The 429,119-nt window shown below is 41.7% G+C and overlaps 6 protein-coding genes and 4 long non-coding RNA genes across 18 annotated transcripts; 5 read left to right on the top strand and 5 right to left on the bottom strand.

The window, feature by feature from the left end:
- Positions 1 to 25,408: 25,408 nt before the first annotated feature.
- On the bottom strand, positions 25,409 to 103,148 carry PDS5B (PDS5 cohesin associated factor B). The gene is made up of 35 exons (XM_079973321.1): positions 103,013 to 103,148; positions 77,030 to 77,153; positions 73,601 to 73,804; positions 68,008 to 68,094; positions 67,722 to 67,819; positions 66,010 to 66,136; positions 63,429 to 63,509; positions 61,876 to 62,016; positions 59,948 to 60,063; positions 58,720 to 58,814; positions 57,799 to 57,944; positions 56,526 to 56,677; positions 55,438 to 55,551; positions 53,656 to 53,737; positions 49,938 to 49,986; positions 48,771 to 48,910; positions 48,569 to 48,684; positions 47,289 to 47,394; positions 46,432 to 46,592; positions 45,291 to 45,414; positions 44,719 to 44,877; positions 43,820 to 43,888; positions 41,660 to 41,796; positions 39,689 to 39,812; positions 39,313 to 39,517; positions 38,468 to 38,582; positions 37,994 to 38,126; positions 36,378 to 36,497; positions 35,655 to 35,717; positions 33,920 to 34,065; positions 31,543 to 31,642; positions 29,998 to 30,440; positions 29,804 to 29,905; positions 29,411 to 29,549; positions 25,409 to 28,307 (listed from the first exon to the last, which is right to left on the bottom strand). The coding sequence occupies exons 2-35, from the start codon at positions 77,135 to 77,137 to the stop codon at positions 28,272 to 28,274; spliced, it is 4,338 nt and encodes a 1,445-aa protein (XP_079829447.1). The 5' UTR covers positions 77,138 to 77,153; positions 103,013 to 103,148; the 3' UTR covers positions 25,409 to 28,271.
- A 9,987-nt stretch (positions 103,149 to 113,135) lies between these two features.
- On the top strand, positions 113,136 to 136,520 carry N4BP2L2 (NEDD4 binding protein 2 like 2). Of its 2 annotated transcripts, XM_079973375.1 has the most exons (11): positions 113,136 to 113,275; positions 114,801 to 116,110; positions 117,882 to 118,009; positions 118,712 to 118,800; positions 119,177 to 119,253; positions 120,257 to 120,400; positions 127,864 to 129,575; positions 131,599 to 131,684; positions 131,947 to 131,992; positions 133,710 to 133,890; positions 136,333 to 136,520. In XM_079973375.1, the coding sequence occupies exons 2-10, from the start codon at positions 114,801 to 114,803 to the stop codon at positions 133,781 to 133,783; spliced, it is 3,666 nt and encodes a 1,221-aa protein (XP_079829501.1). In that variant the 5' UTR covers positions 113,136 to 113,275; the 3' UTR covers positions 133,784 to 133,890; positions 136,333 to 136,520. The 2 variants fall into 2 exon arrangements, with proteins under 2 accessions (XP_079829501.1, XP_079829502.1); XM_079973376.1 differs by lacking the exons at positions 127,864 to 129,575; positions 131,599 to 131,684; positions 131,947 to 131,992; positions 133,710 to 133,890; positions 136,333 to 136,520 and having other exon boundaries at positions 120,257 to 120,543.
- Positions 132,003 to 135,916, bottom strand: LOC307215146. Its single transcript, XR_013838317.1, has 3 exons — positions 134,790 to 135,916; positions 133,087 to 133,455; positions 132,003 to 132,725 (listed from the first exon to the last, which is right to left on the bottom strand). It is a non-coding gene; the product is annotated as an uncharacterized lncRNA (long non-coding RNA).
- Positions 136,521 to 138,715: 2,195 nt separating the features above from the next.
- Positions 138,716 to 150,086, top strand: N4BP2L1 (NEDD4 binding protein 2 like 1). The gene is made up of 5 exons (XM_079974188.1): positions 138,716 to 138,959; positions 142,712 to 142,839; positions 144,118 to 144,206; positions 146,099 to 146,175; positions 147,378 to 150,086. The coding sequence occupies exons 1-5, from the start codon at positions 138,808 to 138,810 to the stop codon at positions 147,619 to 147,621; spliced, it is 690 nt and encodes a 229-aa protein (XP_079830314.1). The 5' UTR covers positions 138,716 to 138,807; the 3' UTR covers positions 147,622 to 150,086.
- Positions 150,087 to 150,266: 180 nt separating this feature from the next.
- On the bottom strand, positions 150,267 to 183,449 carry BRCA2 (BRCA2 DNA repair associated). Its single transcript, XM_079973236.1, has 25 exons — positions 183,236 to 183,449; positions 176,140 to 176,244; positions 175,291 to 175,539; positions 175,034 to 175,074; positions 174,823 to 174,934; positions 174,608 to 174,663; positions 174,380 to 174,494; positions 172,710 to 173,762; positions 167,431 to 171,783; positions 165,586 to 165,681; positions 164,661 to 164,730; positions 163,042 to 163,313; positions 162,271 to 162,461; positions 161,061 to 161,248; positions 160,019 to 160,189; positions 159,027 to 159,384; positions 158,446 to 158,601; positions 158,174 to 158,315; positions 156,878 to 156,996; positions 155,997 to 156,195; positions 154,483 to 154,649; positions 154,250 to 154,388; positions 152,487 to 152,743; positions 151,200 to 151,340; positions 150,267 to 151,001 (listed from the first exon to the last, which is right to left on the bottom strand). Exons 1-25 carry the CDS (start codon positions 183,243 to 183,245, stop codon positions 150,582 to 150,584), a joined length of 9,180 nt encoding a protein of 3,059 aa, XP_079829362.1. The 5' UTR covers positions 183,246 to 183,449; the 3' UTR covers positions 150,267 to 150,581.
- Positions 183,450 to 187,968: 4,519 nt separating this feature from the next.
- ZAR1L (zygote arrest 1 like) lies at positions 187,969 to 193,749 on the top strand. The gene is made up of 4 exons (XM_079974041.1): positions 187,969 to 189,212; positions 190,976 to 191,068; positions 192,271 to 192,345; positions 193,198 to 193,749. Exons 1-4 carry the CDS (start codon positions 188,490 to 188,492, stop codon positions 193,339 to 193,341), a joined length of 1,035 nt encoding a protein of 344 aa, XP_079830167.1. The 5' UTR covers positions 187,969 to 188,489; the 3' UTR covers positions 193,342 to 193,749.
- A 1,538-nt stretch (positions 193,750 to 195,287) lies between these two features.
- Positions 195,288 to 388,024, bottom strand: FRY (FRY microtubule binding protein). Of its 8 annotated transcripts, XM_079973234.1 has the most exons (63): positions 387,709 to 388,024; positions 369,317 to 369,505; positions 315,572 to 315,771; positions 302,737 to 302,790; positions 298,101 to 298,240; positions 296,344 to 296,434; positions 294,704 to 294,783; positions 293,896 to 293,976; positions 292,444 to 292,612; positions 291,936 to 292,028; positions 291,746 to 291,844; positions 289,595 to 289,696; positions 288,356 to 288,459; positions 286,123 to 286,231; positions 285,451 to 285,537; positions 283,891 to 284,062; positions 283,057 to 283,189; positions 282,286 to 282,393; positions 280,559 to 280,814; positions 279,738 to 279,920; positions 276,493 to 276,579; positions 274,710 to 274,969; positions 273,793 to 273,982; positions 271,484 to 271,608; positions 269,132 to 269,189; positions 267,541 to 267,632; positions 267,120 to 267,292; positions 264,916 to 265,076; positions 263,710 to 263,820; positions 261,925 to 262,079; positions 259,286 to 259,385; positions 258,129 to 258,300; positions 256,277 to 256,533; positions 255,228 to 255,374; positions 253,905 to 254,073; positions 253,054 to 253,144; positions 251,901 to 251,983; positions 250,944 to 251,094; positions 249,336 to 249,439; positions 246,036 to 246,221; positions 242,352 to 242,550; positions 236,464 to 236,585; positions 235,103 to 235,290; positions 233,126 to 233,220; positions 229,735 to 230,342; positions 229,327 to 229,424; positions 229,058 to 229,228; positions 226,772 to 226,912; positions 225,426 to 225,608; positions 223,774 to 223,935; positions 223,132 to 223,206; positions 221,507 to 221,677; positions 213,660 to 213,860; positions 212,763 to 212,924; positions 210,258 to 210,424; positions 209,611 to 209,800; positions 207,971 to 208,120; positions 207,109 to 207,207; positions 205,508 to 205,591; positions 200,480 to 200,497; positions 198,549 to 198,659; positions 197,529 to 197,731; positions 195,288 to 196,697 (listed from the first exon to the last, which is right to left on the bottom strand). In XM_079973234.1, exons 3-63 carry the CDS (start codon positions 315,689 to 315,691, stop codon positions 196,439 to 196,441), a joined length of 8,910 nt encoding a protein of 2,969 aa, XP_079829360.1. In that variant the 5' UTR covers positions 315,692 to 315,771; positions 369,317 to 369,505; positions 387,709 to 388,024; the 3' UTR covers positions 195,288 to 196,438. The 8 variants fall into 8 exon arrangements, with proteins under 8 accessions (XP_079829360.1, XP_079829361.1, XP_079829354.1 ...); XM_079973235.1 differs by lacking the exon at positions 369,317 to 369,505 and having other exon boundaries at positions 387,709 to 387,832; XM_079973228.1 differs by lacking the exons at positions 369,317 to 369,505; positions 387,709 to 388,024 and adding an exon at positions 359,063 to 359,392.
- On the top strand, positions 341,058 to 343,027 carry LOC307215251. The gene is made up of 2 exons (XR_013838428.1): positions 341,058 to 341,114; positions 341,653 to 343,027. It is a non-coding gene; the product is annotated as an uncharacterized lncRNA (long non-coding RNA).
- On the top strand, positions 373,241 to 373,642 carry LOC307215225. The gene is made up of 2 exons (XR_013838403.1): positions 373,241 to 373,302; positions 373,404 to 373,642. It is a non-coding gene; the product is annotated as an uncharacterized lncRNA (long non-coding RNA).
- Positions 388,025 to 414,694: 26,670 nt separating the features above from the next.
- On the bottom strand, positions 414,695 to 415,785 carry LOC307215350. The gene is made up of 2 exons (XR_013838473.1): positions 415,344 to 415,785; positions 414,695 to 414,991 (listed from the first exon to the last, which is right to left on the bottom strand). It is a non-coding gene; the product is annotated as an uncharacterized lncRNA (long non-coding RNA).
- Between the last annotated feature and the right edge of the window lie 13,334 nt (positions 415,786 to 429,119).

Here is a 429,119-nt window from a genome sequence, read left to right as displayed (position 1 = left end):
TCCTGAAGTTCTCATTCTCTTATATCCCTCTATGAATTTCCTCCCAAACACGCTGACTAGGGCTGTAGGCATTATCATCTAAATACCTGGAGGGCACAAGTTGTTGAAGGCTGCATTGCAGCCTTTTCTTTAAGCAGAAGAACTGCTTGCAGAGCAGCACATCTGAATCTAACCAACTTTGTTCCATTGTTGAGACCTCCCGCTACTTCATCACAATACTTATGGGCCTTTCCCTTGACAGTCAAAGAAGGTTTAAAGACTTGTGATTGCTTTCTCGTACCTACATGCCCTAAAACCATTTTAAAAAATAAAGAATAAAATCAGAGAATCCTCCTTTGCAGCACTTTGGCTTTGGGATGCTCAGGAAGCCAAATGTGTGCATGAAAAATGGTTCAGCAAAGATGTAAAAGCTCAACAGAGTTAGGGCTGCCATATTTCAAAGAGTGAAAATCCAGACAGAAAAATTGTTGAGCTTTTTTGGGCAAAGTGGCTGAGCCATTTGGGCTAAATCGCAGAAAATGCAGTTTTTGTGCTTTTGTAATGGGAAAACGGCACTGCTGATATGGACTGCCATATGTCCAGGTTTTCCTGGACATTTTCCCTATTTCTGCCCGGACACTGCTGCCGAATGCAGTGTTCTGGATATGTATGGGGAAATCCAGACTTATGGCAACACAGTTTACAACTGGACTGGGGAACCTCTGAGCTGGGGAACCTCTTGCTACAAATCCTTAAGACATTCCGATTTCATCTCTAGCCAAGGTGGGAACACCATTACATAGGGTAGAGACACCCCTGACCTGTCAGCAGTCCATAGTGTGTACACAAGCAGAAGAGAATCTAACAATAATGAAATAATGCTGAAGTGAACAGCTGCAGTGGGGGAGTGGAGCTGTGAAGCACATCAGGGGGGAAAAGACAATTGTATTCTAATGAGTTTGACCAATCTGCGGGAGGCAGTGGAAGACAGGAGTGCCTGGTGTACTCTGGTCCATGGGGTCACGAAGAGTCGGACACGACTAAATGACTAAACAACAAAAAAGGCAGAAACATTAACGTGCCCTGAGTTTGAGTTTGCCAGTTCTTTTGCCGGATATGTTTGAAAGAATTCAAGATGTTGTCATCCACATACTGTTCTCTGCCCCCTTGTGTTTAATCACTTTGTTGTTTTACACGATACTCCATTGTCCTTTCGTTCTCTGGACAGATTAAAATATTTGTGTGTGTTTTTAAATCCTTTGGGTGGAGGTTCCTCCTTCCTTCTACAAGTCCTTCCTGCAATTTACTTTGCAGGAGCTGTGAAAAATAACCAAGTAAGCAGGAAAGTGCTTGCTAGATTATGGTATCAGAAGCATTTAACTGTTTCCATAACTCTGGCAACCCCTATGTAGTTCCAGGCGTTAATTTCTAGATCATGTTCAAACACTGTAATCATTTGAAATCATCTTGCTGCAGCAGGAAATGGCAAACTGGAAGGAAAATTGCATCAACAAGCCAGACTAATCTATATACTAAAGAAATCCATTATTTAGCAGCAAGTGCAATTATTATCTTCCAAAAAATGCTGCCATATAAAAAAAAATCTATAGCAAATTAGCAACATCAAACACTTAATAGGGTTACTAGGCAACAGTTTTGCATTATTCCCAGACTGGACTGCTAAAATTCATTCCAGTATGACTTTGATTATTGCAACCTACATCTCTTTCTTGCTCCCTCCCTCTCCCTTTGATGCTGACTAACATTAAAGGCTCTAATTTAGGGTTGCCACCTGTCTGTTTCTGTCTAAAAACAGTTCAGTATTTCCCTTTCTACCTGTAGCCTTGTTACTGGAGTGCAGTGAAAGTAGACAGTTTTAGAGACACCGCCAGTATGAATTGCTCCTATTTTAAGATTTCCACTTAAATGCGAGATACAGGAGGCAGGTGCAAATATCTCCCATGGGATAGAAATTGGAGTGTTCAGTATTTTAAAAAATAAAGTTAAAGCGCATATATGGTGTATGTGTCAAATTTACCTATATTCTTTGTTGAAGTCTAGTAGCCAATATATTCAGGTTGTTCTGGGTTAAAGAGAAAGTCATGTGACATTCGTAATTCTGTTGGTTTATCCCAACAAAGAGCAACCTCTTCTTTCCCAGGGTCTTCACAGAGCAACTGAAAAAGCTTAGGAAGGTTTGTTGGTTCTGGGCGCCCTAGAAGTTTCTATATTTAGGGTGGCTCCCCAAACATGGTACCTGGGCCAATCAACAAGATGTTCAGCAATACTGGAAAAGGTATTAGTAACTAATAATCCCTCTTGATGTTTGGCCTTTGATTAGGAGTAAGAGTGGGGATGGGGAATGGATGAATCTGTCCATTTTAGCTTCTCCCCTTTCTTATTTTTTGAATCTTAAGTTCATTTTATCACATTTCTGCATCAGTTTGCAATTTTTTTAAAAAAACAACAACCCACTAAAAAGTCATCGAACAAATCTGTCAGCATTTTAGTGTGCATTTCTTCTAATATATACATTTTGTATGCAGTTTTTGAACTACTAGTGAATAGAAGCACCTTTGACCATGTGCAGAGTGCCTTTCCCTTCATGCTGTGTAACCATAGCCTATCTCTAGTCACAACTGAGGGGCAGGGATTCCAAAACAGAAAGTAGATTGTGACTTTCTAGTAACTTTATTATTAAAGATTAAAGTACTGTTGAAAATAGTAGGATTTAGGAATATTTCCCTACACCCAGCAACTTGGTGCCAAGAGCAGCTATCTCATCCAGTTTAGGCTGCAAAGCAGGGAAGCAATGAATTTCTGCCTCTTATACTTTCCTGTTCTGAGAAAGCATAGCCTCTGTGACACCCTTCAGGTCAGGGGTCAGCAAACTTTTTCAGCAGGGGGGCGGTCCACTGTCCCTCAGACCTTGTGGGGGATGAACGAATTCCTATGCCCCAAAAATAACCCAGAGGTGCATTTTAAATAAAAGGACACATTCTACTCATGTAAAAACACTGATTCCAGGACCATTCACAGGCCGGATTTAGAAAGCGATTGGGCCAGATCTGGCCCCCAGGCCTTAGTTTGCCTACACATGCTTTAGGTCATCCTTCTCCAAGCTGATGCCCTCCAGATGTTTTGGGTGACAACTTCCATTAGCCCCTACTAGCATCTCTTGGCTGGTTGTGGCTCGTGGCTGTTGCAGTCCCAAACATCTGGAGGGCACTGGCTTGGGAAAGGCTGTATCAAGTGGGATTGATCCTGCTGCTTCTCAGCTTTTGCTAGAACCTCCGTTATAAAAGCCAAGACTGAATTGGCTGCAGGTTTACTATCAGTTCAGAGCAAAAGATCCAGCCCCAAAGGCATTATCCCGGATATGAAACAAGGTCGATTTTATTATCACTCTGAGCTCCTGTGCTTGAAGAAGAAACGAGCTTCAGAGCTTGGCATTGTTTTAAATAACCAATTGGCTCAATAAAAATATTTCATCTGTCCTATTTTTCTATATTAACTTTAGACATGCATCATACTGCCTAGCTGATGTTCCCTGGGAGTAGCTGCCTGTTTCCTGATTTATGTTACAGCTGAGCAATGCATTGAGATGTACTGGAGCAGAGAGTATGTTGTAGAAGTGGATAGAAATACACTTTGCATTTCAAATCTTGTTGATTTAAAGAAAAAATCAAAATGAGGGAAAAGATCTCTCCCCGCCCCACTTAAAATTACAGCAGGATATGCTTTCAGTCTCCTATTATTCCTTCCAGCAGTGAACCCAGGTGATGAGTGCTGATATCTATGTAGGCAAAATGGACCCACTGAGAAAGAAAAGAGAAGTATTGGCACCTATAGAGAAACCCCAAACTTTGCAAATAAAAGACCTTCACAGGGCAAAAAATAAAAAAAATAAAACACCCAATAAGCATTCGCAGTAGGTACAGATGGGTCTCAAAAGAAACATGACAAACTGCAGGGGGCATGCGGAAAGACTGTAGCCAGCTGTTAAGAACCCTAAACATAAGCACTCCATGCTGCAGCATTTTATTGCAGGTGCTACTTATGTCCTTCTTCTAATACTTGCCTTCGAAAGACTGGCTGTGAAACTCTACTGGGGTTTTATTTTGAAGGCTGCTGTGTGCAGCGCGGAAGGTGAAGTTAAAGGTTAATATGGGGGAGGGATGCAGAATTCCAGTTGTCACTGAAGCGCAACGATCCCAGGGTGTAACACCTGCGGCTTGTTTTCCTCCGTCTCGTTTCGGTTCACTGCCCACCACAAATGTGGAACTTTACAAGTATGCTGTCTTCGGGTCAGTCTGTAGAGAGTTCCTTCCATGACATTTTTCTTGAAAATCCCTTCGGAGTTTGTTTGTTTTTTTATTTTCCATTTTCATTCATCCAACCTCTATTGAAAGGACTGAAGATCGGTCAGAGAATAGATGCTATAGCACATGGGGGCTGCTATATGTTTCGTTTTGCACCCCCACCCACAACTGCACTCGATGATAAAACCCACTTAGAATTTATATATATAGCAGAGCACAGACATTAGGCTGCAAGGCTGGCCAGTGTTTTTATCCCTGTATTACAGATGAGAAGACTGAGGCTAAGAGTGCATGGGCGTGGGCAGAATTTTTGTGGAGGGGCAGGCTTTTGGGGGGGCAGAATCTCAGTTAGTTAAATATTTTAATTGATTTTAATTGATTTAGGGGGCAGCTGCCCCCTTACGCCCATGTAAGAAAGAGGAAGGCTTCCCAATGTGATTCGTCCTAAGCTACTTGAACCACAAGCTTTGCTATCCTCACAAACAGCAGTCACTGAAGTTATGCAGAGGCACAAAACACGGGGAAGTATGTTGCCAGCTACAACAGTAGGAGGGAGAGGAAATATGGGGCTTTTGTTTTAGCAACAACTGAGCCTTCCTGCAATGTCTCATTTGTGCTTTGTTGTTGTTGTTTAGTCGTTTAGTCGTGTCTGACTCTTTGTGACCCCATGGACCAGAGCACGCCAGGCACTTCTGTCTTCCACTGCCTCCCGCAGTTTGGTCAAACTCATGCTGGTAGCTTCGAGAACACTATCCAACCATCTCGTCCTCTGTCATCCCCTTCTCCTTGTGCCCTCCGTCTTTCCCAACATCAGGTTCTTTTCCAGGGAGTCTTCTCTTCTCATGAGGTGGCCAAGCTGAAAGCTACTTAATTACATTGGAAATACTAGGTTGAATCCAACAAAGTTGTTCCTGAATGGAACTTCTCACTCAACGTAAGTCTATTCTCTTCCCCACAAATGCCCCACAAATGCATCCCTGTGCTCCCTTCAATCTGCTCAGGAGAGCTAGAGTATTTTGAGCAAGCAGAAGTCATTTCACTCACAGGACGACTTTCATGGATACAACTCACTGGTTCTGAGCAGGGCTTCAACTAAAATAAAAGATATGTGAATTGATTGATCGTATAAGTATTAGCCGATGATCAACCAATTAAATCTGTGTAAATTTCGGCGGGGTCAAAAACAAGGGTGCAATATAATGAGATATACATATGCAAAAGGAAGAAAAAATAAGAAGAATTATCAAGTGCCCCAATATAGCTAATGAGATGTGAATTTGTCAGGCAAGTTTCTACAGTTAAGGAACCAGGGGTAAAAACCTGACATCCAAACATTCATACAAAGGTGAAAAATTAATAGGCTTTTCAAAAAAGAAATGCAGTAAGTTCCAGAAAGGGAATTGGGTTGAATACAGAAACAGGTAGAAAAATTATGAGGATTAAAAGTGAAAGCAAATATTAGCATGGAATTAATAAACTTTGCATTAATCCTTTCTCTGGTTCATTTATATGTTCTATCCCTTGCTTTCTTCTTTCAAACATTTCTCCTGAGGTGCTCATTTTGTTAACTTCATGAAAGGCTTTGAGGAACTGTGCCAACAGTTGCAAAGGAGAATTTTTAATTACACTTGATTTTAATACTTCTGATGTTTTGGTAATAAATTGTCTGAAAACCACAGGGGAGGTTATTTCTTAACTTTTTTTAAAAAAAGTTATTAATATGTTGCTTTCATAAACTGCTTCTCAAACATTTAGCTAGCAAATAGAAGAACATTAACAACAAGGATGTACTCCTCCTGGATGTCAAGGAAGCAGCAATGGTCTGGAGTGCTTTTCTCATAGCTTAGATTGGTTTGCCAGCTGCACTAGTTCCAGAAGGGCAAGGAAATGCAGTAGAAGCACAATCCTATTTATACCTAGTCAGAAGAAAGTTCTGTGGTGTTCACTGCCAGTGAAGTAAGTATAGGATTGCCTCCAGAGCCAGTTATCTATGCCAGGGGTCAGCAACCTTTTTCAGCCGTGGGCCAGTCCACCATCCCTCAGACCATGTGGTGGGCCAGACTATTTTTTTTTGGGGGGGGGGTTATGCCCCACAAATAACCCTGAGATGCATTTTAAATAAAAGGACACATTCTACTCTGTAAAAACATGCTGATTCCCAGACTGTCCGAGGGCCAGATTGAGAAGGTGATTGGGCCACATCCAGCCAGTGGCGTAGGGTGGGGGATGCTGCTTTTTTAAAAAGTAAAATCAGAGGGTTGGTTTTACTTTTTAAGGCTAGAGGGGGTCTTTTAAGGTAGAAAGATGTGATTTCAAGCTATGATCCGTGTTTATGCCTCCTGCTAGGAACTCTAACGAAACAGTCCTTGAGAGATTAGTGCTAAGGGATGTGAGTAATTAAAACAAGGCAATTGCCTGTTCTGGCATAAGCTATCTAGAAAGGCACAGCAGGCTTTCTAGTCTTTGAAGGAGGATATTTCTTTTGTTATCACACCTGTGCACTGAAAGTGAGCACGACTGTCATAATCAAAATCAGGAACAGGCAACCTGTGACCCATGCACCCCAGGTGGCCCTTGACCTTATTTTATGTGGCCCCCAAGCACATCCATCCAGAGAGCACTTAGTGGCCAGTTCTCATCATTTACACTGCAACCTTCTTCCATGGTAGAAAAAGTAAGCTCTGTAAAGAACAGTGAAAACTCTCTGCAAGGTGGACTACAAAGAGAAACTTTAGTAAGATTATTTGTTGGAATCAACCAGATGTTCCCCATCTTGGCTCTTCCTCCTTGTGCAAAGTTTCCATTATTATGCAACTTTTAACCTGGCTTCTTAAGTACGCAGTATGAAAACGTCCTCTGGCACTTCAGATTCCAAGTGTGTGGTCTGTGGCCTGGGGAGAATTCTTTGGCATAGTGCGTGGGTGAAACAGGCCAAAATCCAGGTGTGAAAGTAAGTATAAACAGGTGGAACCTATGAGGTAAACAGCCCCTAAAATAGAAGCTTTTTTAGCACAACCTTAAACATGTCTACTCAGAAGTACTATGAAGTTCAGTGGGTATTACTTCAAGGTAAGTGTGCATAGGATTGCAGCCTTGGGCACACATTCCACCAGGTTTACTAAACTGAAGTGCAACATTGCTCTCTTAATTCAGACACGACCAATGCAACCCTATACATATCTACTGCAAAGAAGTCCCAATGAGTTCAATAGGGCTTACTCCATTAAAGTGTGCATAGGTTTGCAGCCACCATGTTTAGGTTAAACTGAATTAGATCAGGTTCCATGCCAAAGTTACCAATGGAAGGCATCTTCTATCTCTCCTCCTCTTTATGAAAAATAGAGAAGGATTGGGGCAGGAGCGGGAGGGAGACTGTGAAAAACTCACAATCTTTTCTTGTCTGTTTACTTTTCAGAATAAAGTTGCTCTAAAAATTCCACTTTGTTGCTAGATCCTAAACCTGGAAATGTTAATTAAGATGAGGAGTCTGGGTGTGCCTATTTGTTCTTTTCGAAGTTCTCTTTGGAATGGCAGACATTGGCAGATGGCGCAGTTTGCAGACATTTGATGGCATCACCGTTGCACAGAGGCAGCTGCGCTGTAAATTCCCCGCAACTTCATTCAAGTGCCATGTCCCTGACAGGCCTCAGGCCCAACACGGATCTTGACTGCGGCCACAAGGACTTTCCCTCCCCCCCCAAACCACACCCACCTGCTACCAACTCATAACAGAAGGTGTTGGTAAAGGAACCTTGGCTGTGCAGCAGGGCTTTTCTAAACTAATTCCGCTCCCCCTCACCACCAAAAAACCATTAGAAGTGTTTAAGCAATTACTGCTCCTTATACAAGAGGTTTTACTTTTAAACACACGTAGACCATCTGAAAACCACAGAATAGCTATTCTGCAGAATCTTTAGAAAAATCTGGCTCCTATTCAATAGTTAATTTAGTACTGAGAGACTCATAATTCATCTTGTCACACCACTTTCCTCTGAAACCCAGGTGCTGGTGTGCTGTCAAATAGTCCCTGAAGGACCAAAAGTGACAAAGGGAACATCAGTTTCAGAAGGCATTAATTCATTCACACCTCTGCAAACTGACAACTTTGCCAACTGCAAAAGTGAGGCAGGACAGCAATGATTAGTACATCTAAATAGAAAGAGAACAGAAATATGACAACAGGAAAACAAAGCAAAGCTTCAGTTTGCCATCGCTTGTGGGCAGCTGAACCACCCGATGCCCCAAGATTCCTGGGATTGAACTGCTGGATTATTTTAAGATGGTGCTTGCCATCTGCAGTTTTTAAATATACATGCATTAAACATAAAAAATATTCCTTGCTCAGTTAATTGGGGATATGTTTTTAATCACTTAAAAGCTTGTTGGTGGAATCAAAGCTACTAAAAGTTTCAGAATAACTACGAAATATTATTATCCTATGCCTGCTCAGTTTTTGTTTCTCTAATTATTTATTTCACATGTTCTACTTCAGGGTCCAGGCATTGCAAACAGATTCCTTAGTGAGCCTTGCCTGAAAGTAAGACTTTGGGTTTTGGCTTTGGTTTCTGTTAGGGTTGCCATATGTCCAGGAAAAACCCAGACATGTCCTTTTTGGGAAGCCAACATGCCCATCCAGGTGGATTTTTACATTTTAAAGGAAATGTCTGGGGTTGGGGGGCTCAGACAGCTCAGGGTTGGGCTGTTCTGCACGCTGTAGCTGCAGCCAGCCCAAGCCAGGAAAAGATGGGTACGGTGGCAGCCCGTTTCAGGCTGGCAGCAGCTTGGGCTGTCCTCTTTTATGACAAACTCTAGTTTCTGTTAGAACGTTCAGGACCCCCAGGTATCACAAAATGAACCTAGCACAAAAGGTGATACGGAAGAAAAGACAAGCTTGTTCTCTCTTGAAGCACAGCACCAAGGATACTATCTGGAGCTGAAACTGCTGATGATGATCACCTGGGTTGCTGCCGCTGAATGTTTTCTTCTTGATAAGCATCTTGAGAGCCTTTCCCTTGAAAACAACTTTCTTTTTATCAGAAAGGTTATTGTTCCTCAAAAAAAGAAACACTCAACACTTGTGTATTTCTCCCTCTCTCTCCCAGTTTATCATCACAGTTGTGGCAGAGGAAAGCAATATTGCTCTGCTTTCTGTCCTTTATAAACAGGCCCTGTTGTACGCTTTGCTGCTTTCAGAGATACTTGTTTGGCTTGCTAAACAGAAGCCCCAAAGCAGAAACAAGACATGCCAGCTGCCGCTGTTGGAACTGTGGAGGGTGGCAGTGATAACCACCTTTCAGGTTTCTTAATTCAGTCTATGTTTCCAGACCCCTTGTGAGGATTCCAAGGAGCAAAAGATAGAAGAATATTACCTTGCACTCAGCACTGAAAGCCAGGGAGGCAGAAGGATCCAAATGTGTGATCCAATTTGATTGCCCATAAATCTCTTTTAGGATTGAGTCAAGACAAGCAAAGCAGGGAGAAATGTGATTCCGTGTGCATTTACAGACGAATCAGCCAAATCTGTGTTTTCTGAAACAACATGTAAACCAAAACGCAGCCATCTTTCAAAATTTGCATTTATTCAGGTTATGCAGTGCAGTTCTCCAGTGAAGTAATGCGTACAAAAACGTACCTTAGGGTAAAGTGTGCAAAGAAAAGCACATGTAGGTGAAAAGCAAATATGCATTCTGCTAGGGAAAACTGCTTTTCAAAAAAATCTGTATATTAGGCAAATTTGCACAGAAAAATGTTAATATCAGCAGAAATTTGCACTAAAACATTGTTGAATGTTGAACAAGGCCTTTAAAAAATCTTCAAGATGATATGGAAATCATCACCTGTCAGGAATATCAGGTGAAGACAGTCTGGATCCTGTGTGTAATTCATTTCAATGTGTTGACGTAAAGGGGAAAAGAAATGACACATTGCGCCCCTTTTACAAAAGGTGTAAACATTCCCAGCCTATTAGGCCTCCCTTCACCGGATTTCATTTTGCGGTATATGGAACATACTGACAATGATAATAAAAGAAGCAGACACCATTCATGCACCCAGGCTTGCAGACTATCGCTGCCCCTTATTATTGTACGCTGACGATGCGGTGATCCTCTCATAATCAAGAATTGGTTTGAGGAGGGCCCTTAAGATTTTTGCATTATATTGCCAAACAAATTTACTTACTATTAACCATTCCAAATCTAAAGTCCTAATTTTTTCCAGGAGTCGTAAACTGTATAGGTGGGAACTTGAGGGGATGCCAATTGAACAAGTCTACAAATTTCAATATCTAGGAATTTACTTCCAGTATAATATGGGATGGAAAGCGCATATCACATATTTACAAAATAAGGTTAAAGCCCTTATCTACGCTCTATTATGCTTCTTCTTTACTGAGGGAGCTATGCATGTTCCATCCGCCTTAAAAGTTTATAGTGCAAAAGTGGTTGCAACTATGGCCTATGCGGTCCCTTTATGGGGCGCCTTTGTAAACCTCATGCCTCTGGTGACATTGCAAAATCTTTTTCTCAGACACCTTTTGAAACTACCCTCCTGTGTAAGCAACTCTGCCATTCGCTTAGAACTTAAGACCCCCTCCTTAGAGATTCTGATGTGGAGACATGCCTTTAATTATTGGCTGCCCCTTTGGCATAAATTGCCAAATTACCATCTTATTCAGTGCCTTTGGAGAGATGAATTCACCAGCCCATGGGCAACAAAAATCCATTCCAAACTGTTGTCTTATGGAATCTCTCCTTCCGATTTACTAAATTTAGATCTAATTACAGCTAAAAAGGTCATCAAACAAAGATTGGAGGAGCTTGATTTGCAACAAAATCTTACTACAGGTGGAGGTACATGTTCCCCGATAAATCAGGGCATTACATCTATGTCCCAGATACCTCGATATCTGTCTACCTTATCGGTTGCGTCACATAGATTCGCATTTGTTAGAGCCAGATTTAATGTGTTCCCCTCAAATGTGCTGAGCAATAGATTTTCTAACGGTAAAACCTCTGTTTTATGCGCATGTGACAACAAATCAATAGAATCCCTTTACCATATCTTGTTTAATTGCCCTTTATACATTGTTCCCCGATCAAGGATTTTGAGTTCAATCATTCTGGAAATTGTTGTTAAACCACCTGAATTACATCTAGCTTATCTACTCCAGGACATTGACTCTTATAGAACATTACAGGTTGCCAGATTCCTGATTTCAGTTCTTTCATATAAAAGACTTCATGGAACGCTGCATGACTATTAAAAATCTAGTAAACTCTATGCACCATCTTTATCTTCAAGGCCAAAATACGGTACATCTAGAGATTGTAAGTAATGTGAAGGAGATTATGCGTTAAAATATTTTAGTTGATATTTTAGAATGTAAAATGCTATTTTATTTATTGATTTGTTTTACCTTGTGGGCTTATAGCCGAATAAAGTATTATCTATCTAAGCAGACACAAGGAATACCTGGTAGGTGATAAATCCAAAAGGATTTATCACACTCAGTGCCCTTTATCCGAGCCTACACATTGTAAGCCTATGGGGGGAGAGGGTAAACATGGGAGGAAATAATCTGAAGATTGTTTTTCAATATGCTTTTACTTATATAAAAATTCTGAATGCACTAACTAGCACCATAGCTCAAAGCTGAAGGAAACCGGTACATAATTACCAGATTTTTGACCCACAGAATTTATCAGTTACATTTAAATTTTCTCACTGAGTGCCATCTGTTTCTATCTTTCAATGGTACGTATGCTACTAATGTGTTACTACAGCTCACAGAACCCATGATGCAGTACAACAGTGATCAAAGTGTGGAGGTGGGAGAGGTTCTAAGGTATGTATAATTTAAAAGCTGGGGAAAGACAGCAGTATAAATGAGAGCATTGTTGCCCTCTGCCAAAACCTCACTTATGGCAGAATTCTGGGTCAACTCTATTCAAGCTTCTATGTTCATACAGACAATGAAATAGGAGTGATTCACTTATGATAATGCATTTCAGTATTTCTGTCAACAGCGAGGAGGGTGGGAATGGGATCGCCACCTTGTGCAAGCTTACATAAAAGTAAGCCCAGTGGGATAAAATGCAAAACATTAAAGGGTTTTGAAGGTAATTGGAAATGGTATTTCCTAAGACAGATGTGCTATAATACCAAATAAAACCGAGGCTGAAACTATAGAGCTTCGCACGATCATGTGCCTCTTTCTCCCATCATTTTGATGTTTAAAAAACTCAAAAGCAGCCTAGGAGGTTCCAGTCTTAAACAAATTACCAGACTGGGAGCAATTTCATCTCTCAAAATCAACCCCGAAGTTGCTTTTCTTCCAGGTTCCCATTAGCACTTTCTGATGGGGGCTTAATATTGCAGGTGGGTCATTGCCAAATGTGACCTGTTGTGTTTGTTTTCTGCAGAAAGGGGAAACCTAGGTTAAATGGGGGTTGGGTGGGGGAAATGCAGGCTGGTATTTTGACTACGTCTTCATTGTGTGGACCCCTGCAGGCAAGCAACAGCAGCACCAAACAGTGGCGTAGCGTGGGTTGTCAGCACCTGGGGCAAGGCAAGTAATTTGCGCCCCCTAACCCGTGGATTTGCGCCCCCTAACCCTATCCCTAACCCTAACCCCCAGATGTTGCGCCCGGTGTGGCCGGCCCCCCCTGCACCCCCCACGCTACGCCACTGGCACCAAACCCCACAACAAGCACTCTGTGTCTTTACCCTGCATGACAAATAGCAGCTCAGGAGAGGTGTGGGTTAAAACAGTTGGGTTATGCATCCACCTCCTGCCAGTTTTCTACACAAGTCTGCATGCAGCTCACTTCAAGACTCATTGTCACATGTTGTTTCAGCCCAAGCCTTCATACTTCACACACAAAGGCTTTGCCTCCCACCCCACCTCGAGTTAAAACCAACAAAGCTTTGCTGTCGTACGTATCATCTCTGAATAAATCAATAACGTATCAGGCGTCCTTCACTGCAATACTGTTTCTCAAAGCAGAGCACAACGCTGAACACAAACATAATTAAATAATCGCTAGCGGGGAAGATCTGTTGTCAGAGGCATGTTGATGGGCAAGGCTTAGTCACACTCACTGCCTTGGAGAGACTATAGGGAGCTACGTGGCCTGTTACAATCTGTGCACATTATTGTGAACTGAGGTGGGAGAACAATTCCATCAAACTATTATTGGCAGGGGAGGTGTCATGAACTGGTAGGAAAACAGAAGGGAGGAAGAGGATGCTGGCAAGGGATGTAGGGACATGGGCAAGCAGGGGATGGGGAAGGAAGTACTCACAGGGTGACGGAGGATGAAGAAACAAGAACAGCAGGACCCATAACCGGAGCCAGAAGGGGCCCTGACCCCACGAACACGGCAGGCTCTGAGGTGCAGGCTGAGGAAGGTAAGGGCCCACAGCCCAGCTCACTAGCTGGCCAGGTGGGGCTCGCAAGCTCTGTGAGGAGGTGTGTGGTTCCTCAACTAGAGTAGGCTCAGAACAGGTGAGGGCCATCTGCCTCATCAAGCCCAGATGCTGCAATCAGCATACAAAAAACAAAAGAGGAGCAGAGCTGAGGGGCTGTGTCTGCTCAACTGCCCATGTTGAGGGATGTTGAATTGGATGCTCCTGGACCTCCATGAGACTGTGCTTTGGGTTTGAGTCTGGACTTTGGATGTGGCTACTTGGATGGATCCTGAACCTCGTTTCTTGACTTTGGTCTTTGCTTGTGTGGATCGACTCTCAGACTTCAAACTTTGGGTTTGGCACACTGATTTGCTGCCAGGTAGGCCAAGGGTTCAGGACGGGAGGGGAGGAGATCAAAATGGCTGCTGTAAGGTTATTTAAATGCAGCAAAACAAGTTTCTGTAAACTGGGACAAATTTGGGGACTTATGCATATGTGAAATCCCAAGGGTCAAAAACAAGGTCCTGGTCCATAGAAATCACTGAGTAAATTTTCCAGTTCGTCCACTAATTCTAGACTTTCCCCCAAACTGATGCCATCCACTTTTTATGCACGATTGTGTCAATTAAAGCTAGCATGAAGGGTGAGAGATGTTTTCACTAAAAACTACTGAGGCGGGTACTTTAATCAGTAAATACATGTTTTTACTGAAGAAACATAACATCCAGAGAAAGTAACCATTTCTCAAGCAGGGATGACGAACCTTAGCCTTCCAGGTATTACTGGACTACAATTTCCATCAGCCTGGGGCTCATGAGATTTTGAATCCAACATCTGGAGGCCCACAGCTTGAAAGCACTCAGTTTCGATTCTGATGTGGGACACTTTTTTGAGCAACATTTTTTTAAAAATGTGGGACCAACTTATGAAAATTACTCAGACTTTCAGGATCCACTTGTAAACTAATTCTGTCTTTCAAGCTGTTTTCTCCTCCTACAACAGAAAGCCCAAGCATATCGCATCAGTTGTTAACAAGGAACACATTTCTATTATATTCTTTATTCTTAAAGTTAACATGGTTGTACATATAGGCAACATTATTTGAACAGAATTCAAGCATGGCATATATGGAGAGAGGGAACCTGTTTCTTTAAAGGGACAGCACAACAGAAAAAGGCCCTTATTATGCGACCTTACTAAGGGCGCTGTGGGTTAAACCACTGAGCCTAGGACTTACCGATCAGAAGGTCGGTGGTTTGAATCCCCGCGACGGGATGAGCGCTCGTTGCTGGGTCCCTGTTCCTGCCAACCTAGCAGTTCAGAAGCACGTCAAAGTGCAAGTAGATAAATAGGTACCGCTCCGGCGGGAAGGTAAACGGAGTTTCCATGTGCTGCTCTGGTTCGACAGAAGCGGCTTAGTCATGCTGGCCACATGACCTGGAAGCTGTACGACGGCACCCTCAGCCAGTAAAGCGAGATGAGCGCCGCAACCCCAGAGTCGGCCACGACTGGACCTAATGGTCAGGGGTCCCTTTACCTTACTATGGAAGAATATTTTGGAGACCACCTACAGTTCAAGACTCGCCATTTCAGAAGTACTGACAGTTTTCCTGTACTAGTCAGAATAGAGTGGAGAATGGAGAATAGCCTTTGACAACCTGGTGCCCTCCAGGTCTTACTGGACTACAACTCCCATCATCCCCCAGCTATCACAGCTGTGGGGGTTGTAGTCCAACAATATCTGGAGGGCACCAGGTTGGTGAAGGCAGCACTAACATTTCAAAGCATCTTATGCCTCTCTGAGGCTGCCAAGTTGAACAGGTTTTTATTTTCGTTTTCAAAAGCTTTGTTTTATTTCTATGAGATTGTGGCCTTGGCACAAAGCCAGAACCAAGAGGTGAGGGTGGAGGGGAATCTTTCCACTGATGTCAGTGAATTTCATATCAAGGCCCTACATGAAGGTCATGACACAAGCAGGGTGGAGCTCATGTGAGGTAAAATTAATTTATAATTGTGTGAAAGTGTTTACATTTTGGGAGGAGAACATTATGGCAGTGTTTTTAAAAGGTGTTTCAATCCACATTGTGTGAAAATGGAAAAGAAAAATATAGCTGCTCTCATTTCTTGTTGAATGTATGTAATTACTGTCTTGGTTTTAAATCTAACTTTTGCAGCTCAGTTTGATCTGTGTTGCTTCCTGTATGAAAACCGTTGTCACTGCACATGTAATTTATGCGACTGATGGGGTCGGGGGAGACAGAAGAAAAACAGGATGTGCATGTTTTAATACAAGGTAGATGAATGAATGAATGAAACAGTTAAAACATAGGGTCATGTTTTGGGCTTAGAATTCCACACATGAAAGTCCCAGATTCCATTCAGAAAGCATGCATTATGGTTAACCATGGTCTGAACAATTTCTAAATATTCTTTTACAGGGGCATGGAACATGAGTGGGCAGAGGCCTATGCTTTCAAAAAGTACAGCTGCAAGCTGTTTTAATGACTTTTCATCACAGCTGTCAACGTTTCCCTTTTTTTAAGGGAAATTCCCTTATTTCGAATAGGATTCCTCACAAGAAAAGAGAAAAGTTGACAGCTATGCTTTTCATACATAACTGGCTTTGTCAGTCCCTTCACCCTATTCACACCAACACCTTTCACAGAGATGTGCTCATCTAACGGTGCAATCCTATGCACATTTACTTAGGGAGTAATTGCTAGCATGTGAAAATAAACTAAATGCAGAACACACTTTGAAGGAACACACTTTACCCTAGATATAATCACATGGGGTCTCTGGGTTGAAGGAAATTAAAAAGCTAATATCTATTATTGGAAATAAATGCTTGCTAGGAAAGATCCTAGTTCTATGTAGCTAATGTGGAGATACGATGAGCTATACTTCTCAAAGAAGAGCCCAGACTACGTCTGCTCTAATAAAGGAAATAGAGAAGAGTGGGAGAAGTGAGTAGGAAGTGAGGTCAGCATCCCTAAAATTATCAGTCTAACACTGAGGGAAGATCAACAGGTCAGCAGGTGGAGGACAGTTTAGGAAGCTTGGAGGTTCTTCTCTCTATCTACCCTTTCTCAGGCAAAGACATTGGCCTACAATGCAATGTTGTGTTGCATCCTGAGATTTCCAACAGTGAGCTCCATTTCCATTGAAACCAGTGGGACTTGCTTCGGAGTAAACATACATAGGATTGTACTGTCTCACATGAGAATACGCTATTCTCCTCCTCCCATTTTTCAGCCTCTGGCATAAGCTGAAGCAAGCTGCTGTACTTACGAGCAGTAATGAAAAAAATTTCATGAAATATATTTATATATCTACATGCATGAATAAAGCATGTATCACAAAATGAGCAGAGAAGTTTGACACAAAAGCTGTTTCAGCTTCTCCTCAAATCCCATTTGGTCGTTTCATAGATTAGGGAAGTGTTGTGGAACAGGATAGGTCAATTTAAAAATTTATCCAAAGAGAAGTCTTAATATGCAGCTTGGTCCTTCCCAGCTGGTAGGAAGTGCCTAGGGCAGCTGCTTCAGGGCCTGCCATCTTGTGAGGAGGGCGTTCTGGAGACATGCAGAATTTTTGTGATGTCTACTTACAAATTATCCACATTGAGCATGGGGAACAGCAAGCTCCTGGATAGGTAGTATGAATATGAAAAACAGCTTCATCAAAAAAAGCAAACGGCAGTCGTTTGACTCTTCACCAGAATCCGTGTTTCAGCCAGCTGTAAAGAACACAAACTTGTTTATCTTTTGCTGGCTACATCGCAGCTCCCAACTGTTTCTCCATCGCAGTTCAGTAGCCATGAACCACCAGTAAAGAAACACAAGATATTCAGGTCACTTGGGAAACAGCCATCTGTGTACATAAGCAAACAACTGAAGATACTCATTATCTTCACTTGAGAGAAAAGTATGTCCATTATAGTACAGCAGCCTCCAGCTAAACTAATTCTGCCATGAGTCAGAAGGCTCCCACTTGCCCTTCTGTCGGCCCATTCGGTTGTATGTCTGCTCATTATATCATGAGGAAATGATCTTCACCCCAACTTATCCATTTCAGGATTCACAGCTGCTCCATGGTAGTGAGCTAGAATACTACTAGGCTAGGGGTTGGAACCCCCTTTCATCACAGCCAGTTTGGCGTGCTCCACACCTGACATCATCTTACCAGGTAAGCAGGAGGAAGTGGCTGGCCATAAAGGTCTCACCGGTCCAATGGAGAGGACTGGAAGGCCTAATTAGAAGTTCACCTCCCCTAGGTCAAAGCAGAAGTTGACTGGACCATTAGCCCTCTAAAATGCATAGGTCCTTTCCCCCCCAGTTTGTAGACGTCAATGAATCAAGCCACAGAATCACTTAGAGCAGGGGTAGTCAACCTGGTCCCTACCGCCCACTAGTGGGCGTTTTAGGATTCTAGGTGGGCGGTAGGGGGTTCTATGGCACAAGCTGAATCCTCCTTCCTTGGTAGGTGGTAAGGAAATTTTACCATCAAGAAAGATGCATTAGTGGGCGGTAGGTATAAAAAGGTTGACTACCCGACTTAGAGCAACCTTGATTTTAATTGCTTTATGTGTCCTTAAAGTTCACATGATAATTAATGAATAAGTTTTCAGGAAAATTAGCAGTAACAGATTCTGTCCACTCAACAGGCTATGGGTGCACGTGTACCTTATCTCGGCACAACAGGGATTGTGGATGAGTCATGCAAACCATTTATTTGCAGGCCACCCCTCCAAGACTTCCCACACACCCCCAGGTTATTGATTGCTGCCGTTACCATTAGTAATTGTTATAGCAGCACTAGTAGAAAGCCGTTCTTTAGAAAATGCTCAGCACACCCTGATCTTCTAAACACCAGCAGCAGATTTTGTCCCTGTCCCAGTTAATGCTGTTTGCCCTCCAGTTTCTTGAAAGTTTTATTCCACGGCAAAAGAGGCTTTCATTTTACTCTCTCTGCCTCATTCTCAGGGCCTTTGGTAGGTGAGGATCTTTAGGAGCAAGAGCTGTCATGAGCTATGCAAACCATAAAACCACAGAATTCAGATCTACCATCCGCTCATCTTACAAGATTTTTAAAAAATGGCCTTATATTTCTTCTGTTGTAATGTCACTTGCAGTAATTCTAGGAAAACTAATTAGAATATTCCTGTTTTCTGTAGTGGCTCTAGCTAATTTCCATTACAAATAGTTTCTCCAAAGCTTGAAGAGAAGCACATTGCATTAATGAGGAGTGACTCTCCCATGAATACCAATATCTATTCTTTGCAGATTAACAACAAATAAATATAAATGTCACTTTCCAATGGGGAATGGGTGTATTAAAATCCCAGACAAGCATCAGGACACAGTAAAAAAATACTTGTTTGCAGTTGTGACACAACCCACAAGTAACAGAAAACCTGAGCCGATACTACAAAAAAAGGCTTTAGCTTCAAAGATAAATATATTCATCTGTTGCAGCTAAAATGTCTTTTCTGAAGTAATATATATATATATGATGTGAAAAGTGTGTTTCATTCTGGAGGTAGAAATTACACTAAAAGTGGATTAAACAACCTACAGCTTTTTATGTTTGTACCTCTGGAAAGCAGATGTGAGGAATGGAAAACAAGAGATGATTGTTTTACAGTAATTAGATTTAACTAGCTAATAAGGTGCATTGACGCGAAGTATTTATCATCTGCCTATTAAGACCAGCAACTTAAGCATCTTATTGCTGTAGTCCTAAATGAAATCACTCATGAATCCAATTTGTTTCAATGAAGAGGGGGAAAGCTGTACTTCACAGTGTGTATTTATGCTCACTAGTCTTAGCGATTCATATTACTCATGTTTAAAACGTTAAGGTCATACAACACATTCACTGATCAATTTATGATGCTGTGTCTCTGAGTGCTGGGACCGATTGTGGAATTGCCAGGTTGAAATACTTTCTTAATCATGAGTCTCATAGAGGCTTTGGGCAAATCACTTTCTCTCAATATGTAAGAACCTAAGCAGAGCCTTTTACCTCAGTGGTGTAACGTGGGGTGGGGCGGTTGCCCCAGGCACAAAATTGTTAAGCATCCAAAATTTCAACACCCAGTGCTGCCTCAATACATCTGCATGCTTCCATCACTGGGCTCTGTTGAAAACTGCTTCTCCATGCAAACCAGGAAGTGACCTCTCCGGACAACAGAACAACTCTTTCCTTATCTCTGCAGCTGCAATCTCCTGGGTGGTGGATGGCGTTATACTCCATCCTTTTCCCTCCCTCTCATTGTGTGTGGTCCCGGGCACTGGCAATTCATGCTATGCCACTGTGCTGAATCAGGCCAATGGTCCATCTATTCCAGCATCCTTTTCTCACAGCAGCTAACCAAATGCCTGTGGGTAGCCCACAAGGGAACTTTCCCCTCATGCCATTTCCAGCAACTGCTACAGAGAAGCAGATTGCCTCCAACAGTGGAAGTAGAACAGAACCACCGATGTTCGTAGCCATTGATAGCTCTCTCCTCCGTTACTTGGTCTGTTTTAAAGCTATCCAAGTTGGTGGCCATTGCTAGGCTCTTGTAGGAGCAAATGCCATAGGTTAACTATGTGTTATGTGAAGAAGTATTTCTTTTTGCCTCTCCATATGGAATGGACAGGGTTAATATCTTTCATTTAAGGGCTAAATATTAAACTCGACATTAAATACTAAATGAATTGTTAGGGCAGGCACACTCCTACCTTCCCTGGGGCTACTCCAAGAGAAGTCCAGATTAGGGAGCTTGTGCCATCATCAGACCCGGAAGTTGGCTTGAGAGAACTCAGTTCTGTATTTTGTACCATTTGCTTGCTGTAGTATTTTAAATTGTTAGCCACCCTGTACGCCTTAGGCAGACAGACCACACACATAAATAAAATAAATAGGCAAACCTTCAGCTAGAGGGTGCATTTCACCTTTATCTATAACGGTTTTGCATCCCCACAACCCTGCAATTTTCCATCAGCACTAACAGCTTACTGACCAGTACTGTTTCACAGTATTTTACTTCTGACAAGTTGTGCTTCTAAAGAATATGGCTATTTAGCTCAAGGCCTAGAATAACCACTGAACCTGTCTAGACGGAACACCAAAATATTATTACATCAAGACATATGACTGCCCTTACCCAGATAAATGCACATCTGTACCACAGCTTAGGGAAAGAAGCCATTCCTCTTTCCAAAGCTGAAAGTAAATTGCCTGTAGAGCAGAGGAGGGGAAACCTATTTCAGTCTAAGAATCCTTGTTGCCAACCTTCCTGAGGCCACACATCAGTCTTGGGTGGGGACAGAGTCAAAAGTGGGTGGGGCAAGGAAAGTGACTCATAGCTTTGGCCAGTAGCCTACATTCCAGCAATATGAAAGTCAAGGTTTCTTTACGTACACAAATATCCTGGCAAGCAAGAAGCAAAATCACAGCTGAATGACACATTCCAACAAGGCAAAAGCACTGAGGCGGATGGAACAGGACCAGTAATGGTATGGTCTGGAGAGCAGACATGGCTTGGGCACTGGCCAGAGGACTAGATAGAGACCTGAAGGGCCCTGGGGATCCCCACCATGGCTCTATAGAAGTAAAAACACTTATACTTTACAGCGATCCCCACCCCCACACCTTTGGAGAGGCAATCACTATATACTAGAGTTGCATTCATCTTACCACTTAAGTGTCTTGTCAAATAACTTGGGCTGTGATCCCAAATAATTTCCAAGGCTCACACAAGGTTCTTGAGTTGTTGGACTACAACCTGCATTATCTCTGATGTCCTAGATAGCAGTAATAGAAACAATTTACAAGTTCTGGGATGCAGGTGGCGCTGTGGGTTAAACCACAGAACCTAGGAATTGCCGATCAGAAGGTCGGCGGTTTGAATCCCCGCGACGGGGTGAGCTCCCGTTGCTCAGTCCCAGCTCCTGCCCACCTAGCAGTTAGAAAGCATGTCAAAGTGCAAGTAGATAAATAGGTACCACTCTGGCGGGAAGGTAAACGGTGTTTCCGTGTGCTGCTCTGGTTTGCCAGAAGCGGCTTAGTCTTGCTGGCCATGTGACCCAGAAGCTGTATGCCAGCTCCCTTGGCCAATAAAGCGAGATGAGTGCCGCAACCCCAGAGTCGGTCACGACTGGACCTTATGGTCAGGGGTCCCATTACCTTTACCTTACAAGTTCTGTTAAATCTTCATACATGGCTGAAAGGTGTATGAAGGTCTATATACACATTTAAGTCAGCCTTTGCCAACCTGGTGCCCTCTAGATGTTTTGGACTCCCACAGCCTGTCAGTTCCAAACAGTTGTCCGGGGCTGATATGCAGCTGGGAAGCATTAGGTTTATAAAGGCTAGTATGTTCATGAAATATATAAGCAACTGTTTTGAACAAATGAGCCTATCTTGTTTGACTGAAAGCTGTTTGGCAGCACCTTAATGAAGTGCGTTCAAGCTCTTACTATGCTTTGTCATGTAGTGCAAGCTCATTATAATGAAGTATCCCACAGTACACAAAGAAGACATCACTCAATTACCAGATTGCTTCTCTATTTGTTGTCATCTCCCCCATTATATACTGTGTGGGCAAAAAAACCCCCGCTTTTCTTTTCCAAGAGCTTACTGAAGGACAGCGTTGAACGTAGAATTAAAGAACACAAAAGGCTATAAAATGGTCTGAGCAGCTGGAAAGCAACCAGCTTACCATTTAAAATGAGTATTATGCATTTGATTTTAAAATGACTAAAATGAATGCCAACCACGACTCCACCCTTTTAAAAGTCATAGTCCACTTCAGTCGCTGGAAAGTACAAAAAACACACCACCTTCTTTAGCAACTACTGTAACCCAAATTGTCAGGATGCTAGGCCGCCACACAGGGATGTCTTTCTGAGGGTCTTTCTGAGGTTGTTGGCCTTCCTCCAAGGGAAAAGGAGCTTTGTTCCAGCAACATCTGGAGGGCCACAGGTTCCCCCTCCTTGCTGCTGAAAAGCCGTGGGCATGAGTCCCCGGGACCAGCCAGCTGTGGAAAACCTCAGACCCAGGTCTCAAAGGTATCCTTCCAAGTCTCCCTTGTTCACCCTGAGGGATCTTCCCCAGTATGTACTCCTCTCTAGCTCTGCTTCAAACTCAAATGTTTTTCCCTCGTTGGAATGTGTCCTTGGGACCCCAACAGTGCCCCTGCTTGTTTGGGTGGAGGATACAGAGGGCAGCTCCTGATAAATAGCTCCGTCAATGGAGCTACTTTTCTCACCAATTTCTATTTAAGCCATTGCCAGGATACAGTAATAGTAGTTTCCATTAACATCCAATGTCAGTGATCAGGCTTGTGTGACTGTTCTTCAAACCGTACATGTAGTATTCGCAAGGACATTAATTCCAACATCAAAAAGCATTTCAGGATTGATAATTTAAGCAGTGTGTAACCTTACAATGCTGAACCCGACACATACAAGCAATACACATGTAATTACAGTAGCATACTCCTCCTGCAGAATGAAATATTATTTCCCATCATATTCAAAACGGTATTTATTAATAAATGTAAATTTCTCAACAATGAGTTCTTAATGCTTTATTGAAACTACTTTGCTTCTGCGAAGGTTGACTCTTTATTCATGATTTTTCCAGGACAGAGGGAGCGAAAATTAACAGGGAAGAAATGAGGCAGTAGTCAGAAGATGATGGAATACTCTTGAATCCCACTGATCTGAGTGCGACTAGCAAAGCAGAGCTTTGAGAATACTGCTATATTACAACCAGCAAACATTCAGACAAATCACTACAAAATAATAAAAAAATTCTCCCAGTAGCACCTTAAACACCAACTAGGTTAGTACTTGGTATGAGCTTTCGTTTGATAGGAAAATGCCAAGGCAGTATATAGCCAACTAGCTTATGGTTCAAGCAATTCCAGCAATTATTTATTATAAATTTTGACCATAATTAAGGTGGTTGGGGGAAGGTATTTATCTAATAGAGCCAGACTTGATGCCAAGAACCAGTTTAAAACTTTAAATGTAGTATTTAATTAGACAGGGTGGCAGAGCCACAATTTCCCAACTGGCAACATGCAGGCATACCTTTGAATTTTCTAAGGCTAATTAAATTATTTTCTAATAATTTCTGCTGGAAAGCTGCACTGGTAAGCATTCCCACAATGCATGGTGTTCTGCCACAGACACGAAGATAAATGAAGCCAACATGTTTTCTTGTAGCAGTGAAGGAAATATCCAGTCATCCCAGAGTTGTCAAGCAAGGCACAAATTGTGATGGTTTGATCTAGTATCTTCTAGGGGAACCAAGGACACTCAAAATGGGAACAAGTAAGAGACGCTCAGCCAAGAGTTATTAACTGCACAGGGTAAATTTAAACAAACTGCCGACCAGGTAGCACTCATATCTCAATAAATCAGAATTAAGTTTCCTGTACCTGCTGGTTCAGAAATTCTAATTCCTGTATGCCCAAGAACAATAACGTCTTCTTCAGAATATATTGCTCAGTGAGAGCCTACATCTTAAGAAATTCAATGGTACCTCGGGTTACAAACACTTCGGGTTACAGACTCCGCTAACCTGGTAGTAGTACCTTGGGTTAAGAACTTTACCTCAGGATGAGAACAGAAATTGCGCAGCAGTGGGAGGCTCCATTAGCTAAAGTGGTACCTCAGGTTAAGAACGGTTTCAGGTTAAGAACGGAACTCCGGAACGAATTAAGTTCATAACAAGAGGTACCACTGTAAAGCCACATTAGGGAAAAGACAACCTTAACTCAGTGTGGCGGCCTCCAAAAAATCACTAAAACCACAAAGAATGGTTGTATCCTTTCTCCCGCTGTAACTATGCATACAGTCTAATGGGTCCTTACCACTGCACCTTCCTGGTTTAATATGCACTGACCTCTGTACTGACAGCAGGCAGTTCTGGTGACTAAAATGGTAGTAATCTCTCAGACTTCGGATGGCCGTGACAAAGAGATCTAATAGAGAGGGGTTGTGTTTGCCTTGAGATCATAGCTGTCAACCTTTCCCTTTTCTTGTGAGGAATCCTATTTGGAATAAGGGAATTTCCCTTTAAAAAAGAGAAACGTTGACTGCTATGCTTGAGATGAGTTCACCTCTTTTCTGGTACCCCTTGCCATGTTACTATTATTGGGTCCTCTGGCCGCTGTTATCCTCTGTTGCACTTTCAACTGTCTCTCTCCCCTCAGGTCAAGAACAATACTCTAAATTTGCAAGATCAGGAGCAATAGTCAGCTGGGATTTGCAAGGCATTGTGATGTCAACCCAGACTAGTCCCTGAACAGCCCTCTGGAAACCGCAAGGCAAAATGGGTGAGAAATTCACTATTTAATAACAAGCCTAGAACTGATAGAAAAATGTGTGTGTTCATCCCCCTGCCCCCCGCCCGCCCCCCGTAACAGAGATTGCAATTGTAATCTAAACATATCTAGCATAACTGCATTTTTGGGAACTGATGCAGAGAAAAGTATTAGGTAAAACCTTTGGAAGTTGTTTGAAGAGTTTTGCCTTTTTTTAAAAAAAAAAGTACAGAGAGAGCGAGAAATCACTGTTTCCAGTTGCACTGCAGCAAGAAAATGGTATCTTTAAAATGGATTAGTATGATTGGCTGCAGACTGTTGCAATATAACTTACTGTAATCATAATAATTTCATACTTGAACTTGTAACAGGGAGTTCAATTTGACTGTTTAATGTTATACAGTACATACTATAAACTGAACATAATTGAAGAGCACGCTAACTGAATCTTAGCGTATAGTCTCTTTATACATTATTTTACTGCAGCTACTGTATGCAGATCTCAAAGTGTTAGTACATAAGATATTCATTATACGTGTATGAGGAGGATAAAACCTAAAAGGTTTATAAACATTGTCATCTGCACCTGTTTTCCCAATTACACATTAAAATGCAAGAAATGAACATTTAAACTGCAAAACTATAGATTAAATTTAAACATTGGCATTTTGTGATTAACTGATGTGCAGCAATATCAATGGAAATATGACCAAACTATGTCCATGCAAATAAATCTTCAACAGTCTGCAAGTAGTTTCAATATCTGTTCCATACTTTGTATAAAATGGTCTTAAGATATATACTCCGTAAATGTTGTCAGTGCAATATTGTCAGTGAAGAAAATGTGGTGCTAACTTCCTTTTCCCACCCCCCTAGGATATAAAAACTCTCATTTGCACTGCTAAACTTTGCGAACCACTGAGGTTACTTTGTGCTAGGGAAGTTTCTAAGTGAAGTCATCTGAGCTACCTTCAGCTAATGTTTTCAGACAGCTGTTTACCCAGAACTACAGGCATAAAAATATAGGACAGCTGAAGAACAGTAATTACTAGCTAAAAGAGCCACTACAAAAAGCACTTAATCAGAACAGCTTGATAACACAAACTGTCTGGCTTTGTCTATTGCTGCTGCTGAATAATAATACAAATCAATACAAATTATATAATAAAAAAAGCTTAGAAAAAAGTTGAATCACCTCTGAAAAATATACTTGCAAACATGTTTGCTAACTACCATGATGTCTCACATCCCTTCCCCAGCATATACTTCCTTGGAATTATAACTTAAAAGGATGCCTTTTGTTAATTTTATGACAATGTCCCATTATTCCATGAGATAAAATATTAATAAGTTAAAATTAGATTCTTTTACATTTACTGCTAGTAAGCAGGAGGAAAACAGCATGTTAAAACTATAAAGTGTGCTTGGCTAAGCATAAATAGTAACCTATACATTTTGGTTCAAAGACAGTTTGTAAAACTGAATACAGGACAATGCCTTAAGGAGTTTTCCCCTAGTTGTTTTTCTTTTCTTTTCCTTTTTTGTAATTTTACTCCAGAAACAAAGTTCAATCACTTTAAGGTAGGACATAAAGTGAAGCTTCATACAGATTTTGAATACCCTGACTGGAATATTCTGCAGCTGATCATTCAAATAAAAACACGGCCCTCCTAAGTCCCACCCCCTAACTGCCCATAACCTCACTCACAAAAATAAAAATTTTGGTTAACAAAGAAGAAAGTACAATAAACTCTTGGTAGAACGTTCTTCTCATGAGGCAAGGTAGCATATCCTACAGCCAGATAAGACTTAAAAAATTACATTGCAATTTCATTACATTTTCCTCATAAACATGCAACTCACTGTGAAATACAAAACACTTGGCTCTGAAGAAAGAACAGCTTTATAAAGACAGACTGCATCAATAAAATTTTCTTTCCGATTTTTACAAGGTTATAAAACCTGCTTTTTCACTAAAGTTCAGGTACCAGGTTTCATATTATAATGTAATAATTTGCTCTTTGTGAACATAATGTTCAAGAGGAAATATACACATTGACATAAAAAGGTAAAGGTAAAGGTACCCCTGCCCGTACGGGCCAGTCTTGACAGACTCTGGGGTTGTGCGCCCATCTCACTTAAGAGGCCAGGGGCCAGCGCTGTCCGGAGACACTTCCGGGTCACGTGGCCAGCGTGACATTGCTGCTCTGGCCAGAGCCAGAGCCAGAGCCGCACACGGAAACGCCGTTTACCTTCCCGCTGGTAAGCGGTCCCTATTTATCTACTTGCACCCGGAGGTGCTTTCGAACTGCTAGGTTGGCAGGCGCTGGGACACAGCGCCACCTGCGTCCCTCCCACACATTGACATACTAGACTATTAAAAATTCAGTTACAGAATTTTATTGATACAGCAGATTAAACCAATAAGGAAAAATAAGGGGATAGGATTTCATTACATTATTTATTAACACATAAAAAATTAACATATTAAATCTTTTTTTTTTTTTAAATGCTCAATGCCACGAGAGGTCCAGGAGTCTGGAATCAATACTGAGGTGCATAAAATGAATCGACTTTCACAAATCTGCATCTGGCTGTATTATTTTATCCCACATCATTCAAAATCAATTTGGCACCTTTGAAGACAGATGGGTGCCAAAGGTAAACACTGGATTAGATACATAAAGATAAAGAGATCATGTATTTCCTTTTTCAAGCAAATAGTGTCAGAAGTGTCACTATTTGTCAAGCTGATAATTTGTTCACAGTTAAATGCCAATAAAAATAAAAATACAGACACTGACAGATATTGCTTGATATCCATTCTAACTCCCCCCCCCCAACCCTCCCTTTTTCGAAATAAACATATCTAACAAACAGTCTGGTACTGTCAGGTTTAAAGCCGCTGTAAAAGCTATACAAGCACTTTAGAAGTCAGAAACATTTCTTTTTTAAAAAAAGGATTATTTACAGGTGGTTTCTTTACTCCATGTGTTTATATAGCCAGTGCACATTACACTTCACAAGAACCCACAGTTAATGATATTAACATGTTTGTGGCTTATGCTCGTGAGCTACGAACTCCAAATGCAAGGGGCGGGAAACAAAAGATTGGTCTAACTTCCTTCAGCAACCCCACTCTGAGCACCAACAGCTTCCTTCAGCCTGAAACTATGCATAATAAGAGCATTCTTCAAAAAGACTTCACTCCAAAGGCTGGGAACGTGGATTGTTCATTGCCTTTCCCTTTTGGATGTCCTCCGGCTCACCTGAGGGAAAAACACCAGATGAAGAGTTATAGGCTCTAATCCAGAAAAGAGATCTGTCTAGCTAAACAGGCTTCCACACGACTCACCACCTGCTCCATCAAGAACCAAAAGCAGAAATGGGACACACAACCCAAATTCATCTTAAATTGTGCAGCTGGGTGGCCAGTGGCTCCTTATCAACCCTGGTTTGTACTTCCAGCTACCTTTTAAAACAGGCATAGGCGAACTTGGCCCGCCAGATGTTTTTTTGGACTACAATTCCCATCATCCCTGACCACTGGTGCTGTTAGCTAGGGATGATGGGAGATGGGAGTTGTAGTCCCAAAATATTTGGAGGGCTGAGTTTGCCTATGCCTGTTTTAAAATAACCTTTTAAAAGTATGATTTAGATATAGGAGAAAAGAACCATTACTACATGAAAATGTTCTGCTCCCTGAAAAGACGATGGGTCTAATGCCAAAAAACTAGGGCTGCCATTCATCCGTCAAATGGCGTCCGGACGGGATTTTCAAAAATGGCAGGCCATATCAGAAGAGTTGTTTTATTTCATGAATTTCCTAAAACAGAACTTCACGGACGAGGGGGCGATTTAGGAGAGATTTTGCAAAAAAAGCTCAACAACTTTTTCACTTTTTGAAATATGGCAACCCTAAAAAAACTTATTCCATTTATTTCAGAGGGGTATCGTGAAAGAGTTGATTTCAATGGGACTAGGCCGAATCAAGAAGATGGTGAGGCTTACTAGTAATATATCATGTAATGAGTGCTTATTTGGATCAAGACTGAGAACCAGCTCTCACATTAAGCACAGGTAACTTAGATTCCCATTGTGCTCACTTCTCTTGTAGTGTGGCATGTAAATGATTGGCCTACCCCACAATAAAATCCATTCATTTCACTTCCCACAGTAAATGTAGGTACAGAAGGTGTCTCTTTGCTGAAGATCAAACTTTAAGACATGATGTTAAAACAGGCAGGCAAGCCATTGTTTGTTTCTGTATCTCTTGAACACTTGTAGTTATATGTAATAAAATAATTCAAACTGGGGGGAAATGAAAGGAACAGATTTAATAGGTAGCTGTAATACACAAACATTTGCTTACTCTGACTGTAGAAACTTCCTCTTCCTCCATTGTTACTTCTTGGGGAATGTCCTGAACAGGGGAACTACTTTGAAATACATCCATCTCTTCAGTTGATTCATTTTCTTTACTTGCTGTTTGCTTTGACCGTCCAGCTCTTCTAAAATGGCAAACCACAAATCAAGTGTATTAATCAAGGAGTGTTAAGCACAGGTCATCACAGCATTTAAGCAAAACTGAACTTATTTCCCGTAAGCCTTTACAGTGCATACATGTTCAAAGGTTGCTGCAAAACTCTGGAGGGACATTAAGAGCACTGCCCAGCAAGTTAACAATTTTGGCAGAATTATCTGAGGTATCAAAATTTTAAAACTAAATTTAATGTACCCTATATTAAATTCGCCTCACACTCACCCTTTTTTCTGCTGCGACGGTGGTGCTTTTGGTGGTCTCCCTCGCCTTTTCTGTGGTGTTGATTGGTTCGATTCAGCTGGACTTATTTCAGATGATTCAGACCTGTTTGGGAAGCATATTTCAAAGTTACACAGCAGATTTAGAATTAAAAGACATTGAAAGTTAGAAAGCAGATATCAAAACAGGGGGAATACCTCTGTTGTGCTTTCCTTGGCGTCTTGTACTGCCGACCTTTTGGCTTCTGCTCGATATTTTGCATTTCTTCTTCCTCCTCCTCCTCTTCCTCCTCCTCTTCTTCCTCTACAGGTTTTACTGGTGTGGCTTTTTTCCTACCTCTTTTAGGAGCCTTTACTACTGGCTCTTCCTTTTGCGTAGCAGCCTTGGGAGGTCGCCCTCTTCTCCCCTTCTTTGGTGGGCTATTTTGCTCATCTTCACTTTCTAGCACATCTTCCTTTAGTCTCTTTTCCTCTGACCACTGAGGTTCCTCAGACTCTGAAATGGCCGCTGCTCTCTTTCTCCCACGCTGACCACTCCTAAGTTTTGGTTCTTGTCCTAGTTTATTCAGGTCGTCTATACCCAATTTTTCTTCTGAGTCTGTAATGATTTTCTTCCTTCCTCTGGGCTTTTCCAGATCTGACTAAGGAACAAAGAGAAAATTACTTCTCCTATCAAATATCTTCAAGATTCTACTTCGGAAAACAGATTCAAGATCAAGTGACGCCCTCCTAAAATGGGTTGCAGTATTTTATCCTTTTAACTTAAAATCTTATCTCTTAACCTTTTTGGCTTTACAGTCATACCTTGGTTTGAAGTAGCTTCATGTTAAGTATTTTTGGGTTGCGCTCCACAGTGACCCAGAAGTAACGGAGCGCGTTACTTCCGGGTTTCGCCGCTTGCGCATGTGCAGATGGTCGAAATGACGTCACACACATGCGCGCAAGCGGCGAATTGCAACCCATGCATGCACAGACGCGGGTTGCGTTCGCTTCAGGATGCGAACAGGGCTCCGGAATGGATCTCGTTCAGATCCAGAGGTACCACTGTATTGTGAGAGCACATAATCTGAGGGGGAGGGGGTTAAAAGCAAGGTTAAAGTGAGTTGGGGGAGGAGTTAATAGCCTGCAGCAGTTCTACTTAGCTGTCTGCAATCTCTGGGAGTTCATGACCAGGACATGTAAAAGGAGCATTTTCAATGTATTGGTGGAAGAGACTGAAGAGAGTGAGATTGTGACTTTTGGATTAAGGCTGGTTGCTGAGGCTTGATTATGGGTTGTTTGTGTCTCTTTGCTTGTGGGTGTGGCAAAGCACATGATCTGGGGGGGGGGGTGTTTGAGGGAAAGGCCTGGAGTGCTGTCTCGTGGTGTATGTAGGATCAAGAGACATGGGCGGCAAGGGAGCTGTTGCAGTGACTTGCAACACCTGTGCATGTTTGGCTTCCTGCCTGAGAATGTGCAAAACCAAACCTGCAGCAAGTGTAACCTATGAAACCCAAACAGCTTTGCATCTTCGTAGTTCATGTTGTCCCCAGACTGGTGCCCTCCAGATGTGGTTGACTCCAACTTCCACCCTTTTTAACCATTGGCCATGTGGACAAATACTGACCGGAGTTGGTGCTCCCAAAGCAAATGTGCTAATTTTTAAAAGCTGGTGCCATTTTAAATTTTCAAGTGTATTCTTTTCTTTTTATTTAGATACCTACTGGAGGGGGGGAAACCACAATACACTTAATTCATCCTTACAATTTCAGAATCATCTCTCTTGTCATTCTTCTTTCCAGGCAAAGGCGAAGCCATTGTATAGTCTTCATTTTCGCTGTGGTCCATTTCAGTACTATCAAGTCTATAACACACATATTCAAAGACTTTTTAGAAATATAATTAATACTGCCACTTCTGATTTAGTATCAAATTAACAATGGCTTCAGGAAAAGGCCCAAAGCAACAAACTGTTCTTAATGGATTTTTAGATAACTTAAAACTGCTAAAACATATTTCTATTAGCCTCCAACATAAAGTTATCATCTATTACGACAGATAGACCTGCATATTTCAAGACTACCTGGGGTGGGAGGACAGGTGCTATCCCATAAATATACTATGCCTCTTGAAGACCTAGCAGGCAGAAAGTCTACCCTCAGTGCACTGTTGTCCTGAAATACACTTTTTCCCAAAGGAAGGAATGGCATCCATTCACTTAAAAGGAAGACAATAAAGGGGTACATTCACTGGGGACTAAAACCTGATCCAAGTGACCCCAATGCAGGAGGAGTAGCCGGGGTGGGGGCAGCTGCCCCTCCCAAATCAATACTAATCTGAGGTTTTGCCCCCTAACAAAAGTCTGCCCCCCCAACGAAAATCCTGGCTATGCCCATGAGAGGAACAGGAATACCCCTCTCAAGTAGGGCAAAAAATAGCTTCCCTTTTGTTCCATTTCAACTCAAAGGAAGTTACTGAAAAACAAGCCATATCCATACACCAGCTTGTTTCATAGGATGCATTTCTTTCTATACAATAGAATTGTAATGATGCTGGCACACTGCAGCACGATGGCAGAGAAGCCGGTGGGCAGCCCAGGCAACTAGCATGGGTGGTGGGTAATCCAGGGGAGACCCAGAGGAAGAGCCAGGACAGCTCATGGCAAATCTCCAGGAATCGCCCTGCTCTGTCGCTGCTGTGCACCTCCTGCCAATGCCACTACTGCAGCCTCAGTAGCATCAGAGCAGGATGGTTGCTGGGGAGCTGCTACACCCAACCCTTCTGTTCCTTTGTGCCTTGCCTGAGCCATGGCTCACTTGAGCGGTGGGGGAGGGCAGTTCGACCGAGCAGGTGGACAAGCAAGGCTGGAAGGGGGAGGAAACCTGTGGCAGACAATGATGGCAAGGGAGGGGAAATAAAGGAGCTTATTTTTCTCCTTCCCTGCAACCCCTTCAACCACTGTTGTTGTGGAAATCCCAAGGAACAAGCCTGCAGGCTTCTTCCCTCCTCCCACCAGGGGCAGCAGCCCCCATTGCACCTGTGTTTTGTCTAACTCCAGCAATAAAGGATTTCACTTCTGCACTTTCTGTGTTGCCATTTCAGTAAAGAGCTCTGCAGTTCTGTTCCACCCCACCTAACTGGGAAGAAAAATAATGGCAATCTCGTATAGCAAGATAGGGAGCATGTAGGATTCTGCCTTTATAAAGGACCCCATGCCCAACAATGTCTCTCCGGTATGGAAGTAGCAGAGGGAATGGCAGGGTCTCAGTAGAGGAGAACGTTCTTTGAACTGGGAAGGCCCCGGGTTCAAAACCCTGAAAGGCACTGCCAGTCATAAAGCAATGTTACAACTGTGTAAGACCAGAGATACAAGAGTTCTGTGAAATTATTATTATAGAGCACTTTCTCTTGGTACATGCTAACTGAAATTCTCACGTTGTTTAGCACATCACTATCCTAAGGAACGTTAGGCTGAAATACAGCAACTTCAGCTTAATTGAAGCCACACAGTACAGCTAATGGCAAAATTTAGACCAGGCTTCCTCAACCTTGGCCCTCCAGATGTTTTTGGCCTACAACTCCCATGATCCCTAGCTAGCAGGACCAGTGGTCAGGGATGAAGGTCGATTGTAGTCTCAAAACATCTGGAGGGCCAAGGTTGAGTAAGCCTGATTTAGACCTCAGCAAAAACCTGCTTCAAATTAAAAAAAAAATGAAAGTAGCTTAACATATAATTCTGTAACTTGGCATGCTTTCGAGTATTATTGTTACATTATTCTGGTAGGCCAAGTTGTATCAAGAACGTCAACATTGATAGATTCATTTCATTCATTTAACAGATGTGTCAGGCAATGATGACAGCATATGGCTGTCACAGAAATGACATAGCAGACTCAAAGAAATAGATTAGAGCCAACACTGCAATAAGATTACCGTTAGTGGCACCCATCCACCCAACTGTGGCTATCTGAAGATCCTTTTGCCAAATCGGCTGCACATTTTGTTGCATGAAGTACAAAAAATGACACTCCTTTGGAAGTTAACACTAGTATACCACTAAATAATACCAGTATAAGGGAAAGTTTTATATAGGGTTTATATATTAACTACTGACAAGCTAATCACTTTGCTGTGTACCCACCTCCCTTTGATTCTTCCAGGTGAGGATGGATTTGAATTACTGCTGGCGTTGCTTACGGTTTCCATTCGTGAAGATTTGGATTGAGACTGCTTGCCAGCTGACGATAGAGGCTTATTAACTGCTCCAAGAACGTTGGCAGCTTTGGGCTGGTGGAGGGGAAAAGCACATTCTCAGTTTCAGCTTATTATTTTTAGTATTAGGAATATCCGTCTCTCAGGTAACAAACCAATCTTAAACCTGCAGTAGGCAATCCCAGAGCTTGAAAAATTAAGTTTCAAGCCAAGACAAAAGGCTAGACAAAAGTTGCAGTTTTTACCCCTAAGGTGTTATAGTCTTGCGCCCATAACATTTTCCACGAGCAAAGTCAGACATATCCTGGCCACAGTCATCCATGCCCTGCTCTCAAGATTTGTTCACTGCAGTGCATTATAGCATTTTGTACACTGGAAATGCCTATTAATTCAGAATAGGTTGCTAATTGGAAATAGGAACTAGGGATAACATCCTGCCAGTTTTGAGACCAGGCGGTTGCCAACCAGGTGGTTGACAATTCAAATTGTACAATGGTGCCTCGCAAGACGAAATTAATTCATTCCGCAAGTTTTTTCTTCTTGCGAGTTTTTCGTCTTGCGAAGCACGGTTTCCCATAGGAATGCATTGAAAATCAATCAATGCATTCCTATGGAAACCGCCTTCAGACCAGGTCCGGGGACAGTCTGTCCCCCGACCTCTTCTGAAGGCTGGGGGGGGGGGAGAGACAAGGGCTTTTCTTCCCACTGCCAGCCTTCAGAAGGCTGTTCTGAAGGCTGGCGGTGGGAAGAAAAGCCCTTCTCTCCACCTCCCGCCCCGCAAGCTCCGGGGACAGGAGGGCTTTGCTGCCGCCCGCTAGCATTTTAAAAGCCCCCGGGACAGCGGAGAAGCAGCAAAGCCTTCGCTGCCGACCCCCAGCATTTTAAAAGCCCCCGGGACAGCGGAGGTCTTCTGAAGGCAGGCGGTGGGCAAAAGTCTTTGCTCCCCCCCGCCTGCCTTCCAAAGCCGTCCGGGATAGCGGAGAAACGCGCTGCGCTTCTCCGCTATCCCGGGAAGGCAGGCGGGGGGAGCAAAGACTTTTGCCCCCCGCCGGCCTTCAGAAGAGGTCCAGGACCTCTTCTGAAGGCCGGAGGGGGGTGAAAGGCTTTGCTCCCCACCGCCAGCATTTAAAAGAGGTCCCCGGAGATTTCCCTATGGGCTCTCTTCTTGCGAAGCAAGCCCATAGGGAAATTCGTCTTGCGGAACGACTCAAAAACGGAAAACTCTTTCGTCTTGCGAGTTTTTCGTTTTGCGAGGCGTTCGTCTTGCGAGGCACCACTGTACCTGGCTACCTGAAGGGCAACTTTGGTCACATGTACCTGCCTCTGCATTGAAATCACTACTGTAGGGCCTTCTCCAGATGCTCCCCCCAAAAAATTAGGTGGGATGTGGCACCGCATTCTGAAATGCTCCCCCAAAGGTAACTTGTCTGGTTTGTTCTCTTTATGTTTTCCAGCACTAGACAAATAACTTTATTATATTTTCTAGGCATTTTTAAAAGCCAGCTCCCTGGTACTCATGTGTGTTTCATCTAAAAACCACCATCCTAGTCTGCAGGGTTTTTTCTTCTTCTTTTTTTAAAAAAACCTCATTTAATAAAAAGGGGGGAGTGAGACAAATAAGTTTAATTTGGTGCAATACTAAGTAGGTATATACAAAAGCCCACCTTTCCTGGCGTGAAAAATGATTTCATTTCTGGAGGCAGATAGTTTTTGGTATTACTGAAATTCTGCAAAGAGAAACAAAACTAATTAGAAGAAATATTTCAATAGCAGTTTAGTCAGTATCCTTGGTTGGCTCTTGGGAGCCACACTAGTAAAAAAGCTTTATTGTTATAGGTATCAGAACAGATTTTTGATTCAATATTATGATCACAGTAGCAGATAAATTTAATGAAAAACAGCCAGTTTCCCAGCAGCACTTTATAAAGACTGAATACCCTGTGTTGTACACAATATTATGGAGTAGAATTTATTAATCTTTCAAGTCTATAAAATTGAGAGTCCTCCAGATACTATGTTGTTTTGTTACCATAGAACAGTGGTTCTCAACCTGTGGGTCCCCAGATGGGACTACAACTCCCATCATTCCTAGCCAGCATGACCAGTGGTCAGGGATGATGGGAGTTGTAGTCCAACAACATCTGGGAACTCACAGGTTGAGAACCACTGCCATAGAACAAAACAGCTCCCCTTTGTAATAAGTTGCACTTACCATGAAATGTTATTCTGGTCAGCAAAGAGTGGAGCACGCAGGTAAGTCTTCACTCCTCTTCTGGAAAGCAGGGTCAAAACTTTTGTTCTTGCCTTCCAGAAGAGCTAGCCCATACCTGTAGGCTTCACTTCTCAATTCAACAAGGAAAGGTCCCAATCCACAAGCCAAATTTTACCTTGTCTGGTTGAGTGAAATACCGAGCTGGAAGTACAGGGTCTTTGGGCGATTCCAAACTATATGTTGTGCTCTTTGATATTATGATGTTCATTGCTATATCACACACCGTGTAAAGTTTCTGGGGAAGGGAAAGAAAGTGATTTTGAACACTATCAGAAAACATCCTAAATTATAACACAAAAGGTCTTGAAAGGGTCAAACTTACGAGAATTGTTGTTTGAGACAGTCAAAATATCTAGAGTACTATAACTAAAGCAAGTTTTGTATGTAAAAGCTCATATATATTTTGTAACACCATCAATCTACACGAGGGAGATGGATATTGCAGCGCATGACATAATGTCACCTCTCTGCTCAGCATATGAATGCCTGCAAATATGGAATCCAGATTATCTGAGGGTTAAAATGGTCCAGCCCCCCATTTCAGTTCTATGAAAAATGGAAGCAACCTTCAGTATAAGAGGAAAGTAGAATACAAAGTTCATTTTATCCTGAAAGAACACACTGCCCAATATGTTCCACCTTTTACAGCACTTTAACTGGTGTGTCGAGATTCACTAGTGAGTCACAGCCTGATCCAAGTGGATCACAGCACAAGCAGGGCAACCATGTAAATATATGGTAAAGGATTAAGAAATGGGGTCCCCAATTGCTTGTTTGGGGTTAAAGTGGGTCCTGGATATGAAAAACCTGAAGACACATGTTTTACAGCACAGCCCTTATGAGGAATATGAAATACATTTTTAAAAAGCTAACAAAATTTATAAAGCAGCAGCTTAAGAACATCTTATACAACTGTCAAGCACAACTCAAGCAAATCAGCTGGGATGTTCATGAACATCCTATGATATGATAAAGGGCTGTTTCTTTGGATTTTTGGAGTCAAGGCTGATTTTTGAACAACATATCTCACAGAGAAGCACAGCTGATAAGAAGCAGCAGCAGCAGCAGCAGCAGCAGCAGCCCTGTGTTGGGCAAAAAGATTCCTGCAGTGCAGGGGTTTGGACTAGATGACCCTTGTGCGTCTATGATTCTCTCTATGATTCTATAATTGTAGGAATTTATTATAAAGAATGACAGAGCTAGAATAAAGGATTGCATTTATCTTACAACGATCTTGGGAGAGCTAGTGCCTATTGTTGAGTTAAGATGGAATCTGTTAAAGAAACTTCCCCAAGGAAGAAGCTATCAACGAGTTGCATGAATCTGAAGAATCATAGCTGAAAGCAACTTTTTACTTGTGACCCACTGGTTCATAGTTATTTGTATGGGTTCACCTGCATGTGTTCAGGTTGTTGATATGTTTTACTCGTATAACATAGATACTAATTGAGTCTATTTATTGCACATGAACATCCTAATCACAGCTGCTCAGCCAACCTTCACAAAAAGCTTAATACCTAATAATATAGTACTCTTGAAACAGGAGAGGCACTGTGCAAGTGTCTAAAAATCATAATAGAGTAACTGATCTCTCTCTCTCTCTCTCTCTCTCTCACACACACACACACACACACACACACACACACAAAATTCAATTATCCTAATACCTGGGATGGAGACATGTTAGGTCTAAAACTATTTGCAGCATCCAAATATTTTAATTCAACTTACTTCATTCATTTTTGGGTCATCGGGTCCTTGAGCATCTTTTGTCTGTTTAATGTTTTCTACCATTTTTCTGATAAATGCATGGCTATTATTTTCGTTTTTAGACATCAATATTTCTAATATGAACCAAAGACACCTAAAAGAAAAATTCTTTATTAAATATACAACTGTCAGAAAACACAACCATATACTCTGCAAAAGTGCATGGTCATCTGTCATGGATGCTTTAGCTTAGTTTCCTGCATTGCAGAGGGCTGGACTAAATAACCCTTGAAGTCCCTACTAACTTTACAATTCAATGATTCTCTATTCACAATGGTTAAAAATAATTAACTGATTTCTCTAGTCTGGGAAAAGAGAGAATTGAAAAAGCAATTTCCTTAGCGAAACTAATGCAAACTACAAATCAGCATATGAAAACAGACTGACACATACTATCAATTGTATAACGTATCTGATCTTTTTGGAAAGTCTTACTCTTTAATATCTTTCAGTTGTTCGATATCTTGAACTTTGACATAATCGGGATCATGAGCCAGAAGATGTATAGTATATGGAACAACATACTCTGGTAAAAGCGACAAGAGTTTTTCTGAAAGTGTAAAATTGAGGGGGAAATAAGTAAGGTTTAGACTGCTTCATAATAGCGATCAAAGAATATTCAATTTATATAGATTCCAATACAAATCATTTTCAATCTCATGCAAATACATCCACAAAGACAAGTGCATATATGCGAGGGGCCAGAAGATTCCAACTTCTGAATGAAGGCTTTAAAAAGTTGCAGCCCTAAACCTAGAAATAACTGAGAGGCAACGACATCAATATTGGGCAAAAGGCAACTTTGGTCAGAAACCTTGCTCCTGCACATACACAGCTGAAGCTTCCAGGAAATTGAAGAAGAAGAAGAAGAAGAAGAAGAAGAAGAAGAAGAAGAAGAAGAAGTATAGTAGTTTGGATTTGATATCCCGCTTTATCACTATCCTAAGGAGTCTCAAAGCGGCTAACATTCTGCTTCCCTTCCTCCCCCACAACAAACACTCTGTGAGGTGAGTGGGGCTGAGAGACTTCAGAGAAGTGTGACTGGCCCAAGGTCACCCAGCAGCTGCATGTGGAGGAGCGGGGATGCGAACCTGGTTCACCAGATTATGAGACTACCGCTCTTAACCACTACCCCACACTGGCTCTCACTGGCTTTAAGGGCAGCCCCACATACAGCACAGGACAGTAACCTAATCTAGAAATGATTAGGCCGGGCCTGTGTCATTGTGACCATCAGAATACCCTTTGCATACTTCTGCTTATTCCATTTCATTTCTTACCGCTAACTGCTGCATGCTGCTTCAGATATTCCCTTCTCACATTGATGTTTTTCACAAGGCACTGTCTCGCATGCGCTCTTCTCTCTTTTACGGGGTCTTTTGCACACAGTGCACATATCGCCATATACTCTAGTGGCAACCGTAGCCTTGCTAGACCTTTATGAAGTTTCTGAGCAAATGCTTGTCTAACCTGGTAACATTCATCCTGGGGGGGGAAAAAGATGTTATACAACAATGACTTGTTCCCTATATGCTCACCTTTTCTTAGAAGTCCAACGTACTTTGCTGCACACGTTAACACTGTAAAATTTTGACTGTGTCAAGCTATGTATAATTAGCATGCAAATGCCCAGCAATGCCCTTCTGTTTAACTTACATTAATAGCTAATGCACACAGCTGGTACTGTTCTAACGTAATGATTTCGTGATAACAAGGCTCCTGGGCTAGCTTCACAATAGCACTCGCAGCAGCTAGCCTCAGACGAGACATATCAGGTTTGCTGAAAAATAAGAAACGGAATATGAACTAATTAGGATAATAACCATTAGATTATTGTGCAAAGGCTCTTCATGCTTGGCTCACATTTGTTTTCTCACAACCCCCATTATGCGTACCCGAAAGGCAGGAAGGGTCACCTGTCAAGATCACATGATCTGCCTTCTCAGCGTGGCAGTATTCAAACAACCATAGCTCAGCTTATAAAGTAGAGACGAGCGCTGGCCTTCACATATCACCACCAGTAGTTTATTTGGATGCCACTTTGGATGCCAAATTTGTGTCCAAAGCGGCTCACAGCGTATCAAATGAACAATAAGTACAGGTAACTCGCATCTCACCCTTATTTCACTAATGTGGTTGCAGCTTTGTGCATTTGGCCGGGAAGTAATTAATTCAATAGGAAGTGGGTGGGGCGGGCCAAAAGATGGGGCAGCAGGGGGTCTGGGCACAGAAACACCCCCACCTTCTCTTCCTTTCAATGACAAGAGCAGCACCAGCAGCCTCTGGAAGGAGCCAATCAGCAGCATGGAAAACCCAGCACAAGGAGACCCAGATATATAAGCGAGTTTGAGGGCTTAACAAAAAAAAGTTTGTGGGTTTGCAGGGAGAGAAGCAGCAGGAGTCTAAGAAGGAGAAGCAGCAGCAACAGCTAGAAGAGGATCGAGGAAGGCTAAGGGGAGGAGAGCAAGTGAAGCTGCAGGGAGGGTGTGATAGGTCACTTGCCAAGACCTCATTAAGTAAGCTTAACAACCAGATCTCAGGAGGTGGAGAGAGTTCTGGGGGATCGTGCTAGCTTTACACAATTTTGCTTATGTGCACGATGGCCAGGAATATAACCTCCATGAGCTACCTGTATTAACAATTTTTAAATTATATATTAAAGCAATTAATTGCATAAATAAATACAACTTTTTAAAAAAGAAATACAAATAAGCTAACCTAATTTAAAAGCTGAAACTAATAAAAATAATAGCAGCAGAAAAATAAAAGATTTCCATTTGAATGTTCCAAATGATTCAACTGTATCCAATAGCTTGGATCCGAGACTCAAACTTTAAAAATCCAAAGGCCTCTTCATGCAGCTGTTTCACTCCTCCCTTTCCCATGAGCCACAATTAATCCAGGAAGTCTTCAGTTAATCATTGAATGGGAAACTATGGTTGCCAAGCTCTGGGACATGCCAGGCTACTCAACCATGGTTTGACATTGGTTTAATCATGGCCTGGGTTGTTCCAAAGCTCAGACAAAACATAAAATAATGACTGATTAGAGACTTTTTGGATTAACTTGTGATTTGCAGAGAAGTGAGGAGCAAAGGGGCTGTGTGCATGGTGAAAAGACCTTCTGCATATCTTAGCTTAACAAGCTGAGATATAACTGGGCCAATTTCAAACTATAAAAATTGCGACCCAAACTTGTTTGCTTTCCTCTTTCCTTCCATTTTTCTTTGGTGCACAGTGTATTAGACTGCAAGTCTGTGGGCAGAGACGGTCTTATCTTCTGATTTCTCCACAATGTTTAGCAAACTTTATGTGCTTTGAAAGTGATAAAGGACAACAAAAAATCCTTAAGAAGAAAGAAAAACTGATAGTGTCTACTACAGCTTCAAGAACTTGGAATCCACAGCCACATGTGCAAGTAAACAGAGGGGCCAGTTGGCAGTTTAATAACATCAATTACCTGTTGAAACACTACCACCCTCCATGTTGACCACATATGTGCAGCAGCACACAGCAGCATTCTGTTTCGCAGGCATATCACTGGATCAGAGCTATAACATGTTTCCACTTTCTATGCCAGCTGAAATAAATTACCCCAAAACTAGCTTTCAATCCATTATTTATATACCTAATTTTCCCCTGTTCTGTCAGGTCTCCATCACTGTGCAATATTGTTGATAACAACCTCAGGGTAGAAGTTCCTGATTTACTGAGGTTGTTCTTCATTCCTATCAACCATCGAACCATCATCTTGACGGCCTGGATCTGAAACAAATATGACAAACAGCAGAGGCAAATTATAACAAGTACAGTAGATCAATATAATGCCTCTGTAATTACATAGCAGGACACTTTTCTAAAAATGCTGTTCATTTAAAAAAAAAGCTTTATAGGAAACTGCATAATCTGGTGAATGGGAACACACACACACAAACACATATAAAATCTCCATCCCACCAAAAGCAGCTTAGAAGCTAATTTACATCAAGCTGTGGCTCTTCTCCTTTTTGAGTAAGTTGCTTCTTCCTCTCACCTTGCTGTTCCACTGACTACTGAAGATAAAAGTAAAGGTAAAGGGACCCCTGACCATTAGGTCCAGTCATGGCCGACTCTGGGGTTGCGGCACCCATCTCGCTTTATTGGCTGAGGGAGCTGGCGTACAGCTTCCGGGTCATGTGGCCAGCATGACTAAGCCGCTTCTGGCGAACCAGAGCAGTACATGGAAACGCCGTTTACCTTCCCGCCAAAGCGTTACCTATTTATCTACTTGCACTTTGACGTGCTTTCAAACTGCTAGGTTGGCATGAGCAGGGACCGAGCAACGGAAGCTCACCCCATCACGGGGATTCGAACCGCCAACCTTCTGTTCGGCAAGTCCTGACTACTGACTACATCCCTGACTACTAAAGATAGTAGACTATAAAGCAGTCTCCAAGTTCTAATCAGATCCAGCCAGCATGGTCAATGGTTGGTGATCAGTGCAGAATTTGCCTTTGTGCCTTTGCTAAGTTTGCAGGCCTTCCTGACCAAGTTGCCCTACTTCGAAGCACACACCATATTTAAAAGGTCAACCAAGAATGGCTTCTGTGGCAGTTATCTGTTCTCTATCACCCTAGTGAGTGTCTTGCTGTTGTTCTTCCAGCCATAAGAAAAAAACCTGCCCTACCAGAGAGGCAGAAGTCATTAAACACAACATGTATTTAGTGACCGTGTGGTAGGCCTCGAAGAGAAGTAAAATGGTACATAGAGAATGACTGACAGGACTAAGGAAAAATCACAAAGCCTGATAAAGTAGGAAAGACAGGGGACAAAATGCAAAGGCAAGAAAAAATGTAATGCTATATTTAATTAGGAACTGGACTTCAAGTTACTGGAGTTTCATGGATTCTTCATGGACCATAACAATTCCATGATATAAAAACCACTGTAAATCCAGATTTAGGCTCTTCAGAAACAAATGAACACAAAATGAGGGAAAGAGTGGGTCTCCCACACTAAGTAGTCAATTATATCACTATTTCCCAAAGATCTGAAGAATCTGAAGAAGTGTGCATGCACACGAAAGCTCATACCAATAACAAACTTGGTCTCTAAGGTGCTACTGGAAGGAATTTTTTAATTCTGTTTTCACTACGACAGACCAACACGGCTACCTACCTGTATCCCAAAGATCTGTCATTGAGCATAGGAAATGGTATACAGCACCAGGTCATGCCACTGTTAAAGCAGCAAATTTCTGAATACACTCAAGACAGGCTTGGAATGCATAGCTATTCACATACAGATAAACCTTCAAAAGCTGCCATTTAGGTGGGTTTGTAGTATCAATTGCTCTCACAGAGTAACCTTTTTTTTCTAAATAGAGGACAACTAGCAACCTTTGTATAAGGTGAAGCCAAAGATTAAGACCACCACTACTGAGAAAGTAGTTACAAGGAAGTAGTTATATTTGTATTGAAGCTTTAAAGCCTCGGCTATCTAACTGTAAAATGTATGGTGTCCACAATTTAATAAATAATGACATCCATTTGTGTGTGAGATTGTTATTTTAACAAATAATACTGAATGGAAGCCGCATAAGTGTAATATGCACCATGTTATTTACTGATAGTTCATAAACAAATTAAAAGATGTAAGATATCTTAAAGAGTCTCCCAAAAGCTACTTTAAGAAGGGTGTAAGATCAGACAGAGAAATGAACAAATTAGTTGAAAGTAAAAGTAGCACTGTAGACAAATAAAAAAAATGTGATAAGAATTATGTAAACACAAGTATTTAAGTGACTCACCTTTGCAAGTGTCTCAGGAGAAACCTCTTCATCTGGCACCCAGAGCTTAGTTGTCTTTTTACCTGGCATCTGAATAAAATTATATGATTTGTTTCATATACAATATTCAGAGAAGACCACTGTTATTTCTCTACTTCATCTTAATATACAGCTTCTGTATAGATATATATTATATTATTCTTATGAACCAAACCAGGAATACAGGACTGGGTGCCTATGCATACACCAATTTAACCATGTAAGCTAAATGGATTTTTCTTTTACCAACAAAAACCACATACTCGGAAGGCATGGATTATAGTTGCAGCAACACTAAACCATCGCTTGTTTTAGCCATGGTATGTTGAGTAAGTTAGGATCCTGCACACCTAATGCTGGCTTGTTTTCTCTTGTGGAAAAAATGCTGTATATATGTTCATGTTTGCAAGGAAAAACATGTTCTGTGACTCCTGAGAGCTAAACATAACTTGACTTAGCATTGTGTCAAATGCAGTGTTTGCGACACTTTATAAAAGTTGAAATCGAGAATTATAATTCAGAGATATGCATGCTTTGAATTTATGAACACTGTAATATTCAAGAGAATCCATGTACCAGTTTGTGATAGCAGAGAATCTGGTTTTCTGTATTTTAATAAAAAGGGGGAAGGGAGGGATGAAAAAGAGATGATGGGGAATTTTTTTCAAGGATTTACTGCTTTGAATTAATATTAGGTTAAAGTAATTTGGTTACTAACCCAGGGAGGCTTATTTGACACAGTCTGAAAAATATATTTATGCTTTTCGCTCATATGAAGAAAAGGTTTATGCAGACATTATTTAAGTAGTACTTTATTTTTCCTGTTTCTGAATTTCTTGCTGTAAAAAATAAAGTTAGGAGTAAAAAAAAAAAGTACTTACCCTGTCATTCATTAACAAGTCTTTAACAATAAAGGTGGCCACCAAGGTCTTTAATGGGGCAGCAAACTGATCAGGTGCCAACAAGGCTATGTGGCCAATGGAAACCAGAGGTGTAATCAGGTGTTCAAGGTTGGTTGGATCTAGACTCTTATGCAGTGGCTAAAAAATAAATACAGCCATTGAGTATTAATAAATATTAATGAAAGTAAACTTAATTGACATACCCTTAATTAGCAGTCTTTTGAACTAAGTTAAAAATAATCACTTTTGTTCAGAACACAGAAACATAGGAAACTGCCTTATATTGAGTCAGATCTTTGGTCCATGTAGTTCAGTTCATCCAAACCCAGAACGGTCTCCAGGCAAGGAAGATGTCCTACCAGGGTGCTATAGCTCTTCCCCAAACAAACAGAACAAGGAATGGAACCAAATGTTCTTCAAGAAGCACATTTTAACTCCACACATAACTGCAATATTTTCGGGTATCAAGCATTTAGTTATGGCAGTTTCCCAGAAAAATACAAATCCGCTCTAAAATTCCCCTCCCCCCCACCAAGAAAACCCCCAATTACCTCAAAAATCTGTGCAAATTGGGTTTCTTTACTGGAAAATATTGCATGGATGCAGTGAATAGCATACTTGGCCTGGCGAGGCGGTCCTTTCTTAGCTTTATGATGCAAAACTGGAAGCAAAGCACTAAAAGTAAAAAGTTTTTTTTATTAATGTATATCTGTCACATTTCCTTTGTTTGCTTTAAATAGGTATAAATGTAGCAGTCAAAATGTTTTCTTTCTTTCTTTTTTTTTTTTTTTGCAAAGTGGAGGGGGAGAAACACGAAAGCTATATTCAAGTACTTAATTTTTCTTCCACAGCAGTCTGAAAAAAACAGGTCTTCCCTGAATGCAGAGAGCAAATCCACCAAGCCAAAATCCATAGTCTGTGGTTATCATTTTGAAGATCCATGGATGTATTTCCAGTCTCTCAGGATAATTGGTGCACCGAAATATCTGTCTCGTTTGTATTAAAATCTATGACTTTCCTTTCTAAAATGTTTTTTTTACTTTAAGCAATATGAGGAGCATTTCTCTCAGCACTATGCTAAGGAAAACCGAACAATGCAGGCCTCAAGTTGACTGTGAAAAATAAAAGTCAACCAATTTCAACAGAAATATATCATCTCCAGCTGTGTCCTGGCAACTATCATCAGCAGAGCTTGCTTTGTTTTAACATAATGGCCTGGTTCTCAGATAAAATTAAACCACAGTTAACATAAACTATGTTTTAGAAGCATGCTGTTGTGCCCTGCTCAAAAAGTCCACACTTGGCTTCTTTCCTGATCCACTCCTGCCACGTCAGGCAGGAAACAAGCCCGTCTGATTTGTCGTTTATATGCGAACCCAGGCTCATACTTTGTTTCGCTTCAAATAAACTATAATTACAAGCCAAGGTTTGCTCCTTGCTTATTGTTTATGAATTTTTTGGGAGAGAAATAAACCACGATCCCAGATTCATATATAACACAAGCCAGACTTTGGCTTGTTTCTGTTCCAGGGTGGTGACAGCACCTTGTTATTTAGTGGAAGCAACAGGTGCAACCCAACGTCATCAAAATTAAGTGTTTCATTACTGACTTCCCTAAGAGCTAAATTCTGCCCAAGAATTCTAAAACTGTAATTTAATATGGATGGCCTAAAGGTACTGTATTTAACTCACGATCTGATGTGTGGGAAATCCTCTTCAATTTTGCCCCCCGTGTTCTTGAAAATTTGCAGTGCAGCTTCCGCCACCTTTTCATCATCCATTTTCAGACAAGCCAGGAGGGATTCAAAAGTTTCAGCTGAATGGAAGGAGATAGGGTGTGTAAACGAAAGCACCTGCAAAGTAAGCAATATGGTTCTTTTAAAGTTTATTCTCACAACACCCCCATACAAACCAAACCATTATATTACTATATTTACTCAGCTCAATTATTAAGTAATCTTTTATATACCAGGAGAAATCAACGGCAAGAAATACATCCACTAAATGCCAAGTTGTAGCCAGTGGCAACGCTCCAAATAATGTAACAGCAGCTCTCAACTATAAAATTAAAATGCACAGGGAACATATGGCAAGACAGGCTAACACAGCACTCATTCTCTCCATTTATCATCAATAATATGATCTGGCTATGCAACAGCTGCACCCTAAATACGACACACACCCCAGCCTACATAATACTCACATGTTTGTCTCGTGCTTTAGACCAGGCATGTCCAACAGGTAGATCGTGATCTACCGGTAGATCACTGGACGTCTGTGGTAGATAACTAGCAGATCATTGGCTCCCCCCAAAGAAGCTGAACAACTGTGGCTCCCCTAAAAAAAGCTCAACATTTTACCTCCTCCCTGAAAAAACCTCAACTGCTTTGACCCGAACCCCCAAAAAAGGGGTAGATCACTGCCAGTTTTTAACTCTGTGAGTAGATCACAGTCTCTTGGGAGTTGGCCACCCCTGCTTTAGACCATCCCAACCACAGCTTCCATTTCTCCAATAAAGTTTCTCGCTAACTACAAGAGGAGCTCTTTACCTTAAGCAATTCAAGACCTGCCCTGATTGCCTGATCAGTCGGTACGCCTTCATCCTCGTCATCTGCTGTTCCATCTATAGATTTGTTCACTTGTTTAATTAGGGCACTAACAAAGGACAAGATCAAAGTTAATCACCAGCAGATAATTTTATACTTGCTGAGCTATAGCTAGTGCTATTTACATTACTTGTACCAAAACATCCTTTTTGATTCCTTGCTAAAGTTGCATGACATATTAAGATAGACATTTTCCTTCCTTAGCAAGTAAATAACTATACATTCTTAAAAAGCTTTGATTAAATCTCAACTGACAGTACTGATTGTGATGTACTACTATGAATAACCCATAGTCGCCTTTGTAAAAGGAAAGGACCATCCTTTACCTTACCATGAGTAATACTTTCTATTACCTTTATGTTTTTTATAGCTAAGCAAACATCCTAAATGGAAAGCCAGAACACTGAATTAATGGTAATTTAAAGTGATTTTTAAAAATTTATTATTAAAATTATTTAGGTGATGTCCATTATGTTGATCACAAACATTGTTATAAATGCACAGTTCTGTTATTCAGCTATTGCTGTTTTTACCGGCTACAACTAGTGATGAACCCAACACCTTACCCCTTTTGGAAGCGACAAATTTGGGAGAAACATTTTGTTGATTTCATGGGTGGAGCAGCTGTACCTATTCATTGTTTTTTGTAAGGGAACATGCTTACTTTAAAAAACACATCTTACCTGTAATGTTGTGAGAATTCACTGACACCAAAAGAGGACTTTTCTGGGTAGCTGTGATTCCCCACCTGCCCCATATACCTCTCGAATAATGCTACACACAAAGTACGTAGCATAATTTCAGCAGCCTTTGGGGTGGGAAAACTATGGCTGCCCAGAAGAGCTCCTCTCTTGCTGCTCCTGCTAACAGCAATGACTGCAAAAGCATTTCTTATCTAGTGCAAAAAATTAAATTAAATTCTAAAACAATGAATCTATTGCCACCATAAGCAACTCCCTGACCCAACACATTGCTAATATGTTTGGCCTCCACCCCTGAAATTTCTCCCTATTCAGAGGACTTACTTCATTTTTCCTTATGAAAAGTGGTAAAAATTTAATTTCTGCAATTTTCTTTGTCTCAGCTTTATAGTTATTACTATTTATAATATAATCATCAAGAGAGGAATAAAGTAAATTTTATCATCAATAATAAACCTGTCTGTGCAATACCTCCTGCCAGTTTTATTGAATTTTACCACTAAATTAAGTGAAAAGAGGTACCTGATAGATTCTGTATCAATGTGCACGGGGGCTATCCTCTCCAGCAGGAACTTTATCATTTCCAGAAATGGGTTTGTAGGTTGCTTGGGATTTCCTAGCTTCTTTGTAATTTCTCGCTGCAATATTCAATGTTAGCCAACAGTTAATTGACAGACAAGACAATTCAATAACCAAAAAGTTATGCTTTAATACCTATTCTTACCACGCATCCTTCAGCTTGTTTGCATGAACACGTTGGGCTAACAAGTGTTTCCAACTGGTGCTTAATTTTGTCGTCATCTTCGAGAACTTGCGTGAATTTCTTCATGAAATCTTGTGCTTTGCCAGGATCTGGCAAGTTTCCTTTAAGGGAGTGAAATACGTTTAGGTTCAATGGGACTTTTATATCACTTAATAGAAAAAAAGTTAAGAAGCCTAATACTTACAAATAAACAAAAACCCCACCCCAAAACCAGTTGTAGTTAGCTTCTACTGTGGCTGGCAAGCTTCAGCGATGGGCCACTTTGAAGCATCTTAAGTCTGTGGCAAACATAGTAAAGGTAAAGGGTCTAGTGGTGGCCGACTCTGGGGTTGCGGCGCTCATCTCACTTTACTGGCCGAGGGAGCCGGCATACATGTGGCCAGCATGACTAAGCTGCTTCTGGTGAACCAGAGCAGCACACGGAAACGGCGTTTACCTTCCCGCTGGAGCGGTTACCTATTTATCTACTTGCACTTTGACATGCTTTCGAACTGCTAGGTTGGCAGGAGCAGGGACTGAGCAACGGGAGCTCACCCCGTTGCAGGGATTCGAACCGCCGACCTTCTGATCGGCAAGTCCTAAGCTCAGTGGTTTAACCCACAGCGCCACCCGCATCTGACAGAATATATTACAGTGGTACCTCTGGTTACAAACTTAATCCGTTCCGAAGGTCCGTTCATAACCGGAAACCGTTCTTAAACTGAGGTGCGCTTTCGCTAATGGGGCCTCCCGCTGTGCACATGCCTCTGGCGCATGATTTTCACTCGCATCCCAGGGCAAAGTTCGATACCAGGAGCAGCTACTTCCAGGTAAGCTGAGCTTGTAACCCACAGTGTTCACAAGGAGGACAGTTCGCAACCAGAGGTATGACTGTAGTTAGATACCGCCCAGTGAAAAAATATTCCCCCACTACCTCTCAGTTCTAAATTTCAAACCACTAACTGTACTGATTATGTATGTGCTTATGCTAACAATATTCTTCACACAACTTGTTCTGGGGCATTTCAGACCTCACTGTCTTAATACTCCCTCCAAATTAGAAAGTACCTGAATTAACAGTTGAACAAAACAATTAGCAAGGAAACAGTGTTAAAGTATTAAAGCTTTAAAACATTTAAAAAAACTTACTTGTTATTACCATCACTTTTGAAAATATAGCTTTACTACTGGCATCTGTCTGGAAATTAAATGAGAAAGCACTTTTGAATGTCAAGACTTTGCATTGTGAACTCACACAGCATCAGGTATAATGGTGCACCATCATTTCAGAAATAGATAACATCATTTCTATACTTCATATTTATATAGAAGTTGAATACAATATAAAGCTGGATTTTAACACAGAGCATAAGGTAACTGTCCAGAGTCCACCGCTGCTCTTAAAACCATGATGGGTATATAGATATATATATATATATATATGCTACATTCCTAAGCATATTTATTCACAATTGGTTTACATTTTGACAAGCAGGTTTGTGCTGTTGGAAATCATCAGGGGAAAAATTAAAGACCAAGGAAAAGACCAAGCAAGCCTAATAATAACCCCAAAATGTGGGTTTCTTCAGCAGCCACCTAACAAAGACCATAATCTACTCTATTTTTACCAGTGTATTTCTTTTTATAACAGCAGGCAAAACCATCTGTAGTGTTTCTTTAAACCATATTCAGGTTGCTGCCTTTAAAAGTATATTTATCACCTTACCATAATATAAATAGTAGCAACAGTTACAGTGTTGCCAATTTGAAAAATTACACGAAAAAGTTAATGCAAAGAAAAATACTAAGAACCAGCCCTCTTTGAATAACTAAATTGCATTTAGCATTCTCCAACCTGGTACTCTGTGGACTACAGTTCCCATCATCTGACCATTGGCCATGCTGGCTTGGTGGGAATTATAGTTCAAAATATAGAGGGCACCAGGTTTGAGAAGGCAGTAATATGAATGTTCCATTTTATTTTATTTTATTTTATTTTATTTTAAAAAGATGTTTTACATCATCAATGAAACTTGTGACTGTGTTATTTCATTTCATTAATTCAGTGTGCAATAAACTGTTGCTGTTTTTCTAATACAATACCATCATAATCCAAGAATGTTCTCATTTTTACATTGTCAACACATGAACTCCCTACTAATTTTATAAACAACTGCCTATAAACAGGGAACCATGAACACCTGTCAGAAAGGGGCAATCTAGTTATAATGGGAAAAGGAGGACTCCTTTATTTTTAAAAAAAAATTACTGAAAAATACTTATTTTTAAAAAGGAGTAAGATGCCAGCATGTAGCAATAAATATAATTTTAGCTTATTTGATTGAAACCGGATAGCTGTCAGAAATGATTTCATTCGCCATATCCCTATCTCACTTCATGCAAAATTTCTCAAAATGTTTATTTTTTTTAAGCCATCAATAAATTCTACAACTCAGTTTTGACTTTTGAGTCAACTGGAAAAGAATGGCGAGGCAATGTTTCTAATGGCAACCGCTAAAAGTTCTGAAGTACAGTCTAGCCTACAGAACAACTCAAACAATTCAGACCCATCATTAAGTGGGAATGAAATCCAATACTGGTGCTGAAGTCTGTCAGGTTCTTGCTGCAAAGTTTTCCAGAGGATTAAGCACAAACGAAGCAATTTATTTGAATCAAGCTTTTCTACTCCTTATCAGAAAAGCCAGGCAGCATAAGTCACTGATTACCTGTCAGAATTCTGCGTAATCTGCTTTAAAGACCCTTTCACAGATCACAGATTTAGATATACAATCCCATGGAAAACATGCTCCTTCCGAGTTGCCATTACTACCACAATTTTGCTGCTTAATAGACTGAAGAACACCATTTCTTTAAAAAAGCTTTGATAGTTACTCTAGTATGGGGAGCTATAGAGGGATAACAGAAATTTGAAATTATTCCACATATTACTTTCTTAATCTTAAGGAAGAATGTTTCAGGATGAGGGGAAAAACAATAATGGCTCCATAGCAACGCATACAATTCTGAGGCAAGGGATGCATTCCAACACATCCATCAAATTTTAACGTGCAAAAGTCTTGTCCATATCCATGTATCACTCCGTGCCCTAAATAGCAGAGCTACATTTTGCTATCACTTTAGCTATTTTGAACACAACAGCTCCACTTGGGAAGAAGAAAAGCTGATAGCAAGTCTAGGCCCAATGGTTCTTCTTCCATTCAGGCTACCACCTCACACAAGGATGAACTATACTAATCAACGGTTATGTTCATCCTAGCCTAAGAGCAGTTTAATTTCCAACTGAGCCTTGAAGGAAAGCAAAGACTTAACTGCCAAAACAGTTCTCTTTTTAATTCACTACAAACTCTCTAAGAGCCATTTAAATGTCTTTTCAAGCAAACAAAAATTCTCATGAAGAGCCATACTGAACCAGACAAGAGGTCCACCAGCATCCTGTTTCTCAAAGGAACAAGCCCAACACTTCTGGTTGTCAACCATCTAAGACAAAGTCATCACCAAAATCTTGCAGCAGCAGCAGCAGCAGCAGCAGCAGCAGCAGCAGCAGCAGCAGCAGCAGCAGTAAACCCCATTAATTATACGCTGTGTAAAATACAACCCCTCGTTTTAATGTTGAGAGGGGTGAAGAAATCTCTCTATTTCTTTATAAGTTTCTATCACGTCCTCCTTACTTGTCTTTCATATAAAAAGCCCTAAGAAGCCATTTTTAAAAATCCTTTTCCTAACAACCACATCTCCTCCTCCCATTATTCCCTAAGCCTCTTTGGATGTCTTGGGCTGTTAAGCCTCATCTCGAGGACTGTAAACTCTCGTTTGCCAAAGTAAGCATGTTTCAACCTTAGAAGTACAGAAACATTCTTTCCAAAGCTTCCAGATTAATATACAGACAAGTAGATCCAGGTGTACACTGAAAGCTTGTTAAGAAAAGGAAAACAGTAGTTTAAGGACCAGCTCTGATCTTAAAGGTGGAGGGAGATTCAAAAGATCTTCTGCAAACCTCCCCTCCTCCCACTTAAGATCAGAATGAAAGGGAATTATTACAGGTGGGTGGACCCACTCATTTGCGAAATCTGGCCCACTAGGCAGATCCTGATCATAATCTGTCCTGTAGAGAAAAATGATTACCTTCCCCTGAAATAAGTCATACTGAAAGTAGAATTAGTGAAATCCATGAACTGAAGGTCTACTCCAAGTATGATTTAGTTTGACACCTTATGGCTGTCCTGGATTGTAAGAAAGATGTCTTTACCAGAGAGTCAATATTAATAGGGATATTTACTGCACATTCATTCACTCACTTCATTGTTATCCTGCCCTTCCTGCAAGGAACACATACACCGTTCTCATCCACTCAGCCCATTTTATCTTCACAACAACTTTGTGAGGTAGGGTAGACTGAGAAGCAATGAGTTGGCCCAAGGTCATCCAGGGAACTTCATTGCTGAGCAGTGATCTAAGCATGGATTTCCCTGGTCCTAATTCAATAGTCAGCTGACAGTCCTTTTATTTTTATTATTGTTATGAAATAATAAAATTTAGTAAACACAATTAAATAAATGTTTTTAATGCTTTTATTTTCTAAAACACCCTAATCTCTCACATATTTATGAACATGTTAAAAGGACAATATACGATATCTTTATTGTCATTGCCTCATACAGAATAATGAAATAGACAATAGCTAAATGGGATAATTGCTGCCTTAAGAGTCATTCCTTTTGCTTATTTGATGTTTCTTAAAAGGGATAGCTGTTTCACAACCACGGGTGAATATTGAGTTTTCTACAAGAATTAGCATGAACTAAGTATTTTGTAGTATGCACAAAAGTTAAAAAGGAAATAAACTTACTTTGGGCTGCTTGATTAAGTCAACCATATCCTTTACTTGGTGCCGCAGGAGATTTTGGCATTTCCACATTTCATTCAGTGCTCTGATAGTTAAAATATAAAGAAACAAATAACTGATATAGTACTCATCACTGCAACTTCCTAAACTGTTAGCACTATGAATAGGGAGAAGAAGAAGAGTTTGGATTTGATATCCCACCTTTCACTCCCTTTAAGGAGTCTCAAAGCGGCTAACATTCTCCTTTCCCTTCCTCCCCCACAACAAACACTCTGTGAGGTGAGTGAGGCTGAGAGACTTCAGAGAAGTGTGACTGGCCCAAGGTCACCCAGCAGCTGCATGTTGAGGAGCGGAGACACGAACCCGGTTTCCCAGATTACGAGACTACCGCTCTTAACCACTACACCACACTGGCTCTCCAGTTAACAATTCACCTGGCTATGAGCCTTTTAAGGCCTACTCTTCTGCTGAAGAACTAACAATATTTTGTTCTTGCCTTTAATGCCTTTAGCAAAATTTATATTATTCAGATTCATTTATTTGGGGCTTTTTTGCATCCCTTATTGCCTGCATGCATTTCCTTTGGCAATGTTTGTGTTCCCTTTTCCCCTCTCATTTGGATGACACTTCCATTTTTTTATCTGTAATAACTTCCTTAACTCTGTTCATTACCCAAGATTGTATCCTCTCATAGCTTTCCTTATACATTCTTGTTGAGCTTCTATTACTGCAGTTTTGAATACCATCCAAGCATTCTGGAAAGATTGGTCCCTATTGACTTCCTCTTTCAACTTCCTTTTTATCAATCCATTCCCTTCAATTATTTAAATACTTTGGGTGATATTCAGCGAAGCTGTACTCAGAGCAGACCATTACGATTTAGTCATATTCATTCATCTACATGAGCCTACTTTGGGGAAATGTTAGTTGACTACCACCCACTAAAAGCAAGATACCAGCTAGGGAGGCAGTTTGAAGTTTGGACATGTGATTCTCTTCCTTCCTATTTTACCCTAACAACAACCCTGTGAGGTAGGTTAGGCTGTGAGAGACTGGGATAAGCCGAGTGAGTTTCTTGCTAAGAAGGGATTTGAAACCTGGTCTCCCAGGTCCTAATCCAACACTTTAACCACTATACCACACTAGGTCTCATGTTAGAGATCATTGGAAAGGGACTAAAAATAAAACTGTCAATATCAGAATGCCATTATACAAATGTTTCTTAATTTATGCAGTGTTTATACACAAATTCTGATACAGAGAAGCAGCTAAAACTTTGCACATAGTGCTAGTTCGGATTATCCTATAATTTCTATCAGTATTGTTTTCTAAGTGAATTGTACCCAAAGATGCTAATACCTATTAAACAATAATTAATGACACCCATCATGAAATAGTGGGTATGTGGGGCAGACTAGAACCGAATTCATTTTAGCCTTGCCAATTTGTTTCCAATTATAGAGCGAAATAAACCAGTTTCAACTCTGTTCCACCCATAATATATTTGCAATATAGTCTGAGGAAGCACTAAATAGCCTGAGAAAACTGTAATTCACAATCAAAGTAAACAGTCAAAAAATATGAAAGACGTAGCAAGGTCTCTTTCCCATTTTCTCTTCTTTCATGTTCAAGGATGGATTTTGATAGAAATCTTAACCTACTAAATACCGAGCACAGTCTGTATCCAGATATTATCCAAGCAAAAATTCTGTCGCACTAAGATTATTAGCTCTATTAGCATTGCAAACATCATTATTAGTTCCAAATTTGTCATGTAAAACGTACTTAACAGCATTTGAATCCAGGGTGGCGTAAAGGTAGTATAAACATTTCATTCTTTCATTTGTTTCCAAATTGTGAGGGACCATATACTGAGCAAAGATGCGTTCCACCAGCAGTCTAAAGAGAGATAGTCAATAATAAGCCTCTGTTATATGAAACAAGATTGAAGTTACTAAAGCAAATTTCTCAATATCCACTATGATTAAGTGCACATGAAAATTAAATCGATACCAAACTGATCTAAGTAAGTCAAATTTAACAAATAAAATCTGTAATGAAATGTTACAAACAGAATGCTACTTATTTAAAATATTTATAAGATCTATAGAAATACACAATTGTTTGATTCAGATGTAAATAGAAACTATTGTTTTTGCCAGGTGAACAAGCTTCTAGAAAATTTGAGGCTTACTCCCAGATAATTATTTATAAGATTGCAGTCCTAGTCTCTCAAGCTCTGCTTTCCCTTCTCCTTTTTGAAGTACCATATGTGTTTATCAAAAGCTATCTTTTTTAAACCAATCACAGTTCCCCATGATGCCTGAACTGGAAAAACTGTGCCTTACTTAAACTGTGTTGAGAACAAACCAGGTTAAAACCATGAGTTCAAATCCTATCTTGCTCTCACTAACCACATTATGAAACATAAGACCTCAACTCCAGAAAAAAAAGGGCAGACCAAGATTTGTTTAAAAATGGTGTCTTTCAATATCCTCCTCAGAGGAGCCTGCAAGAAGTCTCTAGGCTGAAGCAAGTTAATTCACATAGCTGGAAATCATGGTTTTCCATATAAGAACCCTATGGCTTAGTTTAGATATAAGCTTCATTTGATCAAACAAACTATGTAGGCCAAGTATGAATATCACACCTATTTCTATGAATGCAAAAGAGTTCTAGCCAGAGAATTCAGTACACTTAACATTCCAAGTTCCAAAAGCAGTACAGACTTTGGAATTGCTGTTTGAATGCCCTCCTAGACTCAATGAGCTGTTTGGGTTCTTTTCTGACTTTATTGCTATTGGTCAGGAGGCATACTCACATAAGGCAAAAGGATGAATACTTCCTAATCGTATATATTCAGGTTAACCTACCGATCATCAATACTGTTTTGATAATATATATGCAGCAGCTTGTCCTTTATCCAGGCAATTTGTTTTGAAGCTTCTTTTCCAGCTTCTGACTGCAAGGAGTACTTCTTGTATATCTGTGCAAGTCCCATCATTGCTTCTTTTCTCACTCTCCACTAAAACAACAACATGTCTCAAACATCAAAATATACCTTTGTTTCTAAATATATTTCCATACACATTTCAAAATTTTGGATTGTTGCAATGTGCTTTACGTGTTGCTGCCCTTGAAAACAATCTGGAAACTATAATTGCTAGGTCCTTCTCCGTGGTGGCACCCTGACTTTGGAATGTCTTCCTCCAAAAAGTGCATCTGATGCCAACTCTATTGTCATTCTGGTGCCAGCTACGAGCCATGTGTTTGCCTCCAGGCCTTTATGAGTGGTTAGGTGCTGCTTCAATAACTTTGTAATGATTATGCTGATTTATTCATTCTTGCTGTTAACTGTTTTATTGGCTTTATTGGATATTCACTTCTACTACTGAGTGTTTTAATATTGTTGCTACCTGCCCTGGGTTTGAAATGAAGGGTGCTATGCATCTTTACACAACGCGGGCAGTATACTTATCAAAAGAGGGGAGTTTGCTACAATAAGGCAACAAATTAGCACAAGGAAAGAAACAGTATTCAACCAGATTTTTTCCCCAGCTCTCTCTCTCTCTGTGTGTGTATTAAAACCAACAGCCAAAAATAATAATACACAGTTCAATAAAGGCTGTTCCCTATACTTTTGCTCTTCATGCACTAAGATTAAGTAAGTAGCTACATTGCTTTTTCGTAAGATGTGCTACAGACCTAATCTGACATTTGAACAAATTATAAATTCAACTAATCCACTAAACCTAATAATCATAATAATAATCATCATACATTGGGTTGTTTTAAAGTACTATGGCTAAGGCAGAACAAACTAATTACAAAGACTTCTTTACATATTACAAAATCCTGAAGGCACTTCTGTGTGGATCATATAATGGAATCAGTTGCACACAAAACTTCCACAGTATTCACAACAAGTTCACTGTTTATTTTACTCTCATGTTTATACAATCTCATAATTTAGGAAATGCAAGAATATGTGCGGGTAAAGTAGATAATCACAGTATGCAAATATGCAATTAGTCAATTCTTGTGGGAAGTCTTAACGGAAAGGAATTTTTAACATGCTTGAATTAGTTGCCTACTCTTGGACTAACAATGACTCTAAGTAATTGACCTACATATACAATGACTTACCCGTTTGTCAAGCGTCCGCTCTCTCACAAAGTTAAGAAGATGATCATTGACTAGCAAAAGGTCTTTCTTAGCAGCAGTAACTATTGATACAATAACATCATGCCTGATAGCTTCTTCAGGGTCATGAGACCTCACTTTAAGGTATTCTGCACAAAAAAAGACGCCCTAATTAAAACTTTATACTATTACATCGAGTATACTAAACTGACGTATACTGATGCTGACACACTAGTCCCAGAGAATGAAGGGCAAAAGCTTGTATAATGGGAGACACTACAACTACAATTTAATATTCTCCTCTTAATAAACTCGCTGTCTGTTATTATCTGATAAGTTGTGAACAAAAGACTTTAATTCATGAAAATAGCTATTTTAATCACTACGGTGTTATATTTGCTTGTCCTCTAACAGTTGAAGAATAAGATGCTGGCTACAGGAGCATTTAATTGTTTTTAAAGGCTTTTATTTTTAATGGTATTATTTTATCACAGCTGTGTTTGCTGCCCTGGGCTCATTTGGAAGGGTGGGATGTTAATTTAATAAATAAGTTCTTCATGGGAAGGCTGCTTTAGACTAGGTATCTTCAACTTTTTCAAACCTAGAACATACTTTTGACCCAAACATAAATTTGGGGACCCGTTTCTTAATCTTTTACTATATATTTGTATAGTGGTAGTTTCCCTGCTGTGACCAACTAGTGCCTGACCAACTAGTGCCAGACAGTATTAGTCAGATTAGGCCACAGGTGAGTGTGAAGGCTTGCTTCCCTACCACATGCAGGAAAAAAAAGATCAGGAGTAAATATCAAAAACCAGGCCCTTTGTAAATGCACTATAAAAACAGTGCTGTTATTTTGCTACTACTAAAAACAGAATAAATGCTAAGAGTTCCTCTTCTTTTGCAAACTCAATTTACTGATACCTGTTAAATCTTTTGCTAGATCTGGATGGTTCATAAGGCAGTGACTAGCAAATTTCACACATTCAAGACGGATAGGTACATGGATATCATTAAACCTGTTTAAAAAACAAAAAAAACCACAGTATGTTATCCCTCATTTCAATTTTCATCAAAATGCCATATCTATTGCTTCAAAGAATCAAAAGATAAACAGTCTGGTAAACATGACGGATTAGATCCAGATATTTGCAAGCAGAAGAAATTCTACAGGTATTACGTAAACTGTTATAACAAAGACTTAGAAGAATACTCTGAAAAGATATCTCAAGGTGCTGTGCAAGAGCCTGGAAACACAACAGTTGATTCCAGCTTTGGCAAGTCTGGATCCAGCCCAATATTAATAAAGTTATAATGGCATGAAGCTCCTCTGTTCAACTTTCTAATGTCATACAATCTGACATCCAAAGCTTCACTTGCTTATGACATTACTAAGGTATTCACTGTTCAAGAGAATGCACTATGTTCCATCTAGCTTAGTACTGTCTACACTAACTGGCAGCAGCTTGCCAGGGTTTTAAGCAACAGTCTTTTCCAGCCCTACCTAGAGATGCCAAGATTGAACTTGCAACCTTCTGCCTGCAATGCGAGTGGCTCTGCTACTGGGCTACAATTCTCCCCCCTTAACCTGCTACCCAACTTGTGTCTGATAAATCAGGCTTGGCCATTTACATCCAAACAGATACTTAAAAAATGTAATACTTCAGCCTATTTCTCATTTTAACCAAAGGACAAATCAGCTGGAAGATATACCCTTTAAGCATGCATCTCTTTCATGCAAATGTTTATTAATATATGCATTTGTCACCTAATTAAAAGTCTAAAGCCTTGTTTTTGTTACTGTTCCTTGGAAAGCTCCACAACTGTTGAATATTAATCAAATCCAATATAAACACAGAATTTATTATTACAGTGTTGTGGTGTTGACAAGAGTCAGATTAATCTACGTTAGCAGAAAGAAGTGAATGGCAGTAAACTAAGTAAGATGGTTCATAATTGTAAGGTTTGTGGAACCACAGATGAAGATCTAGCTTTATTTATGTCAATTTCAGAGGATACAGAACAAATAGTTCATATGTATCTATAGCTCATATTAGACATAAAAGAATTTCTAAAATGCTGCAAAATAACAAAATGTTACATTAAATTTCAGTATTTAATTCCCAAGGTAAAGGAACTAAACAATTTATACCTCCCCAGATAGCACTGCCAAAGTGGTTTGTTTTGAGATGCCAACTCTGAATCCTTTGCCCCAAACATTTTTGCTAGTAATTTTACAACCTGCAGGCGTTCTTCGTTGTCATTGCTCTGGAAAATAAAATAAGTTTCAATACAAATATATAATGCATACACAGAGAAAGAGACAGAGACAAGACAGACACTGTAAAAACAGGTTCTCAAACAAACCTATTTCTTAAAAAAAAAGCATACACATATATCAATCTAAAATTTAAATAGGTAGCAAATAATAGCAGTGGAAATGAACCAACAAGAAACAAAGTCAGTTTATAAAGGATGTAATTAAACTTGTCCAGCCATATGTCTCTGATAAACAATTTACGAATACCATTTGAGGACCAAGGTATCACTCACTCATTATACTTCTCATGCTTAACTTAAACCCAGTCCTATGCAAGTTTACTCAGAAACAGGTCAATTATGTTCAGTGGAGCTTGCTCCTTGTTAAGTATACCTAGCATGCATTAGAAGGCTACAGTTCAAAGTCCTACTTTTGCTTAGGTATAGTTAATAAAATTAGTTGTGCTAGTGCATCTGCTTCACTCCTCCTTATCTCCAGCAGGGAAACAGTCCACAGGGTGGTTGGTTTAGCCTTATGTTCAAACATGTGCCCCTGGTTTATTTCTCCCAAGAAAACTACAACTGGGAAGCTTAGAATATGGTCTGGAGAAAGACAAACCCTGAGCGCTGGCTCAGATATATCATAAGACAATTGCTCTGTGGTTTGTCTCCCTGCTGGAGGCAGGGAGTATCACAGTGGAAGAGCTCCAAGTTACATGGCACAGTCTGCAATACTTTCCCATAGTTTATGGCTCAGCATTGCGTCTAAACTCTGTCATAGACACTAACATAGAGGTGGATGCTATTGCATGCTCTTTCCCCGTTCCTTTTCAGCCTGCAGGGCCAATGTTAAGAGGTATGGCAAATGTAGCACAAAGTGGCATTAGCTGAAGTTAGGACTACACATACACCAGAATTCTGTTTCATTTCCTTTTCCCCCTCTTCATTCCACCTGCTTATGTATACTCCAGTGCTGCTCCTCTGCTTTCATCCCACAAATGCAGAGGGCAACAAAGAAATTATTTACGACCATGTGCTCCTGTGTTCTTTGCAAGCAGATATATGAAGCGTTGAGGGGAATATTAATTCACCAGCTTGCCAACTGAAACAGCATCTGGACACAGTTACTGCATGTAAAGAGAGCCAGTGTGGTGTAGTGGTTAAGAGCGATAGACTCGTAATCTGGTGAACCAGTAATCTGGTGAACCGGGTTCGTGTCTCCGCTCCTCCACATGCAGCTGCTGGGTGACCTTGGGCTAGTCACACTTCTTTGCAGTCTCTCAGCCCCACTCACCTCACAGAGTGTTTGTAGTGAGGGAGGGAGGGAAAGGAGAATGTTAGCCGCTTTGAGACTCCTTCGGGTAGTGATAAAGCGGGATATCAAATCCAAACTCCTCCTCCTCTACTCCTCCATTGCGTATAGGTAATGGACCCGGAACGCTGCAGGGCAGAGGTGGGGAGCCTTTTCCAGCCTGGCCCCCTTCAAGTCATGTGGTGCAATGGGTCAGTGCAACTGGCTGCTAACCAGAAGGTTGGTGGTTCTAGCCCACCCAGGGACAGCTGTGGGCAGGATTATTTCACTGCAGTGGACTAGATGATCCTTGTGGGTTCCTTCCAATTCTATAATTCTGTTTTCAGGGGCCACAGACCAGTGAAGAACAGTACTTGGAAGGGTGTGTGACCTGAGGAGAACCCCAAGGGCTAGATAAAGAGAATTGCTACAGGGAAACTAAAAGGCGCTCATAAGGAAAAGGAGTTAACGCACCAATGTTCACTGAGGTGCAAAGGATCCAGATTTGATACAACTGATAGAACACTTACCTTTAGTTTAAATTCAAGCTGTGGCAAAACTGATAGTAAAAGATGACTATCAATATTGTATAGCTCCAGAATTAAGTCAAAAACATGCTCCGAGAGATCACTGATAGACGTTTTTCCTAACATAAGCACTTGATTAAAGAACTGTAAGACAAAGCAAGATGTATCAACAGCAGAAGAAGGTTCTCAGCCTCTCTCAACAATCTATTCCAAGCTGTTCTGGGAAGACACCACAAAGGGCTATCAAAATGCCCAGAGGACAAACATGTGACCCCCAAACTCCTGAGTAACTATCTTCTCACATTTGAAGTATTTGGAAGCCCATCTTAAGAACAAACTTCTATTTTTAACTTCAGCTTAGCTCTTCATATTTCTAAAAGTACATCATTTGAAAGCTAACAAGTACTTTAAGAAGGCCCACTAACCTAGCATTCTACCCAAATGCCTGCTATCTTAGATTTCTGGTAACTCAGCTAGTTAAGTGCAGGAAACAATAACATACTAACCCTACGTAGGAGACTTACTCTAGTTTCAACTTAAGCTCATAGTCTAAATTTCCAAGTGCCTTTTAATGCAATGAGCTTTCAAACATAAGAGAAATCGTATTTATTTATTATTACATTTATATCCCGCCTTTCGTCCCAAAGGATTCAATTTTTGTTCAATTTGTTTTAAAATGTACGTACAATGGAAACCACATTTATGCGGAAGAAAGGATAACAATTATTGGGTACAGCTGAAAATAAAATATTTCACAATCTACATTAATAATTCTCCAGCGGAACACTGCTGTGCCTAGAGCACTGCTATGACAGTCTTCTTCATTTCTGGCAGAGAGACTGTCTTTTTCTTGTACTGAAACAACACCACAAGCTATCGGGAAGTTTCAGAACTCAAATGAAAGCACTGCTCTTAACCTTTAAAGCCCTAAACAGCTTCAGACCCAAATTACAGTATTTTTTGCTCTGTAAGATGCACCAGACCACAAGACACCTAGTTTTTGGAGGAGGAAAACAAGAAAAAAATATTCTGAATCTCAGAAGCCAGAACAGCAAGAGGGATCGCTACGCAGCGAAAGCAGCAATCCCTCTTGCTGTTCTGGCTTCTGGGATAGCTGCGCAGCCTGCATTCGCTCCATAAGACGCACACACATTTCCCCTTACTTTTTAGGAGGGAAAAAGTGAGTCATATAGAGCAAAAAATACGGTATTTGTTGGATTGCCATATCAATCCACCCACTGACCAAGAATGCCATCTAAGGCCTTTCTCCAGATCCCTGCACCATCTGAAGTGTGATAGGTAGCAGCTGGAGAAAGAGAGAGTGCACTTTTCCTGTGGTGTTCCATGTGGAATACCTTCCCTGAGAAGGCCTGCCTAGAGACCATGTTACTATTATTTTGGTGTCATACAGAAACAGTTCTGCTTTCCAAGGGTTCTAAGCAGTTTTAACTTAGGACAATTTTAACTGACTCTATGGATATGCACGTACTTAGTCAGCACCAAATTATACATTTTTCTCAGTTTCATCTGCACAGTCACTTTAAATCCTCACTTACATTAGTAATGTATGGTTCAATAGCTTGGGCCGTCCTCTTCAGTAAAGCCTTTGCCAAGTCATATGCTTGTTTGTTTAAGTTCTGAAAGGTATATTTCAGACAGGAAACGCTGTAAAAGTGTGCTTGAAATGTATGCTCAGATACAAATAAGTGAATTCACGTAACTGGCTTTTTGCAAATCTTCACAAACAAGATAGACAAATGCCGATTTTAAAAAAGGATACCCACAAGTATTGCACACACAAAAACCCACTATGATTAGAATATATAGAAACAACTATAGAGTTGGTCAATGCAGTGTCAAACTTTCAAAGCTCAGAAAAAGGCTACTACGCAGGCTGCAATCCTCTATGTGCTTTGTTGTTGTTGTTTAGTCGTTTAGTTGTGTCCGACTCTTTGTGACCCCATGGACCAGAGCACGCCAGGCACTCCTGTCTTCCACTGCCTCCCGCAGTTTGGTCAAACTCATGTTGGTAGCTTCGAGAACACTGTGCTTATCTGGGTTAAGTCCCATTGAACTCTGGGACTTACTTCTGTGTATGCATGCATAAGAGTGTGCTGTTGGCCATAAATCCTGGTTTCTGCTATCTTCCATCTCTCAATCTAACAGTTTTCCTTGGTTTAGTTATTTTTCAGACCAATAATTATCTACATTTTAACATTACAACTGACAAACTAAGTTATGTATTACTATTTATTGTTTTATGCTTCCTAGCAAATCACCAGAACTCATAGGACTCCGGAGATTATACAGTATAAATCACTAGGATCATTTATAAAGCCCAGATGAGTGATCCTGTACTCATATTCTATGCTGTCCAGCTACCTGTTCTTCTGAAATGTGTTCAGTTCTCCAATTTATGTCTACTTATTTAACAGCACCAACATTACTTATCTGTCCCACTGAGAAATACTATTTTGCTCACTACCAACTCTTGCTTTGCTGTACTGTTTTTAATATTCGGCTGGGAGTCACCCAGAGTTGCTGGGGAAACCCAGCCAGATGGGCAGGGTATAAATTTATTATTATTATTATTATTATTATTATTATTATTATTATTATTATTATAAAGTTCAGGACACTTACAGCAAAGTCTAATGCAACTTTACTCAGAAGTAAATTCAACTTTGTTCAGCTGAACTTGTGTATAAATAAAAGCACATACAACTGTAGCCTTAGCCTTTGAAGTAATTGTTTTTGTACAGTATCCTTGCATGGATACAGAAAGAGCCTAACAAAAATCTGTCTTGCCTCTAAGCAAGTGTAATTCTGCAGTGTATGTGGGCTGCACGTCCAAAGGTTTGGGATTATGTTTCAAGGTTGTATAAAAGCTTTATTTAGTTGCAAATGAATATTTTGTTGTTATAGTAACCAGTTAACACACATCCTGGTTCACAAAACATGCAAAAATGAAAATCAGAAACTCAATTTAAATTGCTTTTTTTTCCTTGATGGTATTAAATTATTTAACTCAATTAACCCTGTGAAAAACGGAGTCAGGTTAAATTCAGTTATAATATACTGTTGAACAATAGCTAGATCAATTTCATTTCAAGATCAATTAATAATTACTAACTGAAAAGTGTACCGTGTGACTCCTAAGATGTAATGCTTTCAAATAAAAATTAAAAGCCAGTTGATACTCTTGTGTTTTCCAGATATTAATAGTTCTTTGCATCCAGAAATCTGAAACAGCTAATTACTGGGAAAACCAACATGAAATAATATACATGTAGCCAAGGCAACTTTTCAACAGTCCTCCAAATATTGTGCCTCAAGAAATAACAAAATGGCAAATACACACAGTCTTTATACTCTTGACCAAGCAATGAAGTATTGATAGGATTAACCACAAAAAGGCAGAAACATGAGCTTTCCCTGTGCTATCTAGCGTTGGGAAAAACAGCTTTCCTTCCCAAACGTAATTGTTCTTTCCCAAATCAGCTTCAGGAGAAGAACAAATATTTGGCTGAGACACAGCTAGTCAGAACAACGGAGACATAGAGAAATAGTGTGATTTGCACCCTTATGTTCCAAGACTGCAAGACACCTCAAGTACTTGAAATATGAACATTTATATTAACATGTTTTAGTTAATGTTAGCCTTACAAATTATTATTCAGAAGGGTCATCCATCTGCCTACGTAGCCTAGTTGCACACAGCTTTTCTGCCTGCACTCCCCTATCCCAATAAGCGCCACAACAGGGAACACAGATCTGCTTGCCCCTCTTTCTAGAATGGAAGCATTACTAACAATGCCATTTGAGGACAGAAGAGGAAAACACACACATGAATGGTGTTTGTCCAGTGCTATCTGCCATTAAACTCAAGCAACTCAAGCAACTCTGAGCTGAAACAAATGCAGTTCTCCAACGTCTCACAAAAAGAGAGTTGATCTCTGTCTAAGAAGTGGGAACAAGGGATGGAGATCTTGGCCAACTTTATCGCTTCAGTTTGGCAGTCTAACCCTGGTTACAGAGCCACGAATAAAAGGTAGCTGCACTGTAACTTTGCCACATACATGCCACTAAATAAAAGTAATGGAAGTGCCAGGAAATTAGGAAAATGTTACTGCTTACCTTATGTGCAGGCACCAGGTTAACTAAAACTGTATCCAAAAGCTCCTGAGACACTGTATCACCTTCACAAATTATAGAGCTCATCAAATCCACCATATGCATATGAACCTTTTGATTATGACCATTGCTGAAATCAAGAGGAACAGGTTTTCAGCTCATTAGCACAATATAATTCACTATGGTTTAGCCATAAGATAAATAAGTAAAATAAACTATTATTAAATTTATCCAATATTTCCTTCAAGGAGTTCAGAGTAGTAAACATGATTTCCCCTCGTTCTATCCTCACAACAAGCTGAGAGATAGGTGACTGGCCCAAGGTCACCCAGTGAAATTCACGGCTGAGGGGGCATTTGAACCCTGGTATCCCAAGTCCTATTCTGCTTACTAGACAAAATCATTGAATTAAATGTCACACATATTTTCACACTTTTTTTTTAATTTGGAGGAATGTGGCCCAGTCCATTTATCACTGTCATTCTCTGATGTAAAATTAGTGACAATGTTGTAATTTTTGCTTTTCACAACTCTAACATCAAATAGAAGGCTCAGCGGAGGTGAAGTTAATACATTACACTACTAAACTATGACTAGAAATGTCCAGATCTGGCGATCTATCTTGGTTGATATTTAGTATGGTGTTTCTGCAGCTGTTCATGACCATAAAGATATAATCTATGAGTTATCATTAAGAGTTCTGCGCATGGGCCCCCTGTGTGTACACAGAGACTATAAACTCATTTAAAATCGAATTTTTAAGTGCAATCTTATATATGCCTACTCAGAAGTAAGTGCCACTGAGTATAGTGGGACTTACACCAAAGCATGGATGGGAAACAAACTGGTAGCCAGTGCAATTGTCTCAGCATCCATGTTATATGTTCAGATCATCCTGCCCCAGTCCCCAATCTAGCTGCTGTAGCCTACACCAGCTACAGTTTCCAAGCTGTCTTCAAAGGAAGCCCAATATATAATGCACTGCAGTAGTCTAAATTATGAAGTTACGGGAGCATAGACAAGAGAAGTTAGGCTGCCCTGTTCAGAGAACTAACAGGAGGACACACTCCTTCCCTCTCTCCTGGCAAATGTCATCATACAGAGCAACTAAGGTAGTTTCTGTACAAATATTGGGTCAAAAGCCAGATTGAAATGGATCTAGAAAATCAGTTTCAGCCAAAAGAACCTGGATCTGGCCCATGACCACCTGCTTGAAGACCTTGCCCACGAAGGGGAGATTAGAATGTACTTCATGCCTTCCCTTTTCAATTCAGCCCTGTGGATTTGTCTGCCCCATGTCTAACATCATACGATGTCAGGTGGATATGGTTTGAGTCAAACCATACTGCTGGCCAAATGGAGACATCTGGCAAGTCAGAGGTTCCCTACCACTAGCGTATAGGATTGCAACCTTAATCAATTACTTTAATGAACAATGCATCTGTGGCTTGGAAAATTCAGGGTGTTTTAAGTAGCCTGGGCACCTGTAACTCTGGTACTGATCCCTAACAATTTGAAATACAGGCAATCCCCGATTTGTGCATGGGTTGCATTCTGGGTCATTGTGTGTTCCATCCCATTTTCCAGCCACTTCCAGGTTGCTGCGATGTGCGTGTGCATGGTCACATGAAAGTGTGTAAATTAGTCGTTGCTTGTACTATTTTAATCCCAACCTTTCCATGAATAAATTTGTTGTTAAAGATATATATACTTACTTGATTACAGAAAACAATGTTCTGTACAATTGTGTGAAAATTTCATTGCTATCTTCGAGTTCAAAGCATATGTTGTAAGATTTAACCCACGCAATGTTCTATATAGGAAAAGAAGACAGTTAATGTATCTGGAACAGCAACCTAACAAAAAGGTAAAAGGTCAGTCCTGTGGTGTCTACTAGCATGATTTTGGATCTCCACCCATTGAGATTTTTAAAAAGTGAACATTTTGCCTGTTTTAAAGCAACTGTGGATAGCTTATGAATAGAAAATAATTTACACTTGCCTCAAGCAAATAAAAATATCTATTGAACTGTGGACTTTTTGTATCTTCTAATCCTTTCAATTGTCTTGTTATGAACATAAATATATCCTGCAAAGGAAAGAACAGGTATTTACTCCACATACATAACAAATATATACTAGTTGCATAAGCATTCACTTCAACTGAAAAATCATTTCTCTATGAACTAGAATTCGTAACATATTTTAACTAACCTCTTATTCTCACAATCAAAGTCTGAAGCACATAAAAAGACAGAAAATATTAGGAACATCAATCAGGATTTTGCAGCACTTGTTTTCACTTTAATTTTATTCTGAATCAGGTTTTGAGCTTTCAGTCTATTACCGTGAATAATGACAGAATGAAATCCTGGTAATAATTATTATCATTATTATTAAATTTGTGGAAGAGAGTCTTATAGTTTAACTATGCACTGCATGGCAGGAAGAAGTATTTTTCAGCAATTTCAGCAGCAACAAGAGATGCAGTGGGAAATCATGGGAACAGCTCCTCAATCTTTCTATGACTGTTCAGTTCACACACATGGTCTGACCACCCTAAGCCTTTTCCAAGGGAAGCCAGAACGGATTATGAGTATAAAAACTCATTTGTGTTTACCAACCTGCAGAAAGCAAAATAAACGAATTTTCACAACTCTCCATACGGAGTGCACACAAGTCTTGAAATGAAAAGGGCTGCTGGAAGCAAGATTTCCTAGATACAGCCACCAGGGGGCTTTCCTTCTGACAACTTGTGTACATAACAGCCCCCATACAGTGTGTGAGCCATTCAAGAGGACAAACCAAGTGTCACCTAAGAAGTTTTAAAAAATAGGGGATGCTGAGCAGTAACCTAGAGAAGAGTAACAACTGATAACGAGAATATACAGATGGAGGTGCTGAAAGACACAAGGAATCAAAAGAGCTGTCAAATCTGCAGACACATGAGTCAGAAGCGTAAGGCACAGTGGAGGAGCAGGTTTCAGAGCTTGGCATTTCAGCATCGCCTCAAATAAATCCAAACAATGAGGTGGAATATATGCTCAAAATAATTTTGTCTTCTCTACTAGAAGGTCTGGGTGTCCAAAAGGATGGCACAAGACCACGTCTTCCAAAGCGCTTCTCGGTTTTAGCTCTATGTCTCACATGCTAGAGTCAATGTGGCAACTGGGTCATTGAGAGCACTGCCGTTTGAGAGGTTTTGCTGAAGAAAACTCTGCTCCTTGAAAAGTTTACACATATTCTATTGGGAAAGTGAAAGTTAATTGGATAGGGTTCTTGTCCTCCCTTCTTTCGCTTGTTTGAAATGCCTTTTCCCAAGTAATTTGTCTGGCTAAAATCAAAGTACTGTAACATCAGCACTGACAGACATGCATTTGAAAAGCTAGGTTTATGAAATATATTGTTGTTGGGAAGAAACATTTCAAAATAATTTGTCTGGGAATCAAGACTGTTGACACTGACAATGTTAAAAAAGCACTTTCGAAAAGCTGTGCTTGTGAAATACATCGTTGCGATGAAGGGAGTAAATGTGAACAATCTAGTAAAAGAGGACTGTGAAGCTAGACATCATTTCTTTTAACTTTTGACTTATAAAAAGTAATACTGAACACTTTCAAAACACACTACATAAAGGTTAACCAAGTAGTCATTTCAAGTGGAAACGAATGTACTTGGCAATTTAACATAACAATACTATTGTCTAAAATAAATGTACCAATCTAAATTTCAACAGAGGGGGTAAAAAAATGATGATGAGGGAAGCAACAAGGGAAGACTATGAATAAGTCTAGTTAGGCTTCAGTTCACAATCAATTAGCCAGCCTGAGTTAATATGGTACCAATCCACTTACTTCAAACTGGTCTTCTACAGTCAAAGTGAGTTATCTGAACTAACTGAGACATAGACCGTAGCTTCAGAAATTTCAGTGTTGACAACAAGGTAAAGAGACCTACACCTATCAAAACCATGTAGCTTCATTCCAATATAACTGTAAACTTTTTAAATAGAGTTTACTGGGGTTTGTACATCTGAATCAGATACAGCTCACTAACAACAACAAACTACAACCTTTATGGCTTGTCAATCTCAGACCGTGCTAACTGTATATTATCATTATCTTTACCTTTTATTAACTTGCTATCCTAGTTTGTTGCTGCCCACCTGCTGACCCAAGACACAAATGAAGAGCAGCTAAAAAATTAAACCCCACACACAGCTAAGGGACTCTCACTGGTGCTTTCTTAGACCTTGCACTGTGTCCTCTCTCTGCATGCTAGGAGACTCCTCTTTTTTTTTTACAATTTAGTACACCAACCTAGAGCTGTATACACATGGCCTCTCTAAACTTTTCTCCTATATGTGGGTGGAGAAATGGGGAGAGGGAGGCATTTCACTGACTTTCCCCAAAGAGAGTAGAAATTATCCAGTAACATCTTAGGGCTGAGGCTCACTGTTAGAAGCTAGCACTGTGCTAACCCTTTACCAGTACCACAAAGCAGAAACCACATCTGGAACTGTAAAGTGGATTAGTTTCCCCACCCCCAACAGATCAGTATTACATCCAGAGCCATGTAGTCCTTTTTTCCATTCTCCCCAAAACACCCATATGTGAAAATACAACAGCTAGCTTTTCACATGCAGTAGGATGTGGGAATTATTGGGTTATTCAAGCAAACTGATTGATCAATCTATCCCACAGCAATTAAATTGCCAGATTATTGTTCTAGAGAACAAGAAATCTACAGTCAGACTTGGTGAAAAGAAAATACAGTGGTGCCTCGCAAGACGAAAAGAATCCGTTCCGCGATTCTCTTCGTCTAGCTGTTTTTTTGTCTTGCGAAGCAAGCCCATTGACGGATTAGCGGATTAGCGCTATTAGCGGCTTTTAGCGGCTTATCGGCTTAGCGGATCAGCTGATAAGCGGCTTAGCAAAAGGGGGGGGGAGAAAAAAAAACCCGCAGGAACTCGCAAGACATTTTCGTCTTGCGAAGCAAGCCCATAGGGAAATTCGTTTTGCGAAGCGCCTCCAAAACGGAAAACCCTTTCGTCTAGCAGGTTTTCCGTCTTGCGAGGCGTTCGTCTTGCGGGGCACCACTGTAAGGTTGTTGTTCTTAAGAAACTTTTCTGGAAACAATGTTTCCCACACTTGGGACTCCAGCTGTTTTTGGATTGCAGCTCCCATCATCCCTAGCTAATAGGACCAAGTTTGGGAAACAATGATATAGAACAAGGCAACTTCAAAAAACCAATCTGTCCATAGTAAGGAGCATAAGGAACTCTAGACTGAGTTCAGACTCAAACTATTTATTAACAGTAAATAAATTCACAAAATTATCTTTGCTGTATTTCTGCAAAACCCAGGAAACCACTAATTATAGGAGAACCATTTTCTTTAAAACCACTGTTCTGAGAACTGTACAAACACAGAAAGATGATCAGCATGATTTATTCTGCATCTTTAAAATGGATTACAATTAGGGTTGTGTGCCAATTAAAATTTAAATCCATTACTCATGTGTGTTTTAGTTGATTAATCTGTTAGCTAAATCTGCATACATTTGCATATGGGTAAAAGCAATATTTCAGAAGAAAGAGGCGTATTCACTTGTTTTTACATGATGCACACATTCATTGTGCCAGGTATCATCATTCCCATGTGTTAGAGAAATGGGAGGAAGTGCCTTTCAAGATAGTCCCTTCCTTTTGCAGTTTAAGTACTTGTATTAAAATATTTTTCTAAAAAAAATCTTCTGTCCAATTAATCATGAGCACATTTTCATCTGATTGAAAGGATTTAAAAACAACAACACACTTACAGCCCTAATTAAAATGAATGTCACATATAATGGTTTTAGAATCAATAAAAGCAGCAATAAGCCACTCAGAAGTGCTAAAACGGAGGATAGAATAGCTGAAAAAGACAAGGACTTTGTTATGGACAATAGCAGCCAGACACTTGTAAGGAACTGACCTGAAAAACTAGAGTCCATGACACACAACACACCATTTTCGATGCCCATTCCATTACAAAGATGCAGCACTCTGCAACTCCTTAGAATTATTATTTTAGGAGGAAAAAGAACATATGTAACTGGAATAATCCACTATGGTTTATCATAATGTGCAATCCCCTCTTCTGGCATGGCCACAAGGAAATGAGAAGTCTTTGCTTCAGTTTCAATTAATCAGAGTTAGTCTTACATGGTAAACTGTGGCTAATCTTAACTATGATTCGCTTGTTAACTTCAGCTTAAAGTTGCACTTGTTTCAAACAAGTTCATAACAATTAAATTATTGTTATAAATGAATCGCAGTTGAGTATAACCAATTTTGCCAAGCTCAGATAAAACAAGCTGTAGTTAATCCAAAACAAAAATGAAAGCTTCTGAACCCTTCTTCACAACCACACTGGAGGAGGAAAGGTAAGGAAAACCTAGGCTCTTCTCAACAGAAAACCTGAACCATACTCTAGGCCCTGATAACATTATGATGAAACTACATTTTGCCTGGCGAGTTTATAAAACAGTGCCCATGTCCCTAGCAAATGGTCACAAAATGACACTCATTTTCATTCACTACTGGACAATGTTTTTCCAGCAGCTTCTTGACAGCGCGATCATAAAAGAGGCAAATGGGAGTCAACAACTAAGTTCCATAACATACAACTTTGTCATTTATTGTACAGATGCATGAGTCTCGGAAAACAAATACAACAAACTGCAGACAATATAGCTGAGCAAGATGGAACTGCTGAAAGCCATAAACATAGATACTACTTGCTAAGATCAGAACACTTCATAATACAGAAACATATCTCTACCTAAAATTCAAACTACTTTAGAATTCACGTAGTCAAGGGAAAAAATGCCAAATGACTTGCCATAATTCAACCCCAAATGCCATAATTTAACAAATTAGTATCTTTTGATAGCAGCCAACTGACAATATTTATTATTCATATGAACACACACACACAAATAACTTTACGGTCATTAGAAGGCATACAGAATGCCAGTGGTTATTAATTGTTTAGTTTTAGTTTTTAGTTTTTGCCTGTTGGAATAGCTTTAAACCTACACAGCTCCCTTGCCAACAGCTACTCAAATAAAGTTCTCATTTAAGGGTCATAGGAACACACAACTGCATTTAGCACTTGCAAAATTTTATTTCAGGATTCTTTTAACAGGCAAAATGTCCCTGCTTATCGACTTTTCAATTTTCCTAGGCTTTGTTTTGCAACATAGATCAATCTGTGATAAATAACAGGCAACTGTCACTCCAAGCCTAAATACACTGTAGCAAATATTATCAGTACTTCCCTTCAAACTGGGCCTATAAAACCAGACTACACCTTAACAATTCCCACACTGATCCTACAACAAATCACTTAAAAATACCTAGCTAACTTCTGAAAATGGAGCCAGTGCTTTAAAAAATATTTAATTCACATCAGTTAGAATATGCAGTGTGAAAGCTCTGCTGAAGAGTTCTAACCTCTCGATTGTTTGTTTTTGAATGTTTAGAAATAAACATAAAACAGCACTACTGCTCATCCGAAGTCACAGAAAATAAGGATGACATGCAATCTTACCTTAAGTTTATCTGGTGAAGTGTATGGTGCTTCAGGAGCATATATTCTAAAAATATCAGCAAGACAACAAGCTACGAGCAAGCGTACATCTTTATCAGGATGCTTAAGGAAAAAATCGGAGGCAAGATGTAAAGCGAGATTTAGATAGAGCTCCTTTTCTTCTTCAGAGTCCTGGTCCATATCCATGAATGTTTTGACAACCATCTGCCAAAAGAAAGTTCCAAGATAAGCAACATTCTCTAGAAAAAAAACAGCCCATATTAAAAAAACCACATACATTAAAGGGGCTATTTTTCTTTATGCGCTTCTTCATTTTCCTGACTATTTCGACTTTTCCGTAATGAGGGTAGAATATTGTAAGCTTCAAAATGGTTGAATGTCAAAGTATTTAATCTACAGTCATGTGACAAATAATATTTGCATTACATCTTTGCTAATAGAACATACAGTGGTACCTCAGGTTAAGAACTTAATTTGTTCCGGAGGTCTGTTCTTAACCTGTAACTGTTCTTAACCTGAAGCACCACTTTAGCCAATGGGGCCTCCTGCTGCTGCTGCGCTGCTGGAGCAAGATTTCTGTTCTTATCCTGAAGCAAATTTCTTAACCCGAGGTAATATTTCTGGGTTAGCGGAGTCTGTAACCTGAAGCGTATGTAACCTGAAGCATATGTAACCTCAGGTACCACTGTATCAACATGCAATGGCACTAGGAATAAATACACAGCAAAGATGGTTGCTGCTGATAGGAATGTACAGTCAAAATAAATCTGGATCTGACAAAATAGATTCTGGCTAAAAAGGTTGCACTTGTTTAAGGTGCCACAAGTTTGCTTTTGCTGCAGCAAATCAACACAATCGCTCTTCTCACTTCCCTTGGGGAAGGGCCATAGCTCAGTGGTACAGACAGTCCTGCATGTAGAAGGCCCCAAATTTTATCTTCCAGTAGAGCTGGGAGAGACTCTTGCCTGAAATCCTGGAGAGCTGCTTTCAGACAGTGGAGACAATACTGAGCTAGATAGACTAGGGTTTTGATTCAGTGTTTGGCAGCTTCCTATCTTCCTATATATAAAAATGTAAGTCTGCCATCGTACAGCCCCTGTTGGGAGGATTTGCAGGAGCAAAAGAGAAGACAGGTTGCACAAATGCAGTGAATGTAAGTGAGAAGGGAGAGACATTGAAAGGGGGGGAGTAGTGGTTTAAAACAATGGCTGAACTTCAAGTAAAGCATGGAAAGAGAGGAAAGCAACAGAGGTTTGAGAGAAATGGGGATAGAGGGGCACACAGGGAACTTGTGATTTAAAACAACAGAACTGTTTGAATAAAGCGGGGGTATAAAAAACTATGCTTTTTCAGACTGTCATTTAAATATTCATTTCACTGGGAATCTTTTGATATATATATAAAAAATCTATGTTAGTCATTCTCAGAGTCGAATCATTGATATCAATGACTTGGACGCACTGATTTCAATGGATTTATTTATTATTTTAAAAGAATGTAACAAATTATTCAAGCTTCTCTGGAGTTCAGCTTTGTCATTCAAAGTACTTTATGAAAACTTTTAAAGTTCACTTACACGGCAACAAAACTTCTGGAAAATCTAACATGAAAAAGACTGTATTCTCTAAAAAAACTTATTTATTACCATAAAATATTGCAATATTTTTTGCTACACACAAAAACCAACAACCAACCTCAAACACTAAAATTATTAAGAGCAATTTTACTCAGGCCTAATTACAAAATTACAAAGAAAAGAGTACGATCAAAGGTATACCTAGAAACTTATTTAAAAACCCAGAAGGCATCAGTTGTTTACTCTATTGAATCAATTTTGAAATTTCAAGATTTTGTAATGCGCTTGGTTGCATGAAGCACAAACAGCTGTCTATCCATATCGCCCTTTTACCAGGGGGGAAGCCAATTTATATCTGAGAAAACGTAAGCTAATCACGAATCATTTGGCCCCGTAATTGTATCTTGTCTTTGAAGTGTAATATAAATGGTGTGTGATCAATTTTTAGGAGTATCTCTTTTCAAATATTTAAAAAGTAATCAATTATGTACTACTTAACACTCTAAAGATGTATACAATTCTTTCCACGAGAGACTTATTAAGGCATCTATAAGATGATGACATAGAAGATTCCATAAAACTAAGTCGGAAACTCCACTTCTCCTTCTCTGGCCTCTGGTAATGCTGATCTCAACCAATGATTCAGCTAACTGCAAATAGGAATCCAATTAAGATACCAGCTGGGTACTGGATTCTTTTCTGTGTGCAGAGAGAATAGGAGAAGCACACTGTGGAAGCAGGAAAGGGTGTAATATTTAGGCTGCACAATGTTGGGAAAGCGCCGGTTTTCATACTCAGCAAGCAGCCTACACATGATGGAGCATAACCATGTCATTTTAATATGCACAGGTTTCATGCATGGTGTGGCAACAGAACTGTACACATACATCCAGCCTAGGTCATGTCTCAACTGCACCTCCCCTTGTATTTGTGTCCATAGACCCAGTTCCCAACATGTACGGTACTGTCAGCATGTATGATTCTCTCAAAATTCAGAACGTGCCTGCTGGTCCGAAAAAGGTTGGCAGCTTCACCTTAGACCAATAAATAATAACTACACCCAATAGGATCTATGTAAAAACTATTACATTCAATTGGGTATTTAACTAAACATTATATTCAAATTTTGACTTCCATGTCATTATTTCATTCTCGGTTTCCCAGTATCTGTGAATTTCAGAACATACTGTACTTACTGTCACTGAGCTAGCTAGCTAGCTATGACATCTTTCTCCTTCTCCCCCCCCCCGCCCCACCCCCACATATTTACCGAAAAACTGTGACAAACTCTTACCTCTACAGATCTGAGCAGAAGGAGGGAAGGGGACCCTTGTCTGAAAGTTTGGTAGATGTACATGATGAGAATGCTCTGCCAATTTCAGCAGCAAATTACCCTATTTTTCCATGTATAAGACGCCCCCATGTATAAGGCACCCCCTATTTTTGGGGACTCCAAATTAAGAAAACACTCCCTTAGCACTACCCGTGTATAAGACAACCCCCAATTTTAAACCTAATTTTTTGGTTAAAAAACCTAGTCATACACGGAAAAATTTGGTAGCTACAGTTCACTATGACACATTTCCATCATGTAATAGAAAAACAGGTTCTGTGGGGAAGTTTACATTCATTGCTGTAGCTCTGCCAGCCCTATGTGACACAGCTGAAGCCATCAACTGCCACCCCCCACAACTCACAGTAGTGTTATTGCTGTTTTTATTTGCAAGTAACAATATATTTTTTCTAGTATTGTTAGCAGTAGTAAAAAAAATTTTTTAAAAAGCACAGGAGAGAAAAAATATAAGTGCATGAATTAGAACTGTCCAAAATGTGTAATAAAACTGGTCACTCACTTTTAACCGCCGCACCATCTCTTCTTTAGAAATTTTATCAGATATTTCCTTAACGCCGGGTGGATAAGTAATTTTTCCATCATTGGCTCGAGTCTTTGAGTGAGCCATGATGCTGGTTTAAAACCTGGAACAGAGAAAAATTGAATTAGATAATATTTAATATCCATCACACCGTTATCTAATTTCTTTTTGTTTTGTTTTTAAGACACTGAAGTCCAAGTGGCCAATTTTATAAAGCAAGGAACAAACTTAAGTGACGTGCAAACAATTCTACCTGAACTGTGCTACACTTTTACACATCCAATACGTATGCAATTGTACCACATCTGCTACTAACCAGACACCGAACAAGCCAACTAGCTCAATATGAAAGTTACCATAGATATAGCCAAGACAAGAGTTTACAATCTCATTTAAACTAAACCTATATAATTTTCCCTCCTACTGCAAATGTAGAGAAACTGACATTTTGACACTTTTAAGAAGCGGGTCAGGGATTCAGAATAAGAGAAAGCAAAAGAGACAGCCATAATGCATAATTTCAAAAACGGAATTAGTTAATTTATAATTTAATGTCTGAATATAGCACATGCTTCAAAGGAGACTCTTAAATCTCACCTCAACAAAATCCTCCTCAAGTTTTAACTTTTCTACATGTAGACAGAAATATATATATCTAGAAACATGGTGTGTGCATACACACACACACACACACACATATATATATATATGTGTGTGTGTGTATACACACACACAGTGGTACCTCGGAATGCGAACGGGATCTGTTCCGGAGCCCCGTTCGCATTCAGAAGCAAACGTAACTAGCGACGGTACGTCTGTGCACACATGCGTCGTTTTTCGTCACTTCTGCGCATGATGTCATTTTGGGCGTCTGTGCATGCGCAAGCGGCGAAACCTGGAAGTAACGCGCTCTGTTACTTCTGGGTTGCTGCGGAGCACAACTCGAACATGCTCAACATGAAGCATATTCAACCCGAGGTATGACTGTACATACATACATATATACATACATATATACATACACACACATACACACACACACACACACACACACACACACATATGGAAATTCTGCTATATGAAGAACATTTATCCAAAATAATCTGTGATACAATACATCCCTAAGAACAAATGTGCCTCAGTGGATCGATTGGCACAGGAGCCCTCTTTCTTCCTACCCAGGCTGACCCTTCCCACAATTACTTCAAAAGAAGTAATTTGCAGGCCAGAAATCAAGACAGAGAGATGGTTGTAACGTATAGCTTACAGTTAGCAAGAACCAACTTCCCATTACAAGAGTGGTTGGCACACACTGGTGTACATGTTGTTGAGGATGAATCAGGGCATGGAGAGCCTCCGCTAAATACTCTCACACTCCCCTCCCATAGGAGCTACTGTACCTCGTAGGGGATAAGCAAGTTCCCTGATAAGAAACATTACAAGATGGAAAAACATACACTCATATTAGAATTGATGTCAACTGTGTCTTTTAAACTACTATAAGAAGGCAAAGGGACACCTGACCATTAGGTCCAGTCGTGGCTGACTCTGGGGTTGCGGCGCTCATCTTGCTTTATTGGCCGAGGGAGCCGGCGTACAGCTTCCGGGTCATGTGGGCAGCATGATGACTAAGCCGCTTCTGGCAAACCAGAGCAGTGCACGGAAACACCATTTACCTTCCCGCCAGAGCGATACCTATTTACCGTATTTTTCGCTCTATAACACGCACCCGACCATAACACGCACATAGTTTTAAGAGGAGGAAAACAAGAAAAAAAATATTCTAAACGAAACAGTGGATGTATGATTTTTGTGGCTCATGCTGTGGCCACAGACATGTGATCTGACAGTGAGTTTGGGTTAGCCCAATGCAAAAATCCTGAGGATCCATGTGGATCCATGCTTTGTAACCACATTTTTGCACCACTGCGGCCCCAGGCAACAGTGGGTGCGTGATTTTTTGGGTGCAAGCTGTAGCCGTGGACATGCTATGTGATCTGATGGTGAATTTGGGGTGACCCAGTGCAAAAATCCTGAGGATCCATGTGGATCCGTGCTTTGTAACCACATTTTAAGTGGGGAGGGAAGCAAAAGCACTTAAGGGACAAGGAACACGTGTGGGGTGGGTGGAGAAGGATGCTGTTAATAATGCAGAAGAGGGGTATAAGAGGAGAAGGCTCCTATCCTCTCCTGCTTTGCTCCTTTAAAGCAAGCAGGCTCTCTGTCCCTCTCTCCTCCCCACTCAGCAGCTCTTCTCCCGCTTTGCTGTTTCAAAGTGAGCCGTGGAGGAGGGAAGGAAGGGGTACCATGGATCCTCTGCTCACGACTGCAGCAGATCCCCCTGCCATCCGTAGGCATTCGCTCCATAACACGCACAGACATTTCCCCTTACTTTCTAGGAGGAAAAAAGTGAGTGTTATGGTGCAAAAAATACGGTATCTACTTGCACTTTGACGTGCTTTCGAACTGCTAGGTTGGCAGGAGCAGGGACCGAGCAACGGGAGCTCACCCCGTCGCGGGGATTCAAACTGCTGACCTTCCAATCAGCAAGTCCTAGGCTCTGTGGTTTAACCCACAGCACCACCTGCCCATTATTTCATATAAAACTATTTACAAGGTGAATAAGGGATAGAAGATAAGCTAGGCATCTATCATCTATCTATCTAAAAAAAATGAGAAAAGAGGAAAGCAACTCCCAAGAGATGCTGCAGCATTTGATAATGGAAGACACAGCAAAGTATATAGTAAAAAGTCATACCTCTTTTCACATGAAAAGATGCTCATACTAAATCTAAGGTAAAAAGAATCAGAAAAGTTTCTTGGTTATTCTAGCTAGGACCCCTTTTTTTAAAAAAAAACATGTCAAATACTACCAAAAATACACTGTGCTGCTTTGAAATACTATAAACTAAAAATGAACAAAACAAAAATTAAGATTATACGCTAGATGCACTTCCACGCACAAGAAAACAAATGCAACAAAAGTTAAGAAAGCAGAATAAAAATGTACTAAAATCCTATTAAAATAAACAAACAAGGAAGTCATTTCTTAAGGAGCCCTGAGCTCAACAGGATTATTCTGTATGCGTCTTGCTCAACCACAGTGTCACTAACTGCCTCCTTCCACTAGCAAGCCTAATAACCCCCAGTCTCCATTCCACACATATTTACTTCATGTAGCCCTACTCAACCCACAAGTGGACAGAAAAGGGGTATTGGTTGGGAAATACATTAGTGGCCATCCTACCCTAAAGATCCATGATCCATGTCACATTTTATATAACATAGTAAGAGTCAATACAGGGTACACACAAGACCACTGTTAAGTACACAGGATTTCCCCCCATCTTAATTGTTTGCCTAAATGCACTTGCCTGTTTAGAAGCATGCACACAACACTTTTGCAGCATTCCACACAGGTTTCTTATAAAAAGCATTTCCAAATGACTTAAGCCAGGCAAGAGTCTCCAGCAACAAGCTTTAAAGTAATCAAGATTCAATAGCTGCCTTTTCATCTAAGGTCCTTAAAAGTTTCATTCATTTTATATCAGTGAATCCCAACTGTTATCACAGAAGCCATGAGACAAATCAAAGAATTAGTTGTTCTCAGGCATTTTACATTACTGACAGAACATACACATGCGGTCTCTATGTTCCAAAGCACAGGTTTTTCCTCTTTCAGATATATCACTTCTCTTATGAGTTATAATATACTTTTTAAGGCAGAGGTGACGCCTGTCTGTGACTGATGAGGTCCATCATATGTGAGATATAATATACATATTAATACATAGGCCTCATAATTCACAGGCAGGAGCATTAGAATGGTTAGGGTACTTTAAAATATAGAGAACTGTAATTTGGTGCACACATAGCTGAATCGCTCCAATTTTGAGAAAGTTAGAAACACAATTTTAATGTCCAGCAGCTGAAATGCAGAATATCTTCTTCATAACAGTAGCTAGCTCTCCAGCAGAGAATAGAAAGAAGCAAATGACAAGAATTAAAAGATTCTAATTTCACACACTTTTAACCATTAGATTGGGAGGGGGGAATTCCTGTGACAGTAAAGAATGTGAATACAGTACAGTGGTACCTCGGGTTAAGTACTTAATTCGTTCCGGAGGTCGGTACTTAACCTGAAACTGTTCTTAACCTGAAGCACCACTTTAGCTAATAGGGCCTCCTGCTGCTGCCGCACCGCCGGAGCACGATTTCTGCTCTCATCCTGAAGCTGCTGCTTGCGTGAGTGTTGGGAAGACCGCTCCCTCTCCTGCCAACTCCATCCGGCCTAGGGGGCGGGGCCTGCACTCGCACCCACAGCATAAGAGGCCTGAGAGAGGCCTCCGGGACACGACTGCTGCTGCTGCTGCTGCTGCTTGCGTGAGTGTTGGGAGGACCGCTCCCTCTCCTGCCAACTCCATCTGGCCTAGGGGGCGGGGCCTGCACTACCACTACAGTTTAGAGGCCTGAGCAGCTACCGGCAGCAATGGACAAAATGGCTTTAAATGTTTTAATTGCTTTTAATTTGCAGCACTTTAAATGGTGGTTGTTGTTTTTTATAATATTATATTATTTCATTATTTTATTTTTGCTTGGGGTGGGATAAGCACTGAGTCAGCACTATTGTTCCTTGCTTTGTTTTGTTTTGTTTTGTTCTGTTTTGTTTTATTATTATTATTATTATTCTGTTAAATTATTATATAGTTTGTATTTTGCCTTTTAAGGGGAAGGGTCATGGCTGCCTGGGAGTGGGCCTCAGCCAATAGATTGGGTGGGGCAGGTTCCACAGGGGGAGATGTATTGGGACACCCGATCTCAGTGATCACGGGCAGGAGGAGGAGTTATGCTAAGACCAGACCATGTCATTACCGAGGAGGCAGGTTTAGTCGTTGTTTGAGGACTATCCCTGCCTCCAGGTCTGGTCCTGACCGGAAGGATACAGTAATCAGCAAGGGAAACCCACATGACCTGAAAGTGTTGCTGTGCAATGCCAGGTCAATGATGAATAAAACCACTGCCATCCACGACCTGATTGTGGATGGAGGATTTGACCTGGCATGTGTGACAGAGACCTGGTTGGATGAAGCAGATGGGCCTGTCCTTGCCGCTGCTTGCCCACCAGGTTTCTCTTACGCACAGCAACCCAGGTCATGTGGGCGGGGAGGGGGGGTTGCAGTGATTTTTAGGAAGTCATTAGTCTGCACCAGGCGTCCTATTGGGAAGACCCAGTTTTCTGAGTGCATGTTCTGGAAGTTGGGCAATAGGGGCAGTACAGGATTCCTACTGGTGTACCGACCTCCCCGCTGCACCAAGGATTCCCTGCCCGAGCTGCTTCAGGTCGTGGCGGATATGCTCCTGGAGACACCTAGCTTGGTTGTCCTGGGGGATTTTAACATCCATGCCGACACGACCTTACAAGGGGCCGCTCGGGACTTCGTGGAAAGCATGGCCTCCATGGGGCTGTCCCTGAATAAGTCTGGCCCAACTCATAGCCACGGACATGCCTTAGACTTGGTGTTTACCTCTACGGATGTTGGTGATCTGACATTAACTAAAAGCGAAATAAAAGAAGTGCCATGGTCAGATCACTTCCTGGTGCAACTGGACTTCTCCGCAACCCTTCCCCTCCGCAGGGAGGTGGGACCGATTCGGATGGTCCGCCCCCGCCACTTAATGGATCCAATTGGCTTCCAGAGAGTGGTAGGGGATGCTTTATCCCAAGTTGATGGCCTTTCAGCTGATTCCCTGGTGGCACGCTGGAATGCGGAGTTAACCAGGGCTATTGACTGTCTGGCTCCGAAGCGCCCTCTCCGATTGCATGGAGCCCGGACAGCCCCATAGTTTTCCCCGGAGCTGAGGGTGATGAAATAATCGTTGAGACGGCTAGAGCGCCGGTGGCGGAAAACTCATTCTGAATCAGACCGGACACGGGTTAGAGCTCAACGTCGAGCCTACCAAGTGGCAATGGCGACGGCGAAGAGGGCCTTCTTCGCCGCCTCCATTGCATCTGCAGAAAACAGCAGCAGGAGACTTTTTCAGGTGGTTCGCAGTTTATCGGAACCACCTGTACCACCGGGGCCTGGTAGGGACCCCAAGATCTCCTGCAATGCTTTTGCAAAGTTTTTTGCAGATAAAATCGCTCAGATTTAGAAGGAGGTAGACTCCACAGACTCCCTCAGTTTCACAGCAATGGGTCAGTGTGTCTTGTTGTTAACCAGGGCCAGGGCGGGAGAGTGCTAGAGTTCTGTCTGGTCCTGTTATATGGGATCAATTCCAATCTGTTACCTCCGAGGATGTGGACAGGCTGCTTGGACGAGTGAAACCGACCACCTGTCTCCTTGATCCTTGTCCATCCTGGCTGATAAAAGCGAGCCGGGAAGGGCTGGGCCATGGGCTTTGCGGGGTGATGAATGCTTCCCTCTGTGAGGGAGCCTTCCCAGACCCGCTGAAAGAGGCGGTCATTAAACCGCTTCTTAAAAAAACATCTTTAGACCCGGCCAATTTGGCCAACTATCGCCCAGTCTCAAATCTGCCATTCTTGGGCAAGGTGATTGAGCGGGTGGTTGCTGAACAACTCCAAGCACGCCTGAAGGAAACGGACCATTTGGATCCCTTCCAATCGGGATTCAGGCCTCACCATGGGACTGAAACTGCCTTGGTCGCGCTGGTTGATGATCTCCGGCGGGCTAGGGACAAAGGTGAGAGCTGTTTGCTAGTTCTGCTGGATCTCTCAGCGGCCTTTGACACCATCGACCATAACATCCTTCTGGACCGTCTAGAGGGGCTGGGAGCTGGGGGCACTGTCATACAGTGGTTCCGCTCCTTCCTCCTGGGCCGTGTCCAGAAAGTGGTGGTGGGGGGTGAGTGTTCAGACCCCTGGGCTCTCACTTGTGGGGTGCCTCAGGGTTCTGTCCTCTCCCCCATGCTTTTTAATATCTATATGAAGCCGCTGGGAGAGATCATCAGGCGGTTTGGACTGGGTGTTCATCAGTATGCAGATGACACCCAGCTCTACCTCTCCTTTAAATCAGAACCAGTGAAGGCGGTGAAGGTCCTGTGTGAGTGCCTGGAGGCGGTTGGAGGTTGGATGGCGGCTGTCAGAGCTGCCTCTAGGTCCCAGCTCACAGAGGACCAACACTAGGCTGTAGTTATGTACAAAAGTCTTTATTGAGGTTCAGTTTCCATTTCAAAGCCGTAGCGCGCAGCTCTACGTCTTAAAGCCTAGACCGGCGAAGTACCGTCTGAGTCTCTTCCCCTATGACACCAGTTTAAGATCCTAGCCCGGCTCCACCTTTTACGCTGCTGTCAGGGAACTGCCATCGGAAGAACAGGTAGTGGGAAGGCTCCAGGAGAATAGGAGAGACACTTCAGCAGAAGAGGGAACCAGTAGGGGGAGAGCAGGAGCTCCAAGGGAAAGGGAGTCGGAGGGGAGGCTCTGGGATACTTCCAGTGAGAACAGTGAGGAGGTATCAGGACCCCCTTTAAGGACCCCCACCCCTCGCCGGAAACTGTCACGCAGAGAATCCAGGAGACGCATTTCCGTCAAACAGCTTTTATGTTGGAAACGTTTCCGCAGACGCCCACTGTCAGATTCTACCAGCAACTGACGGAGCCATGCCAAAGGGCTCCGCTCAAGGCAGAGCTTCACTACACTGAGTAAGCTCTGAGGGATCAAGCTTTTACGCACAAGCAGCTCATTATCCCACCACAGCAATCTGACAGTCTCTGAAAGCAGCTTGTGCAAGGAGAGGTATCATGAGCAACCCAGCCGGAGCCGGAGATGGGGGAGCAGCTGCAGCCGGTCCAAGCCTGGAAGAAAGGTACAGGATGTTGGAGGTACAGTTAGCTCTGCAAACGGCTAGGCTTGAGGAGAGGAGGGCTCATGATGCAGAAAAGGGGAAAGCCACCCAACTCTCGAGGAAGGTGCCAGGACTGGTGCAGAAGTTTGGGGGTGATCCCAGGAACTATCAAGCCTTTAGGACAGAGATGCAATATGCCCTCAATCTGCAGTTTGATGATTTTCCTGATGAGGAATCGAGGGTTGCGTATGTGATTGGCCATCTCGAAGGAGGGGCGAAACACTGGGTGAGGCCCCTAATGGCAGCCAATAATGAAGCCCTAAGGGACACAAGGAAGTTTTTTCGCGCCATGGATCTGATGTTCTCCAGCGAGATTGAGCAGGGAGTGGCGCGCAGACAGTTAATGGCGTGTAAACAAGGGAACCGATCTGTCCGTGAGTACTGGACTGAGTTCACCATGTTGATCCATAAATTAGGTTGGGATTTGTCAGCGGAACCGATACAAATGCTGTTCGAAGAAGGACTATCTTCAGCAGTGAAAGACGAACTTTCCCGGGCGCCCAGGGCGGAGTCTATGGACCATCTGACTAAATCAGCGCTGGCCATAGGATCACGCCAGGAGGCCAGAGCCTTGGAGAAGCGGGAAGGGAAAGGGGAGCGTTGAAGGGATTTCCGCATTCCAGAGATTCCAGAGCAGCCTTCCCTGCCAGCAGAGCCGATGGAAATCGGAACAGCGCGCGCGCGCGCAGTTTCAAACCCCAGTGAAGGGCGGAAGAAGGAGGGAAAAGGCGCCAAGAAATGTTTTCTCTGCCAACAGCCAGGTCACTTTGCCAGAGTTTGTCCGCAAAGAAAGGAATGGCAAGGGATGGCGGGAGCTGTTGGGGAGGAGGGAGAAGGAGCTAAGGAGCAAGTAAAAGCCAACGCCTGGCTGCCACCATCGGGGCACAGCAGCCAGGCCAAGGAACAGTGAATGTGCCCACGCCAGAACCCCCAAGACCAGCTCTTGTAATAGAGGTGTTGCTAGAGCTGGCAAACGGACACCCACTAAAAGTGAAGGCGCTATTGGACTCAGGCAGCTCCTGCAACTTTATGAGTCAGGAGTTTGCAGCCGAACACCAGATACAGACTATCCCCTTGAATAACCCTCTGCAGGTGACCACGATTGATGGGAGGGCGTTGTTGGGAGGAGCTGTTAACCAGCAGATGGTCCCCATGATAATGAGGGTGGCAAGGCACACAGAACTGATAGTGTTTAATGTAGCCACCTTGGGAGGAGCACCCATTATTTTGGGAATGAGCTGGCTAGCGCTGCATGATCCGCTAGTGGGATGGCACCAGAGGGTGGTTTCCTTTGGGTCAGCACATTGCCTGGCATATTGCACGGAGAGGGAGAGCCAAGTAGGCACCCAAGCCACGTTAGCAAGGATGGAAGTAACAGACCCAGGGAGGGTACCACGACAATACGCCGACTTGGCTAATGTCTTCAGCGAAAGAGAAGCAGATAAACTACCCCCACACAGACCCTTTGACTGTCAAATCAACTTACTCCCAGGAGCACAATTGCCAGTGGGCAAGCTGTATGCAATGTCAGACAGGAAGATGCAGGAGTTAAGGGAGTTTATAGACAAGAACCTCAAGCGAGGGTTCATCAGAGAGTCACGAGCGGTGGGGGGTAGCCCAGTGTTTTTTGTGGACAAAAGAAATACAGATAAACCGAGACTGGTCGTGGACTTCCGGGCCCTAAATGCTGTGTCCGAACCAGTGGCTTTCCCCATGCCCAGGATCGATGACATTCTGACCAGGGTGAGGAAAGGGAAGATTTTTACCAAGCTGGACCTAAGGGGGGCGTACAACCTGATACGTATGAGAAAGGGAGACGAGTGGAAAACCACTATGTTTACCCCTTTGGGGGCCTTTGAATACCTCGTTATGCCCTTCGGCCTCCAGGGGGGGTCGGCCGTTTTTCAATCATTCATGAATCACGTCCTAGGACCATTGCTTTACAAGAACTGTGCAGCGTTCTTAGACAACGTACTAGTGTACTCAGAGAATGAGGAGCAGCATGTGCGAGATGTACGAGAGGTACTGAGCAAACTGCAAGAGAACCAGCTGTGGGTGAAACTGGAGAAGTGTCAGTTTCACGCCAGAGAGGTGGAATTCCTGGGGTACCGGTTGTCAGACAAGGGGCTGGCCATGGATCCTAGTAAGGTTCAAGCGGTACTGGAATGGAAACCACCGAAAACTAAGAAAGACGTGCAAAGGTTCTTGGGTTTCGGGAACTTCTATCGGAAGTTCATCAAGAACTTTGCCCACTTAATGACGCCCATCACGGATTGTCTCAGCAGTAAGAAGAAGTTTGTCTGGACGGAAGAAGCGCAGCAAGCGTTTGAAAGGTTAAAGAGGGCGTTCGCTTCGGAAGAGCAACTCTTACACGTGGATCTGCAGCAGCCAATGAGAGTGGAGACCGACGCGTCAGACAGAGCGGTGGGCGCCGTGCTCCTACAGCCGGGAAAAGATACGTCAGAATGGAGACCGTGTGCCTTCTTCTCGCGGAAGTTGAACAAATCCGAGAGGAACTATACAGTGTACGACAGAGAATTACTCGCCATCCATGAAGCGTTTCGGAAATGGCGACACCTGTTGATTGGGGCGCAGCACAAGGTTCAAGTGCGGACAGACCACAAAAATCTAGAATACTGGAGAACGGCCCGAGTATTGAACCAGAGACAAGTAAGATGGGCGCAAGAGTTCTCCAAGTTCAATTTTGAAATTCGCTACGTGCCAGGGCCAGAGAACGTCAGGGCGGACGCTCTCTCCAGAAAACCTGAGTACTTGGAGGGGGAGGGAGCGGCGGAGGAAAGACATATCATCCCCGAGGACCACTGGGTTTGTGGGGCGGCATTGGTGGGGCAAAGAGAACTGGCGGAGGGTACCGAGAACGATGAATACGCCCAAGAAAAGCTCAGGGAACTCAGGGGAACAGGGGAGAACACAGGGGGTTTTGAGGAAAAGAACGGAAAATTGTATTACAAAGGGGCACTCTACATACCAGATGGGGAACTAAGAGGCCGAGTGCTCAGACAGTTACACGACAGCCCCACGGCGGGGCACTTTGGGCAGCACAAAACCATGTGGTTGGTTACCAGGGAGTTTTGGTGGCCTAAGGTGAGGGAAGACGTACGGGAGTATGTCCGGGGATGCGACAGGTGCCAGAGAGCAAAAGGAGAGAGGCTGGCACCAGCGGGGTTATTAGAACCCTTACCCACACCAGAAAGACCATGGGAGATGGTATCCATAGATTTTATGACAGATCTGCCAAAATCCAGAGGAAAAACAGCTGTCATGGTGGTGGTGGATCTATTAACTAAGATGTGCCATTTTATAGCCTGTTCACATGCAGTCACAGCGGAAGAAACCGCAAAGTTGTTTGTAAAACATATTTTCAGGTTGCATGGCGCCCCCTTGAGGGTGGTCAGCGACAGAGGGAAACAATTTACTTCCAGGTTCTGGAGGAAGCTAATGAGCTTGCTGCACGTGGAGGTAAGTTTTTCCACCGCCAGACACCCAGAAACAAATGGGCAGGCAGAAAGGGCAAACGGGGTTTTGCAACAATACCTGAGGTGTTATGTAAAGGACAGAGAAAATGATTGGGTAGACAAGTTACCTCTGGCAGAATTTGCCTACAACAACGCGGAGAACGTGTCCACAGGGATGAGTCCCTTTCTGGCAAATTATGGGTGTCATCCTCGGGCATTTCCAGGAGAAGGAGGGGAGAGGTGGAGTGTACCTGCAGCGGAACATTTTGTTGAAGAGATGGAAGCGATCCACCGTCAGCTCCAACTCAACTTAGAGAAAGCCAAAGAAGAATATAAGAAGCAAGCAGACAGAAATAGGAGGGAAGGCGAAACCATAAGGGTGGGTAACCGGGTGTGGCTATCCACCCAAGGACTGCCGTTCAAGGGAGGGTGTAAGAAATTGAGACCCAAACGGTTGGGACCCTTTGAGGTCATACAACAGGTCAACCCAGTAGCATTCAAACTCCGATTGCCCAGTCACATGAAATTGCACCCAGTATTTCACAGGTCATTACTGTCGCCGTACAGAGAGGGACGTGAGTGGGGGGAACATGAGAGGGAGGTCACCCAGACACCCGTCATAGAAGAGAGAGAACGCAACATGGATGTGGCAGGAATCATTGATTCCAGGTGGAAGGGAAATCAGGTGGAATACTTGGTAGAATGGGAGGGGGAGGAAGAGTCAGAAAACACATGGGTACCGGCAGAGGAAGTCAATGACGAGATTTTAATAGAAACGTTTCATCGGCGTTTCCCAAGAAAACCACAACCCGTGGCACGATTTAGGAGGGAACACTTCGGGACCACAGATGAGGAAGGGGAGTTTGAAGGGTTCCCAGAGTCAGGGGTGGAGGTGGAAACAGATTCCGACGAAGGAGAGGAAGATGGGGAAAGAGACGGAAAGCCGTGGCTAGAAGTGTTTGAATCCTCTGAGGATGAGGAGAGTTCCTTCCAGGGCTTTCCATCCTCGCCGCCAGTAGGAGAAGAGGCGGGAGGGGGTGAAGGGGGCCCTGGGGGGGAGGTGGATGTCAGGGAACTGCCATCGGAAGAACAGGTGATGGGAAGGCTCCAGGAGAATAGGAGAGACACTTCAGCAGAAGAGGGAACCAGTAGGGGGAGAGCAGGAGCTCCAAGGGAAAGGGAGTCGGAGGGGAGGCTCTGGGATACTTCCAGTGAGAACAGTGAGGAGGTATCAGGACCCCCTTTAAGGACCCCCACCCCTCGCCGGAAACTGTCACGCAGAGAATCCAGGAGACGCATTTCCGTCAAACAGCTTTTATGTTGGAAACGTTTCCGCAGACGCCCACTGTCAGATTCTACCAGCGACTGACGGAGCCATGCCAAAGGGCTCCGCTCAAGGCAGAGCTTCACTACACTGAGTAAGCTCTGAGGGATCAAGCTTTTACGCACAAGCAGCTCATTATCCCACCACAGCTGCTCTCTCCTCCTCTGGGTCCTCCTGCCCGCTGGGGCATTGCCCTTTCTGGACTCTTCCGACGCTGAGTCGCTTAGCTCCTCCCCCTCCCTCCTGCGGGCTTTAGGACCCGGTTCCCAATCCTCATTCTCTGCTGTCCCGCGCTCCTGTACATTTGAACTTGCCTCTCGCGCCAACCCAGTGACCTTCCTCCTGACCGTTACACTACTTCTGTCACTGCTTCCCTCTTCCGGGATACTGGCTGGATCTGACCTCCCCTCCGTTGTCTGACTCTCCGATGGAGGTGTGGTCAGCCCTGCCTTATCTTCTCTCCCTGGTGGGGAATGCACTGGCCCTGATCCTTGGGACTCTTCCCCCCCACTCTGCTCTGGTGGGGAAGCTGGTCCTGATTTCCAACTACTGCTCTGGGAGTCCCTGCTGCCCCCTTGCTCCTGGGACGTTCCCCTTGGGAACCCCCTACCCCTGGCCACTGGCGCCCCCTTCTGTGAATCTTCCGATTCGCTGGAGAGGCTCATGGAATCCCTCGGTCCACTGTCCTCTTCTCCTACGCTCCCCTCGGATTCTTCCCCTTCGCTCTCCATCTCCCCTCTTCCCTGTGCCTCTGCTCCTGAACCCCTGACAGCGGCTAACAGATTGAGGTTGAATCCTGACAAGACAGAAGTACTGTTTTTGGGGGACAGGAGGTGGGCAGGTGTGGAGGATTCCCTGGTCCTGAATGGGGTAACTGTGCCCCTGAAGGACCAGGTGCGCAGCCTGGGAGTCATTTTGGACTCACAGCTGTCCATGGAGGCGCAGGCTAACTCTGTGTCCAGGGCAGCTGTCTACCAGCTCCACCTGGTACGCAGGCTAAGACCCTACCTCCCCGCGGACTGTCTCGCCAGAGTGGTGCATGCTCTGGTTATCTCACGCTTGGACTACTGCAACGCGCTCTACGTGGGGCTACCTTTGAAGGTGACCCGGAAACTGCAATTAATCCAGAATGCGGCAGCTAGACTGGTGACTGGGAGTGGCCGCCGGGACCACATAACACCGGTTCTGAGAGATCTGCACTGGCTCCCAGTACGTTTCCGAGCACGATTCAAAGTGTTGGTGCTGACCTTTAAAGCCCTAAACGGCCTCGGTCCTGGATACCTGAAGGAGCGTCTCCACCCCCATCGTTCAGCCCGGACACTGAGATCCAGCACCGAGGGCCTTCTGGCGGTTCCCTCATTGTGAGAAGTGAGGCTACAGGGAACCAGACAGAGGGCCTTCTCGGTAGTGGCGCCCGCCCTGTGGAACGCCCTCCCATCAGATGTCAAAGAGATAAAGAATTACCTGACATTCAGAAGACATCTTAAGGCAGCCCTGTTCAGGGAAGTTTTTAATATGTAATGCTGTACTGTTTTTAACACTGATTGGGAGCCGCCCAGAGTGGCTGGGGAAACTCAGCCAGATGGGCGGGGTATAAATAATAAATTTATTATTATTATTATTATTATTATTATTATTATTATTAACCTGAAGCACTATTTCTGGGTTAGCGGAGTCTGTAACCTGAAGCGTATGTAACCTGAAGCATATGTAACCCGAGGTACCACTGTACAAAGTACCGGTATATTGTTAGTGTTGTGTGCATAACATATATTCAGTTTAAAAGTCACACCAAATCATGAGTTGTAAAGCTTACATGTGGCTTGACATGATACTGACATTGAGAAACCATGGTTCAAGAGTGACCAGCTAATTAAAAAGTGATGCCAAATTTTGGAAGCAGATCTAGAAGCATAGTTTCCGCAAGCTTTGTTACGGCGTGATGTTGAACGTGACAAACCATGGTTATGGCCATTGTTCTACTTCCTGAACCTATTGTGCCATAGTAGGTGCAAGAAAAAGTAATGACTGGCCATCCTGGGAAAAGCAGTGACACTAATTTTCAGTTTGAAGTAGCTTGAGCATTGATACCCTTGCCGAAACTCAAGGTTTTGAGATATTTCTGCTGAAGAGAAAGAATAGGAGAACAGATGTGGGTGTGAGAACCATGTGAAGCCTTTAGTACCATCCTTGACCCAACTTCCTTCTCCCCATGCTCAAATAGGCCTGTTAGAGGCCTCACTCACTATTAGAGGTTCTGCTACTTAGATAAAACATTGAAGCGGTTCAAGCATAAGTCTGGTTTGGGATGTAAGTGGAATTCATGGTTTTCTCCTACAGGTGCAAGGTTCAGGTTCATGTGCTTTCTACTTCTGCTTTCCCGCACAGAATCAGGAACAGTGTTCAAAATTATTCAGGCACCAGGTGCATTTTGCAACTGGCACGGGTCCAATTGTGACTACACGGAGATATGTGGATGCCGGGATGACTACTGATATCTCCATCTGGCTGGCCCCTCCAGCTTTCTTAATCACATAAGCAGAAGACCTTATTTATTGCATTTACAGTGGTACCTCTGGTTACGTACTTAATTCGTTCCAGAGGTCTGTTCTTAACCTGAAGCACCACATTAACTAATGGGGCCTCCCACTGCTGCTGCGCCGCCACACGATTTCTGTTCTCATCCTGAAGCAAAGTTCTTAACCCGAGGTACTATTTCTGGGTTAGCGGAGTGTGTAATCTGAAGCGCATGTAACCTGAAGCGTATGTAACCCGAGGTACCGCTGTATATCCCACTATTTATATTCCATCAATCACCATCATCATCACCACCCCACAAAGGCACCTAGATACCACCTAGTCACATGTGATGACTGTAACCTAGGTTTAATGTACTATTTGGTGATTAGCTTATATATCTGAGTTTCTCACACTGCAGGAGAAGCTTCCGCTAACTAACCACTGATGCTTGTTATGTCTGAACTTGGGGGAACTGAGGGCTGTAGTTTAACATACCCTCTTAACCTCTTCCCCTCAGAACTGAAGACATGGATCCAATCTCCAAAAAGCATGCTCCCAGCATGCCATAGGGCATACTGCTCAGCAGCAAGGCCACAAAAAGAATTTAAATAATCTAGATCAAAAAACTTACAAACACAGGGGAATAAACTACTCTGAACTCTTAATACCGAACCCTTCTAGCACATGTGGACAATCTTTTTTTCTGTCCAGGGGCATGTTCCCTCAGGGATCATTTATAAGTGGCTGTGTGATGTCAGTGTGAGAGGCTGTAGCCAGTGGTAGGGCAAGAGTCAAAAGTGTGTGGAGCCAACACATTTTTCTCCTCCTATCCATGACCTGCTTTTCCCTCTTTCTGTCACCCTCTTTTCTTGCTGGGTCTTTTTCTAACACTTTTGGGAGGGGTCTTTCCCCCCGCTTTTCTTATCCAGTGGTTTGATGAGGCAGTAACAGATTGCTGAGGTCTGAACTAATTGCTGATATGTGCTTTTTAAAAGTTCAGAAGTCACATAATTTTTGGCCAAGGATCACAGGTTGCCCATACCAGCTCTTCAGGGAACACTTCTATAGGGCGGACCTATAGAATAGATGTTGGGGGGGGCGGAGTATCAGTACACAGATAAAGGAAAACTGCCTGCATTAAAAGCTGTGCAAAGAATTTTCACAAATCATGACTTACAAGAAGTCACTTAAACCAATGAAGGTGTAACACCTCTTAAGTGGAGTTTTTCCAGTATCAAAATTATTGGTTCCTAAGCTGTAAGGGTGGCATGGGAAAAGCCAACCCATTGAAGTGTGTGATATACAACTGGCATTTCAGTTGCATGTTGTTGTGTTCCACAGATTTGTGGTATTCAAGAATCCCAGTTTTCATTCCAAGCACCATCTTGGATCTACACAGAAGCAATAACAACCAATAATAACATAAACTCACTAAGAATTCAGTCCCCTTCTCTGCAAATTAATTTATAGAATCAAGCATGTTTATCTCAAAATTTTCACACTCAAGACAACCAATTCCAGAATAAATGAATTCAAAAGCAGATTAAAAAGCTGCTTGTTACCTAAAAATACATGCCATAGGGTATCTAAATTCCAACTGTCTTCCACACACAATGGAAGCTAAACTTGGAATGTGTCAAATTTTTCAGTAACTAGAAGTCACTTGCTTTTAAAAACCCAAAACAAGATGCTACAAACATTTGGTTTTGTATTTTTAATGCCACTGAACAAGTGTCCAAGACATATTTAAGTTCTAAAGAATGTTTTATTTAAGATTTATAAACTGCTTCCCAACAAGCATTCATAACAATCTACAAACAGATTTTTAAAGCATCAAATTTCGAAACTCTGCATAACATGCAATATAAAATGGCTGATTCACTCTTCAGGGAAAGCCTTCTTAAAAAGGTAAGCAATATTGATTGCCGCCCCCCCAACAGTGAATGCTTGAAAAACTTCTCCAAAGGAGAGTAGCAAAAAACCCCACAATAAATTACCTGTCTGTGACTTAGAATCACCATATTCCTGAAGATACAGTAGTTAACCACAATCCTCAGATTCATACAACTTTCAGGGCTTAATCAGTTGATTATCATAGCATTCTAAAGCAACAAATTACTAGCCAACTGAAGCTCACCACAATGCTCCCCAAGAAATCAAACATTATTAGTGATAAGTAACCTTCATAAAGAAACCATGAAAAGGAACCTCTCTCACACAGCTCTATTAACTTGCCACACCGTTTCAAATATTTAACAACAGAAAGGAAGCAAATATGAGCAAAAGACAGCAAATATTGCTATTAACTGTATATAGTTCCATTTTACAACTGACTGGCACCAATTTATATAATCTATGCTGACAACCCTGTTTTGTAAAGAAACAAGATTTCATCTTAGTCCATCAAGTTTGGCAAAAATACTACCTACAATGTGAGTTCAAATGCCTTGCTGAACAATATCATAATGCAATCACTAGGACCTATATAGAATTTAGATATTTGTGAAACCAGCTATGTAGGCTAGAAGCAAAACTCATCAGCTGTGATGACAATCCTTAATTTTAAAAAATATTGCAACTCTTCCCCTAACCTTTTGTGTGGATACGAAGAGTCTTCTGTATACAAAGTCATAGGTCTTCAAAACAAATCACTGAAAATACTGATAGGTCAGAGATGAGGACCTCTTTTTTCAGTCCAAGACAGAAGGTAGTAGAATTCAGTAAGTGCTGGAGAAAGTGATTTGACTATTTAAAAAATGTTCTGATCTGATGACTTTACTACAGTTTCAATGGTGGCACACCCTATGTTCAAGGCTGCTTAGAATTTGCTGCCTCCCTTCCCGCTACACCCCATGAAAAGCCCCTCCAAGTGGTTAGGGGACCCTCAGGTATATAGTCTGGGATACAGTGTGGGGAAAATGGCAAAGAATCAAAGGATGGGAGAAATCACCAAAACTTAAGCAAAAGCAACCTGCCCACAGAGACTTCCTAAACCTACTCAATTTTTGCTGATTCACCACATCTCAGACTGTTCCTGATGGTCTCCATACCATTAGCAGAGACTTTTTAGGGTGGCATCAAGACCTAGAGCCATTGTGTAAAGTGTCTCTTGGTTGGTTGCAAGTGGTTTCAAGCCTATAATAGCCTTGTAATGCTATAGTCAATGTTCTTATTGCCATGTTGCAGATGCATGGCTGAAGCCAAGGCTGAAAGTGACTTACCTAAGACAATAGTATTTAGTGTCCACATCCCATCAGTTGAGGACAGACAATTGGTTGTGGACATACTCAGATTATGGAACTTCGTGCCTTGGAGAGTCAACATCAAGCCTCCTCTCTTTTGGTCTTTTGCAAAACAGTTTAGACACTTTTAATTCTGGCAGGCATGATCTGCTAGGACAATTTTTAATGGTCTGATCACTTGCCTTAAGGTGTTTTTAACAATTGTGCCTGTACCTTGCATTATTGCATTGGTATGTTTTATAAACTGATTTTGTGAGTTGTTTTTAGCCTGAATACTGTGTTATACTAGAATAATGCAGTATATATTTCTATAAATTCATAATAGTGAGTTCATGGCAAAAATTAGATTTTTACCAGGCATTTTCGTAACTCAGTCTCAGTTCAACCCCACTGTTTGTATAGGCCAGGGCAGAAGGAAGGAACAAGTGGGAAAGTGTTTCTAACCCTGGCCCTTGGTGGACACCTCCATTGCCAGTCGGGTTCTGCTGCCAATGGAGGTGCCCTAGGTGGACATCTAAATTCCCTCCAGTGCAGTAGATTACGGGGTTGCATTGCTCTTCCCACTGCCCTTTCCTGTAGGTTTTCCAGCTTAACAATATCATTTATGAAATTAGTTGTTCGAGGATGTGCATGGTGTGTTTTTTAATGCTGTATAACCAAAAATGCATATAATTAAGCTTCTTCACAGCCACGGTCAGTTCAGACCCACCAGCAGATTTTGTTAGTGCACATCACTTGACACATCCTTACATTCAGTCTCCCTACCATTTTGTTGCCCAACAACCCCACACAGGGAATATCCTCTGCTTTCCAGAGTCTGCTTGAGATTGCACCATTCTGAAAGCATCTCTGCAATCTGCAAATATACTTCGTTACTTTGATCTTTGGAGTTCTTTTAAGAACTGAAATGTGGACACCAACAGACTCCGAAGACTAGTTTCTTTTTAATTTTTCAGTCAGTTCTACAACTTTATCCTCTTTCATCCCCATTTTACACAGTTCTTCACAATTCACTTCCCCAAAACACTGCTTCACATATGGGCTTTTCTCTCCCAAACATCCTTGCAATTTAACATATGTCCAAGAATTTGTTTAGCTTCCCTGCAGTTTCCTTCCCTTCCTTCAGTGTTTTCTTTTATACTGACATCTTTCTCCAGAGAGTTTCCTACTTCTAGTGTGTTCACTTTTTAATAGTATCAGTTTGTTCCACAAGTACTTTCTTGGCTTGCCTTACTGTTAACTTACATTTACTATGCCATAATTTGTGCTTTTTATTTTTCTCATTTTAGCGATGCTTCATTTGTACAGCTTTTAATGCAAGTCACATTTCTTTCTACAGCCTCCTTTACTGCAATTTAACAGCAATTTCAAGAAATAGTACATTATAAATATAACTGTGACTTTCTTGATGATTTCCCACTCAGCTGAAAGTTTGGTGGTGTTACACTCACTGTTTTGAAGCAGTTGAACAGGATATTTCACATCAAATTCAAGGCACCATGGGATTTAATCATAACTCTTGTCAACCCAAATCTGCAATTATTTATTGTGTCTTAAGCTTCTGGGTTTATCACAATGACATTTCCCTGTCAATTTTATTATATCAACAAGGTGGCTCCTTGATTTACCTTATATATACCATCCAACTGTCAGTCAATGAGCAGACCATACAGTGTATTTAGTACTTATTTAGCTGGAATTTCTACATACACTGGTACCTCAGGTTAAGTACTTAATTTGTTCCGGAGGTCCGTTCTTAACCTGAAACTGTTCTTAACCTGAAGCACCACTTTAGCTAATGGGGTCTCCTGCTGCTGCCATGCGATTTCTGTTCTCATCCTGAAGCAAAGTTCTTAACCCGAGCTACTATTTCTGGGTTAGTGGAGTCTGTAACCTGAAGCGTATGTAACCCAAGGTACCACTGTATAACAATTTTGTGGATAAGTTTGTTTCCTTTATTATGGTAGGACAGGACTTCCAACCCATGGGCCAGATTATATCAATAGGGGTAGGATTAGCTATGGCTCCCATCATCCCCAGCCAGGATGGACAATGGTCAGGGATGATGGGAATTGTTGTCCAACATCTAGAAGCTACCCCAGTTCCCACCCTAGTGCAACCAAATATTGCTTTGAGCAAGGATCTTCCTTGGGAGCTCATCTGGAGTTGAAGCCAGGCTGCAAAGTAAGGGAGGAAAAAACCAGGAGCACACTTTAACCATTCAATTTTGTGGGGGTGAAAGCACCCCCCCGGGTCACTTTTCACTGTGCAATTCACAGTAAGCAGATCTAAAAAGTAGTCCTTCTAGGACGCAAACTGTCACCCACACAGCATCTTCAAACTTCAGCACTTACCACTTACCATTTTCCTACTGGAAACAATAGAAAATCTGTAGCATACAATGCTCCCAAAATGAATCACATTTTGCCATTAGGGTGTATTTACTATCCTAGTCACTGTTGTCATTTTTTCATAGAAAAATGGTCAGGGACACATCACCAAAGAACACCGAGATCAGTTTGCAGTTACATGACAACAGATTAACCAAATTTGCAATCACTACTCCAAGGACCCACTGTTGCAGCACAGATCTATCTAGAATGACACAACTTTGGCCGAAGGTATTTTCATTCATTTTACAGAGAGCAAAACAACTCATGATTATTGAGCAAGTGTCAATAGGTTGGCACAAACCACATAATGTTGTTTTGGGGATGTTTCTCTAACCTAGGACAACTTTCTTGCAAATTTCTAAATGGGTTTAGGAAAACACCCAGAAATAAGTGTAGTGTTTGCGTATTGTCAAACACACTTCTTACACCACAGACAAAAATATTTTCTGGGGTTCCACTTCTACCCCACAATACATTGAAAGTTTCATTTAAGTAGACAATACACCTCCAAAAACTTACTGTGATTGTTTCCCCCTGACACTGGGACAGAGTTTTTTTTTACTAGAAAAAGAGGAGCAGAATCTCCATCCCTATCTTACAATTCCTGATTTATTTAACATGCAGAGCAACAATACTGTCAATATAAGTTTACTTGATTCTCTCAATATTTTTTATGTACTAAGTATACTTTTAGTTTCAGGTGCCACAAGTCACCCGTTTTGGCTCTCTTATCATCAGGAACAGATAGGTAGCCGTGTTGGTCTGCCATAGTCAAAACAAAATAAAAAAATTCCTTCCAGTAGCACCTTAAAGACCAACTAAGTTAGTGTCTGAAGAAGTTAGTATCTGAAGAAGTGTGCATGCACACGAAAGCTCATACCAAGAACTAACTTAGTTGGTCTTTAAGGTGGTACTGGAAGGAATTTTTTTATTTTGTTTTTATCATCAGGAAATAGACATATACCGTATGTTTCTTTACTCTTTGTTCCTACATACAGTGGTACCTTGGGTTAAGTACTTAATTCGTTCCGGAGGTCTGTTCTTAACCTGAAACTGTTCTTAACCTGAAGCCCCACTTTAGCTAATGGGGCCTCCTGCTGCTGCTGCGCTGCCAGAGAATAATGTCTGTTCTCATCCTGAAGCAAAGTTCTTAACCTGAGGTACTATTTCTAGGTTAGCGGAGTATGTAACCTGAAGCGTATGTAACCTAAAGCATATGTAACCTGAGGTACCACTGTATTTTTGTAGACATTACATTTAATCTTCACACTGAGATCTCAGTTTGAATGCACTGATTTTAGTTTCTATCTATCCACCAGTGCTTTGAGAAAATAAACTGTCCCCATTTCCTTAACCTGATCAGCTTTGCTAGAAGGAGCACCAGCAAATGAGTTATACTGCAGTTCTACATATGTGCTCCCTCCCCCAAAACATCCCTTGTTTTTTAATAGATTTAAATTCTTTATTCTAACACCAGCATTACATTCATGCATTGAGATTTCACATCTTTGCCTGTCGTCTCACTATGAGAATCTGGTCTTAACCTATGTAGCAATCTAAATTTGGCTTCCTGGACTTCCCAACTAAATTATCTGCCTTCTCTAGTAGCCTAACTAGTCATTTTATGATATCAGAAACAGTCACACCACACAGGAAGGTAATGTCATGCAATCAAGCTACCCATCACAAATATATCTATGTCTATCTATGTCTCTAAGGTTACTACATGGATCCTACACTCTATACTATGGGGAATGTGGAGCTCTAAGCCATTGCAAGAACTCTATCACCATTACAGAAATGGTGAGGTTATAGCAAACACAGCATGGAACATTTTCTGATCCACTTTCCTCCTCTGTCTGGATTCTGCAAATGTTTTTTTCAATAGAATAAATGGGCAAGAACTCTTGAAAGTGCTACATTCCAATGTGTTTGCCATCAGTTGAAAATTCAGTCATATATTTTCTCTATTTCTAATATTAGACTACCACCAAACTATATTTTAACCTCATTATAAACTCTTTTATAATGGTAAAGCAATGGTAAAGCAATGAAGCACAAGGTTGTGCTCTAATAATGTAAGAAGTGCCAGATAATAGAAGAAGAAACCAAATTCCTCAAGCAACACTATTCCTAAACATTTAAGAACAGTAAGAGATATTATGAACATTATTCTTAAGAGCTTCAGCGGGAAAGGATGTCTTATTTTAGCTTGAATCTGTTTAACAGGACAACACTACTCAATTCATGGCAAGACTCTCCATAGGTGAATTTTCTACATTTACACAGTATTCAGGAACTTCCAGTCCAATCCTAGAAATGTCTACTCAGAAGCCCCATTTACTTCACTTATGCTTACTTCCAATAAGGAAGTGTGTAATTACAGCCTTAGATAGTGCTACAACTCTTACAAATGTAAACAACATTTTAGAAACAGTCATTGACTTAAGGATGCAAGCTGATTACATTCTTACCTGGCACTAACAAGAAAAGTATCCATTGAAACGATCTCCAGCATTTTGATTCTGAGTAGTAGACTGCATCTGACCTTGCAAACAGTGAAGTGAAGTCAGATACAGTCACTCCCTCTAACCACATTCCTCCCTTGCCCCTAGCAGTAAAAGCAGTACATAAAAGCAGTTAAAAGGTATGGGAGAATTAAAAGAGAGTTGCCTTTCCTAAAGGGACATTTGAAGTAGGCGACAAGTTAACTTCCTAGGGAGAACATACCACAACTAAGAACCACAACCAAGGTTTTCCCCCTCTCTGAGAAGGAAAGGACAGTTTCATTCACAAACTTCCTAGTGACAGTATGGACACTCAACACAGCATACAAATAACAAGTTCCACCTATGAGTCCCCCTCACTTTTCCTGCTAGGTAAATACAACCATTGCTTTAATCATATTTGCCAAATACACACACCCCAATTAGGTAGTGGAGGGGAAGAAAGGTAGTGAAGGAGTGTCTCCACCCCCATCGTTCAGCCCGGACACCAAGGTCCAGCGCCGAGGGTCTTCTGGCGGTTCCCTCACTGCGAGAAGCAAAACTACAGGGAGCCAGGCAGAGGGCCTTCTCGGTAGTGGCGCCTGCCCTGTGGAACACCCTCCCATCAGATGTCAAAGAGAGAAACAACTACGGTACCTGACATTTAGAACACATCTGAAGGCAGCCCTGCTTAGGGAAGTTTTTAATGTGTGATATTTTAATGTATTTTTAATATTTGTTGGAAGCCGCCCAGAATGGCTGGGGAGATAATAAATTATTATTATCATCAAAGCGTGATTTCAGAAAGTGGTTATTAGACAAAGATCACCAGGCAGTTCACTATTTGCAAGTCTACTATATATAGATTTATGACCAATTTAAAATAATAAAATAAGAAACATTTTGGAATTGTTTCTTAATTAAAAGATACCAATACTACATATAAATTTGACTAGTCATCCTCAAATACTTAAGCATGGCATTTATGTTTTTCCTGAAGTAACAGATTTCACAGCTAGCTGCCAATGAATACTATTTAAAGACATTACACCCGTTCAGAATAGTATACTTAACACATGCAAAATGGGATTGCTGCAATAAGCTCCACCCCTGATTTCCACGTGTAGACTGTACCTTATGCACAATGCCGGTGTGTGTACAAAATACAAGTCCTAGCTTGCATGTACAGAGCCCACTCTCTGTGTATAAGGCGCAATTTACTCATGAAGGATAGAGGAAAACCAAACTGCCAAAACCTTGTCGGCAGACATCTGCACAGGGCTAACACTATCCCTCACAATGCAGCAGTAAACAGAACTACCCATGTAGGGTTTGACAAAATATTATTAACACACCTATAACTGTAACAGAAAAGCAGTGTCATCCAAAAATGCATTAAATCCAAGTTAATGAACAGCATAACTGTGCAAGACATACTTCACATTGCAGTTATAGGTCTCCACAAGAAATCATTGCAAAGTGAAAATATCGTGCACCTGTGAATTCCTTTACTTTTAACAGTAAAAAAATATATATCACTGCAGGAGCTGTACTAGTCATCTTGTTGATCTGAGGCTATGCCCACCCCTGATCTGTCTTTTCTCCATTAACCATGTAAGGAGCACAGCTGCAGAGAGAGAAGCATCTTTATTTACTACACTGCAAGGCTGAAATTTCAGGTCCGGGATCCGTGGATCAGATAAACTCTCTTTCAAAAAGTAAAGGCTATCCGAGAGCGACCTATCGCAATGATGGCAACCCACTGCCCGGAGGAAAAAGTGCGAGAGGCCTCTGTTCAATATATGAAGCAACGGGTGCAAGGCAAACTAGCACGATTTGGGTATGTTATATTCGAGGCAAGCAGCGCCCACCCCACTTCCTCCGTAAAGGAGGGAGAGAGAAAGAGAGAGAGAGAAAGCGACACGCCTCCAATGCACGGCAAGTAAAGAGAGCATAAAAGGAGGTGGGGGAACGAGCCTGGAGTCCCTTTTCCCCCTTCCCTCCACCGCCATCCTTACCAGGCCCAGCCAATGGCAGCAGGAAGGGGCTGAGCTGGGGCAGGGTGCCTCTGCGAGGAGGAGGAGGTGGGGGGGGACTAGGCCAACTAGGGAAGCCAAAGCACAAGGCTGCTCCGGGGCTCTCGGAGCCGCTCAAGTCTTGCAAAGAAAAGCGGCTCTATTGGGGCGGGTGGGGAAAGGGCAGCCGCGCCACATTTGAGGGTGCAAAAGCCTCCTGCCGCCTGCAGCTGCTGTCTCTCTCCCAGAGATAAGGATTGTGCAAAGGGGGACCTGGGCAGGGGAAGAATGGGGCGGGGGAAGGGCAGGCGGAAAAAAATAAAAATAAAATGTGTGCATTAAAGCGGGATGGGGAAGGCAGACAAGGTCACCCGCCACCACGCTGCTCATCCTCCCGCCACCCCCCAAAACACAGACCCACAATCGCCCCACGGAGGAAAGGGCGGCAAGTTCAATATGCAGAGAACGGCCGAGGCGAAGGAGGGATGGCGGCCCCGGGGGGAGCTGGAGGAAGAGCCATGGGGGGCAAGGAGTCCTCCTCCCAGCCCCCTTCTCGGTTTGCCGCCTGCCTCGATCGCCGAAGGGCTGGCGGGGGCGCGAAACGGGCTTCCTCCCCCCCTAGAGAAAGAGGGCGCTGCGCTTACCTTCCCAGGGGCTGCCGCCGCCGCCGCTGCTCGTGAAGACGAGGCAGAGCGAGCTCGTCCGCTCCGCTCTCTGGCCCCGCCGCGCTAGGCTCGGGGAGCCGCCGCCGCCGCCGCCGCTCGGCCCCGCAGCCAATCGCCGCGCACCCGCCTCCCTCCCTTCCGCAGCTCGCCGCGGTGCGTCTCCCCCCCTCCCCTCCCCACTCGTCGGCTTCAAAATGGCGCCAACTCGTCTCCAGCGGCTGCTTCTCTCGGACGGACCCCGCCACCGAGCGGCAGGGAGAGGCCGGCGCCAAAGTGAGGCAGGAGCGCCCCCTGCAGACACCGGGAAGGAAGTGGCGCTAGGAGACGGAGAAAGAGGGGGACAGCCGTCCCAGAGACTGCGGGGTGCGTGGGGGCAACTCTTTCCCCCCTCGCGAGGCGGGTGGCTGCCTTCGCAACACAGCGCCTCGGCGGATTCCACGGTCGCCTAAATAAACTGGGTATAAGAAGGAAGGAGCCACAGAGGCATGAAACTTCGGGTACACTCCGCAAAGCACCTCCGAGCCTGACCCTGCTGTTTGCAATCGTGCATGCCTGAAGGCTCGCAGCCCCTCATTCTTTTTTTTGTGTACGGTGGCCAGTGCGTGAGATCTCAGTTACGCTGTGCAGTTTGAGCCCGGTTGAGTTCTATGGGACTTAGTCGCAGGTAAGTGCGGGACTGCAGCTTAAGGAAGTTGTTGTTTAGTCATTTAGTCATGTCCGACTCTTCGTGACCCCATGGACCAGAGCACGCCAGGCACTCCTGTCTTCCACTGCCTCCCACAGTTTGGTCAAACTCATGCTGGTAGCTTCGAGAACACTGTCCAACCATCTCGTCCTCTGTCGTCCCCTTCTCCTTGTGCCCTCCATCTTTCCCAACATCAGGGTCTTTTCCAGGGAGTCTTCCTTCTCATGAGGTGGCCAAAGTATTGGAGCCTCAGCTTCAGGATCTGTCCTTCCAGTGAGCACTCGGGGCTGATTTCCTTCAGAATGGAGAGGTTTGATCTTCTTGCAGTCCATGGGACTCTCAAGAGTCTCCTCCAGCACCATAATTCAAAAGCATCAATTCTTCGGGGATCAGCCTTCTTTATGGTCCAGCTCTCACTTCCATACATCACTACAGTACAGGGAAAACCATAGCTTTAACTAAACGGACCTTTGTTGGCAAGGTGATGTCTCTGCTTTTTAAGTTGCTGTCTAGGTTTGTCATTGCTAAGGAAGTTAGCAGTATGTATTTAGTATCTGAAGGCGCAGGTACTTAGCTCTGGGATACTTCTGGATCCCTTGTTGTTCCTTGAGGCTCATGTGGCCTTGGTGGTGCGGAGTGTCTTCCATCAGTGTCTTCTGCTGGTGGCCCAGCTGTGCGCCTATTTGTACAGGAATAGCCTAACTGCCGGTGTCTATGTTCTGGTAACCTCTAGGTTAGATTACTGCAATGTAGGGCTGCTGCCCCGGAAGACAGTTTGGAAACTTCAGCTGGTGCAGAATTCAGCAGCCAGGTTGCTCACTGGAGCATGATGGTTTGAACATACTACATGGATCCTTGCCCGACTCCACGGGCTGCCAACTAGTTTTTGGCCCCAATTCAAAGTGCTGGTTTTGACCTATAAAACCTATAAAACGGCTCAGGATCACAATACCTCAAGAACTGATTCTCTCCATAGAAACCTACTCAGACACTGAGATCAGCATCTGAAGCCCTCCTTTATGTTCCTTCTCCACAAGGTCTGGAGGGTGGCAACACAATAATGGTCCTTTTCTGCAGTGGCTCCCCGCTTATGGCTCTTCCCAGGGAGACTCAACCAGCGCCTACATTATACTGTATATTTTTAAGCACCAGGAGAAAATGTTTCTCATTAACCAGGCCTCTGGCTGATTAACATTCTACACCCTTTTAAATGTGTTTGTGGGAGGAGGGTCAATGGTTTGTTTTGTTTTTATTATATATTTTGTGTTCTCATTTTGTATTTTTATGTTGTGAACTGCCCAGTGATCTTTGAATGAAAGGCGGTGTACAAATTTAGCAAATAGTAATAATAATAATAATATGGAGTGCTAGGGGAGGGGTAGTACCTCAGGTGGGGGACATGTCATACTCCTTCTGGGGTAGTTTGTCCATCTCTGGTCCCCACCCTGCATTCAACTCTATTTAAACAAAAAACAAAAAAACTTTTAATGGTGTTTATATTTCCTTGGATACTTATTTTAAATCTATTTAATTAGTATATCGATTGTTAAATTCCATTTTGACCATTTTAATGTTTATTATTACAGCCAGCATAGTAAAAAACAGAATTTCAGCATCATTTTTACATAAACATTCACACTACACTCAGCTCTTAGCTGTGGCTCCTAAAAGCATGAGACTGCAGGCACACCCTGGGAATGGCTTCAACTGGCCAGCTAAACCAGGTAATGACAGCCGAGGGGGTCTCAAACCCTTGGTGACTTCCCCTGCATACGAAGACGGGCTCTGCCAAATTGAGCAGACGAGACCAATAGTGGGTCCAACGGTCAAGAAGGCGGCTTTGGCGCATGCTGAGTGTAGAGGCAAGTGAGGGGCAGATGGGTCTCATCAACCTAGGAAGGTAGCCCATCTAGGAGAAGGAAAACTCTGATCCTAAACCTCCATTGACTTGTGAGACATCTTTGGGAGAAGAAAAGGCTAAGGAGTAAACCCTACACAAAGCCTGAGTGGAGTCCCTAAGACGGCTGGATGGCAGCTTTTGTGCTTCTTCCGGCAACTCCTGCAGCCAAGCTAGTGCCAAACATATTCCTCTGCTTTCTTTTGGACTACATCAGTGAGGCCCAGAGGCTCAGGACTGTTCCGCAGGGGAGGTCACTTCAGTGCTGCTTCACCCCCAGAGATACTCTCTGTTGTCTCTCAAGACAGACGGATGCCAACAAGTTAATGATGATAATGATGATCAATAACTGAAGGGAGTACTTTGCTGATCAAATATTTTAAAAGTTCAGGTTGCTTGAGACAAATAAACCACCCTACTAACCCAGCTTTTAAAAAGCAGCTGCTTATGCTCCATTGCAACAAGTAGTAAGCACAGTGTAATAGTTAAATTGAAACTCAGCACAGATATTGAAACAAAGTGACCATAATCCAGGGGTCAGCAACTTTTTTCAGCTGGGGGCCAGTCCACCGTCCCTCGGACCATGTGGGGGGCCAGACTATATTTTGAAAAAAAAAATGAACAAATTCCTATGCCCCACAAATAACCCAGAGATGCATTTTAAATAAAAGGACACATTCTACTCATGTAAAAACACGCTGATTCCCGGACTGTCTGTGGGCCAGATTGAGAAGACAGTTGGGCCGCATCTGGCCCCCGGGCCTTGGGTTGCCTACCCCTGCCATAATCAGCAAGTCAAAGTTGGTCTTAACACAAAAACAACCTTGGTCACCCTGGTTGAGAAGGATGGGGAGTGTGACCCTACTGCTTCTTCTTGATCTCTCAGGGGCTTTCAATATCATTGACTGCTGTGTCCTTCTGTTAGTTGACCCCATGGCTTTTGGTCTGCAGGGTCTTGTAGACGTCCATTCTATCTCCTATGCTATTTAAAATGGTTGGGAGCTGTCTTCCAGGGATTTGAAGCATGTTGTCATCAGTATGCTTGTGGCATACTGATTTCTGTCTGAATTAGGAGTGAAGGTACAGAGGTGAAACAGGAACACACTGCAGTTGCTATGCCACCCTCCATTACAAACTCCATTACCTGTGTTGTGTGGTGACTTCAGCTTCTGACGAACCCCCCCCCCCCAAGATTTTCACAAGATCTCACTGGAAACCAGTGCCGCTTCTCCGCTGGCAAAAATACACCTGATCAGTTATTATTATTTTGCAATGAACTTACAGCTTTACACACGTTCCAAGTATTACAATTAATTCCTTCTCGTAACTTAACAATGGTTTTAGCACTTGTAATTTATTATACAGGGACGCAGGTGGCGCTGTGGGTTAAAGCCTCAGCGCCTAGGGCTTGCCGATCGAAAGGTCGGCAGTTCGAATCCCTGCGGCGGGGTGCGCTCCCGCTGCTCGGTCCCAGCGCCTGCCAACCTAGCAGTTCGAAAGCACCTCCGGGTGCAAGTAGATAAATAGGGACCGCTTACCAGCGGGAAGGTAAACGGCGTTTCCGTGTGCGGCTCTGGCTCTGGCTCTGGCCAGAGCAGCGATGTCACGCTGGCCACGTGACCCGGAAGTGTCTCCGGACAGCGCTGGCCCCTGGCCTCTTAAGTGAGATGGGCGCACAACCCCAGAGTCTGTCAAGACTGGCCCGTACGGGCAGGGGTACCTTTACCTTTTAATTTATTATACCCTCATCCTAAACACACTGGCTTGGAAATAAGAGCCACTGATTTGGGGGATACTTAGAAACAGCTTAGAATGGCTGCCATAAAACAGCACAGCTGAATTTGGAACATGGAGGGCTGATCACATGAGCTACATGACTATATCTGATTTGAGACAGGGCAGTCTTGCCAACGCATCTGACCTATTGTTTCATTACGTGAGATCACTTCATATGTCACACACACCCAATAAACATGCAGGCTGGTCATAAGCATATTAACTTAGAAATAAGTTTTGTTGAGTTTAGTGGGCATTCCCAAATAATTGTGTATGGGAATACATCCTTAAGATCAATGAGCAAAAGGATACTTTCTCTTCAAAAGGTACACTGAAGCAACTGGGATTAAAGATAGAGATCTGCAAGAAGCCAGCAAATATATAACATGTTAGTCTTAAATTAATGTTACTGCTACAGCAGTTGTGACGCTGTATTTACAAGATACAGCTAGCTTCAATGCTTTCAGTTAGCAAACAGGCGCCCATGCTACTTTATGAAACATTAACCTCTAGAGATAGAAGATAAATCAGCTTTTGCTGAGCCATTATCATTGTTTGCTCCACCTTCCAGCTGCTCACTAACTAAAGTTCTGGACAGCTGATAGGACAGGAATGTACTTCTTCAGAGGATAACCAATCAGGCTGACTTAGTAACCAGCAACCATTCACTTTTAGATTTGGTGTTTTTAAAACTAAAGTAACTGTTCCAAAAGGGATATATCATTTGTTCTTTCATTTGCATTTCCACAAATCTCCTTTCCCGTTTGTTTTATTAGCTAAACTACTAATATGCCACCTTTTCTCCAAGGAACTCAAAGTGGCACACATGATTTTCCCTCTCTTCCATTTTATTTTCACAACAGCCCTGTGGGGTGGGTGAGGTTAAGAGATGGTGGCAGGCCCAAGGTCCCCCAGTAGCTTTGCAGCTGAGTAGGAATTCAGACGGTTGGGGAGTTACAGCGCCTGCTGTGGCTGTAGAGACCAATGTGGGAGAGACATGTTTTTGTTGCAGCTGGGGCAGATGAAGATGCACCGTGGGCCTTTCTTCTCTCTGTGCTCCTCCCGGCTTGTTGCTTCATGGGTAGAACAAGAAAAGTGGGGGGAAAGCACCCCAAATGAACAAAATGAAAAAAGAAGAACAGGTAATGATGAGCTCTAATGAAAAACGCTAATGGTTCGGAGTAAAACATTTATCCATCAGGAGCCATGAACAAAAGCAACGTACAACATGAATACAATGGTTTTTAAAAATATGACATAAATAACAAAAAAAGAATTGTGTCATAAAATGTTAACATATACATACACTTGTCCAAAAAATAAATAAATCCTTAAAACACACACCCATAACATATCATAAAACTGCATCAAACTCATAATATTTTTAAAAAGGAAAGAGAAAACTTTTTGTTCTAGGCTCAGAAGAGCAGATGTGCAGGTCCCTCTATTTCTAAGTACTTTCCTCTACAGTGGTACTTCGGGTTACATACGCTTCCGGTTACAGACTCCGCTAACCCAGAAATATTACCTCGAGTTAAGAACTTTGCTTCAGGATGAGAACAGAAATCGTGCTCTGGCGGCAGCAGGAGGCCCCATTAGCTAAAGTGGTGCTTCAGGTTAAGAACGAACCTCTGGAATGAATTAAGTACTTAACCCGAGGTACCACTATATCTGCTATTTCATTTGAGGGGCCTGACTTCTTCATTTAATTAATAGCAAAGCCACATACATTCAGTGTGTACATTGGAACATTTATGGAGCTCTGGATTGGGATAATTTCCTGTTGATATCTGGAGGGAAGACATTTGCCTGAATAAAATTAATTGGAATAAGAAAGTAATCTTATTTCATTTCTAAGCAAGTTTCTAAGCAAGATCTGCATAGATATCAATAGCCACTGTAGTCACCCCCAGAACAACTGCTGTTAGCACAACATTCCAAGATGTTATGTACACAGTTATAGAACAATATAATGTTAATAATAACAATAGTAATAACTAAAAAGTTGTTCAGACCGATATGTGCCCACTGTGTTCATTGCACAAGTCACATCTCTGAATTCCATACTGTCCCTGCTCATTGCTAGAGTTCACTGAAGCTACAGCAATCTGAGATGGATTCAGGAAGAGAAGGCAAGCACTATACTTCTCTATTTTAACCAAAGATCAACAAATATTCCAAATGTCTCCTAGAATTTCCTTTGTAATACTTCTAACCAGCTTTAATGATGGCAAATGAAACATAGTTGCATGTCACTTCCAGCAGATGGGGCAGCTGAAAAATCCCAGTCTCAAGATTTGAAAACCTTTATATAAATGTTTTGAAGATTGCTGCCTTGCCATTGCAACTGGAATTGACCGAGGAAGAAAACTGGACAATGGAGATTTGAATAATTGTAAATACATATCAAGTTAAGATGAAACCATGCACAGAAAATTCCTTTAATTAAATCTGAACTTCTACTGCTGCCGTGTAAAAAATTAAATGTACTGTATTATAAAATTTGAAATGTGCATTAAATCATTCATTAAAACTGCATACGCATAGAGCTAGTTTTGCATGTGTCGAGATGAATATAGAACTAAAGAAAGTGGTTGAACTATTTGAAGCTAATTATGCTACAGGCAGCTGTTGGGGTGTACCCACTCTGAAGATGGCACTTTTTGTCTGGTTTCATGGGGCTGTGTGGAATAAGGATGCATGATTATGTTTCCTGGCAGAGGACTGAATTTGATCAGAAGTTTTCGATCCATTCTGCCTCTATTTTTATTTGGAATATATGTACAGAACTCTGGTCTCCATTTCATTTGTTCTTTGGAAGCTGGATACTCCAGATGACAGTCCTAGGCATGCTCAGTGGTCCAATAACTATCTGTCCTCTTCTGTGTAGTAATAAATTTTATTTTTTATATACCCCACTCATCATCTCACTGGGTTTCATCACTATGCAGAGCAGGTGTGTTGTATTACCATTGTGTTAATTATATGGAAGTGGCAATATTTGCTGATGCTGGTGCCTTTAGGCATCCATTTGTACCAAGCCATCTAGGGGGGAAATTGTATGCAGTCTGGTGTGAAGTAGTGATCTGCTACTATTAGATATTACAATCAGATTTCTTTTGCTACATCAATTGGCCATTTCCTAAAGCTACCTACAAAACTTCTGTACTACTATTTTTGCTCCTTAGATATTTCTAAAGAAGTTTCTTTAACTTCAAAGTTTTTAATACACAATTTAATACACAATAATACACTTCAAAAATTTTAATACACAATTTATTTCCTATATCCTAGAGAACTATTCAGTTACAACATACAACAAGGTACTATTCTTACAGCAGCTGTAGCCATATCATTTGGGAAATGTATTTTACTATTCTTGCTGAGGAAAATGTCATGAGTGCATTACCAAGGCTCCCAAAATTAGGGAAATGGGTATTAGGCAACTCCCAAAATGAAAGGCATCTGAGGCAGAAAATGATTGTTTTAATAATAGAAGGCTATTGAGAGATTTCATGTCTAATTACTGGATTGAAAGGTGCAAAAAAGGAAACAAAAACTGCAGTCCAGGAAGAAAATCCTATTGAACTAAGTGTGACTTCTGGGTATAGATATTAGGCCCCTTTTGAAAGCACTCTATAGCCACATCTTCCTTTCTCTAACTTAAATATTATTTAGATGAGGATCTTTCACTTGTGGAAGAAATAGTCAAGTTACAGCAGTCAGATCTTCTACCCTAAAACATCAGACCACTTTCTTGTTTATTTTGAAAAATCAGAATAATTAGTTGTCCTTTCGGATAATTAGAATGTCCTTTCGGTAGATAATGAAAAGCTGCCCTCACATCCTTAAGATCAAAGTGCACAATTTCCGGGTGGGTTTGTGCCATTTCCCCACCCACACCTCAAACAGCAATGGCACTTTTTCAAGGTATGGAAATGGAAGAGTAAGAAAAGGTCCAGCAGCTGATGTAACTGTTCCTTGAAGGTATAGGGGTCCTGCCAGTAAATAAGTATAAATAAATCATAACCTTGGCAACCTAGAGCTTAAACACTGACAGTTTTAGACAGGGCAGGCCCATAGGCATAGCCAGGATTTATTTTAGGGGGGCAGACTCTGGGGGAGGGCAGAACCGAATTATCTTAAATGCAATTGGTCAGCAAGTTAAGTATTTTTGTTATTTACTTGATTGGGGGGGCAGTTGCCCATCTGAGCCCCCCGACTACACCCATTAGCAGGCCTGCCCATGGGGCAAGATGAGTGAAGAGATTTGAGCAGCAGGATCCATGGGGGCTGCAGAACCCAATGCAGAACTTTATGCCCACCCCGCTTGTCCCTGATGTAGATCTTCACTCGCCCCTTCTTCCCTGGCAAGGTGTGGGTGTCATTTTGTGCTTCGCTTCAGGTGCCCCAAATGCTTCCAGGTGGAGCATAACACTTATTTAAAAACAAATGAATGAAGATGCGAGCACAGTCCTGTGCATGCATACTGAGTCCTCCTGGTATGTAAATTCAATTAATAATAATAATAATAATAATAATAATAATAATACTTTGGCGGAAGCTCCATTTGACTCAATCCTATTTGGTGTGCCTACGACTGCTTCTTCAATTCAATTGCACAGGGCTAGATGTGCCTGGCAAATAGAAGGAGATGAAATGGAGGCAGTGAGAGATTTTACAAAATTAAAAGACGCCTGCTTCTTGGGAGAAAAGCAATGACAAACCTAGACAGCATCCTAAAAAGCAGAGACATCACCTTGCCAACAAAGGTCCGTATAATAAAAGCTATGGTTTTCCCAGTAGTGATGTATGGAAGTGAGAGCTGGAACATAAAGAAGGCTGATCTCCGAAGGCTGATCTGGTGCTGGAGGAGACTCTTGAGGGTCCCATGGACTGCAAGAAGATAAAACCTCTCCAGTCTTAAGGAAATCAGCCCTGAGTGCTCACTGGAAGGACAGATCCTGACAGTGGCGTAGCGTGGGGGGTGCAGGGGGGGGCCGGCCGCACCGGGCGCAACATCTGGGGGTTAGGGTTAGGGGGCGCAAATCCACGGGTTAGGGGGCGCAAATTACTTGCCTTGCCCCGGGTGCTGACAACCCACGCTACGTCACTGGATCCTGAAGCTGAGGCTCCAATACTTTGGCCGCCTCATGAGAAGAGAAGACTCCCTGGAAAAGACCCTGATGTTGGGAAAGATGGAGGGCACAAGGAGAAGGGGACGACAGAGGACGAGATGGTTGGACAGTGTTCTCGAAGCTACAGACATGAGTCTGACCAAACTGCGGGAGGCAGTGGAAGACAGGAGTGCCTGGCGTGCTCTGGTCCATGGGGTCACGAAGAGTCGGACACGACTAAACAACAACAACAAAGATGTACCGCGGGTAACACTATCCATAGTTGACAGCCACCACCATATCAGCACCAAAGCTCAATACAGTAAAGGATAGAGAAAGAAACTCTTTTTGCTTCCCATATTCCCAGACACCGCTCTCCCCCATTGAAATTGGCCCCGTGTGAGCCACTGCCGCGTCTTTCCTTCCCGCAAAAAGCCTGTCCCTCTGAGCTCTCTCTGTTGATTTAAATTCTTCTCCTCCCTCTCCAGAGTTCCACGTTCCTCATCTCCGCAGCGTCACGTGAGCCCGCTAAGGATTCGGGACGCTGTAGTTTTCGCCGCCGGCCTCGAGAACTACAACCGCCTCCCTCCGCCCCCACTCGCGAGAGCAGTCGCCACTCGCGCATGCGCGGCGCTCGGCCGCCATTTTGGAAAGCGGGGGTTGGAGCCTTTTCCGGGGGTATGTTTTACCTCAGCCCCGCGAGCATGGCGGTGCCCGTCTGACCTCAGGGAGCCCGCTGGAAAAGCGAGCCGCGTCGTCCGTTTGAGGTTGGTGTTGCTACCTAAAAACGCGGCTTTGGAGACGATAAGAGTCAAAAGCGCGGGTCGGGTGTCGGGTCCGCGTGAGCCGGGATGCGCCTGGGGTCCCTCGAAAGGATCCCTTGGGTCTCTTGTCCTGCGCTTCCCGCTCGCTCTCTGGCGCCGGGGTGGCGGGGTCGGGGCACGTTGTTTCCAGCCGGGCGGGTGGGGGGGGTGCGTGACACGGGAAGAAGACGGAAGGCCAGACCCCGGGCTCGGGGAGGGTTGGCTAGTAAACACGCGGACATGCTGCGTGAAACGAGTGACATCCCATAACCTGCGCCTGGTGGGCGTCCCTCAGAAAAGGGCACGATTAAAATAGCACGGTGACACAGTGCCTCATTATTAACCCACAGGGAGACTAAAAAATAATAAAAATTATAAGATGCCTGTTGGGAATTATGTTCTCAGATAAGCAAGGGGCTGGCTTCAGATTATTATCATATTTTTCTGGCCTATTCGTTTGGTGATTATAAATATGAAGTTTAACATACTCCGATTGTATGTTACTAACGCACAAGGACAACATCATTTTATGTAGTAACCTGCAGCTAAACAGATGTGCTTACTACGGTCGCAGGCAGGGCTGGATTTAGGTTTGATGAGGCCCTAAGCTACTGAAGGTTTGATGAGGCCCTTTATATGGCCAGCTGTCCTTTGTCAACAACAAAATGTCGCTGTTTTTTGTGTTGAATATATGCCATATGGTAATTTATGGATCTCATAGGTATCTAAAGCCATTTGCCTACACAACACAAAACACTGTTGCTGTATGTAGGTTTTATTTTATTTGTTTTTTATCTTATATTTTGGAAATGTACATCTTTTTTTCTTTATTTTTTTGGGGATCCTCAAGAGAGTGGGGCCCTAAGCTATAGCTTGTTTAGCTTATATGTATATCTGGCACTGGTTGCAGGCCCTTCCCCATGATTTCTGACTGATTTTAAAATGCAGCCCTTCACTTATGTCCCACTTTCTTTCTCAGGGAAGAAATGCACAAAAATGGAGCTTTACAGAACAATCCTATATAAATAAGTTCCATTTTGTTTCATAGGATGGCCACAGTTTGGTAATAGATCATCTGCTATGTGTGCCGAAAGCCCCATTCTCTGACATCCTCATGTAGGGCTGCGAATGTCCCATGCTTAAAAACTTGGGTTACTGCTGCAAATAAATGTTAACAGGGGATAGGCAACATGATGTTCTCCCTCTGTTTTTTGGAGATAACTCCCATTATCCCTGACCTTTGGTTGTGCTGATTGGGGCTCATGGGTGTTGGAGTACAACAACATCTAGACGACACCATATTGTTTACTGCTGGTGGGTCAGTGGTCTGGCTGAGGGCAAGGTAGCTTCCTATGTTCCTAATGGGGATTAGTACCATCTAACCATGCGTAGGATTGCAGCCTTAATTAAGAAATGAGTCAGGTGTAGGTGGATACTGGAGAAGAGTAGCTGATATCATGCTGTAAACATATTGTTTTATTATTTTAAGATGCTTCATGATGAGTGTACGCCAAGATACCTTGAAAGTCAAGATGCATCAGCAACAGAGCCCTGTTCTAAAAGGATGAAATCAACAGAAGAGCCTTATGGTAAAACCTATGATGGCTTGCAAAGACTTCATGAAGAAATACATGTTAAAAAAACCCATAGTGGGTTTATTCCTTTGTCCATTTCTGATGAAGAGGCACAAAATAAAAAAGAAACTGCAGAAGTAAAGGCATTCACGGGTAAAATACCAGTGTCACCAGAGCCTTCAAAGTCAGTAAACAATACTGAGATTACAAGAAACAAAAGTTTTTCTCCTTCCAATACCAATATACGTAAAAACAGAGAAGACAGTGACTTCATCAAAGAACATAAGAATGAAGAGAAAGAATTATATAGCACAAGCAAAGCATTTATTGGGCCCATTTATAAAAGTAAAGCTGATTGCATACGTGATCAAAGGAAAAAGAGAGAAATCGTGCCTAAACAGGCTCTCCCTGGTGATGTGCCAAAAATAGAAGATGAGTTGTCCCAATTCTATAATGAAATTGATCAGCTTGAAAGTGATGAAAATCGTTTTGATAGTCACTTACAGGGGACAGAAACAAATTCACTTGGGGAATATAATAAATGGAATCCAATGGCTTGTGTAAATTCTCAAGAATGGTCCTGTAGAACATCACCTGGTGGTGATCAGTGTTTTTATAATAATTCACCAAGTGATCGTAGAATAGGCAGTGAACAGTATCCATACAATGACCCTTCGGGTCACAGGAGTGACAACAGACGGTGTTGTAACAATGAAAGAGATGTATGGGAAATGAGACAATTATGTAACAAACAGGATAGTTCTAGATTCTGGAATGATTCTGTGTCTCAGTTAAGGCCTAATTGGCAAAACACACATCCTTTTATAATACCTTATGGCCCACCACCTCCTCAATTCACTCCTCGTTTTAATTTTCAGGAACCTAATTCCTCATCACTTCGTTCAGATACTTTCCATCCCCCAAATGTGGGACTATTCAAAAATAGCCATATTAACATGAGTAGTGCAACATCTGATGAAAATAATGCCTATCATTTTAGTAATCATAATATACAGCCCACCAGAAATGGATATAACATGCCAGATGGACACATGGATAATGGTTTCTGTGAAACTCGACCATGTTGGAAAGAAATTAAAACTTATCCAGATGAAGGATCAAGCAACATTTCTCAGCAGTTTCTAGAGGGCAAGTTATATGAGTCACAAAAGCAACTTCTGATTTTAAGAGGTCTTCCAGGCTCAGGGAAGACAACATTATCTCGGTAAGAGAATGACAAATTAATTTTAAGAAAGAAATCTGTTTCGTTTGATTTATCGTTTGTTGTTTCAAACATCAGGGTCATTTCAACCACCACCACCCCCCAAAAAAAATTCATATATATAAATACAACATTAAAACAATATCAACCTATCTATCTATATAGAAAGAAAGAAAGCTGAATATTTTATGTTGTAGAATTTTGTTCCATTAAAACATTTTTATTTTTTGAGAGCAATTCAAATCACCCAAGACATTTCACTGGTGAGACAGTAATCAATAAATGGCATATGTGTTAGTAATTAATTTTGCTTTTTCAGTAAAAAAGTTGTTGACCATTGCTTAAATGTTTAAAGCATAATATTGTTTCTATTTTGTAACAACTTTTGAGTTGAATAATTCCATGATTGTATATTGTTCCTTTTAGTTTGTATTTTATTGTATTCTTTGTATACTGTACTGCCCTGAGAATATCAGTTGAAGGGTGATTGTTGTTGTTATTTATTAAATTTGTAAACTGCCCTTCATCTGTACATCTGAGGGTGGTTCACAGCATAAAAATACAAGATAAAAACACAAAATACATAATATAAGCAAGAACAAAACAAGCCAATAACCTGTCCTTTGATATTATTAAAACAGTTATGATAATTATAAATAATGGGCTGTATCTAAAGTTGTGCTATATGAATGTTCTGTCAGTGCAATGATTTCTGCTTGAACAATTCTCCCTTGCTCTCCTCCCCATGCACATGCCCTAAATTTGTTGTAATGGTACCCCAAACCCTCCAGAACCAATTTGGGGAAGACATGGGCATAGGAGGGTGGGAAAATTCCATTGCACAAGCATAAATCCTTGCAGAATGAGTGCACTGAATACCGTCCATTATTATTTAATCCTGAAAACTCCCAGTGATTGAAGCTGATATTGAATGGTACTGATATTTTTTTAAAAAAACAAAAATATTGGAATGCCTCTTACTTTCTATTGAGGATCACAAGATAGGGGTTAGGATCTTAGGAGTCCTGACTTTGGATTTCAGCTCAGCTATGGTTGATTTGGTCTGAAAGTTCTTATCCAGAGTTTTCCCCATGTATGAGATAGCAATAATGGTAGTTTGGCGTAAGGATTAATGCATGTAGGGCTATAAAGAGTACTTGTTTGTTTCCACGCATTTTAAGTTTAAAAACAAAACATTAAAAGTAGAAACTAGGTACAACAAAATAATTTTGTGGCACCTTAATGCCAGGCATTTACTATGGCTTTTGTAGTCTATGGTTGGTAGATTATCTATTGAGTGTTTCTTGTGGCTGAATTTAAAACTGCTCCTAGTCATGGAGCATTCTAGGTAATGAGGTTCTAACTTGTGCAGATTGGCTGACCCTTCAGTGTTTTATGTTCTACAAAGCAAGTCTGGATGACCCCACAGTTGGTCCATCAGGAGTAGAAATTCACATCTTGTATCCTCTGGGATATTTTTTCTACAGTCTGTGGACTGAAAGGAAAATGAAGGAAGCCAGGAATAATTTTTGCCAATATTGTATGGCCAGTTTTAGCAATTGAGCTGATGTAGAAGTTTTCACCAGAGAAGTTTTGTGCTTTGGGCTTCAGGGAAGGTGTGAAATGTAGTGAAATAAATATGAGGTTTATAAATAGTTGGCTTTGCAATGGAAACAAAAGTACCTCCAAAATAAATGAATAAAGTGTAATATGTTTTGCTTTCCAAAAACAAGATTTGGCTATCTTGTAATAGTGTTGCCTTTTCCTTTAACAGTATTCTGCTTGGTCAGAGTCGTGATGGCATAATATTCAGCACTGATGAATACTTTCGGCAGAACAATGGATGTTGGTCATATGATGTTGGTCAACTAGGTGCTGCTCATGACTGGAACCAGAAGAGAGGTGTGAATATATTAATCATGTATAATTTTGTTAATGATATACTTAAAAGTATAGATTTATTGATACAAGAGTTTGTGGTAGAAGATCTACCAGCATGTGCAGTTGGTAGCCTTTTCCAGTGTACAGAATGGACAAATGAGCCTGTGGTTGTCAGATGCAATAAAGGAAAGAACTCCTCCGCCCTTGGTAATTCTGGGGCATGTAAAAGTTTAAACAGGTTTTCTCATGTTCCTACAGTGGTAGGAAAAGTTACATTTTCTGAAATTCTTTTTACGCAGTTATGAAATGCACATGAGCTCTACTCAGCCCCAAACACAACAGTATCACTGTCACACTATTCTTGTGTACAGGAGCTGGCTTCTCTTCTCTTTGTAGATGCAACCATTTTGACTTGCAAAGGCCACTTTGTCAATTTCTTACAGAAGACTCTTTATTTGGAATTACTTGACTAATGAACTAATCAGTTTTGGTCAATTGTGAACCTTGGTGGGAAAGAACAGATAAGGCAGCTATTGGTATTATATAGGAAAACTTTGCCTCTGACCTGAAGTTGATTCTAATGAGATCCATGAGAGATCTAATGAGAGGAGTTTGTTGTATTGTTGGCAATTTTACAGAAGACTTTCTTTTTCTAACCTTGTTATTTGAAGCAAGTGATATTTATAATTGCTGTTTGTATAATTTATTATGATTTTATTGCAGCAAGACAAGCAATGGATCAAGGAAGATCCCCAATTATAATAGACAACACTAATACACAAGCCTGGGAAATGAAACCTTATGTAGAAGCGGTAAATAAAGCAGCATATTTCTTATGGAAACTCACTTCCTTCTCAGTGAGAAAACTAAATGAATTAATCAGTCTGATTTTATTTTTGACATAATCTACATTTTGTATTATCTTCATCTTATTATAATTTATGTATGTTTCTGTAAATCCTAAGCCTTTTTTTCCACCAAAATACTGTTTTTTAGTCTGCTGAACTTGCAGCCCAATCCTATGCATCTTAGTCAGAAGTAAATTCCACATATTTAAATGGACTTACGCCCTGATATATGTATAAAATAGCAGCCTTTATCAGAAAAGCTAGTTTCTTATAATTTATTTTGGAAGTTACTAATCTGTCACTATTCTTTTTATAACCATAATTCTTTATCTTTGTTTAGGCTCTAGAAAAGGGCTACCGAATAGAATTCCATGAACCAGACACATGGTGGAAGTTTGACCCAGAAGAATTAGAAAAGTGAGGTCTATGTTTTGGTTTTATTTAAAAATACACGAAAGCTTTAAAGTTTATTATTTTGGTTATGTAACCAGTGAGTCAGCTTTCGAACAATGGCATATATCAACTTGTAAGGCTTCTCCCTTCTTCTTCAGTATTAACCCTGCCACTAACTGTCCTTTTGACAACCATTGTATCCACTTGTCTCACTGAGGATTGTGTTCTGCACACCTTTCAGTTTCACCCTCCCCTTTTCTATTCATAAAGCTTAGTAGAAATGAATGGTAATAACAGTCTGATGAAGCTTACAAAGCTTTCAATTTTATTTTATTTTTAATAAGGCTGCTGCTGAAAGCATAATGGAAGTGCATTTTATTTGGATCTGACAAACTGTTCTGCTTGCAGAACAAAGCTTTCCTGCCTCCCACTTTTTCACAGCCCCTGAAAAGTCACTCCTGAAGGATGTGGAATATGACATGGTGGGCTGCAATTGATTTAAATTGGGGACTTGCCCTTTTGTGAACAGAAGTGCCTTCTGCATATGCCATCACTCCACTGGATCCAAGCCAGTGTTTATAATTATTTCAAGAAAGCAGTAAATGGAGTTATTGGGTGCACCACCTAAAAATATAACCTAGATTAAAATATTGTCAGACTTTTTTTAGTGTTTTCTCATTCAAACGTAATTTCAGATCTTCAAGAAACATGCATATAATTTCCTTAGGATCATGATGATGCTCATTTAAGTGACAGGGCTGGTGGTGGTAGGTTTTGGTTTTGCTCTTTAGTGAAAAATGACCACTGGGAAATTACAACTTTGCAAAAAAGGAATAGCAAAGGAGAGCAGCAGCAGCCTAATCCTTTCTGCCAAAAATTGCTGTTTGCCAGCTGTCTTTCTGCCCATGAGCAAAAACATAGGAACCTGCTTGACCCTGGACAAGCTTCTTGAAGAAAGGCAATTTGAAAGCATTCTGAGAGATTCTATAAATTGATCAGACTTGAACTTCATTTCTTGTTTCTGTAGGAGGAATGAACATGGGGTCAACCGTGAGAAGATTGTTCAAATGTTGGAAAGATACGAATATCAAATATCAATACCCATTGTCATGAATTCGGTCCTGCCTTTTCACAAAACTTCACAGTGGCCACCTCCACAAAGAAGACAGAGGTGGGGAGCCTCTTCAGACTCTTGGAATACTTTCAGTGTATCAAATAGCCGATAACTCAGGGTATACTTGCTAAGGCTAATTCTCTTTTCAGAAAGCAAGCTATAATAAAACACAGCGTTAATAAATTGAAATTTTAAAGCCAGCTTAACTCCTAGTGTCGGATTGTTTCCAAACTATTCTGCTACTTTCTTTTGATGGTTAAATAATCTTAATGCAGATCATTATCCCTTGGGGAATGTTTATAAATAATGTAAATACATGTTTAATATTAAAATTGAATGTTAAATATTTTTAAAATATATATTTGTACTAATCTTGGTTTTGATTAAGCCCTGTGACTATGTGGATACACCAGGTGGTTTATCATTGGATTTTGACACAAGAGTTTTTGCATTGTAAACTGCTGAGCAGTTTCTTTAAGAATTCTGAATAGAATATAATGAATTTTTAATAAATGCAGGTAACCAGAAGAATAACTCAGTATATATATAGGTGTTGCATTTGAATCTTTTTTTTAACTGCTTTCAATCGCAGTCCAGTTCTAACAACTTTATACCAGTTATTTCAGTTAAGTTTATTAATCACATGTTGACATCAAGCTGAAGCTCACTTTTCCATTGCCATTTATTCTTTGAGGTTCTTTGTTGTTCAGTCAGTCAGTTATGACAGTAGTAGTCTAGACCCTGCCCTGCAGTTAAAACCTGTGACTTCAAAACATCAGCATACAGTTTAAATGGAATCCTGATAAGTTCAGTTCTTGAGATTTTAATTTGAAGATTGCATTGTCTTTTTCTAAGTTCACACTATTGTGGTATGTGAAAGTTTGCTTTTTTTGTTTGGTTATGCGGCTTTGTCATGAAAGAAGCAATAAATGAAATACATTGAAAAAGCTGGAACTGTATACATATATGTGGACATTGGAACCAGTTACTTAAAACCACATTACATGAACTATGATATAGGCAGTAGCCAATTCATCAGAAGTTTGAGGCTGAGCTGGCATGAGGCTTAATTATTGTTCTAATTTTGGTTTTTTACCATGTAGTGAAAATTTACTGAATGTTTGCCTCTTTTCTTGTCACCCAATTGCTGTGCTCTCTTGTACTATAGTTTCAGCAATCCATTGTCAGTGTAATACAATTAGTGTCTTGAGTCTAGCTTTATGGTTTAAGTTGAATGAAAATATTAAAATACCAGTGTGGTCCATTAGGGCTCTCCTGTTGTGGGTGGAGAGGTATCGCTTGGGAATATCAGGTAGTGACTTTGTCTTAAAGCAACCTTATTTGTCCTGTTCTACATGGAAAATAAATCTAACATAAAAGACGCACTTTCCATCTCTTGATAAAGAAATATGTTTGCATGACACACAGTTGGAAAATCTTGACTTTACATTCAGAACATTTTTGTGTTTGCTCTGGAAACATGCTTTTGTCAAACTTGTTGGTATCTATAAATCTCTAAACAAAATAAAAACGGCTTATATCTGCTTTATAAATATGTATTCTTAGGAGGCCATTGCCATCTTATTTCAGTATTGCTACTCAAAAGTGCCTGCTTTGGCCCTTCGGCAACTATTTCAGCTCTGCATTGTTTCCATCTGAGAAAGCACAGTGTAGTTATCTGTTAGTTGCACATATGCTTTTCATGGCTTTAAAGGGTAGTAGTTGTTGAGGAGGCAGAGATAGTTTGCTACTCACCTGCTTATTTGGAGATAAATATTGCTCACCCCAGGTGAGCAGAGAGACTGCAAATTACTGTTACTATATGCAGATCACTTAATTGTCAAAGACAATTATGAAACCTGGTTTTGAGTTTAACTAATAAGGGGCTGTTAATATGAGACCTTTGTGGAGTAAGACAAACTTTAGGCTTCTGTGAAGGAAAATGCTAATTGCTCATATGTATGTAAATGAAAATCTGATGGCTGCACCAGTCACTGTAGAAATCTCAACTTCTTGGCATTAGCTAGGAAAGGATTTTAAAATATGTCAATCACATTTGCAACTTTTGCATTAAGCTAGCTTACACAATTAAACAATATAATGCTTTTTACCGCATTTCTGTAGAAGCCACTGAATCACTAATACAAAAATAGCCTCATTTAAATAGCTAAGATTATAAGCTGTGGGCTGAGTGTGTAAATAATTGGTACCCAGGATGTTCAAGTTAAAAATGTTCCTACAGTTTGCCTCAAGTACATTTCTCTCCCTCTTTTATTGCTCTTTAACATGGAGATTCAACATTCGTGCTACTGCATTGTGGTCATACAGTCCTTAAAAAGGCAGGATATATTTAAGGATATACTGATAATTGGCACTTTGGTAAATACTGTGATTTAGTAACCATATATATGGAAGACCAGCAACTTAGTATATCGTGAACTACTATGGAAGCTCCATTGGAAATGCATGGCTGCTGCAGAAGAGCACAAGAATGACCAACATAACCAATAAAGTACATGCATATTACACGTGCCTCATTTGAAGAACGCAACAAGAGTTGCAAAACAAGTCAACTTTGGGGAAAGAGGCTGAAGACGCCATAGAATAGATTGGTTGTATGTTTTCTATCATTTTGCTCTTGTGTTCAGAGTCCTGCTCATTTGCATGGGGCTTACTCATGTAGTTTCTGCTACATTGCACCAAGTTTGCAAAAATATAGTAAGTGTGTGCGTCAGCCCTGGAATCGTGATCAGATATAACCAACATACTTTTGCTACTGCGGGGGGAAACTTACATAGTTCCTATAGCTTTAAAGGTTAGTTAACAAAGATGATTTCTGTGGATGAAAACCAGACTTGCTCCACCTGTCTACCAGTTTTTAAGATCCTGCCTTGAAGCAAATCCTCTAAAAAACTGCCACCAGAGATTTTCAGGGAGCCTACGGAGTGTTTCATTCTTAATGGGATTTTCTTTTTCTTGTGCTTAAGCGGAGGTTCTGTGTCACATACACAAGGGTTTTAGATACTGGTTTATGCTTTGCAGAAATATCTTAAAACAGTACTTTTTTAAAGTTGAAATTATTCAAATGCTAACTTATACTGTTTAACAAAGTACTCAGTTACTAAATCTGGAAAAGTAGAAGCAAGATAGTAGCCATGATCTAGGGATGTTGGCACAGAATGTATTCTTTGTCGCTCCTACCACACTGAAAATTTCTGCAGGCATCAGATGTGGATATTCACAGCCATGGCAAGAGACTGATTGAAAGGCTCATTCTCACATAGCCTGACCAGAGTTGATGTGTGTGGTAAATGAACCTGTTACATCATCTGGTAGATAGTTTTATTTGAGTTTTAATTTTTGGCTTTGTGTAGCAAGCAATTACCTGCAAGTGAAGAGGGTATATCTCTAGATCTACCCTTATTTGCCCCCCACACTTAAAACTTGAGTAGGGTTGCAAATGAGGTTACATGGATATGCATATGTAGGAACTCTATGAGGTAGGTAGGATGTTCAGTTAAAGGTAATTTCTTGAACCTTAGTTATAAGAGTCAAGTGTGCTAAGCCTTTTATCTTTTCTAATTATTTCTTAATAGCCTTTGTATCTGATAAGATTTGCTGTATAGGTGTGTAAACAGCAACAAATTACCTTTGTTCAGTTTGATTATTCAAGGTTTTTGCTAGCACAGCTTTCTGTTTCATTTTTAAAAAAAGATAAAAGGGCAGGGGAGGATCAAAAGCTTGCTGTATAAGTCAGACTTGTCAGGAATAAAGTCTTTAAAATATTTAATGTTGTTTTTGTTCAGTGACGTGCGTGTGTTCCGCTTTTTAATGTGTATTTGTGAAATGTGCATGTAAATACTTTTTAATAGAAATTTTATTAAATCTAAAAAATTGAATGATATTTTGCTGCTTAATTTGTTTGCAGATGTTGCATTTTGAATGTTTTCCAGTAGTAGAGGTTGCTATGAATATCCAGTCTGGTAACTTTAATACGTTAAATATATATATATATTTAACAATGTTCATTTTGTCGATTGCTGTGTCAGTATTTTGAGTACAGTCATACTTCATGTTACGTCCGCTTCATGATATGTTCTTTCAGGTTACGTCCCGCAGAGACCCAGAAGTACCGGAAAGGCTTACTTCTGGGTTTTGCCACTTGCACATGCGCAGAAGCGCAAAATGATGTCACGTGCATGCGCAGAAGTGACGAATCGCAACTTGTGTGTGTGATGATGCGCCACTGCAGGTTGTGCTCTTTTCATGTTGCGAACGGGCCTCCGGAACGGATCCCGTTCGCAACCAGAGGAACCACTGTATCTACAACAGGGATTGTAAAAATATCTCACTTTTAGTAACTGGCAAGGTGTATTTCCCCATTGGTGAGTGGGATGTGTAGATGTAGCTCCACCCATTCACCAGCGTGATGCAGTTACATCATGTAAGTGTGGGTGGATTGTCCTGCCAAAAGTTGGCATGATTTATCAACAATCAGCCTGTATTTCCTCCTTATAGCAGGCAAGGAGCTACATTGTTCCTAGTCATAAACATAGAGAAACCTTGTGTTCATAGTTCCTGCATGTTGCTGCCATAAATGGGGGGTTGGGGGAAAGAAAGAAATAACTTGTGTTAACAAAGAATTGGGGTTTTGGGAGGAGAACTAACATTTCCAAGATGGGCTTCTTGAAAGTATAATGGTAATGAGAGAGAATCAAGTACCTAATCTGGTGAATGAAAATAAATTTGCTCTGCACAATATCTTCCAATACTCACAATGTGTTAAGAGGGTGGGCTGTGGGTATAAAAGTGGTTGGTGGTGAACTAATTGCTTGGTAAGGAAGTAGTAGGGTTTTAAAAAATTCTACCATGAGAAAGAATACATATTTTCCATTTGATTTTGATCCATTTAGGATGCAGCCCTATGGTCTGTGTCTCTGGGGCAGTAGGACATTGTTGACCTCCCTCTCCGTTGACAAGGATGTCTGCTCCCAGAGGCCTCTTTGTTGCAGCTGTGGAAGGGGCTGTTGGTACTCTGGCAGCCATAGGAGGCAGATTGAGAGTTGCTTTAGATGAGGACGCAAAGCTCCCCTGTTCCCATGACAAAGCAGGGGGTGGGCGTGGGTGGGAGGAGCTTGTATGCTTATTTTCCTTACAGTCACTACCCCCTCCCCTCCCCCATCTTACTTCCGGGCCAGTATGTGAATAGGAGGGCTTTGTATTTGTAGCCCTTCCACCAAAGATTCTCCCCCAGCTCCCACAGAGTTGCTTTGCCCGGTAACATCAGAAACATGGCCAGTGCAGCTAACAATAGAAATCAGTCAAAGCAAGACATTAAAATGTCAAAACAAAACCAAGTAGGCAAAACCAAGTAGCCACCCAGAGTGGCTGGGGAAACTCAGCCAGATGGGCAGGGTATAAATAATAAATTATTATTATTAAAGAGATGAAATACCAAATAATGCTAATCAGATAAATTAAAGTCCTGCCAGCATAAATATAACTTAAGGAGGTCATGTTAAATTAACCAAGTAGATTGCCCCCTTTGTGTTTCTGCCAATCATACTTGGGGAAAGGTGGGACATGTAAAATGCCTACTTGGTTGATCTTAGATAGCAATAAGGTTTACATGGCAGTCCTCTTGAAATCCTAGTCCCAAACAATTTAGGGCTTCAAATATGATAACCAGTAACTTGAACTCAGCCTGGAAGTGGATCAGTGGTGAGTACAGCTCGGGGGGGGGGGGGCGGCAAAGCAGTTGTATGCTCTAGAAAACTAGCCCCAGCTAGAACTTTTGTAGTAGTATTTGTACCAGCTGTACTTTCCAAATGCTTCTCAAGAGCAATCACTATGAAGAGTGTGCTGTCAGTAGTCCAAATAATTAACTAAGGCATGTGCAACCAAAACCTGAGCTCCTCTAAGAACGGGTGTGGTTTGTGCAGCAGTTTAAGATTTTGAAAGGCTTAAGATTCTGTTTAAGATTAGATCAAGGATTATTCCTAAACCATGAGCCTAATTTGTGGGGAGGAATGTAGTTCCATCCAATATAGGCAACAATCTTGTTCCCTGTTCTTAGCGATCAGGAGAATCTCTGGGATGAGTCTCATTTTATTGGCCCATATTAAGTCCTTCAGTGATATGGCCCTGGTTCAAAACTATCGCCTCCTTGGACTCAACTGGAAAGAAGAGAATATTGGTGTCATTAGTTTACTGATGGCACCAGATGCAAGAGATTTAATATTTCCTTTACACACTTTCAAGCTTTGTCTTTCAGACATTTTGTCAAATGCACACTAGGAATAGATAACAAGCCAACAGCTTGTCACTCTTCCCCCAACTGCATCTTTGTTTTTATGCAGCCATACTAAGTAATAATGCTACCCATGAATGCTGAATTCAATACATAGTCAGAATAGGCTTACTACAATTTTGATGGTTTACCAACACAATCTTACATTTGCCAAGCACTACTTTCAAATAATTCCCCTTATTTTCATATCCGTAAAACAGTGGCTTAAGCACTGGAATATGTTTTGAAAACCTACAGTCAAGGTCTAAGTCATTCTAATTGAATTAGTGGGGCTTAAGAGTACTTAACTTTGACTGGATCATGCCCTTGTTGATCAGCCTGCTTTTAAAAAAGAGTTTATTACTATATTGTTTGGAAAGATACACTTGCATCTAGCTGCTCCATAAGAATGTTTGGGCACTTGCAATCATACAAAAATGACATGCCTAGGTCAACTCATGCAACATAACTTGTGTCAGAGAACTGGAAAAGTACTACCAGAGAAAAAGGGTTGTTCTAGAACTGATGTTCCTAATGATATTTTTATACATTCAAAAACTATATCCACCTGTAATCCAGTGGTGCAGTCTTTTCTATCACCTCATTATGCTGCATATGCAGACTCAGACTTAATTTCCCTCATTTCACTGAACCAAGCAAAAATTAGGCTGCAGTATTAACCTCTACTGGGCACGGGTGGTGCTGTGGGTTAAACCACTGAGCCTAGGACTTGCCGATCAGAAGATCGGCGGTTCGAATCCCCGTGGCGGGGTGAGCTCCCGTTGCTTGGTCCCTGCTCCTGCCAACCTAGCAGTTCGAAAGCACGTCAAAGTGCAAGTAGATAAATAGGTACCGCTCTGGCAGGAAGGTAAGCAGCGTTTCCGTGCGCAGCTCTGGTTCACCAGAAGCGGTTTAGTCATGCTGGCCACATGACCTGGAAGCTGTACGCCGGCTCCCTTGGCCAATAAAACGAGATGAGCGCCGCAACCCCAGAGTCGGCCACGACTGGTCAGGGGTCCCTTTACATTTACCTTTATTAACCTCTGCTAAGGAAATGCTATATCCTAAATGTATTCTAATTACATTTATTTCTTCTGGACAACCTCGTTTTTTCTTCAACTGAAATGCATCATGTTTTGGGGTTTTCATTTTAATTAGGAACTTTGTAACTTATGCTTTTATTAAGATTATTCTTAATAATTTGTTCATATTTAGTTCTTATTCTGTTTAGGGAGTCGGTTGTAAAGAAGAAGCACAGGTTGCACAAGATGAAACAGAGGAGGAAGCAAAAGAGGAACAGAAGAATGAAGGGAGCTACCATGAAAGCTATGGGGAAAACGTCAGGTGGACATTTCACTCCAAGTGATGAAGAGTCATCACAGAGTGGCCTGGAAGATTCAGAAGACAATGGAAAATCAGCATATGTTATTGGGCACCAGAATGAGCTGAAAAAATGTGTTGAGAGTGACTCTGCCAATGATAACAGTCTAACACATAGTGAGTTGCAAGAAGGAAGTGTCATTGTTTCTGATATGGTGGATCCAGTGTTGGACAATTCATTAAAAAGGAAAGCTTTTGCAGGAGATGGTAGTCTACCTCTAATGCATTTACCATCTGCTCTTAATGAAAACAGAACTGAAAAATCATTCAGTGATCATTTGCCAAATGAAATTAAAAATGTAAACTTTGTAGAAGGCAAGAGCAACGACTTGGAGTATGAAAAGCATGGTTCTCTGAAGTTGGACCATGTTACTGAAGATAGTACAAAAATACTGACAAATAGAGAAGACAAAGACAAAGCTGCATCTACTGAAGTCATACTTGAATCTGGCCCAGAAAGGAAACTGCTCAGCGATGAGGAAAAATTAGCCGCTCCTCATCTTCCTGGGCTATCAAAAAAGAATGAGGGAAATACCTGGGCTTTCTTTTCTATCGACTTGGCTGACAAACAGCCCCAAACCATCTTGGACAAAAGTGATTCCTGTTTGACTTGGCCTGATGGTACATCTAAGATCATGTATGAGCAAAGGCCAAAGAGGGAGAGGAGGCCCAAGCAAGTATTTTCAGGAATGACAGGAGAATTGATTGAAGATCAATCTAATAAAGAATTAGTGAAAGGAGAAGTGTTACATGGAAATAACAGTATAACAGATGGCGCTCAAACACCCCAGCTAACAGAGAACATCCATAGAATGCCATGCCTTGGGACAGGTGAATTCATGACAGAACCTAGAATTAAAACCAGTGATCCAAACAATGTAAGCATTTTAGCTACACCAAGGAAAAAAGGAAGATGCAAAAGGATCTTCAAGTTGGCCCCTAGCTTTGGTTTACCCAGACAGATTCCGGTTAGAAAGGACGAGCAAATACTAAAAGATATTGTTGTACTGGTGGAACAAGAGGAGACTTCAAATGAAGAAGCTAGAGAAAAGAACAAGCAAAGCCTTGGCTGCTATAAACGTCCAGTACCTTCTAGTTATGATTTAGTAATAGAATCATCTCCTCATCTTGATGTGGAACCTCTCTTATGTAAATATTCCAGCCAATTTGCGCAGAAATCTATGGACTTCTCAACAAAAGTAGTTGCTTCTCCAATTCAGATATGTAATTATGTGTCTTGTAGTGCTTCCTTACCTAGCGAACAGCAAGTTGTTGCTTTTGATCAAGCTGTGGAAGCTAACACAGAGAAAAAGAGGGAGAACGTATCTTCAGATGTTTCAACTACTCAGCCAGATATTTTGTGTTCAGTTCAAGAAACAGACTCTTCTGCTGAAAACTCAGAAAAGATACAAGAAGTTAATGAAACTGAGCAGCCGGAGTATTCCCCAATCAAATACGAACAATATCCTTTGAAAACGAAAGCCAGTGTTTTGGGGCTTCCTTTATCCCTAGGATTTGCACTTCAACTAGTAGAACATTTTGGTTCTCCAGGAATTCCACTGGGTAACTACTATTTTTTTGAAGAAAAAAAAATACAATTTGGCAAGTTAGGTACTTATTGCTTAGCAAAGTTGCCTAGTGAGCCAGCCACTGCTGTGTGTGTGTGTGTGTGTGTGTGTGTGTGTGTGTGTGTGTGTGTAGTTAAGTCCAAAGCATTACAGTGGTACCTCGGGTTAAGTACTTAATTCGTTCTGGAGGTCCGTTCTTAACCTGAAACTGTTCTTAACCTGAAGCACCACTTTAGCTAATGGGGCCTCCTGCTGCCGCCGGAGCACGGTTTCTGTTCTCATCCTGAAGCAAAGCTCTTAACCTGAGGTACTATTTCTGGGTTAGCGGAGTCTGTAACCTGAAGCATATGTAACCTGAAGCGTATGTAACCCGAGGTACCACTGTATTGCTGTGGACTTAACTTTTCCTAATAGAGACTAAATGCTTTTGGGTAATGGGTAATGGTTAGTGTTTAACATCCAATAAATTTAAAATTCCTCTGGCTATTTTAGAATGAAAATTAAAAATCACTATACATTCACAAAATATTGATTTTAACCCTCCAGTAAGTGTTCTTAATCTTTGGATTTAACCTTTGCCAGCCTGGCATTCATATTATTTATACTTCAGCCTTATGTGTGGTCTCCTATCCATAGGCATTTTAGTCCATACTTGCTTACCTTCAGCAATGACGTAGCCTTCAGCGGTTTCTGGAACATTAACTGAGCCCACAGACTTGGCCTTTTCAAGTGTTACGTTATTCCTTTACAAGTCTTATATACACATTTAGTGACTTTCCCCAATTTCCTTAATTAGGCTTGCATTACAATAGCAACATTTGTAATTGTAGAGGGAAATACTGCAGTGGGGAAAATTACACTGCTGTTCCATATTGTGTTCTTCTACAGCCTCAATCATGCCTAAAATCAAGAGAAGTGCTGATTTATTTTAGCAGGCCTGCTCTGCCTACTGAATGTGGTTACAGATTACCTGGGTCCTTCACTTTCTGCATACTCTTGGTCCCCTTAATTCTGCTTACAAAATCCAGCTTTCAGTTTCAACACAGTATGGAGGTTCAATTATTTGTAGATTCTAAAGCATTCACTACTGCTTGACACAACAAATTCAATGCCCAGCTACTGTTTTCAGCATTTTCTTCCCAGCTTGCTTTGGAACATTTAACAAGTCTACATGCACATACCCACGGAATAAAATTAAGCGTTACCTGTCATTGACAAATCTATCCTCCATAAATTTGTCTTGATTTTTTAAAAGCCATCTAAACCACCAGCCATGGCCACATCTTGTGGTTGTGCAATATGTTAAGTACGTGTTATTGTAAAGAAGGAATGAGCTCACAGGTATTGCCTGCAGGATGTTCCAGATGTAATGCCCTGGCACCTCCTACCCAAAATCTGTCTCTAGCAGTAGATGCTGGGAAGGACCTCTGCCTCATGGAAAACTGATGCTAACTGAAAAAAATTGGGCAGGATGGACCAGGAGACTTCATCAGTATGAAGCTGCTCCATATGGGCATATGAAAAAAGTGGATTTTTTTGCCCACATAAATTCTGTTTTATACACTACTTCGTTCTCTGTGCTGCCACACCAACCTTTTTGTATTGGCCAGTACAGTGTGTTTACGTCTATACAGACACTCCCAACACTTTTTGTTATCTATGTGGCCTTGTAGGTTCACAAATTATTTACTGCAACATCAAGTGATAACTGCACGGGTGCATGAACAGTAGTTGATCTAGCCCCACATACTGATTTCTTGGATCTCCCAATACAATAATTATTTTTATCGGAATTTGTGCATACTCTTTGTTGCTAGTTCCCAAATATTTTAACGGCACAAGAAGTCAAGATATCAGTGCATGTGTGAGTCAACTATGGGGTATCTGTATTTTGCATGTTCAGGTTGTGACACTAGTAACAACTAAAATTACTAGCATGCTTCTAAGGTTATAGTTACTCTTCGTTATTTGCAGTATGTAGGTCAAATAACCACTTTGTGCAAAATCTTGTTTCGTAGACACTTTATTACCAGATGATTATGTAGTTCCCCTTGATTGGGCAACATCAAAGGAGATCTATTTACTGTGGAAGACTTCTGTGGAGGTATGATTGTTATTTCTCCAGCTACCTTGCCACACGGATTATGTTAATAACTTACATAATGATAATTGCTCCACAGCCATTGGAAAAAAATAACATAAGCAGTGAAGGAGCATGCACTGCTTGTTTATTCTGTCAGGAATAGCTCTATCTTGATGGGCTGTCACCCTGTAGAAAAAAGAAATTTTTATGTTTTCTTGTGGCTGAAAGAAATAGAAGACTCACATTTTTTTTAATATAAAAAACCCCTTTAATTCTGTTTTAGAAGAAGCAGAAAACTATCATATCAAAAGAAGACAGCTCCATACCCGGTGAGTATAATCTTTTGCTTAGTAGAAGGAGAGGAGGAGGGAGGAAGAGTTCACACAATTCCCAAATTATTACCAGTTGCAAAGTACCGTATTTTCTGCATACTTTTGGAATGTTGTGCTCAGGTGTATGTCAACTTTTTTGCATCTACAGATCTGATTGAAGCGCAATGAGTTGTTGTTCCTTTTAGCTACTATTTGATATGGAGTATAAAGTGGAAAGGTCTTTTGTTCTTCTGATCTTGGAAAATGTCATCGATTCTCACCACCTTGATGACAATTTATTTTCAGGCAGCCAATATATGATCTGTTGAAAGGTGTTAGTAGCAATATCTGCACTGATCCCAGAGACTCCAGTGTCAAAACAGTTCTGTTCTTCTAGTGCATAATCAAGCTATAGAATTAATTGCCACAGAATGTGGTGATAGGCACCAACCTGGATGACTCTTAAAAGTACAGATGGATTCATAGCGACAAATCATGCCTCTGAATGCCATTTGCTGGGGAACAGTAGCAGTAAATAGTATTATCCTGTGCCCTGCTTGTGGTCTTCTCAGAGGTGTCTGGCTGAGCATCTACAGGGCCCTGCTGTAGGTGTCTCCTCATTCTGAACTGCAGAAGATTGGCACAAGGCAGAAGGCCTTCATGGCAGTGCCCCCACCCCACCCCAGTTGCAGAATTCCCCCCAATACCTGACTGGTGCCCACATTAATGTATTTTTAGTGCTGGGTAAGACCTCTGTAGGGACGTGGGTGGCGCTGTGGGTTAAACCACAGAGCCTAGGACTTGCCGATCAGAAGGTCGGCGGTTCGAATCCCTGCGACGGGGTGAGCTCCCATTGCTCTGTCCCAGCTCCTGCCAACCTAGCAGTTCGAAAGCACATCAAAGTGCAAGTAGATAAATAGGTACCGCTCCGGCGGGAAGGTAAACGGTGTTTCCGTGCGCTGCTCTGTTTCGCCAGAAGCAGCTTAGTCATGCTGGCCCCATGACCCGGAAGCGGTATGCCGGCTCCCTTGGCCAATAAAGCGAGATGAGCGCCGCAACCCCAGAGTCAGCCATGACTGGACCTAATGGTCAGGGGTCCCTTTACCTAAGACCTCTGTATTCTCCCAGGTTTTAAATATTTTTAGTGCCATTATAATATCACTTTAACAGTTGTTGTCAGTATTAATTAGCTGACTTTGCTGCTGCTGCTGCTGCTGCTGTAGACCCCTGAAGAAAGCAGGATTGAAGTCTCTGCTTGTATCTCCACCCCCACTCTTGTGGGTCAACTTTGACCCACAATCCATCAGATGATTGACAGGTGGGTCAGCACACCCACGTGTCAAAGTTGGGCTATGGGGGAGATTTGGTCCAGTGGAGCAGAAAGTTCCTTACCCCTGTGTTATGATGATTGGTGTTTTTCATTCTGTGAAGTACTTGACTCTCTAACTAATCCCAACCTCAGAGGCTTTGAAGTCATTTATCTTTGGGTAAAAATAAAATAAAGGGACTTAGAGTTGGCCTGGAAAGTTGGATGAGGATATCTGTTGTAGAGATAGAAAGGGAAATAATGCAGCAGTATGTAGCTAGACAGGACTGCATACAGCAACAGGTTGATGGTGGGAGCTGGGAACCAGCCACACTTCCTGGTTCCTCTTGGAAGACAACACTGATCAACAGGTATAGATAAATCCATGTAAGATTCAATTTCAGGCTGCTTATGTCGCTTTCTTTGTAGCTGGTGAAACTGCCCAAGAAGGTTCAAATAAAGATGATCAAGACAGAAAAGCATCTCCTGAAGCCAATCCATAAATGCACTTGGAAGAAGCACCCTTACTTTGTCAAATAATCCGAGCAACGATGGTGGCGTGTTCTGAACTTTTGTCTAAAAATTAAATATCAGCATAATGTGCAGAAAGGTACAACATGGAATTTATTTATACATATGCATGAGAAGATCTATTTCCAACCTGTGTTTCGATTTTCTGGTTAACTATAGGCATCTATCTTTTCTGTAAACGAATATCCATAGACTGGGCTCCATAGGATGGTGATATAACTCCTGCTACATTATTATCTCAGCTGCTGAGAGCAAATGTTTAGATTGGGATACAATATCATATCAGAATGGCAAATAGTAAAAGGAACTAAATAAAAGAAAAAAAATTCCTTCCAGTAGCACCTTAAAGACCAACTAAGTTAGTTCTAACTTAGTTGGTCTTTAAGGTGCTACTGGAAGGAATTTTTTTTCTTTTATTTTGTTTTGACTATGGCAGACCAACACGGCTACCTACCTGTAAGTAAAAGGAACTATTTGCTTTACTTAAATAAGGCAGATTTGATAAGCTTTAAATATTGATGCTATTAATTTTTTTCTCAGATGTTGGATTCCATCTGATAGCAGCCCTACACATTACAACGAATTATGAAAGGGGAAAGTGCACGGTTCGAGATCATATGACCTCGAGAGCAAGATCCCATGTCCCTTTCTCCTTTGGATATCGAGTGTACAAGTGCTGCGAGTGCGTACTGCACATAAACAAATCAATGTTAATCTTTTAATATGGAGGTATTGTTGGCAGTAATAGAACATTTTTGCAAAGTCATGCTTAAGATGTTTACCTCCTCTTCAGATAATATTCCACAGTCTGAGTGAAAAATTTCTGGCATCTGACCACCCAGTTGGGAAGGCATGTAGCCTTAGGTTTATTTTTGACTCATTTTTTTAATCCTATGTTCCCCAGATTTTAATCCATAGCATAATTGTGCCACTTCTGCCTGTATCAATTGCAAAAATATAGCCCTTTCTATCTGTTACCTCGGGAAAACTCTGGTCTATGTCCCGGTCATTTCTTACACTTTTCCAACTTGGTCCCTTTGCATCTATTCAGCTTTCTGAATGCCAAAATAATTCACCATTCTCATTGTCCTAATCATAAGATGCCTCTCCTTAGATCAGTGGTCAGCAACCTTTTTCAGCCGTGGGCTGGTCCACCATCCCTCAGACCATGAATGAATTCCTATGCCCCACAAATCACCCAGAGATGCATTTTAAATAAAAGGGCACATTCTACTCATGTAAAAACGTGCTGATTCCCGGACTGTCTGTGGGCCGGATTGAGAAGGCAATTCGGCTGCATCCGGCCCTCAGACCTTGGGTTGCCTAACCCTGCCTTAGATTAACACTGGTTTCCTCTCTATGAATGAATACAGCACAAGTTCCTTGTTAACTTGAAAGCACTCCAAAGCCAATTCCTCTTAGCTCTCCATCCTTATATCTTGACACAGCCCTGCTCATGACCTTTACTCCTCCTTTACTGCTCATGACCTTTCACTACTTTCACCTATCAGAAGATCTCCTGCTCCCTCAAAAGAAATCGCCCCTTCCTTTTCCTTTTGCACTTTTCTATAAAGCCTTTGCACAACCCCACTATATCTCAGCTTGTTACAGAGCCTAACAATTGCATCCACTTTCTCCATTTCCTTTGTTGAATTTTTTGGGCAGCAACCATTTAAAATCTTTAAAGCACTATGTACACAGATGGCACTACATTAATAATAAAATAGTAATAATCAATGTGAAAAATACATATTTTCTGTGTTGAGAAGTGGTGTTTGCCAGTTGGCAAACTGAATATATTTATATATTCCTCTTCCAGCCAAAAGAATACTTCAAAAAACCCTGCTCCCCACAAAAACACAGAGTGCCCAATCTGAGTTACCGTATTTTTCGCTCTATAGGATGCACTTTTCACCTCCAGAAATTAAGGGGAAATGTGTGTGCGTCCTATGCAGCAAATGCAGGCTCCTTGGATTCAGCGATAGGAACGCGACGCCTCCGAAGCGCAGAGGGAGCACTCCGAAGGTGTCGCGTTGCTTTCACTGAAGCCTGGAGAGTGAGAGGGGTCGGTGCACACTGACCCCTCTCGCTCTCCAGGCTTCAGGGATAGCTGCCTGAAGCCTGCGGAGCGCAGTGGGAACTCGTGCTTCTGGTTCCTTTCGCTGAAGCCCGGAGAGTCTTGCTTCAGCAGAGAGGGAGAGCTGCGCAGCGCCCCTTCAGCCAAGCGGGAGGAGAAATGGAGGGGGCTCCGTTTCTCCTGCCGCTTCGCTGAGCAGAGAGGGGGAGAATTTTTTTTCCCCTTGTTCTCCCCCTCTAAAACAAGGTGCGTCCTATGGTCCGGTGCGTCCTATAGAGCGAAAAATACGGTAATTACAAACATTATCATTGTGTGTGTGTGTGTGCGTGTGCATATTTCATATTCTGACTGAAGGTGACAATTGTCAAACTTTAAATCAGCACCAGTAGGCTTGGGATTTTGGTTTGATACTTCACTAGATTTTTTAAAAATTTTGTATTACAGAGTTTGCTCAGTTTTGGCTTTGTCACGGATGGACTCAAGTTAAGTCACCTATAATTAATGGCAACAACGGCGGTGAGGAGAAATGCAAATTCTAAAGGTTGTTGAAAACATGGCCTACAGTCACACTGCTGCTTTCTTTCCATGTAGCCTTTGAATTTTGTTTTGAAATAAAACGAAGCTTTGAAGAATATTTTGTCATTGTCACTATGAGAAAGCAACTTGAAACCTGTGTTGTTTCATCTGTTTGCCTCCTTTACATGTGGCATGAAGAAACTAAGAAAAAAGTGGTCAGTTTTGAGTAGGGAGACTGCTAAATTAAGACTATAACAAGGACTGGGACAGTGCAAGAAACTGTACTGCTTGTATCACCCCTGCTGTCTACCCTCCTCTCCACCACTTACTTCATTTTCCATGGTGCTGGGTCTCCCCCACTCTAGAAAGGGCCAGTTGGGTACTTCCTCAGCACAAAGCATTTAGGTGAGGTGGCTGGGACAGCACCTGCACAGCTATTGCCGTGACTCTTAAGATGCACTCTTTAAACTAATATAAACAGCACTCTACCCAGTTGTGATTCCTAGCACCTGGCATTCAGATGCATACTGCCTTAAATAGTGGAGGTGATAATTCACTAAAGATTTGGATAATTAAAGTAAATTCAAGCATGAGGGCCTTTCCCAACAGTGTTCAAGATAATATAATCATTCTAGCATTACTTGAGAGTTGCTAATACTTGTCAGATGCTTCAGCAATACCCATTTATTTAGCTGAAACAAAACATGTCTCTCCCATATTCGTCTCTACAACCACAGCAGGCGCTGCAACCTTCCAACAGTTTGACTTCACCTCCAAAGACACACTTCTCCATTGTGTCCCGAGACGGACAGATGCCAACAACCAACAGCTTCTTTAAACCAGGTGTGGAACCTGTGGCCCTTTAGATATTGTTGAACTACCAAGTCTCCTCAGCCCTAGTAAGTATGGCCAATTGTCAGGGTTGATTGCAATCCAGCAACATCACAGGAGCCACATGTTAGCCTCTCCTGCTTTAAACAAAAGGGAGGGAAATATATGTGAATATGTTGTATAGGTTAGCCACCAGGAGTCAGGAGTTTCTTTTTGGCTCTTTTCTTGTTTAAGAGTGTAAAGTTTTTGTCCAGTTTCCTCTTTGGCGTGCTCTTAAACCTCCCCTGAAAATAAATGGGAGTATAAATGGGAGCACCTTTGTTCTATTTTCTTATGAAGACTCGACTTCATGCCTTTCATGCTTTTTTCTTTTAGCACTATCTAATTGTTTTTGTGTGGGCACTGAGCATATGGGATGTGGCTTCTGAGCATTCCTGGCTAGGCCCACTCACTAGATGTAGGTGTGTATGACATGCATTTGAAAGAGCCCATAGGTACGCTCTCCCTTATCCATTAGGCCAGGTGTGGAGAACTTTGGCCCACTAGATGTGGCTTAACTAGAACTCCCAGCAGCCCTGCCAGCACAGCCCACGACTAGGGATGAAGGGGGCTGTAGTTCATCAACTTCTGGAGGGCCAAAGGTTCCCCCACACCTGGATTTTGGCCTGGCTCTAAAGCCAGCCTTTTTGGTCCTCTGCTCCTCGCTGCAGAAGCAACTGCTGTTTAATCTTTTAATGGCTTGGGCTGCAGTCCTACACCTGCGTGCTTGAAAGCGAGCACTATTGCACGAAATGGTTGCTTGCGAGTAGAGCTGCAATGGTGCGGCTCTTCTGGCCGCAAGTGCTCATGGTTTTGAGTTTCGAAACATAGGTATTTTAGTCGTAGCCGCAGCTTCCTTCCTCAGCACGCGAGAGCACTTGTTGTTGTGACAAAACACTCCTCCGGGTGAATGCGAGGCGCCTGCAAGCAGCGAAGCAGAGAGCCGCTGCATCTCGCACGTGCGGGCAACGAACGCTTCTCGCTGCAGGAAAACATTTCCTATCTCTGCAGAGGAGGGCAAGCGCTGCCAGCGGGCCTCAAACCCATGCTCCAAAAAAAAAAAAAAAAAAGCAAAACCAAACAAAGCGCGGTGCATTACAAGGCTGCATGTCTGTCCTCGCCAATGCCATAGCACAAAGAAGTACGCCTTGAGGTAAAGAAAGAAGAAGGAAAAGGGGGGGGGCAGGGCAGCGGAGGCCTTTATAGCCTTGTAGGAGTGCGCCGTGTGTGGCTCACGCAGTTCTGCCACAGGCCCGCGCGTGAGGGCCCTGCTTCCCGCTTTAGGGATTGAACCTTGACTCCACGCGGCTGCTCCCACGGGGGTGGAGGGAGGCCTGTGAGGGGAACTCGGCTGCTTCAGGCGCCGAGGAGCGGAGCAAACCCGCGCGGCGCTCTGCCCCTTTGCCCCTGGAAGCGCCCGCCTTAGCGGGGCGGAGAGAGCGGACTCCGCCCGCGCCCGTCACGAGGAGCCATGTAAACAGTGTCGGTTCGCAGGCTTCCCGAGGAGGCGGCGGCTGCTGTCTTTCCTCCGCTATGGAGGATAGCCTGGCCCGCGCCTTCGGAGGCCTGAGCCTCCGCCAGCCCCCCGCGCAAGGCAAGGGCCCCCCTCGCAGGAGGCGCCGCTTCAGCAAAAGCCTCTACTTGCTGCGAGGCCTGCCCGGCTCCGGGAAAAGTACTCTGGCCAGGTAAAAAAAAAAAAAACCACCCTTCTCCTTTCGAAGGAGAGAGGACTCCTTCAGCTCTCGAGTCGTAAAACGACGGGGACGAAGTCTTGAGCGGGAAAACCGCGCTTTCTCACCTCGAAGCTCCGTGAGGGAGGGTAGACGGGTTGCTCAGCAGGCGCTCTGGACATGCTCAGAGGCTCTTGATCGGCGCGGGAACCCGCGACCATCCAGATGCGTTGAGGATTCTGTGAAAAGCGGGCAAAGCTGGTGGAAGTTGGCGTGCAGAAGCGACTGGAGGGCCTCGGGTCCCCGACGCCACTACCTCTGGTTTTCAGGTTCTTGGCATTCAAGAAGGGTTCTGGGATAAAGAAGCCCTGGCTTCAGCAAAACGCTGCGTGCTCCATGTTGATGGAAAAAGCGGTGTGGTCAACTTTATTTTTTTCTAGTAGGATGGCTCCTTTGGTCGACATTAGATAGGCCTATTTCCTTGTCACTGTACCACCATGCATAGCTGTCCACTTTCAGATTTGAAAATAAGGGATCAGCAGCCTCACCTGTCCCGGGACAGTCTACGGGATATCTAACAATCCAGGATAGCAGCGGGAAACGGCGCTGGAATAAGGGAATTTCCTGCAAAAAAAGGGAAGGTTGACAGCTATGCCACCATGCTGGGAAAAAGCTTTGTCTCTGGGGGTTCAGATGTGCTCCTGCAAGATTGTTCAAGGTACAGGTGCACGTCTGAAACAAGTTGGGGCTGTTCATGGTAGGTCAAGACAGAGCTCCAAGATAGCTCAGGGAAACAAGAAGAGAATTGGTGGGGTGGTGGCTGCTGCTGCTGCTGCTGCCTTCACAGCTGTCACTTCCTCTCTTTTTCTGAGCTGCAGCAGTTTTGTTTTCTTAATTGGTTATCAGTCCCTACCACCAGTGTAACCTTGAGCGATAAGAGCAATTGCCAGTAATTAAATATATTTTCTTTTTGTAAACATATATTTGGTATATTTCCCTGTTTCGACATGAATATTTACCAACGGAAATTTCCCAATCCTCATAGGGCCTTGGTTCAGCTTGATTCTGAGAAAATCAAACAAGATACTTTGGAAGGCAGTCAACATTGCACTGAAAGCACGCACAAAAGAATATCGCTTTGGTTTTAATGACTCTGGATTTTGCCCTCGGTTATCATTTTCTTATGATTAACAGAAGTGGAAAGAACTGTTTTGATGACTTTAAGGAAAACAGCTAGCGCCTTTGTTTTCTTTGTGATGTACCATGTTTTTAATACAGAATTTGAGTGGAGTTAACATCAGAAACCTATAATCAGTATTCAGTACTGTAATATATTTCCTGATGGCTTAAACTAATCTAAGCATTTTCCAGCACAGGTAGCTTTCACCAGGGTTCCCTGATTTGTGGCACACAAGCTGCATCCCCCAACCAAGTATTGCGACCTCCCAAGCCAGCAGCAAAAGCAGGAAGCAAATTTATTGAACTCTTAGGAGGGCCTGTTCTACATCACTTTTGGGCTATATGTGGCTTGGTGGGTCACAAACCTCATACTGGATGAAATGAAACAAGACACCAACGACTTAACAGCAGGTTTTGCAACTTTTGTAACTTGCATGTCACTAAAGGTAAATTGAGCTGAACTGGAGTATAATGGTGAGATTCATATTACTCTCCGTTTCCAAGCACAGGTGTTATGTTGTCTTCGAAGAGCATATAGTTACTATCAAAGGCACAGCTCTTGATTTTCTGCATGAAACTGCTTGGAAATGGCTTGTTTTTAATTTCATTGGCTTTCAAAATGTGCTTCTGGCAAGCCAGTCATGGAAACACTGGCTCTGGTTTCACATCTCACTGATTTTAGGAAGTGCAAAAAAATCTCACTCTGTTAGTATGACATGGTTCTGGTTCAACAGAACTGAAGAGTTCATACTGGAGGCATGCTGACTGAGAAGGAAGAGTTAAGCACTTTCCCCTTGCCTCCCTCACCCCCTGGATATTTAGTCTTCTTGTCACATCTCCAGGATAAGGAAGCACAATTTAGAGCAAGTGTGAAGAGAAGCATCTGGTCAATGAGGGCAGTATTTTAAAAAATGCACCCGAGAGTTGCACAAAGTCCACAGTAGTATGCATTTTATAAGCAAAGCATATATATTAAACAGTTGGGAGCTTAGAGATAAATGTGACCTGACAGTTCATTTCAGCTTGCTGGCCTCTCTCTTTACTCTTTTGATAAATTGAGGCCTGCCTCTGCCATTGCTCAACAAGATAAGGAATTAAGAAATGAAAGTTTGCAGTTCGACTCTTTTTTTTCTAGATGGCTTTTGGCTTAACTCGCTTTGGGAAAGGATTCTTTTATTGTGCTGAGAGATTGCAGATGATACCTTGACATTCCACCTCCAGACATCAAGGCTCCATTGCTGCAGCTTTACCTTTTTCAACAAATCTTTCCCATGAGAAGTCTGACATATTCTGTTGTCCTTTACTGTCAAGAGGAAACTTTATGCTAGGGATGGATGGATGGCATTTGTTGATAGTATCTTATAAGAGTAGACAAGTTGGGTCTGGATTGAACAGATGCTGCTTCATCCATATCAAAGTGAGTCTAAGTCCAACTGGTTAAGGGCTATAAACTGGTTAAGTGACTGTAAGTTCACTGTCCTTTAAAAATATTGTTGTGAATGTAATACATAGATCTGGACTGGGGAACCTATGTCCCTCTACTGTTGAACTACAACTCCCACTGTTCCTGACCAGTGGCTGTGGCTAATGGGCGTTGGAGTTCAACAACAGCTATAGTTTCCTTATTGATGATATAGAGCTTCCCTACCAGTCATACCCACCTGCACTGGATTTTGCACAGTTTGCTATAAAAGGCAGACTCGAGGACTGCTATCCTGCCCTGAAAGGCTGTGGTCTTAACACTGCACCTGGATGATTGCTCCTTTGCTGTTATAATAGCTCCTCCTTCCCAGGGCAGTATAGGACTAGGAGCAGGAAGAAGAAGAAGAAGTGTTTGGATTTGATATCCTGCTTTATCACTACCCGAAGGAGTCTCAAAGCTGCTAACGTTCTTCTTGATACAGACCACACCAACATTCTCCCCCACAACAAACACTCTGTTAGGTGAGTGGGGCTGAGAGACTTCAGAGAAGTGTGACTAGCCGAAGGTCACCCAGCAGCTGCATGTGGAGGAGCGGAGACGTGCTGAGACAGAGACTCAAATCCCCATGGAGCAGGGGGAGGAGAGAAACATGCGTGTTACTTTACAGTCTGAAAAAACTTGGGACCAGGATACATTACAGATCAACCCCCTTGATATGGACCACACCAACCTTTAAGATCTTTCAAGGGGGCCATGCCTCTAAGCATATTGCCACTTGGTGACAACATGGAAGCTGGCAATTTCCATGGTAGCAGCAGCTCCCTGGAACACCCTGGAAATTTCATTGAACGTTGTGTTTTTATTTTAATGCAAGCTGCTTAAAGGTGGTTTTTATTTTATTGTATTAAGTGGTATAAAAATCTTATTAATAAATATTTTCTCCTGCAGTAAATTGGGGGGGGGGTTAATTTGCTGGTAATTCAACTCTTGCTCGAATGGTGCTTTGTTTTCATTTGACGATTCCTCTAAAAGTGCACAGGGAACATTTGGGCCCCAGTTAAATTGAAGGGTGGTGGTGGTGGTTAGAAAACTTCACTTCTAATGGTTATACTAATCCGTGTGAAATTTTGACCTTTCCTTCCCTACATTTGTTTGGTCTCAACAGGCAACTGAAACGTGAATTTCCCAGTGCAGTTGTTCTGAGCACTGATGACTACTTCTCTGCAGAGGATGGCACATATGTGTTTGATCCTGATGCTCTAGAAGATGCACATAGATGGAACCAAAAGAGAGGCAAGTACAGCCCTTCCTAGTTTTGTGTGTTAGGTTTTGCTTCCTATCTACACCTTGTACTCTTCAGCAGTTTTCTTCTACAAAAGGTTACAGTAGAAGAGAGCCTTGCTGTAAGAGAATGTCTTATTTGTCGCGCCTGCGCTATTCATTTTGCTCAAAATGGCTTTCAGAGTTGATCAAAATGTCAGTTACTAGTAGTAAGAAGTGAATGATTCTATGGAGAAAACAATGAGATGCTATTTAGGGACTAATGTTTGAGTGTCTAGTATGGACATGTAGAAAAAATGCATTATAAAAGTTCCTAGCAAAGGAATGAATTGTACAATTTATGCTCTATAATCAATTGGCATTGCTTCTGCTGTCAGATATCTAAAGGCAGATTTGTATGCCCTGATAATAAACTTTTAATACTAAAAATATAAGCATGGCCACTGCCATTAAATAACAAGAATAACAATTAATAACAATAATAACTTGTTTACACATTTTATTTCTAACTTTGTTGTATCTTCCTCTTGGGTTTGAACAGATTGGTTAAGATTATGTCATAGTTTCAGCGGTTCTGATGTTAAATGAAAACATGGATAACTGAAGATTTTCTGGATTAATTGCAGCACTCCAAGAAGGCAGGAGGGGGGCAAGCAGGGCGCATGCCTTCACAAGGCTTCTGTATATCTTGTCCCAATAAGCTGAAATAAGTACATTGAAACTGGGCTGTTGTGTGGATTTGCTCACAGCTCCCATGTAAAGATAACTACGTGAAGGAGAAATTTGTTTTCAAAAGTTTTGTGTGACAGTCCACATTTCCATTGTATCTCTAATTTTGTATATGACTGAGCGCATGTTCTTCGTAACAGTTAGTGCAGTGTCTCCTCTGGACGGCACCAGATTTATTATGGAGCCTAGCTATTGCTAGCCACCTTCGACCACCTCTCAGAGGCCAGGTCTGCTGAAGGCACAAATCTTTCCCAGCTTTTACAGCAGCCTGAATTCTTTTATCCAAGACCAGTGTTTCCTTCCCTTTATATCCCTTGCTTGCAGTGTTTAGTATATTCCTGCCTGACATTAATATGGGTGGAAATCAACAGACTGAAATTAAAGCACATTATGGAGTAAATCCTGTGTCTTCAAAAACACTTGCTCATTACATTCAGCACATCAGTACTTGTTTGTGACACAGCAAATCCCCAAAGGCTTGATTCAGAACATCTGTGTAGGTAACAGGATGGTTTCACTGATTGTCTGGTCTTTTAAAACATTTACATTGTTATGTTACAGCACGTAAAGCCATGAAGAATGGGAAATCCCCAGTTATTATTGATAATACCAACGTCCACGCTTGGGAAATGAAGCCATATGTGATAATGGTAGGGGAAACTGACCTGTTGTGATTCTTAATATTTAGCCATGGGTTCCAGAAATGAGCAGATAATCCTGCTATTTGCTATCAAGAGAGGCGGGAAAATGGCAAGAACTTCTAATGTGCTTAACATTTTTTTCAAACATTAGTTTTATTTCACAGATTTTGCCCAAGCCCTGGAACATTTTGTTGTGCCACAACTGGATTGATTTCTACCCCCTCTTGCTCCCTTCTTCTTTGGGTTCCGTTTAGTCCAGGCATGTACAAAATCCATTTTTGGGGGTTTAATCCAGCCCGCCGGTTGGTTTAATCTGGCCCCTGTGGCAGTCTATCTCCTGGGTTAAAATCCTAAAAAAACTCAGTAACTTCAATCCTAAAAAAAAAGGTCAACTACTTCGGTCGGCCCTCACTCATGTTCACTTCATCAAATCTGGCCCTCTTTGAAAAAAGTTTGGGCACCCCTGGTAGTCATTGTGTTTTCCTTTCAAGGTTAGGTCACTTAACATTATCTGACTCTTAGAAACCACTAATGGTCCTAATCTTTTGCACAATACGTGGCTGGATGTGCCAGTAAAATGCTGATCTTCCATATGGTCTGGTTTCTATGCCTCAGTGAGCATAGACCATGCAGTCTGGGTGATCAGCTTTCTGATCTTGCATATGAAACTACCTTTTTGCAGAACCAAACCACTGATTAATCATATTATTGGTTCTGACTGGTGAAAGCTTTCCAAGATACAGCCAGTTGCCCAAGAACCATTTAACTAGACATGCCAGGGATCTTCTGCAGGTAAAGTATGTTCTGTGCCCAGGGGATATGGGACAGCATCCTTCAAGTCAGAAAGAATGTCACTCTCTTTAATCTATATTATATGATTCTTCTTTTCTGAATTGAGCATGCTCTGTAACTCTTAGGTTACAGGGGGGACATGAGTACCTTTCCTCCAGATTGCATTGTCATTGCTGGGATCCTAGTTCTCAAACTGCAATTAGTGCACGCTTGCCTCCAGCTAACATCTGGAGATGGTTTGGTGACTGTGCTGGGAACCTGGTAGGATAGTGCCTATCACTCATAATGAGATGTGCGTTCTGCCCCTGCTTCTGTATAACTTTTGGTATATTTTTGCTGTAGTTCAAAATCACTTGAAAAAAATCACCTTGGAATCTGACTCTAGAATTAGGTCAGTCTGCTAATTTCCCTTTCTTTGTGTGTGGTTAATAAAACTTTGACAGCTTCTAAATTATTAATGAAGCAACTATTTCAACATCCGTAGCTCATCACCTGTGTTAAGGGCACATAATTTGCTATACTATTGCATGGCTTTGCTGTTTTTCTTGAGAAGGAATGTTTGTCAGAAGTGGGCAATATGTGATAGTGTTGTAAATTGTTGCAATCTTGTTTTCTAACTTACCTTGGCAAGCTTTATGTTTAGAGATCTTATGGAATTAAAAGAGGTAAATTATTTTGAACTGCAGGACAGCACAAGATTTTGAGATTTACTGACATGACAAATATATGGTATTAATAGTGTGGCCATGTTGTACTGAACTAGTCTCACTAGAGTTTAAGGCTAATTATACAGTCGTACCTCGGGTTCAAGTAGCTTTGGGATAAGTATTTTTGGGTTGCGCACTGTGGCGACCCAGAAGTAACGGAGCACGTTACTTCCGGGTTTCACTGCTTGCGCGGACCGACAAAATGATGTCATGTGCATGTGCGGGTTGCGTTCGCTTCTGGATGTGAACGGGGCTCCGGAATGGATCCCGTTCGCATCCAGAGGACCGCTGTATATATTATACTTTTTTATTTTTATACTTTGTTGTGTTGTGCATATGTAAATCATGAAAAGTAGCTTTTTATTGTGACTTGATTACAAATTCAGTACTCTTTCACATCAGGCACTTGAACACAGCTATGAAGTTCTTTTTCGAGAGCCAGATACACACTGGAAATTCAATGTTCGGGAACTAACCAGGTAGTTTTTTTGCATATGTTTTTAGCTGCTATGAGAATACAAGCGATACCTGCAACAAAACATTGCACTATAGCATAACCTCTAACAGGAGCTCACCTGTTCAGAATGCCAGCTAGCCATGTCCTCTTGCAGAATCTTCCATTTTACCCCCAGATCTGTTCTGCTTTTTCATCTGATGCACAACCTTTCATTGCTGTGCACCATAGTCCTTACTGGACTGTTTTTTTGCCTCCTTGGAATTTTTTTTAAGTACTTCTGCAAAACTTTGGGGTCTGTGGAGCATGCAGATACCTCTGAAGTTGAAGTGATTTCTCCTTTTTGAGGGTCTGTGGCTGGAAAGTCAGTTGCCATGGAGAGAGTGAGTTAAGTCAAGAAAGACCTTATTTTATGATCGCAAAAGGTGGGAGTACTGCTGTAACCATATTTATAATCTTCTCAAAGATAGGAAGAATTCAAAACAGCCAACCACGACATTGCATAGGGTATATAACCTTTTATGGCATATTACATACACTAACCACCTTTCGGACATGCGTACTGTATTGCAGTCAGGCAGTTTTCAGCATGTTCCCTGCATGATCAACGAGTGGATAGTTGCTCATATATCATTTCTTATCTATCACGTCCCCAGCAATAACTCAATCCCCCCTTTATTTATTCTTTCCCTTGTAACGCTAGATATTTTTACACAGCCAGCTCATCCTGTAACATGAACCACTTCCTTTTCTTGTCATTCTCTTCCTTTATTGACAAACTGCAGTCCAAGCAAACAGGGCAATTCTCAATGAGAGATTTTATTTTTTCCTTTTTTAATAAAAATTTCCCTTTAGCTTCCTCTTGTGTATCTGTGGCCCCATTTTGGCTTTCCTTTTGGCAGGACTAATCACCTGTGATAGCTAGTAGATGGATGAGTGGGACCTGCAACAGTGTGTTACAGTGTGGAGGGCTCCACCCTGCGCTATAATCGATACTGCGCTCTCCATTTTCTCTTTTGCTATTAGAGGGAATAGTTCCCCTTAACCTTTTAGGTCTCATATCAACAATGCTGTTCCAAACCATGAACACACATTAATGGGTTAATTTGTGAACTAGGTTGTCATGAAAATGGAAGGAGCAGTTCACATGATTGCTGGTATTCACATGCTGTTTGGATATGTAGCTAACTAAATATACTTACGTATATGTTTACATTTATTCCATAGACGGAATGGCCATGGTGTTCCACGAGAGACAATACAGAGGATGAAGGAGCAATATGAGCATGACGTTACCTTTCATGATGTGCTTCATTCAGAAGAACCAGCCAGACATTTCAGTAGATCCTATGGCGTTTACGATACTGGTTATTCCCATGTGAACTCAACATTCCCCAACAGAAGAGCTAACAGCAACTCCAGAAATGAAAGATCATTTAGTAGGAGAAATGATTTCTACGAAGTATTTTAGAGTTTTTAATCAAGTTGTATAAAATTTTGTTTTATACCTTCAGGAATTCTGTGCTTAAAATATTTGTATTTTTCTATTGGGCTAGATTTAGTTCTTAAATCTCCATATATTCTTTTGGAGGTTAAAAACCCTGTTTTAATATTCTTCTGATGCAGATTATATTTCTTCACTCATGTTTACACCTTGCTATTATATATATATATATATATATATATATATATATATATATAGTTTTGACAGGATTACTCACACTTAGGAGTGTAAACATAATGAAGAACCCACAGTAATTTTTAGCAGCAACATAGAAAAGGATCTCCATGTCATTGTGCTCATATACTATGGGGGGGGGGCAAGGAATTGGCATCCCTGCGCAGATCGAGCTAATAGTGGTGCTATACAATGTTTGGTTCTGGTAAGGATGCACACAAATGATATTTCATATCATTAGTGTACCATTGCTAATCACAGTATAGTGCAACAGTTAGAACTCCAGTTCCCCTGACTTCCATCGTTTAGTATACAAGGCTGTGGGAATGTAAACAGATTTCCCTCCGTAAATATTGACACAATAATTAATTTTACAGTATACAAATTTTAAAATGTTAGTTTCTTCTGTACCTAGGTTTTAAAATGTAAGTTTTAGATTTGCATTTCATAGGACCACCTTCTTTTCTACATTTCACATTAATTTAGCTTCATTTTTTTCTCTACTTTGCAGTTCACCTCCTTTTTTGCATCATGTAGATTTCCTTTCTTGCTGAAACCAATGAGGAGCTTTATTTAGACCCCCATTTGTTGTCATTGCTCACCCTATTTTTTATTATTATGATTCCTGAAACACACACCAAATAGTTTGCAACCGTAGGAACAATTCAGGAACTAATCTTGATGTGATGGGATGATGAGCTGCTTGTGCGTAAAAGCTTAGTCCCTCAGAGTTTGCTCAGCTTAGCAAGACTCTGTCTTTAGCGGAGCCCTTAAGTGTGGCTCCTTCAATCGCTGGCAGAATCCGACAGTGGGCGTTTACGGAATCTACTCCAGCATAAAAGCTCCTTGACGGAAACGCGTCGTCTGGATTCTCGGCGCGACAGTTTCCGGCGAGGAGTGGGTGTACCTATGGGAGGACCTGAGACTTCTCCGCTGTTATCGCTGGAAGACTCCCTGAGCCATTCCTTCGTTTCTCTCTCTCTCTGATCTCCCACTCTCCTCCTGCTGGTGCCTTCCTCCGCTGCTGAGTCTCTCCTGACTTCTGAGAGACCCTCCACCTCCTGCCTTTCCGATGGCAGTTCCCTGACACTTGACAACAGATTAGTTCTTCTGTGCTCCACAGTAAGAGTTGGGTAGTTCTCAATTTCCTGTTTGGTAGTAGCATATGCTAAAGGTGGGTAGAGCCAGGAAACCTGCCTAAATTCAGTGGCCATTAGAACTAGAGATTAACTGAAATGAATGAGAGCAATTGGCACTCTTGTGACTTTTGTTAACGCTCAGTGCCAAGTGTTATTTGTGCCTTTTTGCAGCCTGCTAGTTTAATTTCTCTAGTCGTGCTTTTTCTCTTCATCTAATTGTTTCATCTAATATACTACTCAGTATATTTGCTTAATCATTCCGTCTAAAAGCTCTTCAAGGGTAGGTACTTATTGAAACTACAGTGGTACCTTGGGTTAAGTACTTAATTTGTTCCAGAGGTCTGTCCTTAACCTGAAACTGTTCTTAACCTGAAGCACCACGTTAGCTAATGGGGCCTCCTGCCACCGCCGCGCTGCCGGAGCACGATTTCTGTTCTCATCCTGAAGCAAAGTTCTTAACCTGAAGCACTATTTTTGGGTTAGTGGAGTCTGTAACCTGAAGAGTATGTAACCTGAAGCATATGTAACCCGAGGTACCACTGTAGTAAAGAGTGATGTAAAAATAAGATAGTAGGGTTACAAGCAAGATAACTATCCAATAACTATGTTAACTTCAGATGCTTTAAAATTGATTGCTGGCTTAAAAAAGAAAGAAAGAACTAATCTACTTGCATTCCTACAGGGTGTTTCACTATTAGCCTGATTCAGATGTTTGCCCTCGTCCACTCTAAACAAACATGGGTTTGTATGTGCCTCCAAGCCCTGCATCCTCTGGACCATATCTTGAGTCCTCCACAAGTTTGAGGGTGAAGGCATGAAGTGGGGGCCATTCTCCTCCCTTTGCACAATTGGTTCTAAAATTGCACAAGGAATAGAAACTCGGTTCTTCATACCTTTGCCTTCAAACTCACTGAGGCCTGTTAACACAATAAAGGTGACATTGTGGAAGGAATTTTTTTTTGTCAGAGTAGCCTTACTGCCCACTATAGGCTTCTTTACACAAGAGGAGACAAAACACCCAAATGGAGCTATAACAAACATAAGGTTTGTATGTTTTGGATATGTTTGGCCTTGAACCATTGTGATTGCTATGCAAAAATAAACAAGGGGATCAAATTATATTGACTGCATGTTTTGAACTGTACACTGGAGTTCTAAAAATATACAATGCCTTCATTAAAGTTAGTTATTGCTGAACTAGTTCCATAACTTTGAATATGCTTCTACGCAACATGACAGGATTTTTAAAATTTACAGCCATTCTTAATGGATTCTTCATAATCTATTCGATAGAGCATACATAATCACACTAAGCTTTATTCTGAATTGAAATGAGTAATACACAGACAAGCCTGTACAAAACACTTACAACATTTACAAAGATTGCTTAAATATTTAAATACAGGGACATTTATAAGTACTTTCCTTTGTCTTTGGAACGTCATCTGCACAGCTAATGGAAGTATTTGTTCCATTTGTCTCCTTTGTAGCAGCCTCAGTACTTTCCTTACAGTCCTGCAATATATCTGTTTTACCAGAATATTGGAATAATTCCGTACTAAAAGGCTGACAGGAAGAGCAGTGGGTATGGAATACACAATTGTACCCACCAAATCAACCTGTATCTTCTGGAAGACTACTTACAAGGGCTTGTGTATTTATCATTGCAAGCTCCTCGTCAGCAACAAAATTATTTTCAAGAGGAGAACCAGTCTCACTAGACCCTCTCAGGGCAGATTTTTTATTATAACATGCTGTTCTTTTCAGTGACTTTTCAAGTTGAGTGCCGGAACTTCGGGGGGGCTGAAATGCCCTTTTCAGAGATGGAGAAATAAATATACAGTTCGTCTTCACTGGTGGTGGGGAAGGTACTCGACTAAGCAGGTCCATTGCTCTTCTTTTCTTACAGTTCCTAGGGGTTTCTTGTAGTTCCGCTGTTGTTTTTGCTGACCCTAGAGAAACCGGTGGCTTTGAATCTAGCTTCCCAAGTGACAAAGGACTCTGATGCCATAGTCCACTGCTAGGAGTTGCAATCTAATTAAAAGGGGGGGAGAAAACTAAGCTTAAATTCTGTCAATGACTACTGCCATTCAAAGACATCTGAACTAACCATTACTCCACCACCATCCTTGAGGTATTCATACTTACTTGAGATGGTTAAATATGCTGTCTGATATTTAAGTTGATTATACTGGTAAATATAATCATCATAGTAGATTAATAAAAACTTACGGAATGTTTATTTCCTGCATCAGATTTCTGAGAAATGGGATCCAAGCCACATTCTTGGGGCAAGTTAAATGTTTGTGGGTCATTTGTTCGTAGCAAATTCATCAGTTTGCATTGTGCATCTTTGCCAAAGCAGCTGCAATTCTGCAGGACAAAAATATATAGTTTTAACTTTTAATAAAAACTTTGCTGTTGATTTTTAACATAATGAATGTGGTATGCTGTAGATACTCAGGACTGCAATACCTCAAGAACCACCTCTCCCCATATAAACTGACACAGACCCTGAGGTGAGGACTTCTTCATGAGAGGACTTCTTCATGAGCCTCTTCCACGAGAGGTCCAGAAGCTGGCAGCCTGAGAACGGGCCTTTTCTGCAGTGGCTTCACATCTGTGGAATGCTTTCCCTAGGCCCGATTTGTGTGGCACCTTCATTATACATCTTTGGGCCTCAGGCAAAAACGCTTCTCTTCAACTAGAGCTTTGGCTGATCAACATACTATGTGCTTTCACATGTGTTTTGGGGGGTGTTTCTGGTTTTGTTCTCATTTTTATGCTATGAATTGCCCTTGAGATCTTCAGATGAAGGGCAATACACAAAATGAATGAATGAACGAATGACGTTTGCTCACTTGGGGGCAAAACTGACACTATATGTAGTTCATATGTATAGTTACAGGCAATGCCGTATCCAAAGCTAAAAATACTGGCATTCACATTTTGTTGTTTATATAAGCAGCAGATTGGACTGGAGACCAAATCATGCAGACCTCTTCTCCATGTACAGAATGAACACGACTAGTGCATGAACAGGTCTTGCATCTTTGGCCTGCAGCTTCGTGCATTTCACTACATGGGTGCTTTTGGAAAGCTGGACCTCTTGTATGGACAAAATCCCTTATCAAAAAATATGTATGTTTTGGCAACTACTCCTACTACTGCCCTAGATAGAGTGTAATGCCTTTTATGAAGTTGATAGCTTATTTGGAGGGTGCAGCTGGCATCCTACTTCTGGACAGAGGCTTGTGGTCAGGAACACATTACAACTGTTCCAAGCTATTACCTGAGTTTCTATAGCAAATGTCCTTTAATTAGGGCAACTAGAGAAACAGCTTTCACAAAATATTGAATTGTCTTCCACTGGAGACTAGAAAAGTCAAAACATTAAATGCTAATTTAGTAAGTCTTTTGTTGCAACCAGCCTTTACCATTTGATATACCATGTGTATAAGGTAACATAATTCCCCTGCCCCATGCCTTCAGTGCATTGGATAGGTGAGATCAACATACCTCTACAGTATTTCTCAGTTCATTAAAAAATCCTTGGAGATGACTTTCTTTTGGATTTGAGGAGAATGCAGAAAGGTCTCCAGCAAATAACGTGGGGATGTCTGATCTAAATTCAGGTCGCCACTGAAGGTTGATTGCAGAGATCAACGTAGAAGGAATAATTATGTCATCAATAGCAAGCTGCTTAAGATCTGTATAGATCTGGACTGCTATGAAATGATGATTCTCATCTGACAGATACACCAATGTAGAGAAACCTATGTTAGAAATGAAACATAAAAAATTAACTTCACTTTTAAAATTAAAAATACTGACCTTTAAAAAGTTTACATTTTAACCCTAACAAAACCCAAAAGGTAATTCTGGGGAACTTGAATATAATAGCTTATATACTTTGAGCATTGTGTTGGGAAAAGCCTGTAGCCTACTAGAATGAATGCATTAAGCAAGGTGTATCTGATCAGCAGCGTTTCAAGATGCAGTACAAGAATCAGGTGAGCTAATTAAAATGCATTAAATAATTGGAAATTTAAAAACCGATTTTAAGCAATTTCTCATGTAGTTCACAGAGGATTGCACAAAGTCTTCCCATTTGTGCAAGAACTTCTACTTGTGCAATGGAACTTCTTCTCCATCATCTCTCCTTGTGTGTCCCTGTGCCCCCCAAATCTGCTCCAGAGGGTTGGGGAGAAGTGGAAGTCCTTGTGCAAACAGAACAGCCCTTATTTCCTGAACATACTAACTGGTTCTTTTAACTTTTAAAACATTGTTTCCAACTAAACAGAACTTTTCATACTGCTTAGGAACATAATCAAAAGCCATTTGTTGTTCAACTTGCAAGTCTTTTATGCTACAGAATTAGATCCACATTGACCCAAAAAACTCAGTACAGAAATAACTGATTTCTGTTTGCCTTTCTCTGCTCATAAAGCTGTGGCTCTTCTCCTTTTTGAGTAAGTTGCTTCTTCCTCTCACCTTGCTGTTCCACTAACTACTGAAGATAAAAGTAAAGGTAAAGGGACCCCTGACCATTAGGTCCAGTCGTGGCCGACTCTGGGGTTGCGGTGCTCATCTTGCTTTATTGGCCGAGGGAGCCGGCGTACAGCTTCCAGGTCATGTGGCCAGCATGACTAAGCCGCTTCTGGCGAACCAGAGCTGCACATGGAAACGCTGTTTGCAAGGAGGTTAATTAAGATGATAAGTACCTAGAGTTTTATAGAAATTGCTCATAGTTGCTGGGCAGAACAATGTTTACAGATTATAATTTAAAAATAAAAGCATAGTCATACATTTTCAGAATTTGAGAACCGAAAGAATAGCAGATTTCAAGTAGTAACAGGCATAAAAATGAAAGTACAAGATCAAGCTGGGTCACTAAATTATCCTGATGAAATACAGGTTAGTGCTTTCTGGATCTTTGTATGTGTGTTGACTTGCCAATGCTTGGGTCTGATAGGAACTCCAGAATACATAACCTATGATATTGTATGTAATGCCTGAACTGAAAAGCCAGATATTTTTCTCTGGTTTCGGTTCATGATTCCATTTTGAGATTAGATGTTTCAGCTTTAACAAGTCATTTAGGTATACTTATAAACAGGATTCTAAAACCATGCTATAATTGAAATGTAAAACAGGAAATCTGATTTCAGTAAAATTCCAATTTTAAAAATTCTTTACAAACCCTAATAAGGATTCAGACTGGTAACTTAAATAGGATTCTTTTTAACTCATTATAAATCAGTGTACTAGTCTTAACATACCTGTTCCTTTTCTTAGAGAAACTATATATCCCACCAAATCCACTTCAGAACAGGTAGGATGGAAAGATGGTTCCAACAGCTTGCTGAATCTCAGGCACTCTCTTGGCCTGTAAACTTGTGACAGGGTTTCTTGAGACACCTAAGAATTTTGAACAATGACATTAATTATTCATTTATTATAAAGGTTGCTTAAATTTTTAGGTTAATTCACAATGACAGGCCACACTACTTACTGGCAACTGCAGATACTGAGTTTTCTTGGTAGCTGTTAACTGTATATTGGCAGTCTCCAACTTCCCTTTGGATTGGGATGCAGATAATTGGAAAACTCTATACCGACCTCCTTCCCTTAGAAGGGTAAAAATGTCTGATGATGGGCGCCAGATATTCAATACTACTTCTAAAGATGTAAAATTAAATAATATGTTACCCTTCATCAGCAAGATGGACCACCCAAAGAAGACATGCACGACCCATGCTGGGTCTTAGTAATCACAACATCCTTTTCTAAATGCTCACAGACCGATTGTTGAATTATCTGTTCTAGGACCTTTGCTGGTATTGATGTCAAGCTCATTGGTCAGTAGTTACCCTGGATCTTCCTTTTTCCCCTTTTTGAAGATGGGGACAACATTTGCCCGCCTCCAGTCTGTAGGGACCTCACCTGTTCTCCAAGAATTCTCAAAGAAAATAGACAAAGGCTCTGAAGTTACATCCACAAACTCCCTTAGTACCCTGGAGATTTGAATTCATTTAAAGTAGCTAGATGTTCCCTTTCTACCTCTTTTCCTATCTTGGGCTGCAGCTCCCTCCTTATATCATTTAATCTGCTATCAATAGGTTGGGCATCGCTTTCCTTTTTGAGTGAAGCAGAGGCAAAGTAGGTGTTGAGTAGTTCCGCCTTTTTCTCTGTCACCCAATAGCATTTCTCCATGTTCCCCATGCAGAGGACCTACCACTTGCTTGTTCTTCCTCTTACTTTGGACATAGCTGAAGAAATTCCTAACCTCTCTTGCAAGCCTGAGCTCATTCTGACTTTCCCCCTGCAACTGTTGGCTACTTGGGTATACTCCTCCTTTGTGATTTCCCCTTTCTTCCATTTCTTATACATGCCCTTCTTAACTCTCAACTAATCTGGAAGCTGCTTATGCAGCCACACTGGTTTCCTTAGATGCCTTTCATTTTTCTTTCTTGTTGGTATTGTCTGCATTTGGGCCTTCAAAATTTCTTTTAGAACTCCCATCCATCTTGGACTCCCTTCTCATTGAGTATTTCTGACCATGGGATCACACCCAGGAGCTCCTTCAGCTTTTTGAAATTGGCCTTCTTAAAGTCTGAGTGCCTGTCCAACTACACTCAGTTTTCCCTTGCCCCGTATCCTAAAATCTAGGAGAACATGATCAGTTCCTCCCAAGTTTCTGAGCACTTCCACTTCATCAATCATTTTCCTCCCTATTGGTGAGGACTAGGTCCAAAATAGATGAGCCCCTTGTTCCACCTTCTGGGAAATGAAATTGTCAGCAATGCAATGGAGGATTTTGTCAGACCTTACACTCGTGGCAGAGTTTGAGTCTCAACCGATATCGGGGAAGTTGAAGTCCCCCATGATTACTATCTCTCTCCTTTTTGAATGTTTGGTAATTGGCTCTCGTAAGGCATCATTCAAGTCTTCATACAGTGAATTCAGATAATCATGCAGTGTGAATAATCTAATGTTTTAATCACGAGGATCTCTGGCCTTACTAACCTTTTCCTCTTTCTTCTTTTCTGTAATCCACAATTTGTAACTTGAGTACGGCGGTTACATCCCTTCTGCAGGAACTGTTTTCCTCCTCAGCAGAATCCACTGCCTTCCTGAATTCGGCTTCTATCTGTGCTTGCTTTTTATCATTTACCATCTGTCTGTGACTGTTCAAGGCCTTTAACTGCTCCTCACTGAAATAACTCTAAAATCACAACAATAATATGGCTTTGTCCATTAGAAAATACAGGCAGGGGAGCAGGGGGGATGTAAGTCTCGGTTCTATAAACAAAATTTATTGTTGTTATCATACTGAAACGTATTTACAAATATGAAAAGGAAGTTTCCATCACAGCCACTGAATTTCGACAAACTGCCCCTCACATTTAAAAGAAGCAAAACAAGTGATACTTGACCTTTTTGCTTTCTGGTGTAATATCAAAAGAGCGGTCAGTGCTTCCCCAACAACTAGAACTACACACACTACAAACCCACAGTTTGTTCTGTAAACTGGCTCTTATTTTCTTACTTTATAGTTCCATCAAAATAATACCTTCATTTTATCTTACAAAGTGTTCTGTAAACATCTCAAGTTTCATTTCAGATTCTGCTCAGCTCCCTGCTCACACTCCTGTCCTTCCATCATGCAATCAAACTCCAGAACAGCATATGGGCAGAGATGTAATCTAAGCACTAACATTCATATCTATGCTATCTATACCCTATTTTCAAATATCCATTTCCACATGCACCCCAAATTATTCTACATTAAAGTTTACATTTACATAAACTGATCAGCTCTAGAACTCAGTCATAATTTAATGTGAAGAACTTCGTAAGTTGATATAAGAGTAGAAATAATGTTAAGTTATTTGAAACATTCTTACTTCCAGGTAAGCTGGGTCAGCAGCGTTAAGAACTGCCTCGTAAAGTTCTGCCCCATCTTGCAGAGAGCGAATCTGTTGCCTGGTTAACGTGCGGGATCGCAGTACTCTTTTGCCGCCATCTAGTTTTTTAAAAGTTTGCATGAGTTTATAACCACCAGAAAACAATTATAAAGAATAATACTAAAGACTCCATTAAAGGTACTAAGACTGACTGGCATTTTATTTTGAAATGATCAATTACCACCCTGAATATTTAGCCCACAAATTCCAGAACATGTTTAGTCTGAGTGACAAGCCTCCAACATGAAGACGTCCCTGGCAAAAGGATGAAACCATTAAAAGCAGTCTGGTGAACCATAGCAATCATTGATAGGACACAGAAGCAGTGACAACTGTCTGTAAGGAAGGTTGAACCTAAGCATATTTATAGTTCAAATGCTACTTTTGAATTGTTTCCAGAGAATAAAAAGTAGCACTAATTTTATTTTTTATTGATGTCTTACCTACCTTACTTGTAAGAGAAACCCATATTTGTTAAGAACCAGATCATGAGAGCTCTATGATCTGATCTGATCTGATCTGATCTGATCTGTCTTTCAAAATTTTTGATTGGAGCAGCAGTGCAAGGGGCAGTGGGTGCTTAGGACCATTTCCCCTGCTTTTTGCTGGATCTAAAAAACGCCACAAAGCTGCTATCAGCATAACTGCACCAATAAAATAAAATAATGCTGTAGATAGATGTCCATGCTTTTTTTTCTGCTTCAGGGCTAGCAGGTGGGGAGGAAACAATTTCAGTCCAGAAATGCACAGTGAGAGGAACTTCTGAGCCTGGCCCATTCTTGCTGTTATTTTCAATTTGCCCCTCCTCTAATCTACAATGCCCCTTGCCCTTGGTTGTGCTCAGCTACCTATTCCCTCCACTTTCTGTTCCCAACTGCCTTGTGGCATGTAATTTTTGAAACTCATCTCTACCAGGATGCTGAAAATCACATTTTGCACCAGTTTCTGATCTTCGATGGCAGCATCATGTGGGACACAGACAGACCACCACTGAACTTCAGCAGTAATACTTTTGTGGCCATAGATTAGAGCATTTCTGACTCTAATCAATTTTCTGTATGGAATTGTTGGTACACCATCAAGCCCTTTATGTGGAAACTCTGCTTCTATGTGCCCTTTTGGATTGGGTTCAAGATGCAGAATATTATTGTATGAATTAAAGTCTGTTTAGAAACCCAAGCTGAGGCAACATTTAGCATTCAAATAACAATTAAACAGCTAACGTTTTTATTTTACCTTCATTCTTTTCAAATTCAGCTTGTATTTTTGCAAGCAATGCTTCCAGGGTTTTTTGTCGATTCTCAGCATGCTTTGCAGCTTCTCTTTCTTCAGCTCGACAGTTACGAAACACATAGGAACCTGCTGTTTTTTCCATCCACTGCAATAAATGTTCATTGAAAATGAATATTAGTTACTTAGTTTTAGATTTTTTCTACTTCAGTCTTAAGATCTGGTTTAAAGTAATAGTTGAAAGTGCTTGAAAGTTATTGCAAGCTACAGTACTTTACCTGTATGGGATAAAGTCTCTGAACAATGACATCAATGCAACTAACAGTCCCACCATCAATAAGGAGTGATGGCAAAGGCAAAGAGAATGGCCGGGGATCCTGATGGTATCCTAATTTGGCATACCATCGCGCGCGTCGAGTGCTGTTAGCTGAAATCTAAAACAAAATATTACACATCTACAAATATGGTTGCCATATTGCAGCATATCTAAGGTACTACCATTTGCCACACACTTGTGGACCTGAAGTTAGTTTTGGCTGAACTGGTCAATAAAAATACAGATCAAATGATTCATAGCCTGCAACACTGGTTCTCAAATGCTGTTTACGACAGTTTAGCGGGTTATCCATGATAAAAAGTTCAGTAATGGCAAACTTTATAAAACAACTTTGAGAGAGGCAATTATATTTCAAGCTGCTACTTGCTTCAGAAACAAATAGCGGCTTACAGGTAATAAATACCTTCTCTGTTGGTTCCAATTCCATCTCTCTAACTTTTTGGACTTGTTTTTCAGATTTTAGGTGTTGGAACTGGCCCTGTCTTTTTTTTTAAAAAAGAGTACCACAAATACCTATTTTACCTTCAGCATAAGAGATTCTGGCGCTTCCAGTGGAGTGCTTGCCTCCTGAGAACCCACAAGTTCTGCTCCATGTACAACAATCTTTTGGCCCACAGTCAGCCTCTTTCTACACAATAGTGATTGGAGAGGAGGGTCCAAGACAGCCTTGATTCCATACCAGCCATCTGTAACTTCAACCACTGCTATGTCTTTTTTGCTGTCCTCAGCAGTGCTTTTATCACCACGGATCTGAGACATATTTGTGTTCAATGATATTATTTTAGTGATGCACAGTATGAGAGTTTTAGCAGCAACATCATCTCTTTCCATTATCCTTTTGATGGCTGAGCGATGACTTTGGTCAACTTCCACGTCATACCTTTCGAAAGAAAAAGAAAATACAATTGGTCTGTGAGCAGTTAGGGAAGTATTGTGATAGCTAAGACCCAGCATCAGTTTCTCAAAAACAAGTCATGCCAGACAAATCTCCTTTCTTTTTTTGATAAGAGTTACAAACTTGGTGTATCAGGGGAATACTGTGGACATAGTGTATCTTGATTTGACAAAGCCCTCCATTATATTCTTGCAGAGAAGCTGGTAAAATGTGGACTGGACGAGATTACTGTTATGGGTGGATTTGTAGCTGGTTGACTGACCAAACCCAAAGAGTACTCTCTAATAGTTTCTCATCAACCTGGGATCAAGTTACAAGTAGGGTACCACAAGGTTCTGTCCTGGGCCTGTTGCTGTTCTTTATAAACTAGGATGAAAGTATTATTGAGGGGATGCTCCTCAAATTTGCAGTGACTCCAAACTGGGAGGGGTAGTCTCTGAAGACAGAATCAGGATTCAACATGACCTTAACAGATTGGAGAACTGAGCCCAAGCTAACAAAATGAATTTCAACAGGGACAAATGTAAAGCTCTACACTTTGGCAGGAAGAACCAGCTGCACAAATATAAAATGGGGGACACACGGCTTACCACATTCCAAATCTTAATCTATACTATACCTGTACTTCAGCTGAAGTAGTAGTCTTTCCGGAGTCAAACATTTATTGGCGAATTCCTGTGGAAATGCAACTTCCATAGCTGCTAGTTTCCACACAATCCACTTATAATGATTGTAGACCCAAGCTTTTGAAATTAGCTTAGGATCCACACCAGGTGTATCACACAAAGCCCTGTGGGAAATTATCAGAAAATTCATCAAGTTAAGAGATTTCAAGTCGTAAGAATAGTACCTCAAAGTAGCAACTACCATAACAACTCAAGCTTTTAAATGACTGTTTTGAGGTGACCCATTACAAATAATAGCAAAATAGCTAAGTAACACTAATATAATCGGCTACAAACAAGCCACAGTTAAACATACTTATATCCCTTCATTTCAATGGGAAAGTGTATGCTTGACTAGACTCAAAAGTGCACAACTGTAATCAGATCAGCTTTCCTATTTAAGATTTGGATCAGAAAAACATTTACTTATGAAGACAGCAATTTTTTTAAATAATATTCCTGCTGGATATGCTTTGTGATTAACACACACTGGTAATTAACATTTTAAAGAAACGGTAGCTTGCAGAAATAACTTATTGCTTTTATTATTTATTAAACAGAACTGCTTTTTCAAGTGAGGCTGAGAATAAGGAGCATTTGCTAGGAGATTAAATAAACATTTTCAAAAGGCATATTGTTAAAATGTACTCAAAACTAGATTGCATAAGTTTTGACATATATTCTATTATTGAAATTCCTAAATATCAGCACTGTCAAAATTCTATCAATTAGTTTTCTACAGAGGACAGAAGAGTACCCAGGTGTTTAATTTACTAATGAATTACGCAAAAACAGGTTCTTTAAAAAAAAATTCATCTCAATATATAAAAGTTATGTACTTCAACACTAAGACATTATTTGAGGTTCATAATAATGCACTTAATATTTAAACATGCAAAACCTCAACAGGATGAGGTTTTAGCTGAGATTCCTGTATTGTAGGGGGTTGGACTAGATGACCCTTGGGTCCCTTCAAACTCTAATATTCTATGATACCTGTAGAATTCTTCTTTTCCTGCCTTTCCCTCATCATTTGGAATAAGATATCCACCATCCGCCAGTTGTAGTCCACATTCTTCTAGAAAATAATCTCTACTGAAAAAATCCTGGATGATAAATTTAAAATCTTCTGCATTTCTGCTGCTTATTTTTAGGCACTGCTTGGAAATGCCAAATGCATACAACTGCAATGGTAAGAGACAAGTTGAATAATTTAGTGGTACAGTGGTACCTCAGATTACATACGCTTCAGCTTACAGACTCCGCTAACCCAGAAATAGTGCTTCAGGTTAAGAACTTTGCTTCAGGATGAGAACAGAAATTGTGCTCCGGCGGCACAGCGGCAGCAGGAGGCCCCATTAGCTAAAGTGCTGCTTCAGGTTAAGAACAGTTTCAGGTTAAGAACGGACCTCCGGAACAAATTAAGTACTTAACCTGAGGTACCACTGTATTAAATATGCCCATTACTTACACATCAATATACATTTCTTAGAAATTTCTGTTTTTCTTAAAGTGGAAATTCAAGATGAAGTCTAGAATAAATAAGACATGGGTTCTTCATAGAAAGGGCTCAGTTACTCTGTTTTAGCAGGTCAATTTAAAGTCCTGTGAAAGTCCAGGGAGAAAGGCAATATACAATATAATCAGGTCTATCTGGCATTCTAGACTAAATCATGTTGACGGAACAGGTTCATGATTGGAAAACAGCCTTGTTCTGACATAATGATAACTATGGTTGCATTATGGAAGGTAACCAACCTTGTGTCCTCCAGATGTTGGACTACAATTACCAACATCCTTGACCACTGAGCATGCTAGCTGGGGCTGATGGGTGTTGGGACTCCAACAACCTCTGGAGGGCACCAAGTTGGCTACCACTGCCTTATGGGAATGAGCCACAGTGGACCTTGGGCTCAGACACTTCATTTTCAATCATGGCCAGGAAGAGAAGGTTTTGCTTTAATTTTACACTAGTTTCAATTATTTGTTATGTCTGAGTGCTTACAAACTATGGTCAGTCTTAACTGTGGTCAGCTGAAACAAGTAAATTCATGAAGCTGGCTTGTTTCAACTAGCCAGTTAAAATGAACTGCAGTTTAGGGTTTGGATAAGAAGCAAAACCATTGTTTATCATTAGGTCCAAACCAGGCCAGCATGTCTTCATAATGAGATAGGATAATCCAACCAGGCAATAAAGTGCAGGTACCTGATCGCTGGTGAAAGAACCAGGTAATTTCTCTCCCACCGCTGCTTTCAGAGGAACTCTGCAAGGAGCAGATATTTTCACAAGGTACAGGCTGCCTGGTTGTGGACAAATTCTCTGGCTTTGTTTCTTTATAATTCTGATTTCTTGTAGATTTCTTGCATATTGAAGATTTGCTATTATTTTTGTTAAATCTGTTAAAGAAACATATTGTTAAAGCAGGGATGTGGAATTTGGCCTCTATCACACAGCTCCCATATTCCTGTCCATTAGCCAAGCTGGCTAGGGCTGAAGGGAGTTGGAGTCCATCTACATCTGAAATGCCACAGGTTCCCCATTCCTGCACTGGAGCCACCAAATTTAATGTTGCTGTTGTTAAAGACCGATTTTTAAGACTGAAGTTTAATGACAAAATCTTCAACTGTATTCCATAACAGCATATTATTAAAAATCACATTGCAAGCTGACAAGTTGATACAAATATCAACTTCCCCCTTGGCCTCCCATTTCCATGGAGAGGATCAGGTTTTAGTAATAGCTCTTTCAGCAAAAGAGGAACTGGATACTGTCTCTCTCTAAAAATATTAGTTGAGGGGACAGAAAGGAGTACTTCACACTCATCTCCAAAGATCTCTGCAATTTAGCCTGCACCTGGGCAGACCCAACATGTGAAACGTCACAGAGAAGGTAACCTTATCAGAAATCATTTGTGAATAAATTATCATAGCAATTAAACAAATGTTCACAAATGCATGTGTACACACCTAAACATACCTGAATTTGTATCTCTGGATTCTGAATTCAGAGCCGATATTTGCATGTAATTATTATGTTCAAAGATATTGCCTTCTGTTTCAGTAGTTCTCTGGTTAAGATGAAGCTCTTCCATTCTATTAATACTTTTGTTGTCCACTAAGACAGATTCTTTGCTGTTACCTAGTTTATCCTCAGAGGCATTTGCTTTTGTTTTAAAAGGTGGTGCAAAGATTTTGGCAGGTTTCTTTGCCGTATTTTCTGCTTTCTTCCTTTCCTCAGTTAAGGTCTTACTAGAATAGGTAAAAAAATAATATTGGTATATTTGAAGACTGCTTGGAAATAAGTTGCAGAGACCTTTCAGATTTTAATACTTTAACATTTTGGTCTTGAATTGATCCAGAACTTCTTGCCATTCTCTGTAGAACTGGAGAAATTTTGGTAAGAAATTTTGTACTAGCAAACACTAGCAAAAGCGAATCATTCCCGCCCCACCCCCCAAAAATTGCTGTTTGACCTGACAGCTACAAGATAAGCATAGTTGGCTACTACCAGTACTGCACACCAATTTCATTTTGGTAGATGATTTAATTACATTAATAACCTGGAAAGGTAGACTTACTGTGATCTGTTCTCCGGTCAGCCAAGCCTATATATAAAGCAGCCAGCCAGAAGGGACAGGGAACACACTGAATTCCAGACTTGTTGATAGCCATAAACACAAGATCAACACAAAGAGCCATGGAATAATTAACTTCAAAATTCTTCTAAAAATTACAAGTATAGAATAAAGGGGGAAAGTAACTTCAGAGTGGGAAAGGTAGGTCAGTGTCATGGGACTCCTTAGACTGCTTGGGTGACTCCACAAACACAATCCACAAAAGACCCACACTCCAGCAGCCGGGTTTGACTTAAGCACAGGGCTGTATGTTCCATCATTCTCATTCAGTGGTGGAGTGGAACGTACAAGCAAATGATATGACATAGCAGTGTGCCCCTCCAAGAAAGGAAGGAAAACCAGAATTATATAGCCTGCTTAGGCAATCCTCCTCCTGAATGCTGTGTCCAGAAAGCAAACCAAAGTTCAAGTAAGGATTCTGAGATTTCTCCTCATACCTGCCCTGTGTACTATTGGATAGTTGGTTTTTAAACTTAGGTGAGATTCAGAAATAAAGGTAAAGAGAACCCTGACCATTAGGCCCAGTTGTGACCGACTCTGGGGTTGTGGCGCTCATCTCGCTTTATTGGCCGAGGGAGCCGGCGTACAGCTTCCGGGTCATGTGGCCAGCATAACTAAGCCACTTCTGGTGAACCAGAGCAGCGCACGGAAACGCCCTTTACCTTTCCGCCAGAGCGGTACCTATTTATCTACTTGCACTTTGATGTGCTTTCGAACTGCTAGGTTGGCAGGAGCAGGGACCGAGCAACGGGAGCTCACCCCGTTGTGGGGAATCGAACCGCCAACCTTCTGATCGGCAAGTCCTAGGCTCTGTGGTTTAACCCACAGTGCCACCCGCATCCCTCAGATTCAGAAGTAGTTACAAATTAAAACATAAGGAACCTGTGTCTGAAGAAAAGAAGTCCCGCTATGTACACAGTTAAAGAGGTAACCTAATTTTTTAAAAATCTATTTTCCTTACCTTAAAGGGCCACAGACCACTGGCTTTAAAGGAATATTGTAGGTGAACTTTCTTCTGTCATTCACTATACCTGAAGAAAAATGAAGCTGTAATTCAAAGCTACATTACATAATTTGTAAAAGTATAATGTAGAATTCTACGTTCATTATCATGATAATACACCTACAAAATCATGTCAATATATTTGCTATTTATTTATTTATTTATTTATTTATTTATTTATTAAAAATGGATTTTCCGTGAAATTTCCCCTGAGGTATTTTAGATTTCTACATATGTATGAACTGGTGAAAAATAAAGTTTATTGAAATAGAAACTAACAGATATCGTTTTCACATCCATGTTAAAAATACCGGGGGAGATAGTGCTGTTACTGGAACTCTATTTGCTTCTCAAAAGCACTGTAAGAGTTAAATGCAAAGGCAGGAAGAGTCCCTGCACTTTTAATCATCGTGCAGAATAAGAAATTTCATCTATATGAAAGCTGCTCTTGCCAAATTTTCCAGGTTTACACAGTTCTCTCTGCAGAAAGCAGTGTCATTCAATATTTATTTTATTGCATCAAGGGCATGCAATGGTATTGTTTTAAATTCACCTGCCTGTAATAAGTTGCAGGGGCAAATATGCAGCAGTGATCTAGTAAACTTCAATGATAAACTGCTTTATAATAGCTGAATTTATCAGTATGAAGCATCCGGAATAATTGAAATGTGGATTATAAATCTTAAGCAGCATTTGTATACCATATACACACAATAAGGCATGTAATTTCATGAGGATGAGGTCAATATGCAAAATAGGATTCTTACATTGACCTTGAGAAAATTTAATTATATGTTGAAATGTTTGAATTATAGAAGGCAAAGGAAAACTACAAATACAAAACTTCTGATTAACTGATGAAATCATGAAATATAAAGGTTACCCTCTGGATAACTTTTTGAAGGTTTCAAAGATGCTTTGCTGCGTTCTTCTGACCGCTCAAACTCAGGCAGCAATTTTCTTTTAATAGGAGGTTCCCCTGAAAGGCAAATGTCATAGAGCATTTTTAAATATTTTAAAGGACCTAGCCCTTACTGATTCTGACTACATCACTGCAGTACATTCCTCAGAAAATTTCTCAACTGTAATGCAAACTATCAATCAATGCCTCTTGAATATTTTAGAAAATCAAAGTTTTTGAAAGTCCCTTGCTTACTCTAATCTGAAAAATTATCCCAGTGGTATTGGTGGTTGTCAAGAGAGCAAACAGGCAAGACTCCAACCTGTCTACCTGGCTTTATTGTTAAAACAGACTTTTTACAGTGCAGAGCGTTGCAAATCCATGTCTGCTCAGTCGCTAGCAGAATCTGGGTGTGGCCGGTCCTTGTACCTCCCCCAGCATAACAGTTGTGTGACCCCCATCCTTCTCCTACCCTCTCTGCGCCTCCCTCCGCTTTGCTCAGGCTCGGTGTTGGGGCTCTCCCTAGCATCTTCTGCCCTTGCACCCCCTCCCCACTGGAGGCAGGGCTTTCCTCCTCGCCATAGGAAGAACTGCTTCGCAAGATCTTTGGAGGCTCCCTGTAACACAACTGCCCTTCCACCTCTCATCTCTGACCTGATGGCAGTTCTCTGACAGTGGTCATTGCTAAAAATATCATTCAACTGGTATACTTTTTCATGATTTTAGTGAATATGCTAGCCCTGGATTACTGGGGTCTAAACTCCATGCTGGTCTTTTGATGCATATGTAAAACCTAATCTTCAAAATATTTTTGAAGAGGTATGCAATGACAACTAATAACTTTTTTAAAATCATAGACATAAAAGTTTTATTTTACACAATTTGTATAGGGCTTACTTGTAAGTTTGCATAAGAAATGTAAGACTGTTTCACATTAAACTTCAAAGGAATGAAAAATTTACAAAGACTGCAGTCCTGATAGGCATGCAAATCTCTTTCCCAATCCCCCATTTCCCTTGCAAAGCTTGTGTGGTGTTTGGGAAGCATTTGTAGATGAGAATCAGTGAGTAGCATGGGCTTGTCCAGCACTCCTGCAACTTCTCTGCAAATGCACTTCCTCAAAGCATTTTCTCTTAACAGCTAGAATCTAAAACTGGTAGTGATTCTACCTAACAAGCAAATGAGGGTGGGAGAATTTGGAGAAAATAATCACTTACGTATGTGATTGGTTATGCACCCCTTTCTCCCACTAAACCTGGCTGACAAGTACCTTGACTCTATATTCTAACTGGGTGCACTTTAACCCATTGTTAATGGTTTACTATGACCATGCATATTACTGCCACTTCACTCCTGTCCACCAGCGAGCAGGAGCAACTCTCAATGATCTTTGATTTAGCACTACTTACATCAAAACCAGGAATCATGGTTTGTTTCATTCAGAACAAGCCACAATCTAAAGCCAAGATATGGTGTTGGCTTAATGCTCGGGCCTGGAATCAAATCAAACACAATCCCAGTTTAGATTTAATGCTAAATCGAGGATCACAGTAGGTTGCTCCCACTCACTATCAGGAAGCAGCAAAGCAAGAGCAAACTGCATTCATGGCAACCCATTGACTGTGGCTTGCAGTGACACACCAATGCTGCCAATATTTTGGCAAATCTGAGAACGAGACCATGGATTTTCTAAGATGTCTCGCTCCCTGCTAATTATTTTATTGATCCCCTCTAATTCATTCAAAGTAAACTAAACTGAGATCAATCGTAGTGCAACTCAGTAAATGTACAGGAACAGTTTTTTGAAAAAACAAAACAGCCACCTACCAAAAGTGTTTTCTTCTTTCATGTGCCTTTTTCCAGTTCTTGTATATGACAGAAAATTATTAGGTTTCTCAAAACTCAATATGGAATTTTTATTTTTCTGTACTTCTGCATCAGGAAGTTCATCATCTTCCATGAAAGCTTTGGCACTTTCTGTAGCTTCTATTTCCAAGTAATTTTCCGGAGTTTGTGCATAATGACATTGAAGATCCAGATTTCCTTCTGTTGCAGTACCACAATTTGCTGCACATTTAGTTTTGCTTCTACTCCGGCATGGTTGGGTTATCTTCAAAGCCTCAATTTCTTTTGAACATGTAAAGTTCTCTTCTAACTCAGATATTTCTTTTTGCTTCTTAGTATGAGACATGCACACAGGTATTTTAATGGTCAATGGGTTTTTTATAATCTTATTTTCATTAGGTGTACTTGTGGCTGAATGAAGTGCTTTATATTCCTTTTGTGGTTTAGACTCTGAAATAACTTCACCCTGCTCTATGGCCTCTGTAGCAAGAACTTTTATAGGACCTTGCCCCACACTCTGTTGAGCATCAGAAAAACTATTACTACTAACATCATCAAATTCTTTTAAGAGACTCATAACTTTCTGGAGAGCCTTTTGAGAAATTTGTACTTGTTTTCCACTTGCTGTGGCAAAGCCACAGGGAATATTTGCATTCGCTTCAGTATTTGAAAATATTTTCCCTTGAGATACAAGCATTGTGTCTTTCTTTGGAGCTTCTTTGCTCCCAGGAGAAGATACTTCACCATAACTATAATCACAGTTAGAGACATGACTCCGGTGATCTGATGGATTATTTTCCATTTCAGAAAAAAGCAGTCTTGCTTTCTTTAATGACTCTGCAGATAAGTGGACAGGTTTTCCACTAGCTGTGCTAAAAAACCCAGAGTTATCAGTAATAAAATCTGATTTGATACACTTCTGTTTGTTGGGAGTCCATGTATCAGATTGCTTATTATGCATTTGAAAGCATAACTCAGGGTGAGTGTTCAAGGTCATAGATTCAGTATACTTTAATGTGTGCTCATCTGCACAGCACTCTTTGGCTCGAGAAAACTGAGGTGCAATTATATTTTCCACTGGATTGTTCTCTGCAGATGAGTAGTTATTAGAATCGATACACACTCCAGTGCCACAGGTATCAGAACTGCTTTCTAAAAGGTCATGTTTATTTGTTTTAGGTTGAGATGCCATGTTCTCTCTTACAGATTTATAGCAGTCATCATGAAGCACTTGCCTGGCTTTTTTTAATGCTTCCTGAGAAACTTCAACAGTTTTACCACTTGCTGTACTGAATGCAACTGGCTTAGCCGTCAGATGTTTTGAAGTCGAAGTTGATGCTTCACTGGCTGAATATTTCTGCAAGACGTTGGTACTGAACAATCTTGAGTCACATTTGTGTATCATGCTACTCTCATTTTTACAAGTTTCATCATAAGTGTGAACATTATTTTCAGCAAACACATTTTTTGATAGTGCTGCTTCTTGAGAAACACAAGTTAAATTCTCTGACACATAATTTTTCTTATGACATTCATCTGGTAAATGGTTCAACAAATCCGAGGTACTAGCCTTTGAAGTGATACTGCAAATTAAGTTTGAGGAATCAAGGCTTTTATTATTGCCAGAATTTCTAGATGACAAGTCCTGAAAACCTTGCATTGCATTACTATCTGACGCTTCAACAGGCAAATGCTGATCAATAGCCGAGTCAATAAATTCAATTTTTGAAATATTTTTGCTTTTTGTACATGCCAGATTATTCTTTGTCAACAAGCCTTCATTCACTTTCTCCCCTCTAGTGTGAGATACTAAATCTGATTCAGATGCATTCATCTCCGAAGAAAGTTCTTTAATAGTGTCAAGATTCTCAGTCTTCTTAATAGTGTTTGAGGACAAATCTGGAAGATCTTCAAAGTTACCTTCAGGATACAGATATTCATGTTTTTCATTTCCTTCTTCAAATTCCTTGCTAACTTTGGTGATTTTCTCATTTCTTTTTTCCTGAATTATAGGCTTGGTAAAATTACTAACCTCTTCCTCCATTTCTGGAAAAACAGTTTCATCTTCTGAAAGAAGATGCTTTGCTTTAGCTAATGATTCATTAGCAATTGTAATTTGCTTACCACTAGCTGTATGAAAACCCATTGCAATAATCTGCTTCTCTTTTCTGATTTCAGAGATTTCTTGATGGTTGGACCTTTCAGTTTCACTTAAGTTAATATTCTCTTTTACAGAACTGAGATCTCCCTTTTTGCTTTTAGGGCTTGTCTTCCCACTGGAAGTTGGCATAGTCTCTAGTTCTTCTCTTGTACAGGAGGCAGCCAACAAATGAAGCTTTTTACTTTTTCCTGCAAATATGTTCCCATCAGCAACAGTGTGAAATCTCTGTAGAAAACCACTTTCTAGATTGCTCACCTTTTCCCCCTCTTGATTTAAATTACAGTTTTCTTTTCCATATGCATTATTCAAGGTGGATCTTTTTTCAGTCTTAGCAACTTCAGCTAAACACGTTAGATCCGACAAAGCTTCTTGCAAATTATAATTACACTGAGTTTCTTCACAGTTTACAAAGTGATGTGAGACTAATACGCTTTGATTGTTTTCAAAGGAAGACAGTTCATTTCCTGTCATACAGACGGAGTATTTTTTAATAATTTTTAGGTTAACTTCTGTAGTACTAGAAATCTGAACTCTGCCTTCATTATAATTTACAATTTTTGACTTACTTTCTGTATTTTCTTTAACAAATTTAATTGTATCTTTTGTATTCTTTTTCATCAAATATTCAGCATTTACTTCTTTGACCCTCTGATGCCAATCAATCTCTCTCTCTTTCATGCAGTTGGGATTACTCCAACTATTGTTGCACCTATTTGAACAATCACATAGCAACATTTTTTGGTGAGGGCTAAGCATTTCGTTCACTCCATCCAGATCGCCGACTAATTTTGTAGCTTTCTTTATAGCATCAACATATAAGCTCATCTCTTTGCCCCCAGCTGCACTACAGCTCCCCAGATCAGACAAATTGAATTGTGATGGTGCTGAAACAATTGGGACAAAAATATTGTTCTGTTTTGTGCTTGAATTAATGGATGTAGCTTCTTCACTACTTTGTATCTGTATCTTAGATTTCTCAGCTGTGCCTATATGTTTATTGGGAGACAGATCATGGCCTCTTTGAACCTTTTCTTCAGAGCTTTTCTCAAAATCATTTTCTTTCCAAACTTCAGCACATATATCATTTTTATCAAAGCTTCCAGACATCTCATCAGCATTACTGAATTCCACCATCTTATGCTTTTTGAACTGTGTAAATTCAAACTGACTACCTGTTTCTTCTAGTATATTAGAAATTTCAGTAACTTCAGCTTCTTGGCTTGCTGTTAAATTTAGTTTTTCTTCAGGATGTTGATTACTAAGCACATTATGGAAAGCAGAATTGGCACATTTGGGGAAAATAATGTGGGCATCATTCATCTGAATACCCAGCAGATCAGAAACATGTGAAAAATTAGATGAATTTTCAGTCAGTTTGTTCATTCCAAGTGAAGATATCTCAGCACTTCTCTGTGCATTTTCATTTGAAATATTTTGCATTCCTTCGCTAGGAAAATCTTCAATAAATTTATCTTCTATGTCTTTGAACAATAACTTGCCTTTTCTAATGTTGCAATCAGACAGTGCTATCTGTTTATTGGATGCTGTTCTGAAGCCACCCAACTTTTCAGTTCTGCTAGGACTTATACCTCCTAACCAGCTCTGCTCACTATCTTCAGCATTTCCTGCTAAGTCTACTTGTAGATGCTGGCTTGGGTCTAATTTTTTCTCCAATGCTATAAGCTTAAAAGATTCATCTACAGTAGGTTTTGGCGTTTCCTTTGATTGAGACCCAAGTTCAGCCGCCCGAGTGCCACTTGCCAAAAACTTTTGTGTAGCTGATTCCAAGATTGCTTGTTGGTTTCCAGTTTTTGATGCATGTATTCCCAATGTAGATTCCTCCATCACCGCTTCTTGCAATGAACTGAAACATCTAAGACTGACACATCTTTCACCATGTTCTCTTTGTAAATTTATCTTTTGACCAACTGAATGGGACATGCTTTCACTTGACTCTGTTTCTTGATTAGCAGATATATTACTAGAAGGCATAATTGTTCCTTTTCTGTTGTCTGTCTGTTGAAGTATTGACAACTGATCTGTAAAATTACGTTCTGTGTAATTGAGTGGAGCTTCATGGGAAATGTTACTAAGAATGCAGTTTTTATCAGACTCTACTTGCTGTTTCTCTTCAAGTATGTGTTTGTTAGTGTGCATAATGTCTTCCTTTCGTTCTGTAAGAAATTGAACCATGATAGTAATGTTAGTTGGAATGGCACCATTATTTTTTAAAAAAATTCTCTCTCTCACCAGCTTTTGTGTTTAGTCTAGTGTACTAAATCCATTTTCAGAATGTCTCGTAACCACGATAAAGTATGCTGCAGCTAATACTTTGTGCTTTTGCATTCAATATTGCTGTTATCGGAGGAATTACTAAATACTTTTTCTATGCATTTGAGACATTTAATGTTTTTTCCTTTTTTAAACAACTCTTGACATAATAAATTACCAAGAAAATGGCTCTGCTTAAGCAGTTTATTTAACCTGTTTTTTTAATCAGCTGTGATTGCTGAACAAAATGCACACTTTTACTTTCTGACTACAAGGCCACTTCAAGAAATCAAGCCAAAAGACCTGATGATATAACAAAAACCTTTTTTTTTTCAATAAATGATAATAAAGGAGTCACTACTAGTTATGGAAGTTAACTTTAAACTTGCAGCCACGTGGCCTTGCAATGGAATGTCCAGAGAAAAAAGGGAGCTGCTTTAGGCTACAGCCGCAAATCATCATGAGCTCCAACCTGCTTCTTTTTTCCCACTGAAGCCTCTCAAATTGTAAGACTGTCTTCCCTCACATTACTACCCACCATATTTCCATGTTGCCTTCCTTCTTTTTCCTTCCCTCAGCATGTGTCTCTTCCCCACTCATGTTCTTTTCATGCAGCATTTGCTACCACTTATGTGAGAATCCCATATACTTGCCATGGTAAACAATTAACTTCAGCAATATATAATCCACATATGCAAATATATTAATTTAGTGGGCAGTGAACATGACTGTCTAGTTCATAGCAAAAACATAGCTATAGTAAGTACAGGAATGGAGGTTTAAGATTTTGATTTTTAAAAAACCACAGGGTGAAAAAATACAAATCTACCTTCATTTCTTATGGCTGTTGCAGAAATTTCAGAGTCGTAAGATTTTAAATCTGCACAAGTTGGCACAAGGCAAGCAGAGGAGCCATCTCTCTTTGTGGTTCCTTCTTCCCGATGAACTGGGGTATTATTTATTGCATAAATAAATTTTTTTGGTCGTTTTTTCAAACCAGAAAGTGAGGTCATACTTTTCAACCCAGACCTTGTAAGTCCACTAACATCACCAGCAGCTTGGGTAGAAACACTACCTAGAGGATCATAGTTCTTTTTTCCATTTTCTCTTGAGTAATTACAGCAACTATTATCAGCTTCTGTAAAAGTTGTGTTTTCCATTATGAAGGAACTACTATCTGAAACATTTATGACAGATGCCAGCTCAGCCTCACAATCTTTCACCAGTGTTGGGCCCTTATTGCTCATAATCGCAACAGGCAATGGAGTGTTTTCAGGCAGTGGTATTATTTCCAGAGAACTGGTGTTTAGCAGCTTGTTACCTTTTATTAGGCATGATGTGTTTTGAATACACGATTCTAGCATTTCAGTACTAGCACACTCTTTGCCAACAGATAGTTGCATATCTTCAGAACACTTCTTGATATGTGACATAGGAGATGAATCAGAACAGTGTGAGGACGTTTTTTCAAGCTGTGTTATGTCAAGTCCAGATAAGTCCAGCTGAGACCATGAGCAAAGCAAAGATGATGGTATTTCCTCTTCTTTTGGTATGCTATTCTGATTCACAGAGTGCTTTTGCATTCCATTATTTGGAATAGTCTGCAGGTGACATTTGGCGGAATTTCCATATTTTGTTATAATGTTGTCTTCATCAGTATCTTGATATTCATGTTTTGCTTTATCAGAAAATGTCTTACTTTCCTTGACTCTTTTTGGTTTTCTTAGAAAGGCTTGGCTGCTTGCAAGGCATTCAGACAGATCATTCTCTGTTCCATCATTCGTATCTTCATCCATTGGTACAACTGGTAGCATATAATCTTCTCCTAATTTACTGGGAAATATGTTCTTACCAAAGGATCCAGCTAATAACCTTTCAAAATCTGTAAATAAAAAACCATGAACATGAGAAAGCAATATTTTATGAAGGGCTCTAATCCCACATTTCATTTATAACATGTATTCCAATATATGTATTAAATTATTTATTTTGAAGCAGTGTTAGAACTGGATTAGTGCAGATGTGCAAGTGTGTATATTAAACACACATATACACACACCTTACGACTTATTTTTCTCAAACAGTAGTCCCCTATTGCAGTTTACAGACTGCTTTTGAAACTTTTGAAACTTGGGAGAATTTGAAAATGCAGTAAACAGTAGCATTTCATTGGGATAACATTTCATACAAACCCTTCATATGAGTGGAGAGGCGCCTACACACCATTCTTATCTTACCTCATCTATCAGCACTGGGTGGAAAGAACTGAACCTTTAATTTTGTTTTTTCTTTTTTCTTTATTGAATAATATATGTGATATGCATGCAAAGGTATTTGTATTAAGTTTTAGTGGACTTTTATTTCGGTGAGTTGTCATAGTTGTTGCTGTCTACACTAGGTACGATATAGTTAAATGGGTAGACATATTCTAGAGCTACTCAAAAAATAAAATACAAATAGTTATTAAACAGTAAAAAATGTTAATAAACCAATGCTCACTGTGGATTTTGCTGTCAGTTTCTGCACATACATCTTCTGTTCCTGATGTGGACTGCACATGCATACTATCTGTCTTGGGACTTCTACCGTATTTGGAGATGAGACTATGCATGACCTGAACACAAAAAGGGGATATTAACATATATAAATTACAAATTAGCTGTGGACATGAAGGTTAAATAAAAAAGTTGCCTATTTTGACATATTCTAACCCTTAAAGCCACTCACCAACTCAATTCTTTCATTATGCTGCTTTCTTCCAGAAACGGAATCATTTCCTCTAGCTGAAATATCAAATATAAATAATTTGTAATCAATTATGCAACTCATTAGAGTTCACTGATATGATCTTAACATAGAAACTCAGTTTCCTAGCACAGCATTTAATATGAGGGAAATTAAACAGCAAAGTATTTTTGACATAGTCACATTGCTATCATTACCTATTATGACTGTTGGAGAAAGTGTAGGAGGCGTTGCTAATGAACTTGACCAAGTCATCTCAGGATCAGCTTCTGCTCCTAGGCTTTCAAAAACAGATTTTGGTGTCTGAACCTAAAATATATAAAAATTGTTCTCTTTTGTAAAAAAAAAAAAAACCACCTGAAGTAACTTCATTTCAACAGCTAGAAAATCGGAGAAAAAGGGAAGTACCTCAAAAATCTTGGGTGTATGCAGAAAACTTCCATTTAGCACTGAAAAACATTAAGTGTGATAATGTTAGCCATCATCACATGAAAACAACCAACTGAATATTTATAAGCCACTATTTTCAAAGTTCAAAGCAGTGAACAAAATATTTTTAAAACAGCTTACTTATTGGTGGAGGGAACAAAAGAGTGGACATTACCATATTATGGCAATAAATCCAAGTCTTCACATTTCTATATCTTTCATTTAAAAATTCTCACCTGCTTCTGCTTTGCTCTGACCCAATTCTTGTATAGGAGAAACAAATGGCACAGATTTATTTGGTTCGTTAAATATCATTGGAGTTGATGCAAATTGGTTTTTTGCTGGCAGCTTCCTCTGTGGTGTTTTAAAATTACTTTGGTCCAGGTCACTAGTTTTATGTTCAGGTTCTTCTGGTCTTTTAGAGTTATACAGTGGAGCTTCTGAACTGAGTTCTTCAAACCAGTTGATACTTATTGGTCCTAAATCTAAGAAAAGGAATATATTATGCAGGATACCGTGCCCTAGGTTATAACCCCACTTGTAAGAAAAAGTAACTATGGAATGACCATATACCATTATTTTGAGCTTGTCAAAAAAGTGGAGGCACAGCATGAGACAGTATTATGCGACCAATTCTCAACCCCCACTTTGCAGGAAAACAGCCTCTCCCCACAATCTCAGGCCTGCCAACACAATCCTGTTAAATTCTGGCTTCTCCTATGTTTTACCCAAGATTCTGTCAGCATAAAGTAGCCAGGACAGGACAAAGGCAGGCAGGAGAAGTTGAAGAAGCAAACCCCCTACTTATTCCAGCTGCTGATCAGGTGGAAAGACAGGGGTCTACTAGCTCAAAATTTAACCCGCAACCTAGATTGAAAGAGAATTCCTTCATACTCAAATCCTTACTCCCCTGTAGCCCCACATGACACAGTATTCAGTAAGTCCTTTTGGGGTAAGGGGTTAAGAGAGTAGGGGAAAGATTGGTTGCATGAGCAGCCTTCTACTTGTTGCGGGAAAAGCTCTAATCAAGCCCATAACTTATTGAAAAGAGTTGTTCACAGCACCATAATAAATGCCCGAGGTACCTGATTCACTACATTGCGCTTTGAATATTTCAAAGAAAGATGGCTTCTTTGGAGATGTAGTAACATTTTTCTTATCCATAACATCACTGGTGTTGCTAAATAAACCTGCAAAATAATATTACAATTTTATCAAAATCTGTATCATATTTGCAATGAATTCTAGTTCTTTGTGTTTGGCTTCGAGTATTATCTGATAGCACACAACCAATGCAGCATTTGCAATAAAAATATTTATGTATTGCTCAACTTGATTGGCATCAGTTCCACTATATATATCACCCAGAAAGACTAGGTTGAATTAAAACAAGAAAATTGGCATTCAGGTTCTTAACCCAAGGTACTACTTCAGGCTTAGCGGAGAGCCAGTGTGGTGTAGTGGTTAAGAGCAGTAGGCTCGTAATCTGGGGAACCGGGTTTGCGTCTCCACTCCTCCACATGCAGCTGCTGGGTGACCTTGGGCCAGTCACACTTATCTGAAGTCTCTCAGCCTCACTCACCTCACAGAGTGTTTGTTGTGGGGGAGGAAGGGAAAGGAGAATGTTAGCCGCTTTGAGACTCCTTAAAGGGAGTGAAAGGCGGGATATCAAATCCAAACTCTTCTTCTTCTTCTTTTAACCCGAAGTGTTTGTAACCCGAGGTACAACTGTAATGCTAAATATTTTGTAGCTACTTCAATTTGCAGTCACAGATCTGACTTTATGGGAGGAAGAAATGTTGTCCAGATAAGGGAACAATTCCATCAAGTGATGCCTCAGTACATTTAACCTTCAGCCAAGCACATTTTAAGTGCAGACTATGTGGGTACCTAGCAGCAAAAATTGTGCTCGGTTAACTCCTTCCACAGTCCTGCTGCTCAGCTACCCAGACCTAAGATACGGTCTGGCTAAGCGTATATCCCAACCCAAGGTTGTAGTTTGCCTTCCCTAGACAAACAGTGATGAGTAGGAAGCCAAGAACAAACCTTGGCTACAGCTCATGATTTGTCTGGAGCAAGACAAGCAGTGAGCCCAGGGTCAGACTTAATGCCAAACTAAACCATGGCTTAGGTCTTCATAGTGAAGCAGGAAGTGGACCAAGAGAAGAGCACAGTAGCTACAATTTGGGTTTGACTTACTTGCAAACTTGAGCCATTGTGGCTTGAGGAAGAATTTCACACAAAACTTATATGAATGGACTCACAGCTGTCCATGGAGGTGCAGGTCAGTTCTGTGTCCAGGACAGCTGTCTACCAGATCCATCTGGTATGCAGGCTGAGACTCTACCTGCCCACAGACAGGTGCATGCTCTTAGTTACCTCCCGCTTGGACTACTGCAATGCGCTCTACATGGGGCTACCTTTGAAGGTGACCCGGAAACTACAACTAATCCAGAATGTGGCAGCTAGACTGGTGACTGGGAGTGGCCGCCGGGACCATATAACAGCGGTCCTAAAGGATCTTCATTGGCTCCCAATGCATTTCTGAGCACAATTCAAAGTGTTGGTGCTGACCTTTCAAGCCCTAAATGGCTTCGGCCCAGCATACCTGAAGGATTATCGTCACCCTCATCACTCAGCCCAGACACTGAGGTCCTCCTCTGAGGGTCTTCTGCTGGTTCTCTCACTGCAAGAAGCAAAGTTACAGGGAACCAGGCAGAGGGCCTTCTCGGTAGTGGCACCTGCTCTGTGGAACGCCCTCCCATCAGATGTTAAGGAAATAAACAACTATATGACATTTAGAAGATATCTAAAGGCAGCCCTGTTTAGGGAAGTTTTTAATGTTTGATTTTATCGTGTTTTTACTATTCTTCTGGGAGCCACCCAGAATGGCTAGGGAAACCCAGCCAGATGGGTGGTGTATAAAAGTTGTTGTTGTTGTTGTTGTTGTTGTATCATCATCAGTTACCATAATCCTTTCACATTAGAAAAAAGTGCATAGGAACAAATCTGATCATGCTACAGTAAAACACATTTGATTTCAATAAAAGTGTTATGCAGTATTAGAAGTCTGTTTTACAGTACTACAGGAACAAATATTATTCCTGCATTTTAATTTTTTTAATCAGGATTCTTTGTGGGACTGTCTCAAGTTTCTAAAGTTGAACTGCACAACGTCTGATTAATACTGTAATGTCAAGCAATGGCACATTAAAAACAACAACAGGGAAACAAAATTTCTCTTTGCAGAAGCCATGTTTATCCTTGCTCAGCAAGAATATATTTGAAACAAATTGTCTGGAAGTTATGTTACATTATTTCAAATACAAAAAACTGTTCCTATGCATTTGTGGAAAATGAGTAACCTTAGCATGTCCACACGTGAACCACTGATTACATAAAAGGCTTCTAAAACAAAGTTAATGTACATAGAAACAGATAACTCATTCCGAATCTAACCGGACAGAGGTTAGAGCTCAACGTCGAGCCTACCAAGTGGCAATAGCGACGGCGAAGAAGAATTTCTTCACCGCCTCTATTGCATCTGCAGAAAACAGCAGCAGGAGACTTTTTCAGGTGGTTCACAATTTAGCGGAACCACCTGCAACATCGGGCCACATGTTCTCCTGCAATGATTTTGCAAAGTTTTTTGCAGATAAAATCGCTCAGATTCGGGAAGAGGTAGACTCCACCGTGGGAGCAGTGCCGGGGCAGGAGAGTGCTAGAGTTTTGTCTAGTCGAGTGGGATCAATTCCAATCTGTTACCTCCGAGGATGTGGACAGGCTGCTTGGACGAGTGAAACCAACCACCTGTCTCCTGGATCCTTGCCCATCCTGGCTTATAAAAGCTAGCCGGGAAGGACTGGGCGATGGGCTTCGTGGGGTGGTGAATGCTTCCCTCCGTGAGGGAGCCTTCCCAGACCCGCTGAAAGAGGCGGTTATTAAACCGCTTCTTAAAAAAACATCTTTAGATGCGGCCACAATGGCCAACTATCGCCCAGTCTCAAATCTTCCATTCTTGGGCAAGGTGATTGAGCGAGCGGTTGCCGAACAACTCCAGGCACGCCTGGAAGAAGCGGACCATTTGGATCCCTTTCAGTCGGGATTCAGGCCTCATCATGGGACTGAAACTGCCTTGGTCGCACTGGTTGATGATCTCCGGCGGGCTAGGGACAAAGGTGAGAGCTGTTTCCTAGTTCTGCTGGATCTCTCAGCGGCGTTTGATACCATCGACCATAACATCCTTCTGGACCGTCTTGAGGGGCTGGGAGCACTGTCATACAGTGGTTCCGCTCCTTCCTCCTGGGCCGTGTTCAGAAAGTGGTGGTGGGGGATGAGTGTTCAGACCCCTGGGCTCTCACTTGTGGGGTGCCTCAGGGTTCTGTCCTCTCCCCCATGCTTTTCAACATTTACATGCAGCCGCTGGGAGAGATCATCAGGAGGTTTGGGCTGGGTGTTCATCAGTATGCGGATGATACCCAGCTCTACCTCTCTTTTAAATCAGAACCAGTGAAGGCGGTGAAGGTCCTGTGTGAGTGTCTGGAGGCGGTTGGAGGATGGATGGCGGCTAACAGATTGAGGTTGAATCCTGACAAGACATTCGTACTGTTTTTGGGGGACAGGAGGCGGGCAGGTGTGGAGGATTCCCTGGTCCTGAATGGGGTAACTGTGCCCCTGAAGAACCAGGTGCGCAGCCTGGGAGTCATTTTGGACTCACAGCTGTCCATGGAGGCACAGGTCAAATCTGTGTCCAGGGCAGCTGTTTACCAGCTCCATCTGGTACATAGGCTGAGACCCTATCTGCCTGCGGACTGTCTCGCCAGAGTGGTGCATGCTCTGGTTATCTCCCGCTTGGACTACTGCAATGCACTCTATGTGGGGCTACCTTTGAAGGTGACTCGGAAACTACAACTAATCTAGAATGCGGCAGCTAGACTGGTGACTGGGGGCGGCCGCCGAGACCATATAACACCAGTCTTGAAAGACCTACATTGATTAGAAACCAAAAGAATACAAAGTTTATTAATGACTGGAATAAATTTATGATTTATATTGAAGGGAATTATAAGAGCCTAAAAACTATAGCAGGACTGATATAGATCTTACGATGTGCAAATCATTATAATTATCAACTGCAGGAGAAATAAACTATTCATATTAAGAAGCCTGAAACCGGGAGGGATGGAAGTCAATAGATGTGTAGAAGAATGATTAAAATATTTAAAGATATAAAGATATAAATGAGAAGACAAAGAAGCGTAATGGAAATCGACATTGTTTATACGTTATGTTTTGATATTTATTTAGTTTTCTTTTTTGTGTGTGTTGGGGTTTTTTACAACTGTTGTAACCGTTGATTTGTTTTTCTTTTTGGTGATCTAATGTGAAAATTAATAAAAAGAATTAAAAAAAAGAAAAAAGAAAAAGAAAGACCTACATTGGCTCCCAGTACGTTTCCGAGCACAATTCAAAATGTTGGTGCTGACCTTTAAAGCCCTAAACGGCCTCGGTCCACTATACCTGAAGGAGCGTCTCCACCCCCATCATTCTGCCCGGACGCTGAGGTCCAGCGCCGAGGGCCTTCTGGCGGTTCCCTCATTGCGAGAAGCAAAGCTACAGGGAACCAGGCAGAGGGCCTTCTCGGTAGTGGTGCCCGCCCTGTGGAACGCCCTTCCAGCAGATGTCAAAGCGATAAACAACTACCTGACATTCAGAAGACATCTTAAGGCAGCCCTGTTCAGGGAAGTTTTTAATGTGTGATATTTTACTGTATTTTTGGTTTCTATGGAAGCTGCCCAGAGTGGCTGGGGAGGCCCAGCCAGATGGGCGGGGTATAAATAATAAATAATAATAATAATAATAATAATAATAATAATTATTATTATTATTATTATAGAAACAACAAAGAATTGTGTTAATTGTCACATCTAAAATTCAATACTTGATTAGGACTCAATGGAATTCCTCAGTTTTCGAACAACAGATAGGGAGTGGGAAGCCAAAAATTACACTAAAGCACATCAGCCTGATAACTAGCATGCAGCAATACAGTGATACCTCAGGTTACAGACGCTTCAGTTACAGACTCTGCTAACCCAGAAATAGTACCTTGGGTTAAGAACTTTGCTTCAGGATGAGAACAGAAATCGCGTGGCGGCGGCAGCGGGAGGCCCCATTAGCCAAAGTGGTACCTCAGGTTAAGAACAGTTTCAGGTTAAGAACGGACCTCCAGAACAAATTAAGTTCTTAACCCGAGGTACCACTGTATTAAAACTATTGTTAACATACAGCAGACCCTTGTGGAACAAGGGTATCTCTGAAGATCCTCTGATAAAAGACATATAAGAAGTAGAGGATAGGTATTTTCACAATGGAAGGCAGTAAGCAGTGATTTCACAAGAATGTATTGCGACTATTTAATTCATTCATAAATTATCAGGAGTTACGGATAAGAAGTGAAGCAGCTGAACTTGAGGATGACAGTAAACTATTAAGAGTTCTTAAAAAGCACATCTTGAAACTGGGCAAACTGGCAACAGAATTCCTGAGGAAGAGTCAATGCAAGTGTAAATTTATGCACATTGGGACAAATCCCAAACATATAAATTAATAAGATCCCAATTGGCTGTTGAAACTGAAAAGGATACAGTATATGGAACTGATGTAGAATAGGGCAACTAAAATGGTCAACGAGCTGCGGCTTCCTCCTCTTAAAACATTAAAGGCTGGACTTATCTCCAAAAATACGTTTCATCACGCTGTCCAATGGTCTAACAGCACACATACATTTACCTGGAAGTACCCTACCCTCATCCAAAAAAACCACACACCTTTGTAGGGCTCACAAGTAAGTATAAAAGAAGAAGAGTTTGGATTTGATATCCCGCCTTTCACTCCCTTTAAGCAGTCTCAAAGGTAAAGGGACCCCTGACCATCAGGTCCAGTCATGACCGACTCTGGGGTTGCGGCGCTCATCTCGCTTTATTGGCCGAGGGAGCCGGTGTACAGCTTCCAGGTCATGTGGCCAGCATGACTAAGCCGCTTCTGGCAAACCAGAGCAGCGCACGGAAACGCCGTTTACCTTCCTGCTGGAGCGGTGCCTGTTTATCTACTTGCACTTTGACGTGCTTTCGAACTGCTAGGTTGGCAGGAGCAGGGATTGAGCAACGGGAGCTCACCCTGTTGCGGGGATTCAAACCGCCAACTTTCTGATCAGCAAGTCCTAGGCTCTGTGGTTTAACCCACAGCACCACCCGCATCCCTTCACAAGTAAGTATACATACCTCTAATCAGCCTGTGCCTCAATTAGTTCAATAGAACTTCTGAGTAAGCATGTTTAGGATTGCACTTAACCAAATTTCATGGCTGGGTGCAGCCAAAAACCAACTGCCCAAGAGCGACTCTCCTTGACACTCCCTCCCAGTGGCAGAACAACTGTTTCGTATGCAGAGGGTTCTGTCCCTGGCATTTGCAGGTAGGACTGGGAATGTCCCCCTGGGGAGCTGCTGCCAGTCAGTGTGAACAACACTGAGCTAGATGGATCAATAGTCAGTACAATGCCTGTTCCTACTTTCTTAAGTAAATCCCCCTGGACCATGGGCTTTTTAAAGGAGATAGACACCTAAAGTTGTTGAGCATTTTTGGGGAGGGAGTAAACCCCCCCCAAAGGAGGGCATTATGAGGAGTGAGCTTTCGTTAGGAGGGCAGGCATCTGCGGGGGGGGGGGGGAGAGGGAGCAGACCCTCAATTGAGTACTTCAATAATTTTGGTGGATTTAAGGGGAGGTGCAACTGCCCTTCCTGCCCCCCCCCCTTAACTACGCCCATGGCCTCGACCCAAGTCCAGCCCCAGACATTTTGCTGCCTACCCAAGTCTGGCCAAACTACATGACACCCAATGCACAAAACTCCACAAGCGTCCAAATCCCTTGAGGGCGAATATACAGCAACCAGATATGAAATGGTCATGCTTCGCTGGCCCTTCACTGGACCTCAAACGTCGCCCTTCCTCAGACTTGTCCTCCTTGCTTTTTCAGGGGGTGAAAGGAGAGCAAGGAGGGCGACAACCGCCTCAGGGGCAGGCAGCCGGCGGAAAGACAAGCACGGAAAGCGCATATTCGCCACCGAAAGGAGATAAACTGCCGCGAGCTACGTCACCCCAGAAAGGAGTCGAAAGACTGACCGGTCTCCATAGCTGCGCCTCAGCAGCAGCAGCAGCGCCACTTCCTCGAAATACGAAATCTGCCGCCAAGTCTCAGCGACGCAAGCGCAGATGTGGAAATGGCGCGCGTTTGCTCCTCCTCCTCCTCCCAGTTGGTTCAGTCGTCGCCCCGGCGGACGTTCCTTCCTGAACTGCAGCGCCACAGGCGAGAGGAGGTGGTTCCCTGCGAGGGAAGCGGCCGTACCACTTCCTGTTGTGTGTGTGGGGGGGTGTTAAGCGGTCTGGAAAGTGGGTGGATTGGAGTGGTTCGTCTCCGCCGCCCTCAAGAATCATGGGGAATGTAGTTCTGCGAGGGTTGAGGGCTGCCTTGCTCAAAATAATGGGTTTTTCTTTTAATACACGGGGCTAAAACTACCAATTCCTCTTTGCAGCATGAAGCCCTTTCACAGCTTGTATTGTACAGCTAATTACAATGTCTTTTACAACGTTCAGTGAGCAGATAAAAAAAATTGCACCCAACCACTAATAACTTCTTTCAATTCCCTCTTATAATTTCTGGAGACACCGTTGGTGGAATCTTTCGAGGAGTTGGACAGGGCGTTTATAAGTGGTGCATGTTTCACAAACATACAGTAAGGTTGATAGTTATAAACAAGTTTCCCTTCGAATGTCCCGGTCCTCAAACACTCTGTGCTTCAAACGGGAGAAAGCTGCACTAGCAGAGTTCAGGCGATGCTGGATACGATTGATCACCGAAGAATTATTTCTGGGGTTTTTTTTACCTTGTGAGCAGGCGGCAATACACACCCACAGCCACAAGGTCCGCCAGCGTTTAAGTTCTAATCATTCAGGCAATGCATTCTTCATCTTCAGAGGCAAGGAGATAGGACTACTTACTTTTTCTCTAGAGTTATTAACACACTCCCGCCCTAAATAAAGCTTGAGGTCTGACTACAGCTTTCCCATTTATTGTTCTATCACATGGGGAGAAGAGGCGTTCATAAGAACAGGTTACCACGTGTTGCACTTTAAAAGACAGGAAGCTATAATAAGTGGTCATTCCTGCAATGTATACATTTTTTAAAACAATGGGATCCAAATCTTATTGTTGAAGTTTTTTTGGGGGGGAACTCTGTTTATTGTAAATAAATTTGTATCATCTGTGTATCATCTGTGATACACAACTTGAATTTTAATCCATAATCCATTTATTTGGAAATAACTCCCTTTGATTTCAGTGTAGCTATGGTAATCTCATGAACTCATGGAAGCTTCACATCTCCCTAGTTGTGCAGCCCAGTCCTTTCTGTGTTTACTTGAAAGTAAGTTCCACTAAGTGCAACAGACTTTACTCCTAAATTAGTTTAGGAGTTAACTAAACCTGAACCCCAAAAACAGTTTAGAAAGTACAGGTAAACCAGAATCTCTTTGTTGCCTCAATATTACCTTTAAACACAAAAATATGAAATTTTGAAGGAAAAGCAACACAATAATCAGATTTTTAAAAAAAGATAAATGATTTATGATTAACAAGCCTCCTCAACAAACGTGTCCACATACACCCACATTCCAAGAATTTTGCAAAACATCAGTGCATAAAAATAGCATCTTTAGATGGTGGCAATAGCACATCTTGGCAGATTTATTTATTAATTTACAGGTATTGTAATGGGAATGTTTATCCAATACAATGAATCAAAATATTCAGCACTGTAACTGGGGAATTGCCCAGTAAAGTATGAGTGAGCTACAGGACAGATAGGTGTAAGGCTTGACGAAAGATGTGCTCAATGCCCCTCTGAGGCAGTAATTGTAGGTATGAGTTTGTGGGTGCTAGACATCCCTAATTCCTGAGTCCAGTAGAGATTAGAAGTTACGCAAGACAAATATACAAGCCAAGTCAGTTCCCTGACTAGGAAATCGCCTGGTGTGATGGACCATTCAGAAGACAAAAGGAAGGTAATGAGCCATTAGGAAAACCAAAAGAGAAAGGCTTTGTGCAAGAAGTACAAACCATATATCATAAAAACACCAGTCTCTGTTTGCCTCCTTTCGAAAAGGAAACACACCCTGAATAAGCACCTGGATTCTCACACAACTTGGATATTGCGGTGACCAGCTGCTACATTCAGCTGTGAGACACCAGGAGCTGAGAAATGTGAGAGCTGACCCAGATTGGCTCAGCCTCAATGTTGGTATGCATTGTATGAACTGATTCAAAATCTGCAAAGATGACTGTCAGAGCACACTTACTTTAATGTAAGTTTCATTGTAAACTGGACTTACTTAAAAGTAACCCTGTTGTGGAACAGGCTTTTATTTTCTTCCAGTGGTTGGGAAAGTTATATATCTACATGCAAACTAATGGTGGCTTAAAAACATCCTCTTCAGCAGCTCAGCCCTGACTGGTACATCCCTACAAGGATGGAAGCATTGTTTCTCCTAAGTGAATATGTTTGCTTTCATTTCGCCAGTTGTCCCCAAACATCTACTCTCTCTATGGAAGTGGGGTTTTGTCTCCCTGCTCACAGGCTCCTGTTCTGTTGGGCATCTATCTGTGACAATGTTTGAACAGAGCAAATGTGCATTATATCTCAGACAACATTGTCATACCTATTTACATGGGAATAAGCCCAACTGAACTCAATGAGACTTACTCTTGAGTTGCACTATAACTTTTGTAGATCTGAACAGTGTTGATATCACACGTATTATCTGGGAATCAACAAGACAATTGGGATTTTGTATGCACTGGATTTTATACGAACTGTATTCGGATCTTAACCTATTACACTGGTCAACAACAAATTTGTTGTCTGCGTTTTTTCAGTTGATTTAGGACGAATCTGATGCGCTGAATCAAAAAATCACATTGGTTTTGCTCAATCAGGTCAAGTTTTTGAGCTATGGCCACGTCTTTTTTTACGTTTTTGTTCACATGTACGCTTGTGTGGAGCATTTTAGAAGAAGTTGGTGGGGGTAAAATGCCATGTTGAATAATTGTTTTGATTGGAAATGATTATTTTAATGACAAGAAGTATTCAGGTCCGATAGTTCTGGGTGATTATGTCGAAAAGGGATCAGTTTGAAGTCATAAAACCTCGAAATCTTCCATAAATTGGTGCGGCAAAGCATAAAGTTGGGGGATCAAAACTAAGTTAATGGGACAGCCGCCCCACGAAGTATCCTGATCTTCAATCAGCACGTCGTCCTGTAGCTCATTGTGATGAAATTCCAGTACCTATCTTCGGAGAACTTCCTGACATTAGCGACGAAGATGCCTCCAGTGTTGAAGGACATGAAGAAGAAGTGGTTCTTGAAGATGATGCTCCACATCCATTTTCCCAAAAGGAGTTGAATGATCTAGTTCGCGACCTCGGCTTGTCAAAGGACTCTGCCGAACTGCTGGCATCCAGATTGAAGGAAAAAAACCTCCTCTCTGACAGTGCTCGCATCAGCTTCCTCCGCAACAGGCATCAAGAGTACCTCCGTTTTTTCTCGGACGAGAAGGACTTGGTGTACTGTGCAGATATTGCGCAGCTTCTGCTCAAGCTTGGAGTGCCACAGTACGAACCCAAAGATTGGAGACTGTTCATAGACAGCAGCAAGCGATCACTGAAATGTGTTCTGCTACACAACGGCAACCAGTTTGCCTCTATACCCCTGGCTCACTCGAGTACACTGAAGGAGAACTATGAAGCGGTGAAGTATGTGCTGGAGAAAATTGGTTATGATCAGCATAAGTGGTTTATTTGTGTTGACCTGAAGATGATGAACTTTTTGTTGGGACAACAGTCTGGCTTCACCAAGTACCCATGTTTTCTGTGCATGTGGGATAGTAGAGACCATGCTCAGCATTACACAAAGGAGGACTGGCCTGTGCGGGAGGAACTGGTGCCTTGCAAAGAAAGGAACGTCATCAACGACCCTCTGGTGGACAGAGACAGAATACTCTTCCCACCACTGCACATCAAGCTCGGCTTAATCAAGCAGTTCACCAAGCCTCTGGACAAGGATGGTGACTGCTTCACTTACTTGTGCCAGGCTTTTCCAGGATTGACCATGGAGAAGTTGAAACCTGGCATCTTTGACGGTCCTCAGATCCGTCAGCTCATCAGAGACCAGAGTTCGGAAAGTCAAGTGGAACTGGAAGCGTGGAAGGCATTTGTTCTGGTAGTGAAGAACTTTCTTGGCAACAATAAGGCCAGAAACTACGCAGAACTTGTCAACAACATGCTGACTGCTTTCAGAAACCTGGGCTGCAACATGAGCGTCAAGATGCACTACCTATTTTCACATATGGACCGGTTTCCTGAGAACCAGGGTTCAATGAGTGACGAGCAGGGGGAAAGATTCCACCAGGACATGAAAGAGATGGAGACCCGGTATCAGGGTCGCAGGGACACAGTCATGATGGCTGACTACTGTTGGACTCTGAAGAGAGACCTCCCTGCCACTGAACATTCCAGGAGTTCCAAGAAACGGAGGTTCAAGCCCTGAAGTTTGAAAAATGGTGAAGCGACATGCAATTTACATATAATTACCTTTATCAATGCCCACCATTCAATTTACAGTAAACCTGACCTGATGGAGAGAAACGGATGCCATTTCCTGATTCAGCAGTGCAAAAATACCCTAAATCAGTTGTAGAAATCTAGACAACATTCAAAAAGTAAAAAATGGTTGTCCAGTGTTATCTGTGTGAGGCTGATGGGCCCAACGGGGGGGGGGGGGGGAGTTGTGGCCTTGCCATCCATATGCAAGAGCCTATTTTAAACTAGCTAACTGCTTCCTACTCAAGGTAGCAGTTTTGCAGAGCAGGCGTAAACTTGTATCAAGCAGCTGAAGCCAAATGGATTGCTTTAGTGTAAAACTGATATTTAGGCAAGTGCCTTTAATTCTCAACAAGGGAGCACCCATTGGTTTCAATGGATATACCACAGTCTGAGACCTAGTTAATCAGTCTGGCCGACTTTTTAATGGGCTCGATCCAGCAGGAATGGGGTTTAGTTTGCACAGGGACGCTGGTATGTTTGTGTTTAACCTTTGCAAGCCTAGGAGTTTGCTTTGGATATTCACTACTTTGGCCTAAGTCCTGCCAACATCCTCCCCTAGCCATGGGAAGGAGGTCAAGAGTTTGCAGTTGGTAATAATCAATGGAGGGGCGATTATTACCGCTGGCCAGCATTAACGAGCACCAATTAAGACGCCCTTCCCCTCCAGGGAATAAAAGCCAAGGGGAAGCGGCGAGCCAAGTTACCTGTCCCTCTGGGCTATGGAGCGCTTTGTCTACCCGTCCTATAGCATCTACCAAAGTTATGGGAACGCCTTCAGCCACAGCCACAACGTGGCCCCCAGGCCGCCATCTAAGCAAAAGCAGCCTGGCTGGAAGCAGAGCAAGAGCAGCAGGAGCAGCATCCCGAGCCCTTACCGGGGCCCCCTGTCTGCCCCTTCCTCGGCCCCGCTGCCGCCTCTGCCGCCGCCGCCGGCCTCGCCGGATTATTTAGACAGCTACAAGCGGGCCCAGCTGAAGGCGCTGCTCTCTCAAGTCAGCCCCGGCCTCGCCCCGAGGCTCCGCAAAGCCAGCACCAAGGAGGTGGGCACCCAGGTCAACCCGCGGGTGGACGCCGCCGTGCAGTGCTCGCTCGGGTCCCGCCAGCTCCAGAACCTCCCCGGGCGGGAGCCTCCGCCGCAGCAGGGCCGCCAACTCTCCCCTTGCACCGAAGAGGAGGAGGCGGCGGCGGCAGAGAAGCCGCCGCCTACGGGGCGAGAAGGAGGGCCGCCATCCCAGCAGCAAGCCGAAGGGCCCGAGGGGAAGGAGCCCCTGGAGCCGGAGAAGGGCGCTCAGGCTGAGGCGAAGGGGAAGCTTCCAGGCAGCGGTGAAGGAGAGGAACCCGCCCAGCAGCTGCGGGACGGGGAGGGCGACACGGCCCACAAAGGCGCCGCTGACGCCGCCGCGGCCTCAACCGCCACTGAGGGCAAGAGAGCTGCTTTCCAGGTGAGTTGGGCCTCTTGGTCTCCTCAGTTCATTCGCTAGGGGCGCTGTGGAGGCGCGAAAAAAGGCGCGAAGGCCGCTTTATCCGACTCCTGAAATTCTCGCTGAGGGAGTGAGGCGCCGCCTCCTACTGGAGACGTTTTAAGACAAGTCAGGCCCCTCTCCAGCTACTGTTCCTCCCCGTCCACTGTGGGATCCACCTCGGGGTCATATTTCGTGTTTAGCAGAAGGACAGCGGGCAGTTCTAACGGGTTTCAGTAAACAAGTGGGTTTAATAACCAAAATAGGGAGCTCCCCCATTTCCTTTTTAGCTTCCTTAGCTGAAAGCAGGACCAAGACTCACTGAATGTTAAGAGTTCTGGGAAATCTTTCCTGGCTTGTGAAGTTGCTAAGTATACACTAGTGTTTCCCAACCTTGGGTCTCCAGCTGTTTTAAAACTACAACTCCCATCTTCCCTAGCTAGCAAGACCAGTGGTCAGGGATGATGGGAATTGTAGTCCGAGAACAGCTGGAGACCCAAGCTTGGAAACACTGTGCCTATTCAGGACTGTTATGTCCTTAACTGCAGATATTAGGGGCTGAGTCTGGACCCTTTGGATTGCTAATCTGCCATGCACTTAATTTTTTAGAAGCTTAAGCGTTTTGGGTGAGGGGTGCCAACACTTCAATACAAGCCTGGGCAAGTTTAAATTGAGTTGAGAAAGCCAGACTTGTTTATAGTAGCTCCTCCCAACTTCTAAGCATGCCTATAGGGAAGCAAGCTCCACTTAACGTGGAGAAACTGTTAAGTACATTTAGGTATGGTCTGTGAAAAGTCACTGTCTTGTTAAGTGAGTGTGACTCCTGTGTGTGTGAGGGACCTGTGGCCCTTGGGATGCTGGGCCTGAAGCTCCCATCATGGCAAAGATTAATGGGAGTTGTAGTCAACATCTGGAGGGCCACATGGTTTTATAGCTGTTGTAGTAAGCAAAAGAGGAATGATGGTGGTTGAGAACCTAGTGGCAACTCTTATTTACTGTAATCTTTGAAGTTAATTTGGCATGTAACCCAATATGGAAAAAGAATGATTTTGCATTCATGTGAGGAACATTTAAGGCTGTGAGAAATTAGGTTTTCACAGCCACATCCTGCATGATTTTTTTTATTTTTGCAATGGAAGACCGCTACACTCAAAAAGACCTGGCTTCTGAGTAAATGTACATAAGATTGCAACCTGTGTGCAGTGGACTTACGACTATACTTTTTGGGCTAGGCCATAAGATTTCTGCTAGACTAACCAGTCAGCATTGCGGGGGTGGTATAAGGTGACAAAGTGAAGTGGGTATCTTTAGTCTTGTGCCTGCATGAAGATTAAGTTTTTTGGTGTTTGAATAAAAATTACTCTTACAGAAATCTTTGTAATACCCTTCTTGCATATGTCCATGAAGTATGAGCTAAATGACACAAAAAGGTAAGTTTACAGTATTACTTCGTATCTCGTGCGCTCCCACTGCTAGCTTTCAAAGCCACATTCATGTTGGCCACAATCCATAAAATTCCTGTAGTTTATTGACAAAGACTGCTGTTGGATACATTTTGTCTTAAAACTGCTTCAATTTGACTAGATGTAGAGTAAGCATTAACAATAATATATCTTGCATTTTCCATTGCCTGCCTTAAACAATAAGCCTGCAAATAGTAATAGAGTTGGCTTAATACTATAAAGATTTCTAAATGTGGTACACATTAATTTATTATGCTGCTAATCAGCTATTTTCTATTACAGTTCCTAGAACAGAAGTATGGCTATTTCCATTGCAACGACTGCAAGACCAGATGGGAAAGTGCTTACGTATGGTGCATTTCTGGAACCAATAAGGTATTTAGATGAAAAGGCAAAATTTGCTTCTAGAGGGTTTGCTTTTGGGTACAAACAAAAGGGTTGCTGTACCTTACCAGAAAGCGGAGAATTGTTTATGAATTGAAGTGCTTCACAAACCTTCACAAAGGGTTTTTGAACATTTTCCAGAAATAGCTGTGTTTGTCTTTAAGGTGCGAAAAGCTTGTTCCTGCTGCAGTTGACTGATTTATTGTAGCATAAGCTTTTGTAGACTAGCAGAATGCTCATGCTAGATTTTATTTATGATACCACAACACTTTCATCTTCTTGACCAGAAGATAGCAAGGAAATACTGATGCTATTGTCATACGACCCACAACTCTTTTGAACTATTACCAGTCTCTGTTAATCAGGTTTCTTGTTCATTAATACCTGACAAAATGCTAGTACTGGAACCTTTTCAGTGGAATATTTGGAGACACTGAATGGAAGCTGTTCCCGTTAGCTCACTTACGATGCCTGATACAGATAAGTAGCCGTGTTGGTCTTCCGTAGTCAAAACAAAATAAAAAAAATTCCTTCCAGTAGCACCTTAAAGACCAACTAAGTTAGTTCTTGGTATGAGCTTTCGTGTGCATGCATGTGTGAGCTTTCGTGTGCATGCATGCGTGTGTATCTGAAGAAGTGTGCATGCACATGAAAGCTCATACCAAGAACTAACTTAGTTGGTCTTTAAGGTGCTACTAGAAGGAATTTTTTTATTTTGTTTATGATGCCTGAGTGGGAGATGTTTTTGTTAACCTGTGGGTTAACATGCAGCTGCAAAGATCTTCCTAAGGACCTCAGACTTCTGTCCGTCCTGTTGAAATTAGGCCTGAAAGAAGCCTTCCATTGCAGCCCATACTTTTTTCAAGCCTAATTGCAATGGCCGGAGAATTTGGGGGGCTGCAATCGGGAGGGGGTTAATCCTGTCCTCCCTACCTGTGAATCTCCCTGAAGCAGCTATGTTTGGAAGAAAACTTTATATTGGCTTAAATAGAATGCCACCCCCCTGTCCTGACAAAGCCCGTCAAAGATGCAAGATAATCCTGAAAATTTAATATAGTGTTGTGAATCAATGAAACCTAACTGCATGTAAACCTATTTTTGCTCTGGATATGTAACTTTGTAAAGAATTGACAAATCTAGACGTTTGATCTGAGAAGGCTTTCTTCTAATGGCAATCACCTTCCTTTGCATAGGTTTACTTTAAACAGCTTTGTCGCAAATGTCAGAAGAGCTTTAATCCTTATAAAGTGGAAGCAATTCAGTGCCGTGTAAGTAACACGTTTCCTAAGATGTGTTAAACAGTTAGAAATACTTGCCTACCTTAAATGGCAGTGTTCAGGGAATAGAAAAAATATATATGGAGAAGTCACGTTTAGCTTCCTTCACTGTTAGCACCAAGACTAGCTGTGGGGGTAATTTCTAGGAGGCTTGGTATCAGTCATACGAGTTGGAAAGGACCACGTGGATCATCTAGCCCAACCCCCTGCAATACAGGAATATTTTGCCCAGCATAAAACCTATGGCCCTTTATTAGGCAAATAGAAAACTGTATAGCAGGAGAAGGCAAACTTTTCTGTCAACAGGCAAAGTTCTCTTGGGAAGTAAGTAATCCTCTGGGAGCTACATGTTTGCATTGGTCACAGCTACCCTCTACACTAAAGACAATGGCTTTCCACACATTTTTGAATGTGGGGTGGTGAACTTATCTCACCCCACCCTCCTTGAAATTAGGCCCTGGAGCTGCAGGTTTCTCATTCATAGGAACAGGCGACTTTTGAGCTGCTTTCAAAACAAGTAGAACAGCCTATCTTAACCTGTGGGTGCCCAGATGTTGTTGTACTACAACTCCCATCACCCCTAGCTAGCAAGGCCAGAGCTCAGGGATGATGGGAGTTATAGTCCAACAACATCTGGGGACCCACAGGTTGAGAACCGCTGAAGTAGAACATGCAACTATGGCAGGAACCCTGAGCCACGGTGGCACAGTGGACACAGTGCTGAATTAGAAAAATAACAATAGAATTATGGAACTAGTATACTGTAAAATACATCAGTAGCAGAAAGCCAACTTTGGGAGGAGAAGTTTGATCTGTTCACTAATTTAAATATGTTATCCAAAGATCTGTGCAAAGACTCGTTGCTCCTGCCCCCAGAAGAAAAGGCACATTGACCTCAAGAGGCCTCACCGTCAAGAGCTGTGTGGCCGCTGCAAAGGCAAAAGACTCTCTTGTGACAATACTTACAGCTTCAAATACATTATCTAATTTGTGCTGTTCTTGCACATGGCACCATGCACTTTGTTACTTGTTTCATAACATGGCTTTGACCTTAGGTTTCTGACCCGGCATTGGATACTGGAGTAAAGATTTTTGTAAGACTAGGAAATATTTGTAGTTTATTGGGGTAACTTGTAATGAATTTGAATTCCACTTCAATTGTAATGGTCGCTGATATGGAAGACTAGCTATAGTACATGAAAGCTATATTGAAGGATGGGAAATTGAGGAATTTCTATGTAGCAAACCTAAAATTTCTATAAGGGGCCAGGTTATCCCACTTGATGCTGTTTCATTTACACTTATGAATCCTGTACTGTAATGACAAATTACTAATAACAAGGTCAGCTGTCTCTTTGCATACCTTTCTAAAACTAATAAAAATATTCTTAACCACTGAAGACTATAAACTATTCCATATATTGTCCTCTGGTACAATCTCTGCAGTGGAAAATATTTATTAAATGGAATAAACAGAGTAATTCTGATCTCGGCAGATGGCCTGCTTTTTCTTTTTTTCTCTAACTGAACAGATACCTCAGCATAAGTGTTAGATTTAAAAGTCATACATTGATCATGACTTGGAGAGTCTCTGTCCTTGTATGTTATATGCAAACAGTTGAGTTTCTTTCCTGAAGTAACTTATGAAGATGAATTTCCCCTGCCTTGTTTCATTTTACAAAGAAACCAACTTTGTAAACTAATATGATAATAAATGCAGTTGTCTTTCATCCAGTGTGCTCAGAGTGCCAAGAATAAGTAAATAGCACTGGTAGCAATTGTTAAAAAGGAAATAAAGGTTGGTCTGTAGTGGCACTATTAGAAGCAGCATAGTTTGACATTAGTATAGATAGCTGTACAATGGGGTGATCTGAGATATATATACACACACATTCTCTGTATAAATTTGGTATAGGACAGTGAGCAAGGTGTAAGACAGGATACCTATCAGTAGCGGAAATTAGGCCAGTTTGAGAAGGTAATCAGCTTTAGTTCTAGTGTCTCAAATAGCTTGGTTTTCTGACATTCACAAGCATTTTCGTATTTACAGAGCATTCTTCCAAACAGAATGGTGGCAAGGGTCTCTTTGTAGAGACAGCATTCAAGTCATGCCATGTAAGAGAGCACGTCTTCCTTGCTATTTAAGAGGACTGCAACAGGCAGGCACAAAGTTGAGAACAGGCTTGCCACAGATGGCAGGACAGGATACCACTAAGAACCAGTGAAATCCAGCAAAAGGCAGAAATATTCTCCATACTTAAGGATTATGGAGGTATGCTGTCGGTTGCGAAGCATAAAACTACTCTTCATTTCAACAGTATTGGAGCAGCAACATAGTGCATATAAAATCTAAGTTGCAAGCACTTAATGGGGAAATGTGTAAAACCCTGCTTTACTTTCTCATGCACTCAGAACTATAGCTGGATCACTTTCCAGGTAGAGTTAAAACTAGGACAGTGTGGGCACTTACGTATTTTCCAGAGCTGCTTGAGGAGCAAGAATTACATTTTCACCCCAAATGGTACACTTCCAGCATATTTGCTTAGTCATAACGATTAAGTGTACTACTTCTGTAAGTTTGCATAAAATAGTGTATGAACTTATTCTTGCAACCTCCACTTTCCCTTTACAATTTAAATGTGAGTACCTTACTTCAATTTTGTTTGGCTAACCCCCTTAAGAGTGGAGAAACATACACCATTTTTCATCCAGCTAGGGCTATGCATTTGAAGCCAACTTCAGAATAAACAGCCTATTTTTCAAAGCTGCTTCTGGTCAAATGAGAGATTACATTTGTTTCCTTTATGGGTATTTAGAAAGCAGCTATTTGAGTGTTGTGATGACTGCATGTTAGTTCAAAACCAACTGAAAGCAATAACCTTTGTACCGTATCATACATTCATTCCATATTAATCAGTACACACACAGGCATGTTTGTATATATGCATATGTATATATATTATAATGACCTTGATATTTTAGTTAGGTGATCCTATTCTGATCAAAATATCAACCAAAAGGTACTTCACAAAAACCTTTAAGTGTATTTACAGAGTGAATAAGTGAGACTATGCTGCAATAAAAGTGTCTTAAATGTGCAAAAAGATTTGCATGCACCCATTTAACACATTACAGCAGTTAAGTGCAAGAGAAACTTACATATTACCAAAAAAATATTCTTAAGTACAACTCAAAATTCACTTTGCATTTCTTAACTGTTAAAACAATGTATGTTAAATTAAAATATCCATGCGGGGCAGGTCAAAAGAATTAAAATCAGCAATGTGATGTTTCCCTACAAAATAGCAAGGTATACCAGACCAACCATCCTTATATAATATAAATATATTCATAAAAGCAACCCTCTAGTAAAAAGCAGCCAAAATCTTTTTTTAAAAAATCTTCCTTGTCCATTCATAGGTACTTTGGCCTTAATAACAGACCTTTTACAACAGGATCTAGTACCTTCCAAGACAGTAGCCTAGCAACATCAGGAAATGTACTTCATAGCAGCTTGGTTTTCCCCCAAAAGATACAGTAATCATATTTAAGTTACAGTGTACATTTAAAACTGTAGTCCTTTACAACCTCTTTCATACACACAGGCTCTCAGCTTTCAAAAAGACAGTCTCGCAGTGTCCTGTCGCTAGCTTCATTCTGCCCATTTTTTAAACTTGGTCAAAAGGGGAAAAAAATGTACAAGATTAAAAAACAAAACCATCCTCAAGTGAAGGAAAGATTGCACTTTTGCCAACCTAAAAATAAATTTCTAGAAAGGAAGTCTTGTTCAGTGTAGTAGTCTTTGGTATGTATGGAAGTCACTTCTTCAGTAGTGAACTGCTGTTGTCCAGTGAAATACATTTTGTTTGTGCAGCTCAAAACAAAGGATTCTATGCTACCTTTGTCCTTGCAGTATTGCTACACGTTGAAAACACTGCCCAGCTCCTTTTGGAAAATGTTGTAAAGGTAACAAGACTGACTACAACTTGACCAAGTCTTTCTAAGGCTGAGAAGGCATTGAACCACCTCACCCCAGCATGGAAGCAATCCCAGCTTGAATGAAAAGGGGGGCACAAGACTTTTGTCAGAGACTTGTGCCGGAAACACTGGAGTCTGGAAGAAAAGTATTGATGACTCGGTAGCTTTGAGCCCTGCGGATCATGTCCCGGATCTCTATGTTCAGCTCCATCAGTTTAGTACAGATTTCTGTCAGGCTTTGATTAGAGCCTACTAGAGCGTAAGTGCCAGACTGCCCCAGTGTTTGGTGCCGGAAGTAAATATTCAGTAGGGTCTGGACCTCATCATCAGAACTGCTTCCAAAAATGTCATTGGGCCATAAACTCCTGCAGGGAAATGAGTATAAAAAAGCCAGAGTTAATTTAAGGATCTCTTTGCTATTCAAGAAATAGATTCCATCTTTTGTACAAGTTAAATCCCTTCCCAATTCCTCTGCAGCTATATTTGCATATTTTGGGCAACTCGTATACACATTCCATGCCACTGAAAAATAAGTCTTGCAGGGAACTGCATGAGGTAACAATCAATATAGGCACATGGGATTCACTATTAGTAGGGGGGGAAATCGGTATAAGTATTTCCTTCAGGAATGAAGGTGGATGCCCATGCTTCTCTACCATGCCAAACTACAGAAGCACCCCTAGATGGGAAACAGAGGAGGTAGCAAGGTGTTTCTGCAACACATTACTATGGGGATTTGATGAACTAAAACAACATTTTACAATAATAAATAAAAAGTTCTGGCCTGGGTAAAGGTTTGACTAAATGATCAACTATAAGGAGTTGGTACATCTCTGGCCCAAACTATGCATGTGGAAGAAACCATTCCTGGGAGCTGAATGCACTTCCCATCATAGCTTGACAATCACTGCTTTGTGCAATGGTTTAAAAAAAGGGGGGGGGAGGAAACAAAGTATAAGGAACTTCTCCCATAAAAGACACACAGAAATTAATGTATGATGCACTGCTTCACAACATTTTCATTTAAATGAGGCTTGCACAATAAAAGTGCTTAGTAAATTGTGCCTTAAAATGATTACAAATACCTTCGGACTGAATCTGAATACACTTGTTAGCGCAAATGAAGATGTGTGTGTAAAGTTACACAGGAAGAAAGGAAAAATATGACGTCATGATCAGCCACTTGATTAAGTTACCTGCATTCCCTTATTTGGTGTAGAGCTTTTCCAAGCTCATTGTTTTTCAGACACTCCAGCATGGACTGAATGGCTACTTCTGTAGAGGTGAACATGGGTTCAGAGGTACCACATTCTACAATCAGCGGTTCCATTGCAATGGCAGCACTAGCTTCCTTAAGGTTCTTCTTTAACTCACTCAGCTCTCGTGACATATTCAGTAGCTGTTAAGGAAAAGAGAATTACATTCACCAATGGACAGTGGTACCTCGGGTTACATACTCTTCAGGTTACATACGCTTCAGGTTACAGACTCTGCTAACCCAGAAACAGTACCTCGGGTTAAGAACTTTGCTTTGGGATGAGAACAGAAATCGTGCTCCAGCGGTGCGGCAGCAGCAGGAGGCCCCATTAGCTAAAGTGGTGCTTCAGGTTAAGAACAGTTTCAGGTTAAGAACAGACCTCCGGAACAAATTAAGTACTCAGCCTGAGGTACCACTGTACAAGTTTTCTCTATTGGGCATCAAAAATATAAAATCTGCACCATTCAAGGACAAAGTGATAGCTTCATTTCTTGCAACTGGGTGTTTGAATAAAATTTAAATACACATGTGCAAGATGAATAAGGAACTCCATTTGTGAATGTATACTGAAATACTGCTAGAAGAGCGAATGTATAAAAACATTACTGTACTTTATATCTGAGTAGTGAAGCTCAGTGGTGATCTTCAGATATCCACTATCTCTCATGCCAACCTACCTACCCAGAGTTTTGAGAATAAAAGGGAGTTGGGGAGAACCATGTATTTGAACTCCACACAAGAAGAGCAGCTTATAAATGTAAGAAAGTAAGTACCCAGTTTGAAATCCATCCACATTTTCTCTAAACTAATAGAATGCGCTAAACCTCTCTATAGTTATCATTCATGATCTTGAACAAGCAGCCCTCATTTAAGATACATTAGATTGCTGTACGAAATAAACACCACACAGGAATGCATAGCAATTATTTCAGCAAAAGGCTTGATTGTTGCAACATACCTCTGGCATTGTACTAACTTCGTGCACTTGTCCGATGAGTTTACAGTAAGACTGAAAAAGCAACAACAACTGGAAGTGCAGCTTATATAATCTCTGGCACAGTTCCAATTGCTAAAGAAATAAAATTGTAAAAGGGGTAAGTTATTAAGAAGCAACAGGTTGGACATTATTTTTCCGTAAGCAATAAACTGCTAATCAGGGATTACAAAACAATGCTGAAATAAGACCAAATACTGCTGTAAATAGGGAATATATGGAGAATATGGGAAGCATGTGCCATCTCTACATCGCCAAAGTGCACTTCAGTGGCATTTTTTACCTCATTATAATGTGCATCACCGTTTTAATCTGATGGTGACACAAGTGCTTGTTCCAAATGATCACAATAACTGTATTCAATTGTACAATAAACCATGGTTTCTTGTTATGGGAGCAAACAGTGAAGCTTCAGTTCATGTCCTTGGTCCTTGGTCTACCTCTGGCATGGCTTTTGGTTCTGGGTTTTGTTTTGTTTTTTTAATTAACTAACTATAACTTACTGTTACACTTGATAAACTGCAGTTATCTTAAGTATGATTCATTTGAAATAAGCCAACTTTAAACCATGCATTATAAAGCTGGCTTCTATGGTTATAAAGTTTACAATGCAGATGTAATGCTAAACAGGTTAATCAAAACTGAAAGTAAGAGGTTTTTATCTCCTCATGGCCATGCTGGAGGGGAGTGTAGAAACCTGAAGCTCACTGTGGCCTGCTGCCATCGCAATCAATAATTGTCTACTGTAACATCCAAACACAACTTTTGTTTAAATACCATTATATAAACACTGCGCTTCTGAGGTCTTAGCTTGTAGTTGCTTAATTAGAATGCCTGCCTGCATTTATACAATCTACATTTTTTTGTGAAAGAAATGTTATGGACTTGGCTCATTAAAGTTTGTTGTATTAGTCAAGGAAATAAAAATAAATGTGCTTTATTGGGTTGATGCAGGAGTTTCCCACTTCTTCAAAAGTGAAATTGCAATTTCTTTCAAACTGCATTTGTAACTTAGTTTAGACACACAATGGCTGGCTAAATTGAAAACCTTAAAAATATACGACTTCCATGAATGGGTGCTTATGACTATAGTGTTGAACCACAATAGTTCTGTGCCATGACAATCCCTTGTTATGCAGAGAGAAAGGGGAGGTGGACACAATCCATTCTGTGTGGTCACTTGAAAGCAGCAGAAATCCTCATATTTGGATGGCATATCCATGTACTGAATTTGTAACTGGTGCATGTGCATCTGGCCTTAGGAAGGAAAAGGCGAGTTGGAGTTTCATATAGGAGTCATGTATAGTCCTTTAACACCAGGTAATTGCTGGTTCACTGCTTGCGGCTAAGGGCTGATGAGGGACAAGAAAGGAGGAGAGAAATTGGCTCCACTAAATTGAGGAATCCCTGAGATGAGAAAAGTTGTACATGTGGGGAGGATGGATTTATCATATTCCAGGGGTATCATACTCTAAAATGGATTAGATTCCTTTATTCTGTATTACATAATGAAATTCTCAGTTTAGCCTAGAATGAAAAACTCTCATTTTAGAGAAAGGCAGTACAGAAATTACTTGTTTTAGTAGAGCCATTACTTCTGTTCTCTTCCTTCACACATTAAGCAAGTGAGGGCTTTGATTATTGTCCAAATATAATTTATATAACAATTTCAAATTGCATGTGACAAGGCGAGAATTTATAAATACGGTAAACTATATTCGAACTGTCCAGGAAACTGAGATAAAACATAGTACAAACATTTCTTGTAATAATAAACGGAATTAATAAGAACAAAAAGAAAAAGGGGGAAACGTGCTAAGAGTTAAAACAGGGAAATAGGAGAGTGCATTAGTCCATATTTTAATGGACAAAGAATATGAAAACTTTTAACTTACTGCAAGAGATTCCATTTGCTACACAGCAAGCATGGCACAGGAAAAAGGAAAGGAAAGAAAGTATAGTGTCAGTGTAATGCATGCAACTGGAAAAGCACAGGCTTCTTTCCTCGTCTGCCAGCAGTATTAGCACTTCTCTTTACTTGCTAAGTGATTCAGAATGTATCAACTGCACAACATGCACGGCAACAGCTGTTTAAACAAAATTTTGAATAATCACAGTTCTAATGCAGTCACTGTAATTATCTAAGTTTGAGCATAACTTTTTCTGAAAGCCAGTCTGGATTACTCTAAAAATAGGTTATTTACACCTTAGAAATGAAACAGTTCAGTGCTCTTAAAATTCACCTATAGAATTCTTTGCACCCAAGGCATCCATTATAGTTCAGCGATAGACTGGCTCTGTAGCCAATCTCGTTGCTGACCAGGATTTAGAGTTACAAGCTGCCTCCATGGAGTAAGAATGCACACTTTTAATATGCAGAGTTCCATTGAAACGGGCATGAACACAAAATAACTGCAGTTTTAATTATTTTGTGGCGGCTGATTATAAAAGCGTGTGAGGTTATTTGAACAGGAAGTTGGTTGCGCTAGCAGTTGCACATGGAGGTTCATAGTGTCAAATGCCATGCAGCTGATACAGTCCAGCACCATGCTAGTAAATATGAAGTCAAACAAAGAGATGAGACAAGCTATTAACAACTGCAGAATTGCACTGGCAGCTGTTTGCATTTTGGGCATACATCTCAACATTTTTCATAAGCTGGGATACTATCTGAATAATACAACCATTAACTACTGAATTTATTTCCCCCCTCAGATTACCATAAGAATATAAACCTATTGCCATTTGGCATAGGAAAAAGTAGGGAAATGTTCAGTTTTAAGCCAGGAATATGGGGTGGGTTGAATGTCTCCACATGAATACTGATTTGTTTCAACCAGCCATGTTCAATGGCAAAGCATGTAAAAGCCTTAAGCCATTCCAGGACAAAGTAATAGATCGCTAACAGTGCAATTCTATACATGCCTACTCAGGAGTATGTTCCATTGAGTTCATTGGGGCTTACTCTCACAAAACTGGATACAAGATTGTAGTTTATATAATTTTATTTTAAAGAACATATACTGGAAAAATCTGGCATGAAAATAATTTAGCACCTTCTTTATTCAATGAATTACAATGAGCTGTTGTTATTGTGCTGGTATTTATATATTGTAAGCCACCCTGGAATTTTTAATGAAGGATGGTATAAAATGTTTTTAGACAGATAGGTTCATGAAATGGGAGGAACTTTGGATTGGAGCTGCTGCTATTTGTAAATAGGTAAAGGTAAAGGGACGCAGGTGGCGCTGTGGGTTAAAGCCTCAGCGCCTAGGACTTGCCGATCGAAAGGTCGGCGGTTCGAATCCCTGCGGCGGGGTGCGCTCCCGCTGCTCGGTCCCAGCGCCTGCCAACCTAGCAGTTCGAAAGCACCTCCGGGTGCAAATAGATAAATAGGGACCGCTTACCAGCGGGAAGGTAAACGGCGTTTCCGTGTGCGGCTCTGGCTCGCTGGCCACGTGACCCGGAAGTGTCTCCGGACAGCGCTGGCCCCCGGCCTCTTGAGTGAGATGGGCGCACAACCCCAGAGTCGGTCAAGACTGGCCCGTACGGGCAGGGGTACCTTTACCTTTACCTTAAAGGTAAAGGGACCCCTGACCATTAGGTCCAGTCATGACCGACTCTGGGGTTGCGGCGCTCATCTCGCTTTATTGGCCGAGGGAGCTGGCGTACAGCTTCCAGGTCATGTGGCCAGCATGACTAAGCCACTTTTGGCGAACTAGAGCAGCGCACAGAAATGCCGTTTACCTTCCCACCGGAGCAGTACCTATTTATCTACTTGCATTTTTATGTGCTTTCGAACTGCTAGGTTGGCAGGAGCAGGGACCGAGCAACGGGAGCTCACCCCGTCGCGGGGATTCGAACCGCCGACCTTCTGATCAGCAAGTCCTAGGCTCTGTGGTTTAACCCACAGCGCCACCCGTGTTTTATAAATAAAAGTCCTCAAAGCATTTAAGGAAGACTTAGCATTTAGCTAAATCAAGATCATGCTGTAATCAACTGATTTCCCCCTAAGCATTCTTGTAATACAGAAATATCAGTTTTAATTCATTATTATCCTCCTTTGTAGAATCAACATAGTCACCTCAATAATTTTCACTTATTCAAAAGTGAACCTAGCTATCAATATTGCCGAATAAGAGTTTGGAAGCACAGTACAGAATCAAAGTCCTAAGGTTTGGGACAATGACCTCAAAACTGCTCATACTAACTTTCCCCTGTCCCTGCATATCACCAAACCCAAAGGGGAGCAGAACCAGTTTACAAAGAAAGAACAACAGGTGACACAAGAAAGCAAGACAAATGAGTAAAATGAAAAAGATTTTTTAGAAGTGCAAAAAAACCAAGAACAGTAAAATTAAGAAGTTATGAGGTACAACATTGCCAAAACCAACAACCAACCCAAATCATTATGGAGTGGGAAGCGGGGAGACAATGGTCATATTTCAGATAGACATTTCCTCATGCACTTTTTAATAAAATAAAATAAAATAAAATATTTATTTACAGCTGCCCTTCCCGGCCAGGGCCGGGTTCAGGGCGGCTAACACCAAATTACGATAAAACGTAATAGAAAAACACAACAACAACAACAACAACAACAACAACAACAACAACCAAACAGTTAATTAAAATACGGCTTAAAATACAGCCTCATTTTAGTAGTAGCAGCCCATAAATCAAGACTATAAAGGAAGGAAGCATCAGATAACAACAACAACAACAACAACCAAACAGTTAATTAAAATACGGCTTAAAATACAGCCTCATTTTAGTAGTAGCAGCCCATAAATCAAGACTATAAAGGAAGGAAGCATCAGATAGCCCCCCGAGCCAGCTATCCATGCTGGTCCTACATGGGCCAGCAAAAAAGCCAAGGGGAAATTTATATACAAAATCCCATATAAGGGATCAGAGTGAGTCTAAGCCGAAGGCCAGGTGAAACAGCTCCGTCTTGCAGGCCCTGCGGAAAGATGTCAAATCCCGCAGGGCCCTAGTCTCTTGTGACAGAGCATTCCACCGCATTGGGGCCAGTGCTGAAAAGGCCCTGGGCCCTAGTTGAAACCAATCTAACCTCCTTGAGGCTCGGGACCACCAAAGTTTTGTTATTTATGGACCTTAAGGTCCTCCGTGGGGCATACTAGGAGGTATCCAGACCCTGTCACTTTTCTTAATCATTGTTGGCCACACATGGTGTTATAGTTGTTTATATTTCTGCCTGCTTCCTTTCAAAGGCACTACTGTGGGATGCAGCCTCAGGCAATTTTTTTTTTGGGGGGGGAGCTGTTTGGCTTTGCCCCCACGCACGGTAAATGCCATTAAAAAAGAAAGAAAGGCAACATGGTGTCTTAGAATCATAGAATCATAGAGTTGGAAGAGACCACAAGGGCCATCGAGTCCAACCCCCTGCCAAGCAGGAAACACCATCAGAGCACTCCTGACATATGGTTGTCAAGCCTCTGCTTAAAGACCTCCAAAGAAGGAGACTCCACCACACTCCTTGGCAGCAAATTCCACTGTCGAACAGCTCTTACTGTCAGGTGCTCCAGTTTCCTTCCTGTCTTAAAATAAGCCATGGTGATCTGGAAAACGTTTGACTAAGCATGGATGGCAAATCACTGTACAAAGATGTACGGAAATGAATTGCTTTCCTTTGGCTGAATAGAAAAATTTGAATGATACAAAGTGTTCTCTAGTAGCCTAAAATAATAGCTTCACTTTACAAAGGTCAATTAAAAATAAACCACTTGACTGGAAACATCTTGCCAGCTACTACACTAGCCTGTACTAGATTCACACAAACTGTCCAGAACTGCTACATGAACACCAGGGTTTACTTTGTGCCAGGGTTGTTTTCAGTATCAGTTTAATAATAGAATATGTGATACAGTAAAAAAAAACAAAAACCTTTAGCTGGGCAAGTGAAAAGCGTTTCTCCACATACCGAGAGCTTAAGGAGAACAGGCTCCCAGACAGACAGGACCCCATCACCTGGCCTTGCCCCCAGAAATGAAAACCTGGCCTGGCTTGCATGGCACAGTACACTAGACTAAGGATTACTGGTACCATGTGAATGTGTTGGTTCCCACAGAGCAGTTTACATTCATTTTAGCTCAGCATAAGGCATGGCAGCCAAGCTAAGGCTTAAGCTAAGCATGTCATCTGAACATGGAGTTGTGCTTTGTTCTTAGCTGCGGATCATAGTTAAGGATACTTCACCATGATATTGGGTTCAGATGACATGCTGCGGAAGAGAGCTGATGTTAAGGAGCCTAGGAGCATTAGGATTAGAAACTGTGCATAGGGGGGGTGATGAGTCCCAGATGTGAGGCCTAACTCCAGCCACCATCCCTTCATATTTGGATATTTCCTTAAAGTTGCAGGTTAGCACAACAGCTATTAAGATAGAAGGAGTATTAGGGGGAAAGCACATGGCTAGCTGGTTAGTACATATGTGCCAACTTGTTTCCATATTAATTCCTGGCCATCCAGAATTAGTAAAAGAAAATTTTGGAGAGTTGTTAGGCAATCCTCCACATGCTCTCTTTTTTTTGCGCTTCCCTGGAAACTTGGTGGTGAAACTGGAAATGAACTAGGTATGATGGTGTTGATTTTTCCCATGAAAGATAAGAACCTTTGGATTATGGTTGGGGGGTATGAGCATGAAGGAGTAAGGGAGTAGTACCTTTATCCAGAGCTTCACAAGACCTATGCAGCACAAAGATCTCAAGAATGCTCTGTTGGAGTAGGATGGGAATATATATAGTACCTACTTATATTATGTTCTATGCCTGCAATATATTAGATTGTGCCTATGGTCTGAAACAAAAATAGAAGGTACAAAAGCTTTTACCGTGGTCAAGATGTAATATGGAATTGTAACTTACTGCAGAAACAACATAACAGATCAAATCCTTGATTACCTTCTCCTCAGAGTCTCCTGGCTGACAGGTGATAACACCATCTCTTGAGCCCCCAGCGAATGTTGCCTTGCAGTTTGCCAGCCACTGTAATTTGGAAAGAAAACAGACGTATAAAGTTATTTGAAGCCAGTGTGGTGTAATGGTTTGAGTGCTGGACTAGGACCTGGGAGATCAGGGTTCAAATCCCCACTCAGCCACTAAGCTCACTTGGGTGACCTTGGGCCAGTTACCATCTCTTAGCCGAACCTTCCTCACAGGGTTGTTGTGAGGATGAAACAGGGAGGAGGAGAACCTTGAGGTCCTTGGAAGATAAAGGTGGCATAAGGTAAAGGGACCCCTGACCATTAAGTCCAGTCACAGATGACTCTGGGATTGCGGCGCTCATCTCACTTTACAGGCCGAGGGAGCCAGCGTTTGTCCGCAGACAGATTCCAGGTCACGTGGCCAGCATGACTAAGCCGCTTCTGGCGAACCAGAGCAGCGCACGGAAACGCCGTTTACCTTCCCACCGGAGTGGTACCTATTTATCTACTTGCACTTTGACGTACTTTCAAACTGCTAGGTTGGCAGGAGCTGGGACCGAGCAATGGGAGCTCACCCCATTGCAGCGATTCGAACTGCCGACCTTCTGATCGGCAAGCCCTAGGCTCTGTGGTTTAGACCATAGCGCCACTCGCGTCCCTTAAAGGTGGGATATAAATGTAAGAAATAATAACCCGATGGCCAGTGAATATGAAAATAGTTTTGGTTGTACTTTAGGGTTCATTTAGATACAGTGCTACACCTTTTGTAATGAATACAAGAAACATTTCCTGGAATACTTGTCACATATCGAGAAATATCTTGGGTGCATGTAATCTGCCATCATTATGGATTGGCGCTCCACCTGGTGGTTGAAGGGAAAAATCGCTGCTCAGACAACAAGTTCAGGCTTGGGGTTCTCCCATGAGCCCTCAGTTTTGATTTGACCTTCACAGATGTGGTTGATTCTCAAAAGCTCTCTCCTTCTTACAGACTTGTTTCCCCTTGTCTGCATCTGACTTTTTGTGTGCTTGTTAGCCTTATTCACAGTCCTCTGTCTTCTTTCTTTATTCAAGTTAAAAATAGTTCCTCCTTTCTCTGTTGTCTGTTGGCTTGAAGCCTGCATTTTTCTGGTGTGAACTCATCTCCATCGTCCAGCCCTACCACCAGGTGCTGTTCCAGTGACCACAATGGCGGCAGATTTACATGCACACAGATACTGTATCCTCTTCACAGGTAAGGCCAATACTGAAGTCTTGAATGAAAACAGATTAAAATGCATATAATGACCTATTCAGATTCAAGCACATTTACTCAGATGAAAGTTCAACGGCACCTGTTCCCTAGTAAATGTGTTTAGGATATCAGGCCAGATTTATTTTGAGTTTTGTCCAATCAGATATATAGTCTAAAAACAGAAAAAGAAGATATAGAGATGTAGTACTGTAAATAATCCAGTATTTTTCTCTAAAGGTAAAGTCACTGAATGAGCCTCCTGCAGATTTGAAATGAAGTAGTAACTTTTTGCATTAAGGAATACAGAAATAGATAAAGCCATTACACCCAAAAATGATGCTTACCGAAAGTGTTGCCTCTTTCCTGTTGTTATATGTGTCCAAATATTCTTGTAGTTCTAAGACACTGAACTTTAATTTCTCAAGAAGTCCACAAGAGAGAAGCTAGAAACATTAAAATAAAGATCCTATAGTCAACATTACTTCATTCAGTGAGATCAGTATAACTGTTTTGCTATATACCAAAATCAATGGGGGAAATCCCACATGACAGTCCCTGGATAGTTGTTAGACATTTGCAAGTTGTACTACTTTATGACTGAACTTGTGGGAGATGATTGTTGAAGCTACTGTATTATGCATTAGAGATCATATTATGCTATCATAAAAAGGCATATTTCCTTGGATAAACCAACAACGGAGGCAAGCAAAGCATAATTTTGTGTACAAATTATTCAAATTAAATATATTTTAATGTATTTGCTTATTTTAAATAATTGTGCTTCTGATGATCGTGGGGAGGCATAAATAGCTATTTACAGCAATGGCAACCCTTTCATAAACAGCTACCAAACACCAGATTTCGACATTTTACCAAATGTTGCCCAAATGCTTTCAAGCCTGTCTTCAAAATTATGAGGTATAGAAACCTGCTTTGGTTTAATTTTGGTTAATGAAAGAATTCTGCACTCATAACTCAGTTATGAGCAGTGTCTATTTACAGACTCTCCTAATCTATAACCACCCAGCGTGATGAAGAAGAGCTGCAGCAGTTCTTTAGAATGTAACAAGTACCTAATGTCTCATCTCAATACTTGTTTCCAGACATGTCTATCAAGAAAAGATACAATCAGCTTCCGAGTCTTCACCACTCTGATAGTTTTATGAATGGCACTTCAATGTGGTTAGTCATGCAAAAAATACTCACTGTTTCAGCATCTACAAAAAGGGTAGGGCATTCTGAGCATGATGTCAGCATCTGTGATGAGCTCACAAACTTTGAGCCTATTCCTCGCAAATTGTCACCAAGGTAGCTGGCAGCATCGCAAGTCAGAAAGCAGAATCTTTTCTGAATATTCTATAAAGCAAAAGTATGCATAACACATTTGCTACTGAACTTAATGACAGAACTTAATGCACATTTTAATTTGGTATACACAACTACTGCAGTCATTCTTTATGTATACTGCAAAGGGGAACACACACACACACACACACACAATCAATCTGTAGCTCTCTGTCCTGCTTTCTTGTTTTGTAATCCCCCTTCACTTCCTTCTTGTTAGACTGAACCTGTGTACAGCTCATTAATAATAATAATAATAATAATAATAATAATAATAATAATAATAATAATAATTTATTATTTATACCCCGCCCATCTGGCTGAGTTTCCCCAGCCACTCTGGGCGGCTCCCAATCAGTGTTAAAAACAGTACAGCATTCTGTTTTGTCACTAGTAACAACCAACATGAGACTTCTCTGCCCATTCTGGGCATTGTTTTGTTAATACTCAATGTCAAGTGGTCTATCAAACAATGTAATGAGTGTTCTGATGCCAAGTTTACAGGAGGGGAAATCATGAGAGAGGCTTCTTTGTGTTTGTTTTCCCCTCTGGCCAGAACTGCTTGGCAAGGGTGCCTGGGACGCTTGAGAGTGTTCCAACATACTGAACTGCATCTGGAAACTATTGCACACCAAGACTCTCTTCCTGCTTCCCTAGCTGATAGAGAGATTTCTGTAAATAGCTTTCTAAATGGTTTCTAAACAGTTTTCTGCTGTAAACTACAGAGTTACTTTTAAGGACTGCTCAAGCCATGTAGGAACCAAAACATACTATGGTTTTATTTAGAGCGTCTGAGAAACTGGAAACATTTGATAACATATCCTCACTCTTATCTTGAAAACTGTTGTGGGAACATGGGTATTAAAGCAGTAGCATCATGACGTGTCAGTACCACCCAGAAAGCAGCTTACATCACACAGCAGAAGAGCTAAAAGGAAAAAGTGATTGCCTTATCACTAAACCTTTCTAATGCCTCTCCTACTTAACAAAGCAATTTAAAAAAACCTACACTGGAATCTGTGGGTTGCAATGGCAAAGTTGCACTTATATCTACAACCCTACACCAGAAACATCCAGGCATAGATTCCTTGGGACAAGTACCTTGATAGCTCAGGAAACAAAGAAGGGCACATACTGATGGTTAAGAAGGGAAGAGATAAACCAGGGAGGGCGATTTTAACCCTCCTTAATCCAAAACAAAGTACCTGCAACCCAGCATAATGAGCCACCTTCCCTCTTTGACCTTACCAAGTGTGCCTCTTTGGACCAATGTCTACCTATCATCAAACCCACTGCAATAATAAATAACTCTCATTATACTTTTGCTTGATGGCACACAGCAAGATCGGGAAAATTAAAACCTCCTGCCCCCCAATAAATGTTGATGGGCTGTGGAAAATAATCAGGGTCTAGATTTATCGACACCTGCAAAGTCTAAGGAACATATTGTGGGTTTCAACAAAATGTCAGTCATGTGGGATTCTAGAACACTTTTTGTTTACCTTAAACAGGGAGGAGAACACATGAAATGTATATACTGCACAGGAGCCATCTGAGTCACACATGAGCTGGTTCATATGGCTACGCCAAGCTTCTTCTGCATCATCACATGCAGCTGGTTGAAATGCAGCCAGGATAGCAGAAAAGAAGGGAGACGGAGGAGGCGAGACATTCCGGTCACCTTCTCCAAAACTGAAAGAAAGCCACAAATTCTAGGTTAAGAGCCGATAGCAAGGCTACGCTACTGTTGTTATATTTCCAAATAAGAAACTTAAAAATAAGTAAGTAAAAAGAACAGTTAAGTGAGGCTACATGCCGTTTTGTGCCCATGCCTACGCCCTCTTAATGAGGACAGAGTGTAAAGGATCTGATGACCTGATTTGACCCTATACTCAAATTCAAGACTGCCATGTAACTGCATGTATTCTGTGCTCAGAATTTCCTGTTCAATGTCACATAGTAGGCATACCCTTATAGGTTAAAGCACTGACTCGGTATATTTAATCAGAATTGCTTTATCTTGCCTCTCTCGGTTTTATTGTTAAGAAATTGATTTTAGTCATTTGAACTGCCTTATTTTTATTTAACCACTTCATATTTTTTAAAAAAAGCAGGATATAAAAAGTTAAAATAAAAAATACATACATACCTGGTAAGTGCATATTGATCCATCAACCGGTCACCTTTTTCTTCAGTCTCTGTCATATCTAGGCTAAAGCTGTCGCTGTATTCAAAAGCTGCAGGGAGTTCATTTGTAGAGCCGGAGAGATCATCTTCCTGTACAGAGGTATCTTCCTCTTCTTGGGCACCTTCAGTCTGGGGGGGATTGAATTGGTTACCATTTATAGTTATCCTGCCCTTCATCACTTTCATGATCCAAGAACGGGTAACAATAATTTAAAAACTATAATAAAATTTTAAACAAGCTATCTGCAGTAAAACACACCATAAACAATAAAGAACTGCCATTATCAGAACCTACCAAAACAAAAAGTACAGGAAATACCAAATGTATTACAGCAGGTACACCCAATAAAATATCGCTCATCCCTTTCCACTGAGAGCTTAAGAGAAGTTCCATTTGTTTGTTTTACACACCTTGTGCACAAGATGAGGGTCTTGTTACTTGGTTCTTTGCTACCCCAGAGACCCTGTTCAGATTATATTTCCTCCTCATATGGTATTTAGGAAGAGTTTGAGAACAGATCCCAGGTTAAAATATCCTACCCACCCCAGGGAAGTGAATAAATGGATCAGAAGATTAAGCTAAGAATACTCTAACAGAGACCAATATATGTTTATTATGGGTGGTTCTTTCTGTGGTCTCTAAGACTACAGAATTCTTGATCCCTGTTGGTGTGGTATAGGGTCAATCTGCATAGCAGTTGGCTGGACCTTCAGTAGGACACACACTCTTGTTTGCATTCCCAAGAACAGTAGCCTATATTTGCATCTGGTGGCATGGTGGCCCCCTAGGAATAAAGTGAAAATCTAAGATAGATATCTGAATTTTAGATGTTCATTGAATCTACAGGAAGTTTTGGGTCAGCAGGACCATTTAACAATTTATGGCCACTTCCTGGTTGTTATCAGCATCATTACTGGACCCAGGAATCGGCTCTCTAAGGAGAACCCTAAGCCTGGCCCTAGCAAGGGTTGTATAGTTATCAGTTGGGTCCCAAACCAGGGCACATGTTTCCCCAAGTCTTGAGTAAAACTACAGGAAGGGAGACTAAGGTAAGTCAGGTGCTTTGCTACCAGATCTGGACTTCTAGCCTGGTCCATTGCTGCCTTTGCTCATGGGGATGTGTGTGCGTGTGAGAGACAACAGGATAGGGACCTGAGCCAGGGTGGAGGTCATGTGGTTTCCTGGTTCCTTGGGTGAGTATGTTGATGGAGTGTGAGGACTGTGGGTTCCCTGCACTCCCCCCTTTGTACTAGAGACCACTACAGAGTCCAGCACTTCCTAGATGCAGGTCCCATTTAAAGCACATGGCTTCCCGCAAAGAATCATGGGAACTGTCGTTTGTTAACAGTGCTCTGAACTGCAGCTCTGTGTAGGGGGTGGGTATAGTTCCCAGGATTCTCAGGGGACGATGACCATGTGCTTCAAACGCATGGCATGGATGTGACCAGTTTCTGCAGAGGTTCATTGGGTTCTGCTCCCCAACCACAGCCCGCTGAGATGTACTGCAGGACACCCAGAGTTTCCTTTGAGTTTCAGATTCCAGAAACTCCACTATACATATGGAACTCACCACATGACCCTTGGATCCTGCCTGAACAACCACAATGCAACACAAAATATAAGAGTGAAATGCTTTTTGCATACAGTGAAAATCAAACTTAGTGGAATGTGGCAAAACCTAACTACCTACTTCTCTGAGACGATTTCTACTGCCATTAGGGCTAGGTTACACTTCATGTGCAGCAACGAACGCTTTCTCCCATAGCACCACCCATTTTTTGTTCCTGCTTTTCCCCCCTCTAACCCTACGGCATCATAACATGCCTGCAGCATAAAGCAATAGTGTTGACACTTCACAGGCGCAGTGGTCAAAATGTCCCATACAAAGCACTTATTTAACGCGGTCTGCCTCTAGTTTGACTTACCAGCTCTGTCAATATTTCTCAAATAGAAGCATTTCCAAAAAAAAGTAAGCTACAGAAACAAATACATGGTATTTCTATTAAACTTTTACCAACCTTTGATAACTGTGTCCCCGGCATGCTTCGTTTCAGCATTTACATTCTTTTATTTACCAAACTCAGTGCATTACTGTAATCAGCATTCTGAAAGTAGACCAAACAGGCAAGAATGGAGCCCAAGGCAGGCAGCTGCACAATACAGCACCCACATTTTTTGCGGGGAGGGGGGGAGAATGGAATTCATGCTTCCACCCACAGGACTATTTTTTTTATTTTATTTTTTTGGTACTGCTGTATTAAAGTTGGTGGAAGGGTGATGCTGGCAATTCTGAAGGCTGATAAACTCGTACATTTTAATCGACACTAAGTATAGCTGGACGTGCCGAATCAAAGTATACAATCTGATGTAAAGCAATAAAATTGGATATTTTAACAGACAAACACCATATCCCGAACCACCGCTCCCCCTCTATTTAATAAAATTGCTTAGATAAAATTCATTCACCTTTGAGCCTTCAGACACCTGGAGATTATTCATTTCAGGCAAGGAAGCATTAAAACTGGAAGTTCTTGAACTGAAAGGAGGCGGAGCTGTTGAAGATGCTTCACATGGTGTGGAAAGAGGGTCAATGTGGTTTGTGTCCTCAGAAGGGGAAAGTGTCATGATCTGTTAAAAGAAGGAACAAGGCTAAGGCTAAAGGCAGGATGGAATCCCTCCTGAAGAAGCGACACTGAAATGAAACGGGAGCTTCACAAACTCTTGCGTTGCTCATTTTCAGTGGAGTGTGCGCAAAGCAAACTGGTGTGGATTGTGCCCAGCAAATGACACCATTTTTCTACGAAGAGCCTCTAAATAATAATATTGAAAATAATGTAATATTCTCCACTAAACAGTTTAAGCTTGTGATTTTATGAATTCCATTAAGCTTTCTGTGTATACTAAAATCTGTTTTGAAAGCCTATTCCAGGTTATTGCTTTCCTTCCTTTTTGATGTTTTACGGAAAACAAAAGTTACATTATCAAATGGGGGGGGGGAGTTCAAGGGGGGCATTTAACTGAATGTGACATATAGTAACAAATGGAATAAAGACCCACTTATCACATTTGATATTTTCTGTATGCAGAACTTGCCTCTAACCGTGCAATCCTATATATGTCTACTGAGAAGTAGGCTCAACTGGATCCAACGGAGCTTACTCCTGAATTGCTGCCTGAATCTTTTTATGTTTACCAACTATGAAAAGAAAATTAAGAAGAACTTACTTACCTATGTAAGGTCTAACCCTTTCTGTGTTGCTAGCAATCAGTTTAAGTGTAAGAATCATGGATATATATATATATATATGTGTGTGTGTGTGTGTGTGTGTGTATCTTCCAGCAGCCTATAATTTAACTACTTACTAGTTGCGACTGTTCTAGAATTTGACTTGTTGTTAGGTCTTCCTCCTCTGATGACTCATCCGAATCTTCATGGTTTATTTTGTTTAGGCTGGGTGTACTTCCTGAAAGCTGGCTTTCTTCCAAAAGCTGCATATCACACTTGTCCAGACTATCAAGAGAACGCCTGCGTACTCCCCAGTTGAAATTGTCCATGCTTTCACCCTGCAATCACAGCATTGGTTTGTTTTCTCTGCCACAACAAATCTCCAACCCCTCCCCCAAAGCTTTATTTAGCAACATTTCATAAGGTCAGTAAGGATTTAAAGAAAGTTAGACTTTTAGCTGCAAAATTATTTTTCATATAGATTAGCAATATATGAATAATAATAATCCATAAATATGAATAATCCAGAAAGGTGAAGCTATAGCAATTCCTAAAGGAAGCTGACAACATTGTGGTCAACAAATCTCTTCTTCACCACCCAAAAAGTCGCCTGCATGTCAAATTTTGATCTTCAATGGGGAGGTGCACTTTGAGGACCATGGGGCAGCTACACCCCCATTTAAAAGTAAACGGCACCATCCGCTGGACAGCATTTATGTCCACTGAAATTATCGTAAACTGTTGGAACAGCAGCAAAATTGTTTTCATCGATTGCTATTTTATGCATTATGTGTTTATGAAAAGGGTACAATAGCAAACCTCAGGCAAAATATTTCAGGTTTTCTGTAATGAACACAATACTCAAGTGCAGAGTGAAGGCAGAGCTAACACTTTCAATTTAGCATGCACAATGCAAGGTGTCAAATCAGCAGAGCCTTCTGTTTTAATCCCGCTTTTGCTTTACAGATTAGACATTAATTTCATAGGTACAATTTTTTTAAAAAAAATTAAAACCATTTTATTTTTGACATTTTTAAAAAAGAAAAGAAAAACAAAGACATGCTCTGTTTTACTCCTAGTTTAGGTTTTACAGCACAATCCTATACTTGTTTACTCAGAAGTAAGTTCCCCTATGTTCAGTGGAACTTACTCTTTAATAAGCATGTTTAGGATTGTAGCCTCAGCCACTGAGACATGTATGATTCTGGAAATGGAGCCTGAGTATTTGTGGGACATTTTTGCCAGTAATATACTTACTAATAAAGTAACATTTAAGATATTGGCAGGTAGCACTGAAACAAATGTACAAACCCAAATTTTAATGTTTCAGTAAAGATCGGGGCTGGTAAGCAGATCTAACTATGACTTCCGCCACAAACTCCCAATTCCTCAGGCATGTTTGGAGAGGAGAAATCTGGATTTTACCATAAAAAACTGACAGTTGTCATTATTGCATTTGCTCAAATGTAAACCTTTTACTTATTTGAGCCTTTTAACACTGGAGTAATGGGATGCAGTAAGCCCACAACTTATCTGGGGGATTGCGTTCCAGAGATTGCACCTAACGGCAAAAACGCATGTGGTCAAAACCTGTTAGGTGGGATTGCCAAAGTTATTTTCCCTGGATGCTCACCCCCTTTCTACTTATTATTATTTTTTACATTTGCCGTGTGTGTAAAGCTGAACGTGCACATGTTAAACGCGTGTAAGTGACAGGGGACGCTCTCAGGACTACCTGGAAATTTTGGGGACTGGACCTGGGAATCTTCTGCATGCAAGGCAGAATTGCAGCCTTTCCCTATTCCTGTTAAATGTCTGGAATTGGCACAGAGATTTAAGCTGGCAGGATCTCTTAAGCATTACCCATTAAAGACCTCAGTTTTATTCAGCAAGAATCAAGCTATGCAATTTTATGATTATATAATTTGAACTCTCTTTTTTTGCACAAATAGCTGGAATAAACACTTGTACATATAGCCATATATACAGTATGTGTTTTTAAAATTAAAAAACCTAGCCACAAAGATATGTCACTTAGAACCTAGTCAAGGTTCAAAGATTGCAAAGAATGGGAAAAGCAGATGAACAGGCAACTCCCATTCACCCTAGGCTTCTATGAGAGGCAAGGCAGAATATAAATTGAATAAGTAAAATAATAAATTTTCTTATAATGCAACATTATGGGCTTTCCCCATTTTTTTTTTTTTGTTTTCATGGCTCTAACTGTGAGCGAGATCTGTGAACCCCACCTTGAGATTTTATAGTAGACTTAACACTTGAATCAGTTTCTCGTTCTTTAGAACTATAAAACATTTCTAAAGCATAGCAAGAAGTGGAACCTCCGTTAAACACATAACACACACACACACACACACGCTGAAAAAGCAGAATATATCACAAGATACAAACAAGGCATTACATCTACTAGCACATGTGAGTTCAAATAGCATTATCTTACCTGAAGTTCCTGAATAGCAGATATAACAAATAGGAAACAAATAAAGAAAAGTATTTGTAAACATACTTAATTTAAACACACTCTTTATAGACATTTGCCCTACAATCTAAACAAATGCTACTAAACTGATAAACTTATCCCTTCTTGTAACTTTACAGAAGCTTAAAAATACCATGACACTGATTTCACAACCTAATTAAAAAATACTGAATCGTGGCATCTGGCAACTCTATGGACAATCTAATCAACATTTATCTGTGCATGATATGAGCAACTGGAAAACAAGGTACGGAAAAACGGTATTAGCAGTTCTGAACACTCATATATGTACAGGAAGTTCAGATCTACCACGTCTAAATTATTGGTCTATGAAGTCGCTGAAGCAGCAATCCTATACCAATTTACCTGGAAGGAAGAGCCATTGAACTCAGTGGGACTTATTTCCATGCAGGATTGCACGGTGAAACGAATAGTCACCACTTCTGTCAAGCCGAAAGTTGCTTCTATGTTTTTAATTGTTTTAAAAGCTATTTGTTAAGGCATTTCAGGGCAAAGACGTTAAGATTCAATAACAGGAAACACGTTACAGCACTGCCTAATAATACTGCTATTGTTAAGAATGAATGTGTTTTTCCATTATATACTCCACTTTTGAAGGCTTTGTATCTTCAAAGCAATCATTCCGGCCTGGAGCTAGCCTGTTCCCTACATGTAAACTCTGAATACAGGTCACGAGATTCAAACTTCCCATGTGAAACCTGGAGAGGTTCAGAGGGCCCGCGGTATTTCAGACACTGTACAGTTAACTAAGTCCCCAGTTTGAACTATCTAAGTAAAGGGGAAAGCCCCTCTGCTATTTCCATTCAGATTTCTAACAGAATAATTGCTATTCCTCCTGAAACTAGTGAGTAAACAGCATTATATTTTTGAGAGAAAACTGGTGTATTTTTTTAAAAAAACCATCTATCTGATTGCATAGCCTTATGGCAAAATAAAATAAATTAATAATAATAATAATAATAATAATAATAATAATAATAATAATAAATGCATGAAATGCATTCAAAGAAATGGGATGGCCTGTTTATAGCCCAGAGAACTGCACCAAACTGTGCATACAAAGTAGGTATAATGGCTCCTTTTGTCCACCTCACTCCTTTGTCTACAATAGCAAACAAGGCTGTGTGTCTGAATACTGCAGATAATAGCCGAAGTGCATGTGCAAACACTGGCTGAAAAGCAACTGCAGCTCACTCGATTTCTTAACTATGGTTAAGAAATCAGCAGTATTCCAAACCCATATTAGGAGGCACAGTGGCCATGCCTGCAAGTAACAATATTTATTAAATTTCTACACCATCCTTCATCTGAGGATCACAGGACTGTTTACAATATATATTAAAAAAACACAAAAATGCACAACATAGTAACAAACAAAAGCAATACCCCCCCTTTAGAAGGCCATAGATTATTTAATTAGTTAAAGGCCTCAGAGGAGAGGAATGTTTTCGCCTGGCGCTTAAAAGATATGTAACAAAGGTGCCAGACAAAGCATTGCAGAAAGGGCACATAAAACAAGAAACCATGCTTTGGTGCTACATGGATGAGTCTCAGCAAACCCAAGCAAATTGCCAAACTCACACATTTCCTCCCTCCTTTCCTTTGGCCTAGTAGCTGGTCGGGGGGGCGGGGTGAGATTTCTGCCAAATTTAGTTTCACTTTTAAGGATTCGCAGATTAGCATTACTTACAAATCTGCTAAAGCAACCTCTGCTGCGTTTCATAATATACCCAAACGAGGGGTTACAAAGCTGGCGTACTAAACTACCAAACAGGTAAAGGACCCCTGACAGTTAAGTCCCATCACAGACGACTCTGGGGTTGCGGTGCTCATCTTGCTTTAAAGGCAGAGGGAGCTGGCGTCTGTCCGCAGTTTTTCCAGGTCATGTGGCCAGCATGACTAAGCCGCTTCTGGCGAAACCAGAGTAGCGCATGGAAACACCCTTTATCTTCTTGCCGGAGCGGTACCTATTTATCTACTTGCACTTTTTGGTGTGCTTTCAAACTGCTAGGTTGGCAGGAGCTGGGACCGAGCAAGGGGAGCTCACCCCGTCGCGGGGATTCAAACTGCTGACGTTCTGATTGGCAAGCCCAAGAGGCTCAGTAGTTCAGACCACAGCGCCACCCGAGTCCCAAACTACTGAAGGTTTGCTTTAAACCAAGATGCCTGTTTCAAATGCAACACTAAGTGTAAATTCTTTAAAAGCAGAGAACAAACTCAGATGCTCTCTTACAATATGTGCAGGGAATGAAGAGAAAAGAGGGGCAAATGCATGGAGATGTTTCACGACTGAATGATGTAACATACATGGAAAACACTAGCACTGTACAATGTGGTACAATGGATTATAGCAATACATTACCGTAGTATGTTAATGCATTGCATTAAGTACCACTTAGAAGCTTGTTTTGACTCCTTAGAAATTTATTTTGGCATTAGGTGGCATAAGGTAAAGGGACCCCTGACCATTAGGTCCAGTCGTGGCCGACTCTGGGGTTGTGGCGCTCATCTCGCTTTATTGGCCAAGGGAGCCGGCGTACAGCTTCCGGGTCATGTGGCCAGCATGACTAAGCTGCTTCTGGCAAACCAGAGCAGTGTATGGAAACGCTGTTTACCTTCTCGCTGGAGCGGTACCTATTTATCTACTTGCACTTGGACATGCTTTTGAACTGCTAGGTTGGCAGGAGCAGGGACAGAGCAATGGGAGCTCACCCCGTCGTGGGGATTCAAATGGCCGACCTTTTGATCGGCAAGTCCTAGGCTCTGTGGTTTAGACCACAACGCCACCCATGTCCCATTAGGTGGCATAGAAGTTAACAAATAAGTTAGGATTCCTATAGCATGAGGTTCTACTTGTGCAATAGGCTCCCTAGAACCCAGGAGCAGATTTTGAGGGTGTGTGGGAAGCTGAAGGGGCGGGAAGGGGAGGAGAGGAGAGGAGAGGGAAGCCCTGTTGCATGAGCCAAACAGCAGCACCATAATTTCTCCATTTGTATAACTCATTTGTGGTGACCGGTGTTTGCCTGTAGTACGACAAACCAATCCATAATTCCTCTTTAAAAGCTATTTCATAAAATCTATTAAAAACTGGCTTCTGGAAAAGAGACAAAGTAGGACTTTGGAGTCTCTTCAGGTGCAAACAAGGGAAGTCTTACTCATAGCGAACCCCTTTGTCCACAATGGAAAATACTGCTGAGTCAACATGCACAGGATTTCACTACAAATGGATTTAATACTAGTCTGAGCACAGATTTTAAATCATGCAAACCAAAGATCTATTCTCACACACTAAACTGAGTTAGTCACACAAGTTTTAAAGAGAATATATTAAAGAAAGCCAGGATAGCATTAGCTAGGTGGCAATTCTTTCTGATTCCCCCCCCCCCCCCCCGGAAAGAAACAATACTTACTTTATTTTTCAATTATATTTATATATTTTATTGCTGTCCTAGTTACAACCTCTTCAAGCAAGTACCATGAAAAACCAATGCTCCTCTGATAAGACATCTAGTATGCTGTTGCTCCTTGTATCATTTGCTAGCTCTATCTTAATAGAATTACTGGACTGGAGCTATTAAAGGGCTAATATGGGACAGCCTTGTGGAGCTATCTCGACACCTTCCCCAGCAGCTTGCTATTCTTCAGTCCCTGAAGGAATTTGCTTCTGGAGTGACTGGCTACTTATCCGAATTCTTTTTTTTTACTAGTTTAATTGCTGCTTATCCAGCTGTTGCCCCATTGTATCCATTTTGTATCGCAGCTGAGCTGCCTAATTGACTTTACTCATTAAGGTGCACTAAGGAGTTTCATCCTTCAGTCAGCCACAGCCCCACACCTCCAACTCATTTGAATGCAGCCCACAAGGCAGTCTGGCCCTCCAGCTGTTGCCCAACTACAACACCTATCATCCCTGGCCGTTGGCCATTATTTCCTGGAGCTGATGGGAGTTCTTGTTCAGCAATATCTGGAAGGTCAAAGGGGATCTATACACGCTTGCTGTTCTACTCCAAGCTGCAGGTGAGGATTGCATTTTTTAAAGTTAAAATAAACAAATGCCTGTGTATAGAAAGCTAGCCGTGTGAATTATTGTTGACCTGCCCCTGACACCACAGTGACCTCCATGTCAAGAAGCCAGATAAGCAACTCTGCCAGCTGCAACTGCCAAGCAGATCACAGGTTGGCCTGGGACACACTCTAGGGCAGGGGTCAGCAAGGATTATCTTGCCTGGGCCAGACTGCGCCCGTGATTTCCGGCATCTGCACAGATGTGATTTCCGCCGCTGCAGACGCAATTTCTGGCACCGCAGAAGCGAGTCCCTGCGCTGTGCTAGTTTAGAGCAGTCGTGAGTGGGCGGCTTGGTTCAGGGGCAGCTTGTGGGCTGGTCAAACGACCTCCGCGGGCTGCTTCCGGCCCATGGGCCTTAGGTTGGTGACCCCTGCTCTAGGGGAATTTATCTTTCGGGTGTAAGGAAAAGAGGGAGGGTGGCATGCGAAAGACCTCGTGGATGAGAACGCTTATCCAAAATTGCCCCTCTTTGCTTTCTGGCCCTGTTTCCCCTCCTCCTCACTTAACCGCCCTTTTCCCCACAGCGCAACGGATGTGGCAGCGCCTTGCCTCCTCCAGCCCCTAACGCTGACGTTTTCTCCAGTCAAACAGATATAATTATTCCCAGAGGGAGTAGATCTGCATTACCAGTAAAACGCCTTACCAAAAAAAGAAACAAAATGAAACAAAAGCAAGGCGTTCGAATACCCTTCAAGTATATGATGTAAGCTGGATAATATGCCCTCGCAGCAACTCCGGTCAAAGACAAACTGACAGGCTTTTACCTGCCAAGACCTGATTGCAGGCCCTCGGGCTTCTGCTTTTCTCCTACGAGAGCTGATGAGAATCGCTAACACCATAGAGTGGAGCAGAAAACAGCACAGGGGCTTTTAAGTGCTGGGGATTTCATCGCGTTTGTGCTGCATAAACATCACATACACACATGCACGGGCCTATGCTTAGGTTTTGAGAGAGCACTGATGAAAGCATCTGATTATAAGGCTTGTGCAGTGTGTTCATTAAATTCAAAGCATGCATCCTGTTAATGATTGGGCATGTCAGACATTTGGCTGTAGTGAATCTTTAAAATTTTAATGCACGGAAACCTTAGAATCAGTACAAATCACTAAAACGTTCAGCCCTAGTCTTCTGTAGCATGCATTAAAGTGTGTATTGAGGGTTTGTTTTTGTTTTTTTTAAGAAATGAAGCATATAAAGAGAAAAAATGGTGTATGTTTAAGGAAGGGCATAGAAACCTGCCAAAAGTTAGGCTACTGCACTAATACTGTGCAAACATTTATCATTGCTCAGCTAAGCCTTTGCTAGAATATAAAGAGGACATTATTTACTATTGGGGAAGTGCTAAAATGTGGCTTAATCTGCAGTAAGAGCAAAGTTTGTTGAGAGACAATGTACCATACCTCCCCGTCCTCCAGCTCCACATCGAGGAAATCGAAATCCCTAAAGACTCTGAACTGCTGCTCGCTGTTTGAATCGTCCATGTTCTCTTGCTCGCGGGCTCCGTCCTCGGAAGCCACCAGGCTCGTCTGGTGCTCAATCAGATCCAAATCTCCACATGAAGAAAAAATCACCTAAAAGTCAAGAGGGATTTTTCTATTAAAAACAAAACAAACTCTTCCTCTACGACGCTCTTTTGTTAGTCTAATGGGCTTTTCAGAAAGCTGTACACACCTAATTCCTTCAGTGGGTATTTTTAGAAGGCTCCTTTTTATTATTTATGTTGGACAGGTGCCTTCAGATTAAACTCATACTAAGACGCAACTATGAGCTGCAGGAACACGTCCAAGCTACCTCCTAATGGGTGCAGATTGATGCTTCCTTAGTATTTATATGCATTTATGGGAACAGAATGCAACTGTGGGAAGGGCACGGAAAAGGGTTAAGCCAGCCCTTTTGCTTCTCAGTTGTTACAAGGGAAAGCATGCAGATAAATAGAATGTGTTACATTTCAGCTGTTGTTATTTACAAATATGTTTGAACTTCATCATTCCACAACCATGGCGCTAACTGTGCTTTTCCATCATTGGGGGAAGTTTATTTGTGGACTGTGTCTATACACTCTTAGATGCAAGAGAGGGTGGGGGGTCGGGAAAAAAGTGGGAGAGAGAGAAGTCTGTCTGCAGCAGCTGTTTTTCCAACTGCCTCTTACAGCTGATTTTCTACAGTTACTGATTGGCATCAGTTCTAGCAGAGGAAATGGCAAAAGCAAAAACTGGAGGGTAAGGGCACCCCACCCCAAATAAATAAATAAATAAATAAATGCAACATGTACATTTTTGAACTTGGGTTGGGAAAGTGGGCAGATTGAGAAATGTTAGGCAGGTGATACAGATGTACTACTAGCCATTTCTTGTCACCTATGGAAGACCTGACTCATACTCTGAGACCCATATGTTTAGCCGAAAAGGAATTCCAACAACCAGGGTTTCATTTCTACCCTACTGTTTTATCTTCTATTTTGTTCACCAAATGTATCAGCCAAAATGGACTTTGAATTCTCAAATTTCTAAAATGTTCAGGAAGTATAACGGTCAGAGGCAAATAGTCACAATGCCTAAATGAACAGTTAAGTAATTCTGACATGAGTTAGCCAGCGAGCCATATCTTAACAAAGCCGTTGAGAGATAATTTCTTGATAAGGGGAGTGGGTTGGTGGGTAGACACATTATTTTATTTTAGTTACTTAACTAAATTTATATACCACTTGATTCTGGTAAAACCTCTACTGGCTAGCAAGAAGTATTATAGTGGTCAGTAAAGAGCAGTTAAAAGCAATTAAAGCATGTAAAAATAATTAAAGTTTAACAGTAAAAGAGATTAAAACATATCAGCATCTAGATGTATGGATAGGCTTGCCTAAACCAACAACAATGTTTTAACAGGCACATCTATTGCTTGCGTTTGGCTGAGAAACACCATTCATTATGGAAGGGTCACTTCATGCCAGCAAACTGAAGATAAAATTTAGAGCTGTACCTTTGAATTGTTTATGAATAAGCCCTAGAAGGAGAAATATGAGACTTACCGAAGGGTTTTTGCTCAGGCCGACTTCTTGACCACAAAGCGTAAGAACGTGCACTAACTTTTCTTTTGTCCTTTTCTTTTTTAAAAAAGGGGAAAGACCGAGAGAGAGAAAGAAAAAGGAGTTTAAGCAATGCCACACATTTCAGAGCTCAAATCATAGAAGAAAAAAATAGGGAGCATTTAATAAACACCAAAAGCTCCACTCCTGATGTCTCCTAATTTTAGTCAAACATTGTCTATTATAATTTCATATGGATAAAGTTTTTGTAGGTGTTTTAGGATTTTTTTCAAAAGCTCAATTCCTGAAACTGGGTAGGCATTTTGTTTACTTATAAAAGTATTTCTATATCACCCTCCTATAAAATATCAGGGGGGTGGTTCAGCAACATTTTAAAAAAATTAAAGCAATACAAAACGATTTTTAAAATGATGGGTTACTCAAGAAAAAGTTAAACCACTACATAGGTCTGTTAGCACAAAAAAGGTCTTCAAGAGACGCCTGAAAGTCAAAAGTGAGGATTGTCTGCCGGATGTCTGCTGAAAGTGTTCCACAGCATAGGGCTGAGTTCTGCTTGAAATCAAGAGGTCTCTGTAACACGGGGGACAACTGACAGTACTTCTCCAGATAATCCCTAGATTTTACCTGAGAATACTGAGGCCTCTTCCAGCTAACAGGAACAAGGACATTGGAGTTAGACCCAGAAGATGTTGAAGAAGTGCTACGGGTGACAGGCATTATTCTAGGCTTTCCATCCCTGCCTGAAGAACTCTGTAGCTCATCATATCGTCTCCCAATAATTGGAGTCTTAAAAGAAAACAATGAACAGTATTTAGCATTTTGAAGGGCTTTACAGTAAGAGTTTTTTGACGCTGGACCCACGAGAGGTGGTGGACTTTCCTTCCTTGGAGGTTTTTAAGCAGATGTCGGATGTCCATCTGTCAAATATGGTTTAGCTGAGATCCCTGCATTTCAGAGGGTTAGACTAGATGACCCTTGGAGTTCTTTCCAACTGTACAATTCTATGATTCTACAATTCTGTAAGGCAGGGCAGAAGAACACTCCCTAAGCATCGCCCTCTGGGAACCACCATCCAAGTAGGACCAGAACCACCAGAAAACGGTGCCACCCACCCCTAACTCAGTCATTCCAGAAGGATACCATGGTCATAGAATCATAGAATCATAGAATTGGAAGAGACCACAAGGGCCATCGAGTCCAACCCCCTGCCAAGCAGGAAACACCATCAGAGCACTCCTGACATATGGTTGTCAAGCCTCTGCTTAAAGACCTCCAGAGAAGGAGACTCCACCACACTCCTTGGCAGCAAATTCCACTGTCAAACAGCTCTTACTGTCAGGAAGTTCTTCCTAATGTTTAGGTGGAATCTTCTTTCTTGTAGTTTGGAACCATTGCTCCGTGTCCGCTTCTCTGGAGCAGCAGAAAACAACCTTTCTCCCTCCTCTATGTGACATCCTTTTATATATTTGAACATGGCTATCATATCACCCTTTAACCTCCTCTTCTCCAGGCTAAACATGCCCAGCTCCCTTAGCTGTTCCTCATAAGGCATCGTTTCCAGGCCTTTGACCATTTTGGTTGCCCTCCTCTGGACACGTTCCAGTTTGTCAGTGTCCTTCTTGAACTGTGGTGCCCAGAACTGGACACAGTACTCCAGGTGAGGTCTGACCAGAGCAGAATACAGTGGCACTATTACTTCCCTTGATCTTGGTTGATGGTATTGAAAGCCACCGAGAGGTTGAGGACAATTAACAGGACACATCCCCCCCCCCCTTCAACAGAGGTCATCATACAGGGATCAGTTTCTGTGTCAAAGCTGGGCCTAAACCCTGATTGAAGTTGATCTAGAAATTAAGTCTCCTCCAAGAGCACCTGGATCTGATCTGTGGCAACCTGTGGCAACCCTGGATCTGGTTTGCCCAAGAAAGGGAGACTGGAAACTGGCTGGAAGTTACTTAGAGTCTCCAAATCCAGGCAGGGTTCCTTGAGGAATGGTTTTTACCATTGTTTCCTTTAATCAGGCATTACAAGGAGGCATTAATCCCCACCCTGGCCCAGCTAGCTGTCCCCTCTCTGCTAGTTTCTATCAGCCACGAGGGGCAACAGTCCAAAGTGCAAGTAGTCAACCACACAATTCCAAGCACCTTGTCCACATGCCTCATTGAAACCCATGTTTAAGATTATGTGCTTTAAAATGATACAGTATTTCTATTTGCTTCAGCTTTCAAAGGGATATGCACTGGACACACAGATTTATCGCGACAAAAATATAGTACCTCCGTAATATCAAAATGGAAGTCTAACGTTTTCCCAGGTAGTTCTTTGGAAGCGTTGTTCCATACACGATGTATTTCCATTTTTGAAAGATCGCTGTGCTGCTGGTAGGAGGGCAAAACCAGGCTTGCTGAGCGCGAAACTACCAACTTCAATATATTTAGGGCTTCTCGCCAGTGAATGCTCTGGAAACAATTTTTCACAAATATATAGCATATTATACATTAAGTGGGAACAAAATCTACGAGAAGAGGAAGAACATCACACACAATAAAATTACTTACTATTAATTAAATACAGCATAACAATTTGGGTGCTTAGTATTAATACTAGTTTCAAATGCAATACAGGTTTGACAACACGGAATGCATATATACCGCACAGAGTTAAATGAGAATATTATTATAGTATATTATCATCCTTTTCAGACCGTGAATTAATTCTCCAACTGAGAATAAAGAGGACTGAATCAGCTTTGAATATTTTTTCCTGTCACGCTGGAATTAGCACAGAATTTTACATTCTTACATTCTTGCCTCTTGTTGAAATCATTTCTAACCTTTGTGTTTCCAGCAAAAAGCAAAGAAAACTTGGGTAGTGTTTGGACAGCAGTCTGATTTTATTTCAAGTATAATTTAACTGCACAAACATTTCCCTGAACCAGGACCCTTCCTCTGAGTGACAGGTTAAGGATGGAGGGGGAAAAGGGGGTTTGTGCTTTCCATTACTCCTTGCAGGAAAATGCCGAATTGTCTGGAAATATGTATCTCAGAAGCAGAATGAATCAGAGTAAATGCATGCTATCCTGGGTGTGAATTCTGCAGCTGATTCTGAATGCAGAATTTGGATTTAATGTCAACAGAATTTGGGGCTGACTGAAGCAGCAGTAGTGGACTTTGGAGTTTCAAATTTCAGCAGCACCCTGTGCAACACTAAGATTTGGTGCCCCCCCGCCTCTCATGCTCCTTTCTACAGCATTGTTGTGGCGCCCCCTGCAGCATGGCACCCAATGAGGTCAAACTGGTCATGCTACCCCAAAACCACCTCTGGCCGAAGCATACGTGCAGCAAATCAGACACAATGCCAAAACATAGCTTGGCAGTATGTGAACAAGCCTGGTCTGTGTTTTCTCCTCCACTTCCCCAAAATTCCCCCTTCTCATTTCTCATGTGATAGTCTGCCACATTTCAGAGGAAAGGTTTGGCTTGCCACTAACTTAGGAGTGAAAGGGAAAACTAGGTTACATGAGGCCTTTATATTTTATGTGAGTCCATATAAATCCTTTTCTAAATGAGTGAATAAGCACTGTTTTTTTATACAAGCTCTATGAGGTGCATGCAATACTTACCTGCACATATTTTTCAATGGTCTTTAACACCTCCATGTTAAACTGTTTTACCGGAATGCCTGATAGGTCCATATAACTAAGAAGACTATAGATTATCTGCAAAAGGGACTGTTGCATGCTGGGAAGCCCCTTTTCCAGCAGCTGTGAGAAAACATAAACAAAATCATAATCCTTACATTAAAAACACACCAATTTTGCTGTTAAAGAGGTAAAATGGTGAGAGATGTGGGAGGAATGCAACGTTTCACTTTTCTAATCATCCCATCAGTGCTAGCATTTCAGTTTATCTGGTGGAATAACCTCTCCTCCCCTCCCGCCTTGCACTGTTATGGGGGTTCTCCCACTCCCAGAGAAGATTTGGGGAATGTAGCAGGCACATGGTGTGTGTGTGGAAGAGTTCCATTGCACTAGTGGGACTTGTTGAACTGGCTCCCGCTAGTACACCTATTTAGTTGAATCCAGCTCCTGGATAATAACTCTGAAGATCATAGGTTAGAATCTTGCACATTAGTGCACTCGGCTACATACAGATAATCTATTTCGTTATGGAACTCAGATGCAACGTTCTGAAGGAACTCACTTTGCGCCGACTTTTACAATAAAAAATTAACCTATGGAATCTAAACATCCTCATAGTTCATTATCTAAGCCAGCCTACCCACAACTTCCTTGTTTAGCCTTCTTCCACCATTGCTAACCTCTGGCCATGTTGGTACTTCAAAAGCAAATGTGCTAACTTTCAAAAGCAGGTGCCATTACTGCTTTTTAAATTTCCAAGGAGATTTTCAGGTGTTTTCTTGCATCTATTTTATATGTCTTTCAAACAAACTTGAGTGCCCAGAACCAAGTTGTGGAAAGGAATACCAAGAGCTCAATATTTATATAAATCAAAATAATATAACACTTGGTAATGCTATTCTGGTTCTCAGTGAACAGTCACAGGAACTATCATAACAATTCTAATACATGGAAAAAGAACTCACTTGTGTTTACATTCCTTGTACTGTCCAGGATGATAAATCAGCATAATCAAAACAATACTGTAGGAGAGGCAAGATGACAGTTTTTCTTGCACTCCAATGATAGAAGCAAGGAAACTCTGCTTTGTTCAAAAGAGGCTGACATTTTATCAAAAACTGCACATCACAAGGCTATGCCAGGCATAGGCAAACTCGGCCCTCCAGATGTTTTGAGACTACAATTCCCATCATCCCTGACCACTGGTCCTGTTAGCTAGAGATGATGGGAGTTGTAGTCCCAAAACATCTGGAGGGCCGAGTTTGCGTACGCCTGGGCTAGGCTTACGCTGAAGTACATTCCAAAAAGAATGCAAGCTTATGCAGAAGTCAGTTCCATTTGTTTCAATGGAACTTATCCCCAAGTAAGTTTCACAAACCCATAGACTTGATTAGTCACAATGCTTTGTTGCATAAACTTTCATTGCACACGGTGACAACATCCCTGGCAACCTTTAGAGCAGGGATGGTGAACCCACAGTCCAAAGGGGGCCTGCCAAGTCATTTCAACTGGTCCTTCAAGCCACAGTCAAATCAAGGCATTCCAAAGGCACCTGTTCCCCACCTCACAAAAACTTCGCTTTGTCCTCGCCAGGTTGGAGGTTCTCAGGAAACAGGAGGGAGAAATCCTTCTTTTTTCCTGAACACCTCTGACCTGACAGCATGCAAGTGGAAGAGGCATCTTTGTGACGTCAGAAGCAGGCACCCTATCACATCACTGTAATGGGGAGGGCTAGAAACAGTCATTTATGCTACAGAGAACAATGTGTGAACAGCAAAATAGAGTGTTTCCTATCCTCCCTGTCACAGCGCTGTAATGAGGGAGCTGTGTCTCTCAAACAGTTCAGAGAAAGAGAGCGTTTCTGCTGTTTATGTGTGTGTACGAAAGAAGGTGCCTCTGGAAAACAGGTTTATTGAGCATTCATCCTGATTGCTTGCACAGAGGTTATACAATGTCTGCTGTTTATTATGCATTCGTTCTAATTTATTTATTTTTAATGGTTAATATCTGTTCTCAGAGTCTCCTGGGGGAGGCATTCCTAGCCTTTGGGCCAATTATATTATTATTATATTCACACCTACACAAGTACACACACAAATACACAGGAATTCATTCGCTGAATATTTGGGAACATAATGTGCAACCCCTAACCAGAACTAAAACCAATTCACTTCAATGGGGCTTACTCCCAGATAAATGGGTTAAGATTACAGCCTTAGGAAAGCTGCCAGTAGAAGACAGAAACAAGACTGAGCAGTAGAAACATACCTCAGCTAAATACGTAACCATGTTCAGAGTAGTATCAGCAAACGTTTCATGAAGGTAACGGCAAACGACGTTGACCCAGGTTGCACAGTCTCTCGTGTAGCTGTGAGTTTTATAAAGAGTCATGACATGGGCTAGGTTTGACAGCTTGGGGTTCTTTTCTTCTAGACAGACCTGATGACATATAGGGAACATGAAAGTTATGTTAACAGCGATCCAAAAACAATCCTGGGATTTAATTAGACCTAAGACAAATTGAAGACGGGTGGTACCTGAGCAATCCTTTCTGCGATATCCTTGCAGAACTGATTTGGGCCATCAAAGTGCTGAATTAAATGAGGCAGGAGGCACAGAACATTCAATGGAAATCCTGGCGCACACAAAAAAGGATAAATTGAATAATACAGATTTCATGAATAATACAGATTTCAAACTGTACTGTATGCTGTCATAATAAAGGCATATATACCTCCACTTTAAAACATCCTGTATTTACATAAAAACGTGTCAAGCGCATGCAGTGTGATATATTTGGAGGATTAGTTTCTTATATGCAAAACATAATGATTATTATCAATTGCTATGAGGGACATATTCCTTATAATAGATACTTGACCTTTTAGCTAAAAATGTAGAGGATACGCAATCAAACAATGAAACAAAACATCTATCGACTGTACCTATGGCTTGGGAGGAATCCACCATGGACACGCGTGAAACCGGGGTCAACAAACTGAAGAGCTGCAGCGTAAGGTCCGTGGTGGTAAGGGAAGTGAAACCTTTCAGCAGCAGCTGCTGGAGCCCTGAGAAATCTGTCCATTTCAACTGCCCTTGCAGCTTTTCTAGCTTTTCTCTGTTTTCCACTTTATCCAGTGGCAAATGAACAAGCAGCTTATTCAGCAACCTCAGCGCCATTAGATATTCAAACTCAAAATCGGATTCCATCAAAGCTACAGCAACCCAGAAGATGGTGGCTAACAGGTTCGTAGGGTTGTTAATATTGTTAGGGTCTGTGAGGCTGTCTTTTAAAGACGACGAGCTCCGGGTTTTGGGGGAGAGGCCCTGCTGAGTGCAAGCCTGTATCCTGTCGAGGGTGGCACTGCGAGGTGGGTCGGAGGATCGGTCCACATCCCCAAACTTTTTTGGCACTGAAAAGCTCCTCTGGTGCCTGCTGCGCTCAGCGGTTGCCGTGTTGCCACCTGAAGCTCCCGCATTGACATTCAGCTGCCCTGTACTCTTCCGATTTGCGGTCAGCTTTGAACTTGACGTTAAATCCGGTGATGATGAACTAAGCAAAACAAAACAAAACAAACGTTACTGGGCCCCAGTACCTGGAGATCCATGTGAACAGGAGCTGCCCAATTCACCTCAAAAGTAAGAGGGCCTCACTCATGCAATCCCACTCCAAATACAAAACACTTCTCAGCAGTTAAGTCAATTCCTCTTCCTTTTTTCCTCTACATGCAAATAGGAGCACTCATATGCACACTTCGGAGTCACTGGATCCAGACCACGGCATTAAGAGCAATTTTGGAAGGCCCAGTTCTAGACTTAGGGTCTCAGTGTACTTTGTATTATGGAGAATAAAGCTTTGCTGCCTTTACACGATTTGCAGAAACACATTACACTGAGGGAAAGGAGCAAGAATGTGCAAGTATGTTAACGAATGTAATTTTTATAGATTTGAGAATTTTAAATAGAGGATATGGTTTACCTGGGTGCAGAATTTGGTTATTTATTTATTTTTTAGGGCAAAATATACACAGCCTATACCTCAAGAAGATATAAACCAAAAGGAAAATATGGGTAAATTAGATGCAAATAGAAATTGATGCAATCATTGGCAAACCCAGCCACAAGGTGAAGACTACCGTCTAGTGGGCAGGCTTTGGTTTGTGGTCTGCAGTGTAGCTACATGAGGCATATACGTAGGAATTTTTTTGCTGAGAAAGCTGGCTTGGGCCAGGAATGAGCTCCATTCCTAGCTGTTGGGTAAGTCTTCAATTAGACTAGGATGGAGGTGCCTGTATATTAACTGGACCCTCATTCTGAGGACTTTTGCTGCCTGCCCAGCTGCCAAATAAGGTTAGGCTTTTAGGTAAGATAATATACTGGGCAAGTTTCACACAGAAGGGGCAGGTTAGCAGCAATCTCTCCATGGCTGCATATATGGAATGGATGCATGCAATCTAACTTTTCAGTTCTCCACTTTTCTCTAACAGGTGATAGGAAATGACATCCCTCCAAGGCAAAGTCTGCCTTGATTAGACTGGGAGGACTTGGCCAATGCCTCTGAAAAAGCAAATCAAACAAGGACAACCCAGACAAACTGGGCTCTGTATCCCATCATCCTCCACATTCTAAGAACCATCATCGCAAATTTATTAAAGGGGGGTAAAGGAATGCTCATGAAAGAGTTGTGTCAGAGATCTGTCAACACAGATGCACATGAAACCCAGCCTTGACAATATGACACTGAGTCAAAGCCAAACACGGCCATTCATGTGGCACCCAGCAGAATAGTTTCCTCTGTGGGCCATTTAAATAAAATGCCCATCATTCTGCTGTTTGAAAGAATTAGAAAAACTGCTGTGATTGGTGACACAATGGGAACAGAGGTCACCATTGCTGGGAAGGAAGAAAGGCGGGTGTTTTCTCCCCCTTCCCACTAGTCGTAGTTCTGTTCTGTATCCCCAAAGTCAGTGCTTCCAATCTCCTGAAGTTAAGTGGCACAACTGAGATGGGAGAGGGAAGAAATATGGGAAGAAATATGCTCAAAGATAAACAGAATACTTTACTGATAACCATGAAGAATGGCAACTACTGATATCACAGATTGGACTTTGGTAAACTTTACTAGATTGATCCACGGGGGGGGGGGGGGTGAGTTGGGATTTTGCTTTTGTATATTTTTCTCTTTTTTGTAATTGATTTGTTTTAAAAAGATGAGGTAAATAACACTCATACATCATTGACTTCTGGTCCCACTTACCCTTAAACATTGTGTATAACCCTGAGATGGAAATGGACAATAATTCAAACTTTATTGTGCCAACTTCTTTTGGTGAACCTGCAACTTACACTGGGGGTTACATTACAGCGATGGTGCCTAAAGCCAAAATAGTGTATAATCAGAACACATTGGGTTCAATGGTGGGCGGGATTGCCAAAGTCTTTTTCCTCAGGCACCCTCCCCCTTCCTACCCCCTTATTGATTAAAAAAAAAAACTTTTTGTAATGTGCGTAAAGCTGAATGTGCACAAGTTACCATACTTTTCCGTGTATAAGACGAGGCTTTATTCTTAGAAAATTATGTTCATAATCGGGGGTAGTGCACGGGGGGGGGGGGGGGGAGACATGGGATTGGTTGATGCCATGAGCCGGAGATTGTCAGTGGCTATTGGATGTGTTATTGATGGCTGCCTCAAGGGGTGTTGTTGATTGGCTGTTGCTGCAGCAATTGGGCGGGCAATAGGCGGCTTCTGCCGGCGAGGGGACAGACGATAGCTGGCTTTTGCGACGCATGTGAGTGGCAGTGTAGGTGATGCTGGTGAACGATTTTTGGCAACCCCCCCAAAAAAGCTCAACAACTCTGGGAAATCCCATTTTCTTAATTTTGAGTCCCCCAAAATAGGGGGCGTCTTATAAAAGTACAGTAAATGTGCGTAAGTTGTGGGCTTACTGTGTTGTGCAAGAGCAGTGAGTTGCGTGGGTTTTGGTGCTGAGCTAGGCAAAATAATCAACAAAATGTTGGGGGGGGGGTGTTGCAGCGTCTCTGCCCCATAACTGGCAGTTTTGCACAGCTAGACTTCTTGGCTTAAGAGATCTCATGAATGCCCTCTCTTTCCCCCTTACAGTATGCGTTATTATATAGCCTTTCATGACAGTGTTACAGATATAACAAGGACTATGCTGCTAATTTAGATTACTTGTACGCAGCCTGTTTTAACAAATGAGGTTTGAGTTAAGTTATTTGTGCATCTTTCCCTGTGCAGTTCAGAGAGTGTTCTGCCTTAATAACCTGGGAGTTTTACTGAAAGGGCCCTTATAACTAAGAGGCAAAGCTCCTACCGAGACAAAACTGTCAAAAGATCACTGTTCTTCAAGCAGTCGTACAGATTATCCACAGTAGCCTCTAACGTCAGCAGCGCTTCCATAACGTAGCCCTGCCAAAAAAATGCAGAAAGATGGTTACTTAAGTATGAATGCCCAGCCCTCCTCAGCAAATATTGAACATGCCTGCTGCCTAACGTTTAGCGTTTCTCACATAACGCTGTTAATCACAGTAATTTGACCTCTGGAACTAAACTCTGAAAAAGACGGACCGTTTATGATGAATGGCTAGTTCTGGATAGTTTGATAAACATAAATATTAGCTAATTATTTAATTCATTAAGTAAGCATGACTTCAGGTTCATTAATCCAGTTTCATTAATGTGTGAACAAAAGAAACTAAAAGTCGGTGCATGTGATTCATATCCCTGCTATCACTCCTTTGGTAAAAAACTCATAGTGAGCACCTTCTCAGACCTTGAGCCACACTGGATAGTTTCCACAGTGCATGAGATGTCAGGAAAGATATAAGACCTGCAGTCTGTCCTACTTTGTTGTACAAGAGTGTTTTTCATTCTCTGTACTTTCCAAAAATAACCAAAGACATTTTGGTTTCAACAAATATTTCCACCTGGATAAAAGGTCTCATGTTTATTTTCAAGCAGTGATTTTTTAAAAATAATAATTAAAAAACCATTTTTAGCTGTTTTTTGATAGATGTGTAAATTACCTTGGCACCCATGTAAAAGGTGATTCATATTTTAGTAAATAATAATAATTCTCTCTCAATTTCTCTCTGAAGATTCTCATTTGTTGCTCCCAAATACTCAGCTCTGTGTTGCTGAACAGAAATAAGAATGCAATGTTGCCTGGAAAATTTTATCTTTGTATGCTCTCAAGAGTTATAGATGTTAGCAACTGCTGTCAGATCATATGCGGGAAACCATTATTTATCTCTTTTGTTTTAAGTAGAGGGCATTCCAAGGCAAGTCTTTTCCAACTGCTCCTGCCCATGAATCCCATGTCTAGTCTTGCTCCAATTCTGAGAAACTGAACTCTGTGCACTGTGATGAAATGGGTTTGCTACACTCTCCGTGCAATGCCACCATCTAAACAAATCAAAATCCAAACATTTTCTTCTCCACACATCACAACGATGTTTAATCAGGACTCGTACAAAATTTATTCAAGAAACAAATATGCGAGCAATAGGAATCACTTTTAATGTCTCCAGTAGCTTTGCAACGTGTTAGCAAATTAAGTTCCAGTCGTTTGAAGCAAACACGGCATCATTTCAAGGCCCTGAGAGTAACGAAGAAGGGTGATAGCTCTATAGCACATGATACCATAAAAAAGGCTCTCTCCCCAGTGGCCATCCACCTCACTGTATTTTTCATCCAATTCAGGAGAGGCAGTGGATGTGCTGGATTAGTGCCTGGGCATGGTAACAGATTGGATGAGAAATAATAAACTGAAACTCAACTCAGAAAAAAATTGAGGTAGTGGTGAGGGGGTGGTTTGTTTGTTCTGGTGAATGGTGTTCAACCCATTCTGAAGGCTGTTGCGCTTTCTCTAAAGGACTAGTTTTTAAATAGGAGGTGTGTGTTTGATGATGTACCATTGTCCTTAGAGGCCAAAATAGCTGTCACGGCTATACTTGGATGGAGACAGCCTGGGCACAATTACCCACGCTATGTTAACCTCAGGCCGAGATTCCTGCAGAATATTGTGCATGAGGCCTTTGAAATCGGCCTGGAAACTGCAATTGGTCCAAAATAGGACTGCCAGACTGTTAACTGGGACTCTGCGATTTGATCATGTTTCTCCAGTGCTTTGTCAGCTGTGCAAACCCCTGGCATCGCTAGGTAGGAACAGGAAATACTCCTGTTCAAAATTCTGGAGAAACAACTGCAGGTCAGTTCAGACAAGACTGATTGTTTCACTCAGTATGAGGTAACTTCCTTTGTTCTTATGAATGCTGAAGTATATTTGTACCTGAATCTCCTCTCCATGTTCTCCTATAACTTCCACTAATCTTGAAAGAAGATCTGACAGTGCATGTGCAGATAGAGGTTGTTTTAGAGCTCGAAATATCTGGAAAGAACGGCCAGCATAATGTCTCGAAGAACTGGAAAGGGCTGTTTGCAACGCAATTTCGCTAAGATGCTGCTCCAAATGAAAACCTAAAGTGGAGGAAGAAAAAATTTCGTACTGTCAAATGGCAATCGATAAATAATGTGGGAGCTCACAAATTTTAATTTACAATCATTAAAAATTATGCTCAGGCTAATATTGACTAGCTGCAGATGTAAGCAGCAATAGCTTTAGGAAAAGAACTTGTGTGATGATAATTAGGGCAAAGGGCTGAGGTCAGAAGCCCAGGCCAGGAGTTATTTCCTCCTGCAAATCCAGGTAAAATTCTTCCACCCAAACAGTATACAGTGGTACCTTGGGTTAAGTACTTAATTCATTCCGGAGGTCCGTTCTTAACCTGAAGCACCACTTTAGCTAATGGGGCCTCCTGCTGCTGCCACGCCGTTGGAGCATGATTTCTGTTCTCATCCTGAAGCAAAGTTCTTAACCCGAGGTACTATTTCTGGGTTAGTGGAGTCTGTAACCTGAAGCGTATGTAACCCGAGGTACCACTGTAATTAAAGGTATGAGCATAGGCACAATTCAATTACTGCTCATGGGGAGCAAAGATAGGGTTCTTGACATCCAGAGTGAAATGGCTAATATGAAAATATTTGCACCATCTGAAAATTCTAAAGATAAAGCAGACTGCATACAGAGGTTCCTAAGGCATCTCCAGGTTAGGCTGGGAAAATTCCCTTTCTGAAATCCTGGGGAGTCACTGCCAGTCCTCTAGTGCAGTGTTTCCCAACCTTGTGCCTCCAGCTGTTTTTGAACTACAACTCCCATCATCCCTGACTAGCAAGACCAGTGGCAAGGGATGATGGGAATTGTAGTCCAAAAACAGCTGGAGGCACAAGGTTGGGAAACACTGCTCTAGTGATCCTCCAAGTGTTGTTGACCTGGGAGGATGGAAATCGTAATCCAACAATACCTGAAGAGCACAGGTTCCCCATCCTTGGTATAGGCAATACTGAACTACACAACAGACTTGATTTGGTATAAGGCAGCCTATGCCCGTATTTCATGTGAATAATCACCTAAAATCAGACCATAAAAAATAATATAGGTACAGAATTTCTCCCCTGCCCCCCTTTTTATTAACACTACAAAATGGCAATTGCTCGCAGGGATGGTATGAGAGAAAACAGTAGGAATTATTCAGCAAAACAGCACCAGTTGAGGGTCACCATAAAAACAACAACAAGCAGTTGATTCAGTACCTGATTTGGAATCTTTAAAGACAGAGACAACATGACGCAAGAAGTTGGTAAGCTGCTCTGCACTCTTTGTATTCTGGTTCTTGGGAGTGATGTCTTCGTGGCACCAAAGAGGACCAAACGCCCTGAAAAGAAGAAAACACACATGCATTTTTCTTTAGTATCCAGTTTTTTAAAAAAGGTATAATGAAGCTGCAGTGTCGCCTCCTCTTTCTCCTAAACTGAGAAAAAAGTGGACTCCATCCCATTCATTCAGATACACATTTCAGAACTGCAATTTATCCCATCCTTACAAAACAACTCATCTTTTTCTTTTTACTACAATCTATTTGAGATAATAGCAGAGCTTTAGTTTTCCATGGCAAGCGAAGTGCAAAGCAAAAGGTAATTTATGCAATGCGAATGTCAGGTAGGGCTGAGAGGAACCTTCTGCCATTTCAACTTTCGGCACAAAAGCAGTACTTTGGAGTGGTGGGGGCAATGCTCTGTGACTTCTTCTCCCACTCATTTTGCCTGTGTGATAGCGAGCAGCTAGTTCTGGACGTTTTGTTTCTCTTAAACTGGGCCATCTTCTTCCCAGGAATACAGATCCCAGTCAATCAGGGATCAGATGCCGAGTATGATGATGTCACTAAGGACAAATGAGCCAAACGGAAGTAAGGGCCATGTTTTCCTGCATTACTAAAGGGTTGCAGGGTCGGGGGTGGGCATGCACACCTGCTACCTGTGTCACTTTAGTTTTTTTTTTTTTAAATAATTTTTATTGCATTTTTCACAAAAAAGAACAAAAAAGCAAATTTTCACAAACATTACAAAAAGAAAAATTTTCACAAACATTACAAAAGAAAAGAAAACATAGACAAAAAAAAAGAAGAGAAAAAAGGAGATTTTAACATATAAAAACAAAAAAAAATCCCTCACTTTCCAATTATAACCTTCAAAACCTTATTTTCCTTACTTCCACCCGCCTCCCGATCTTGTATTCTATTTAATAATTAGTTCAGCAAGCTCAATCTTTGTTCATTTTGATTCTTGATCCCTCCCTTTGTGCTCTTATTTAACTCAGTCACTAGAACCCCTTCTTTCCTTTTCAATGTCCTCAACATTCAAAGATTTTACAGTGTTTTTGTAGATAGACTTTAAACTTCTTCCAGTCCTCTTCCACCTGCTCTTCTCCTTGATCTCGAATTCTGCCGGTCATTTCAGCCAGTTCCATATAGTCTATTACTTGCATCTGCCATTCTTCCAGAGTGGGTAGATCTTGTGTCTTCCAATACTTTGCGATGAGTATTCTTGCTGCTGCTGTAGCGTACATAAAGAAAGTTCTATCCTTCTTTGGCACCAATTGGCCGACCATGCCCAGAAGAAAGGCCTCTGGTTTCTTCAAGAAGGTATACTTAAATACCTTTTTCAGTTCATTATAAATCATCTCCCAGAAAGCCTTGATCCTTGGGCACGTCCACCAAAGGTGAAAGAATGTCCCTTCAGTTTCTTTGCATTTCCAACATTTATTATCGGGCAAATGGTAGATTTTTGCAAGTTTGACTGGGGTCATGTACCACCTATATATCATTTTCATAATATTCTCTCTTAAGGCATTACATGCCGTGAATTTCATACCGGTGGTCCACAACTGTTCCCAGTCAACAAACATAATGTTATGACCAACGTCTTGTGCCCATTTTATCATAGCAGATTTTACCGTTTCATCCTCAGTATTCCACTTCAACAGCAAGTTATACATTCTCGACAATATCTTAGCATTGGGTTCTAACAATTCTGTTTCCAACTTTGATTTTTCCACCTGGAAACCAATTTTCCTGTCCAAATGATAGGCCTCTCTTATTTGAAAATAATGTAACCAGTCTCGCACCTTATCCTTAAGTTTCTCATAACTTTGCAATTTTATTTTATCTCCCTCCTGCTCCAGAATTTCCCAATATTTTGGCCAGTTAGATTCCATATTAAGCTTTTTTAAGGCCTTTGCTTCCATAGGTGAGAGCCACCTAGGGGTTTTATTTTCCAATAAATCTTTGTATTTCATCCAGACATTAAACAATGCTTTCCTGACAATATGGTTTTTAAATGTCTTGTACACTTTAGCTTTACCGTACCACAAGTATGCATGCCACCCAAAAACGTTATCATATCCTTCCAAATCCAAAATATCCGTGTTTTCAAGAAGTAGCCAATCCTTCAACCAGCAAAAAGCTGCTGCTTCATAATATAACTTGAAGTCCGGCAGGGCAAACCCCCCTCTTTCCTTTGCGTCAGTAAGAATTTTGTATTTTATTCTGGGCTTTTTGCCCTGCCAGACAAATCTAGAAATTTCTTTTTGCCACTTCTCAAAACAGTCCATTTTGTCAATGATTTGTAGCGTCTGAAACAAAAACAACATTCTTGGCAATACATTCATTTTGATAACAGCAATTCTACCCAGTAAGGAAAGTTTCAAGTTTGTCCAAATTTCAAGATCTTTTTTCACTTCTGACCAACACTTCTCATAATTATCTTTAAATAAATTTACATTCTTCGAAGTCAAGTTCACCCCTAGATATTTCACTTTTTTCACCAATATTAAACCTGTTTCTTCCTGAAACCTTTCCTTCTCTACTGCTGTCAAATTTTTCTCTAAAACCATAGTTTTTGATTTATTCAATTTAAAACCTGCCACCCGACCAAATTCTTGTATTATTTCCAGTGCTCTTTTAGAACTAGGGATTGGCTCCTGTAGCGTCAGAACTAGGTCATCTGCATAGGCTTTAAGTTTATAGTGTTTAACTCCGACCTGTATACCCTGAATCTGTTGGTCCCTTCTAATCATATTCAGCAAGACCTCCAGGACTGAAATAAAAAGCAAAGGGGAAATTGGGCAGCCTTGTCGTGTCCCTTTCTCTATCTTAACTTCTTCCGTTACTGCATTATTCACTATTAATTTCGCCTTCTGTTCTGAGTAAATCGCGCCTATACCGTTTCCAAACCTTTCTCCAACCCCCATCCCTTGCAAATTTTTCCTCATAAAGCTCCACGAAATATTGTCAAAGGCTTTCTCCGCATCAATAAATATTAAAACAGCTTTTGTATTTATATTAACTTGTAGCTTTTCTAAAATGTCAATTAAGTTTCTCGTGTTATTTGACAATTGTCTGCCTGGGAGAAAGCCAGCTTGGTCTTTATGAATCGTTGTTGCTAAAACTTTTTTCAATCTTCTAGCTAAAATATCAGCAAAAATTTTATAATCCACATTAAGTAGGGATATGGGGCGGTAGTTCTTTAGTTGTGTCTTTTCTATCTCATTTTTCGGTATAAGCGTGATGTAAGCTTCTTTCCACGACTCCGGCGCTCTTTTCCCTTCCATAATTTCATTGCCAACCTCCATTAGAGGTTGAATTAAGTAATCTTTCATGTCTTTGTAGTATTTGGAGGTTAGCCCATCCAGGCCTGGAGACTTGCCTAATTGCAGGTTCTTAATGGCACCTTCAACCTCCTGTTCAGAAATTTTGTCGTTCAGTATTAATTTATTCTCTTGAGAAATTTTTTGTAATCCATTTGTTTCCAAGAATTTCTCGATTTTGATCTCATTCTGTGGCCCTTGTGAATACAGTTGTTTAAAGTATCTCTGGAAGCAGTCTTGAATCTCCCGTGGGTTTTGTATATTTCGTCCATTTACTTCAAGATTGGTAACAGTATTTAATTTCTGTCTTTTCTTCAGCTGCCAAGCTAGCAGCTTTCCACACTTATTGGCCGATTCGAAGGTTTTTTGTCTCATTTGTTTAATTTTCCATTCTATATCCTGGTTAACCATTTTCAAATATTGTGCCTGATGTAATTTAATTTCTCGTAGAATGTCCTGTGACTTAGGTTTAGTCCTTAATCTCTTCTCGCCTTCTCTAATTTTCTCTAAAATCTTTTCTTTCTTCTCCTCTTGAAGTTTCCTCTTTATAGCATTTTGCTGGATCAAAAACCCCCTCATTACGGCTTTACTTGCATCCCAGATTACTCTTTTCTCCACAGTAGTCTTCAAATTTATCTCAAAGTAGTCTTTTAGTGTTTTTTGGGCCTTTTTCACAATTTCAGAGTCTCTAAACAAGGTGTCATTCATTCTCCATCTAAAGGAACCAGTGGGTGTTAGTTTCATATCCATCTTCACTGGGTTATGGTCGGAGCAGATTTTGGGGCAGATTTCCACCTTTCGAATCTTGGGTGCCATCCCTCTTGTAATCCAAATTTGGTCTATTCTAGTCCAGGTCAAATTGGCTTCAGAGAAGAAGGTCCCCTCTCTACCTAGGGGATTTTTAGTTCTCCAAATATCAATCAAGTCCATATTGTCTGTCAATTCAAAAAAGGTCTTTGGTAGTCTTCCATCTTTTGTGACTACTTGTCTTTCAGATTTATCCATATATGTCGAGACAACGCCATTCATATCTCCCATCAAAATGATATTTCGATCTATAAAGTCCATTAACGTCTCATGCAGTTTCTTATAAAACTCTGATTTCCCCTCATTAGGTGCATAGACTCCAATTATTACTAATTTCTCTCCTTGGAATTGTATTTCAATTGCCACAAATCGTCCATGTTCATCTTTAAGGAGAAACTTTGGTGATAACACTTTAGAAATCATCATACAAGAGGGGAAGGTGAAGTGCATCTCTGCAGCTGATACGGTCTTACCGTACTGTAGCCATTTCATTGCCTGCTCTGGCTAGTGTTAGTTCAACCAGGTAAGTGCTTTTCCAACCTGCTGAGCTGCAGCCGCTCCTCATGTAGCACCCTGTTGAGCTGTAGTTGTCTGGGTAAATCCCACCCCCCCTCCATTCCTGGCAGGGTAGTTGCTGACCCAACACAGTGTGTGAATACTTCCACTCGTGGCACTAAGAGCACCCAGAAAAATCACCGGAAGTGAGATCACCGCTGGCAAAACAGCATAAACAAGCGCTTCCCATTTTGTCTCAAGTCATAGCACAAGGCAACTATAGATTAGTTCCTCTACCGTTGGAGGTTCTCGCTCCTCCCACCAAACCTTCAAGTTATTAAAGGATGTGGGTACATCTGGATGTGAAAGAGAAGACCAAATTTGGAACTGAATACAATTGTCGGTAGAAGCAAGTGGCCGAGAATTGCAGAAGTATTTCATTTTACTTTGCTTCTCTGCAGGATTTAAAGTAGTCCTCAGGCCTCAAGTCATTCTTCCTTCCCACCATATTAGACCCCAGTCCTTCTCCACTTGACTTCATTCTATCAGCTTCTGGTGTTCCAACATCACCCCAAACCCCAACCTTTTGTAATGAATCTTAGCATATATAATACATAAATAATGCCACCCATTTGCCTGAGATTCACAAGTAGCTATAAGCACCAAGCAGGAGGTGTTCAGAGAATTTGCTGTAATTTTTATGCAATAGTGGCAACTGCTTACATTTGCACCTATATTAATTTTACACGTGGTCTTGTAAGATCGAGTTAGAAATCCCATTCATGCTATTTTCATTGTTTTGGGGTTTTCTGTGATTTTGACTGTTGGTTTCTCATGTTAAGACTGAAACGGCGGTTGGTTTTAGCTCCAAAAGCAGAACAAAGCACCACAGACTTGGCAGCTTTGATAATTAATTGGAATGTGACTCATCAGCCAAACAGGCTACATATTTTATTATTATGGGAGCTGGTTCTTTCACAGGTTCTGTCTGTGTGGAATTTGCAACCGTTTTAAATATTATTATTTTTACAGAATTATCTACAAAGGTCAGGAAACGACTGGGAATGTGTTATGACTGCGTGTTTGCCAGAGACTTGTGCTGGAACGTACTCCTTCATCTGATTAGGATGCAGACACATTCTTCCAAAGGTATGCTGCAACGGAACGCACGGTATCTTTGCTCTGATGTGATTACCTGGTAGTCAGGAACTCAATTAGCTTGTTTGCCTTTTCATCTGTCTCTACGGCTGGGTCCATGTCTTCTATCTCCTGGGTGATCTGAGGGAGGTTCCCACTGCTCCCTCCAAGGCTGATGCTGGAAGAGGTGGAGCTGGAGCTGAGTCCAGAGTCTGGCACGGGAGAAGACTGATACTCCCTCAGAAAGTCAAAGCCACCTAGCAGTAATGGAGAAAAAAGATAAGCATGGAATGTGCAGCCGAGGTCAGAACTCCCCTCAAGAGTCATCACAGGGCAATAATGTCTTTGGTAATAGTTTTAGCTGCCCTGAACCCTCACAGAACCGGGAGTAAATAACAGAAGAGACAGCGTGATCAAATCTGTGATCAGGAGCTACAAAAAAACTTGTGGTTTTGAAATGGTACATGTTTCTTTCTAGAAGCTTGTCTAAATATACAATTTTCATTTTTATTATTATTAAAATGAATAATAAATAATAATAATAATAATAATAATAATAATAATAATATATTTATACCCCCCCCCCATCTGACTGGGTTTCTCCAACCACTCGGGGCGGCTCCCAACAGAATATTAAAAAAACGATAAAACATCAAACATTAAAAACTTCCCTAAACAGGGCTGCCTTCAGATATCTTCTAAATGTCATATAGTTGTTTATTTCCTTGACATCTGATGGGAGGGCGTTCCACAGGGTGGGCGCCACTACCAAGAAGGCCCTCACCTCACGCAGTGAGGGAACCGCCTCGGAGCTGGACCTCAGTGTCCAGGCTGAACAATGGGGGTTGAGACGCTCCTTCAGGTATCCAGGACCGAGGCCGTTTAGGGCTTTAAAGGTCTTTGAATTGTGCTTGGAAATGTACTGGGAGCCCATGTAGGTCTTTCAGGACCAGTGTTATATGGTCTTGGCAGCCACTCCCAGTCACCAGTCTAGCTGCCGCATTCTGGATTAGTTGTAGTTTCTGGGTCACCTTCAAAGGTAGCCCCATGTAGAGCGCATTGCAGTAGTCCAAAGCAGGAGATAACAGTGCACCACTCTGGTGAGACAGTCTGCAGGCAGGTAGGGTCTTAGCCTGCATACCAGATGGATCTGGTAGACAGCTGTCCTGGACACAGAATTGACCTGTGCCTCCATGGACAGCTGTGAGTCCATTTATATAAGTTTTGTGTGAAATTTTTCAAGCCACAATGGCTCAAGTGTGCAAGTAAGCCAAACCCAAATTGTAACCACTGTGCTCTTCTCTTGCTGCTGCACTATGAAGACCTAAGCCATGGTTCAGTTTGGCTGGCATTAAGTCTGACCCTGGGCTCATGGCTTGTCTTGCTCCAGACAAATCATGAGCTGTAGCCAAGGTTTGTTCCTGGCTCCCTACTCATCATTGTTTGTCTAGGGAAGGCAAACTACAAACCTGGGTTGGGATGTACGCTTAGCCAGACCGTATCTTAGGTCTGGGTTAGCCCGACAGCAGGACTGTGGAAGGAGTTAACTGAGCACAATTTCTGCTGCTAAGTCCCCACATAGTCTGCACTTAAAATGTGCTTGGCTGAAGGTTAAATGCACTGAGGCATCACTTGATGGAATTGTCCCCTTATCTGGATAACATTTCTTCCTCCCATTACACAAGTGTCAAAGCCCCAAGCCCTGGTTCTGAAAAGGTTGAGCAAAAAATGCAAGCTTTGGCCTCATAATCCAAGCATGTCTATGAATTTGTTCCTGTTTACAATGAGAAAAGAGTCATAGGAAGAGCCTTCCTTAGCCATGTGCTACAGGCCACGGTGGAGAAAGGAGCACAGGCAAAAGTTTATACGGACTGAAATTCAGAATAGGAGGAATTTGTGGGTGGAAACATCACACATCATGAGGAGAAGCTGGAAGGACACAGCCTGCTCCTCCGGTGTCAATGCTAGATTTGGACCTTTCCTTCAAAAGGATTTCTAGCTGCTGACTACTGCTGACATATGCCACCCTTGGTCTGTAGTTCTTCAAAATTATACCTGAGCTATAGGTACAGTCTCTGTCATATCAGGACACAAGGATTGATGTGGAATACATAAACAGCAGGAGGGACGAAGGAATATGTCCCTGCCTGTCCTTGGCAGGGTGTTAACCCATAGTTGCCCTGAATGCCAGCCAGGGAACCCTGGAAGCTGCATAGCAGAGAGAAGGGGGACGGACACACCTGCCCCTTCCCTATGTACAGATTCACTGAGTCAATCACAGTAGGTATGAGGAACCTTCAGCCCTCCAGACGTTGCCAAAATACAACAACTATCAGCCCCAGCAAGCATGGCCAATGGCCAAAAGGAACTCCCCCCCCCCCAAGGAAAAGGAAAGGTAAAATATAAAAATGTATTATTTGTGCACAACAGTGCTTGACAAACTGCCTTGAATGCTGCAAGTCGGAATCTTAGGTAGTGTTTGCCTACATTCTGTCTGAGAGGTATTTGATAAAAAACCCACGAAGGCTATCAGTCTTCATTTGCTCTAGCTATGCACCGAAGCAACTGATTAGCAAAGGTGAGGAGATAAACATGTCAAATTAAAATTCCTCCTCTTTTTAGAGTTCACAAAGTTCAGTTCCCCTTGCATTCAACGAGCAGAGTTCACATGCCATTGATTTTTTCCCCAGAAGCCTTTTTAAAATAACCGTTTGCAGACTAAAAACAATCCTGTGTGCTCCTTTCTCAATCCGAGCTCTCTTTCCCTTCCACTGCCCCAAGGTAGCTGTACTGATTTTGTCTGTATCATTTGACTGCATCTGTTTCCTTTTTGAAAGTCCAATAAAAAACTATTAATTAAAAAAAAGCAGATACTTTTTTATTCATGCTCTCAGAGACAGTGAAGCATTGCACTTGTTTGTTATTCCATACTGCATGTTGAGATACTTATCTGCCTGTTCTCTTCAGCGTGACTTTATCTATTTTAGTTAAAAGAGCCTCCGCTACGACTAGTGACAGGACAGTAATAAGGTCACAGATAAGCACCCAGCGAATGTATGTGTAGTCATTTTACCTTGTTATTCCTTCTAAAGGTAAGGGGCACATTAGGACACCGAAGCAATCCTTGGGCTCCTGTGCTTTCTCTCTCTTTCCCAGGTGAATTGTCCACCATAAAAAGAGACAGATTGAGTCATGCAATTAGGTCCTACTTGTGAGACGTTGCTTAGAGGTTGCATGCCTTACGGAGTTTGGCACCTGAACTTGAGGCTCACTCTTGAGCTCCACTTCTTGTTCAGAGGTTACACAGATAGCAGAAGAAATCATGAAGCCTCAAGCCTTTCTTTCTTTCTTTCTTTCTTTCTTTCTTTCTTTCTTTCTTTTTATGCACATGTGTGGAATTGCCCTTAGATGTGCAGAATCAAACAATCTAAAAGTCCCCTTGAGTGCAGTCTGGAGGAAACAGTCTGGAGTCTCTCATAAGCTCTATTTATTTTAAGGCATTTAGACAGGACACTTACTCAGCAGATTACAACCAGAAAAGAATATTCCATTATTTGTTCAACACCCAATTTGGGATACACTGGTATAATAATGCCCTATACAGTATATAGGGCATTGTACCAGTGTAACCAAACTGAGTGTTGAACAAATGTATTGCTAACACAGAAAGAGCACCATAGGAGTACACTAGGAACAAGTCAAAACAAAGCAGATATATACTCTATCAATTGCTTGTTGTTACCTGTATAGAAATATTCAGGCAAGTATGCTGATTGTACTGTGAGAGTCTTTGTTTCGTTCATCTCTCTGGTCTGGAGAAGCACTGAGGCAATGGCTTGAAAATTGCTGTTGCATGACAGAGCAATCAAAAGATGGAGAAGCAGCTTTTTACTATGCTCAAAGACTTCAGGGCGGTAATGGTCAAGGCCTAAGGGAAAGCAGTTAATGGCAATCACTGAATATAAAGTATAAACAAGTTAACAAGTTCCAGATATAGCAAACGATCCACATGCCTTTAGTACAAAAACAGACAAAATACAGGGTGTGCTTCCTCTTCAAATATCTTGTTTGAATTTAGTACCAATGAATTTAGTACCTGTGAAAGCTAGGCTTGCACCATTTAATCTGTTAGATAATCAATTAAAAAAACTTTTTGATTGACTATAAAGCTGCCCTTGATTTCTCAAACAGAAGGTTTTAAATATGCACATACATTATTTTTAACAGAAGTACTAATACAGCATGAGCTATTGGGAGCCTTGGTTATTGAAGCCAGGTTATAGAAAGGCACTCCAAAATCCTGGATGAGTCCACTCAGGAGGTTTCATGTAGATCAGGGCTGGAGAATCTCAGGCTCAGGACCAAATGCAATCCTCCAGATCTTTCTGTCTGGCCCACATCCTCCTCCCTAACCCTGCCCCTAAGCAGACCTGCTTTGTAGTCTCTTTATGTGTTTTTGGCTGGCTGGAATGTGCCCTTGAACTTAGATAATGCTTCTGGCTTGCCTGGATGGAAGACAGAGGTTGCGTGCCAGTGTGTATAAAGCGAACATTCACATTTGTTGCTCTGCTTGCTGTTGCCCTACCCACCACTGGCATGCGGCCCACTGAAGATTGCCCAGAAGAGAATGTGGCCCTTGGGCTGAAAAAGGTTTCCCACATCTGTTGTTAGAGCATGGGGTATATAAGGTTGAACTCTCTAGAACACAAGGAAGCCAAGGGCTACCTGCTAGAGCCATCCAAGTAGGACTAGAACCATGGAAAAGCATCATCGCCCACTCATGAGCCAAATAGTTGTTCTAGAACAGGTGTGGGGGACCTTTGGCCCTCCAGATGTTGCTGAATTGTGACTTCCACTCTACCTGCCTACTGGCCATGGTTGCTGGGGCTGATGGGAGTAGGGGTTCAGCAGCATCTGGATGGCCACAGGTTCCCCCACACCTGTTCTAGAGTGATATGCTGTACTTTTGCAAGTATCTTTTTTCAATTCTTTTCCTAAATTATTTCTGAGATTATTTGCATCATTCCTGACTGTTTGGAGCCATGGGAGAACAAAGATTCCAGCATAAAGTAGCAGTCTGCTACTGTTTGATGCTGCTACTTCCCTGGCACTCTGCTTGCTTCTTCTTCATATAGTATATTTTCCAGTTTGCCTTGCTCTACAGTTGCAATTGCTCTTGGGACTGGACTCTAAACACGACTTGTTTCAACAGTACTCCGGCCATTCTTCTGAGTGACGTGATATCATTATGCATGTATCATTAAGCCAAATGCAGACCCCCCTCAAATTGGGTACTCTTTCTAGTTTCCCCTTACCCTTATAAGTCTCCTTATTAATTTCACTTTGATTCTGTCCCTGCCCATCTCCATAGTTTGTGCCAACCAGAGGTAAGGGTTGTACGACCTGGCTCAAAGAGGTTTTTGAGGGGGACGAAGGAAAGGTATGGAACAGGCTGGGCAACAAAAAGGGAGAAGATGGATGGAATTTGCAGGTTCTATGGCTCAGCTGAGAACTTGGGAGAGGACCTTTCCATTCAATTTATCCTAGAAATGCATCATCTGTGCAAGTTGCTGGGGTGGGTGGGAAGAGAGATTAATTTTTCAACTTTGTCAGATTGCTTCCTATTGAAGGATGACCTGGGGCAACCCAGTCAGATGGGCAGGGTATAAATAATAAAATGTTGATGATGTCCTGGCATGTGTATATTGGGGCATGTGACCTAAAGAAAGTGTGTTTTTTTAGAGACAGGTTGTAACACACACACACACACACACACACACACACACACACACACACACACAGTTGGGTGGCCCAGTTGGTGATTTAATCCTGTCAATATGTTTCAGAAATATCCAGTACATACTTAGAACCAGGAGTTCCTTTACCACAGAGATCATGAAAGTATTCAGAGTAGGTTAATTCCCTAGCAGGTTTTTTTAAAAAAAAAACATCCTCAGACAAAGATAAAACGAAAAAATCTGGTGCTGGTCAGAAAATGTCAGGCTGTCTGCTCCTGGCAATAAATTCAATTTCACTTTGAAGAACTATGAGTTGAGAAGTTCTGTTTCCTAACCTCCTGTGAGCATAGGCCAAATGGTTTATGAAAGATAATATTTACTGATACAACAAGAAAAGGTCTGGCTAACGAATTTGCATTTAGTGCTTGCAATTCCTCCTTTCAAACATTTATTTGTATGGTGATTTTTTTCTCCTTTTTTTTTGAGGCTCATATCAGTGACAGGAATTGTCTGGGAGCAGGGTAGGGCTAATCTGTTGATAACCATCACTCCATTTCTCTCACTCCTTTCATGGAATACTGGAATCGGGGGGGGGGGAGGGGCAAAACAAGGTGTTTGCAGGCTTTTTCAAAGGTGTTTCAAATATACGCGATTTCACTTAAGCGTGTGTCTTGGAACGTAACCCCCGCGTAAATGGGGAGTTGCCTGTATTAATAACTAAACAAAGGGAAGGATTCAATGTCACATTCCTCTTATCATTCTGTCAGAGCAAACATTTCAGCTTGCTGGATGGTCTTCCCTCTCCTTCCTCTGTGTGCTGTTTCTGGAAGTTTCTTCTCCTACAGAGCCACCGGGGGGGGGGGGGGCGAGTAGGGAGAAGAGGGGGGCAAGCCCCACTGCACAAGTGGAATAAGATCTCGGGACAGTTCACAGTCCACCACTAGGACTCATCAGTTGAACTTCCTTCAGAGTCAGTTAAAATTTTTACGTTCATACATTTTGTACTTCTATGACAAATAAAATATCAAATCAGCTTCAGGGGCAGGGAAGAAACAATACTTCTCTTGAGTTTACCATGTAAACTGCTGCTTTTCATAAAGTTATAGAGCAAAAAGTCGGAGGGAATAGAGTAGCTTGGGCAGAGCTTACAAAACCCCAAACAAGCATTTCTGGGATTAGCCTCTGATAAAAATGAGAATATAGAAACAAAAGCCTGCAAATGAATGAAGGTGGAGGGAGACCATGTAATATGGAGCGTCATCTGCATTAGGAACTCAAATTCAACTTCAGTTCTTGCTTCTTACCTAAGAAGAGAGCGTGCAATAATAATGGGAGGTGGAGGGCCCAATCTTCTCTTACACTGTGATCTACAACCATCTCGGTCATGAAGATGACAGCAATATTGCACCTGAGAGGAAAAAGAAGATGAACCAGTTCAAAACCTGCAAAGGCAAATGAGGGGGAAATGGCAACAATCACACAATAGCTGATCAGAGAGTATCTGAGGCGCAATACGGTCACCTAAGCAATGGTGGATAAAATAAACACAATGTACTTGGTTGCATGGAGGCACTGAACATTACCCCACATTGTACTAATGAGGTGAAATAGTAGAGGCATATAGAAGAATGTTCTATAGAACCAGTATATAGAAGCTTTCAAGGTCATGGTAATTATGCGGCCTGCTGCATTGATCTGGTTTGATTAGTTGTATTCTTTCAAATGTGATGGTTATGTAGTTTAATAATATTTTTATTGCTTTAACCAGGTACTGTAAACCATCATGGCCTCTTCAGTGAGGGGTGGTTTTAAAGATGAAGCAAATGGATATATTTATTCTGAAACTTGACGCGCTGACAACAATCCAAAACTTGGCTAGGGAGCAGTGGTTCCATCACCATGTCTGAAGCCCTGTCACTCAAGCCAACCAGGACAGAAAGGGGGAAGGTTTCATTCATTCTTTTGCTACCTTTGAGTCTGTAGGGCCTTGTCAGGAGACTGCAGGGCTTTGTTTTTTTAAAAAATAAAATTTTTATTAGGAGACTGCAGGGCTTTGGATCCAGCAAGGCCAAAGCTGTTTAGGGCTTTAAAGATCAGCACCAACAATATGAATTATGCTTGGAAATGTACTGGGAGCCAGTGTGGATCTTTTAGGACCAGTGTTATATGGTCCCAGCGGCCACTCCCAGTCACCAGTCTGGCAGCAGCATTCTGGACTAGTTTAATCTTCCAATATTCAGTTTTACTGCATGTTCATGAGTTCTAGTGTTATGTTATTCATGTTACCTTGGCATGTGAACTTTTGGGAGCATGTATTTCTTATAGGTTCACCCTGATAACTAGCACGTGAAACCTTGCTGAGAAATGCCAGGGCTGTAGTCCCCTACCCTGCCATGACCTCGACCCACATCAGCTCTGGCGTGGGGGAGGCAAACAAGTTTCTGACACAATGTCAGAAGCTTTCTGCTTTAAAAAATGTAATTAATGTGATAACAAGTCACGATGTCTACATTTAGCCTCAAAATCAAAATGAAATTATGCCTGTCAGTGTAGATTATATAAGAAGGTAATTTCGATATAAGAAAAGCACACAGAATGTGACAGGAATGCATTAGGCTGGAAGGTGGGGGCGCAGGGAGTACAGATCCTGCTTTTTAAATTGGGTTCTTCATCATCTGTCTGAATCTTAAAGCAGAATCACAAATTAATTCTCCCAACACAATATTCATGCGCCTATTTCACTTTTGTTGGGAAAAGTGACACGCTACATTTCTCTTACAGCAAGATAAAGATGGTTTCTAATGCAGAACATGTCAGAAATGTTTTTAGGACTATTCAGATGTAATAATGTAGTTAGGAGACAGTGGGGGCAAACTGTTTTGTAAGACAGCTAATGTTAACATCCACCTTACCTGTGAAGTGGCCCTCGTGGTGTAATGGTTTCTGGGAGGTAGTCGACAAGTGGTGCCCAGCACCCTCCATTAAATGGCATCGGCAAGGGTTGCGGCTGTTTGGTCTCCACGATATTCAGTAGCCAACTTGTGTATGGAGACACAGGATCATCTGCAGAATAATGTATTATGATAACTTATTAAGTGGGGAACCTGGTGTTGTTCCGACTTTGGATATTTCAGTGCAGACAATGCAAACCAAACACATGCCTTTGGCCTTTTATATTGAGATACAGTCGTGCCTTGGTTTTCGAACAGAACGCGTTCCGGAAGTCAATCCAACTTCCAAAACATTTGGAAACCAAGGCACATCCTCTGATTGGCTGCAGGAGCGTCCTGCAGCCAATCGGAAGCCACGCCAGACTTTCGGCTTCCGAGGCAAAGTTTACAAACCGGAACACCTACTTCCGGGTTTGCGACGTTCGAGTTCCGACTTGTTCGTGAACTAAGTTGTTCAAAAACCAAGGTACGGACAGCTCTGTATTGCTGGAGTATTTCAATTTTTGTTTGTTGATTTGTCTTGCATCCTTGTGGCCATAATGTTTTCTGAAAACTGGTACACAGAAAGTGTTTATGGCTATGCCAAATCAATGGTGACGTTTAACAAACCTTAACGCAGATAAGGCACAAGTAATAAGAATGCAAATTACATTCTACCACTTGAAGTACAATTCTTTTTGGCTTTTTTGTTTTTAAAGCAATGAAGGATCCTGATCACAGAGCTTCAACTACCCAAAGAACTACAAACTCTGCACAATCCTGCCAAATTTCAAAAAAAATAGTCCCCTTGATTTCAATGGGAGATATTTAAGCACATGCTTAATGATTCTGTTGAAACCAGGGGGACTTGAAGAGAGCCTTGACTGGATCATGCCACATCACTCATAAAATGCAATGTAAACAAATGTCAGGTCATACTTTTGTCATCATCGTAAGATCCTCCAGAGCTATTGCTGTATCTTGACTCCAGTCGATTATGTGCTCTGATCACATTGCTGAACCTTGGAAAGAATGAAAGAAAATGTCAAAATCATAATCTGGGCTCAAGAGGGATTATTTTGAAGTTTCTCAAAAGATCAAACCGACAATCAACCTTCTCCGAATAACTGGCTTACTTTGAGGGAACTTGGGTGGTAGCATTCTAGCAAAACCAGATTGTAAAACTGACAAAGTAATGCAACAGAAAATTCTAAACCCCCAGGTGTGTTAAAAGATCTTTGAAGAACTGTACCACGAAGACATTTTGCTGATACAGGACACATTACCAAAGAATTATGACAAATGTTTCTCTAATCTTCTGATTGGACATCAGTAGTGGGATCAAAAAGAGAAACAGTCTAACATGTCACCCTGCTTTTGCACTCTTAAATAATTTCTAGTAAGTTTTTGTGCAGAGCGCTTGGTACTTCTGTAATACACAATTTATTTATTCACACTTGAAGAAACGGGCAGACAAATGCTGGATCAAAGAGAAATAAATGTTGTTCTGAATGTTTATGCCTTGCTTTTGAAATTTCCAATTTAAACAATACTGCTACACATGTTTTTGTAAGGAAAAGGAAGTGTGTGTTGTCCAGAAGCAAATGATTTATTCGGCAGTTCTTTATGCTATCTCTTCTGTTGATAACTCAATCTAGGTCAATCTATACATACTGTCTAAATTACACTGTTCTAATCACTGTGGTGTCTATTTGTTACCAGGTGTACGTAATGGAAAAAAATATTTTAGTCAATGAGCTGAAATCTTGTATTCAGAAGTAACACTGAACTGAAGTTACCAAAAGCCGATTTTTATTTTTTTCCCATTTAACTTACAAGCAAAAATGACTTCTGTCTTATGTGTGGCCAATTTCATTGCCAAACAGATAGGCATCAGACCACCCAAATTTGGTATTAGAAGGAATTATCTTTTAAATTTATGAATATGCAGTTTGCATCAGTTGCCTGATGGACCTCAACAGATGTACTGTGAAATGCTCTAGCTGGATAATCCAGCCTTTCTAGTTCAGGGAATTCATGTTTGAGAAAGAGACAGACAGACAAACAGGTTTTGATTCAGCAGACTACAAACCTTTCATCTGTTTCTTTCACCATTCTGTTATCTTCAATGTCAGGAAAACTATCTTGGCCAGCTACTACCGTATTACTGCTTGAAGTGGTTCCTGTACATGTAAAACAAACATATATTTACATATATATAAAAACCCACACAAAGTACTAAAGTTTGAAAGATTCAAACAACCAAAACAACCAAGCATTGAACAGCCTGGTGTAATACAGAAATAATAGACTATGAATGCACAGCATTAAGTCAGCGCCACACCACAATCATCAGCCTCTCAGAATATCCACACATATTACCGTACTTTGGTATTTGTGTTACAAGAAAACAGGTATAATGAAGTGTTTCCCTTTTGTACTCCCCACTTCCATTCATTCCCTGTAATGAATGGGTTATTAGAATGGGAGGTTAGGCTTAGCGTGCCTCCTGAGCCATTGGAATGGCAAGGTCATATGGGGGGGTGCTTAGTTCCTTGAGCCCTGGGGGAAGCCATTCTTGAACGTCCTGGCTCTGTTTCTACTGGCTCTGGTGTTGTGGCATCAGCTTCAGTGGGCTCCAATCTCCTAGCCTCAGGGTTCGTGGCCCCCCATCACCAGCATCAAGCTCAAGAGTCAGGGATGTGGTATGGCTCCTTAGCTGGTGACATTTTAGCCTCCAACTCAATGTCCTGATCACTGGTGGATTCTGGAATTATGGCAAATTGACTTGCAGGTATTATACATTTCTTTGTTGACGAGATAAGGGAGTCTGAGAAGCAATAAGGGGGGAGTTGGGCTGAAATTTATTGTAATACTCTGTTCCTGCTTCCTTCATTCACAATATCGCGTTGCAATTTATTAGACGGGGTGCTCAATTCTTACCAGAAGCGGCTGCTGAGGCCTTGTTGCTGGCAGTGAAGCGATAGAACGGCGGATTGTCACAATGCTGAACTATGGGGTTCACTGGATCTGTTTGCTGAAGCTCAAACAGAAGTTCTTCCATTGTTTGAATAGTGTTGTTCCGACATAAATAGATGGCAACTTTTTTGATCTGAAGAAAAAGTAGTATTTAGCAGCCTCTACAAACTGTAACTTAAAAATGCACATTTTAAGTATAATAGGCACACGTGCTTCATTTTAGCTTTGAAAGGATCTAAGATACACCCATCAGAACTATGCTGATCTACATATCCAATGGGCCATAAAATCTGTCTACAGTTAGGGGGTGACCCAAATAAAGGGAGGTATGAAGAAGATCATGGATGCAGAAATTTTTACTTATGGAAGATACATACTTGGAAATGCATTATGGCTGAAAAGACAACAGTTGTTTCATACTTTAGCTGATGACGTCCGTACAGTATTAGGGCTTGGAGTTCCACAATTATATTTGGCATTATGCTCCTACTTTCCTGCAGTATAGCATCTGAATTACTCTACAAACTGAGATAATTTAATTTATTAAATGCATAAGACTGATGCCAGTAGAAGCATATCTTTCTACAGACAACTGTTTTGCTTAATAGGAACAATGGCTTCAATCCTAAAATAAGTTAAGGGAGTTTAAGAAAGCAGCCACTGATCAGGTGACCCTGTCTGTCCTTGGGACACTTACAGGAATACAACCCATCTTTGGATGTCTCCCTCTCACTCAGAGAAGTAAAATTTCTCATCCCCTCCATCATTTCAGCTGCCAATGTCCTGCAAATACCCACTCTGGAGGGTCAGAGGTCACTCCTGAAGAATGCAGGATGGAGCATGGAGGGGAAGGAATGAGGCTAGGGGATGGGAGATTCAAACAACATCAGACAGAAGTCCACCCAATTTAGTGTGATTTTCCCCCCTACCCTCCAGCAGTTCTCTGCATCTCATCGCACATTGCCCCCACCTCCACAGAGGTTTTCAGAGGGACACAAGGGACAAAGAATAGGAAATTTTCCTTCCCTGAACTTATTTGGGTTAACTCTTCTTAGAATCCAAGCCAATACAAGCTTTTTAACTACTGTATTTTTCCGTCTATAAGACGCCCCCATGTATAAGACGGGACTCCAAATTAAGAATTTGGGGGACTCCAAATTAAGAAAACACCCCTCAGCACTACCCGTGTATAAGACGAGCCCCAATTTTAAACCTTTTTTTTTGGGGGGGGGGAAACCTAGTCTTATACACGGGAAAATACGGTATTATTTTTTAAAAATCACTTACGTAAGGTAAAAGGATGGTATCGCTGCTGACCCCACACAAGCTTATGAGAAACTGCAATGTTATTCTCAGGTTGTTGCTCCATTTTTCATTGTTGGCTAAAGCATTCCAGACATTCTCCATTTCAGGTCCAGGGACTTCATCTCCATACTGCATTGCAGGGGCAGGAGGTGGGGGTGGGGGGACAAAAGGGCAAACTTGATAAAATGGCCAAAATACAAGAAAACTAAGAGATGCAACGTCATCAAAAATAACTGTTGGGTTGTATTCAGTGCAAGCCAAGTTTGACTAGTGTAGCGGCACTTCTGTTTCTTCTTCACCCCCCTCTGCCAACCCAAATCTTCTCCAGAAGCTCTCCCAACACTCTAAAGCTGATTTTGAGGGTGCATGGGGGCACTGGCAGGGAGAGGAGAAATGCGGAAAGTTTCATCCGGCTACTGCAATTACTTTTCTCTTGTCTAGCGGAATGGGAGCACTGGATGCCCAGCAACTGTATCAAGCTGAACCATCACAGGTCGAACAACAAAGCAATATATCTTAAACCAATATCTATAGCACCAGAGGTAGAAAATCTAACCAACCAGGTCAAACACTGGCTTGTCTAAAACTACAGAAAAATACTAAGAAAGCCAGTGTGTTGAAGCAGATTGGACTTAAGGCTGGAGAGACCCAGGTTCAAATTCCTCACAAGGCTGTTGTGCATGCAACCTTCAACTTGAAATATGGGGGAAGAATGCAAAAATGAACCATTGCTCAAAAGCAGTACAGTGGTACCTCTGGTTAAGTACTTAATCCGTTCCGGAGGTCCGTTCTTAACCTGAAACTGTTCTTAACCTGAAGCACCACTTTAGCTAATGGGGCCTCCTGCTGCTGCTGCTGCGCCGCCAGAGCACAATTTCTGTTCTCATCCTGAAGCAAATTTCTTAACCCGAGGTACTATTTCTGGGTTAGCGGAGTCTGTAACCTAAAGGGTCTGTAACCTGAAGCGTCTGTAACCTGAGGTACCACTGTACTGGATTTCATATTTAAAAGCATGTTACTTATTTGCTTACCTTAGCAGTCATGTACATCAGATTATTAAGCACCAGCGATGTAGCCTCTGGAGAGCCCCAGCCATTTCCCTTCAGTCCGCAGGTGACAGCTATTTCCCCATCTTTCTCCTTTATTTCATCCTCTGGAGTGCTTGGGCTTGACCCTGGGAGAAGAAGCCTGCTGTCTACAAGTTCAATGTTGTGAAGCCACGGCAGCAGGTAGGTGAGCATGATTTGGCGCCCATTTGGATGCGTTGTTGGGAACCTCTGACTCACTTCTATAAACAATGGGAAACAAGAGCTCATGGAATTTTAGTTTCACCAACTACAATGCAGCATTATTCAAATGCAACTTGTGTGTAGGGGACTTCCAGGCTGAAGCATGGAAGTGGGGCTGGTCTCTTAACCCCACCCCCAATGCTGCGTCACCTTCCTCCAAGATCCATGTATGGAAAGCTTTTTGTCTGCAAAGAAACCTTAATGTAAGAAGAAGCTGCTAGATCAGACCACTGCCCCACTTAGTTCAGCGTCCTGTTTTCACAGTGGCTGACCAGAAGAATGCAGAAAACCCACAAAAAGGACCCAAGTACAAGAAGCCCTTGTGGTTTTCAGCAACTGGTATTCAGAAGCATGAGGGCCACTAATTGTGGTGGTAGAGCATGGCCATCATGAGCTAGAAGCCATTGATAGCTGGATCCTCCATGAATTTATTCCTTTTAAAGCCACCAAAGTTGGTTGCCATCACTGCCTCCTGTGGCAGTGAGTTCCATGGTTTAACTATGCACTGTGTGAACAAGAAATTTCTTTTGGCTGTCCTGAATCTTCACATGTAGGGCTTCCTTTGCAAATGATATAATTCCACACCTGGATATCAGAGGAAGGAGACACAATGCTGGGGCTAAAGGTATGGACCTCATCCTGTCTCAATTCCCTACACATAACATGCATGAACAGGTTTTGTGGCATTCAGTTAAACCACCTGTCCTTAAAAGGATCCAAAAAATGATGATTTCAGGAGCTTTTTGTTCTGTGTCTAAGTCATATGTGTAGGAATATATTGCTATGTGCTGCATTTTCAGCAACTTCTGCTTCTCTATATATCTGATGACCTTAATCCTGTGAAGGTAAAGAACATTTATGAAGCACAAAAGAATAGGTGAACTGATTTCATGTTAACATCACCACCTGAAAAGCAACGAGACTAACCACCAAGTAAAACAAAGGAATTAATATTGAGTTTACAGACTGAATTTTAAAATTCTGTTCAGCAATCAGAAAGGGTCCCTGACTATGTCACTTTGTGTTTTAATTGTCTGTGTGATATGGATTGTTTATTTGTGGGAGATTTTCTGTTGCCCACATGTTTTGCTCTTATGCTTGCTATAACCAAATACACAGCTGTATATGCTCCAACTTTTTAGTGTCTCTATGCTTGTTTTGCTTTCGTATGGAAAGTCTTCATAAACTGTTTTTAAAGGAAAAAGGAAAAAAGAAAGGGTCTTCCTAACGTATTGCACAGTGAAATGACACTTACAGATAACAGATAAGTAAAAGCAATAAAAAAATTAATGCTAAAAGTATCAAAGCGGGGGGAGGATGAGATGCATATTAAAATTTACCCCCAAAGTATCAAATTTGTTGAATATGTCAAGTTACGTAAAACAAGAATGTCAAAAATGCTTCACAAAGAGTTATTATGCAACAATGTGGGATACAGAGATAACCTCCAAGTGATCACGGAAGTGGGAGTTCCATCCTACTCAGGAGCACTAAGAGGGTCACGGGGAAAAAGAAGGCAAATTTAATCTGCTTCCCCAAGAACAGGGAATTTACTAATTTGCATTTATTTTAAAAAATCACTAGAAACGCTTACCTGAAAAGAGTGGAAGTGTGAGCTCAGGGTACATTCTTGCCAGTTCATAGGACAGATGTGCTAGTGAGACGCTGTACAGCGGCGGCAATGGGCCGTGAGTCCCATAAAGTATACTGCCAGGTCTTTGCTCAGCTACTTTCTTTGAATAAACGAAAAGCTTGGTCTCCAAAATCTGCAGGCGAAGATAAATGACAAAAGCGGCATTACAGGTTTTCAAGAGCATCTTAAAAGAATCCAATCGCCAGGGTTGCATTTAGGCACTAGCCTGGTAGCCGTTTGCAACCAGGAATTATGCACAGGCAAGTTTCTTGGCTCCACTTGTCCTGCCACTTCATTTGGCTTCCCTTTTAGTGTTAAAAAGGGAAGCTTCTTCTTCCACAACCAGAAAACACAGTGGGCTGGTGGAGAGGATATGGATTGCGCCATTCCTCTCCTACTCTGCCAATCCACTTGGTAGAAGGCTACCCCTCTTCCACAGCCAACATGGAAACACTGGCTATCAACCACTTGGAAGGCTAGTAAAAAAACAATCTGTAGGCTAGAAACCTTTGTGGGCTTATTCATAAGGCTGATCAACTATACTTTTCTTTTTTCAGCTGGTAGGGGTTAATTGGCCCACTTCCCAAGACCTAACACTGGGGTTGCTTCTCTCACCTGTTTCCCTTCCCAATCCTATTATGACACCAAAAACCATCAGCCAGATCAGTCAAGGCTTTGTCCTCAGCCAATGGATTCTCTTCCCTCTTTGATCTCTTGCCCCACCTTTTCCTGTCACTCTGCCTTATCCATCCCAGACTGCTTTGTACAAACCATCACTCCCATGCACACCACACCGGGCTACATGCCCAGGAACTCTGTGCTCTTAAGAGACTGCCCAGCGAAGTCCAACACCTGGTGTTGCTGTCCAAAGAATATTGTTGAAAATGAAGGGTCAGCCCCCTTGTACAGTACCCTCCCTCTCCAAGGCTGTTTCGTGTGTCCCAGTGTCACTGCATTATACCTTTATATAAAGGATTCTTGTCATATTTCCATTGTAGATTTGTTAAAGAATAAAACAAGCATGTAATACATTGATAAGTGTACGGGAGGCTAAACAGGAGTTTGCTTTTCCACATATGGTTTTAGAAGATTTTTTAAAAAAAATATTTCATACATGCCTGCATGAGTTGCATGGAAATTTCATAAATCTCTCTGTTTGTATCAGATGCTTTAAACAGGACTAGATTTAAAAGGGTCACAATATCAAAATGGTAGTTCCTGAAAAAAATAAACAGATGTTTGTGATCATTTTTATTCCAAAGAAAAGTTTTGTAATAATTTTTTTTTGGCACAAATATGCTCAAGGAAACATATACAGTACTAAGATTAGAACAACGAACTGTATCAAACACCATTAGCACAAATGAAACACAAAATATGTAAAATTACTTTTTTTAAAGGCAGATCTGAAGAACAGTGAATTCCTAATAATATACAAACCTAGTTTATTTACAAATGCAAATAATTTGCATTCTGAACTGGGCACAGCAATCCTAATGAAGGGCTAGGGGGAGATAGAGAACAGCAAATCTCCCAGCACAAACAGGATGGAAGGTAGGGTGGGTTTATTGGGGTTGATTATTGTATTTTAATATTTTGTTGGAAGCTGCCCAGAGTGGCTGGGGAAGCCCAGCCAGATGGGCGGGGTATAAATAATAAATTTATTATTATTATTATTATTATTATTATTATTACGCTAGCTCCAAGCTGGCCTATCTTAGGGGTCTCAGTCTTGGGCTCCTCAGATAATCCATGGTGCTTAGGATCCAGTGGATTACAATTCTCCAATACCCAGCCCAACAGGAGACCTGTTGGTAGCAGCTAACTGCAATAGAGCTGAGGCACATGCCATAGCCACTGAGCTAGCAGCTCCCCTCTCCACTGCTGGAGGATGGCAAATAGGGAAATATACAGCATTCTAACCTCCTTCCCAAGCCATCAACTATAGGGTGGGTAGGACTGCAGCCCAAATTTCTATACACTTGATACCCAATACTGCTTTTTTTCTTTTCCACCTTCTACCTCGCACTGCATTTCACAATACACAGAGCCACCTGCCTCCTACCACCATTAACTCAAAGCACTCATAAAGTAAATGATGAATCAGGTGCCCAGCATCAGGTACTCAGTTTTCAGCTTTGCTCCATCTAAGCAAGCTGATGCAAAACAGGCAGAAATGCAAGGAATGTCAATACATGGAGGACAGCCCTGAGGATATTGCTGGGGGAAGAAATGTACGGAGGTGAGCTCCTATTTAATTTGCTGCAATGCTACAGTATGTTGATTTAGCCATTTCTTGTGATTAGTGAAATTCCAGAGTACTTTTTATATATATATATATATATATATATAAAGCATTTAATATCACAACAGAAATGTTGCGCCTCAAGCCTAGGAGCCAGGAAGCTTATATTAAGGTTTAGTAGAACAAAAGAAATAATGATTAAATGACAGCTACTGCTATAGCTTAGATCCAGGGGGAATCTAACTTGCTTAAAGAGAACTATCATATGAAGGGTTCACATGCTGAAACAAAAAGTCTGAAGAGGATGGGAGAAAAATGATCTTGTTAGTCAACCCTCAAGTTATTATTTGGTTGATCACAGATCACTGGCTCTTTTCACCTCAGGCAACTATCCCAAAATAGATTGTGAACTGCAACTGAAGTTTTGGTGGTGTAATCAATGTGAAATTCCACTCGTGCTGCCTCTTTGATCATCTGCTTTCTTGTATTTTATTTATTATGTATTTATCCCACCATTCCCCCAATAAGCTGAGTATAATGTACACGGCTCGCCACCCCTTTTCTTTCACAACAACCTTGTGAGGTGGGTTCAACACACCCCAATCTTGCCTGTTCCCTCTTCCTGCCAGTAGCACATACTCTCCCCCAGCCCAAGGGTTTCCTTGTCTCACCCTTCCTTTAGTTATCTTTTTCATCTTCCTGACCATTCTTTACTGTCCTCTCCATCCATCCTCCTGTTAGAAACTATTCCTGAGCTCAACACCTATAGCTGTCTGATTTCCTTCTGCTATGCAGCCTCCCTATCCTTTTCTCAGTCCTGCTACTTTAGCCTCCCAGTCTATTCCACAAGCCCTGCACTCAATTTTCACTAAGGTTCTTTGTCTCCTTGCCTGTCTCTATCTTGCATCCAACCAACCTCCCCTCACGGAAAATTCAGCGTTTTGACACTCCCGGGTACGAATGAACAACTTTTATCCAGTAAAATATATGAGACAGGACTCAACAATCCCTGAATTTGCTCACAGCTTTGGACTTCTGTTTTGATCTACACTGATATTCATTATGTAAATGAACAGTGTAGATGGTACTCTGCATATAGGTTTGTTTTGTACTTGACACACCTGGTCCTAGTTCTCTTCTTTAGCATTGCACCAAATTACAAAGGTATGCATTTTCCAGGGAAAGCAGAAAAAGCATATTGCTTAGCTGTAGGCTTTCTGCCTAAGAAAATGTTTGTTCATTTCCACTTGCTCACTGGCATTTTTGTCCTACCTTCTGCACAGTATGAATATCCAGTTGCTACACTAAGAAATAGCAAATAGGCCTGAGATTGTAACCGTTCCTTTCAATGTTTATGTAAGACAGAATTCAAGCATATTCCGATTCAAGAGTTGCAGGGTTTAAATATATATATATATATATATATATATATATATATATATATCCTGAATCTGATATTCAATCACACTGCAAACTACTTCTGGCACTTTCTATGTGAAGGATTACTGATACCTGCTGCCACACACAGTTGCAATGGCTTTGAAGCATCCGGAAGCAAGCTGGTATGACCCAGTATAGCACCGGTCTATAGCCCAGTTGAAGAGGTTTATTTGGTCAGGATTTAATTCCAGCAGTAAGACAACAACTTCACAGCCAAGCTGATGAACCTAAGTACACAGAAAATGGCATAGTGTTTTGCAATTATCCATAATATTTGCATCAATAATTAAGCACACAAAGGAAGCAAGACCTCCTGCTGAATCAGACCGAAGTCTATAAAGAAAGACCAACATTCAGTTTCAAATGGCACAGCTTGCTAGTTGCCTCCTCAGATTTGATCTCAACATCTGACCCCTCAAATATAGGTAATAGTAACAATTGTGGGGCACAATCAATGGTCTTTTTCAGAATGACTGAAATCTCCTCTTGAATTTGTTTCCCCAATTCTGCCACCCTCAGACAGTCCCACCACAGAGTACAATAGGTACTCTTCTGCCAGCCATTGAGTGAGATCCCTGATGTTATGTGTGTCTAATCCCTTTTTGAAACTATCTAAGTTACTGGCCATCACGATCATTGTGGTTAACATATTCCATAAGGAAAAACCACTCTATTCCAATTCCACTATCTATCTTCACTTTCATGCCTTCCTTCTCCCAATTCACTCTTGCCTTCTGACAGCACAATCCTAACCATGCTTACTTGGAGTATGTCCTACTGAATTCAGTGAGGTTTACTCCCAGGTAAATGAGAAGAGGACTGCAGCCTTATTGTTCATCAGACTATTCCAAGGATTAAAAAGGTAAAGGTACCCCTGCCCGTACGGGCCAGTCTTGACAGACTCTGGGGTTGTGCGCCCATCTCACTTAAGAGGCCAGGGGCCAGCGCTGTCCGGAGACACTTCCGGGTCACATGGCCAGCGTGACATCGCTGCTCTGGCCAGAGCCAGAGCCAGAGCCGCACACGGAAATGCCGTTTACCTTCCCGCTGGTAAGCGGTCCCTATTTATCTACTTGCACCCGGAGGTGCTTTCGAACTGCTAGGTTGGCAGGCGCTGGGACCGAGCAGCGGGAGCGCACCCCGCCGCAGGGATTCGAACCTCTGAGCCTAAACCTTTGGGGCAGAATAGGTTGTGAAAACGGGAGTAAATTTGTGGAAGTGCACCTAATTCGCACATTTAATTCCAAGAACATAAAAACAGCTGCATCTATACGCAGGAAACACTGTTAAATAGTTACTGTGTGGGCATTTTAAAGCAGGTTTAGGCACATTTAATGTGGCAGAGATCCAGCATGCAAGGAAAACATTGATCTTCCATAGCAGTGCCCTTATTTTCTCCTAAAGCTAATACTCATTTTGGCCTTCATCAGAAGATCTGCCCACTCACATTGATCTGATTCACCAGCAGCTATTTCAAGTAAGCAGGAGGTCATTTCACATTTGCATTTCATACAGCCTAGAATCAGGTGGGTGGTCTATCGGGTGGGAAGACTTCAAAGCAAAAGGTAAACACACACATTGAGATCATTCTGCCCATACCTTTTTTAATTTGCAGAGCGTTGAAAGGCCTTGAGTATTTTTCAGCAGAAATTTAGATTAATAAACTATGCTAAGGTATGTGTCTTGAAACAAAAGGTACAAATATACTTTCATTTACTTTAACAGTGTGGTGATAACATCTCTTTATTGCATATTCACTAGATACCAGCGTCTGCAGAAGCCACCCCTCCTGCAACCACATTCTTTTGTAACACATTTAAAATCATTTCAGAAGTGCATCATTGCTGAGTTACTCACCCGTAAATCTTGACAAGCTAAAATATTATCAAGCCATTTGTAGAGATAGCCGTCTGGAGAAAGGCCCACGTTGTCAAATACAGGGCCACAGCATAGCACAGCTGACATTGCCTAAGAACAGAAGGAAGGAGGTTGGTTGTGCAAACCCAACTATAATCAACACACTTCTGTTTATTTGTTCTTTTCAGTGTATTGGCTACCACACCTTGTAAGATCACAGTAGATTCTAAACATGGTGCAGCACATCAAGCAATGTAGTAACAGGAGATTTTAAAGGGGCTTCAGTGAGGCCACTGAAGTGTGGAGGTTGTTTCTCTTAGGCATTGTAAAAAATATTATGCAATGATATCCCAGCAATAACCCCAGTCAATACCTCTTGGTTAGATGGGCGCATGTCCAGTCTACCCTTACCTTCCCTGAACTCCATTCTCTTCCTCTATATCCTCACTACATATTAATCCAACCTTCCCCAACCTGGTGCCTTCTTTAAGAATGCAAGAGCAGCCCTGCTGGAATGGACCCAAACCCAATCTAGCCCAGCATTTAGAAGTATTCCAAAGGTTTTGCACTACAACTCTTATCAGCCCCAGGCTGAATAGCATTCATGGTTGTAGTCCGCATCATCCAGATGTCAACACATTCAGAAAGGCTGGATTAATCAAACTGACTCCTACTTTCATCTGCCTTACCCATCTCATTTTGATGAAGAACTGGCATCTAGTATACAGTGTGAGAATGAAACATTCAGTAGGCTCTGCAACAGAAGCAATCTCCTATTTGGAAGACAGGCTTACTGCCTTGTATCGGTTTTCAATTAAAAAAAAAGGGTGGCGGGTTGTAGTTGACTGGTTTTTACTCATGAGTAGACCCATTGAAATCAATGGCAATGAATAACCTGGGTCCGTTAATTTCATGAGTGTCCTCTGAGTAAACATTAGTTGAAAACAACCCTCAGTAACCAGTTTCCAAAATAAGCACCTAGAATTTAGCAATATATTTTTGCTGCATTAAAGCAAAGAACTATGTTTATAAAGTTGCTGCTCCCTCAGATGAATCAAATGAATCAATCTTACACAAAAATTGACAGAGCCAAAAAAAAAATAAAATGTACAGAGTTGTTGTTTTTTGTAAAAGAAAGACATTTTATTTATTTAACAAGCATCATTGGATGTGGACTTTTATTCAGTAAAAGGAATGATCACACACCTTCAAAGCACAATACTGGTATCTTGTAATCTGGTGATTTCTATCACTGTAGCGATCAAGTGGTGTAAACATGATACTGAACGGTCCAGCCCATTGACTAAACAAAATGAAAAGGTGGTGCCTCAGGCTTTGCTGAGGGAAAAGAAATCTCCTATGGTGCACTGAGCAAAGAAACATAAAATTACTTTTGTTAATTTGTTTTTAAAAAGGAAAACATGAGCATTATTCTTATGCAACATTTTGTAGCCCGGCAACAAGTCCTGGAATAATTTTCCTGGTTGCATGCACTGAAAACATTTTGGGAGAATGTACCATCTATGCAATGAGCTCTTGGGTGCTCAAAGGAAATATGCAACTCCCAGAACCATCAACAAGGAAGCTGAAGTGGCCATTTGCACCAAGCGTTATAGATACATACATAGACACACAATCAAAATGTTCTCTCATGGCTGCAAATTGATTCCCAAGGTAAAGCAACAATCCTCTTGCATTATGTTTTATGCACATAATCCAAATCTACGCATGGTAGGAGATTCTGATTGTCCCCTCTTGACATTCATGAACTGGATTTGATATTTACATAGGTATGTGTGCGTTTATGGAACCACTGCAACAAGAGTTGGTTTAGTGTGGAGGCTAAGAGACTGCAAATCAGAGCTGTGAATCAGGAAACCCTCTGCTCAAATTTAGCCTCTTGCCAGGAACTCACTAGGTAGTTAAGAGGCAAACCACACACTCTCTCAACCTCAGTCCCACCCCCATCTGTAATATAAGGGATAATACTAATGCTTAATGGTGCTATACAAATTTTAAGTATGACGATGAAGATGTATGACCTATCTATACACTCTGTATATTTTGATTTTGAGATGCAGAGATTGTGTTGATGGGGGCATACGTGCATTGCAGTTGACACAAGAACACCCCTATCACAATGTGGAATGCAAATGTGCAAACATCAGGTGGGAGCAGACAGCTGCATTATGGGGGATTGGCCTAAACTGATCCCAATCTCCCATCATGTACAGGTCTGTGAGCATTATGTTCTGAGCATCTGAATAACTGGAAACGCATCTTTAAAAATTTATACTGAATCTAAAGATAATCTCCTCACAAAAATAGCAAAAGCTGTGTTGGCAACTATGAAAACCTTTATTTACTTACACCTGGAGCAAGAGTATTTCTGTAATGAGTGAAAAGGCAATTTTTTAAAATGTTACTGTTGAGAGAATTCCCTGTAAAAAGAGGGCTGCCTCCTTGTTGCAGATGTTCTGGATGCAGCAGAGCCCAAACTGTACGAAACATGGCTGGGCTTAATGCACTGAATGTAGTGAGATGGATCTAATGATGAACACAGAAGGAGCCTTCAGATTGCCAGCGTTTAGGCTAGAGGCCTTTTATGCTGTCTCAATAAATGGAACACGATCAATTTGCAAAGCAATCCTTTAGCACAAAGAGCACGTAGCAATAGCTAAATTAAGCCCCTTGCTGCAAGAAAAATCAATGATCACTTTACTTGACGGAAGCTAGTTTTCTCCAGATGAAAGCCAACTGTTCCTTTGCAGTTTCTACAATTACCAATTGGCAGCCAGAAACCAGTAAACACTGAGCTAGTAGGATATAAGTCAATTTTGGGTCACTTCACACCACAAAATTCCTGCACAGGCTAAGAATGAATAGGAATTTTGTGCGCAGACCAGCCAAAATGCATGTGTATATGTTAGTCACATGCGTACATGACTATTTACATCCAAGTTTCATTTTAATTTCTACATCAAAATGTCTCCTTTGTGGCCATTTTAGAGTTCATATGCTGAAACAATATGGATCAATTCAAATGCCAAGTACTGTATTCTGGTTTATATGGACTATAGATCATCAAAGTTACATGGGCCTCTAAAGTCCCTAGTCCACAGTACATGTAACAAAGACAGTGTAAAGAGCAATGTGACAGATAAAATGAAATATGTACAAGTGCAGGCTTTCCATCTATTCTTCACTGATTACTTGTCCCCCGTTCTCCCAATTTCCTCCCTTACTCTTACTGTTCCATGCAGATTAACCTGTAAGAACTTTATATTTCACTAATTACATTAAAGCTTCCTTTTCTATATCCATCAAGCTCTACAATGCTTTTGACAAACACTGTCTTGTACTTTCGCCTTCACCGTCCTGCAATTTACATGATTATTGAATCTCCTTACCTGGCACACACTGAATCAAATTGGCAATCATTGCACTGAAATGGGCTCTCATGTCCTTAAGAATCTCCACTTCTTTATCGTTTTCAGCTTCCAGTAACATACGAGTCAAGTCAACGTATTCTAAGAATAAAGCTCCGAGTGCTAATGTATCCCGTTCCAAGGCTCCGTTTGTACTATGGCAAAGAAAAGTGGGACGTTTTAAGGACCGTTCAGATATAAAACAAGAACTTGTGCTTGGCAGATTGCAGACTGCAACATTTAAAATCTCAATTTCAAGAATGTAAAAAGGAAGAATCTAGTGGATAGATATGGAAAAGCCCCAACTTTATTTTACAAATGCTCTAAGGAATAATAATAATAATTAATAATAATAATTCAGCAGTATCACAAGACCCTGTTCACTTGAAAAGCAATATCCTACCTATCACTTATCACACCAGCATCAGCAAGTAATTCAAAAATGCGTAGTAGCTGTAACCGCAGCAGATCTCGGCGTTCACGACGCTTCTTATTCTGTGTTGCAGGAAAAGAGGCCAGTATTAATCACATCTATTACACAAGTGCAGATCTTAAAAAAACAAGATCTAATCGAGCCTGGGCTCAGAACCAATATTTAAAGAGATACTAATGACTGTTGAATAATATGAACTTTCTGATTAGCGCATACACATGACCATGTAGATTAGAAACATTTTCCTGCAAGAAGTAGTTCTAGGAAAAATACTATACAGTGGTACCTCTGTTTAAGAACAGTCCGGTTTAAGAAAGATTTGGTTTTCAAAACTCTGCAAAACCAGAAATAGTGTCCTGGTTTGAGAACTTTACCTCGGTCTAAGAATGTAATCTGAATGGTGGAAGGGCAAAGGCAGCAGGAGGCCTCAACAGGGAAAGCACGCCTCGGTTTAAGAACAGTTTCGGTTTAAGAATGGACTTCCAGAACGGATTAAGTTCATAAACCAAGGTACCACTGTACTGACCCTTGAAAGAAGGGGGGGGGGGAATGGGTAAATTACTTTACATATGTGTTTCAAGCTCTGTATTCCAAAACCCTTTACTACAAGAGATACCAATGTCATTACTAACAATGGATTTATTACACAGGGTCTTTTAAATCACATTTTAAATCTTTCGCTCAATCGGTGCATCTGAAAAAATGTTATTGTGACATCCCACCAGGAACCATTCACTGCCTTGTACTTAAGTGTCTAGAACTCAGTGAACTAACATCTTTGGAATTCACTCTGGCTTATCGCTTTTAGTAAATTTATTCAGGGGTAGCAGTAGCAGTGCTCCATTTGGAGAAAAAAATGCAATAGGAATGAGATCCCTCCTTCACTTCTTCATCCTCTTTGCCTCTTCCTAGTGAGTCACACCTCCTTGCATGTAAGGGGGAGGGTTTCTGGTAGCAGGACTTTGGAGTATTTCAGTTTACAGTGAAGCAGTGGCAATACCACCTATCAGGAGCACATTACATGCAACAATCCAGAATATATTAAATCAGGGAGAGGAACTTGTGGCCCTCCATCAGCCCCAGGTCAAGGATTTATTTATACATATTTAAAGACCACTTAAATAGACATTCTCAAAGCAGTATATATAATAAAACTTTCAACACAGACATCAGCAGATCTGTTTAAAATAGTGTACATACAGTAATTATCATGAAACAGCTAGCAAAACTTTTAAACAAATGTACATGTCTGCATAGATGTGCTGACTTTTTTTAAAGTGTTAAGCAGTCAACTAATACAATAGAGAGCATCATGGGAGTTGTAGTCCCACATTTGGAAGGTCACATGTTCTGCACCCTTGCCTTAAAGCATAATGAATGGTTGTTTCCTCTTGAAATAAAATAATTTTATGTACATTTATACAAAAGTATTAGGATGAACGCTTGCCAAATCTGAAATTAGTAACACTTTTAATTGGCAGCATTTCTTCCTCCTTTTTAATGTCTGCTGTTATATTTGTGCTGCCTCTTAAATGTGTTCATCTTAATTAAATCAACCAACCTCCGGTCTTCTCTCCAATGCTTCTTTCATTAGTGGGTGAAGTTCTTCCACTAATTCCCTACATTAAAAAAAAAAGAGTATGTTATGAAACAAAGTTCTTCATAAATGAAATAGCGGAATGACTAAGCTTTGACTCTTAACAACAGAAATTTTATATATTGGTCTGTCACCCCCCCCCCACTGTATTACCTGGGTTATGAAGGCGCCCTAAAGACGTTAAAGCAAAGATAATGCACACAGAGACTTGCAATCTCGATCACACGCAGTCCGCTGGCAGTAGGAGTACAATACGGGCATGTCTTTAAGTTAAAAACCTGACAGTACCAAATTATCGAAGGTTTTTCACCAAAGCCAGACTAAACATCTTTCCTTCTGCAGTGTTGGATGGCAGGTTGAGAGGAGTTCCCTACCAGGACAGACTTTGCTCGTGTGCTCAAGACATTGATTCCATAAAACATATTTTGCTGCACTGTGTGAAATATGAGCAAGCCAGGGCTAAACTGATATTACCCTTGCTGGTACCTTTCCCGGGAAAATCAGAGGTTCCTTTTGGAAGACCGGACAAATGCTAGAACATTAGCAGTGGCAAAAGTTTTTATCAGTGGTTGCAAGAACCAATGATCCCTAACTTTAAGTTTGAACAAAATGTTTGCTTAACCTGGAGGTAGGCTGTCTAAATTGTGCATTGCTTTGTAACGATTTGTTGGGTCTCTGGACCGTAATAAAGATTGATCGATTGATATATAATTTACAAATCACCCTGTTCCAGAAGTTCTGGTGTTTATGCAACAGAGGCCTGCCCAGAGGATGCCCAATTCTCTTCCTCATTGTGAAACGTGCTGTGCTTACAGTAGGGTTGTACTGACAAAGCACCATGCAGCAGTGAAGCAAATGGTACCCTGTTCATGTGGTCTTCTGCCTGTCTGTAAACGCCGTGTATCACAACTGTAATGTGTATATGTTGCAATGTGCAATGTCATGGGTCTCCAGCTTCCATCATCAACTCCCATCATCACTGGCTACACTGCATGGGGCTGAAAGGAGCTGGAGTTCAACAACACCTGGAGGCTCCTATTCCTGCTGCAATGCACCCTCAAATACAGAGGACCACCTGCCCTCTAGGAGTTTATGTAACTGAATTATATTGCTAGGAAAGGGACCATGAAACCAGGGGGAAGCACCTCATCTCCATTTGTCACTTCTGAGATATATTTCCCCAGATTAGGAGGCTATGAAGAATAAGCTTAAACCTCAGTCCAGAGACGAGGCCACTAACAAATCCCAGTGCAACACTGCCAATGGGCCTTTGGCATCTCAGGGAGTATGTCCTCCAGAATCGTCTCCAGACACAGAGAGCGGTGCCCCCAAGAGAATGGGGACAGAGAGTGTACACACAAGGTATAGCACTTGGCTTGCTGCCTAGACACCAGCAATATTTTTTGGTAATCAGAAGACTCTTAGAGAGTAGTTTTTCCAAATTTAAGATCAGCTAGATCATGGATAGGCAAACTAAGGCCCGGGGGCCAAATCTGGCCCAATCGCCTTCTAAATCCGGCCCGCAGATGATCTGGGAATCAGCATGTTTTTACATGAGTAGAATGTGTCCTTTTATTTAAAATGCATCTCTGGGTTATTTGTGGGGAATGGGAATTTGTTCATTTTAAAAAAAAAACACACACAGTCCGGCCCCCCACAAGGTCTGAGGGACAGTGGACTGACCCCCTGCTGAAAAAGTTTGCTGACCCCTGAGCTACATTTTAAATCTTTGTCCATGCCACTTGGGAGTGTATTCCACTTCATCTTGTGTCTCCCAAGATAAAACACTTGTCTTTGTTTGCAGGTCATTTTAAACCATATTAAAAATCAACTATGGTATAACATGAAACACTCTGCTCTCCCTTGCTGCTGTGAAACAAATCAAGAGTCTGGCTTGTTGTGATGTGTAAATTTAGCCTCGTGGTTTGTTTAGCTTGTTACCTGACATGCAGCTGGAGCAGGGGACGAGTGAAGCAAGAACCTTTCTGTAGTATACACCAGCATGCTGCATGTTCATATTAAACCAGTTTGTTTCTAACTAGGTTTAATGTGACATGTGAGCTGGGCCACTGCTAACCATTTATTATACTAAGGGTGCTTCCAGATAGGTGTTTATTGTGTTATTGGTGCTGCTCACGCCTTCAGGTTTTACTCAGCATCCGCATGATGACTTCAGAATCAAAATGCCAATCTGAACTCCGCCCCCAATTTAATGCCCTTCCTGTTGAAAATTTTATACTTTTGGTGATATTAAGCCTCCGTTTGTAAGCATCCCAAAGAAATTTGGACCACGAGAAATTGATGGCGCATCAATACCTGAAAACGAGAGAATTTGTTCTTCCAAAGCCCAGCACAAGTGACTCAGTAATTTCTATGCTCTCAAGTCTCATCAAAGGCACTAGTTGTTTTAACAACACACCAACAGATGGAGTTCCTATAGCCTAAAAATACAATAAATTTAACAGATATAATCATTAAAGCAATTAGAAAAGAATAACAAAAAATGTACTGCTTTAATAGGTATTGCTGGCAAATTTGAAACGCATGTATTACAAAACAGTACTAAGTGGCTCAACAGTCATGAATAAGAGAGTGAGGATAACTCCCCCTTTGATTCTGTGGGGTCTGAGGAAAAAAGGCTGGTGAGGTGTCTATCTGGTCACAGGTCAAATGGCCGAGAAGAGACGCTTCGTCGTTCCTTTCTCTCACCTGCTCCTGGGATGACTCAGAGGTGCAATAGTAGGAAAACTTCATATAAAGTCAGATGGGTGGCCACCCGAGAGCCTTTTCTATAGTGGCTCCTGACCTTTCAAGTGCTCTCTCCAAGGAGGCCTATCTGGAGACCTTGTTATTATCATTTAAGTGCCATGCGAAAACATTTGCTTTCCCAGGCTTTTAATAACTGCTAACACAAGCATTCTTGGAATGCTTTAGTTTGCTGCTTCAATTTGCTATATTAGTTTGCATGCTTCATGTTATTATCATTGTTATTGTTCTTCTTTTTATGTCTTACCATCCTGGGAACAGAAATTATTCTGAAGGTGTGGAAGAAATGTTATGTAAATAAAGAAGTAAAATGTGGCTGCAGTTTGCCTCAGAAGCAAATCTAAATGCCAGTTTTTGCTTGCTTGTTTTGTGGGGTGGTGTGCGGTTCTACTCTGGCCTATAAAGATGACAGCGAAGGGTTAGGTCAAACCAAGTGAAGGAACCAGCCAGTTATTCTTCAGAGGACAAGAACTCAACAAAGCGGTTTAGAAGCATGTTGGATCAAAAAAAACTGCCCGATGCAGGAATTGTCTGCCACTTTCTGCCGAGGCAGAAAATGACTGTGAGTCTACGGAAGAGAGTATCGTTTTCCCTTTGCTTTGTTACACATCTGCCTTCTATCCCAAGTTGCAGAGTGCTGCCCAAATGTTTCAGAGGTGCACCAGAAATAATGGGGGCAGGGGATCTGCATCTGTCACACAAATGGTATGCGTGCATAAAAAGGTTAACATACTTCCCATATCTGCTCTACATCATGAAAGGCATTTTGGCAGAAAGTCTGTGTGACCTTAATACTGGAACAAAAGAGCAACTGACACAAGTAAGTTGGCAACACCACTGAATAATTACCATAAGGTAAACGTGGCATATAATAAAAATTAGAACAGCCTTTCATCAGACTCAAGCAAAACAGACAAAATATAGGTATCACTGCCAATGTGGGATAAAAAATCACCTTATCATGACTCCGGCCATTGAATGGTTCATGTAGGTATGGTAATGGTTCTTCAGTTAAGTCCTATGGGGCCTACAAAGTCTGTTTCCAGTTCCAAAGAATCCCAACTTATTTATGGGTTAGTAGTTCTGGGGCAAAGAGCAGTCCAGGCCAGCCATATGTGGGGTTTTTTAGTCTTAGGTAATATACTAAAATATCTAAAAGAATGTAGTATAAGCACTGATAACTGGGAAACACTGGCCTGCGAGTGCTCCAGTAGGAGAATGACCTTTACCAAAGGTGTCATGGACTTTGAAGAAGCATGAACTTGGGGCGAAAGGGAGAAATGAGCTAAGAGGAAGGCATGTTTGGCAAACCCTCACCGTGATCAACTCTCACCTGGAAACCTATGTCTCCACTGTAGAAGGATGCGTGGATCCAGAATTGGACTCCACAGTCACTTACAGACACACCATTAAGGCCATATTCATGGAAGACAATCTTACTCAGCTATGAGTGATCGCCAAAGAAGAAGACCCTTGATTCAACGCTGACAACTATGAGTGGTGAAGGATCTCAAATCCAGCTCTGCAATGGTTCTAGCAAGGTCTTTCCTAAGGATGCCACAGCTCGGTAGTGATGTATGCACTTTGCCTTATAAGCAGATATGGAGAACCTGTGGCTCTTCCAATGATGCTGGACTTCAATTCCCATCATCCCCAACCCCTGGGCCATGCTGGGGGGGGGAGGTTATGGAAGCTGCAGTCCCACAACATCTGGAAGGCCGCAGGCTCCTCACTCCTGGCTTACAGATGGCAATGCATGATATGTATAGAAGGACTAGGCTTGAGTCTTGTGTGAAAAATACACATCATATATAAACATATTTCTCATTTGATGGCCAAGTCATTTTAATGAAACTTACCTTGTTATCGTAACTAACAGTACCATCAGGTGTGGTAGCCATGATCTCAGGAGTCGAAACACGCAGATGGCCGGGGCTCATAATACTGGGTTTTGCTGCTCCAAAGCAGAGAATAAGGTAATTTCTCCATAAAGTGACATAATGGTCTCCACTGCTCGCTGTACTGGTTTTCTTTGCATTCACAGGGCTGCTGGATACGTTGTTTTAAAATAATAAAAAATCAGTTTGGGATATTACTTTGTTTTATTATTTTTCAAAGAGGAGACATTATAGCAATATAAAGGGGCTGATTTGGTTCAGCATAAAATGAAATTAAACTAGAAGGGAAGGATCGTAACTCAGTGGTAGAGCATATCCTTTGCATGAATACAATACTGGGTTCAATTCCTAGCAACACCAAGTAGATTTGGGACAAACTCTGTCTAATACCCTGAAAAGCCACTGTGAGCCAGATGTTGACAACACTGATGGGCCAAAGGTAGCTCCTGAAGTTCTAAACTATGGCTACAGCAGCAACATAAAAAAATCACTCAGTGCTAATTTTTTTTGTAGGAAAATGTGCAGAACTGCTTTACATCTTTTATACTTCTCACTGCAAGCATGTGAAGGCGTTCATAGCAATTATTTTTTGGAGGTGAAGAGCTAAAGTTTAGAGGCAAATGCTTTCTCAATATCACCTATAAGAAGCCACAGCTGAACAAAGATTTTAAAACCAGGTACCCCAATTCTAAGTGCAACTCTGTACACTAGACTACACAGGCTCACAAAAAAATAACCTTCCTATCAAATATATGCCATTCTGGTAGTTCCCTGATCTGTGGAATTTATTATTTAAAAACACTGAATACAGACCAGATCTATCAGTGTAATATGAAATATTGACAATCAAATAGTAATAAAACAACGGCAGAACTTACTTTGGATCAACCAAAGGCATGACCAGCTGCAGCCTTGTAAATGCATAAGGCCAAGCATAGCTGAGAGCAGTGGGACAATGCTTTGGTAAATTCTCTTGTCTAAGAAAACTGAAAAGGCAGAGAACCCAGGGATCTTTGACGGACTGTGCAAATATCCAGACGTGGGAAGGACTTTTTACATCATAATGGCTATTAACAAGGACAGCGTTCCATTCTACCAGCCACTGCAAATCCACATTATGTGTTAATGGTAACGTTGTCTGTGGGGGGAAAAGTTTGTTTTTTTTAAAAAAAAGAAAGAAAATCACTGTCAGCATATTATTTCAGAGGTTGGCCTGCATTTTTTATTTTCCTGATAAGCTGCCCTTTCAGTAGGATGCCCATGTGTCAGGAGTTTTCTCCTTGAAAGGCTGTCAGAGGACAGCTCTATGTGAAGTGGTGTCTAGTTCAAATCTGTTTTAAATATTTTTTAAAAACCACTAAGAAGAAAAAGCAGGGACCTTGAAGTTATCCAACAGCAGTTAGCTCCTGCATTGCAGACTGAGCAGGCACAGAGGTCCCTTGGTCATTCTTCCCACTATAAAATGCACTGTGTGGTATTCAGACTAGATCTGTTGACATTAATGGACTTACCGTATTTTTTGCTCTATAAGACTCACTTTTTCTCTCCTAAAAAGTAAGGGGAAATGTGTGTGCGTCTTATGGAGTGAATGCAGGATGTGCAGCTATCCCAGAAGCCACAACAGCAAGAGGGATTGCTGCTTTCACTGCGCAGTGATCCCTCTTGCTGTTCTGGCTTCTGGGATTCAGAATATTTTTTTTCTTGTTTTCCTCCTTCAAAAACTAGGTGCGTCTTGTGGTCTGGTGCGTCTTATAGAGCGAAAAATACGGTAACTTAGTCATATTCCTTCATTACAACTTAGCTAAATACCAGCCATTCTGTTTAAATGATAGCATTTATTTCCAAATTTGCATCAATGCAAAACCTCGCCATGTGCATATATATGCCCTCTCCTTTAGGGGCGATGCGTTTCTTCTTTTGGGGGCACGTGTAAGTAGCAAATCTGCATTAGGACCTGGATACCGGCTGCCAAACACTTGTTGGAAGAGATGTAAACACCACCATCACTCCAACTGCAGCCACACACCCTGCAGTGTATTTCATTGATCCATCATTCATTCCGCTCAGGGCTCATCTACATGCTTTTGGCAGAAGTGAACAGTGCCTCTATGTTCCTGCCCCTTCTGCACCTGTATGCAGTCAGAATCGGTCCATGGCGTATTCTCTGTTCCTTAGTCAATTTGCAACATTGCTCCACTGACTATACTAAAGATACCTTGCTGCATTCTAGTGATGCACACTGATCCAATAACTGTTTAGGCAGGAGATCTGTTTGAGTGAAAGATTCAATCCATGCAATCCCATTAAATAAATGGGGTAGTCTGACTGTACAATAGATCTGAATCTGGATACATGCAAATCTCTGGATCCGGCTGGTAATTAAATTATGAAACCAGTTATTACCTAATATTCTGCTAAGACGTTGAAAATATCAATACAGCTACAATTACAGGCTGAAGTGATGGAACTGCAACAGCGGATCAAGGAGATTACCTGTGCTCTACTGAGTAATAAAATCTAATGCCTGAGGCAACTCTAAGAGTTTCTTAACATACCTATAATCTTTGTATCTGCATTCCAGTCTTTTTGGAACGTTGCAGTTTCTGTTTATTTAGCACATATGCATTGTGAACAGTTAGAGGATAACAAGAAGGTACTTACTGAATCTGAAACGGCCACATGAATGAAACTTTCCAGAATAGAAGAACTTAGTTGGTCCATGACATCAATCATAGGCCTGTCGTCATCCTGTACATGTGAAGGTGACAGAAATTAAGTCATTTTTTAAAAAAAGAGTGTTTGAATAGTAAGATATTTACTGTGGCATAAGCTTTTGTGGGCTAGAGTCTACCTCATCAGATGTATGAAATAGACAGTGTGATGGGAGAAGCATTAAAAGAGGAACAATCTCATATTGAAAGCAGTGATACCACGTATGAATCAACCAACTGAAGTTAACAAGCTCATGTATGACTCCAGGCACATCCAACCGTTGCAGGTAAACACTCAGTTTACGTGACATCCAGGTAAGTGAGCAATTTACTCTTTGTGGCAGCTTAGCCACCTTATGTCCTGGTTCAAGTCAAAATAAATTTGATCAAAATGGTCAGTGTACTCCAGTTCAGCCGCCACCCCAATTTCTGAATGAGAACTGGTTCTAACTCATTTATATCCTTCGCATGAAACAGAATTATTCTGAGTGAGTCAAAGTGAGCCATTACCGCAGCAGCATTACTTGAAATTTTGTGAGACTGCAGTTATTCACTCCCTCTAGTGCAGTTGTTTTAAACAGCCAAAGCAGAACCATCCACTTACAAGAAGGAAGTTTCAGGAGGCTTGAGGAAACCGCAAGGTTTGCTGAAGTACAAAAATAATTGGGGGCGGGGGGACTAAAGAGAGAGGACCCTTTAAAAAAACCCCAGTGAGGAGTGAGCATGCTCAGTGGCCACTGCAAAACAACAGGAGGAGATGGAATGGCTGACTGGAACACTGAAGAGCAACACTCCACGCTGTAACATTCTGCTGCAGGTCCCACTAGAACGTTCACTGTTTTCGATTACTAGCTCCCTCACAATTCCCAGAGGCACTCCTGACAACTGTAGCCATTCGGATTCATTTTGTGGACCAACCTTCTCCAAGGATGATGTCCTCTAGATGTTCCTGACCATTGGACCATGCGGGCTGAGACTGGTGGGAACTGTAGTCTAAGGCATCTGGAAGACACCAGACTTGGGAAGGCTGCTGAAAAAACTCCACTCCCACACACTTCCCACCTTTGAACATTCCTCTTGCAAGAATTGACTCCTCTTCTACTTTGACTGAGGAGGAATGCTAAAGGGTGTACAAGCATACTCTTCCTATGGAAGCACAGCCCAATACTTATGCCACGACAACATCCTGATTCAGCTACAGCACTGCTCTATAATACACTTAGCACAACCAGTAATTTCTATTTTTTTAATGTTTTAAATTCTTTGCAAATAAGAATCCAATTCCATTGGACTGTAGGACTCTTTCAAATATTAGAGCTGTGATAATTAACAACTGGCAAAGTGGGTCAAAATAAGTATCTAGTTTAGTGTGTGTGTGTTGTACCAGAACTTCTGCTTCATTTTTTTGTGCTTACAAAGTTAATGCACTGACAGAAGCTCAACATGAGGTTAATTGTTGGATTTAGTTCAGTGTTTGCAGAACAGAAGTGCCCATCATAAAATGCCATACGACTTAAGACATCATGTATTGAAGGGATGAAAAACTAGCCTGCTGTTTACTGAAGCATTCCAATGGCATGAACACAAAATATTTTGTTCTCCACTTAGCAACTTACTAACTGGGAACAAGGCGCTCCATGCTTTTGTATTTGACAAACAAGAATTAGTATTCTCTATGGTGCAAAGAAAAATGCAGTGCATGAAATCATTTTATTACACGTAGCTGCCAGCTGGACGGACACGATGTATTGGCCAATTCCATATTAATAAACATAACACCTTCTAGTAACAATGCTTTTTTTATTATTAAAGGAAGAAATAACCTCCATCCAAGAACCATTTGTGTATCTGAAGGAATGTTAGAACAGGGGTCTGAAAGACTGAGAAACAAGAAATATGGAGTTGTGTCCAGCTGAGTTCTGCTCAGAGTAAAGGTAAAGGTACCCCTGCCCGTACAGGCCAGTCGTGTCCGACTCTAGGGTTGTGCACTGATCTCACTTAAGAGGCCGGGAGCCAGCGCTGTCCGAAGACACTTCCGGGTCACGAGGCCAGCGTGACGAAGCTGCTCTGGCGAGCCAGCACCAGCGCAGCACACGGAAACGCCGTTTACCTTCCCGCTATAAAGCGGTACCTATTTATCTACTTGCACTTAGGGGTGCTTTCGAACTGCTAGGTGGGCAGGACTGCTCAGAGTAGACTCCCTGAAATTAATGGACCTAAGTTAGTAAAGTGCATTAATGTCAATGGATCTACTCTGAGTAGGACTAACACTGGATACAACCTCTAATTTCTGTAAGTGAGCACCCAAGATTTCTAGGTAAGGCGGGAACCATTTTGCATAGGGGTTCCATTTCTGGCCCCCGTGCATTTTGGCAGAGAGCATATGAGTGTCCCCCACCCTGTTACCCCCCCCCCACATTCTGACTTCTTACAGGTCCAAAAGGACCCACGTGTCAGCGATTACACAGCAACAGGTTGCGCCTAAAATGTACATATTTTGCCTGTCAAGAATCCTGCCACATTTCATGTTGCTATCAAATCTAGTAAGAGGCCTCACTCTTGTCTACCTTGAATTCAACTTGGCAAATAACCATTAGAATGAATGGAAACAAGGCAGCATGGTGGATTGCACTATTATCATTTACTGGATAAAGGCAAGTAAAGAAATCAGATGAGAAATCAAAGGAGTCCCATATCCAACTACAGAATATTCAGTTAGTGTGTTAGATTTCGGGAACAACCGTGGGGCAAATAGCAGCTTTTGGAGTGATGGAAATTAGTATCATGAAAAGGACACCTACAGGAAATGGTTAACTCTCTCTCAGTGTTGTGGTCCCTGCTCTCCACGGCTTTTATTCAAGTTTAAAATAAACAAACTACAGGAGATCTGATCACAGATCTGCCTGCTGCCATGTCTAGCTTGGCTCTCTGTCTATTCATTCTCACAGCTCCAGTGGTTATGCAAATAAAAACTAAAGGAACATAAAAACTTAAATCTATTATCGTTTACTCAGAAGGAAGTCCCACCATTTCTAGTGAGGTCTTGTTGGTGCATAAAAGCACGCACAGGACTGTAAGCAAAAGTCCATTTTAAAAGCAAAAGGTAATACAGCAAAACAAATTTTCATTTAAACCCCCCCCCCCCCAAATTACTTGGGGAAATTGTATTTGTGATGCAGGAATGAGAAGTCGTACCTCTGCTTGTCCCAGTGCAAGAAACAGAGCGCGGATCTCTCTGAGAATCAATACTGCCAGTTTACGTGTAGCGACCTGGAAACTGCAGAGTAACACTAGTGCAAAACCTTCAACAGCATGTAGAACGTTGGAATATGAACTTCTCTCTGTCTGTGTCCTGTGAGCGGATCCGTTCGGTATCAGCTGCAAAATGATGTGTTTGTATATTCCAACATATGTCATTAAGTTTCAAGAGTTCATAATGTTAAAATAATGAAACAATATCATACAATGTGAAATTTAAGAAAAACGAAATGAAAATAAGATCCATGGCCATTGTGATACAATCCATTCCTTATAAGTTAAAAGATGGTTACCGTTAGATACGCTTTATGATAACAGTGCTAAATACTTATGCCATAATCTATATATGCAATGTTTCGTTGCCCCTGTAACTGCAACATTTCTGTACTTACAGAACAGGGAGGTAGACACATGCCTTGCTGGATCGGGCTGTTTTGTTGGTTTTTACAAATAGGACTCTCCTCTTAGAAAATACATTTGTGTTTTGTTGCACAATTTGGTCTGCTAAATTTGACCTCTATATGTCTGTTTACACAATTATCCTGGAATAACAGCCCATCCCCCTGAATCCCCACCCCTGTTTAAGCATTCAGGAGTGGATTAATAGTGGTCCAACTGTGAGGACTGAACTGATATAAGAATATTGCCATGCCCAAGGTGCAAATTAAACAAATGTGGCTCTAATTTAAGACACATCAATGTATAAAAAATTTAGCCAAACTCTTCTGAAATGTGATGTGATACTTTTCAAGTCTTACCTCTGTAGACCTGCCTTTTGCCTGTTCGCAGGCTTTTCCAGGAGTGTGCATTACCAGTTTCCATTGTGTAAGCAACTGTAACAGTAATTTTAAGGACGTGTCCAGGAGGCTATGATGCATATCATTAACTTCACGCAACAGGAAGTTTGTGAAGCCGAAAAGCACATCCTCTCTCCAATCAACAAAATCAACTAGCAGGCCCTGAAGTGAATTTTGAGCGATGTGCCGAAGTTCATCATCCATGTGGATAGAAAGCCTATGTAAAAATAAAGCAACTTTCGTGTCAGAAATTACCCAAGTACCAATTTGTGATCAGCACACACCCAGGCTAGCCAAGCATTAATCTGAGGTAAAAAAATTAATAAACCTATTCTTAGTCATCGTCTACAGCACCACTTGTAGGAATAGAGTGCAACTTTAAATTTATTTTATGAATTACAGTACTAAGGCTGCAATTCTATACCCATTTCCCTTGGAGTAAACTCCAGTCAATTCATTAGGATGCACCTCAGTAAGGAGGGAGTTCCCCATGAGAGGAACTATCACTGAAAAGCAGTGGCACAGTTCTTCACAATCAAGGCAAATGAGGCCCACCAGACAACTATTGTGGCCCAGGGCGGGCCTACCTATGAAGTGGGGTGAAACAGCTGCCTCAGGCAGTGGAAGCTCCCCAAAGATGCCCCACCACCGGCGGAGAAGTGGTGCTGGCATTGGTGTTGATTTGTGGTGAGATCTTGTGAGATTTCCAAAGACATCTTGTGAGATCCCACCAGCAATTGGCAGTACTTCCAGCAGAGGCAGGTGGTGCTGGCAGAGGTGAGTGGCTCAGTGGCAAGAGCAGCAGAGCGGAGTGCACTTCCTGTTTCACCTCAAGAGGTGAAATGGGATGCACCACCCCTGCTGTGGCCTGACAGGTGCTTGACTCCTCTTTGACTGTTCTGTGTGTTCAGCCAGGCAGCAAATACAAGGGGTTTATCCAAGCCCTAGTGAGTAGGCATCTATGACTAGCAAGCTACACTTGGCTTGGTGAGCTACAAGTCTAGAGTTTTAGGACTGAAGGAGAAACAAGCAACAAAAATGGTAGTTCTCTTAACATCAGAACTGCATTTCTTCACACAACGAAAGAGTTGAAAGGCTACACCCAACTAAGTTCAGAGGTTTCATTTCTTGCTATCCTCACCACTCTCTCCTTCTTCGCCCTCTATTATTTCCCTCCTTCAAATTTTAATTTACATTTTAAGCACTATATAAATCAATATGGCCAAGGGCCCAAATAACCGTGAAACTAGTTATGTAAGCTCAAGGGGGCTTTAGACTTGTTTTTTCGTCTACGTCAATGCAAACAAATGGCAAACCGGTTCTGAAATGGAGGAGAGTGCGATGATACAGCTTTAAAGGAAAACAAGTCAATAATTATACCGGGCTACTTGCAAGACCCCTGTCAGGCTAAGTAGCTCTTTGAATCCCAGCCTAAACAAGCAATCTATATGTAGCATTATGCAGGCATGTATCAGCACAGATGAACAAACACTGATTGGACAACACAGCAATCAATTCCATTCTTTCCACGCAAACAATAACCTGAAAAGACTGATTCATGTTGCATTATGGAAAGGTGATAATTCACCACACCTATAATAGTTCCATCCAACTACCTCCATCACAAACCGGACAGCCTTTACATCTTAGCTCCAATTATCAGTCTTTTAACATTTCATGTCATTTACCTTGAAAGCAAATCAATCAGCTCCAGTTTAGACATTCCGTCAGGAAGGAGTCGTGGAATAGCAGCAACACATGTCCTGAAAAGGTCGATTTTTGGTTTTCTTTCACCTCTGAATATAAGAAAAAGAATTTATGCATTACTAGTCAATGCCCAAACATGAGGAGAAAACAACAACAACAGGTGGTATTCAATTAAATACCTGAACTAGAGCAACAGGATTTCCCCCTTCTGCTGCTTGCTTGTACACTGTTCCCCAATTCGCTCTGAAGGATTGGTGGGAAAACCCAGAATAGATTTTTTTTTTGGGGGGGGGGAGCAGGGGGAGAACAGTCTGCTAACCAAATGTTCACTTTAGTGGGGAGTGCTTAACACTTCCCTTCTTGTATTCTCCCCATTGAAAATCCCCTCCTCCTATAACGTCCATGCTTTTCCATCTACAAAAGAAATATAACTGAGTCCCCCCCCTTTTTTTTGAGGATGGTGATGTTGAGCAGAAAAAAGACATGACATGAAAATGCCTGCCCTGCCCATGTCTCCCTCAATTCCTCCAGAAAAATTTGCAGCCAGCGAGCTGAGAGACTGTTACATGGCCCTGTGTTGTATCATCTAGTTCTTGCCCAGAAATGGATAGGCATTCATTCTATTCATTAGCAAACTCTTTTTTATAAGATCTGGTTTTTTCAGGGTGGGGTGGGGAGAAAACCCACAGAACAGCTATGCGCTAATCAAGTTGTACAAATTCACTTAAAGTAATCCATAACCAAACACGCACGTGATCATATCTTCAGGTTCTTTGTTCAACATCTGTATGTTAGTGAGCATCATACATCGCCCAACTTCTTTATCAAGATGTCTCAGTATGTTGTCTACAGCTTTTCTTACTTGAGAATAATATATTGACATGCCTGGAAAAGTATACAGTGAGTTGATATCAGTTCACTGAATAAAAACTTAATATAAAATCTAGCATTTTGTATTTTTACATATATTAACATAAAATCCAGTACTGTAGAAATATTCATCTCAATAATGTGTAGTACACTTGTAAGGTTCAATGGCATATATGCAGCACAAAGTGTTTCTTTGATACCCTGAATATGAGTGATCTCTAGCCCTCACAACTTCACATAATATGGAATGTTCAGAAGAGAGTTACGAGGAAAATATTCATATTTTAATGCTTAAGCATCTCATAGATTCCAACCATAACACGAAACAGGTAGCATGACCAATCACAATAGATGACCGGCGCTGTAGTCTGTAAACGACTCAAGATTCTTTTTGAAGATGGGCAATTTAACAACCAAGTAAATAAATAAATAGTCCACATCGTTAGAGGCCACCATGTTGACTACCCCTGCACAAACCCACAGCAAATGCATTATAAATTCAGTTAAAAGCACTTCCTGGTTGCCACTGACAACGAGAAATTATTTGCAGGTGACCAGATGGTGACTCAGGTCTCCCTGACTTGCAGTATTATCTCCTGTATGAATCCAGGCCTCAGACATACCCAGTTCAGTTCATTATGCTAGCAACTTATGAGAACTTTGCAAGACTGCTGTGCAAGTTCATAAACTGTTAAGAAACATGGCCTGATACTTGCCTATCATCTTTGCTTCCTCCTCTGTGAGGGTTTTGCTCAAGTATGTTTTCTTCACTCGTAACGTGTTCCCAGAAGGAAGCACAGCGCCAGTAACAGGCATCGGAGGCTCTCCATCTTTTTGTTGCAAGCTATCCGCAATAACCAAGAAGGCTCTCAGACCAATATTCATTCTCTGCAAATTCGGTGGAAAGCAAAGAAAGAACCAGTATTAACATAACCTTCTAAAGACAACAACATCAAACTGCAATATTACAAATAATTTTGTTCACCCAACAAATGGGGGTAGGGAGAACCTCCAGCCCATGTGTCAGACTTGATCTGCCAGGGGTTCAGATTTGCCTTGTGAGGCTGTTTCCCTGCCTGTCTGACGCCTGATGTCCTATATGTGAAGCGCGCAGCGGGAAGAGACACTGATGTCAACAAACCATTGGGAGCCTTAAAATGCATTGGCAAGAGAAAGCAGGCTTCAGTTCTACTGCTCATCAGCTGATGGGCAGCAGAAATGAAGTCAGTTGCACCAGCTGTGATAGCAAGTTCATCAGAGGCAGAAATCAGGCTTTGGGCTCTACCACACACCAGCTGACTGGCTTTTAAAGCTGAAGCCTCAGATATTTTAAAGCCCTGCACATGGCTCTTTGTACACCGGGTGACTGACAGGTGAGCTGCCCAATCAACTTGTCAAATTTGGGCCGCAAGGCTAAGAGCTGCCCTGCAGTGAGGAAAGGGTTTCTGAATCTGACCCAATATGTGCTAGATGGACAGAGCTGTCTGAGGGACTTTAATTTCAGGAGCACTGATCAATGTTGAACTGATTTAACTAGCACCTGACTTGCAGAGTCTATATTGAAAATACCTGGAAATCAGTGTGGAGCGATCAGAAGTTTACATGGGGTTCCATGTTGCATAAGCAGACTAAGGTTCTAATAAGAATTTTAAGACTGACAGAAACACATTCATGTGGAAAACGGTCCTGTGAACAAGTAGGGTGATGAAGGACTGTATCTCAGCCTTTTTCAAGCCAGAACATGACTTCACTCAGGCAGCTTAGGAGAGCAAAGAACTCTGGGATGCAGGGAACTGTGCCTGCCTCCCAGAGTTCTTTGCTTTCCTGTGTCCTTCACATGACAAGGGTTATAACTCAACCCATTTGGGTCCTCAGTAGCCATATCAAATTTATGTTTTCCACTATACTCGAACCAAAAGCAGTATCTGTTACAGAAGGTAGGGTACACTTGTACAGCTTTCCAATAATGGTGCAGCTAGCCATTAAGTCTAGTTCTTGCTCTCTCCCTCTTTTTGTCTTTGTGTTCTGTGTTGTTGTCATCTTGTATGTGATTCCCCACCCCCGTGTATGGAACAGCTGGAGGACAGATGTATTAAGGGAAACTGTGAAAATGGAAATCAAGAACTGAAGAGATAAGCTGAGGGATGACAAGTTGGGAATGAGTAAAATATAAAGACAACAGATGACTGACACTTCTCTCTCTCTCTCTCTCTCTCTCTCACACACACACACACACAAACTGCATTATAAACTATAAAAGCATAATGATATCATACCTCTGGGTTGAGACTAAATGCTTTTGCTGGTTTTCCAACACAAAGAAAATCATAAATTATTTCTTTCATTGCAAAATCCAAACGCTCCTACAGCGAAAAGTTAGAAAAAAGAAAGAAAATTATTGCATGCCAACCATGAGCCTGGTAAAATTATAGGAACAGAACATCAACCATGTACAATCACAGCTCATTTTTGCAAGTCTTCCTCTATCATGGTAGATTGTTCCCTTAATGAATAACCACTACTTATCAGTGTTGCAGACGTCATTTGTTTTCTTTCACAGAAGTGTGAGTCCCACTTCCAAGTGTGGTTTCCATTCCCACTGAAGCCTTTTTACTTATCCATAGAAATAAGTGGCTCCTATTGAGTGCCTGGAAAATTAACAACTTATGATGGAGAAGTAGAGTAGGTTTGTACCCTCTGCACCAGCCTTATTCCCATTTTGCTAAACAGTGTAGCACAAGACTGGGGAACCTGTGGCCCTCCAGATGTGGACTACAACTCACATCAGCCCTAGCCAATGGTCACGAATGATGGAAGTCGCAGTCCAACAATTTCTAGAGGGCCACATGTTCTTTGCCCTTGGGATTACTGTGACGTCTGAATGATGCAAATGTAAAACGTCAAAATAAAAATGACCCACTGCTTAAAACTTGCAAGTGTTTTCATACCTGTGCAATAAACTGTATAATTTTCACAAATATATTTAGAGGCATGTCTCGTGGTACAACGCCACGGGAACCTTTCGGGAAAAGAGTTGTGATGATTGTTATAAGCCGGCTGTAAAACAAAAGGAGAATGTTAGCACAAGCTCATTCCTAGCAAGGCATCCCTGTGTCATCTTGTTTAAATATTTGGAAGCAGTGTGAAGAAATCTTGACAAAGGACAGAGACTTTTTCTCCTTTTTTCCAGATTAAAAGCCACAGAGGCATTCTGCCTATAGCGCATGCTAAAGGTTACAGAAATGACCACCTCTCTAGGTCAAGAAAACAATATGGATGTTTCCCTGATGGTAAGTATGTAAGGCAGGTTTGGGAAACCTCAGACCTGGGGGCCAAATCTAACTTTCCAGGCCTCTACATCCCCAGGCCTCCCTAGGCTGCATCTTCTTTCTGCAGTCCACACCACTCACCAGCCCTGCTCTGAATACTCACCAAGTGCTTTTGCTTTCCTTGAACTGTGATAATGCCTCTTGCTTGCATGGGTGGAGGATGGGTTTATGGGTGTGGCTGGAATGTGGACTAGTGTACAAAGAGGAGTGTCACATTCATTGCTCCGCCCACTTTTACTGCTGGCTCCGCCCACTTTTGCCTTTGGCCACACCCAATCCTTGGCATGCGACTCTGAAAGGCTCCCCATGAGAGAATAAGAACTTAAGAAGAGCTTGCTGGAGCAGACTATTGGCCAGGGGTGTGCAGTCAATGGACTAGGAGGACTAGGCTAGTCCCCTAAATGTTCCTGGTAAATTAGAGTATTAAATTCTGGCACCTCCTTCTCAAAACCTAGGAAGCTTCTGCCTGGCTTAGGGAGGGAGGTGTGGTGCTCCAAGGGGGTCCAAGCGCCCTTCTCCCACCTTCCCATCTAGTCCAACATCCTAGTCTCATGGCTGCCAGCCAGATGCCTGTGAGAAACCTACAAGCTGGAACCAAGCAAAAGAGGACTCTCCCCTCCTGCGGCTTCCAACAAGTGGCACCCACAAACCTTAACAGCCTGCAGTCATGGCTATTAACCATTGATAGCTTTTATCTTCCATATAAGCCATGGGTAGGCAAACTAAGACCCGGGGGCCGGATACGGCCCATTGCCTTCTAAATCCGGCCCACGGATGTTTTTACATGAGTAGAATGTGTGCTTTTATTTAAAATGCATCTCTGGGTTTTTTGTGGGGCATAGGAATTCGTTCATTTCCCCCCCCCCCTCAAAAAAATATAGTCCGGTCCCACACAAGGTCTGAGGGACAGTGGACCGGCCCCCTGCTGAAAAAGTTTGCTGACCCCTGATATAAGCTACAGAAGGTTCTCCACCCCCATAAAGGGCAACTTTTTTTAGGGGTCAGAAGTGCATTGTGTGCTTATCAAATCACTCTATACATATGTGCTCAAGCATGGATTGCAGAATACAACATAGGAATTCATATTTATCAATTCTGCCCCATTCACATTTTGTTGCTAATAAATTGTGCTCAACTTTTGAGCAGGTTGGTGTTTCAGAACTTGCATTCATCTCAGACACTTTCTGTATGTGGATAAAGAAAAAGGTAAAGGACCCCTGAAAGTTAAGTCCAGTCGCGAACGACTCTGGGGTTGCGGCGCTCATCTCGCTTTACTGGGTGAGGAGCCGACGTTTGTCCAGAGACAGTTTTTCTGGGTCATGAGGCCATCATGACTAAACCGCTTCTGGCGAAACCAGAGCAGCGCACGGAAACGCCGTTTACCTTCCCACAGGAGCGGTACCTATTTATCTACTTGCACTTTGATGTGCTTTGGAACTGCTAGGTTGGCAGGAGCAGGGACCAAACAACGGGAGCTCACCCTGTCGTGGGGATTTGAACCGCCGACCTTCCAATTGGCAAGCCTAATGCTCAGTGGTTTACACCACAGCGCCACCCTTTTGTATGTGAATACAAAGCACAACTTTAAATAAAAGACAAAGGTCTGAGAAAGGAGAGAAGAAATCTGAAAAAGAGATATTCAGATGAGGCTGTCCTCTTCCTTTCTATGTGCTAGGGTGTGATCCATGTTTACAAACAGGAAATGATGTGAACATGGATATAGCTTGAGAATTATAAATACAAGACTCCTTCAATGCAGGGGAGGGGGCCAGGAAGGTCTTTTAGTTAAAGCTGTTTGACCATTAAGTGATAAACATTCCAACAGTAACAAAACCTGGAAACACATTTTTACCTTTGAGTAGTTGTATTGCTTTCACATTTAATTCTAATCATGTAAACCCACAGTAGTCTGTAGAGAGATTCCAGTGCAACACGAGCCATTTTGGGATCTTTGTTCTAAAAGCAATAAATACATATAGCAGTTTTCACAAACATAATTTCCCATTTCTTCAAGTCTTCACTTTATTTACTCAATAAACAATGACTGCAAATGAGCTGGCTAGAGTATTTCACCACTGGGTTCTTATAGGAATTTAAAAATATGATTAGAAGAACTGAATTTTAAACTATACCTAACAGTAGGTATAGACGCGACAGACTGCTTCTGCCACCCAAACTCTATTGATTTAGTTTTAATGATAATATTATTATTAATAATAATTTATTTATACCCTGCCCATCTGGCTGGGTTTCCCAGCCACTCTGGGAAGCTCCCAACAGGATACTGAAAACACGATAAAACATCATATATTAAAACTTCCCTAAACAGGGTTGCCTTCAGATATCTTCTAAAAGTCAGACAGTTGTTTATTTCTTGATATCTGATGGGAGGGCATTCCACAGAACAGGAACCACCACCGAGAAGGCCCTCTGCCTGGTTCCCTGTAACCTCACTTCTCACAGTGAGGGAACTGGCACAAGGCCCTCGGAGCTGAACCTCAGTGTCCGGGCTGAACAATGGGGGTGGAGTTGCTCCTTCAGGTATGTAAGTCGCAGTGGTGCAAGGAAGAGGGGGTGCAGAATTGCAGCAATAGCCTCCAGACATCTGGGTCACTGCTGCTTACCAGGAGGAAGACAGCTGAGGCAGCAGCAAGGTCGGGCCTGCAGGCCTGCACTGATGGAGCCAATTCAACACTCTTACATAACCTTGACCTTGCTACCTCTCTTCCCCCTCACCCATCTGCCATATGACAGCAACTCCACTGCTGGGAGGCTATTGCTCTGGCTCTGCCCCATCAGGTGAACCACTCCTGGGGGCAAGTGCATCTTATGCCCCTGCAGATGATATTGAATCCTAGTCAATAGGGACAGAACCACCTGACTCTGCCCTGCTTCCCAGAGATCCCTACCCTTTCCATCATACTTCACTACAGCCAACACTAGCAGGAAAAAAATTGGTCAGATTAAGATATGGCATATAGGACCCTCCAAAGCTGTTAAAAGAGTATGTGGCAGATTCATTATACTATACACAGTGAACTAATAAATTACAAAAGAGGAAAGATATACATATATATATATATACACTAACTTTGAGATTGGACAGGCAGTTGTTGAGGAAAATATGCCATCTGTTTAAAAAGAACTGCTTCTGACTGACACAAAGCAGGCAGGTTACCAAAGGATACAAAGCCTAAATAGGAGACAAAGAGGATACAGAATTATTTGAATGACAAAAAAGGAGGAAACTACTTTAGAACCTAATCTGCAGTAAATACCAGAGGCCAATCTCTCTTCAGTGCTACATTAGATGCACCAGCCAACATAAACACTTCACTCAATATCATAGTTAAAAAGAATGCTTCTCTGAAGCTGTTATGAATTTTGATGACGACTCTGTATAGATGTAGAATTACTTTCTCATTAGAACAATAAAACATATCTGTCTTGCACTACCCAGAGAATCCAGAATGCTGGCCAACATTTTGTAGCAGCATAGCACTGGTTTGTGTAATATTCCTGTGAAAAATTATAACGTGAAGAATAAATGTATATATTTGACGTGTTCAAGAATACCTTGTCATGGAGGACTCAGTATTCCCCTACAAAGGAGCAACAGTAACAGACAAACACAGTCCTTGGCTTTAATGGACAAATTAACAAACAAATTCAGCTACCATGGGCACACCTCAATTATCCAAAGTGCACATTTGGACAGCTTTCCTTTTTCCAGATTTTGTGCTAATTCAGAAGTTCCTGCCCATGTTCTGTTAACCAGATTAGTCTTTTAGTTAGGCCTTCAGTGGAAGAAATGGCACGATGCATTTTAGTGCTGTTCGGTTATCTCTCAAGTACTCAGAATAAGATCACCAAAGCTGTAAAAGTGATTTGTCAATTGCTCAGGAGGAATCAAGTGTCTGCTAGAAGTACAATCCTACAAAAAAATAAGTTCTGTTGAGTTCTGTAGGTCTTACTCCCAGGTAAATGAAACTTCAATGTATAAAAATGTACCTAAATCCTCATGGCTACTATTTTGTGTTATTCTGAACACCTACTGTGAATATTCCTACTTTGCTTGCATCTTTTACTTCAGTCCACACAAAAATCCCCCAAAAAGATTGAAGCCTCCAAATGTTTTCAAAACATTTTGCATTTTATTTATGTTTCTATGTCCATTCTACTTCCTTCAACTTGAAATTTTACTAATCAGAGTTGCAATCTGGGAAAAGTTATGCTGTATTTTTCTTATTCAAATTATCATTGTATTTGGCTGACCTTGCAATCAACAGAGGCGAACTAGGCCAGGATACCCACTTTTTAGGGAGGTGATTACACTTCTGTCCCTGAAATCAATGGGACTAAAAATTAATTACTTCTTGTTGGATCAAACCCAATATTATTAATTGTTTCTGGAAGAATTATGCATTGTGTTACAAAACTAGACCTTTAACTTTCTCACAGTTAAAAGCTTCATTGCATTATGTTAGCCACTACTTGGCTGAATGAAGAGATAATGATCACATTAACTAAAGCAAAGCTGTCATGGAGATATGTGTAAGAACTACTGCCCAACTCTCTCCTACTCCTCTTTTACTTACGATAGGTAATGTTTTTTAAAGGTCCAAGGCTTCAGAATGTGTTAGCAGAGTCTGAATTACTCTGATCCACTTGGAAAGGCAAAATGCTTAAGGCACCCTGTGTCAAACTGATTCACATCTTCATTTAATTCAGCCCTACTACAGCTTCCCCAAAATAAATGCCTATGCCACTGTTCATCTCAAAAGAAGAAGTAGAATTCTACTTAGCAGAACACAGAGGGGAAAGGGCACTGCTGCTTGCCATAAATTGGTCCGACTGTGGGGTGGGGAGGAAACCGCCTGAGAAATGCCTTATTAATGTGTATTGACAAGCAACACACATTCCTTTCATTTTCCCATTCCTCATGATAATCTTTAGAACAGAGAGTAGCAGATGATGGAAGTGAAATTATGAACATGTTTAAAAGCTACAAAGCAGCAATATGACTAGATCTGACAGAGACATGCAGAGCCAGATCACGCAGAGGCTAAAACAGATGTAGGGTTTCTTGTTTAACTATATAAAGTTTCACAGTAAAGCAGTAAATTGTTGTGTACAGAGTCAGATACAGGGAGATAATTTTGGAATCAGTTCCGAGAGTCTTGTGAGAGAAACTTGCCTAAAGAGATTTCTGACAAAGGGTTTTAGCTTCAGCATTACTAACCAGCGAGTGCTTCTTTCGCGAAGAAAGTTCAAGCGTTGTGTCATACAGACTTTCAACGAAGTTCCTCAGACAGGGGACATTGACTTCATTTTTAACAGCCTGGAAAGAGAACAGAGTCAGCATAAAGTTCTATCTCAAAATGGCTTTTTCTAATCCATCTTGAAAAGTCATGTAAACAAGAGTAACTTACAGCAGCTACTGGGACGAGAATTTCAACAAACAGCCCTGCTAATGCGTGTTTGATATCTTTGTCTTTAACTTCAAGGAAATAATGTGCACATTCCTGGAACAAAAGAGGGAAAGGTTGCACAGGGTATTTGCATTATACTTGACAAAATATTTGTCTTTGTTTTACTGAACAATATTACTTCATAAACGAAATAGTCCCCACTATTCAATGCGGCATGCACCAAGGTAAAAATGCCTAATTTCAGCCTAATAAGAAGAATTATCTGTCAAATACACAAATATGAAAGATTGATGAGCAAACCTCTCTGTGTTAGCAACAATTATACAACGGAAATTTCCCCAGTCATCTTGATGCGGCAAAAATTTCCTGTATTCCACCTTTCTCTACAATGGAATCCATTTGAGAGTAAAAGCCACATTCCAATGAAATCAGTTACTAGAATCCCACCAACTGTAAAGTATCCTGATTGCCTCATCTAAAAATGTACAGTGATAAGGAGCCACATTACCTGCATAAACTGAAGAGAGGCTTCAAAATCCTCCACTGGATACATCTTGATGCGAAAAAATTTCATTCCCATTATCAGACTGATAATGCTTTGTACAATATAAGGGCTCTGCTCTTTATGTCGCAGCTCTTTTAATTCTGCCATGAATTTCTTCTTCACAGCTGGAAATCTTTAGGCAACAACAACAACAACAAAAGCTACAATGACGCTTCTTTCAAAGCAGAAGTTTGAGAGCAAAATGAAGTTCCAATGGAAAATGGAAACTTGCCATTACAGAACGTTTTTCTCCTAGAAATACTATTGATATTTGTGAGTGATAGGACTGAAAGGGTCTAGTAACAGATGAAACCGCCAACCCCCCTCCCCCCAATGTTTGGCCTTGAATCAAATAGGAGACAACCTGAACAAAGGGATGCCAGACTTTCGAGAGACAACCTACAATAGCAGGAAACCTCAGGACCAGGGGGCCAAATGTGGCTTACTAGGCCTCCCTTATTGTTCCTCAAAAGTCTCCACAGGCCATATCCCTCATTTTTTCTGTTTTGAACCCCAAATGTTTTTCCCCTGGCTGGAATGTTTCCTTGAACTCTGATAATAGAGATGGAGGATAGAAAGGGGCGTGTGTAGTAACTAGCCTATAGTACATAGACAGAATCTGTATTCATTGCTGCATCCATTTGCCTCAGGGCTTGCCTACCACTATCAGAAAATCCTCAGAAGGGTTACCCAGAAGGGAGTGTGTGGCCCTTGAGCTGAAAAAATTCCCAACTCCTCCACTCGCACATAAATATTATTAAGTGAAAAAAGCAAAACAAAAACAGGAGAGAGGCAGAAAGCAACAATAAGAATGAAGGGCAATGTACTTCAGGGTCTCAAATTATCCGTGAAAGATCAGTATTATCTCAAATGATAACATGGAGTTATCTAATCAAAGACAATCAGATGGAAAGAAAATACTGTCACAAAAAAGTGTCTTCAAATTCCCTCCCGTAAATATGAATAAGGTTGTTTGCCAGGGGGAAAGAAAAACAACACTGTATATAATACACCAAGCTAAATGAAATAATCACATTTTTATTTTATTTTTGGCAGGCGGATCTTCACCTCTGCAAATTACCCTGATTACAAAAAGTCTTTCCATTCCTATAGGCGTTCCATGTTTGGCATTAATGGGCTGAAGAAAATGAGGTTTCTGCAAGCCTGTGCCAAATTGGCTTAGGACTGCTTGACTGGATGTTGAAGCCACCTTCTGTGATTCTACAGGTCTCCATGCCAAGCCACAACTTGATAAACAAAGTGTTCATGAGTAGAATGATTTATTCCTTTAATTTCTCTACCAGGGGGAAACAAATACACCTCTAACCGAATACCCTCATGGTGTTTTTTCTTTAAAAAAGAAAAACCTACAAAATATTTCAGGCTTTGACTAGATCTCTTATTAAAGGCACTTACTTTGCTTGTGCTAGCACCCCTATTACTTCAGCATACAGATCTGCAACAATGTGCATATTTCCAGTGTTAGGACCAAGGTACCTACCAAAGAACAAGTCAGAAGTTTAAGAATATGCATTTTATTTTTATATAACTAGATCGATAATGATATAGATAGATATAGATAAAGATATAGATATATTTAATATAGTACAGTAAAGCTAAGGTTTGACTGATCAAAGATCACAAGGTACTCTTATCACACGATGCTTGCAAATTTTTATGTACAGGGTACACTCTTCACCATATTCCCACAAAGAACATCTAATTCTGCTAAGATTTCACAAATCTTGTGAGGATATCCTACAATTCTCCTCTGTAGTGCTTTCTCAAGAGGAAGCCTTCCGTGTTGTGAAGGCAGGCAGACTGGAAATGGGGGACAGGGTGGCATGTCTACAATAAAGATTTAAATAGATGTTAACATTAGTTCTTTAACTGCACGAGACCTCTAGGAGTAGTAATTCTGCAATTAATATTCAATACTCTCTAAGTATGACTCCCAAGATTATCTGGGAGAAACCATTGACAGTTAACCTGGAATAAAACATATTTAAATTTGCTGAGTAGATTGTCCTGAAAAGAGGTCTTTGCTCCATTAATTTTCTGGCACTCACATTTCAGAAGCACTGCTATGCGTTCTTATCTCATGCTTCTATCTGATCCTAGCTTTGGCTTCTTTCACAGTAAGCAAGCGATACTACAGTGTGTTAAGCGTTAAACTGACAGAACTATTCATGCAAATGTGGCCAAATATTTGAATGAACCTTACCCTTCTTTGTATTTAAAGTGCTTGAAAGCCAAATTGATAACATCGTGTACTAAACCATCTATTACCGGATGAAGCTGAATCTGAAAAAGAAACAACTGACTTGTCAAAAGACTCAGCAGGAGAGATGACAAAGCCAATGGTATCCACTATTAACAAGAAAACAAAAACAAAACGTAAACAAAAGCCCCTGTCTTTTGAATTTATATAATGCCCTTCCTCCTTGAAGGGTCCCTAGGTATGGGTAACAACAAAACCAGATAAAACTATATATAAGTATTATTAATATTTACTGGTGTAATATAATCTGCAAGGTGAGATGTTGTTGTTGTTGGCATCTGTCTCAGGAGACAATGGAAGAGTGTGCCACAGACAAGACAGCACAATTCTTGTCACTATATCATTACTAATCATTGCAGATTGCATTTAGTAACCACAGGTGCTAAAGAGATTGCTCCCTCGCTTCTCCATTCTGCCTCATGTGTGGTTTGCACTACTGGAAACTAAACACAACCCCTATTCCAATATATGACAGCAAGATTCTCACTCATTTGCTGAATCTTAAACATGTTAGCAAATTTTTCTGAAACAACTGAGGCTTAAGTCCTAGACAATGCATTTCGAATTGAGCTGTCTGTTCCATTTTCAAGCAATTATAGAAAGATGTTTCTTCAAATGATTAGACATTTTTATTTAGAAAGTGTGGAGCGGAAACTGTTACTGAGCTTGTGGGGAAGAGATGGGGAAGTTGGTGTTGCACCACAAAATGCTACCTTCCGCTTGAGAAGGAAAGTACCAGTAGTTAAGGTGGAACATAGGAAGCTGCCTTACACAGAGCCAGACCACTGGTCCAATGCTAGCTCAATACTGTCTGCACTGACTGGCAGCAGCCCTCCATTTGCAGATGCCAGACACTGAAACTGGGACCTTCTGAATGCAAAGCAGATGTTGTACCACTGAGCTAATGTCCTTCCCCTTAGCTGAGGTCCGACAAGCCCCCTTCCTTATTAAACTTCCAGTACCTACTGAAGACCTTTTTCATTCCACAGCAGGTATTTTAATTGATGTCTGAGCTTATGGTTCTAACGGATCTTAATTTTTTGTGATGTGGCTTTGTAAACTACTTAAGAGACCGTTCCAATTAAGCAGTATATAGATTGTTTGTTTGTTTGTTTACTTATTTATTTGAACAAACAATCAGGAATATGGGGCCAAAGCACACCCTGTACACCTAGTTCACATCTTGGTGCAAACATGACAGGTCTACCTCATATAAAACTTCAGAAGTTTTAACTGTAGTCATAGAATCATAGAATTATAGAGTTGGAAATGACCCCAAGGGTCATCTAATCTAACCTGCTGAAATGCTTGAACCCATGACCATGAGATTAAGTGTCTCATGTTCTACCAATTTACCTATCCAGCTATTGTTTCAGTATTGCCCTGTTTACCACCCTGGGGTGCTTTTGAGAGAGGGTGGGATATAAAATTAATAAAAAATTTAAAAATAAGGACTTTTTACTATTTAACCACCAGTTAGTTCTGCTTGACAAAATCAATCCTTGTAGAAATAAATCCTTTTGTTTCCCAAGCCAGGCTTAAACTGGGTGCAACATTTCATTAAATATTTTTAAATGACTTACCTGTTTCAAAACCTCTATTAATACTAAAGAAAAAATAAAATCAATAGCAAGATCTCTTCTTTCCATTAAATAGTCTCGTTGCTGTTCATCACTACAAAAACCAGACAAAAATGATTAAAAGAATTATATAGTCAGCTAGCTAAAATTAAGCAAACACTTTTCACCTCAGACTTTGGAAAAACAAAGCATAAAAATAAGGAAAAGAAAAAAAGGCTGCAGCATGTTGCAAGTGTGGGGTAACAAGATCAAGAACATGTCTGATATAATAATCTAGTTCGAATGTTAAACACCTCCCCCCCCTCTGTCTCTCATTTTCTATTTCTTTCTAAAAATTTCCTCAAAATTGGGTGGTATTCAAATAACTTTTTGTGCTAGCATAAGGAGATTCCCTCCTCTCCTCTCCCCATGCACCCCTTCCACCATGCTCAAATCTTTTCCAGAGTGTTGGAGGAACCACCAGAACAGATTTAAGGAGATGGGGGACGGGGGATGAGACATTCCATTGAACAAGAAAGAAAACACAATTGCACTGACAGAATGTTCACCTCCACTCTACGCTGAATGCAATGCTTTTTTTTAACACGTCAGATTTAAAACCAAAAAAACCAAAACAGAAAAGCAAACACCTTTGACATACAAGGTACCAACCCAAGATATTTTGCCGCCTGAGGCCGAACCCAAAGGGTCCTTGCTCTCAGTAGGGGCAATGGTTCTAAAGGCCTTTCTGCACTTATTCAGACACTAGGTTCTTGACATCATCTATCTCTGCTGCAATAGTGACTTTACCAAACTTCATGCAGGGCCCCACTGACATGTAAAGTGTGGACCTCCCTAACTTCCATAGCAACAGCAAAAGCTGTTTTTTGGACTGATGCCTTAATGGACTGGATAATAGCCAATAAACTGAATTTGGGGAAATGGAGGCTTTGTTGGTGGGTGGGTGGTTCCCATGTCTAGAAAATAGGCCGGCTGCCTGTTGTGGACACTCCCTCTAAAGAAGCTGGTACATAGCTCCTGAATACATCTTTGTCATCAGAGGTCCAAGTGTCCTCTGTGGCTAGGAGTGCCTTTTACTATCTCTGTCTGGTATGCCAGCTATGGCCATATCTGGATCAGCTTTACTTGGCCACTGCAGTCCACGCATTGTGACCTCAAACTGGATTACTGCAATACGCTCCACGGGAGGCTGCCCATGGAACTAGTCTAGAAACAGTGGCTAGACTGTTGATGCAGGAAGATGGTCACCAAGATGTGATACCTCTCTGTTAAACATCTGCACTGGCTGCCCACATGCTACTGGGCCAAGTGCAAAGCCCATGTGTTGAGCTTTGGTCCCAGGATACTTTAAGGACCATCTGAGCTCTTACATCTCAGCTCAGTCGCTGAAATCATCCGGAAGACAACTATTAGTTGTCCCCTGTTTTACAGAGGCCTGACTGGCCTAACTAGAAGCCTGGTGCTGCCGGCCCCATGCCGAGCAAAACCTAAAGTCACTTTTGACTTTCAGGCATCTCTTCAACACATTTTTGTTCCTTTGTAGCTATTTAGTTTTCAATCCGTGAGTCATCTGAATCATCTGAGTCATCTGTCTTTTTAATGTATTTATCTTTACCTTAAATGATTTTTTATGTCTTATAGTACACACCACCTTGATATATTTTATGACACGGGAGTATAAAATTAATTTTATAAGCAAGCAAACAAACAGGCACCAAGGAGACTTGGCTGCCAGTGTTAGAAAGTGCTCGGGAGTCTACCTTTTGGATTTAGTGCTTGTTCTTGGTCTGTATTCGTGAGATTCATCTTCTATGCCATTTTGTCTTTTATACCAGTCAAACAAAGTGCGCAGAATGGAAGGTAGACAATACTCTGAAAGCGAGCTCATTGAGCTTATTACCTGTACGGCAAAGGGACAAAAAAGCAAAATGTGTTTAGTACTGCCTCCTAAAACCTTTAGTCAATAGTTCAATTTGTTTTTAATTCAGGCACACAGGCGTTCTTCTCTGCTGTTTTCCTTGAAAGTGGCAAAGGGTTGGGAGAAAGGGCTACCGTGGTGTCTTCTAGCAACAGCACACAGCTATTATTATTATAATTATCATCATCATCATCATCATCATCATCATTGCCATCATCAGTGATTAAAGCTGGTGGGGTCTGAGTGAAGGAGACACTTGTTTGCTGTTCCTTTAATCTCAGGCCCCACCAGGTTAAACTGAGCTCAATTAAAGTCTGCACCTTCCTTAAGTCAGCAGATACAATGGAGATCTTGAGAGCTTCACCTGGTTCCTGTGACAGCTCTGAGCCCCCCACTGCCCACATCATGATGTGGCAAGGATGGTTACCTTGGTTCCCCTCTGAAAAGCCCATAGGGCTGAAGAAGTGATGCTCTCTCCCACTTCCTCTTTCATATCTATCTGCTTCTAAAGCAGGCATAGGCAAACTCCGGTCCTCCAGATGGTTGGGACTATAATTCCCATCATCCCTGACCACTGGTCCTGTTAGCTAGGGATGATGGGAATTGTAGTCCCAAACATCTGGAGGGCCGGAGTTTGACTATGCCTGTTCTAAAGAGTCCAACCAGCAGCTGAACTGAAAACAAAGTGACTGAGATGGTGGAAGGGGAGAAAAGGGAGGAGAAAAACTGAGCAGCCAGGAGAAGAAAGTGGGAAAGTCAGGGAAGGAAGAGAAATGGATTGCCAGAGAAAGATGGGTCACATATGCAAGTGCATGCATAAATTTCCCATGGGTTTTCACCCAGTCATGATCAAATCACAAATCACATTTGTCTCTATTGACTGAACCATGAAAATAGTGGATCAGGTGCTTTCCAGTGCTGCCATGGCACAAAAACATGGAACCAAGCCAAGGATCCAAGTATGTATATATGTGCATATATCAAAACCAGTATCAGATCATAGGTCACCTATGTCTCCACAGAACTGCGGCAGTATTGTGGTCATACTGTTGTAAAAATCATAAGGATTCATGAGGTTTGGGCTTTTGGTATTTCTGTGGCTAGCACTAGGTTTGGTGCTCTCTGTCTCTCTCGTTTTTAAAGTTGCAATTCAGTTCTGTCACCTATGGCTTAAATCAAGATTATGGTTCATTAGTTTACCAGTGTTAAGATGTATGTTATCACCAACGCTGCTTTGTTAATTGGTCACTGTGACTATCATGTTTTAAGTAACTGTTATTCTCTGTTTATTTCCTCAACTCCTATCATTTACATTCCCCTCTCCTGTCATGTGTATGCAATCCCTAATTTATGCAATCACCAATTTAGAATTACACATCATGCACCAGATGAAGTAGACTGCAGTCCATGAAAGCATAATAATAGTTATTCATATTTAAGTTGCTGAAAAATTCCTTGTTGTTCTTTCAAAAGCAGACTGTGATGCCACAGCACAAATTGCCTTTCAAAATCTTCTCACACTTTCAAAAACAGTTTGCTAAGTAATGTGGTGGGGGTCTTAGAGACAGGCAAGTCTAGAAGTTGTCCCTAGACATATGGATTTTATAATTTTATTTTGTTTTATAAAAAAACCAAATGCATAGTAGTGAATACAAAAACAACCAAACATCTAAAAATAAAACACAAAACAGGCTTCCTTATGTATGCATCAAAGGCTAGAAAAAAACATCTTTGGAAACCAGATTCTATCAAGCAGACCATCTTACTCTAATTTCATCATCTCAGTAAATAATTCCAAAGAGGCATTTGGAATTAATTTTGCACTGGATCAATGGCACTGTGACCCCAAATACCTCACCTGGTTTTGCCAGCTTGCAGATACCACTATGCAAATGGGCTGCTGGTCATTTCATGTACATATCTTCTTCCACAGTGTGACGTGGGATGCTAGGTGCACGTTTGTTCTGAAGTCATGGCGGCAATGTAACTAGGAAGTGTGTTCCTAACCTTGCCAACTAATGATGAGGCACCGGAAGGTATTCTACCTGTAATATGGGTTCACCAGTTCTTGACTTTGTGCAGTGCCCTTCATCTAGGCAGCTATATACGTTTCCATATGTATAGCTGACTTGTAAGAACCCAGCACATGCGGCTCCAACCTACTGAATCCAAAATTACTGAACAGTGTGCCAAAAGTAATGCAAACTAAACACACAGGTGCTGTATGTCCTCTGCTATACAGTATTTGCACAGGGTGTCTTTAGCATTTTTAAATCCTTCTGTTGTTCGTTGGTCTTATAAGGCAGGAAGGAAGGGTGGAATTTGCAGAGACTGGCTCTGGGAATACAGGAAGGGAGGAGAGTCTAGTCAGCAAGCTGGTTACTCAACTCCTCCATTTATTGGAATCAAAGCCAGTGGTGAGATGAATTCTAGCTCTGTGCTGCTGTTGAAGGGGAGTGTGCAGATGTACAAATGTGTCCTTGTTGGACAAAAATGATCATGTTCTTCCATCCTAAGTGAACTGCATAGTGTACAGCCTGAAGATACCAGGTCTACACAAACACTGAGCTGTTTAAACACTCTGTTCATAGGGCATTAAAAGTAGTCTATATAAATGCATTCTTTATATGAATTTGGCAGAATATGCAAAAAAATAAATCAATTACAGCATGCCGGTAGCCTCCCTCCCTTAATACATACAATATTAAAAACTGAGTAATTAAATAGTCAAAGTACAAATTAAATTACATGGCAATATAATCAATAAATCCTTTTGCATATGCCCAAAGAGCAAAAATTGGACATAACAACAATAACAACAATATTCAATGTGAAATTAGACTTTTGTTACTTCAAAAGTTCTTGCCTTGCCTAGAAAACTTGAACTCCATACAGCACACTTTTTTAATAAAAAAAACTATGGTTTTCTAGATTGTCAAATACATTTTAGGTTCAGTTCTGGATCTGCTTTCCTTTCCGGCCTGACACTATTTTACACTGAAACCTGCATCCATACATTGCTTTAATGATAGCTAGCTGTCTAAATGCCATTGTGCCTTTGAGGTGAATGGAAGTGAACTAAATATAAGCCACCCCATAAGATAGGAAATAGAAGGAGGGGAGTCAAGGGAATTTAATAAATGTCAGTTCGACTCAGGCACTAAACTGCTATCTGTGCACCTGAAAAAATCCCCCCGAAAATGTAAAGCGGTTTTGCGATTTTCTTTTTTAAGGGAGATACACAGCCATTGTCACTGCTGCCATCCCGTTATACTAGAATGACATTTCTGTTAAAAAGATTATAAAGGCTGCTGACATGAAAGTTGAATTTTATTCAGCTCAGGAATAGGCTTCAGAGAGGAAATTGAATCTACACATTTAAACCTAACGATGCCTGTTTGCAGAGCTTGCGTTTTAATGTCCTGCTAAGCTCAATCAAATTCTTAGCACAGGGCTACTACACGATTTGCAGGGTCACAGCAGGGACCAGATTCCATGAGGGTGGAGTTCCAGAATAACAGGGAGAGGCTTTGCCAAAAGTGCACTCTCTCTGAAAGAACCCTGCAGAAGGATAGGCTAATCTGTCAAGTCCAGCTTCTCTGTTTCTCATTTTGCCAACATCAAGTTCTAGTCTCCATATCTGTTTTCTTAACAGTCCTAATGAAAACGTACCAGCATTTCGGTGTTAATTTCTCCTATTATAAACATCTGGATATACACATTTTCGCAGAGCGATTCCCCCTCCCCGAACATAATGCTTTTGTATGCTGTTTTTATGTTTTTATGCACCCTTTAGCCAGTATGTATACATCTTTATATTCATGGCCTGGTTGGAGAACTTCATTGCACAATTCTAAGAAGTTTGCATTTTGCAGGACGGGTATATTTCAGTTAACGTATTGCTTTTGAAAGCATTGAGTTAGGTAGGTTCGCCTTTAAATGCAGCAACCCTCTATCATCACCACCATCGTAATTCCTGCAACACAAGTGTGAAGATGGGAAGAAAAACTCACAAAGGGGCCAAAGACCACCTTAGCTGTGAGTTCCACAGGACCTGAGGCTCAGGATATCTAGAGACTACTGGGTTGGGTTTAGGAGTTTCAATTGGATCTTGGAGATGCTTAATTTCTGTATCTTCATTGATATACCTCACTATGGATTGTGCAGGAATTATTTAACTTTCTTGTGCATACTGAGATGTTATCATTTATTCCTTATGGCTACTTACATTTCGTTATATTTTTGTAATTATGTAAAACTACTGACGTTGTAAGCGACCCTGAGCATGGCTTAACTATGGAAAGATGGTAAGACTCAAGACACATCTATCTACTTAAAAGGAAGGACAGGAGCGCCAACTCATTGAGAAGAGATCTAGAACAAGGGTGTCTAAGGATGCAGCCTTTCAGATGCTGGTGGACTGCAACTCCTAGGATACTAATTGCGGGGCTACAAAGTGCTGTCTGGAAATAACTTACTTGATCAAACTGGGGGTCTTCTCCACGCTGCAGAGATTTGCTCAGTGGCTTTTCCTACAATAAAGCAAAATGCATCTATCATTTTAGGAGCAGCATTATGACATTGTCTTACACTTTAGTAATTTGATCACATTTTAAATTCAGGCAATTGAAAAGCCCATACTTACTATGCTTGTACAGTAGTGTGAGAGGCAATTTTAAACAATTATTACAGTTTTAATTTATTTACAGCACAAGTATTTTAGGTACAGTTTTAATTTATTTACAGCACAAGTATTTTAGGTACAGCAATATTTTGGCAGGAAAAAAAAGATTTGCGGTGAGAAAAGCTCAACAGAATTGGTTTCTTCTTTTTTTGACAAAAAACATTTCCTTTATTTTCACAAGAGAAAATGTGGAGTGTATCATTTAGATTATATTTTTCCTCATTAAGGGAAAACACCATCAAAAGAAGCCATGTTGTTCATAGGTAAGCATTTATAAGTTCATTATAAAGACTAAAATATATGCCCCATAATATTAGAAAACGAAAGCAAAAGTTTTCAGCTTTTCAGTGTATCTCCAAGGCCAAAAAGGTGTGTTCAATTCTATCAAAGTGAGAATATAGTTGCAGAGAAATACGATCTGGAAAGGAAGGATAGGATCTCCTGAAAGCTTAGAATAGACGGAAACCAATATTTACTGAGAAATATCCACAGAAACATATTCTTGCTTTACTCCTATTGAAATAAATGAGAGTTCAACCAAAGCAGTTTTTCTTTTGATATATTTCAAAGGATCTAACACAGGAAACATCCCCCTACTGATTTGTCTTCCTTTGTCTATTAGATGCTATTTCACCTGTAAGAAGCTAAATATTTCTCCTTAGATTCATTCTGGCATTATTCTAATGTGGAGGTACAATGATGATTGCACTGGTGTTTTTTTTATGAATGTACAAAATAAAAACAACCTGGTTTCATAAAAGAAATCACCAGTGCTGCTCCTTTTAAATATAGCTTTGAGCATGACGGTTCTCAAGTGCCAACCAGATCTGTGTGCACACGGAACTCTAATCACAGTTTGGTATTATGTCCATACAAAACTTGAGTATTCTGTGTATAACAGGAAACTGTGGTTAGCTGAAAACAGAAGCAAACACTTCTGACCTCTTTGTCATGGTCAGGACAGAGGAGGAAAAGGGAGAAAACATGGTACCCAATTAGAGATGGGAAGGCCTGGAACCCCCCTCCCCCCGGAAAAACTGGGGGGGACGGGACAGGTTTTTCCATTTTTTTCCAGGCCTTCCCATCTCTAGACCCAATATTCATGCACATGACGCTAAACTATCGTTCACTGTTACATGTGAACCAGGGTCCCATCTCATCTTGAAAGGTCCACCGCGGGATGCAAGGTTGTGGGTGGAATTACTGAGGTGTCAGTTCCTCTGACTAATAGAGTCATTTATCCCCAGGTGAGAACTCATGTGAAAGAATCAACTTATTGTCTGGACTCTCCTCTCTTTATTTGCTGGAACCCTGTATCTGTCTCTTCCATGTCAACACATGATTGTCATTTCAGTCTATATGTCACACAAGCAAAGATTTGGCTTTATCTTAAAGTATCTAGCAGGTTGGTCAATGCCATTAAAATTACAAGGGTTCTATTTGGCAAGGACAATCAACTGCTTCGTTAACATAATCATATTGAGCAACTGGTGTTTTTACAATGATGATGATGATGATTTTAAGATATCCTACATAAGAACAGAGGAAATAACCTATGAATTGTTCCAAGGTGTGTCTCAAACTCCTCCCTCCCCTTTCCTATTGGATTTCACCTTGGACCACCCTTCTCTATGGCTTAGTTCCCAGCGCTGTTACAGAAAACCTTTTTCCTTTGAAGGTTCTATTATCTAGGGCAGGTTTCCTGTTTTAGCTCGCTTCTGTGACTCTATATCTTTCCAAACCTATTCTAATTATACTTTGTTCTTTCTTTCCCATTAGCTTCAGCCCTCTCACCTTGTACCGTTTTAATTATTTAATTTTTGATCACTCCTTGGCTCAGCTCTGCTTGCCTGCTACGAACGATAAAGCTACATATCTATTTACTTCTGCAAGCCCTTTTGAGAATGTAATGTTGCTCACAACCGTCAAAAGGCAAGGCCAAGGTGCCCATGCAATGGTGGGTTAGAAAGGTTTGCTGGAATTCTTTTTCAGGGTTAGGTCCAGGCAAGCCACTGAGAACAGACAAGAAAACGAATCAGTACTTGCATCGAAGACCACCAGAATCTCATCCATGGGAAGAATTAACTAGTAGCACTGAAGTTGGGATAAAATGTTAAAATTTAAGAGTTTTACATAAAAGAGAAACAGGGAAGAGCCATTAGCCAAGTCCAGAAGGGTATAAACATCCAAACACACATGATGAGAGATTTAAAATGACACACACACCCTTGGCCTTTGTTTTCAATGGTTTCCCCATGTATCAATCCTTACTGCAGTTACCACATATTGAGACATGCCGAGCTGTGCAGTGTGGATCAGCTTTTTGCACACCACTGCACCATCCTTTTCAGCACTTGTGGAAACACACAGAAAGTTAAGCAATGTTGAATTTCTACAGATGGTCTAGGCAAGCACAAAGCTGCCCCTAGCATGCAGCTGATGGAAAAACCACAGTTGCCGCATGCTGGGAGAGTCATGAGAAAAGGACCGCAAACAAAAGCAGGTAAACAAGGTTTGTCACTGTGCAGGTGCAGAACTGAGCCAAAGCTGGTCTAAGGGAAGGGAGGCAGGCAGGCATGTCAGCACAGGTGACTGACTATATGAGCTCTCGCCTCCTAATAGTGTCTTGCAGAATACAGAAATTAATCAGAGCAGGGCACAACGGGGAACAATTACTGAACTGAAGCAGAGCCAAGGTGCAGGTGGGCAGAACTAAAGATAGCTTCCAGGTTTTGAAGATGCCTGAAAATGCAGGCTGACTACAAATGCAGACATCAACGGAAGACATTATGGCTGCTCAGGCCGTTTCGGGTCTCTGATGTGAAGCCTTGAAGCGCTTGCTGACTTTCTCCAAGCGTTGGCCTCAGCGTGGTGCTGATAACACCAAGACTGCAGGTTCGATTCCCCGTAAGGGACAACTGCATATTCCTGCACTGAAGGGGGCTACACTAGATGATCCGGGAGGTCCCTTCCAACTCTGTGATCCCAGCTGAGCACCAGCTTCAGAGAAACAAGTGGTAACACAGCAAGCAAATTGTTTCAAAAGAATGGAACGCAAATCCCAGAAACCTGAAAACCACAGTGAAGCTGCTATACCCCACTGCCCCTTGTAGGGTTTCTCAGCTTCCAACACCTACTAAATTATCTCTATTAATTTCTCCTCCAGTCATTGCATTCCAGAGTTAAGCAAAACTGCATTCAATTCACACCAGAGCAACATTCTTACCAGCGTTTAACTGCGCAAAAAGCTACGCCCTTGTTATCATTTCTTGGTGATGATTTTATAAACGTTAACCAAGGAAATAAATCCTATAAAACCGTCTATGATGTAGGCAATTCGCCTTTGCTTTCTAGTAAGTGTATAAGATGTAAAGCAAGAAGAAAGAATTCAAATATGAGCCTGACAACAGAGATCAAGGATTCCTTCTATCACAAGTTTCACATGTTTGGTCTAGGAAACAGGCATGAGTACAGCACTGTAAATCAAAAGCAGCTATTTCGGCAAGAATGTTAACATTCAAAACTGTCAAAGCTTGGGGAAGTTTATTTAGCACAATCTTGTGAATTCTGTGCAACATTTTGTTGTTGTTTAGTCGTGTCCGACTCTTCGTGACCCCATGGACCACACTTAAATGTGTAGTCACTTCTGGAACAAAGGTTTTAGAAACAGAATGGTAATGAAAAACAAATTATGGTGAGCGTTCAAATTGATGATTGCCTACTTTCAATATAAATAACTGTAACACACAGATGGATTGCTTGTATTCAGATGTCACAGTCTACCACAATTAATTGTCGTCACTCGGTGATTACCATTGAATAAACTTTTACTAGCCAAGTGGCACGTTGCTCACAATGTTCAAAAGAAATGGATGTGGTCTAAAATCAATTACCGGAACAGTCATCTATTAATAGGTGTCAGCTAATATTCACCACTGAAAGGGTCTCCTGGAAATATGAGTTTCCTCCTCCCCTCCCATTCTTCTAGAAATGATGAAACAAATGAGTGATTGCTCACAGCTGAGCCAGATAACAGTCTACCTGCTTGCCTGTTCATGTCTTCGTTTGTTGAGGGGATGAAGTATTATTTTATTCATAACTGCACTTAAAGTACCCAGCAACTCCCTGGATCCCCTCCATTTGCTCTCCTCCCTCAATTTAGATGTGGATATTTTATTCTTTTATATCAATGAAAGAGAAATTTTACAAAGTACGGGGAGGTTCATCTGCTCTCTTTTGGGGTGGGTATTACCTTGTTATACTTCATCTGAATCTCTCTGTTGCTCACTTAGTCTATTGGGGCTTTTTTTTCCAGCTGGAACTCACCTCTCAGGTGGGAGCCATTGCCATTCTAAGAGAACGAGGGAGGCTTTTATGTTGAGTTCCAGCACCTCTTTTTCTAGAAAAATAGCACTGCACAAAACAGCAGGCTGAATCCAGAGTCAAGAGCTACAGCCGCAGAACTCTGAATAAAGAGGGGGTTTATTCATTTCAAGCAATTCATCAGCCTTTGGGTCAAAGGAACTATTACATAAGAACCCAAGAATATCAAATATTCATGTTCCTAGTTTAATTACCAATGTATTTGCATACTCTGAACTCATTTTCTATATGAAAGTCTCAGTAGCAATAAAATATCTAAAGATGATAAAAAGAAATTAAAACCCATCTATTCCTTTGCCAATGCATATTTCTGTTTAAAAACAACAACAGTACCATCAGAACACAATAGCTTTAGGGCTGAAAAGAAATATATCAGAAATAACTAAGGATAAAAATAATTCATGCTAGATATTTTCACCTTAAAATTCAAGAGGAGATTAAAGCTGCAATACCATGAACACTTACCTAGGACTAAGTCACATTGAATAAATTAGAAGTACAGGGTCAATCTTATCTGAAAATCATACTTGGGCCCTCTTCCACTGACACTCTTTCCCTGTTCACAGATGTGCAGAAAATTATTGATTTATTTATTTTTAGCAAGGTAGAGACAATGGCACTCTGCACATGTGTAATGACACACTTTTCTATTGTGATAAAAACAGCAAGGTTAAAACTGCAGCCCTACCAAGTCAAAATCTGACCAGCTGCTACTGCTGATAGAGCATACTCCTCTTTTGGACAGCTTCTTATGCATAACTGATATTTACAAAATGCATGTCTAAAAGTATACAAAGCAACATACCAAAGGTGCAAAAAATAAAAGAAAAAGAAAAATTCAGGTGCGATGTGGATGCCTAGATTCATACTTTTTGTATTGCAAGTATGGGGATATCGTTGATATGTTTATTGCATTGTTTTGCTTGTTCAATTTTATGCTTCATTATAGAGGTTTGTTAAAGATAAATAAAAATATATATTAAAATACAAACAAACAAAAAACTGGGGGGGGGGAGACACACACCGAAAAATGAGAATTGCAAAATACAGTAAAACAGCTGTGCAAATGTAAATCGCTTCCGTGAATTAAAAAAAAGAAGGGTTTCTTCCATCTGGCAAAAGGAATCTAGTGAGGCAAACAGGAGGGCGGCTGTGGGCAGGCTATTTCATAAGGCCCAGGAAAACGAGCGGATTTTAAAAGGAAGGCTTGCTGAGGAGAGCAATATTAACAGAATAACTGGGCGTAATAAACTCAATCGTGATTCGGTCCGGTCCCTCCCTCCCCCCCCCCAGTCTAAACACTTTCTTGTCATTTCTCTTCATATATTTTATGGTCCGATTACATAATCACTGGACAGATTTCAACCTATGCTGACTTAAAGGCTGCATAGTAAGGCACGTCCTGGCAGCATGTGCCGCTGAATCTATTTTTTGCCATTTCTGTGTGAATGATGATTAAGAACAGCCTGTACATGCATGAAAATGTACTGGTATCTTCATATAACCAAACACTTTCTTATACACAGTCTGGAGTTTGTTTTTGCTTTCCTTTTTTTACATTTCTAAAAGGAACCCCATGAAGCACGAACATATGCTTGAACAGATTAAAAAAAAGATACCTTAACTGAGACAAGATGGCAAATGTGAGTTTTAAGGCTGTTTGTCTCTGGCCAGAGCCTTATGAGCTTTAATTACTGTTGCGCAAAGCCAAGCAACTAACTCCAGGTACTAAAAAAAGAAGACAACAATAATCAAATGGTTATTAACTTGTGGGTTAATATCACATCATAATCCTGAAAATACTTGCAGTAGCTACGTGCTGAATTGTTTGTTGTAGTCACAACCAAAGTAGCTAATTGGCAAGGTAAGCAGAAAATGAAAGATTACGTGAAAATGAAAAGTTTTGCTCTTTCCCCCTTCTATGAGTAGCTCAGCAAAACAGTAGTAAAGTAATATTAGTAAACATTTTCTTTCTGTGTCTTCTCCATGAATAATACTTCTTAACGGAGAACATCTGAGCACTTGGCTTTATACAGCACCAGCGTTAGTAGATTTAGAAACTGCCCTTTAAAAGTACAGAATCACTGAATAAAGGGAAACTCATGACTTTTCAGGGTGGCATTGTGCTTGGAATTATATAATTTGGGCATGATCCAAGTTAAGTTAGGCACAACGCGTTTTAATGGGTTGGATTTAAGGATCTGATGCTGAAATCCTATTTTTGGGTGGATTGTTCTCCTTATTTGTCTCCAGTTTTGCAGCTGGAATAGAGATCACAATGAAAAATACCAGAAGAGGTCTGGTTGCTTCTGTTTAATAAAGGATCTCTTTTTTTTCAGTTGCAAGAAATTATAAAGAAACTGGTCTTAAGAAGGCTGTGTGGTATCACTGGATGCCATTTAAGAGCAGTAAAATCAATAACAATGGCTAGAAGCTTTTTGGATTTGTTGCTGGTGATTCTTCTGGATGATACGTTTTGCGGCTGAATATTTGTGCTGCTGTTTTACTGGATCTATTCCATGGATTTAAAAAAACACAAATGTTATTATGATGTATTTTTTGGTACTTATTTTCTGATTTTATATTATGCCTCATGTTTTTCAAGTTTTGTAAGTCGGCTAGAGACTCTTTAAGTGTCTAGACAATGGGTGGTATTCAACTAAGTTTTACACAAAGCAGGCCCACTGAAATTAATGAACATGACTAGGTTAGGCCCCTTAATTTCAGTGCATCTACAATGAGTAAAACTTAGTGGAATACCATCCAATTGGTGTTTCCCTTTAGCCTTCTCTTTGTCTGATTGGCTAGATCTTCTTTTCTAAATGTCAGTCATGACTATGACTTCATTCATGGGCTTAACACACTGAAAGGCGGGAATAGGCTAGCTTTTCACAAAACAAATGAGGATAATTGTGCCTCATGGCTTGGATTCTTCAAATGCTATAAACTTACTTATAAAAAAATATGAGACAGGGTTATGGCTGCACCAACACTAAGGTTGTGTCTGCACCAGCTGCATGTACGAGTATTTTACAAGACACTTTCTGGAATTAATCTTGTTGAACATAACTGTAATGGTAATTTGTTACAATTATGCAAATAAGATGCCAAGAACAAACAATCTTCAACCACATAAGAAAGTAAAAGCCGTAACTCAAAAGCTAGCAGTGTAAAATAAATTGTTCCAGCTAGGCTTTTACCAATTCTAAGGAGGAGATACTAGGTAACAACTGCAAAGAAATAAGACAAAAAAATAAGGAAAGTAGCAATTACATGAGAATGAGTCATCCATCACAATTCCTTTCGGCAAAAATATTCCATTGAATGGCCATATTCAATTTCATTTAAATTAGCCAGGGTGAATAGGAATGATTCTGAAGAATAAGTATTTTATTCAAGAGAATTCCACCCCACTCCACCCTCCGAAGCTTCAAGAATATTCAGAACAGCTTCCTATCCTCAATCTCAATAAGTGATGCCTACCCACAGTTGACACAAGGGATGCGGGTGGCGCTGTGGGTTAAACCACAGAGCCTAGGGCTTGCCGATCAGAAGGTTGGCGGTTCGAATCCCCGTGACGGGGTGAGCTCCCGTTGCTCGGTCCCTGCTCTTGCCAACCTAGCAGTTCGAAAGCATGTGAAAGTGCAAGTAGATAAATAGGTACCGCTCCGGCGGGAAGGTAAACGGTGTTTCTGTGCGCAGCTCTGGTTCGCCAGAAGCGGCTTAGTCATGCTGGCCACATGACTCGGAAGCTGTACGCCGGCTCCCTCGGCCAATAAAGCGAGATGAGCACTGCAACCCCAGAGTCGGGCACGACTGGACCTAATGGTCAGGGGTCCCTTTACCTTTACCCACAGTTGAACGTGTGGTGTATTGTATTATGGTCTGTGTAGCAATATAGGCCCAAAGCAGCTCTAAACATCCTGCTCTTCAAATTATGGCCCAGATCTAAAGAACTACACTGCTACTTGTGTGTTCAATGGAGATTTGAATTTCTGTTTATTACGCCAAATCAAACCAATGACCTATCTAGCTCAGAACTGTCTACAGATGGATTGGCAGTGCCTTTTCAGAATTTCCCGTAGGAGACATTCTCAGTCCTACCTCGAGAAACCATAGCTAGGAGAAGAAAATGAGAAGAAGAAAAACAATCAGCCTATGGAAGAACATTTTTTTGTTGGGGAGATGAGCAGCAAGAAGAGGCACACGGATCAAATTTTAGTTACAGATAGGTAGCCGTGTTGGTCTGCCATAGTCAAAACAAAAGAAAAGAAAAAATTCCTTCCAGTAGCACCTTAAAGACCAACTAAGTTAGTCTTTAAGCCATTTTTCACCTTCTCACCCCTTGCTTTTTCCTGTAAGACCTATTCCAGTCGTTAAGAGTCGTCAACAGGCTCATCACAGCTATCTGCCAATCACCCATTCCCACCACCCTTCTGAGTAATACCCCTCCCCACCTTCTCACTATATAGAAGGGTCTGGTGACTTCTGTTTCAGTGTATCTGAAGAAGTGTGCATGCACACGAAAGCTCATACCTAGAACTAACTTAGTTGGTCTTTAAGGTGCTACTGGAAGGAATTTTTTCTTTTATTTTGTTTTGGATCAAATTTTGATGAGACATACCAGCTTTAAGCTGCGTTATCTCCATCTATTCCTTGGTCACCGGCATTTATGATAGCTGGACCACAGGAATTAAAGTGCTGTCAAGGAACTGCACTGGTAAGTAGATGGCAACTCCTGCTCTGTGAATAAATAAAGAAACCTAGTTAGTCAGGCATCCTGGTCTGGGAATATTTGCACTACAGCAATATTCAGAAGCATTTTTGGCAGCTTCTCCCAAACCACAGGAATTTGCCAGCACTGATTAAAAAAATAAAGATATTGAAACAACCAGATATCCTTATCCCCTAGGAGTCATAACGGCCAGGCACTCTCACATGGGACAGGTCCAATGAGAAATTCTCTAGAGATTAGCAGAAGCAGAAACATCCTTATCACAATCCCAGCTAGCCAGTGTAACCACAGCTTACTGAAAGTCCAGTTGACATCTACAGGAAATAAGCTGAGCAACAATTCATACCAAACACCAGGTACAAGGTGAGGCAAAGCAATTTCAATGTTTCTAGAAGCGGTCTATAATCTGTGTTCTTAGTGTTTAATTTGTGGTGGGTCCAGAATAATTGTTGAGTCAACTCAAGAGGTTTGAAATATACAAATGAGAGAAATAATTGGCATGAAGACTCAATTTCAATATATATGATGATGATGAATTCATACAGTGGGAAGAGCCAGAAGGACCCCAACAAACTCATGGAAAGAAACCCACCAACACCAACAAAGCTATTTATCAACGTATTATTTTTCAACTGCCCTTGTTCTCAGTGCATAGCTTCCATTCGCCCACCCTACAGTAATAATAGCATCAATAACTACACAGGAGAGGGGCAGCAAAAGGCAAGGGTCTTGAGAACACACCTGGACTCTTGCTTCAAGTCACCTGCACTCACACACCCCAACACCCCAATAACACTCTTAAGGATCTGACTGAAAATCTTAAAGTCTCACCTGACTGACACAAAAAGGAATAGACAAAGCACTGATTCCCCATTCTGCTACACAAACATTGTTTTTAAGGTCTTTGGACTTCAAATTCTGGTCAAGAAACTCAGCACGAAAGCCATGATTTCTTCTCAACTGTAATTACACTCACGTGAAGAACTAAATATTTAATTTAGTTTTGAAATGACCATCAGAGCAAAAAGAAAGAAAGAAAGAAAGAAAGAAAGAAAGATGAAAAAGAAAAAGAAAACGAAAGCTGCCAATTAAGAATTTCACAAATCCAAAATTGACACTGTTTGAAAATAATAATAATAATTTCATGATTTATACCCCGCCCATCTGGCTGGGTATTCTAAAAACAGAATAAAACTTCAAACATTAAAAACTTCCCTAAACAGGGAAGTTCTCTTTGGATTTATGTGATCAAGAATATCTTTTTTTCTCAAAATTGATTGTTCTTAATTGTTAGGTCAACAGATCTCATGCACATGGATATGCATTCCAAAGGGTGAAGTCAATGGGACTTACTTCTGAGTAAGCATCTATAAGGTGGCCACTGTCATTGAGGAGGGGTAATATAATTTATTTATTTATTTATTTACCTATCTTATGAAATAGTTTGTATCCCACTTAACCCCGAAAACGGAGCACAGGCCGATCTAAAACAATAGTATATAACCACAATGAAACAATCTTAAAACCAATGAAAAGATAAATCACAGTATGCAGCATTGACAACAATTCTCTCTAGTGTTAATGCCCCTTCCTGCTCATAAAATGCACCTGACCCAGGGCACTAGGCTCAGTGGACAGGTTTAAAACTCTCTTCCCACTCCAGCACTGTTCTTTATTATTATGATTATGATTATTTGCTCCTGCTGCCAGAATCAGTGGAGTCTTGGCAGTGGTGGGGAGAAAACATCTGCGGGGCAAAGGGAATGAACTAATGGTATATACTGATAGCCATTCAGTGTGAAATAACTCCAATCCCAGTCTCATGTTTTTCTTCTCTTATGATCAAGTGCCTGGGAAGTAATGAAGTTGTTCAAAAGGACTTTGTAAGACTCTCAACTTATACAAATGGAAAACTTCCACATACTTCCAATGGTTCTGAATCAACACTGCTGGAATATAAATGAATAGTTACAGACCAATAACAAAATACACACACTGCATGCCTATGCAGACACACTTCCAAAGTTACCACATCATATACAAGGCACCATTTCATTCTAAATCTACGCAAAACAGCCATGCTGCATTATGCAAAATTCACCTGTATTACTAAGGGCAACAAATAGCAAAGAAATGACCACAATAGTTTTGATGCAAGGACTAACGAAGGTGACATATACAGATAGGTAGCCGTGTTGGTCTGCCATAGTCAAAACAAAAAAATTTCCTTCCAGTAGCACCTTAAAGACCAACTAAGTTAGTTCTTGGTATGAGCTTTCGTGTGCATTCGTCTGTAAGACCTATTGCAGTCGTTAAGAGTCGTCAACAGGCTCATCACAGCTATCTGCCAATCACCCATTCCCACCACCCTTCTGAGTAATACCCCTCCCCACCTTCTCACTATATAGAAGGGTCTGGAAACTTCTGTTTCAGTGTATCTGAAGAAGTGTGCATGCACACGAAAGCTCATACCAAGAACTAACTTAGTTGGTCTTTAAGGTGCTACTGGAAGGAAATTTTTTTGTTTTGAAGGTGACATATAGTGCCACATCAATGGGCTATTTGACTCTCTTATCTCTCTTGAGTCTCAATTCACACTTCCACCAAAGTTTCAGTGGCAAAATACATATGAATAAAAGCTCTTTAGGAGCCATGGGATCTGGAAATACCAAATGATGACATGTTCAGGGTTGAGAAATGTCTTCCTCTGTGTGCACATAGCAATCAGGGTCTATTTTGCTATTTTGAATAAGGAGCAGGATGTATGAAAGGAATGCTTGCAGGTTAGGGCCAGCTTTACCAACATTATGATTTGCTCTTTTATCTAAGGCTGCATGCTCCTATGTCTATCATGTAGCCTCTGGGCACTCTACATGATCACCCCATGGCTACAGGCAACGAGAACGACATCATGGAAAGCTCTGTCATCACAAACTTTGTGTCTGGCCCATGTTGGACAGAGCTCAAGGACTTTCTGGAAGATGTCACAAGGCAAATGCTCTTCCACTATACAGTGGTACCTTGGGTTACATATGCTTCAAGTTACATACACTTCAGGTTACAGACTCCGCTAACCCAGAAATAGTACCTTGGGTTAAGAACTTTGCTTCAGGATGAGACAGAAATCATGCTCCAGCGGTGCAGCGGTGGCAGGAGGCCCCATTAGCTAAAGTGGTGCTTCAGGTTAAGAACAGTTTCAGGTTAAGAACAGACCTCCAGAACGAATGAAGTACTTAACCCGAGGTATCAAGGTATCACTGTACTGGATGCACCCTGTCCCTGTTGCTGTGGCACAAACCCATCAATAGAATTGAAGGAATTTAGCATTTGAAAGTGTAGAAAAATACAATGTAAAAAAGAGCAGGAGATGAAGAAACCTGGAACACAAGAGTTTCAGTATGATAAAATGACACTATTCTCTTGGGTCAAGCAAAATAAAACCTGCAAAAACATTATAAAGCAATTGCACTAGCAGACGCAGAACTCTTCAGCTAATTTCTCCTTGACTCACCAGGGGCTCTGCCATGATGATGCGGATCTTGCGCTCAGCCTGGGTGGTAAAGTTAACAAATAAGCTTTTCAGGACATATTCCCCAGGTTTACTGTCTGGATCGACATTGATAGGCAGCATGGTTGGAGGTCCCTTTTCCCTTTGTGTGCCAGAAACAGATGGGACGGGTGGCTTGATGTATCCGTTACCCACCGGAGAAGCTGAAAAGTAAAGAAATATATATTTAATAAGATTTAATTATAAAATGTTGTCCCTTCCCTCCCCATATATTATAATTAATTAATTAATTAATTTTATTTATACGCCGCCCTCCCCGGGCTCAGGGCGGCTAACACCAATAAAATCACAGTAAAAACATAATAGGGGGAAAAGAGAAAAGAAAAAAAAAACCAATTTAAAATACAGCTTAAAATGCAATTTAAAATGCAGCCTCATTTTAGAATAGCTGATAAATCAAGACCATAAGGGGAGGGAAGCATAAGGGTCAGACTGAGTCCAAACCAAAGGCCAGGCAGAACACCCAAGGAACTTTTTGGAAAAACACCAGCGCTGTTTATGGGAAACTTCACTAGTGAACAGGGAAACAACATCAGACATACCAACCTGGGCGGAAGCCCCACAGAACTCAGTAGGGCTTACCAAGCGTAAATGTGCACACCATTGGGGTGGAAATACGTAACTAGAGTTGACATAACGAGTTGTTCAGCTGTACTGGAAGGACAGTATAAGAACCTTTTAAAGAAGTGATTTCCTTGTCAAGCGGGCTTACATAATGCTTTTTTTATTTGCAGCGATCTATAAGGCTGCACTAGCAAGGCTGCCCATGGTACACCAGGCCCATCAGAAGATGATGTGCCTGATATACATAGAAGGGATACTTCCATAGATAGTACCAGGAAGCACAGAGAAGCAAAACCAGGGGTGTTTTTCCAGAGGGTATAGTGGGGAGCCAAAGCTCACACCAGAAGTGTGCATTGTTAGAACACACACACCCTAAAAAGAAGGTACAGATACTGCTGCAGAAGTCCAGAAAACCTTGCACTGGGCCTAGATACACCCTTGCATTTGGGGTTAGGGTGATTCTCTTCCTCTCTCATTCCCCAGGATGCAATCTTGCAATCTAAGCAGAAAATACACTGGTATATTGGACGCAGAAGTCTCATAACAGTGCCCCTGTTTTCTCTTTCACAGGGCTGATACTGAAATGTGTTTACTGGATTTTGAAAGCAGCTGACGTTAATCAGGAGTTGATTGGGTTAGGTTCCTAAATTCTTTCCCTGGACCAAATGCAAACTGCACAGGAGAATTTTTTTCTCTTGCTCTCATACATTAGTTCTTCAGAAATTGTTCCTATTGTTTACGTAGTAGACGAAAGGTAATTTAATCTCTCATGCCAGACAGAAAGCCTTTATCTGATGTCATATTTAATTCCCTAATATCAAGCAAGGTTCTGATTTACCTTTTTAACTTTCATATTCCTAAATCAGCTGATATAATTTGACCTACTTTTTTCCTCTTGCCATTTGAGACCAGTGCAATATCTATTAAAGATGGAACATTTATGGCTGATACTTCTCCAAATATAGTTAGAAGGGTGAACACAAACTATCTCACACTAGTGGCAAAAATAATTGCTCTTCAAAACTGAAAGGCAAAGCATGACATGCACACACCCTGCAAATGTGAGAATGGGTAGGTGTCTCAAAAATACCAAGTCTATGTTAAGGGTTGCTTATACTAAGAGAGTATCCCATATGTTTTTCAACATCAAACAGGACATTAGTTCTCTTACTATAAGAAAGAAAGAAAGAAAGAAAGAAAGAAAGAAAGAAAGAAAGAAAGAAAGAACCATTGACTTAAAGGATGTACATCAGTATTAAATGTTCACATCTGGGGGAAAAGAAAGAAGTTCTCTTATTGCACAGAGTTTTTATTTATATGGATGAGTATAGCAGAAGGATAAACAGGCCAGTTGGAACTCAATGACCCTAGAATCAAACCCTGTTTCCAGGAAATATTTGCACACACAGAGAGCACCTCAGACTAAGCAAGCTGAGGAAACTATTGAAACATAAAGCCAACATGTCCACCTATCTCAAAAAGTTAAAGACAAATCAAGCAGATCTCTCTCATGTAGACATATTCCTATGTTTCCAACACTATATGAGCAACCTACGATATCTTGTGGATGTGACAGGTGTGACAGAACTACTATATTATCAACAACCACAACTGCTGGAGGTGGCAAAGCTATGAAATGGCAGAAAGACAGTGACAGGGCAAAGCGGAGATGAGATATAATTAGCAAGAAGAAAAATCTGAAAATTTTATAATTACTTCTAAGAAATTTTTCAAACTCTTGTATTCACATGCTTGAATCTTACAGATTTTTTTTAAAGCCTATATATACACAATAAAGTTATGGAAACTTGTTGAAGATTCCACTGGTGTGCCACAAAAAAGCATTTTGTTCTCCTACAATTTCATTCCAAAAGGGTAGGCTAAAAAAAATACAAGATTTCTAGCATTACTAAATTGCAGAATATTCTCATCATTTAAATTTATTTATATCCTAGACACACATTCCTCAGATACGTTGTTTTCTATATTAATTTCTTCACCCAAACACTTTGACTTAAAACTATGTCACAGTGTTGTAATCTAAAAATGTTAAAAGCAGCATAAATGCCCTATTCATGGACATTACGATTACTGGGGGGAGAAACAAACAACTATAGGTTTCATTAAACTCTATGTCATTTAATGAAACCATTCTAATTTAATATACTCTTGAGCCAGTGCTGCGTTGTCTAGGATAATGTAAAAAAGTATAGTTGTTTATGTGCCACACATACATTACAAAGAGAGAAAGTAGAAATTATGTCACTTCCGCAGTATTCCAGATATGTAGTAAACTAAAATTGAAGTCAAAAGCCAAACCAACAGAAAGAAAAATCACACATACACCAAACCCTTGTACCCAGTTAGTAAAGCTTTATAAAAATACGACTAGTATTTGATATATTTATATGTGGCTCGTAAAATTTTTGAAATGCATTCAACACCAATACGACAATTCAGAATGTTGACTCATGGTGAATCTTCTTTTTACCTACCAAGTCCTTTTATTAAGCTGATCACACTGGATCTTCTCCAGCAGGCTAGTGAAATCTCCATGAGACTGGAAATACCTGAAAAGTCCCAATCCTTAGAATTCTTTTGTTTGTAAAACTGAGGGGGAAATGGCTTGCTTCATGATCCCAGTTTGGTCCTTTCACTGTAAGCATGTAGGTTTTCCCTCACCCCCCAAATTCAAGGGAGGGCAAGTGTTGACTTTTAAGTGCTGAAGATCTGCAGCAATCGAACTGGAGAAGGTTTCCTGATCAGAACACGCTTTCCATAACCAAAGGGGCAATTTTTAGCTTCAGCGTACGATGATGACCTACAAGTTGCAGAGTGTAGGCTGCCAGTCTATATTTATCCACAAGCACATAGTATACCGACAGATTAGCAAAATACTTCAAGCACTCCAAGAACATGAGACTTGCTTGTATAGTTCAGCATAAATAACCCTTCCATACCGGCAACATGCGTTATCACACAGGCCGAGCTGAAGGCAGCGTTTCTCTCCCGAATTCTAAGTCAGAGATAACACAGGGGCAAGCGATAAAGCCTTTGTTTTGTAACTACGGACTCTTGGCCGCAAGTAGAAAACAGTGCGAATTCCTGAGGACAAGAACTGAGACGGTGTCCTTTTCCCATGTCAAGAGAAGTGCAAACCACTCACCCTCAAGGCAAATGACACAGGGTACATTTACATGGTGTACAGCCAGGGTGGTGCAGTGGTTAGCGCTGAGTCTAGGATCTGGGTTCAAATCCTCGCTCAGCCGTGAAGCTTATTGGGGTGACCTTGGGTCAGTCACTGTGTCTCAACCTAGCCTATTGCACAGGGTTGTTGTGATGAAAAAAAAAATGTACGGTGTCTTTAGTTCCTTGGAGAAAAAGCTGGGATGAGAGTCAAATAAATTAATAAATAATAAATAAATTAACCTCAAAGATGCCAGCTTGCTGGAGAGTAAGCATCACTGGACTCTGCTGAACTTCTGTGTTAAGCATGTGTGCAATCGGACTGCACAAACATATTTAACATTAAAATCATCAATATTTCAAAAAGCATGATGATGTTATGCCACCTTCATCGAAACTTTTAAAAACTCCTGTCAGTGGAATTTTCAGTATACAAACCAATCTAAGCCTGAATGATCAAGCTGCTATAAAAAAAAAAGAGCAGGGAAGGGAACGTGGGCAGGGAATCTTCAAAATGGTTAAGAGATCTCTTGGTCACATTGATTTTGCAAATGAAAAAAAGAAGAATTGGCTTACACTGACAAACCCAATGCTTTCAGTGAATGGGCAAAATGTTAAAGCATTTGCACAGGAATGAGCAAGCCTCTCTGTGGAGTTTATAATGTAGCCATACATCTTCCACTAGGCTGATGGGAGTTGCAGTCCAAAACACCTGGAGGGCACCAGATTGGCAAAGACTGGTCCAGAAAGATGTCCTACGGAGCATTTCCCCGAAACCAGTCTCCTGCTTGAACTAGCAGGCTCAAACTTTTTTTGTGTGTGTGTGTGCTGTTTTTATGGTACACCATCTTGAAATGACTGTGTGGAAGGTGATTAATAAGATGATGATGATAAATGAGAGACCACCACTCGTCATTTACAGGTTCCCATTAAAACTGCTCACACATATCAATGATCTACAGAAAACAATGACACCGTCCTCTGACAGGCTTTGGGTGGCAGGCCTGCATTTGCTTACAAACTGAAACAGCCAGGAAACAGCAAAAAGAGGCCACATAAGAGAGATACAGACCAGGCTCTGCTGCAGATACAGATCTGTCCTCATTTCTAATCTGGCAACACTATCACAAGACCTACTAATCTCACCCACATCAGTGGGTTCATTCACCTGCTCATGTTTCGACGTGATACTTGACAGCATTTGCTGACAGTACTCTTCCACATAGGACAAACAGGTCAGTCTCAATTAAAAAAGGAATATAAACCTGACATCGGAAATCGCAATATAAAACAGCAACAACAGGGTGACATTTCAACCTCCCATTGTCGTTTTGTGTGCATGTATGGTGACACAAGAGACGACTCTACACATGGACATCACCAGATGGGCAGCATCGAAATCAGATTGATTATATTCTCTGCAGCCAAAGATGGAGAAGCTCGATACAGTCAGCAAAAACAAGACCTGGAGCTGACTGTGGCTCAGATCATCAGCTTCTTATAGCAAAATTCAAGCTTAAACTGAAGAAAGTAGGAAAAACCACTGGGCCGGTAAGATACAATCTAAGTCAAATCCCTTATGAATACACAGTGGAAGTGAGGAACAGGTTTAAGGATTTAGATTTGGTGGACAGAGTGCCTGATGAACTATGGATGGAGGCTCGTAACATTATACAGGAGGCAGCAACGAAAACCATCCCAATGAAAAGGAAATGCAAGAAAGCAAAGTGGCTGTCCAATGAGGCCTTACAAATAGCGGGGGAGAGAAGGCAAGCAAAATGCAAGGGAGATCGTGAAACATACAGGAAATTGAATGCAGATTTCCAAAGAATAGCAAGGAGAGACAAGAAGACCTTCTTAAACAAGCAATGCAAAGAAATAGAGGAAAGCAATAGAATGGGAAGAACCAGAGATCTGTTCAAGAAAATTGGAGATATGAAAGGAACATTTCGTACAAAGATTTCCATAATAAAGGACAAAAGTGGAAAGGACCTAACAGAAGCAGAAGACATCAAGAAGAGGTGGCAAGAATACACAGAGGAATTATACCAGAAAGAAACGGATGTCTCATATACCCCAGGTAGTGTGGTTGCTGACCTTGAGCCAGACATCCTGGAGAGTGAAGTCAAATGGGCCTTAGAAAGCACTGCAAATAACAAGGCCAGTGGAAGTGATGGTATTCCAGCTGAACTATTTAAAATTTTAAAAGATGATGCTGTTAAGGTGCTACACTCAATATGCCAGCAAGTTTGGAAAACTCAGCAGTGGCCAGAAGATTGGAGAAGATCAGTCTACATCCCAATCCCAAAGAAGGGCAGTGCCAAAGAATGCTCCAACTATCGCACAATTGCACTAATTTCTCACGCTAGCAAGGTTATGCTTAAAATTCTACAAGGAAGGCTCAAGCAGTATGTGGACCGAGAACTCCCAGAAGTGCAAGCTGGATTTAGAAGAGGCAGAGGAACCAGAGACCAAACTGCAAACATGCGCTGGATTATGGAGAAAGCTACAGAGTTCCAGAAAGACATTTACTTCTGCTTCATTGACTATGCAAAAGCCTTTGACTGTGTCGACCATGGCAAACTATGGCAAGTTCTTAAAGAAATGGGAGTGCCTGATCACCTCATCTGTCTCCTGAGAAATCTCTATGTGGGACAAGAAGCTACAGTTAGAACTGGATATGGAACAACTGACTGGTTCAAAATTGGGAAAGGAGTACGACAAGGCTGCATTTTGTCTCCCTGCTTATTTAACTTATATGCAGAATTCATCATGCGAAAGGCTGGGCTGGATGAATCCCTAGCCGGAATTAAGATTGCCGGAAGAAATATCAACAACCTCAGATATGCAGATGACACAACCTTGATGGCAGAAAGTGAGGAGGAATTAAAGAACCTTTTATTGAGGGTGAAAGAGGAGAGTGCAAAATATGGTCTGAAGCTCAACATCAAAAAAACGAAGATCATGGCTACTGGTCCCATCACCTCCTGGCAAATAGAAGGGGAAGAAATGGAGGCAGTGAGAGATTTTACTTTCTTGGGCTCCATGATCACTGCAGATGGTGACAGCAGCCACGAAATTAAAAGACGCCTGCTTCTTGGGAGAAGGGCAATGACAGGCCTAGACAGCATCTTGAGAAGTAGAGACATCACCTTGCCAACAAAGGTCTGTATAGTTAAAGCTATGGTTTTCCCAGTAGTGATGTATGGAAGTGAGAGCTGGACCATAAAGAAGGCTGATCGCCGAAGAATTGATGCTTTTGAATTCTGGTGCTGGAGGAGACTCTTGAGAGTCCCATGGACTGCAAGAAGATCAAACCTCTCCATTCTGAAGGAAATCAGCCCTGAGTGCTCACTGGAAGGACAGATTGTGAAGCTGAGGCTCCAGTACTTTGGCCACCTCATGAGAAGAGAAGACTCCCTGGAGAAGACCCTGATGTTGGGAAAGATGGAGGGCACAAGGAGAAGGGGGCGACAGAGGACGAGATGGTTGGATAGTATTTTCGAGGTTACCAGCATGAGTCTGACCAAGCTGCGGGGGGCAGTGGAGGACAGGAGTGCCTGGCGTTCTCTGGTCCATGGGGTCACGAAGAGTCGGACATGACTAAACGACTAAACAACAACAACATGGTGACATAAGGATCACTGTCTTCTGCGTTTTATTTCCTTCTGTAGTCATTGTTTACAATTCTACTCCCCCCACAACCATTAACTCAGAATAGCACATCACATTGAGTGGACTACAGTCCATGCAAGCTTATTCCTTAATAAATTTCTCAAGTCTTTCTCAGATTCTATTGCTTTTGCTGCAACAGACTAACACAGCTATTCCTCTGGATATTACGATTAAATGCCTGACTGGAGAATATAGAAACTGACTACAGTGGTACCTCGGGTTACAGACGCTTACAGTTACAGATGCTTCAGGTTACAGACTCCGCTAACCTGGAAGTAGTACCTCGGGTTAAGAACTTTGCTTCAGGATGAGAACAGAAATCGTGCTCCGGCGGCACGGCAGCAGCAGGAGGCCCCATTAGCTAAAGTGGTACCTCAGGTTAAGCGCAGTTTCAGGTTAAGAACGGACCTCTGGAATGAATTAAGTTCTTAACCAGAGGTACCACTGTACTGAAAATACATGCCAGTCATCATAGTACAGTATACTCTAGGTACCCCAACTGTTCTTAACCTGAAATACCACAGTATACTCTAGGTTCCCCAACATAGTGCCTTCTGGGTGTTTTGGTCTACAACTCCTACCAGGCAGCAAGGCCAATGATGACAAGATGATGGGAGTTGCAGTCCAACTGCATATGGAGGGCATCATGTTAGGTAAAGGGTGCCTAATGCATATGCATTCAGGATATGCAAGGTTTTTTTTTAAATGGCCAGGTACAGAGCCCAGATGCTGTTGGCTGAATCCACAGAAGGATTGTTTTAGTTCTTGTGCTAGATTGTTAACTAAATCCAGAGATATTCTTGCACTAGTGTAAAAGGCTGTGCAAGAGGCTGAAAAGAACAAGAATCTACCTATGACAGGAGAGTGAAATCTTGTGCAATTCTTGTGCAAGCATTTGCAGAACTGTATTTGCTGCTGTTTTCCTTCCACTTATGGTCCAAACCACATCAGCTATGCAGAGCAACACTTTTTCCTGGCTTTCTTCCTCCTGGTATTCTTTATAAATGTATAACTTTGAGAAGCATATTTATCTACTTAGATATTTGTAGACCACTAGCTACCATCCTGGAACAACTAGCACAAAAGCTTAATAACCCAAAACAGCAAAGATTTTGGCAACAATCCAGTGCATAGTTGAATGCACCAAACTCCCAAATCAATGAAATTTAAGCATGCCCAGCTTTCCATCTAAAGGAGTGAAATCCTGTAATCAGCTGTGACATTCTCTATAAACAAGCACTATCAGTGTATAAACATGTAGAATTCCTGACATTGCAATATAAACACTTGATATACCTTGCATAAGACCTGATCAACAGGGAATTCTGAACAAAGTTTGCAAGACAATTCAATAACTCCCTCTAGCATGCAGTATCCCAAAGACCACCAACTGATAATTCACCTGTCTGGGAAGGCACTTCAGGAATTGTTACGGAAATTTTTGGGTTTATTCAATAATAATTTAATATAGCTAAAAAAATAACCCAAAAAGCTCCAAACTGAAGCTTATGAGACATCTGAAGTCCATGGAATATTGCCAACAATATTTAAGAACCTGGCTCTATTTTCAGTGGCAGATGATGCAACCATATATGAAGAATGCTTAAATTGATAATGCAAATGTGCTTCATATCCCAGAAAGAAAGTAGTAGTCTTCTCAGTAATAAGATACATGTAAAGTCAATCTCTATAGCTATATTCTGACAGTTTAATTTAGAGGAATATTAACTTTTCGGTAACTACACTGCTTTTGTTCTGCGGCGTGGCAATGTTGTATTCTTGTTATAGCAAACAGTGTTGATAATTCCATACACAACATGATGAAACAAAGGGATAGGAAGGGCACACCAGGGCAGGTTAATGACCAATAGATACAACTGCCTAGGGCATCACCCAGGCACTGGCCAGATCCTGACCAGCTTAGCACCAGCAAAGGTTGCTGCATTATGTACATGGGAAAGGCAATGTCTGATAGTCCATAGCTGTGTACTTAGCATAAAGTAAGATTACATATAATTTGATTGATGTCTAAAAATATGTCAGGTTCAAAAATGGTGTACTGCTTCACTCATATGATTGATCTACTTGCAGAGCTGGCATCAGTGCTAAGCATCCCACCGTTTTCCCAGTCTGGGAAAGGAAGACACACATTGCATAACGCTCAACAATCCCAATTTAAGTGGGACAGACCAGAATTACAGAAACCAATCCCAGTTTCTGATTGGATCCTGAAATATCCCAGGTTTTGGATCTTACATTCTTGCTAGCGTGCACTTAGTTTTTAAGGTTTAGAAAGTTTAGAATTTGGTAGAAGCTTTAGTATTTTTATTCTGAGAGGCTGAGTGCCGCTAAAAATGTGTAAATAACATCTAACACACAAAATGGGATTTGTATACAGTGGTACCTTGGGTTAAGAACTTAATTCGTTCCGGAGGTCCGTTCTTTACCTGAAACTGTTCTTAACCTGAGGTACCACTTTAGCTAATGAGGCCTCCTACTGCCGCTGCGCCGCAGCTGTGTGATTTCTGTTCTCATCCTGAAGCAAAGTTCTTAACCTGAGGTACTATTTCTGGGTTAGCGGAGTCTGTAACCTGAAGCGTCTGTAACCCGAGGTACCACTGTAATTTGATTTCCAAAAGTTATCTTGGCCATAAGTCCCAAAAAACGCCCATAAGTGGATGACCTTTACAGCTCTACTGTACTGTGCCCGCATTCAGAAAAAGTACCCCTTGTTCCCCTTCATCAAATTTTGGAAGCTATGCAAGTATGAAAACACTTCACCATCTAATTGCAATCACACAAAGATTGCCACAGTTCTCCTGTTTTCCTAATCCTATACCTCAAAATCCATCACAGCTACCAACATTTAAAAATTCAACAGAATTTTACCACTGCTTTTCTTTCATGTGGAAAGAGAAACATGCAGGGATTTTAAAGGACTCTACAGTTGAGTAGTATGAGGCCATTCTTCACAGAGACATTTTCAGATAACTAGACTAAAGCAGAGGCCTTAAGCTAGCTAGAAGGAGGAACCCACTCTTTAGTCAGCAATTTATTCAGCCCTGTTGAGGTGGGATTATAGAATACAAGACTGCTTCACAGATTCATTGCTCTACTAGTGTTAACTAGCAAACCAATTCTCATCTGCTATTTGTAAAAACATGCTATTTTTAACACTTAAGAGATTATTGGAAAACCTTTTATGCAATAGTAGGTTTATTTTTGCTGTAAAGTTTACATGCTAAATTCTCGCACAAGTACTGCTTTAAGACAGCAGATCTGTCTGCTATTTATAGCTGATAGTAGGAGCTCGTCACATTTAGAGTATGACATCACTATGGGAATATTTCCTTTCACTTATGGAAACGCCCTTATGACGGGAACTAAACATAGGCATTTTCCACTTCGGGTTTTTAAAATAATAAAGTCATGTTTTCGCTTTCAATACTGACTGTTAGTAATGCAATTATTTCTAGCAAATTCTCTCTACCTATCCAACAACTCCTGAATTGTCTCAAACCACAAACATCTTACAAAACCCATTAAGATCATATGTAAAAAAATTAACGTTTCATATCAAGAGATGGTAAAATGCCCACTTTTTCTAATTCGAGAAAATCACAACAACATCTTGTACCTGCATAAAGTTTTTTTATGCCATGCTCACCAGACCTAGTCCATTTTTTTGTTTCCAACTGCTGCCATCCCTGATGGCTCTGAGACATTCACAAGAACACAAAGACAACATGCCTCCATGCCAGAACAAGAAGTCCTTATAGCTCAATGGGACTTTTATGCCTTTCCTCTCCAAATCTGTTCAGGAGGGTCAGGAGATGAAAGAAAAGATCATTCTGTCTGGCACTGATGAAACCACCTTCTTAGCATGACATTGTATTCCACCCTATATATCTGACCATGTTAATACCTCCCTCCAAAAAGATCCGTGAGAACCTCATGGATGCATGTCCCCCTCCATTTACAAAGGAGAGGAACTGAATACTGTACCAGATCTCTTTAAACCCGTCCACTTTGCCCATGCCATTGGCCACCCGACATGATGAGTCATGTACCCTGCCAGCTTTATACATCATGCAGCTGCCAATAAATGCATGACCACCTCCTTATAAAGCAACCAAGGTTCATCATACATAGAAAGCAATGGATTTGGGGCTAACATTTGCTGGACAAGAGCACATCTAATTCTGAACATCTTCAATTTCGAGTTCTAGTATACTGAGAGAGCAGAGAAAACATCCCTGCAACATTTCTAATGTTGTAAATCCATTTTATGTTCCCCTTCACCTTTCCCCAAACAAATCTAAAAATCCCCATTGTTTTATCCTTTTCACATGAAAAACACACCAACCCCTTGACCATTCTAGTTGCCTTTCTCTGAGTGTCAGTCTGTTCTAAAACCAGGAAATTTCAAGACACAAAGAGATAATATTTCTAGTTTCCTGATGATTCAGGGTACTGTTTAAATACCCAAAACCTCTGGCCAAAGCTACCAGAATTATTTATTTATTGAGCAACTATAATTTTCATAACTTGTACCCATTCGTTCTTGCCTCACTCACCTCTGCCTTTCCATGCTGTTGTTGTTTATTTTATTTCTAGACCACCCATTGGCCAAGGTCTTCTGGGTGGTTTACAAAACCTAACAAATGCAATGCAGTATTAACTTCATTCCAGCAGCGGGAAGGCGTTCAAAGGCGTGTCACTCAACAATCAGTAATATCACTAAAGAGCCGTATATTTTAAATAATGTGTAGCCAAACACGCACATGAAAATAAAATGGGAGAAAACAATGCGAAGCACTGTGTGGGTAAAACAACAAACTGATATAATTCATTAGCAATAAACATCACGTGTCACTTGAGAACACTTGTAGTGGGACAACACTTTCCAGCAGGCACAATGACAAGCTATATTGGCATAATGGATTATTATGCCTGGTGTCATGAGATCAGCTCTATGGCACATCCAAAACATAATAATCAATTCTGCAGATACTTCAGAGTGGGGGAAACCTAAAAAAACAAAACTATGTGAGGCAGGAATGTGAAGTAACTGAATGCTTATTTTTATGTCAAGCATATACTGGCTTTGTATCCCACCCTTCAAGAGGCTCAAAGCAACATACATTGTGCTTTTGGGCGGATGGTGAAATTTTTGGTCACTCTCAACTACAGTACTGTGGCTATTCAAAAATATATTCCAACCCTGTAACCTAACCTAATGGAGGTTGGATCCACGTAATTCAATTAAAGCACATTTTACGCATATTTAAGGCAAGTGGCTTCCGCCAAAGAATCCTTGGAATGGTAGCTAAGGGTGCTGGGAATTTTAACTCTGTGAGGGATAAACTACAGTTCCCATAATTCTTTCTTGGAAGTCAAGTGCTTTACAGGCCTGCCGAACCTGCTTTAAATGTGGTGTGGATGCAACAGGAGTCAGTTTGTAAGTCTAGTAGATACATGGCTTTGAAACACCCAACCCTATATTTGGCTTTAGTTCTCTAGTACTAATAGAATGTTCTGTCCATGGGTAGGCAAATTAAGGCCCAGGGGCCTGTTCCGGCCCAGTCGCCTTCTCAATCAGCGTGTTTTTACATGAGTAGAATGTGTGCTTTTATTTAAAATGCATCTCTGGGTTATTTGTGGGGCATAGGAATTCGTCCATTTCCCCCCCCCCCTCAAAATATAGTCTGGCCCCCCCAAGGTCTGAGGGACAGTGGAGCGGCCCGCTGCTGAAAAAGTTTGCTGACCCCTGCCCTGTCCTTCGAAAACTTGCTTTCAACAAATCATTTACCAAAGTACTGAAATCCTAAACGCACTTTCCTTCTGGTAATGATAAATTAAGCAAAAAGTAAATCACCATTGTTTCCAGGGCCTTCTGAATGAAAGGTAGCAAAAGGGTGTCGTGGGATTATTTGTTCTAACTATATTGTTCAAAGATCATGCATTACAGTTAAGTAATTTTCTCATCTTCAAAAGGTATTAGTTACAACAGGATTCCTACTTTGTGGAAATTATGATGCTCCAGGGTTCTCAGGGGGGCGGGGGTGGGGTATGTTATCTGGTGCCAGTTAAAAATCTCATTACAAATAATAGCCAGTTGAAGAAAGATTAACGAAGTGTTGGATGGTGACAGTGGGAAAAATAAGTTATTTCTTGAAAGCTGTTTCCTGTGGATGTTCTCTTGAAAGAAAGAAAAAAGGCAGAAGAACTGTTATAAGATGGAATTCTACCCAGCAGAAACACTTTTCGCATTGACTCTCGACTTTATTTATTTATTTATCTAATAGAATGTATATATCATTTGATTGTAAAAACAAACAAAACCCTCCCAGTGGTTTCCCAAAATATAAAATAAAACATAAAAATTATCAATAACATCTAAACATTTTGAATATTCAAAAGTATTGAATATTCAAAAATATTCAAAAGGTGATTAAAATCAAGAATTGTACTAATGAATCAGCACAAAAATGTTATATGTGTTAATGATGGTCACTGAACCATATAATTAAGAGAAACTTACAACTACTGATTCAATTGGCCCTAAATCAGGCTTCCTCAACCTCGGCCCTCCAGATGTTTTGAGACTACAGTTCCCATCGTCCCTGACCACTGGTCCTGCTAGATAGGGATCATGGGAGTTGTAGGCCAAAAACATCTGGAGGGCCAAGGTTGAGGAAGCCTGCCCTAAATGGAATGCCTTGATTGGAAACCACTCAGTGCTACAGATCATGTGTAAATCCAGCAGTGCCAGTTGTGATGCAGCAATGCCCTACATAACAACACATACTGCCTGGTGTCAGAGAGTTGCAAAGTGTAGGTGCTGCCACACTAAAAGAGTGTTTTCTCACAAGGATGGAACTAGTATTAAGTGGCACTTGTGGCAGTGACAGTTCCGCAGATTGAAGTGGTCAAATGGGCGTATATGGGGTAAAGAAAGGAAACCAGTCCCAAAATTTAAAGGGCTTTATATACTAGTAGAAACACCTTGAACTTGCCCTGGTAGCAAATGGGCAACCATTTCAGATCTTTAAGCGGAGGTGTTATATGCTGACAGGGAGGGGAGGAAAACAGAGACAATGATAAACAAAGAATTTTTTTTATTAAAGCTGCTTAGACTTAGTTTCAACAGAGGAGGAGGACTTTGTCGACTGTGGCAAAAGTTTCACAGAAAAGGTAGGCATTGAGGCTGGCCTTGGAGGAAAGGAGACAGCTAGGTTCACATAGGGATTCTGCAAGGGTAAACGACAATGAGAAAGAAAAAGTGGAATCACTTAAGGGGAAAGACCTTCAGAGAGATGAGGGTGGCAGCCTGGTTTTTAAAACTTATTTTATAATTTAATAGGAAGTGTACGAAGAAAGAAACTACCCATCTTTTAAGAAAGGCACTATTACATCAAATTCTAAGTCAGGATCTGTAGTCAATTGATCCAGAGAAATCAGTTTTTCCCCCCACTCAAAGGAGGGGATACTGCTGCATCAGTCCTGCAACATCAGGTTAGATATCCCCTAGGCATTGCATGAGAGAGTAAACAAGGAAGTAAAGCAACTGTGGTTCAGTCCTACGCAATGTTTATATACCACTCGACTATAAAAAAAGAAGAAGCAAGCAAACCTCAAAGCAGTTTTATACAGGTCTAATAATTTTCAATGGAACTTAGTCCAATCCAGGTTATGTGTCCATAGAATTGCAGCCCCAGATGTTAATTTTTCAAAGAAAAAACAGCAAACTTCAAACCAAACCAGTATGTAGGGAAGCTACCCACAAAACTATGAGCTTCAATGAGAAATTTTCAAACATGGTGTTCAAAGAAAGAGATTTTGTTAAGAAATGTGTCATATCTATCGAGTAGAAGATTTCACAGCTGAAAACGTGTCCAAATACCAACCTGATTCACATTACAGAACAGCAGAGGTAACTTGCATTATCAGTGCACTAGATAAATATACCTTTTTTAAAGGCACAGACGCCTATTTAGAATCATGCAACAGTACTGCCACTTCAGTCAAAGAATTTCCAAACAATCCATTAAAATGATAAAAGTAAATCAAGAGCACTTCATTTCATAAAATACATACACTACTTAAACACAAACACAATGAATAAGCTGCATTTGAAGTAGGGTTTTTTTTTTAAAAAAATAACAATTATAACTGACACAGATCACTCATCTATGAACAAGTTAACATAAAAAAAGTCCTACTCTCTCAGACCACAGGTACATCTGGTCCAGCATCTTGTAAGCAGCCCAGAGGCTTCCAGGAAACCCACAAACAAGGCAAGGAGACAGCAAATCTCTGTGATATTCAGAGGCACAATGTGACCTCTGAACCTGGTGGTTCCATTTTGCCATCATGGGGTAGTCAAGATAGGTTCTCCTGTGCAAGTCCCACCAGGATGACTGGGAGGTGCACAACAGCACTTCCCTATAACTGTGGCCACATCAACATACATTTAAATTACCTTTAAACTAAGCATACAACTTCCACCTCAATCTTGAAAATGGTTGTTTACCCCTCACAGAGCTATAATTCCTAGCACCCTTAGCAAACTGCAGCTCCCCGAATCCTTTTGGGAAAGCTCACATCCTTTAAATGTGCCTTAAGTATACGTGACCTGTGACCCTGTGTTTAAAGAGGAGCACTTACAATCAATCCAAATCCATCAAGGCTTTCAAGGTATTTATAGCCTTGTATCATCTTTGGGAATATTTTTACTCTAGCACCAGCACCAGCACAACTTCTTAACATCCCCCCCCCTTTCCCTTCTTTCACCTTGTGATATGCTTTGCTGGACTGAAATCCAACAGCGCAGCCCTTAGCAAGTTGAATCTGAAGTAAATCCCAAGGTGTCCCAACAGAGCCTGCTCACAAGGAAGTGTGCCTCGCTAGGATTGTAGCCTGTATAAAAACACACTTCTGCTAGAATCTGTTGAGCAGTCTTGCATTGAGTCTGAATGTGTTTGAAAGTTCCTAATGGGCACCACAAAATGCTATGCACTCATATGCACTTCTTTGATGAACTATCGTAAAAAAAGAGAGAGAGAGGAGGATATTCCTGTGGCGTTGCGAAATAGATAGGGAACAGTTCTGCTTAAGTGTTGTGCACCTTTGGTTGAAAAAAGCAGCACAAACCAGTGGGTGTGAGAATGTGGGCATCCACTTAATCTCTGTTTATAAACATGAAGGGGGAAACAGACAGAAGTAGAGGAGCAGAGGGAAAATGATGGAGCGGTACCTGTGAGGGAAGCATTGGTCCACATGATCGTTCGTAGGGATATGGAACATAACGGGAAAGCCAACATCTGCTTCACAATGTCCTATCTACAGAGTGAAATATACTGGAAATACTACACTAAACATATAGGGGGTATAGTCACATAGGGGTTTAGGATTTAATGCAGACTTGTGGCGTTTACAAATCATCATCAACAACAAAAAGTTAGTGAGAACATGATACAGTGGTACCTCGGGTTAAGTACTTAATTTGTTCCGGAGGTCCGTTCTTAACCTGAAACTGTTCTTAACCTGAAGCACCACTTTAGCTAATGGGGTCTCCCTCTGCCGCTGCGCCGCGGAGCACGATTTCTGTTCTCATCCTGAAGCAAAGTTCTTAACCCAAGGTAATATTTCTGGGTTAGCGGAGTCTGTAACCTGAAGCGTATGTAACCTGAAGCGTATGTAACCCGAGGTACCACTGTACAAGCATTTAAAATGCTGAGCAAAGTTTAAAGGCAATACCCACTTGTCTTTCCTCAAAATTACTCTTACAAGATCTCCTCAGTCCACGTTGTACTTTGCATCCTGCCTATCATAAACTCTTATGTTCAACTAGCATATTGCATCATGAAGGTGAAATGTCAAAAGAAAGGAAGAATCGGCATTACCCAGCAGGACCAATGGCTGCGACTCTGTATAAGGCAGCTTCTCATGTTCCTATTAGCTCCTTGGGGGCTAATGCAAATAACAAGTCTGCTGTGAAAGGCCTCTCTTCACAGAAACCTAGAAAAGCCAGGTCCCTGGGACCAGCATACCCATCCCCGTATGGCAGCATTGCACTGCTGCCATTAGCTAAGTTAGCGACAAGAGGATCTGGATAGCCATTTTGGCATATGAAACGTTAATAAGGTGTGCCTGTGATTTTCAATGCCATTATTCATTTACAGGGCTGAGAGCAGCAGCTGTGAAAGGCATCAGGGAAGTCAGGGAGGTGCCACCAAAATTACCCACATGGCTCTTATGCCAACCAATGAACAGTCATTGTGCAATGTTTACTTCAGAACTGATGAGTAAGATATATGCAGATGTACAAAAGGTGTGGCAGTTAGAGCTGTAGAGAAACATGAAATGCCACTTGCATATGCTGCAGTTTTTGAATTCTGGAAATGTTTGGAGCAAAAGGCTTTTGGGGGAACGACCAGTTTTAAGGCAGGGTGGGGTGGGCCCAAAGCTCTTTCTTCGTTGGTGCCAAGATGGTGGAACACCCTGCCCATTCCTGTTGGTCTTCTGAATGACAGCCAAGGCCTACTTTTTTCCTCAGGAAGCAAATTTTTGGCACTGCTATTAAAATTGGCCAGAGCCTGATGCTTTTATACTAAATCTGTTTTTTTAAAAAAACAAACCTGAAATGTTAGTTTACTTTTTCAAATCAATACATTTTATGTATTTTAATATATGCACTTGTTTGCAGCATTAAAAATTCATTTAAAAAGATGGGATAGAACTCCCAAGATGAAAGAAAATAAAAGTCACCATGGGTCTTTTGTACACATGTAAAATTTGTTTGATTTGCTGCTTCCAAACCATGTTCTGGATGTCTAATATGGAATGGCTGTCCCCCCCCCCCCCAAATATGGTCCTCTGTTTGGGTCCATGATGCTATTATGACAATGTTTCTCATTTCTAATGATTAATGTGTCAACAATCGCTTATCAGTGAATCCTGCAAGCTCTGTGCCTTCCTCAATGTCCCTCAGATCTCATATAAATATATGTATATAAGAATACTTACGTTCAGTGATTTCAGTAGTCTACTCTGAGTATGACTAATGCCCAAAATTGCCCCATAGTAATAAAAGTATAATTTAAAATCAGAGAACTCAATGTACCCAGTAGTCTCGGGCAGTATCCAATGAACATATTCTATTAGCGCAACAATTTCCATCTGTGAACCCCCCCACAACCCAAAGAACAGATTTGGGGGGCTGCAGTGGAAGGAGAGAAGGGAGTGCCATTGTTCAAGGAAGGAACTTTGCACAGACAGGAGCTTACTTTCTACATTAGATGCTCCCAGGTAAATGCATATGACTCCAGACTCAAGACTGCAATCCTAAACAAATTCATTACTGAGTAAGCCCCACTGAACTCACTGAGGATAACTTCTGAGTAAACCTGCACAGGAGTGTGCTGTTACATAATTTTAAAAAGTCGCCATGTTGTCTTTGTCTACATTTTTATGTAGTGAATTGAATTTTTATGGATATATGTATTTATATTCTTCTTTTCAAGGCCGACATCTTCACGTGAGGACTCACATGACGAAACAAACAAATTCAAATACTAAACAAGCACACACAGTATGAATGGATGCCGTTGTGACTGAACAGATGGGGGATTGGTGCATGAAGATTTCCTTTGGGTTCGAGGCTTCAGGTATGCATGAGTAGGTTAAGCGAAGAGAAGGCTGATATCCTGGTAAAATATTGATATAAATTAAATAGAAATTGTAATGTTTATATTAAGCATAGATTTATCAGATTCTTTTTGAATTACTGTGTTGGTATTGACCCACATTTATTGCTTACTAATTTATTACTATTAATTTGGAAAATGTTCACCCACCTTTCCTCCAAAGACCTCAGGGCAGGTTACAACAATAAAATGTACACAAAAGCAAGTTCCAGTATTGTTTTTACTTTCATTTCACTAATGAGTTACTGTGTTTTATTATTATGCTGATGTAGATATAGCAAATTGACTGAAATGTTATGGATATGTTTTGGTTCTTTTTGAAGGTTTGTTATTGTCATGACTCACTTTGAGATGAATTTTGTTCCCTTTAAAACAAGGCAGTGGTTCTAAAACATGTGGCTGCTATAAAATAGGGTTGCCATATTTAAAATAGTCAAAATCTGGAAATTGAGCTTTTTGGGGGCAAAGTCAATGAAAATTTAAGTTTTTGAGCTATTTTTAAGGAAATTCACCAAAATCTACATTTGCCATACATCCAGATGGCAACCCTACTATGAAAACAAACTAAAAAAGTGAGAAGGGTATTATAAACCATAAAACTGGTTATAAAGCCATGTTTTAGAAATGGAAGTCAACACAAACTGAATGTTGAGAGTACACGTTGGATATATATTAGGGGTGCACATCAGGTCTGTCTGTGGACTGAATACCAACATGAATTAACAAAATTTGTGAGTCCTGAAAAGAGCCTTGAAAAGGGGCCATCTTACATCACATTTTGCCTGCAAAACATTCAACACTTGACCTGACACGACTCAGTTGGTCTGTCCTATCCATATAATTTCAGGGTGGGTTTTTTGTTTTTGTTTTTTGTTGTTTTTTAAAAGGTAATTCAGAATGCCATGAATGTGATTTCCTGTAACCAGTCCCCAACCCGCCCAGTCCTCTACAGGCTTCTCCCATCCCTCCAAAAGGGACCAGTTGTTTGTCTTCACAAAACATCTGGTCTAACCTGTGTGCATTAGGCTAAATTAGTTGCCATGTGTATATTATTAGCTGAAGCCAAAATGGACTCTTGCTTTGAGGAGTGATTCCTTTACATGATTATGAGTCTGAAATACTTTTCCATCTCATACTGGTGCTTTGAAGTTTCTACTGCAATTATTTGTAAGTTTTAATAGATTTAATATAGATAAAAAGTTTACATTCTATTACTGTTTATTTTTTTAATCGCCCCTTATGCTTTTAGCTCTTTCTGTTCAACAACAACAGCAACAACACAAATAATAATTTTATTATTTATACCCCACCCATCTGGCTGGGTTTCCCTAGCCATTCTGGGCGGCTTACAGTACATATAAAACATATTAAAACATCAGACATTAGAACCTGCCTTGAGTCCCTGCTGTCAGGGGAAAAGATGGGATATAAAAAAATACAATAATAATTATACTTGGATGGAGAGCCTGTAGCCCTGTGGCTATATTGTTGTACTACAACTCCCACTGTTCCTGAGCACTGGCCATGATGGGAGTTGGGAGTCCAACAGCATCTGCATGGCTGCAGGCTTCACATTCTGAGAACAGGCAGAGTACAGTGGTACCTTGGTTTAAGAACTTAATTCGTTCTGGAGGTCCGTTCTTAACCTGAAACTGTTCTTAACCTGAAGCACCACTTTAGCTAATGGGGCCTCCCGCTGCTGCCACGCCGCTGCTGCGCGATTTCTGTACTCATCCTGAAGCAAAGTTCTTAACCCGGGGAACTACTGTATTTCTGGGTTTGCGGAGTCTGTAACCTGAAGCGTCTGTAACCTGAAGCATCTGTAACCCGAGGTACCACTGTATGTTGAAAGTTAATTCATGTAGACTGCAATCATATAAGCACACTTACTGACTTCAGTAGGGCTTACTCACTAGTAAGACTTGCTTCTGAGTAAACCTGCTTAGGCATGTCCTCACAGTCACTTAGAAATGCTGTGTGCTTTGAAATATTTAAGCAATGGTTTCAAAAAGCTAACTATTTTAAAATGCCGTTATAATCTTGTAATTGTTACTTACTGTAAATAATTAATTACCGATACAGTACTAGAATGATTTTTATTTATTAATATTACATTATATTATATTACATCAGGAATCCATTTGGGATGGATGAATGTAAGCTTTGATGCTGATTCGTACCAATGCGTCAGCACAAAAATGTTGTACTTGTTAATAAGGGCACTGAACCATATTATTAAGAGAAACGTACGACTACTGATTCAATGGTATGCCTTGACTGATGCTACAGACCGTGTTTAAATCCAGCAATGCCAATTCTTATGCAGCAATGACCTGCATAACAACATTTACCTACTCATTCAGTACAGCTGTACTGAGTTCAGTTTCACATTGTTTTGTCAGTATTCTTCCTGCAGAAGACCTTCAGGGTTTTCCATAATCTCCCCCATGGTCTCTTAGATCTCTCAGATCATCATATGCAAATATAACAGAATGGGCTAGTTCAGACAATGGTGACCACAGGGCAAAACTGGAAACTTCCACTTCAGTTTTTGGTTAGCTGCAGCTTGCCGTTTCATAGAAACCCAACCAACTTATTAATCTTAACTATTGTTTGATTGAAACAAGCCAATTTCAAAATATGGTTTGTTTCAGACCTTAGTTAAGATGGCCCACAGTGTAGGCTGAGATGCAACACTAGGTAAAGGTAAAGGTACCCCTGCCCATACGGGCCAGTCTTGACAGACTCTGGGGTTGTGCGCCCATCTCACTTAAGAGGCCAGGGGCCAGCGCTGTCCGGAGACACTTCCGGGTCACGTGGCCAGCGTGACATCGCTGCTCTGGCGAGCCAGAGCCGCACACGGAAACGCTGTTTACCTTCCCGCTGGTAAGCGGTCCCTATTTATCTACTTGCACCCGGAGGTGCTTTCGAACTGCTAGGTTGGCAGGCGCTGGGACCGAGCAGCGGGAGCGCACCCCGCCGCAGGGATTCGAACCGCCGACCTTTCGATCGGCAAGTCCTAGGCGCTGAGGCTTTAACCCACAGCGCCACCTGCGTCCCTGAGATGCAACACTAAACCACAGTTAATCCAAAATGGACATGAAAGCTTCTAACCTCCTCCTTGCAGCCATGCTGGAGGTGAGGGGAGAGTTTACTGTGATGTCTGAACTGGCCCACTGTGTCTCAGGTGAGGGATTAGTTGGCTCCTAGCCATGCTGAGACACTGAGAATGACAGCTGAGTAGCAGTATCACATTTTGAGAGGCTCTTGGGTCACAACTTGGAAACCAAAGTTTCCTTTACACCTTTTTCCAAGAACCTATGCTATGCCTGCAGCTGTGGAGGCCACAGACCAAGCATACAGAGCCACTGTTCTTCTGTACTCTGCCCTTCCCATGCCCTTGAGTCTCTACAGTATTTAATGGAGAGCACTTTGTAGCAGGACAGAAACAGGAAAACAGAGCAAGCATGTAAAGGAAGCGCAAGGAAGGTGAAAAGAAAGCAAGAAACCTGCTCCAAGTCGGAGTTTCAACTTCCCACCTTGACCTGGTTCCTCTCACCTTGCAATCAACATAATAATGGCTGTTCGCCAAACTCAGGTAGACGTTACTTTAAAAATAGGCTGCTGCTCAAGCATGAGCAAGCTCACTTGCAATTTCAAACAAGTGGCATTTAAGCCTCACCCCAACAGTCACCACAGGAAACCCTTAAACAAATGTATGGCCCTATCTATGCAAATATGCAGCAGCTTCTTATCCATTTCTTCTTTAAACTACTTGATAAATTGAATTTTTGCCTTTTAGACTTATTACAAAACAAGCTTAAATAAATAAAACAGACTGTATTGTCTATTTCTGATAAGCCTAAATGCACCAAAGAAATGTCTGTCTTGAGAGAATGGCAAAAAAAGACAGACAGACCATGAATCAATTTCATCGTTATAGAAAATAATTATGTTGAGAAATAAGTGCTCCTGATAATCTCACCTTGTGACATTTGTGTACAGTAAAGAAAAGCTGTTCAACTTCTAAGCATCTTTCCAATGAAAGGCTATAGAACTTGATGAAGAGAATGCTGATACATGGCAATAAAATATTCAGCTAATTTTCATTAAGCCTATACCACTTACAGTACAAGTTGAAGAACTACCTTGACTTCACATTACGTGTTTTTCAAAGGAGCACAATGTTCCATGACAAAATCCTACCACATTTTATTCTCCCTCTTCTGTAATTCTGGATCTAATATCCATTTAAAATCAATTAATGGTAGCTGAAAAACCCAAAGTGCATTAATGCTGTAATATATTCTAGAAGTATGGAACATGAGAATGATTTTGGAACAGGGCAATTTTTAAAAATGTTGTTGAGGTAACAATATTATCCATGGTGATTTCACAGTTCTCTTATGAAGAAAATTAAGACTAATCTTATAGACTATACTGAGCTATAAAATAGTGTTTATAGGTATCATTCACAGATGGTGCCCTTGATATATCAATTACAAACTGTAATATCCTGATGTATCTAAATTAGGTTTTTTAGATTTATAATCAGGTACCGTAATTAGTACCACACTAAAAGTACAAATCTTAAATCCATCATATGTCAAGAGTTGCTTAATAGCAAATATAGCCTAGCTGTATTTTTCTAGAGAGAATGTGCATTTCAGAAGTCGGTGGAATCTGATGCTGTTCGTGTTTGCTGACGTAATAGAGGCATGAGCTGGACACATTTTTAAAATGAAATTTCACATTACTTAAAATAACAAGTTGACTGCCTAGAGGCCTGATTGACTTTTGTGAGCATTCTTGACATTTGCTGATCTTTATTATGTAACATTCCCACCATATCAAAAACTAGAATAAGATGCCATAGAGGACAATGGTGCATCAGCAATACCAAGCCCTGCAATAGTGGATAGCTCCAAACTCATTTGTTTACATTCTGCAGCTCTCTCATTTGGTTCAAGAAGAAAAGCAGGCTCCTTCAATGCAAATATAAAACAAACAATAAAACCACAAAAAAGGGAACTGACAATCTTTTACTGCCTGGATTTATTAAAGAAAACACATGTAAGAAAACCTGGAACATTATTTGTCCTATTTTTCCTACATATGCAGCACCGGATCAGACAAACACAAAACATGCCAATCTGCATGTAGGAAAACAGTCCTCGGCAAACATTATAAATGAAGTGAGGCTGAATAAAACCAGTCAAAAGCATTTAAGGAGGAGAGGCGGGAATTACCCTGCCCTGTCCTCATCCAGACAGAGAGAGGCAGATCCAGGAAGGAGCCTAATTTGAGAATTAAATCAAGTAAAATCAAGCATAATCCCATTACCTTCCTTCCACTTAAAGGAAGGCTATTTAACCCTCTTGATACGTCCATGGACTGAAACAGCAGTGCTTCCCCCTCACACAAACGCCCCCAAAAAGAGTGTTGTTGGGGTGGGGGAGCGCCTTGGTTCAAACTGACCCTCACAAAGCTACCAGCATTTGCTCTTCTTCCCTTGCCCACAATATTGCCTTGGAGACAAGATATTGGGAAGAGGAAGGGAGCTCGGGGTGGAGGCAAAAGCTAGCTGTACTCACTATTGCTCCAGGATTTCAGCAGATATTTGATGCTGATTTCAAAGAAGCCGGAATCCTGCTGGCTGGCCATGTCTGCGGCATACAAAGAGCCTCCCCTCCCGGAGCAGCTCGAGTGGCAGGTACTTTTTGCCGGCGAGATGGGACTGTCACCAGCTAGTGATGTAAACGGAGGGGGTCAGGGGAGGAAATGAAGTCTCTGCAGAGCCTCTCTCCTTCCGCTCCTGAGAGCTGCTGCTGCTGGTGCTGGTGGTGGTAGCTGCTTGCTGCTGCTGCTGCTGCTGCTGCCTCTGCTCTCCCAATCGGCGCCAGCAAGCGACACCCCCCCCCCGCGCCCCGGAGGAGATGCCTGCCCCCCTGGTCATCCTTTAGGGGGGGTTGCTTCTGCCCGTCGCCATCGCGCCCTGCTCGTGCGCCCAGGCTCTCCTCTCCCCTCGGAGCTGCGGCAGAAGCGCAGGGTGTCGCGGGGAGGGAGAGAAACGCACGCAGACGCAGCACCCGAGCAGCGATCGGAAGGAAAAACACCTCTTCCTGCCAAACGCCCAGCGAGCAGATCCGCCACTGCGGGCAGGTTCAAGCTCCTGCTGCGCACAGCCTCGCTCTCTCCTCCGATCCCAGCCTTGGGTGAGCCGGGGTGGCGCGCTTTTGCTTTCTCTCCTCGCCGGCTGGTCAGCTGCTTCCCTCTCTCCAAGAGCGGCGGCGGCGGCGGTGACAACAACAACAACAACGCCTTCCTCGGTCCAACTGCATCACGCTGCGGTAAAGGCAACGCTGCACCCATCCGCTGGATGTGCAGCGGAGGAACCTCTCCCCCTCTCTCCCTCCACCCCTCCCTCCACTTTTATTATTATTATTTCCCCCCCTGCTAGGGTCGCAGCTGCCTCACTTGTTTGGGTGCCTCTCTCCCCGCACCAGACAAGTCGCGGCGGCGGTTGTTGTTACCATTTTGTCTCGAATTGAGGTTTTAAAGAGACAGCAGCCAGGCAGGAGGAAGAGGAGGCAGTTTCTGCTAAAAGCAGCTTCCTCGCGCGTTGCCCGCTAAGCCGGAACATCCCGGATCGAAACCTGATCCCTGATTCAGCCCCAAATGACTCGCAACCCTGCTGGGGACCAAAGCCCCCCTAGACCCTGCCTTTGGACAAAGTAATCAGTTGTTGACACAAGGCTCTGAGCATGGAAGGGGCGAAGGGAAAGGCTTGCTTGGGTCCTTCATTGCTCCTGCAAGTCATCCTGGGCACTATGTACAGGCAGTGTACGTTTTTGGCACGCTGCTGCTAAGCAATTTTTATATTTTTAGGTAGGTCGCAGTGGTGTGCGAAAATGGCTGGTATTGCACAGGCGGGCCTGCAAGCAACCGGCTCACCACACAGAGAGGGAAGAAATCCTACAGTATGTTTCCGCAGTTTCTGAAAGATTTCCAGCTGCCCCTGCAAGCTTGTCAGCTAAGCGCTAAGGACATTACGTCTGATTTCAATAGCGCATCCATCCCAGGGCCCGGGATTAGGATATAGCACCGTCAACATATATATGGTGCTTTGCAGGAGTAAGCAAATAAAATCAGGCCTCTAGGCTGTCATTCAGCACAGTGAGACTTACATAAAAATGGCCCTTGTTTCAAAAAGATTACCACCTACATTACGGCAGTAAGCAGACATCAGAGGGAGAGAAGGGGGAAAACAAGGGGAGGGATAGGAGAGGACAACTTTTTTGCCAGAATAATTCACCCCCCTCTTAACTCATAGTCTCTAGATGTTGCTGGCCTGCAACCCCCATCATCTCCAGCCAGCACAGTCAGTAGGAGTTGTAGAATAACAGAAACTAGAGAAACTAATAGGAGTTGTAGAGTCTCAGAATTACTGTATAGAGTTGGAAGGAACCACAAGGGTCTAGTCCAACCCCCTGCAGTGCATGAGCCTTTTGCCCAATATGGGGCTCAAACACATGACCCCAAGATTAAGAGTCTCATGTTCTGCTATCTTTGTACAATAGGCTCATTTCTACACACATTCATACACGCCTTTCTGTCCACCACCCAGGCAAATAATCATCATCAGAGCTCGAGGACAAATTCCAGCCAGGCAAAAACACCCAAACCAGGGCAAGTGAAAGGTCTGGCTGGGGAGGGAGTGTAGACTGGGGAAAGTCCCAAGGGCCAGATAGAGAGGCCTTAATATTAAAATGATAACACCCTGCTTTGGATAGGACTCACCTCTCTCTCATACACACCCTAATTTTAAGCATACTTACTTGGAAGTAAATCCCGTTTACATCAATGCAGTGCAATCCTGTTGTAACATTGGCTGTCCCATTATTGTAAATGGGTTTATCGTTGTGGTTTAGTAAAAGGGGTGTTGGATAAGGTTCAAGAACCTGGCAACACAACCTTATTTCCCTTAATGCTGGAGTGGATGCTTCCTACTAGCCAATTCACCTGCGTGGGTGGAGACTCGGACCAATGCTTTGGAAGAAGTTGTGTACCATTGGAAGAAAAAGGTGATTTGTTGTTAGAAGTTGCCGAGAGTTTGTAGCTTGTAGGTGAAACGGTAAGTGCAGCCTTCCCAGGCAGGGGGAGGGATGGGCTACACAAGGTGCTCTCTGTGGATTTGTTGCTTGCCTGAATGAGTACCTACTTGTATATCATAAATAAAGCAAAATACTACCAAGAGACGGCACATCTCCAGTGTTCTCTCAGTCGAAGGAAACTAAACCTGCTATGTCTCACTCCTTGAAGAAGGGGATTAACAAGTAACACTGTTCTCAGCGTGAGAAGGTCAGGGTGCAGAGGACCCCATTGTGTTGTGCGTACAGCAACCCACTAGGCCACATGACGCATGCTACAGCTGCCAGGAGTTGGCACCGCTTGGTGGAGCTGCCCTGCTTGCTGACCAAGAGGAAATGCAGGGGATGGGAATCTGATGAGCTGGATGGAGGAGAGGAAATGGGAGCATGATGGCCTGGCCTAACTCCACCCTCTGCAAGTCGCAGGCAAGCAGAAGAGAAATTTCACTCACACATATTTGGACACTTCAATTTAGGGGTAATAGTGGTCCTCCCAATTTTTGCTGAGCTCCATCTCCCATGAGCTCCAGCCAGCATGGTTAATGGTCTAAAATAAGGAGAAGGGTAGTCCAACATGTTCTGGAGGACCACAGATTAGTCCCCAAGCAGGACTGCACTCTCAGGCAAATGTACTTAGGAAGAGAGCCTTCACTTCAAACCAGTTGTTGTTATCACCAGAACCACTGATCATTTATAAAATAGAAGAAGAAGAAGAGTTTGGATTTGATATCCCGCCTTTCACTCCCTTTAAGGAGTCTCAAAGCGGCTAACATTCTCCTTTCCCTTCCTCCCCCACAACAAACACTCTGTGAGGTGAGTGGGGCTGAGAGACTTCAAAGAAGTGTGACTAGCCCAAGGTCACCCAGCAGCTGCATGTGGAGGAGCGGAGACGCGAACCCGGGTCCCGAGATTACGAGACTACCGCTCTTAACCACTACACCACACTGGCTCCCCAAAGTATACCAAACACTTAAAATATAGTTTGTAAACATAATACCAAGTAGTGTGCAAGTGCTATGAAACCAGGAAGACAGAGCACCAAACTGCATATCACATGAAAATACATGTGCACAAACCCCAGCTGCTGCTTCTACACCAAAGCATCCCTGGAAGAAATGGAGAATGGTCCACTAGGGTAAGTGGGGCACTGCGCCATCAGCCTGTCTGTCCTCATCTGGCCCCACCAGCCTGCCTACTTGCAGCTGATCAGGGAGTGCCCCTACATTTCACTCGTTCTGGCTCCACCCACTGCTGGTCTCCCCTGCCTTATGGGGTACCAGCAGCCCCCACTGCTTGGGAGGGAGCAATACTCAGAAGTCAATCAGCAGGACATATGCTTAACCCTTTTCTCTCTCAGCTATATTTCCCCCCAGGAGGAGGAGGAGGAGCTGAAGCAGACCTAGGGCTTTGATTTCCCTGGTTCCATCCAGGCCTCGGCACTGAATATTAAAAGCAGAGACATTTCCAATTTTAGGCTAGTCAAGAGTCAGGGTTTGCAGCAGAAACAGCAGCAATTCTAGTAGGGATCTTTATGCACAGAGGGGTTGATAGTTAACGAAAAGCAGCTGTTAATTGCGACAAAACTTACAGACTTCTAAAGCATTTTATCATGCTTCATAGCAGAATGATAGTGATCAACAATGCAAACTATGTTTACATGTTTAATAATTACAATATTTATTATGCCTTTCTCATACCTCAAGGAATTGTTTCAGGGAAATGTTACTGAACAGCACAGGTTTCACAGAGCTGCAAGTCCAGTTCATATCCAAGAACAATCTTGCAAATGACTAAGAGATTCTGATCACCAAGTTGACCATGAAGTAATAAATATCTTAGAGAGAAAACCTCGGAATTTAATTAGAGATTAGAAATAAAACAAATCTACCAGCAGAATTCAATGGGGCTTACTTCAGTTACTTGGAACAAGTACCTATGCACACTTACTTGAGGTAGGAAGCACTGATTATAGAGCAAGTCATGTCCAAAGCAAGTTCCAAACAACAGAATCTTATGTGTTTGCTTTAGCTGATATGGCAGAAACAATATACTGCACCACAGCAACTAATAGCACATCCAACGCGACTAAGCCAGGCATCATAGAGGCACACAAACTGAAGCCATTGCCCATTCTTAGGGTGTCGGGCTGTGTGACTAGACCCGTTCCCTAAAGTCACACAAAATACTTATATATTGTTGTTATCTGTGCAGCAGCAACTATGGCAATCTTTTGTATCATCACTTGAAACCTGGTGCTATGAGCTACAGCAATGGTAGGGCCGGCCGAAGATATTTTGCTGCCTGCGGCAAACAGCAAAATGACACCTGCCAGCAAGATCTGAAAAAACTTACAATGAGTATTCACAATAGCTGACCTAAAGTGTCCAGTTGTTACTGGCTGCTATTTTCTGCTTGTTTTCTATTGATTATAACCTGATATGCTCGTACCCTGTCTTATGTTCATGCGTGTACACATGCACTCCAGTAAGCATATATACAAGGAAAATGGCACCCACCATTCCATGTACAGGAACTGACTAGAGCAGCTGTTGAAATGTACTTCAACACTGCTGATGGGACAGCATTTTCCACCACACTGGAAGACAACAAGGTAACAGAGGATGCAGGGTGTAACACACACAGCTATATTATCCAACACCTCACCACTGCCCCCCCCAAAAAAAACCTGCTGCCTCACTCTGCCTAACAGTAGGCCCGGCTCTGAGCATTGGCTCAGCAGTTTAGCTGTGGACTGGAGTTTTAAGAGTGACCATATATAATAGGTAAACATAGGATAAATACAAAGAACATTCTTAGAGGTCATGTGTCAAGGGGTGCACATAGCATAAACAAGTGCAAACCATCCATTTGAATGTTACCTATACAGTGGTGCCTCGGGTTACATATGCTTCAGGTTACAGACTCCGCTAACCCAGAAATAGTACCTCGGGTTAAGAACTTTGCTTCAGGATGAGAACAGAAATCGTGCTCTGACAGCGCAGCAGGAAGCCCCATTAGCTAAAGTGGTGCTTCAGGTTAAGAACAGTTTCAGGTTAAGAACGGACCTCCGGAACGAATTAAGTACTTAACCCGAGGTACCACTGTATGCTTGAAATGTGTGAGAATGCACAACTCCCTCTTGTGGTCAGAACTGGCAGCTGAACAGTCCTGTCCTTTTTAATTGCTCAAATGCATGCCTGGTTCACTCTCTGTTCCCTGTCTTGGTGTTTTTTCATTTTCTGTTTGTACACTGGTGTAACATCCTGCTGTTACCCAAGTTACAGCCTTGCTACCTTGTCAAGTATCTTGCAAGATGCTTTTCACTAGCTAAGTGAACAGTGCTGGGTTACCTGACAGGCAGACTAAGTCCATGTTTGGGGCACTAGGAAAGCAAGGGCACACACACAAAATCAGGAATTTTTTTGGTTTAAAAAAGAATTTGAAGAATTAGCTTTTAGAATGCTTTTAGAATGGAAGAAGCTTTTAGAACAGAACATATTCATGCCATGTGCTGCACACACTCCAAATGTGGTTGGCCACAGTGCTGTTGAGTGTTGTCCAGTTTTTCTCAACAGTGATTTTATGCTGGAAAGTATAGCTGAAGACCAGTCACAAAAGGGAGAAACTATAGGAGAGGCAGAAAACATTGCAAACAAGATGCAAGAACTAGAGTTTGTGTTCATGTTGACTATGTGAAATGAAATTTTACAACAGAGCAGTGCATTACAACCCTGAAATGTAATCCATTGGGTTATTTGCTTTTTGGAGAGGGGAGGGAGATGCAGTGAGTAATGCAATTAACTAAGGCTGGAGGGAGTGAAAGGAGCTGGAGAAAGAATTTAGGGTTTCAGCAGAGAATGTGAAAAACATTGTCCGAATGCAGATGGACAGCAGGTCTAGCTACCGAGAAACAACAGAAGGACAGACAGGAGAAGAAGTTTATTGGAGCTGGGTTTACTCAAGCCCACCATCACACAGTCACTAGGTCAACCAGTAAAGGTGGGCCTGTTCTCTGATGCTAGTTATGTATGCATATTCATTCATTCATTCATTTCAAGCCTTCACTTTGTCCCTCTTGGAAAAATTCCCGTGGACAGTAGTGCATAACACCCCAAACACTAACAAGGCAAGCTAAGCTAAGCTAAGCATGAACCACATGGCCTGAATTTTCAGTATTCAAGCATTGCCACTTGAAATGCAAATGTGCAGTGTTACCTGAATTAAGTACCGGTAGTTACTTACCCAGGCGCAGATAACTTTCCACCCATGCGCACAGTGAAAAGAAACACAACCACTTTTACAACCCTGAATCAAATTATGGATACTTGCTATGGCCACAGGAGAAACAGAAACACTGTGTAAAAATCTATGTACTTGCAATAACTGTTGTTTTTAATGTTCTGTATATTAATATTGATATTGATATTAATAATATTATTACTATTGCACCATTTGTTTGTAAGAAATATGCCACTTGGAGGCAGCACAGTGGCATTAAAAGCTAATCAAATCAACAGCAGGAAACTAGGGGTGAATGATTTACAGTAGTCTAGGCTGCGAATTGTGTCAACAACAAGGCACAGAACTGAAGTGGCTGCTTTCATTTTGCTTTCTCTTTATACATACATAATTTCATTTGTATGCTACCTTTCCATAGTTAAAACCATGCTCAAGGCAGCATACAACACGAAACAATACATAATTACAAACATAGCAAAAGCAGTCATAAACAATAAATAAGCATCAAAAAGTACAAAACCAAATTATTACTGTATTTATTAAATTTTGAATACCACCCTCATTATAATTCCACATAAATAATAAGATCCAAAATAAGGATACAAAAAAAATGCTATCAATAACAGCAACAACTCTCCCCCAACATAAACTTCTCTAAACAATACCCAGGCCAACAGTCTGTTCAGCAGCCTCAGCTTCTGTAGGGGGAGTCAGGCATACCAGTGATGTTCAGTGTGAAAAGCAATAGGTAGCAGCTAGGAAGGCACTGCCTTCCGTTCAATGCCCAAGCTGACTCAAAACATGAACATTTATGAAAAGAGAAACACGTACCAGAGTTTGGCTCACACACCTTGAATTTTGCATCTTCAAAATGCAGGAAGGGAGGGCAAAACAGCTGCCTGCATAGTGGGTCCTACACTAGTTTCAGGATCCCATGTCCCTTTACTCCATATCTTCCCCCTTGACCACTTCAGTCTGTGGAACTGACATTTTTGCATGTATCTCATAATGTCTATTTCACATTTGCAAGGAATCAAGACTCTGCAACTCCCTGCCCATTAATAATTAGGCCAGGATTTTTGCTGAACTGTTTTCCAAACCTGTTAAACACTTGTTTGTATAGGCAATCTTCCCCAGACATGCAGCTGGAACATGGAATTTTTATTACATATGTAATATTACATTATTACATATGTAATATTACATTATTACATATGTAATATTACATTATTACATATGTTGTTTTAAAACTGCTGTTATTTATTTATTTATTTATTTATTTATTTATTTATGATAAATGTCATATAGATTTTTAACATCTGATCTTTTTAATAGTATCTTTAATGAACCCAGCCAGATGGACGGGGTATAAATAATAACATTTATTATTATAAATTATTATTATTATTATGCTTTTATGTGAATGGCTTAGAAGTTTCTGTTGATTGAGTAGTATAAAAATATTACTGCCAAATATAAAAACTAACTAAATAATGTCCACTGTTCCCAAATGAAAATGTAAAGCTTAAGCTGAAACAGTCACATGCTCAGTACAATGTATTATCTCTAACATTTACTGTATATCTGATTTCCTCACTTTGAAAACAAGGAAGCAGGAGGTTCTGTTTCTATTTTCTAGATTTCTAAATTTGTCATACAGGGCAGGGCCTGAACCTCTTTTTCCTTTTACATTTAGCAAACATGACCAGGCATGATGTACAAATTCAGAGGCAGATTTCTAGATCTGATTCAAAGCAACCCTATGTGCACTGAGGGCTCCTTGCAAATTAATTTAAAAGGCCACCTCCACATATTTAAATCCTTCTCTAATGTTTTACAAACCTTTTGGCTGGCTACAAAAGCCAACAGCAGGCCAGTAAATTATTAGGGCTGCATTGTTTAAAATCAACTGGCTTAACTAACACCTTTTTTATTTTAAAAAAGAAAAAAACCAGAAGTACAAAAAGTGTAATGAAAAACTAAAGTGCAGTTCTGAGAGCTGAGGGGTTGGCTTGTTCTGGGCAAGGTTTGTACTCCCCTGGAAGGAACAGGTCCACAGATTGTGGGAACTCATGGATCCATCACTGTCATTAGAGGCTCAGATGGCATGAGTAACTAGGAGTGCCTTTTTCCAGCTACCGCTGGTTCGCTATCTACAGTTTCTTTTTGACAGAGAGAACCTTGGCATTGCACTCTATGCTCTGGTGTGTTGCAGAATGGATAGCTTCAATGCACTATGTGCTGCCCCTTGAAGACAACTCCTAACTTTACCAAGTCCAAAATGCACCAGCCAGATTAGTAACTGGTTTCATTTAGAACTGACATGACCCCTGTTTTAAAACAGCTGGCAGGTCATTTGCAGACCAAATTAATGGCGCTCACATTAATGTTCAAAGCCCTAAGCAAGTTAGGCTCAAAATTTCTGAAAAGCTGTCTCCTTCCCTACAACCCCTCATTGATGTTAATTTCAGCAGACGAGGTGGTAGTTCCACGGCCTTCAAAAGTTTGGCAGATGGCAGCCTAGGAGAGGGCATTTTTCTGTGGCACCCAAAGCTGCACAATTGCCTCCCCAAATATGAACATCTGGTACCTAATTACCTAAAGACACATCTCTTTTACCCTGGGCTTTCGACACGAGACCTATATAGTTTAGGGTCTAATAATGAAGAGCAGGTAAGAAATCTAAAATTAAACAAACAAGACTGAACATATAATCCTTCTATTAATGATATATTTTGTTTCTTCCTTCCTTTTTGCCAAAGGCTCACTTGACAATGCAGATTGGTCACTATTACATAATATGGCTGTTACTTAACATTACATAAGAACATCACTGAGCACTTGTTAAACCGGAAGTAAGATTGTTAACAAGAGAGCCTGCTGACATTACACATCATCACCTGTCCTGTTCTGCAATTCTATTTGTAATCTTTAAAATTACACTGAACAAAAAAGAAGAAAGGAATATTTTAAACAAACATGTTTCCTCCTCCTCCCTTATAATATGGGTGAGTAGCAGCATATATAGCAGTGTGTGAACAATTATTTTACCAAAGTGCTTCTCAACCACTTTGGCTAGAAGACTGTATGTACCTCAGTTAAACTGACAGACTTTGTGTGGTTTTAATTCAGTTCAGCTGAAGTCTGGGGATAAAAACTTCAATTGAACTGAATGAATGACTTTTCTCTTTGATGTTTGCAGGTTTCCATGTTACTTTCTCCATAGAACAAAACTTCAAACTCCTAGAGGATTGTGGGTTTAAAGGGGAAGTATGGAGAGACTCGGAAAGCCAAACAGGGTTTTTTTTTTGGACACAGGCTGGAGGAAACCCACCAATCCATCATGTGATTGACAGGAGGGCAACCACACCCACCTGTGAAATTTGGCTCTAAAGGGCTATCCTGCCACATGGAGCCATGAAAGTTCGCACCCCTACCTTATGTGGGAAGACTTGAGTCTCAAGGTTAGGGAAGTTAGAAGCATGGATAAATTAGCCAACCAACTCGCACTAATCTGTATTGGGTAGGGCTGGAAATAGGGCAAGTTTTTAATGTTTAATGTTTTATTATATTTTTAGTTACAGATAGGTAGCCGTGTTGGTCTGCCATAGTCAAAACAAAATAAAAAGATTCCTTCCAGTAGCACCTTAAAGACCAACTAGGTTAGTACTTGGTATGAGCTTTCGTGTGCATGCATGGTATCTGAAGAAGTGTGCATGCACACGAAAGCTCATACCAAGTACTAACCTAGTTGGTCTTTAAGGTGCTACTGGAAGGAATCTTTTTATTTTGTTTTTATTATATTTTTGTATATGCTGGAAGCTGCCCAGGGTGGCTGGGGCACCCTAGTCAGATGGGTGGGGAACGAATAATAAAATCATTATTAATTATTTTTGTTAGGGCAGGTTTTTTTATTGAGCTTCTCTGGATTATCTGAATGGCTGTTTCCAGAAACAGGATGCTGTACTACATACCCTAAATTTAACGCAGGAGGATTCTTCTGATGTTAAATTGCCTGGCAAGTAAGATGACCTTCAAGTCACCCAGAGGGTACCTGTTTTCCTTTCTAATCTCGAGGGTTTCTTGCTCTCCTTAAATTTAGGACAGTAGAAATACCATGTGGTACTGTACTATTTCAGGATGTGTGCGGAAAGAAACCACATAATTGAATGCTCTCCTGTGTCAATAACGTACTGCCCACAGAAAGATGCCATGTCAGTAGTAAGAATTCTAATCTAGCCATCTAAGTCCAAGACTTCCATGTGCCAAGAGTTATTAAATCAGAGAGAACATTCAAATATTTAATCCTTCACCTGTTTACTGAAGTAGGGTAATACCATGAGTATTATAATCAATATTTTCCTAGGCATATAGATTGTATCTTAGAGCCATCATAACTTCTGTGGCTTGGAATCACACCACAGCATCATTGGTTGCTGCCTATCCAAGCTCCCTTGGTATACAGTGGTACCTCAGGTTACATACGCTTAAGGTTACATACGCTTAAGGTTACAGACTCCACTAACCCAGAAATAGTGCTTCAGGTTAAGAACTTTGCTTCAGGATGAGAACAGAAATCGCGCAGCAGCGGCACAGCAGCAGGAGGCCCCATTAGCTAAAGTGGTGGTTCAGGTTAAGAACAGTTTCAGGTTAAGAACGGACCTCCGGAACGAATTAAGTACTTAACCTGAGGTACCACTGTATTTTAGGAGTGTAGGACAGGGGAGATGTTAGGATTGGTGCAGATGCCCAGGCAAATGGGTGACCATATCCTGGGCTTTTATTAGTAAAAATGGCATACATTGTATTTCGAAAAGCTGAAAACCTTCAGATCTTTTTAATCTCTATAGTTTTAGATATGCATTTCTGGTAATAACTTCCTTCTGATATTTAGAATGCGTTAACAATGCAGCTTTCCAAATTCTCAGTCCGATGCTTACATGCTAAAGTGGGGATGCTTTCAAAATGCAGGCTCTCTTTCTTTTTCTTTTTGTGTGTGCCCTATTTACTGCAGGAACTGCCCACAGTTGAGGCTACCTACAGATAAGATAGGCAGAGCCAGGTGGGGGACCAGAGTGAGATAGTCACTAGCATATGGCGATTAGAGAGGAATGCATGTGTGTAGGTTGAGCATCCGTCCCCTTAAAAACAGCTGCCTGGACAAGCCTGTGGAATAGCTAGAGGTGTTTCATGTTCTGTAAATGATGCAGAATGGTAGTGGGTATTGAAAATGAATAAATAAAGCCCTTAATCATTCCTATCAAAGCCTGTACATTTTAAAGGCCTCTACAGTGGTACCTCGGTTTACGAACTTAATCCATTCCAGAAGTCCATTCTTAAACTGAAACCGTTCTTAAACCAAGGTGCATTTTCCCTAATGAGGCCTCCCGCTGCCAGTGCCCTTCCACCATTCAGATTCCATTGTTAGACCAAGGTAAAGTTCTCAAACCGGGACACTAGTTCTGGTTTTGCGGAGTTCATGAACCGAATAGTTCTTAAACCGAGGTTTGTTGTTTAGTCGTGTCTGACTCTTCGTGACCCCATGGACCAGAGCACGCCAGGCACTTCTGTCTTCCACTGCCTCCCTCAGTTTGGTCAGACTCATGTTTGTAGCTTCGAAGACACTATCCAACCATCTCGTCCTCTGTCGTCCCCTTCTCCTTGTGCCCTCCATCTTTCCCAACATCAGGGTCTTTTCCAGGGAGTCTTCTCTTCTCATGAGGTGGCCAAAGTATTGGAGCCTCAGCTTCACGATCTGTCCTTCCAGTGAGCACTCAGGGCTGATTTCCTTAAGAATGGAGAGGTTTGATCTTCTTGCAGTCCATGGGACTCTCAAGAGTCTTCTCCAGCACCAGAATTGAAAAGCATCAATTCTTCGGCGATCAGCCTTCTTTATGGTCCAGCTCTCACTTACATACATCACTACTGGGAAAACCATAGCTTTAACTATACAGACCTTTGTTGGCAAGGTGATGTCTCTACTTTTTAAGATGCTGTCTAGGTTGGTCATTGCTTTCCTCCCAAGAAGCAGGCGTCTCTTAATTTCGTGGCTGCTGTCACCATCTGCAGTGATCATGGAGCCCAAGAAAGTAAAATCTCTCACTGCCTCCATTTCTTCTCCTTCTATTTGCCAGGAGGTGATGGGACCAGTGGCCATGATCTTCGTTTTTTTGATGTTGAGCTTCAGACCATATTTTGCACTCCCCTCTTTCACCCTCAATAAAAGGTTCTTTAATTCCTCCCCACTTTCTGCCATCAAGGTTGTGTCATCTGCATATCTGAGGTTGTTGATATTTCTTCCAGCAATCTTAATTCCGGCTAGGGATTCATCCAGCCCAGCCTTTCGCATGATGAATTTTGCATATAAGTTAAATAACCAGGGAGACAAAATACAGCCTTGTCGTACTCCTTTCCCAATTTTGAACCAATCAGTTGTTCCATATCCAGTTCTAACTGTAGCTTCTTGTCCCACATAGAGATTTCTCAGGAGACAGATGAGGTGATCAGGCACTCCCATTTCTTTAAGAACTTGCCATAGTTTGCTGTGGTCGACACAGTCAAAGGCTTTTGCATAGTCAATGAAGCAGAAGTAAATGTCTTTCTGGAACTCTCTAGCTTTCTCCATAATCCAGCGCATGTTTGCAATTTGGTCTCTGGTTCCTCTGCCTCTTCTAAATCCAGCTTGCACTTCTGGGAGTTCTCGGTCCACATACTGCTTGAGCCTTCCTTGTAGAATTTTAAGCATAACCTTGCTAGCGTGTGAAATGAGTGCAATTGTGCGGTAGTTGGAGCATTCTTTGGCACTGCCCTTCTTTGGGATTGGGATGTAGACTGATCTTCTCCAATCCTCTGGCCACTGCTGAGTTTTCCAAACTCGCTGGCATATTGAGTGTAGCACCTTAACAGCACTTAAACCGAGGTACCACTGTATATATGTCAAAGGTTCAGCAAAGGGGTCAGAAGTTTCATTCTAGCAGGAACTGCTCCATTGTAGGGCAAGGAGGGGAGAGCTACATTAACATCCTATCCAGCAAAGGATTGTGAAAGCTGTAAGCAGCCATGACAAACAGTACAGGGCCCTCGAAGCAAATTCACATTACGTGCAGCAGTGTGACTCATGTTTGAAGAATTGCTGTTTTCATTAGCGGTCAGGCGTAATGACATCTCCTGGGCTGTCCTGTGAATACTGTAAACTGCCCTGTGATTCTCAGATGAATGGTGGTATATACATTGTAGTAACAACAACAACAACAACAACAACAACAACAACAATAATATCATACCCCTCAACTGCCCTGATAAATCTAAGCCATTCCATATTTCCCACAAGAGCACGGTGGCCATTTTGGCCACCTCAATTTTGCACCACGATCTCGAACCCCCAAAGTACTTTTTCTGGGGCTACAATTTTACGCAGGTTGTGAGACTCATGCGGGCCTGGAAGATGGCACCCCTGGTATTCATCGAGACGTGTTGGAAGGTATGTGATATGCAAAATCTAAAACGTAAATTGAATTTCGGAAACTTAAATACTAAAACCACAATAATTTAAAATCTAAATAAATAAATAATTCTGAAACACCTGGGAATCGTTCAGGGTGCAAAGGCCACCTGAAATAAAACAGTTTTGACCAGGCATCTGTGTGAAAGAACTCCCTAGAGCTGGGCCCTTGTTGACATGAGTTATGCTTTTGGCTCATAGAAAACCACTAATAGTGCTTCCCCCTCCTTGCCATGAACTCCCTGACTGACTTGGGTTCTATATAGTAAAAATGATATGCTAAACTCAGATAAAACCAAAATGTTGGTTTAAAACATGGATGAGCAGTTGAATTTATTTTTTTTAGAAAGGATGTCTGGTTTAAAAATAGGCGAAAAAGTTAAGTATTTGGGAATTTGGCTGACAGTAAGGATTCTCAACTTATTTGAAAATAATTATATTAAATTGTGGAAAGAGGTTAAGAAAGAGTTGGAGATATGGGGGAGAATGAAACTCTCCCTGTTAGGGAGAATTTCAGCCATTAAATTAACTTACTCCCTAGGATGCTGTTTTTATTCCAATCAATTCCAATTGCAAATAATTCAAGATGCTTCAAAGAATGAAAAAAGATATCTCTAAGTTTATCAGGCAGGGAGAAAAGCCAAGAGTTAAATACAAAATTATGATAGGTGCAAAAGAAAAAGGAGGCTTTGCCCTGCCATATCTGCAGTTGTTTTATGAGGCAGCTTGTTTGTTTTGGTTAAAAGAATGGATCATCCCCACTAATCCCCTTGGCTCACCACCCACTATTCCACCACACAGCACAAAATCTCCAGATAAAAACCTGGCAAGCCAAAGGCCTACATCGCCTAGCAGAATTCTACAAAAACAACAAACCCATATCAACACAAGAAATACAAAACAAACTAGGGGACAACCAAATACCCTGGTGACCACACCATCAGCTACATGCCTTCTTAAATAATCCAGTAGTAAAATCTACAGCCACTAGGCCCTTGACCACCTCTGAAAACCTTCTCCTAACAACAACGGGACATGGCAAAGGGATGGTATCCACAATATATAAAACATTGCTCCAAAGCCCACAAATCCACTTGACACAATCAAAAAACAATGGGAGGACGACATAGGCTATGAAATCAACCCCACCCAATAGAATAGAATGAGGTCTAAACCTCCCTTTAAATCCATATCAGCAAAAAGAAAATAACTCACTCTGAAACTCACCTACAGATGGTTTCTAAGACCACAGAAACTGGTGCTGATATGTCCAGGAACCTCACCAAAATGCTGGAGAGGCTGCACCTCCACAGGCACATACCTCCAGATATGGTGGGAATGCCCCAAAACCCAGCTCTTCTGAACAACAGTCAAACAAGAAATAAGCAAAATAACTAATCAGGTACTAGAAGTCACCCCAGAACTGGCCCTACTGAACATCTTCCAAGATAACAATGCCCCCCCCCCCCACATTATAAAGAGCTCATAATCCAAGGCCTGATTTAAAATTTGGCTGGCATGCATGTCTTTGATATGGGAAGATTCTTAGGAAGAATCTGTATCGAATCTGGCAGAAATATAAAAATCTGCTGGAAAGAAAAACACTTTTATGGCTATCTTCTATTGAAGCAATAACAATTAAGAGAGCTAATACAGATAGACAATGGGCAGCTTACAGAGAACTGCTGGATTTTACAGGAGGAGACCAAAACTGAAACCAATGGAAAACTTAAGGAGCCGAGTTACGGATTGGCTACAATATCAGCAGATACATAATATGTTTAAATTAGATAAAAATAATGGGGTTTTTTGGACCAAAGCTCACAAATCGACAAAGAACTTTTACAAAATAAGAATAAACTTCTGTCTAAAATGTGTAATTTTCAATTAGAAAGGGAAACAAAATATGAGCTTGTTAAAGTTTCAATGACACACTGGGCAATAGATATAGGACACAATATAGATTTCAACCTCTGGAAGAAACTTTGGAAAAGTTATTTTACTTCCATTTTGAGCAATTCCCACTTCTCTAAGAGCCCCCTCCACCCCACCTCACATTTTTCAGGACAGCCCCTATCCCTCCAGTGAGGCTTTTCAGGAGGCTGCATAAGGGAGGAATGGAACAGGAAAAATTCCTTCTGGAAACTTTCCTAAGTTAACGTCCCTTAGGAACTAAGTCCTTGTATCTGATAGAGGGCAAAGTGTCTTCCTGCCATTTCCAAAAACATATTCAAGAGTGGGCATAATATTATGGTGGAATTTTATTGGGAACCATGAAGAGATAATAATAAAAAAATGATATAAAAGGTAAAGGGTAAAGGGACCCCTGACCATTAGGTCCAGTTGCGAACAACTCTGGGGCTGCGGCGCTCATCTCACTTTATTGGCTGAGGGAGCTGGCATACAGCTTGTATGTAGCCAGCATGACTAAGCCGCTTCTGGCAAACTAGAGCAGTGCACAGAAATGCCATTTACCTTCCCGCCAGAGTGGTACCTATTTATCTACTTGCACTTTGACGTGCTTTCAAACTGCTAGGTTGGCAGGAGCTGGAACCGAGCAACGGGAGCTCACCCTGTCGCAGGGATTCGAACCGCCAACCTTCTGATCGGCAAGTCCGAGGTTCTGTGGTTTAACCCACAGCGCTACCCTTTTAAATTCAGGTATCAAATGAAACGCAACTTATAGCACAATCCTGTGAATGTCTACTGGGAAGTATGGCCTACCCTGTTCAATGGGGCTTACTGCCAAGGATTGTGGTCTTAACTGGGTTTTGGCATAAGATGAACTGCAGAGGCACAGAAACAGTGTTGTGTGTGATGAACGCAGGGAAGAATGGGAAACGATGCCTTCTTACATTCCTAGATTCAACAAGAGGAAGTGAGGATAGGCCCTGAGTCAGGAGGCATAACCCCAGTTCCACCACCCTTCCATGTATGTTCATTTCTACCCAGAATGGAAGCCTGGGCAGGACAATAGGGTTGAAGTAATAAGCATAGAGGAGAAGGCGAAGCTGGGGCGGGAGAGGGGAAGAAAGCAAACAGACATATATTTTACAAGAAAGGAAGAAAGATGCATTTAGAAACAGAACTGTACTTAGAATGTGGCAGATTGTCAGCACTGCCCTTAAGACGAGCTGATTCAGGGGTTAGGAAGTTTTGGAGAAATGAGGCACGCCCAAGTCAGCTCACCTGCAGTACTGTAAGGGTATGGGTGAGGACTGTTTGTCATACTTAAGTTTAGCCCAGTATTTAAAGGAGTCTCTGTGTTAGGAAACATTGGAAATGAGATCTCCGTATATCTCAGTAATTTAAGCCAGAAGTGTCAAATTGCTAGAAATGTTAGAGTTTCTTATCAGGCCTTTTTGCGGTTTTCAAAATATTATTTGTCCCTTATTCAGTGTCTTCTAAAGATCACACTGGCATCAACTTAAAACACCAGGGGTGCCTTTACTTTAATAAGCCTGACAGAGATGTCATAGTTTGCCACTTAAACACATGATTTTGTGAAATAAATTAATTTTGTTTCAGTTTTAATAGAGGAAATGTATTTCATTAATTGACGGGGGGGGGAGGGAGATCCACAAATAAAAAGAAAAATCTTAACAGATTTTGGAGCCTCCTGATTAAAAACCCCAGCTTTCTTTCTACACAATGCATTGCATACTTCAACTAGTCAAAAATCACTTATGTCTTAAGTCCCTTATTATTTTAAACTAATATTATTACTCACATTGCCTTTGTTAATTTAAACCCACTGTTGGCATGCTTAGATACTTCATCCACTTGAAGGTTAAACTAAATCATTTACTGCAAACATTTTTTAGCTTCACTGCAGAGCAGGAATTTAAAGCATGCATTTGTGTTAATTTGTGAATAAGTAAGAAGTCCAGACTTGATAGAAGAAGAACTTATACGTCCTCCCTGTGTGCAAGACTTCAAAAAAGACACTGTAACAATTAAAAACTAGAATCTGGGTGTTCTTGTTCAGCCACAAACAATAGAGCACCCTGAACTCTTTTTTAAGCTTTACATGCGAAAGACATAGTTTATGAAGCCAAAATTCTATTTTTCATTTTCAAAATAATGAGGGGAACCTACTTATGCTATTATAGTGTGTTATCATATTTGCTAATGTTACAGATAGGTAGCCGTGTTAGTCTGCCATAGTCAAAACAAAATAAAAAAATTCCTTCCAGTAGCATCTTAAAGACCAACTAAGTTAGTACTTGGTATGAGCTTTCGTGTGCATGCACACTTCTTCAGATAGATTTTATATTTGCTAATGTTACACATTTTTGGACCTGCAGCAGACTAATATTTTGTTTAAAGGTTCTTTAACTTCATAATTTCCTCAAACACAAAGAAACATATTAAGAATGAGCAGCAGTAATTTGCTGACATGTCCTACCTGGAAAGATAGAAGGTCTTTTCTTAGGGCGTCTTGGATGGATCGGTTCTAAGTTCCTAATATTTCTCTGATGCCTTCCTTTATTGTTATTTCCTAGGAGGAGTTCTGTTGGTAGACTACTCCGTCTTGCCTTATAATCATTTCGGTATGAATTCAGTTTACACTCAGTCCTAGAATGCAGGTTATTGTCATCAATTGCCATTATAGTACAGATGTTTCTGAAGTTGCCCCAAGTGTAAAATAGTGCAAACAGATAAGACAGCTGAGCTTCAAATGGGTCAGATCTGTTTTACTAATAGAAAACAGTCACCAACCATTTTTGATGTTCTCATGCTTAGCCCAGCACTTGTTTGGTAAGTTTAGCAAGTGGATAGGCGTGGGCAAAAACAGGTGTAGAATTACTACAAAGTCCCTCCTTTCAAAAGTCAAACAGCCCAGGGGAGGAGGTATAGCAAAATCATTAAAGCTAACAAAGGCTTATAGACAACTGGAAAGTTTTACTAAAGGTGAACTCATCAAGTCCTCTGCACAGAGTGAAAACATGGTTTAAACAGACTACTACTTTAATTCCTGTTTCAGATGGTGTTTCTCACTTCACTTCACAATAGTCCAGAAACAGACAGAGCAAAGAAAATGTTACATTCTGAAATTAAATAACATTTCAATAATCCGTAGAAGAAAACTATGTGACTAAATACACAGACACTGTAAGTTTTGTTTATAATGCGCTGTTGCTTATTTCAAGATGGGGCTTGTGCAAAAAATAGAGACTTTTTAACAGTTACAGCATAACTGAGCAAGTGCATTTGTAGATGCAGAAATAAGAGAACTGTAACCGAAAACAACTATGCGTCACTGAGACAGGAGTGCATTTTAACAATCTTGTTAAACACAAAACTTAGGCTGCCATCCTATACAGTATATACTTACTTGGGAAAAAGCCCCCAGAACTCAGTGAGATTACACTGTTAGTTGCTTTAAAATATCTAGGGGCTGCAAAGATACAAGGTTTAAATCCTAACTATGAACAGTATTGAATCCCCTTTATGTATCAGACTTTCGTGCCCACCCGCTGGTGTAACGTGGGTTTTATTTTCACAACCACATTAACACACTCTATTGAGATGTAAAAATTAAGGTTGGAATGATCTTACGATTTATCTCCTAAGCAAAATCAAACCACTTAAGCCTTATTAATATGAAGAACAGTTAGATGTTGTAGACTGTAGTTTAAATTAAATACATGCATAGAAAAATATACTACATTTTAAAATGCAAGGTATTTATTGAAAGCATAAGCTTCTCATTTCTGTTACTGGATCAGTTTCCAACATCAGGTTCTTCACCTGCAAAGGCATTGTGGTGAACAGAATCAAGATCTTATATCTGCATATAAAAGGTTGCCTGCAATGCTACAGTGCTTTAAGCCCAATTTCAAGTAAATTTAAGATTTATTTTATATGCATGTACTGCAGTAGGCAGGGAATTCATGTAGCCCCTACATTACAGAACTTAAAATAACACAGTTAACAGGCTGCATTGTTCAAAAGCTCAACAAAATGTACGGGTTCTGTTTCCCCATTTTGTTAGTCATTTCTTCATCTGCCTTCCTGCATAGTCAACAAACTCTCAAGATGCCCTTAGGCAAGATCTTGTGTCAGTTAACCGAAGCACAGATGGTAAGTTTCAACAAGCTTTATCGGCACAGCTAAAACTTGTATGACAACTACTGCAAGGCTCTGTAACCCTGCCTATGCCTGGACAATTTTCCTTTCTTCCCACTTCCTGTCCTTTCTGCCCAGCTTCTGCCTATCAAACTACACCTTCCAGCAGGCACTGCTTCAAAGCTCAGGGTCGCCTACCTTTTTTGGACTAGAACAGTGGTACCTCGGGTTACATACGGTTCAGGTTACAGACTCCGCTAACCCAGAAATAGTGCTTCAGGTTAAGAACTTTGCTTCAGGATGAGAACAGGAATCATGCTCCAGCGGCGCGGCAGCAGCGGGAGGCCCCATTAGCTAAAGTGGTGCTTCAGGTTAAGAACAGTTTCAGGTTAAGAACAGACCTCCGGAATGAATTAAGTACTTAACCCGAGGTACCACTGTATGCACATTTCAAATTTTGAGAGAATGCTGGGCGTGCCAGTCACAAAATGGCTGCCATGGAGGGGGGTCATAGCATAACAGCAAATGACTCCAATGGGAAGCATAGTTTAACACAAAATTATATCCCCAACAACCTTATGTTTACCATGGGAGATCAGCTATGCCCTGCTGGTCTAGGCAATGGAAATCAAACACACACACACACACACACACACACACAATTGTCTAATAATAACAACAGAAAGTATTCTTCAGTACCAGAAAAAAAATAAACAAAAAGGTTTTGTAAAGCTACAGGGAACCAGGCAGAGGGCCTTCTCGGTAGTGGCGCCCACCCTGTGGAACGCCCTTTCAGCAGATGTCAAAGCGATAAACAACTACCTGACATTCAGAAGACATCTTAAGGCAGCCCTGTTCAGGGAAGTTTTTAACGTGTGATTTTATTGTATTTTTGGTTTTTATGGAAGCCGCCCAGAGTGGCTGGGAAGGCCCAGCCAGATGGGCGGGATATAAATAATAAATTATTATTATTATTATTATTATTATTATTATTTGCTTAGCCATTAGTGTCTGGGCTTAAATTGCTAAGGGTTTATTGATTAAATTGGCTGAGGTATTAATAAAATCAGTGAAGCCTCAGGCTCCCACCCCACCCATTTTGGGCACTCTTCCCTGACTTCCAATTTAAGCCTACCCATAGTTTCTGTCAAATAAAAACCAGGAAGCTACACTTTATGATAGGGTTGCCATATTTCCAAAAGTGAAAATCCAGACACAAAAGTTGTTGAGCTATGTCCAGGAAATTCCAGACATATGGCAGCCTTACTTTATGATTGTCCTCCAGAGGAAAATTGGAAACCAATTTCAAATTGCCCAGGTAGCTCAGTATTGATTACTGACTGGCAGCAGCTACCGGTATTCTGCAGGGTTTCATGTAAGGAACTTTCCTAGACCAGCCTGAAGTTGCCAGGTTTGAATCTCGGGCCTTGTGCAAGCAAAGCTATGGCTGTTCCCCTGATATTAGAAATTAAGATAGGAGGCTAAAGTGCAGAGGAAAAACAAGAACACATTAATTCTTTGTGTTAAAGGTTTTCCTAGCTGGATAACTGGGTCTTTGCCATAAGTGTCTATTTAGTGTTTAGTTTTGTTTTAAATACATCAGCTTTTCTTTGGCTGTTTTTACTGTCAGCGCTGACGGGTGGGGGAGCTGGTACAAATTCCCGAGGCCCAACGGTCTTGCCTATATTTTTGCCTTCCTCAGTAGTATTATTATTTGTCAATTGTTTTTGACACCTATTGTAAATTTGGTGGATTTCAAAGAAAATAATAATGATATATAGAATTCAGTCAGTTATCAGCCAGTATAGACTCTACCCAACCAAAAAACTACTAATTACACTTACACACACAGAGAATGAAATTCCACTTGTCTTTAGGACACAAAGGTATTCAAGACTTTGGGTTTGCTTTTAAATCTGGCATTTCTCATTTGGGCTTCATTGGAGCTGTTTGTAAGTGAAAACAGGTATTTCAACCTATGCTTTGAGATATGTTTCCACATGACTGCAGATTCTTTTTCATCACAATCTTTGCCACAGTATTCCCATAGAACAGAAAGTAGATTTCCAAAATAATAATTGTTTTTTATTTATTTTATTTATTAAATTTATATCCCAGCCTTCCTCCCAAAGGAGCCCATAAAAATAACTGCACCATTCAACCTCTCTAGAAAATTTGTTCTCAAAATCAAAAACTACCACTAATATTGATAATTTACACTACATCCCTTTAAAAAGGTAAAGGGACCCCTGACCATTAGGTCCAGTCGTGACTAACTCTGGGGTTGTGCGCTCATCTCGCTCTATAGGCCAAGGGAGCCAGTGTTTGTCTGCAGACAGCTTCCGGGTCACGTGGCCAGCATGACTAAGCCGCTTCTGGTGAACTGGGGCTGGGGGCTTTTAGAACCTCTCTAGATATCCTTTATATAGTGCATTAATAATGGCTGATGCTTACAGTGCTTTTGGGTCAATCTTACAATCCCGATGATTTATGCTAATGACATTTAATTTCACCCTGTATGTCTAAATTTCTGCCCATCACATACTTATAAATAATTCAGAATATCTTGAAGAGGGTCCTCTGGGATCTTATGCCCTATATACAATAGAAATACATAACAAGAGTGTGAATATGTGCAAGGACTGGTTTCTCTGTTATTATATAATTTATTTATTTATTGCATTTATATCACAACCTTGCATTCCTCATATTGGAATTGTATCAAGCAAAATCCAAAACAAAACATTATTATAAGTATGAATGTTCTCTATACAGTACTCTGAGATCTAATATCACACAGCTTGTCTCTATCTTTTGTTTCTTTATTATTTTTCAAAAAATTAAATGAAGAGTGCAGCAGAATTTCCTGATTTTATCACATATGCAAATAGTCAACATGTAGTTTCCCATGATTCTAACAAATGTACTGTGCTAGATTATATAAATCTTATATTGTATGGCCTGAACTAACAATGATGAAGCATCTTTTTAAAAAATAAAATCATTTCGCTTCATCGCCATCAGTTTATTATCAACATTATTACTGATTCATTGCCATACTTCACTTGGCATTTCCATACTAGGGCCTCTTTCCTCATTTTTTTTCCTGTGAGGAGATTAGACCATCTGTCCTACTGCTACGAAAAAAAATACCAATTAATCATTTACAGGTTGGGAAATAGAAAATCCAGTTGTTTCAGTAATGGATTCTTAGATACTAATTAGTGTGCCAATAGAATACCTAATGCAATAATAATAATAATTAAGGGGCATGTTGTCTCATCTTAGCAGTATCTGATCACAATATAATAAAGTATTACCCACCATAAAATCTTTAATAACATTCAGACTTGGTTTTCATTCTGTTACTTTGTTCATTATACCTGTAGGCAGTAAACAGATATAAGCTTGGATTTAGTTTTCACTTACACATTTGAACCACACATGATACTGACCGGCTAACATAATTCTACTGATGCTCTTACAACTCTGTCAAAATAAAAAGAAAAAAGAAGTAAACCAGCAGTTCACGTTTTGCAGGTTTCCCCACCACCACCCCTGCAATACTAACTCAAAAGTTTTACAGCAATCCTGATGAGCTGGATACACACTCAGCGCATTGACTAGAGTAGATCCAGTGGCTGAAATCCAATGTCACAGCCATGGACACAACAGGACTTCCCCTTTCTCTCCTGTCCCCCACAGCCCACCTGGCTGTCTGCTCTTAAAGATCCTCCACCCCTACATAGCAGATTTTAGGATCTGTAGGATTTTGCAGGGAAAAGCAAAGTATGGTAACTCCTGTTTGTCTAAGCAGAAGTCCACTGTGTAGATAGGACACTGTAGCTGAATGGCGCCTATTGAAATCAATGACACTTAATTCAGTCATGATTAACTTAAGTTCCAATGACTCAAATAGGCCTGCTCCAAACACAATGAAGTCTTGACCCAATGCTACGTTTTTATTTCACTTTATCTTCACAATAGGTCTGTGAGTTTTGAGTTAATTATTTTCATCCAGTCTAGCATTCTGCTCTCAGTCGCCAACTCAATGCTTGTGGGAATGTAGCTTCCCTCCTGCCCCTTCCAGCAACTGGTATTCAGAAGCATAGTGCTTCTGCCAGTGGAGGTTGAACATGGGCTTTAGGGTTAGTAGTCATGGACTGTCTTTTCCTTCATGAATTTGCCTGTCATCCTTCAAAGCCATCCAAGTTGGTGGCCATCACTACTTCTTGTGGAAGTGAATTCCATGTGTGCTTTCTTTTGCCTGTCCTGAATCTTTCAACATTCAGTTTCATTGGATTCCTACAGAGAATGAGACAGAGAAAAATCCTTTTCTCTCTTCCAGTCTCTCCAACACCATGCATGACACTTCTGTCATGCCACCTTTTGTTGTTGTTTAGTCGTTTAGTCGTGTCCAACTCTTCGTGACCCCATGGACCAGAGCACACCAGGCACTCCTGTCTTCCACTGCCTCCCGCAGCTTGGACAAACTCATGTTCGTAGCTTCGAGAACACTGTCCAACCATCTCGTCCTCTGTCGTCCCCTTCTCCTTGTGCCCTCCATATTTCCAAACATCGGGGTCTTTTCCAGGGAGTCTTCTCTTCTCATGAGGTACCACAGTATTGGAGCCTCAGCTTCAGGATCTGTCCTTCCAGTGAGCACTCAGGGCTGATTTCCTTAAGAATGGATACGTTTGATCTTCTTGCAGTCCATGGGACTCTCAAGAGTCTCCTCCAGCACCAGAATTCAAAAGCATCAATTCTTCGGCGATCAGCCTTCTTTAGGGTCCAGCTCTCACTTCCATACATCACTACTGGGAAAACCATAGCTTTTACTATAGGGACCTTTGTTGGCCTTTTACTTGCCCTTTAAGCTAAAAACCCCAAAGACTGTAACCTTTCCTAATTAGAGGAGCTTCTCCATCCCCTCAATCATTTTCGCTGCCCCTTCCTGAACCTTTCCCAACTCTACAATATCTTTTTTGAGGTGAGGTGACTAGAACTGTACACAATATTCCAAATGTGGCCCTACCATACATTCTATAATGGTGGCTTTCTTTTCAATCCCTTTCTGAATGGTCCCCAAGTCAAAATTCATCTCTTTAACAGCTGCTGTACACTGGATCAACTTCTTCACCAAATTAGCCAAGGTCTCATTGCTGGTCAGTTACCACCAGTTCAGATCTGATAATAAATAAATAAATAAATAAATAAATAAAATATTATTTATACCCCGCCCATCCGACTGGGTTTCCCCAGCCACTCTGGGCGGCTACCAAAAGAATATTAAAAGCACAATAAAACATCAAACATTCAAAACTTCCCTAAACAGGACTGCCTTCAGATGTCTTCTAAAAGTCAGATAGTTGTTTATTTCCTTGACATCTGATGGGAGGGCATTCCACAGGGTGGGCACCAATACTGAGAAGGCCCTCTGCCTGGTTCCCTGTAACTTCACTTCCCGCAGATATGAAATAAAGTTTTAAAAAAATATATTCCCCCCCCAGCTTACATAACTTTACTGGCCACTCACTCAGTGCAAAAGGTCTTTTTGGAGCTCTTCACATTCCCTTTTGCTTTTAACCACCCCGAACAATTTATCATCATCAGTAAACTTGCCTACCTCCATTCTCATCCCCCTTACTCTAGATCAGGCTTTTCAAAACTTGGGTCGCTAGCTGTTTTTGGACTACAGTTCCCATCATCCCTGACCACTGCTCCTGCCAGCTAGGGATGATGGGAGTTGTAGACCAAAAAAAGCTGGTGACCCAAGTTTGGAGAAACCCTGCTCTAGAATGTTTATGAGAAAGTTTAAAAAAGCACAGCTCCCAATACTGATCCTTGAGAGACTCCACTTCCTAAATCCCTTCATTGGAAGAACTGTCCAATGTATCATTGCATAATGTAGTACTGTACATATGTGCTGATCTGATCAGTTGGCTGTGACAGCAACAGAAACACAATGGAAACTCTGGAGTCAGGATTTCTTGTATATACAACAGAATAAGCGTAAACAAATTAAACACTAAACTTGCTGGAACTGCTCCTTGCTCAGTTCCTTGAAGCTGTCAGCACATGTAGCGTCCTCATTTAGCAAGCATTCCATGATTTGACAGGCAGTTTCCAAATAGGCTACATTCCAACTGGCAGAAGAGTGCAGTTCACTTCCAGATCTACTCCCTCACAGAACAAAAGAAATACCATTCTTTTAAAATTTGTATTTTGCATTGTTTCACAAGCTGTTGTTAATAATCATATTCATTTCGGGAAATCATGGATTTAATTAAGGGGAGGGGGAGACCTTTGTAACTTGTAATGTTGTTTGTCAGGCTTCACTAGTTGCTGACAGGTCTACCCAGAAACATAGCATGCAACTGTAAAAGCTAATGTAGTGTGAAGCATTTAGTGAAATGCCATATTTTAAACAATACGAATGAATTATATATACTGTAATACAAGGTACAGATATTATCTATCATTGCAATGAGTAGTTTAGTCCTATATAAATCCCAGAATAGGCTTTATGTAGATTGCTCTATGGTAACTTCATAATCGAGTGACTGGCCACAGTTGCATGTAACAATAAACCATGGCTAGTTTAAACAAACCATGGTCTGACGTTGTTTTGAAATCGCCCCACGGGAAGGGAGATTGTTACATGAGATTACAACTTTTGACTTGCTAATGAGTGTACTCCGTTCAAAGAAAGTGAACTATGCTGCTTCAAAACCCTCACAGCTGAAAAAAAACTTCACAAATGAAGAAGATCTATAAATGAAACAAATGTTTATAAGTGCACTGATACCTGCCTTGAAAAACTCCTCAGTCATGAGTTGCTTAAACATTGCAGTGTTGAGGTGCCAAAAGCATGACCATTAATACAAAGTTCATAGCTAAAGTATGTCCAAAATGTCATTTAACTTACATGGTCTACACATTAAAGAATACTAAGTAACAAAGCATCACTTCCTATTCATACAGCGTATTATACAGACCAAAGCAACAAGATGTGATCCACAATAATGAACATAGCAAGAAAGTCAAACCTAGCTGTTGTTCACTTCAAATCTTGATGAACGTGTTTTCCCCCCCTTCTCATCTTGAACAAATGAAGCTTGGTGTGATGTTACATGGTCTGACCAGGTTTATTTTCCTATTTTATTTACATTGCAGAGCCTTTTATTACGTTGCCAATCCAGTTTGGAGAATTATACTACGGGTTTAGGAATTTATAACCCATTACTAATCAGTAAGAAATCTATTCCTATTTTTCACATTATCTTTCCAAGGACCTTGCATCTAAATTACTCTGAAAATATAACGTAAAAGCAGTTAATATTTGCTTTAGAATATGTAGATATTCAGAGGCTCTGTGTGTGGCTTCCTGGAATCTGCCCCCTCCCCCGCATAATGTGTTTTAAGAACATGTTAGGCAAAGGAGTGAAAAATAGGAAATAGGCATCTGTGGCACAAAGCAAAACAGAAAGCCAGAGAAAGGAACCATGAAACCCAATAATTTTGGAAGAGATCAAAATGAGCAAAAAGTCATGGAATTCATTTCTAGGGGGGTTGTTCAGTTCTACTGGTACCATTCAAGAAACCTGTGGCACTACCCATTCACTTGCCAAATATTTTAAGCTCAGAAGTAGTAAATTGATTCCAGTGGAATGCTTGGTGAACAAAACGTGACTTGTACTTATCTCAGTGCATTTACATACATACAGAGGGAATCAGCAGTGTCTGCAAAGCCTGGTGTTTCTGGAAGCACCATGCATCATGGCAGCTCTTGCAAAGTCTTTGCAAGCACAGCGATCAGCTGGTTATCAGCATCTGCAAAGCCGTGTGGGCTTTGCAGCTTGATTTCAAACCGTGTGAGAAAGGGGAAATGTCACATGCGACATCAGGCAGTTGTTAAGCCTACAATCCTGCCCACCCATTAATGTTGTTCGGCCTACCTAAATAAATAAATGCCTACCTAAATAAATCAATAAAATCTGTTCGGATATTAGCTAGTTCAGCCAACCTGGTGCCCTCCAAATGTTTTAGACCCCAACTCCCATCAGCCCCAGTCAGGAAGGCACAATGGTCAGGATTGATGTGAGTTGTGGTCCAGAACATCTGGAGGGCACCAGGCTAGGGAAAGCTGTCAAAGAATACATAATGGAAATCAGGGAGTACACTCCCAGCCCACAACAGACAAGATACCGGTAAATCCAAACATAATTTGGTTTAGAACAAATGTTTTTTCTATAGACTGTAGCGCTAGAATGACAACTACTTAGGCGTAGTACCACACACACTCCTTTCTCCATAAACACCTGATGGTTACTGGTACTGTATATCATGCTCTATAATGTCCTCACATAGCATTTCAGGCTCCTGTGTAAATTTTCAGGTCACAAAAAAATGCACTTGGATAGAAATCTTAGGACAGTACCAAGTAAGAATGCATGTCTGTTTAAACCAGAAAGCTTATTATGTGTCAGATGTGAAAAATATGGCAATGCAAATTATACAATAAGCCAGTTGTATGTTTAAATTGCAAAAACAAACATCATAAATCCAAAACAAGGAGTTTAAGTCTTACCTCACCTTGATCAGCACATTCAGTGTCTCTTTAATCAGATTAATTGTGGGATATGCTTGTCATAAACATGGGTGAGATAGTTTTGTAGAAGAGGCAGAGCCAAGTTAATTGCCTGTGATATGGATGCTGCCTTGCTTGCTTCCTAGAGACGAAAGGTATTGTTTTGCATTTGTGAACCATCTGTATCACCTAGGGAAAATAACAGTATGCATGAACTTAGGTCATCCACACTACTGTATAATATATTACTGCCACCTCTCAAAGCTAGTCATCATTTAGCTTTAACCACCAGACACACGCTTTACCAATAAATCCCTATAATTGTCTGTGAGTATTCTAAACACAGATTATGGTTTACAACAAAACCACTGCATACAAAGTAACCAATGTTATATTAGTTGCTTAGTTCTATAGCACTTCATAGTTTGTAAACAATGGTTACCTTTTCTTGTGGAGCAAAAACATTGTCCATAAATTTCATCATCATCTTTCTAAAAGGCACTGCAGCACTATTTTTTTATTAGACCGCACGGAGGCATTTCACAGGGTCCATTGCCATTAGCAATAGCAAACGTCACTCTCTTCCATTTGATGTAAATAATAGATAAGGTACTTGACTGCCTATGTTCAGTTTGATCAGATATCAAAATTATATCCCAAGGGTCAAAAAGTATCCGTTCCCCCCAGAACACAAATAGATGGCATGAGAACGAGTAGCCAGCTGTCCAACAATTCCTTTTAGCTCCTTCCTTTCTACCTCCTTTCCTAGACCCCATCACACCTTAAGGGCGGGGAGAAAATTTTAACACCTAGTGTAAAGCCTACATGCCACAATTAGTGTAAGAATGCTAGAAAAAGAAAAGGGCATTGTGGCAACTCCTCCCCATTTACACACATATAACACTTTATAAAGATGGCTTCCCACTTGTCTTTATTATGCTACAAGAAACTAGTGCTCCCCCCCCCCAGCTGAAGCACACAGGAGTCCAACATTCCTCTACCCACTTCTTGACTTTACATACTTCCAAGAAACCCAAAACAAACATTTTCAAGTCAATATGGAAGCTGGCCAGCATATGTGATTCTACACTTTTTTTCAAATCTATGACTCCTGGCTGCTCCTAGCTGCAATTGGTCAAGCTACAGGGCAGGAACAATTCGTATTTCCTCCTCTTCAACCCACCTCCAGTGTAGCAGCAGCGGAGGGCTTTAAGCTCTACCATTGCAAGCACATGAGTTTGCGCAAAGGCCCTTCCAAAATGCCCTAGCCATCCTCTTGAATCTAAGAGAATGAGGGCAGCAGGGGCGCATTTATTTGACCTGCACCAGAACCAGGGGGAACCTCCAAACCAGCTAGGGAGACAGCTTGCTGCAGTTTTTAGCACCTCCATGGATGGTGAATGCGACTGTTGTCAAACTGGCATCTGTTCGTTCAGGGCTGTCCCAAGTCACCCAGCAACTTTCTGTAACAGCTTCATGTTGAATTCCAGCACCTACTTTTCTTGGAAAAAAAGCAATGCAATAAACTAAGGGACAACAAAAGACAAGAGCCTGGGGAGGCCTCAGGGAGCCAAGTGGTACCAGCAGAGTCTTATAGTAGAGCACCTGCTTCACATGCAAAAGGTCTCAGATTCAATCCCCCACAGCTCCAGGTGGGACTAGGGAAAACTTCTGAAAACCTGGAGAGCCTCTGGCAGTGTCAACAACACTAAGCTAGATGGACCGAGGGTCTGACTTGGTATAAGGCAGCTTCCTGTGTTTCTGAGTGCTTAATTTACATGTTATCATTTTATACACCTATCTTAAAAACGTATTACCTGACCATTTTATTCAAAATGTTCATGGTGGCCTAGGAGCATTTGATTAAAGATAAACCAAACAGGCTAAAACCAGCAGTACAAAAATTATGGATGATTTTGGAGAAACGAAAAGGAAAACAAAAAGGCCCTAGCCAAGTCCTGGGGCTGAAGACTGCACAGAATTTGTATTTAATGCCCTTATTTATTTCCAACTAATCTCAATGTGTATGTCGATCATGCTGCTTATTCTCAGAGGCACCTCCTATAATGACATGTAAAGGTAAAGGTAAAGGTACCCCTGCCCGTACGGGCCAGTCGTCTCCGACTCTAGGGTTGTGCGCCCATCTCACTTAAGAGGCCGGGGGCCAGCGCTGTCCGGAGACACTTCCAGGTCACGTGGCCAGCGTGACGAAGCTGCTCTGGCGAGCCAGCACCAGCGCAGCACACGGAAACGCCATTTACCTTCCCGCTATAAAGCGGTACCTATTTATCTACTTGCACTTAAGGGTGCTTTCGAACTGCTAGGTGGGCAGGAGCTGGGACCGAAGACGGGAGCTCACCCCGCCGCGGGGATTCAAACCGCCGACCATACGATCGGCAAGTCCTAGGCACTGAGGTTTTACCCACAGCGCCACCCGCGTGTCAGCGGGTGTAAAGTGAATTTTTATTATAAGAGCGGCTGAGGAAACCCAGCCAGATGGGTGGGGTATAAATAATAAAATTATTAATAATACTAGCACTTAAATTGATTCAGGACAGATAAAAGAAGCCTTCCTGCCACAATGCAAACTATGTATGGAATTTACAGCACGGAAAAGTGGTAACTAATGACCAGAAACTGCCCATTTACTCCATCACAAAGTAAAAGCTATGGTAGATATAAAAAAAATAAATTGATGTATCAGAAGGAAATGTGTTTGAGTTGAAGGTCAGGTTAAAAAGTATTATGGATACATTCTCTTTTGCATTTAATTTAAATGCATCTGAGATTCTAATGTTGTAGTTATTCCCTTTATCTAGCAAGTCTCTGTCTGCCTGTCTCTCTCACACACACCAAAAATTAACTTAAGTAAAACAAGTCCCTTCCCTTTAAAACATCTGTAAAGGAAATGGTAGATTTTATCAAGAAAGAAAATGGCATGGGTGATCAGGGTTACTCCCAATGCAGTATTCACAATTAAAACAATTAAATAAAAATGTGATTTTCAATAGCTTGGCTATGTTAAGTTTGATAGCATTACTCTGGCACCATCTTCTGGCCCTTTGCAGTAGAGTTTTGACTGGTTTGCATAAAGCCAAAATTTTAGGCAGAGTTTAATGCCTATTGAAATAAATGATCTTAGGAGGCTCTAATGCTGCTTGGTGCCAATGATGGCTGGTGCCACTAAAAGATCACAGGGGTGTGGCCAATGAGAGGTCACGGGGACGTGGCCACGTTCTGGTTTTCTCCATATTCTCCTCTCTTGGAAAGATACTGTGGGCACTCAAGCATTACTATTTTACAGATACTTAACTAAACTGCAAAGGTCTTACTGCCGTTCAGAAGAGGTTCCTGCTGCCACAACCGCTTCTCTGCTGAGACAAAACTTTTCCACCTGTTCTGTCTCTCATCCTTATCCTCCTCCTTTGCAAAGAAACAGTGAATACCTAACCACAGTTTTATTAATACTTAGCACCCAAGTGTCTATTTTGGTTCCGAAGGGATTCTTGCTGTTGCAACGTCTACTGTAGATTCATGCCACTATAACTATACATTACTCATAGTTAAACCTCACTATTGCCAGTTGTCTAGTATTTTCTTTCAAACTTTCAGGAGATATGAATGTTGACCTTATAGCAGAGAGACAGTTCCACCATAAACAATGATTGAATGTCTAAGAGTGAAAGACACCAGTGTATCCAGAACCTTGCCCTTCGGTGTCTTTCATCTGTAATGAGATACTGTGCTCATAGTTTTATTTTTCACATTTATCAAGTGCTCTCGACATTAGCCTGGGCTCTTTTTGCAGCTTAATTCAGAAACGCAACAGAAACTGGTATGTGAATGGAAAATGGACTAGAAGCTACAGTACATGTTTGCCAAATAGCTCTTGACATGCAGTATCTAAAAGAAATACTGTATACAATCCAGTTTACAATGCCAATTCAGAATGAAGCCCCTGCAAGATCAATGGGGCCTACTCCCAGGTAAGTATGCACACTTAACATCGTATTTTGCCTCCTCTATCAGTTAGAACTCAGCATTTTCACTCACTTCCACTTCACTGTCTCCCTTTATTCTCTCTCAGCATCAAGATAATGCACCAGATGGCTGTTTTCACAAGACTCCTGCTACCTTCTCCCATTGCCCATTGCTAAATACAGCTCGTACCACCTTCCAAAAGTCAGACTACATTCATCGGATTCAGCCTCAAACTACCATCTGGCGCAATCACACAGAGACTGCTGGAGCCTATTCAGTTTTAATATGTCAGAACATTCTCTTGAAGAATGCGCAATAATAAATCATGAACCCCTCAGATCATCACCAGGGGCCTCCGATTTTTATCCATGTTAATCATTCCATGTTGAAGTAATTTCTGTTCCCAGAGGACATTGAGCAGCATTCACAAGCTAACACACAGCCCACGATACCATCTCACCCTTCTTCCAGGGACCTCAGGATGGTGTACATGCTGCAGTACCATTTTATCCTAAAAATGAACTATCCTACACCTGGGATAGCTCAGTCGGTAAAGCATGAGACTCTTAATCTCTGGGTCATGGGTGAAAGATTCCTGTACTGAGGGATTTGGATTAGATGACTCTTGTGGTCCCTTGTGGACCACTTTTCTGAATTTTCTCTTCATGACAACCCAACCAAGTAGAGTTGAGACCTAGTGACTTGCCAAGGCCATTCAGTGAGCTTCAATAGCTGAGTGGGAATTTGAACTTGGGTTTTCCTGGTTCAAGACCAGTGGAGGCAGGTCTGTTAGGGCAAATGAGGTACCACCCCACCAACATCAGTCTGCCTACAATCAGCCCTCATCCGCTGACCTTCTTATAGGCAGTTCAGGAGCATCGCTAGCTGTCACATCACTCCCCACCCTGACTTTAGTCTTAGTGCTGCCCTTGTAGAATTCTGCAGGGAGGAGGAGGATGGAGGCGGAATTGTCATTGGCTCGGGCTACACCTGCTGTTGGTCACCCTGTATTCAGCCCTACTGGTCCAAATAGGCACCAGCTTAAGGTTGCCATACGTGCAGAATTTCCCGGACATAGCTGGCAATCAGCCATCGGAAACAGTGACTGGGCGGAAATTGCTGAAACGTCCAGGAATTCTGGCAACACATGTCGTTGTGTCATTTTTGGTGATTTCCCTTAAAAATAGCTCAAAAACTTCATTCCCCTCCCCCAAGATTTTGCCAAGAAAAAGCTCAAACAACTTTGCCCAGAAAAGCTAAACAATCTTTCTGTCTGGTTTTTTGCTTTTTGAAATAGGGCAACCCTACACTATGATCCTTAGGGACACAGGTGGCACTGTGGTCTAAAACCACAGAGCCTAGGGCTTGCCGATCAGAAGGTTGGCGGTTCAAATCCCCGCAACAGGGTGAACTCCCATTGTTCAGTTCCAGCTCCTGCCCACCTAGCAGTTCGAAAGCACGTCAAAGTGCAAGTAGATAAATAGGTACCGCTCTGGCGGGAAGGTAAACAGCGTTTCTGTGAGCTGCTTTGGTTTCACCAGAAGCGGCTTAGTCATGGTGGCCACATGACCCGGAAAAACTGCCTGTGGACAAACGTCGGCTCCCTCGGCCAGTAAAACGAGATGAGAGCCACAACCCCAGAGTTGTCCACGACTGGACCTAAAGGTCAGAGGTACCTTTACCTTTACACTATAATCCAAGTCCATCCAGTCAAGTTTTTTTTAAAAAAATCCATAATATGTACAAGCAAATTTTTAAAACGCAGTGAATTAGCAGGGCACATTCTCTTATGAGGAAAACACACACATCTAAACAGAATAGTAAATGATGTAAATAGTAAATAGTAAATGCATATTCTGCAATAGATACTGTACATACTAGACAGCAGCCTCAGGGACAAAACTAAACACGAAGTGTGGCCGAAGTTCCTGGCATTCTTTTTCTTTAGTTAGAACCGTCTGTGGGAGGTTGCTAACTTGATTAGGCACTGGTGGGATGAGGTTAAACCTTTTCACCCTATGGCATTTCCCAACTGGCTCAATGGAGGCGGAGGAAGGTAAGGTCCTCCGTGGAGCGCAAAGCAGCTTCAGAGAGAAAGAGGTATTAACCTGGAAAATGGAATGGGGTGAAAACCTCATACCCTTGCCTCTGTATCATTGCTTTTTCCAGTGACGTTAGAATCCCCACACAACTGCTTTGAAGTAAACAACAAAGGAGATCCTGATCGTGCATCTCCTGCATCCACATAAATACTCTCCTCATCAGTTGTGCTAGAAATAATTTCCTGCACTATTTAGCTGGTTAATGTATTGGTCGCAGCTGTGGCAGCCTGTGAACCTAACAACTCAAGCAGCACCACTCAACTGCTTAGTAACAGAAAGGATGGAGAATAAACCAGAGAAGTCGCAATGTTTTGCCACTACGAAATGAATATAAGAAGCAGAAGCTGAGGTGGGGGGGGCATAGATTTTGTGTGTGTGGTTGTGTGTGTGTGTGTGTGTGTGTGTGTGTGTGTGTGTGTGTTTCTCACATTCTCCCAGCCAGATGGGTTATTTTTAAAACACAAATGTTCATGCTTTATGTACATAAACTAGTGTATACATATTAATTCTAGAGCTCTGTTTAAGGGCTTGTCCACCCCAGAGAACTGTGTAAGTTGTTTGCATTCCCATTTTATTTGTGTCATCCACATGACATTATGCTCAAACAGCACCAATATTGATGATTTCTCCATGTAGATTCAGGTTTTCCTGACATGGTTAGAATCAAATTAATTGGAGAAAATTTTTGTTCCAAACTGCTTCACTTGGACTTGCAGGCAATTTGTTTCAGTGTTTTTTCAGTGGGTGGATCAATAGTCACCTTACTGCTATTCCCCTGTCCACTCCCACTCTTTCCTTAATGCTTTCATTTCTTTTCCGGCTGTGCTTGTAACTATTTCCAGCATACACACATTCTTTTGATCCCTCAGATTTGCACAAATCTAGAGAGCCACACAAGTAAAACATATTAGAAATTTCTACACCACATACTGCTCAGCAATCTGAAAAGTGTGTGTGCTGAGAATTTACTATTGCTTTCCATTCTTTTCTGCCCATGCTCATAACTATTTCTGGTGAGCTCTTGAACAGAGGAACATGTATACATATACAGTGGTACCTTGGTTTTCGAACGTAGGTAATCCGTTCCAGAAGACCGTTCAATTTCCAAAACGTCTGAAAACCAAGGTACCACTGTATTTGCTCTGTACATTTAAAGCAATATCATACCAGTTTAAACAGTCACAGCTTCCTCCAAAGAATCCTGGGAACTGTGGTTTGGTTAAGAACACTGAGAGTTGTTAGGAGACCCTTATTCCCCATCAGAGAGCTACAATTCCAGAGTTTGCAGGAAGAGGGATGGAATTGTAGCTCTGTGAGGGGAATAAGGAATCTACTGACATTTGTCAGCACCTTTCACATACTACAGTTCCCAGTATTCTTTGCAGGAAGCCATGTCTCTTTAAAGCAGTGTAATACTGCTTTAAATGTATAGTGCAGATAGGGCCTATATAGTTTGATCCCTCAGATATGCACAAAACCAGAAAATTGCAAATGTGTATGCTCAGAACTCCAGGGACGCAGGTGGCGCTGTGGGTTAAAGCCTCAGCGCCTAGGGCTTGCCGATCGAAAGGTCGGCGGTTCGAATCCCTGCGGCGGGGTGCGCTCCCGCTGCTCGGTCCCAGCGCCTGCCAACCTAGCAGTTCGAAAGCACCTCCGGGTGCAAGTAAATAAATAGGGACCGCTTACCAGCGGGAAGGTAAACGGCGTTTCCGTGTGCGGCTCTGGCTCGCCAGAGCAGCGATGTCACGCTGGCCACGTGACCCGGAAGTGTCTCCGGACAGCGCTGGCCCCTGGCCTCTTAAGTGAGATGGGCGCACAACCCCAGAGTCTGTCAAGACTGGCCCGTACGGGCAGGGGTACCTTTACCTTTACCTTATGCTCAGAACTTAGTGATGCCTGACTGTGTGCTTTTGCACACTTCTTGGGTGGTTAAAAACAAGGTATCTGTCCACACACTCAGTTGGTATTTAATTGGCAGAGACAAACACAAAAGGGAACATGTGCTGATATGAACGGTAAAGACCAAAGTTGTTCCTCATATTCAGATTCAAATATGCACAGGTGTGAACTACTCTGGTCCAATGTGAATGGTGCGGAAAGTGGATTAACAGCTAATTAATGCTTGACTGTGGACAAGGCCTATGGAAATACTAACATTAACCATAGTGTGATGTGGGCTGACTTGCTTCACATTGCAGTTCAGCCTCCAATGTATGGATTGCTTCACCATGTTCCTAGTTCTGAGTGAATGGCACTCGGCAGTCTCCAGGTTATGAAGTCATTTATGTATTTTCTATTGTTTATATCATTTCACTGGTGCCTTTTAAATATAAGAACCTTTTAAAAAAAAATCTGGAATACTAATTCACCAAAATATTATGCTTGGCATTCCCAGTAGCTTTACAGCAGTTTCTTCCATAGATATCAAGGTGGTCCAAGCCTGGTAAATATCATCACACCCTTTTGCAGTTGCAGTGCCTACAAATGGCTTTTGTGTGAGCTTATAAGGTACATTATTTCTTTTGGGTACATTTTGTTTCAAGCCTTTTTTTAGCAAGGTATGTTCTAAAATAACAGAGAGCAACATAAAACAAGTCAGGCTTTCAAAAATAAAGATCATTATTTTTTCCACAGAAAATCTGCTAAAAATAGTGATCTCTTGAGAATATGAAAAGCAGAGAGAGTACTATATTGGTCCTGTGACATTATTCATATTCAAATACAAAACCCATTAGACAATCACCCCTGCCCACATTGTTTCAATAGTAACTATTCAAGCTGAATGCGTGTTTAAACAGGTTTTAATGAAACCTAACATGGCTTTTCAAAGAAATCTAGTTGTCACTCCCCCCCCCCTTTTTATTATTGTTTTATTTTAAAAGACAATAAAATCATAGAATTCAGAAAGATGGCAAACATACATTCAAGAGAGTGACCAAAAACAACAACCTCATAACAAATTCCTTCCAATACATCTAATAATACTGACAGAATCCACTGAACTAACAATGATCAAAGGGACAATGAGCAGACGGTTACAAATTCTACCAAATAAACTCATACTTAGATGTAATGGAAATCCGAAACAGTCAGGGCCGGCCCATGAGATGTGGTGAGGGGGTTGTCTCAGGGCAGCAAGGCTCCCAAGGGTGGTGTTGCTGCCATTGTACACCCCCTAAGCACCACCACTGGGCACCTCCTGGGTGCTCGCCACCTCTGTCACAGGGCTGTCAGGCAAGGACTGTCCAGAGTGAGGTAACTCTTTATTGTCAAAGGTACCCTTTGACAACAGGAAAAGGCATGTCCTCTATGGGCATAGCCAGGGAGGGCAGCTGTCCCCTGCCCAGATCAAGTAAAATAATGGCAATACTTAACTGACCAAACACGTTGGTTCTGAGCCCCCCAACAAAAACCCTCCCCCCCCAACAAAATTCCTGGCTGTCCACCAGTCCTACACCTTTCAGGTTCCCCTAGGCATGCACCCAATGAGGCAATTGCAGCAACAGAGAGGCCCCGCCCCCGACCTCAGCATATATATCTTCCCTATCCTGTTGCTGCAGCTTCTGCTCACCCCTCTTCATTCCTCTCCTGGTCCTGGGAGACAGTGGTGCAGGAGAGGGCAGGAAGAGGAGGTGTAGAAGCCCCTGACTCTACATCAGCCTGACGGATCTCTCTCTCCTCCTGCACCTGTTTCTTCACTCTCCAATCCTGCAGCTTCTCTTGCCTCTGAGTCTCAACTCCTGGTTCTTACAGGTTGCCCTAGTTCACTGATCCCTTCTTCCAAGTCAGTCTCCAACCCACCTTATTCTGGGGCCTACTCATCAGTATCCAGCCACCCCTCTCCAGTGTTTAGCAATTCCCTGACACACTCGTTGCTTTGTGCTTGCCAGTGCCAGGTGCCTCTGCCACTGCAGTCATGCCCACCGTTGCGCCCAGTGTTCAAAACTCCCAATGTTCTAGGCGCATTTTGCGACAAGGGGTTTCATTAGCACAAGACGTTTCTGAGCTCTGGGCACAGTACTGGGCCTACGATTTCAGATTAAAACTGCAGATTGGAAGGAAAGGAGGACCTTTTTCTGCCTCCCCACTTCCAGCATGGCTTTGTGGTTGTTGTTTTTTTTGCAGTCTTCAGATTAGGACTAGACCATGTGAAAAATGAATATAAGATTTCAGCTGAAGTTAATTCATTCTCAGCTTTGTATTCTTGTTATAAAAAAAGTGTGCCTAGGCATTCCATTGTTGTGCCCATAACCTAGGTTTAAGGTGCCATTTAGCTCCCAGCTTTCCTATCTCAGTTTCTCCTCCTACTCCACCATCGCAAGAAGAAGCCCTGATACACTGGTGCCAGCAGGTGGGCGGTGGCACCTCCACCGCAGAGGTGGAGCATAAGGAGACTGTAAGCACCTGGAAACACGTGGTGAGCTGCAGGCATTAGGTACCTGGTGGCAGCTAGTGGCAAGCGCCTGGCGGTGAGGAGCAGGAGGTGGCAGTGGACGCAGCAAGGCTATGCTGGGGGTTTTGCCTCAAGTGGCAAAATGTCCTGAGCAGGCCCTGAAAACCATCGTTTCTTCATGTGTGAAATAAACTTCCACCAAATTGCAGCAAAATCCTCTGGGTCTGCCTGGCCTCTGAAAGTCTTTAAATGATGGGTTAGCTTCTCCAAAATGGCAATAAGCAATGCCTTTGAATACTACCTATCCAAAGGAACACACAATAAATCTTTCCAGCCCTATGAAACAACCCATCAAGCTGCAACCGTTAAATAAATTACTAGCTCCAGGTCCTGAGTGACCCACCTGATACCAGACCAGTAAGGAAGCCATTTAGAAGGAAGACAATTTTGAACCCTTTTAGAAATATATTTACACCAGAAACAAGAAGTACAACTACTGTATATATTGCAGTGAAGTTACGTATAAAATAAGTATGTGCAAATCTGTGGCTTTTAACATGATCACTCCAATCGATGTAAGGGTAATGGGCAGCCATAGCTGCATGGGCAATAGAGCCCATAAACTGCTGCTATTTGTGCAAAATTACCTGATTCACCAAAAAAATGTGCATCTCCGCTTGATTAGACACTCCGATCAGCTGCTCAGGACATGGCAAGAACAGAAGGCTGCTGAGAAGATAGCGTAATGACATAGTTCAGTCACTATGTAGTCCTGTACTTAGCTGTATCCGGGTGGAGTTTCTTGTTAAGAAAGATGAAAAAGTTCTTGCCTAGCTTCCTCCAAGCTTTCCGTGGTAGAGGCATTTAGGCTGCCCCCTTCCTCGCTACCCATAAACTTAATCAGATCCCCTGGCTGCTACATACACTGAGTTGGGTTGGGGCAACTGTGTTGCTTTGTAATCTATATCTACGTTTAAGAATGCAGTATACTGTACACTGATCAGCCATGGTAGCTTTGGTGAGCTAGTCGCAAGAATTGCTTGCTTGCTTGCTTGCTTGCCTGATTATGTCTGAAGTATGCATGAACATCAAAAGAGACCAGCATGTAAATCATTCCTAATCTTACGAACCTATCAATTATTCAGAAGCTTAGTTCTTCTTGTGCTCCCTTATAGGCAGGTCACCATGACAACATCACATTTCACTTCCTGATCTTAAGTAAGTGAACTCTGAAAACTAACATTAGCTTCAACTGTTGCATTACTTGATGTGGCACCATATCACCACATAATCACTAGGCAAATGCCAGTATTTGAATGCAGCTTAATTTGGTTAGGTCCTCTCAAGAATACAGGCATACTGTTGTTTAAATGTGCATGGGGATAAGCCCTTTAACCAACTAGATTTCAGTTAACTAGAGTGAGGTCTGTCTTTCTTCACACTTAGGCAAGCAGGAGTTGTTGGCAATACCAAAAAATGAGAGAAAGCAATATTTTGAAAAACAACTTCAGGCACATCAAAATAAACATACCTTGGCATGCTAGGAATATATTACTCCAATACCCAAGACAATAAACAAGAATTAAAGATTACAGAATCATAACTACCTAAATTATATTGGGCAGGGGGAGGGGATCAGAAACAGACTTGTCTTCCAGTACGACAGAAGCTGCCGCAAACATGATGCATTTATCAGCAACTGACTCCCAAAACCTGAAAGACAGAGTAGGTTCTATTTTTAATAAATAAGAAAGATGAGAAGATGTGGCAAAGCTATCTCCAGACCACAAAGCATCTACTGCAGATGTATTGTCCGGGATATTTTAACGCGTTCAAATATTGATCATTTATTATGATCAGTGCTCACAGGGCCTAATCTGAAACCAGTTCAGCTCTGAAATATTAAGTCTATTTTACTCGTTTTAACTATGCCTTGGTGTTATGTGCAAACACAGACACTTCCTTAACTATGTTTTAAGTGTGGTGGCCTGAAAAGGGCCATTTCCTCCAAAAAAACTGTCCAGTCCTCTTCTAAAACTACCCAGGTTGGTGGCCAACAATGCCTACTGTGGAAGTGAGTTCCATAGTTTAACTATGTGCTGCCTGAAGAAACACTTTATTTTACTGTCCTTAATCTTCCAACACTCAGCTTCACTGGCTGTCCATGGATTCTGGTGTTATGTTATGCAGAATTTTATAAACTTCTACCATGTCACCACTTCTTCCTTGTCTTTTCCCTAAAGTCCTAAACTGCAACGTTTCTTCACAGGGGAGTCACTTCATCCCCATGAACATTTTGGTTGCCATTTTTTTGTTTTTAACCTTTCCAAACCCTACAATTAGGGCTGGGAGATATCTCAATATGGTGACATATCAACAGCTAAACATTGTGATATATCAGTATATCACGATGTCTGAAATAAGAATGGAACTATGTAGGGATAAACACTACAATGGTCGTTTTGAGGTGAGCAGTCCAGAACTGGATGCAGTATTCTGAATGCAGTCACATCATAGATTTGCATGAGGTAGCCTACCTACCATGACATAGGACACATGGGGAAGGAGAATGTGCATATGTGCAGTTCATGCTGAGATGCACTGCACACACCCCTTTATGGCGACACCTACATGTTGTACAAAGTCATGGCTTTGCAGAAGCGCACAAGTGCACAAGCTCTAGGTAAAATCGCATGTCATCTGGACCTGTGCATATGGTTTAGCTCTCCCAAAGAAACCATGAGTCGGAAGAAGATGAAAAAGAAGAAGAAGAAGTCGCCACAGGACAAACCTTGGCGGCAGATTGTGTTTAGGAGACGGTGACATGACATACAGATTTTCAAGCTGACAGAAATGCCATAAATGATGTCATTCTAGTATAAGTTTTGTGTCATCTCGCTCAGTAACCATGCGCTAGTCCAGAGTTGTTGTTCATGTCTGTCTAACTTAATTACAGTGGCAACAATCTAGATATGGGCAGCTAGATCGACACACACCCAGAATTGCTGCAAGATTATTTTACATGTGAAATGGAAACTGATCCCATGGATGCCAATCCTTGATGGGGTGGGGGAAGTAGCATGTCAAAATGCCCCAAAAATATACAGTGGTACCTCGGGTTAAGTACCGTATTTTTCGCCCTATAGGACGCACTTTTCCCCCTCCAAAAATGAAGGGGAAATGTGTGTGCGTCCTATGGGGCGAATGCAGGCTTTCACTGAAACCTGGAGAGCGAGAGGCGTCGGTGTGCACCGACCCCTCTCGCTCTCCAGGCTTCGCGGACCTCTCCGCAAGCAGCGGGAGCGCTCCCGCTGCTTGCGGAGAGTTGCCTGCATGCCGAAGCCTGCGCGCGCTGAGCTCAGCGCGTCCAGGCTTTGCGGACCTCTCCGCAAGCAGCGGGAGCCAGCGCTGGGCTCCCACAGCTTGCAGAGAGCTGCCTGTTTGGGGACTGGGGTCGGGGGAAGCTCGGGCCTCCCCTGCCCCAGCCCCGCGCCTGGGGGGGGGGGAATTATTTTTTTCCCTTTATTTCCTCCCCAAAAAAACTAGGTGCGCCTTATGGGACGGTGCGTCCTATAGGGCGAAAAATACGGTACTTAATTCATTCTGGAGGTCTGTTCTTAACCTGAAACTGTTCTTAACCTGAAGCACCACTTTAGCTAATGGGGCCTCCTGCTGCCGCTGCGCCGCCGGAGCACAATTTCTGTTCTCATCCTGAAGCAAAGTTCTTAACCCGAGGTAATATTTCTGGGTTAGCGGAGTCTGTAACCTGAAGCATATGTAACCTGAAGCGTAACTAACCCGAGGTACCACTGTATACCGGTATTTAAGAAGAGGAGTCTGAATGTCACCAGCTCTCAATATTTATTTTCTAATTTGTATTATTTTTCTAAGGGATTTAGGACTATTGTCAACTTCTATTATTTATCTTTCCATGTATCAATTTCATTTCCTGTTTAATCTATATAAATATGAACCCTTCAACTGGAGAAAGATAGTCGCCTTATACGTGATTTGAAGATTAATCTGTAGGTGGCATTGGATAGCAAGTGAAAAAGATTGTGTGTCTGATATAATTTTTTTAATGTCCCTACTACTGTTCACTGTATCAGTTCATCACAATCCCAGTATGGATTGTTTATGAATTATTTCGTACAGAGACACCATCTGCGCGCAAAAGACTGCCTGGCCTGCAAGCCGTTAATATATTTTAAAGACACACAGTATATTTTCACAAAGCAGTACACTATGTGACTGAAAAGATGGTTTTGACTGACTCCAATTTTACATATTTTTCTTAATGCTGAATATTATCTACAACAACAGTATAGAGTAAGATGTGACCAATGGTCTGACTCAGTACATGGAAGCATCCTATGTTCCAAACACTCTATGAATTAGCTCATTTTCATTTATGAGTGGAAACAGCAGGTAAAAAAGAAGAAGTTTATCTTTGCCACTTGCACTTGCTCAGTCTGTGTCTTACCTCTAAAAGATGTGACTCTCAGGAATATTGAAACCGGAGGATATACAGTGGATTTACATGTCACACGAAACCAAGCCAAATTCAAACTGTATTGTTAGGAGTTTGTGGATGCTAGACACCTGTAATCCCTAGACCCAGTGTTAAGTTGTGGGCGAACATATCAGACGACACAGGGATTCTTCCAAAGCAGCTCTTTATTTGTAAGCTGGAACAGAACTAACTGTTGCCATTTTCTAAAACTAGCCAATCACTGAACGTCACTTTCGATCCTTCATTTGCATACAAACTATCCAATCACTGAACGTCACTTTTGATCCTTCATTTGCATAACTACCTACAGTATCCCCCTGCTGGCCCAGGGTGAGAACTTCAGTACATAACACCCAGCATGTGTCAAAATGTAAGACAGACTAACTTCCTGTGTTGAGGTGATTGCCTGAGTCATTAAGAGGAGAAAGGGTCAAGGGCTTGGTGCAAGATGATAAATTGGAGGGGGCCCCTCCCTCAACAGGCAAAGGCAGAGTTTGAAGTAGAGTTTTGGAGCAGTAATGTGACCTAGAAATAAAGCACCAAGGCTGCAGCTATGGAAGAAATGAGACCCTTTTGGGGTGTTGACACTGATTCCCTCCATCACAGACTCAGGTTGTAATACTGTATATGTGCAAATAAACCATATGTCCTAAAGACATCCCAGTCTCCACTTCGCCTCATTTCCAAAAGGAAGCACGAACCCTGAGTAAGTGCCTGGAACTCCTGGAAGCTGGCTTTTTAAAACTAACTGGAGATTCTTTAAATAAAAAAACCCAGGTGATAAAAAAGCACCAGGTAGAAACAGTGCAACAAACAGAGATGCAGTGAAAGCTGCCAAAATAAACCTCCTAGTTATGCAAGGTGTGTGTAGCACTATATGAGAATGCAGCCAGGGACATTTCTTGTGACTTCCACTTCATCCAGCCAACTTGCATGTGACTTCTACTTTACAGTATTATCATATTTCATAATACAACACTAGTAAAGTTTGGCCAAATCAGCTGTGACTTTGTACATCGCATTGTTAGACATAAGTGCCTTCTACCTATGATGATGGAGAAACACCTTGCAAAGACTGTTTGTGCAGAGTCTTGGCAGGCTGTTTCTCCATCATTGTAGGTAGAAGCTTGTACAGTGGTCAAAACATTGAGCTACAAAACAAGGAAGTCTTCCATTTGAACCTCACCTGTGCTCTGAATTTATATGGTCATCTTAAAAAGCCACTTTTCTCCCTTGCATCAGGTCATTCATCCCCATCAACTCTGTTCACAGTATGACCCACCTTACAAAGTTGCTATAAAGACAAGGTTGACACTAACCACACGCTGTGGGCTGACTGGGGAAGTAATGCCAAAACTGTGCCGGGATGGGAACTCTTAATCTGCAAATGGAAGCTCCCACACGTTGTGGCTCTCAAATCACATCCTGTTTCCTAAATAAATGTACTGTAGGTATACCCACAATGCAATGAAAATCCTTCTGTGCTAACAGTGTGGTTGGCATCAATAGTCAGAGAGATCCTTTTTTTTCCCCCTTTTGAAATGTAATATTGCTAACTTCATAGATACCCATGTTATGTGTTAAAAAAAAATCTAAAGGCAAATGAAATACTGATTTGTGGCATGGGTATTGAAAGCCAGGTGTAATAACAAACATTGAAATTTAGCAAAAGCAAAGAAGGCACTTGTTTTCATGATGCAAAATGTAATTTAATAGTATTCCTCTTTACACTGTTCAAAAATATTGCAATATAGTGTTATACTGATAAAATCCCTCCAGTCCTAATTGCACTAAAACTGTAAATATATTTTTAGCCCAGGAGTATGTATATCTGCATCCCGAATATACAATATTAAGATAGGTTGATCCTGTCATGCAAATGTTACACACTTCAAATGTCCCTCCTTAGTCTTCAAGAGGGCTTTCAGTGTACTTACTGATCCATAGATCAAGGTCTTACTTAGATCAAATATTCTGAAATGGTGACATCCATTGATGTTAAGTAGCATCCCCTTTTCCAAATTATTGGTTTTAATTAAGACCACTATCGGATCTTTAACTCCTTTAAAAGCAACACATCTGATGTGCTACAAATATATTGCCAAAATCTCAAATAACATAATAATTTGGGGAAAAATTGTACATGTCATAAAGGTACCACCCTGATCCAAAATATTCCAGTGTCAAAGTAATTGTCCCTGTGCAATTTTTGTGCTATAAATACATTTCAAAACTTACAGTGACTTCAGTGTAACTTCCAAGCAAATATACTTTAGGACCACAGCCTACATCAGTCTAGACAGAAAGCATCAAAATGACCCTATTTAGTAATGGGCATTAAAATATCATTAGAAATAGCTGATGAAGTCACTTCCCTTTCTGTACTTAAATATGGATTAAACTATTTATAAAGGCACACAACTATAAAATGTGTCCAAAAATAAGTTATCTGGCACACGGAGCATATGGCAGGCAGGATATTTCTCAGGCCAGAGAGGGCAGCAACCCACAAATCTATTACCATCCAAGTGGTCATCATTTAGATACTGAGACGGACAAATAAACGAATTCCTGAAGAGAGGAGCAGCTCTTAAGGCACCCCCAGTTTCCTTCAAAGGGGAGAAAAAAGGAAGAGGAAGGGGCGCTACGCCTCCCACTGGATGAGGAGAAACAGCTTTTGCTGTTCTTGTGGCAGATCCTGCTCTCACAGAAGGATGGGTACAATCCAAGGGGCAGAGAAAGGAGAGAGGAGACAGTGAGGAGAGGACCAGAGGGAGGCAAGTCCTTCAGTCAGTGAAGAGGTCTTAGTGGAGTGGGAGATTTAGCAGCTCTCTAGGGTACTGGAAAGGGGAAGTCAGGAGTGCTAACTTGAATAAAATATTGGGGTGGGGGACCAGGTAAGCCCCGCCCTGCATAATCGATCACATGACACAGTGCACACACACTATTTGAATGGCAGTGTCCATCAACTTTGGGGGGGGGGCTCAAATATTTTACTGGGGGGCGAAGACCCCCTCCGCCCCTAGGAGTTGGCTCCTATGGGGGAAGTCATCGTGGCGAAGCGGGAAGGGAGCAGAGAGTGGGTGATCCTTGGAAGGACCTCGAGGGGGGATGCTGAGGGAAGAAGGGGATGTTAAAAAAAACCCAATAAAACTCCACACCTGGAAACCCCGCCTGAATTTAGAGAAGGGAAGATGATGGGGTGCAATGAGGATAACTCCTAACTCCCTTCCCTACTCGGGAAACTTTCTCCAGGGCTCCAAATGCAAACGGAGACCAACCTCTGGGGAGGGGCTGGGGGACCCTCACCCCTTCCAAGGCGCGGCTCCCCATTAAAAAAAGAGAGAGGGAAGCAGTGGGCTCGAGCCTCCTCGTGTGGAGCCCATTCCTCCCCTGGACTCACCGTATCCTCGCCTCCGTCGGGGCTGCCGGAGGTGGCGGTGGAGGAGGAGCGGCGGCGGCGGCGGCAGCAGCAGCCGGTGGCTCTTCTTTTTCTTCTTCTTCTTCTTCTTCTGCTTCCCTCCCTTCTGTCAAGAGGAGCCCGCCCCTCACTCTCCCGACGCTACGCCGGCAGGGCCCGCCCCCCACCCCGCCTGGCGCCGCCTCGCCTCTCACCTGCTGCCCTTTCATGAAGAGGGGCTCCGAGAGGCAGCGGCGGGGAAAGGAGGGCAGGAGCCGCGCGGCGCGGCCTGCTGCTTTCGCTCGCTCTTTGCGCGCAGATTCAATGGGGAGCCTGCGAGCCACGCGCGCCCGCCCGCCCGCGCGCGCTCCGAAGTTGAAAGGGAAAGAACAAAGGAGGAGGCTGGCTCCACCATTCCCGGTCGTTACTCTTGCGTCATCAATTTTTATAAGGGTAATCAGAAGGCGCCTCCTGCCCCGAGCAGCTTACAATCGGCATTTGCATTGGGTGCGGGGGGGAGACGTCATTGCAATTTATTATTTGCAATTCCACCCTTCTCTATAATCTCGCTCACACAAGCACACATCATAACCCCATTTTATATTTGCAACAACCCCGCGAGGTATCTGAAAATTAGTGATTGGTCTGAATCTGACAAAGAGGGCAGCTGCTGCGCATTCTGCCTAGTGTCACACTGACCACCTGTATTTCTGGGGTGAATTTTAGTACGCCCCTGTTTTTGCGTTTGTTTCAGAGCATTTTTTGTTGACCCCAGGACTGTAAACATTAGCATGAGGCAAACAAGTACAGTATGTCCAAACTGTTCTGAAAGCCCCACACTGAGGTAGTTCAGTTTTGCTGATTTTTATCCGTTTTATTGATAATTTTATTATGCACACGGCTTACAGATTTATCTATAATATTTTCTAAGTAAATAAAGAGTGTTTTCAGTCACTTGAAACATAACTTTGAAAACAGCCCCTTATAAACTATGTATATTCTAATAGCACTGCAAAGATTCCAAGTGCTTGTAATCAGAAATGGTTCAAGAAATGTCAGAAAACCCACTTGGCTTTCATTGCCAGTAAAGTATAGTAAGGTAACTTATAATTACTGAGCCTCAAACTGGCTGCCTGAGGTGAGCTGCCTCACCCTTCCTAGCCGTACAACCAGACTTGCATGTACTCTCTCTCTATATATATATATCCATATATGAGAGGAAAATATACAACACTATATGATACACACACACACTTAGGATCATTCCACCTTTTCATTCTGCCTTTCCACTGCGTTGTGTGAAACTACAAAATCTGTAGACCAACCTAGGATAGTCCAATAAGATGCTATTTTGCATACATTATAACCCTTCTGGTTCCTCCAAGTTTTAAATCTGTATTAATCTAACATATGAAGGATAAAAGATGAGAAACCAGAGGGAAACTAAAGTAAATGTATCTTTTGAACAAGCCACTGTTGGTCATGCCCCAGTGCTCAACATTATGAATGAATGCAGTTGTATGTATAGTGTCAATATTTTAGAGCAAGAGAAGGAGGTTTTGTGCTTCAAAGACCAACACATTTCTAGGTAAGCACACAGTTTAATGAAGGCAGCTGCACACTAAAGATATGGGTCAAGGAAAAACAACAACAGGACTGTATTTCCAGAATGTTATGAGATTTTGGAGAGTTTGCTACTGCAGGTCTTCAGAAACTGGTGTTTTGGTTGGCCCATATGTACAAGATTATCTCTGCTACTGAGTACAGATGGTTTTGTTTTCACACTCAAGTACATGTCACGAAGAACTAGCCTGCTACTCATTTACCAATCCAAACAAGAAAAAGAAACAGTCCTTTCCTTTATTGTGTAAATATAGACCTCACTGTACACTGCATCCTCCCAACACAGAAAATGTACCCACCTGTGCTGCAATTAGGCTTGAAAGTTCTATTTCAAGAGAAATAGTTTTTCTGTTGTTGTTGTTGTTTCTAATATTATTGCAGAGGGAGGGACGATCTTCCTGGTGCATTTACCTGGGAAGGGGAAGGTTAAATCCCTCTGGAAACTTGGGTTGAAAAAAGCTAGCATTCCTTTTGGAAGTCTAATTGCTATGGGTAGAGGGAAAGTGAGCATGCATGTGTGTATACACATGCACAGACACATATGAGCATGCATTGTGTGTTTGTAGTGTGCGCTTTATGTAGGCGTACATATTGTGACTCGTTCCATCCTCCCGCTGTGTCCACATCTGACCATAGCTGTCAACTTTTCCCTTTTCTTGCAAGGAATCCTATTCGGAATAAGGGAATTTCCCTTTTAAAAAGGGAAAAGTTGACAGCTATGCATCTGACCTGTGGCTCCCAGGGGGTTAGCTAAGGTTAATGCAGCGCTTAGACCCAAAAGAGGTTGCCTATTCCTGCTTTAATCTGTCATCCTAATATGCTCATATAAGCCTTATGGTAATATTCACTGCGCAAAAATGTGTGTCGTGAGTGCAGAACTGTTAATGTGTAGGTGCAGAACTGTTAACGTGTTCTTAACAGCAGAAGATACATTTCTCCCCCACTTCCCATATCTATAACTTGAATTTGAAACTTCCATTGGCTTCCATTGCATTTTCAGTTTAAAATTGGCCACTTTACACTTCCTATCTCAGGTAGACAATGATCTGAATTGAAATGTTCTATATTACAAGGGCATTTTAAAAGGTGGGTTGTGAAAACACCCCTGCCCCTCATGTCATCCAAGCCCATTAATTGGCTTCAGCACAAAGAGCAGCTCACATTGCAGCAGGTGTAGCAGAATCTGATGTCTGGCAAATGTCCTGTATTTCTGTTGCGCTCTTGTGAGTAATAAAATAACCATTGCCACTGAGAAATGCTCCTTCCTAAAGCACATTTCTTTACATTTTGTATCATTATGGAAGTAGCTTTTAGTCGTGGGGCCAGAAGCCCTGACATGAACCCACTTGTTAATTTCTCTGTGATCTATTGCTTAGTGAACCCGCACAAACGACATTTTTTATTCTCCAGTTCCTTCATTGTTTCGCCATCATTCCATTCTGCGTCTGTTAGTAGTAGCACAATGGAAGCAGCTAATACATGGCTCAAGGATCAATGTTTCATTCAGTTCCACTGTGCCATGCTTAGCACATTCAAAGCAAATGGTATAAAACATGGGAATTGAAGGAAAATGGACAGAAACAACAAGCATAAGGAAGAAAAGGGAAACAACTAACTTCAGTAGAAAGAATGGATTTGTTCCTTTGAATTCAGACAGATTCCTCACCATTCAGAACAACAATAGAAAGAAATACCAGTGATTCCCCTATAACAGGTGCAGGCATGAGTAAAAGTAAAAAGGGATATTGGACACATTACTAAGATGCTCTGCCTTGCTGTCATCCTTTACACTTTGTGTCCCAAAGCTTTGCCCCATATTTGGTTGTGCCAGGCAACAGCTTGGACCCACACAACAGAGGAAGCAAACCCTGGCATACTCCAGCTATCCAGCAGGACTTAGACCTGCCCTACTAAGTGGTATAGAAATTAAATAATCAATCAATAATCAAATGTGCATTGGGGTTTCACATGATACTCACTATTTTGAAAAACTCTTTCAGGCTGTGACCTTTAGCCTAAAGAAGACTAGATGACATGCCCCAATTGATAAAGTGCTTTTCCTCTGGTGTGTGTGTGTGTGTGTGTGTTTGTGCACTTGGAATGGTGCAGGAGTGTTTTTATTTCAGTGGTGAAGAGTGCCTGTTGAATGGTTGTTAATGGAATCGGAAACAGAATCCAAAGGTTTTGTTTTTTTAAAAAGCCAATAATATTCTGTTCAGTGCAAAATCGATATGGGGGAAAGATTTAGGGAGGCAAATAGGCATGAAACAATGGAAAATTATATTAATTTCATAATCATTATGCTATATATCAGCATATAGTAGGGAAACATATTAGAACTATGAGTCATTAATAATTTTATCCATGTGCTGCTTTTCCACAAAAAAGAATCAAGCTCAGAGCGGCTTACAACAAAGAAAACAGGAATGCCCCTCAAAATCAACCATTGCAAGAACCATTTCATAACATAACTGCAACTATGACATCATACCCCCCAAAAACACATTTTGGTACTATAAATAGAACAAGATTACATTAGCATCACACCTCCTGGTAATAGCAAAAATAACAAGGGAGTTTGACAGTTTCACCTTGATCCTATAAACACCTCTCCAGTGATATTCACAGTCCCTCTCCTGCAGCAGCTTCTTATAAGGCTTCCAAAGGCAGAGAACAGGATTGCTGGAAACACCTTTCCCATCCAAGTTGGTTGCCATGATATAAATGGTCCCATAAGGTAAAGGTACCCCTGACCATTAGGTCCAGTCGTGGCTGACTCTGGGGTTGCGGCGCTCATCTTGCTTTATTGGCCGAGGGAGCCGGCATACAGCTTCCGGGTCATGTGGCCAGCATGACTAAGCCGCTTCTGGCGAACCAGAGCAGCGCACGGAAATGCTGTTTACCTTCCCACAGGAGCGGTGCCTATTTATCTACTTGCACTTTGACGTGCTTTTGTTTCATATGGTGATTGAGGTCTCTTCCAACTTCTGGAGAGGTTGCATCAATATGGGGTTGCGTATACATCTTTGATGAGCATGCCGAATTCTTTCTCACTTCTGAAAATCAGTTACAATGATCATAACTAAAGGAAAAATGTAACCCCACATCACAGTTTCTGTTGCTGACTTTTAAAGGACTGAAAAATAGACATTTATCAGGGGTCCTAGTATGCATCATAACAATGTCTGCGTGGATAGTCACAGGCCAGCATTGGGAAACTCTAAGGGAATTTCATGTTGACCCATGCTGCTGAAAGGTTCACACATCAAATTAGACTTTTAAAGGGATTCGAGATTCCAGATTGCTGTGGGGCGGGAGGAACAGTTTTATTCATTTCACAAGCAGTTGAGGATGTGGGTGTCAACCACTGGCTTTATATTTGGAGATTGGATTAGGTGGTTTGTTTTTTGTTTTTTAAAGGCCTCTTGTTAAATAAGTGGTAAATAGGTGTTCTACCCTTTCTCCCATCAAGCAACTTGTTTAAAGGATATTTTTTTAAAAAATGCCTGACATCTAAGGAGCAGGAAAGGAGGCCAATGCCAAACAAATGCCAACAAAAGGAGCTGTCCAGCACTAGAGCAACAGTCTCAATCTAGTTTTGATCATAGCCTAGTGCATATATATGTTATTCTTCAAATGAGTAGTTACTTAAGGTTCTTCATTATCTGTAACAACAAATAATGATAAACATTAGAAAGGCAAGGGGGGGATCCACCTAAAGTTACCATAGAAGTACAGTGGTAAGATCTATCTGCCTCTCTTTATCAGAAGTAGGGAACCATCTAGGAAAGTGTTTATACAGTTGGATGACAAGGGAGTAAAAGACTTGCTAAAGGAAGATAAGGACAGCTGAATTAATTCTTCGCTTCTGTCTTCACTGTGTTTGCAGAACAGATAGCTAGATGACCTGAACTGAATTTTTCAGGAAGAACTGGAGCAAGAGGTGATATTCTAGATCTTACTGGCAAGTTTAAAAATAATAGCGGGCTCACCCAAGAAATCCTAAATAATTCTAATGAAAAATTTCTAACACAAACTATGTTTCTTATGCCCAAGATTGGTATCCATATCAGGGGACTGGAAAAACAGTTTATGTAATACCAGTTTTTAGAAGAGGGTCCAGGGAGATCAATGAAGTTCAGTCTAGTGTCTATTTAGGGTGAACTGATAGAGAAAATCATCAAGCATAGAGAACTACAAGCCTTGCTGAAAAGAATCAACATAGATTCTGTAAATATACATCCTCTTTCAGTAAGCAGCTTCCCATGAAATATCAAAGACAGTACAATTTGGCATAACCAGTTATATGTCTTTCCTCTGTGAACCTCATGGTTATTCTGCTAAAACAGGATTGGGGAACCTTGTGCTCCTCCAGATGTTTGTGGACTCAAACTCCATCATAGCCAGTGGTCAGGGATGATGGGAATTATAATTCATCAACACCCAGGAGGCCACAGGTTTCCTACTAATGCACTAAAATTTTAGCCACATGAGCAAGGACTGAAATATTTTTCAGGGTAAAAGTGTTGCCCTCCCTGTTTTCCAGCACAGCCTGCTCTCTGAAGCACCTCCCACTTGAGACATTTATAAGCAAAAGGCACTTGTAAGTCTCTTTGTTAGAACCTTTGAACTTTGGAGCAGTGGAATGAATAATGGAAACATTCCATTGTCTTCAGCATGAGCATGGCATTGTAACTGTAACTTGAAACTGAAATGGTAATAGCAGCAGCTGTTGGCTTATCATTACAGGGAAAAGGAATAAGGATATGTCAATACTGATGACAATTTTAGATTAGTCACAATTTCAAAAGAGATTATCATAATCATAAATGTGTTAGATCTAAATGAGTTAGATCAAATTCACAATCCACCCCCCCTCCCATGATTTCACAATTAAAAACAAACAAACTGATTTAGCCCAGCAGATCCTGGTTAGCCACTTTGAGACTCCTTAGGATAGTGATAAAGCAGGATATCAAATCCAAACTCTTGTTCTTCTTCTAGTTGGTTTATAACTCCACATTTTAAAGCCTTTTCTGTCTTTTTAAAAACCAACCTCCAGCAATGTCTGTGTGGTAATCATTTTAGCTTTTTCTTTAAAAGATCAATTGTGAATGCCTGGAGATAGGATTCAAGGCGCTGTTGATTGGCAGTATAAATATCAGTACACAGAACACCTAGGGTGAAAAACTGAAAGAGCATTTGAAACATAACCCTGTGTTTTTCATTTGCAAGATATACAAAGTGGCATAGATGTGTGTTATATTTTAAAAGCAGAGCCTCAAGGTAAACTGATTCCTCATTCCCAGATCTACAGAACTTTAATAAGAAAGCAAAAATACAACAATGTTTTTCAAATCATGAAAGAAAGAAACAAAGACGTTTGCATCCAAGGGGGGGAGGATTCCAGTATATCCTATTGCTGAAACAATGAAGTTGGTTGTGAACATAAGAGTCCTTTCTGAGCAGACTAAAGGAACATCTGGTTCAGCATTCTGTTCTCACAGTAGCCAATCAGATGCCTGTGGGAAGCCCTAAAGCAGGACACGCCCACAACTCTTCCCACTCATGTTCCCAAGAAAGTGGTGTTCAGAGGCATACTGTATTTAGTACTGGAGGCTGCTGACATCCATCTGTCTCAAAAGGCAATGGGGGCAAAGTCAAATTGCTGGAGAATCACAGCGCCTGCTGTGGCTGCAGAGACCAGTAACTTGTAAGTGCTGCCTCCCAGGTTTCTTACTGCATTAGCAGCGCCTAAGTGACCTCTCTGAGATGCAAGCCTGGGCAGTGTGTATGGAGGTCCTGGGATGCCCAGATGACAACAAACACACACACACACACACACACCCCTGGACTTGCTGATGTGGTCCAAAGGAAAGCAGAGCAAGACATTTGGTACCGCCTTGGCTGCAGGAGATGCCAGAATTTGTGTAGGGTTTGTTGTTGTTGTTTAGTCATTTAGTCGTGTCCGACTCTTTGTGACCCCATGGACCAGAGCACGACAGGCCCTCCTGTCTTCCACTGCCTCCCGCAGTTTGGTCAAACTCATGCTGGTAGCTTCGAGAACACTGTCCAACCATCTCGTCCTCTGTCGTCCCCTTCTCCTTGTGCCCTCCATCTTTCCCAACATCAGGGTCTTTTCCAGGGAGTCTTCTCTTCTCATGAGGTGGCCAAAGTATTGGAGCCTCAGCTTCAGGATCTGTCCTTCCAGTGAGCACTCAGGGCTGATTTCCTTCAGAATGGAGAGGTTTGATCTTCTTGCAGTCCATGGGACTCTCAAGAGTCTCCTCCAGCCCCAGAATTCAAAAGCATCAATTCTTCGGTGATCAGCCTTCTTTATGGTCCAGCTCTCACTTCCATACATCACTACTGGGAAAACCATGGCTTTAACTATGTGGACCTTTGTTGGCAAGGTGATGTCTCTGCTTTTTTTTTGCTTTTTTTTTTTGCTTTTGTGTAGGGTTTACTCCTTAGCATTTACTTCTTCCAAAGATGTCTCTTCCAAAGATGTCAGGGTTTTTTTTGGGGGGGGGGCTACTCCCAAAGCCTTTGACCCACTCTGTGATTCAGAACAGGCCCCTCCCCCCTTTCCACAGACTTTGATTCCCAATTCAGCCATTGGTAAGGTTGATTTGATTCCCCAATGTAGCTCTTCATTCACGCCTTCTTCCTTGGCAGGGAGGACGCCATTTGTAGCTTGCCTCAGGTGCCAAAATGTCTTGGGCCGGCCCTGTCATCATGGCTAGTAGTCACTGGTAGCATTATGTTCCATTCATTTGTCTGTAAGATACAGAATTCTCTATGCTGCATTGCAGAAAAATCCTAAGCAGATGGGTAGGGGTTGAATCACCTGGTTGTATGCAATGTAAACATTCATGGTAATATGAGCTGCAGGATCTTGTGTGGGCATAATGTTGGACTGCATTTTAGCATTTAACAACTTGGCAGGAGAAAACAGTTGTAAAAATCCCAACAACTAATAAAATTATATTACACTAGAATAAACACTATCATTTCTTGGATAGGTATTCATATTTTAGCAATGTCTTTATCTTCATCCCCCACAATTATAATTTTTAAGAGTATTCTAGGTCCTAACCTGCCATGGGGGAAAATATAAAATAGGAGCGTTCTGAATAATTTTTAGCTAACAGAGCCAGTGATTCATCCCCGTCTTTCTGAAGCTTGGTGCTGACTTTCCCAGTTCACACAGAATTTAGAAATCATTCTTACAGCCATGTCCTACGCTTGTTTACTTGGAAACAAGAGCCACTATCCTGTATGTATTCCAAGTAATCATGCAGAGGACTGTAGCCCCAGACACATTTATGAAAATACTTGTTATTCAGCGAAGCCCTTGGGACCCATGGATGAGTGAGGACTGTTAGACAAGACTGCTAGGGAGTAGTGAGAGAGCTTAGCCACAGAGGCCAAGGTCAAACGGGCCCCAAGTGTACAGGAGCAACAGCATCTTAAATAGCAGGCAAAAGCTCACCCCATACAGAAAAGTGCAAAACTTATGGGAAAGATTCATCAAGAGTCAAGGTCTCCTTGAGATTGAAGTCCTCCTCAAAAGGAAGCCTCTCTTTGACAAGAGCTGATGGAGTTCTCCTGGACCCCTGAATGTGGTTTCCCTAACAGCAACCCACTATGAACCACCATCGGCAAGCAACAGATATCTCCCATGTTTAAGAAAATATTTCATTTCTATGCTATTCATGCTGTTTTAAATGTGTATTCTATATTTGACCTTTAATAATGTCGTTTTGAAATCTTTAAGGCACCGTATTTTTTGCTCTATAAGACTCATCTTTTCCCTCCTAAAAAGTAAGGGGAAATGTGTGTGCGTCTTATGGAGCGAATGCAGGCTGCGCAGCTATCCCAGAAGCCAGAACAGCAAGAGGGATTGCTGCTTTCACTGCACAGTGATCCCTCTTGCTGTTCTGGCTTCTGAGATTCAGAATATTTTTTTTCTTGTTTTCCTACTCCTCCAAAAACTAGGTGCGTCTTGTGGTCTGGTGCATCTTATAGAGCGGAAAATATGGTAATTTCTTTTGTTCACTTTGCTGCGTCAAATGTGCATTCTCAATGTGTATTTGTAATGCATTGTTTTGACATCTTTAAGATAGTATTTTAGTTTGCTTTGAATGTATATGTTTTTCCTTGAAATGTTTCATTCAATGTTTCGATGTAGGTTAACAGCTTTGAGATTTCTTTTCCTTAAAAAAATATAAAGTGGTATAGAAATGAAAATAATAATAATAATAATACAGAAAACAGAGAGGGGGAAATTGGGCAGCAGTTTCATTTTACTTAGGTTTTCCTTTTGGAACAGATATAATCTTTTTTTTTTTTTACAACAAAGGCAGGAATCCAGCAGATGGCACCAGTGAATGTTATAAAGAGAAACTTATTTGCAAATGCAAAATCTTTGCAAATGTGGCTCCTTGCATTTTATGTCTGGAAGGTAGTCTTTTGACACAAAATGTACACACGTTGGTTTCACTCCTGCTGACAAAGAGAGATCTGAGTCAGATTCTATACCTCCCAAAAGGGCTGCTTGCCTTTTTCATATGCAGATGACACAACCTTGATGGCAGAAAGTGAGGAGGAATTAAAGAACCTTTTATTGAGGGTGAAAGAGGAGAGTGCAAAATATGGTCTGAAGCTCAACATCAAAAAAACGAAGATCATGGCTACTGGTCCCATCACCTCCTGGCAAATAGAAGGGGAAGAAATGGAGGCAGTGAGAGATTTTACTTTCTTGGGCTCCATGATCACTGCAGATGGTGACAGCAGCCACGAAATTAAAAGACGCCTGCTTCTTGGGAGAAGGGCAATGACAGGCCTAGACAGCATCATGAGAAGTAGAGACATCACCTTGCCAACAAAGGTCCGTATAGTTAAAGCTATGGTTTTCCCAGTAGTGATGTATGGAAGTGAGAGCTGGACCATAAAGAAGGCTGATCGCCGAAGAATTGATGCTTTTGAATTCTGGGGCTGGAGGAGACTCTTGAGAGTCCCATGGACTGCAAGAAGATCAAACCTCTCCATTCTGAAGGAAATCAGCCCTGAGTGCTCACTGGAAGGACAGATTGTGAAGCTGAGGCTCCAGTACTTTGGCCACCTCATGAGAAGAGAAGACTCCCTGGAGAAGACCCTGAAGTTGGGAAAGATGGAGGGCACAAGGAGAAGGGGGCGACAGAGGACGAGATGGTTGGATAGTGTTTTCGAGGTTACCAGCATGAGTCTGACCAAGCTGCGGGGGGCAGTGGAGGACAGGAGTGCCTGGCGTTCTCTGGTCCATGGGGTCACGAAGAGTCGGACACGACTAAACGACTAAACAACAACAACAACAAACCCATTTTTAATATCACCTCACTGTTTCTAATATTATCCCTAGAAAGCACATTATCGGAAATAGCATGGAACAAATTCCCATAGGGACCGACTGCTAGGTCACATCCCTGATCTTTAACAATTTAACTCTATGAATGTCCGCTCAGAAGGAAGCTTTAATGAAGCTTACACCTTGATAAATGGAAATAGGGTAAGGCAAAAAAAAAAAAAAACCCAAACACAACTTTCTCCTTCTTCCTCATATGCCTGTCTATTAGATTGTAAGGTTGTGGGCTAAGTTTTGTATAGCGTTTTTGTGTTATTTTAGGTGCTTAAGAAATAACTATAGATATAAATGGCTAGTTAAATAAAATAGGTGATGGTTCATCTATGTTGAGAGTATACCACTCAAGAGAGCAGATTCCCTGAATGTGCTTTGTATGTGGATAATCTCTCTCTCTCTCTCTCTCTCTCTCTCTCTCTCTCTCTCTCTCTCTCTCTCAACAGTCTGGTTTCTGCTAGACCCCTCAGTTTGGTTGTGACTTTGCAGTGAACTGTAAAATTTGACTTTGTATTGTAAGGCGTGCTTAAACCAATTTTCCAGTTCGAGCATAATCAGAAACTATGATTTAACTAAGCACAGTATCTTTCTTGACGCTAAGGGAGGAGAGAGGGATAAGGAGGAAATGTTCAGGCACAAGACTTGTTCTAAGCCTGATAAGCCATGGTTTATTGGATAACAATTATTATAGCTGAACCTAAAGGCCTAAAAGCAAAGATGATCTGGTATGAAAATCAAACACTGCTGCCATGGGCTTAGCCAGGATTTTTGTTGTGGGGTGGGGCAGGGCTTTGTTGGCTGGGCCGGACTTTTGTTAGGGGGGACAGAGCCAATGTGATTGGTCAATTAAGTACTTCTATTGTTTTACTTGATGGGGGGACTGCCTGGCCTGCCCCCCCCCCCGGCTACACCCATGACTGCTGCATTCTATCTGTAATAGTATTTTCTTTCTTAATATTTTCTTCTTGTGATGTTGGCTAACCAAAGAAGAGGAATGAAACCATCTGGCTGTCAACTGCAAATTTAAACGACTTTGAAGATTTGATGGATGCCAGGAGGATGAAAAGCGGAATGCGACGGAGACTGAACAGTCAAAACCGTTGTCAAAATCAAGAAGTCGAGGTGTCAAGAGACAAAGATGAGCTGATCATGTCTCTTTGTGTGTGTTTTTTTAGGACTTCTGAAGCGAGTATGATTAAATATATAGGCTACAGAAGGGGAACATTTGGACTCCAACCTGTAACAGCACGGTTAATAGTTAGGAATGAAGGGAGTCATATTAAGCACAACAACATTTGGAGGACCACAGGTTCTTCATCCTTGATATAGATCTTGAAGCTGTGATGACAAGACAGTGGTCACATTATGTGTTTAGGTTCTGCCATACTGTTAAATAGGGCTACCATACATCTGGACATTCCTGGGATCCCAAAGGCAGAATTGATGCCCAGGGGAAATTTCTGAAATGTGGCATTTTGTCTCCTGGATCTTAGGCAAGTCAATTGAAAAATCAAACTTTTTCAGGCTTTTTTGTAAAAAAAAAAAAAAAAAAAAAAAAAGTTCAACAACTTCCTTTTGGGTTTTCCTCAACAACTTTCAAGGTGTCCTGGTTTTTTACTTTAATCCTATGCTAAAACACAGCATCTGAAGAAAAGAAGTGCTTAGGAAACATTCTGGAAAGCGAAAGAGTTTTCATTAAGGTAATTGACCTGCTATTCAAAGATGAAATGAATGTCACCGATAACATTAAGATGAAATGATAGGTGCAGTACTCTGAGGTTGTGAGACCAGCATGAAGACATCATGGAAAATCAGCACTGTGGCCTTGAGGGGGAAATGGCTTCAAACCAGTTTTATCTGAGGAATAAAACAGAGAGCACTTTTCTCTGCCCATCATTATAGATTTATGGATTTTAAGGCCAGAGGGGATTACTATGATTGTCTAGTCTAACCTTCTACCCATAACACAAAGAGCTGAATGCATCTGCCCTGCACTTATTTATAGCTCAAGCGAGTCTCACTGAAGATAGAAATGCAAATAGAATTATGTCGCGCGGGGAGGGGGGAGCCTCTAAAAGTATGATCGATCTCTGTTTTTCTACTTAAAATTTCTATATAGCTTCTGTTCCTTTTTAATCTTAATGTAATTCACTTTCGGTAGTTATCTTGTATGCATCTTTTTTAAAGAGTCCCCCCCCCCAATTGCATTTAACCTGACTGCTCTCTTATAATGGCTTTCTTCAGTGTGGGTTGTTAAGCAGTTCAAGCTTTGACATCTATTAACACAGCATTAGTGCGTACCTTGAAGGGTCAAACACTTTCCTGTAGATGACCACACACAACACACTCCACTCCAGGAAAACCAACAGCAACACAGTCCTCATTGTCCTAGAGGAGACCAGCGGCTTAATGGAATGCTGGGGAATAGAGTTCTCCAAAGATGCTTCATTAGGTCAGTGGGCTATAAAATTTTAGATAATATGTAGTATTAGGTAAGTCTTGAAAAATATAAACACTTTTAGGGGAAAGTCACATAGCAGGAGCCACAGCAATACAATATATTTTACAAAACTCTCGTTGCTGTTATTAATTTATAAAGTGTGTAAAATTTTCTGAACACTGTACAGAGATTTAAAATAAACAGTCCCTGCCTATAGGATTACAATCAAATATACATGATGCAAAAGGAACAGGAGGTGGGGAGGGAAAAGGGAAAACAAAAACATTAAAGTGCCTGTTCTTAAATTATATGCAATTACACACCTTAAAAAAAATTGATTCTACAAGAAACAAAAATACAGGTCTCGTGTGTTAACTCACAAACAATGCAGAAACAGGTAGACAAAGGGTTGAGGAACTGGAGTCCAAGCAGTTAAGTTCCTTTTAACAAAGAAAACCTCTCCAGAAATAGCCAGGTTTTTTTTTAACCCTCTATAAATTCATTTATATAGGTTGAAAAGGGAAATCCAGCTCGCCCCCCAAACCTTTTTTTAAAAAAATACCTATAAAAGTAGGCCATTTTAAGCCAATCTCCATCTACTGTGGGAAAGGAGGCAGTCTGTCCAGGGTGAGAGACACATCCACTGCAAATAAATCTCCAAATTGCTTCCTACCCATTCCTTCCCATCCTCTAAATTATGCATACTATTCCATGCTGGGACGCGGGTGGCGCTGTGGGTTAAACCACAGAGCCTAGGGCTTGCTGATCAGAAGGTCGGCGGTTCGAATCCCTGTGACGGGGTGAGCTCCTGTTGCGCGGTCCCTGCTCCTGCCAACCTAGCAGTTCGAAAGCATGTCAAAGTGCAAGTAGATAAATAGGTACCGCTCCGGTGGGAAGGTAAACGGCGTTTCCGTGCGCTGCTCTGGTGCTGGCCACATGACCCGGAAGCATGACCCCTCGGCCAATAAAGCAAGATGAGCGCTGCAACCCCAGAGTCTGTCACGACTGGACCTAATGGTCAGGGGTCCCTTTACCTTTACCTTTATTCCATGCTACTGAAATCAGAGTGGTCTGAGACCAGACTGAGAGGGGAAAGAGGTGGTTATAATTAACATAATTGATCTTATAATGACCAACTGGAATGACCCCAGAGAAGACAGTTCTGGGAGAAGAGGAGCCAAAATTGTAGTTTTGTCCTAGCAAACCCTATGAAGTTTTTTTTATTGTGTTTTATGACATTTTTATTTTATATTGTTGCAAGTCACCCCGAGTAGTGCTCATAGGCTCTAGAACAGGGGTCACCAACCTAAGGCTTGGGGGCCAGATACGGCCCAGTCGTCTTCTCAATCTGGCCCATGGATGGTCCAGGAATCAGCATGTTCTTTACATGAGTAGAATGTGTCCTTTTATTTAAAATGCATCTCTGGGTTATTTGTGGGCCATAGGAATTTGTCCCCCCCCCCAAAAAAAAAATAGTCCGACCCACCACGTGGTCTGAGGGACAGTGGACCAGCCCACGGCTGAAAAAGGTTGCTGACCCCTGCTATAGAAGGGTGAAAGGGACTAATGTGATCCAGATGTATATCCACCTTCTCTCTGAACAGGGTTCCTAATCAAGTGTGGAAATCCATGAATGGAAGCTGGTTCAATTCACAAATGTTTCCTGGTTGGTTTGTTCATTTAAACTTATCTAAAATAGAATATATGGAATTGGCGGAAATGACTGGCAGAATCCAAGACCAGGGAGAAGAGTCGGTAGAAGAAGATTGGAAGAAATTTAAAGACTATTTACAGAAGTATTGTAAAATTAATGAATGTTAGAATGATGTCGGCATGAAGTCAAGGGGTTCTTAGCAGTAACGCTAGAAAGGAGTAGGTGAAAATGGATTTTTAATTGGCGAGAAAGTAAAGTTATAACATATTAAGATAAGGGATTAAGATAAAAATAAAGAGGGAAAGGATTTGTTGAGTTAATCAATCGAACTGGAATACAAAAAAAGGGAGGTGTGGGGAGGTCAGCGAAACAGGTAAATGAAAGATAAGTTATGGAATGATGGATTTATTTTTAATTGTGTTTAATTTTTCTGTATTTTGTATTTTTCTTTTTACCTTTTTACCTTTTTATCTTTTTTCTTTCTTACCTCTGTAACCTTTTTGAAATTTCAATAAATATTACTTTAAAAAAAAAATAAACTTATCTAAAATAACTCTTCATTTCCAGGCTGAAAACTTATACATGCTTAATTGGGACAGTCCCATTGAACACAGTGGGATTAACTTCTGAGTAAATTTGCACAGGATTTGGCTGCAATATAATATTGATTATATACGTGGGTTCCCATCTTTGAATGAATATTTTTGTTCTCTATTCATGTATGTTACTCATTTCAATGCTAATCTAAAATGGCATATTGGTTAACAACATTAACAGCGAGCTGCTGAAATGCCATAGAAACCTTATCAATTGCAGTTAAGCATTCAGAATTGTTGTCGTTTTGGAGAAAAGGTGTATTTTTCTGTAAGAATTATAGCTGAGCTCCAAGTATTACATGTAAAGATAGTGGAGAGATCTGTTTAGAAAGTCTCATCATAACAGCCCAACACAGAACATTCATATAATAGTGAATGGATTTCATTACTCGAACAGGCTGAACAATCTCTTTTAATTTCCCTTCTCTCCCCATGCCAAAGCATGTGATGTGACTGGTATTTGTTCCTTTTCTGAAAATTTCAGTGCACTGTCAATTGTGTGGATTTCAAGGATATTTTGGGTTATAGCCAACATGAGTCATAGAATAGATCCACTGAAATCAAGTTGACTATCTACCCTTTATCTTTAATAACTACATGTTCACCTTCTCGTAACTTTTCTCTCCCCTTTCCTCAAATTCATCATTTTGCTCATCTTCTCTGAGGTTAGGTCTGCCTTCCTAGACTGCTACTGCGTCCATCTTTCTCCAGAACTATTTGTCACTGACTTCAACAACTTTGCCTCTATTTTGCCGAACCAGAGCAATGAGTTTACTGCCCAGAAACTCCATCACAAATATGTTTTCAAAGCTGTCACTAACACATTTGCCATAGAGGACCTAGTTGTTTGGAGTAAGTGGACCCATTTGCAAAAGCAATGTTGGGATTCTTCTCAGCCTCCAATCCCAAGCAAATTCCTCAGGTGGAGTGGGTCTTCTGAATAAGTCCTGTTCTATGATTGGGACAGGAGAAAGTTGAAGGAACCAGGATTACTACTAGAGAGTGCCTTCATAGTCTTGGTAAAGTTCCCATATACAGTGGTACCTCAGGTTAAGTACTTAATTCATTCTGGAGGGCCGTTCTTAACCTGAAACTATTCTTAACCTGAAGCACCACTTTAGCTAATGGTACCTCCTGCTGCTGCCGCACCGCTGGAGCACGATTTCTGTTCTCATCCTGAAGCAAAGTTCTTAACCTGAAGCACTATTTCTGGGTTAGCGGAGTCTGTAACCTGAAGCGTATGTAACCTGAAGCGTATGTAACCCGAGGTACCACTGTACTTCTTTTGCTAGTCACAAGTCAATGGCTGACAGTGACTAGGAAATAAGTCAAAACAAAAAAATTCCTTCCAGTAGCACCTTAAAGACCAACTAAGTCAGTTCTTGGTATGAGCTTTCGTGTGCATGCACACTTCTTCAGATACACTGAAACAGAAGTTTCCAGACCCTTCTATATAGTGAGAAGGTGGGGAGGGGTATTACTCAGAAGGGTGGTGGGAATGGGTGATTGGCAGATAGCTGTGATGAGCCTGTTGACGACTCTTAACGACTGCAATGGGTCTTACAGGAAAAAGCAAGGGGTGAAAAGGTGAAAAATGGCTTTGTCATGTATAATGAGATAAGAATCCAAGGTCTTTGTTCAGACCAGGTCTCTCCATGGTTTTAAGTTTGGTGATAAGTTGCAATTCAGCAGCTTCTCTTTCCAGTCTATTTCTGAAATTCCTTTGTAGTAAAACAGCTACTTTGAGATCTTGTATAGAATGTCCTGGGAGATTGAAGTGTTCTACTGGTTTCTCTGTCTTGTGATTCCTGATGTCCGATTTATGTCCGTTTATTCTTTGGCGTAAGGTCTGGCCTGTTTGTCCAATATAGAGAGCTGAAGGACACTGTTGGCATTTGATGGCATACACAATGTTAGACGATGAGCAATTAAATAGTCCCGAGATGGTATGTGTGATGTTGTTGGGGCCAGTAATGGTGTTGTCCGGGTGTATGTGGCAGCAAAGTTGGCATCTGGGTTTATTGCAGGCTCTGGTGCCAGTGTCCGTGTTAGGTCTGGTTGTAGTATTATTGTGGGTTAGGAGTTGTTTAAGATTGGGTGGCTGTCTGTAGGCAATGAAAGGTCTTCCTCCCAGAGCTTGAGAAAGAGAACTGTCATTGTCCAGGAGAGGTTGTAGATCTCTGATGATGCGTTGTACTGTTTTAACTTGGGAGCTGTATGTGATGACTAGGAAATAAGTGTCTCTGGAAGACAGGACCAAAGAGCAGACTTCAGTTTGAGAAAGACACAGAGAGCTGAGTTTAGTTTCTATAAGCAACTTAAAAGGTAAAGGTACCCCTGACCGTGGACGACTCTAGGGTTGCAGCGCTCATCTCGCTCTATAGGCCGAGGGAGCCGGCGTTTGTCTGCAGACAGCTTCTGGGTCATGTGGCCAGCATGACTAAGCCGCTTCTGGCGAACCAGAGCAGCGCATGGAAACGCCGTTTACCTTCCCGCCGAAGTGGTACCTATTTTTCTACTTGCACTTTGACGTGCTTTCAAACTGCTAGGTTGGCAGGAGCTGGGACCGAACAACGGGAGTTCACCCCATCATGGGGATTTGAACCGCTGACCTTCTGATTGGCAATCCCTAGGCTCTGTGGTTTAGACCACAGCACCACCTGCGTCCCTATAAGCAACTTAGGATGCTGTCAGTGTCCCTGGAGATCTGATGTGGCACTTTGGTTGGCTGGTTTATTTATTTATCTTCCAGCTTTCCTCCAGGAAGCTCATGCATGGTTCTTCCCCTCCTTGTTTAATCCTCACACAACAACCCTGCAAGGTAGGTTAGGCTGAGAGACAGTACCTGGCCCAAGTTGACTCAGTGAGCTTGGCAGAGCGGAGATCTGAACCATGATCTCTAATTTAGCTGCCTCTCTGGCAATGATACATCCAGTTACCCAGGAGTAAGCCCCACCAAATTCTTCTGAATTTTGTGCTGTTAAGCCTGGGTAGCAAAAGGCAGCCTATAATTGACTGTGTTTTAACATATTGTTCGCCTATTAATACTTGAGGAAGATGCAAACATCCTCCACAGGATGGCAGTGTTCTACATGGTTAAGGTACAACATTTTCCCTGTGTAAATGTATTAATTCCTATTATTCTCTCTGTGTGTGTTTCATTCAAGAGGTCTAGATAGAAAACAGAGGATTATATGTATCTCTTATCTATGCACACATACTTAACCAAGTGAGGATTTATTTGCAAATGACATGCTCCTGAAAGGGTAGCAACTATATCTGAAGAACATTTCGCCTTTTGTGCTTGAGAATAAAGTGTGTTTAGCAGGATCACTGTCTGTTTTTGCATGCAAACTGGTCAACAATTTGTTCTTAGATATACTGACTTCTCTACTAACACTGATGAATTCTTGCTTAAAGGATGCTGGATTCTCCTATGTTGTCCTCATTTATTTTTAAAGTGCGTTTTTCTATTGCCATCCCCTCCATGTACTATATTACTGTATAATAAAACACTAACTGTAACAAAATATGTGCCTTGGCAACCTTCCAAGCAATGAAATGACAAGTAAATTTCGGAAAAATAAGCTGATACCTGAAAATCCATATTGCTGTGTGAGTAACCCCATCCTATTTATTGCACTTAAGCATTTCAAATACAAGAGACAACCTGTAGTCTATGGTGTCCAATCACACTACACTATTTGGCCACAATTCAGTACAGAGTTTTAGTTTCAATGTGTTTGTCCAATGATTTTAATAAGGAAGTGTGCCTATATGGTGTATTGAAATTTCCATGTACATATTGTTGTTTAGTCGTGTCCGACTTCGTGCCCTATGGACCAGAGCATGCCAGGCACTCCTGTCTTCCACTGCCTCCCGCAGTTTGGTCAAACTCATGTTAGTAGCTTCCAGAACACTGTCCAACCATCTCGTCCTCTGTCGTCCCCTTCTTGTGCCCTCCATCTTTCCCAACATCAGGGTCTTTTCCAGGGAGTCTTCTCTTCTCATGAGGTGGCCAAAGTATTGAAGCCTCAGCTTCACGATCTGTCCTTCCAGTGAGCACTCAGGGCTGATTTCCTTCAGAATGGATAGTGTTAAGTTGTGGGCGAACATAGCAGACGACACAGCGATTTCTCCAGAGCAGCCCTTTATTTGTACGCTGGACAGAACTGAACAGCAAACAGCTCAGCCGGCCTGCTTTTATAGACAGCCGGCTGTCAACATTGTAGCAACAACAACCCAGGGTTTCCCGCCTAAAATAACTGACGTGGACCTGAGTGAAAACTATCTACAGTATCCCCCTGCTGGCCCAGGGTGAGAACTTCAGTACATAACACCCCTCCCCACCGAGATAAGGCGTTAGTTACAATCGTAATGGTTTCCTTATATACAGCACTACGCGTAATGGTTCAATTAGGCACAAAAGCATATCAGTTACATTTCCCATACTTAGACCAACAGTGATACATGTCCAACAACATAGTCCTTTAAATAAATTGGGCGCTTGGAAACTCTGCCAGATCGCCGGGGACTGGTAGCCAAGTCCGGGGGGCCACACAATTCTTGCTGAGGCTGTGGTGCAACCCTAGGTGGCATTGAAACCAAATCCCCTGGATCCGCTGCTGTGGGTGAAGCCTCCGCAAGTGGAGTGGTCTGAGTCTGTGGTAAGTCTGGCAGACCCTCTGAAGCGGCTTGGTTCGGCTCCACGCTGGCAGTTTGCGAGGGAGGTGTAGGTGGAGCCTCGCCATCTGTAAGTGTCACTTCTGGAGCCACAAGCACAGTTGGGGGCACCACGGTAGTGTCCAAGTCCCCAACCCTGCGCCTAAGCTGGTCTATGTGCCGGCGCCACAAGCGTCCGTCTTCAAGTGCCACCTGATACGAGCGAGGTCCAGTGACTCCCACTACTGTGGCTGGCACCCAAGGAATGTCCCCCACATAGTTCTGGGCAAAGACCTGGTTTCCTGGAACAAATGACCGTGGCGCGTTGGCACAGCCTGGGGGTTCGGCCACAGCAAAGTCCGGGTGCAGCCGGTCGAGCGGTGACCTGAGGCGGTGGCCCATAAGCAGTTCAGCAGGACTCCGCCCTGTGGCCGCATGAGGGGTGATGTGTTGCACGAACAAGTATTCGGCGACCCGCTCGTGCCAGTCTCCCCGGTCCAGGCGCGCCAGTGCCTCTTTTGTCGAGCGCACCATTCTCTCCGCTTGCCCGTTGCTGGATGGATGAAAGGGTGCCGTTAAGGCATGGCGGATGCCCAGTCCCAAAAGATACCGCTCAAAAGTGCCTGACGTGAACTGCGGTCCGTTGTCGGAGACAAGGACATCAGGAAACAGGCCTCGCAGCACCCGGATGACGGCCTCAGTAGTGGTGGAGGGCATCAGGGCCACCTCCAGCCATTTGGAATAGGCGTCCACCACTACCATAAAGGTCCGGTCGTGAAAGGGGCCAGCCAGATCGATGTGCACCCTCGACCAGGGTGTCTTTGGTGTCTCCCAGGTGTGTCCCTTAGCTGCTGGTGGTGCAGGCCACGACTCTTGGCAGGCTTGACAGGTGGGCACCCAGACAGTGATGGCATCGTCCATGTTAGGCCACCAGATGTAACACCGAGCCAACGCCTTCATTTTGACAATTCCTGGGTGGCCAACGTGCAGAGCCTCCAGGACGCGCTGATGGAGTCCCTGGGGAATCACGACGCGGTCTCCCCACAGCAGACAGCCTTGATGAGCCGAGAGTTCATGTTGTCTGGTTGCGAAGGACTGGAACTTCAATGCAAAAGGCCCTTGTGGCCACCCCCTCCACACCCAGTTGAGCACCCGGCTGATGGTGCAATCCTGGGCAGATGTGGAGGCCACAGTGGCAGCCGATACAGGTGCTGCCGGAAGATCCTCAATCAGGAGGAGCGATGAAGCTGGAGCCGGGTCTTCCACAAACACTGGAAGAGGGCAACGGCTGAGGGCGTCGGCATGGCCCATCGATTTCCCCGGGCGATGGACGAGCCGGTAGTGGTAGGCAGCCAGGAAAACAGTCAATCGCAGCATGCGTGGCGAGAGGACCGGTGGAGTTGGACGATCACCGGCGAGGAGGCCCAGGAGCAGCTTGTGGTCGGTGATGAGGTCAAAAGTCCTGCCATAGAGGTATTCATGGAACCTCTTCACTCCAGCCACAAGTGCCAGTGCCTCCTTGCCGAGCTGGCTGTAATTCCGTTCCGTCGGAGATAGCGTCCTGGAAAAGTAGGCGAGCGGTGCTTCTCTTCCGTCTGGAAAATGGTGACTAAGGACAACGCCAATGCCAAAAGGTGAGGCGTCGCAGGCAAGGACCAGCGGCCTGGATTCACTGTACTGTACCAGCACACGGTCCGATGAAAGGAGAGCCTTGACCGCGTTGAAGGCCGCCGTCTCCCGATGACCCCAGGACCAAGGCGTCTTTGTGCTGAGGAGTCGGTGAAGAGGCTCAGCCACCGTGGCTTTGTGGGGCAGGAACATGTTATAAAAATTCAGCAGCCCCAGCAACGCCTGCAACTCCGTCTTGTTCTTTGGGATGGGGGCCTGCTGGATAGCGCGGATCTTGGATGTGGTCGGGTGAAGCCCGGAGGCGTCGATAAGATAGCCCAGGAACTCTACCTGTGGAACGGCGATCTGGCACTTCTCCCTCTTTACCTTGAGCCTGGCCTCTTGGAACCTGGTCAGCACGGCACGGAGGCGCTCAAACAGCTGCTGGTGTGAGTCTGCGGACACCAAGATGTCATCAAAATATGGTACCACACCCGGAAGCCCTTGCAGGAGATGCTCCATAAGGCTTTGGAAGATGCCAGGAGCCACACTCACCCTGAACTGCAACCGGCGGCAACGGAATGCCCCTCGGTGGGTGACAATTGTCTGGGCTTCAGCAGTGGCATCATCGACGGGCAGTTGTTGATAGGCTTGGGCAAGGTCCAGCTTAGCAAAGACCTTACCCTCACCCAGGGAATGCAGCAGGTGTTGGACAACAGGAACCGGATAAGCGTGCTGCTGAAGTGCCTTGTTGATCGTGCACTTGTAGTCAGCGCAGATTCTCACCGACCCATCTGGCTTGACAGGCGTGACGATGGGGGTTTCCCACTTGGCGTGGTCAACCAGCTCCAAAACTCCTTGGGCGATCAGCTTGTCCAGTTGTTCGTCCACCTTAGCCTTGAGAGCAAAGGGAACCCGGCGTGGCTTTAGCTTGATGGGGGCGACTTGTGGATCAAGGCTAAAGGAGATGGGCGTACCTGTATATTGCCCCAAAGTGCCGTCAAAAACCTCGGCAAAGTCTTTGACCGGACTCTCAGTCTCTGCATTAGAGATGCAGTTGATGCCGGTGACTTCCAGGCCGAGGGCATCAACCCAGTCTAGCCCTAGGAGGCTTAGCCGCTGACCTTCGACCACCACCAACTGGAGCAGGCCCGAAAAATCCTTGAAGGCGATCCGGAACTGGCCAACGCCTACCACGGGAATGTCGTTTCCCTGGTAGTCTCTCAGGTGTATGCAGTAAGAGTCGAGTTGCCTTTTGGACACTCTGGGTACCAGTCTTTTGATGGTGCTCCAAGACACGATGGACAGGGCAGACGCGGTGTCGATTTCCATATCACATGGAGCTCCTTCAATGAGCACCGTGACGTTCAGCTTGCGTCGCGTAGGTGAGTCGGTTTGGCCAATCGTGGTTCCAGAGGGGCAGCAGCAGTTGGTGAGAGCGAAACAGCTTTCCTTGGCAGACTGGAGTGAAGACTTGGACTTGCGAGTCGGTGAAGGGGGTGTGTCAGAGGAAGCTGATCGGCAGACCTTAGCGATGTGGCCCCTTCTGGAACACTTCCTACAGATGGCATCTCTGAATCGACACTTGGCACGGGAATGGTTGCCTCCGCAGCCGGCATATTGCGGTTGGCCCTTGGACTTCTGTTGGAACTTCCTGCGCTCCCGCTTTGTCTGGTGCACATCATCGTCTTCACTGGAGGATGCCTCATCACTGCTGGCCTCTTCATGATGTACTGGAACTGGCTTCCTAGCAAGACGTGGGCTGCTGGACTTGTGGATCTCCTGGGCGGAGCGTTCAGCAGCTTCTGAGGCCACAGCCTCCTCAATGGCTTTCTGTAGCGTGAGGTCTGGCTTGGCGAGGAGACGCCATTGCAGATGGATGTCCCGGACCCCGCAGACGATTCGATCCATCAGGGCATCGTCTAAGTCTCGGAACTCGCAGTGCATTGCAGCCTGTCACAGGGCGGTGGTGTAGTTGTTGATTGACTCCCCCTCTGCCTGGTTCCGGTGATAGAACGCATGGCGGGCAGCAATCTTGGATGGCTTTGGTACGTAGTGGTTGCAGAGCTTCTCTTGGATTGTGTCCCACGGTGTTGCCTGGACTGCTTCAGGCGCAACCAATTCTCGGGCCGTCTCAAACACCTCAGGCCCACAGAGGCTGAGGAATAGGCCCCGCTTACGTTCCTGTGATACATGCATCAGCTCGTTGGCTTGGAGGTAGCAGTCGAACCGAGCGAGGTAGGAGTCCCATGATTCAGAGGCTGGCGCAAAAGGCGGTAGAGGCACAAGTGAAGCCATGATTCCGATGCCGGCATGAAGGGCGATGGATGGAACACCGTGCTCTAGCCAGAACAGTCAGCTCTGAATTGGTTCTGTTCAGTGATTTCGCATTGTGATTAGAAAGAGATTCAGTTCCAAAGCCTGGTTTGCATCAACTCAGGAACCAGTGAAGAGAAAATTTTCTAGGTCTAAGCCCTTCTGGCTGGGACGAAGGTGAATTTCATGAAGCTCAAACAATAGGATGGTACTAGAGACATAGGAATGAAATGCTGGGGATCCAGAGAACTGCAGAGAAGTGGGAAGCCCTGGAAAACCAACAGGGTAAAGAACTTGAAAAAAGTCAACAGGGAAAGAACAAGAAGGATCCACAGTTGGAGGCATGCAAGATTGAGGGGTGAGAAGAAGAGGAGGAGGAGAAGGAGGAGGAGGAGGAGGAGGAGGAGTTTGGATTTGATATCCCTCTTTATCACTACCTGAAGGAGTCTCAAAGCGGCTCACAATCTCCTTTCCCTTTCTTCCCCACAACAAACACTCTGTGAGGTGAGTGAGGCTGAGAGACTTCAGAGAAGTGTGACTAGCCCAAGGTCACCCAGCAGCTGCATGTGGAGGAGCGGGGAAGCGAACCCGGTTCACCAGATTACGAGTCTACAGCTCCTAACCACTACACCACACCTAGGAAGAATAACCATTCCTAAGAGGACTAAGCAGTGTGGTCATGTGAAAATGTAAAGGAAAGCCAAACAGGTGCCAGGTGCTGGGAAATGCCTTCTGAGCTTCACTTAAGAAAGAAACCATTTTTCTTGGATTATTCTGCTGCTCACAGCAAATTATTCCCCCCCCCCCAGGAAAAGAAAATAAAGCAGCCTGTACAAACCCTTTTAGCCATGATTTTAGCCATGATTGCCCTTGCCAACTTTTTTTCTGCATGTGGTCATTCACAACTTTGCAAGAAGGGGAAGAGAGGGTGAGGGGTAGGATTCAATCTGTTGCTGTGTTAAATGGTCCAGTCTCTCCCTCCCCCCCATCCCCCCCCCCCATAGGACATATGCCTTGCTGATGATCTTTGTCATTCACGAACAGACAATGGTTTGAAATCTTTCATTTTGTTTCCCACCCCAATTAAAGAAGGCTCATAGTAAAAACTGCCCGAGGGCAATAGCTACCTCATGGTGGGGAATCGGTAATAAGAGCAAAGAATATAGGAATGCAATGATATCCGTTATGCAGGAGTTGATCCTGCCACCGTCAGGAGAATTGGAAAATGCAACATTATTTTCACACATCGCCTTACAAACTTAACAAAATAGCAACTGCTTCAGATGGAGTATGGGTAATGCTAACAACAAAAGACTAACAGATACAGAACCACGAACCCCCATCCCAAGTCTGGAGGTCAAAGAACCTCAATTCAGTGTCTAGTCGAGAGGGGAAAAGGCAGCTCTGAGCTTGCATAGGTGATGAAGGAAAGCACTGTGAAAGTTTGCCTATTTATTACATCTATATCCCACCTTGGAAACCCCCAAGGAACTTGAGGTGGTGCACATGGTTCTTCTCATTTAATTTCCACAATAATCCTATGAGGCAGGTTAGGCTGAAAGGCAGTGACTGGTTCAAGGCAACCAGTGAGCTCCATGGCCAGTTAGGGATTTGAACCCTGATCTCCCACCACTCTGACACTACACCACTCTAGTGCTCAAGTTCAAACGCTTATGAGCCTATCTCAGCAGTAGCGCCTGCCCAACTGCGCATGTCTAACTAAGCGCTAGGTTGCAGCCAAAAATGTTGTTTTCCTTCGCTTCCTGCTGCAGCAGCTGCAAGGCAGACTCAACTGAGCTGGGGTGAATCTGTAGGTTTGATTTAGGGTTCTAGCTACACGTACCAAGGCTGGCAATGACAACTCCTGATGGCTTCTGAAAAGTTTCCCAACACCAGTTGGACACATAGAAATATCCCCATTAATGTGAATGGACAATTTGCTGAAAGGATTGCTGGGGACATAGAACGTACCCATCCGTGTGTGTTGTGCGTGTGTGTTTTAACTGGAAGGAGAATACAGAGCAGAATTTCACAGATGGCTCACTTCTTTAACAAGCCATATCCAAGCCCCAGGCTCCAAAACATCTGACCTTTGAAAAGTCTGATTTAAATTTGTGTGTTTACATTCGAGTCAATCTCAAGCAAAAGCAATGAATTAGGCAGATACCAGATGACATCTGCCTGGGATTAACTCATGTTTTTTTCTACAGCTGTGAAATTCAGCGTTGGTTTGACAACATGTTGTATTGTATCTGCTGCTACTGTATATATTTTGCAAAGTGGATTGTCTGTCAGTCTGTCTGTTCTCTCTGCATTTGGATACTTCTTGAGATGTTGCTGCCATATCTGGCATGGCAGTTCCCAAGATGGAGGAGCCATTTTTGGTCTACATAGGAATAAAATAAAAACCTATTGGTGCCACGCCTCCAGCCAGAATAGATCAGTAAGAACTAAGTGTTCTCAGTGACCAAAGAACGTTGAGTGTTTGTCAGGGTTAAAAACAAAAACAAACATTGGAGAGAGGAAAGAAATGGAGTATTCTGGAAGGATATATTACTGGCAGGCAGGCACATTGAAAAGGAGCTCTCTGCTGCTACCACTTGCCATGTCATGTATAACAGTAAGAAAACTGATGCCTCAGTATGACTTTTGCTTAAGTTTGCATATTCCAGAAAGTATATTGAGATCGATTTGATCAAATGGCTTTAGTAACATTAAACAATGTGAATTGTTTTTGAGAAGACCTAGCTAATGTACAAAAATTAATGTGAATACTTAACATCAACTGTTCCTTTTAGGTCACAGCGACAATAACATTATTACACTTTGCGCTTCAAGGCTTTCTTACTCCATGCCAGCATCTCTGCAGGAAGTCTGGGTAGGTTGCCTTCTTACGGAACTTGTCGAAGATATTTGCATGTCTATTGTTATCACCCAGGAAAAACCATGTTTGACATTTCAGCTTTTAGAATAGCACGTCACATTATCTAAGAAAGTGAAAAAGCATAAGAAATTCATGTAAACATCTTGGTGTCTCTTACATTTTATATTACTTTGACATTATGTACAAGTAGCAAGCAATTAACTGTGAACTGGTAGCTTCGGTTGTTATATATATCAGTGCATATTCCTGCCAAATTATTCATAGTTAGAAGTCTCTAGGCTCTTTCATAGGACTTGCTTAGATCACAATTTAGATCTACAGCATCTGCAACAATCTCACATTATGCATGCTCAGACATTAACATTTTTTTCCACTTGCATTTTCTGTGTAGCTCCCGCAATTTTCTAGCGAGGGAAGTGATGCTTGCAGCATTTTTGATGAAGTTATGAAACTACCTTCTGCCAAGTCAGATCTTTGATCCATCTTGCCCAGCAATGTCTACTCGGACTAACAGCAGCTCCCCAGAGTCTCAGACAGAGAGCTTCATATCGTCTGCTACCCGGTGCAATTTACTGGAGGACCAAACCAGCGACCTTCTGCTTTCAAAGTATGCCTTCTGCTGCTGAGCTCTGCCCACCTAAGACCTGAAACAGAGAGATGCAAGCTCAAATTCATGCTTAGCCATGAAGCATCCAGCTGGCCTTGGGGCAGTCGCCGCTCTGTCTAACATATCTGACATGGTTGCTGTGAGCAGCGGTGGATGCTGGGACTGGTTCATACGATGGCAGGGAGGCTGACAGCAGGTGAAGCCAGAGACAAAGGCAGATGGAGCGGGCTGAGTCTACTTTTGTCCCCATCCTCCTCCCTGCCAAGTTCTACAAGGGCAAAACCGAGACTCAGGAGCAAACAGGCAGCCAGGGGACCCTTTGGACTAGCTGTAAAGCAAGAAGGTATGTGAACTTGGGAGGAATCAAGAAGAAGAAGAAGATTTGGATTTGATATCCTGCTTTATCACTACCCGAAGGAGTCTCAAAGCAGCTAACATTCTCCTTTCCCTTCCTCCCCCACAACAAACGCTCTGTGAGGTGAGTGGGGCTGAGAGTCTTTAAAGACTAGCCCAAGGTCACCCTGCATGTGGAGGAGCGGAGACGCGAACCCGGTTCCCCAGATTATGATACTACCTCTCTTAACCACTACACCACACTGGCTCTCAAGATTGAGTTTAGTGGGGCAGTGACCCATTTACCTTAACGGACCAGTGCCCATTGGTTGTAAGGATGAAGTGTGTGAGTTTGTGATCTTAAGCTCTTGGAGGAAGGTGCTGTAGACATGTAATACATGAAGGATTGCCATGCTCCTTCAGAACCTGCTCAGCCTTTGAAAGCTATTTTAGAGCCACTCCTTTGGGGGATCCGGTGTCACAGGTTAAGAAGTTGGTAACCAGGGAGCAGACCTTTGCAGTGGTGTCGCCCTGATTGCAGAAAGGTCTTCCCAGACAGGCTTGTGAGGCATCAACACCAGTGTGCCCTTACGCACCTTCTAAATTCTCCAGACTCTTTAACATAGTGCTGCATTTTTCTCCCTCTTTTATCTGCTGTTTTTATTTGACTTAACCTTTTCGGTTGATTGCTTCAGCTGGACTGTTGTACGGGAGCGTCTTCACCCCCATTATTCAGCCTGGACACTGAGGTCCAGTTACGAGGGCCTTTTGGTGGTTCCCTTATTGCAAGAAGTGAGGTTAATGGAGAACTAGCCAGAGAGCCTTCTCGGTAGTGGCACCCGTCCTGTGGAACACGCTCCTGCCAGATGTCATAAAAAGTAAAGGTAAAGGTACCCCTGCCCATACGGGCCAGTCGTGTCCGACTCTAGGGTTGTGCGCCCATCTCACTTAAGAGGTCGGGGGCCAGCGCTGTCCGGAGACACTTCTGGGTCACGTGGCCAGCGCGACGAAGCTGCTCTGGCGAGCCAGTACCAGCGCAGCACACGGAAACGCCATTTACCTTCCCGCTATAAAGCGGTACCTATTTATCTACTTGCACTTACGGGTGCTTTCGAACTGCTAGGTGGGCAGGAGCTGGGACCGAAAGATGGGAGCTCACCCTGCCGCAGGGATTCGAACTGCCGACCATGCGATCGGCAAGCCCTAGGCACTGAGGTTTTACGCACAGCGCCACCCGCGTCCCCTGCCAGATGTCATAGAGATAAATAATTATACAACCTTCCTTGGACATCTGAAGGCAGCCCTGTATTGAAACACTTTTAATGTGCAATGTTTTGTTGTGTTGTTGCTGTGTTTCTGTATATGTTGGAAGCTGTCCCGAGTTGCTGGGACAATCTAGTCAGATGGGCGGGGTCCATTATTATTATTATTAAATTATTATATACTGTACTTTATGTATAAGACTAGGTGTTGTTGTTTTTACTAAAAATAATGTTAAAAGGGGGGGTTAGTCTTATACACGGGGGCAATCTTCCCCCATTTTCTTAATTTTGAGTTCCCAAAAATAGGGGGCGTCTTATACATGGGGGGGTGTTATACATGGAAAAATACGGTAAATGTTTTAAATAAAATAAAATGAAATGGTTACTTGCCATCTGATGATGTCTGTCATTTTAGGAATTTACAACAATCTAACACAGCAGAATTGCCCTTGTGGATTTATTTTTTACTCAGTACTGCTTTGAACACTTCCTTTCAGTTTCCCAGCATGCTCAGCTTCCTATATAATTACTTGTCACCATTTTCTGAATCCAGGGGCTAATTGCGTGAACATCTGTCTTTTTCCTTTGTGCCCTTGGTGCAATGACCATTTATAGACATTTAAAGAAAAGACACTTAGAGCCATGGCCACTAGGGGGCAGTGACATCTCATATCTTTTGGTGCGGTCTCATCGCCACTCTAATATAATCTTCAGAAACTTAACCAGTCATGCAGGTATCGACAGCTGTTCTATCCAAGTGCTATTAGTAACACTGTTCAGTACAGTTATTATTTGCCTAGTGCTTCCACGCCACATTAGCACAGCATGTTCACTGAAGGGGTGCTCATAAATTCCATAAATATTTTCTAACTGTGCTCTAACCTAATGACACCAAACGAGAGAAAAAAAGGAAAAAGGAAAAAAAACACATAATGAGATCCTTACTAACGAGGTATTTCGGTGTGTGAAGAATGACAAGAAAAGCACATTCCAAAAAGAGTCCAGACATGCTCTCTATTAAGATTTACCCATTTATCTTCATTAAGAGCTAGTGCAGCAGAGCAGCTAACAGTGTGAAACAGACAGGAAATCCTCAATTCAGATCTCACCTCAAACGCCACAAATTCGCCAGGCTGCCATGCACAAGTCACTATCCCCTCAGCCTCAGTCCCTCTCTGTGCAACATGAGGGCAACAACCCCAGCCTCCCTCACAGGGTCTATTGTAAAGTTTACTCGGATAAAATACATGAAACACTTAGATCACTTGGAAATGCGCTGTATAAACAGTACGAATGAGAGCTCTGTGGATCACTTGAGCCATTGTTGCCTGCAATACTCACATTATTTTTGTTCTGCTGTGATCTCTGGCCATCAAAGGGGTTTAAAGATTTTTGAAGTGCATCAAAAAACCTCCAAAACTTGTTTAATCATAGGAAATAAAGGAAGATGGGGGAATGAACATATGCACTGCACAACCATGGCTCTTTCAGTAATTTGCCAAAACCAAGCATCCTTGAGCGGGAAAACCTCTGGCCCACAAGGGGATCCACTTTGGCCCACAAAACCCATTTCCCACAAACCATGCCCACCTGTCCATCACCCATTGCCCTTGGGCAGGGGTCAGTCCTGCTGGCTGCTGCATTGGCAGCGTAGTCTCCAAAGGGAACACATTGGCGAAGCAGACTCCTGATGTGTAAAATATAAAGTGGTAGAAGAAGAGTTTGGATTTGATATCCCACTTTATCACTACCCGAAGGAGTCTCAAAGCAGCTAACATTCTCCTTTCCCTTCCTCCCCCACAACAAACACTCTGTGAGGTGAGTGGGGCTGAGAGACTTCAGAGAAGTGTGACTGGCCCAAGGTCACCCAGCAGCTGCATGTGGAGGAGCGGGGAAGCGAACCCGGTTCACTAGATTACGAGTCTACTACTCTTAACCACTATACCATACTGGCTCTCGGGTTAAGAACTTAATTGATTCTGGAGGTCCATTCTTAACCTGAAACTGTTCTTAACCTGAGGTACCACTTTAGCTAATGGGGCCTTCTGTTGCTGCCACGCTGCCCCCACCTGATTTCTGTTCTCATCCTGAAGCAAAGTTCTTAACCCGAGGTACTATTTCTGGGTTAGTGGAGTCTGTAACCTGAAGCGTCTGTAACCCGAGGTACCACTGTACTGTAAAGAAGTGGGGTTTCCCCCCCTACACCCATCTCTGGTTGATGGGGCCCAGTCTATGATCCCACATTGCCAAAGAATGCAAGGAAGCAGATGCTGCATCCCTGCCAAAAGGGAGGGGCACGCGGTTTGCCCTGCAGCCACATGATGCCCAAGGAAAACCATCCTGCCAGGGGGTTCTGCCACCACCCCTGGGAAAAGTCCCCCAAATCTGAGACAGAGACACTCAGATTTGTTTCTGGACATCCTTGGGATTTGCCATGAGCCAAAGGCCTTACCCTACAAGTGTCCCGTTTAGATGGATTTCTGCAGTGTCACTGTGACCTTGATGCAATCTTGCATCATATTCTCCATGCAGAGGGTACAACTGACAAATTAAATGGAACTATTTTGCTCAGGAAGCCTGCACCCACAATCCTACACAAAAACGGAATTAAAACCAACCAAAGAAACTGGAATTACTTTAACTATTTGGGGTGGGGCAGAACTGTGATTTCCCTGAAATGGTCAAGCAGGGGTTGACAGAAGGCATGCACAAGAAACCAAAGTCACAAACTTCTGGACTGGGATACAAAGGAAACTGTATGAGGGCTGTGCTGATGATGCCCAAGCTGGTCTCTGCTGGTCTCTGGGAGACTGAGGGCTTCTTGAGAATGGGAACAAGAGACACTCACTGCTCCCTTTGCAAACATTCCCATTTGCACTGAGTTAAATGTGTTGCCTAGTTTGCCATTCAGAATGTAATCTTCTCAGTCTGTAATCTACTTTTCCAGAAATGGGGAACCTGTGGCCCTCCAATGTTGTGCTCCAGCTGACTACCATATGTCCCAGTGAGCACGGCCAATGGTCAGGGAAGATGGGAGTTGTAATCCAGCAACATCCATCAGAACGCAAGTTCCCACCCCTATATTACGGTGCGTGGCAGTCATTGTTCCCTGTGTCCGGACAGAATGTGTGTGTTTGTGTGTAGTTTTCATTGACTCCAATATTTGAATCCTTGGGGGAGTTTATTTTTAACCTAGTTGCCAGATGGAGATGAAGAATTTACAACATATTTTAGACAGCAGTTTGAAAACATCAGTGCTTACGAGAGAGAGAGAGAGAGAGAGAGAGAGAGAGAGTTATGTGCGCACTATTTTGCCAGATATACAGTAAATAAAATAATAGTGAAAACTCTTTCTAGGTCCTGGAAAGAGACACCATTGTCTGCTTCCTGTTTCATCAGGTACATCATCTTAAAGGTAAAGGTAAAGGTACCCCTGCCCGTACGGGCCAGTCTTGACAGACTCTGGGGTTGTGCGCCCATCTCACTTAAGAGGCCAGGGGCCAGCGCTGTCCGGAGACACTTCCGGGTCACGTGGCCAGCGTGACATCGCTGCTCTGGCCAGAGCCAGAGCCAGAGCCAGAGCCGCACACGGAAACGCCGTTTACCTTCCCGCTGGTAAGCGGTCCCTATTTATCTACTTGCACCCGGAGGTGCTTTCGAACTGCTAGGTTGGCAGGCGCTGGGACCGAGCAGCGGGAGCGCACCCCGCCGCAGGGATTCGAACCGCCGACCTTTCGATCGGCAAGTCCTAGGCGCTGAGGCTTTAACCCACAGCGCCACCTGTGTCCCTCCGCCACCTGCGTCCCTCTTCATCTTAGATTATTCTAAATGATGGGGTTTAGGATTTCATGGAATCCAGCCCAGAGCTTGAACCCCTCTGTCACTCCATCTAATAGCAAAATCAGCCAAGTGCTTCCCTGACATGATTCCAGCCACTGGAAATAGAGAGGGAGATATTAGCATTCCTTCCTTGCTTTTCAGTGCCCAAAGGCTTGCTCCACAGGTAGACTACTATACTCTACTATGATAACAGCTGAAATTCCTGTTGATGTTGAACCTTGGAGACTTGTAGAGAGCCATCAGTCAGGGTTGCATGGCAAATGCTTCATCTGTGGAGATAAGGGGACACATTGACTAGCACTGGCAGGCCAGAGAAGGAGAGCTTAAATAAAAGATATCCAGAAGATGGCTGTGTCATGGTTTCTCCCAGAAATACCAGTGTCCACAAATCTTCCTTTTTGGTGTCCACCACTGACTGGTGGACCATGCTGTAGAAACACTTATAATTGTAGTATTCTGGCCTGTGCCCCTTGGGAACTAAAAAGCATCTATGGGATGGATTCACCAACCAAGACGACCTACCTGCTGGAAGATGAGCTCATGAAAGACTTGGGTGACTTTCCATCCATCTCTCACATTTATCACAACCGCAAGATACAGTTTGTTCAGTTCATGGACAGTTTCTCTGAAGACGTCACAAGTGATGGATTTACCTACCCTGAAGGTAAGGCTGAGATGCAAGGGCCCCTCATTGGAAGCCAGCTCACAGAAGGTCAGTGCCAGGATAGTGTCCTGCCTCTGTAAGACCAGAGTGATGTTCTTGGTAATTTGGCTGAAGGATGCCCTCAACATCTGGAAAGCAATCTGGAAAAGACCATTGTCTCAACCTTCCAGCTCCAACATGGATCGCTGGACTTCCACTGGTCTTGGGATGCTTCATCTCCACACCACTTAGAAATGCTAATGATTAAGGGATATAAATTCCTTAATTAATAAAAAAAAATTAAAAACAAGTCTAAATCTGCATTGAAGTCTTTTTCAGGAAATACTCTCGCCACCTGAACTTCTCTCTATCCATTCCTTGCCTTCTCTCTGCACATTCCCTGATGCTTTGAAAAGCTTATATTTCAAGTATTTGTACCTACTTCTGTAAAGTAGCCATATTCCTGTCTACAATTCAAAGAAATGATTTTAAAAAATAGCATCTCCTCCTCAAGAACTGTATAGTTTTGGAAGGGGAGAGGATGTCTTTTGAGTGGGAGACATGAGAAATCATAGAATAGATAATTAATTAATGGAAAAGGAACTTTAAACCACCTCCTTCCCTCTCCCAATCGCCCCCTCAAGAATTTTCATCAGCTACCCAGCCCTCAAATATTATTACCCCAAAGTTCAACCTCCAAAGTAGCAGCACCTTTTTATTTAAGAATGTTTCCAGGCTGTTGCTATTTTCTGACGAGGTTCACTTATCTATGGGCAAATTCGGGATACAGTTGATTGGAGGGTCTTGCATAACAAACCTGCTTCCTCAAAAGTTCAGATAGATTGTGGAAAGAAAAGTGATGGGAAATGCACTGGGAAGTGTGAGATAACACTTGATTTGATGCAAACAAATCAGAATGACTGCTCTCTGTAAACAGGTAATCTGGAAATACCTTTTGTATACTTCCCTTGAGGTTCATCCTCTCATTACTTTTTGTATTTGTATTTGCTGAACATTTTTAGGCTTAGCATCAACATTAAGGCACCCAGACCCCATACTTGATCATAGCATCTGTTGTGCAATTTGAAAAGGAAATGGTTCTTTGGAATGTTTCCAAATATCCCACACAACACAAATACGATTTTGTTTACAGAAATATGCAACCTTGGCAGAGGCCGTTCTAGCATAGCACAACTGGTGCAGTTGCACTGGGCACCACACTGCAGGGGGCACCACAACAATGCTGTAGAACAGAGCATGAGAGGCAGACAGTACCAATTTCAGCACTGTACAGGGCGCCACTGGAATTTGAGAGCTCAAGGTAACTGAGTTACAAGTAAATGTCATCAGTTTTCAAAATGCAAAGCCAAGGAGAAACCAATCAGTTGAAGAGTTTTTACTGTGTGTGGATGTGTTTGAATTAAGTGCAACACGTAACTAAGACCATTTATTAACTTTTGGCAATTTAGGCTTCTATATCCAGATTTTTTCCTGATACGAAGCCCAAGAAAATGACTCATTTCAAACCAAACAAGGACTTTCCCTCTCACGTTTGTACCTCCTCTTGGTTCCCAGTTCATGGGAGGATAATTGGGAAAAGGAAGGAAATGGAGACAGATGTAGGTGCTGAAATTGTATTGCATGTGCTGCTGGTTGATAACACCTGCTGTGGGGGATCTGAAACTAACTGAGCAATAGGGTTGCAAGAAGGCATTATTATCCATTTGAGCCTGTATTTGTTGCATGACGCATTGTTTCTCTTCAGCTGTAGTTCATCTTCTCTCCAAAACAAAGGTATTTGTCTTGCTGTCTGCTGTGGCAGTATTATGTCCCGAAACATCAAGTAACTTTTAAGGAAGTGGGGTGAGCCCTGTAGTTCTCAGTAACTAGATCCATTTATCGCCGTCCACAATCTTATGGAAAAATTGGCCTGAAATATTTGATATTAGATGACTCAACTGGCTGCTCAACACTCACAACTGCTGGAGCAGCTTGAAAGGTCTTAATTTTAGCCACTCGTTTAAATGCAAACTGTTTTTACTGTCCACAAAACTCAGCAATTCTTTACGCATGGTGCCTTGTGAAAGCAAGCTAAGCATGAGGTTCAGAAAACACACGTTAGGAATAGAACCCAGAGGCTCTTTGGAGCTTCGCCGATCAAATATTTTATTGAGAAGTGAAATTAACAGCTGCTGAAATGAATTGGTTTGTGGTTTATATAGCAGAATCAAAAGTTTGGGAGTTGGATCTACCCAACCCCTCCAACCACCTGTTCTGTCTCATTCACACAACACTAGTGTTGCTTAAAAAAAGTAAAGAAAACATGCAGATATCCCATGGATAAAGGTGCTTTACTTAGTTTCTTCATATTCACAGATATGACTAGATACTAAGCCTACATGGTGAGAACGAGTTTCTCAAGGCCACTTCCTGCAGGAGAGAGGAAGAGAGAGAGCAAGGAAGAGTGGAGCTTGGCAGTTTGGCAGGAAATCGGAGAGTGTTTTGCCCTGACTGTTCATCTCAGCACTGCCCTCTGCTGACTGGAGGCATACAAAGTTGTTTATACGCAACACATTACAGTGGTGCCTTGGGTTAAGTACTTAATTCATTCCGGAGGTCCGTACTTAACCTGAAACTGTTCTTAACCTGAAGCACCACTTTAGCTAATGGGGCCTCCCGCTGCTGCCGCACCGCCAGAGCACGATTTCTGTTCTCATCCTGAAGCAAAGTTCTTAACCTGAGGTAATATTTCTGGGTTAGTGGAGTGTGTAACCTGAAGCATATGTAACCTGAAGCGTATGTAACCTGAGGTAGCACTGTACTTGGTAATGTGAAACTGATGTTGAGCCGCTAACTGGTAAAAGGTGGAACAGTATCCTACAGAACACAGCAGGTCCGCCACATGACCCAGAAGCTGTACGCCGGCTCCCTCAGCCAATAAAGCGAGATGAGCGCCGCAACCCCAGAGTCATCCACGACTGGACCTAATGGTCAGGGGTCCCTTTACCTTTATAGATATTATGTTTTAACTCATCTATAGCTATAAGGTTCTGCAAGTAAAGTTTAAAGTCTAGACGTTGGTTTAATTTCCAAAGAAGGGTTTCAGTCACATATATGATTTGCGCTTCTTAGTTGTGATTGCGCTATCCTTATTTCAACAGTGTAGTGAAAACGAAGGCAGAATCGCAACCGTTACCTTCCCTCCTGCCAGCATCAGCCACCAGGAACTGGAACAAGACCATGGATCTACCACTCGACTGCTCTCTAACCCCCCCTCTAGGATTGCTCTGCCTGTTTTACATGGTTTTTCTTTTCTTTTCTTTTCCTTTTTTTTGTAATCTGTCAAGCCTGGAACCCTCTAGTTGCAGAGGATGAAATGTCTCAAGAACAAGCTGTTCTCCTGAGGACAAGCTCAGAATGAGAAGCCCCAGATGGCAAAAGCCTCACTCGTCTCTCTTTGGACTGACTCTTAAACAAAACATCTCGCAGTACATTCTTGCTGCAAAAAAAGCAGTTAACTTAAAATTCATTCATCATATCAGTGTTTGCTTTGTAATGAACAGAGCACTAGTCCCGAGACTAAGCAGGAATATATCGGCTCCTTGTAATTTGATGGGCAATTGCGCGGAAATTATGAGCCTGCGCAACAGACCATGAAGTGTTACAGGGACACAAACATACTTCTTTCTCTCTCTTTTAAAAAATGTGTTTCTAGCGACACATTTCATAACAACTCCTTCTACAGCATAATTGGTTCTGGGTTTCTGAATGCCGTTTTGTTTTTCACACTAGTCCTTTAGGTTTTAATGACATCAACGCATTGACACTTCAGTCAAGCAGTTGTATGCAAAAGACAGAAATATTAATCTATGAAATATTCTAGAAGGCATAAATATCAGGTCCGTCAATCCTGTTTTCTTAGGCACAATGTGGAAGGGCAGTAGCTCATGCTTTGCCTGCAAAAGGTGCTGGGTTCGATTTATGGCATTTTTCCAGGTGGGACTGAAAAAAGACTTTCCTGACTGAAACTCTTGAGAGCAGCTGCCAGTCAGTGTCGACAGCACTAAGTGAGATGAACCAATGGTCCGACTTGATAAATAAATGGCATTTTCCTGTGTTCCTCATCTATATAAGCAAATGCAGAGAAAGCTAGTTTCACATAAGGCATTTATTCAAGCATATAAACAAATACTCCATGCAGCATACGGATATCTCTGGCCACAAGTCCATAACAGGAGGACAAATTGGAAGGCAAGTGAGAGAACCTTAGATAGGCTCTCTGTTAAATATGCACGGCAGACAGATGTATGCAAAAGATTAAGCAAACCAAGTGACTTGTTTATTAGAGAGCTGGCACAATGTCTTTGTTAATAAAATAAGCTATTAGTCTGAAGTCCTCTCTTCAAAATTAATTTCAGCCATCAGTTCGCTCGATGGCCTTTGGCGAGCCTGCCAATATTGGAGCTCCAAATCTTAAATATCTTCAGGACAATAATACTAGGGACAGATGTGTCCGTCTCATTCGGGTTCATATCACTTTTGCCATTTTTGGTTTTGAAGCCCATTCTGCTACATTTCAAAAATTTGAAAAAGTCGGATTTGAAGGATAGCTGTATTTCAGCTTGCATATTGTTTTGGGGTGTGTGAATTATGTAGGTTTACATTAAATCACGAGCCGAGTCCAGTTTCTCCCCCATCCTTCCCCTCAGTGCACTTTGTGCAAGTTGTTGTAATGCAAAATCCTCAGGAGAACCAAGTTCCAATCCGTACATCAGTCCAGGAGATGCAGACCTAGCAAGTTTATTTATGTGGGAATTCTGGCCCAACTAATTCCTTGAGGCTGAATGTGTCAAAGGTTAAGCGTCTAAACCAAATTGCATTTCTGATTGTTGTCCACTTCCATTGCATCACATGGGTCTTTTGATCTTCAGAGCTGTTGTGGGGGGCACATGAAAGGCTGTGGAGGAAAGGAGTCCCCAAAAATTGCAAATGGGAATGCAGATACACATGTGCAGCCATTTGGTTGCAGACATACCTCCAGACAAGAAAGATTTGCTTTGCGTTCCTAAGGGGTGGGGGGTATCTGAAGTCGCATCCAAAGCCCAGAAGAGTGCGGAGCGAAAGCCCAGGAGAGAACAGAGAAGCTTTTCCATTTCTTACCAGCCCTTAACCCCGCCCCACTAGAGAACAATAAAAGGGAGTGATTAATTTACATCTGAGATGGCATAAACATCTCCCCCAGGTTTGGTGGCATTATCTAGGGGGCTGGGAGGGCATTGGATTGAGGAAGGGCCATAACTCAGTGGTAAGCAATCTGCTTTGCATGCAGAAGGTTCCATTCATCTGCAGATAGGGCTGGGAATGCCCCCTGCGGAGCTGTACACAGGCATGTTGTCCATACTAAACTAGATGGACCAGTGACTCAATAAAATCCAGATGCCCATGTTCCAATGACCTATTGAATCTAGTGCCTTCCCCTGATATTGTCACAACACACTCTTGAACTGTCTTTGAGGCGCAACCCCTTTTGGCCTTACCAGCACTGGAGCTCCAACATCAGTAAAGGTAAAGGGACCCCTGACCATTAGGTCCATTCGCAAACAACTCTGGGGTTGCGGTGCTCATCTCACTTTACTGGCCGAGGGAGCCGGCATACAGCTTCCACAGGTCATGTGGCCAGCATGACTAAGCCGCTTCTGGTGAAACCAGAGCAGCGCACGGAAACTGTTTTCCTTCCCGCCGGAGTGGTACCTATTTATCTACTTGCACTTTGACATGCTTTTGAACTGCTAGGTGGGCAGGAGCAGGGACCAAACAACATGAGCTCACCCCGTCACAGGGATTCAAACTGCCGACCTTCTGATCGGCAAGCCCTAGGCTCTGTGATTTAGACAACAGTGCCACCCGCATCCAACATCAGTAGGCAAGAGCCTTCTTACAGCATGTCTGACATCAGAAGTACCTTTTCTGGGTTGCTGCTCCCTCTCCAGCCTCAGAGATGAAGTCCTGTGCCCCCTGCAACCTCCTCTGTAGGATTGCAGCCTTACAGTATTTTGTAGCGGGTGGGAAACATCTCCAGTGTTCAGATTTCTTTGTCTAGCTTTCCATTGTTGCACTTGGCAAAAAAACCCCCAACAACCAGGATTCAGACAAGACCTATTTATCCTCTCTAGTATAATGCTCCTGAGAGACGGAAAATGCAAGCAGGCTTTATGGAGCTATAACTTTTGTCCGATTTGTTTTTAAAAAAGAGTTTTTTGTCGCATTTATAGCAGAAACAAAATAATTCATGTTCTCTGTGACTTTGAGTTATGCCATTGGGCATTTTGCTCTTGCGTCGCTTCCATACTAAACAGGTATTATGTTGCTCCATAATCTACATGAGCAGTAGTTAGACTGTGGCTGTTCATTTGTAAAAACAAATTTAAGCATGCTTAAGTGCGGGGCATTTTTTCCAGCTGGAAGTTGCTGGAACTCAGTTCAGGCACTTTTTGGATGGGTGCCATTGCCATTCTAAGAGAACGAGGGAGGTGTTAATGGTGAGTTCCAATACCTCTTTTTCTAGAAAAATAGCACTGCTTGCTTGTGTTGACTTCAAAGGCCTTAAGCGTGCTTAAGCATGCTGAAAGTGTTTTGTTAAGATGGCACAGCAGAACTAGTATGGCATAGAGGCTATGAATGAATTCCATAGAACTATGGTGGTGCCATGACCAGACTGTGGGACCAGGACTGAGCAGATCAGGGTTTAGGTCCTCATTCAGCCACAAAGCTCACGGCCAGTTAACCATCTCTCAGCCTAACCCACTTCACAGGGTTGTCCACATAAAATGGTGGTGTCCACATAAAATGAAGGAAGGGAGAACTATGTACACTTATCTTGGGTTCTTTGGAGAATACATGGTGTCAGGGAACTGCCATCAGGGCCGGAGGGAGAGAGCGGGCTCCAGAGGGATTCCAGAGAGCGTCCCGGGATGGGGAGAGGCAGCCCATCTTCTGGGGAAGGGAATCAGCGTAGCACCAGTGGAGAAGGGGGGCTGATGGGGGAATCGGCGAGGCGGTCCCATGACTCCTTGCCAGGGACCAGCGGGGAGAGTAAGGGTCCTCCGCTGCCCACACCCTCCTTGCGCAGAAGGCTTCCACGCAGGGAGAGTAGGAGGAGACTAGGCGTCAAAGAGCTTCTTTGCTGGAAGAAGTTCAAGAAACGCCCACTGACGGATTCTGCCAGCGATTGAGACAGCCACGGGCGAGTGGCTGTCCGGACAGAAGAGGTTCACTCAGGCAACCCAGCCAGGTGTGGTGCCGGTTTACGCACGAGCAACCCCTAGAACCATTACACATGGGATATAAATGTCATTAATGAGCTAGGCTCATCTTTGCTCCAAACTCACTAGGCAGGACCGTCTTAAGCATAGCCAGCGCCGTGGTGCAAAGATCCCTCCAGAGCCCCCCCCCTTTCCCAGAGTTGACCTTTTTTGGGGGGCTGGAGGAGGCAGGCAGCGGCTGGAGGGCAGCTCCTCCGGCAGAGAAGAGGCGGAGGCTGGACGCA

The sequence above is a fragment of the Podarcis cretensis genome (assembly GCF_951804945.1).
Source record: "Podarcis cretensis genome assembly, chromosome: 4".
NCBI classification, from domain to species: domain Eukaryota; kingdom Metazoa; phylum Chordata; class Lepidosauria; order Squamata; family Lacertidae; genus Podarcis; species Podarcis cretensis.
This window is presented reverse-complemented; position numbering and strand designations above follow the sequence as displayed.

Coding starts and splice junctions, on each gene's coding strand:
- PDS5B (XM_079973321.1), bottom strand. CDS start 77,137: ATGGCTCACTCAAAGACTCGAGCCAATGATGGAAAAATTACTTATCCA. Junction 73,805..77,029: donor AGATGGTGCGGCGGTTAAAA/GTGAGTGACCAG, acceptor TTCTTTTGGCAG/ATGGTTGTCAAAACATTCAT. Junction 38,583..39,312: donor GCAGCATGCAGCAGTTAGCG/GTAAGAAATGAA, acceptor TTACACTTTCAG/AAAAACTCTTGTCGCTTTTA.
- N4BP2L2 (XM_079973375.1), top strand. CDS start 114,801: ATGCTTCATGATGAGTGTACGCCAAGATACCTTGAAAGTCAAGATGCA. Junction 118,010..118,711: donor TGACTGGAACCAGAAGAGAG/GTGTGAATATAT, acceptor ATTTTATTGCAG/CAAGACAAGCAATGGATCAA. Junction 118,801..119,176: donor TGAAACCTTATGTAGAAGCG/GTAAATAAAGCA, acceptor ATCTTTGTTTAG/GCTCTAGAAAAGGGCTACCG.
- N4BP2L1 (XM_079974188.1), top strand. CDS start 138,808: ATGGAGGATAGCCTGGCCCGCGCCTTCGGAGGCCTGAGCCTCCGCCAG. Junction 142,840..144,117: donor TAGATGGAACCAAAAGAGAG/GCAAGTACAGCC, acceptor GTTATGTTACAG/CACGTAAAGCCATGAAGAAT. Junction 144,207..146,098: donor TGAAGCCATATGTGATAATG/GTAGGGGAAACT, acceptor CTTTCACATCAG/GCACTTGAACACAGCTATGA.
- BRCA2 (XM_079973236.1), bottom strand. Junction 163,314..164,660: donor GTGGTCTGTGGCCCTTTAAG/GTAAGGAAAATA, acceptor TACCTATTCTAG/TAAGACCTTAACTGAGGAAA. Junction 159,385..160,018: donor CTACTTCAGCTGAAGTACAG/GTATAGTATAGA, acceptor TTCTTTCGAAAG/GTATGACGTGGAAGTTGACC.
- ZAR1L (XM_079974041.1), top strand. CDS start 188,490: ATGGAGCGCTTTGTCTACCCGTCCTATAGCATCTACCAAAGTTATGGG. Junction 189,213..190,975: donor GCAAGAGAGCTGCTTTCCAG/GTGAGTTGGGCC, acceptor TTTCTATTACAG/TTCCTAGAACAGAAGTATGG. Junction 191,069..192,270: donor GCATTTCTGGAACCAATAAG/GTATTTAGATGA, acceptor TCCTTTGCATAG/GTTTACTTTAAACAGCTTTG.
- FRY (XM_079973228.1), bottom strand. CDS start 359,264: ATGGCAATTGATGACAATAACCTGCATTCTAGGACTGAGTGTAAACTG. Junction 315,772..359,062: donor AAGACCTTCTATCTTTCCAG/GTAGGACATGTC, acceptor TTTACTTTTCAG/CTTCTCCGGTGGGTAACGGA. Junction 210,425..212,762: donor AGGTGTCTGAAGGCTCAAAG/GTGAATGAATTT, acceptor AATCCCCCCCAG/ACTGAAGGTGCCCAAGAAGA.